A 499,803-nucleotide genomic window follows, 5' to 3' on the forward strand; every position below is an offset into this window, starting at 1 on the left:
AGGATCCAGTCTATAATTAAGAGTTTAGATTAAATTCACCCTGATTTGAAAGAGAGAAGCTGAGAAAACAGGGATTGTCTGGGACCATAATGGCCTGGTTTTATCCCTTCTTGAAGGGGAGGGAAGAAAAGCTTTAGGAATCCAGCCATTTCTATCACAGAGTTACTCTGATTTTGTTAGAGTCAAACAGAAGCTTTTACTACTCAAGACAGTGTGAATTCTCATAAGTGCTTATTTTTAAAAGGAATGATTCATAGATATTTATTTTTATTTTAAGATGAATTGTTTTCTGGGGGATTTAAATCTTTCTTGACAATGTTTGTAACTTGACATGCCACAAAGCAGGGCTGTCACATAGCAATTGGAAGATAATGGTGAGGAGAAACTGGCTATTCTCGTTGGGCTGTCTGGATGGGAAGGAGCTGCAGACAGTGAACAAACAGAGCCACGTGAAACGCTGCTAGAAGCAACCTCAAGAGGTCACCTCTGTTGCTAGGCAGGATTTGCTAACACAAGCAAGGAGAGGAAAATTAACCTCAGAAAATAATTCCAGCTTTAATAATTCAGGCTGGTACTGACACTTAGGAATGGATTTGATCTTTAGATGCAGATTTTTATAGTAAATGTAACCTTACCCCCCCCTTTTTTTTTTCCCATCCCAGTTCACTTTGACTGGGGAATGATTCTAAGCCCAAGCTCATGATTGATTTTGTCTGAAGCTGACATCTCTCCTGGTGGCCCCCATCATGATCCCACCAGTGGAACTAAACCACCTGGAAAATTTGGGCCAGCAGCCTTGTGTGGACAGCCCTCTTGGGGGGGACAGCACTTTTAAATGAACTGGCAGGAACCATTGGTGGGGAATGACTGCCAGTTTCATCTGAGGGGAGCAATCCCAGCTACAGGCTGTAACTCCTGTTACCTGTTCAGTGGAAAAATCTCCCAGCATTAGCCCTTTTTTCCTCTCAGAGGAGCTAAAAATATGCTCTTTGAAAACAGAGTAATACTGGTTTGAAATGGGAGAGGGAAGAAGCAGAGATATCTGGGACCTATGTGGAGGGCACGCTGACAAATTTCCAAAGTGTTTTCAGGGACAGCAGTTCACAGAGAGTATTGGGTTCTGAAAATCATTGTCATCTGTCCCACAACTAATTATGTGAGTGGATTAGTCACTGCTTTGGCAGGGCTTTTCATTTGATTTCCAAAGAGAGGCTGCAATCTTCAGTCCTATCTCACCTGCTTGTGGCACACTGGCCAAGGAAAGGTCCATGAGGACAACACAGCACTTGTCTGGGCAAGGGAGAGGAAGAATATTGCGTGGCATTTTGGGGGCAAAAGGAGAGCTCTGTTCATGCTAGCCTTGGACTGTTTGATTCAATTTAGTTTTTCTGTTTCGTCTTTTTAAAAATTATTATTGTTATTATTCTGTACAGTGAAAAGCTCCTGGGATCAAGTTAAAAGGTGAAAATATGGACTTTCTTGGAAAAAAGTGCAAAACACTTCCAGCTTTTTGAGTTATAGACTCCTGATATCAAACCAAGGTGGCTTGCTTGGGCTAATGAGGTGCATCCTGCACTGCCAGCTCAACCCTTCCTGCTGCAGAGCAGGAGTGGTGCGGGAAAACAAGGTGCTGCCAGCTTGAGCCAGCTTCAGGGCTGCACCAAGGCCAGCTGAGCTGTCTCACCAGCCAGGCAGCCTGGGCAGTGGGGTTTGGGACCTCCTCAGTCGTGCTGGTGAAAATAATCTCAACTCAAGGCTCACCTTCCCATGAGAAGCTTGAAGCAACAGCAGCAGCAATATCTGAGGGAGAGGGCTTGGGGTCTGGGAGTGTCTGATCATAAAGCCTGGGAAACCCTGAAGAAGACTTGCACTCAGATATCAATGTGGTGGCTCTCCTTCACACTTCCTGCAGATGTTTATCCAAATGCCATCAGTTGCTGTTTGCAAAGGGATTAAAGGGTGCAGGAATCACTGAGGTATGTCTTACCTAGATCTGGATTTAGCCATTTCAAGTGTAATTGCAGTTTCCACCTTAAACTGCGCTTGGTTATGTACTTACTTTTTCATGCTTCCACTTTTCTGAAGATCCTCCAAATGCCATGAAAAACACTGGCACATTTAATCAGGGTTGATTCCCTGAAGAAAGCACTGGGAAACAGCATTTAGAGACAAGAGCTGGGCATGCTGCATTTGCCAACCATATGCTGGGATATTTTCTTTCTTACTGGGCTCCACCAGTAGCTTGTATTTACAGGCATAGAATTGGAAACAACACAGATTGGGAGTAAGCAGCATTCAAAAATCATGTTGAGATTTAGCATCCTTTATTTCAGAGAAGGAAGCACAAGGAGGGAAAAAACAGAAAATGAGGTAAGGGCAGATCACACCAGAGGCTGCTGGGTAAACCACAGTTCTCACTGGCACCTCAGAAGAGAGGGGTTAAAAGGATTTGAAGAAGGGTAATTTGCAGATGTTTATAGAGAAGATGAAATTATGATGGCTGTGAGAAGGAAGTCCCCCATGGAACTGGCTGGTTGACAAATCCCACCATCAAGTGACTTCTGATGAATAATATAGGCCAGGGTTGTGCCAAACTTGCATTGCTTCCACATGCACAGAGGAGAGAAAGAATGGATCAAGCTGCCTTATCCCTTCAGCAGGTCATAGGACTGTTCTGATGAACCTCTCACTGCTCCACACGGGTTCCTCACCCCCTCTGGGCTCATGACACTCGCTCTGTCCCAGCCTGCAGGGCAGCTGTGCTGGGGACAGGGAGGACTACAAACATTGCAGACAAGTACATGTGTAAGTCACTGCAGGGATGAAGCAGCCAGAATAGTGCTTACAGTGAACCAGAAAAGCAGCTGTTTTGAAGGACCCTCCTAATACCTGAGTTCCGTGGTGTAACACAAGTTTTGCAGAAATGTATGGCTCTTAAACCTGTTTTGTTTTTTTTTTTTGAAAGGGAGGCCCATCCACTGGCTCCAAAATGTGCTCCCTGCTTGCCTTGACTGCCTCTCTCTTGCAGCATCTACCAGCTGCAGAAAGACACCTCACCCCTTTCCTCTCCCAAGAACCCACTTCACTTACAAGCTGCTGTGCACTGAGGACTCTCTCTGCATACAGTCCTTTGTCTTACTGACCAACAAGCTCTGCTCCAAAGGCTGGATTCTCTTGGTGAATCTCCATGGGACTGACAGGAGCCAGCACACTGAGGGAAGCCCAAGCTGCTTTGGGTCAATGAGATATTAATTTAGATTCTGCTCTTTAAGATATTTTGCTGCTATAGCTAAGAGTGGTGGGTGTGGCAATATTCCATAGGGTTTCCATGGCTTTGTAGCCAGGAGAGACAAGAGGCTGTAGCAAAAGCGGTTGCTGTGCACATGTGAGGCTGTATTTGTCATTCTAAACCAAGAAGGACATTTTAGCTTGGCTTTCTAAAGAAACAAAGCTTATGCTTTCATGCTGCTTTTCCATCTGTTTCCCCTCTGATTGTTCCTCAGCAAGTTTGGAGCCCATGGGCCAGTGCCAGCCAAACTTGACCATGGAACAGTGTGCACTTCCCTCTGCAGAGGGACAGATGGCTTGGTGCAGGAGAGGGCAGGGATAGCCCCTCTCTTCCATTGGGAAAGACCAGAGCCAACAGGACTGGAGTGCCAGCTTGGCCTGGCAGCCCTTGCTTGGCTCTGGCTCCACCACAGCTTGTGTCCAACCACGCAGGCTGGGTAAGACCCTGGCTACCTCAGCCAGTAACTGTGCCTGGTGGGGAGAGTTTCGTCCCTGACCATTGTGCTAATCAGCTTAACCCTGCAAGATGACATCTGATAAACTTGGGCTCTCTAAGAAAATATCTCATAGTTATTTTTTGTTTGTGTGATTCAAAGTACCCTGATAGGAGATGATCTATTATTAAAATCCTAATTTTCTCAAGAATTTGTATTTTTGACCTGACACTATTTTGAGGAAACCCTTTGGGGGATGTCTTTTTGCAGAGCAATCACAAGTATTACTGTAAACACATGCCCCTATCAGTCCCTCTGTCTGACCTCACACCATCAGATAAGCAGGCTTAGCCTTCACATGTCTGTAGGGATTACTTTATATCTGTCCATGGCAGTGACTGGGATAAAGTGATATTTTCTGCAAATACAGTTTAGCCTTTAGGAAGTCACTGCTTACTCATGTGTTAACCTCAGCTCTGAGCAGGTGACCAAAGGCAGGCAGACTGCAGCTTGCCTGTGCTATAAATAAAGAGGAGCCTGCAGCTACAGCTGCCTGTACTCTGCTGCAGGTAAATATTTGTCCATGGAAGCTCTGGGAGGGTGGCTTGCCTTTAAATGGCTGACCACAAATCCCCACAGGAGACTGCAATAAAAAGGATATGGTGGCATCAGGTGCCACAAGGTACTAAGACTCCTAGGAAAAAAAAATAGTTCAGTTCATTATCTCAGTGACAGGTTGTTGACACAGAAAAGCAGTATTTGATACCAGAGACTGAAGTAATGAAGAGTCAGAAGCCAGCTCAGGAGATCTACCTCTTAGGCTAAGGCAGGAACAAGTACTTCAGGATCATCCTAAGCATATTTTAAATATCTCAAATGGCAAAGATTCTACAGTCTTCCTATCAAATAACATTTGTGATATATTTTCTTTCTAATGGGTATTCCATTCTCATTCTCTGAGCTGCATCCTTCCTAAAGTGTATTCAGCCTCTGACTTCGATTACGACCGTCCAAGTTTTCAGTAACTGTTTTCCTATGTCCCAGTGACTTTCCCGGGTTGTAAATTTGACAGTAACAATAATTTTGAATATCCTACTTTCCCAAAACATTCAGGATGGGGATCACTCCTGATTTCAGCTTTGTAAAAGGCTGATTTCTGACATGCTAATGAAAGCTACAGAGCAGAGAGGCTACAATGCAGGACAGTTTGAGAGAACTGCCCTTCCCAACTCCTTGCAACACCCCCAGAGTTTTGTGCAGCCACAGCAGGTTGACTGATCTACTCTTCATCCCTACATGTCTCTGCTCCTTGTGTTCCTGTGTGTGGTGATGAAAAGCAGTGCAGAGGGTGTGCAGAGCCTCAGCTGGGGTAGAAACATCAGAGCCCATCGAAGAGGCCACTCAGCAGAGCAGTCTGTTGGGGCACATTTGACAGAGAGCGGGGCCACTTGGGTGAGACGCTGCAAAAGCAGAGAGGGAGAGAGCAGAGAAGGGAAAAAGGGGTCACCACACCACCCCAGCACCATCATCATCACCCCCTGCCACTGCTTTGCCAAACTCCTCTGTCAGCAGCACCAACCCCAAATTTATTACCTTTGCCCCTTAAAGGCCTCTTGTGGCCTCTTTTCAGGCAGTTCAAGTGTCTCCATTTGGCAAAGCACAGCACTCTCATTGCTAAGGTGTTTTTCCACACTGCACCACGCAGCAAAGGAGCCCTTCTGTTTGAACACCATGACATCACCTTCAAGGTCATCCTATAAATTCCTTCCTAAAATTGTTTGTCACAAGCTCTGTGGAAAACACAGTGAGAATGAGACTGATGGGATGCATTGAATACACTGCCAAGAACAGACCTCTGCTCTGACTCTTGACTTTGAGCAAGAGAGCTTCTCTGTTGTGTTATATCTCACATTGGGCTGGGTTGCTGGCACATGGGCCACCTTTCTCTTTTATCTTTGCACAGTGGGCACTCCAGTACAAAGATGGAGCCCTGAGCTCAGGCACAGTTAATAAGCAAGTTTGTCACAGCAAAATGGAGAATGAGTATCAGTCGTTCGGTCATGAGTATCGGCCAGAACAGTCTCGAAGCTTGGTTAATACAATTTCAGTATTATTCTTTATGAAACAATCCTGTTTAACCAACATGACCAGACTTTTCCCCTCTCTAATTTTAATGTGGTTTTATAAAATGGATACATTTGGCATGTCATCTGGAAACATTAACCAGGGAGGTTAAGAGGTGAGGCTCTTGGGTTTAAAGTATCCATTTAGTAGATAGATAAATGAGTTGACTAAGTGCTACCCCATTTGTCATAGGGCTATTATACCTGATTTTTTTTTTCTGGGCTAGTTTAAACTGTTGGTTAATGGGGTAGAATTAGATTTTTACAGAACTCTGCGCAGATAATTTTCTTGGAAAACATTTTAAAGAGCCTGCCCAGAATATGAGAGGTGATGTTCCACTGCTGTCTGATGGATTGGTCCTCAAACAGCAGGACTGCAGCTGCAAGTGGTAGCCTGTGGCTCCTCCATTAAAGTTTCTGCACTAGTACAGGAGAGCTGTAATAAAGAGAAATGACATATTAATGTGGAAGTAAGTTCAAAGCCCTCAGATCTGAGCATCACGGGACATTAAGGAAATTTAACATTTGATCTAGAGCAGGGCTGCTTGGCCTGGGGAGCTTCAGGTCCCAAAGTCATCACATCTTAAAATTCTGTGTGCTGACTGTTTAACTTGGGTTTATCTGTCCTCATGAAATTAATCCAAATAAAGAATAATACCAAGGTAACTTCCTTACAACAGGATCCCAGAGCAATGGAGAATAATCTCAAGCAATACTAGATGATGTAAAACCTGGCTGGATGAAACAGTGTCTATTAAATATAACAAAAGTTATCCTACACCAGCTGGGACAGAAGTAGGGGCAGATTTTCTCCTATATTTTCCATTAATATTTTCCTCTGCAAAGCTCCCTGCATTTCCCATATTCTGACATCTCAGTCAGTCTGAGGAGGGTACAGAGGGAAAGCTCTGGGACATTCCAGGATTATGAAGTATTTCATCCCCAGGACACCCTTATCTGAAGTTGGTTGAGACAATTCAGACAGAAATAGGTCCCATCCTAACAGAGAGTAAAGGGAACGGGGGATGTTTTCTAGGGGATAATTGACAGGATTCCACAAAATCACCACAAAGGCATTACAGACAAGCTTTTTTATTTTAGCCCTAGCAGTGAGGCTGAAGGATGCATAAAACACAGAAGGGCTCTGCATAAGGTGAGGGGCAATTCCCTATACACTCAGCAGGGCTTATTTGCCCCCACAAGAGATCTAGAAGAGAGTGGTGTTATTCCTTCAGTACATATCTCCTTTGATGCTCTCCATTTTTATCAAGCAACAATGATCTCTTTCCACAGTATATCCTTGACCTTACATATGTTCATTCCCAAGCTCTTGATATCATTCTGTTTTTATCTTTACTCCTCCCTTGTTTTACTTTCCTTAGCAAACAGGGTCTCATGATGTTCCCTGTGGCTGGGAGAGGAACTCCCTCAGCACAACCCCAGATCTCACTTGCTGTTCTCTGTTAAAATCCTACTCAGGAAGCCCAAATGCCTGAACAAAAGCTGGCAGTGTGTAGGTCGATCTGCTGCTCTCATGTACACTTTTAGCCCCCAGCCATGCTGTGCTCAGGTTTTTTCTCTGCCTTGAAAACTGTTTGGGAGCATCTTGTCCATGTTGCTCTGGGTGTATGTCTCAGGCAGCTGAGAGGATTGGATACTCTGATTGGCACCCCTGTGTTTTATGAACAAAATGTTAATATTGTGAATAGTGAGCTGCTTTAGGACCACAGCTTGGCATGTTCAGTCATGCAGAACTGAAAGTGGACTTGCAGTTGAGGTCCAAAATAGCCTGTGAATGCCTCACCAGGGAGGCTGGGATGACAGGCACCCAGCTTCCTAGCAGGTGCTCATTTCTTTCACATGGAGCTGCTGTTGGAGGTCAGGGCCTCTTTATTGGAACATGGTGTGACTGCATCTCTTCTGTTACAGCACAAAGAACAGAGTCATCCCAGTGACACTGAGAATGGGCCTTTCAGTGAGGTGAATAAATAACAAACTCTGTCACTGCAAACCTGTGATGGTGTCAGTACAAATCAGGGGATAACAAGAAAGACATGCTCCCAGCTACCATATCAGATATATTGTCTCTCTCTAGATTTTGTCTCAGAAAGCTTCCACCACTTTTTTGGGGGGTTCTGCAAAATGCAAGTGTTCCGTTTTGGAACGGATGCTCATCAAGTCAATGCTCATCAATTCATGGAAATATTGGCTGAAAGTCCCCTCTGCAGGTCTCCTACTGCAAATGTCTTCCCTAAAATCCAACCTGGCTCTCCCAAACTGCAAACCTTGGTTACCACTGCTCCTGAAAAGTATCTGCTGTTTGTGTCTCTCTGCTGGGTGGTTGTGGGCACCTCCAGCTCACCTCTCCCCAGCCTAAGCAAGCCCAGCTCCCTGCAGCTCTCAGAGGTGGAACATCCTGCAGGCCCTGAACACACCCAGCCCCACTGGGCCCTGCCAGTTTCCCCATATCCCCCTTGAGCTGAGAGGGGAAACCAAGGCTGGGCACAACCAGGTACAGCCTCCCACCACCAAGCAGTCTGCAATAAGTAACTCTCTCAGAGCTGGCTGTCTCCTCCACAGGAACACACACACAGGCTTTCTGAGGGAGGAGGTGCTGTCATGGGTTCAAAGGCACTCAGGGATTCTTTTTACCCAGGAAGTTGTTCAGTTGCTTTTTGTACCTCTGTAAAGGTTTGAATCTAAAATCTCCTCCAGCAAGGAGTTTTACGGATTTCTTGCACAGTGTGAGAAGGACCACTTCCTCCTGCTTGAGAGAGCTTGCTAATTGCTAGTTTCATTTCTTGTTCTCATACAAGAAAGCACAATGAACCATTTATCATCCTCCTGCCCTTCCTAATTTTATAGATTGCTACAGAAGTGATAAAAAAAAGAGGACAAAAAAACATGAGGAAGACAAATGCTATATTCTGCTTTTATCTCCCTTTATTTCCTGAAATATGTGACTCTTCACACTTATTTGAGCATCACCTTTGGAGATTGTCTCCCATTGTTTCCTTCTCCTTTGTCTTTATTGCACTTCATCAATGAACAGCAACTAGGAGTAACTGAGGCCATAAATAAACAACTATTTTCCTGCTCATTTACCTGTGTTGTTCTAGCAATTGCTTAATGGTAAACATGACTTACTGACACAGTTTAGACCACAATGCTAACAAGTTTAATTCCTTGCCTTTGAAGGACAGGCTAATGAAATTTTCCTCTGCATTCCTCCAGGCCATAGAGTCAAGAACAGCCACAGGCAGAGGTGCTCTCAAGACCCCCAGCTGCATTATCATCTGAATTTCATTAGGATTCTGAATAGTGCAGCTGATGAAGTTGACTGGGAAAAAAAGGCAACTTAATCTGTTAAAGAGCTGCAAAAAAGAGCTGTAATTCTTTCTGAAAGATTGTTTTAGCTTCTTGCTCTGCTAATCTGATGCTTGTGTTTATTAGGACAGTCAGTATACATCCTCAAGCAACAATTTTAATGTCTGCTCAACATATGCTATTTACTGGATTTGGGAGTCACTGATCTTGCAGGCAGTTTGACATTCAGCAAAGAACAAGGCCTGAAGGAAGGACACAGCCTGCAGGTTAGGAACAACCAGCTGAACCCTGCAGAAATTAACCCCAGCCTCCAGAAGAGCTTTGCTAGAGCAAGGGGTTCAGGCAGGGGCTGAAGGTGGGGTACACTTCTAAGCTTCTTCTCTGAATCTAACACAGGCAAGAAGCCTCCAAGTCCTCAAAATGTTCTGTTCATTCAAGGCTTGCTGGAAAATAATCTAGCCATCTCCATGGAATGGGAAAACTGATGTGGAGCACAGCTGGTGGTGTCCTGCTAATACCAAAACAAGGGGCTCCCACTCTTCACTGTGTTGACTCAGTTATCCTGAGTCTATCACCAAGGGAGGACAGTGTGTGTCCTGTGAGCGGGAGATGACGATGTAGGAAGAACAAACAGCCTCTGTATGGGAACGGGAGTTATCAGGAGGGCTGACAGTAACCCTTGCCAGGGACTTTCCCCCTGCTTATTAACCATCCAAAGCAAACTGAGCTGCTTGGGCCATGAGGTTAGAGATGGTCTCTGTTTAACACACAGGTGTGCTGACAGGGAGGCAGGCTGCACTGGGGGGTTTTTAAAGCTGCAGAGCCACCCCATATAGAGGAAAGTTCCTAGGGCTGCATGCAGAAGTGGACATGACCCTGCAACAGGGAGACACAGGCAGCAGCCAGAATCCTTGATCTGATGCTTGGATTGACTGAGTGCAAGCTGCTGTTCGGGCGGTGCTTAGCCTACGGTTTAGAAAACGGTTTCTTGTGCAACAAATCGTAATTCCTAAAAGGAGCTGGATCTTGGTTTTTCCTCCCCAATGCCTCGGTGGTGGCTCTTCTCCTAAAATTATTGAATGGCACCACCTTGTGGGTGCGCGGAGGTGCGGAGAGTTTTCCATCTTTATTCCATGAGCAGGGGTGCATCTGAATAGCGAGGCATGCAAAGGGCGATTCATTCTCACGCTGCTTCTCAAAGACCGAGCACTCACCAAGAAGTGCTTTTCTGCTTATTTGCTGCCAGCTGACAGGAACAGATTTTAGTGCTTAGGGGTTGATTTTCAAAGCTTAACTGATTTTGCCTTTGCTAGAGGTTGCATTGGAAAACTGTAAACAGACAAAATAATTGACACTTTCCAATTATAGAGAAAGTGCAGAGGAAAAACACTGAAATACACATTAAAGATCATCTGCCCAGGACACCACTTCTTCCCTTTTTCCAAGGTGTGAAATCTATGTGTCAGCTTGTCCATGCATCACACAACTCCCTAAACTCCTGAAAATAAGGTGTAGTGGGAGAATTTACCATATTGTACTCATGAGTTTGCCTTTAGGGATTACCGTGGCTATGACAGACAGTACATGTCCTCAACTGCAGTTTCTGGGAAGCATCAGACATATGTTTGTGAATAGAACAGCCTGTGTACATCGACTCCAAGACTTCCCAGAAAGCACTGGCTGCATGTTGTGCATTTTATACAGCATTAGGATTCATGTTACCATGGGTGTGCAGGAACCCAGGATGCTAAACAGGAGCTATGGGACAGTGTGGGTGTGCATGTATGGAGTACCAGGTTTTTTGTCAGTCGGACTATCATGTATAAATCCAAGAAGCTCCATGAAATCTACCCAGATAAGATTTTGCAGAGTGAATAGGATGTCCTAAAAAAGCGGATATATTGTAGCTTAAACTACATCAAGAAAATGAAACAGAATCTTAAGCAGAATATAGACAGGGTGAGCAGAACACATTCATACAATTCTATTGTCCATGGGGAGAAACAATAAAAACATAAATAAATACAAATGGTTAAACTGGCAATTAAATTTTTCAAGCTTGCTTCTCAAACTTGGTTTCAATTTTGGAAAGAGCATTTTCCTTTTACAGTGTTGCCTCCCAGCCATGTGCCCACCCAGGTTTTTTCTAGGCAAAGTTAAAAGGGCTGGATGCAAGGCTGTGCCAGAGATGTGCTGAGACACCATGGGCAGAACAACATGGTCAAAGCAATGTGGTCCACAAGTGAGGAGGGTGCCAAGAAAAGGGATGGGGAAAGCTTGCCAGGGGATTAGAGAGATTTCTGAGAGCAGGCATTAGGATAGGAGTGGGAAGGCACCAGGCCAGTCAAAGCAGGGCTCTGCAAGGGGCAGTTTGCTGTGCGTTCCCAATAACCCCATCTGAGGTGTTGCAGGAGCACAGAGTGAATGACAGTGCTGTCCCCAGGGCACCCACAGCCCGACAATAGCCCAGGGTGTGCTGAGGGAGAGCTGAGCTGTGAGAGCAGGTGGGAGATGTGAGAGGCAGCGGTTCCAGCACATCAGCAGCCAGCCCTCTGTGGGTGCTTTTTCCAGCCAGGACAGTGGAGCACAGTTTAAAGCAGGGATCTGGAAGAGGAAAATGAGCCAGGCTTAGAGACAGCCATGGCGATTTCCTCTTCACAGCCCTGAACACAGGAGATTGTGGGAGAAATTTGTGGGAAAATTGTGTGGGAGAAAAGATGAAGATGCTTACTTGGAAATTCAGAAAACTGATGACAGCAGTGACCTCTGGGATAAATCAGAGACTGCTGTCAATATCCAGTTGTTGAAGAGCAATGGTAAGAAGGAAGGGAATTTTCAGGCTGATGAGATCAGCAGTGAGTGTTTGCAAAAGGGATTAAAGGAAGTGAGTGAGCCCCTCTAGTGGGAGAATCCAAGAAAGGCAATCTCAGCCATTAGCTGGCAAAATGATCCTAATGCAGCATCCAGGATGGTCACAAATGTGAATCAAGATTGTCCCAACATTAGCAGTGTGGCATTATTTATATTATGTAATATAATACACTCAAAACTGAAGAAAACGTCCAACAGTTCCTACCCAGCTGATCACAAGAAAAGCTTTTCCTGACTTGATATCTGGTGAAGGAGCCAAGCCTGAGCATGTGAGCAGAACACCCCTATGATGCACACAAATTTTAAATCATGTAGGAATAGTAGCATATTTCAGAGTCTTTTAGCCTGGACTTCAGAAATCTCTGTTCATTCACCAGGTGCTGGGGAAGGTCACAGAGACACTAAAATGCTCAGATTAAATATTGGTCCCACCTCTTGTGTGAATCTGAGGTAGCCAGAAAGACTTGCAGCATGTCAAAAAATATGAAATGGGAAAGGAAAAAGCACTGTCTGCCTCTATTACTGGGGGAAATCACTGACTCTGTGTCCACCTCAGTTTCCATTTTGTAAAGTAGGGTGAAGAGCAGTTCTTCACTCTTACAAAAAGGTACATGCCAAAAATCATGAAGGTTCTGAGATGCCAACATACTCAGGAGAGGGAACCAGCGTAGTGTCTGGGCTTGATGTGTAGTGGCACCAACTTTAGCAGCTTGCAGATTCTGTTTTAGCCCTGAGCTGCCAAACAGGACAGCAGAGGAGCAGGGCTGTGCTGGGAGAGGACAGCTCCAGCTGCAGAGCAGGCTTGCTTGTGACAGCCACCTTCTGCCCCAGGAGCCGTGGATGTCAGGAGGACAATGCCTCTGCCTGATGAAGAGGATGAGGAAGATAATGTCCATTAGACACCTGTGATAGTTTAACACTTGGATTTTATCCTGCAGCAACACATTCAATATTTCCACCAATTTATGTGGTGTTTTAGGGCTGTATTTGACAGGCTTTAATGTAAACATGGTATTGCTGGCACACTGACAGCTTTTTTTTTTGGCATTGCTTTTACAAAGTCTTTACATAGAATGAGTTGATGTGTGACTCATGTAAATTCAGATTTTTTTTTTTACTTTGAGCAGATGTGGCCCCTCAGTGTGAGCCTGAAAACAGTTGGGGTGTTGCTGGGATTTATTTACAAACCTCCAAGCCAGCAGTTTCAAATCTGGGTTAAAGTTAGATGCCTGTTTCCATGACAGATGGTCTCATTTTGAGAAGGAGTGAGTCTTGACAACTGGGGCTGGCTGGGAGAGTGAATTTTTGTTTCATAAAGATGATTCTGTTTTCAGGGTATTTTCAGATCCCAGATCAAGATTTAAATCTCCAAATTCAAATATCGTTTAGGGATGAACAACATTTCATCTTGCCAGCATCAAGGCTCCTGCTGATCCCTGGCTGCTGCCAGTGTTTATCCAGGCTGCTGGAAGAACGAGGAGTCCTGGCTCTGTTGTCACCTGCCTGACAGAGCTGTGGGGTGTCAGGAGTGAAGGCTGCCTGGGAACATTGATCAGGGGGCTGTGCACTTCCCAAGTGCTCTGGTGTTCAGGGAACAAGCCTGAGCCCTGGCTGTCCCTGTGATTTGGCATGGCAGGATTGTGGTAGGGGGTTCCTGGGCTCCACAGCAGCCCTGGAGGTAAAAGGACCAGAGAAGGGTTGTCATAGAAACCCTGATTGTTCTTTAGCCTTGACAGGATCACATCTCATTATAGGTTTTCTGGAGCAACTCAGAGGAGAAGCATTTCCATAAAAATGTTCTAGCCCTTCCACTGAAGGCACCATTTGCATTGAGCAAGCAGTGCCTGCTGCTGCTCCAGCCTTCAGGAGATGAGGGGGGACACAGCCCAGTGCCACCCTCCCCTCCTGAAGCAACAGCTGTGACATGGGGAGGAGCCTCCACTCTTGTCACACAGGGTGCCTGCTGAAGCCTGTGAAATAACACAAGGTGGCTGACATTGGTATTAAGGAGTTCCAGGTTATTTTCCTTGGCCTCCAGCTACTTTTGTGGGGAGGTAGGGAGCTTCACCAGCTCCTTCTGTCAGCTCTGTGCAGGTGTCTTGTGCCCTTATCCCATCTCAAACGGCACAAGATGTTAAATTTCAGGGCAGCAGCCTCCTGTGAATTGTCTGTCATTGTCAACATCACTGCCAGGCAAAGCAAAGGGAGGGCATGTCCCCTACCTGGTGAATTTCACCATATCCTGGTCAGGGAAAGCAGCATCCCTCCAGTCTAACTCCTGCCCCCAGAGCCTGGATTTTTATTCACAGACCACAGCTTGGTGCAGAAAGGCAAAGCCTGAGCACGAGATGAAGAGGGGAGAAACCACACTCAGTGTGCTACACACAAGACAGCTGGGGCATGTGCTGCTGAGCAGGGGGGAGCTGCAGTCCCAGAACATGGATGTAGGCCATGGCCCTCCATCAGCCTGCATTGTGGCACCCAGAGGAATTTTGCTGCCAGTGGTGTAACTCTTCCTCTTCTTCAAATTATCTCATATATCATTGAGAAGAAGCCCAGACTGACTTTTTTTGTTTGATTTCAGTACCTTGCAGTTGACATCTTGAAGGAGTGTTTGCAAAGCCAGTCTGACATGTGTCATACAGAAAGCTGCCTGTAAACATGAGTTTGTGCAGACTCCGTGTTATGGAGGGAAAGAGCTTCTACTTCTTAAGTTTTCACCTAAAGAAAACAAAACCAATAAAACAAAACCAAAACCACGCAAAAGAAAACCAGCATTCCCTCTAAATGTCAATGATTTGGAAGTTCAGCTGATTTCTTTCTGCCTTTCACTTTTGGTTACTTTGCAGTGAAAGTTCTTTCTTCATCAACAATTATAAACTTTATCGAAAGGGGACAGTTTTGCTTGTGATGGGCAGAAGACTCTTTTTAAACAAAATATAGGAGTCATTGACTTAAATCCTGCATTATGCCAAGGCAGTCCAATATCCTTTGGTGCATTCCTGATGAATATTTCATTCTCTTTAATTAGTCACAAATAGAATTTGTTTTTCTGTACTGAATCAACCAAGTATATGAGCCAGAGGCTTCATGCAGCAAAAGGGTGACTTTGTGAAGATCTTTAAATTTCTTGTTCAATTCAGTGGCTGTTGGCTGGGATGGCATTAAGGGCTGTTAGGCACTAGCAGCTGTTTCAGGGTTTCTGGTATTGATAATATTTGTGTGGTCACATAGCTCAGAGGTGTCTAAATCTAAAAGTGCTCAAAGCATTTGTGAGGTACCAAAATGCTCCTCTGTTAAGCAGCCTTAGTGAATTTCCTGCTTTCATTTTGCAATGCATCTGCTCTTGAGTGAATTCTCAGGGACTGACTTCAAATACACATAAAACCATGAATATGGAGGAAAATAGAGACCAGCTGCAGGTTAGCAAGGATCTGAACTCATTATATGTGATAGTAGAAGCAATTTGTCACTGTCTGAGTCATCACAAGTGCTCTGTTCAGGGAATCCACTCTTCCAATACAATTATTTGAACAAAGCATTAGAGATAATAAAGTCCAGAGGAAACTTACTTGGACAAATAGAATTTTCAGGTAGTTCTGAAAAGCTTATTGTTGATCAGACTGTGCACTTCTCCAAGATTAAAAATCCTTTTCAGATAAAACCACTGGAAAGTGTGGAGAACAGTGGTGAGGGGTTATCTTCGGCTGTGGATAAAGTATTTTATCTGTGAGACAATAAAATGCAGGGCATAGGAACTGGCACTCTTGATGACTGAATTAACTTTGAAATCTGTCTCAGTCTCTGAGACCTCAGGTGGCACTGAAAAGACTTTCCTGACAAATAATTTTGTAATTACACTGGGGCTGAAGATTGTTTTCAGTGACCTCCAGCAGTTAATTATGGGCTCATAAATTGCAGATTATGGGGTTTTACAGACCTGCACAGCTTGGATTTTTCTTTTATAGTGGATTCAATAAAAATAATTTTGAAAAATATGTTCATGCCTTTTTGGACCATGAGTTTTGTCGACAGATACAATGAAACTGATACATCCTGCAGAGCAGCTCAGTCTCCTGGCACTGACATTTCCCCCACAAAAATACCCAGAAGTTAACTTTCTGAGCAGCTCTTGTTTGCAATAGCAATACAGCACAAAAGCAACCATAAAGGTTCAGACAAATTTGTCAGCATTTTGTTAGGAGTGGCACAGCTCTAGTTTTTTATTTATTTGCTCCTCTACATGGCGGTAGGACCTTGGATTTGCAGTTTTGGTGTAGTGACAGCTCCTGCATATGTAGAGAAAACAGACCTTAATTTACAGAAAAAATAAAAACTTACTTTGGAGACTGCCAGGCATTTAACCTCGCTGATATCACATAGCACTGAATTCCTCAGGTTAATTATGGCTGCTGTAAAAAAGTATTGCCTTTTGTCAGTATTGGAAACTAAATGTATTCATGCCTTCCTGAATGCTTTCTCAGCAGTTGACAGCCTTGACATTTACATAGGGGTGTGGTGAAACAGGGCACCGACACCCCTAATCATCACGAGGAAGGAAAGCATCCAATGATATAAAACTCTTTCACAGTCTCTGCCTTTCCCTGGAAAAACAGCATCTGGCTCAATGTAGGCACAGACTGTCTGCAAGAGCTTTTTTTGTTCTTTAAACAGAACTCAGCTGACAGGTTACTTTCTGGAAGAGGCATGGTAATCTGTCTATTTATGTACTGCCTTTGAGAGATGTAGCCTCAAATTAGAATAGGAATTGGGAACTGAAACAAAAGGGTTTACAGAAATGGGAGACACTGGGATTCTTGGCGTGTAGGCTCTGTGCAATCAGGTCTCAAAAGCATTAAAAAAAATAGAATAATAAGAGCTTTGTTGTTTTTATAGCTAATATAGCTGATTTTTATGGCTGATTAAATTGAGCTGACATCTCATCCTCCAGACATGAGCATACTGCTTGATCTAACCCACATTTGAAGATGTGTATGATGTTCAATGAGAGCTGGAAACATCATTATCCTTCCTTTGGAGTTAGCCCAGTGTTTACTGAGTGCCTGCCTTTGGAAATGGGCAGTCCCTCCCTGGGAGCTGACAGAGGAAAAACATTTGATTTGTGGTGGTCAGGATTCTGCCCTGAGCAGCCTGCAGCACTTGTCAGTCTTCAGGCTCTGGCAATCCCACTGGCTCTCACATGAGTTTTCCTGGAAATGGAGAGCTCAATAAGACAAACTGTTTATTTGGGCACTGGATCTCATATCCACGTTCAGAACACAGGATGACACTGGTTGTACCTCATTGCTCTGTGTTTTCTCCAGTGTTCTGATGGACTTCACTCCTCAATTCTGCCACCTCCTCTGGGTCCTGCTCCTGACCCATCTCCTGGCCCAGCTCACTTTTTTTCCTAAGCCCAGTCCAGCCTGAGACCTCAGCACCCATCCCTCTTGCTTGTTCGGACCCCAAACTGAGGGGTTGCTGAGGCTTAGGAGGAAGCTGGCTTTTGGAAACACTCAGTATCCCCACATCCCTCATCTGAAGGTAAGGGAGGTACCTCAGAGTCAGGGGCCACAGCTCCTATTGTGCCTCAGGTCTCTACCACTCAGGTCTCATAGTGACAACCAGAGAGCTGTGGCATGCCTTTGCAGCTGGCCAGTGCTGTGCAGGGACACACACTGGGGTTATGTGTGCCCAGAGAGATGAGAGTGGCTCCAGAAAAAAACAATCAGCTCTCACCTGGGGTAGAGATAGGCACCTGCCAGGTGTTCTATAAATTAAGCTGTCTCTATGAATTATCCTGTGACACTGGAGACACAGAAGATTCTGCTTGAAGATCCATCTTCACCCTGCTTTCACAGCTGTGGAGATGCTCTCACATTTGCAGCAGGCTCTGCTTTGCCATAAGCAGGGCAGCTCATTGTCTGGCATTGCTGTCACCACACTCCTGCTGCCCTGACTGCTCTCGGTGACCAACACACTGCTGTCATGCTGCTTCTAAAAGCTTTGCTCCCTGTCAACACCCAGACATGCTGGATCCTATATCAAGGGCTCTGTCTATACCCTGAGTTTAAAAGTGGACAAAGGAAGAGGAGGAGGCACACTCAGATCTGTGCAGGTTGCTTGGGGCTTGCTGCCACAGAGCTCCAGAATAACTGCACTTGGGAAGTGAGGCTCTGGGGGGAACTGGGACACAACAGGACAGCCCTTCACAGGTGGGATAAACAAGAACCTGCAGGAAAACACTGTATGGCTTCCCCAACGTTTGTAACTGCTCCAGGTCTTGGTACAATGTCCAGCTGAGCATCTGGGTGTAGCAGTGTAAGCGGGACACGTGTGGATTATAGCAGTGGTCAAGCAGCAGCATGGACTTCACCTGAAAATTCTCCATTTGTCTCCGGATAAGTCCCTCTTAAATATATATATATATATATATATATATATATATATATATATAAATAACACATGTATTGTGTGTGTATATATATATATATATATATAACATATATTTCATATACACACACACACACACACACACATATATATATATACCTGAAATATTGCACATGTCTGTTGCATGCATCTTTACTTCCAAAGTCCTGCAGGTAAATAACCATTTGGTGTTTGATTTGTTCTGCATGCAGCACATCAGCTGGTCCCATTACAAGTAATTCAAAGGCTTTCCAGAGTGGTAAATCTCTGCTTATTTTCATTTCCTGCCTCTAGCAATGTAGTAAAAAATTGTTTCATTTGCTGTTTGAAAACTGCAAGCAGAAGTGAAATATTCATAAATCCAGGACAGGTCAGAGTGTAGATTTTTCCACTGTCCCAAAGCCTAGTTTAGTCAGCTGGATGAATTGGAGCTGGTAAGTGTGTAGCAGGGCATAAAAGAAACCCTTCATGCTCTGTAAAAGCAGCCTTGAGGTGCAGCAGGGCTCTGCACAAGGGCACTAATTTGTCACACAGAGTGTCCCCAAGCTGCACTGCACAGCCCAGGCTGGACGTGGAAAGCAGGACACAGCAAGCATTTCCTAGAGCCTCACTGTGGCTGAGGGGTTATCATCCATCCCCAGCAGATAAGTTTTTCTTTCCCAAGGAAAGGAAAAAGGCCAGCAGACGCAACTCTGAAAAACAGTGTGCCTCTGAAGAAGGACATCCTCTTGCTTTGTGCTTAGGCGTCTGATATCTGGCAATTGATTTGCTTCTTTGTATATCCTGGCTGGATCATCCAGTGGCCTCCTGTACAGAGGGCACAGAAAAACTGAAATCAGTTTTGCCTGGAAACAGATGCCAATTAAGATCACTGGAGAAGGGCAGAAAGAGAACAAGAAACATCTCACTGGAGTTGTTGACACAGGTAGGATGCTGGAGATGGCCCCAATCTCTCCAAAAGTCTTTTGTTCTTCTGTTTCCCAAGCAGCTTCTTCCTTGAAGTTTTTCCTCTGTGTGTGCATGCAAAAACATGGTGGAGAGACCTGAGCTGAGCTCACATGGATCACTGAAACTTGTGGCAAGGCTGCTCTTCCCCTAATGGAGAGAAATGCCTTGCTCCCATCAGGCAGTGAAATGACAAATGTGAAAGCCTCACTTCCAGCTTAGTCTCAGTGACCAAAAGCTGCTGTTGGCTTTTTCTTTTTCCAGAAGGTCTCTTCACTCCCCACAGTTCTTCTCATTGTTCCCTGCAACTTTGTACAGAGGGCAGTTGGAAGAAAGAAGAGGGAAAGGTTGCTAGGCCCACTCCCAGCATGCAGTACACAAAGCCTTTCTGCTTTGGCTTAATCCAGAAACAGGAGCCAGTGGAACCCTCTGTCCCTGCCGCACAGTTTGGCCATTGCTGGCACCAGGCTGCAGGCTCTAGACTGAGTTTCCGAAGGCTCAGGACCAAGGCCTGACAAGCTTGCTTTGCCTGGACTCGTGCAGAGAGCCTGCTGCTTTGTTTGAGTTCGGTTTAGCTGTAGGAACGCTTTCCTCCTTCTAGCCAGGTCTCTGCAGCTGATGGGGTTTACTTTCACCAGCACTGCATGGTAGAGCCATAGTTTTACACCAGCTCTGCTGCGCACTAAGAGGTGTTCACAGCTCCAATTTCACACGCTGGAGCTGACAGAGGTCATCGTGGGCTTGGTGTGACAGCAGAGGTGCTGCAAGGTGGAAGCACAGGGTGCACTGAGGGGAGCTGCAGGCCCAATGGGATGGGAAGAGATGGGGCACAGGTGGGAAGACTGGAGCACTCACAGCTACATACCACTCACCTGAGGACAGCTAGAGAAATGCAGATACACAGCTGGATGAGAATGGTTTCAGGGGTAGAAAAGAGGACAAATAAATAATATCTTGCATGTAGAGAATCAGTATCTATTGTGAATGTGGATGTGAAATGGAGTTGCAATCCAATGAAATAAAAAACAGGTGTAAAAGTATGTAACAAATCATAAAACTGACCCCCAGGAGAAACTGGAGTGAGGAAGAAGAAATCATCACCATCAACCTCACATTCCTCCCACAGAACAGCTCCAGATGCTGATGATTTCCTATACCACCATCAGAATGAAACCAGCAATGTTAGGATTTAGATGAGCATAGACAGAGGGAACATAAACATCAGCAATAGGGATAGAAGATAAGAAGTGTGCAAAAGGCTTCAAATTATTTTTAATTACTATTATTGCTATTGATTTTTTTTTTCAGATAGGAGTATTATTTATTTTTCTGTAATAATTTGACCTAAAGTAATAATGATTTTTTATTAGCATGCTAAGATTTCAGTTCTACTGACATTCAGTTCTTATCTTTATATATAAGGTAGGTTTCCCTTTTGACCAGAAACAATATTTTGAACATACGCTATAAGAAGATTTCTGAATAGCTCAGAAACATTCTGTATTTCCCACAGGTTCAAAATCACCAAATACTTTATAAGCTGAAATCATCATCAAAGGTGAAAAATGCGTCTGCCCAGGAGAGATATAAGAAGCTTCTCAGCCTCAGATGGAAAGGTAAATAGTGTTTTGGGTAAAATCAACTTTTTAGTTTTTCCCTTCAAACATGTCCCTTCTGTCCCGGATGTTCTCTCTGTGAGTCAAAACTGATTCTATTCCTCTTCTAGACTGCACTTTGTCAAAGAGGAAAGCCTCAACAAACACCTTATGAATTAAGAACCATTATTTTTAGCCACAGATCAAAATTCAAAGAAATAAATAGAAACCTCCAAACTCCTAGTCTCTTTCTAGTTCCTCAGTGAAGCTTTCCATATCAATGTCTCCCATTTCTAATGGTTCTATGATGTTTTACAGATGTGTTATGCTTACAATAAAATCCAGTAGCAATGCATTGCCATCAAAAAGGTGCCCTTAGCACCAGCTTTTCTAAACTCCGGGAGAAAAAAAATAAGAAGAGGCCAAGGCCAAGGCCAAGAGCCACCAGAGCAGCCAGGCCTGTGCCATTTGGAGCCATAAAGAAGTGAGCAAACCACCTGAGGGACTCCTAGTTTTGGGCTGGGCTACCTAGGCAGAATTGCAGTGTAACCTGTAATTACAAGGTACAGTGTAATTAGAGATGTTTTCACATCCTGGACATCTTGGAGCTGGGGTGTGGAGGTGATTGGCCAGAAGCCTCATGGCCATTCCTGATTCTGGGGTTTTGGCTTCCCTCTTCATTGGAGATACTAGCAGAACATTGTTCTCTTGACTTCTGTATGTTTCTGCACCAAGTCAACTCACAGGACTACCTAAAATTAATCTCTATGACTAAAAGCATCTTCCAGATGCTTCTTGAGCTCTGACAGGCTGGGTGCTATGAGCACTTCCCAGGGGAGCTTTATCTTAACATCTGCAGCAGGTGAGGGTTGTTTAATGGCTATAAAACTTTGGAAGATGTGCAAGATCTAGACCCAGTTTTGTGAGTGGCTTTGGTTTTCTCTTTGGATGACTCCAAACAACATTTGGAGATCTGATACTTGAATTCTCTCTAGTTTGAATATACTTACTGTATGTTTTTCTTCTTGTGAAATGAAAATAAGGATTTCCTGATATGCTGTATTTTCCCTTAAAGGGAAATCCTGTTTTCCTACCAAAATGGTGAGACACCATTTTATTGCAATCTGCTGATTTATAGGATGTGTGGAAACCCTCCTTCCTTAAACAGAGCTTGCCATAAAGGACTCTCAGTTAATTTCTTTTCTGTGAATTTAATTTTGGCCAGGTCCTTCTGCCTCATCCAATAGGACCTTCCCCCTTAAACCTGTAGGCCTTGGTCCCCTGTGTTTTACCAGGGTGTTGCACAAGTCTGATTGCCTAATCCCACTTCCCCCCATTGCTGCTGGCTCTGACACGAGTCCCAAAGCAGGACATTTGAGAAATGCTTTGATCAAAGCTCCCCACCCGCCCGTGGGGTTTGGCCATTACCCTTTTGTTTATGCCCTTGCTGTGCAGCAGGGGCACTCCAGGTATTTCCCTGCTAAACAAAGGGAGGCGTTTAAACCCAGCAATCTGCTTTATGGCTCTGGGCACCGCTACTGCACACACCGTTTGACTCTTTTCTCTGCAGAGATTAATGCTGGCATCTTAAACGTTGCTAATGCCTTACAGACAATCCATTAACATCAGCCTCTCCTAAGTGGCCAGCCATACCATTATTTATAAAATAGGGATCCTTTCCCAGTGCTAGCACTACCAATCCCTTGATTTCCCGAGCATGGAATTATGCCTGTTATCAGCTGTGGAGTATTTTACACTGCTACATATTTTTTACTATGGAATGAGCTGTGTGTGTGTGAGTGACATGAAAAACCCCCATAAAATTGCAGAATATTGCTATTCCACTTGCTGCAGTGTATGAGCTGATCTGGTTAGACACAAAATGCAGACAGAAATCCGCCTCACCTCTCAAGCTAATTTTAGTCTCTCCCTCTGTTCTCCGTGGCTGTGTGTATAAAATCACTGGCAGTCTGACAGCGTTTCAGTAACCTGTGCCACGCGCAGAGCGGGATGTACTCACCAGCCATCTGCTTGCATGGCACGGGTTAACTGAGCCTGTGGGATTGTGCTTACCTAAACAAAACCACTGCAGTGAGGGGAAAAACAATGAATGGGTGGAGATGATCAGCCCATGCATTCCAGCTAGTGCAGTCCAGGCAGCAATGACAGCCTGAAGGTTGCAGCAGCGTCGGGATCAGCATTCCAAGTGCACCAATCTTACAGTCTGGAGTGATTTTACGTGGAGCTGTTCTTTATTTGCTGAGCCATGGCCAGTAACCAGGCCAGCCTGCAGGATGATCAGAGCAGGCACTGCAAGTTCTTATCCTACATGTTCTACCAGGCTGTGAGAGATCACAAGCCTGTGTGGATGCTGGAAGACATGAGAACTATGGAGTATTTTTACTGGGAGGAAAATGCCAGCCTACGAACCTACTCACCTTCAGAAGCCCTTCTCTATGCAGTGGTGCATAATCACCTGCCTTATGCTCAGTATCTGCTGTCTCATTTTCCAGAGGAGGCTCTCAAGGTGCCTGGGGAACACTTCTGCTATTGCCCATCCTCTGCTCCTCACCTGGCCATGGCGGTCACATATGACAGGAGAGATATCTTGGGACTGATCATCAAAATTGCACACAAGCTCCCCAGCTTGAACTCCTATATCAATAGGGCTGGCTGCTTTCATCTGGAAGATGGGAAAACACCCCTGCACCTTGCCTGCGAGCTGCTGAGGTCAGAGACGGTCCTCATCCTCCTCGGGAACGGAGCCTCTCCCAGGATAGTGGACAGTAAAGGGCTGACCCCGCTGGACGTCATCCTGGAGCAGATGTGGGACTCCAAAGTCAATGTCGCATCAAAGAAGCTCTGCCTCGACTACCTCTTGCTCTTCATGCCCAACCCACAGTTTAAGATGCGGAAAGTTCTGCAGGAGCATCCAGACCACTGGACAGCTTTGCTGGGAGAAGATAAATTCAACAGCCTGGTGGGGAACACACCTGCTTCTTTATATCTGCAAGCTATGCAAACTATTCTCCAGACTCTTCCCCCTTCCCACTTCCCTAAAAGCATCCAGGAACTACCTATACCTCAGGCACTAAAGCCCTTACCATCCTATGGCAAAAAGCTACCAGCAAAAAATGTGGTAAATGTTTTTCCTTGACTTTATTCAATGGGTCTTGGATTTTCCAAGACAACTTAGAGGAGCTGGTTATCCACCCTCTGCATTTTAGTGTGATTTTATTACTTAACCTATTAGGCTATGCTGGAAAATCCAATATTTTGTGACAAGATTTTAAATGTCTTTTCTAATTGATTGCAGGCACGGCACTTTTAAAGGCAAAAGCTTTCCTTGTTTTCTGTTTTATTGTGCATGTGAAGGGTTAACTGTAGTTGAGACTGTGTTATGTTTGGTTTCTTAGTTGTCAGCTGGTATCAGTGTATCTGAATTCCCAATATGATAACTGTATCATGTGTAATGCACCTGGGTTAAAAGGAACTATGTACCCAGTGGGATTTTTAAATGGTGTCACTGCCGGAGCTGGGAGAAATACCATCCCCTTCCAACGGGGTTCAAACATCAAGCTTCCATTCTAACAAGGCTCAAGCATCAGTAGTAATAACCACAAAGTGCATGGCTGATGCTGCAGGGATGCAGAGGCAGTTCCTGCAGGATAACTGATCCTATCGAGTTACTTTACAGCAGGTCATGGTGTGGAGGGCATGAGTTCAGAGAGGGGCAGTGTGTGTATATTCCTGGGGGATGGGAGATAAAGATCCACAGAATAGCTAATGGAAAGCATCCAGTCTCACCTGGGAGCAAGGGGGTTAAAGGCAATCCCAGCCCTGATTCCTCTACAGACTTGTGCAATGGGGAAGGAACCATTTTCCCCACTGTCCAGTAAATAAATGGCAATTGGAGCAGGGACATTGGGAGCCCTGTCTTTTATATGTGACATTATTTCTCCTTGGCTTGTGTTTTGGAACATATCTCTGCAGGAGATGTGGCTGGCTAACTTGATTTCCCTGTGGGTCTCAGAGCCCCAGGCAGTTGTTACTTGTCCTAAACTGGACTATGATGTTCTGCTGTTTAAAGTTGTTACTTGCTGTCAATTAGAGTGTTTTTGCCACCCAGGTCCAGACAGAAATCCTTATCTTGGAAGTTACAAAATGTTCCCACTAACTGGGCACTGCAGGCAGGGTGAGTTTGCAGAAAGTGAGGCTAGGTCTGGGCAGCTTTCTGGGTAGCTGTGAATCACACTGCCCTCTCTGCTCAAGGCACTGGTCCTGCTCTCCTGGCTGTTCTCAGCGTCAACAGAGCAGTGGCAGAATCCCAGCTCCCTTTGGGTGACATCCCTTATTTTGGACACCAGCGTTCCCCACTCCTTGTAAGCGCAGAACCCTCTGTTCTGCTGAAGGAGCACAACTCACTTCCCCCACCTGCACTGGGCAGCAGTGGAGAACTCACTCTCCTCTCCAGCTGGAATTGGGGCCCAAGGCTGTGGGGCACAAACCACTTTCTACAGGCAGTAGCTAAGAAAGATGTCCAGTCAAATCTCAATTGCTTTGTGCAAAAATGGCTCATGTCTCCTCTGGCTAATTCCCTGCCTGTGCCAAGGAGGCCGTGCTGGACCTGCTTCCGTCTTCCTGTCAGCACAGGGAGCACTTCCATTTAGTTTCCCTCTGCATGGGCTACCTCCTGTGTGCCAGGACACTGGCAATGCCAGCCGTGGCCAAGTGGAGATTTACTGTGAGGCTGCAGAACATGCTGTTCACAGCCACCTGGACCATCCTTTCTGAGACACTGGGATGCTCCTCCCAGCCATCTCTTCCTGCATGCCGTGGGAGGATCTCAGTTCCGGTGCCACCTGTGCTAGGCCAGGTGAATGAGCAGCCTTGCTTGTGAGGGGAGGAAATGTTAGCTCAGCCCTAAAAGTGGCAAGCAGGCCATGAAGGAGTTAACCCTTCTCCTGAAATCCCACATCTCTGGTGCTGCAGTATCCTTCCACTCCTGCCCCTGGGGACTTAAATGTCCTTCTCCATCTGTGTCTATTTCTCCTTGTTCGATGGGGAAGGCTGCAAATGGGGAAATGCAGGGTCAGCGTTGGGTGAGGGTTTTGGGGGAAGCCTGCGCTCCACAGCTTGTGCTGCAGACAGAGGCTGTCACAGCTTGGGAAGCAAAGCAGAGCCCAAGGCAGATTTGCATTATAAGCAGTGGCTCAGCTGCTTCTGCCAAGCCCTCAGGCTCCCCAGCACTGGCACATACTTCCCAAAAAACCCGGAGCTGGAGGCAGAGGAACAGAGCAGGCTCTCGGTGCCCGTGGCTGCCCGGAATGACTGTGCAGAGCACGGCCCCTGTGGCACCCCGGGAGTCCCGAGGAGCAGGACTGGGTTTGTCCCAGCAGCACTGCGGTGTCTCATCCGGATGTCGGTGGGTGAGAGGCGGAGGAGGCTGGGGAAGGATATTATTAGAATAGTAATTAGGTCCTGGAAGCAGAGATCCCGGGAAAGGAGGAAATGGAAATCATCCAGCGCTATTGCACTGGCTCGAAACCATGTGAGTTTCAGTGCTGTGAAGAGTTTCAGAAAAGACAGGAGGGAGGGGAGGGCTGTTCATCTTACAAATCCAAGGAGGAAGGTAGGGACTGTTGGCATTAATGCCAGCAGGAGGCCACGCCCAGAGAGCCAGAGCAGCCCACTGAGAGCGAGTGTGAAATGGTGCAGGGGTCTCCTGTTGGCTGCAATAGTTGTGGATCAAGGCAGAGGCCAGGAATCAGGCGCTTTATGGGTGGGTTTGTAGCAGACAACAGGATGCCTGTGTGCATGCATTTGTCCATGTGGGAGGCTCCCTCAATCCACCTGCCAAGAGAGGATAGAAGATGAATTGTCTTGAATAGTTTCTGGGACATTCCTGAGACTGGTGCCCTAGCCTGGAAGAAAGCTGCTGGTCCATTGTTGTCCAACACGGCCAAAAATTCTGGGGTGTCCAGCCCAGAGTGTAACAGACAAGTATCCACACAGGAAAGATCACTCCACAGCCCTCTCATTTCTCCTTTTCTTGACCATTTTAGCAAGAGATCGAGTGCCAGCTGGCCCTCAATCACATGGGTCCTCCCATGTGCAGTCCGAGTGGGACAAAGTTTAGGTTCATTAGCACTGTGGTGACAACTCTTTCCATTGCCTGTAGCAATATGACAGCAGGATGGGCATTCCTGCTGGAATAGGGGAATCTTCTCCCTAGACCCTGTTTGCTTATATTGTGGTGATCTGCCTGTTAGTTTGAGATCCCATTCATCTTCTTTGTCAATACAGTGACATTACATCAGATATGGCCAAATCTACCTCAGCCCCATCTGTGTTGGCTTTTTCTCTCCATTCTTTCCAAGTCAGGTCATTAGCAAAAGTAAACTCAAAAATATTTTGCAATATTTTCCCGCAACCTGGCCATCTTGAAAAATCCCTATGCTTGCATGGCAAATATGTTGCTGGCTTTGTTAATCAAAAACTGTGCTGGGTGCTGTGTGGTGATGTTTACATTCTGCATATCTGCATACTGAGTAAGTGTCGCTCAGATCTGTATTTCTGAACTTGGGAAAAAGAATAAACACAAGAGAGAAACAGGGAAAGGGTAAAGTCTTTTCTGATCTTTGGATTTAGGTTGGTTCTGCAGGTTACATCTCTTTAATTTCAATTTTGAGGAGTAGTATTGTAAGGATCTGAATTGCCTGTATGTGTGAGCCTTTGGTTTTGGTCAGAAGCATTTCAGTGAGCGCAGTGGGGTGGAGTGAGTGAGTGAGTGAGTGAGTGAGTGAGTGAGTGAGTGAGTGAGTGAGTGAAAATGTACAGGGGTGTGTGTGTGCAGCTGTGGGAGTGCCTGCCCTCTTGTCACACGTGTGAATGTGTCTGCCCTCCTGTCACACGTGTCTGCCTGCCCTCCTGTCGCACATGTGTGAGTGTGTGCCTGCCCTCTCCTGGCAAATCCGTGACCGACTGGCAGCTCCCGCGCACTGCACTCCCCGGACCAGCAGCGAGCGATGCCCTTCAGAAGCAGCCTTTTCACGCTGCCTTTTCACGCTGTCAGGGTGTGCCCCAGGCCCCTGCTGCTGACAGGTAAGGACGTTTCTTCTCTTGGAAAGAGGCAGCAGTTTTGCTCTTGAAATGGGTGTTTTATCCCCGAACACCAAGCACAAGGGCTTCTGCTTGCTGCTACTGCAATCATCCAGTAAAGGGTTTGTGATGCTGGTCACACTTTATTCTAGAACACTTTTTTTTTATTTTAAATAAAATGCCTTAAACACACATCTTTGTCTTTCTTTTTTTTCTGGGCTGCCAGTAAAATTCAGCTATGTATGACTTCCTAACCCTATGCTTCTGTCTATTTCTGCAGCATCATTAGCAGGAAGGACAGGCCAGATTCTGACCTCACTTACACGTAACTCCCTACACCTGAAGTAACGCTTTGTAAGTCAGTTCCATCACTACAGATGTTTGTTGGTCTAAAGGAAAAGAAACTGTTCGTGTATTTATGTTCTTCAAGGCTCCATAACTCTGACTTTAGCATATAAATAAATGTGACACTTAATCCCTGAAAACATTTTTTACATTTTTTGTACTCGGAATGTATATAGATATATATTTTCCATTTCTAAAATCAATGACATTTCCCTGTTCCCAGTTCCCTTGGCATTTCTGGAATCAGCATGGCAGTGACAGATGCTGTTGGTCACTTATTAAGACTGAATGTTGCCATTCTCAAGTACAAATGAATGTTCATTGTATGATACAACTTTCTTATAAAGCCATACTTTTGTAATTTTGGTTTCTCTTTTTTAGGGGGGGAAAATCTTCCCCATTATTGTGTTTGCACATTACTCGCTGCATGATTAAAGATAAAACAATTGTAACATGCTGGAATAAATTATATATACATAGCCTGATATAATTAGATACACTAGCTGTGAAAATAATTTAATCTTGATTGTGTTAATATAATAAACTTGAAATATAAAATTGATGTGTCTTTTATTAGCCAACTGGTCAAAACCACCCACGAGTATCTGTTGCTTTTGCTTTGGCTTATCTTATTGTTTGATTATTTCATTCTGACTGCTGAGCCATTGTCTCAAAAAATGTGTCCTGAGGAAAATAATATTTCCCTTCACAGGCTTATAGTAGCTGACTCTGCTGTCAGAGGATGACCTCAAGTGATGGGGTGAACTCACACTTCACAGATCTGCTGAAAGGTGGTGATAAATCAGAAGTTGGGACTCAACAGAGGTTGAATGGTAATTGGTTTTGGGATTTTCATTATTTACGTTTGAGTTCAGCTTATGCAGCTGTTTCCCATGAACATAAGAGTGCTGGTAGCCTGCTTTCCTTCTCTGGTTTATGCGCCATCAACCAGCTCCTTTCCTTCCTCAGGTTCTTCTGTGTACAGGAAGATGCCGTGGCAAGGCTTCCAGCACCAACCTCTCCTTTAGGCTCAGCTGAAGGTCTCCAGGCAGATAAGCACCTCTCACCCTCTGTGCTCTCCATGAGGTAATAAGGATCCACCAGATTCTGTGCCAAAACCTGAACCATCCAGATCATCCTCTGCTCTGATAAAAACAGCTACTGAAAGTGTTTCAGGTGATGGATAGCTGGTTTGGATGATGAGGATGGTGATGATAATCATGGAGTGTAGACTCCAGTGCCAACTGTACCCACAGATCTCCTCAAGGCACATTAGTACATGCAAGCCATAACCGAGGGATGACTCCTTTGAGCCCATGCTTGCATAGTATATTATTGGTTTCATGGAAGAATGAAGAGAAGGAAGTTTCACTGATCTCATTTAAAGAAGATCAAGACTATGTCCTTGCCTTCATAGCAGGAGATTTATCCCTAACTACTTCATCCAAGAATGTGGTCCCCAAAGATGTAGTTTTCTGGTTTATGTGCTTCCATGTTTCCTGTGCTTGAGAAGGGGAATCTGATTTAGTTTCTCTTGGGCCCTGGCAGCTCTGCTGGGGCTGACCATCAGGGAGCTCCAGGCTGACACATCCCTCAGAGGCAGTCCCAAGTAGGTATTGGTTTTTTACAACTGTAGCTAGTTGGAGCCCACACACCAGCAGGCAGCAAGACAGGGATTTAAATAGAGAAATTGAAAGGGTATATTCCCTTGCGTGGGAGGAAGCACTGTCACAAGCAGATGATGCACTGAGCGAAATCCTGCCCACGCCTCAGTTACTTGGGTGCACCTCCCCGAGTGAGTCACCCCAAAAGCAGCTGACAGGTTTGGCATGTCCCACACTGTCCCGTGTCTCCCTGGCCAGCACAGCAGCAATGCCTTGGGGGAGCGTGCTCTGCCTTCTGCTGCACCACCACTCTCAGCTGGTGACATGGATGGCCACCAGGCTCCAGATCCCGAGATGCCTGCCTTTGTCTCCAGCCCTTTGGGAGCTGCTCTGAAGCCAAGAAGCCAGATTTCTCCAGGGGTGACTCCTAAGCAGTGCTTGGTCTGGAAAATCAGTCATAATTTCTTTTTCTAGTAAAATGTGTGTGCGTTTTGCTATGGATTTGCTGTGTGAAGGAGAAGTTTATTGCTGGTGGGAAGGCTTTTGGCGAATTTCATGAGTTCGCAGAGATAAGAGAGCTGTGCTCTGTACACCAGCCCTGCCCACCCACGCAGATCCCCGAGGAGAGCAGTGAGGAGGAGGAATGATTATCACAGAGCTGTCAGACTCATGCAAGAAAACCTGGGAGGAAGAAAGGGAAGAAGAGGGTTGGGAAAGGCTGTATGGCAAGATGCCTTGTGGGAAGCAGATCCCACAGCTGAACAGAAATAGGGAAAATAGTATGGAGAATCCCAAACTACAAGCTATGAGAAAAACAGAAACCACCCCCTCCAACCTTCTCATAGAGCTTGGCTTCAGGGTTACAGAGAATATCAGGATGATAAAGAAGAGGCTGACAAGCATTAGAAAAGGAAATAATCATTAGAGCTGACTGGGAATTGATGTTTCTATTCCACCAAAACCAACAATATTGCAAAATACACTTCTGTTCTAATTCAAAATGAAAATTAAAAGTATCAAAACCAATTTTACAAGGAAGAAAACTGATTCAGATCTATCAAGATATTTCTTAAAGAATAAATTTTGATAATGTAATACCTGGCTTTTTATTTTTAACAGTGTTAAAGCACTAAAAAATAATCAAAATATTATAAAAATACCCCACTTCTTTTGATAGCTGAAAGTCTTTGTTCAGATTTTCATGTACCAGAATTTTTGCCAAAATAGGAACATAAGGCTCACAGTGCTGGGTTGTTCCCAGCATCATGCCATATCTCCAGCACTGGCAATGGGAGAAGTCAGGTAAACAGAGCACCTTTGCCTGGCTACTTTTAGCAATACACTCCCTACTTAATTCCCTCAGTTCCCACAGCTGTTGGATTGGGGATATTGGAGGCTATACCCTTGCCTAGTCTTTCAGAGTATTCATCTTTTGACCTAGTGTCCCAAATTTGTCTAGATCTTTTCCAAGCCTGTTGATACAGTCACATCTGTGACTTCCTACGGCAGCAGTTTACATTTATCTGCACCCAAGCTCACCTGCCACCTCTTTTTCCTACTCAGTTTAGTATGTGCATAGTTTACTACTTCAGGTGCCTCTGTGTGGTGTTTGGATACCTGGAAAACCCCAGCAGCACTGTGAACACAGAACTATCACTGCTCACTCCTTTCTCCAGCCACAGGTTATAAACTAAACAAAACTGGTTCCCACACCAATCTCCAGGACAGCCCACTGCTGACTCTTCCTCACCCTTTGCCATTCTGTAACCAGCTTTCACTGCATGCAATAACTCCTGTGATCCCACGACAGTGTCATTTTTAAAATAATCTTCGGTGTGGAACTTTGCCCACAGGTTTTTGTGAACCCAAGTACCTTATGTTCACCAGACATCTCCTTTATCCTCTGTCCTTTTGAGTGAGGTAAGTAATTTACAAACAATTCAATTTTTATGAAGGTAATCTTTGCAGTAAAATCTGTTCTGATAGGAGATGGCAGAATTAAAAACCTTCGTCCATTAGAAGGACCAGAAGATTTTTATGGACTGTGCAAAGTCTGCTTACAGAAGTACAGCCCATGGTATGGTTCTTGGAACTGTCCTGTGCAGGACCAGGAGCTGGACTCAATGATTCTTGTGGGTCCCTTCCAACTCAGAATATTCTTTAGTTCAGTGATTCTGTAAAACATTTTGCCTGGAGATTGCAGGGGAATTCCAGATGGTATTTCTTTAAAAGCATCTTATAATTTTGAGGCTTTGACTGAAGCTGAAAATGAGCAATTATAGGACAAAAATCTCTGTTCTTCTGCCTGGAAGGTGTTAGGGAGTGACACTGTAAGCAGATTCTTCTTCTGAGTTTACAGATCTTAGTGAGATACTATTTTCAGCTGTGATGCATATATTTGCAGACACTAAACTTCTCACCAATAGAGGTGATTGCTTGATCAAAAGAGGGTTTTTTTAATGGGACTCCTCCCGTGGGTAGAGCTGAGCTTCACTGATAGCTACAGGCTTTGCCTTACTTCTCTACCAGCCTGCAGAGCCCAGCATGGTGACAGACAGAGATAAAATTACATTCCATGTATAATTTGGGATTTCATGAAAGGAAGTCAAAATGATAGGAAGAAAGAGCTCTGCCTAAATTAGATTTCTGCTTAGAGGTGTATTCCCTAAACCCTCAGAACACACATGCTTGCTTAGGCTCACTGAGATCTGGTGAGCTTCAGGGAAGTGTAAGGTATGGCAAGTAACCCAAATTCGGGATCAGGGAGGCTGAGAGTAGCTTTCCCACAAAATTACCCAGCCTTTCTTTTGCAGAATTAACAGATTCTAGCAGCAGATTGGTGTTTTGTGTTCTCTGGAAAACATGAACCAGGTTTTAAAATGTCTCAGTTCTGCCCTGACACACATCATCCCCTCAAGTAAAAATCATCACTAAAATGACAAAGTCCAAACCTAGACCTGTCCATGCCATTTCTTATTCCCCTTTTGCAGATATTTAGAGCTGGGGAGCCCCCTCCATCATGGCCCAGGCCTTTGCCCCCACTGCCTTGGAGGGGATGAACACACAAATTTCAAGCTGTAAAATGACTGCACAGGATACACAGCATACAGCATGAATGCACATGCAAGCACCATAGCTGATATGAAAGAAGTGGCCCTTCACAAGCCTTGCTTATTTTTAGAGTGAAAAGCCCCTGCCTCAGGCAGGCAGGAGTCCAAGACTAACATCCCAGTTCCTTACTGGTGCCAGCCTGACAGGTTTTACTGAGCTGCCTGCTAGTGCAACTCCTCCTCTAAGATTCAGGCAGCCAACTCTTTGCCTTTAGGATCAGGTCAGACTTTAAATAGGCAACTTCAGCTTTACCTTTTAGCAGCTACAGCTTTTACTAGATGTGGACCTTTATACCATCCTCAATCAAATCTAGAAACTGTTCGACCTGGCAGTGCTGCTAATGAATATGCTCTCACGAGCTGAAAGGAAGAGAAAAAAAAAAAGGAATGTCTTTTAAAATTAAAGCCCTGTGTTTAAATTTTACATTTCAAATGTATGAAGTGGTTTTTCCTTCTTTTATTCCTGCAGTGTTGCCTGAAAAGCCAGTTTTGCTCAGCTACTGTCAGCTTCACTGCATGGCTCCCTGTGTTTTCACAGTCAGTCCTCAAATCGCCACAATTTTGAAGTAGGTCCATCTTCCAAAGGGACACTTTTTCTTCCTCCTCTCCTCAGCATCAGTAGCACATGAGCGCTGTGGGGCTTTTGAACTAAAATAACACCGTTTATTAGAGTAGAAAATAGAGATGCTAACTCATAAAATAAGGAAACGGCTGGGCAGGGCCAGATAGGAATAAAAATGAGTTATCAGCAGCCTTCCCTACTCCTAAGAGTGCCCTGGCTTGTTGGCTGCCTGAGCTGTGGAGAAGTAAAACCATCTCCTTACACCTGTGCAGGCGCTACCGGTGATCATTTCCACACATCCCCCTTGTCTTGCTTTGGGTTTGTTTTATTATTTTTTGACGACTTTTCTTACTTTCCACCACGGCAGCTCCTGGAGCGCGGGCACCGGCCGGGCCTGGGCCGCCGCGCCGCCATCGGCCGCCAGGTGGCACCACCTCCCTTCGGCTGCCTCCGTGAGGGATCCCCGAAACCCTGAGGGACCCCCGGGCCATGAGGGACCCCCGAGGTCCTGAGGGATCCCCGGGCCATGAGGGACCCCCGAAACCATGAGGGATCCCCGAGCCGTAAGGGACCCCCGGGTCGTGAGGGACCCCGAGACCTTGGGGGACCCCCGAGGCCCTGAGGGACACCCAGGTCCTGAGGGACCCCTGAAGCCCTGAGGGACCCTCAGACCGTGAGGGACTCCCGGACCCTGAAGGACCCGAGGGCCGTGAGGGTGCTGCAAAACGTGGAATATGCAAAATTTTCCTTGAGAAAGGACGTTCTTTGGTGTTTGATCTATTCTTCGGTGTTTGATCTTTGTATGCTTTTCAGCGTAATCAGCAGGAAAGGAGATTTTAGAGAGAGCAGCTAACGAGCAATCCCTGAGTGATGTCCAGGTGTTAGAAAGATAAATTACTTGTTGGTGGAGTTGCCTTGTTAAAGTTTAGGGCTCAAGGTGATCTATCACTTCGGGGGAGGTTAACAAAGCCTGGGGAGAAGGATGTGCAGCTGATAGTGGACACAAAGAATGCAGAATTTATGGGCCACAAGGACATTTGACAGGACCCCAAAGATAAGGAAGAAACTAATAAAGACAGCTCAGCAACTGTGCTGAACCAGCTCCAATTGGGTAAAATGTAATTCTGGCAGGGGGAGGTGGTGACCACCAACTCATGGACCCAAGAAACTCACACAAAAGAGGGGAAAGACTGAGTATGGGACTAATTAGCAGGAGAAGAAAGAGAGTCATTAATAAGCAAGACAGAATACTAATTAACAGGAGAACTATGTAACTTGTAGCCAGTGAACACAAATTCCTTTGTTTGCTAAAATGTATAAATTGCAATAGGCTTTGATAGTTGGTGTGCTTGATTTGTGGAATACCACTGAGCATCCAGACAACTCTGAGATAATCAATGTTTCTCTCAAGTGTGTAATTATAGGCTTGTTGCCCACAAATCCCATTTTTGTGGATGACAAGGTGACTTCAGGGCTGTGAGAAGACCCTGCCACTGTGAGGGGACCCCAGGATTGTGAGGTGACCCCAGTGCTGTTGGCTGCCCCTTGCCTGTGCCTGTCTGGTGATCCTACAGCACATCTTTTGGATGCAGTGTCCAAACCAAACCCAAATGTGCAAACCCAGCTGCAGGAAGGCAGTTCAGGTGCCTGTCAGCCACCAAAGAAAGGTTTTTCAGCAGAAAGGTTTTTCTGGTTTATTCAGCAATGGAAAGGCCTCATGTTTCATGGAAGTTGACCCTGGAGCTGGGCTCTAGACAAAGAGCTACAAACAGAGACACAATTTTTCACACAGGGCATATGGGTTACTGGGCAGAGATGAGATGAGATGAGATGAGCAGGGAGACATTTTTCATCCTCTCTGCTGCCTCCAAGGGAAAGGAGAAGCTGTGGTGCCTTAGTTGGCCGTGGGAGGCTGAGAGGCTCCATATCTGTGTTTAGCAAAGTACCTGAAATCCAGGGATGTGATGCAGCCCTGTTGGATCACTGCTCCTGCACAGCAAAGCTCATTAGAGGAGTCATGGTGGTGGAGCTGTGAGAGCCACCATTTCTCACTTTCCCAGAAGAAAAGTGGCTGGGGCAGGAAGCACATCCACTGCAGCCCAGCAAGGAGCCTGCTTGTACACTGGGCATCTCCTGCAGAAAGCAAAGAATTGATGAGGGGCTTGATACCTATCAGGAAACAAGGAAAGGTACTGCCAAAGATGTCTGTTTCTGGCACGTCTATATAACATCAAATACCTAGACAATGGTAGATGGCCCAATAGCCTGAAGTCTCAGCTAAAATAAAATCCAGTTTGTATTTTTGGAGCTATCCTTCTCTGATCTGGGGGTCTGTTCCTTTTTTTTTTGTCACTCCTCTCTGCTTCAAGGCTAATCAGCAGAGCTTGCAAACCAATAACAAATTGGTTAAAAATCATCTTTATATGCAAAGCCTAAAATAAAACATCTGTACATATCCCAGAAGCCTTCACAACCTCCTGTTTTATTAGTATCTCTAAAATAACTTTTCTTTCCTGACTCTAATTCCAGCTAGAAGCACTCTGCTAATCCTCACAGGACTGTTATGTGTATTTCCAATTAAGCAATTTATAAGCACTGGCTGTGAGGAGCTTTTTTGTTCTTAAGGAAATTATTTCTTCATTAAGAGTAAAACAAGGCTTTTTTTATCCCTGCTTAATATGAAAGCCCTTGTGTCCCCTTCACATATGTTTTAAGTACTGAACTCTGTAGAAGGAGATTAATCATTTTGTACCCCAGTAAGCAGGGAAGACACAGCAGCTGGGTCAGTCACTCAGGGAATAGGCTCCTCAGTGTTTGTTTTCAGAGAGAAGTAAAAGTCAGACAGACAGACACTTGCTTTCAAGCTCCTTGCCTTTGCCAGAGGCAACCCACACAATCATGAGCCCTTCTGGAGTCTGAGTCATGAAGAGCTGCAGCAGATAAAATGAAGACAGTCAAGAGGAAAAAAAAAAATCCCATTCATGCCCAGCTAATGAGTAGAGGTTCCAAATTTCCTCTTGTTTTGCAGGCTGTGTACCTTAATTAGATGAATCACAGAACACTGAGGGTGGAAAACACAGGCCAGACAGCTCATAAGAGTCCACTTCATTCTTTCACACTGGCAGCATTATCTACCTCCACAGCAGGGAAGAAGGTCCCTCCATTTTCCTGGACTGTCATGAGGCATGGGCAAGCATGGAAAATGTAGAGCAGAAAGGATGGATGATTGAATTTAGCTTCTATAGTAGCACAAGCATCCTATGCCTATTTTTGTCCCCAGGCCCAGCCATTTACACTTTCTATAAAGTCACTCATGAGCCCATGTTCTGGTCAAGGGCAGCCCCGTGACCAAACAACATGAATTGTAACATCAGGGACCTTCAAAGGGAGGGCACACTTGCTAATATCAGGAATGAACTTACCAGAAAGCTTCTGATGTGGTCACAGAAGACATTTTGAGCCTTGAGTGTTCCTGGAACACTGGAAGGAAATCCCACATTAAGTGTTGTAAGTAAACTGCATTGCCTTCATTTTCCTCTAAGCCCAATTAGAAGGAGATAGCCTAATAATGGGATGGCTCCTGAATGTTTAAGTCTAATATCTTGTATCTGTTTACAGTAACAAATGTACAGAAATAAAGGAACTGACAACAAATGGAATTACTACATTAGTAAAGAGCTAATCTATAGAAATAGGTTAGAGATCAAGATGCTGCAGCATGTAAGCCTGTGCCAGTGCTTGACTTGCACAGGGTCACTGGGAAATATCTCATGTATTCCAGCAGCACCAGCAGCCCCATGTATTTTTCCCAGGAATGGGTGCATAAAATGGCTGATGAATGAAGCTACAAGTGGTGAATTCAACTGCACAGTTCAATGTAGACATTGTATCATTCAGTGAAGAAATTATGAGTTTAGAATGATCTTAAAACCTTGAGGTTTGCTTCTCCATCTCTGCATTTCATGCCATGCTCAGTAATACCATTTATTATCTCCCTTTGTGTTATGGAATGGATTTTATTTAGCAGCACAAGGAGGAAATGCCTGGATACATTTCCCTCAGCAAGCCAAATGGCACTGAGGTGCAGAGAGTGACATCACAAAGCCAGCATAACCATAACAATGGTTATGCTGGCTTTGTGATGTCACTCTCTGTCTTAAAGGGAAATAGATTTTGAAGAGGGATTTGAAAAAAGATGGGGTAATGTGTAACACTGTGCATTGACTTCTGGGACAGAGACAGCTCTACTGGCACATGGAGAATCATTGATCTGCCAGGTCAAAAAAAAGCCACTTGTGTCATGGCAGCATGAGAGAAAGAAAGAGGACAGAGTGACAAACAAGTTGTGCTTGGTGGGTCAGAATCAGCATTGCTGTCAGAATGGAGCGAGGAACGGTAAAAGAAATACCAGAAACAGACAAGCAGGTGGAGAAAGGCACTGCAGGAACCAGAAATGTGCAGAAAATAATGCTGTAGGGGGAATTGGAGCATGAGGAGGGAAAAATAAGTATTAACGATACCATCATTATTCAGGGCATGAGGTCAGTCTGGAAGTTGTGTTTGGGTTGGCTGCAATCTCAGGGAGGCCAGAAGCAGAGGGGATAACATCCAGCAGAAGATAAAGTGGTCAAGGGCATGATCTGTCCTGGGTCTTAGAAACACCACAGCAGGGAAATAATTTGTGTTTAGATATAGCCTAATGTACAAAAAAGTACTGTGAGCAATCAGAGCTGTCTGGCTACTTCACCTAAAGGAAAAGGGATATGGCAGCATCTCAGTTATAAAAGCTGAGAGAACAAGAGGAGGCAGTCAAAGAGAAAGATCAGGATTTAATTTGCTCAGTGTTCAGTCACCAAGAGACATGGGGGTGGCAATATTGCCAAAGCAAAACTGAGTTGAGGAAAATAGATTAGAAGCAGTGAGTCAGATGTGTGAGCTCATGGTGGCACAGCTGATATTTGAAATTGCAGGAAGAGTGAGGATCATAGGAACCTTCACTGGGACTTTTCTTCCTGGATTTTACAGTTCAGAACCCATCAAAACACACTCAGTTGAACAACTCTTAGTCACTATAAACCTGCAAGAGCACATCAGAGAAGGGAAAGGGAGAGGAACAGGCAGATATGGAGCAGCAGGAATATTCCTTGGATAGAGTTAGGAATTTTAGAGAAAATGACTCTCAAATGTAGATCCTCACTGACGACCTCAGCCCCCAGGGGAATCTTTTGTGAGTAAAGGTTTAGGACTTGTCCGTCAGCTGCTGTGAAATCTCCTCTGTGGCCATTCCAGGCAGCACCAACCAGATGATCCATAACAACCCATGGACCATGGTGCCACGACTCATATTTCTGTCTATGACTGCACACAGTGAAATAATTTAGTTTAACCAGCTTATCTTTGTTTGCTTTCCACCAATACCACTGTAATTTCTTTTGGTATCCAAATGCATTTTCCTCCCCTTTGCGAAAAGAGAACCACTTTGCAACAGCTCCTTGATTTTTACATACCTGCCTTAGTGACTGTGATAGCAACATGCTCCTGTATTGCTCTAGAAAGTAGCTTTACATGCACTGTTTCATCTACTCCTTAATTCTTCCACTGGGGCACTAAATCTGGACTAAGCTGAAATACTAGGACAATAATTCTTAATCCACTGTGGAACATTAACTGAGTGTTAAGACAGCGATTTGCTGTATATTATGAACGTGTCTCCATTTCGTTTCCTCTCTGGAGATGCTGATTCACTGATGGAGTGATGTTCTTCCAGGCAAGAAAAGATTAAGTAGAGACAACAGACTCAGAAGTAATAAATAAGGCTGTAGAACAAAACTGCCTAATATTATATTATTTTAGAAGCCATATATAATCATGCCATCAGAGATGTGCTGTGATGCACACACACGAGGGAGCAGAGTTAAGGTGGTTCCTCTCATCTTATACCGTGCTAGTTCAGGAGGTTGCAGAGTTTACAACTGTATATTTTATGCTGCATCAATCCAGCCCTGGGAAGGAGATTTGCATTTATTTAGCCACAATGACATCCTCTTGGTTCCCATCACAGTCAAAGTGTTCTTCAAAGGAATGTGAGCACTATTTCCCCTGGTTCCCACATGTGAACCCAAGGTACTGGAGAAACAGCAGGTCCTTTAGTCCCTGAGATCAATTGCATGTGCAGTTCTAAGGAACCAAGTTTCCTGCTCCTTGCTACATGTGCATGTGCTCCCACTGCCCCTTACTCGTGCCCTGCTGCAGGGAGGCTGCATGCTGAAATTCTGGAGACAAGTTTGGATAGTGCCTCTCTAGTACACACAGAGCACAGGCTGGGATCACAGGCAGCCTGCCAGAATTGTCACATCAACCCGTCTGAGGGGACCATCTTCAAAACCACACAGCAGCAATTGATCCAAGACAAGGTCGTTGCTCTTTTGTTTCTGTGATTCTTCTGTCCAGAAGGCACCTGGGCTGATGTTGCTGCCCTGGCTGCTCTTCATACTGCTGCTGGGAGCAAACCAGGCTACAGTTTTTCAAGCTTGGGACAGCACATAGGGAATATTGGGTGTGGGCAGAAAGAGAGGGTTCACTGGACTCCGGTCCTGGGAGGCTTTTTTGGCAATGGCCAAATGGCAGACATTTCAGCAGCCTGTTGAGCACAATAACCTACTCCAATTGCAAAGGTAAATTTTAATTGTAACTGTAAAGATAAATTGTAAATTCTCCTCTTAGTGGATCAAGGTGCAGAAGAGAACCTGAGGTTGCTTGTTCATTACAAGAAGCCACATTGCTATAGGAATTAAAAACACAGAATGCTTCTTTTTGAGCAAACAAATCACAGGATGCTGGTCAGTCGCTACTTGCAGGTCTTTACTGGGAATCCATTTCACTTAATCCAGACTTGCTGATGATATCTGAAGAGAGAGCTTGATCATTATTCCTAAACAAAATCAGGTATGCAGCATGCCCTGTTTGCTTTTGATGGTGTGTTGTGTAGCTGTGAGAGTTCAAACCTCCGGACACTCTGGAACTGACCCTGCTCTCTCCTGTAGGTAAGGGTGTTCTCCCAGGCCTGGAGCTTGTGCCTGTACTGCCCAGCTCTTTTTCTGCTATAGGAAGGGATGGGTGCCTGTACTGGTGGTTACAGTGCTCTGTTAGCTCTCTCTTCATGCTCTAGGGAGCTTCAGTGTTTCACAGCAGAGTCAGAGATTACATTCTTAGCACATTCCTTTCATTTCTTTCCCCTGGCATAGCAATTACTATTCTACACAGTGCTGCTCCATGTGGTTCTTCACAATTTATTTTTAAGGTTTCTCCAAAAACTTGCCTAGTAAGAGTTTTTGCATAATTGCTCCTCAAGATTTGCATTTCAAAATTTCAACACAGTATTAGCTCATGGAGCTGGCTGCAGGGTTATGTTACTTCCCACTAGGTTCATCCACACAGCTCTCGATTGAATGATCTAAACACAGGAATATGCATTGCTTTTTGCCTCTGTTCTCAGAACAGCATTGTTCTTTCCTGGCCACTTCATTCTCTTTAACTATTCCCAATGAAATTGCTTCTGCAATCGGCCTTAAAATTTCCTGACGGAAGGGGGCTGCAGTAACTGCCAGAAGAATCTTTTGGTGTATTTTTGCCAGCTTGTCAGATTCTCAAGTCTTGCAGCCTTGAGTTAGGCCTGGCTGATTTATGGCCGATGGCATCAGAGAGGTCCTCTTTTTCCTTCCTTGTTAATCATATGTCCTGAATTATCATCAGTGATGGATTTATGTTCCTCCTTACCGGTTTACAGAGTTTCAGCACCAGTTATATCACTGGATTCAAAGGGAATGATGACAGACTGAACTGTATTTGCTTCCCAAAATCTAGCTTTAAAGTTTCCTCCTGGACTGGAATTCACTGATTTTAATTCATTTCTGGATGGAACTGATATAAGTAATTTTTTCACTACTCTCCTCAGAGAAATTATTCTCTACCCATTTGTAATTGTTCCTCAATATTCTGTCTTCACTTTGCTCTGAGTCATTTTAAAATTTTCCCATTTCTAACTGGTGCTCTCCTTGTGATGCTTGGACTCTTGCACACAATTTAAAAATATCTTCTGTCATTTTTACCTTTGCAGTTGTTACTATGCCATGCTAGTTCTTTTTGATCTTTTCTTACTTGCTCCAAAAGTTCTTTTACTTTTTTTTTTTAGTCTAGCATAAAATGTTCTTCAAGTTCAAGCTTGTGATCGTATCTGCTCCTATCTGCCAGCATCCATAACCTCTTCCTTAGAAACAGTTCTTAGCACTTTGCCAAGATGTCATGATAAGAATGAAATGGGGGTAAGTGCAGTTTCTAACAACATTCATTGACTCCTCCAAGTAATGATCCTTGGCTTCCTCTCTGACAAAATGGCTTGATATGGTGTCTTTTTGATCTTCAGATATGGGCATAAAAATTACCATCCTCCCTATTTTTTGATGTAATTTTAAATGCTATTGTTCCCAACAGGAAGTTTGATGGCTTGGCTTGATGAGTTTAACAAGCTGAGCTCCACTGGCCTATTTCTTTGATGATAAATGGAAGTAAGTGGGGAATAAGCTACAGGTGCACTGTCTCCTTGGGTGATCACAGTCATTCTTTGTGGTTATGAACCTGTTTGAACCTCTCTCTGCTTGTAAACAAGCTGGGGAGGTAGTAAACAAACTGCTAGGAAGCAAGTTAGTAAACACCTGGTAAACTCCTGGTAAGACACAGCTAAACTCATGCAGCCTCCAAAACAAGATATCTGCATCCAAACTGCCTACTGGGAATAATCTGCAGCCTTTGTCAGCCCCCAAACCATGCACAGGAAGAACATCTGACAGCCAGAACCAGAGCTGTGCTGGCAGCTTCACAGCACAGAGAATCCCTGTTCCAAATCTGTGTCCAGGCCTAGGCTTTGTATCCTTTGGGTAAGGTGTATATTGTGCTTTGTTCCTTAAGTTTTCTCCAGTGTGACTCTTGGAGTCAAGAAAGAGTTTCAAGATGTCTCTCCCAAGCTCCCTGCTCTGGGAATGATGGTAAGGGGTGTTTCCATTACTGCCATGAGATGTGCTTGGGCTTTTTGGGACTGTGATAGAAGGCTGACATGACAGTGGTATCTAAAATGTTTTATAACACTGTTTTTCTAGGCACCCTTTTCTGCAGCTCATGTCAGTCATACTTTGTAAAATTTTATCTGAAGTTCTTCAATCACACATAAAAATTAGAGTATGGCAATTATGTTGGCCTGGTTAAAAAACCTTACAATACTGTGGTTTGGAAGGCTTACTTTTTCCAGTCTTCATAGAAAAGGCATTTTTGGTATCAAGTAAGCCCCTTTCACTGTCTCCAGAAAATCATATCTTGGCCGAATCATAAACTCTGACTAATTTTAATTTGAGCACCCTCAGTAGAAGCCTTGTTTTCTTGGCAGCTGAATTCCTGTCTGTGACATCTGCAGTGAGCACCCTCCAGCTTCTCCCTGCCAGCTCATCTGCCTCTGTGCAGCTCCAAGCTGAAACCTGGGGCTGGCACCTTCTCTGCTGGAGCATGGAGCACTACAGGTGTGGAGTGGGGAGTAGGGCCAGCAGGAGCAAAAGTTGGACACTTGGACTTAATATTATAGGGAGGAAGGAGAGTAAGCGGAGAGAAAGCAGAACCAGCATCCCTACAGCTTTTTATGTCTATTCTTTCTCATCCAACACTGAAACAATCCAAGGTTTTCTTGAACCTCCATGTTTATTTGTTGGCAAGTAACTGTGTTATCTGGTGGTGAAGGATGTACCCTTCATCCCTCAAATTTGTTGACTGAGTTTTTACCTCATGCAACTGATCCCCATGGATGATAACAGACATCTCCTGCTACCAATTACTTATTAGCACATGAGGGAGAGATCTGTACTTCAGACCTAATAGGTTTCAGTTCCATTTGGAGGTCACTAGGGTTTCATATAATATCATTTCATTTCGATTAACATGGGAAGTGACTTGGTAATTCCAGTAAATGACTAGGTACTTAAAGTAAACCTGTCTGGAAATACAAATTTCTGTCCAGCTGGACATTTTCACAATTGACATTTTACTTGAGAAAAAAACAGAAAAAAAGTTACTGCATTTTTGTGGTAAAACATTAAAACATATGCCCTTCTAATTTTTCTCTGTGAGTTATTGCCTCAAAGGGTTAACATGAAGGAAATAGGGTGATCAAAGATTTTATGGTAGGATGACTTTGATATTGTAGATGGTATAAGGCAGGACTTAATCCAAAATTAACATGCTGTATGGGTTAATTAAAGAAAACAAATGTGAGAAAGCTTGTTCTACTCTTGAACAGCTCATTTAGCTTGTCTTTAATGCAAATTGTCAATGAGGTTCCTGTCATGAAAATAAATCTCATTAAAAATACATCACTTGTTCACACGCATATAAACCAAGGAAAGAGTGTTCTCCTACCAGATGAAATTGATGTTACTCAGCTGCAGAGTGAAGGTGATGTGGGTTTTAAAATGCAGACACTCTTGTTTTTGTCTGGGTTGATGTTTTCTGAAAGATCTTTCTATTTCCCTCAGTGGGCTATCAGAGTCCTTAATGAACATGGAATGAAGAGCAAGAAGAGCTTGAAGCCCTCATTCTCTCTTTACTAGTAGACTCACATTGCCAAAGGTTACATGTCCTTAGGCTACAAATTCCTTGAGATTTTCTATAACTTTCCATTGAATAGAAGTTCAGATAAAATGAAACTGTGAAAGCAAATACTATTTGAAACTGTATAAAAATATAAAAATTTATATTGGGCTTATAAATCATGACATCATATTATTATTATTCTCTTGGAGCAGTTTATGGAGCAGTAAAGCTAGAATTCTGTACAGAGATGAAAGTCAATATCTATCTCCATCCCTGCACCAACATTAGTACGAAATATTACCAGACATTGCAAGCTAGAAAAGAAATAAGAAGAATATTAACTAGAGCCTTTTTTCCATATTATAGTCCCATATTAAAAACCAAGCAAGTATGTAGTCCTTCTTTGTATACTTACAGAACTTCCTCTCTACAGAGCAATAAAGAGGCAGAGATTCCTGAATGTCTGGTTGGATGAGGCCTGAAAATTGCAACATCAGGGGTGCTTTGAGAGGCAGTGATCTTTCCCCCACTGTAAGGTGAGAAACTCTACAGCAACACATTTGTATGGGAAGCAGGCATAAAAAGAATTCTAATGTTTTCATTGTGTATTAAAATATATGTGTGAAGGTCACAGCAAAGCTTTTGTTTCATATTTATGGTCCCGAAGGCTTTATCCATTCATTCTGCATATGCTTTCCAGGCTGAGGTCACAGCTTGGTCACCTCAGCGAACCTCAGGTCGGGCTCCTGACCAGAGAGTAAGATACAAAGCAGGCTGTTTAGCACATTAAATTCTGTTCGGTGTCTGGTACGGCCAGGAGGTGGCAGGGCAAGTCTGATTTACCACGGCTGAGTGGCAGACTCGGTATTTTCCAATCTTGACGCTGTGGAAACATGGTGAGTTCCTGCAGTTCTCCCATTTGCACCGTTTAGTGGCAACTGCCTGCACACCACTCACAGCATTTGCAAGGCTATAAAGAGGCTTCCAGCAAGCTTGCAGAGCTCTCTAGGAAATGATGGCTGGTATTGTTTTTTCTTTCTCTTTTTAAATTATAATTTTGCACTGCTGACTCAATTCTGCTGCTCACTGGCAGTTTGGCCAACACATCCTTTCAGAGGCAAGAATGAGTCTTCCTTGTGTGCACATCCTTGTGAGCAAATGACACTGATCCTGCCACAACAGCACAGAGTGACAAAAGAGCATCATTCAAGCAAGGGCTAGACAAGTAATGACACAGAAATATATCATGCATAATTCTGCATAACTGTTAATTCAGCTGCCTCTCCTTTCTCTTCTTGTTACTCCTTCACACGCTGAGTGATCTGTGTGATAAGCAGAGAGAAAGAATTTGAGACGGCAGAGCAGATGAACAGGAGAAAAAGCAAAAAGCGAATGACAAACTGGTCAATATCAGCTGGGGCAGTCAGCTCTGGGTTGGGTCAGCAGATGATGGGGATTACTGAGGGAAAAACAAAAACCAGATATTGCACCAAAGTGCTGACAATAATTTGGTAATCTAGACTGTATCTGATTGTAAATTACTCTGTTAAAAAAGCAATAGGCTTCAGCAAAACCTGTCCCTTTTATAAGAGCTACTGGTGCTGGTTAGTAACAACCCCCCAAAGTTTATTAACAGAAAGCAAACCCAAAATTTCCATTTGTTAGGTTTAGTGGACTGCAGAAGCCCCAGGATAAATATTGGTGTCTTCATAAAAGAATGCATTTACAGTCTTCTGCCTCTTGTGCAGATTTTTTGTATGTCTGTTTCCCTGGGGCAGCTGTGAGAGGAGAGATAGAAGGAAGGGCAAGAAGAGAAGGTAGTAATAATTTTCTAAGGTTTGATCACCTTTGAGAAAACACTGGACGAGTTTTGGTCTTGCTGTTTTAAGGGACTCAAAAGCCTGATGGGTGGCAATGGAGATAGAGAGAAGCAGCTCCTTCAGTTAGGACTGCAAGAGAAATTGATGATGCAGAGGTTTTTGTGCACAGGGTTGGATACAAAGTCAAGAGAACCACGCATGAGAGAAACCGGCAGTGAACAGAGGTGAACAGAGGATTCTTTGCACTGAAATTACTGGAGTTATTATGCTCTAAATTCCGCATTTATTGTCTGCTGGCTTCAAAGCAGCAATGTACGATAGAATCTGACCCTAAATGGATGTAGTTGTCAGAATCAACAATAGGAAGCGCAGATAGAAAGAGATTTGATATCTTCTCTACAATCCTGCCTCTGGTAATAGTTACTGCTAGAACTCAGAGCTCCTTCAGAGGAGGGAGGGAAACCATATTTCTTCCAATACTTCTCCTAACAGCTCTGTTGTTTTTTAAAGTCTAAGAAAGGACTAACTATATAGCTGGGAAGAAATCACACAAAAACCTCCAGCACTGCTATTCTCCAGGGGTTTTTCCCAACCTTCTAAGTGTTTTAGCCAAGTACAGATAAGATCTATGCCCTCAACACTAATCAGACTGTGCCCCCAGACAGACAGACAGAACTGGACAGAGCTCCTTAGATAAGAGAAAAGGTCACCTACCATGGCCTATATGGCCCCTGACTACTCTGCTAATACCAGATGCAGAGATGGCATCTGGAAAACCAACTTATGGCCACAGGCTACTGAAATTAGAGCAATTAGCACAAGCAGACAGACAGAATGTGGAGATCCTTGTAACTTCCAATTTCTCCTCGCCAGGCTGGAGTTGAACAGGCATCTACTACTGAAAAGCTAAATATCCTGTGGTTCCTTCTCTGAGTTTTGTAAACAGCTCTGTGCATGTTACTGCAAGTCCTTTCACATCAGCCCTGGGGCTGTGGCTGCCATGCATTGCTTTAAGCCTCCAGGTCCAAATTTCACATCTAAAACAATGATGTTTGGATCAGAAATGCTGTTTTGATCCTCCTCTTTTTTTAGTAGCCCCAGCCTTGAGGATGATGGCTTAGAATAGCTGAAATATTTAAAAACTCCACCAAGCACTGTGCTGACAAAACAGAGATTTGTATGTGCTCTGTACTTCTGGCTAATCTCAGCCCAGAGTTCAGAGGCTGAATGAATCTCCTTTTCTCTCATCATTCAGTGTATTAACTCGAGGTCATGCTCCATTGACACTTGCAAACAGCACCCGCCTCTGTCAGTCACAGCCACACTCAGAAGGAGTCTGAAAGGAATTAACTCTGTCTAATAAACATCCCTGACTTGCACACAGATCCTCAGGACGGGAGCGATAGGAGACTGGGACTGATGGCAAACTCTTGGAGGAGGGAGTAGGGCTTGGCCTACAGAAATGGAAATGCTTCCATTTGCAATGGTATCACAAATGCATAATGTCACAGATATTTCACTTATGGCTTGTTTTCAGACATCTACAAAATCCAGTAGTCATGGCAAAGCCAGCTGCCTTTGTTGTCTGTGGTTACAGTTTAAAAGACACCAAATGACACTTTGCAGCCCTGTGATCCAAAGCACAGTGCCCTGAATCACTTCAGGAGAAAGAAGCGGTGACAGGATTTAGTTCAAAGCTGTAAGAAAATGGAGAGAGCAGCCCAATAACACCAGCAGTTAAAGAACTTTATTTCTTAAAGGAAAATTAATTCAGCAGCAATAAATAAAGGTGCTGCTCACAAGAAAAGCCCCATATTGCCAATGTGCAACATCGTATAAATGTGAGGTTAGGAGATGAGAGAACATCTGTGCAACTGTTATCTAAGGGCAGATCAATTCTTCTTTCCTCTTTTTTTTTTTTTCCATTTCATTTCAGAAGCTTCAGGAAACTTCTTCCTCTGGTGCCAAACTAACTATTTCCCATTTCATTCCAGAAGCTTCAGGAAACTTCTTCCTCTGGTGCCAAACTAACTATTTTGGGAGTGGGAGCAATCATTTATATTCTCATCCCAGAATCACCAGGTACTTTACTGAAAGTTTGATAAGGCCTTACTGTGTATGTGTTGTAGGAAAAAAAATTGTATTTTATGCTCCAACAAGAAACTGAGGCTGTGGGAAGAGCTACTGAAGATCCCCAAAGGCAATAGTCCAACCTAGGATAGGAACTCAGTACCTTTTGTACTCTTCTCCCTAAATAATGCTTTCTCACTGATGAGAAAATCTATCCAGGGCAAAAAGGTTAGGAGCATTCCATCCCAAAGAAGAATACTTGGATGCTTGGTTTGTTTTGCCTCCCTTTATGGCCAGAATATGTTTACTAGGATGGTTGGAAGGAAGTGACCAACTCTTCTGTCTTATTAATGTTATTTATTTGTCGATAAGACTATCAAGAACTGTCTTAGAAAAATATTAGAGCTGAGTCATATACCAATAAAAACAGACAAATTCACTCTGGCAGCTGCAATAGTGAATTTAGCTTACTTTTGCTGTGCCTTAGCAGTGTGGCATATGGTTCTATGGTGATTTCATTTCATTTCAGACTTTCTTTTTGACAAAAGATGAAGTCTAATAATATCTCAAATGGAGTTACAGGAAGAGCAAAGGCAACTCTTTTTATTATAAACAAGGAACTCTGTGCATCTTCCTGCCAAATGTAAAGGCACCTATGACTCTTGCTAGAGAAGTGAACAGTTGTTCTAAATGTCTAAATTTGATCTGTGCAAAGACCTCTGCATCTCTAATGTGCACAGGCAAGCAAGCAGTGGTTGAAGCAGAGGTTGTGCGTAGATCTCCTTCTGACACTGTTTTGATCAAAAGCTCACAGTGTGAAAAACATTGCTGCTGCTTCAATTCTCCTATTTATCAGCAAGATACAGCCTATGATTGATAACTATGAGATTCCAAAGTGAAAAGTGACATTTTTAGCAGGTGATAGGATATTTGCTGACTCAAATCACGACTTAAAAGATTATCTTTTGCTTTTGACAAAATATGCCAATTTTTGAGGCCTCAGACAGCAAAAAGAATGGTGATTTTCAGCAGCCAGAATGCAAACTATTAAATGGCACAGTATTCCTATGGATCCTGAAAATGGAGATGTTGATTGTTTCAGTAAGAGCACAATACTGACTCCCAGACTATGATTAAGTTGCTATTGCTCAGCTGGGGTGTTGTTCACTGTAATCTGTGTCTTGCTCATGCTGACTCACATCTCCTGCATTCTCAGCAGGGATTTGTGTTTGTTACCATTCTGGCCTCCAAGGTACTGAGCCTCCTGTATCTTGATGAGTGTGGGAGGCCTGGGATCAAACATCAGGGAGCAGGGGCAGTCACTGATAGAGTTTCCTGATGTGAAGATGTCAGACAATGCCCAGGTGTTGGGATCCATGGATTTTTCCTCCTGTGGTGAGGGCAATGGGAGGAAGCCAGAATGTGAATCAGAAAGATACAACATTGTACTTAGAAAAGGATGGCCTTTTCAGTTAGTTTTGTTGTTTTATTTAACTGCTCTGCATCCTATATTATATAATCACAGCAAACCAACCAGGCCTTGACCAACATGGATGTCAGAAATTGAACACCTGTGGAAGTGACATAAGCAGGTTTTAACAAGACAGTGTGGTGGGTCACTCCACAACCTCCATGGGCAGCATTTCCAATGCTTAATCTCCCTTTCAGTTAGAAGAATTCTTCTTGATATCCAAAGGGAACCTCTCCTGGTGCAACCTGAGGCCATTTCCACTGGTTCCCTGGGAGAAGAGACTGACACCCACCTGCCTACAGCCTCCTTTCAGGTGGTTGTAGGGAATGATAAGGTCACCCCTGAGTCTCCTTTCTTCCAGGCCAAACACCCCCAGTTCCCTTGGCTGCTGATCAATAGACTTGTGCTCCAGACTCTTCACCAGCTCCACTTCCCCTTCTCTGGAGTCTCTCCAGAATCCAAATGTCTTTCCCATAGTGAGGGGCCCAGAACTCAACACAGGATTTGAGGTGTGGCCTCACCAGTGCCAAGAGGGACAATCCCTGCCCTGGTCCTGCTGGCCACATTCCTGCTGATCCAGGCCAGGATGCCACAGGCCTTCTTGGCCACCTGGGCAGACCTGGCTCATGTTCAGTGCTGTCAACCAGCACCCCCAGATCCTTTTCTGCTGGGCAGTTTTCAGCCACTCTGCCCCCAGCCTGTCATGCTGAATGGGGTTGTTGTGACTGAAATACTGAAGTATGACAAGTGGAGCCAGATAAAGAGATATCAGTTTGCAGGAGGTGAAAGAAAAAAATGTGACAGCAGAGCACAGAGGATTAAACAAGTCATTAAGAGTATGTAAAAGTGACATGCATGGGATGATGGGTTTTTCTACCACTCTGCATGCCTCTTACTGCAACTGAACAACCCTGGCCCCGATTTAAAAAATTTCATAGGATGTGTAAAATTCTAATCCTGAGTCCTCTGGCCTCATTATTGTGTCTGTTGTAAGGGCCCCATCTGCACCTCATCAAAGTCCTCATAAATTTCTGGATAGGTTTGGGATAGATGACTAGATTATTGCTCTAATTTATCCACGTATACTATCAGTAGTTACCTACTTGTTCTTTTAATTAGGCTAAAATTTGCCAAAGCATATGAAAAATTGCTTATCCCACTGAAAACAACTGAGAGCTCACAGCCCATTCTTCAACTTTTGCATAAATATTTTTATTGTATATTTTTATGTTCTGCATTAAAAGTGTGTCACTGGGGACATGTGCTGGTTGTGAATGCCGTACTTCCCACCAGCACCTGCTTCTTGAGCAGGCTAAATGTGGAAACATATTGTAATAGCTGAGCTGTGCAGACAGTTTAGTCTCTGCTCTGCAGCAGCATGGGTAAAGCAGGAAAATTTGTATCTGTCTGAGTTGACCCAGAGGGAAATCTGACCAAGAGGCTTTAGCTTTGAACTGAATTCAGTTGTGTGTTGCAGGGAGACCTCGTTTGTTTTAGCTTCTGAAAAGTAAGCGTGACTGAATTTAGCCTTGAAAGATCCCACTGGGATGAAAAATAAAAGGATTTATATTGGAAAATGTCAGAATCAAAACTAGCAATTTCCTCCTCACTCTTTTCTTTTTTTCCCCTTTTTGCCAGCCATAAATGATTGTCCCAAATGCATTCAGACTTCCCTGATGGCCTGGGTTATGCCATGACATTGCATTCTTCTGTAAATCAGCTCCTCATCCCAGGTTTGTGGCTTGCCTATTGTGGATGGCTCTAGAGCAGTGCAGCATGGGCTGGAGGGAGAGGAGTGGTCCAGCAGCACTGTCTCTGCCTATGTGACACTGTGACACTGAGGGCAAAGGAAAAAAGTCAAACCCTGGTAGAGGGAGGATAAAACTGCTTAGAAACCCTCAGCTATGGGCTATCTTTTTGACCTTCTGGTCCAGCAAGCAGGCTTGTCTAATTAATTAGGAAAAAATAGGTGAATTCATTTGACTTAAATTCTTGGATGCTGAAATTGTCCTAAACTTCCAAATGTTTGTGCAACAGCTCTCCTTCTGCACATGATATACAAAGAAATGCCATATTCTCCCAATTCCAAAATCCTTGCAGAGTTCCAGTTGTGTTTCTCCTGACTGAGCCCACATTGTCAGCACGCTTAGGTTTTTCTGCCATTAATCATTTCAAGCCTAGCAAAAAGGCACTGCACATTTGAAATGCATCTCTCTGAAAGCTGCCTCAGCCAGAGGCTGAGTGTGTTTGCCAGTTGGTCGAAGATCCACCGAGGCAGCCATTGATCGAGCCAGCATCTCCTCTCCTCTCATCAGGATACTCTCAGTGAAGAAACTTTTCAGAGAGGGACAAGGTTTAAATAAGCCTTGCTATAAGTAGTGCGAAAGAAGGCTAAATTCCCTTTCTTTTCATCACACACTTATTTATTCCATCACTTTACTTTGGATTTTATTGAGGTTATCATATCAAATACAGGAATAACCTAGAATATGCTGGAAGGAAGCAGTTCCACTGGAAACAAGTTGGTTTCCATCTGGGATCTTTCAGAAATTATCTGTTTTCCCCACTTCTTTTGAACTGGCTGATTAAACACACTGATCCCTCATGCCACAGATTTTTTTAGACTTATCCATCTTAGAAGGATTTTTTTTGTAAACAAAGCTAAAGCAAGATTTCTGTGGATTGGAGGAGGTCCCATTTGCAAAGTCAAATTAGTGAAGAATGTAGGAGCAATATTAAATGCTTTTATGCAAAAATAATACCTGGTGGTTATTCCAGTGAACTACAGCTATTAGAATTGATATTGGAATCACTGTGCAGACTGATGCCTCTGCACTGAGACCATCTCCACTAAGATAGTATGGGATAACCTCACACTGTTCCTTTTGTCCAGTTCCCATCTCTTCTCACAGCAAAATTCCTCCTTGAAGGGAGAAAGTTCATTCTTAGTGGTCTGTGGAGTGAGAGCAAATTTTACCTGTGATATTCTGGACAAACAATACCTTGAATGGATTGAAAACCACCACTTCACATATTGCTCAATTTATCACAGCTCTAAGACTATAACAAAGACATTAGATCATGACCCATGTAGCTCTATGTTCATTACCCACATAGCTATGGGCCAGATTCTTTCATCTGCCAGATCTGGCATCTTTCATTGTCAGATTGTTCTTTTGTTGGGAGGGAGGCCAGAATTGCTTTAGTTCTGATGTTGTATGTTCACAGAAAAATGAACATACAACATCAGAACTAAAGAACTAAACTGAATTTAACAAAAAAAAAAAAAAAAGAATAGGAAAACAGCGTAGGTATTTTGATGGCTGCATCACACTCTCAAACAGTAACAGATATCACAAAACTACAGCATACCAGGACAGACATTCTTATCAAAAGCAAAATTGACCAATTAAGCCACCAAGAACATTTTTTTGAAAGCCCTCAGACCAAGCAAAACTGCCCATCTGAGCTCAGTATTTGTGACAGCCCCGCTGTGACATGTGGGTGTGGCTTTGGCAATAACCTCCAGAAAAAGACACAATGCTTGGGCACTTCAGAGAGCAGCACCATACAGAGGGCACCGTGGCAGAACAGAAACATTTGGGAAATGCTCCCATCACTACCCATGGTTTCGTGTCTCTGCAGAACCCTTCTGTTGTACGTGAGCTGAAATCATACTTCAAACATACATCAGCACCTTTCCATTCATTAAGGTACTTAGGTAGGGGTAGGATCTGCACTTGAGCCTACCTTGAGGGTGTAATTGTGTGTTGCTAATGTAATGGCTGGAGCTGGTGATCCAAACGGCAGCATATGAAAGGTCAATGTGCAGAATGCAAGGTTGTGCAGAGCAATTGGAGGAAGAATGGAGTCTGATTTAACAGAGGAAGAAGGAAGAGGGAGGGCAAGGACAGTGAATGAGAGAGTGATAGGATGACTTCTAAAAATGGGCCCTGCAGAGGTGAAAACAAAAGCATTAACTCCATCAGTTATATTCAATGAATGTCTTGAAAGGAAAGATTATAGATAACGGAAGAAAGACACAAACCCCAGGAACAGAGCTGGCCATTTAAATGATGTGCATGCAGATTTCAGAGGAACTGTTTCCACATATATAATCATCATCATCATCATTGTATACATTATGTGTATGTCCTCATGGATGCTCTTAAAACATCACAGGCAATGATATGCCTTAAAAGGCAAGTCACAGTATAATATTCTGATCTTATATACCCTAGTGAATGTCCAAAAGTGGTTTCTACCAAGAGTCTGCATGGCACAAATGAAAGCAAGACTTAATTCCTACACTTGTGTCATGTTTGCCACCGTACTTTGCATTTTCTTATGTGCCATCTGACAAATCCATGTGAATCTCAATTCTCCTGACAATCAGAAAATGTCAGAACCCAGTGCAGCATTACTACAGGGATTTATTTCTTTCCCACATAATAAAAATAGTATCATAACTTATACAAACAAACAAATCAGGCTAATCACATGGGCCCATGAGAAACTAATGAGATTCAACAAGTCCAAGTGCAAGATGCTGTACCTTAGGTTGGGGGCAATCCCAGACATGAAGACAGACAGGGAGAACAACTCTTTGAGAGCAGCCTGCAGAGAAGGACTTGGGGGCTCTTGTAGATGAAAAGCTGGACATGAGTCAGCAGTGTGTACTCCCAGTCCAGAAAGCCAAACTCATCCTGGAATGGGATTCTGCTCATGTGACCCCACTGGGAGTGCTGCATCAGGACCTGGGGTCCTCAACACAAGATGTGAACCTGCAGGGATGGTCCAGAGGAGGACCAGGAAGACGGCTGGAAGGCTGGATCACTTCTTCTATGAGGACAGGCTGAGACAGTTGTCATTATTCAGTCTGTAAAAATAGGCTCCAGGGAAGCCTCACTGTGGCCTTCCCCTGCTTAAAGGGGGCTTATAAAAAGTGAGTGAGAAACTTTTTATATGGGCAGATACTGACAGGACATGGGGGAACTAAAAGAGTTTTAAACTAAAAGAGGAGAGACTTAGATTAGATGTTAGGAAGAAATTGTTTACTGTGAGCATGGTGAGATACTGGTTCAGGTTTCTAGAGAAACTGTGGATGCCCCATCCCTAGAAATGTTCAAGACCAGGTTGTAATGGGGATTTTAGCAACCTGATCTAGTGGTTGGCATCCCTGCTTATTCAAGGGAAGTTGAAAATGGGTGATCTTTAAGGTCTCTTTCAACCCAGGCCATTCTATGACTCTATAATTAATTTTCTAGTGATCACTTTTGTGCTTCTATCACTGGTTTGAGGTGCTGTCATTCACTTTAATGTAAAATGGCTTGGACATGCTTATAAGGTTTATTTCAGTTTCTGATTAAATATTTCAGTTGGCACATAGCTCTTATCCCCATAGTATTTGGAAGAGTACATCACTTGTTTAGGGCCAACTCCAGTGGAATTAAGAATTTAAATCTCATTAAAATTATGCAACCAAAAACCCAAAAAAGGATAATTTATTTTCTTTGTTGGTTGTTCCCTTGCTTTTCTGCAGATGTAAAAACTCACATTTGGAAAAGAAAAACACTATCCAACAGCTGTTACAATATACAGTCACAAGTCCATGTGTTGTGCTCTCCAAATTGACTCGAGTTCTGTATCCTTGCAATGAGACAAAGGAATGCCATAGGTCCATACAGTGATAATATCACAACCAAGGAATAGGCAAGAAAAAGAGAAATACAACTTTGACACTCTCTCCTTGTGAATGACACTCCTAATCATGTAAATTTCCAGTTACAAAGGGCCTGAAAACAATGTTTATGTCAGATGAAGATCTGGTTGGTGTATTACTAGGCATTTCACTGTTGCCAGACCCTGCCATGGCCTCAGAAGGGCTGGCAGGAGGTGTTTTCATGGACATGGAGTTTTCTGAAGTACTCTGAGTTTCCTCGGGTCACAGTTTTAAATGCTGCTGCATAAGCCTGTATCTCAGGAGGGAGGCAATTCACAGCAATTATATGGAAATCAAGGTAGACAAGTCAAGCTAAATTCTTGGCATGCCTTGATCAAATGGAAGTAGTTCTCAGAAAGCTCTGTTCCCTTCACAGTTCCATTGTTGTGGTTTCCAGTTAGGGAATTTGATCTTGGAAGAGACTGTTACTACAGTGATTTCTGAGGAGCGTTCCAGGAAATATGGGCTGCGGATGTGTTCAGAGGGATCACAGGCCACCTTGGGGGTCCATCACCTGGGAGGGTGAATCAGTCTGTCCTCTCACAGCCAGAGACCTGATGCTCATGACAGCCTATTCATTGTATTTTCTTCATGTGCCTCATCTGATGGTCAGCCTTACCGAAGTCTCTGTTCCAAACACTCAGTCGGAGCACACAGCTGTCAGTCCTATTACAAAGTTACCTTTTTACGTGTAAGAACAATTTCTGACCAAAAATGTGTGTGGCTTGGATCCATTAAGAGCTCCAGTTAACCCTCCTCACCTTTAAATATCTGACAGGTGAAGTAGGCAGAGCAGAGTGCTCAACTGGGGCCTCATTTTCCAGGGGGATGTTTCTTGCATGCATCAAGATTGTTTTTAAGGATCAGAGAAAGCATGAAAAGTATTTTTCAAAGCAAACAAATGAGACAAATTCTGAGTAGTCTCTTTATCCTTTATCTGGAAGCCACTTCTTCTAGGGGAATCTCATCCAAAAGAGAGTAATCATAGCTGTGACACTGAGAGCAAAACAACAAGCAATTTCCTGTACTTTTGTCTTTTTCATTTTCCACAAGTGCAAATAGCTTCAATTGCTTCCTCAAAGTTTGATGAGTTCCACAGTGGGGCCAGTGATTAACTGCAATGGAAATTTTTACTTTGCCCCTTGAACTTCTGCTTTTTTGGTAACCACTGAGCCATTCCACAGCAGCACTGTGGAATGGCTCAGTCCTAACTAATCACCTGGATGGAAACACAAGGGGAAAGAAAGAGGTGGTGGCAGGAACAGCCCAGCCAAAACACTGCAGATGAAAGACTTCCCATGTGGCCCTCGAGTGTCATGCATTGGGAACTATTTGAGTCATGCTCGGAACACCAGAGCATGAGTAAGAAAGCTCAGCCCCCTCTGAAGCTTGGTTTTATTGATGGGCTGACATAAGTTCCTGTTGCCAGCCAAGCTCCCCTGAGCTGAGTCTCTGTGACTTCCTCTACACTGGTCCTCTCTGCCAAAATAGGTATTCTCACCCACCTACAGCCAGAGCCACAGTGACTCAACAGACCAAGGAAAGGGGCATGCAGGATTTCTGCCTCACCTTCTCATACAGCATTGCCATAATATGGAAATAAAGACTGACTTCAGGAGCAGTGGAGGAAGAGGAAAGGAAGGTTTTATGTGTGTTGGCCGTAGTTCTCATGCTGAACTCATACTGCTGGTTGAGAGCCTTTATCTGAGGTGCTGACTGATAAACTGGTCCAGGTAACTTGAGAATGACCATGATATAAAATACTTTTAGAAGGTTTGCAAAGGAGGTGGATTCCTGATGAAATACATGGGATATTGGGCAGTGGGTGCCCTGCCACTCATAGCACGTTGCAGGTTGGCTGGAGGGAGGAGGCAGACACTGGCCCAAGGTGTGGCTTTCCTCTTAAGCCCTGGGTGCTGCTCCTCTGCACCAGGTGGATCTCCCATTCAGATGAAAAGCACCCAGTCCACTCTATGTATGGAAACCACATCTTCTAGGCATGCTGGCAGAAGCAACCCTTGGCTCATTTGCTAATGTTCCTGTAAAGAAGGTGACTGTTTTTCATCAGTTACCATTTATTCAGTCAGTGTAGAAGGAAGACCACCTATCTAGTCCATAGTGATTTACACTGCTCTACATGACATCTTTGTCAACAAACTCCACTGGGAAAGAATAGCAAATGGAGCATGTTCAGGCAGTAGTTTGGGATAAGAGTGAGAAAGGACTGCAGGATTCACGAACCAAAGAGAGGGCAGTGTTTCCTGAATAGTTAATTCCCTTGGCTTTATTTGCTGAGAGCAAATGTAAAGTGAGGGAAAGGTGATGAAGCCAAATAGACAGGGGTCTACTGAGTGCCAGGGGATGGCAACAGGTGCTGCAGGCACTCTTCCAGCTTGCTTGACAGCTCTGGGGCCTTAACAAGGGGACCCTGGAGTAAAAACAGCATTGTTACAGACCATGAAAACTTATCCATCCATACCACCAGCATATGGGAATTCTCTCCTCCTTGATCTAGAGGTGAATTCTTTCTTAACAGCTCACGTAGCCACTGACCTTTTTGCTAGTATTGTTGGGAGCAGTTGCTTGACTGGATGCTAGGCTTGTGAGGCAGGAGTCTGGGCAAGGCTCTCTTTGCCACTCTGTCCCCTTTGACAACCCCCTAAGTTAAAAAGTTTCTCTAAATGGGAAACTGAGGAGTAGACAATGACATTGCTACCTCTAAACCTCCCCATCGCAATCCCTTCTGTATGGGTTTACTGAAGAGTGAGGAAAATGCAGATGCACTGGTGATTTTCTTTGACCTAATGACCTTCTAGGAACTGCTGCAAGCCTTCAGGCTTCTCTGAACTATTTAGAATATGAGGACAATAGAAAAATGGTAAAAGATGTCACCCACAGCTCTCCCTCTGTGATGCTTTCATTGCTTCCATGCAAACCTGTATGCCAAGACCTGGGCTAGAACTTCACACAGAACACACTGTAGAGGTGCATCAGTACATGATGCAGATTTCTTCAAAAGATATTTTATTGCACCACTATCAGTTGCCTGGTACAGTAAGAAAATTAGGTGAATATTCACCTGCCCTGGAACATTGCTTATTTAAATGCAGTTTCAACTGAATAGAAAGTTCTTCACTTCTTGGCCAAATTATTCTGCAGAGTCACTTGCTCTGCAGCTGCTGCATCCTCCTGCTCCTACATGGCAGCATTTCAGCAGTATTTGGAAGGGAAGCATCTGCCTGTCACAGCACTACACCGAGCTTTGGGATTCTCCCAAGTGGCACTCATTATAGCCGTGTACGGGGATATTATTAGCGTATTTTCATCCAGCAGCAGTCAATGTCAGACTGCTTCACGATGAGTTCAACAGGCATCAGCACTGCAAAAAAACACCAGACAAATGTCTTTTTACTTGACCTCTTTAATGCAGTCATAGATCATCTGTGTGTTTAACATCTCTCAAAACCTCGATGCGTGTGTGCTTACAAAACAGATATCTTTTCACTCCTTATTTTCCTCCTTCAAGTGCCATGAGAAATTATTTAAGGAAGTTTTAATGAAATGCATCTGTCACTTATGAAGATAAATAGCCATAGTATGGCTTTCCATTACTGGAAATGGCAGAATTAAATTAGAAAATTACAATCCTCAGCATCTTCCCTGACTTGTTTCTGCATAATGTGTTAGAAAATATGCCCACATAGGCAGAATGCTGCAATTCCAATGGAGCGTGTCATAAAACAAGACCCCTTTTTATGGTTGTTTTGTTAGTTTGCATTGAGGAATTTTCTCCCATGGATGAATTTTTGTCCTGATTCTGGGCAAGGAAGCCAAATTAGTAAAGAGAACCTAACTAGACTGGCAAATAGATAAAAGTTTCCCTCTCTTCCAAAACCTAAGTTCTGGAATGGTTCTATATTTGCTCCCAAGCCAAATGGGAAGACCAGAGTAGAGCATATTATCCAGACTGCATAATTCCTCATTTCCCATTTAAAAGGCATCTCCATTACATGGAATAAAATTACTGTAACCATTAAAATCCTTGGGGCAACACTTTGGACAGTAGGAATAAATATTGTACTCTGAGTCTTCATAGATAAAAATATGGCTATTAAAGGAGACATTTAAATGGACAGTGGGATGGTCTGTCTCTTACAATGGCATGACCCCCTCTTAGACCCTCGTTAGCAAGTTGGTCTTTTTGTCCTCAGAAGAAGGTTGTTGGTAATTGGTTTTGTCTTTTTAAGTGAAGAGTTAGACTCCTTAGAGTTTAACCCAGTTAGAGTGAGCCAGAATGTGATTTGTAGCTTTTAGCCCTGCCAGTCCTGGATGCAAAAAGTAGTAATTGAAATAAGCTCATAATATGACATCTCTCCTCTTTTTCACCTGTGCTTCCAACTGGTAATGAAGGATGCTTGTAGAATACTGGTGTCCCTCAGCCCTCACACCCTCTTCACACCAGCTCCTGTTTCCCTGCTCCATTGACCTCTGACTCACCCAGCACCCTTCCACTCATCCTCCTGGTGTTTCTCTCTTTCTGTTTTTAGGGCATGTGAATTTTGCATTTTTTGTGGCACCGGAGATGGCTTCAGCAGAGGCAGGAGTAATTTATCCATGCCTACTACCCAAACTCAAATTTCTTTCTAGCTACATCCCTAATGAGCCCTCTTCCCTAAGTTCCTGAATAAATACTGTAGCTGCTGTGTTTTTATTCCAAGCTGGTCACCAATGCTGCAGTGCCCTCACCAGCTGGCGTGGGGCTGTTCCGCTGCCATTCCTGCTGAGCCCAGCGCTGCCTGTGCATGGCAGGAGCGTTCAGCCAGGAATCCTGCAGACATGAGGCAGCACTGCCCTGCACCAGGTCTTGGGGGTAGCCAAATGCAGATGAAAAGGTGTGAGCAGAGAATGTGAGAGCAGGGAACGTCCTTGTAACTAATGCATTGCATCATTTCAAACCATGTCATATATCACAGAATGGTTTGGCTGAGCAGGTTAAAAAGGGAGAGAAGGAATTTCCCTATCCTACACTAAAAATTAGGCTTATTTATTTCCAAATGAAATTATTGTAAATTTTGCTGTTCCTGGCTATTTCAACCTGCTAAATACCTGAAACATTGCAAAGATTCCTGGGAGGAAAAGCAGTGTGTTTGTGTGTGTGTGTGTGTGTGTGTGTGTGCATTAACTGAAAGTCTCAATATATTGAATGCATTTTGGGCAATCCCAGGGCTCTCTGAGAGCAGGAGGGAAGCAGATAAAACATAAGGGGCACGAAGATGGGCTTGTTGTGAGATGAGAGCTTTTAAAGCCCCAGCTGCTTTCCTTTCAGCCTCATCTTAATTGAACTGCTCAGATAATAGTAAACCTGCAAGAAATAAATGCTGGTTATCCCTGCTTTAACCTTCAGTAATCCTGCAGGAGTGTGGATAGGGAGGCACAACACTTTGCTGTCTCCTCGACTATGTAAAGGAAGAAATATTCAGATTTGAATATCCAGATGAAGATGAACAGCATAATTGACAAGTATGAACAGCACCAAGGTCACAGAGAAACAGCATAAGCAGTGGTCAGTGCAGCAAGTGTCTGTTCTTAAGCAGGGATCACTATTTGGTTCTTGCAAATGGGAACACACCCCTGTAATACTCCCAGTAGTGGAATTTTGTTAGAGCATTTACATCCTAATGTTACCATGTCTTGGTGGCTTATCCTAGGAAGCTTTGAAATCTGATCACCTCTAAGTTACTTGACACTGCTCTGCATGTTATTAATAATCCCACACTGACCAAACACTTATAAAAATTCAGCCTTATTATTTAGCTCTTTGACTTCCTCTCTAGCATATTCTACAGATTCACTGCATCCAGTGCAGAGAAGCCTTTTTGTTTTTTTTCCCCCATATGTAATGCCATTTAGTTTCATTAAGTTTTGCTTTTCTCTGCTTCTTCATGCTATCTGACCAGAGCTGGGATGAGCAACTTCTCCTCTATGCCTTCTGTCATCTGGAACAGGCTTGTCAATATTTTTCTGCTTTGGTGGCTTTCCATCTCATTCCAAGTCTCAGCTGAAAACTCCTCCCTTCTCCCTTACTTCTATCTTCATGCTCTTATTTTTCTCAGAAGCTCCATTAGTGCTTCCTGTGAAGTGGTTGAGAGATGGACTTTGCATGATGGACAGAATTCAAGGACTTATTCCTTTAACCTTTACTTGCTAAGATACGTGCCTGTAGTGGAGACAGTGAGGTTAGAAAAATCTTTAGGATAAGGGCTATCTGCAGACCAAGTGGACTTTCTCCCTGGATACACAGAGGAAAGAGTAAAGATTTTATTTAGAGCATTCCCACTTATAAATGCTAACATCAACTCCAACTCCCAAGGGCTTCATGGCCTACAGGGATACTGCTACAGGGCATGGGCTACAGGGATTCTGCACTAGAGTATGCTGCCCCAGCATGGACCTGGGAGCCAGCTGGCCCTGTGTAATTAGCAGCTCAGGAAGATAAATGAGCAGTGATGAGCTGTAGGAGGCCACAGACAGGTGGTGGGATGGAAGTGGTCTTTCCTGTCAGATCCTGACACAGGCCAGGTTAGATAGAAGTAGAGGCTGGCAGTAGTGTCCAGAATGGGCTGAAAGGCTATGAGTTTTTCAGAGGGAGAGGCAGGACTGAGTTCTGTCTAGGCTGATTTTAAAACTCTTGCAAGAAGCTTCAGCATTATGGTATTGGGTTGGAAAATGAGGCTGGCAGCCTTACAAAAATGCTAGCAAGTAAGGAAAGGAAAATGCTATGGAAAACTGACCCTAAAGTGAGGATGTGGGATTCCTTTGCACTTCATATTTCATAGGTGATCTTGGAGGGGAAGTGCCTGGTTGACTAGTGATGATGCAGATGGTTACTGCCTTGACAAAATGCTGATTCTTTCCACGTCTCACCATGCTGAAAACCTTCAGGATTTTGGTTCAGGTTTGGGTGGAAGGAAGAGGAAACAGCAGCACACAATGTGACATGTTGCTCTTTGGCCATAAGGCAAAGAGGATAAAATGAATGCTGGACAAGAGGCCTTGCAGCAACAGCAACATCACTTTATCACCCTTTGTGTTTCAAAGTGTCAAGACTCACAGGAGGACCTGTATCCCAATTACTGAGCCTGAGCACTCTGAAATGACTGCTTGGTCTTACTCCACCAGCCCTTGCCTGACACAGAACACTTTTCATGCCCTATCAGGAGTCTTAGACTGTCATCAAAGTTTTTCAACTGCAGCCATCATCTAGGATAAGCAGAAAGAAATAGATTGACTTTGTCAATAATATTCTGCATATAATACTATTCAGGATATATTAGATTAAATTTTCAGGTGGTCTTCGGTGGTGCACAGCTCCTGAATAAAAACTGAGAAAACTACCCATTGACATTAGATCAGTAGAAATTTGGGCATGTGGACAATTATATCATCAAAGCCACCTAGAAGCTTTTAATACTTTGAAGAATATGTGTGCATCTACCTTTGCTTCCTCCTGATACTTCAGGGCAATGAAGGAAAAAAGCTCATGTCATGGTTTAACCTCAGCACGCAGCTGAGCACCACACAGCTGCTCATTCACTCCACCTGCCCCTGTGGGAAAAAAATACATAAACCTTGTGAGTTAGGAGCAGTTTAATAATTGAAACAAACCCACCCATAATAATAAAACATAATAAAAACCATAATAATAACAAATAGTGATAATAATTATAATATTACCACCAACAATAACAATAACAACAACAATAATAATAATGGAAAGGAAAAGCAGAGAGAGATAAAACTCAGGAGAAACAAGTGATGCCCAACACCATTGCTCACCACCCCCTGACCAATGCCCAGCTCATCCCCTGGCAGCAATTGGTCCCTCCTGGCCAATTTCCACCAGTTTATACACTGAGCATGACATTCAGTGCTATGGAATATCCCTGTGGCCAGTTTTTGTCAGCTGTCCTGGCTGTTCTCCCTTCCAGCTTCTTGTTCTCCTCACTGGCACAGCACGGGAAAGTGTAAACTCCTTGATTTTTAGAGTTAGCCTTCCTAGCAACAACTAAAACATCAGCGTGTTATCAACATTATCCTCATCCTAAATCCAAAACAGCACTCATAAGCTACGAAGCAGAAAATTAACTCTATCCCAGCCAAAATCTGTACAGCCTTAGAATCAAAATTATGTATGAAGTGGAAAAAATTCTTTCTGTCCTGGCAGGTAATCAGTAGAAGCTCCAGAGCATGGAATAAATTTTATGTAAACATATAATGTAGCAGCACCTTTTTTTTTTCAAACCCACTTGGTGTTTCAAGGACTCATATCACAAGTTTAAATTGAAGTTTCTTCCCATCACTGCTCTATTTGAAAGGCTATTCCAGGATGTCATTCTTCTGATGGTTGGAAACCTTCCTCAATTTCCATTCTAAATTTATTCATGACCAATTTATATCCATTTGATCTTCTTCCAACATTATTCTTTAGGTTAAATAATCCTCCTCTCTCCCCAATATTTACTCCTTGATACATCTATACAGAGTCATTTTCTCCCATCTCCAGTCTTGTTTCACTAGGCCAAACAAGCCAAGTTATTTTTTTCTCTTTTTTGTTAAATAGATCTTCTGTTGCTGAGGAAGGAACTTTTTCTCTTCACCCCTGCTACCTTCAGTTTCTGTGCTTGGAACTGAGCTGGCAGGAGCTGTGGTATGAGAAACGAGGCCTTACCTATGCTGTGGGTGGTGTTTCCCTGTGTCCACCAACAAAGCCTGGCCTGATGCACCTGAGATTCACACTGGCTTTACACCACCACTGTGCCTCCCTGTCATGGGGCGCTGGGATAAAAACAGCTTTTCAACACTGGCAACATATTATTGCTGTGCAATTTGCTTGGATGTCAAAGGATATATGTATTAGGAAGATGAAAGTTGCACTTTCTTCCATGGCAAATGTGTTCTTTTATGCAGAACTGTTCCCAACAGAAACATTCTAAGGAAAATTCTTAGAGTGGAAATTTCCATTCTCCCTTCACATGAATACAACGTGCTCTTAAATTGGAAGCCTAACTCCTAGGAGGACCCAGTAAGCAAACTCAAAGAGACAAGGCTATTTTGGACCTTGCTTTGCAGAAATGTGGGATTTTCTGACTTGTTTCATTTTAATTAAAGTAACTTTAGAGAAAGATGAAAAACAAAGACTTGTAAGTCTGAAGTGAATGGAAATAAAACAGTCTCAGAAGCCCCAATCTCCAAGGGCCTTGTCTCAGATTCAGGAGGCAGCTGAGCTTGCTCTGCACCTGTCTGGATTAGAGCCTGAGAAAATCAAGTGCAGAATGCAACAGAAGCTTAAATTGCTTTAAAACAAGCAAATATGTCAGCAAAGTATGTGATGATTTGCTGGGGATAGTAAGAGAAATAATTGTGTAGGGAAGCAGGTTTCCTTCTGTTGCTTTTGTTGTTTGGGGTTTTTTTATTGTTTCTTATTGTTAATATTATAAAGCAAACAGGAAGGAATGCACTGAAATAGTGCAATTCAACATGTGATTAAAATAGAGTTATTTCTTGTTTCAACTGGATTTTCTTGTTTTCTCACTTGGATGCCTACCCAAGCATTCAGAAGAGTTTGGCTGAATACTGAATGTGGTTAAGAAATGTCCAAGAAGTTCCCAGCACTTCTAATAAACTGTGTGAGTATTCTGCATGGCCAGAATTTGCACTGACCTGTGAAAATAAACTTTTTCACACTGGTTGTACTTGAGTTTGATGCATAGATGACATAGGATTGGACCTCTTCTTCATGCTAAATGTTTGGAAAAGAGGGAACAGATCTCATTCTTCAAGAGGCTGGAGAGCAGCTGCCAGTTCAGGGTTGGACACTTTTCTGTTTGAATTTTTCACTTCTTGAAAAATGCAGATTTAGATCAGTCAAAATCTAATTATGAACCGATGTTAATAAGTGATTTGTTAGCAACAGATATTTCTGACTGAAGGTTAAAGTTATTTGGTTGCTGTTTCCCCAAAGAGAATGTTTCACTAAAATATTTACACTTATGTTTTGAAATAGAAGGACAAAGAAAACCAACCTAAAAACAACATGACATTTTGTTTGGCTGAAATGATTGATGAGAGGAAATGGAAGAAGGGAATAAGGGAGTATTTCATACTGGAAAACTGTTCTTTGTTTACCTGTTTGTTTCAGGTCTGAATAAATCAAACCACTTCTTGACGTTTTGGTTTGGCCACTGCTCTTTTTCCTCAGGGCTGTCAGTCTCAGAAGACCTGCAGAACAATCTCCTGGGATCACACTTCCCTGTGCCCTAAACTGTTATCTGAGGGCTTCTGGGGAAGCCACAACTTTCTTTTTAATTGACCTGGACACATTTTTCTGACATCAGTTTTTTCACCCTTTGCATCCAGCTAAGCCTTTCACATCTTTGTAAAGTATGATACAAATCAGTACTTGCAACAGTATGCCAGGTGTACAACAGTGATCTCAGCTCATTTTCAAGGCAGATAATTAAGATTCAGTAAGAATAAATGACCGACCCATTGTTACTTTAACAATTAATTTGTGGAGTGCAAATGATTAATTGGAAGCTCTTGCCTTCCTTTCACCTGGCCAGAATGATTCTATCATAATGTAGGGAATAGGCCACAAACAAACCTCTCCATCAGAAATCTGTAATCTTTTGTTGATGGCTTGCTTGGCAGCCTCTGTGGATACTCTGGGATGTCTTCCAAGCAGGGCCCAAAGAAATTAATTGTATCCTAACCCATTTTGAAATATAGGTCAGCCTTTCATGGCTTTGCTAAAGCAAAGGCAACCTTAATCATCTAAGACAGTAAAACCTGGAAAATGTGGAGGTTTTCAGGCTCTCCCATTGAGGATATTCCAGGACAAAATAACATTCTGACTGCCCTGAAGATAGCCTTACTGTAAGAAAGGGAAAGGCAAAGGCAAAGGGAAAGGGAAAGGGAAAGGGAAAGGGAAAGGGAAAGGGAAAGATGGGATGTCCTAAAGCCAGAAACTTCTTTTGATAGTTTCTCCTACTCTTTCAGTTTCTTTCTTCCTAGCCACCTTTCAATTCCCAGAACATGAAGCCAGTTCTTAAAAACTGGCTTCAGTTTTTAATACTGAAGCAGAAATGTTTAGTGACTCAATCAGAGAAGAAGCAACACGGAGTTCAGAAAGTTTAGACTTGCTTTCCAACACTGGAATCACCAAATAGCTCCCCTCTGGAGTGATTAAGTCATCAGACGGGATGATGAAGCAGACTCCTGTGGGAGGCTGATGACGTGGTTCTGATGAAATTTGCTCCTCAGCCCCTTGTAGATTATTGATCCTTCTGGCCCCGGCATGCTGCCCGAGCTCTGTAGGGGAGGCAAAACCATCCTTTTGGGGCACAATATTCCCCTGCTAAATTCTTGCAGAGCTGGTTGGCCTCAGCACAGAGACACTGTCTATCAGTGCCTCTCCCACTTAGGCCAGTCACATGTATGAGCATGAATGTTTGTTTGCTTGGCTTATTTGCAGAGCATTTTGCAGTGAATTTGCTTCTTAGAACACATTCTTCGTCCTATCAGGGAAACAACTAGTTAATTTTTAACCTTTCCTCACTGAGATTTAGAAAATCTCCTTGTGCAAATTTGCAGTAACCAGTGTCAGAAAAGACGATGATCAGCACTTATTTCCTGGATGACTACAGAAATATCAAGACAAACTGCACTTATTTAAGGTTACATTTCTCAATGCTCTCAGGCTTTCCTGCTGTCTTAACATCAGCAGCCATTTAACCACTCTCTAAGCTTCCAGCATTTTTCCTAACTTGGTGTAAGCAAATATTGATTGTGACTAAGATAGTAACTGAGTTCATTCATGATAATAGATGGTCCATTGGCTGCACCCATTAAAGATCCTTTAAAAGCAAGAAAGAACTTTAATTGCCTGGAGAGACATGGGATGATATTGCAGCAGATTGAAACCTATTAATAACAGTAAATTCAAGGTTTACCCTAGCTTGTTTATGCTTGTTAGTATTAAAGCTTCCCATGGAATAGAAAGATGACTAAAAGGGTCATTTCAGACAGAATACCAGCCTGATTATGCAGCTTTTATAAAACACCCTCTTTAATCACTAAGAATATCATCATACAAAGCTGCAGTACTTTCTTGAAAAGACTCAGTTCTCTATTAAATGGGCTTTTTCTGCATTACCTGAAAGATCTGTAAATTTGGCATTTGTTTTATGCTCTATCATTTTGTTTGCCATAGGACCAGAGGGCATCACTGAATTTGTAGGAATTACTGCAGAGGAAGGATGCACAATTTTCCAATTTCTAGCATCTGTGTCTGTTTGAAAACCAGAAACAATTACAAATATGTCTGCATGTCTCAATGAAGGATTCTAGAGGCTTTTGTAAGCCAAGACCTTCAAGATATTAACAAAAATGCTGTTTCAAGCAAATACTAGTGCCTTGCAGATGTATCTCAGGACCTCTCAAACTTCAGCAAACCTCAGTTCATGTGGTACACAGGCAATGAGCTTCATTTTTGTAGACACTCAAGCAGAAGAAACTTTATCCAAGAAGAAAGGATTAGTAATCTAAGCATGAGGGCAGGATTCCTTTATTATATATTATTCTAGAACCACGTGGTCTTCCTTCTCTTCTCAGAATCACCAGTGCTTCAAGCACGAGAGCTGCTGAACTTCCTCAGCTTTGTCCTGGAGATCTGTGGCCCTGCTAGCACAGCCCCTCCTGTACATACGTCAAAGCACCTGTGAAACAATGCCAAATTACCATGGTGGGGTTTCACAGCCATGCTGCACCAAGAGAAACAGTGAAACACATCTCTGGCTTCTTCAACCTATTATCCCCCTGGGAGATAATATATCTCTAATTTATCTGAAACCAACTGCTTCATTAAAATTGGCAGGCAAGTGAAGAGGACTCCTGAGGACAGTTTCCATTACACTCTGCAATATACAGTACTTTGATTTTTTCCTGAATTTACAATGAAATTAAATACTATATTTACTATGAGGTCATTCCATAATTTTGGAGGTTTTTAATAAAAAACCCTCCTGTGTTTGGCAGGATGGCTAAAGCTGACATCAGCAACATCTGGGAGTGCAAAGTAGCACCTCACAGATGCTGAGCAACAATCTCACTGAAGCTAATGGCAAAGACATTTGTTCATTGCATACAAAAATTAGGCCCCCGGCCAACATTTTCCCATTTGAAGTTAGGCACTGCAGTCACTACTGAGTACCACAAACATGTTCCAAATGTGCCTGCAACAGCATTACATTTTTCAGAAATGAAAGAAAATCTTCTGCAGTTAAGTATTACTGCCCTTTTTATACAACCTAAAAAGTTTAGAACAAAGGCAAATGGAAATTTGACAGATCTGTCACACAGAAAGCCAATATCACTACTTGTTCTTCAAGAATTCTTTACACTACCATGCCTTGCCCCTTGCCAATGGCTGAGGGACACCCTACAGTCACCCCCTCTTGGGCAGTCACTGAGTTTTGGGGAAGGAGTACATTTGAAAATTAATGAGGGAAAGCAACTCCTAAGTGCAGTGGGTTCATCTTCTTTTTTTAAGCACTTTGCTGATTCTGCTGTCAGCCCTAAATGCCACCTTATCAGCAGACTGAGAAGTCCACTCCCTAAAGTTTCTGGCATATGCAGTTACTGTTCATTATTTCTCTCACAATGCTCGACTCAGCATTAAATTAGCCTCACAGACAGAAGGTAAATAACTGTGAGTGTTTTTTGCTTTGAAATGGGAAAAATCATGCTTCTGTGATAACACAACAAACATCAAACAAAATGGTCAGCTGTATACACCAGCTGAATTTAAGGTCACTTCTCAGAAAAGGTCTTTTTCACTCAATTTGCAATAAGTTAAGATGTGACCTGTGCTCCTAACATAATAATCCAAAGACCTCCAGTGAACTTATTCCATTTCCAGAGAATGAGATACAGGAGCCCTACTGCCTATAAGGAATTCAAAAATTGTTTCAAACCCCAGTGAGGTGTCTAGAAAGCAGAAAGCCTTTATTCACAGCAATTTTAGGGTGAGCCTGTCTGTGTGCTAAGAAGATGGTCTGGCTGCTGCTCTGAAACAGCAAAAGCACGAATACCTGGGACTTATGTGAAGTGCATTCCAATATAGTGAGGGCACAGAGTGGGCTGTTCACAGTCCCAGACAGGTGGCTCAAAGTCAGTAGAAGCCTTGAAAGCCACAAAGCATAATGACCTGCACAAAATGCGGGAGAATTTCAGGCATATGAAATCTGGACAGGAAAGAGGAAGGCAGCACGTCCTTCTTGAGAGGGGGACTAGCTAAGGGAGAAGGGATATAGCTACACAAGTTTAGTTTCTGTGTTTCAGAAGAAAAGCCATGACCTCAAGGGAACTCCTGAGCATATCAAACACCTGAGAACCTAGGAGAGCAGTAAGGGAAGGGAGACAGAGAAATGTGCACAGTATTTTATCATTTCCTTGCTCTGAAAGTAAAAGGAGATAGTGCTTCTAAATCTTTCCATAAGCATGTCTGTATGTTTTAGCCATGTGTTCAACTAAAATCTTAAAGAAATGTATTATAAATCCAGAGCACCTACAGGGAAAATCCCCTAAGCAATAAAGTGATTTAGCACCAGATCTGATAACTCACAGAAGCTGAGCTACAGGTTGCTCTTCCTCTGCAGTGTCCAGAGACAGAGATCCTGTGTCCAAAACTTCATTGGTTCTGCAGGCTGTTCAGAGAAATGTCTGGGAGAAGGCAAGACCCAGCTGGGAGCTGCTGTATGAGTACGTGGGCATCAGGAGCTCCTGGCAGTGGAAAAGCAAAGCCCCACCAAGAGGTTTCCAGCAAGGCTCTGTTTCCATAAACTGCAGTTTGTGTCAGTCAGTACAGGACCAGGCTCCACACTGGGACATTACATGATGCTGGAACATTTTCCATTTCACAGTATAGCTCTTTTGAATTAAGGTGATCAGCTGAGTCCTCTTGGAGGAACTCCTTCCCAGATACAGAATTCCACTGCAAGGTCCTTGGGTATCTGTGAAACAGGAATGTTTTAGCAAGCTTGACTGCTTATAAAATTTCAACCATCACTTCAAATGCCATAAAATTGGCCTTTTCCCTCGTGTGAGCACAATTCGCTTGAGGGCACTGAAGCAAGGCAAGATTGTATTTGTGCCTGTGCATTGTTCATTCAGGTGATCGGGGGAAAAAAAGTCACACTCTGTTGGTTATGTGTTGGATCCTACAAGGTATGAAAATCACAACATATTCTTCACAAATGTGTGTTGCTTCAGCATGCTCTGTTCTTACACATGAACTTTATCAGCTCTCTTGTGCACACCAGTATCCAAAGTCTTGCAAACTGGTGCAGATTTAGAAGTAGATCTACATTTATGCAAGCAGAATTACAGGACAGGTAATGCTCTCAAATGTCCCCATGCTGTTCTATATAGTGCCAAATATAAGATGGAATCAGATATATATCTAGATAAATATCTAGATATATATATATTAATGAGAACAGCATTTCCCCCATTTTAAACACAGTAATTAATCTTACTTCATTTCTGTCCCCAAACCTGCTTTATAGGATGAGGTTTCCCATTTTATAACCTGACACTCAGTGTTGATTTGTTTGTTTTTCTTAATGGGCAAAACAGTTGTACTGATGCACCCCGGTGCTGGGTGATATTAACAATCAGTGGTTCATGGCTGACACTTGAAAGCAGGAGCTTTAAGTGATGGATTAAACTTGTCATTCAGAAGCTCCATTCTGCTTTTATCTGTGGCATGCTCTGTCCTTGATAAAGATTCTCACCAAATAAGAAAAAATGCTCAGGGTGCTCAATAACAAAAGAGGAAAGATGAATCTGGATGAAAGTGAGAAAATATTTCATACAAGTGGTGACTCATCTATTTTTATTTCCCATGCATAATTCCAGGGATCCGTAGATAGCTGTGGCTAGGGAATAACCTATGAAAGAGAAGCAGCTTGGCTGGAATTGAGAACCAAATTTGCAATCAGGCACTTAATTAGAACACAAACACTGTCAAATAGTAACATTATCACCTATAATTGGTCCAACAGAAAGAAACACTAATTGTGACATTAGAGGATAGAATGCTTTCAGGCAGGATCTCTGTTAAAATGCAAACACTAATTGACATGATGAGGAAGACAAAAATCCAAGGTAATAAAAGAGGCTATTATGCTTTATCTTGGCAAATGGAAGGCTACTTTAGAAACACTCAATAGCTAAAGAAAGGGCAGGTGGCTTAAGCAAAGCAGTAAATGAAATAATGAGCATTGTTGATTCACTGCCTTTGTCTCAGGGAGCCAGAGTGATTACAAAGTGATGAGCAAGAGCCACAATCTACTTTCTGCCTCATTAGTGTAAATCCAAAGTAGCTTCATTGAAGTCAGTACAGTGGATATTTACAGGCTTTCAGCTCTGGCCCCTCAGTTACAAGCTCTGGACTGTGAGCAGCAAGGCAGTGAATAAGGAATTCAGCCCATGCCCTTCATGGATTGGATGCTGATTGATCAGCCTAACCCTAGCAAGGGAAGATCAAAGCACAGGCTGGGCTGGCAACTGGGTCCTGGTGGCCCAAGGTGTGTGTCAGGCAGCTCACCTCAGCAGGCTTGAGAAGCAGGACTGCACTACATGGAGGGACTGAGGCAGCTTCTCCTTGAAGTTTGTTCTCTTCCTACACAGTCCCAAACAAAATGTGCATCACCAGCCCCATTGTCAGCACCCTCTCTATTCTTCAATCTAAGCTGATGCGTCCAGACACCAAAAATTGTATCTAGAAATAGCCCCCATCCTCAGCTCTCTCTTTGAAATAATTGCGTACAGACACTTTGTCTTGAGGCCTTGCCACTGCACCTTGGGTCTAACATCCCACACAACGCACAGATAACTGATGACTTATAGTGGGAATTCAGTGGAAGAGGGAAAACATAAATGCCATGTCCCTCTGCACACCACCAGGAGTGCTAATACTCAGTAGTCACTATTTCTTTCCAAAATCTAGCTGGAAAACATTGCTCCTACACATGATCTCCTTGTAGATAGCTTGGCTTTGTTCCTCAACAGTGTTTTTCTCCTTTTGCTTTCGTGGCACTCTAATATGTCTGTCCAAATCAAGATCTCCACTCTTGGCTGTGGTGAAGCATTCCCAAAGTAGTGTTGCCTAAGGAGCTGCCTGTTTATATTCTCAGCTAAGTACAAGCAGAAGTGCTAGAGCAAAGCAATTTCTGATGCCTCTCAGCCTATTACAAACCCATCTTTCACACACAGCACTCCATTTCCAAGAGTCTTCTGACTGATTTTGAGGCTGCATGGTATTGCTCAGGTCTATTACCCCAGTAATATTTCCTAGGAAGTTCTGGCAAAGGTTTGCTAGAATGTGGATATGTGAAATTTACTGGATCTTTCCCAACATCTAAACAGTAGAAATTAGATCCCAAACAGGTAATACATTTTTCCCGGCACGGATATCTTAATGCTTGAGGTTTGTGAGTCTTTTATCAGCAGAATGTGCTGCCATGGGTGTCACACCCTCACCTCTCACACCTCACTGTGCTTCCACAGAAGTCCCCTGTTTGACTTGTTCTCTTTCACTTTTTTGCTGATGCTGAAATCAGACCTACCAATGTGACTTCTCCCCTCTACAGTAAAGGTTAGCACTGTATTTAATCCCTCCCCCCATCCTTTGAGATTACCTTGGTTTTCCTCCACTTTTCAAAATTAATTGCCAGCGACAGAGTCAATTCATTAGCTAAATTAAAAACCTGGGAAGCATATTGTCCAGATCTGCTGATCCCAACCTATCACAGAGTTGAACAAAGTATTTCCTTACCTGGCCTTCATTAGCAGCTGTATTGGCCAAGCTTCTATTCCCTTCCAATTGTCCGTACCACTCTCCCTGTTAAAGACCAATTAAAAAAAGGAGATGAAAAAGCAGGCCAGCAACTCAACCACTGGAGATCCCTCATTGATTTCTTGGCCTCTCTTCATGCATTAATGGGTCCATTTTCACATTTTCACTTTTTCTCTTTCAAAGTATTAACAGCTGTTCCTGTGCCATTAAAAGACTATTAATAAAGACACCTCTTCATTTCAGTTTTCAGCTCTAACTTTTTTGTGGTTTGTGGGAATGAAACAAAGCAGTACAGTGGGAAAAGCACACATCTACATGCTTTGATGCACTACCTAATTTCCTTGGGAGAGGTAAATAACAGTCTGTTAGCTGCCACTTGTCTCAGAACCCTATTTATTTTATTTTTGCTCATCAAGCATGCAGATTTATTTCATTTAGTGCCATTTGTGCCTTAGGCATTCAAGGCTGCATCACCATCCAAATGCAGGCAAAGATCACCTTCCCAGCTGTCCTGTCTCCAGGCACCTCAGGGCATTTTCCATATTGTCCCCAGGGAACATTCCCTCTACAGGTGGCAGAGCCCCTTGGGTCTGTACAGCGCCTGCACCGGTGCCACTGACCAAAAGCAAATTCCCAGGGGCTGAAGTCAGGCACATCACAACACCTTCTCCTGATCAACAGCTTTTTGGGGGGCAAATATAGCAGAGAAGGAAGAGCCTTAAATATTAGAGAGGCTGATTCCACTCCAGGCAATATCACCCAGAAATATGAAAGGGGAGCCTGGAAGAAGGTTGCGGTGTGCCACCATACATTTTTTTATTTAATTCTCAGAAAAGATCAGAGAGCAAAGGCTCCACTCAGGCCAGCCTGACTTATCACTGGGGCCAGCTTTAACTTCCTAGTTAAGATAGAGGTCAATGAGGTGCCTAAATTCCAAAATAAAGAGTAAATTTGAGGAGACATGGTCTATCTCAGCAAGATGGTGAGCATAAAGGAATCAATTAAATTGTTCTGCAACATTATCTGTAACAAATTATTCTGTACATTAGTTGAAAATCTGAACTGTGCCCAGGGTCTACCCAGTTACACTCAATAGGAGACTTACTAATCACTGAAATGAGCCTAAGCATTAGACTCAAATTGATTGAATCCCAGAGGAAAATACTGAGAACTGAAACCTGTAGAAGTCCCACAGCAGCAGATGCATTTGATGGAAATCTGATTGATCTGTGCAAGCAGGAAAAAAGCCCATAAGAAACTGATCGTTGAGATTTTTAGAACATTTCCTGTGGCCAGCATACAATAATCTGCAATAACAGACATTTTCAGTAGCGCATGAAACTGTGGCAGAGTAGGAGAGTCCAAAAGAACAGGGTGAAGAGGGCAGATTTGAGAATGTAGCTCCCAGTCCAGGGACGTTATGCACGTTTGTGCATGTTTATAAAGCTATCCACTAGAGCAGAAGAGGAGGTGGAATGAAAAGACAGGAGCACAGGATTAATTCAGTCCACTTAGCATTTATTTTGAGTAAGTAATCTGAGCTCAAAGGAATAGAAGCATACAGATCGATTTGAAATCCTTCTGCACTGGATTCTGTGTTACAGCACTTAGGCATTTCAGTTTGTTTCCAATTGGAGACTAGTGAAGCACCAAGCATAATATGACATTGTGACTGTTGTGGCAGGAAAGCTGTGACTAAAAGAGAGGGTCCTGGGGAGGTGGGGCAGTGCTGAGCTGAGCCATCTTCCTGCTCTGCCTGGAGACTTGTGCTCAGCTCTCACCCTGGACTCACTCCCTGGAATGGTGATTCCAAGGGCTGCCGGTGCATGTGTGAACAAAAGGGTGAGAAAAATCTGGTTTGGATAAGAGGGTAACTATGCACTAGCTTAACTATGAAAGGAAGTGGGTCAGAGCCCCTCACTCTCTTTTTTCCCCTCTCTTTCACTCTCACTGTTTGCCCCAGCTCTGGACCATCTGCATGAACTGATGATATTCTCTGTTCTCTCTTCTCTACCTTTATTTCTCCTCTCCCTGGCTTTGCTTGGGCAAAGAACAGCCCATTTTCTATTCCATACTCCATACTGTTTGTTGTGGGAGTGGGGAGCTTGTGGAAGTGTTTTGTGACTTGTGAGCCAGCACCTTTGAGAAGTTTCTTTTGAGGACTTGAAAGTTTATGGTAGTGTACAGTAAAAAATTAAAAGCTTCTTAGACACAACAAGCGGAAGCCTATTGTACAAATTTAAGGGCTCTTTAGTCAACACCTTTTGAGTCTCAGTAGTGAGCTGGCTGCTGGAGTTGAATGAACTACAAGAGTTCCCTGACCCATGGCCTGGTGGCTTTGTTCAGCCTGGTGAGAATTTATAACAAACATCATGGCTCTCCCTGCATCATCTTCTTTAATTAAACAACAAGAACACCAAAACAAACAAACAAACAAACAAGAAAAAAACTTGTTATACATCTGGTTCCCTGTGCTGTGGGAAGTTCTGCTCCCTCTCAAACCCTCCCTGGTGCATCTTTTTCAGGAGAATCCCTCTTTTTCTATGAGAACAGTTTTAAAGAGAAATGGATGCACATGGCCAGTCTATGTGGCACATGGGCACAGTTGCTGAAAGCTTTCCATGTCCTGGGTCAGTGATTTCCCTGACCAGCTCCTGGGGCCTCGTGCACTGAGGCTCCTGACAGCTGTGTTTCATGGAGGTAATTCAGGTTCAATCCTGTGTGCCCTGAGCCCCTGCAGGCCCAGCAGCACAGTCAGTCATGGTGGGCTGGTCTGAGCAGCCCTGGGCTGGGGGCAAATGCTGCGTTGCTGCTCTTTTCTCCATTCAAGGGCCTGGTCAGGAACACCAGCTGTTTTCCCTGGACATGACCATGGTGGCTTGTCTTGATTTGGAAAGACAGGAGTCTGCTAAGAAAAGCAGGAGCCTCCCCTGAAATGGAGAATGTAAACCCTCCCCACCCGTCCAAATTGCGATAAATTTTAAATTCAGAGGGCTCTCAGGCAAAAAATGTGGGAGCAGGAAATAACAGTTCTTTAACAGGGAAGATAAATAAAAGGATAAAATATACAATGCAGTACACTAGAACAACACTGACAGAGTCAGAACCCACCCTGACACCCTGTGGGTCAGGGTGTTGGTGGCAGTCCAATTGGAAATGTGGCTGCAGTCCCTCAAGAGTGTCAGGTGTGGCTCTGTTGGAGCAGGGATCCTGTAGAGAAGGATCTTCCTCTGAAGATCCAGTGGAAGAAGAGGCAGCTGCTGTCCCTCTGGGGAATCCAGTGGAGAAGCTGTGCTGGTGTTTCAGAACCTCCAGATTATATCTGGGTAGCAATGCTTGGCTCCTCCCTCTGGGTGGAGAATTTCCCAATGGGATGCTGTAGCTCTTATCAGTCATGCAGTGACATTCAACAGCCTCTTATCAGCAGATGTCCCCTCCGGAGGGAGGAGTGATTATGGTCACTCAGAGAGAGAGCTAAGGCCAACTGCCCACTTGACCAAAGACAACTGCCATACAGATGGTAATAGAAAACATCTTGCCTTGCAATCTGGAACATGGCTGAAGACAGATTCTCCTTGGTGCACACCAGCCAAGCTGTGGGAATGTCTCTGGCAGGCCTGTTGTGCCAGCTTTCAATCCCCAAGATGTTGGAATTAAGGCAGATTCAAGAGAAATAACAGCTTTCAATTTTGAGTGACTGCTTTAGTTGCAGATTCTGGGCAATGCCATGCCTAAAGGAGAAGTGATAGTTAAAAACCTGCAGGAACTCAGAGACCTTTGCAGAAGTCTCCTTTGGCTCTTTTACACTCCAGCTGTTACTGCACTGATGTGGCAGTAAAGCAACCACTCAACTTCAGCTCACTGGCAAATACGAAGGATGGAGGAAGATAAATGTCCTGCTTTGAAATAAATCCCTTTCTGGACTACTGCAGCCACCAGTGGATGAGCTGTCCTGGGCAGTTTGTTCTGGGTGAGCCTGCTCAAGGAGGGGAGTTGGACCAGAGAACCTCCACAGATCCCAAAAGCCCATCAGGGACATCGCTGTGCTGAGCAATGTGACAGAACAGGCAGGGAGCTGGCAGCTGGAGCTGTGGCTTTGGCTTGTGAAAGCTTATGTGTCATTGGGACAGCCTGTCCCAGCCTTGCCCTGCCCTCCTCCAAGCCCTGAGCAGCTCTGGAGGCTCTCTGTTCCCCCAGAACTGCATCCAGTGACTACCACACAGCAGGAGTCTTTGCTTGTCCAGGTGATGTCCTCCCTTGGGGTCACTGCATGGTGACACTCACAGGACAAGTGAGTGGCTGAGCACAACCTTGCCCTTCCTTCCAAAACTCACCTGGGGAGCAGCAAAGTTGTCCTCCTTTGCCAGACAGGGCCACTGGAAGCTCTTGCTTGGCATCAGCCTGCAAGAACCAGGCTCTGCTCACAGAGCAGCCCCACAACAGAGGGGGCACTGGGGAGCTGCCACCCAGCCCAGCAGCCTGAGCATGGCAGAGCAAGGACCCTCTGCCCTCCTGGGCTCTCTGCTCTGCACAACAGCATTTCCTCCAGTGCCACTGGCAAGGACATGCTGGTGTTCCTGGTGGCTCTCCAATCCCTCTGCTTGCCAAAAGGCACCACAGACCCTTCATCCCTCCCACACCTGTTCACTCCACTAGCAACACAGCCCGGGCACCCCAGCCCAGCCACAGGGCAGCCATCCTCACCTCTGCCAGCCTCTCCAGACTCCTGGCACTATGTATCCCCCACTGGGTAAAGGACAAGGAGTGGAAGAGGGGAGCAGTGATGCCTCTGCTGCTCAGCTGGGAGACAGAGCTCAGGGACACAGCCCAGAGCAGAGACACTGCATGGCAGCAGCTCACCTCCTTCTCCAGGGGTTAGACACTTAGCAGTCACTTGGGCTCCCTTTGTCCTGTGCAGTGGGAAGGGATGGGGAGAGAGCTGGATGAGCCCTCAGCTGCCCATCCTCTCCTCTTAGACAGCTGTGCTCAACACCACCCCCAAACACAGGGGCACCTCTGCCAGCTGGGGAGCTGTGCTCTCCTCTCTGGCTGCTCCTGGAGCATTTCCCAGCTTAGCCCTCTAACGCTCCCACCCACAGCTCCTTCAGGGAGATGCAGAGAGGAGAACCAGTGCCAGGCCCTGCTGCTGCCCCAGCCCAAGGGCAGATGAGCCTGCACAGCCCTGTCCTGTGGGAAAGGACACAGGGGCAGCACAAAGGCCAATGGTGGGGCAGGACAGAGGTGCTGCCTGAGTCATGGCTCCCTCTGAGCTGCCAGGGCAGAAGAGCAGCTTTACCCTTCCCAGCTGGGGACCAAAAGGTGACCAGGGGATGTAGGACACAGAAATGTCCCCATCAACTAACTCCCTGCCAGGGGAGGCAGAGATCATTCCCAGAGTGAGGTGTGCATGGCTGGGAACCTCTCCTGCCCTACCATGGGGTGCAGCAACACAACTAACCCAGAAGGGGCACTGCAGGAGCTGGTAGACCGGATGAGAATGATGGAGATCCCATCCTCATCACTGCCTTCCTCCTGCTCCTCCTCTTCCTCTTCTTCCTCTGCCACTGCCTCCTTCCTGCTGCTCAGCACTCACAGCTGGCCCAGGGCCAAGCAGAGCTGTGGGTGAAGGGAGGAGAGGCAGGCAGGGAGCTGCAGGTGGCACAGCCCTGGTGTCAGTGTTGGGATGGACACAGGTGCATCCAGCATGAAGCTGCTGGGACTTATGCCAGGGAATCTCTGCCCTGTCCCAGAGCCAGGGATGGCACCCTATGGGTGGGTCATGATGAGACTGAGACCCAGGGTTATTAAAACTGAAAAGTAAGGGATTAGGCTTCACATGTTGAGCAAGTTGATCTAGAGGGCTCTGAAATAAGAAGAGCTGGGGTAAAGCAAAATTCTGTCCAAAGCATTTGCAGCCAGAGAAATGCCAGCTTCTTGGATGACCTTTGAATCAGCTCACCTGTATGAGTCTAAACACAGCACAGAAGTGGCTTTTTTTTGGTATAAACTCTTATTATTTAACTAATCCTTCAGCAATTGCCCTGAAGTTCCTTCCTCAAGGCTTCTGTAGAGAAAAGATCATGGTTCCCTTTTCTAGCATTGCGCCTGCAATTACACTCTGTGGCATTACAATTATGGAGGCATTACACTGTGGTTCTGCTCCACAATATCTGTATATTAACATTAATTTGATATAAGCGCAAGAATAACTGCACGACAGAATAATTGCACTCTAATGATTATATAGTTAAAGTACCTGGATTATAAAAATATACATGCATTAAGTATCAAACTAAAGAGATAATAATAAGTCATTAATTCATATAGGCAACTTCCAGAAATATGAATGAGTTATGATTAGCTATCCTAAGGCACAGCACTAATGTAATTACAGTAATTAAATTGTATTTATGAAGGGTAAAAAAGGGGAAATTGTTGCATGAACCTTTCTTAAGGCTGTTGTTTTCATGCAGAAATGGAAGAATTTTGATCCGTTTTTTAGAATGACTTATACTCTATTTTTCCCTCCCTACTTCTCGCTTCTCATCTTTTTTTTTTTTTTTCCTTTCTCTACAGGGGAAAGACATACAGGGTTGCTTTATGGACGTCAGCTTTTAAGGACGTAAGGAAGGTAGCCAGGAAGGGAAGACAGGAAAGGAAGAGAGGAAAAGGAAGGATGGGGAGGACAGAGGAAAGGAAAGGGAGAGAAGGAAAGGGAAGGGAAGGAAAGGAAAGCAAGGAAGAAAAGCGGACAGGTATGTCCATCATTGCCTGCACAGAGAGAAGAGGCAGGGAACGGGACCCCAGAGCCCTCCGCAACACGGGGGTGGCAGCCGGGCTCGGCGCCCGGTGCCCGCCTCCAGCCCCTCCGGGCCATGTGGAGGTGCGGCTCCAGCCGTGCTCTTGCCGGGCCCCTCTGCGGGCAGCAATGGGCCGCTGCCCTGCCCGCCCCCGCTCCCGGTGCTGCCGCGCGTGTCCCGGCCCGGTCCCGTGGGTCGCACACCCAGCCCCGCTCTCGCGCCCGCCGGGCCATTTTTTTCCTCAATGAACGCTCCGCCCGCCCCGCCCCCGTACATTTGCATAATGAGGGCTACCGGGGACGCCATTGGCTGCTGGGGGGCGCGCTCGGCCGTGACGTCAGCGCCGGCTGGGTAATGCCTGCGTTGTGGCGGGTAGTTGGAGCCGGCAAAGCCCGCGCAGCGCCGGCCCCGGGCGGAGCGGCCGCCGGCGGTCCGAGCTCCGTGCGCAGAGCACCGCGCTCCCCGGCACCGCTCCGCGGCACCGCTCCGCGGGCACGGGACGGGGCGCTGCCGGCCTCCCGCGGGTCATGGCTGGGGACAGGCTGCCCGCCCGCCTCCTGGCCGCCGCCTGCCTCGCCTTGAGCTTGGCCCCGGGGGCGGCGGGACCGCGGGACACCCCTGGCCTCTCGCGGCTGCAGAGGAGGAGCCTGGCGATGGACTTCGTGGTGCCCTCGCTGTTTCGCACCTACGTGCGGGAGCTGGTGCTGGGGCCGCCGGGGCGCGCCGCGGCGCGGTGCCGCCTGCGCCTGGACTGCGCGCCCCTGCTCCGCGCCGCCCGCGGGGCGCTGCCGCGGGCCGAGCCGCCCGCCGCCCCCGCCGGGCCCTCCGCGGCCGGGCGGCGGCTGCGGCGCGCCAAGCAGCTGGTGCTGGAGGTGGGCGAGGGCACCGTGCGGGACGGCTGCGCCGGGGAGCCGCCGCCGGGCTCCGGCGGGGCGCACCTGGAGTTCAACCTCACCGAGCTCTTCGCCTGGTGGCTCCGCGCCGGCGACGGGCGGCTGCGGGTGCGGCTGATGCCCGAGCGCCGCGGCGCCCTCCCGGGCAGCGAGCGAGGGCTCTCGGCGGCCATCCGCGCCTCCCGCCCCCGCCTCCTCTTCCACGTCTCCGCGGCAGGTGAGCCGTGCGTTGCATGCCGCGCACCGCGCCGGGCAGCGCCCGCCGAGCCCCGGCCGTGCCGGGCGCCCTCCCCGCGGCCAGAGCCCCGCGCCGTCCCGGGCACCGACAGCCCCGCCGGTGCGGGAAGCGATGCTGCTCCCCCGAGCAGTCGCGCCTTGTCCCTAAGGGCTGCGCTTTACCGGTGCGAAATGTATCGAAGCGCTTCGGTGGGGCCAGGAGGACTGAAAGTGATGAGGGATTTTTGCGAAACGCCAAGAGTTCCTATGTGCTAGAAAGCCGCAAGGAAGACCTAGAAGGTTAAAGTGTCATTAGTCGAAGGACAGCGAGATCAGGTTCTTTGAAACTTAAAAAATATCATCCTAAAAAGGGATGTTTCCTCAAAGTGCTGCGAGGGTTTTCAAGGTTATGTGCCAGCAGACCAGGGAACAGCACAAACATCTCCAAAGCTGGGTCTGGCTCCCGATTTTGTGCATTAATGCTACTATCTCTATTACTGGATATTGATATTAATATTATTACTCTTCTTTAAACATTAAATATAAGGGCTGATTGACATTTCAAAACCCCGAAGGATCCTTAGTGAACTGAATTTTATCAGCTACAGTACATGAAGTTGTACATCTCAGAAGGCTCATGCAGCACTGGTACTTGTGTGAAGAGAGAACCTGGCTTAGAATTTTGGTTCTGGTGGGTGGTGATTGGCAGCCATGGTTTGGGGCAGCTCCTTTATCTCAAATCAGGACTGTGTTATGGGCCAGTGATCAAGAGAAATTTCCATTCTGTGTGTGCATTGTACGTTTAACAGAAGCTGTGATTCAGCCTTTTCTACTAGAAGAATGTAATACCTAGAGGACTGCAGGTCCAAATAATTTGTCACAGTGAGTTAAGTCAGGTACCTTTTAGGAAGCTTTGTGGAAGTCAATGGTGTGTCCCTGAGTAGCCACCTACTTAATGGACCACAGAATACACTTCAATAAATTCACAAGAGGAGGGAGAAGTCACTGCTGGGCTTTGAATACAAAGTTGGAGCAAATGATTTTTGATGCTCATCTGAAAAGATGGGATAGCCATCTGAAGAACTACAAATGGAACCCATCTCCTTCCTTGCTGCCTGAAATGAAAACCAAAGCTGACTGTCAGGGTAGGCTGTGTGTGAGTAAGTCCTGCAGCTGTGGCTAAAGTCGGGTACCCAGGTTAGCTCTTCCCGTGTTGGATCTGGCAGGGATAGCACAGAGGTGCTGTCCGCCACAAGGTGGCTAGGTGAGGCCAACACCCTCCCCCTCCTTGCTACATTGCCTTAAAGAAAGAATAATTAAAAATTAAAGACACTAAACCCTCCTGTCTCCTTTTCTTTCTGTTTGGGGAATTTGTTGTGGTTAGCACTTGTTTCGATTTACAGATCTCCTCGGGCAGTGAAGCCTTAGTTGCAAATGCCATTTTTACTCAGGTACTTGCAGCAATGATGGAGCTCGAGGACATGCATTTGTCTTCTTAGGGGATGAAGGTGTGTTTTTAACCTGAGGGAAGGGCATACATAAGAACTAGCAGGTTCTCTGATGTGAATACAATGCAGGTGGAGCTTTAACCAAAGCTATTACAACTCACAGGCTTTATTTTGTCTGTTGTCTCACTGTTGAGGAGAAATGCATGTTTCTCCAGATCAGTAGGAAGGTATGCCCCTGTAAAATCATGTTGGAGAGAAAGCTCTGCTGTTCTTACTGCAACACAGTCATGCAAAGTCAGTCACAGAGGCGGCAGGAAAAGGAGGAGAAGAGGGAAGGAATATGGACCTCTTTTACCTCTGTCAAAGTGCTAACTTCTCCTTGCAGCTGTTCATAATCCTCTGTAAAAATCCTGGTCTCTTTCTGAATTGCACCTCTGCTTTTTCAGCAGTGACTCCTCAGCACAGTTACACTGTTTATGGCTTTGCCCTTCTTTTGTAACGTGGGTTTGTTTAACAACATCAGGAAATGCATTCCTCCTGCTTTGCTGCCTGTGTGAACACCATGTGTCACTGCCAGCCTTCAGTCGGTGCTGTGCAGCCCTGCCGACAGCAGGATGTGCTGACACAGTGATAACAGCACACACAGCCTCCTCCAGCCTGCCAGATTCCAGCAGTTATTGACACCATTGCAGCTAATGTGCACAGGGCTTAGCTAAAGCCCTTCCTAAGGCTACTGAGTCTTTCCTTCGTTGCTTAAGCTAATTGGAAATGGATTTCAAACAACACAATCCTCCCAACAACAATGGAAAACTGCTTCACTTATGTTGGCATACTGGGCTTTTGTTTTTCCTCTTGTCTGTTAGAGATGTACAGGGTTGCAGTACTTCCCAGAAAAATGTATAATTACCTTGCTAAATTATTTTCACCACGTTATCCTCCATGTGAGTGGAGTATGAATTATATTTTAGGGTGAGAAAAAATGGCAAAGGGATGAAGTCCCATTGACCTTAGAGGTGACAACAGAGTCCTGTAAATAATGCTTTATTCTCTTTAACTTATACTTGCATTTGCTGGCTCAAAGAAAAATTTAACTGGAGTGAATCCTTTCGTTTTTTAAGAGCATGCCTGTACAAAGCATAAAGCATTTTGTCTCAGTCTGTTACTGAACAATTAGTAAAGGATGTACTTATGGGCAGCTGTTGTTCAACAGACAAGCCATGAATTTGAATTTCTACAGGGCTCTCCTGCAAATATTCTTGATGCCAGATTTCTCTCACACTCTTCCTTGTGGGAACAGAGCATCCTGCAAGACACTTCCTTTCAGAGAAACTGCATGGAACTTTCATTCAGTTGGAATAGGACCAAACCTCAGCCCATCTACCATTTCTCTGTCAGCTTGGCCTTTTGAAATTTGGATTCAAGAAAGTTTTTCTCTCTTGGAAATGCTTTCAGACTTAGTATTACCTTCTTAGCCTTCTCCCAGTGCTTCTCTGGGATAAAAAAAAAAATCCAAATTATTTGAATCTTTTCTGTGTGAAAGACACACAACAAGAAATGCATAGGAAGGGAGAAGGAAGCTTGGACAGGAGTTCAGTGCTGCAGATCCTCCTGGAGGTCCGGATCTCTCAACTACCAGGTTGCTGTTGACTTTCCTCTCATTGTCTGTGGTTTTGGCTAGAAACTCTGCTGTGGCTCCAAGGAAACCTTTCCCAAAAGAATCTAATGAAAACATTGCCATGGGGAACTGAACAGCCAGTGTGAACATTGCTGTCAGGAGATCTTCAGGCTGGCTGTAGTTCTGGTCTTACAGGATTTGCTGTATAATATTGATGGGTGGGTCTCTGTAGCAGTGTTCTCTGGACAGGTTATTGAGCTTTCTTGGGGGAAATAATCCAAGAGCCCTTCCACTCTAAGCCTGCACTGGTATTTGTATTTTTTTCATGTTAACCTCACAGGTAACCAGTTCTCTCACTATAGGGCACCTGAGCCACAAATGTTGCTAAATAGATTTCTTGTGAGTTTACCCAGGAAATTTAATAAGCTGAAATGGCCATAAAATAACTTCCCATGAAAATTAATTGCTACTTACATATGCAGAGGTGGGAAGCGTATGTTAAGAAGGGGCATACAGGGTTGAAAATGAGTCATTCTTCCCTCTAAAGGTCAATGTACTTTCATTCATGAAATAGATTTAACATTCCAATTATATTTTTTAAATAGCAATGCATAACTTTTCATCCTCTGGCTAGGCGAAATATTACTCCTGCACTGTGGCCTTCATCTAAAATTTTATTAACTTGCCACATGTATTCTCCCTGAAACTGTCTGCATTCACTACATACCAATGCTATTATAATGCTGAGGCAATTAGGCTTTACATCTTTAGGGGGCTGCTACTATACACCTGAACTCATTTGCAGGAGGAACCCTTTGCCTGAAGGTTAGAAAGAACTTCAGACTAGATAAAAATATGGTTTTGAAACTGGACATGTTGTAAATGAAAATCAGAGCTCCAAGCTGAGATCTGACTGTGCTGAAGTCTACAGAATTATTTCTGTGTATTTTAGAGATACCAGCATTTTATCAAGGTCTCTTAGCTATATTTTTCGTTATATTTTGGTTTTGTTTTGCTGCCTTCAAAGGATACCATTTGGAGTTGTGTCATACTGAGCAGAAAACTGGTAAAAGATATTGGTCACTTTGCAGTTGCTCTCTGGTTTTCTCTCACCCTCAGCCACGTGTCACACCTGAGATCTGATCTTGCTCTTCTGATAAAGCAGTGGCAGAACTTGCTGGTAAGACTGAGGCACTGCCATCAGGCTTCTGAAGGGTTTCTGCTGTAGTGCAAGTGGCTTTGCTCCTTGCTGGGGTTTTGTGCTTTGCCTTGTCTATCCAGCCAGCTTTGCCAGTCCAAAGCTTGAAGACAGCATGAGTTGCACTTGAGTTTACTCTGGACATGAGCTAGTGCAAATCAAGGCTTTCCTCTTCTACCCTTGGGTTGTCAGTGGTACCAGTGGGTTGCCTGTGGATTACCAGTTGCTAAATCAGTGAATTGTGTGTGCTTAGAAGCATCTTTCTCAGACTTTCCTGCCCTATTAGATGTGAAACACTTCCCTCTAGACCTCCAGTCATTGGTGCTCTCCAGAAATGTGGATATAGTCAGTTCACTATAGTGAACTCTTCTTGAACTGGAAATGCTTCTTGAAGAGGAAACTGTCTAGTGATGGGGTTTGCCTGGCTTTGTGGGCAGTATGATCCTTGATCCTACTGCTGTCCTGCTTGTTCCTGTCCAAGACACGTTCCTACTCCATCAGCACTGAGAAAACTCATGGCTTATGAGTCTTTAGAGTCATGATGCCTTGTCCATGTTGACCACAAAAATTTGGCTTGCAAAGCCATGAGGCCTTCACAGTAAAGCCACTGGGATTTACAAATTTGTTGCTGATTATTTGACTGATAATATTATAAATTATGCTCAGTCTTTGAGTGATTTATGGAAAGTGTGATGTGATCACATGGTTTTGTTTTCCCAGAGTTTTGTGGTGTTGCTGATCCTTATCGGGAGCCAGGATTATGCACAATGTGTTTATGATTTCTAGATCTGTTTTCTGCAAATTTTGTTTACTTTTAGGCTTATTGTTCTTATGAATGTTCTTATTCATAAGCATGTTCAGTAAAATAGCCATAAACAAACACCAAAAGGGGCACAAGTAACAATTTATTATGTTTGAATGAACATTTATGGCACATTGAAAAAATATGTTTTCTCTAAACTTGCTGTGCTTTTATTTTCACACCCTTAAAAACAGGGAATAAATATCTACAGTAAAGAAGAGCACAGGGAAACTTAAGTGCTTTATTATACAAAAGCAGAGGCATTCTTCAAAATCAAAGGCAGTTTTGCAGTGTCTGAGTGAATTGGATCCTGAAGTAATCTGGTCATTTGGTTCACTGCACATCTCACCCAAACATTACATGATAGGAAATAAAATGTGTGTTTCTGGCAATGTTTGTGAATTAGCCAAAAGAAGTAGAAGAGTTGAAGGGAGACTGGAAGGATTTAGCACTTACAAAGTTCCAAGTGAATCTTGTGTTAATAAAGAAGATCCCACCTTTTGGATACATCAGTGCTAACTCCATTGGAGTGGTGATGTTTTGAGAACCCAAGTTGCTTCCCAAACAGCAGCAAATTCCACACTGTGCCTGGACATTCCTGTCTAATTCTCACACCAAAGCATCTTCTTGGGCTACTCAGAACTAGAGTACTGAGACTAGGAGATATGTGGTTTTGGCACAAGTGATTTTCCTAATAGCAAACACCAGTTCAGGTTGCTTGCTTTCCACATCTCTTTATCCACTGAGCAACAGCCTCTATTTCCTGGGAAGCCACTTCTGAACTCAACATGGTTGCTGAGACTGCAGTGCTGGGCTGAGAAAGGTCCTTTATGAAATGTGCCACATTTGTCTTGCTTCTTTAATTCAGAAAGATTTGGTTGAGAAAAATGTCATGGAAGCATAAATGCAGATTTGATAAGTCTGACCTTTCTTTTCTTGCGAACAATAAATGTCAGAAAGCTTAAAATGACAAGTTGGAATGGTCGGAGGTTATTTATGTGTTTAAATATTTAGGCAAGAAACACATTTTGAGACTAAAGTCTAATTTACATGAGTATTTTGATTTATGACTGAGATGGCCAAGTATCTTCATGGTTGTCACTACCCTGCTTAGAATGGCTACTCAGAAATTCCCTGTGGCAGCATTGGTAGCACTAAGGTATCCCTACTTGCAGAAGCTGTGAACTCTGTCAGCTGTAGTGAAGGAGAATCACCTTCCCTCGTTAGTCAAGCAGGATCTGTGAAGTGGCTGAATGTTCTAAGTGTACCCAGTAGGCAAAGCTGGCGGCTGGCTTCAAACTGACTTCAGACAGCAAGAACTGAGTTGCAGTTTGACTTCCAACTTAATTACTGTGCAGTACACAGCTCTGCCATTGACATCTTGTGTGAGATGAAACACTTCCCTTTGTGGTGGTCACTTCCTTTGCAAAGCAAGGGTAGTTTTGACTGCTTTTGAACTCTGTTGGTAGATGGTGCCTTTTTTTTTTTTTGTGGATTAATAATGCTTTTACTTTCTAAGAACCTGAATAAAGGCAGTAAGGTGCAGTCTGAACTCTCAGCTTTTTAAGGGAAAAGCTAAAAGAGCCAGTGTACCATATTGATTTGTTCCCATCTCTGCACTGCTAATAGTCAAAGGACTGCTATTTCTTTCATTTCAGTGATAGCAAACTTAGAGTTTTGGTTGATGCTACAAGGAAATCAGTTTCTCTTTTATTTTGAAAAAAGTTGAGCCCTAACTTTGACTGTTAAAAACACCACCTGTCTTGAAGCCAAATAGTCAAATTTAGATTTGAAATTTGAATACTTTGTGAGTCTTTGACCAAGATTATTTGTACCTCACCATAAGTGAGAATGGGATGGGCTGTGGTCAGCTACTCGTGTGCTTTTGGCAGCTGCAGCTGGGCACCATCTCCATTTGCAGTGAGGAGCTGCAGGTATTGGCTGCTGCTGGATAATGGGGACTGCTGAGCAAACCAAGCACTGTTTGTCCTGGCTGGGAAGGGAGAATGTTGTGGATCCATTGAGAGAGAGAAGGTTTATATTTTATGGTTTCTTATTTAAGATATCAGACATTTGCACAGAATGGGGCATTTTAGATAGTTTAAAACTTTAGTGGTTACCTGATTCTTCCTGGATTACAGATGGCAAAGTGGAGATAGTAGGCTGAAGCCTTTCAACTAGATGGTTCTAGAAATATGGGGCATCCCCTTTGCAACTTATCACCTTTTCCACTCTTCAGCTCAGTTTGCAAATCTCAAGATTTTCCAGTGCTATTCCAATGTTTACAGCAAGGCAGAAGAACTACCTTTCCTGCTGAAAACAAGGGTGTATGCTGAATCTAATTTTGGACTGGGATTTCCCTGCAGTAATGTACTGTGAAGACAGAAGTGGAGGTTCTTTCTGCAAGCTTCTCTCCATTCCTTGCTGACAACAACTCTTGTTGGTCTCATGTCTTACAAAACCTTGTGATGAAAGAAAACCTTGACTTTATCCTCAAGTTACAAGTTGGCAAAGGGAGAGAAGGCTTTAAAGTGAAGAGCAGAGAACATATGGGTGGTGAGTGCAGGGGGAAAAAGCAGGATCCTGCTGTGTGAGAGTGGGGGTACATAGGGAGATGTCCAGGTGTGGATTCTTGTGCTATATATTTCTTGATTCTGTTAGGAAGAGAAAATACTGGTCTCAGTAGACATGCTGGAAATGGTGATTTTCATATGTCATACTCCTAAGAATTTCATGTTATTGAAGTTTTCTTTCCAACTCAGTTTTGAAAGCTGGTGTGGCTCTTTGGAACGTGGTTGCCATAAGGGCTTGTGACATGCAGCTGAATATCTGTGACTTTGCTTACTAGAAATCTGTGGTGATGGTTGAGAGCTCTGCAAGTTGCAGCAGACCTCTAATTGCAGCTTGTACATTGGCATTCTCCTGCTGTTTCTGCTGGCCCATTGAATAACAAGTTATCTCGGATGCATCAGAGTGTCTGGGCTTTTTATAGCCTCCTTCGTGCTGGATTCTCAAACCACTTTAAGCCTTATCACCCTAGTGACAATGCTAAGCATTATTATATCTATTTTACAGAGAGATCATAGAAGCCAGGGATGGAAAAAGCATTATTTGATTATGTTAGACTGCAAGTGCTGAATAGAATTTTCTCATATAGAATATACTATACAAGGAAGTCTCTCTCTCTTTGCTTCAGCCAAAAGGCCAAGAAAGAACAAGAAATTGGAGTTGAGAGGCTCTCTAGCTTGCTGGAAATACTGCAGCAGTTATTGGCAAAACTATCTGAGTCTCCTCTGCTCCACAGCGTTTGTGACACTCCTCTTTAAATAAATCTGGTTTTGTCACATTCTGCACCTTTTGCAATACTGTTTTCTTCTTAGTTTTGGGATCATCTGTGATCTGCTGAGCTTCTCCCTATCTTCAGACATCACCCTGTGGCCTTACCCTTTGTAGGGCAGTGTATGTCAGCCTTATAGACCATGATGCAATGGTTATTTCCAAGGGCTGTTTCATTATTGATGCTAATTAAACTTGAAACTAATGAGAAAGGATTACTTTTCAGGGCTGGAGAGGAGGCCAGAATAGTTATTATAGGTTAATTATTCTTCTAAAATACTCATTTTAAGTAACAATTCATTTTGTCAACTTTTTTCTTACATTGTACAAGAGCCTTGTTTGAAGAGGTTTCAAAATATAATTGCTGCACTGACCTCATCTAGCTCTCAATCAGTAATCTCCTTCCATCAGCAAAAGGTTAATAAAATCTTTAAGGAAAGGAATTTTGTTCCTTATCTATGTGTAGACGATTTAGAATAGGTCTCCCTGCAAGTATTTCCTATTACCCTTCTGCATGATTTCTCTGGCATACTTTTCGATGTGAAAAGTGTTGCATTCCATAAAGCTTCCAAATTTAATAGTTGCTTTGCAAAGCAGGTGCATTACAGAGGCAGGGAGTGAATCTACCTGGGGCTGGCTGAGAATTGGCACATAAGACAGAGCACACTTCTTTGTTCTCAAAGATCTACAGCTTGTGGTGAACCTTTAAAAATCTGTCCTCACTTTGCAGGAGACTGGGGTGTCCATAACATGGTTAGTATTTGCTAAGTAACCAAGAGAGGAGATGAGACTTGTTTTACATGGGAGCCAAAGTCTCTTTCTGGGAAGCACTGTGGCTTTTGAAGGGGAGGACACAAGCTATTCCACTTTGCTTCTTCTCAGCTGTTATATTGAACTTTTCTTCTTCCTGGTTCTTTATGGAGATGAGGGGTGGCTTCAAATTGTTACAATATTGTGCTACAAAAAGGGTAAGGGAGAGCTGCATTAGTGATATTGTGAATGCTGAAAGCAGAATAAAAGCATAGAATTATGTAAGTTGGAAAAGACCTTTAAGATCACCAAGTCCAACTGTTAACCCAGGACTGCCAAGTCCACTACAACACCAGGTCCCTAAGTGTCACATCTACACATTTTTTTAACACTTTCAAGGAGATGATTCCATCATTCCCTGGGCAGCCAGTTCTAATGCTTGATAATCCTATCACTGAAAAAAGTTTTCCTAATATCCTAAAACTCCCCTGGCACAACTTAAGGCCATTTCCTCTTGATCTGTCTGTCGTTACCTTGGAAAAGACACTGACCCTTTCCTGGCTACACCCTCCTTTAAGGTGCTTGTAGAGAGTGATAAGGTCACCCCTGAGCTTCCTGTTCTCCAAACTGAGTCCCCCAGCTCCCTCAGCTGCTCCTAATCAGCCTTGTGCTCCAGACCCTTGTTCAGCTCTGTTGTCCTCCTCTGGAGCCTGTCCAGCACCTCCGTGTGTTTCCCATAGTGAGGGCCCCAGAACTGGACACAGCACTGGAGGTGGGGCCTCACCAGTGCCAAGTGCAGGGGGACAATCCCTGCCCTGGTCCTGCTGGCCACACTCTTGCTGATACAGGCCAGGATGCCACAGGCCTTCTTGGCCACCTGTGGAACAGGTCCTTTTCCTCTGGACAGCTTTCCACCTGCACTTCTGTAATGCAGAACTGCAGGGGGTTGTTGTGACCCAAGAGTTGTGACCTGGCACTTCACCTTGCTGACCCTCCTACAGCTGGTCTGGGCCCATCAGTCAAGACTATCCAGATCCTCTAGTTCTGTGGACAGGAAGGAAAGCAATCTTTATTAACTGTAAATATTAGGGCAGCTTACGTGAGCCATTGACTATGGCCTGATGCTTTCTGTCAGGGCACCTGCTTTGCATCTTGTATTAATGTGAGGGCTCTGAAGGAAGCACCCGTGGATGAAGGCTGTGCTGCGAGCAGCAAGGCCCCAAATGGAATGTGGGATGCTGTGGATTTATGAAAGCCCTTACCTACCTGCTGCACATTTCAATCTGTCTTAAAAGAGCAGCATTCACTAGGCCTGAGTTCAAGAAAAGAGTTACACCCTCCATCTGAGTGCTGGTATCAAGTTCAAAGATAAAACACCCTCTGAGTAATCACTCTTGCCACTGGGCTCTGCTTAGGCCAGCTCATAGGATTTGGGATAATATTTGAAGTGCTGAGTCCCTTTCGCGATTAAGGTTTTAAATCACACAAAAATTGATCAAAAGCTCAGTGTTTCCTTCTTTCCCTTTCCAGCCTACTGTCCTTTATCTCTTGAAACAAAGCAGCATTAACTTTTAAGATCTGATTCAATAACATTTTATGGATAATAATTATGACTGATATTAAGCCTTCAGCAACCAGTCTGTACAGAGACTTAATGTATTGAGGTTTATTACCACTGTAACCTATCTTTTTACATTGGCTGTAAAGCAGGATCAACTATACTGATAAGAGGAAAGAGAAGCATCAATGAACTGTTTGCCTTCGCTTCTCTGCAGGGTGTTCGTATTGTTGCCACTTAATATTGCTGGCACGGTGGGAGTTTGCTGGTGAGGAGTTTTTGTTTACAGAGTCTGTTTGCGCAGTTGCAGAATGAATGAACGAGTGAGTGCGTGAATGAGCTGCAGCAATCCTGTGCTGGGGAAAGGAATCTATTGCTGGATAAACCCTGGAGACCAATTGATCATACTCTCCCTTTCAATAATGAGTGTGAGAATGCAAAATTTTTGGACACGAGCTCAACAGCTTTCTCTAAGGCTTATCCCAATAATGGAAGCCCTTAAATATAGAAAAATATAGAAAACCTCTTTAGACACCCATATTAGTGATTTTTTCCCCAAAAGTTTCCCAGTTTCCTTGATCTCATCAGGATATAGTTGTATGTACACATCATAACAATGAATGGAGATAGTGTCTAAACCAAACTGAGTCTAAACTGAGACCAGGCTGAGCTAAACCCCCTGGTTTCTGGGTCTTTAAATGCTGTGCACAGTGGTCTGAATATGAATTACAATATGAGGAAGGAAATTCACCTTAGTTTCCATACTGGGTCTTCAAGGAAAGTTCCTCTGTTGTATTGACACTGAAAAAGTCACCTGAAGGAGCCAGGACTGGGTCCTTGCTCAGCTGAACTTTGTGATGTTCATGCATCATTAACTGTAGCTATATTATGTAGTTGCCTTTTTTGCCTTGCTCCTCGACATAACTTTCTGTATAAGGAAATCTACCTCTCCGGTAAGTTCAAATAAGATGCTGTCTGGTTATGTCCTTTTTGTCTTTTTGATGGGAAAGCAGAAGGGAATTCTAAAGTGCTCTGGGAGCTACATGGAGGCCTTGCTTTGACATCTCTAAATATGTGAGTAATGGGGTGCTTAGAACTGATTTTACGTGTGATGGATGCTCAACAATAAGGAATCACAAATTGTGAGCAGCAGAGCTTGGAAAGGAGAGCTGCTCAACAAGATTAATGGGAAGGGAGACCTTTAGTGTAATGAAAGACAGTTCCAGCTTGAAAACAGGCAATGCCACATTAGGTGGAATCTTGAGGATTTGGACAGTCAGGTTCCCTCTGTGCCTTTGTAGAGCCCCTTCCTAGGCAGGGAACACCAAAGAGGTGCAAGAAGAGTGCACTGTAAGTTCCCACTTCACCTGCAAGTGAGTACACTGGGGCACCCAGGGAGCAGATTGTCCAAGGGATGTCTGTCAAGTGGGGGATAGGGCTGTTGAAGGAAAACTAGGAATTTTTTTGTTCTAAGAAGTGCAAGAAAAGAAAAGCAGGTGAGACTGCAGTAAAATGTAGCTGGGTCTGAGCACTGCAGGGTTTATTTTACAACCATTTTCCTGTGGAGAAATGACCTTAGACAAATCACACAAGTGAAACGTAATGGGAAAAAACTCCAACTTGTATCTGCTTTCAATTAGATAGTAATTATCTTATTATTAGAAGAAAGATCAAGTTTAAAAGAAAACAAATATCTGTACTTAAATAATTAAAAAAACCCAACAGGTGAAAGTGTAGCTCATCCATCCCTTCCATTCTAAGTAGAAAATTGCTATTAACTCTGAATATCATGACTAAAGAACTATGAACAGGGAGCAGAATTAGCAAAATGTTAGTGGAGCTGGCTGCAGGATCATTGTTATGACTGCAACTGTTTGTCTCTGACAAGGATAATAGTGTATGGAAATGAAGCCAGCAAACATGTAAAATACATCTAAATATAGAGGACAAACAGCAAATAATAACTGGACCAGTAATCAGATGCCGAGGCCTTATCTGTTAGTACAGTGGCTTGAAAGATGGCAGTGCTGGTAGATAAACATTAGGAGGACTATGAAGCTGAGGATAAATAGAGCAATATCCTCTAAACAGTAAAGAGCTGAAGCATAAGACCCTGGAAAGACATTCAGGACTTATTGCTTGAGAAGGATCCCTAAAGCTGTCAAGCAGATGTGCAGCTGGTAAGTAGATGACTTGCTGGGACGTTGACTGAAATGGTAGAAGGAATAAATCAGAGGGGATTGCATTAGTGTAACTGAAGGCAGTACATTACTTTGCTTTGAAGTATAGTGTCCTGTGGAGAAAGCAATGACTGTCATCCCATAAGAGTGATCAAACTGAGGGGAGACATGTCCCAGATTTAGGCTGCAGCATAGTCAGGGGTTTCTCTTCTGAGCACTCATAATTTTCAGGTTTTCTTGAAGGCTTTGGGCTAGAGTTTGATGGGAGGGGCTGATCCTAAGCCTGCTGAAGCCAATGACATCTCCCCATTGTACAACTGCTCCCCTCTCCTGCTCTCAGGCACAGACAGACTGGGCAAGAACCACCTTTTCTGCTCTTTGCTATTGGGCCAGCTGCTGTGAGTGCACAGGGAGACAGCACACCTCATGTTCTGTGCCAGAAGATAAAAAACAGAACTTAACTTTCAACCTGGCATTTTTGTCAGCACTTAGTCTAGGTGGAAATGCAAAAGAAGGCCTTGGTGCTATGTTTAGTGGTTGGAACAGCACTGTCCATCTGTCTTTACACAGGTCAAATGAACATGGGAGATATTAAGAATTCTTGTTCTTGAGCTCTTATGGTTTTGTGGAAGAGGCTTTTCGGCACAACCACTGCACTGCAGCATGTGTGTTAGCCATTAAACTCAAACTTCCTGCTGTAGCCCACTCTTAGACATTCGCCATCAAATATCTGGGTTTTGAGCTGAATTAAAACAGGGAAGCATCAACCCAGTAAGAGGAATGATGGCATGACAGCATCCTAGAGTGAGCAAAGGGGAAAACAGCTGTCCAGAGTTCAGTGACAGGAGGAAGGTGCTTGTCAGGCTTACCAGAATATGCCTAAAGAAATGATAGTCATCTCTTAAAATGTTTACATCCACTGTTCATTAAGCATTGCATCCTTGAAGACCCAGTTTCAAGTTCTTTACCTTTATTAAAATGCAATTATGTTTGATTTATGCCAAGGTACTGTACAGAACAAACAGATCAGGCACATCTTCAAACTGAGAGTGAGCACCTTTTTACCTTTTTCACACTGCCTATGCTACTGTGGTCATGCCTTCAAGGTAAGGCACTTTTGAATAGTATCCTAGACTTGAAATTGTAAAGGTTAACAAATTTGCCCTTTCTGCCTCATGAAAAGTTCTGAGTATATGATCCTAAAATTATTTCAAATACACTTTTGTCACTTAAAAGTTTGAAAATAAGTTATTTTTTTAAAATAGAGATTGGGAAGGGGGAAATGACTCAATACCCTTTCTGAAAAGAAAAAGACAACTAAATTGAGATGTCCACGCTGAAAGGAGAATGTGATTTTTACTTCAGACGGGATGGAAAATGTCGTGTTTCTACTTCTAAAATCCTTTCCAATAATCAAACCCATCTGCAAAGATAAAGAGCTGAAGTATGATGTTGTCTCTTAACATGTCTTTTATCATCATGCTCATCTCTTTCTCCAGAAGTACTTGAGGATGGTAGAATGGAGTTCAGATTAAAATGCTCAAGGGAATGAAAAATAATGGGAAGGTCAGACTTGTATTAAAGATTGTATTGAAATCACATCAGCAGAATTACCAGAAGGAAGAACAGACAAAGTACCTAAATGAAAACTCTTATCAAACTAGTTTACAACTAACATGGAAGTGTCCTTAATCTCCTGTGTTAGTTCAAGCTAGAATAATTCAGAACTTTACTTTTCTAGTCTCTAAACTGATCCATAGATTGTTTTTGTGCAGTAATATTCTGGGACACATCTGTTTTATTCATAATTCTGGTTTCATGGCAAGACTTCTTTCTTATGGGCGCACTGTGAACCATCTTAGTATAAACTTGGATTCTCTCTCAGGGTTGCCAGAAGAAGATGAGTTTTATGTGGCAATTTTTGAGCTGCTCCATGCACGTCTCTAGCCTAGCAGTGAAAGTCTGACTTTCAGGGTGGCTTTGAGAATGTGGTACTGTCTAAAGCCTTATCACTGACCTCCCAGCCCTGGTCGCTGCTTTTCTAAAGCCTCTCTCCAGAGCCTCATGGGCACTTCCATTATCCAGAAATGATCATAGCATCTCTTGAGAACAGAGTCCTGCAAGCTCTGGAAGCAGTTCTGTTTCCTCTGGGTAAAACACAGGTATCTCTTGCCTCTCTGTAGCTTCTATTGTTGGTACACATTGCTGGGGTCACATACAGAGGGTTTTAGGTGTTCCTTTCAGTTCCACACCCAAGGACAGGGAAGGTTCTTGACTTCTGGAGCTGCAGTTCCATGAAGGCTCTGTTTTGCAATTCACCTTTTGTAAAATTCAGGTAAAAGCCTCCTGAATCAGAACCAAAGCTGGAGCAGGTATAGCAAAGAGGTGAGTTCAGCTCTAACAACCTGCATCTCAGATACCTTGGATATAAAGACCAGATAAGCTTTATTTTCCAGGAAAATTCATTTGTTTTTACCATAGGCTTCTCTGTTAAGGCCTTTTTTTCTTTCCTATCTCATCAAGCTAGGTTCTGTGTTATGATTCTGTACTACAGCAAACAGGAATCCTTTCCCAAAACAGCCTCTTCCTCCAAACTGAGGCTGATTACAGTGGAAGTTGTGCCTTGCTGTGACTGACAGCCTCATGACTTGATCATACACAGATCTGCCTTGATGTGACTTCCTCTGCAGGTACCTTCCCAAGCTCTTTTTTTTTTTTTTTTTTATATTGCATTCTGAACAAGTAGCTCTTCTCATAAAGGCACTTCATAAAAGCAATGTGTGCAGCTCCTCTGAGTAGCACTAAATCTGTGACAAACCTAAGGGAGGTTCCACAGAAAGGTGATAAAATACTGACTTGTCAACTATTTTGCTGGCTAAATGGGAAATGTGGCTGGCAGCTTTACCCTTTAAAGTGGAGAGAGATAAGGGCAGTTTCACTGTTTCACAGTCAGCCACAATCATCCATAAAATGAAGAGTTACTTTGTTTTTTTAACTGATGTCTCAGTAGTGAAGGACTCCATTTTTCACTAGTATTGATGCTATTCATCCTATGCTATTCAACAATTGAAGATATTCACTAATGAATTAAACAAATAAGATTTCACCTGTTAACCATCTTCCTTGAAATACAGTTTTTAAAAGTGTTTACATTTGGAGCTGCTGAGGTCAATACAAGTAGGACTGACACCTAAGAAAATGACAAATTGCTAGAGTTGAGAGATGTGGAAAGTGAAGTTTGTGGCAGTTCCATGGTCCTTCATGATTCTCTTTTTTCAATAAAATAATGGCATTGATGAAGCTTGTGATGTTGCTGAAGGAAAAAGGGAATAGAAGTGAATTTGGCTTTCTCCCCGAGGCCTTGTGCTGAATGGGTTGTGCTGTAATCTGAGTCACTGGCAACCATCTCTGACACTGCAGGGAAGATGAGGGATTCTGACCTCCTCTTCTTTGATGTTGGAACACTTTGTGGAGTTCGCTTTGTTCTTTTCTTCTCCCTTTTGGTGTCTGATGTGATTTACTTGTTAGTGCTGATGAATGCGTGCTGCTACCCCAGTGAAACCCAGCAGTGAGTCACAGCCTGGTGCCTGCCAGGTCACTGCTTGGCCATGGGGGACAAAGGGTGGCAGTGACCCCCCACCCCAGGGCACTGCAGCCCTCATGCCCCAGTCCAAACTCTGTTTCTGGAATAAAGTGTCAGCTGAGCAGGGCCTGGACATCATGGCTTTCCTCCTGACCTGAAAGAGGTGAAATGCAAATATCTGTACTGCAAATATCAAACTGTACTGGCAGTTTGACTAGGAGCTGCAGAGAAGATTCTTGGCACACCAAAAACTTAAAAAGAGTTTTGTCTTTGCAATTCCTAAACAGGTTCAGAACTCCCCTCTACCCTCAACAATTCTGAGATTCTGTGACTGTGGACATCATCAAATAGAATTTGGCTGGCCTTTTCCAGGGCAGCTTGAGCTGTGCTCAAGGGTGTTACCCTGTGGTACATGTTTTTAGCTGTATTATTCTCTCTCTTTGGGAATGCCAGCAAACTGAGTATATTTGCTGGGAATACTGGGCTCAGATTTATGGCACTCTGCATACGTGATTGCTCACCACACACATCAGCAGAGTAAAGCAGTGCCTCTCATTAGGGAGCTGACAGATTTTTGACAAGATTGCCAAATCCCAAGTCATGCATGAGTTCCCTAACTGCTTTTGGGCACGGCCTGGGTGTCTGCTTGTTACACAGGACGAGTGTTTGGCTCACTCAGCAGACAGCAGGTCATCCCATTGACACCTGCCTGCTCTGGTAACAGATCAGTGAACCCACTGCTGTCTAATGTTTCTATGATAATGCAACACAGTTGAGAATTGATTTATAAAATGCAGGTCGCTCTGTAGATGCAGCAGTCAGTGAGGGAGCACAAGGTGACAATGAAACAATTCAGATTAGCAAGTGAGGGCATTGCAGCTGCTTGTGCTCTAATTGCATCTCTCCAGATGTTCCTGTGATGTGCAGGAGATGCCAAACAGTCTCTAGGCATAACCATATTTCATTGTTCAGCTTTCCAAACACTCTTCTGTGGTCTGTAGAGAAGAGAGAATTTAAGGACCCAAGCCTTTTCATCTTCTGTGCTGTCAAATAAACTCTGTCATCTGAAGTAATATTTCCCAGGCATATTTTTTTCCATAGATTTCTTTTCACATTAAGATCAGCAAAAGGTCTTTCTGGGAAGCCTGATTAAAAATGCAGTTCCTCCCAGGAAAGAAAAGAAAATAACATTTTCAGCATCAAAAGAGATCACAAAATCATCATGAAAAATTTGAATTAATTTTGAAGATTATATGTTGCAGGAAAGTAGGTAAAAGTGACCTCAGGGCTTTCTGCTGTTTGTAAAATAGTTTGTGGGTTTTTTGAATAGACATCTGCTAAGAATAGAGGTGACAAAGACTCTCAGAGACAAGAAATGTCCTGCTTGGATTACCTTTGAGAAATTGAGGGAGCTAGCTAATTTCTTTGCAAAATTTACTCTTGTCTGTATACTAAAAATAAACCAGCAAACAAAAATATGTTATAAATACGTTTCCAGTTCAGAACAAGAAAGATGGAGAGGAACTATTTACTAGACCATATACAAGACAAGGAAGGATAACTTCAAGCTGAAAAAGGGGAAGTTTAGGTTAGATATTAGGAAGAAATGGTGAGGCACTGGCACAGGTTACCCAGAGAAGCTGTGGGTGCCCCATCCCTGGAAGTGTTCAAGGCCAGGTTGGATGAAGCTCTGAGCAACCTGGGATAGTGAAATACATTCCCACCCATAACAGTGAGGTTGGAACTAGATGATCCTCCAAGCAAACCATTCTATTATTTTCTGATCTTTAGAGAAAAATTAATCTAGTAAGATGTATATCATTGTGTGTGGGGAGAGAGAATGTAAGAAAATAAAGATAGTGCAGAAGGTAATCTCACCCCTGAGGAGTTGCAGCTGCACTAATCACCAGAGATTAGGAACAGGCCTGCCCTTAACAGGCCACAGCTGTGTCCAATAATGATGAGTGCTATTGAAGGGTGGGTTAGCTGGGTGAGGAGGGTGATGGAGTTTGTTGGCTGTGCGGTAAGGAAGAAGGAGTGCTGTGAGGAGGTGCCCATGAGAAATCACCAAAAAGGTATGGAACTTTGCAATATGATGACAACAACTGTGTTTTGATAGCTCAAATTCTTTGTAGCACTGTCACATTGAATGCTGCTCCAGCTTGTGTAACCTCCATCTGTAACCAACCCCTCTCACGTTTCCTCCTCAAAGATCCTTTCAGATACACATACATTTTGCAGGAATAGAATATGTGTATTATTATTAGCAAGAAATAATGGTGCTTCCCTGAGGTCCATGCTTTATCAGTAACTTTTATAAGGTGTGTTTTGCATCCTGAGATGTATCTGCATTCCAGCATTGCATACCTGGAAGGCAACAGTGGCTGTCTTTCCAGTGTCTTTAATCAATCATTTAAGATGAGTTGTGTGAAATCCAACTGACCCTTCTATAATAACTAGGGGAAAATAGCTTTGAATTGTCATTTTGATAAATTTTGGAGTATTGGCAGTGTTCTGGGCTATGGAGCGAGGCATGCAAGCCTTTCATCTGTCAGTGTCATTATGAAATATCTTAAAAGAACAGGAGGAATAGCGACTCGATAAATCTTATCTCCATGAAAGAGTGGATTTTGCGTGGTTTCATAATCTACTAAACTCTAATAGCCTATATCTTTTGCTTCAGAAATAGCTGTTAGAGCAAGATGTTTGATGAGTCTGTGTACTGGTTTCCTGCAACCCCTTAGATTTGTTTACGTCAATGAATGACTTTCAGTGGTGAATACCATAGGAATTATTTGCTTATGTGGTGCCTGCATGATTTTAACTATTTTTTGTGTGATAAAACCAAATATTTTGCTCTTCCCCATGTTTTTCTGTAGGGTAGAATACTAAAGGCGGGTGGAACACATTTCACAGCAGCATGGCAAAAAAATTTTCAAAACTAGGTGAAATCACTTTTGTTACATGTGGTACCAAATAAAATGCTGGTTTTAGTATCCTGTGTAATGTCTACTACATGGCTGGGGCCTATACTGATAACTGAGTGCAGTCTGAAGATCTACTGTGTTTTATTGCATTGTCTTGACTATGGGCCAGTTTTAGTAGAAATTAGAATTTGAGTTCGTAGCTTTGCACACACCATAGTTTAAATGCAAATAACAATGGTATTTGAAAGTAAAATAAGCTTCCATGATAAAAAGGGACAAAACTTGTGTTGCCATTTCTTTTTTGAGAAGGCAGAAGAGGAGAAAAGGTAGCAGTCCTGCCTTGCTGTTAGGAAGCATCAGACTTAGGTCATGCAAGGTCATCTCCCAAATACAGGATATTTCTGGCAAAATAGCATAGGCAGTGCTGCAAATGCTGAAACCTCCAAGTCCATACATAAAATTCCATGTGAAAAGACCCTGATTTCTGGGTAAATGGCTTATAGGGTTTCCCATAAAGGAACAGACCATTATTGAATTATTCTAGGCATACCTAACTCTTCTAGACTGTTAAGCATTTTCCACAGTTTCATTTTGAGTAATTGTGGCCGCTCTTCATACTGTGGCCAGGAGAGCAGTGTTTCCATGAGATATTTTGTCCCAAAGAAGCTGCAGGTGGTGGGCAAGACTTAGTGAATAATGCAAATATCCATGTAAAGACACTGGGAACATATGTGGTAGCACAGGGGTGACTTGGCGAGCTGCCAGGTGGGAATGAGAGTGTCTGAGATTTTGTTTCTTTCCTGTTTGGTGGAGATGATAGAGCAGCTCTATTAGAATAGATTTACCATACTTATATTTTATGGTTGCAGTATGCCCTTGTACTCTGGTTGGCAGAGTTTTCTAGGTGGTGTCTTGTGTTTGAGGAATGATCCTGATTTTCCTGAGCATCTCCACGGATGCAAAACAGGATTATTATTTTCTACCAATGATAAGGTTCCCCCACGCTCTCAAAGGCTGGATAAACATAACATTTCCTCGATATGTGTCTGGACAAAGCATTAGTACAAAATTTAGAATCTTTGCCAGGAAGTGAGAAAATAAAGTGCAGCAGTGTCATTTGAGAGGAAATTCAAGCTGAGTTTTTGTATATAATTACTTAATTTAATTAATATAAACACAACTGTTATTTTTTTCACTAATTCAGCCTGCCAGCTTACATTTGTGTGGCTCAAAAATTCTCAAAAAATGACACAGAAAAATGACACAGCTCAGTTTGCTGGTGAATGAGAAGTTCATAGAGTGGCTTGGTAGAAAAGAGCAAATGGACCTGGTGTTTTGAGCACAGTGCACAGAAAGTCTCAACATGGGAGAAAGATGGGGAGGCAGCAGCCGTGTCCTGACAGCGCTGATGAATGGCAGGTGGCCACGAGCCCGACTGCTTCTCTTTGGCTGCTGCTGCTGATTTCCAGGCAGGTGGGTGAGAATGTTAAAGGCCTGACACATAGAGTGACAGATACCCTCGGCGTGCACAGCGCACTGGCATGGCTTAAAATAGAGCCAGCTGCATGCATAATTAAGGAGGAATAATTGCAATGCACTTATGTAAATTATCTTGCGGTTCATCTCCCCCACCCTTGCACTCTGCTCGGTGTTTCCATCAGGAAGGTCCCACAGTCAAAGAGTCACCTAATTGGTGCAAAACACTAAAATATTATATTTGGGGGGAAAAAAAATTAGTTGTTTTCTATAAGAGAATTAGAATAACATTGTATGAACAAAGTATGTGGCTCCGAAGTATGTAAGAATTGATGCTGGTAATCCGGCAGCTTGTTCTACAAACAAAAATTAATTTTAGAAACCTGCATGTGAATTTAGTAGCTCTGTCATTCTTGCTGTCTTGTAACTCAGATAAATATCTTATATTTCCTGCTAGCTGAAATTCTGCCTACATAAGCTTTTCCATTCAGCCTGTTAGAATCATTCTGGCAATATATGACTGTGAATTTAACCTCGTTTTTGTTTGTACTAATTATAAGTTATATTGTATTTTTACTTTCTTTGGGAGAAACACAAAAACTCTATTCCATATGTAATGGTTTTATATATCTCCCAGATGACTGTTCTGGATGCATCTGGAGCATTGTTTTCAATAAAATATTCTTTCACTCCCCTTTGCTCATATTCCCCTTTCTTTCTAAATTGAATAAAACTCTGCATATAGTTCTAACAAATTACTGTATTTCCAGATCACTGGTGACTGCGTGCATCAGATTCAAAAACAGTAGTCCAGAAAGCAGGGGATATATTTCATTGCTTGGGAAGTTTGTAAAATGCTCATATTGGCCATTCAGTTTTCTTAGTACATGATTGATCACATAGCACAGAAGATAACTTTCAAAAGCTCCGATGCACTCGAAGTTCCTCAGTCCTGGACTCGATTTGCAGAGCTGTAACACGAGTGGTGGTATGGCCAGCTCCTGTGTCTGAGACCTCATTCTTGCTTTTATAGGACTATTTTTAGGAGCAGCAAGGAATTGAGTCACCCTTAGCTCACAGTCACTGATCTGTGCTGAGACTGCTCTGGAGAGTGCAAACCATGGTGGGATGGTCTTGGGGGAACAATTGCCTGTTATACTTCTCACTCAACCTGTGTTAAATACTGAGTACTTCACTTGGCCACTATCAGTATTTGATTGCTTGTAATTATACTGGATCTAGTATGGATTTAAGCTTGTACTGTGCATGTTTATTCCTGAATTTATTTATGCTTCTGGAACACAAGAAGTTTGCAGCAAAAAAGAAGCACAGTGACTGCAGCACCTCCCTGCAGAAATTCATCTGCTTTCCCCTAGAATGTAAAAAGCAGGAGGTCAAGAAACAGAGAAGGCAGCAAAGCAGAAAAACTAGCATAAAGCAGGAGATGCACATCTGCTCATTCATTCTGGGCTACATTCTATAATCAAAGCCCTGGAAAAAGTAAAACATCAAGTAGTATATGAAGCATGACCATTGATTTCTATTTCATAGTCTTTACCTTTTTCGCACTTAGGGACAGCTGAATTCAAAATATTTATGGCTGGCTGTACAGCAAATGCTGGAATAAGCCTTTCCCTGCTCCTTTTGTGTTGCAGTGTCCTAACACGCGCAGCCTGTGAAACTTCAGAATATATTTGAAAAAGGCATAAGATGTGATGCAATCATGTGAAACTCTGAGGTGGGAAGAGTTCCTCTCATGCAGCAATCACCAGTAAATCAATTCAGTGGTTCATTGACCTCACTTTAAAGTTGATTATCTCCCCTCAGAGCTGGTGATGGTGACGCAACTGTTTTTGAATAGGGGGTCCAAGGGAAGGCAGACATTTTCCCTTGAAAGCTTGCAATATGTTGAAATAATTGAGGCTCTCTAAGTGCCCAAGCCATATTCAGATGGTGCATATGCAGTAGTAAGTCCTAAATTAATATCAGTTATGGAACTGCTGATACCACGTTTTAGTACATGGGATAGCGTAAAACATATCACGTACCAGAAGGCATGGTGTAAAAGCTACTGAAAGGATTAATTTAGATGCAGTGTTTTGAAGAGGCATCTTGCAGCACTCTAATATTGGAGCCCAGATCACAGTGCCTGCAGAACATGTTGCCCAAAACTTTCCATTTTTAATATCCTTTGATGGCTTATAATTCTCAGCCTTTAAAGCATAAGAAAAGAGATTTCTGCATGCTGATCATCTGCCAAAAACTCTTTTCAAGTAGTGCTTCAGCTAGGACATCTTATCCTCTCTCACCACCCCCCTCCCCCCCACCAAAAAAAAGGCATATTAAGGTAATTTATTATGGGAAAGCTTAAATTCTAAGAAATAGATAATGAAGTCCCTGTGCTCTCTTTGAGTTGGGAAAGATGGAGCTACTGTTGCAATAGAAGGACTGCTGGGCAATGTCAGCAATAGCAAAATCTCACTACCTGCAAGATATAAATGAAACACTAGGAACAATTTTGACACCTTTAGCCTTCCAAAAGGTTTGCAGCAATTTTAAAACAATGTATTGATTAAAAGGAATTGCTTGTTCAACAATAAGTACAATCTGAAAAACTCATAAACTATATGCCAAATTTCCCCATCACACATCAAGTGTTAGATCTTCAAAAGTAGTTGATCTGTTTTTATTTTAGGAAAATATAATTGAGATGGAGCCAATTAATTTGACAGCATCAATTTAATCAATCCCTAATATTTGCTTTGTTTTGTGTGTGTATTTTAAATGAATTAAGTGAAAGTGCAAAAAACCATCTCTTTTAAGAACATCTGCAAATAATGAGATTAAAATCAATCCAAGTCTGGTTTAGAAAAAGTAGCTGGGCTTCCATCTGATAGTTCTCTGAGAATTGCAGCTTTGAACTGCAGTGACATAACCAGTTTCCTCAGAAGTGATTTTTATGTGTTTGCCCACATGCCAGGGTGAGCTGCATGTAACTCTTACACAAAGTGCTGCTTTTCCCTTCCATTTTGGTTGAGTTAGGTCTGACACTGCATTTGCCACGAGACTATGGACAGCTTCTGTTGAGTCCAAGCAGAGATCTGAAGGTCTCTTCAGCCATGGGCGTAGCTTCTTTTTATTTCACATAACACTAATCCCTTTGGAAAAGTCAAAGCTTCATGAATTGCTTATCAGGAGCTTTTAGTTTGCTGTTCTTAGTTTACCATTTGAAGTCTGATTTATGCTGTAATCTCCATTTTGTATAGATAATCTATTAAACAGCCCTAATAACTGGAACATCTGAAAGTTTCTGTCCTCACAGTCCTATTGCCTGTTCATGTACTGAATTTGTCTTTAAGAAAATTGGAGCCCTAAGCTAGATACTAGTAAATTAACCCAGTTTCTAATCTTCCTACATGGTTTTAAATAATATATTAGTCCAGAAATTATTTGGGCATAAGTATTAGGCATTAATGTATAAATTCAGTGTATAATTCATTAATCAGATGAATAATTTCCAAAGTATCAACAGAAGTAAAGAAATTCTTAAGGGATGTGTATTTATATGCATATGGACATCATAATGTATAAAATTATCATCCTTAATATCCTATTGTGGCTTGTGCTTGATACAAATACTGCATAGAATGCGACCAAACATTTGCCTCTGCTCTCTGTTGGCTTTATTTTTTTTAATTGAAGCACATACACAAGGCCTAAAATAGGTTGAAGCTCTAGAGGTTGGAATTAACAGCCATTTAAGATAAACTTTTACAGATCTTCTTGAAGTCAAGGCTAAGTCTGCCTCCCAATAGGAGACTCTTCCTTTTGGGTGTCCTTGTTTTAGTTTGTTTGTTTATTTAGCCCAGCTTGCATAACTATGGCCATGTTTTGGGTTGTTTTTTTTTTTCTGAACTCTCTGAAATGTTGTTTATTTATGAACAAGGGATACATCTTTCTCATTTGATATGTATTTGGACATCCTGATAGTTCAGTGACATTCCGCATGACGGCGAATGTTTCTGCGTAATTTATTTTTCTCCTTCTTTGGTGAAATAGCTTTTGTCAAATACCACCTCTACCCCTGGAAAAAGATAAACAAATGTAGCCCCTGGAATGGGTACACTGACTTCTTCATTACTCAAACAGCTTCTGAATGAGGCCCCTCATTTTACATGGGGAAGAGACTTAATCATACTGGTAGGTAGTTGCATTCTTTAATTGTCTATTGAGGTCTTCTTGATCTTGTGACAATTTGGTGATCAATTTTGAAGGTCAGGCCAAGGAGAAAAAATCTGATCAGGTCTAATGAAATTTTCTGAAAGAAAGGCCTGTGAGTCTGCAACTGCCCTGTGGTATCCTTGTAAGTAAGCCATTAAAAGGCTTCAAAAATGGTAGTTTTTTTGAAGTGTTGTGAGATATTTTTCAAGGTAAACAGAATTATGGAATAATTTGACTCTGTGCAGTATAGATATGTATGGCTAGCCAGAAGATGGCTGAGAAAATTCTCCTAGATGAAGGGAAAGTCCATGGAGATATCTAAGTAACATTTCAACATGAAGGAAAAAAAATCCCCTAAATAGTTGAAATGAAAACTGGATTCTCCCACTCTGGTACTCAGATATATGATATATGCTCTATACAGATCATATATCCTTCTTTCTGCTTGCACAGCTACACTGTGATCCCAGCCTCAGCTGGGATTAAGGAGACATGAAGAATTTGGTTCAGTATGACTTATTACAAAAATGAAAAATGAAGTTGTGTCAACAAAAGACATCAGGACAGGGCCCAGGCTCTCTGTGCATGCAAAGATAACCCGCATATGCAGGTGCTTGAGTGTGTGCTCATGTGTGAGTTTTTCAGTTCTGCTTTCTGCAAGATCCTCCCACAGGCATTATTTCCTCCCCATTGTGCTGGTTGCAGAGAGGGGAGGAGTTCAGCACTGTGTGGGTGTGACCAGGTTGTTATTCTGGTCATCATTGCTGGCTACATGGTTTCAGCAGGGAAAGAAAGGTAGGGCTCCCTTTTGGAATTTGGCCATATTGCCTCTGTTCCCATATCCCGCTGCATGCGGGCATGGTGTCTGTATCATCTTGGTCTGAGAAAACCCCATGGATGTGTCCTGCAGGAAACATTCACCACCTTTTGTTCCCAGTGGTGAATACCTTTTTGTGGTAAAACACCTTCTCTTTTATTGTATACTTCTGCTATTAATATCTCTCTTGTGCACATCTTATTCCATTGCTCCGGGTTTTTAATAAACCGTTAGCTCAACCCATAATCTTCCTTTTAGTCCCTTCCTTAGCAGACAGGGAGGAGGAAAGGGAGTGGCTTATTTGGAGTTTAATTTGAAACTGGTGTGAAAGCCAGCACACCAGTCTACTATTTTGGGAAGCTTAGCTGTCATGTGAGGAACTTAGGCATTTTTCTCAAAAGATAAGTTTCCTTTCATTTGCATATGATTAAAAATTTAGATTAGGACCTCACCAGAAAAAGGGGTGTACTGAAATTCTGTTAGATATTGAGGGTGAGTTAAACAAGTAATTTTCTTAAATGCTTCTACAATTTTACGTTAAAAGCTACTTCTGAAAAGCAGTACATAAAACCAAAATTTGAGAAAGGTGGGAAAGAGGTCCTTTTTCATGCCCAGAAGATTTTGGTGGAAGCAAATTACTAGGGCTAATAAAAACCACACATGGAAAGAATTAAAAGTCAGATCTGTGTCTCAAAAATATGCCAGACAATAAACTGCATAGAAATTTTCATCAATCAAATTTGAGTTCAAACACATTTGCTGTTTTCAGTTGAACTAATGGAGGCCATGGATAGCAAACAGGATTTTAATATGTCATAATCTGGCATCTCAGTGATATTATACATTTCAAATAGCAGTGAGATCTTGGTCTTCACCCTCCTTTCCATTCTGGGCATGAAATAGTGTTCTGACTGGTGCTTGGCTTAAATACATCCAATTGGTACCCCTGGAGAATAGTATGGGCTTGCAGAAAATAACCTTAAATGGACTCTTCTAGTCTGAAGTACTTAGCATCAACAGATGTTATAAAATTTCACTAGAAGTGGCCTAGAATGGGGATGGAACCTGTCATTTTTCTCATTTCAGATTGTATAAAATATGGCTGAAATCCAGCTCTGCCCAGGTTGAATTGATTAATTTTCCTTCTGAGATTTGAATACTTCTTGGACTTTTTAATTTGTTCGTGTCCTATGATTGGTCACTTTTGAGCCAGTCTGGAATTAGCAGAGTTAAAGTACTGCAAGAAAAAGCTACTGCTTTATTTCAAGGATCTCAAAATACTTGAAAAATTAATTAATTCTCATTACAGTTCTATTAAGTAGGTGGATTATATAAATGTGTAGACTATGGCTAGGTGACTTACCTCAGATTACTTAGTGTGGCTTTGTGAAGATGACTTTCCTGTAGCTGCTCTTAATTGCACCACCACATTGTCATCTGTTCTCAGGGGTTCTGCCAGAATTTGGTGGGTGAGGTGGGGTGATGAAATTCAGTGAGGTTCTACTGCACCCTCTGCTGAGAGGTGACTGTGGGGAAATCTGGATGAAAGTCTCTTGGAGCTGCCTGAACTGCCTAGTCCACTGCAGTTCTGAAATAGTGTTTTGATTATTTAGCAAAAATTCAAATGGCACAGAACACCTTGGATGTTAAGAAGGAAATGTTAATGAAATTAGAATGAGTACATTTGCAACTGGTTTTCTTTATTTTCTTTTCTTCTTTTTTCATGGAATAGGGATTAAATCTTGTTATCTCTTCGGCAAAATGTTTTTTCTCTGTTCATGCACTCTTGTCTTGTCTGATTCTGAAATGCACTAACTAATTGCTTGCATCTCTTACGCTGATTCTCCTGAAAGTTCAAGGATGTTGTGCTTGGATGTCTGCTAATTAATTAAAGGTTATGAGTTGGCTCTTAATCAAGGATTTGTTCAGAGATTCTGAGACCTAGTAAGTGTATAATGTTCCTGGTTGAAATGGGCAGGTAATGAGACTATTAGCACATTAAAATGGATCTCCATGATTGGATCTCTGTTATCCAATGGGTGGATTCTAGAAGAAATGTGTGCAAAACTGCTGACCAGTGTGTAAAGCAAAGCTTTGCCACGTGGCCCTGTGGCACCTGGATCCTGTTCTGCTTTTTGTGAGTGTTCACACAAACTGCTTGGCTTTGGGAGACTGCTGAGGGTAACAAGAAACAGCAACTTTTAGTCCTGTGACAGATCACAGCTTGGACTCACCTACATGAAATAATTTGGACATAAGACATGTATTTATTTTCCTCATCTGTATATTCCCCTCTCCCACTCCCATCCTTCCTTTAGGGAGTTTAAATAACAGCATGGCTGAATTTCTGTTCCCTCAGTTACAGCTGTTTTTTAATAAAATAAAAGCAATTATTTCAGTTATTGTTTTTTGCTGTCTCCTCTGAGGACTGTATTTTTCTAGTAGTATAATACTTTTCCCCCCCCTTTCTTTCATCTGATTTTCTTTCTGGCATAGGAAATGAATGGCTAGAAATTTGCAAAGGAGCACAGAGGGAACATGAGGGGGTAAATTTTCCCCTCTTCTCTCCCATGGGCTGCCCCTCACCTTGAACATAAGGTTTTCTTCTTCTCTGTCTCATGATTCCCCTGATGTCTCATTTGACAGTTCAATTGTTCAGTCTGAAGTCTGAGTAGTTGGAATCCAGCTCAGAAGATTTTCTCTTTATGTGTCTGTTTTTGTCTAGGTACAGATTATTAATGGGCTCTTCTCAGTTATACACACTAGTATGTAAATTATTTAAATTTAAAATACAATAGAGGAGGCATCTAATATTATCTTTAAGCAGAAGTTCAGCCCTGAGGATTGCTATCACTCAACCAGCCCCATTTTCTGCTGACCAGAAATGCCCAGCAGGTACAGGTTCAGAACATTTAACACAGGTTAGTACATTAATGTGGCAGATTTCCTCCAAGGAATTAAACCAAGACCAGGCTAGAGATCTGTTTCCATAGGGTTGTATTTGTCATCCAAAGGAAATCCAGGTTTGAGGAACTCTCCAGCGTACTGAAAGTCTTTATAGGAGTGAAGTGAGCATTTGTTTATACAGGTATCAGACAGCTACACAGATTTATTTGGCAATTAGGTATTAATCAGTCATGATCACTGCTTTCATCCCTACTTTGTTATTCCTCAGAAAGGTAAAGTACTTGTTCTTTCCCCCCTTGAGGAATACAAAAAATGTTAGACCAACCTTTAAAATTGCTTGGTCAGTGGTTCTCAATATCTCATATTTCGTCAACTGCTGAGACTCTATAAATTAGTATATTAAGACATGCTTTTGATTAGATAGATACATACATCTCATTGTAATTCAGATCCTACTTTCTAGGATCTGAATGTGCTGTAGTACCTTCTCTTCATGTGTGCCCAAAGAGAATCAAGGTTCCCTGTATTTAAGCTATGAAATCCTATGTGTCAACCAATTACGCATCTAAATACATGGCTAAACCATAGTACAGTCTCTCTAAAGCTAAAACAGATCTCAACTTTGAACTGTAGCTGTCTTTGTTTCATCACATAGAGAAACAGCTTAATCATGATATAACTGCCTTTATTTCATAAGAAAGCATTGCACTCTTGAAAATTTGCATAGATGGTATGCAAAAAATAAAAAAAAACAAAAGAATCTTACAGTGTCAAATCATAAATACAATTTATGTGAATACTGGATCTTCCCCACTCACTTTTGTGATCCATACAGCTAAAACCTGTTGCAGCACCAGCGTTCCTGAGCAAAGCTGGACCATCACCATGTCAGTGCTGGAGATGGTGCCTTGGGATGAGGTCTGCAAATTGTCAGGCACTGGTGCTGCTGTTGCCTTTTGAGTCCTAAAATCAAGAGCAAAACAAGGTTAGATGATAAATTGTGGTTACCACTTAATGAAGGGTCCTGTGTGTGCACAACATGCTGAAACACATATCCAAGATGCTCACATGATATAGGACAAATTCAGTTTTTTAGGTTTGGCAAATGAGCATAATTGACAGGAATCCCCAATTAGAAACACAGGTAAGAAACCCTCTTGGTTCAACCCCTTCTGAAGCCCCCTCCTTGCTAATTGGGAAATTAGCAATTACATGGGAAAGTCTCTTGGGAAGGTGTCTTGTCCTTAATTCCCATAAGCAGCAAGATAAGAACAGGCCTTCAGGAATTTGTTTGTCTTAACAGGAAAAGTTCTGAAGTTAGGCAACTCTATAACTATATAATAACAGTCTACAGAGCTATGAATATATAGATATTCATACAGAGCTATGAATATATATTCTATGAAGCTATATATAAGATCAAAAATCATTTTGGCATCACTGCCAGTGAGGCTGCCTGCACTACCTGGCCCTGCTCTGGCCCACGGATGGGTGTTGAAGTAACTGCTCTGTTGGCTTCTGGCTGATGGGTGTCACCCATACATAAATATTCTGCAACTTCACACAGAAGAGAATATCAGCCCTTTATAATTACAGCTGCACTTTTGCCAACTCCTGCAATTTTACAGAGAGCCTTACAGTATTTGCTATCTGTTCTTGAAAAAATAGTAAACCAAAATCACAGAACAACCCTCCACTTTTGGAATCAACGAGTGGAATCAATACTCTGGTTTAAAATCACAAGCTTTCAAAAACATGTGAACTTGAATGCTTGCCTGTTAATATTTGGAGACCCCTGTGGGGTTGGCATCAGCTCAGCTGCACTGTCCATGGTGCTTCTCAGCCAGGGATGTCACCAACATGTGAGTTTGCCTGATCCAGAGGGTTCAGTGCACTGCAGGGGCAGGGCTGCAGCAATGAGAACCAGATTGACTTCCTTCAGCTGTGGTGCCTGTGAGCTCCTGGAGCAGCATGTGCAGTTTGGAGTCACACCTGGTTTAGCCAGGTCTTTTAATAGAATTTTGATTTATAGTTTTATGTGAGGCAGTGGAAAATGTTCCTAACTCTTCCTACCTTTTTTTTTTTTTTTCTCCCAGCCTTCCCCTTCTAGTAAAAGGAGAGGGAAAAATTAAGGGGAAGAGTTGGCCCCTACCTAAAAAATTTTCTTAAGCATTCAAAGAAGTGAACAGCATTTTGAAGAGGAGAATTAAGCTGCATACACACGTGTATATTGTGGTCCCATGGTGCCTGAAAATGTGGCTGTAAATCCTCTGTAAATTCCTAATATGCCATTAACAGGTTTCAGCATCTGCAATGAGCTGCCTATAGTTTTATCTTGCAGTTGCTCTATTTTTGTGTCAGTTGTGCTAGCAGCTTAGATCTCAGCTAATGTACCATTGACAAATGGCCCCCTTTGAAAGGAGGCTGTATATATTATATAAATTCATTTACATTGTATATATTCATTTGGAAATGAAACGCACAAGAGAAAAATCAGTGCTTTTCAAATCAAACATGACAAATTCACCAGTGGAAGATATTTGATTTTCTAGCATTTAAAAAGCAGACAAGATATTTACCATTCTGATGTATTTTGTTTTAAATGTAAAAAGACTAAAATAGAGCTGAATTTGTTTGATTGAGAAAACTGTTCTTGTGGGCTTTCTTCTTTTTCATTCTCTCTGATTTTCAAGATGAGTTTGAATTTGCAAGGCTGTATTTTGAACACCTTGATTGAAATGCTGCGACTTTGTTGTTCCTTCGACCGTTCTAATGAGACAGGAAGGAAGAAAGGAAGTACCTGAATGGGCAAATGCCTTCCACCTAGAAACATAAACTCTCATACGTTATTATTCATTTATGCTAATACAATTTAGAATTTTCTGGGCTTGGTTCCACAAAGGTTCCCTGGCACCTACATTCCATATAAATCCTGCTGACACAATTCTTTTGAAGGCTGAGAACCCCAAAACTGCCCTCTGGTAGACTGGGGACCATTTGTGCAGCACTGCCACATCCTCTCAAGCCATTTGAGGCACCTCCAGGTGAGATGCTCGCAGAGGTCCCAGCCACTGGGGCAGTTCACACATGTGAGCTGTGGTCACAGCACTTCACAGGGGCTGGGAGGGGGTCACCATACCAGCTCCTGTTAAAAACACCTCCTAGTGCCCTGTGCATTGATTGGGAGTTTTTTCTGCTAGTGTTATAATTGTTTGGGTGTAAACTGATTAAATAAATAGTCTTAATTCTATTCTTGAATGTTTTGCCTGAGGACCATACAAGGTCCCAGCTCCACTCTTGTTCAGCATTGGCTAAAGAGAGCTGTTCATTCATCCTTGCCCTGGAGAAGTCACTGTCAAAGGACACCTCACTGTTCTTGGTTGCACATCTGCAGAATAATTTCTTTGATGAAGAAAAAAATCTATTTTTCCTTGGAACTACTTACACATTCTGGATATATTAACTTACTAGTTGTAGTAGTAAAAATGTACCAGGAGTTAGGTTTATTAAAATGGCCAGAGGCTTTCTTTGTGTATTTAAACAACTGGTTAGAGAAAACACCCAGGGTATAGGAATTTAGGGGTTAATTCTTTCTCTGCCTAAAGGAGCTTGGACATGCAACTCCCTCATCACAGAAGGGAACTAAGCCATCAAGCAGTGCTGCATTCAGTGGGGGAGGCAGGGCTGTCTGCATGTCTGCCAGATGCTGGTCCAGTCTGTGCAGAGGTCTTGGATATTGGTTTCAGCAAGGGCTGGCACTCCAGTGCCAGGTGAGATCTATCTCCAGGAGGTCGCTGCTTCTTCTTCTCTCCACTGGACAAGCCACAGACCTCCAGACCTTTTGTACAAAAAGAGACAACTCCAGCAGGAGGAACACAAGGCAGTCCCCCTGATAAGTCCTTGCAATTCCTTGGTTATAGGACACTTTTCTAGGAAGCAGGTCTCAGATAAGCTGTAGTCTTGGACCAGATCAAGGGATATCAGATGCAAAAACACTGTACCCCCTTTCCCACAGGGACTTCCCCTCCCTGCCATACACATGCTCTCCTAGTGCTGCAGCAGAACTAAGAATTCAATTCCTCACATAACATTAATTTGAAGAGAGAAGAGATGAGCAAGTTAGGGCAGGGAAAAGCAGGGAAAAAAATGAGAAAACAGCAAATCTTTTTGGAGAGAGCAGTTCAGTGGTTTTTGTTGTGGGTTTAGAGCAAGCAGATGAGGTGGTAATAGAAGAGTGTATTTAGACTGGGTTTTAACTGTCTGTGATATTAAATGAGCCAATACTCTGCCTAGAAACAAGGAGGAAACACTGCTAGATATTTATAGGTGTTAGTTTTCTGTGGCTCTTTTGTTACACTGAATGAATGCTACATAGAATCTTGTCAAGCCTTTCATTTTCTCCCCTTTTGTGAAACCTAGTGCCTTCAAACTCTTTCAGAAAAGAATCACTTTTGAGAATATCTGAAAGTAAACAAGTTAAAAAGGATCCTGGCTGGTTGATACGTGGAATTCATCACTGGATCAAACAACCAAAGCATGTTGGGCTGGGTATTGTTGGGAAGTGTCTGACTGAGTGAAAATGAGAAACTGGAGGTAGTGCTTAGCTGTGCAGTGGGGAAACCTCAGGTTGTTCTTGAGGTTATGGGCTGGCTCAGAGCAGGCAGCACAGGACTGGGTACAAGGCTGCTCCGATGGCTCTGGTGCTCTTCAGAAAGCATGTTTGAATGTGTTATTTGTAACAGGAATATCAGTTAGGGGGTTTGCAAACACATGCTTTCCACACTGTTAGTGAAGGATGCAAACCCTGCTGTTCTAAATAATAAGACCTTTTTAAGGTAATTTAAAAAATGGTATAAAAAAAGGAAGCAATTGAAGTCTCCTTGTGATTATCTCTGAAGGTGGTAGCAGGGGATTAAATAATCTTTCTGGTGCCTTGTTAAAGTGCCATTTTGAGAATTGCTGTTCAGCCCAGGGGCTCCTGCAGGGCCTTTGCTGGTGCATACACAGCTCACCATGCTCATCAGGGGCTCCCAGTCAAGCATGACAGCAGCTGTGTGAGGGATGGTCAAACAAAGGGCAGATCATGAATTTTTCAGCTTGGCTTTATCTGAGTTCTAAATCTTTAACAAACAGCACATAGTAAGATGTTTAACTTTACAGTTAATGAGGAAACATCATAAAAAGAGCTGATGGAAATGAAGGTAAAGGATTTCTAGGTTATCATCCAGACTGGTATCAGGATCCAGCTTCACCATGTAGATGAAGCATGCTGCTCAGTGGTATCAGTGGTGAGCAGATGGGGTCATGCAATCCCTTGTGCATGTAACCCAAACCTATGAATAAGCTTGACTTTTTTGATTCAGAACTGTAGCTAACTGTGAGAGCCAGATGTGAGCTGGGAACCAAGGCTTGAGCTTTGCACACAGTGTAAATGGAGCATTCCTGTAATGGAGAGGACCAGAAAAGTGATGTGATGATGAAAACTGCATGGGATGAAGGTGTGCTGCTTCCATCTGAATTGTGATTCGAGGCTCCAAGGGGGAATGTCAGGAGTACAGACATTGGCATGAAACCTCCAGAGGGTACAAGAGCTCTGCTTATCCCGTGTTCTCTTTTTCAGCCCTCTGTGAGTCTGAAACAGTCCCATTCCAGCTGTGCATCCCTGCAAACTGGTCCTCAACATTGGCATCTCTTCACACAAAGCAGGACCCTTTCCTGCCTTTTTCCTCTTAGTTTTTATTTCCCTTTTTTACTCTGCCCATGACAGTTTGCCATGAAGCAATTCATGCTGCTAAGCCAAGGTACAATGGAGATCTTCCCCACATCCTCTAAAGCTTGCTGCTTACAGCACTTACATCTCATTAAGCAGCAAGTGGTTCTCTAAATTGCCAGGTAGATCAAAGTGTCATGCTTTTTTAAGGTATCTTAATCCTTATTTCGTGATACACAACTTGACTGCTTTACTTGTAGAAACTAAATTATTTTGAAGAGGCATTTTTTTGAAATAACAGCATGGTCTTTAGCTTATTGATGCATCTGAGCCCACAGAGAAGTTCCAAAACACATGTCAATAGAGGAAGTGGTGGAATGCAAATGGTGCTAATTGAGGTAAAAATTACAGTTCTGGTTAATCATAATGTGGCTCAGAGATCATTGTTTGATTGGAGTAGGGTTTTCTTCTGAGATGTGGAACCTATTTTTTCTTGTTCTCTGCACACTCAGAACTTGTTGTTGCTGCTTAAAGCACAGAGAGGGGTTGCATAAACATTTTAATATTGCATGAGGCTTCTGTAGGCTTGAATGATCTTATGAATGCTAAAACCATGACATACAAGCACAAATGAAAGCGAGCAGCAAAGATTGTGTAGTCTTATCATCCGGATGAACTGATAGATAAGGCAACGCATTTTGGTGTCTTGTCATGTTTTGCTTTCCCTCCTGGGGTAATTCAGCCACAAGCCTTAAAAATACTCTGCCTCTCATTATTCTTATTTTCAGCATTCCCTTAATATTTAAATTCACCTTGCAGAATATCAGTTACACAGCTGCATACTGTGACTCTAAAAAAAAGAATCATGTATGAACAGGGTTTTTCATTTGGATAAATGTCATTGCACTTTCTGATCTTATTAATTGCACAAGTAATGCTGGAGATTTCTTCAGTTGTTCTTGCTGATACAAGTTGTATGGTTGAAGTAAAATAGCTGAATATCTGAGTAATACTAATTCAGAAAGGAGATAAAAACTTTGAATGGTAACCAGCCATGGGAGAATCCACAAAGTAGTTGGTGACTTGCTCATTTGCAGCCTTGTAACAGCATCCTCCATGTAGCAGCTGTACCACAAATCTGACACTGAGGCAGAGGTTTGATGGTGGAGCTCTCTAACATTCATTGGTTTTGTGGAATAAGTGATCGTCTCTGCTAGTTTCCAAAAATAGATGGCACCAGCCATTTGGTTTATACCAAATCAGACCAGGAACCTGTGAGTCTGACAATGATCATAACTTAATTTTTTTAAAATGTATTTAAAAAGTAAGTAAGAACAGAGCTATTTAAAGTGGTACATTCCTTGGTATTATTGTGCCCAAATATCCAGCAATTTGTAGCACAGGAACTTATTGAGGTAGAAGTGTTACCAGCACCATCTTCTTGAATAGCTTTTAATGGACTTTTCTTCTAAGTGTTTTTTTTTTTTTTTCTTATTTCTTTTGGGACTTTTCTTTGTACTTCCATAGAATTTTTGGACCGGAGTGTTACTATTTAACAACTGCATCATTTGAGAAAGAATTGTGGTTTAAAAGTTTTTGGATAATATTACTATATACTTCTAGGTTTTGACTTACAAAAAATAATTATCACATATTCTCTGCAAGTCATAATTTCATATTCCCTTATTATTAACCACTTCAGTTGTTTCTTTTCCAGGATAATTAATTCTAGCCTGTTGAAGTTCTCCAGGTATGCCATTTGGCTGAGTATTTTCCTTGGCTATTGTTGTCTGAAACTTTCCTAGTTTCACTGGAACAGGCTCCCCAGGGCAGTGGTCACAGCTCCAAGCCTGCTTTAGTTCCAGAAGCATTTGGGCAACACTCTCAGGTACATGGTGTGACTCGTGGGGTGTTGTGTGCAGGGACAGGAATTGGACTCAATGGTCCTTGTGGGTCCTTTCCAACTCAGCACATTCTGTGATTCTAGTTCTTTTGTGTCCGTGTTGAGAACGAGGGGAAGAGGAAGAGGGGAGAATGGCACCAGAGTTGTAAAATCATGACATTTCCTGCATTTTCACAAAAAATTTTTGAAGTTGCCTTTTTGACTTCTGTTGGGTGCTGAGATGGTATTTTCAGGGAACTTTGAACAAGAAGTTAAAAAACTTTCTTTAGAGAAGCTGGCTAATTTAATCATTGTGGAATAAATACATTAGGGCTGTTGATCACAGTCTAATTAAATTTTTCAGGGAGGAGTACTAATTCTTAAGCTGTCCTACTCAGCCTAATAAAACCTAGTGTTCAATGTTCTTTGTTGAAGAGGTTAATGGATACCTTCTGCTTCATCTCAATATTTCTCCTCATTCCTCAGCCTGTGTTTCATTGCAGCTGTGAGGGAATACAAGTAGGGACTGTATGGCTGAGATCTTGTTTATTTCCTGCAATGATAACTGCGTGAGCAAGCAGGAGTTGGTTGTGGGAGGATGGAAGGTACTGAAGAGAAATATGGATAATTAGGGTAGTTTAGTGTGCTTCAATTATCTCAAAGATCTGCCTTTTTCACCTTGCTTTTCTCAGAAATGAAGTGGGCCTCAGGTAGATCCTTCTGTTATCTGGCAATTATCAAGGAAATGTTCAAAACGAAGGCCAGTTTCTGTCACTCTGAGTTATTAATATCATAACATCTGGGCACTTCACAATCTTTTCAGGTACTTACCTTTGCAGTAACCACGTGGAACTAATGGTATTCCCATCTTCAGAACCTTAAATAAAGATTAGAAGACTCCAACCTGTACCACGTGGTGTCTGGATTCACAGAGTCCAGGGGCACATGAGATCCCTAACAAGTCTTATGGCAGAGAACTGAATCTTGGTCCACAAGGATAATATGGCATTTTCCCTTTTCTCAACAAACAGCACACACTTTCTCTGGCCAGTTTTTAAACTGGAGCACAAGCCCCATGTTTTTCTGGCACTCCAGGGCTGCTGCTTTCTACAGAGCTGTGCACCAGCTTTGGGCTTCTGGTGCCAGCAGGGACAGTGGCAGTGCTGCCATCTCCCTCTGTGATCTGTCCTTGTGCCATCCTGTCCATTGAGCTGTGGCCCAGGTAGACACAAGTATTGTTTCCTTCCTCTGCTTGGTATTTTCTAATACATACCCTGAATCTGCCTCTTTGCAGCAACTTGTCCAGGACACCTCCTTCCTTCACTGAGGGCCTGAACAGATCCTGAGAGGCAACAGTTTTCCAGTTTTCAGCTGCTGCTGTGACCCTCAGTGCAGGCAAGCCTGACCCTTACAGCAGCACTAGCACTCAGTTTCTGGTTTGCAGATCCCTCACCAAGGAACTACTGAGCTGCTAAGAGTCAGGGGCCCTCTGGCTGTGCAGACAATGTTCTGTAGCCTTTGCTTGCTGGGACATTCATCTCTGTGCCATCTTAGAGTAGTTTCTCCCAATTTATGCTGGGCTAAGGACCCAATAATTGACCATTGATGCTTTATGACCTTTTCAATACAGGCTGTGCTGGGTTTGGCTGGGCTAAAGTTAATTTTCTTCACAGTGGCTGGTATTGGGCTGTGTTTTGGATTTGTGCTGAACACAGTGATGGTGATAGAGATGTTTTTGTTATTGCTGAGCAAGGCTTACACAGCTCCAAGGCCTTTTCTCCTGTTTGTAGTGTCACACTGGTGAGGAGAGAGGAGTTCACAGCAGGGAGACATCTGGCACAGGTGACCCCAACTGACCACAGGGATATTCCAGCCATATGGAACATGTCAGTATATAAAGCTGGGAGAACAAGGAAGGGGAGGACCTTTTGAGTGATGGCATTTGTCTTTCCAAATCACCATTCCATGTGAAGGGGCCCTGCCTTCCTGGAGATGGCTGAACACCTGCCTGCCCAGGGGAAGCAGTGAGCTAATCCTTTGTTTTGCTTCACCTGTGTGTGTGGCTTTTTCTTTCTGTTTTGAGCTGTCTTTATCTCAACAATGAGTCTTCCAGCTTTTACCATTCCAACTCTCTCTGCAATTCTGCTGGTGAGGGAGTGAGTGAGCAGCTGTGTGGGGCTTGGCTGCTGGCTGGGGTTAAGTCACAACACATCCCCAGGGATAACCTTGTGTAATACTGACATTAACATGTTTGACTGCGTTTTCCCCAGCTTTTCCTTCTTCTCTTTTACAACCTGGCAGAAAACTCAAAATACACTGCCACCTAGTGTAGAGGGATACAGTATGGGTAAATGAAGGTGGTATAGAATGTAATCTTATCCCCCAAAGAGTTGCAGCTGAAGCAATTACTAAAGATTAGGAGCAGGCCTGATGTTAACAGGCCACACCTGTAACCAATAAGAACAGTGTTATAAAAGAGTGGATTGGTGGAAGCTGGAGTTACTTGGCTACGGCAAGAACAAGGAAGAGTCAGTGCTAGAGGAGCTGCCTACAAGAAACATCAAGGAAGTATGAAAATCTAGCAATATGGAACCCTTGCAATGTAATGACAGAACTCTTGCACTATAATGACAACAACCTATTTCACAATGGACAGGAATGGCAGCATTTGAATTCTGCTGTCTTCCTTTTGCTTGGTTTGCTATTTGGTGGCTTGTGTGTGCTGTTCTGTGCAGGCCCAAGTACATTTACAGCAATACTAGATGCATTGTAAAAGATGAAAATGAGGAAAATATGTGCAATGTCTGTTACAGAGTTCAGTAGTTTTCAGGTGTGTGCTAAATACATGGTGTTCTCTGGGAGATGTAGGCAACAGAAGCCTCTCAGAAGAAGAACCTTGCATCAATTACTCTGGATGCTATTGATCTTTGTGTGAATTGAAGGGTTTCAGAACCTTCCAAGAACAGATTGGAAATTATAGGATTACAATTAACTGTTTCAGTGGCCAAAGGGAGCATTGCTAACACAGGACTCTAACCATCCTCTTGTCCTTCATGACAAAGAAGAGATGCTTTGTAAAAAGACAAGGGAGGATGTCCATTCTGCAGTTTTATGACAAAACTAAAGTAGGAGGAATGGTATATACTGGGTCATCGTGTTTGCTCCCCCACTGCTTCAGATGTAAGGAGTTAAGATTTAAAAAACACTTTTTAAAAAGTAGCCAAGATTCCCTTCCTGCTCCCAATGACTACTGCAAAAACATTACTGTTGGACCTTGTTTCTCTGCTGCTCAGAAGTTTTGGTTTTGTTTCCAGGTGTACTTTTTGATCATCAATTTGTATTTGTTTGCTCATGTGCCAATAACACTGCTTGGCTTTAATGACTGTTTTTCCCTGCTATTTATCTCCAGACATATTAAAGAGAGCACTCCTCTACCTTTTCACCCTGAATTTCTATTTTATATTTGATCCTCTTTCATTTTTCTGTCCACACAAATAGCCATGCATGTGATCCAAGCCCAACTCATCCTGCTGGAATGCACTAGGTCAGACCTGTACTCAGACTGACAGCTCAGATGTGTCTTATGTTTCATTTTGGCTGATCATTATTGGCTGGTCATTACTGTCAGTCACTACATGTCTGTTAATACAGGCACTCTCTCCATAGTCTGGTACATCTATCCAGGTATCCAGTTTTTCATTTGAGGCTCTATGTTCCTCCTCCTCTTCCCAGAAGGGTGAGCTGCTGTCATTGTGAATAACACACAAATAGTCCCTTTCTGTGTGCAGGTAGCTTCCCCAACACTGCTCACAGCTCTCTGATAAAAGGTGGTTTCAGTGTGGTCTGGAAAGCAGCTACAGAATTTGTGCCCAGCAATATTTGCAGGAATGGTCTGAGGACCTTTTGTGTTGTGTTCCTCTTTCAGGGCAGCTGGTTTTCATTGCTTTGCTTTTAGCTACTCCCTTGTTTTTCTCTCAGCTTCCTCACGGACCTTCAGCTTTTCCAGTCTCGTAGATTCCCTCCATGGTGCTGCCTCAAATGTTTTGGCTGTGCAAGGGGAATAAAATGCGCTGCTCTTGTTTAGAAAAGCAGTTACCTTAGCAAATACCTGTGTAGGATCCACCAGCTTTTGCTAAACCCTTTCAGCCCTTTCTCTCTTCCTCCCCTCTATCCCCATCCAAAATGTTTTACACTTCAGAACATGTTCAGCCTTGAATTCTGGCAGGGTAAGGTAATTCTAACAGGTCTGTATGTCTGGATCACCCAACTCTACTAAATATAGGTGCTAAATCTCTGGTCATATGGTTCCATCACTGACTTAATGGATTTATTTTAAAAAATCTTTGCTCCTGACATGCAGTTACTTGTGCCTTGTGGCAAAAACAGGCCACGAAAAGGCTTTAATGAATATAGAGTGGACTCTGAGTAGAGAGATTGCTGGACAGAAACAAAATTCTGTGTTTTGTTTCAGTTCAAGACTGAAACAACTTCTGTAGTATCTAATGACATCATTTAGAGGTATCAGGAAATAGTTTTCTGGTTTTCACATGAAATCTCATCAAAAAAAAGCAATTTACTTTCATTAGGAAAATAGTACTGAAAAATTTCGCTCAGTTCAAACCTTTTTATTTTTCAGAAGAAAAACAATACTTTCATTATTCTAACCAGAAACTTGCAATAAACGAAGGTGTAGGCTTAGAGAGGGATGATGGAAAGACTCAGGAAGGAATGGTGGAAAGACAGGACCACAAGTCTACACCTTGGTGCTTCTGATTTTCATTTTAAAAGCTTTGTGGCTTTTCTTTGTTTGTTCTGCCTAATTCATGAAGCAGGCAATAGCACGAATCTTGAGTCTTGGGGAAAGCTAAATTATACTGAAGAAACAAAGCAAATTAGGAGAGAAAAATGTCATTCAAGATGATCCCAAATGGCATGAGGGCTATGCACTCTGTCACAAAATCTGCACTTTGCAGGCTGATAGACATGGACCAGTTTGGCTAAGCCCTCTGCCTGTAACCTGGGACGGCTGGTAAAAGCCACTTTTTTAACTAAAGTGATTTGAAATGCTTTAATGAAAAGTAATCAGTATTAAAAATACTTATGACTTCATTTCAAGTTTGGTGACTGTTCTCACTTTATGGATTATGTATTTCCTGTGCCTGGCTCTTGAATGTGCAGTGGGAAGTGCAGGAAGTTTCATGAGCTCAGGGATGGGAAGGGCAGGAATGTATTCCTGGCTGTTTCTGGGCTGTTTTCTTGTTGTGGCCTTCATCCTGCAGCACTGGCTCTGCACTTCTGCATCTGACATGCTGTGGTGCCTTCAAATCCTGGCCGTGGAAGCTCTCTTGGACCTCAGAAGATGTGTAAAAATATGGCTTTCAGCACAGCATCCACATGCTGCACATGAATGGAATGTTTTGCATTCCATCTATTGCTGCTGGCCGTAAATTTGAAGAGGTTTCACTCTCTAAGAAGAAAATATTTTCTTTCTTTCTGGAAGGTGTGAGGGAAATTCAGTGTTTGGGCCACCAGCAAATTCTCACATTCTGAGGTTGGCAGTGTCAGAAACTATTTTGGCTGTTTCCCTAGGGACTGTGCTCCTGTTAGCAGCTGTTCAGCTCTCTCAGCACACCAGCTCTGTTGCAAGTGGATGGAAGACAGAGAGAATAAGGGGACAAGTAGCTGATCATTTCAGTGACTCCTGGTTGAAGAGCATTTACATTTGAAATAGCATGAATGTTTAGGCAATATTCCCTTATTAATGTCCAGCTCTTCATGGGTATAATTTCTGTCTCTAAAGGCAAAGCATAGTTCTTCTGCTCTTGCTTTCCAAATTCTCCTTGGAGGCATTTTGTGTGTTGAGCAGATGAAGGGCAGCTACTAACATATAATTTGCTTTCATGAGGAGTACATGGATTGCTAGGGCAATAAGATAAGAAATGTCTCAGACAAGACCAAGATGGTATTTTTATTCACATGCACACTTACCTAAATACCGGGGCAGCTGGGCACATCAGAGTCTTGTTTCTTTAAGACATCACCAGGGAGCTATCTTCTGAATGATGACATTTATATATTTTAATATAATTTGTTGTGGTCAGAGAAATGTCCAATACAGTAATTTGCTACTCTATATCAGTTCTCAGCGAGTGACTAATCCATCAAATTTGTTCAGCACTACAAGTCAGAACACGATTTTTTTTCTAGCTGCCGATGTGGCTAGCTCATGCAGCTTTTAGAAAAATCAAGTTGTGGGTTTTTCCATCCTATATATCATCATCTCTGTCCACAGTAAAGAATTTAGAATCAGGGCTTGACTGACTGGCTATTTTTCTCAGAGTTGCATGAGGCAAAGCAGTGTACAGCTTACTCATCCAAACCTATTCAGAGTTTGAAGGTACCCTGGGATACAAATTTACTGAGCAGATAAGAAAACTTGGAAGGGAAAAATGGGGCAGATAAGGACGACTGCAAAATCCCATGGATCTTTTCAGAATTGGTTTGAGAGTTTTTGGTGTTTTGCTTTGTTGTCTTTTTCTGGCATTGGTGCAGTGTATTTTTGACGAGCCTCAGCAGTTTTAGAAAAGCATTCAGAAGTTTTTGATGCTCATCTGAACCAATTCCATCTAATCAGAACAAGAGCTGAATGTTACTATTCTCAGGAAGCAATTGTATTCACAGAATTTCATCTTTTCTGATGTCCTCAATTTGTCCTCTGACAGAAGCAACTTTTATTAATCTGTCCTTTCACTGTTATTGATTGGCCGCTTATTATGCCAATGCATCCAGCTTATGTTTGCACATAAGCTGTGCAGTGAATCCAGTTGACAGCCATAATTTGAAACTCTCGTAGATTGAACGAAAGCAACTGTCATATCCTTGTCACTTGCCATATTCCATCTTCCAGAGGTGATGGGACAGACTTGTGGTTTCAGATGGTAGAGTTCTTTGAGTTGTCTCAGTGCTCCTCTCACCTTACTGCTTTGGGAAGTCCCGTGTTAGTACCTTGTACCTTGCCCTTCAGGTGGGCTTTGCAGCATGTGGAGGGTGGTTGGGTACTGAGAGCTGCTTTGAAGTCAGCACAGTTTGTGTGTGCCTGGGCCTCTAGCTGTTGTGGTACCTGCAGATTCCACACACTGTGACTGGGAGTTCACTAATGAATGCTGAAGTGATGAAATATTTACCCAGAGCTCATTAAGGATGATTGTTAATGTCAGTCTGGGCTAAAATTGCCAAAGAAGTTGGCTTCTTCCTTTCTACTTGAAGCTGAGCCAGGTGTAAGAGCAGCTCTCACTGTGTTCCATGTCTACAGTGTGTAAATGGCAAAAGGCAACACACAACCAGACCTTCCTTCAGCTCACTGTTTTTATTTTGGATCAGCAGCATGATGAAACATGGAAATCAAAGGCACTTTGCTCTGAGTAGGCACTGCAGGTGGTCTTTCCTGCAGGTCATCTTTTCCTTTGTGAGAAATGGGATTGTTTGCTCTCAGCACATCAGAAGAGTGACTGCTAAACTAACACCCACAGCAGCAGTCCCTCAAATCACCAGGCTTTAAGTAAATGCACTGCAAACTTATTGTCTGTTTGCACCATGTAACGTGCCTTATCCAAAGTCACTGAGAACACAGCCCTGCTGTGTAAGTAGTGCTGCAGTTTTCCCTGCACATTGCATTTCACTGATCTTTGTCATAGCTCCTTCCCCCATTGCTAAGCTGCTGGCCAGCTCTGCCATTTCTCAGGTTGGTTGCAATTGGTTTGCTTTTCTCTGCAAGACTTGCCACCAGTGCTGGAGGTGCCTGCTGGTCTCTCCAAGAGCTCATTTATCCCCATTTCCCTCATGTGGAGGAGTAGGGAGGGCAATGCCAGGCACTTGTTCACAGATGCTGTGCAGAAGTTGTCATCTGGAGGTGGTTGCATTGGACCTGCTTACCAGGAAGCTCTGTCTGTCCTGTGAGGAGCTCTCTGAGGAGTTCTTCACCCCAGGAAGATAGCACAAGCTATTGAGTGCTGCTGCTGCTGCTGACATAAGATTGGAAAGAGCCCAGGACTTGCCCATGGGTTAGCGAGGGGAAAACAGCAGTTTATCCAAGAATCAAACAGATGTAGAATTGAAATTGATGAAGTGTCGAGACTGGGGAATGTGGTGATACCATCTCTCCAAGCACAGTTTTGTTAGGATGAAAATCACAATTTACGTGGCTTGAGCAAGTGGGTCTGCAGTTTTCAAAAAACTACTTTTATTCTTTCAGAATGAACATTTTCCCCTCTGGTTGTATATTCATTTCGCTGCCTCGGTGTAAAGGCAAATCTGTTTGATTTCACAGTGGAATTATCATTTTCTTGTTGATCTCTAGTTTCCTGAGTACCTCATCATAATATCAAATCCAACTTTGTCTCTGAGTGGTTCCATAACATTTCCATATAAGTAATTCCTTAGCCATTCTGAGGTGGGCTGGCAGAGGGACACAGTGGTATGCAGATGATACAAGCTCTTAATAGCTGGGACAAGGTAAAGGAACAGCTCATACCCCGGTGCGTTGGTTGTTTTTGGCTGACAGAGGTTTTCTTCTTGGGGAGTTTGTGCTTATGAGGTTGTTTTCTGAGAGGTTACCTGCAGGGCCTGATGGCAGCTCTTGCAAGGCTGATAAATTAATGCTTTGCACACCATTCTCAGAGCAGCTACTTGCAAAGTAAAGCTCTCATCAACATGGGACAATTGGCTATGCTGTATGGCTTTGTTGAGGAAGAAAATAAAGCTTGCAATATATTGTCTCCTCTAAGCTCAGGGCTAAGTATCTATGTTTCTGTGGACCTGCTTTATCAATGGGGCTGGTCCTGCAAGGAAGTGCTAAATAAGTCCTGAAGTTGAGTGATTAATGCCACTCTGGAGACTGCAGCTGAGGGGAGGCAGGACGCTTCTCTTGGTGAAATCCTGAGGTGAGGCATGAGCTCTGGAACACAAACACAGGGAGATTGCTTGGGCCAAACCTTCTTCATTCTCATTTTAGTTGGTTTTTGTTTGCTTGTTTTTTCCTAATGAAATCAAATTTTGGGAAAGCTGAAGAGAGGACAGTATGGAGGAAAGAAGGTGTGAGAGGAGGTTAGAGTTGTTATATGGAGCAGATCTGGAAAATATGGAAAGCCATGATACTGCATCATATTTGGGCATTTCTAGGATGTGACAATGGTTGTAAATAGCCTTGCTGTGGCATCATCTGTTGGCTTTTATTATTGTTCTTTGCTGATGACATTCCTGTTAGTCCTTGAAACATGCTGGGCATTTCTCCATTTCCTCTTGGTTAGCTCCCCAACATGCTTTGTCTAAACCCTGGCATTACAGCCAGAGCCAGGAGATACGCAGTTACTATTCTGCTTGAAAATACATTTTGAATAATGCTGCATATATTTTACAAATTTTATATCCATTCTGTAATATTCTAACTGCCTCCTTCACTGATATACAGCCTCTAGATTTGGTCCTACAGTAATGGGAAAAAATACTATATTGCACCCTGGCTCTTCTGTCCTCATTCTCCAGTTCTCTCCTTCCTTGAAATATGATCTATTTTGTTCTTTCTATTTCTGTTCCAAACATACGTTAATACATCCAGATCCCCATATGCACTTTCTATTACTGCTTAGTACTTGATTCAGGGTTATTTGACTTTACTGAGGCAAGCTGGCTAGCTTAGCCCTCCTTGTGTCCTCCATCATTCCTCCTCTTTCACCCCATCCCCGTCTCTCCTTCTCCCTCTCCCTCCCTCCTTTTCTCACAGAATATTCTGAGTTGGAAGGGACCCACAAGGATCATTGAGTCCAGTTTTTAAGTAAATGGATCATATTTTCACCTTCTATTCATAATAGAATCACAGAATCATAAAATGGTCTGCATTGCAATGGACCTTAAAGATCATCTCATCCCAAACCCCCACAACAGGCAGGGACACCTTTCTCTAGACCAGGTTGCTCAGGGTCCCAATCCATTCATCTGCCTATTTACTTCATTTGCATGGAATTCTCTCAAGATAAAAATAATATATTTATGAGAAAAACCTTCTTTCATTCTCACTAGAATGACATTGCCAAATATCAGCTGTACAAGTGTTTTGAAAATCTAGTTTCTGGTTATTTAGAGGAGAAAAATGGATGTCTTTAAACACTGTACTATGTAAGTATAATTACTTTTAACCATCTATTTTGTGTATTATTTCTTCATTTATTTTCCCAGTGAAGTAAGACAAGTGAGTTTTGCTTTTTTTTCCTGTTAGTCCTGGTTTGCATGCTGGTATCTTGGTTAGATGCTGAGTTTACAAAAACTGCAGAGAATATTTGATTGCTTTGTTCCTTTTCATTGAAAGGAATGAAAGATAAAATGCTAAGAAAGTGAAATTTCAATATCTTTTCTTCTGTGTGGCTCCTCATCTGTCACTGGAAAAGAAGGAATTTTTTTGACAAATATATGATTTCTTATGTTTCTATTTCAAAGCAAGATTTGGAAGTATCAGTGCTAGAAAGCATTTTTGGAGAGAAAGATCTGTATCACTTCTCCACACTGAGGATAGGAATGGATAGGACATTTCCCACACTTTTCTGTTAGTTTTTTATTTTTAATTTCTTAGAAAGTGGGATGTAACAAAGACAGCATCCAGTCCCTTTGCCTGGTAAGAAACAAAGGCTGGTCTTAGCATGATGCTGATCATCAGCCAGGAATTCAGCTGTGCCTGGAGGTTGGCCTTGGAGAGGGATCAACTCAACAGGAAATAGCTTTTTCTTTTTAAATTTTTTTCTTTTTTTTTTTTGGTCTGTATCACTGCCCTTGGAGATGATACTCTTCAAAAACTGGTACTGTAAGCCCTGACTTTTGTGTAGATGTCAGTGGGCACTTCCCCAAACAGCTCCTTTAAATCAGTGGGCATTTTGTCCCACCAGCATTGTTTCTAACCAGCCAGAAAATCAGCAGGGAGGGGCTGAGATTTGGTTCTCCTGTGAAATCTCAGCTTGCATCTCCCGTATCTTTTTCCCAGAAAGTCACTCCTGCCCCCCTTCACTCTGGAATTCTTCCCCTCAGTGTGGCTGCAAAGCCTGCAGGCATCTCTTGTAGGGGATCTGGGTGCCTGCACCAGACATCTTGCACCAGAAAAATTCTTCCTGCCTGCAAGAGGTCTTTGAAAAGCTTTTAAAAAGCAATATCAATTTCCTTCAAAAAGGCTGACCTGTCCCATTTGTGATGTGCTTTCACTTGCATGTAACTTGCTGAAGCAATAATCAGCTTCTTTAAAATTCTGCTCTCTGCTCACTTCTAAACCACTTGAATATTTTACTCCATCCAGGATTCAAGTAGCTTGCTCCTGTGCCTGCCTTCATTTTTTAAAAAGAAGTTTTCATGAACAATGAACTCATTGAAGCAAAGAGAATTATTTGGCCAAAACCTCCATCTTTCTATGCACTGACAATATTACAGATTATCTGCTGAGCTATCTGACTATAATTCAGAGAAATGCATGACTTCTCTGGCATTATAGCTGCATTTGTGTGGGTAAGCCAATTCTGCTTCCCTGCATTTTACAGCTCTTGCTGCTCTCCTAGTGTTGACCAACATTTTGTGCTGCTAAACAGTGCTTTGGTTCTCTCATTGGGTGTATTTGATGGCCTCACTGTCTTAAATAGTGACTGGAACAAAAATTGCAACTTTCTGGTTTAGAGCTTCTGGAAGAACCCATTTTTTTCCCACTTGTGAACATCTCTGACCTGCAGTTCCAGGTAAGTGGAGAATAGCAGCCCATTCTGGTGACTTGTTCTCCAAGAGATTTTCTTTAATAGCCAGCCTGAGATGGCCAAGCTATCATGCTTTCAAGGATGTCATTCCATTAATTCTAAGGAGAAAGGGTTACTCTGACAAGGGCTTTCCATTTAGTCTCTTGTCTGCTTCTGCTCTGAGCTTTCTTATCAGTTGGACCTTGGGTTTTCCTTCCATGTGCAATGGTGACAATGTCTTGCTGCTTATCTCATGTTGAGATTTAGTAATTCAGGGTGATGTAGGAGTTAGGTAGGAAAATGGAGAGGATTTATGCAGGAGAAAAGCCTTGCCTTGCTATTTCTTGCAAGTTCCCTTCAATTCCAGAGGTTTATATTTCTAGGGAGATCGCTCTTGCTTTTTTAATCTGAGTTAGAAATTAAGATGTAATTTGTCAAACCCATCAAGAGCCTAATGCCAATGAAACATCATATTTATTAATGGCATGCAGTGGGCCTGATTCTATGTGCAGTGTGCACCTGCACAGCAGAGTGCACACCTAAACATGGCACAAGAGTGATTTTAACTTTGAGAACCATCTCATGCAACTGCTCTCTGGCTCTGATCAGCAGATGGAGATGCTTGAAAAGGTTGTAAGCAGTGTTGTGGGTTATATGCCTCCAAATCCAACTGGCTCATCTTGGAAACATTTTATTAGTGTTCAGATTCTGCCTTGCCTTTCAATCTGATCCAACTGCAATGCCTGGTGGATCATCCAGGCTGTGGTCCAAGATCCTGGCTTTATTTTCAATTTGGTAGCAGCACAGTAAGTTCCTCCAAGTAACTGCATAGGATGGATGACAAGAAAGCAATTCCAAAATGCTGAATAAATATGAATGGCAGAATCCAGAAGAGGAAAGTGCATACAGGGAGATTGAGGAAGATGGATGGCTCACACTTTGAGTGGCTGCTCTGGCAGGGTTCCACCACAGCTCAGTCATGCATTCAGTCATCACCACTGCTCTTAGTTGCCTGTGTGTGGCTGCTACTCTACAGGTACCAGACACAGCCTTCCTGAATTGTCCAGGACAGTGATTCCAGTAAAACATAACCCAATTGAGTATCTCCACAGGCCTGAATACACCTACCAGGTATCCTTTCATAAAAGGAGTCAAGTCTCCAGAATCTCAGCCAAAATCACTGTCTGTTCCTTCTTTAACACTAGAATTATTTCCCTACACTACATTGTAATATTCCTGTTAACAATAGATGGTCTTTCTTCTTGGTACATCCTGACTACACAGTAGAAAAACTGAACATGGCTCAAGAGGCTGAAAATAAAGATCTATTACATGATCTTTAGTGTTGTGTCAATGCACAAACAAAGTATATGTCCCAATCCTTCATTCTTATGGCAAAGAAAGGTTTATTTTATATTTAAAATGAAAATGGCATTGTATTAAAATGTTATTTTGTTGACAGCCATTGTAAAACCCAGGGCTTGCAAAGAGGAGACAAAACAAATTCATCCTTATTATAATTGCAAGGCTCTGATCTTGTTTGCTTAGATGCTATGGTGATAGACTCAAAATTGGCTCTTGGTAAATACAACGTACTTTTTGCATAATATTGGTTAAGCTGTTCCAGGAATTTTTCACCTCCGGGTGAAATTGCCTGCTAAAGCAATGTTGAAATTGGCCTTGGTTTTGTGGAAGCTTTGCCTGATGATTTTGTAATAGATCATGGTAAATTTGTTTCATGGTCCTATTAAGAAAGAACTGAGGAAACTGAACATTCATCATTATAAAAATTGCTGTTTGACTGAAATTCTTTCACAAGTGCAAATCTGCCTTGTTAATCTTCTGTTTCCTTCACCCTCATTGGTACCATTCCTCAAATTTTATGCTGAGTGCAGATACACAATTTAGCAAGTGTAGAAAACAAAAGCCCTGAAGCAATCAGTTGTCACTAAAAAGCCCCTTCTGATCTCCTGACAACCCTGCCAGGCATGAAGGCTTTGCTCTGTGGCAAAGACTGTTTGATTTTCACCATGCCCACTCACTCCTGCCTTTGTCCTTCTGGCTCTCGCCATAGCTGTATCAGCACACTTGAGGGACTTTACTTGGAAGACCAAATGAGCAGGGCTTAAAAAAAACAGTCAATTGCTGCAGGAGCGTGTGTGCTCTGCTTCATTTTGATTGAAGAGAACAGCTGCTTAGCCAAAAAATGTGTTTTCAACTACTGAAGTTGTTGAAAGGGAGGAGGAGGGATGTTGGTAAACAGTTTAATAAAATGAAAAATGAAAAATGGTGGCCCATTGCATCTTGGTGTTGAGATTCACAAGATGTAGAAACCAGGGAGCTTTTCTTCTCCCTGGTATCAGCAGAGATATTCATCTTGTAGACCTATGTTCTGATCTCTGCTTGATTTGGGACACTTTTGTCAGTGTCACACTCTTTCTGCCAGACTGCCAGGCATATTTCAGCACTCCCTCCCTTCCTCAATAGCAGCTGAATTTTTCACAAAATAATTGTGTATTGATTGAGATGGAGAGCAAATATAAAGCTGCCCCAGTGGCTGGGCTGTGGCAATCCCTGGGCATTCCCATTTTTGAGCTGGGCAGACTGAAGGTCACAGTCCCTCTTCACATCATGTCTGAGAGCCCTCACCAGCAGCCTATGAATTATACCCTTACCAGGCACTTTTTCTCATGGTACACCCATTATCTGACCCTAAACAGATATTTGTTTTCCCTTTGCCCACCTATCTTTGATCATTTTCTTTTCTGTGCCAAACTGTGAAAATACAGATTGAATAGACACAAATGACATTGCACTTGGCTCAGTGTCTTAGTCATAGATTCTATAATGTCACAAAATTACTGCATTGATCCAGCACAGCTCAAGACATGTTTGGGGTATTTTGTTATAACCAATGATATGTATTACGAAGCACTACATAATATTGGCCATATTAAGTAACTTTAGCACTTTGAGGTAAAAAGATACTGCACAAAGGGAATGTTATTACACAGGATATTCCAGAAACTTCTAGCTACCTAACCTTGCATCGGAGATCTGGAGAAATTGTAAAATAGTTGCAAATTTTGCAAATGAGACAAAGAGCAAGATAAGGTGAACAGCAAGCTTAGTGCTCCTATGCATGAAGTAGATTCAAGCAGTAGCAAGGTGAGCTCTTTTAAGCAACGTGCATTGAAGCACTGCCAGGTGTAAATTCTGCTAAACAAACAGGGCTGTATGTCATTATCTCATGTGGGATGAGGATGTAGCATTTTGCAAAGCCATGGCATTGAAAAGGAAATTTCACCTCTGGGATCCTATCCTTTAGAGCATTTCAGCTTTTTTTTTATTGGTGGGTGCTCAGCACAGCTAAGCCCCAGAGCATTTGTAAAGAGCTCAGTGTGAATTGAGTCATCTGACTTTTCAGCCCTTGACTTTGAGCTCTGTGTTTGACTTTTACTCCAGAGAGGTTGCTGTGATGAGCCAAATGCAAGCAGGGCATATTGCTGACACTGCTCCTGCGAGCAGTAGGAGTTGAGCAAAACATAACGTGCATATTTACTTTGCTCATTTAACATGCAACAAATAATTTAAATAAATTAAAATGCTAACGCCTTGGTGGGAAATCAATGAATCACTTAACAACAATAGATTCTCCTGTACCTTTTGTGTCTGCAGTAATGCTGCATTAAATCAAATTACTTTCATTATGATGGATGTGAACTGAACTCATTTAGCAACAGGACAACCAGCACTTTCTTACTATTAGAATCTCCATGTTTCCATCAGAGACCTTGGTTGAGGAAAACATGACAGTTCAAGCTAGGTATGAGTTTCTGTACGTCAAGCTCCTGCAGAAATGCCATTTACAAGGAGAGCTGAGGTTGAATGTGTGCCCAGCGTGCAGTGGATTACACAAACCCAATAAAATGAATTGCTGAAATCCCACACAAATTCTCCCTTCCTAAGTATTTTTGCCATGTGGAAAAAATGCATGGATGATTTTTGGCTTGGTCCTGTCATCTCTCTGTCATCTCCCTGTCCTTATCACAAAATCAATTATTCAATAATCACAATATTAGCAACTTCAGAATAAAAAACTTTGGACAGCTGATTTTACTTGCAAATTTGTCCTTTTCAGAGAAAAATTAAATTGAGATAAAAGAGATAACCAGCAATATTTAATTCCTGTTTTAAGACTCTGGGTCAGCCCTAAGGGATTGATACCCACCTAAAGAAATCAATGTCCCCCCAACTTTTTTTGTTTACAATAATCTTGAACAAAATTCCTAGGAAACTCCCTGATCATAAAAGACAGTTCAGCTTAGCTACAAGTCTCCCAGCCCACCTGCTTTTTCTGTTACAAAGATTATTTGTCATCATACATTTCATTAAGAGTGATTGTTGTTTCTAGTGTACCATGTGCTATTAGCATGAGGCACAGTGTTTATTCAAGAGGCTTGAATCAGGGACAGCAGGACTGATGAACCAGACCTTTCCAATAGCTCCAGAAACCATTCTTGCATGGAGGAGTAGCAGCTTCTTCAAGTTCCTCTGACCAGCTTCTAGAGATGTATAATAATATGCCCTGGGTTCTATATTCTGGGTTGATTTTTAGGACATATCCATGTGGATGTGTTTAGATGTTGTTGTGGTTCAGGAGTGGTACTCCCTAGTTTAGTGCTCCCCAATTTAGGCTCTCCAAACCACACTGCTGGTTACCTGCTCCCCCTTCCCCTCTCCCTGCCTGGCTGTGCTGAGCTGGAGAGGAGAGCTGAAGGCACAAAAGGCAAAGACCACGGGCTGAGGTAACAACAATTTACTGGAAACAGCAAAGAGATAAGAAAACAAACAGTAACAGCAACAATATTAATAACAAAAGTGTACAAAAGAGGGAGTGATTCACATGCAGAAATGCTCACCAGGAGCTGGACCTGAGCACAGCCACACCACTCTGACCGGTCTCCAAGGTGTCACCCACTGCTCCCTCTGGCTCAGGACCAGCACCACTCTTACTCAACCAGAAGGAACTCCTTTTCCCTGGAAGAAAGTCCCTTTCCCCACCCCTGGCAACGAGGTGAGGTGGTACAGAATAAGTTCCATGCCCTAGCCATGCCTCCTCTGACTACTGCAAAAAATTAACCTTATCCTGGAACCAGGACCGACATCCTGGAATTAACTCTGCCTCTACTTGGCATCAACTTATTGCAGCACTGTGAGAAATCTGATGTATGCCATTGGCAAGGCATGCTCAGGAAGAGTAGACTATTACCTACTGTACTGCTGGGTAAGATGTGCACAGTAAATCTGGAGTGGCTATTGCATTGTAAATCCACATGCTAGTTTATCCTCCCATGCTACATCTGTCAAGTCAGACCCTTAAATTTATTAAATGAATTCTGGGCAAGAGCTGCTGTAGTATGTATAAGGACATTTGACTGTGTTAAAAAGTCCTACATGAAATTCAGAGCGCAGTACCTAACCTAAATTTACATGAGTGAGGCTTGGATGTAACTTTTTATTTGCATCTGAGTCCTCATAGAGAGGTGAACTTCTGCTGTGAGATAGGCTGATATTTACTGAACTCTCTTTTCACTTGTCTCTGTCACATTGCAAGCCATTTAAAAGACATCCTTTTTGCATTTCTGAGCACAGGAGCAAGGGCTGCAGCTTCATGCATTATTGAAAAGTGTGGCCTCGGCTCGTACAATATAGCAGGGTTCCAAATGATCTCCAGACTCAAGCTTTTTATATACACACAGATGGGTCAAAAATGAGGTTCCAGAGAGGTGTAAGAGTGAAAGGACTGAAAGCAAATGCAGAACATAAATAAAAAGTTTGCCTTATGTAAAAAGGAGCAAATTTTTACTGGGGAGGCAGCAGATGAAAATACCAGCATTAGGCTTCAGAAGTTCAAGTGACCTCTAAATCCATTTTTGTGATAATCTCAGCTGGCCAGGCACTCTCCTTCTATCTCTCTCTCTCGCTTTCTCAACTTCTTCTCTGGAAGCTCTTTTGCTCTGTGTATAACTATTGAATACTCTTTGAAGCAGAACCTCAGTAACCCATTTCCTGGTTGAATGCTCTCACCTGAAGGTCATATTTAGTCATCCATTCCCTTCACCTGGCCTTTACTATAATGCAGAAAAGCCTGAAAAGTTATTTAATAGCTGATGGAAATGCTTTAGAGTGAGAGAATTGAAGCGCTTGGCCCATACAGGAAAAGATCAAGGTGTCACTTTGGGAGACTTTATGTCCTGTTTTTCTCCTTCTGGCACCAGTTATGGATGTTAATCCAGCAAAGCGAGGTAGGAAAAGGACTTTTGTGTGCAAAGTGACAAATCCCAACATGAAACACAGATTTCTGTCAAGGGGAAGTGGTAATGAAGTGTTGAAACAAAGTTAAACATCAAAGTGTAAAATGTTAAAAGTGTAACATCAAATCCTTCCCCTTCAGGTCACAACTGGATGCCTCCTCTTGAAGTTCTGTTTTAAACAGAAGAGATGGGGCTTAAAAAAGGGACAGTAGAGTGAAATGTAGGGGCCAGTACTATGGAAAAGCTCAAATTAGATCTAAAGCTGTGTCACTGAATTCATAATGTAGTTTGCTTCCAGATGTTATTTCATGTCAGACAAGTGTGTGCATTTGAGATTTTGGAATTCTTCTGTTTTCTTGAGCAAGAAAGTGTTTTCAAAAATTTATTTTTACTTTTCCCATTAAGAACAAACAAACATAACAAGAAACCCAGAACTAACTCTGGTCTACCTCAGCAGCTTGACCAAGTTCTTTCCCTCTCCAAGGTTTTCCAAATGTGGGTTCCTCATGATCTTGCCCTTTCTTGTGCATCAACTTCAGCACTGATACAACCACACACTGTGCTGTTGACTCATTTGTCGGCATTTAATGTTCCCTGGCTTTGTGGTGACACAAGGGTCACTGAAAATTCTATTCACAACTCTGTCTCTTTGTCTTTCTATGTGTTTTTGCTAATTGGGCCTGGAAAAATGCCATCTACAGGCATGCTGCTGTATACCTATAAAATATTCATACTAGGATTGGCAAGTCAGTGTAGCTGGGACCTAAGTTAAGCCAGTAATGCCCTTTTAAGGTTCTGGTAAATATACCAGGAGCTTTTGTTATCTGCTTTGTTTTTTACAAGTGTTAGGTCTACACTCATATGAGATGGGTAAGCCAGACTTTTTGTTTAAGATGTGCTAAATTATATCCATAAATCTTGTATTGTTGGCTGTTTAAATTATTATGAGCCAAGGTCCCTGGCACTAGAGGCTACACACTACAATGAAACGTGTTTATATTTTCTGTGTTTATGAACCTAAATTATGACAGGGTACTTTTTTTCTCTTCTGTCTCATGCTTTTTCTCCTCAGAGCACTCCACTGTGGATATTCACAGATGGACTAATAACAATCGCAATGGCTGCCTATTTGTCACCCTGTCATAGGTTGCCAGAGATTCTTTATTTGTGCTATTAGAAAAACACAAATAAAAACCACCTTTTAGTTGTCTGATGGTCCTCCTTGAAGGCCTATTTAGTTTCCAGAGAGGCACTGAAAAATCAAGTTTTTAATACTTATAAAGAATAACGAATGAGAAAGAAACTTCTTTCCTGCTTTTTTGTAACTTGAACCAGGTCTGTGTTCTGCCACACATAGAATTTAAGCAGAGTGTTTCCTTCCTTTATCCAAGGGTAGGATACAAGGGAGGTTCAGATCAGAGCTGAGCAATGAAGAATAAGTGACACATTGTGCTCACCAGTTTGACAATAGCTTTATCTGCATCACCTGTGTGTTACAGGATCTTCTCTTTTTGAGCTTTTCCAGACCAAAAGTTTTTCCTACTTTTGTCAACCAGATGGCTTTGCCTTTTTTTCTCGCACATTTCTAGCAATTCATCTCCCACTTTTGCCACTGAAACAATGACTTTCAGGTCCTAAAATAGAAACTAATTCCTAGTGGAAGGGAACACATATCCAGCCATTGCAAGACAAGGTGTAATGTTTCATATGAAATCACAGGTAAAACACGGGTATGAAGCCCCAGGCAATTCTCCCAATCAGGATTTGCTTGGCACCTGGTGCTTCACATCCTACTTTCCTCAAGAACCTTCCATGAGGCTTTTACAGGTTAGAAGTCATGAAAACCTTGCTGTCATACCCCTGGTGCTGATACATGTAGGGGCACACTCATACCTGTATGCTGGGCCTGGCTCTTTGCTTGCCAATTGTCTTCAAAATACCCGTGCAGCAGGATCCAGTCCTTTCCCTGCCAGCACACAGCTCCAGTGTGCTATCAACTGCCTTGTTCAGAGCACAAATAAAGTTTTTGGGGCAAGGAATATATTTATCTTTGTTTTCAGACCACACATAGAAAAATGGGCTGATCTTGGCAGGAGGTGATAGGTCAGGTCATGACAGAAACAGGGAATGCTTTTAGTGGCAGTCAATGTAATTCTCCTCCCTGTGGCTGGATTTTACAGAAAGCTTCAAAGTTTTTGCACAGCTCCATCTTCTAGGATCCTAATAAATCATGCACGCTTGCTGGAGCTGGCTATCTGATACTCTCCCTTACAAAATTACTTCCTCTGGGAACTTTTAGTAATGGAAGACGTGGCCAAGATGAAGTGGGAGCTTGCTAATTGGTAGTGATAGTCTACTGAAGCCTTAAGTACAGTAATCTTACTTTATACTATTTTTCTCAGATCTCGTTTTTATCTAAACCTGCTGCTGTGTCTCCAGCTGGAAAGCAGACTTTGTCTCAAAGAAGATGCCCTTCTCCCACATCCTACAATTGATCATTCATTATAATAAATATGTGCAGCTCACTTTCAGAGTTCTGTCCCTGTTACAGTCCACATTCATGCTAATGCGGCCATTTTGCTTAGGGTTTGCTGTGTGCAAGGGATAAAAGACATTAATGTTTCCCTGGAGTACCTAATGGGCTCTTTCATAATTTGCATGTTCCCCTGTTGGCAGTGGCTGACTTGTGGTCCAGGATGGGCACTTCTTCAGCTTTGCAAGAGGCATAATATTATTTTGCTAAATATAATGGCACTGAGGGGACTGAGCTTCTTGGAGCTGAGATTCCACAGAATTATAAAATCTAATCAGCAGTTAGAGATGTCAATCCTGACATGTAAAAAAGGTGCAAAAGGCAGGTTAGCACCCTCAATCTTGCACATGAAAGAGCAAGCAGGTAAATGTGGAGCACAGTCCTATGGACTCAATCCTAAGCTGCCTCACACTGCTGAACCAACCCAGCTAATGAGCAGCTGTCCCAGCCCAGCCGAGTGCTGCCCCCAGACCAGTGACGCCCAGGAGGCCTCAACTTTTACTGAAATGCTTCAGACCTTTATGCAGATCAGACAGACCTGAAAAATGAAGTGGCCAGTCCTTTGAGGATGGTTTCTTTTATAGACATTAGTCATAGTTGTTCTGTAGCACGTAGTAAGTTCAGTAATTGTAGACAAACAGCTACAATTGTTTGTGTTTTGTGGTGGTTGTCCTTGGTATATATTTACTTTTGACCTTCAGGATAATCTTAAGCATGTTTTAAATGTCAGAAGAAGAGGTACCATGAAACATCAGGGCAGTTCATCTAGAGCTTAACTCTTTTATTAATTTCAAATGCTTTCATACTACCATAATAACCTTTTATTCACTCCATCTTACTTTTCTGTTTATCAGAAATCACCTTTGCTTAGCAATGATTATTTTTATAGGCTTGAAATTTCAGGTCTTGGCATCATTTGTGAGCTGTCCTGTGTGGGCACAGCACTGAGTGTGTGTGCACATGTGAGCTGCTCTAGCTCAGGAGCACCCTCATATGGGAATAACTCAAAGTCAGTTGTGTAGTGAAGGTTGCAGCAGTTGCTGCTGGCTCATACAGGGCTTCTTGTAAGGCTTCTCTAAACCTCAGTGGGGCTAAGGAATTGCTGAGGAATTATGAATTGCAATGCAGGATTTACCACCCAGTGTAATGTGCTTTCCTGCATCTTGGCCTGCTGTTCTTCTTCATCTTCCTTCCCCATGCTTTCTTGTCTGTCTTTTCAATCAGTCTGGGTTTTTATTCTTCCTTGCTGCTCTCCAGTTCCCAAGATGCTGTCTGTATTTTCCTGCACAAGATGCCTGGACAAAGGCTACACTGGGGTTTATATTTCTAGGGAGACTAGTTTGTGAAAGCCTGTGCTGTAAAGATGCATAGTCTCTACGGAAGCAGTGTGTGTGCCAGGGATAGGAGTAGTTTCTCTTGGGTGAGCAGTACTGGATGCAGCTGAATTTTATTTTGTTAGCAGTGAACAAGTATTTCTGCTTGACATTGTATAATCTGTGATATTAGAAATAATTCCACCTTCAAGTCTTAAGTTCAGAGGTTGAATTGCAGAAGAATTTTTTTGTTTGCAGAAAAGAAGCGCCTCACTGTTCTAGATTTAATGGTAAATAACTTTATAAACTTTGAATTGGCACTGGGCAAAGATGATGTATTAAAGTCATCACAGTGTGGTGATTGTAAATGACCAGGGCAGCAAACAGTGGCAGGATCTCAGGCACCAAAAATATTCCAGTATCCATAATATTCATCCAGCCATGTGCATGTCTCCCCTGGGGAAAGGGGTGATGCTGTCCTGAGGGCTCTCCTTGGCTTGCCCAGGCAGAGTGATGGAGGAGAGCCCATGGGCTAATTGGGGAATGTGGGACCCAGAGTGGTGTGTGGGAAGGACAGAGAGATTGTGCTTTGGAAGGCAGAGAGAGGGAAGGGGAGTATCAAACCTGTTGCAAGCTCCTACCAGCAGCAGGACCAAGGGTCCCAGGGGGATCAGACTGACTGGAAGGAAGAGTAAGAGACAGAGAGGAAGAGGATTGCATCTTCCTGCAGCACACCCAAACCCACGTCCTACAGAATAAATAGGGTGCTGACATTTGGTGGAGGCACAGTCCAGTACCAGTCTGATGGTTTCACCAAACTATGGATGATGTTGTGTTCAACCCACTACTTTTCATCATGGCTCACACTGTGTATTCACAGATATTCACTAGGGGAGCAGCTTCTTGATGCATCATCGCTTTTTAGGGATGCTTCAGTGGGGCTGAGACAGAATTCCTTGACTTATTCTACAGCAGTGTGTTTATGTCATAAGTAGGGAAGAAATGCCTGTGAGACACTATTATACTCACCTTCCAGGTGATGGATTGGTTATTCCAGCCACAAGGCCCATTGAAGGGAGATCAGAAGATAATTGACTGTCAAGCTTTTGAGCAATGTTAAAGTCAATGGCTGCAGAGGTCAGTTTATTTGCACAATGGACCCGTTTACAAAGGGTTACTGGATGCTAATAATAATTTTTGTTTTAATGGAAGTTCTAATCATTGTCAAGGGAGAATTAATTTTTAAATGTTAAACTTGAATATCATCTAGAAGTCGGAAGGCTCTCGGTCTAAGAACCAATTTTTTTCTATTGCAATGAATCTGAAAGATTTGAAAAAAATATTATATGAAAAATGCCAAAAGTCAATGCTTTGATTGCATGGTAAAAAGAATTGATTTTTACCTACAGTCAGTCAGCTGAATTGTGAGGGTGTGCATATTACACACACACACACATATATATATATATGTATACATGTATTTTTTTCAAATTTCTCAAGGTTTGAGCAAATAATTTGTTGGCAATACATGGAAACATGACTGAGGGAAGTAGCATGACTGGGTTAATAGTGGGGAAAAAAAGTCTTAATTGTTATTAAGAAGAAATGAAATTCAACTGCTCAAATTCCTGAGGCTTCTGCTCAGGACACTACTGGTCAAGCTGTAGAATAGACTGAAACAACTGTACGCAGAATAAAAACTTAATTATTTATTTTCTCCCCCCTGCAGGACTCACTGTATCTTTTAAAAAAAATTATATATATAATTCCTCAAGTTATTTTTTGGCCACTTCATGTATGTGTAATTAACAGGAAAGCTGTAAGTCCACCAACAAGCTAAGTGCTGTCTACTGCATATATAAGATGCTCATACTGGCTTTCTGTTTTCAAATCATGCTTAGTGCTTAGCATCAATAAGTTTTCTGGTAAAAATCATCAAGATTTCAAGGTTGATCCATTTATTATGTTTACAGAAAGTATTCTTTCTACCACTCAAAGTCACTAGAAAAATATCAGAGTCCTGCTTCCAGTAAAATGTTGGAAAGCACTAATTTTGACATGCATGCTTGATGAGCCTCCCTACTTCTCTGGCTAGTGGGAGTCTTTGGAAGCAGAGGAAACCTCTTGAACACACACACAGAAATCAGTGTTCATATTTAGTTTCTCTTTATTTTTGTGTGTATAGAATCACACAGTGAAGCAGCACTGATGGGAGCTCCCATGTGTCTCAGCCTGCCCATTCTGCAAGAACTCTTTCTTCTTTGTCTGTTATTAATACATTTTTGTTATTAATACGTTTTGTTGAGGGCTCAGTTGACCAAACGTGGTTTTCAGGGAGAGCTGCCACCAGGACACCCCTTGGCTGCACACCAGCTCAATTCTAAGGATGCCAGTTCCTTCTTGTGACTGTGCCAATAGCTTTGAGTCTTCAGGGGCACTGGGGAGCATTGAGCCTGCATGCCACTGTACCTGCTGCAGCCAAAACTGCATCTGTACAAGGAAGAGAGATGCTCAAGAAACCTGAGGAAAATTGCAGGTTTATTAGGAAGAAAACAAATCAGGTCTTGTTCCTTTGGTGGACAGAGTTGAGAGAGCTTTGAACAGAGCTTTGAACAGCTTACAGAGGAGTGGGACTGTGTCTGGTGGTAGGAAGTGCAAGGTTCCTTCAAGTAGGTCTCCATGACATTTTGCAGGCACAGGAGAGGGATGTTCTTAACCTGCTCAGCCTCTGTGTCAGCTCTTTCCTGTCTGATGTGGGGCATGCAAGGCAGGGTGGGCTTGCAGAGCAAGTTCACATCTCCTGCAGAACACCAGAAAACCAGATACTTGAATGGATCTTGTCATTTTAAGAGATATGAAAACCTCCCAGCTTTCTAGCCCTCTTCCACCATCTAAGTGGTTTAAAGAAGTGGTAAAACACATGAAAATCCCTTTTTTCTAATTAATCACTACACTTGGAAACTAGAAGATTGAATTAGTTCCCTAATATCCCCAAGCAAAGGCAACAATCCATAAACCTTTGATTTTTATGTAAGTCTTCATTCTTTTCCTATTCAACACTTCAGCTGGAGCATTCTGACCTACATACTTCAGTTTTATTGCTTTTCTTTCTTTATGATATTTGTTCAAGCTAAAACAACTTTGGGAAGGCAAACAGTACCTCCATATAACAGGTTTTTTTCTGGCTCTCATGTGCTAACATGCCCCTGAATGTTTGTGCTGCATTGTCCTTAAAGGAAATCTTTACTACTCAGCTTCCAGTGCAAACAAGTGAGATCCTAAGAAACCTGGAGTTTTCAGAAGAGCTTAGCTGCATAAATGTAATTACAAGACTGGAGAAAATGTTCAAATGCTACCCCTATGCCATATTTGTGTGAGGAATCCCATATAGCTGCTTCTGGGAATCTGGTGCTGGCTGTGATCCCTTTCTGTGTGAGTGCCACCCGAATAATAGCAATGAAAAGGGGAATGTGCCCAGTGGGTGTAAAGCATATGAGGACTAAATCCATGTTAGTCACATGCTGAAACAAAAACACTGTACTGTGCCCTGCTTCAAGGGAATCTTTGTGGGATGTACACAGCCAACTCTGTTGGGATTCCCCTGAAAATCCACACCTCAACTGGAAAAAGCACGGCTTCCATATGAATCCAGGTCTATGCAAGATTCCTGGTAATCAGGAGTCCAAGTTTTCACATGCAGTGAGAGGTGGTCAAGGAAAGGGGGAGGAGAAACACCAAGAATAGGCTGTAAATCAAATAATACTGTGAGTTTGGTTAAAGCAGTAGCAGCATGTTGCTAAGTGTTGCTGCATCTGCTCCAGTTCATCCATCCCTACTTAACAGCCTTTTGGCTTTTGTCTGTTAAGACACTTATAAAAATATCACTTATCTGATGATAGTAAATATCTGATATTTATATCAGATATTTATATCTGAATACTCTGTATGTTCAGATATTTTTAAATGCTTTGCTATATTCTCGTTTCTAAATTAAGACATTATGGGCATATGCATATCAAGTAGTGCAAGAAAAAAGTAGGTTTTAGGATGTCCTCTTTAGCTTTCACAAGCTTAACTGATGACACAAAATACCAAAAGAGAAAAAATGTTTAGATGGTTACGTGATAACCAGGCCTAGAGAAGGCCACCACAGGCAGAAACAGAAGAGAAAGACAGAATTTGGGACACAAGCACAGGAGTCTTGTTCCCAAGTCCTTAATCAAGTTTGTTTAGGCAAAGATGAGTTCACCCTGCCTAAGTTGGAAGATACAGCAAGATTCTATCACATTTGTTGTATTTGGGGTTGGATTGTTTTTTTATTGCCTTTTAAAAAATCAGGTTGTTAACTGTTGCTTTACTGTGTCTCAGTTTGGTGAACTATTTTCCACACCCTTAGGAGCAGTGGATGTCTTGTATACAGGGGTGAGCAAGACTGCAGCAGTGGCTCCTTACTTGCAGGCAGTAAAACATTATGATGCTCATTGGCAGCACAAATACACAAGCCTGTTCCTCACATTGCCCAGCACTAATGCATTTATATGGCTACAAATTCCATTACTTTGTGCAACTGGAAGGACAGAGGACTTTGCCAGATAGGGAGAAATCCCAGAGCACTCTTATTAAGAACCTGATGTCAGTCCAGAAAGGGATGGTATATCTTGTTTTAAACATTCAACAAAGTAAAGCTGAAAAAGAATCAAACTCAAGATGGTTTAAGTTCTGCTTCTGGGCATAGGCAGACTGGCACAGAAAGGTAGAGGAGTAATTGTCTGCTAAGCAGACCTCATCTCTGGAACAGGCACAGCTTCTTCAAAAAATAATGATACGAAGCTCAGACTATTCTTCTTCTACTCACTGAAGAATGAGAAGTCTTATATACTGCAGGAGCTTGTTCTAAAGGTAGTTTCATTGAAGATAAGCTTTCAAAATATTCCTATAAATTTTTTTAAGACAGTCAAGTGGAGCCTGAAATTTTTCTACAGTAGCATTAGTTTTAAAATATCACTAAAATCAGAGGGCATAGATCTGCCAGTCTCAGAGTGTTCTGATGGCAGAGACTTAGCTGTGTTCAGTGTTTAGAGGAAAGGCTTTCCTAGAAGCCTTCTGCTCCAGAGGCTGACCCAATCCTGGCTGCGACCAAGGGTGACTCCTGTGGATGTGATGGAAGCAGCTCTTTCAGCTACCTGCAAGATCTCAGGTAGGGTAATACTGAGTCTAAAGGCAGCTGGATCTGAGCAGAATCAGACAGCAACAGAGAGTCAGGAGGGCTGGAGCAGAGCTAAGGAGCTCTGGAAAGGCAATTTTAGGGATCTTTGTGCAGACAGTTTGCTGTAAGCAAAAGCTGGTGGCCCTCAACATGATGGCAAGGGTGCAACTCTCACTGTGGCAGCTAAAGGCTTGAGTTTCTCAGCCTGCCTTTTTCCTAGCTCTGCTGGGCACAAGCAGGGCCAGCAGAAAATGCAGGCAGGTGTAGGGCTTTGCAATTCCTCCAAATGACTCATGAGCCAGAGATGGTGTAGCGTGGAGGGAAAGGAGAAAGAGGGAAGCAAGTTAAAAGGGTAGCTTAGAATTGAGAGGGAGTAGTGTAACCAAAAATAGAAGTCTTCTACTATTTTTCCTGTTTCTCAACCAGAACACAGTCCCAACCCAGCAGAGCCAAAGCTGTCAAAGCCCCTCTGAGAATGCTTCTGAGTACCCACTGCATCACTAGGTGACACCCAGGGACACTTTGGCACCTCTGCCTTGCTGCAGATGACATGGAGTCACGTTTGAAAAATCCCTTCTTTGTGAGTGAAAATAAAGACTGGGAGAGGGGTTTAATTTGTGTCTTTATTTTCCTGGTTGGTAAAGAGAAGCCTTGAAAGAGACTCGAGAGTGAAGCAGAATAATCAAGCAACTCATTGATCTAAAGTTAATCTGCTGCAACTGCCTCAGCAAATGCTAAAAATGGCCTTCTTTGCTCCTTTCTATAGCTGAGGAAACAGCTTCTGCCAATATCCCTCTAACACCAGCAGCCCTTGGCGCTTTTGTCAAACACGCTCTGTGTTTGAACAAATCAAATGAAACTCATTTGTTGTTATTGTTTAAGATTAAGCTGTACTTATGGAATTACCGCAGCATTATTAGGCCAGTTTCCTAGAACACAAAGAGAATTAAAAACAAAAATTAAAAGAAGAGGAAATTCTGTTTATTTTTTGTTTTAGAACTCAGTACTGAGCTTTGAGTTTCTGCTGTTCTCAGTAGTGAATTATTCAGCATTACTTTCTTCAAAGAAGCACCAAGAAGTTGCCTTTGAAACATTATAGTTGTTATACAAAGGTACTAGGTACTACACAAAGCATTCAGAATGTTTCCAAAATGCTTAGAAGGTGAGTTTATGGTGAAAAATAAGAGCAAATAATGCCTTTTAGCTCTGGGCTCTGATACGAAATCTGTACAAGCATGAGCAGGTCACTTAAATGGACCATCTACTGCTCCATCTGCAAAATGAAGCTATTGAGTGCATCAGACTACCCAGGGAAGCCAGAAAATATATCTGTAGGCAAAATGTTTGGTGCTGACCTGCTGGGATTTATGCAAGCTGAATTTTCTTTCGTGCTTTCACTGATGGAAAGTATTTCTGCCAGGCCATCAGAAGCCATAATTTTCTTAAATGTAAACTCATCAGTCCTCTAAGAGATCTTGAAAATGTGCTGTGGCTCACAACTGGTGTTTTCACATAGAATCTTAGAGCAATTCAGGTTGGATGGGAACGTGAAAGGTCTCTAGTCCAGTTCCTGCTTAAAGCAGGGCCAGCAGTGAATTTCGACAGTGCTGCTACCCAGCCTGTATTGCTCTAGTGTGGGGCTTCTCATTTGTCCCAGCCGAATAGCACAAAATTCCCACTGGAATTCCAAAATTCCCATTTCCCTGGCCTGGCCCTGTCCCTCTGGATGGCAGCTGCACCCCTCAATTCACTGTCATCCACATTCTTGATCTTAAAACAAACCTTATTTAAAATCAAAAAGTAAATCTAAGCGTCAAGGATCTTCCATTCATTTTTCCATGTAATGGAAGTAGTTCCATTTAATTAATTCCACTAATTTTGGTGAATTTAACAAGACTTCAGATATGTTTTGCAAGGAGAGTTTTCCTTGTTTAAGGAAATTGACTGGCCTGCAAACATCTCCTGTCTTTGTGTTCAGCAGCAAGTAAACTTCTTTGGTTCAATTAGATCATGTATTCCTGGAGTTCAAAACTGTCTTCAAATACAAACAGAAAAGTAGAAAAATAGCACATTTCTCCCTACCCACTGCAATTTCAGTTTGAAGTTAAGTTCCAAAGAATATTTGTAAAAAAAATGAGACGAGTCTGGAAAAATCAATACATTGACAGAGGAAACTTTGTTTCTCTGCCTCTGCCAGAGGATGCTATTAGGTTGTATCCCACTTGGGTTTAGGGTTTTTGCTAGTTCTGTATTGCCTGGAGCTTAGCCACGAGTAAGATACTGGTAGAGGTAATTCTTTAACCACACAGAGGATTTTCTTGTATTTCTTCAGTAAAGGATATCCCTGATGCTTACCCAGTGCAGGGGAGCTTTACCTATTAGCACAATCTTCAGCTTTTGTGCCCACAATAGATTGTGGATTGTGCTGACTTTTGCTTCCACTTCCAGCCAACCATGCAGGCAGGTGCTGTAGGGTATTTAGCTCTTACTGCAGGACTGGAGCATGCTAAAGTTGTGAATGCCAAAGCATCCTGATGAACTCCCCAAATGAATGTAATTCACTACCAACCTTAAAATGCTATTCTACTCCAGAGAATGACTACTCAAAAAAGATCCTAATTTAATCAATAGAGTAACTCCCCGTGTACAATCAGACACATATAAAATCTGTTAGTGACAACATGATGGCTTTTATTGCTTTTTACTTCTATTAGCATTGCAGAACCTATTTCTGCTTTGAGCAAGCTGGAATCTCCCCTCTCCTGTGTTATATCCCTTGGAAATAATAACAGCACAGAGGCTCTCAGCACCTGAGTGCTGTCAACAATGGTGCTGTTAACCCAGCTCCTGGTGAATCACCTACCCTGAAAACACTGGGACTGCACCAGTGTCACTGAGACCATTATTTTAGTTTACAGAGGGGTTGCATGGACAGAATGTCTCAATTCTGACCCCAGGATGTCTTTGAGGGTTAGGAAATGACTGTATTTTTCATTGTCCATCTGAGTACTGTTCCTGCATTAATATAAATCTCCATTACAATATTTTTACACAGTTGACTCCTGTGAGATAGGATTATATTAAAAGCTGGGGGGGGGGGGGTCTCATTCAATTTAGGTAAGGAAGCAATCATTTGAATACTGACCTCCAACTGCAAAACTAGGTAGAAAAAAAAGGAGAACCTGCATGCCTGCAGCATTCTGATCTGTTTCTGTGGCTGGTAAGAATACAGCTTGAGTCTGTATTACTGGAAAAATAACATTGCCTAGAAAAGAGGGAAAAAAAAGAAAAAAAAAGCCACATTATCTTAACAAGTTATGAAAAAATTCTGAGCAATCTCACCTCTTTCATCCCATATCAGTTCTGATTGTGCTATGTCAAGTTTTCAAAAAAACCCCAAACTTAAAAGTAGCAGTTTGAATTTTGATTACAGCACTGTGATTGACCTGTCAGTGGTAATAGGTCTGCCATAAATCCTTTCCAGACTCCCCCAGGATTGGCATCATACACTGCAGTTACTGAATTTCAGGTGATGCAGATGCCTCCCAGCCAGGATTCCAGGCTGGATTTTGACACTGCACACCAAAACATCCAGGAGAGTTTGAGTTAGATTCACTTTTAGTGGATGCAGTGTAGGAAGCTTCCAGCTCTGGCTGGTAATGATGGAAATGCAGGTTGGGTGCTGCTGTAGACACAGAGGCCAGTGCCCTGAGAAAGCAGGACAGGCTGCATTTCAGGACAGGAAACAGAGAGGAAGGAGGGAAAGCGCTTGATGTTCCCACATGCAGCCCAGGATGTGATGGTCAGAAAGCAGAAGAACTAGCAGCCGATTAAATCCTAGAGCCACGAAAGTGAATTTGCAGCTCAGGCAGTCTGTACAAGGAGATAATGATGCTAATTCCTGTGAGTAGTGAGCTGGATTCTGATCAACCCTGTGTAAGCAGGTGTTCTCCAGAGATAGTGAGGAGCAAAAAACAGTGTAATTACTATTTTTAGCAATGCAATAAGGACAGACTGGACAAGTTAGCACTATATCCCTGATAAATATTAGATTGTGGGTTCTCAGGGAGCACAAACATCTGAGATGGTGTCTACTAATAGAAAACTCTGCAGGAGCTGAACAAAGGCAGGTTTCATCCACAGAAGAACAGACTCAGCTCCTCACTGTGAGAAGCAGGCTGATTCTACACCCTGCCATCTGTTCAGTGGCCTTCAGGTGCTCCAGAGCAATACTTGCCCTGGTGAGAGGCTCCTGGCTGTAAAGCACCAGGGAATATCTCCCCTCAGATCCAGTGCTACCTCTGGAACTCACTCCCAGAGCCAAGAAAGCAGATCCCTCTCAATGGCACAAGAAATCCCATGCCTCCTCAGCTCAGTCAGGAGCAGGGATATAGAAACAAAAATAAAAGAATAAAGGAGGGTAGAGAGCCCATTCCTCCTTCTTTCCTCAAGTAGAGGAGGGGAGGGGAAGAAGTAAGGCAAAACTGACAAATTTCCAAAGACTGCTTCTAGCCACCCAGTAGATTGGCTGTAGGACATCAGTGAGCAGGAAGACACAAAGGCTTAGGGACACCTCAGGGGTGACAGATATGCACTGAGGAGAACCTGGATGAGGAGCCTCAGTATGAAAATATGTGGGGCAAGTGTCCTCAAGACAACAAGACCCTGAGCTCCAGCTGTATTAGAGTTGTGGCCAGGCAGTGAAGTTAGTGAGCTGCTGGTAAAATTCCCCTTACCATGCTCTGTTCTTTTGTGTCTTTTGGTCACCTCTGTATAATTCAGAAGCTGTTAAGAATTATTCATATCCCCACTCTGCACATTGTAATGCATCTGGAGGATGGTGATGCCTTTCTCTATTACCTTTTTGTCTTCACAGACTTAAGACACCCTGCCAAAATAGGGTCTTTCCTAAGATCAGGTTAACATGGGAGAAAAGCATGCTCCCTGGTTTTATTTTGCCTGGATTTCTTTCAGTAAATGGGAAAGAAAGAAGGCTGCTTATCTTCACAAAGTACTTCTTTGCTTAGAGAGAAATAAATACAGCTTTGTGACTCTAACACATCATCTGAGTGGGCTGAGCCTGAGGTGCCTTTTGCCATGTGCAGGGCAGTCTCTGTTCCTGCCTAGAGCCCACACAGTCACCTCCACAGCTCACAGATTGGTGGGGAGAGGAGGCTCTCAGACAGTGTTGTGGCACACAGCAAATCCTTTAAGGCAGGATAACTCTCTACAACAAAATTTAATAACAAGTTACTTAGTACAAGTGTTTTATTCCTCATGTAATTTTATAGTTTCCCAGAATGTCACAAGCTGCAGTCCTGGCTAATGCATAGTCAGTTCAAGAGCAAGCTCTGGAGGGCTGCCTGCTAAGGTGATACTGGCTCCTGTTTATTTCTACTGGCTAAGCTGTATGACAAGAAACTTTATAATACCCCAAATCCTCACCTGGTGGTTTCTTACTGCCATTGACAGAGGGATGTTAGGCAGGCCTTGGAAGAAGTTTGGAAAACTGTTTCAAAAGACATCTAATTTGAAACCAGCAATTATGAAAGAGTGAATGTTCTTACCTCCCTGATGGGATTCAAACTTGCAGAGAGGCTCTGCAGCTCCACAGTGCCAGTTCAGCTGAATGCCCCAGTGATGGATCAGCTGCTTGCACTGCAAGACAGCCAAAGGTGGGACTGTGACTGCAGGAGTGGGCAGAAAGGCTGGTGGTTTTTTGCAAAGGAAAGGAGAATTTGTGTTTTCCATCCTGAAATTCTTGACAGTGTTATTAGAGCAGGGGATGGATATAAGTAGCAGTGCATCATTCTGGTGGGGATTCAGCCTGTTGTTGTAATTCCCTACAGTGTGCAGTGCTGCCACTGATATGCAGCTCCCTCTCTGTCAATAAAAATAAATATCCACCTGAAATTTGTTGCCAATAGAGATTTTTTAAGATTTGAATTTCTTACGGGTTTGCCATAGCTGTGCTCTTCTGTTTTGCTCTTAACTAAATTTTCTAAAAGACCTCGTTGACTCTCCATGAGTGTTTTTCTGAGTGGGTTTTCCAGTTTAAGGTCCCTATCAGGGGACTCTCAGAGAGATGCTCTGGCAATGGAATAGCAAACTCTTATCATGTGAGATGCATAAGAATTAGAATTGCTTAAGTTGTTTTCTAATGGCAGATTTTCCATCAAGAAATATAATTTTGAAAACTAGACTTCCTATGGGAATATGTCAATTTACACAAAATGCCAAGGTCTTTTTCAGTCTGAGAGAAAATCAAAATGAAGTATTTTGGCCTTACTATGATGAAACAGTGCTATAATTTACTTCATTTGCAACTATACTATGGTATATTTTACTGTAAAATTGACATGGAAACACTTTAATTTTAATTCCTTTACACAGAAGCATTTGCTCCCCAGCTGTTTTCCTACATAAGATTTTATTTCGAGGAAATTTCAGCTTTATTCTTGTTCATTCCAACACATGGATTGGAAACAAAAAGAAATCATGGAGTTCCCTGCAAAGCAGAAATTTGTAATGTTGTTCAGATCCAGCACCTATTGTGTACCACAGGCATTTGAAAGACCAACTGGTGCATGACTGGAGTACCACACAAAGCAAACAAACAGAAAACCCCAAGGGCTGAAATCTGTTCCCAGTAAATATTTGAGTAATTTGAAAGTATTCATCAACTGCATTTTGCCCAGGAACTATTTGCAAACAGCCAACAAGTGCCAGATTTCACAAGCAAACTGTTCAGTGTAGAGAGTTTGCCTCTTCACTGTGACAGAGATGTGAGTTACTAAGAAGCCAATTGTGCTTCTTACACAAGATTTTAACCATAGCCATAGTAAAAGCTGTGTGTGTGAGGAGCAGGACAGTAGAGTTTGAGGGAAATTATATTTTGAAAACCTTGCTTAAATATTTTGTCATAAAAATATTTACTGTCTTTTATTCAAAGATTTCCAAACTCAGTGAGCATCATTACTTCATTTTAGTAGCAGAATAAAAAGACAAAAGGAGAAACTATAAAATTTATCTTAGATCCCATTGTAGATAAGATGAGGTGGGAATGAAATTAGCTCTTGAGATCCAGTTCCCAAAATAGTATATATGAGATGATAAATTGGCCTTTATTTGCAATGGGTGTTAGTGTGGTGTTCATCACTGCATAACTCAAATAAATTCAGCTGGGCAGTTCCCATAGCAGATGTACAAGAGAGGATATACTCTTTCTTTCCTAGATGGGGAAAATGAGGCATAGATTACAAATTGTTTTGCAGCCTTTGGGGCTGGCAGTGGAAAAGTGGCGGGAGGCTCACAGTGCTGCCTCAGCCTTTTCAGGCCTCCTCTCTCCTCATTTGTCTCTCTTATCATCATCTCTAAATTCACCTTTAGAGCAACTGCCAAAACTACTTTGATTTCAAGACGTGCAAGCAGATAAAACATTCCATGCTCAGAGGCTAAAAAAAATGCCAAAACCCAACAAACCCCATCAGGGAAGCAGCTCATGAGGGCAGCTGGTGATGATTCCTCCTTGATTATTGCTTAAGGACCATTATTTGCAAGCGCCTCATCCCAAGAGATTTTTTTGGGAAAAGTCATGGGAGGAAGTGTTCCTGAAGAGGTGTCATCTGTCATGACAAGTTGCCTGTTCTGATGACCCTGGTGCTGAGATCACATTATGATGACTGATGAGGCCGTCTGTAGCAGTTAACTCAGCCATTTGTAATCATTTCTCTTACAGGCCTTTTGGTAATCACTTTGGGAAATTCTTATTTGAACAGCGCAGGTTCTGGGGGGAAGAAGAGCAAAGCTATTTCTCCTGTTGCAGGGAAGGATTTAGACAGACATAAACTTGGGGAGAAATGAAAAAGAAAAAAGCCACATAAAGTATCTGCCTGTCCTTCTAGATATTTCTGCACAGCTATTTTGTTTTATTTTTGTGTAGCTCACAGCCCCATCCACACACAAGCTCTGTTGCAAATGCTCAGAATTCCCCTTTCACAAGGCAGGGTGATGTTGTTTGACACAGACAGGGCTGGACCGCCAGAAGTGGGGACTTCTGGGAAGAAGGAAACAGTAAAAATTGTTTTGTTTCCTAAACTCTGCTACTGCTTTGCAGTGTGAATTTGAGCAGATCATTTAATCCAATGGTTTCTTAGTATCCTTACACATAAGAGGAAGGTAATTTATATATCAATTTTTTTTTCTGTGTAGTTCATGTCTTCTAATTTTTTTACAGTTCTTTATGGGCCAGCTTTTACATCACTCACCTCTCCTTAGGGAATGCTGAGGGTCACTTAACTGTTAGGGTCTTTGGAAAGCAGCTACACAGAACAAAATTGTGCCAAGGAACTCAAAACATCCTACAGAACTCAGGGGATCTTCAGAGATACTGCTTCTTATTTTAATTCAGCACCTGAAAAACAGAATGACAGGCAATTTCCCTTTTACAATCTTTACTCATAGTCAATTTAGAGATGTCTGTGTGAGTGAAGACAGGAGTTTCTGATGCCTCACTCAGATGCTTTATGGCCTTCATTTTGGCAGCACTTACAGAACTTCCTTGAGCGGTACTTTCACATCTAAATACCCCACAGTTGTAGTCAGAGATGCTGTCCTTTACCTTAAGCAAAATTAAATGCTGAAGTGAAAATAGACAATATAAGCACATTGGCATCCTTCCCAGTAAAGGGAATATGAACTAGTTTTTATTGTTCCTGCCAAGACAGCTGTGTTTTAGATTGAAATAGTCATCACACCCTTTTTCTATTTCTAGAAATAATGCAGCTTGCCTACCAATAACAAATGTCTTGTATTTTCTCTGGTACCAAAACACCCTGCACTTTTGTTGCAGCTCTGCAACATTATAGCTTAACAGAAGTGCCTAATGCAGCAAATAAACGGGTTTGGCCATGAAAATGGCAGGAAATTCTTAACTGCCACTTCTTCAAGTTTGTGTCTGTTGTACACATGTAGGGCTTCCTCTGATTCCTCTAAGCGTTTATGTTTTGATATGGTAGGTAAAATTTAAAATGTTCTGCTCTTAAAATGCCATCTTTGGATTCAAAGATTTCAGATGGGATTTCAGATATTCATGGATTCAAAGATTTCAGAATTATTCCATGGATAAAAAGTGGACAAGGCCTCTGCAGCTGTAGTGACCTTTCCACAGGTGTTCCCTCTGTCTTCATGATACAGCTGAGGCAATGTGTCTGTGGGAAACATCCCTTCATGATTTCTGCCTCTATTGTCCAGGAAATCTCCTGGTTTTTACTGAAGTTGCTGTATTTTGTTTGTTTTGTTTGTGGCCTATTTTAAATGTGAAGGGGTGGGAATATCTGATTAAAAAAAAAAAAAAAAGCCCCTGGATTTGTATTTCTAGATGAAGAGCCATTTATTGAGCCTTTTGCCAACATTAACTTGCACATGTACTTGTGCAGTAAGCATAGAATTCCCCTCCTTTCACAGAGGCAATAACAGTAATAATGATAATAACAAGGAAAAATAAGGCTGACTTATGCCACTGCTGCTGCTTTCTTCCAAATAACCAGTATTTACTGGTTGCCATTTCCTCCTGGCATTATTGAATGGTTCCAGGCAGCAAAGCACAGGCAAGCTTGCACCTAAGGTGGGTTTATGCCAGAGACTGTTCTGGGCATACTCCCACACTCTTTGAGGAAGATGGATTGTGCACACCTTCAAAATGTTTTTTTTTTTTTTTGCCTTTTTTTTTTCCCCACAAAGAAAGAGATTTGTGTAGCAGTATTATGGGCTACAGGGAAGGAGGATCCCCAGGCAAATCCAGACAAATCAGGTGGACCAAAGCAAAGACACTTCCCAAATTAGCTCAGGCTGAACTTGGACCTTTAAACTGCAGTGAATAAAAGTTAGGTTTTCCCTTGATATGTAATAGGTGTGTGAAAGTGAACTGTGTTTCCTCTGTCCCTGCTATCCAAGCTCAGTGCTGCAGTGCAGTAAAAGAGAGGGTTGTAAATGCTCAGGTCATGTGTGACTGAGGATGGCTTTGACAGAGAGTGGAGGCATTTAGATGCTGTCTATGAAAGGAAAAATAAATGTTCCCTAAACTTCATTACGAGTGTCTCCAGAGCCAGAGGTACTGACATGGCATGAAAGTGTGGGAGGAGAAGTGAATTACTGCCTTTTTCATCCTGGTCAAAGAAGTCTTTACAAGGTGATGCAGGCTGCCTGCTCTGAGGGTGAAAGCCTTCCTGCAGACCAAAGATTCAGATCTTTCAAAACCTTCAAATTCTCGTTTCTCCAGCATTTAAATGTTTGAGGAATTTTGGCATGTGTTTTGTCCACTGACAAGAAGCACAGAGCTGAAAATAAGTCAGCACTGAATGCCACACCTTAAAGCATGAGACACAGATTTAAAATGCAGATGTCGAGAAAAAAGATGAGCTTGTATTAAAATTTGCAGGGGGTGTGGGCCACTGAATACCTAAATATCTGCTGTTGTATTAAAGTGATAACTGTTCAGTGGTGTGAGGTTTTTGTGTATTCTGATTTAGAATGCAATCAATGCAGCACAAAATATAATAAAGAGTAGGGGGTTGTTTCTGGGTTTGTTTCTTTCTACTTCTTTAACCCCACTATTTAAAATTATATAGGAAGTATGCTGATCTGATGAGACTCCATCTGGGTGTCTGTGTAGCTGTGCAGAAACCCAAGGTGAAGGCACTAAATGGTTTGAAGTCAGTGTGTGTAATGAATTATTAAACCACTGTCAAAACAACAATTTCTTTAGCTTGAAAGTCTGGCCACTGTGGTTGTAGAGGTTATGTTATCTGGGTACAGAGCAGGGGAAAGCACAGAGTGCAGAGGGGTAAGACAAGACATGCAGAGAGATGAACATTGGCAGTATGTGGGATCAGGACCCCAGGTGTGGAAGATGAGAACCATCCTGGTATAGCAGATGTACCAGCACAGGGATCATTTTGGTATGGTCTGGGGGGTGTGTGTATAAATATATAAATACATATATAAATATAGAAATATATAAAATACTCATACTGATATTATAATACTCAAAAATCCTTTGGATGAAGAACACCTAAAGGAGGGGGCCAGAGCAGCAGGCTCCCAATAACCAGGAATGGAGGAACTCTCCGATATTGACACACATACCAGACATTAATTCTGTCTCTCAGTTGTTTCTTTGGAAGTTTTTCTAAGCTACAGCACACAAATACCCCAGATGACAGTGGAAGGGTCGCTTTATTTCCACATGTACAGAAAAAGTTCAGATATCTGCAACCTGAAGTACTTTAGTGTGGCTGAGTAGAAAGGTAACCAATTCTGCAGATTTTTATCTGGCATTTTTTCTACTGTTTGCAGTGTCTGGAGGACTGTCTGTGCTGCAGGAAACAGCTAAACATGATTCCTTTTGGTTTTCACTGCATATCTGGTCAGCAATTCAGATGCATTTGTTATGAGCTCAAAGACAAGGCAAGTATTGCCCTGTGTTGAAACACCACAGCCCTACAAAATCACAACCCCAGCACTCCTTTTCCAGCTGTGGCCCTGAAATGCCTAAAAGCTGATACAAAGAGCAAGCATCCAAAATTCAGAAGATGTGTTTGCCCATGGAGCTTTGCTGCTGCAGGGCTTTCCCCCCCGGTTTAGCTCAGCTGCAGAGTAGGCAAGCCAGAGCAGCACATCCCTGACACAGCCCTGCCCGCAGCCTCAGCTTTTGAGGCTCTGAACCAGGGTTAAGAGCAGCTCAATTACTGACACTCAGTCCTTTGTTTTCTCTGGGCTGCCCACAAAGGTGCTTAATTGTGCTGTAAAAGATTATTACAGCAAAACTCAGCCTGCAGTTGGATTTTTTAAAGGTTTCTTGTGTGCACACAGATGAGTAACAAGTTAAGCCATGGCTAGCCTGGTCTGTAATTGAGGCCCTGAGCTTTTTATCAGTGAATCATGGCTGTTTTGTGGGGTCTTACTGGGCAGGTCTTTGGCAGCTGCAGAGCACCTGAGATGCAGTAGTATGCTCTAGATGGCAGTACATTTTTAAACTGTATTCGTTATTATAAGCTTGGCCATCTTAATTGGTTTATTTTAATGCTCTGTGTATGGAAAATGGGGATTATTTCTTCTGTAATGAGCAGCAGGACATTATACCTAGTTAATATTTCCCTATTGCAATGTCTTGATCAAATTGCAGTTTGGGTGTTTTGTGTCCCTCCAGATCCAAGGGTTCCACTGATCAGGCCACATCTCCCAGACTTAGCACATTCTCTCCTTGCATCAATAAATGTTTATGGGTCATGTTTGGCAGAGGAACTGCCTTGTCAGTAGAAAAAGAATGGAGCTGTGAAGTGTCTACTTGCTGATTAATCAGTCATGATGCATTTGGGTTTTTTCAATAAAAAGTTAATATTCCAGTTGAAAAGGAGATGGGAAAAGTACATGGCTAACATAAAGGGTTTAAAAGAAAATTTTAAAATTTTAAGAGTTTAAAAACTTTTTTTTCAATAAGAAGTTAATATTCCAGTTGAAAAGGAGATAGGAAAAGCACATGGCTAACACAAAGGGTTTAAAAGAAAATAGAAAATTTTAAATTTTAATTTGGGTTTTTTCAATAAAAAGTTAATATTGCAGTTGAAAAGGAGATGGGAAAAAGTACATGGCCAACATAAAGGGTTTAAAAGAAAATTTTAAATTTTCATTTGGGTTTTTTCAGTAAAAAGTTAATATTCCAGTTGAAAAGGACATGGGAAAAAGTACATGGCTAACATAAAGGGTTTAAAAGAAAATTTTGAAATTTTAAGAATTTTTAAATTTTTTTTGCAATAAAAAGTTAATATTCCAGTTGAAAAGGAGATGGGGAAAAGTTCATGGCTAATATAAAGGGTTTAAAAGAAAATTTTAAATTTTAAATTTTAAATTTTAAATTGGGTTTTTTCAATGAAATTTAATATTCCAGTTGAAAAGGAGAGGGGAAAAAGTACATGGCCCACATAAAGGGTTTAAAAGAAAATTTAAAATGAGGCTTACAAAAGAAAAAAAAAAAAGTCAGGGTCAGAAGGATAACGCAGTGGTTGAGTTAATACAGTGCTGTTAGAGACAGGTGCTTTATGTACAGGAAGTGTGTGCTATTCCCAAATTTACTCATCACGCACCTGCCAGTCAGCATTGTTGATCACTCCTGTGCCTCATGCAGGCTGAATTCACCATCCACATGTCTGCTGCATCCCACTAAATGCAAATTCCCTCTCTGTAGCCATCCAGCACAGTTTTTGTGACACACACGCTGTAGTTTATTTGCACTCATCAGGCTTTGGGTATGACATAAAATCATTGTAACATAATGCATTATTAAATATATTTTCCAGCGGAAAAAGATAAACTTGACAGACTGTCAGTGAACATTTTCATACTGTAGAAAAGGTTAGTGAGAAAAACCCTGGAGTACATCCACCTATTAATGTAAAAAAAGCTCAGCAACTACTCAGAGCAAGAAACTGCATGCAAAGAGCTTGCCCTCTGCCTTGCTCTCCATCAGGACCATAAACAGAATTTGAATGTTAATGCTAAATTTCATTTAGACAATGATTTATATGGGCATGATTGAGTGTATGGATTATTCACAAAGCATTTACTTGGGCTGTTTGTTGGGTTTGGTGTTGCTTGGTTACCTCAATATAATGTGATTTTGTTCTTTCATGGGGGACTGAGTATGTTTGTAGATGGGAAGAGGGGAAAAATTAAAGCCTCCAAGTGGTGTGAGTACTGTTAGTGTGATTGTGAATTTGAGAGGGAATTCCCAAGAGATCTTTTCTAGTCAGGGATGGAAGGATACCCTCCAAAAAAATAAAAAAAATAAACCAAGAACTTCTGTGGAGCTAGGAGCTCAGCAATCCTTTATCAAGGCCTCTGGAATTTACATTTCCAGCTGAGCTGAGGAAGCCCAAACATCCTGCTGGTCACAGCCAGCCCAGTCTTACTGAAGGCAGGGTCCTGAGAGCTCTTTTGCGAGATCAAGGTGCTTGGCCTCAGGATCCTGCTGAGTTGGATCTGCCTCTTCCCTAGGATGCCTTTGGCCTGCCTCTGGCTCACAGGAGAAGCCTGCAGAGGTTTCCTTACCTGGGGCAGTCAGTTCTCTGCAAGAATTTTTGTTTTAATCAAATGAAGTTGCCTTGGTTCTGAGTAGTTTAGCCCTTCTTTTTGTTAATAGTGGAAAGATAACTGCATATTGTCCCTTCTGTGGAAAATTGCTACCTTTTACTTAGAACTGGAATAACCTTTTCTGAAATGTCAGGCTTTCCCAGAGACTGGAAAACCCAGATTTTAATGTCGTAATATCCTTTCTGTGGAAAATCGCTACCTTTTTCTTAGAACTGGAATAACCTTTTCTGAAATGTCAGGCTTTCCCAGAGACTGGAAAGTCCAGATCATAATGGTGACTGTTTCTAAACACATCATTGTAATAATTACTAGGAACTACTCTATTGATGGCTGTTATAAATTAGAGCCAAAAATTCTAATAATGTTGATTTTTGATTTCCACACAAACAAACACGAGGTATTTTGAGATATTTTTTTAGATGTAGATGTAGCTGGAAGTGCATGTTGATCTCAGATATTATATTACACATCTGTTGCAACTCTGAAATCTAGAGGACAGGTACATGCTGGTCTGTCACCTCAGATTTACCACTGAGAAACTGCAAACAATACAGCTCAGCACAGTGAGAGAGCTGAGTAATCAAGCAATATCCAAAGGGAGAAATAAGCAATATTTGGTTATGTGGCAGAGCATTTTTTGGTTAAAGAAAACTTAGGTATTTTGGTAAAAATTCATTTACATTTCTGCTCTACATGAACCATTAGAAAATTACATATGTTAATTACTGGGGATATTCCTTCTTCCAGAGAAGACAAAAAAGGGAGGAAATCCTGTTTGTTTAAAAATTACTCATGTGGGAAGCTTTTCTTGTTGTTCCATTTCCACGTGAACCCCAAGGGTTGCTCTATTAAATGGATATTTTTCATTAAATAACACATAAATATTTTATTTAATTAATTTGTAGCCTTAAGGCTTGACTTCAGCACACATAAACCATTTTCTATTTTTTTTTTCCCGAAACTCCTGGTGAGCTGACTGCATTTTACATCCCCTAAGGAGATACCTTTGCACAAGTTTAAAAAACAGAAATGTCAAATGTTCTCTGCAGGTGCATGTTTCTTGCTGTGATGGAGTACCTAGGGCCAGGATTTGGTCCTGGTATGTCTTCAGGCAGGAATATAAAAGAAACCTCTCTTGTACCTCAGCATACATCTGGCTACTAAAAATGGAGTTGTCAGCTTCCAGTTGCCAATCCATTAATTTTTTTTTAAAGGTTAGGGTTACTTTTGACAAGTGACAGAGTACCCTGATACAAACAACTGGAATTGGAGGTTAGCATATCTAAAAACAAGGAGATACATTTTCTTAGTGACTTTTGGCTTAAACGGAATTATTTTGGAGAGGAAAAAAACCCCTTTATTTTGTTAAAGGGCTAGACTGTGGTCTATGTTTGCCTTGCCCTTGCTGAACAAAAAGCATTTATTTAGCTGAAATGGTCTCCCATTATTATCTTTCTCGATGTAAAATGCCCTGAAGGTGGAAGAGGAAAGGTCTCTCCTTTTCTCAGCTAAAGCTGATGCTTAAATCAAATCATTCCTCACTGTGAAGAGTGGCCTCTTGGCTATACAAAAACCTTTTACCCAGCATCTTTCGTGCAAGATAACTTAATTGGGAAAGATTCATAACTTCTGATACAATCTTCTTGTCTTCAAGTTCAGACCAATAGCCCAAACAAATCATTTGAGATGAAGTTCCAAAATTAACCCCAAAGAATATGGGATAAAATAAGTTCTAAGGTTAAAATGAATTGGACTGAATCCATTCCATTCCTTAAAAATAGAGGAAAAGCTTTTAATTTTTTTGCATTATCTCTTATTGACCTCTTGCTGCTGAGGGAAGGTTCAGGTGCCTGGACTGCCTTGTCTTCTCTACTCAGGTGTTCAATCTTATTTTTTATCTCAATTCACTGCATTTATTGGTTCCAGTGGGAACATTTCCCCTTAGCAGAGGCTGAAGGTAGGCAGGAATTCTGTAGAATGCAACGGGGAGAGGCATTTTTTGGAAAGTGAGAAGTGCCAGGGAATTTGGAGCACTGCAGCTGATTGCTGTGGTGCTGATCCTGTGGCAGTGATTCCCAGGTAAGGCTGGTCAGGGAAGGTGAGGAGATTTAATTTTAAATTCTGTAACTGAAGCATTAGGGAGAGAAATGCACCTCGGTGACTTTCTCTCAGATTATTTTGCCGTGGGAGCAGAGGTGGGAAGCAGGTCCGTTTTGTAAGGTTTTTGTGACGTTTTCAAAGGATTGCAGCACAAGTTCTTGGCTCTCTGCTAGCACTAAATGAGTGACATCTGCAGGCATTTGGGTCTGTTTGGGGTAAAGGAGCCCCACAGATCTCTGATCTGGGATCAGGATATTAAATTATTCCCTCTTTTGGAGAGGCACTGGGTACAGGTGTTATATAATGGGGATATTGATATTGGTCAGACATCTCACACGAGGCAAAACACACACGGCTTTGAAAACCAGCTTACTTCAGGAGCTCATTTTTTATTAATACTCTTCTTTTCTTTATTATTTTATAGTAGCATCAAAGTGAAGCACATTTGTAGGGGAAAAAAATCTGCTTTTAGCAGCTATTTTAACTGTTGTAATAAAACCTGACATTATTTTCCACAACCAGCTTTATCAGGGGCTACTGGAAGACTTGTCTTGATGTTAGGGAGGAAAAGCCAATATAAAGATTATTCCATGGTTCCCTATCTCTTCATCAATGACAGCTGCAGGCAGGACACCAGGTTTGCTGCCTCCCTTCACAAATCTCTGGCCTGAAATTCTGTGTATCCACATTCTAGACAACAATAGGGGGTGTTTAGTTATGGCACTTTAACTTAGCATAGAGGCCAGCTTTAATTGAGCCATTAGGGATATTCTTTTATTGCCACTCAAGAATATCTTACAATACAGTGTGTGTGAAGTTCATTTTTATCTTGAAGATTGTTGCTCTAAGCAAGGACTGAGAGTTACAGCTCTTACATAAAAGTGGTTATTTTTCTCTTGGTTGTGCTATAGTTACTCAGTTACAAGAGTGTGCTAAAAATGAGATTGCACTGACAACAAGATAGGGCACAACTGACACCTGGTATTTAAGCTTCTGATAAGTCCCTCTGAAATTTTCCAGTTTTTCTTTGGTGGAAGTGGGAAGTAAAATTTTTTACAAAATCAAAGCAGTGTTTTCCACAAGACTTCAGCCATTTACTTTGTCTACTATTGTTCTTTTAAATATGCCCTTCTTTATGGCTTGTGTAGAGAAATCAGAAATCCAGAGGTTTGGGGTTTTTTTCCATCAAGCAAATCTCACAAGTTTTTCCTGCCTGTATTTCTACACATTTAAATCCTACCTTTCTTCTGAGGATCTCAAAAATAAGACCAAGATCCTGATACCTTCAGAAAACCCAACTTAAACATTCACTGGGAAAATTTGTACTTTCGAAGAATTCCACTTTGCTCATTGATCTTGTGTGTTATTCCAGACACTGTTTCTCTTTACACCTCTAATGTTATCGTGGCCTTGCAGAGTTAGTGCAGGTTTGTGCAGAACTTGCCTGTAGTATTTGGATCACAAAAAGAATCTTCGAGATGCATTGGGTTGTTGAACACAAGTTGGGTACATGTTTGCCTGTTCCATGTACAAAATCTCCTTGTGCTAGCAGAACTTAAAAAAACCTCCCAAATTAGGGGACAGAAAGGTCAAAGAGAACTTAGAATCTGTGTGAGATGACACTTGACAAATTTTCTAGATGATTTTGCACTGTAAAGCAACAGCTGTCCTGTGTCCCTCTGCATGCATGTATCAGGACGAAGAACCAACCAAGAAGAAGCTGAAAATTGGTGCTTGTTGCATATGGTCAATAAAGCTGCTTAAGTGCTTTGCACTTGATGTGTGGCATGCAAACAGCTACATCATACCTAATGGGCTTTTCTTTCTTGGCTTCCTTTTTTTAATGAAAGGTCCAGGCCCTTTGGATCACACAGCAAGGAGCCCTTCTCTTCCTCCTGGCTACTCTGCTTGGAACCTGACTTGGGTCATGAGAGATACATCCCCTTTCTTCTCCCACAGAGGACGCCACAGTGAGTAGCATGAATATGTTATCCTCAAGAGCCTGCAACTCCCTGCCTAAGGTTTTGGTGTAAATACTGGAGTAAAGCAACACATGTCAAATGTTTCATGATAAAATATCCATACTGGCAGCATCTGAGGGCACTAGTAATCCTCAGTGCCTGTTACCAGCTCCCCCAACCTGCCCAAGGGCCCAGGAGTCCCATTTCAGCCCAGCCCAGCCTGAGGTCATTGCCATCTCTGTGGAGGTGCCTGGGCTGCCCCAGCCTGCTCTGCTCCCTCAAAAACAAGGGCCCAGACTGTAACAGTTGAGTGGGATGTTGAAATTCACCAATATTACAAATAGAGCTGCGGTGTACTGAATTTTTTGCTTCTCATCTCCTTTTCTAACACCCATCCCTTCCAAAATCTGAGAATGTGTTTTCATCTGTTCTCAGGTGTGACCTATCCATGGCCATCCCACTGTGAAGTACGATGGCCATGGTTAGGACTGGACTGCACAAGGCAATATCTAACGTGCAATCCAGAAAGTGACTGCAGTAGAATATATCTACTATATATCTACTACCAGTCTCTATGTAGGGAGATAAGGTGCTGAGAGGCTAATAAGATTTACTCACCCCAAGCCTGTAATTATCTGCTTGAGGGAAAAGTTTGACCTACCTATATGAAGGAGCCCCATATTTCTTCAAATTTATGTTGCAGCCTTTTATGTGTGCAATATATATTCTTTCCACTGGCATACAATATCTGCTCCTAGCTGTTGTATCTGCTTGAGTGATGAGGACACACCAATTTAATTTTGGAAGCAACAGTAGTACAATCTTTTTTTCCCTTACTTGGTTTTTGCAGAAGTTGCAAGAATGATTTTTAATTTATCCTTTATTACTTCTTCCTAAACTCTTTCAGTTTCTCAGTAATACTATTCTAAGGGAAGGCTTTGTTCTTAAAAGCTAAGAGCACTGATTCCATCTGACAGTATCACATGGAGATAAATGTACTGCATCTCAGCAGAAATGATTTATGATGATTTTAGCTGATTGCACATGACCAAATCCTACCATATTCCAACCATCTGTTTCGCAAGGAAAGGCTGGAATTTGATGAGGTGTTACACAAAACACAGTGTTCACTCAGGACAACTATAAACTGTTTTCTCCCTCAGCAGGTGTAATTTAGGACATGCACCTTGAAATTTCTGGAGAATCTTGAAGAGAGGCAGAAATAATTTGCTTTTTCTAGATTTGCAATTTAACATTTACAAAAATTTAAATTAAAGGGCACTAGCCTTTAATTTAATTGAATTAAATTTCATTAAAGCACAGTAGCCCTGGAAGGCACACATTTCAGGCTGGAACACCCCATAGCATCACTGTGCAGACACTTGAGATGTGCAGCCCCCAGAGGACTGATGTGTGTATGTGCAGCACAGCCCATAGTCATAGCCCAAGGCTAAGAGGACAGTTCTTAAAGCTTCTATTTCTCTGCATACCTTCAGCTTATAGCCACTGACATGTTAATTAGTAAACTTCCTATTACAGTGACTTGATGAGGGTTCCTCAGGGTGAGAGAGATGGACGAGAATCTTGGTTCATGATCAGAAGGCTGGATTTATTGATATATGATATATAATACATTATGACTATAGAGAGAGAAGTTGCAGAAGCTGCTCAGCTAAGAATAGCATAGGAAAGAATGAACAACAAAGTTCTGTGTCCAGGGAATCTGTCCCTGAACTGCTCCTGTGATTGGCCTTTAATGGTACACATGGAAGATGAGCCAATCACAGGTGCACCTGCTACATTTCACAGCAGCCGATAACAATTGTTTACATTCTTCTTCTGGGGCCCCAGCTTCCCAGAAGGGACAAATCCTAAAAGAAAGGATTTTATGAAAAAATGTCTGTGGCAACTTCCCAGGGAGCTGATTTCTGTTCAGAGCTGCTCTGTCCATGACAGGGTGGACAGCTCCTTTCCGTGGCTGATTACTGGCCCTGGGTCTGTATGGCTCTCTGAAGGTCATGCAGGGACTCAGCAGAGTGAGGAAGGAGACAAAGTTAGACCATCCAAGCTCTAGGTGAGTAACTCTTGTCCCAGGACTCAGCCTTCTGATTAGTGGTTAATCCAAAACCACACAATAAATCATAAGCAGAAATAAAACCCAGCAGCCTTTTACTACTAGAGTGATTTCTTCTTCTGTCAGTTTTCCTCACTGTTCCTAGCATGACTGATTATGGAGTGATCAATAACTTCTATCAAAACTTTGTTTGCCTAATCATCTGATGGGACCCATCTAATTACCTGGTGACATTGCTGGAGTGGGGCAATATTAGTTGTCTTAATTACACTTTCTCTGTGTTCTGCCGTTGGAGAAATCTCTGGTTAAAAGAGTGAGCAAATTGATACATGGTGTCCTTCTTCCTCTGCCAAACTAAGTTCTCTTCTCTTATGCTCAGAATTAAATATTCTGACAGATTCTCTCTGGTAGTTCTGGCAGGAGCAGTGCCTGATGAGATCTTTGAAACCACAGGCAGCAATCCCAAAAGACAATCACTGGCACAAGGAGATACTGGAGTGATGCATTCACAAGACTTTTTTGCTGTTTAGTCTAGAGATTTTTTTACATTTGCTTCAATCCAAGCATTGATTAATCACCAGTCATCTCAGAGATGCAAAATCCACCTGCCTTTCAGAAAATCACATGTGAAGTCCAAATTATCTGGGAATTCAACCTGTGAGGCAGGAAGAGACTTTAAATCTCCAATTTTTTTAGATCTTTTTGTTCTCATGAGGTACCCTCTGACTGTTTCCTGTGGCTAGAACAAATTTTAATGCATTTGGCATATGTGGACTTATGGTAGCGTATTAATCTCCCATTTGCAGATCTGATGGATCTCTGTCCTGAGGCTTACATGATTAACTGCACCCAGGCACATATTTCATTTCTTGTCCTGGCTGGTTGAATGTTAATTTTCTCTTCTGTACAGGTATTCTATAAGAAATCAATTGTCCACTACATAAAATCTTATAAGGTTGTGCAATAGGGGTTCCAGATGACAGCTGCCCCTCTGGACCTCCATGCAGTTAACACATCCCTCTCTGCCCCATCCTCTCCATGTCCCTGTGCCAGCCAACGATCCTGCACATGGAGCATGATCCTGGCAGGGTGTGGTGGCAGCTGTGGAATGGGCTATTGATTGGAGCAAAAATCAAATGCAATTCAACCCTTTGAAAGAAGAACGTGTTTCATGTGAATAACAGGCTTAAGGTTGCCATGCTGGACTGCTGGAGTTGGCTTTTTCTTTTTAACTGTTCTTATATTACTGTGTTGGCTTTGTGTCTCTTTGCCACATTGTCCAATAGCAGCTGAACTCCTTGGCTGCCCTGCACCAGCACTGGGCAAAGTACTGAAGTACCTCTCTCAAGTTATATAGTTTACAGATTTTTTCTTTTTTTTTTCCCTCTAAAGCTTAGGAAATAGTGGTGTTAGGTTGGCAAAGTCAACTGGGACTTAAACTCAGGATGAGAGCAAATTTGGCTGCCTAGTCACTATTGGGCTTAAAAACATCTAGAAAAGGTGAGTTCAGCAGAGGAGGAACACACACCTACAAGAATACATAATTATTCACAGCTTTGATTTAATAGGTACTAAAAGCCTAATCCACAGGATGGCCTCTATTAACAACTTATTAATAATTTCACTCAGCTCTATGTCTTCAGAAAACTAATTTGACAGGGTTGTTGGGGTTTTTTTAACACTTTCTAATGGAATGTCTTCTCTGATGTGTTCCTAATTTCCTGAATTTGGTTTGCTGGCTAAAAAAAAAAAATTAAAAAATGCATTGGTCTAATTCTACTGTGGGATAATTTGGGGTCATTCTTGCTACATATTTGATGCTCAGTGGCATGGCAGTTGCTCAGCAAGGTGTCAGAGAATTAATTTTTTTCCCTGGTAGGTCATAAGCACCATTTCATTCATGTCATTGGGTACCAGATAGACATTGCTTCTACAAAATTCAGTGAGTCTGAACATGGAAAAGGGAAGATGGAGAAAAAGAGGGCACCAGCCAGATGAATTCATGTTGCAGTTAGCATTCCATGAGTACTTCTTTCATAATTCTACAACAAATCAGGCTACTACTGACATCTTCAGAATGATAAAGCTGTTGTGATTCTTGGCTCAGTGTGGCATAGTGAGATGTATGGGTACAAACTGATTGTTAGAGCAAGATCCTGCTCAGGGGTGAGATTAAGTCAGGAGGGGAGCAAGGAGAATGCTGCTTCATCCCAGAGGAAAACTGAATCAATGCTTTCTTAGTAAAGATACTGGGGAAGTGATGTATCATCTCAATCCAAACACATCCTTTTTGCAATCTTACAAGTATTCTAATGCAGTTTGGAAATAGCATTATGAATGGAATAGGGCAAAGCTTCAATTAATAGCAGTTACTCACACCACATTAACAGAATTGCTCCATATAAAATAGCAGATGCTGTGACCCTGTATACATTTGCAGGAATTCTTGTTTAACAATTAGATGGTATTTTGGCTATGTGCAATGGTGCAGAAATCCAAAAGGAGGAAAGTCAGGAAGCACAGCATCTGCCTAGCTAAATTGACGGTTGTGTTAAGCAAGAAGGAAGAGAAAATCTTTTTAGGGAGAAATTTTAACTTTCTTTTCCTTATATCATCTTTTGTCTGCAGATAATATGTCTATGACAGCTCAGTATTTTTCAATAATAAAATAAGTAAGATAACATTATGACAACAGTAAGACAACAAATGTCTTTTCTCCCCATCTCTCAAGTATTCATTTTCTCTAGAGATCTTTTGAAATTCATGCAAGAGGTTCCTTGTATGAATTGACAAAATATGACAGTTCATCCAACTACTGTTTTGTGCCAACTGGAGCATATTTTCTAACAACTGCTGTTAGTCAGTACTTCTTTTTTTTTTTTTTTTGGCCAGAACTGGCGTTAGAAATGCACTTTCATGTATTGTTTTTTTGCTACATGCATGGGAGACTTGGTGGACAAATATTTCTTGTGTGGAGAATGAGCTCTGACACTTCTTGGAGCAGGAGGAATGAAAACAAGAGCTGTTGATAGTTGTTCTCCCAACACCCCTTCCTCACACCTCTCTCTGTAGCTGTCTTGAAAGACTGTGCTTATAATTGATTGATGAAGGAGTCCTGGCCCTTTCTTTGTAGTTTGATTTTCACTGAACAAAGCAGCTGTCAGAGATTTTGGTGATTCAGTCCCTGGTGCACACTGAGGGGCTGGGTGGAAATAAAGTAGATGCTGTCATTTTTACGATTCTCTTAACAAATAAATGAATAGCTGCATTATTGCTGTTTTCTCTAAGCAGTGGCCCATCCATCGTGGCTCACTCCCCAGAGGATTCATTTAAATGCATCTGGCATGAGGAGAGCTCTGGGCTCCACAGGGAGGCAGGCAGCTTGCTCTGTGCTGGGCATCCATGCCCAAGCACCCTTCCCAGGATGTTGCTGGGATATTCCCCGAGGTATTTGCTCCTCTAAAACTTTTTCTTCAGAATGCAATATATAGCTCCTCTATATATTTGCTCCTCTAAAACTTCTTTTTCAGAATGCAATCTAAGCTTAAAGCCCCTTCCAAAGGAAACCTGAGTGGTTTTCCTTCAAGGCGGGCATCGAAGCAACGAGCAGTGCTGGCGCTACCAGCCTTGACCCTGCCCGATAACCTCCACTGCTGGGTGCTGGGGAGATCCTAATAATTTATATTGGCCCCACTGAACTCCTCCTTGCAGGCAGCAAGCTCTGAGGAGCCCTTGAAGCCCTGTGAGGGCACAGCAGCAGCCCTGTCAGTAATGTCAAGGTCAGGGCATTGTGCTCAGAGACCTGCTGGTGCGGAGCAAGGACGCAGAGAGCGATAAGCTAACTTGTGCTAAGCAGCTTGAAATTAAAAGGAGGTCCCTGGTGGGCACAGGCCGTGTCTCAGGGCAGGGAGAGGAGCTGGCATGGTGCCCAGCTGATCTCACTGCTGCACTGGCAGGTGGCTGAGCTTCATCAGAAGGTATGGACCCCAAAGCTGTGCTGAATGTGGGGCTCCTTGTGCGCCTCCCCAGCTCCCTTGTCAGGCCATGGTGCTGCTCTCACGTTTGTCAGCTCCTGGAGCAGCAGCCCAAGGAGCAGGCAGTGATTGTTGGCACAGGCATTGTCTAAGCAAGACCCAGCGTGCCTGGCAGGCCACATGTGACATAATCATCCCTTAAAATGTGCAGTTTGCCCTTTCTCAGGGCTAGACAATGGAAGGAAATAGGTGAATTTGTCTCTTCAGACTTGCTTGCTCAGCAGGAACAAGGCAGTTAAGCCCCGCAATTGTTTTTGCTCTTGAATTTGTGTGACTGCCAACACCTTTTCCCTTTTCCTTTGGGCTTTTCTGCTGTGCCCTTTCCATCCTGTGGTAGATTCCCTTGTTTTAAATTGCTGCTGTGCCTCCAGGTGCAAAGCTAAAATACAGCACCAGGAGTTCATTTGCAAGAAGTTCCATCTCTTCTTTGTACCAGCAAGAAATTCTCACTTCCAGGGTTCTGGCCTGTATTTGGGTCCTCCTGGATGTTCATCAGGCAGGTGAGCTGACAGCCAGAGAGCACAGTGTCTCCTATTTATGTTCTATTTTCAGGGAGAAATACTTATCACTGCAGGCTTCTTTGTGGCACCCCACATGTGCACCCTGGTTTGGTGAATAGAAATTCAGAAAGGCCTGATGAGGCAATTGAAACCCTTAGATTGAATGCCCTGTGCCCTTTTGTACTCAGAGGGAATGGGAAGGCTTTAGGAACTGGCTCTGTCACTAGGATTAATAACTGGAAAATCAATTTGTCATTTCCCTGTCATAAATTAAAAGCTTATAAGCCTTATAACATGAGTAAAATAGAGGTTAGTGGGTATTGATGAAGGTCTCAAAGCTCACTCAGCAGAGCAGATCTCTACTACACAATTTAAATTATGTCTCCTCCACAAGGAATATCTGTCAATATTTGTATTGAAAAAAGACATCCTGTGCAAGAATATTTTATCTGTTTCTACACTGCTGCTGTGATTGTTGCTGCTGAAGGAATTCTTGAGGGAGATTGTGGTCCTGACTTGATCGGTGTGAGTGACCTTTACATTGTGCATTTGGCTGTAGATGAAGTAGAAATTAGTCATGTGCAGGTTGATGAGGTGACAGTGAGGATGTCCCTCTCCAGGTTGGTCCTGCTGAGAACAGAAAACCTCTCCCTGCTCCCTCGGCTGTGGTAGAGTGGTGAGAAAGCAACCACACCCTTTGGAAATTGTTCCTAGCTGAGAGTAACTGAGGAGTGATTTGTAACAGTCAGCAGACCAGGAGGGAAAAGGAGCTTTAAAGCCAGATACCTGTAGAGCTAGGAAGGAGCAGTCTAAGAGGAAACTACCTGCTGGTAAGATTTTTATGTTTGAAAGGAAATGTGGTTTAGCCCAAATAAACCTAATCTTTTGATGGGCAGCTGAAGAAAAGATAATCAGAGTAGTTTCTTAACAAGAACAGGGTTTTTTAAATCTATCTCTTAACATTAGGTTGTTTTGTTCTAAATAAGGTAGGTTTCTGTGGTGTGTGGTTACACGAATGATCCAAGATGGCCCAGAAGTGAATGATCCATAATCGGACCTGCTGCAATGTAAAAGAATACTTCCCACTGATTTCTGTGCTTTGGTGTATTACTTACAGTACTATTTTAAGGCATTTGTTTATTAGAGAACTCTAATCAGTTTAATTGAAACAGATGTGGTTGCCAGATATTTTAGTTATCTGTGCACAAATTATTATTGTTAGGTATGTTGATAAAAAATAAATAAATTGAGATGCTCACAAGACTCTAACATAATCAGACATACACAGATTCCAGTGTCTTTTTAATTGAATAGTAGCTTAATTGGCTTTTCAGTCTGTGGTTAATATTCTGTATCTTTTTGCATACCAAAAGCTGAACTGATTTATATCTACAGCCTTTCTTAAACAGGTTTTTATCTTATTTTGATTATAAGCATCACTTTTGTTTCTTCTTTAAAGGCATGATGATGATGAAATAGACTTCTAATAAATTATCTGTTCTGCCTCTCTCATGCCCAGCAGTTGCAGATAAAAGAGACTGTTGGACAAAGAGTTGTTTGTTCTGTTTTGGGTTTTTTTAATTCATTATTGAAGAAGAGACTTTGCTATTTTTTTCTATATGGATCTTAAACTTCTGTAGAGCATTTATGATCTGTAGTGCCAATATAGCTCTGACATAAATGCCTGCACTTGGTTTAAATCTCTGTGACATCTCTTTTAGAAAATCAGAAGTCACAAAACATCCCCCCACTTTAGTGACTAGGCACAGTATTCAAGTCCAAAAGTTCTGTACATAGACAATTAATATTGATAGTGGATTTAAAAAAATAACCACTGGAGGTTGTGTTAATTTTAATTCCCTTTCCTGCAGTGTTTAGTTTTTCAGTTAAAAAAAAAAAAGGCAGAATGGCCTTCATCCAGCTTCCAAAGGCACATGGCTACTACTGCTTTCTGTGCTTAACTGGGCAAGGAAACAATAAACTTGGTGTAGCCTTTAAATGTTAAGACAAAAGTGAAAAAGGAAAGAGAAGCACTATTTTTTTATGCAGAGATGTAAAAAATGGCAGGTGATTTGTGGCAGCAATTCAAGCATTATGCAGGTTTTGTATTTGTAAGTGTGGCTTATGTGATCTTGTAATAGCTAACACACCAAGACCAGCTTCTCAGTGAAAAAAATTGTATAATTCTTTTTTTATGAGGTATATTACATTGTCAGTAGTGAAGGACATTGTGGAAGAAGGAAGGCCTGAGGGTAGGAAGTTAATGTTAGCCTTGGAAGACTGGATGCTGTTTGCATAGATTTTTCTGTGTTGCATCAGATAGCATTTCTTTGTCATCATTTCTTTGTACTGAATAGGATAATAGCCCTGAAATTTGTATCTGATACAGGACTATTTTAAATAGGAGCTTGTAAAAAGTACTGATGTTCTGATGATGTGAGGGGATTATTGAATCATGTAAAAATTGCAAGTGTATTTCCACTGAATCACAGACACTGTGGGATGTGTGAGCCAGTCTCTCTCTTTTCCAAGGAACAGCCTGCAGTGAAGGACATTCAGTGTGACCACAGCAGGCATGTCAGACCATGCCCACTCTCTGCAGGCCTTTCATTGCAAGGGAGGGAAATTGCACTGCCGCTTGCCTTTTCTTCCTTTGCTTTCCCTGCTCCAGGCAGAGGCTTTGGCTGTCTGCAGGGGTCACAGCACTGGTTGTGAGCAGGGCCTGGTATTTAATCACTTACCCCAATTAAGTTGTGCTAGTTGTAGGTCAGAGGCCTGCTGTGTTAAGGGCTCCACAACTGATTGATAGCTCTCTTTGGAGATGGGAATTCTGCAAAGGGAGAGCAAAGTGGGGAGCAGAGCTGGCCATTGAGTGCTCGTGGCACCACAATCAGACAGCCAGGGGGACTGCAGAGGAGAATGAGAGCGCCTTTGGGTATCCGTGAAAGGCCCCTCTGCTTGGGTCAGGAGGGTTAGGGAGCACAAAGGCCTCTGTTCCCAGCAGCTGGGCACAGAGGAGGGGAAGCCAGCAGCAACTGCTGGAAAGCTGCACAAAATATGAGAAAATATAATCGGGAAGAGAAGTGCACAAAGAATGAAATAGTTGATTTGAAATGATTGGTTTTGCCATGCGTGGTCCTTGGCCTGGGCTTTCCCATTTGTCATTCAGTGAGTTCCATCAAAAAAATCCTTGTGTGAGCTGTGTTTCTCCCCTCCATATTTTTTTGACAGTGCCTTAAAGCACACACTGCTCAAGGTGTTCTCAGTGAGTACTAAAGATAATATATGTTCTGTAAACTGTAGTTCAGTGTTTGAGTGCTCTTTTGTCCATCTGGGATTAGGTGCAAAGTTTACCAGACTCCTGACACTTCAGTTAAAAGTATTTGGTTTAGTTTTTGCTTTTTTGGGTTTATTTTTGGTTTTTTGGTGTTTTTGTTTTGTTTTGTTCTTTATTTATTTTTTTTTTTTTTAAGACCATGTCAGGAGCTAGAAATACATGGTCTTAGGTTTGGATATGATATTGCAGTAGTAAACTGCATGAATATATCCACAGTTCCCCTCTGCCTAAATTGAAGTGTGCTTCATGTATAATGAAATTTATATTGAAAATTTAGGGGCCTGAAGAGAGTAGGGGCCCTTGCATTTGGATTTAAGGAAATTAGTGTAATCCTTGTTACTGCTGCTTGTGCTGTAAATTGACTCCTTATGTTATATGGTTTCCCTGGTGTTGTGAAGTATTTAAAATGCTGAGTGAATGATAAAGCACTTGGTTAAGAAAATCAAATATAAACTGGAAAAAAGACTCTGTTCCTTCCATCTTGCTGTTAAAAAGGGAAATTAGCTGGGAAAAGTATAGCAGGAGGGCAACAGTATTAACCTTCAGATTAGAAAATATTTTATCACCAGGAGAATAGGCTGAACTACATAAATCTGTGCCCACAAGAAGAAATTAGATGTTTAGCAGAGAATGTAATTGAAGTTTTAAAAAAATCAGTTAATTTCACTAATGTTGGTTCAGATTATTTGTTTCACCTGCATTGTATGGCAAGACAGAAAGACAGTGCAGAATACTCCAAAGAGCAGCTGAATTTTTTTCTTGGCTTTTTCAAATGGACTTTAGCCTCTTCAGAAGCACTGAGTTAGTTCTAAAACCATTTCTTTTTCTTACTGAGTACTGTGTTGAGTGCTGACTGTGGTGATAAAAGCAAATGTATACTGGGCATTCCAGAAAATTTAATGATCTTGGCAATTCAAAGTAAAATCCTTGCAGGTTGTCACTGCATGTTGTGTTAAGCAGCTTGAACTATGGTGGGATGGTAAACTGGACACTGAGAAGTGAATCATAGTTGTACCAGCAAGGTAATGGGTTTCTCTAGAGAAACATCTCAAAAAGAGGAATCTCTGTTGGAGGCGATTGCTGGCTGTGCTGCCTCGAGGCTGAAGTTCTGTGACGGCAGTCAGGTTTTTGCTGCTTCTGTTGTCTCAGGAAAGAGTTTCAAACCCTGGGGGTCAGGATGTCACCTCCTGGGGTACAGTCCCCATGGCTTCCAGCACATTCCAAATGCCCAGGACAGATGGCTCTCTTTGTAGAGACCTGTGCTCACTGACGTGAAACATGGGTGCAAATCATGAGGAATCTTTGCAATCTAATGGTCCTGGTTGGATTTGAAGCAGCATCCCAGAAGAGATTGGCTTTCTGTCCCATTTCATCCATTGACTAAGCTATTTTCCTTTCAATCCAGATGATGTCTTTCTCTGCTTTAGCCTGAGCTGCCCTCTGACCTGTCCTGAAGGGGAATTACTGGCTCTTGGGCATTCCATTTGATTTGCTGCTGCCTCCATAATGAACTTCCCTGTGCACCCCATTTCAGGCCCATTTTTGCCTGTTTACAGAATTCCCTATTTCTTTTTACCTCATTATGGAAAAAAAAATCAAGCCCTAACTTACTAAGGTACAAAATGAATGTGCATGCACATGTGTGTATAGCTACCTTCGAGCACAGAAGACACCACATTTAATTAACCTGATATGTTTTGTGTCCATTTTGTTTTTCCAGTATTTGACTGCAACTTTGAATCTCCTTGTGAGCTGGAGTATTCCTTTACCTCAAAAGATCAGGAAACCCCCAACAATGCCTGGGTCAGACTGAATGCAGAGGACATCTTGCAGCTAAACCTCCCAGATGGGCCAGACACAGATCACTCTGAGAGCACCCCCAAAGGTAAGATGAATAGAGCTGTGCAATGCCATCAGTAGTGGTTAGTTTTAAAATAAAAGCAGCCTTGCTTCCATCCCATAAAATAACCATAACAGAAAACCCCAAAATGCTGCCCAAACAAACATGTTCCCCTGAAGTGCTAAAGACAGCTCTAATCCCTTTGCCTCAACAGACAGTGAGTGAAAATAAAGTGACAAACAAAAGGGGGTTGTTGTGTACAGGAGAGATCTGTTTTCACCTAAAAGCAAGCTTAATCATGTATCTCAGAAGAAAAGTATTAAATACAGCCTTGTGTAAAATCTGAATTGGGCTGGCCCATGCTGTGGCTGATATTTGGATGAAAACTGTGCTATGGTGCCCATGTTTAAGGTCATTCAGTGTTTGGAAGAGTCTGGCCTTATCTTTGCTCTAGGTCCTGTTTACCACTTGTGTGTTTGCAGACCATTTTAGGCAATATCCTTCCATCCAGGGCTTAGGTTCTCTGTTTGGTAAGAAAACAAAGATGGGCTTTGTCCTTCGTATAACAAAAAAGATCCTGTCTTTGAAGAGAGCTAAGAGGTCTCAAAAGATGGGAGTGCAACAGATTTCTTTTTTCCCTTGGAAAAACTGTGGGTTGTTGGAATTACTTTTCCTTCATATGATCATATCTGTGAACAGCAGCATAATTCATTAAGATTTCCAGTTCTGGAAAGATTTTTAGATATATTTGTGCTCTTCTAATCCTGGGAAAGTAGAAAAATTCTTAACATCCTTTCAGCTATTAGTGACACCTGCGTGGAACTTCTCTCTGGAGGGTGGTGTTGATGAGAATGGATCTACAAAATGAATATGGGGGAGTTAGAGCTACAAACTTTATCCAGGAGAACAAAGAGGTGTCAGGAATGACGACAAAAATTTCAAGGGATATGACACAGTTTCCATAGTAGGAAAAAATAAACAGACCAAGATTCTCAATTCAATCTCTGATGGCAGGGGTTAGAGGTCTTCAAAAAGTAGATTGAAGAACATTGGAAAGCAGCTGTGAAGTTGGTGGGCTCTGGGTTTAGAACAAGCAAGCTGAGACATTTTTCATGTAGTACCTGAATAAACGACACTAATAAAATTGTGGGGCCAGAAGTGTGTAAGTTTAAAGAAAGATCAGATGAATTCTTGCAGAATACATTCATCACTGGATGTTTAATTCAGTAGTCTGTTTAGAGTCAAGAAGTCTTACACAAAAGGCTGCAAGTGAAAGAATCTTTTCTTAGGAGCCAGCACTGGAGACAGAATTTGACTTTGCAGAGCTGCAGTCTGGCTGCTCCTGACTGTTCTTGTGCTCAGGCAAATATTGAGGAAACTTTCTGTGCTGCTTTCATTCATATTCTATTTTCTCATCCATATCAATAGTATAGTACTTCTCCCCAGATAGCCATTATAAATTAACTTTTAAGGCCCATTGATTCATCAGCAGACCAAGTCATTTTGGTGTGATCTGTGTCGTGTGTAAAGCAGATGGACCACATTTGTGCTGCATGCAAATATCTTCTAATTTCCGCATCAATAAACATCCACCCGCAGACTGAATTGCTTCCTACAAAGGTACAGCTCAGGGAAAGTTTGAGGTAAATCAGAATTTCTGTTTTGTTCTTCTTTTTCTTAAATTCTAGTGCAAGCTGGCTGCCTCTGAAATTTATGAGTTAAAACCTTGTTTTGAATTGAGAAGAACAGGCGTCATTTTCCTGGAGTGGGGGCAAAACCCACAAGGAAGTAAATGTATTGTTCCAGGTAAAGAGCCTGGCCAGGACCCCATGGTGCTGTGCTGTCAATGTTATGATGCTTTTGGATCCTTTCCAGTAGTTATACCTTTGTTTAACTCAGTTTTATATCTATCAAAGCAGAAGAAAGAGAGACTCTTGGCTAGCCCTGCAGCCCAAGGTGGTATTGGTTGATGATTGCCAATTTTCTATTGTGTTAAAATTCTATTTCTAACCCTAATGGTTGGAGGTTCTCACCTGCAATATAGGCAATTTAGGGTGAAACGTGTGTTCTGCTGTTTTCTTCTATTCTGAGGGGCAGGTAACCAGTGTCAAATTGATTGAGTGGATTTAGATTTGTGGAGCATGAGTGTAGATTATTTTGTGTGGTTTGTTTGCTTGTGTGTGTGTGGGCTTGTTTTTTAAAATTACCAGGCATGTTGGACATAGTAGTAATTTTTTTTTTTCCAGTGGAGCTGTAGGTCTGCAACTCATCGATGACAGTAACTCTTGCATGTATAAAGACTCATTTGAAAATCAACACTTGGAGCTAGCATCTCTCTATTTTAAATCACTTTAATTACAGCTGTTTGGCACAGATAGTTGTGTGGTCTGTTTCAATCTGAAATAATTAAGCACAGTAGTTCCAACCCCCACTGTTTCCTGCAAATTGTACTTGCAATTATCTCAATCTCATTTCATCTCCTTTGCAGACAGTAATGCACAGAGATAAACAGATAGCTTAACTAGATTTTGGGATGGTTTAGCTCATCCTTGTCACTTGGTTATCAAGTCATGGCAAGACATTGATAGAGACAAATGCCTCTGGTATGATTCATTAGGCTTCACATGAGTTTCTGTAAAACGTTCAGTAGAAAATAATTGGTAGATTTCCCAGAGAGACACATTGGAAGAATTTCTGTGTTTTTGCTCCTGTCCCAGCAGCATGATACATTTCAGTGTCAGGAAATCAGAAGAAGCCAGCATGGATTAAACCTCCTAGAGGAAGAGCTAACTCCTGGTGTCTCAGCATCTGGCTGCAGTCACAGCTGAGCAATCCACTCACTTGGCATGTTCAGCAGTGGTGTCACACAAATCATTGATCTTCTGGATAGTAATAGATGGTGAGGTGGCAGAGTTTGATATTAAATTATTCAGGGTAAAAGATTGAAGGTCTGGTTTGCAAGGAATTGAAAAGGGATGCTTAACCAGCTAATAGTGGCAGGTGAAATTTAGTGCAGGTTGTTTGAATTGAGGTGGTGGGAGACACAATCAGAGCTTGGCATATATGCAGACAGATTCTGAGCTGGTCACTGTCATTTAAACTGATTTAAGTGTAAGAATAGAGCTGTGAAAGCATCACCTCAGTAGCAGTCACAAAATAAATAGGATTTGGGGGCTCAGTGGGAAGGGAGTGGAAAATAGGAACAGTATGCTATGCTGTAAATGTGTGGAGGAGTTGTATTTGGAGCTCAGTCTTCTGTTCTAGACTCTGTGCATCAAAAATATTTTAGTACAGTTGGGGAAGTTTTTAAAGAATAGAAACAAATACGATAAAGTATGTAATGGTTTTCTTCTAGGAACACTTAAATTGACTAGGGCTGCCCTGCCTTCATAAAGCATCTAAAGGAATACATGCAGGGTTGTGTAGAAATCAGAAATTTATAAAATATGTATAAAGGTTTATAAACTCCCAAGGAAAAGCACTGAAAGGATGAGTACAAAAGGAATATTTGATATTTCTTCTTATACAATATCGAACAGCATCAAGCAAAATTATTAGATGTCAGGCAAAACAAAAGGAGATCCCTCAGTATTTAACAAACGGTGAAACGGTGGAACATTCTTCCCAGGGTATTCTTTTTGCTGGAACCTTCTGCGGCTGTGCAAATTGACAGGATATGTGCAGGGAAGAGAAATAGAGAAATAGTTACAGCTACTAAATTCTCTATAGAACCTTTTCTGGCCCTGAAAGTCCTCATGTGAGCAGTCCCTGAAGTCCAGAGTGGTGAGGGACAACTGTTTGCTCTCCCTGTTCGTACATTCTTTTTCATTTTCTATTTCCAGCTGTCTGTTCTCAGAGCCAAATGTTGAAAGTCGATGGCTCCTTGGTCTGATAGGGTTGGTGTGGTGGTGTGTTCCTGGCTCACCTCCCAGCCCAGGCTTAGGTTCCCTTTGAAAAAAGATAGACCTGCATTAACAGTTTTAGATCAATTTAGAGTGTCAGAGAAAAGTTGCTATTTAAACGTTTGCTATTATTTGCTCTTCTGTTCAAGCCTTGGGAATGCCATCAGGCCGTGCAAAAATATTGAGTATTTGGTAGGAATAACTGCTGGACTGTTTGCCTATAGAAATGTAGGTTAGGGAGGCTATCAAGGTTTTGATTTTTAAAATTTGTGCTAAAATGCTTCTCTCTCCTCTGTTCCCCCCCCATCTTATAAGTGGACCAGTGAGTGAGAGAGTCACTGGTGTATCTGCCAGCTAGGTCCCTGAAGATCTACTGGAGTTATGTAACTTTCTGCAGGGTCAGAGATGTAAGGTTAAAGTTCCACTGATGTGCTAAAGGCTGACAGGAAAACCTCCTCTGTTGGGGTCTGAATGGGGCCTGTACAAGCTGCAATGAGTAGGCAATCCATTGTGGGTTACAAGACTTCTTTTAATTCATGAATAAGCAAAAAGACTCTATAAAAAATTCAGGCATTCTGCATGACTGACTGCATTTATTTATTTTGACAAGTGTGATTAATTTTTAATTATTCATGACCCTTCATAATATATTATACCAGCAAATGCACTGCAGTCAATCGTAATGAAACATGAGGAGCTGGAGATCTTGCAACTGTGGCATTATTTCCTAGGGAGGCAGGTGAGACAGCCCAGTCTGTGGCTAGAAGGAAGGAGTTTGTAGACCGAGGAAATTGCACTTTCAGCTGTGTGGATGTGTGTTTTTGTCATGCTCAAGAGTCATTTGCCTCTCTGATAAATCTGAAATGGGTCAAACCAGCCATAAGTTCTGTGCCTCTCAACTCTTGAGTTTTCTGTGCTGTGGGGGCCTCTAGGACACAGCACTGAGTTTGGCATCCATCAGGGATGGTTTAAGAGCCATCAGCCAGTGGGATTCTTCAGGATTCACCTCTCCTGTTTCCTTATTGCAGTGCTGTATTTTCCTTCCTCCAGGGAAGCCCTGGCTCAGCTTCCTGCAGTGCTGTGTAGCCCAGGGACTTTGGCAGGCAGCAATTGTGGCCCCTGATCTGAGACCACACTTGGGGCTTCTTTATGAGTCAAATCCTACAAGGAGGAGAGAGAACCTCTCCTACAAAGTTAATCCTCTGTGTTTAAGGAGGCAGGACTAGTAGCACTGGACCCAAAACAGCTGCATGCAAACTGAGTCCGGGTCTGATCAAATTTCAGAGTGATCTGTTTCTGACCAAAAATGCAGTTTTAAATGGGAAGGATTAGAGGCTTGACTGCTCCTGACTATGGTTATGCAAGCAAGTTGCCTGTTCCTCTTTTAAATCTTGTGATTCTAGATCAAGTAAGTGAATTTCTGCTTCTGTGATTTGAGGATTTCAGGACCAGGAAAATATGCGGCTGCCTGATAAAAATTTCAGATGAAGAGATAAGTTGTGGAAATACAACCACCATTCCAAGTAAAAATCAAAAAAGTAATAAGCCTCCCTGTGCAAATGTGAATTCTGGTTGAGACAACTTCTTAATGGAAGATGTAGATTAAACTTTCATGAAGGATGGCAGGGGAAGTGGGAGATGAATGAGGACAGTGCCCTAACCAGCCACTGATTAGTTGAAAAGCTCTTATGTAAGTTCTAAAACAAGAAGTATCTGCATATTGTGTTAATGTGGTTTTAATTTTTATAATTATTACTAAAGAAATGGAGCAAGGCTAAGGCACTGAGCATATTAGCAAATGGGTGATAATGAACTGCAGGATTATAAAATGGCTGTTGACTTTGATTTATGATTCCTCAGACTAAGAAGAATGAGGCAGATAATAAAAGATAATAAATAATACTTTGTTTCAGATTATCACTTTATTAACAAAACAGAAGGGTATAAATCAGTGTGGGCTTGCAAGAAATAAGTAGAGTATAAGTTATTTTTCATGTAAAACTCAAAAAAAAGGTACTTGTATCACTTAAAATTCCACAAAAAAGAAAAAGGAGGGGGGTGTTTGGAAATTCTCTTGGAAGAAGATAGCTATTTGCCAGGGGAAAGAGTAAAGAGTAAGGAGGGTAGCTGGGCTCACACTAGACAGAGAAAAGTTTTCCCTTTACATTAATTCTTATACTGGTTTGAGGATATGCCTTGATCTCATAGAATTGATCCAGCTTATGTGTCTTTTGAACAAGATATCAGAGATATTTCTTATTTAGTAAATCATTACATGGAGTTTGAGATCTTGACACCTTAGGCCTGGAAAAAGAAACAACAAACCAAGAACTGTTTTCTCAGGAGAATTTCTATTTGGAGGAAAAATGGTTTTGAACCTGTCACAAATTTTGACAAAAAAAGATCTGCAGACCGGAATGTTTATTGAATCTTTCTCTCTAATGCTGGAGAAGAATTTGGATCATCCTGGTTCAGTCCAGATGGCTGAATAGTCCTTAAATTGATATGGTATGATGCCACCCTAGTTTTATTATTTATATGCCTTCAGGTAAACTGCAGGTATCCCATGAAGATTTGTGAACTTCTGTACTTTCATTTAGTTCAAGTGGGATTCAGTTTCCTATTAGTTATTTTCTTCTTTAAGATTTAGTCAGTGTCTCAGTGGAAATAATTGTTGTGTGTGAGTTGAAGAATGAGCTACATACCACAAGTGAAACAGTAGAAGAATTAAGTGAGGTTTGGAAGTAACACAGGCTGAAAATTATTCATCAATCTTAGTGCAAATGAGAGATTTATGGATTTGTAGGGATGGCTATCAAGTTATTTGTATACAAACAGGAGGTTTAGAATTAAAAATATTATTTACAGCAAATAGTTCTGACTGTTCTAGATGAGATTTAGATTTTGAGACTCAATTTGGCAACATAAATGTATCGAGTGTTACAACACATACCCGTAGGAATTTATGCAACATTAAGACACTAAATGCAAACCAAACTTGCTTCCAGAGTCCACTGGGCTGTGGAGGAGTTAAAACACAGCCTTTTTATAAGGATCAGATTCCAGCTCATGCTCTGTCAGTACAAAAAATGGACCAGGTGTTCCTTCCATTTTGCAGCCTGCTCTTCTCAATAGGACTACACTTGTGCTTTGTTATTGCAAAATTATTTCCCTTTAATGAGCCTGCTCTAAAGAGGCAAATGATTGTCTCACTGTAGGACAGTGTGTTTATTTTTAGAGTAGGTATGTATTTATACAGACTGTGGAGAGGCACGTGGGTTTGTTGATTTTAGAAATCTTGTTTGTTAATTCCTTAATTCAGTCAAGGTTTGCATGCAACATCCAGCAGTCTCTTCCCCAAGCTGAAGAAGAAAAATTAATTTCAGTGTACATCAGATGTTAGTGTGCTCTAATGGCTTGCTGCATACCTGTGACTAATGTACTCCAACAAGTTTATCCAGAAAAGGCAGAGACAATGAAGAATAAATGGCTTGTAAAATGGTCTCTTTCTCACTCCTAATGACACTTTCTCCTTGGCAAGACCAGAGGCATATTAAAAGGACAGCTGGAGGGAAGTGTGTCTGCTCTTGGCTGTGTTTGACCTTTTTATGGGAAAGAATTCCAGATTACCACATGAATGTGATTGTTTTCCCTCTGTAGTGTAGGGACAAAGTCCATTATCATGAAGTGCTTGTGTATGTCCATGCATATGTTGTGTTCAGAGGGTTTTTTTTTTTTTAAACTGAACTTTTAAGCATGGAAAACTCACATTTGCACAAAAAAATTTCTTCACTGGATTAGTAAGTTATTTGGTAATTTTCATTTCTTTCTAGCCTATCTGCTTCCATTTTGGGTGTTTATTTTTTACCATGCCAATGACAGCTCACACGTATGGCTCTGTACACAAAAATACAGTGTATGGTAAAGAAGTATCAGCAAGACCCTGTGAGCCTGGCAGCCCCTTGGCTGCATTTTGATTATCCTTACCAAGCATGGTCTAGCTACATCCATTGCCAAATATTGCAATAAGCTGTGCTTTTCCAGCACCCCACCTAGGAGGCTCTGAGAATGCTCTACTAAATAAGGCACTTTGTATGGTTTTGAGGAGTTGGGAGAAGGCTTTCTCCTTGTTGTCAGAGAGAAACTAAAGCCCAGTGTGGTGAGCTGTGTTCCCTGCTGTGCCAAACTTGTGTCCCTTGCACCTTAGCCACCACTAACAATTGCTGGGGCCTGTTGGTCCCCAGGGTTTCCTTCGTGAAGTTGGCTTGCTCCACTGGTAATGAGCAGATGTTTATCATGTGGGATTTTCTACACAACTGTTCTGTGAGAGTCTGTTAAAAACATAATCAGATTGACAAGAACTGAGGCATTTTTGCTGTTATTCTTCTCCTCAATGATGGTCTGTTGTATTACAGTACTTATCTTACACATCTCTGCTTGGGTGAATACATTAAAAAAGAGTCACAGAATTTTAGAAGCTAAGAGGTTTTACTGCTGTGACTCTTGCCAAGAACAAAGTCCAGCTAATTAATCAGAGATAAGAAATTGTTAATTTAGAATGGTGGTAGAGAAAATGTGATTCAGTCAGGATCTTTGTGTGGATGAAGCTAAACCCAAGTAGAGTTTAATCATTTTGGTAAATGTGGGTAAAGAGAGAATTGATTTTTTTAAAAAATATTTCTCTCCTTGGTTTTCTTATTAATTTCAAGTTGTTTAGATGTAGTTCTGTAAAGGATGTGTTGATACCAATGCTTTTGTAATATCTCATTTTTCTCACAATTACATGTACCAGTTCAGAGGTGTTGCAAGAAATATTCCCCTAGGTGTGCTTTCAGAGGTTAAATCTTACAGAAATTGTTAATACTAAAGCTCACTGAAGTAGGTTTTTTTTGCCTTTACCTTGAAGGGGGTGGGGTCTCTGAGCTTAGTTGTTTTCTCATGTAGTAGCTTAATATGATCAGCATCCTTATTTTATTCCACTCAAAACAACCAAAGAAGGTTGCAGAGTTAAAGCCAAGATACTGAATGAGAACTCTGTTTTCTGTCTTTAAAAAATAAATTTCATAATACCATGCAATGCCTGTTTTGGCAGCCCCAAGCAACTTGCCTAGATTCTAATGAATAATCATCCTTTCAATGATGAGCTAGAAGCTATCCCTGAAGTTTCATCTGTTTTCTTTGCTTGCTTGTTTTGAGAGCACAGTGATTAAACAGATGGTAAAATGCATGAAGATGGGAACAGCCATAGTGGGAGAGCAGAGAGGGAAGAGAGCTGATGGCTGGACTTGCCCAATTGTTCTCCCATCTTCAGACAGGCTGAGAGCTGAGGGGGGCAATAGAACGTGGCCCTCCATGTTATGTTGTAACTCTGCTGGGGAACACACCACAATACCTCTTTGTTGATTTGGGACCTCCAGTCCTAGACCCTGTTCCTGTGTTGAGCAGCACTTCCTTTCTGTGCAATAAATTAAATTTTGTGTGCCACTCATGGTAAGGAAATTGCTTTCTCTTAAGTCCCTGTGAGTCCCTTTAGTCTCAACAGCTCAGGCTTTCTCATCTATCAAATGCAAGCAATTTGGAAATGCTTGGCCTTCATCTTTCACCTTCCCCAAGTAAACAGGAATTTATAAAAGTTAAATAGGAGTCGCTGTCTTTTGTTAAAATGAAAATAGTGTGTTTTTAAAAAATCATTTTTAATTCACATTAATGGCTCCTATCAGTTGTTAAGTCAAATGAAAGCCAGCCTTGTTAGCTGAATGCTTCAGTGTCATAACAGAGATGAGAGAAGCAAGGACCACTTACTTCTAAATGGCATTTCCTTAAGAATTTAAGAAATTTAATAGTGGGCTTTTAGCCATTGTTCTGCATTTTTTTCTTTTTTCCATTCTATGCCTGTGAGCAGACCTAACCACTCTTCTGGGAGAGGCTGTCTTTCTAAATTATCTCATGTAAACACGAGTAAAAAAGGTGATGAGTAGATTTCTCCACATTTGCAAAGATGTTCAAACAGCCGAAGCAGCAGATTTGTTACTTACCACTGCCTGTGCTAAAAGGATAAACCTGATGAAGGACTGAGCTACAATAACTCACCTTGTGTGCTGCTTTTTGTGGAGGACATGCTGCTGCTTTCCTTTGCTTCCAGTGGGGCAGTGGAAAGGTCAGGCACTGAAGGGAAGCATTTTGCTGTGTACAACAGATAGGCATCTCTGGCAGTAATTTAGAACACTTAAACAGCATAATAAAGGTTAGATCGCAGCTCCTCTTCACCTGTCGCAGTAGGTTTGTTTATCAGAGAAGAGCCCAAGCTGCAGAGCTCCAGTATTGATTTTGAGCAGAAGGTTCAAGGATGTTCTGTTTTCAAGGTGTTTAATCAGAGCATGGAAGAAACAAAACGCCCATGTTAAAACAACATTAGGATGCAGGTTTAATTCCACTCTCTGTGTTTTTCCTGAAGGTGTGAAAGTATTTGAGGAGGAGACAGAGGTTGTTTTGTATTTAACTGCTCTAAAACATTACAGCTTTTCAGACTACCAGGTATTGATAGGGCAGGCTCTGCCTGTCTGCCTGAGTTCACCCTGCATGTCAACAAGGCCACTCCATTCGAGGTGAAAGTTTGCTGTGACACACAGCTTGGAATTTTACAAATGGAACTTCCTCAGATTGGAGGAAAAGAAAAGATTGTTCTGGTGGCCTCAGTGCCCTGTTGCACAGTAGGGAAAGCTGTTTTAATTTTGTAGTCATTGGTTTAGTTATCCAGCTGTCTAAGGGCAATGTATTCAGTATTACCATGTTATTAGAAAATCAAGATTTCTGAGGAACTAATAGCTTGGATAGTTAATTTTTGTTTTATCATTAATGAAGGGTAAAAAGCAAGAATATGAGACGGTATTACAACAAGTTGCATAACTTAATTCAGAAATTAACTCCCAAAGTAATGACCTTGCTAATGACTAACCAGACAAAGAGGTATCTGTTAAGCAAGCATAGGTTCTAAAATCAGCCTCTTAGTAAAGATGCCAGGCCACTTGGGATTGGTGGCAACAGCTGAGTGAACAGCAACAATTAATGTTTTTAACAGCAAGTTTTTTTAAGGACATTTATTTAAGTATGACTACCAGTACTGCATCTGTAGCTGACTGTTTTCTCCATCAATGGAGAAAGGTGAATAAGGTGTAGAGAGAGTTTTTATCTTTGAAGGATTTGATCACCTAATTAGAGAACAGAAAATCTGGATCCCAGTTACACTGAAAAAAAATCCAGTGGTAATTGTAATGGCTTTGAAGCAAGGGATGATTAAAATGCACTCCAGGCATTCTCAGGGCTGGTGCTTGGCTTACTGCAGGCAGTTCTCTCTGTGGTCGCCTTGCAGAACAGGTGGCTAATGGCAGGTGTTTGCTGTCCAAGAAGTGATTTTTGTTAAATGCCAGGCTGAACTGAATATGGAAACTTCTGGAGTATTTGGTGAGCTTGGATTCAGCAGTATTATTCCCAATTGCCCTAAAATTTAAAAATACTCAAGAACTAGAAGTTAAAATGCTGACTGTTTAGAAACTGAGCACTGGCTTCCATTAACACAAGACCTCCTGTTCTGTTGTGCAGTGGGCTTTTGCCATGACTGAGGGGAGTTTCACTGCAGGTGAAGCGCTGGGAATCAGTGTTCAGGTTTTCCTTGCAGTGAGCTAATACGCTTCCAATAATAGTGGTATTGTGCATTTGCTGATGTGCTTGGGTGAATGTTTGTGTAATAGATGAGTGCTTCCATTTCCTTCCACTGATTTACAGGGGAAGGTGTTTGTCTGGACAGGTAAGGGCAGCTGTAAGAAAATGCTGGAGCAGGGTCAGTGCTCGAGTGATTGTTGAGCTGCACTGTCATTACAGAGTGAGTGACAAAGTGTAATTGAAATAACAGAGCTCCAACCAGCTGAGGGATCTCACATGGGTGTAAAGCACTGCTTGCTTTGGGAGAACTGTTTTGCATGGAGGAGTTGGGCTGGGATGTCCCTGAGTTAACAGACACGAATTGGCTGTATGGAAAAGAGGCACATTGGACACAATTTGCCTTTAACCACTCTCTACTATGTTTGGATTTATTTTTTTTTTAATCTGAATGAAATTATACATTTCAGAGAGCTTTGTGGGTGGGCAGGTGAAATGTACTTCATTACAGCAACAAATTGGTTGTCCTGTACCTCAGTCAATGTTATATCCATTAACTCTTCCAGAGGGTGGGGCACCAAAACTGACCCTGAGTGCAAAGTTGGTAATGGGCAATGCATCAGGAATGACCTAAACTTCCAAAAATCCACAGATTTGTTGGTTACTTGATTGGTTACTTGGTACATTACTTTTACCAGCAAGCTAAACTTTTTAAAAATGAAACTGAGTTACTGAACAATTCCTTGTTGTTAAAACTGTTAGTAATACAAACTGCAGAAACTTGAGTGAACTGCAGATTAACCTCTTTCAATCCCAAATGTAATCAAAGCTCCTTGTTTATTTGTGTGTGGGTTGTATTTTGCTGGGGGATATTTTTTGCTGATTTTTCCTAAGAACTGTTTTCTAAAAGGCACCTTCCTGCTCTGTTGCTCTCCTCTGATTGTTACCAGGTATTGTCCCAAGAAAGTATCATTGGGATTGCTGGATTAAAGGGTACAGACTTGAGGACGTGGCATTTTGCTAACCCACATTTTTAATGCGTCTGTTTGTGAAATTGCTGAGGATGCTCCCAGTTTCTTTTCGTTGGGCTAAAACCTGGAATGCTTTTAAAGCCTGACACTGCCACAAGGTGATACAAATGTGCATTGTGTCGCTGGAAGCCTTGCTGCATAGCAGCAGCTGTTTTAGGTTGTTTTTTTTTTTATTTTCTGCTGGTTTTTGCTTGAAAAAAGAACATGCAAAGAACTTCTCTATTTATTATGATTGCCCAAATACTTACAGAATTTGCTGAAAATCTTGGTTAGATTGAAATGCTAGGCTTGTCTCTGCAGGATTGGTTCTGTGTGGCCCCACACAAGGCTGTTTATTCTTCTTTTCAAGACAAGATAAAACCATTAGAATTTCTCTTTTGCACTACCTTTGGTCTACAAAGTACTAGCACTGAGAAAAGAAGATAATTTATCACCTTTTCCATATTACCAGATGTCTCTTTAATTGATGGGAATCTTTTTACAATCACTTTAAAGAAAACGAATTGCTTTTGAGGAATTTTTCCGTCAATTGACAGCAACTTAATGAGGGGTTGTGACTTAGTAATAAATTTTAATTATTGTGTAGTTAATACTGCTAAAAATAACAACTTTAGCTTTGATACTGGATGATTGATTTTTGAAGCAACTTGTAAATAATTGATCTCTTGTTCCTTAATGGTTTTTCTGTTGAAGCTTTTAAAAGTAAAAATGAAAGAAAAAAATTCAGGCAAACATTTCAGTAGATAAAGAAGAGACACTGTAGTGTCACAGTAACCACTGGTACCATAACTGGAGTTTTACACACTGAGAGCTGTGTGTTTTAATGGCTAAACCATGAAACAGAAAATTAGTATTTCCAAGTGTTTTTCCCATTCAATCACTGACTCTGTAGGAATGTGATCACACAGAGCAGCCATTTGGTCTTTCAGTTTGCCAACTTTAAAATAGTGAGCACACCCTGTCACCTTGTGTTGTAATGCTAATTAGCATCAGTTCTGGTAAAATTAGTCTATGAAAGATGGTAAAACCCTGAGTCATCCTGTTACTTTCAGAATACATGCTCAGTTTAGAGATGACATGATGGCTGTTGCTCTCCACCGGTAGCTGTCAGTTCTTTTGGGTATTCCATGCTGTCAGTACTAGAGGGTCTGTGACTAGACCTTATGGCAGCCTTCTCCTCTGTTACTACTGAGTTTTAATATTTGAAGGGAAGGAGCGCCATCCTTCATTTCCAGCAGCTGTCAGCCTTGTGGCATCAGAGGTTTAAATGACCTGTTGGAACAAGGCTGTTTGCATGCAAGTATTTTAAATGAGGTGAGGCACACCAGCCTGTTTGGGTCCTTGCTTAGAGCAGGACCATGCTGTGCATGTTTGCAAAGCACTCAGAGTTCCTTCAGAGGGAAGGTGCTGTCAGCGAATGCTGCTGTTCTGTTACTGTGGGCCATTGGCAGTAATGGGACAGCGAAAATGGATTATCATTAATGTCAGCAAATACAGTTTTAATCATGTTAAAACCATATCTTTGTGAAACTAAATGAGATTTCTCATAACACAGCTACTTATTTGTATTCCCCATGCACTGCACAGACTACCTCACTATTCTTAAAGCAACTACCAATCACCACGAGGAGTCAAGCAGACGCTGCATTCTCCATAATTACAAGCAATTTTCCAATTGAATTATCCCATGATTTAATTCCTTACCTTGCATCTGGAGAGCATCAGCAATGTGCAGCTGTTTTGGCTTTGAGAATTAATTGTTGCTAAATGCATTAAGAGTGGTCTTGCTGCAATGATTTCAGAAAAGAGTTAATCCTACCTCATTTCTGGATTAAACTTCTATTTCTTATTTCCCATTCTTTTGACTCGAGATTATGATACAGGCCATGGGTTTAGTAGCATTTGCCCTGGCTAGTTGGGATCTTAATTTAAAATAAATACGTTTAGTCACTGAATTGAAATCATATTACAATGAGACACAAAGTTTAATAGAACATGCCAGAGTCAGTAAAGACTGGAGGGCTGAGGATTAATGATAAATTATGTTAGTTTATCCAGCTGGTATGACTTCTTAGCTATAGCAAAAAAAAAGGAGCTGGTAACTTTGTAAAGTACAAAATACCCAGTGAAATAGGTATAACTTTTCACATCACAGAGGTTTTTAGGTAGGCCAAATCTAGGAAGAGTGTATTAGTCATTTGTCTTTGAGGGAAGAATGGACAGGTATTTAGACTGGGAGTAACATGTGGTTTATTTCTGAAAGTAGAAAAAGATTTGGAAGAAATACTGAGTTTTGTGAGGTTGAGATTATCATCAGGGATATCCAGAGTCTATTAGATTACAGTAAGAATGGGATTTTTTCAATCTGGTGTCTCTCTTTTTCATTAAGTACAAACACTGTAGCTAAAGGTTTTAGGAATTTTAAAATACAGAGGTGTATTTTCATAACTCTTGTAAGTTAATGAGAACATTCTTGAGCAGCAGTTAGTTAAATAATGATACAAAGATGCATTTACTGCTGAGTTTCCTTGACTGCAGCAAAGTGTGTTGTGCTGAAGGAAATCTAGAAAGAAATGGAGAGTGCAGGATTCTATCTTTTGTGCCTTGCAATAGAAGAAGGAGGTGCTAAGCCCCCTGCTATAAGCACTGTGCTTTTCAAACACCGTACAATGATAAGAACAAGTAGGTTCTGATTATATCTGAATAATATAGACATTATTGAGTTTGCCTAATGATTGTCTGGCTCATGATTACTCCTTCCAAGGAGAATCATATTGTGCGAGTTTAACATAAGCAGGGCACTAAGGCATCAAGCAATTGAATTAGCTGCTTCTTGCAAAACTTTCCTTTGTTCTCACTCAGAAAGCAGCTTTCTGGAAGCGCTTGTCTGCTAAAGAATTTCACACTGTTATTTTTATTCCTTTAAGAAAGGATTAATTTAGGAACATGGATAAGTAGCAAATGCCCTGAATTAGCTTCCTGCTCTTAAAAACCAAGCAATTTTTATCAGTTCTATTCTATGGCTGGAGATGTCTTATCTTGTTTGGATACAAACCAATTGTGGTTGCATTTGGAAAGCCTGTGTGGGCAGCTGTGGATTTCTCACAAGCTGAAGGGAGAAACTCCTGAAGGAGGAGCAGTGAGAAAGGCATAGGATTGTTGGAGCAACCAATAGAAGAATTTATGAGTCATTGCCTCTAGACAGTGGAGGAAACACAGAAGCAGTGGAATAAATGTGACCGCATGGGTTTGAAAGGCATTGCTAATATAATAGTGGAATAAAGTAAGGAAGAATGTGATGCCTTTAGGACTGGAATCCTGGAGGCAATATTTCTGCAGCAGAAAAGGAAAAATCTTGTATGCGGAGCAGAGTAAGAATTTGTGTTCCAAACAGGCATTATTGGCTGTGAGTGAAAGGTGTAAGAGAGAGCTGTGAGTGTCTGTTAATTGCCACAGCAGTCAGCTATGAGGCTGGTGAAGATTTTTCTATAAGAAGAATATTCTATTGCCATTGCATAAAATAGTAACAGAGTCTAATGCAGTCTAGTCTGTCTTGCTCTGTTTGAGAAAAAGCAAATGTAAAAGGGGAGTAGGTGTTGAAAAGAGCTCCTAGATTGGGTCTTGCCACAGCAGAAATGAGATTACAAGATAGCTCTTTTTAGTCTACTGACATGAGAAGCAGATGCTGATGTTTATAAACGTATTTGAAGAAAGAAAGGCAAGTGTTGGAAGTCTAGCTGAAGGAGAAGGAAGTGCTGACCAAGGAACACGTGAACAAATAAATACAGGCCACAAATGCTTTTAGCATGGAAATAAGACCAAGATAATGAAATATCAGAGCTGTGAATTAGCCTTCCAGTGAATGGGGCTGGTAATCTAGGTAGTTTTGAAGTAGCATTTTGCATTGTCCATTAACAAGATGGACAGGAAGAAGTGGTGTTATTGTCATGTGTACCCCTTGCTGCAATGTACCAACAGTGGTAACTTCTGAATTATCCATAACACAGGTATAGGGGCAGGCTGATGGTGCACCCATCCATTTATAGCGTGATGTGTTGAAAATCTCTGTAGCTCAGACCGTACAGATCCTGTACTGAGTTCCCAGCCAGCAACAGCAGCCACACCAGAGAGCTGGGGAGTGCTGCTGTTTCCTACCAGTACATGGGCTCTGACTCCCCATTGTTGACTGGATGCTGGGTTTCCTCTGCCTTTCAAAAGTCCTGGGTTTACAGTTTTATTTTCAAGTAGTTTTGGATGTCCTGATATAGAGTGTCTTTGCAGAATTTCTTTTTACACCTCAGGATGAAAGGCCTTCCCACCCCCATAGGACAGCAGGGGCTCAGTGAACCCCCTGTGCTGTTTGCTGTGCTCTGCTGTGAAGGAGGAAAAGCTGGCACTTGACAGCTGCCTTGGTTCCCCCAAGCCCTCCGCCAGTCAGGCCCTGCGTGCTGCACCGTTTACGTTTGGTAACTGAGCAATTAAGGATTTTGTATTCTAATTACCTGGCCAATTATGTGCAGTGCAAAATTCCCTGCTAGTACTGCTGTGATAGCCTGAACTGCAGACAGTCTTGTGATTAAACTGTCCCTCGATGATGAAGTCGATAATTAACAAGAAGGCGTTTTGCTGAGTAGTGAACAAAGTCAAAGAAAGAACAGAATCGAGTTTTCAATGCTTTAATATGGTTTTAATGGTGCTCTTCTCAGGGACAAGAACTTCTCTGACCTCCCCTGAAATTAGAAATGCATACCCATGTGCAGGAATGTAGACCTGATTTCTTTACAAAGAGCATAATATTGATGATCAGAGGGCTGGAGGACCTACCTTGTGAGTGAGGACTGAAGGAGTTGGGTCTTTTCTCCCAGGAGAGGAGAATGTTCAGGGGAAACCTCACTGCAGTATTCCAGTACTCACAGGCCAGCTACCAAGAGAACACACTCCCTTCACAAAGAGCCACAAAAAAAGGGCAACAGAAAAAAGTTGTACTGGGAGAAGTTTGATAAAGATGAGAGCAAAATGATTTTTCTATCATAGGCTGGAAGAACTTCCTCACCTCGGGGTGTTTTCAAGGTGGGACTGGACAGGGGATTCGATAATCTCCTCTAGGCTCCTATTTCCATAAAAGCTTGGACCAGATGATCTTCTGAGGTCTCTCCCACTCTGGGCTGTTCTAGGATTTGAATTTTAACTGGGTAGAGAACCTTAACAACTTTTTTTTTCTGTGACACTTTCATCACAGTAAAAACATGTGCAGTCCATGCCAGCTCTAATGGTGCTAGTAACTGAATGTCCCACAGTAATTAGACATTTACTCCTCACAGTGTTAAGTGATGTATGAACATGCAGTAAACAGGACAGAAAGCCACACAGCTCATCAATGTCAGCCTGGCATGAGCTACAAGACAGGCAGACAGAAAAAAATATTACATGTTATAGTATTTTACTTGAGCTGTTTTTTCCCTGAATGTCTGCTTGAGCAGAAAATCATCCAAATTCTCTTTGGGATGTATTAGCTTTTATTGAGGGCTATCCACTTTAAAAATTTAATCCCTGTGAAGATGTCAGCTGAGAAAAATTGAAATACTCTAGCAAATGTGTTTTTCTCCCTTAAAAAATTCAAAATGTTGACAGAAGTAATTATCCTGAGTGAGCAAATCTTACAATTACAAGTTATCCTTAACATTGTGGACATAATTTAATTATGGTAACTGATTTATATGAAATAAGTCTGATTTTTTGAAAATTCTGTTTAAAAGTTGTATCAAGGCAACTGGAAAATGTAAATGGGCTTATATAAATTTCCTTTGGTCTGATAAAATTAATTTTTTACATGGAATAAGATATTTTCCTTAGAAAAGGAACTTCTGAAAATGACTTTTTGAAGACAAGAACAAGTAAAATCAAGGGCTCTGCTCCTGCTAATATAGTTCATATACCCAGCAATCATCATTTGGTAAATTGCTGCCTGAAAATGGGTTGACTAACATAGGAACCTGGCACCACAGACCTCATGCAATTACTCCATTATACTTTCTATGTCATAGAGATTTTCAGCTGACTCAAATATGAGTCATTTTGTTTCATTGTTGGGGTTTTTTTTTTGTTTTGTCTTGTTTTTTGGGTTTTTTTTTAATTTTGTGCTTAGATTCCTAAAGAGCTCCCCTTGGTTAAACATGGTACCATCTTCTGTAAAAGAGGATTGTGCCTTCCTCTGGTGTGTTTTGAGCAATACTCGTCCTTAGAGCAAGTAGTTTGTGAGTTCTTGTGTGCAAAAGCTTCTACTTCACTGGTTTTAATGGTGTAAAACACACAGAAATTTGCATGTGATCTCTCTAAGGCAAGTCTCACTGTGTCATTCATCAGCTTAATGAGATTAATGGAAATAGCAAAGCTAAAGAGAACTGCATCTGTTACAGCCCATATACTGGCAAGCTCAACTTCGCTTTAACCACAAGAAAACAGCAGTAACTTCCTTCAACCTCTTTGGTGTTTGTTCATGCCAACCAGCCACATTGTGTGTGACATCAACACTGAGCTGGATTTCCAGAAAGGAATCCTTATCATACACTTTGCACTGTCAAACCTGGCTGCAAGTCCTGAAATGTGATAACGTGGTCCTATTCAATTTAATATTCCTTTCCTGTGTTTAACTTGGGATAAGAACATGCAAATGTGAAATGTATTAGCTCTATTTGATAGGAATTCATGCTTTTCTCTAGGAGTGTATGAAAATTTGGGGATCACCACTTCTGAAGTCCTAGAAAATTTCTCTCATCTTACAGAATTTCATCAAAGCATGGAAAAATCTTAACTTGATTTTATGTTTTGGTGTTGTAAAAATATATTTAGGTATTGGATAGAGAAGCTTTATAAAGTTACTTACCTGCCCCTGTAAATTGTTAGGAATCAAACCAGAATTCCCTACAGCTGCTAATTTTTAAGGCATTGTAGTTAATTATGACCTCCAGTGAACTAACCCTTGGGGAGGGCCTGATTTGGGAATGACAATGATAACATTACTAATTTTGTTTGAGACTGAAGGTGAGAGCTCCCATGCCATGAAAGCAGAATTTCAGCATGTCTGAGATGTTTTTGCAGATGCTGGTACTGTATCATACCCTTTGAGGAACTGGTGCAAGGAGTACTCTAATGTGTAGGTATGGAATAAGCACCTAAACCAACTTCCAGCCTTATCCATGTTTGATCTCTACAAAAAGATGGACTTTCCCTTTTTTAATTTTCTTGTTTTAATGCCAGCTTTAATTGCCTTCAATACTTTATTGCAATGAGTACCAGAGACTAAGAGTGTGTTCTGTTAAAGGTTTTCCTTTTATCGATTTTCAAACTGACACATTTAAATGGCTACACTTCACTTCATCCTAGTGTTAGTACTGATCAATTTAGCGTACAGAAAATTATCTTCTTGGTTTACAAACAAACAAAAAGGAATACTGGATTTATTGAATCAGTTTTTCAGAAGTTTTCAGAGTCTGGCTCTCCTTTATCTCCATGGGGTTGAGATACCTGGGTACTGTTATGAACTTAACAGCCTGTAAAAAATATGTCTATAGCAGATGAGTGCTATTTCTTTATAGGTTTTCTTTAAACCTTGCCAGACTATACTTAGAATGTTTGATACAAATGGGACTTTTTAATCTGCACAAGTAATTTCACTGATTTAGTGTTCTTCTTCCATAGTTAGCAAAGTGATTTGTCCTTCCCTTTTGAATGAGACATAGCAAATCTCCTAAAAATTGTTATCATAATAATTTAATGTGCATGAATGTACTTGAGATCTGTGTTTCTTGAGAAGCTTTTTATTGAAGCAGTGTGGCTTAATTGACTTCTTGGGTAAAACACCCTATTGCTCTTGAATCATCTGTATTCACCAGCTTTCAAAGAATGCAGATAAAGACCATGAATTAGTTTTTATCAACAATGTGAGTTCAGCAGGTCACACTGATCATGCAGCTGGTGTATCATTTCATGTTTGCTTGTATGTTTCTGACTGCTGCACAAAACTTGTTTTTAAGTGGGAAAGATCAGAGACAAGTGTAAGGAGTTTTCAAGTTACAAAACTGCCTTGGGGAGCTGAGCTCTTATAAAGTTAAACAAGTGTCTTCCCATTATCCTGAAGGAAATGCACTTGGAAGGCACTGATGAGAGGGGAGGGACAAGGAACTGTATGGCAAGGCTGCTGCCTCATAGCTCTAGACTCCCACTGGGGCAGTAATTCTGGCTTCACAACTCAAGGGTTCCTCCATGGCTTTACAAAATGGGGAGATGGCAGGAGGAATGGCTAGATAAGTAATTATTTTGTTCTGATTATCTTATTTTCATCCTAGTGATTGAAAGGAGATGCAAAAATTCTGAGGGATGGTTCTAAAGCAGAAACCTGTAGCTCTGGTGGCATCAAGGTGAAACCAACTCCTGTGCCCAGTGCTTGGGTGTATTCTTTTCAGAATGTCAGGAGTCACAAAACTTGGCATTCAGTTGCTATAATTTTATCTGGTGGTTAGGAGTAGACTCATTACACTGGGACCACAGAGAGGAATGAATCAACAATGAGCCTTGTAAGAGACAAGTAACTAAGTTGCTGGGGAAACTGGGAATTGTTCCTAGTAATCTTGTTTACTAGTAAATGCTGTAGCCTGTAAAAGCAGAAGCGTTTCCCTCTGCCAATACAAATTCATTAGTTTGCAATTTACAGTCTAAGTTGATACAAAGCCAAATTCTGCAAGAGCAAAGTTTTATCTGCAAGGAGGCTGTGCTGTTGGTATAGTAGTCAATTGACTGGAAAATGCATTCTCGCTTTCCTTGAAATTTAGTTTAAAAACATAAATGCATGTGGATTTGTCTAAATAATAAGTTTAATAAATGATAAAAACCAGAGAGGGTGGCAACAGATTTCATCACTCTAATGTGTATTTCTGTAGAGCTGCTCAAGGAAAGGGGGAGGCCTGGAGAGCCAGAGGAGGAGGATGGTTGGAATCCCAACCTGTGGATTGTTGTATCTGCTGCCAGAGCACAGAGCAGCATTGTCAGGGGGCTGAGCAGCTGTGGAGACAGGGAGATCTATTGCAGGGGACATGGCCTTTAGCATAAGAGCTGGGGATCTGCAAAGGTCAGGGCAGTGAAAATGGAAAATGGGGCAAGCCCTCTCCCTTCAGTGGCATAAAATGAGGGGAGTGACTGCAAATGGACTCTTACCTCAACTCTTTCCTGGGAACCTTTGCTGGTGTGCTTTAGGATATACACAAAGATGCTCAAGTTTAGGCATACAACCTTGAGCTATTGTCTTTTTGTACTTAAAATGTCTTAGAAAGTATGTTGTTTTTTTTCAGTAAAACAGTATGCCAGGCCTTGGATTTAGGTGAAGAAGCCCAGAGAGCCTTAGATTCTAAAATCTGAAGTAAAAAATGGCTGGGTTTGAAGCATTGTCCCTTCAGGAAATCAATATAAAAAACAATTGGTATGAATGTATGAAAGGACTTAGGGTCTATACTTAGAACAGAAACTGTTCTGCTTGTAACTATTCTTACCTTTCACGTCCTTAGTTATCTCCTAAAAAACCCACCATGTAACTTCTGTGCATGACGTATAAACTTAAATCTACAGCAAGAGAAGGTTTCCAAATTATTTTATATGAAATCAATATAAAATGGCAGAAACTCAAATTCTTTGTTGAAGAGTCAAGAGAAGCTGTCAGTCACATTGATTTATTTTTGATGGAGGTGAAACTTGTTTAAGCAGTGAAATCTACATCATGCAGACCAAATTGTTGGGGGTTTCTTTGCTTGTTTAATTCCACAAATCATTCCTATATTTTCCTTGCAGAAATATCACTTAGGGTTTCACAGAAAACCCTTTTTCTCACCATGGGGTTTCATAGAAGTCACTGGCAGAAATGCCATTGATGGCGCCTTTCACAGGGCTTAGTCTTTCTTCACTAAAGAGATGTGTGTGGTTAAACTATCCCAAAAGCAGGGGGTTGAAAAAATAATTTCTCCCCTTATTTTTTTGACTGGGAATCTCATCCCAGTAGAGAGGCCTTCTCAGTGAAACATTTAAGCATGGGAAGCATCCTGGTTTCCAAAGATTGCATGTTTCAGTTGGCCTGAAAAGTTTCATTGGAGGATCAGTCCTACTTTGGACTATCATGGGCACTTCCAAGCAGTCTGCTGCTCAGTCTCTGCAACTAGTTCTCTTTTCTCTCTCAATATTGTTCCTTTTTTATGTTTATAATGGCAATTACCTCTTCTTGAGTAGAGCTGCATTTGCAAGTGAATAAAAATTTACAATAGTCTCCGATAGTTTAGATAACTGGATAGTTTCTGGGAGAAATGACATTAAAATACTTTGAAAATGTACCCTTTTTCAAAAGTGAAGTGGCCTTTTCTTAAAGGATTCTGTGTGCTTTACTGAGGTAGTGCTATTAATAGGAATTATTAGACATGTTTTTATTAATAATTCAGAAGGATACAATCCCACTTCTATTTGTAGTCCTGCCCAGCAAATCACAGTGTCACATTTGGAACTCTATATTTCAGCTCACTGTCCTCAAAGTAAGAATGCATGTGCTGGCATGGTAGGGATATTACACGACTAAACTTGGAAAAACACAAAAAATCTTTTCTTCAGCTTTGCTTTAAGAAGCACAGAGCTCATGCAATATTAAATTTTTGGAGGGAAATAATTGTATTTTCTCCTTAATTTTCTCCATATTTTCTAAGAGATTGTTTTTAGTCTGGAAGCAGCACACTGCTCTGACTTGCATTCTTATAAATCTGGGCAGTATTGCTTCAGAGTGTTCTTTCCCCAGAAGTGGGGGTTCTGTGGCAAGCTGTTGCCAGCCAGCACCCAGCCAGGTTTCACAGGGTTGCTGGGACTGCACAGAGTTTTAAATAAAACTGAGCTGTGAGACTTCTCTGCCATATGTGCCGCTGCAGATGTGATCATGTAAAGAAATCAAACCAATGATGTGCTTTAAAATCTTTTGGGATGATTGTTAGGGTTTTCTTTATGAGGAGGACATCTTCAAAGTTCCTTTTAGAAGTGAGTGCTGTTTGTTGGTTTTCTTTAGTGGTGGTGGGTGTGTTGCTTTGTTGTTTTTGTTTTAGTTTTATTTCCTTTCCCACAACACAGGTTTAAAAATCACTTGTCTTTGTAGTATCCCAGTCCCTCCTCCTTAGGCTGGGAGGGCCGTAAAGCCTGAGAGTTGAAGCAGGAGCCTTACTCTTTGCTGGAGGAGCACTTGCAGAATGTTCAAACCAGCCTCCAGAGACATCACATTTTCAAGCAGTTATTTTAAGCTTAGGAAAAGCTTTTGAGTGACATGATTGTCTTGACATTTGATTTAATGCATGTGGTTCTTAACAATGTTGCAAGTAGTTAAAGATGGTGGATAGGATAAAACTAAATTACCCCCATCATGTGGAGCAGCAGCAGGGCAGCACTTCCCTGCTAAGGTGGCTTCCCTGCCCTTTCCTTGTGTGGGGTGGTAGGCTGTGAAGACTCTTCTTGGAGTCATGTTTGGTCATCTGTGGAAAACAAATTAGTTAATTGATTTGGAGGCCAAAGGAGACCTTTTTCATCATCTGACCTAGTAGTGGGTAGAAATTGATCTAGTAATCTTTGTATGGATTCTGGTAAGTTATTATAATTACACCTTGATGAGAGATGGCTACCATTTGCTTTGCTTGCTGTGTTGAGTGGCAGTGTGTTAGGTGCACTAAAATTTGTCAAAGTTTCTCATGTTTCAATTTTTTGAAGAGAGAGGATGAAAAAAATCAAGTTTCTGATAAAGGCAGTAGATTGCAGTTGTAATTTAGGTGAGAATCTCAAGAATATCAAATATAGGAAAAGAATTTTGAGGGTAGAAGGGTCACATTCAGTTTATCCTTTATACAGTAGTTATCCTGAAAATTAATTAATTATTTGGCTGAAAATATGTGTTATTTACCTTATGAAAAAACTGCTCTAAAAGATGCTCAGGTCAAGACTCTCTATAAAATGGTTGTAGTCAAACTTCTTCCAGACTCTGCTTCCTTTCACAGCCTGACCCAAAGCCATGCTACTGGTACTGAGAGCTGTAGCCAGGTACCAGCTCCCTGAAATTTCTATCTGTGCTACAAGTCCAGCTCAGTTGTGAAGACAGAGCAGCACAGGCTGAGCCTCCCACCACAGCTGGTAGCAATGCCTGACTGCAGTCCCAAGTTCAGCTGACCAGCTGATGTTATGACTGAAACTTTTCTGTGTCACTGCCAAAACAAATGTCTTCATACAGCCCCTATTGCCATGATTTTCTTCCTGCATGTCATTTGAGACTGTGCTTTGTCTTGGTATCAGTTGCTCGTATTATCCTTTATATTTATCAATTATTTCACCTTTTATTTATGGTTACCTTACCTTTATGACAGTTGAAGTCTTTGTTGCCTATTGTTCTCTTCTCAGTGTATTTTATATAGCAAGGCTCACTCTCCTCTCTCTTGTGAAAATATTTCCTTAGTACCCAGCTCCTCTCTATCATGTTGTAAAACGCATTTCTCAGCTCTGAAGCCATTTAACTTGTCCCATGTTGATTCTCTGGTGTTCAGAATGTCAGGATCACCTCTTTAATCCTTTAAAAACACTGGTTTAATGCTGAGTTTCTCTTTGAAATTCTCTGTTATTCTAAGAGTTATTAAACATAAAATCTCTAATATTTTAGATAACTCCTTTAGCCATGTCTTTCAGAATATGCCAGTGTTACCCCAGAGTAGGTCAATTGTGTTCAAAAGAACTCAAAAGGGATAGAAAAGGCAAGTGTTCAGTGAACAATGATTTGCTCAAAGCTGTGCAAAATCACAAGTGTGATCTGAATGTACAAATACAATATCTATAAATAATAAGCAGTCCCTGGTGAAATGTTGAAACAGTTGCAAACAATTAGCAAGCACTTTTTTTTGTACCCCTTATACCTGTTTTAAAAACCCCTCTGATTGCAGCTGCTGCAGTTGCCTCCTGAGCCAGCACTGAATAGGTTTCCATATGTTTCCAGCGGCCAGGAATCCTAAGGATGGGGTGTGTCTGGACAGGGATTTTGGCACACCATCATCCGAGTCAGTCAGCTGAACTCTGCCTTGGCAAGAGGCTTCCATTTCCAAAGCAGCCAGGACTCTGATCAAGCAGCTCAGCTGCAGCCAGGTGAAATGTGATCTGGGCCTCTGGCTGCTGTTGTGAACCAGAAGTAGCTCAGCTGCTCATTTGAGTTGAATTTATTTTAATAATGTATTGTGCTTTTAAAATGCATGACTGCAGTGGGTCAGTCTGAGCAGGAAAGGTATTTCTTCAGTGCTCAGCAGAACCTTAGGTGCTCTCACACTGGAGTGTGTCTTCTGATGGCAGAAACTCAGTTTTAAGTGACTGCAGCATACTTGGATAGCCATCAAGTGAGTCTGCTCCTTAATTTCAGTTTGAGGGCACTAATGATTTATGTGCTATTTTAGAGTAAACGGTGAGTGTAGAGTCTGGTTGGCCTGTTGGGTTTTTTAAACATATTGTGACTGTTTGTATGAGGTTCATGTATTCCCCTAAAAATAAATTACATTCCTTTATGCATCATTGAAGTCTAAGAGCAGAATTTTAATATTTTTGGTTATTTTATAATATTTCTGGCTTTAAGAAAACATCTGCTTCATAAAATATTGGTGTTAAATTCTTGTAGTACTTTCTAGGGGTTTCACACACTGTACTTTAAAGGCATGTTGCTAAGCCAACAGATGTTCTTGTATTAATTAACATACAGGTCTTCCTTAGTTTCCTCCCTTCTTACTTTATTCTGCTTCTTCCAGATCCATGGTGAAGGGTAGGATACTTCACTATATCATCTGATGGAGTGAAATAAATGCTTTCTGCAAGCTTTCAGCATTTTAATTAAATATGCAGATAGATGAAGAGCAGTATAGATTACATTTTTTTATTAAAAACATGGATAAGGTACAACGTTAATCAGTGAAAAAGATCTTGCCCTTGCTTTTCTTAATGGATTCTATTAGTCATTAGATCATTAAACGAGTTCAAAGCACTCCCTCTTCGTCTCATACTGTCACTTTGCTAATACCACCCTCTTATGAGTCACCTTCCCTTTTAGGCTGTAATAAATTTTACCTCTCCTCCTCTCTTCTTTGCTTCCCAGCACCCACTTATTTGATTTGTTGTGTAACTTTCAAGGAAAGGCCATGTTACCTGGCTGAGGAGATTGAGAAAGATGCAACTGCAGTGAAACAGTGAGGCAGTGAATTAGCTCTGCAGGTTCATATTCTGCCTTGATTTATATTCTTTCAAATGCTTTTGAAGCACAAACCATGTGCTGATCTCTGGAAATGAGCACTTCATCTCCTCCCTCCCCTCCCCCCAAGGCTGACATTAGCTACTTAACACAAATTCTGATTTATGCTGTGGGCCAAGGCTTCTTTTTGATGCCTCCATCACTTCCAAGTGGGGAGCTTGAAACAAAACAAAATGCTTAGAGAAGTGCTCTTTGCCCCCCTGCAGCCCAGGTGTGTTGGGAGCAGCAGGGTGGCAGGAGCAGCTCTCTGTCCTGACAGCAATCAGCAGCACCAGCGAGACATGGGGTCGATCATGGCTGTGGGACCTTTTCAGCCTCTGTTCAAATCCAGCCAGCCACCAGGGGCTGGAAGTCATTGCTGTCTGCAGGGTGCTTGATGGTCAGTGGGAAAAGTGTTGGAGAGCTCTGTTTTTTCCATCAAAGTGCTGTCCACAGGAGCTGGCACTAATTGGCCACCCCTGTTGGTGGTTTCAGCAGCGAAACCAAAGATTCTGAGCTGCCCTGTCAGTCAGTCCTTAGGGCAGATTCACATTGTGGTAGCGAGGTAATGTGCTGGGACACATTCTAAAATTTTCACCTATATACTTGTTCTAAGAAGATCACTGATTTTTCATACTTTGACCTGGGAAATTGGCTGTGAATTCTGCATTTATTCCAATCTCTTCACAAAAAATATAGGACAACAGTTTCCAAGAACTTTGTCTTTTCCTTTGATGCAAGAGAAAAATGCGCTGATCCCCCCCACCCACCCTGCTACCATGTCCAAAGAACTGTGAGAGCAACAAAAACTTAAAGCTCACAGGTGACTCATGGGACCAAATCCACAGCAGATCATGGAGAGCTTTGTAGGAGAGAATCTTGTTAAGGAGGATTTTTAGGGAAAGTCTGTTTTGCAGGATTAGGTCAGTGTTTTGCACCCTGATTCTGGTAAAGAAAAGGTCTTCAGTAATAAGATGGCCATGATTTAATGAGAAGTGTCTTACCTGAAGAATGAAAAATTGAATGTTTCTACAAACACTAACTTAAGCATGTTGTTTGCTTGTCTAAACAGTTCTATTTGAAATAGCTTATTTGTATTATGGCTTAATTGTCTCCTTCTGTTTGTCTGTTCTTAGGAGTGAGCTGCATCTTTTATATTTCCTTGGGTAGCAAAGGAGCGCTGCATTCAGTCAGTCCTAGGAAGGAGTGTTATCTCTGAAGAGTTAATGCTCATCCAGTCCAAGGGTGTGTTTGCATTTCAGTGCAAACATAAAAGTTCAAACAGGGAATTAAGAATGACTTCTCTAAAACACGTACTTCCTAAAGAGTGATCTGTATTGCACACAACGAGCACTTCAAATAATTTCCAGGGGGAAAAAGGTGTTTGTAGAACTTTCCATCTGTTTGCAGATTATTCATGACTAAATTAATAGAATATTCCTACATTATTCAGTTATGGCAATGTGCACCTTAGAAATGCCTTGATAAGGTGTGCTTCAAAGACCATCTGTATTTGAAATTGAACAGAACAAGACTTGCCTGATCTGGTGGTACATCAGAGTGATATTTCATGATTCATATTATTTGTAGTATAGTGGTTTCCGGGATCTGCATTTCTGGTAAAGGTAAGGTCATTTACAAAAACACTTCTATTGTAGAAGATAAAATGAAAAAGGTTATCTCAAAGTTTCCTGAAGCTAATGAGAAGACTGCAAACCCCAGATGCTGAAATGGAAAATTTCAGTGCTCTTTGGATGAGGCCAAGTATTTATTTATTTTTATTACAGGATTGCATTTATTTATCAGGAAATACTTCTGATTGCCTTTCATTGCTTTCTTGTCTTGCAAAGTTTTTTATAGAAAGCTTAGTTCTGATTTTTAGAAGTGAAATGTGGGGGCAAAAAGAAAAGTTTCTCCAAAGACCACAAAGTGCTGGATGCAGAGACCTGAACTGTATGGTAGCTGTACTTCCTCAAAGGCTGTGTTTGCTGCTAAGTCCCCTGTGCTGGGAGCCAGATCTTGTTTGAGTTATGGCCTTGGCTTCTACACACTTTATTATGCATTTATTAGGTTTGTAGCTTGGTCCCAGAGATAAATTCAGGCAGTTGTCTGATATTTCATGATGTTTTCCCTTTTTTTCCCCCCTTCAGTTTTCCTCATTACAAGCAATGTAACATGCAGCTGTGATAAATTTAATCTGATGACAATGTGTATGTCTAGTATCTGATTCATCTTTGATTTCATGGCTGAATCCCAAAGAAGGGAGAGAGAGAGGGTGGAAATTGGGGGATCATGGTGGCAAGCAGGATTTAGATGCTGGTAGAGATGATGAGTATCAGCGAGGCTTGCTCAAGCAGAGAAGTAGCTAAGGAGAAACCAATGTGTACAGGTGGAAAAATACTAAAACTGGAGATAAGAAAAATGCAAATTAAATATCAGTGGTTTAAGAATGAGTGTGTAAAGCCATCAAGAAAGCTGCTGGGTGCTTTCTTGAGAGAGTGATACATACAGGAACTGACATTGATTGCTGGAATCCACCCATCCAGTTCCATCAGCAAAGTTCATTCAGTCATCCCCTTTACCTCTCCTAGACCACTTCACAGAATACAAATACCTTTGCTGCTGCCACTGCTGAATGCTAAATAAATAAGTTAATCCCCTAATAAAATTTAGACATGAAATAAATAGGTCAATCCATTTATTCCCTAACTAGGGTTCAGAAGGATAATGAGGTTTGGCTGGAGGCAGCACAGTGTCCTGGAAGCATATTGCTGTTTAGCCTGCTAATGATGGTGGTATGCTTAATCCTGATTCATTTTAAGGCATTCTTTTGTTTAGGCTTTAAAAAATACACAGAAAGACAATATTTTGAGAAACAAGCCCACCAACAAACAAAACTTTAGCGTGTCATGCTTCCACTTAGAATAAGTGTAAATGTTTGTGGTTTTGGTCACGTCTTGTTCTTTAGGTCTTGCATCCTCTCATGGCTGCTTTACCACCTTTGTAATTCAGCTGTACAAAGTCCTCAGAGAGATTCCACGTTCATGTCTGTGTGCCAGACACTTCCATGTCTGTTCAGCCTCTCCATTGATTTTGTAGGTGGTCACATTTCTGAAGAACATCTCTGAGCAGTCACAGTGGTGCTTTCTGAACAATCAGTGCCCTGACTTTGGTTTCATTTCCTCCTTTCTCCCCAGAGCAAAGTGTGCCAGTCTGTGAGGCAGTTTGAGGTGTTTGCCATAAGGAGGACTTGACTCAATGAGGTGCAAGGATATTCCCCCTTTCTGAGGATTTGTAATCTAACTTTTATGAGAGTGCAAAAAAGTCTTGTTTCTTTTGCCTAAGCAGCAGACGTGTTCTGCTAAAAGGCACTTGTGGATATCAGCTGAGACCTTGAAGCAGGGCTGTGTTCCTCTCTCTTTAGATGTGACTTGGTTGGAAAAGAGCTGCTTCATTTGTTACCCTATGTCATAGGGTTACCTGATACCTAAAAGCTTACTGGCCTTTTCTTAAAATGTGCTGCCTTTCTGGACAAGTAAATTAAATCCCTGTGTGGCATTTGATTATGTGGGAATTAATCTGTTATGAATCATATTTTGAGGCTCAGATGAAAAGTGCTACAGAAATGCAAAATATTTATTGTGTCTTTTATGAACAATTTTCTTGTCATGTATGCATATTCACTGCAAATTCATATTGGCATTTACTATCCAAAAATGCTCTGCATTTTTTGCTGTTATTGTTGTAGGATTGATTTCAGTACAGTCTAGTTTTTGAAAGGCTTTCTTTTTTTGAACTGAAATATGCAAATCATAGCAGTAACAGAATCTTCAACTTCTTTTCCCTTTAATTAAATTTAGCAATTACAGTGCCATGGCACCTATGTGAACCACCATATGTTATTCATCTTTCTTATTGTTCTCAATTAGGGTGTTGTCTGGTGTGGGGGTTTTTGTCTGCTTCTTCTGCAGTGATTAATATAATAGAGTTATAATCTCACTTATAATCAAACTTTCAAGAAAGGTTATTGGATTTGAGGTGACTTGTATGCAAGCAATTTCCCAACAGCCAAACTGAATGCTTGCAATTTATGGGTTGTCAAACCTTTATCATTTCATGGCCAGATTATTACTACATCTAATAGACAGGTTTCTGGGTTGTTGGGTTTTGTTTTTTTGGTTTTCTTTCCATTTTAGGGGCAGTATCTGTGCTTCATTAACTACAGTGTAATTTCATAGGAGGCCGTATTTTTCAGATACTTTGTAATTGTCTTGTTATCGAGGCAGCACAAAGCAGTCCCTGTCACCATGAGTGTTCCATGCATGGTGAGAGGTAAGCAGAGCTGACTGGAAAATACTATTTGCTTTCATGAAAAAACACAGATTTCTTCTTTCAAACTATACATCCTCTTATGTTTTAGGAAGATTAAAAAAAATAAAATACATATAGAAAAGCTACCTTTGCAAGGAACAGGAGAAGCACTCAGAACCAGCACACACATTCTCTATGTGGTATTTTCTTTTCCTCTCCTTGCAGTAGGTGCCATGTGCATACAAGGAGTGATGTAGTCGCTAGGCTTGGTACTTTGTGAATGCTAAAAGAGGGAGAGAGAAAGTGTGGAATAGTTCCTTTACTTATAGAAGATAACGATTGATTTTATTCATGACTGAAGTAGGTAATTTTCTAGCCATAGGAGAATAAATGTTGCGCTAGAAGTGTCTTTGTTTTCTCACTATATAAAGGTTTTAGTTTCAACCTGACCATCATACTAAGGAACTATGACAGACATTAGAGCATTTTCCCCAAAAAATGACAGTTCTCTTATAATTGAGGTAGTCCTAAGTCTCAGCTGATATGCTGAGTGCTAAGGCAGGACAGATCTTTCTAATCTATCTGAAATAGAAACTGCAGAATTGAAGGAAGTGTCAGCACCCATGAGAGGGTACATCATTGACAAAATGGAAAAGCAGATATGATTTGATTTTTTTTAAGCAGCTAGCTAGGGAGGAAGGATACTACATTAAAAGTATCTGAATTACAAAGGCCAACATTAACCAGCTCTGAAGGTTTTAGGGTGATCTTCATGAAATAAATGGCAGCTGCAACTCTGTTTCTGTCTGGGTGAGTATCCACGTACCAGAAAGCATCTGTCATAAATTTATAGCCCTGCTGGAAGTCTAGAGGCCAAGGAACAAATTGCCACTATTATTTCTATGAAGCCAAGATTATTCTGTATGCTGTAGTGTAGGTGATGCTAGCTTTACCCAGTACTTAACCCTCCTAGAAAATATGAAATATTTTGGTTCTTTTGAGTGTTGTTATATTTCAAAATGGTTTATGTTCCAATTGTTTATGAACCATGATCCTTGATCAGCCTTCATCTTTCCCACACAAGGTGTTAAAATCTTCAAATAGCAGGCTGTTTTCAAACCTTTGAACACACTTTAATATTTCAAGCAATAGCATCAAGTTGTGTTTTCTGTATGTTGCTCTCTTTTCAAGGATTGCAGACTGAAGTGTATAGGACCATGGAGGTTGTTTTTTATGGCTTTATATATCACTTCTCACCACACTATTTGGTGTGGTTTGGGTCTTGCACACTTCATTTACTACAAAGTAGATGCTTTTACCTTAATACAAAGTGATATCTGATTTCCATCTAGCTGTACCAGGTTAGTATTTCCTCAAAAGAGCATTTTATTGGCTTTGTGGGCTGTGCAGTGATATAAAATGGTTACCAAGCTCTAGTTGTCTGCCATTTCCAAATGAAGACAATCTTCCATTTAGAAACATTCTGCAATTTGTATTTGAAACCTTCAAAAGTGGTAGAGCTTGTACAGCATTTTAAAGGAGAAAAGCACATTATTCATGATGAGGCTCTGGGAGACATTACAGTGGCCTCCCAGCTCTTAAAGGGGGCCTACAAAACAGATGGAGAAAGACTTTTTCAGGTAGGGTAGTGATAGGATGAGTGGTAATGGTTTTAAATTGACAGAGAGCAGATGGAGATTATTTAGTAGGAAGAAATTGTTCCCTGTGAGGGCAGTGAGGCAGGGGCACAGGTTGCCCAGAGAAGCTGTGAGTGCTCTGTTCCTGGAAGTGTTCAAGTCCAGGTTGATTGGGATTTTGAGCACCCTGGTCTAGTGGAAGATGTCTCTGCCCATGGCAGGTGGATTGGACCTGGATGATCTTGAAGGTCCCTTCCAACCCAAACCACTCTGTGATTCTGTTAACTTGTTTCAGGGTCACCCTTAAATCAATGTGGATTTTCATTAGTTTCTTTGCAAAATCAGTCAAATTTGCTATGTGATTTTTTTCAAATAATGCATCTCACACTCACTAGACAAGCAGTAATGAAAACTTGATTTACCATTCAAACTTGACATCAGCAGCCATCCTTGGAGTATCCACTGCATGTGAAAGCCTTTGTCTTAGAAACAGTGCTGGAAAGGGATGCCAGGTGAGGCATCTGCACAAAGAGCTGGTAGGATTAGTAGGTCTTATTTAAACTTCCTAAGTGTGACATCCAGTCAGTATGCTTGTACTGACTTCAGTTCTACTTTCTATGCAAATTGAAAAATGGTGTGAAAACTCACTGACATGTTTGTAAATGTTTGGGTTGGAAGGGCCCAGTGTATAAAGAAAGCATAGCAAGAGATGATCACTGTAAGTCAGCCCTGTCATTTTTGGCTTTCATATCAGAGTGTTTAGTTCCTGGCAGAGGTTTGAACATCAAGTATCTCAAATCACAAAGGTTTAAAGATTCCACATCTCCTTTGTTTATGCTGGTATGCTGAATTATAGCTTTGGAGAGAGGATGCTGGTTTCACACACCTCAACCGCTTCCTTCTTGTCTCCATCTCCGTCTGTTCAGAGTTCCAAATCACTTAATTTTCTTACAAGAATGCCAGAAGTTGAAAGTGACTGCTGTATCTTTCTTCCCAATGCGAGAGTCGTGTTGGTAGGTGTATGATTACATTTAATAGGAAAAATGGGATTCCTCTGAACAGTAAAATTCAGTAGTTAAGTGCTGAAGGCTGCCACAAGAACACAGTTTTTTTCTGTTTCAGCAGTTCTGTTTGCACCCTTTTGCACATTTTTCTTAAAGGAAAAAACCTGTCAACCATATCTAGAACAAGGGCTACAGCCATATTGAGACTTGACTAAATTAAATACCCTGAATAGCTCATCTTCAAAGATGGAAATGGTTTGAAAGCTTTCTCAGCCTACAAGTGTCTGCCACGTTCCCTTCAGGAGCAGTTCCATGTTTGTAATGAACTGAAAAGACAGGTTGTTTTCCCTTTTTTTTTCGCAAAAAACCCAACAAAAACAACTAGTTTAATAGAAAAGCCATTAAAACCTTTCCAGTTGGGATGAAAAATGCTGCCTGCAGGAGCTGTGAGAGTGCATGCTGTCAGATATGACATACATGCACAAACACCTGTGGGCTTATTAGAGCCTCCATAGTGATGTGCTGTCAGCAGTGTATTTCTGCTGCATATGACCTTGCAATATTTCTTTTTATCTAAAAGGCAAAGAGGGAGGGAGCATTATTCAGTGAAGCTTGGCTATCTCCTGTAACCTTTATGGAGTCTCTGCGAACCACTTCATAACAGTCTATAGCACATTCACTCTGTGTAGGACTTGGGTTATTGAAAAGCCATAGCAGTAAATCCTGTGTGGCTGGATGTCATTGGAAATAGGAGAATTCTCTGCTCTTCACTGTTGTGTTACAGCTCACATGTCTGCTGCCTCCACTGGCTTATTCCTAGGGGAGTTTATTTTCCACCCTTCAAAAAAGGCTGCCAGGCTGATTTAAGGCCACAAGTGATGCTTTCACAAAAACATGGGTCTGTTGAACCTTGGATCATTTGACAGGTGGTCATAAGGTTTTGTTTGAAGTCAAAGAAAGCTGAATCTTGTCTGGTTTTTAAATAACATCCCTTGCCACAAGATTTGGCAGCCTTGTGCTAATGCCTCCAATTAGGAAAGGAAGGCAGCACAATCATGAAAGGAAAAGTGACCTTCAGGTGAAATGCAAAATGGAGGCAAATTGTGTGAATGATGTAAAAGTATAAAAAATAACAGGTAAGATCTCTCCTCTCTTATTACTATGGTGTTTTGCAGTATTGGCTTTTAAAAAGATTTTTAAAAGCAGCCTTATTAAAACTGAGGCCTAAGCATCTTTCCTTGCTGTCCTGTAGACATTGTGAATTTAAGGACAACAAGGGTGGTTTCCCAGAAGTACCTTAAATTCACTCTGCTTACTTTTGAGTTCTATCTGTACCATGTTGCACAGAATACTGCCCCAGTTACCATAATGCATCACTTGTGAAATGAAGTGTTTCCACTTGTTTTCCACTAGCAGGAAAATCTTCTGTCACCAGGGTGGGAAGTGGGGGGTGAGGATAGTTGTGTTAAGGCAAGCTGTCCTCACTCATATGCCAGGGCTCCTGAATCACTTCTATGCCTCCTGCACTTGCCATCCAGCAGTAACATTCCTTGGGGCTTTGTTCCACAGGGATAAGCAATTTGGGCTTAGTGCAGATAGAATGAGGCAGCACTGAGGTCAAAATCCATGCTGTGTCTGCAGGTCTGCAATGCAGGAACCACAAAAGTTTCGTTTACACCAGCTTACCACTGAGATGGCTCACTGTGGTACTGATAATGGTAATGGCTTTGTGGTGGGGACTCACTGAAACCATCAGCTGCAATTTCTCTGTTGGGCAGAGCCAGCTTCTAAACTCTTGAGACTGTCATTCTGGGCTGTGTAAAATTCATGTTATGAGCCACAATCCATTTCCAATTCACCCTGCCATCCATTCCTTGTTCTGTTATCTCCAGACTAAAACTAGAGCAGAGAAATAGTCTTTTAATAAGACAGTAATTCTTACATTCTGTAGCTAGCAAAAACCAAATAAAATAGGATTTCTCATTTATGCTATATCTTATGGAAGTGAAAAGAGCATAGAATAATTGTAACGAAGATAAATACACAAGTCATAACCTTTCTAGCATAACTATGCCTGTTTCTAGAAAATTAGAATGTCAATGAGCTAAAGGTAATTTGTTCAGGATGCCAGCTGAATGATAAGTCTGACTAGTTGATTTTTTTTCTCATTAGATAGTTTCAGTAAGGCTGAAAAGTGAATGTAGTTGGTTGCAAGAGCTTTGTATATCTTTGCAGATACACCTTGACCTACCTTTCCCCTGACAATCTATATGGCAGTTTGTTTTTTGGGGTAGAAATGCTTAGTTAGTTCTGTGGTGACATTTCAGAGACATTTAAGTATTCTTTCTGGAAGAAGAAAAGTCATGTATCATGGTTATGTAAAGTCATGTATCATGTATCAAAAGTGATGCATCATGGTTTAGTTAAATTTCCATGTACCGTTCCTCCATTATAGTTAGGCTTTGTGCTGTCAAAATTTGTTTTTTAAGATAAACATTTCTCTCTTGAGACAAAGGATTGATTTGTAAGTTATGCTGAAGGTAGGATTGCAACATGTGAGATGATTGGCATGCCCTGTTCAGTGGACAGATCCCCTGTGGCCATGCTTTTTGTTTTTAGAGCAAAAGAGCTATACAGTCTTTCATCCATAATGTGCATCGAGAGCTTGAACTTCTACAATTTGTACTCATGTGAAACCAACATTGAAGCCCCATGGGTATTTGCTTGCATGAAGAGTGGAGACTTTTCCCAGCACTTTCACTGCTGGAAAAAGTAGTGTCCTTATTATTTCAGTCAGTTCACAGTATTCAGAGCCCAAAAGTGTGATAGGCAGTTTGCAGAACAAGTAAGGAAAAAATGGCTCTTCCTCAGCAGAAATGTAGTTTTCAAGTGAATCGCAGTGCAATCACAATAAGAAAAGCCAACTGAGGAGACAAGGAACAGAAATTATGGTTTGTCATTGTAGCAAGAACATTTTGAGCTACTTGTGCTTCAGTGGTCACTGTTGACATGACTGAAGCTCCTCTTTGTTTCTATGTGTGCTGCTGTCACTGTCTGTCTCTTTGTAGCTGCCAGCTGTCCTTTCCCTCATTCTCCTGGACTCTGGTGCAGTGACTTTCTGAGGAACTCTCTGTAAAGAGCTCTGGCCTTCAATGAGTCTCCTAGGCCCTGTGGGGGAATGAAGTGTTTCAAATAATCCATTAGTCTTCCTTGGTGCATGTTAAAGCAATTTTATTGACAGATCATACTGGGAACGTGAATTTCAGTGAATTTCTTTGCCTTTACAGACCTCAGCATGTAACAGCATGGGTTCAAGGAAAGGGCAGCATGGATTGGGAGAGTCAGAACTGGGGCTGGTAGTGCTCAGTATTCTCAGCCATGACCTAGAAAATGAGACACTGGTCAAATTTGTAGGCGATCCTCCACTGAAAGGAGAGGGGATTCTGCTGATGCAGTGAATGGCATAACTTTGCTCCAGAGGGGCCTTGGTAAATTTGAAGAATGGCTTAACAGGAGCCTTGTGGAGCCATCAGAAGTAATAAGCTCTGCTTTTGCCCCATGATTTGCTGGTGGAGTATGCCATTCCCCAGGCTGGGAAGTGGTGGCCTTTGAGTAATCCTGCTGAAGAAGACCTGCATGTTGTGGAGGACCCAACCCATAACAAGTAGGGTAGGCAGCCATCCAAAATAAGATAGGAGGGAGACATCCAGGTGGGAAAAGTTGCTTAGTCTGGACTGGTCAGTGGTGGTGAGGCCACACCTGGATTGCTGTGTCTGCCTTGGCTCCCCTTCCCAGCTCAAGGAGGATGTGGGGAAACTGGCAGGGCCCAGTGGGGCTGGGTGTGTTCAGGGCCTGCAGGATGTTCCCCCTCAGGGAGCTGGGCTGGCTTAGGCTGGGGAGAGGTGAGCTGGAGATGGCCACAACCACCCAGCAGAGAGACACAGAGAAGGTAAAGCCAAATATTTCTCCACCGTAGCAGAGGATACAATAGGTGGTGGCAGCAGCTTCCCATTTGGGAGGTCCAGGTTGGATTTCACAGATTCACCAGGAGCAGGGTGCAGTGCTGGAGCGGGTTGCCCAGAGAGGCTGGCAAATCTCCATGCCTGGAGGCTTTTGAGAGTTGGCTGAGTGAAGTTGTAACTGCCCTCCCCTTGTGTTGGTGATGGTTCTGCTCAGGGAAGGACATTGCATGGAGACCTATGGAAGGACCTTCCAGTTCCTCTGGTTTGGTGATCCCATTTTAAAACAGTGACAGCAGTGGATAGGCTGTTTGCTTCTTTGTGCTGGAAGGACTTGGAGAGGCCAGAACCGAGAGCAGACAGCTGGAGTCCAGTCTACTGAGATCTCATCCCACCAGGACGTGTGGCCTTCATCTGAACCCCACTCCCTCTTTCACCTGTCTCTGGAATAGAAGGGAGTATCTGTTTTATTTCACAGGAAAGGCAGATTAGGTAGAGTTTTTAATTAAAGACTTAACAGCAAGAAGCAGATGAAACTAGCTCTTTCAAATAAATGTTGCCATCATAAATAAGATTGTTGGCAATTGAGCAGTTTAGACTACTAATTCTGTGTGATGCCTGATTTTTACCACATTATGAGGCAAGCCCCTCACTTTCATATTGTATTTTCCAATTTGGAAAAGGGATCTTTAGCATCCTGAGGTTTAATAAATTAATTTTTCTGCAATGTTTTGAATTTCTAAAATGGTATCTAAGTGTGAAGTTTAACTGTGTTATTGGAGAATGCATAAATTATTGAAGGTCCAGGGAACAGAAACTGTGTAAGAAACAGAAACTGTGTAATCTTCTGTCATTGATTGCCTCAGCATTTTTCAGCATGTCTGTCAACATTCAGAGAAATTCTAACTCAGTATCAGACCTAGGGGAAAGGTCATTGTCCCCTCACTTGTGTGCTCATTGACAACAGGTATATGAGTGAAGCTTGCTTTTTTTCTTACATGTGAATGTCAGGTGGGGCTTTTGAGTAAGCAGAAGGAAAACCAGCAGCCAGGATAGCTTTCACAGTAGAGCAGAGGGTCCTTAAAAGGTTTCTGCCATCTGCATTTCTTTCCATCCTCTAACTGCTGTGCCAAGGCACTTTCCTCCCTTTTCATCCTTTCAGTGATGACTTAGGAAAGCACAGAAAGTATGAGGAACCTCTAGGGCTAAAAGATGAGTGAAGAGGAGTCTGCCAAACAAAACTGGCATGTAGAATGATACCTGAGTTACTGACAGGTAACTCAGGTGTGGACTAGAGATGGAGGAAGGATAGCTGAACCTGAGGAGGGATTTGGTGACAGATGCTTTATGCTATGAGGCATTTAACAAGCTCTGGATAGGATCATCACATTTCCCACTACCTACAGTGACAGCTGGCCAGCTAATAGACTGCTGGCACTGTGTGCATGGATGTACATGCGTGTATATGGAGAAGATGATGACAACAACAAATTGAAATGTACGGGACATTAAAATGCATCATCTTGTCATGATTTATCTTATTTATGTTATCTGTGAACCAATGTCATAGTTCTCCAATGGTCTGAGTTATGACTCTTGTGCACATAAAGCTGACATAATGGCAGCTTCTGTGTGATGAGTTTAATCCTGACAGAGAATGCAGAAGGAGGAGGGCTAGACCACAGAGATTTAATTAGGTGCGTTCTCTTGTGGCTTTCTAGTTCTTCATAGGACTAACCTGCAGTACTAACCATTTATTTAACGTGGTCTCTGACATCACTGAACTGCAATTCTGTTCCAGGCACATTTCTATTCAGGTACTTGTGCGTCACAGTATTGCTGAACTTAATTTTTGAGCTTCCAGCTTCCTGAGTGTAATCGAATAAGCACACTCGAGGGCAAAACAGCAACTAGAGGCACAGCACTAGGCTTCCTTTCACACCCTTCCCTTAACTACTGCACACACTGAGCTCCTGAACAGGCATTCTGCCTCTCTGTTTTTACTGACAGGACCAGCTTCCTCTCAGCTTTCCCTTTAGGTCTGTCTTGCTCACGATGACAGAAAATTCTCCCATCCTCTCATCTCAGAACAGGCGTCTCAAAGGCAGTTTGCTGTTCGCCTCTGTCAGCAGCAAAAGAGAAGATGCATGTTGGCTAATCAGCTGTGCAAGGCAGAATTATTTAAAGACTCTTCTGTCATTCTCAAGCAAAGATTTTAATTTCAGCATTGAATTTTAAGTTTTTAATTAACTAACTACTTTTTTTCAGTTCAGTGCTTTTTAGCTGGGAGCAAACGTTGCTGAGTCATTTAGGAATTGGGCTGTAACAGCATCTGGCTCTAGCTCTTGTTACAGAAGGCAATACCTGGAGCTTTTAATTGTTTTCTTCTTCCATCTGACTTTGCTTTTGAAAAACTGGAACTAAACTGCTTTGTGAGAAAAACATCTTTTATTGTTGTCTGTCTAAAGAGTACTGTGATGAGCTCCAGTTTTTCCACATGACTATGCTAGGGATTATTGGAGTTTAAATTGATAAATAATAATAAATCTTTAGGAGGTATTCATTTGGATTGCAGCTCACGTGCTGCACCTGAGCATAGGGAAGTGACAGGGGAAATCTGTGAAAGAATTGTGTGAAGGTCACTGCTGAGAGACTCCTCCCTCTGTGTGTATGGCTTCAAGGTTGCCTCCAAGAGAATAGTTAAAATAATAAAGAAAATTTCTGGGACTGGAGTGTGAGAAAATGAAGGACTCCTGTCTTTCCTAGCTTCAAGTCACATTCCTGTAACACCGCTGCAGTTCCCAAGGGTGGCAGTGAACACTAGTTGTTTGAGGGACAAGATTATCTATGAGTGAAGCCATTGAATTTAGAAGAAATCATATGGGGCAAATCAAATTTGCTTGATGCCTTAGTAACAGGACAAAATTTTACTTTATTTTCTTTGATGGATTATTGGCCTTCCCCTTTATACTTAGGAAATGAGAAATACTTGAAATAGAAGATAATTTGAAAGAGTTTTGACTTCCAGATCTCAGTTCTGATACCAATCTTGGCTGCATGCTGTTTGCAGTTCTTTAATGTCTGCCCTAACTTGTCCATTTGTAAAATGTATGACATGCCCACCAGAGTTAGTATGAATTCATTAGGGCTTCTGAATTGCTCTTGCATCATCCAGAGAAACGTGCTCACACTCCTGCTCAGTATTAGAAGTGAAATCCTTGTTCTATTTCAGCTAATGGCAGAACTCTGATCGACTCCCAGAGAGGTAAGATATCATCCAATTACCATAATTAGATGGTTAAGAATTGTTCAGCTCCAAATTTTGTAATAATTCAAAGGTTGTTACCTCCATGAATTTTAAGTCCAAGGCAAGTATAGCAGGTTGCAAATCTTCTGATGCTTATGCAGTCACATTGCACTCAGCACTGGAGACCATTCACATTCCTCACATTCAGCACATTTTGGAGCCTTGATGAGGCAATTAGAAAATCTGTGTATATAAGCCCAGAAAAAAGTATAACAGAATATTTTCTTTAATGTTGTCACTCAGGTAGTGCCCAGTTCTTTCATGGCTTTTGCCAACTATTGAGCTCCTGCTACGAGAGTTTTGCTTGAATAGTTAATTTGAAAGTCAAGTGTGAAATGAAGAATGCAAAGACCAGCTCTGCGGGATGTTTTGTGATACTAGTGGAAATGTTCTCTCCAGTCAGCATCTCTAAAGACTATAAAACTTGATTTAAATAATTTTTTTCTACTGTACAGTCCCCAACAGACGTTGACTGTTAATAGTTTTTACAGCTCTAATTTAATCTGGTAGGGTATTGAACTTGTACGTGAAAGGTAATAAAATCCTTTTAGTAGGAAGATGGAGTTTATGTTCAGAATAACAATCTATCAGTTTTGCAAAGACTGTTAAATTGCTGCTTTATAAGTGTGATCAGATTAAGGCAGCCTAGCTGTATTTTGAGTCTTGCTTTTCACAGAATCACAGAATTGTGAGGGTTGGAAGGGATCTCAGGAAGTCCTCCATTCCAACCCCCTGCCAGGGCAGGGTCACCTGGAGCAGGTGGCACAGGACGTGTCCAGGTGGGCTCTGGATGTCTGCAGGGAGGGAGACTGCACAGCCCCCTGGACAGCTGTGCCAGGGCTCTGCCACCCCCCGTGTAAAGAAATTCCTCCCCATGCTGAGGTGGAACTTCTTGTGTTTCAGTTTGCAGACACTGCTCCTCATCCTCTGGGCACCACTGAACAGAGCCTGGCACCCTCCCCTTGGCACCCTGAGATATTTACATGCATTGATGAGATCTCCTCTCAGTATGCTCTTCTCCACACTGAACAGGCCCAGATCCTGCAGTCTCTACTCACAAGAGAGAAAAATCCCTCACCATCTTTGTGGCCTCTCTTGACCCTCTCCAGCAGCTCTGTGTCTGTCTTGTACCAAGGAGCCCAGAACTGGACACAGAACTGCTGGTGTGGCCTCACTAGGGCCAAGCAGAGGGGCAGGATCAGCTCCATTGCCCTGCTGGCCACACTTCCCAATGTATTCCAGGATCCCATGGTCCCTTCTGGCTGCAAGGACACACTGCTGGCTCACAGTCAACTTGTCACCCACTGAGGCTTCCTGGTCCTTCACAGAGCTGCTCTTCATTAGGTCAGCCCCATCACATGCTGGAAATCCTAGACTTCAGCTGCAAGCTGAGGAATTGCCTCAATGTATTTGTCCCAGAAGAGCTGTTTGCTGTTTTCTGAGGTGAAAACTTTGCTGAGGACCCCTGTTTCCCAATGTGACTTCTCAGGCTGCTCCCTTTTTGGACTCCACACGTTTTTCCTGGGCTGCTGGCTCAGAAAGTTCCAAGGATGCAATGGAGTTGCACTGACCTCGATGAGCATCATGAGGTTGTTGAGCAGAAGAGCCTGACCTGGCTCTGTCCCTGCTTTTCCCCCAGGACTGACCAGGAAGGATTTAGGATATGAGCAGTTAGCAGGGTGCATTCAGAGCTTTTGAGTAGCTGCCAGATGACCAGCTTTTCAAGGGGCTTGCAATAGGATTCCAAGTTTACCTTCAGGAATGACATTACCAGAGGAATGGCTCTGTTTTGAGAGCATCTCAAGGTTGCTTCAGCATTCCCTGGCTTGAGTTTCAAGTGGTTTGTGCATTCACATCAGATAAGGATGTTGGGCCAGAGATTGTGGGAGTGGGCTTTGTTGCTGATATGGGTTTAAGTAGTAGGCTTACCAGTTTGTATTTCTCCATTTGAGAACTTTTTTTGGACAGGTGCTTTGTTCATAGTGTGCCTGCATAGTACTTTAACATCAATTTTCTTGTTTATAAATAATCTGTTACCTCATTAGTCCTGAACAGCAGAACTTGAGGCTGTCTTCATCACCTCAAAAACATCTTGCTACTAAGCTGATAAACCATCCTTCCCCTTGTGTGACATGAATGTTAAAATGTTGTAAACAAGTTTCCAAGGGATCAACAGCGATTTTTCATGCAGGATATATTAATTTGTCTTGTAATATTCCTTTTATGTCAACTGCAATAATCTACTGTGCTTAAAGCATAAATATCTTTTCATGTGTGTTTGTCTGAAGTGACAGCAAGTTGCCAGAGATGTTATCAGACACAACATATGAGGATGAGTAACACCACTGCCTTATGACTGCAGCTATTTAAAATAGGCAGAGAAAAATTATCATTAGAAGCTGAATATTATTGGTAGGTTTGTCACACAGTATGTGAGTGTTTAGAGGGAATATGAAAAATAAAGTATTTCCATTTAGACCAGCACTTTCTGGAACACCACAGAGCAGTATCAGCTAGTAGTTTTTCTGTCATATAACACAAACATATTGAGGGCAAAATACTGACTGCTGTTCCCTCTGCAAACCTTGGCTTCTGTGTGATGATGATGATGAATGTGCTCAGGACCCCAGAAGTGCTAAGTGCCTGGGTGTGTGGGTGTATGTCTAGTTACAATTTCATTATTTTAACTGCGTTCTCTTCAAGATCAGCATCACATTGTGCAGCTAGGGTCCAATTTAAAACCTGTAGCAAAAGAGTCCTGCAGTGACTCATTGGTGAAGATCTTTGTGATAAATAACAGACCCTCCAGAGTCCTGAGCAGCAGAATGTCACACTGGCAGCCTGAACCATGATGGCACCTTTCATCTCAGCTTATGTCCCCTGGTATCTAAGTAGCAGCAGAAGTTTGGTGGAAGCTGCAGTGCTTTTTCTATTCTATTCACCCAGGGGGATCCCAAGAGCCTTATTAGAGCTGCAAGCCAATAGGAGAAAATAATGGCAAGGAAATTCTAGCTGGAACCTTAGAGTCATACAGCCTACAGAATGATCTCAGAGCATGCCACATGGATTCCCACTGTGGGGAAATACAGGTGAACAGGCAGCTTCTGGTTTTGCTGAGAAGGTCTCTTGCTGTGAAATAGAATGTTCTTGTGTCCCTTGGCAGGGATGTGGAATCGATCTCCAGGTGATCCCTTAACTCCAAGGAGCAGTCTCTAGGCTGATCCTGGAAATGGTGGTCATGTTGATCCCAGGAAACTGTGTCAGGCAGTGCCTGAGAGATTGTGCTTTTGAGGGAAGGGAGAAGCATAGGGATTTCTGTTCAAAATCTATCATTTCTTACATCAGATTCATTAATTATTCCTTTGTGGGTGCTATGGCTTAATCCCAGAATCTTCAAATTCTGCTGTATAAGAAAATGTCTGTGGTATTAAACTAAGTACCTCCATTTCAACTTGGGAAACTGTTCCCATAACACCAGAGCTAAGTGATGCTCTGATAGTTCCTTGCTTGGCACTTACAAACGAAAAGAGCAGTAAGAGCAGAAGGAGAACGCTGCTGCAGACAAGGAAGTCACCCATGAGATAGCTGAGCTTTCAAAAGCAAGAACAAAGTTGTGTTTATTCCCTCCTCTTTTAAAATAAAACAAACATGTATGTATTATAAAAAATGCAATCCCTTTTAGCTCTAGTATTTTCCCAGGTAGGTGATCTCCCCAAAAGGATGCACTGGGAGGACATTTCTGACCAGACTCTGTTGGTGGTGAGGCCAGCACAGTGTAATCCATTGTGGAGCTGTGCCTCCTGCAATGATTTCTGCAATGATTGCCACTTCACAGCGGCTGGTTCATGCTGGGAACAGCATCCTGGCAGAGTGTGCTGGGGCAACCCCACCATGGCAAAACTGTGCTCCTTTGAGCAATATACACCAGTAGGTACAACTGGCCATGTGATGAGTAATAAGCTGCAACTGCACAGCGTGAGCCCTGCAGACAGAGAGTAGGACTAAAGAAGTCAGAACAAAGGGGATTTGTGACTCACAAATTTGCTGTAGCAGCCACCCTGGCCTACTGCTGGACTTCATTGATGATGCAAACCTGACCTCAAGTCAGGGCATAAGAGGAACTATCCTTGGCAGCTCCCTTGATTTAGAGCTACTGCAAGAAAAGAGGGAATAAGAGCTGCCTTTGTTTGTTATTTTTAAAATCTGACTCCCTGTTGCAAGGCAGTAAGATGTGCAAATGGCTCTTGCACCTGGCAAGTTACCATCAGCAATTATTACAACACTTAGTGTCTTTCTGCCACCAGCAGAAATCTCTCCGCTCCCTTTCATGTCAGAGATTTCATTGTTCTTATGGGGATGGTAAAATTAAAGCCACAAGATTTACTGCTCTAATTCTCTTTTGTTTGCAACAAAAGGCAGAGACAGGGAAGGATGACACATGTATCTGGATTTTGTGTCATTGGGCTTTTTTCTCTTTTACTGACCAACAAAAATGACTGGCAAAAACTTTGGTTAAATTCATCAAACAATTCCATTAATAACTGTATTAAAGTCTATTATTTAGACATAGGAATCTTGTTATTAAGGAAAAAAAGCTGTGACTGCATTTCACTCTCCTCTGTTTCAAAATCTTGACATATGAGCAGGCTGTACTTTATGTATTTCTTAATGTTTCTTTCAGTACAGATGTTTTCTAGTTTTAGGTGTCATTAATGTGGTGTAAATGTCAAAAACACTGTTTTTGACGAATATATCAAAAATGCTGTGTATGATAAATGTATGTATGTGAGGGAAACAGTGTTTGATAGGAATCCAGTTTTCATTTGTAGCCCTTCCGCTATTGCCCTTTGTGTGACCTGAGATGATTTGCCAAATCAGACTTTTTCAGAGGGGACATGAGTGAAAACCAGTGCAGTTCCTATGTTCTAAACCAGCACCTGACTGTGAGCTGTTAAAGTCTGCGCTCTTGATTCTCAGTTCAGTGAGAGAATTGAGGACAATAAAGTAAGGACAATTCACCAGATGCCTCATGGAAGGAGAACTCTGCTGCAGGAGCTCAGAGTGGCTACTTTGCACCTCCTGCTCCAGAGCTTACCCACTGAGGTGAAAAGGAGAAGGATCCATTTGTAGCTCCTCAACAGTATTCCTCAGACAGCCTGGACATCACATGAGCCATGCTCAGTGATGTGGGAGATCATTTGTCTGAAGATGCAACCTTGGCATTTTCAAACACAAGCTTCTGCTCTGGCTGAAATTCATGCACATTTGAAAATAAGCTTCAATTACAGCCCTGTTGAGCCTTAATTTCTCTCTCAATGAAATTACTCTTCATCAGACCTGCATGTTTTCAGTATTAACAGACAGGCTGCATTAATGGATGCTCCAGGTAATGAAGACAATGAGATTTCATTTCCTGACCAGTCTTGCTAGAATTTGTGGAATATCATGATTTTCTTGCTCTGAGGGTTGGTCCCTTTCATTTGCCAGCTACAGGCCCCAGTGTGCTTGTTCTGTGGACAAATTGATAAATTAGTCAGCTGCCAAAAGGGAGTCATTTGACTCACCTGAAATGAGCAGCAATGGGATGAAAATACATTACCTCTGTCCCACTGGATAAGCCTCAGATTGTATTGAAATAGAATTAGGCCGAGGGAGTCAATGTAGTGGATAATAATGAAATGTTTAATGTGGATTAGCTGCATATAAAATTAATACATTAGAATGAATTGCTGAAGACATGAAACTGTGTCAGACCTTTATCCTGTCTCTAATATTAGACTTAAAACTGCTGCAGTCTTCTGTTTATAGAAGAGCAAAAGAAAAGCTATTGAATTTGTGTTCCTTATTTGGGTGAAAGAACTAGATACAGTATAAAGTGTTAAAAATAAATATGTATATACCAGAGCTGTCAAATCAGGATCCAGCAGAACCAATGCTAATATACTTGGGTCTGAACCAGATCTGAGAGGTTAAAGACAAGAATCTAAAGCTAAAACTCCTTAATCACCCGTGTGGGCTTTTGTCTTCTGGGAGTTAAATCTAAATATAATTTTTACTTTGGACCGTTCAGAGGTGACTTGAAGTGTTGTTTTAATCATAATAGGTTTAATAGAAAATGGGCAAGCTTTCCAAACTAGTTGGCAAATGAGGTATGGAAGGGCTGCAGAATGAGCTGAGATGTAAAGCTTGAAATGATTAATCTGTAATCTAGGAGGCCTTGAGGTTTTTCTAATTGTCAAAGCTTTTTTGTTGCATCCTCTGTTCCAGGTTCTTTTCTGTTTCTCAACACATCAGAGAGGCCGAGCCCCACCATCCTGAGCCCTTGGCTGAGGAGCAACAGTGATCAATGTGTGGTTCAAGTGGCTGTGTACAAGTTTTACCAGCAGAGTGGAGAATATATTGCTCGTGTCCATGCCATTGATGAGAGCAGCAGCGAAATCCTGTCAGAGGAGAGTCGAGACAAACATGGGTGAGTCTCATCCCCTCGTTTCACTCACAGCTTGAATTGAGAAAAATCACTCGACTGTGTAGCCATAGAGCCACAAAATGCATGCTGCACATCTGAGGGGAGCAGGACATGACACTGAGGAGGTGCTTGTCTTGCATGGGTCTAAAATATCATGGAGGGTGGAGGTTGTGCTTATTTTATCATACAAAACATTAGCAAATTCCCAGGTAATTGAGTTTCTAAGTCAACACCATATTTATTCTCAGTGCTGCAGGTACAGGTAGAGTGTGGGTACTCATCCTCAGGTTGAAGATTTTCTGCTTAATTCTCTGTGTGATTGCTTTTTACTACTTCTTAACCCATGTATACTATTGGGCTTAGAATATCTACTGAGTCTTTGCAGTTTCATGTGCCTGCATACATTTTTAGTTTTGTCTTCACTGCTGATTTTTTTTGCCCATAAAGCTGTTCAGAACTACTGGCAGGGGAGGAAAGCTTTTGATCTTTCAAGGGTGCAACTGTTTGAAATGTTTTATCCTCTTTGTGCAATTAATCTTGATGATGTTTTAATTTGTCAGACTTCCTGTGTATTCTTTTAAATTTTTGTTAGCAGCAAAACAGCAGGAGATGAACACAGTAAATATTTCAAGATGCCGTAGGAGTAGAGTAACTCAGAATTTAATTTGGATATATGTGAGGCTAATGTTCTACCTGCTCTATATACTGACTATTTAAAATTTTTATTTCTTACCTTTGTTGGGAAATGTGTTAAGAAGCATAATTTTTACCAAACATCTCAAATGTTCTTTGTTTTGATGTGATAGATTAGAGAGTTCCTAATAGCAAATCCTGCTGGCTTGTCCTCGTAACAAGATGTGATTATCTGATTACTGTCTACAGCAAATTCTGTATCTTCCAGTAGCAAAAGGAGAATGTGCAATAAAAAGCCTTGCAGGAGATAACCTAACTCATAGAAACAGTTTGCATAGTTGTAATTCTCATATAACACATGGCCTATAAAAGTGAGGAGGAGAGCTTGTGTGTGGATCTAGATCATACTTAGTTCCAGCAACATCATCCAAATTGTAAATTGCTGTTGATGTCTGGGGAGAGGTAATTAGAGGAGCCACAGCAGCTGTCTTCTTCCTTAGCTCTTTGCAAATGCTGTGTTCTGTGTCACAGCTAATAAACACGCTTTGTGCAAAGTGCCTCCTGCGTTGGCACTGCCTCTGCTCCTTGGCACTCCCAGGGAATGTCGCTGTGTGTGGAATGCTCAGCATGGAGGAGCTGCGCCTCAGATCTGTGGGTGGGCACAGCTCCCTGGGAGCCCAGGCAAGTGCCAAATGTAAGGAGCCTTGGAGGGAAGGGAGAGATTGCTTTAAGTACAGTAACAAATTCCTGCCTTTGCCATCTGCTGGGGATAACAGGGATGACTCAGCTGTGTGCTGCAGATGGAGATCGTCACCGCAGTAAAGAGCGTTTGTGCTTTTGCAGAAGGTGGCTTTGGTTATAGCTTGGCTGTCCCATATGCTTGCCAGAAGTGCAGCTTGCTCCCCAACAGCAGCTCTGTGGGGTGTGGATGGCTAAGGATGTGCCTGTGGCTTTCATGGGTTTGTGTGTCTGACTCCTTGGTACTCCACATGCTGGAAAACTTCACTTGGAGCCACCAGCTGGTTCATTTTCCCCTCCTCCTTTGGTCCTGTCCCTTCACTGCAAGAGGCAGTAACTCCTCTCTCAGCTCAGCAGTGCAGAAAAACTCTGCTACTGTGCCCACATAAATGTCACATGGGGATGGTTAAATAGCTTCTCACAGCCACAGATGAGAAGGTAGCAATTTGTCACCATTTGCCCTGAATCTTCATTCCATAATTTCAGTGCCCCTCCTTTGTTTGGAGGGATAATATTAGCTATTCCAGCTCTGATAACAAAACATGTAAATCTCACTTTTTAAAGCACCTTTTTTCCTTTAAATACGAATCCAGTATAGCTGTTTGAAAGTCAAGAATAATTCAATGGTGTTCTTAAATGAACTAGCAATCCTACAGTGGAAAACTGTTCTGTTCAATATTTTATTTTGTCTTGGAAATTGCAAACAATTGTGTTCTTTTATAATGAGTTCTTTGACCATGCTATAACCAAATAATTTCTAAAATTTTATAAGGATTTTAGCTCTAGGCACAAAGTAATTGAATTCTCCAATGATGAGTCTGTGCTAGAAATAAAAATACTTTAAAGTTTCACAGCTGACACTTCTTTGATTCTATGTGCTTTATATATTGCTTTGCAAACCAGAGGTGTAAAGTGTGTGACTTTGTATGTGCAGTAGTGAGTCCATGCATTGCTTGAGATCAAGCTCATAGCAGGAAGAACGTGTTTTATTGAAAAAAAATGCATATGAAGGGTGATATAGCAATAAGTTAATTCCAGGGTGGATTTTCGCAGATCTTGAACTATGCACAGCACTAATATCTTCTTTCATTTTTTCCCTCTTTTTAAATTGTATAACCCAAATTACATCTATTAAGATCTTACAAGGTCTTCACAGTTCACCTACATTTATAAGGAAAAAAAAAGCAGATGCTGTCAGGTATTACTATTTCATTCAGGGTGAAACCAAGCAAGCCAAGGTTTTGGGTGACAGCACTTGAGGCTGATTTTAAGTAGAACATATGTAAAGCCATGAAATTGTATTAGGTAAAGACACCATGGCCCTCAAATATTTATTTGTTACCAGAGCTCACCCATGTTGTCTTTGTGTGTAAATTACTGGGTGTGATTATGCATAAAGACTCAAAGCAGAACTATGGATGTTCTGTTTGTTTCTCTGGTCTCATTTTTTAGAAAAGAAAACAGCCTGTGGACTAGAGTTGTATGAGTTCCATAATGAGCCAGAGGAGTTGCAGAAATGGTTGTTGGGAAGACACCTGTTTGTTTTATTTTCCTAGCTGACATATTTCCCTGCAGCTGATGTATTGCAGGGAGGAAGAAAGGTGGCTAAGCTAAGATGCATGACACTGCAGTAGGGTGAGGATGCAGTAGGGTGATGGGGCAATGGAACACACACCAGGAGCAGAATGGCAGAAGTGATGGCTGGGAATGGTTTCTGAGGGATGAGCACCAGAGGCTGGCAAAGGGATACTTGTTTTGTGGTACACAGAAATTCTGCCAAATACAGCCATAACTTTGTTATATAATATATACAAGAAAGCTTCCTACTCAGAAGGTAACTATGTCCTTGCTTATCAGTTCAGCAGAATTATATACTTGTTAAAATTATAATTCATTTTAAAGAGCAGTAAAGTTTTACTCCAGTTTAACCAGTGAGTTTTGGAGTACCTTTGGTTAGACCTTCCTAACGCCTAAACAATCAGTAGGACTTCTCTATGGGGAACAATACATCACTGTGTTCTACCAGAGTTAGTTTTGTTGCATGGCAGGGTTTCCAGCTGCTCTGAGTCTGTGGATGTTTTTGATGTGGTTAGTCTCTTCTGACATCTCTTGCAGTGCTGTTGGGTTTTACAAGCACCCGCAGATGATACAGGGAGAGAAGCAGTGCACTGCTATTGATCTTTTGTAATGGCAAAACAGTTGTTATAATTCCTGCCATGTAGCACAGCACTCTCTGATTTATCTCAAATGACGCCTGATGTGGCCACTATCTTTTGCTGTTTTTCTGTTTCCATGGTGCTGTATACAATCCTCTGTTGCTATTTAATGGGGTTCCCATTTTCTATTTCTGTAGGTGAGGAGACATCAGGTATGTTTATGCTGCATGTTGGTAATTTAGCAAAGCAGAATTGCTGCCACAGTTTGAATGTTGTCTTCTGGGTACTTGTCAGACTGTCACTGTGGTCACTGATTTAATTTCACCTTTCATCTTTTTTTTCCCATGTGTTACATTTATAATTATAAAGCAAGTAAGATCTTAAGTGTGCTTAGTAGAGTGGCGAGAACACAAAGGAAATCAAGGAAATCTTGTCAGCAAGGTTAGAGTTTGTAATAAAGGATTGATTTTAATTTCTTTTGATCTGTGTATTTTGGAGAAATTAGAATTGGGCAAGGAAAAAATTATCATGGTTCATTTTAATTATCATTATTACTTTACACCTCTCCTTGCACTATTAATGGTGAGCTGCAGTATTATATACTATATATCAAACCAAACTTTTTATAAGAACATAGCAAATGACACCTAATTTCAATGTGGTCTTTTATTGTCAACCTCCCTCATCACCAAGCTTGAGATTGATCTGAAGACTTTGTGTAAATATGTGAAGCTGAAGGTGTTTCTGAAATAAAACATGAAATGTGAACATGCATGCATGAGAAAGGAAGTCATAAAACACTAATACTTCACACAGCCAGCACTTCAGTAGGTGTATGAATACTGGTGCACAGAGCACTTCCAACAGAGAAAGTTCACCTGGTTCTGAAGGCTGCTGCAAATCATTATAGGCTATTCCCTTTCTGGCATCTACAACTTCACTTAAGATGGATTGCATTGATAGATGTCAAGGAAAATATATGAAGGAATCAGTAGCATCTGTCACATTTGACCTTGGGGCTTGAAATCTGAAGGTTATTTCTTGTACTAGTCTTGTTCCTTTTCTTTCTTTCTTATCAGTAGCTTCAGTAGCCTGTCTCAGAGACCAGGGACTTAATGGAAGGATTTTCTTGTTTGTTTGTTTTATATTCTTTTTGCGATGATGGGGGATGTTTGTTTGGTTTTCTTCCCCTTCTTGAAAAACTTCAGTAAATTCAAGCCTTTGTTTTTGCAAATGCCTGGGCTAAGACATAAAAAGAATGAAGACCAACGTCTTAGTGTGTATTTGGGGCATTTAAACTTATTTTTAAGCATCAAAATATGTCTCAAAATTTACAGGATATTTTTAGTCTGGGAGAATTCTAAATCTGGAGTTTAAGTGATTCCGTTCAAACTACACATTTGAGAAATTCAGGTAATCCAGGAAAATAATTTGGATTTATGGATTCGTTAGAAACTAAGCTCTCTCACCCTGATGGCCAGTCACCACTAATCCTTAATTTTAGAGAAATGACTTGAATTGTCCTAGACAGAAAATTAGCATTTAAACTTTTTCTGTGCTATTACCCACTAGCCAACTTTTAGTCCCTTTCAGTCTGTGAAATTAAGTGCAAAGGAAAGGAAAAAAGGGGAAAGAAGAGTAAAGACAAAGTTGGTGTTAATTTTCCCCCTTCCCTTTTCAAAGGATACTGTACTCAATACCTAGGAAGAATCAGTTTGATATCTTTGATATCACCTGTTGGTGACCTTCAACCCTGGGAGCTACTTCTGTGCAAGAAACCTCAGAGTCTGGCACATCTGACTGTAGAAACAATGTCAAACTGACCACACTAAGAGCGTTCAGCCATCGTTTGTTTGCCTGGTTTGGCTATTTGTTCTTTGAAACCAAAGATTCCTTAATATAAATAATTTCTTACAGAACTAAAACAATTTCTTCTGAACACACTGAGCAACCTAATCCAACTTTTATGCTGTCTAAAGCCTGGGCACAAAGATTTGTCATCTTAAACTTTTGTACCTTATATCCTTCAGAGTTATTTTCAGGTTCCTCTTCTCTGGCTGTTATGCTATTCTCACTTTCCAAAATATGGGTTGGCTTTTTCCCCCCCATTCTCTCATTCTTGTTTCCTTGTTTTATAGATCTTGGGTTTTCTTCTCTACACAAAGGCTTCTGCTTCAATTTTTTTAACTCATCCTAAACTAATCTTCACAACCTCATGTTGATGTTAGTCCATGCTGCACTTGCTATCAGTTAGGACATGTCAGGATGAATTGAATTTTGATAAAACCTAAACAAGCAAACCACCTGCCACACACCATCCAGCCTCCTTCTTCCCAAGCCTGCACCAACACTTCAGTTTGACATCTTTTTCTTTGTTTAGGTGTCCTTTCTGCCATATGAAAGTGCAATAGTCTTTTTAGGATCCTTTGCTGTGTCCAAGTATCTTGGCCCATAGCAAAATGCTTCTGACATTTGTTTCCAGACACTGAGCAATTAATATTGCCAGCCTTGTTTTAGTTATTTTTCCACTCCCCTCCAGCTAAGCTCTGTATCATTCTGCTCTTGGCCAAGTTTTATAACAAACCTGTGATATAATTGCTTTCTGTATCTCCTACTTACTTTTGACCTTAAAATCCATCTGAGTTGTGTGCACCCTCCTCTGCTGCTGTCCCATTTTGGAGCATGGCTTTGTCATTGTGTGCAATTTCCTTGGGGCTTTCCCTGCTAATGCTTCAGAATCTCCTTCTTATCCCAGGCAAATCTACCCTGCTGTAGGAAATACTGTAGAAGATTTACAAGGTAATATTCCTGCTTTCAATTTCAGACAGAAATTAACTAGGTGCTGATAACTTTGCAAGACTTTAAAATGGTGTCCTTGACCCATCCACCTGCTAAAAGCATTCCTGTAATGGGAGTGCAGTTGATTCTGCATCCCAAGTCAGGTTCTTGGCCATCCCCCTGAAATTCTCAGTGGTGTTCAATGACTTGCAGAACAGAATTCAAGTTTTGTGGGGTAGCTTTGCACCCTCATTTTAAAGAGCACTGTCTGTATTGCTGCTCACCAAAAGTGTTGCCTATAATTCTCAAGTGCTGGTAAATTGTGTGTTTTCCACACAAGAAAAAAGAGAGAGCTCTGATAAACTTGACCTCTAACTTACAATTTGCTTCTGCATATTAAAAAAATCAAAGGCTTATTCAACAGGAATTAAGAAGCTAATTCTCAATTCCCACATGGGAAATTGAATGAAGGCTTAGTAATTATTTAGATTCTGATGTGTGCTGCAGTGTCAGAGGCAGCAGCTTGAAATTCTTTTTGGTGGTTGAGGAAAGCAATGCATGACTTTCCACAGGGATACAGTGAGGACTGAGCTGTATGACACCAATGTGGAGCACTTCACAGAGCTTTTAATTTAAAAGTCATGTACCATATTTGTTAAATAGTATTGCTCCTGCCAGAAGGCACTCTTCTGTCAAATAGCTACCTTTGTTATGTTTTGAATTTTGCTGCTTTCTATAGCACACATCTAGTAGACTAGAAATTATATTCCTTTAATAAAATATTTTTCCAGAGCTCTTTTTTGTATTAGCAGGGCAAACCATTTCTGTCAGCAGCCACTCTAGCAAAAACATGGGGTTTGGGGTTTACACCAAAGGCACAGGTTTCAGGCAGGCTGGTCAGATCTATTTTAAACAGTGCTTCAATCAGGTTATTTCTTCACTTGTGCTCTTTTGTAGAAGGCTTTCCCTGCACTGTGCTGATTGTTCTTCAGTGTAGGGAAGCCATGAACCTTCTTGGCTTGCTCAGTAGCATTTTGTATCTTGTCCAGAGAAATGAACATTCCTCCGCACCACGTTTGGAAGTGCTGGACTTTTCCTTTTTTCTTTTTTTTAAATTTTTTCCTCAAAGGGTTGTGTTCATGTGTTTTGCTTTATAGACTTTGAGTTCTCTGAATCATCAAGAACAGTTGTCAGCTTTTTATAAACATCAGTCCATAACCTTGTGGTATTTGTTGTGTCTTAGATCAGGCTGACTAGATATGGTTTTCTGTTGGGAATAGCAGCCATGAAGTTTGTGTGCTGAATGTAATTGGAGCTTTTCCTGATCATCCCTGGCTTGGTGTGCCATTTGTGCTGATGGATTGAGGACACAAAGATGTGTAATAAAGTTCCTTTGGACAAGGCAAAGATATTCCAAGCCAGGACTGAACCTGCAGCATGTCTGTCTTTCTTGGTGAACTTCACATGAGTATAAGATTGCAGAAGATTGGCACAAGTCTAAATTTTTCACAAGGCAATGAAGTTTTTATGACTCTGCTTTATCTAGCAAGGAATACAAGCAGTAGAATAAATGAGACAAAGTCAACAGCCTCTCGTATTCACATCAGTGACCAGTTATTATGATGCTTTTATAATAGAACAAAATGACACTAAGGGGGAGATTTTTATCAAAATATTTGCATTGAAATACTTTTTAATAAGGAACCAAATAATCTGATTTTCTTCAGCAGAAGAAAATTCCAAAGCTTAGAAGTTTTCCTGTGCAGTATGCTTGCTCAGAGATGTTAAGATAATTTTAGTGAGATAATTGTTGTCGGTACATTAAGTGCAGTGGACGACCTGATTATTTTTAGGATGTTAAACATCCTAAGAATGCCCAGCTATCTTTACTGCCATACCAGAAAATTAAGCCATGAGAGGATCTGTCTGGATATTGTCTTGGTTTAAATGTGTTCTCAAATCTAGCAACTGGGGGTTTTTTTGCATCTCTGCCCCTCTCTTCTCTAAATGCCTGTCTTTCAGGAGGCTGTGGCTTGGGAAGCATGGGCTAGTGTTTTTGACACCTCAGATCCATATCAAAACCATGATGATTGCAATTTGTTATTATTTCATGCCAGATGAGCTGTTGAGAGGCCCATTTCTTAAAGGCCTCTAGATTACATCTGACACAAGTTGATTTCCCTTTTTTACAAAGTCTCTTGTCTGGGAACTTGGGCTCCTTTCATTCCTTCAGGCAATTTCTCCAGTTAAAAGCTGGGACATGTATGTGGTCTCTTTGAAAGGGCATTGACTGCTCTTAGTTTCTGTTTTAGATGGAGCATTTTGATTGCTGGTATCAAGGCAGTTACAGCTGTCAGTAAAACAGCTGCTCTCAGGCAATGAGAGATGCCATCAATGTTTATCAACATCAGGCCACTAACAATATAATAGTTTTTTCAAGAAAATCTTGCTTTCTTTTTACTTATTGCCTTCTACAACTATTCTAGTACAAAAGGGAAAAAATATCCTATAGAATTTTACTGACCTCTTTCCTTAATAATTCAAAAATTGAGAGATTGGTGTGGTATTAGCTGATAGAATTTCTGCCTTCCCATCAGCTCTTTTATCTGTACTTGATATTCCCAGGCATCTCTTCTCCCCTCTTCACTCCATGTCAACCCTTTTCCCTTCTAGTTTTGTATTCCAGGCTCTTCTTCTAAACAGGTTTCCAAACCCTCAATAGGTCTCATTTTCTCTCTCATTTCATCTTCACTCCTGTCCTACTTGTCTTTGGCCTGGATATATTTCTTCATCCCAAATTCTAGGTCCAAAAGCTGGGGGGATTATCATGATTTAACTGTGAAGAAAATTAACTCTATCCCAGCCCAGGGAGGCACTGAGCAGCTGATTTTGTGTGCCCAGCTCTTGTACTGCCTGCTGCAGCCCAGACTGTGCACTGAACACTTTCCCTCGTGCAATTCAGCTGCTGCTTCTGTAGGAAAATCTCTGCCAAGAGGGCACAAACATCAGCTTCTTAGAGCTTGCAAACTGGCCTCAGTGAGGTGAATTTTCACAGCAACAGCCATGTAAACAAAGCAAGTGATTCTATAGCTCTCCAGAAATTCTTTCATCAAGTGGTCTGAAGGACTCTTAATAACACTAAGACCTGAAGGAGGTGGCACTGCACAGATGGACACAGTCAAGCATTAAGGTGTTCTAGAAGATCATTAGTGAGCTTGGTATTCAATAGATGTGTGAATGAGTGGCACTGCATTGATGGTATTTTTTACTAGAAGAGGGCAGGTTTTGATGGAGAGGGATAATGTTGATGTCTGAGTTTTCAGAGTCAAAGGAATTGATTCCTGTGGAGATTTTAATGTGTATCTTCTCTGCTCATTTGAGTGGCCCAACACTGTTTGCAGAATGGTCTTTAACACACTGAATTTCAGCATAAGCACAAAATCTAACCTTTCCATTAGTTGCAATGCAGAAACATTTGTGGGGCAAAATTAAGAGGAAGAAATAATTGTTCATAGCCTAGGACTATTCTAGCTCTGCATCTGTCCCTGAGTCCTCATCATGAGCAGCACTTGGCAGATACATTTCTACCCTCCGTGGGGTTGTACTCTTTCCATCTTCTCTTCCCTGTGCTCCTCTCAGCTCTCCTCAGTGCCTCAATACTCCCAATTCCTGAGATATGGATGCCTGATTTGTGTCTGTCTAACTAAATTGGGAACATTTTTTCCACAAATTAATCAGTACCCCATCCCAATTTTGTGTGCCTTTGATGCCTGGTTTTAATTGCCTGAAAGTAGAAAGCTTCAATGAGCAGAAAAATTAAAATTGCAAAATCCTGATGGCTTTTTGTAGTTGAGTTATTTGCCTCCAACACCAACCTGAAGAGTATGTTTTTTGCTTGGCTTTTTCCTTTTTTTTTTTTTCCTTAAGTGAGTGAATGTCTTATTAGCTTTTCATTTCTGACAGAGCCTCAGGCTTAACTGCAATGGATAGACAACATTTTAGCTCCAGAACATGAAACAAGTTCTTCTCTCCTAGATTCTCAAAGAGATCTTGCCAAGACAGTGAAACCAACTCTCCCCTTCTTTTGAAGCAGGGTTTGACTTAGGAACAAAAACTGCTCTTTCTAAAGATTGAAACCCCTAATATGCAGTAGAGTTTGAGGGATTTCATGAAGGGAATAAATGTGGGAATGAAGGACATTGTGTCCAGCTGAAAAACCAGAAATAATTTAGAACAATTGCATGATCTTTTATTCAGAAAATGTGTCTTCCATGAAATCAGGACTTTTCCCATGAAAAAACTTGTTGTTTTTCCCATGTTGGTTTCTTGGACTGACCCCAAATGCCTTCTTAGCTCTCTGTTCAGGATTACAGTGGCTGTCATTTTGCTGCCTGAGTTCACACACAGCGAAGTTTGTCCTTTTTCACAGGGATTGTTCTTTATTCCTGTGAGACAGCACGTCTTCTCCAGCCGCCCTGTGGCATGTCATGAAAGTGACATGACTTGCAGAGCATCATCAGAATGCTGCTGGGAAAACTCTTTCCATGAGGAATCATAGCACTGGAGTGTCTCTCTGTCAGTGCTGCACAGCAGCATGGCTACATGAGAGAGTGCAGTTGAATGATGAATCTACTCAGACAATATTGTAGGTCATGTATGTAAAGCAAAGTAAAGCATGCTGATAAATTAATATCTTTATTTTTGTGTACTTTAAAGATGACAAAAGTATGCTCCTACTTTAAAAATTGTTTGGTCTTATAGAACTTAATGAAGTATAATAGCAGAGCCAAAGGGTCCCATGTTTTCTCAGACTGAAGAGTAAAGTTACTTTGTGAAGAAAAATCCCCCTGGTGTAGAACAAGTTAATTAGTTATTGAGTGGAAAACAAGCTGTCTGTCACATTGCAAAATTTCAAATCTGAAATTTGTTGCCTTTTATCCACTTGGGTTTTTTTCCTAGAGCTGATATAACTGTTTCTCGCAGTATTGACTTTTTCTTAATCACTTCTTCTTGTAGTCTTCTGTAATAATTTACGCCATGATCATGCTCAGCTATTATCTGCTGGCTGATAATAGAGTTTGTTTTACAAACAGCATTCATTGTAATGTAACTGTTCAGTACTGGCACAGCAAGCCATGGTAATAAATTCTGCAGGTTACTGTCATCCTTTGCTTAGCTTTTCCTCAGTTATCCATCAGAAAGTATTTTATTTTCTGTTCCTTGCCTGTGACAGCCCTAATGAGAGTTGTTTGGGTTAGTGAGTTTTTTCAGAATTTTGGTGTAAAACTGATTTTGATGCCTTTTACCTCTGAAACGTGTTTTAAATATTCTATTGGAAAGTTTAGGATGTTCCTGAGGGGCAAAGACATAGCCTATATTGTCTGTCTTTATACAGTTACCATTTTTGACCATAATAGTCATTTAGAGTTGAAGATCCACAGGATGCCTTTGGAAGGAAGAAAAGTTGGCAGTGATACCAAAGGTTTGAATCGTCCTGTTGATTTGAAAGTATTGAGTTCCTGAAAATGAGAGCCATAAAATCCCACAAAAAACTCTGTTCACAGCTCATGTGGCCCAGAAGCCTCTTAATCTTGTTTCTGGGCCACTCTCAGTTCTTACTGAGCTCTGTCTGATGTTTACTCTTTTCTGAATATCCCTGGGTTTCTTCCTCCTTGTCTCTCCCTCATATCTGCATTATACCATATACAGGAACTATCCTTTTTTCTCCCACTCCCTAAAAAATTACATTTTTCTCTCTCTTTTTTCTTGACATTTTGAAGAAAAAAGGGATTTTTGGTTTCTGCACTGGCATTGCTTATGTAGTTTGTGTGTGTGTGAGAGCTTTTGTGTTGAGTGTGACACACTATATTCTTAATACTTCATCCTGGAATGACTGCTGAAGGGTGGCTTTGTGGATCCTCATTCCCTCTTGGAAAAGCCTTCATTGTTATGCCAGTCTCATCCATCTTTTAGGGAATGCAGGTATAAAATTATTTGATGCATAAGCTCAATATGTTTTCTACCACAGGAGAAGGAAGGGAGGGGAGTGTTCCTCCAGCTCATTAATCAGAATGAGAATGAGAAATTGTAACAACTTCACAGTCATTTACTATTTGCTCTAAAGTAAATCTGTCTAAATATTAGTGCACTGGTGGTAGTAAAAAAACCCAAAAAACAAAGGCGGGGGGGTGGGCAGGAAAAGAACCTTGTCATTAGCTTGTCACATGCTGTACATGGTAGACCAAAGATATATGTACTGTGGCATCTCTGTAATGAAAACTTGAGCAATAAAAATAGTTTCTGCCATGTTCTGGAACAAGGAACTCCCTGAGGAAACACATTAACAGTATTTCACATTACAAATTATTATTGCATATTCAGCTATTGTTTCAAATGAGAATTGTGTGTATTACAGGGCGAGGGAAGGAAGACAAAGTTAGTGTTTCTTCTGTAAGCAGAATTAAGATTTTGTGCTTCTGGCTGTGTCAGTTCTGGCCTATAAGTTTAAGTTAATACTTCAACAGAATAATGAGTTTCTTGTACATAGGATGCTTGATGGACTTACACATGTAGTTCAGGATATACTGGTAGAGCTAAATATGTGAATCTCTTCACTTTCACTGCGCTTAGACAGAAGAAGTACTGTGGTGTGAAAATGAGACTTTTTGGATGTGTCTTGTAAGGAGTCATCTCCTATGCTGAATGTAAAGACATCATGTTACAGAGGTTGAATGTTACCAAATACAGTATGTTGTGCAAATAGTGTGTTTTCTGCCATGCCTAAAATTCTTGAATTAATTAAATGCTTTGTTTCGTGCACTCCCCTCTCTGCACTCAGGACAGTGTGTGTTTGGAAAGCTAATCATCTTCATTACCTGCTTACTTTCTAATTAATTGTATGACCTTGCACAGGAGGTGACCGTTGTCCTCACAATCATTTGGAAGAAATTTTAAAACCTCACTGAGGGTTTCTATATTAACATGTCGCCAGCAGAAAGATAGTTGTTAGCATGCTGATTTTTCTTCTCCTCCAGCCTCCTTTCTAGAGGAAGAATGTTCCTTCTTCTTCTACCTTTATGGTGCCAGGAAACAGCCTCCAGCCCTTTTCTCTGAGTTGTGTGTTGTTGGCTCTGACTGCCTGGTTCAGCTTCCATTTTCTGATTTGTGAATGATGGGATTGATACATACTAGCACTTTGAAACTTAACTCCAAGTGGGTGTAAAAGTGAGATTGAGGAAAAATTAGTTTTATTGGTATGTTGGTTTCTGGGTGGAAAGTGTTAGAGACAACAGTGGCTCCAGACATAGTTCTTTGTTTGCCCTATTAAGCATCAGAAAACTGAATCTAGGGGGAGCTGGGTCCTGTTTCCAATTTCTGCATTAGCTTATGTAAAAGCCAGGAGAAAGAAGTGGTGTTTTATTTTGTGGTCCTTCAGTTTGCTGTGAAGCTGGCCTGAGATTAAATGGGGTGAAGAGAGCACCTGTGCCCTTTGACCAATCACTCCCAACTTAGAGAGGAGAGCCAGGCTGGCGTTAGCAGAAACCAAGAGAAGCAAACCAAAATGTGCAGAAAACATTGATTTCATTCTGCTGTTATAATTGCTGCTTTCTGGAGACACAGCAGTGTCTTAGCCTGCTCACCTTTGCTATGGGATGCTGGATGTGGCTGCCTTGGAGAGGGCCCCAAAGGAGCAATGCATAAAGCTTACATTTTTAATCTCATGTACTGCTCATATTTGTGTCACAATGATGCTGCATCTAGACAGTAGGATGTCTAATCCATATCAGCAATGCATTTATATTTACATTAAACTCGTGCTAAACAGTATCATTAACATCTTAGTGATATTATAGCATAGCCTTGTATGTTTTCAAAATGCTTCTTGTTGAAAGAAATTTGTGAAGCACTTTATAGCTAGCCAGAAATGGTTCTAACAAACCAGTGAAAGGCTTTCTAATTAAATGAAAGTAGTTAATTTTCCTTTTTCTTCCACTGAGATTGCAATCCACAGTGGCACCCACAGATATCCTGCCTCTGTACTCAAAATGACAGTGAGCTGCTTTCCTCTTTACAAGCAGAGGATCTGAGCCACTCCCTTCACTTGCAGTCCCACATGCTGTCAGGATACCAGCCTGGAAAGTTCTGGAGGTGAGAGTGAGGCCCTACTGCAGAATGAGTAACTGAAGTGTTGATTTGCCATGAAGTTGCCCATCTGAGGCAGGTGAATCTTGCAGCTCAGGTGTGGATGAGGGCATCTTAATTAATACTGCAGTGAAGACATATAATGAAAAAACTGTGTAATTTTGAAGAGGAAACATGACTGGCCAATATATAATTTGCAGTATGTTACACAGTGCTTATCAGTGTCCAGCTGACTAGAAATAAAGCAGCTTGACTGAGAAGACAGTATAAAAGGTTTTTTGTATTTTCTCCTTTATTTTCTTCTCTATTTCTAGTGTTCACAAGTTATGTTTTTCCTGTGGTGTTCATAATTCCTGAGAAACAAGAGAGATGAAAGTGGGCTTGTTAGGAATACTGTGTTCTATCTTAATATTTCTCTTCCATGATTTGTCGTAGTAAATGTGTCTATAATGATATTTGCAGGAAACACACATGGAGCAGGTACAGTCTGAATCAAACCAAACTGACTTTAAATGATCAAATGCCTGCAGAAAACATCCTTGTTGCTTTCTTACTTAAATGAAAACCTGTCAGGTATGGGTGCCATGATGCTGCATTCAGCCATGTGTGTAAAACAGAGAACCGGCAACTGGAAGAGAGTCATCAGGTGGGCACAGCAGCAATTGAGTGAAGCATGAGGGTCTTAATGTTTAGACAAATGGGTGTCTTATGGTGTGTGTCTTCAACAAAGTGACATCAAGATTTTTCAGAGCCCATTTCCAGCCCTCTTGATCAGGAATATTTCCACAGAGTTTACCAGTCTTTCAGTCACATCCTAAATCAGCTGCCAGGAGCACAGCCGTGTTTTGGATATGATTTGTGTTTCTAATATGCTTTGAAATATTTCAAATCAGTGGCTGCATCTATGGAGTATTTTTTATACATTTCTGTTTTAATATATGCAATGTGTTGCAGGTAAGTTTGGTGAAAGAAATATGTGGAAGCATCCCAGCAAGTAAATGTCATTCCCCACCCCATTTTTAAAATTAAAAAATAGGGAAATTGTGCCCAGATCTCCCTCACAATTTTTATCCTCTGATTGAAATTTCAGAAAGTAAATTTCAACACATCAGTTTCAAGCAGCAACAGTCAGACAAGTAAATTGTGGCTATAAATGTTGATTTTAAGTACTCTGAATGCTGACTGCTGTCAGACTTTATCTTGGATGTTGGGGTAGAGAGTGTGAGCAGTTCCCTAAGGCAGAAAAACAAACTGCTAGAGGAACAAAGAAGTTATGCTAATAATACATTACATGGTTCAGCCATATATAATTTAATGCTTTGCCCTTCAGCAACACCTTTCAAGTAAAAAATCTGCTAGACTTTATCAAATAATAAGTTTTTTTATTACATCCTTTCTGTTGTCCCACAGATAGCAGATTGGAAGAAATGTTGAGAGACTCATCACAGCTCTGTATTCAGAGCCCTGCAGTCTTGTGTCACAATTCTGTGTGGTGGTGTTAGAATTCTTATTTTTTGAGCCTGTGTCCTGCTGAATGCTTGCTCTGAGCCTTGAGGAATTTTTGTCATCACACTGGTTATACTGATCCCCTTTTTTTTTTTTTTTGCTGGCTTTTTTTGTTGTTGTTGTTCTCTGTAAGCACTGTTTCTCTATTGCATAATTGGGTTGTAATTGGGATCCCATCCCTCAGCTGTCCAAGTGCTAAAAGCAAAATTTAAGCTGGGGATTTTCATGGCTTTAGCCTGATAAAAGAGAGTAATAGATGGAATCAATTCAGTTTTCAGGTTAGACTGTGACCCAGAGCAGGTAAGATAACTTAAAATGCCTCCCAGAGTTCACTGGATATAGTAACAGACACATTTGTCTGTGTGAAATGAAACCTGCTCTGAATTGTGCATGTTGGACAAAGCTTGACATTTGGAGAGATTCTAAAATTTTCAATTCCTGCAGAGGGAGTGTAGTTCTCTATACCACCACTGAGGCTGGAGGTGTTTCCTGTCTTCCTACAGGCTAGAAGACACACCTGTGACAGCTTCATATTGAATTGCTATGATCATTTATCTCTCTTGCTGCAGTGAGTGTTATCCTGTCAGCCAGCCATCAGTGGTGGTGGTAGTGGTGGGCTCTTGCCAAGCCTAGCACTAGTTGCCAGCACCAGCCAGTATGTAAACCTGGACAGAATACTTTCCTGTTAGTTGGAAAGGTTCCCTTGACCTGCTGGGTGGAAGGTGCCTGGCCTTGCACTGTTCATTAGCTTTGCTTATCAGAAGAAGGTGATTGTCAGATATTGATACCTGACAGTTTTACAGCATAGGGAGGGTTAGGTCAGACTGGAGGCTACTGCCCAGCCCTGTGTTCCTGTTGTTCTGTTTTGTGCTCTTTCTCTTATCACAGGGAGTCTTTGTTTTTTCCATCTCAGAACAAATTTAATTAGTATCTAAGTTTAGGAGCTCAATTCCAAACATTCTGAGAATAAAGCTTCCTGCTATAAAGATTCTAAGATTAACCCAAATCTCTACTTATTATTACAGTTATCAGCATTAATCTCTTTCAGAAATTGTTAATATAAGTGTGAGATCAAACGTGGTTTCCTTGAGTAGGACAAGTGTCAGGAAAGCCCTGTTCTGGAAAGATAAGCAGTACCAGTGATGCAGAGGCACAGTTGTAAAGAATGAAATTTTGGATTCTGCTGAGCTCTCTTTTTATTCTTTAGCTCTTCACACACTATTATCCACTATCTAGTTCAGTGTGATACTTCAGCATAAGTTGAATCCTCACAGCACAGAGTGCTGGTGTTGAAAACTTTCATGTCCTTAAGTTACATACAGCTTCTTCAGATCTCAAGTAGTCTTTGAAAATTCATTCATTCCTTACTCCTGACTGAATCAGTGGAGATATGTTCATTTGAAATTTGCTGAATTAGGTATCCTTCCTTTTCACCGTTTGCTTTGTTGTTTCTCTGGTACAGTTTATAGATCTCCCCCATGGTGTTCCATCAGAAATGCACAAGCAGCCTGCAGGGCATTCAGCCTTCAGCATCACACTCTGCAGGCTGCTGACACCTTGTGATGGATCCACAGGTGGGTGGGGGATTGTGTTCATGTCTAATATGGTTTGCCCTGTTTTCCATGTGGGCTTGGAGAGGTGGCCAAACCTGATAGCTGACCCAAATGTAAAAGCTTTGGCTTTGAGAACCATAAGAGAGCACAGGTTAGATCAGACCTTTCTTGGGCTAATATTCAGTTTCCAGGAATGGAATAGGCTTTTTAAAAGACTTTATGTTGATGCTGAATTATCTGCTTTTCTTCATCTTAGATTTTATCCTTTTTTTTCTTAATCTGATATTTTCTGTAGCTACTGTAGGCTTTGAAAGAATAGGTTAATAAAAGAACATGTTAGGAGGATTTTTGTTGTTAGTTCTTTTTTCTTTTAGCTTGAATAGTTTTATGTTGAAAGAATGCCAACACCTTTCCGAGGGCTGGGTGTGTGTGTTTCCTTGTCAGGCCCCTCTCTTCTGTCCTGCAGAACAGCCTGGAATATATCCTGCTGCACATGGTGCACCCACAGCTTAGACCACTCTTTATGAGTCCCCCCATTGTTCTTTCTGGGTCCCTGCTGGTGTTTCTCCCTTGTAGTGATGTTTGGGGTGGGGTGAGTATTGATTCCTCTTTCTGGGGAGGCAGAATTATCAGATGAAACAGAAATTCCACCATGAAATGAAAACTTGTTTGAAATAGAAGTATAACTAAGGTTGGTATAATTATATCCTAATTTTTTCCATTACAATTTCATTTTCAGATGGAAATACCTTTATTCAGAAATTGTCAAAGAATCATAGAACCATAGGACAGTTTGCATTGGAAGGGACCTCGTAGACCATCTAGTTCTAACCCCACTGCCATGAGCAGGGACACCTCCCACTATCCCAGGTTGCCCAGAGCCCCATCCAGCCTGGCCTTGAGCACTTCCAGGGATGGGGCAGCCACCACTCCTCTGGGCAACCTGTGCCAGTGTCACACCACCTTTACAGTAAAGAATTTCTTCCTAATATCTAATCTAAATCTTCCCTCTGTCAGTCTAAAGCCGCTCTCCTAGTCCTATCACTCCATACCTTTGTAAATTTTCTTGTAGTCCCCTCCAGGTACTGGAAGGTGCTGTTAAGCTCTCCCCATAGCCTTCTCCTCCACGCTGAGCACTCCCAATTCTCTCTGCCTATCCTCACAGGAGAGGTGCTCCAGCCTTTTGGTCATCTTAGTGACCTCCTCTGGACTCATGTCAACAGGCCCATGTCCTTCTCATGTTGGGTGCAGCACTCCAGGTGGGGTCTCACAAGGACAGAGTAGAGGGGCAGGGTCCCATCCCTTGCCCAGCTGGCCACGCTGCTTTTGGTGCAGGCCAGGATACAGGTGGATTGCCAAGGTTTGCTTACGAGATTCCCAATAGTGTCTTGTTCGCAAATCATTCTTAATAATTTTAACATTAGTTGCTCTTACAAAGATCTGATCCTTTTCTGACCAGGTAGTTGGAATGCCGTGTGTTACAGCTGACAACTTGTTCATTAGCATTCCTTGCTTTGCAGCTTGTATTGCTTGGAAGTATGAATAATCACCATTACTGTGGAAGAATGCTTTGACAACTATTTGTGACAACTATTATAGCTGTGTGCTGATTTTATGAGGAGTGAGTAAGTGTCTGCAAGTGAGTTAACAGCTTAATCTGCTCCCTTTCTCCCAACATGACTCACTAGAGCATTTCTGTATGCACTGCTGCCACCTCTCTCCCCAGTTGCTGCTTGATTGACAATAATCTGATCTCTCCATACGTGTTACCCTCTCTGTGCCACACAACTTTTGTCACAGTGCTGATGCCACTGGCTTTCAGATCCTCATGTGAGCTTCCCCTGCAAGAGGATGTGACTCATAGGCTCCTCCTGAGATCCATTTAACACACCGAATTAAATCCAAGTAGCTCTTGCTGCTTGTTAGCATGTTCTGACTGACTGACTGGGACCTTACTCCTTAGTCTTGAGATTGTTTGTAATATTAGATGTGTACATGCTATTTCACAGATTTATGTCACTCTAGGGTCCCAATTGCTTTTTATTTTGGGGTGGTTTCTGCTGACTGTGTCTCCATGAAGAGCTACAGAATACGTGGTCGCACTTTACAGCGTGTCCTTAGTGTGCAAACATTTCTCCACTTGCTTTCTGAGCAATTCCTCTTTTTGTTATAATATATTGTGCTCTCCACTATGCATGCAAACAATGAACTCCAGTGTCATTATCTAAGCAGCAAAGAAAACAAAGGGCTGTGTCCAACTCAGCTGTTGAGCTACTGGATGATCCTAAGCAAGGCTTTGTCTTGATTTCCTTAGCCTGGAGATCCATCAGGGCATTGTTAAAGAGGATTTGGGTGTTGAACCAAAATATAAACATTTGGCTGCTCTGTCTTTTGGAAATGATCCAGTGCTCACATGTGGTTTTGAAATAAGGCCTTAGTCAGGACTTTCTTTGTTTCACAAAAATAATTTTCTTCTTGTGCTTCAAGCCATGTCTTTGTATCTGCTAAGTCTGCCTGAGTTTTTTGTTAGCCAGCTAGCAATGCCACAGGAGATTTTCACAACACTTCCAAGGCTCCAACCTCACTATCCATTGCCTGTTCCAAGGATTTAAGTTCCTCACAAAGATCCCCCACGTTATATCCTAAACTTGTGTCAGTTCTTACCTTCAGCTCAAATTATGAAACCCAAAATAGTGGGCATTTCTGAAAACACTGACCTAAGTAATTCTTGCTAAATCTTATCAAAGCCCAGCTGAGATGAATGAGTAGCAAACATCAAAGCTAACAAGGAGGTACTCCACTAGTACAAGGAAATTCAGCAGTAATGGTTGTCCATTTTGAATAGGAAAAGCCAAAAGTAAAGGATATTCTTTTTGATTTGAGTCTTCATGAGCAAAGCCTGATCTGAGATCTGTTTGCATGTTCTTATAGCTGAGGAAGAAGTGCAGCCAACAGCAGAGCAGCAACAAGTCAGGGACTCTTTCCAGAGGTAAATGTGATCAAATCCATGTGCTGGATGGGCCCAAGGGGCCTGAAAAAATAATCTCATGTGTTTGTGGGATTGGTATACCATGTTTGTAACAAAACATGGGGACTGGGAAGGAGGCTGGCAAATTTCTGGTGACTAAAAATAGTAAGTATTGTATCAGTTTTTTGGAAAGGCAAGAAAATGGGGTCCTTTGGATCTCATCAATTCCATTCCCGTCCCTGGAAAGGACTTGGTACACATCAGCTTAGAGTCAGTTGGACCAAATTACTTCCAACCAACATTTTTATAATTGTATTTTCTGAAAATGTAACCCTGATCTGATTTTCATCTCTTCATTTCAGGTAAAGTTCTCTTTCTTAGCCCCAGTTGTGTTCTACTAAATGTTGTGTACCTCTGATGGGCCTCAGATTGATGTTTTTCACAATCAGAATGCCTGTGAACTTTCAGAAAAATTAAGATCAGGTCTGAAGCTACACATTGCAGCTTAGGCAGCTTGCATTTGGTCATTATCCTTAGCAAATCAATATTCAAAAGTGAATTTTTCCTTTTCTATGAGATCTTTGAATGTGGGTTCATGTAATACCTGGGAAGAGCAGATATCCAGAGAATTTCACATCTTGCGGAGGTCAGGAAAGACTGATCTCTTTTCAGTCATGCTGCAACAATTATTTACTGTATTTAAGCATTGCTGTTTTCTCTGCATTTCCCAAGTATTGTGCAGTGGCTGTGTGATAGAGCTGGGGGGATGAGTATTCTGGCACACCTAACCCTCAGGTGATATGCAAGTAGAAAAACACATACTGGGCTTCCAGAGCACAGTGCAAGCTTATGCAGGCTTATTTATTACTGTTTTAGGTATAAAAATATTGAGTTTAATTTTCCAATTACACGGTACAATTCTATCTTGTTAAAATATTTCAAAATAGACTTAGGCATGAGTAGCTCTGAAATGAGGAGAGACTTCTCAGTTTAATGGGAAGGACATTTTTATTGCTGTTTGTATGCTTTGATTAAATAGAAGATGCAGAAATTTAGGTCTGATTATATTTTCAGGATAACATAATTAACAATAATATGCTCTTTTCCTTATCCTCTGAATGCATTTGAGGGATGGTATTTGTGAAATGTCAGCGTTCTCGAGGAAATGAGGACAGTGTAAAATCATGCCCAAAAGTAAACATCGCATTCCAGTTTGCATTGACTACTGCCCCAGTGCTCTGTGCTGCACTTGCTGAGCCTCCCCTGTCTCCTGCACACATCTTTTACTGTCCTGTGGAACATCAGGGCACACAGCAAGGTCTGGGCTCCTGCCAGCAATGTCAGAGTGACCCAACCCCAGACAAATCAACCTGCATGAGAAATGAAAGCAATTAGAACTGCAAGGTAGAAATTAGCTGGAAAAGTTGGTGCCAATGCTGAATTTCATTCTTACACTTCCTACTCCTCCTGTGTCCTTCCGAGTGCCTTCCTGGTGTGTAGGAGAGATGGGGGTTGGATGATCGGGATGGACGGAGACGAGAGATCTCTGAAGTCGGGTCTTAGAACTTGAGGTTTATTGCAAAGGTGTGAGTGCAGGGTGCCAGCCACAGCTCAGAGCAGGCCTAAAAGAGGGAGAGATTTAAAGAGAGAGAAGGCAAGAGCATGGTCAAGGGGATGAGAGCGAGCGAGGTTCCCATTACAATACAATAAATCTTCTGTGTTGAATATTTTAATTCTCCCTAACCAATCTAGTACAAGATACAAATCCTATAGCATTTACATATTGCCTGCAACAATCAGTACGTTACCATACTGTGTTACATTTTAAACCCTAAAAACTACTCTTTGGACCCCTTCTTCCAAGCTAGTAGGGTCTGCTCTGACCCTTGGACCTGTCTGCAAGCAGAGGGTATTGTTTCATCAAAAGGGGATTATCTTCAGTCTGGCCATACTATTGTTTTCTAGTTGTTCAGTAACTAAGGCTTGGTATCTCAAAGCTTGCTTTCATTTCAATCTTGCTTATAGTTTCTGTATTCTCAAAGTCTTTTGCCAGGCCATCATATTTATAAGGCTTTCCTGTTCCATCTTCCCCAGCATGGTGCTGTGCATCAGTGCTGACCTCTGTGTGTTCAGAGCAGACAGACAGACGGTCTGGGTCTGCCATGGCCATGCCAGGGCTGCCACCGCTCTGGGGGTGGATGCCGTGTGTGGCACAGCACCAGTCTCCCTAGGACACCCACCTGGATGGGACAGGACTCTGCACAAGGAGGGCTGGTGGCACCAAGGAGGAGCTTGCACAGGATGTGGCTGTGGCCCAGAGCAGATGGAGCCATGCGTCCTGTGACAAGCCACCTCTGAATTGTTGGGGTGCTTGTTCTCTGAGAGCACAGCTGGGACAGGACTCTCATGGGAATTACTGAACTGGGTTTGTGCCGTGTCTTGACTGAGAATTTCCCAGAACATCCAATTTCAGAAACAAACCTGCTGCAGGAGAGAAAAGATAGTTTCTCTCCTTTCTGTGCAACTTCAGTCAGAGAGTGGCTTTATTTTTTGAAAATAAAAACCCCCAGGAAAACAAACCAAAAATGCCAGAAGCTCTGTGCTCTTATTGATCAGCTTCAGTGTGATACCAGCGCTGCTGGCTCTGTATTTATGTTCCCTCCTACCCCATATATTGCGATTCTATCAACAAGGGTGATCTGTGAGGATGGAGACTGGGAGAAAATACCCACAGGGTCAGCATGCCATTGTGAAGGAGAAGGAATCATGGTGTTTTATCAAATCCTCAACAGCTTGATCTGCTGGGGATAAATGTTTTTCCCTTACTGCTCTTTGGAATCCTGGTGTTCTTCATCCAGTATGATCCCATGGTGTGCAATGGAATTGAGATTCATATGGTGTGGATTGCCAGCACAAGAGCACCTTTGAGGAGAATTGCCTGAACAACTTGCCATCTGAAGGGAGATGTTTACAGGATAAATGCTTTCTCCAGCCTCAATTACCTTCAAAAGTAAGTCAAAGGTTGCCATGTGGAATATACCAAACTCTGCTGGGAAAATGCCAGAATATCTGTGATCTCCTTGTCCCCACAGGCAGGACTGGCAGCACAAGCCGTGACTTGGGGAGGACCTGCCTTGATTTAGTCGTGCTTTTTCCTAAACAGCCTTGGGAAATGCTTTAGCTACAGGTGCTCTAGGGCTGTAAATCAGTGCCCTTTGCACTGACTTCTGCTGCAAACATCCTCTTAGGAGTGGTGGCAGAGTTTTGTTTTTCTATCTCGTGTCATTACAGAAGTGATCGGATTTGGGACATTAAACGAAAGCAAAGTGAATTCTCACAATGGCTTTTTAAGAAGTATATTATCTTTCACATGCTTCACTAGCACATTTCGATTTGCAGCTCTGCAATAAGGATGGGCAGGAGTTACCCCATCTGTAACTAATGCCTTCTTGTGTTGGAGGTTAACAATCAGATTGCCTTAAAATATCTGTTATTTTATAATTGTTAATGGGAGAGTAAGGCTCTTATTTGGGTCCTTGTGTATGATTATCCGCTCAAATTCTTTATTTTGTGTACCTAGTACCCTTAAGTAGACCATGAGCTTTATAAAGCATACCTTTTGAATAAAATTTTATTTTTATTAGTCATATTTCCAGCTGTTCATATTCATAAATCATACATCTGACTTTAAATGAATACTACTGGCAAGTGCTGTTAATTTACCTCAAGCTTTTGAAGCCTTACCTCACATTTTAAAATATTTTTTCCCCAAAGCTATGATGATCAGAAACTTTTAAAGGTAACTAGTTATTTGACATTGAGAAAGACATCAAATACAGGAAGACTTGTAATGAATTCATGGTGAACACTTTGGAGATGTAGATGACTACACACCTATTACATCCACTTTTCTAAATTATTAGTAAGTAGCTGTGTACAGAAAGTGTCACTCAGTAGTTGCTCATTTTCACATTGAAGCATCTGTCTTGCTCACGGCCCAGGGGGTGCATTTTGGGTGCAAATGAGCCTGGCTGAAATGGATCATGGGATCAAGCAAGAGAAACCATCTGTACTTAGTGCCCACTCTGGAAAGCCAAGCACATTAAACGACCAGCAAAGCAGTGTTTGTTCCCCTCACTGCTGGGCTGGCTGTTCCTCTTGGAGTGCTCCACACACCGTGGTGGTCACACATCCCCTGTGCCACCTGTCACTGCCACAGCCCAGCCCTTCATCCCTGCTGCTGCTGCTGACACGTGGCCACATCTGCCAAGACCTGACGTGACGTTTTAACAGTGTGCTTCATTTCTGTGCTGGTGCAGGTGGCACATAAACCTGGTGAAAGTGGTGATCCTTCTCCATCTCCATCCCAGAAGTCTGGGGTAAGGGGGAGGAGGAGTAGTGTCTTAATACAGTTCTTAATACAGTGCTGCTTCTTGAAGGTGCTGTGGCAATACAAATACTACTAATTCAAATATTCCAGTCATAGGCTGAGGTTTACAGCTGCTTTGTGGGCTGTGTAAGGACTTAGGAATTCAAGGAAAACTTGCATTTTGTTTTCCAGCTATCTGTCCATTCACATGGTTCAAAGTTCAAGGAAATGTTGAAAAGCAATTAGCCTTTCAATGAGATACGCCTTTTTTGATGCTCTAGGGTTTTTTTGTTTGGTTGGGATTTTTAATAAAGGTATGAAAAATGTATTTATTCTTTGCTCAAGTCTGAGCTAAACTTGTTTTCTATTAACAGCAGAGGAAAGTGAAGTTAGGCTTATTCTCTTATTCTATGCACTTTGCAGCACTTACAGTGTCTATAGTTTCTAACTGTACAGTGTTTTACACTTTCTATATTTAATTTTAACTTCAAAAATAACATCTAATTCTCAAAAGAAAGAAAGTTATGTGTAAATACCTGCAATCAAGGAGACATGGTGCTAAATGTGATACATGAAATGCATCATTCTGATATAAAAGTATTCTTTGCTTAGTGGCTTTAATATGGTATTAGGTTACAGTGTCAGCAAAAGCTTTGCTTTTTCATTTAGTGCAGCATCTCCTGTCTCACAATGCAGCCTGGTTCAGGCTGTAATGCCTGAGCAAGCTATCTAAAAATCTGCTGACTCTGGTTATAAACACAAATGGAGTGTGATTTTAAAACTAACAGGAAGTGTTGGGCTTTCCATGACTCCCAATATCCATGAAATGCTAAGTTTGTGTCTAGGTACCACAACAGGATAAGGCTGAGAACCATCTTAGCCACCTTTTGGAGACACCAGAAACCAAGGCACGAAAAGCAGAGGCAATTTCCTAAGCCTCTACACACCAGAATGACAACACCAGATCTGACTGTATTTTTTTTTTAAGCTGGTTTTCCTTTCATAAGTCTCTGCTTATCTTTACCTATGTTTTTTACTTAGTTATCTCTTCAATAGCAATTTTTTCTTCTTCAGAAATTGCTGGAGGTAGCAATCAGGTTTCAAAATCTTGGATCCAACCACTTGAACACATCAGTTTCAGGGTATTGAATGGCTCTGAATTCTCCTTTAATGGGTCAAATCTGCACGATCAATGTGAACATCTTGCATTCTTTGATTGTGTTTTAATTTGCATTCTGATCAGATAGTTGGCCATTTGAATCCATCTACAGTTGGAGCTGATTTGAAAGAAACATCAAGTACACATGTCCAATTAAACTGAAGTTACCGTGCAGCATATAAATTACATTCTAGCATTCTTTTTAGCCTTCCTAAAATTCACTGGCTGTATTTAATTCAGAGGAGCTATCTTTGTGATTTAGCAATGTACAACAGTAGGGCAAAGGAGGAATGAGCACAGCTCTCTGGGGTGCTTGGCTTTGGTGTTCTCAAAATGGGTCTCAACATATTTAAGCTCAGCTTAGCAGTGGAATGGCACCATGTAATTTCTCTGTTCTTCTTTCCTGCTGTCAGCCTGGGGCTGCCTCCCTGGGCTCTGATGGACAGGCCTGTCCTTACCTGCACTACATTCTGCTGCCTTTATAGGGAATATTTTGTATACATCTCAGGACATAAAGCCAAGTCCTGGTACCTAATTTAAAATGTAATTTCAACAGCTCCTTTGCACTGCTTGCTCATGGTCAGGAGCCCCAAGTGGCTTCTCTGATAAGCATTCCAAAAATAGGCTTTTATGCTGTTTTTTAATAGATGTTTTCTGTAAGAAGAGGATGGAGGGAGGTGATGTGAATGGAGCCATGTTAATGTGACCAGAACTTGGAGGGGAGGGCTGTGAACTGCTTTGGTCTGTGCTCACCTGTGAGGGTGAGGGAGGAAGCTGATTCCACCACACTTTCATATTCTTTTTTTTTTTGTATGCATAACCCAGATGTCTTTACCTTCCTGTTTTGTTTAATATATCCCATTAATAATGTGGAAATATACAGTCTTTTAAAAGATCCATCTGATCCAAATTGTTGGGTTTCATAGTCATGATAGAGTTTCACACGGTCACCTGCTGAGGGGGAGCTTAATCAGAACAAAAAGCTAATTTTTTTCCTCCTGTCCTGTTGCTAGTGTGTCCCTGGCACACAGTGACTGAGTATTTAGTGTGTTACAAAATCCTCTAAAACACGAGGATTAGAGGGCTTGCTCTAAAGAGAAGTCTAAGTAGAAACTACTCCCCAGTCTGTAAGTGAGAAGTTCTGGCTCCCGTGGCCTGATTCATTGTAATGTTTATAAATAGTGCCTTAAGCAAAGTAAAAAATAGAAATTTTAGCCACCCTAACATTTTTCACCAGCATGTTTAAGACAACAAACTGGGGCTAAGAAATATGTAAAATGCTTTCTAATTAAAGCAGCTCAATATACTAAAGCTTCCTGATGCCGTAACTTTAAGGTACAATATGCATTTAATTATCCCCAAGGCAAAAATTACTTTCAGAGTGGTGTAGTTCTCCCCAAACACAAAATAATATGGTTTACTGAACTGGACCAGGTTTTAGCAGGGCCTGCAACAGCAGTGATTTTTTTGTGACTCCTTGGAGATTACAGAGTAAACATTTTTAAATCTCATTTATAGGAAATGCTTTATTATGGTTTTGGTCAAGCCTAATTTATTGTTAACTGGATTATAAGTGATGTAAACTGAGGGTTGTTCCTGCTGGGTATTACATACCCTCTGCTTCCAGTAAGGTTGACCAAAATTCAGCATTGTCATTTCACTAGCTTGTGCAGATGCATAATATTCTTACAAAAATAATACTTATCTAGCTCTCTCACAAATCAAATATTTTATCCCAACCTAGCCCACCTCTTGTTTGTTGGACTTTTTTTTTTTTGCCTTGAATTAGAACTAAACAAGGTGTGGAACATGTAAAACTGTCTAACAGCAGTCACTGTTTGGTTTGCTGTTACAACTGCCCTTTAAAAGTCAATTGAATTTTTTTCTTCATCAACATTTAGTAATCAAACATCTTGAGTTTTTTCAGGAGAAGGGTCTGAGTTTCTTCATAAACCTCAGAGCAAACTTTAGCCTTATTTTTTAATTTAACTGATGAAATCCAGGCACAATTATTTCAAATTCAGTTTGTACTGTTGAAACATATCTTTTTAAGACAAGTAATCTGAATCTGGTTAAAATTTGGACTCCTGCTGTATATTTCTGGGCTTTGTCCTTGAGTAAAGTGCCAAACAAAGCCATATTGACTGAAGACATGCAGAGCCTAGAGCAAAGACCTTGATTTAAAATATCTTACTGCTGCCCTAAAATGACCAATAGATTCATGAGGGACATCAAAATGTTCTGTGTGCTGTATTTCTTATTTACTCTTTGCAATTTAATTAAGGAAGGGGAAAGAAGCACGGGGAGAGATTTTTAAAGATGTGGCTCCCCCGAGCTTTGGGAAGTGGGGATGTGCAGCGGCTGCTGCTGTCACTGTCAGATGGAAGTGTTGGAATCCTGTCTGTTCAGGGGTCCTCTATGCCCCTGACCCCTGCTGGGTTTGGATTTGTTCTTGCCAGCTGATCATGAAAGATGATCAGTAACTTACAGTTACTTCTACTAGGGCAATGTCCATGTCTGGTAATGTACCTGGTGGTACATTAATTATAACTGTGACCTAGCATGGCTGAAGGAGGCCAGACAGCATTGGGTCAGGTGTAAGAACTTGAATGCAAACTCAAATTTTGCAGAAATTCAGGGTTTGTAGCTGCAGAAAGTAAAGGTTTACTTTGGTGTTTCTGTGACCAGAAATTGAGGAACTCTGAGCTAGGATTTGGAAGAGTTTCTAGAGAAACTTCCATCTCCATCTTACAAGCAGAAATACTTGTTCACATTTACACAATTCTCAGAAGTCTTTGCTTTAAACCTTGAAGCTGTGATGTATTTGAAGCTACCAGTGTTATGGGAAATGTTGTGGAGATCAAGCCAAACTGTAGCAAGTTCTGAGCTGTGTGAATTGTTGTATCAAAGTAACTTTTTCACACTGCTGTGTAGTTTGACCATGAGTTCCTCTCTGACCATCCTTTGGAAATGATCAATAAGGAACAGGTTACACTGTGTAGTGGTAGTTTCTGTTCTGTCTTGACTTAATTCTGAAAGTTTGTATAGCTATTTGGACACTACTACCTGTTGTTTAAAAGGAAAAATAGTAGGAATTGAGGTTAATCAAGCTATTTCTTACTTCTCTCTTCATTTGCACCAGCTATCATTTTCTTACTTTTCCACGTCAGTAGAATTAGCTTAGTTGAAGGAATTAGGGGTTCACTTGTGATGCTTTGGAATAGGGCTAGCAGAAATTCTTGTAAATAAGAGTTTCTTTCTTCAGGATTTGTCACTTGAATTCATATCAGATGCTCAAATAAACAACCTCTTGAGGTCCCACCTGAGAGCTTGGTCACCCCTCCATTTCTTCACTCTTGCTAATAGAGAAGATGCTCAGGAGTTAAAACTTTGATGCTTGAATTCTAAGCAGCTACAGCATGTAAAAATCTTTTTTTCCCTGGCAGGAGGAAAGGAAAACAGCAACAAAACCCACTTGTGCTTATCCTGGCATAAAATAGATTATAAAATCCTGATACTAAACTGATGATTATTTCCAAATCTGTAGAACAGCTTAGTAAAGTACTTGCTCTTGTTTATGTTCATATTATAAATTTGAAAAAGATTAATTTTCCAACTCACTGTCTCTTAAATCAACTAATCATCAACTATGGAAAATTGTGCAGAGCTCTTTGACTGTGCTACTGATGTTGGTTTTATATTTTGCGTGGAAAGTTCATCACCTTTTCTCTTGCATCAGAAAGAACCCCTGTGCACACAAATACATACAAGCAAAAGGAAGAAGTGATTGTGATTTTTTTTTTGTTTCCCTGAAATGTTCAGAATTACGTGCAGTGTCAGTATATCAAGGGAGAAAAAAAGATATGACATCTTTGATTCCCAAATATTCTGGGTACAAATATACAAATAATGTATATAATTAACTAAAGTCTCCCTGGATTTGCATTGATGAACCCAAGCTCTGCATATCTCAGATTAATTCTCTTGGTTTATGTAGTGGTTATTAGAACCTCAAGGCAGTTGGTGATGTTGCTGGTTTAATGAAAATGGGTAAATGGTAACCTTGAGAATGCAACAAAAGAACAGGTCTGACAAAAAGCACATCTCCAGTTTCTCATTTCATTTATGCAGTGACATTTAATTTGAAGAGTGTCTTATGCATTTCATTCTCTATCTATACCAGGTATTTACCCCTCTTTGAATTTGTATCTCAACTGCAGATATATCTCAAGGTCTCACTTTTGTGTGCTCCTTAGCCTGTTATGCAGGCATGCAAAAGCACCTGGTATGCCAGTTTAGGGCTCTTGGTGCCAGCGGGCCTCTATGGAGAGGTCCATGTGATGCCTCAGGTTTTAGCTTTTATACTTTTCAGATTCTGTGCTGCTTTAGTCTGTGGGTCTGAGCTTCATATTAAGGCCTGGTAAGCTCTCTTCACAGAGCAGGTAGACCAAACAGCTCCTTCTCTAGCTAGGGACCAAGGACAGCCAATCCAGATCTCAGTGGATTGACTGTCCTTGGTCAGCCAATCAAACAATGGTGGAATAAAGAGAGAAAAAGGAGGATGGAACTTCAGGGGCTAAAGCTATAATTGGATTAACTCCAAAATGCTAATGGACCAGAACTTATAAAAGTGTGAGACCCTGTGACCAGTCAGCCATTTTGTGACTGTTTTGGGTTCACCTGGGCTGTAGCCCTGGCTGGGCTCTTGTGCTGCCCATTGTACCTATTGAGACCTTCTAATAAATCCCTACTTTATTCTTTAATCCCATCTAGTCTCTCTTCTGGGTAAGCCTTCACAAGACATCACACAAGCATGTCGTTGCATCTGATGCTCTCCTGAACTGAGGGCATTCTGTAGCCAGATGCCCAACCTTTGGACCAAGTGCCATCTCTTCAAGCTTCTCAATCCTCAGCCTGCCAGTGAAGGTTTGGTCACTTGTGGCTCAACCATTCCTAAAGAAAGCAATAGGGACTACCCAATGCACACAGAAATAGCCCATGAGCAGGGTTTGTGGATGTGCCCAGCCTTTCAGAAGCTGAGCAGGGCTTTGCCAGGGTGGAAACAAGACTGTGAACCTGATGGAGCTCAGTCCAACACTGGGAGTCAGTGCATGGCTCATCTCTGTGTGCCCTGACCACTGCAGCAGCATTTCCCAAGCTGTCAGTGATGGAAATGAGGGCAGAGCTGTCACTGCTTTGTCCTGGAGCAGTTCAGGGCCCTCCCTGTGTGACACTGGCCTGCCTTTGTGAGCTGGGCCGCGGTTAAGCTGTGTCCTACTGGCGGGTCACTTCTGTTTTGCAGGAGACAGACTTTGGCTCCCAAGATCTGAAGGCAACCTCTGCCTCATACTGCTAAGCACCTGAATGATCAGAAGAACATAAAATCCTCTTAAACTTTGTCTGCTGAAAGGAAGGGATTGCTGTGGAGATTTCATCTTAGTGCACTGTTTCCAGAGGAAGGCACAAACACATTCTGGAGCTAAAAGTTGTAGTTTTTATTAGAGCTGCTCAGAAAATTTGATACTCTGTGGTTTTCTTAAATACTGAATTTTGACAGAAAAATAAAAAAGTTTGTAGAAGCTTTCAAAAAACCTGGACACCATTTTTTGGCTATGTGTAGTTTGTGTTTAGACTAATACAGTGCATCTCTACAAATTTGGTACCTCTTTGTAGCCCAAGGGATTTAGAGGCATTTAAGGAGAAAATTTTGAAAAGATACACAGCAGAAAGGAGTGCATTTAAAACCTTGTTTGAGCATAAGTAGGTAAGTATGAGGTATGGCTGTATGAAAAAATAATTAACCTGTGTATTTTCTGTGTGTGCTTGGCCTGAGAAAACTGCTTACTATGGATAAAACTAAGACTGGAGGAGAATCTATCCCCAAAATTCCAAAAATCCAAAAGAAATTTAGGAGATTGTTGGGAAGTAGTATCTATACTTATAGTTATTTTATTAATAGAATCTGGTGAATACAGGCATTGCAGAAATGCCTTGCCTTATCTAGTGCCTTTGTCATTCCAGAGTGTTTCATTTTACTGTGGGTTTTGTTGTTGTGGTTGTTGGGGGTTTTATGTGTTTTCTTTGGGGTTTTTTTTTTTTTGTTTTGTGTCAGGGAGAAAGGGAATTTCTTCTTCAGAACAGATTCTGCTGGAATCTAAATTTTCCACCTGAATGCTAATGTTCATAGGAAAGACTCTTGCTTAAACAGCAAGAACAGCATTTCTTGAAAATAAATTATTTCAGATTAAGATCTTGGCTGGCTGTATTGTAGAGTTCATTTGAGCAGCACTTCAGCAGACAGGACTTCAGGAAGCATCAGGGACACCTCTTATACCTCTATCATTTTCCTTTTATTTTTTTAATTGATTGAGATCACATCTCTGAACTGTCCCAATTTTGGCATTGTAACTCATGGTTTGATTTAATGAAAATGATTACTTACCTTTTCTTTCACATGCAATTGACTGCTGGTATGGTGAGTAGTTAATTCTTTGTCCTTATGAAAAAATGCACTGGCCTGATTGTGATCATTCTGCTTTAAACCTAAGTGTGAAAGTCATTAAATATCATGAAAGGGAGGAAAGTCATTAAATATCGTGAAAGAGAATACATTCAGTACTACATGAAATTTTTCTCTGAGGTAATTCCTGATTTTCCTAAATCTGTTTGAAGGAGTTTCTGTTTATGTGATAAATGCTACAACATCTGCATAGGCAAAGCACCCAACTGAACTACTTGGCATAAAACAGGTTTTGTTTCTAAGATCTTTTCTTAGCTTTCTTAAATTTGTGAAAGGAAGTCTCTTTTTAAATGACAGGAGAATAAATCATGTTCATGATTTTTTATTCTGTTTCCATAGTGGGATTTTTCAGTTTGGGGGTGCTGTATTTTTAAGTAAAGCTGTTCTGTCATTGCTCTGTATGTTGTTAAACAGCTCTAAACCCAGACTGAAATCGTTATGGTTGTTGGCCTTTTTGTAATGTTAGCATGATTAAAAGCAGAATCTGTCATGTTTAATGCATGGTAAAGCCAAACTGAAGCCTTTATTCAATGTTCAAGATTTCAATAATAGAAGCAGAATATATGTTTAGAGTTTAGATTAGATTAAATCTCTCCCTATATATTTAGGACTGCAAAACTGAGTCATTTTGGAGGTGTCTGTAATTTTTCTCAAGTTTTAAATTCTGTGCTGTGACTATCACTTTTACACTTCCAAAGCAGGATTTTCCAGCATTTTGGCACTAAAATCCCAAACTCTTGTTTATCTAAGAGCTGCTGAGGAAATTTGCACATCCTTTTTACCACAGGTCCCTCCATGCTGATCCTATATTACTATGAGCGTATTTGTACTGTTGGAAGTTCTGCCTTCTCTAAATTCCTTCATCTAGAGTTTTTCTAGACAAACAAAGAAATGCAGAGTTTTAAAAAGTTTTTAATAGATCAGCATTACAAATCCTGCCTTGGTTTTCAGATAGTTCTGACCACCCAAATGCTGATGTAAATCTTATCCTATGGCCCGTATGTCCTGATCCTTTCAGAACTCTTGAACAACTCTCAGCACCTTCCCAGAATTCTGGTGCTCTGAGCAGGATCAAATGACTTCTATCAGCAGGAACAGGCTGGTATCAGAGACAGTGGAGTCCCCCAGTATATATAACTGGGAATGAATTTGTTTGTGTGTGCAAAGAGGAATTGATGAAGGTGTCATCTGTGGCAGAGGACAGATTACTCTGACATATAAATATAGCCATCCCCTATTCCATATTCCTTGTGCTCTACTTCTTTTTGCCTTAACTTTTGTTATCAGTTGGTAATGTTTGCTTCATTGGCAACTTCATGACAATGCCAAAGAATCCAAGGGTGTTAAAGTAGGACACTCCACACAGGAGAATCCAGCAATTTAGATTTTGCTAACACGTTCAAGGAGAAGGTCAAGTGGTGGTATAAATTGCACTGGTTTTGACAGCCTCTAGGGTTTCTTTGTGTTTAGATAAGCTCTGGAATTTCCCTGTGCTGCCCATGGAAACTATTCTTTCCTGGTGCTCAAGTCTGTCATGCAAAAGGAGTTAATGATATCCTAAGAGAGAGACTGATCCATACCTTCTCTAAGCCCATGTTTCCCAGACAACATGGTGCTGTAATCAAAGCAGCTGAAACATTTCACTTCTGTTTAGGCTGGATGCAGAATCATTTTCTCAGGAGTTGAAAAGTTCAGAAGGAGACTGAATAAGATCATTTTCCCTCTATACTTTACAAAATCCTACAAAGTAGGCTAGACCTCCTTGCTCTCACATCATTACGTGTAGAGAAATGTTAGGGGCTTTCATTGCAGACTTGCTCAAGGCACATTGTGTGAACTCCAGAGGAACATATGCTTGAAATTGTCCAGCACAATTTTCAGAAGAGAATGGCAAGAACAGCAAGAAAGTAATACAAACTTGAGCAAATGCTGAAATAATGAGTGTTGCTCTGTGTTGTAAAAGCTCAGAAGGAGATTGAAATCATCACTCTCTGCTTCACAGCCTTAATCATTTCACCTGCATCTCCACAGTGATCTGTGGAGCTTGAGGAAAGGGCACGAGCAGAGAATGAATAACTTTGACAAAATATATGGTCTGTACCCTTGGGCTGGTCCTCTTCAGAGCCACAGAACTTGAGCTGGATGTGAGCATTGGGTATCATCTCTGAAGCACGCAAATTTGGAGATGATACTGGGACAAGTGGTGTGAAGAGAATCCAAAGCTCTCCTCAGAGCTGCTCTTCCTTCCCAGGGCTCCCTTGTGCTTGCCTACAGCTCATGTTGCTGCTGGAATCTCCCTTCTAATGATTAGTTTGGCATCACGCTTTCTGTCACTGCCATGTTGACAACAACCCCCTCCTGGTCTCTTGGGGCTTCTCTGCCTTCATTGCTTCACCTCAGCAGCACCCAGGGATCATGGAAGGTATAGAACTACCTCAGCATTTCAAAGGTGATGAGTGCAGAAAATGTGTTGGCTGTATTCGCTATTTTAAAGGGGAATTTTGTTTTCCCACCCTTCCCTCCTGACACTTTATAAAGGAAGATATAGGATTGTATTCCTCATAGAACCAATTTTTCCTTTATTTTTTGGTCTGGAGGAGTTTTCTTATCATAGTTCCCACAGCTGCAGCTTCTTCAGCCTCCAGATGAATAGCAAGACCATTTTTGCTAAGTGATTCTTTTCTAAACCTTGTTTCTCAGGAATTGAAAACAAGTGTTGTGTCATGCTGACTTAACGTTCCCTCAGGGCTGCTTGTACAGAAAGGTTCTGGCTTTTGTGGAGTGATAACCTACCATCTAATGAGTCTTCCAGCACAAGGAGAGGCCTGATCTTCTTGTAATGAAAGACAGGCATGAGAGAAGAAAGAGACAAAACAAAATCCTTGAATGAAAATCTTAATTTTCTCTCTTTCTCACCAGGAGAGGAGTCAGTGACCAAATTTTTGCTTTTGACCTTTCGGCTGTTAAACAAAGAGCATGACAAAGGGCAGAGTCATAATTATATTTTATAAAAAGTTACAAAGTTGGAAGACAATTTTATTGCCTGATTGTACCAAAGTGTTATCCACTTCTCTTCGTCATCACACCATGAGCACTGGGGAAAAAGAGCAGGAAAACACTGAAGAAGAGAGGGACAGAAATATAGAAAAAACCAACTGCTTCTGGCAACCAGCAGCATTTTTATGTGTTACAGTCTGAGAGGTTTGATGGGAGAAGACTCAGTTTGTATTTTAGAGCTCTCATAGCCAATACTGCGTGTCTCAGAACCAGCTCTGAGTAACCAATACTGAATGCTGGCTGGGCCAGGGATTGGGGAATTCCAGTGAGTTTCCCAATCAGCAGGGTCTGTCTCACCCTCTTGCTTGCTTTGTCCTTGCACATATTTTATGTTATATAGAAGCATCTACCACAGACAAGTGCATTTTGGAGTGACATCATGCTGTTGTTGAGGTGAGATTTTGATTTTTCCTTCTAAGCAGAAAATAGGGGTTCTCAACTCAAGTGCACATGTATTTAGCCAGACTGCTCTTGGCATTCACCAGCAGAGTTTTGCAGAGTTTCGGGGAAAATAAATTTTTGAAATATCCTTACTACCAGCACCTTTGAGATCTCAAGCAGCCTTGGTGTAGTTGTACACAGTAGACTCATTTTGACCAAAAATTAGCTTAATTTCATGTCTGTGTTGAAAGGGATATGGACAAAACAGTTTCCAACTTCCCTCTCCTCAGTAAGAGCGCTGATTCATGTTCACAGTCACTCAAAAAGCAGAATGCTGAATTACAGCTATCTGTAATTATTGTTTTTATTTCTAGTTCTTCCTAACACTCAGCTATTACATCCACAAACAGTAAGTAGAAATGCATCTTTCACATGATTAAAGATTTACTTAGAAACTAAGATCTTCTCTTCTAAGGTAACCTCCCTTAGGTATTTAATTTGTACAGCATATTTCTCCAGCCTTCTTAGAACATAAAATACCAATTGAGCATTTGGCTTTATGGCTGCTGGCAGAATTGGGAAAAGAAGGTAAACATTCAGTCCCATCCTCTTGCTCCAAAAATCTAAAAATCCAGTAACAACCACTTTTCTTTTACTGTGTTATGTTCTTGCTGTACTGGGAGAGATCTTGCCCTTAAAACCACATCTTCTACATTGAATTTTTCAGTACTTTCCTTTTCCTATTTCATGATGTAGCTGAAGGTAACAATACGTTTTTACTAGAGTGAAAACTATTTCCCTTGAAGGAAAGATTATTTTCAAGAATTCTTCAACATATGCTGTTTATTCTGAGGGAAGAAAAGATGCAAAAATTTCATGAAGTAATCAAAACTTGAAAAGAGCAGGGAGGCATTGCCTGATCAATGACTTCGAGGGCTGTGTTTGCTAGAACATTCACTCTCTAACTGAGTTTGACACTGAAAGTGTCACATTTCTGGTTTTAGCTCACTGCCCTGAGGTTTTAAGCAAGATGTGTTACAGGAAGACATGTTCTAATGCTTTGTAAAGTGACAAAATTTGCTTTCATTCTGTCAAATTACAGTACTGTGAGCATTCATTAACTAACAGTTGTGGTATTGGGGTGGATCCATGTGCATCAGACAACAGGATTATGCCAGGATTATTAGAGGTCATACCCTCTGCTGAAACTTTGTATGACTCCCAGAGCTGTGATTTGCACCATGAAACACCAATTAGTGCCAGAGAGATTGGTAATCAGTGCTGATTAACAGCAGAAGGCTTTTTGAACACAGAACTGTATGGGGGAGAAACATGCCCAGCAGGTGCCCTCTCTGGTATTTAATTATGAGGGAACCTGATGGAGAAAGATGTTTACAGGACTTGCTCTGGATTGCCTGCAAGGGCTTTCTCACAGAAAAGGTTTGAAAGAAAGCACACAGTGGTGTCAGGCACAGGTTGGGACAGCAGCTCAATTAGAGCTAATTAATGTCCTGTGAGCACTTTGCTGTTTCAGCCATGTTGTGTAACATCATGTGTGGTGCTTCAGTGCACAAGAGCTTTTTGCTGTCAGCTGGAGAAGTCTGATCCTTAAGTGTCTTAAAGAGATTCAGAATGCTGCTATTGGAAGTTGTAGTTTGCAAATGATCTTTGGGGGATTTATGTGTCAAGGCTACGACCAATGGTGATTTTTTTGGTGTGTGGGTGGATGCTTAAGTACCATATAAAGATATGAGGTACTGCAGCTAATGGGTTGACTTGGCTGATCATGAGTGTTTTGGTGAAATTCAGGGTCAGCTGCTGTGCTGTCACCAGAAGTTAGGTTACAGTAAGCAGAAGTTAAGTAGAAAATTGAAATAATGTATTCTTTGTGTGAAGAAAGCTGAAATATTTTGAACACTTGGTCATTTGCTGGAAATTACTTTTGATCAGAGTCTCTTCAGTTTATTTTAAAATGAGTTGGTGAACTTGTGTAACTCTTAATGGACCCAGGTGGAATGTTATTCTGACTGTAGTCAAGAGGATCTGACTGCAGTGAAGCAGGTGTGGGTTCATCCCTGATTTTGCCTGGAGCGGAGTTCAATCACTTCTCAGTGTCTGCTTTTGAGAAGCCTGTGTTTGGTGCCCAGATCTCAGCAAAATCTCCCTCACACCTGACTACCTGGTGCTTTTGTTTGCAGTGCTGGTGGATAGGCCAAGGAATTGAGAGATGCTGGACAGCAGCCTTGCCTTCTCCTTCTTAATAAAAAGTTGCTGTAAAGGTCTCGTGGGTAGGTCAGGCTGATGGGCAGTGAGCAATCACCTGCACCTCTGCCTCTGGCCCACAATTGCTCTGAAGATAACAGAGCATGTCAATCCAACAGAGCAAAGGTAAAGGTGACCATGATGGGCTGAGAATATATTGTATCAGAGCTTACACATACAGCTTTCTCAAACTTTGCCAATTATTTTCTTCTTAAAAAACAAAACAAAACAAACAAACAAACAAACCCCCTAAAAAAACCCAAACTTAAAAAACCCACAAAATCTAAAATAAAATCAAACAAAAAACCCCACCAACCTAGGGAAATAGGAGCATCAGTTTGGATAGGTTTTCAAATTGGAACAGACTGGTTGATGAAAATGTGAGAAGTAGCACTGCCAGTACCTGCTTTCTGACAGTAATGTATTGTGAGAGAATGGAGGTCTGCAGCCTTTCCACAGCTCCTCCAAACAGTTCAAGCCCTTTGGGGCAGGTGTATCCCTACAGTGTCTCTGCCAAGGCTTCCACACTCTGACTTGTTTAGAGCATTGAGGTATTACCATGCTCATAATAGAAATTAATTCTTTTCACCCTCTTTTTCTGTCTCCTCATTTTGAAGATCATTTAAGATGTCTTCTGATGTAGCTGTGAAGTCACAACAAGTTTGCTTGTTACAGGTATTGGACTGCAGACAATGCACTCTCTTAATCTTCAAAATTATGTTTGTGATAAATACAAATTAAATATTTTTCAATATTTTCTTCTGTCACTTTTTGCAATCTTGAAGAGTTTAAACAATTTAACATTTCCTTCTTTCACTGAGTGAGTCACCCAGAAGGATAGGAGACATACATTTAGTCTTGAATGACTGAAATATTTGTGTGTGTGTATATGCAGTGGTCTCAAGACTTGCACATTTTAAGTACAGTGAGTACAGTCTTGGCAAGTTAGCAAATGATACTGAGGCTTTCCACATTAGTTTTTTGTTAAAAGAGGAGTTGGTGATCTGAAGCCTAAATTTATGCTCAGAAAATTGCTTTTTATCCTACAGAGTGGGTTCTTGAGCAGAGGCAGGCTCAAACAATATGTTGAAAATTATCTTTTCACAGAACTTTGATCAAAGTCCTTGCCTCAGGAAGCAGTTTGTTTTCCCTTGAGAAGTGATGCTGGAAAAATCAAAGAGAGCAAAGTCTGCTTGCTTGCTGGCCAAAATTCATCTATGAATAAATTGCATCACAAAGCTACCAGCAACATAACATTTCCAAAGACCATACCATGGTGTTGCTGTAAGAAAAGTGATTCATTAAACTCAGTGTTGGATGGGAACTCTTGCCATAACAATATTACTAGAAACTATTCTTGTTCATAATGCAATAGAGTATTCTCATCTAATGATATTTCTGATTTAGTGGAATCCAGATATAAACTAGTTTTTGCCAGTTTCGTGGTTTGCCTGTTAGGAAGCTTTTTTTCTGGGAAATTATTTTGAAGCTTTTTGTAGGAACATACCTATATTAGTCATCTATTGTTTCCAGTACCAAAAAAAAAATTAATTTCTAAGTCTCATTTGACTCCTAAAGGATCCAAAGGAACTCTTTAAATAATGTTAAATATCCACTGATGTATAATTTTACTTATTTTAATTTTGCTTGTTTCTTCCAGAGCTGAGATTCAAAGCTTCTCTTTTGTGCCTTAATATAAATTTTTGGAACCCAGGAATCCTCATTTGTCAGGAGTCTCTGAATAACTGTTTGTGACATGCAATTTTGCTTTTCTTTTAAATTTTCCCTCTCACTGAATATACCTGCTTCTCATTCTCTTATATGCAGTGACAGAGTTCTAAATAGAGAAGTTCTGGTGAAAAAGTATTCTGTTTACAACATCTTTTTTTGGTGTCTCAATATTATTTTCATGCGTTTTCACGTGCTTTGGAAGATAAGAATTCCTTCTTCCATCCAGACTCTGTCTTTAAAGAGACATCTGTGCTGCCAGAAGAGTTTCAGCTCAACTTTCCTATGTCACCTCCTGAAAAGAAGAATGCAGCTGAGGCTTTTAATGTGATTGAGTGAAAGATGGAATTCTTTTGGTAATGGTGAATTCATCTCTAATTTCACACCAGACTGTGAGGTTGAGTAATACACTAGGAATCCTCTCCCTAGTAATTGGTCAGTGGAATCCCCAGTGGGGATGGGCTTGTTAAAGGAAAACTTTTCAAATGTGTGTTAAGTTTTGCTGCTGGCAGTTTTTGCTGAGTGTTTCAAGTTGTGGTGTCTAGCACAGGCTGGACACAGCTGCTGTACAATGTCAGCTTGTGCACTCTTCTTTAGCAGCCTTGGCTGAAAGAACATCTCAAAGTGCTGCTCAGGCCACCTGTTGCTTTCATGGATTATTCCCACACCTCTGGGGAATATAAATGATTCAGCTCCAGACCTCTGTTCCATGAAAGTGAGGAGAGATGAAGAAAATGCGCATAGGAAAAACAACTTAAGAGAAAACCATGTCATGGCACTCAAAGGCCAAGAAGAAAATGTCTTTGCATGAGAACTAAGGGTAGGTAAATGTATTCAGATGAAAAAGAATAATTTAGATAGGAATCTGAACCTCCATGGAAAGGCTGTACAAATACTTGCTGAGTTTCTCATTACCCCACTCACAGTGGATGTTGGTGCAATAGAGCATAGCTGGTGGCAACTGTAGATCTGGTCAGGAGAAGAGTCCTGCCCATTTGCATTACTCCTCAGGCATGATTCCAAAGGCTGCAGACATTTAGCATCCTTCTGGTATTTTTTTTAGCTGGTTTAAATGCATTAAGTGGAACTAGCCTCTTTGGAGACTAAGCACCCCATTTATTCATGGATGTGTTCCTGCAATGTCTTCCTGCCACAATGTTTAAACCACAAACTATAGGAAGAATTTTTGTAGCAAGAAAAGGATTTAGACTTCACACTCTGCACAGCAGAATGGTCAAGATAGCCTCACCCTGAAATGGGGAAAGAATAGCTAAAGGGTGAAAATATGAATCATCAGCTTTTTGACTTCAGCAGACATGAAAATGTGAATAGAGCACCCTTGCCTATTGCAATTAGGTCTGTGTCTGTCTCGTGTTCCTGCCCCTAGAGGTTTTCCTTTTCTCTGCCTCAGCTGAATTTTTCTCACTCCAGCTACATACTCCTGGCCCCTACATACCTTTATGTTGACACCTTGGATTCATTGCTGATGCATAATCCTCAAATTGACATAACGTTTTTCTTTAGGATAAGTTTAGAGATGAGTCAGTATTGAACTCCAACATTTTTTTTTTAGTTATTTGCATAAAAATAGAGGGGTTTTTATTTATTTAGCCAATGTTTTTCAGTAGAATTTGGCGATGCTACTGAAGCAGTAGTCCAACACTGAATTTCAGTTTGTCCTCAGAGGTGATAACCTCTGAGATATCAGGGATGGTAATCTAGAGACTTGACAGTTTCAGAGGGAAAAAAAAGAAAAGGAAGAAAGAAAAAGAAGGGGGGAGATAAGGCTTTGACCCTGCTGAACTCTTTGAACCTAAAAGGCTGTTTGCTTCTAATATCTTTTGATCACCATCAGCTTTTGCCAGAGTAACACACATGACTTGAAGTTAGGAACATAAGACTGGGAAAAATCAGTAAGATTGTAAGAGCTGGGGCATTAGTCTTTGCCTTTCTGCTCTCTCTGCTGTAATGGAATTTTTTTTTCTCTCTGCAAATGTACTGAAGTTCACTAGTCTCACCCATTTGTACAGAGATTGCTTATTTCAGGGGGCTGAGTTCTGTCTTTAATCTGCTGTCTTCACCTTGTCCCCATTCTTCCTTCTTTTCCATTCTCATGAGTCCTCATCTTCATCTCCTCATTTCCCACTAAATTACGTTGAAAGTCACTATTAAAACTCTTTTTAGTATTTTTTTTCCTCAGGCATTTTTAGATAGGTTTTGTGATTCACACCTTTAAGTTTCAGTTATATGTTCTTTCTGATATTGCCAGATATTTCTGTGGGGTTTGTAAGTACACAATTATTCAAAAAGATTATACTGAGAAAAGAACAAGACCTGAAGTCTCCTCTGGACTGTAATTTGTGCAGCTCAGTTTACCACCCTAGAAAAATCACTCCATTTTTTTATCCAGTGGCTTTCTTCCTGAAGCATTTCACAGATTGCATGGTGTCCTTTAGAGAATTTCGAATAGCACAGAGTGTTTCTTTGCTTTTGGCTCATGGCTGTACCCTGATATCCCAAGGGCTAAAGGAAAAGGAAAACAAAAGAAAGCTGAGGCAGGAGTGTACTTAGTGAAAGAGTCAATCCATGCTGGCATTTAAGTATTTAAATACAGTGCTTTGTTTGCTTTGCACTAGGCTGCTGTTGTGGACAGTTGAGCCGGAGGGTTCTAAGAGCGCCTGTTTGCCCATCTCATGTAAACCACAAACTACAACTATAGTGAGAATGTGGTGTCACATCCTGGCTGCCTCTGGGCCATTGTGCCAGCTGGCCAAGGGAGGGGATTCTCCTGCTCTGCCCTGCTCTGATGTGGCCTCACCTTGAGGCCTGTGAGCAGTTTTGGGCACCACAATATAAGAAAGACATTGGACTATTACAGTGTCCAGAGGATGGCCACAAAGATGAAGGACCTTGAGGGGAAGCTGTGTGAGGCCCCTTGGTCTGTTCAGCCTGGAGGAGGCTGAGGGGAGACCTCATTGCAGTTCCAGCTCCCTGTGAGGGGAAGAGGAGCAGCAGACATGGATCTCTTCTTCGTGGGGAGCAGTGACAGGACCCGAGGGAATGGCTTGGATTTGTGTCAGGAGAGATTTACATTGGATATCAGGAAAAAGCTTTTCACCCAGAGGGTGCTTGGGCCCTGCAACAGGCTCCCCAGGGCAGTGCTCACAGCACCAAGCCTGGCAGAGTTGAAGAAGCATTTGGACAACAATCTCAGGCACACGCTGTGACCCTTGGGTTGTTCTGTGCAAGGCCAGGAGCTGGACTGGATGGTCCTGATGGGTCCATTCCAGCTCAGCTGATTCTGTGTCAGACACAGCTAATCCTGTGGCATATATTTTTGCTGACTTTCTCTTATCCACATTCTCTCTGTACTCTGCCTCATTCCTTGCTTGGTAGGGCTGTTCTTTTCCATCTCCCCCTCTATCCTTTTTCCTGGCTCCTGCTCTTTGACTCACTTGCCAAGAGATGAGTTTTCTAGCCTGCATATGAACTGCCCATGTTCTCTAGTGCCCTGTTTACAGAGACATGTATACATGTCAGAGTTTTGAGTGTTGCCCTTTGCTGGCACAAAGTAACGAGAGGAAATAACCTTTTCTCCTTTCTTCCTTCCTGTTCTGTTTATTGTGATCAGAGAGAGAAAAAAAAAAAAAAAGCCAACAAAGATAAACGAAGTACAGAGCAGGATGTCTAATAGGGTCTGAAGGGCTTCCCTCCAGGGAGAAACTGCTTGAGACTTACTAACTTTTGCACATTTTACAGGAAAATGGTTGTTTCACTCTGAAATCTGAAATTGGTTTCAGAGGGGAAAAAGGTCTGAAACATTTGACAGAGGCTTCATTAATAGTTCTTGATGTTCTTCTAGTTCTTTGCATTTTCACGCCCTCCATCATCAGGAACAAAGCAAATGTTACTTCAATAAGCTGATAATAATATGCATTTTCTTATTCACATATCCTGGTTCACAGCACATTAAGTTCATTCAAGTGAAGCTCTGGTCTATAGCTGAAAAGGAAAAATTGAAGATGTGGCCACTATTGACCCTCCAGCAGCATTGATCCAGGAGCACCAGTAATTCAGCATGCTTTGTTAAAGAAATCAATAGTGAAGACAAAGATCTTTAGCCAGTGGAACATCTTCTACCTGTGCAGGATCACAGAACCACTGAGGTTGAAGGGTACCTCTGGAAATCATTTAGTCCAGCCCCTTTGCTCAAGGCAGAGCCAAACCAGGGTATTAGTACATAATGATAAGAGCCCTCTCCAGGCTAAACAATCCCAGATGTCCCATCCTTGCTCCAGTCCATGGTGGTCGTTACCTGTGCTATCCATCTAACAGCCACTTACCAAAGCATCTGGAAATATTCCTCCTCTAGGGTTGAGAATCTCTCTTCTGCAGGCACCATCCATGTCTGAGTTACCTGAAGTGGGATGTTTATGGAAAGGGAGTTCAGGGCTTGTGGCAGAAGGGAACCTTGCCCCATCCATCCATCCTGGAAAGTGTTCCTGCTCTCAGCAGGTTGCCACATTCACTGCTTTGACCTCAGGCTGCAGTTTCTGGGAGCCTTTAGCAGAGTTTTGTGGTGTACTCCTGTGTGTTGCATCTTTGCTTCACCCCTCTCATAATAAGTGAACTTCTTGAAGCTTTATGTAGTGGTGTATTGAGGATTTCAGGATGTCTTTCCCTGGCATTTTGTAATCAAGCTCAGGAGATTACCTTGTGCAATAGTAACACGGGCAGGTCTTGTTCCAGGAGCAGCTGCAGTTGCTATATTTTACTTTTTTATTTTATTTTGTATGGTTATTTTTTATTGTTATTTTATATGGTTTTATATGGTTTCTTTTATTTTATATGGTTTATTTTATATGGTTCCGTTATTTTTACATATAGTATGCTCATATGAATCAATATGGTCAGAGGAATAAGCCTGATTTTTTTTTTTTTTGTTTAGTCAGAGCTGTTTAGTAAAATTGAATTCACTTTGTTTGTCCACTCAGTGGTGTGTGGTTGAACAGAAATTCCCCAGGGAAGAATCTCTGTGTGCTTTTGAGCCAATTCCATTATTTTGTATATAATCATTGCTGTCTGAGAGATAGACACTAGATGTCTAACTAAAAAAAGTTGTAAGGCAAGATATTGAATTTACGCTGTTTGCATAAGCAGGCAGGAAATATAAAATATAGATTCACCATTTCTTTTATTGCAGTGGGGTGATGATTTACATGGGGCATTACCTGCTTGGAAATGAATGTTTTGCAGTCTCTAAGGGCCTCAGGATATTGAAAGTAGAAGGGGAAGGGAGATGCCCAAATTTTTTAATTTTAAAATTTTTTAATTCCCCCTCCCCAACCCTGCCATGTAGTAGAAACTGCAAAACATATAAACAGCAGGATGGGATTGTTGGAGTTTCTTGTACTTGGCATGCTCTGAAAGGGGTTTGTTCACATTTGCAAACCAAAACCAAAAATCTGGAAGGCTGAAACAGAAAATGACCAACTGCAACCAAAGCATTTGCTGCCTGTTTGTTCTGAATGTGCAATTGGCCTTGGTCTTTTAATTATAATCCGTGGAGATGGCTCTGTTCCCTACCCACCCTCAGGCTTCCAGGAGCACTGAGTGCTTAGGGCTTGGGTTGCTAATGCTATAATTGAAACAGCTGCTCTGCTTTCTAAGTACTTTATTCATTCACCTTCTAAAATGCTGATGGATCTGTGGCATGTTCTGGGCCTTTTCTGTAGATATGAATCTCAAACACAGCCACTTGCTAGATAGAACTACTGGAGAGCATTTGCCACAGCTTTTAGTGTGCTGTCCCATTTGCCACAGCTTTTAGTATGCTGTCTCAGTTTTCAAAGAGGGAAGAAAATGGGAGAAGGTGACAAAAAGGCTGCTCTGAGGCCACAGTGGTCTTTGGACTGAATTCACTTCACCTACAAGACCAGATGTCCTTATTCTGCATTATTCTCAATGACTTAAACTGACAGTGAATGTAAAATATTACTGGGCCAAAAGGTCATTATTTTTACATTCTGCACTGATTTTTATATTAGCACACACAGAGAAATGCCTCTTGGAATTGTGCTGTAAATGAGCAGAGCATGGGAGGGCCTGGCACTAATTCACCCCAGGCCAGGGGTTGCTGTACAGCCCTCCCTTTCTCTCCTGCCTTGGGACAGCAGTGACCAGGCTAAGCTGCTGCTGAAAAGCAACTTAGTCCTTGATAAAGTTTGAAAACTTCATGCAGCCCATAGACGCTGAAGTGTACCCATGGTCTTTCTCTGTACACCTTCCTTTGCCCACTGTTTTTCTCCTTGCATTCGGCTCAATTCCAAATTGCTGTCTAGAAAAGGAGAGTTTAGTCATCATGTCAGATGAATTCAACTTAATTAGTGGAAAGGCATCCCAGTGTGGGCTAATGGCAAAGCTGGTGTGAGGCTGACAGTGGCTGACATGGATATTTTCAGCAGGGCTGTGGCAGAAATGGAGCTATAGATTAAAACACAAGCACTTGACTGGTCTGATGGAGCTGTAGCATAATTTCATCTTCTTTCAGCCCACTGCTCAGCACATCCCATGGGCTGAGGCAACTAGGACCTCCTTGTGACCGGAGTTCAGTATGTCCTGAGGCAATTTCCCTGAGCAAAAAGGGTGCAGGAGCATTTGGATTTGAACTCTTTAATTCCCCAGGAGCTGATTCACCCAAGAACAAGCTGAAACTGCATAAAGTCATTGAGCTAAGCAGAGGTAGGGACTGCTGTGGTTCATGGCTTGTTTTTTATTGAACAGCATCGATTGTTCTTGGCAGATATGGAGCCAGAGAGCTTTGTGGCTATGCCTGTTAGGGAAAATTAGAGGTCATTGTGGGACTTTGAGAGTCAATAAAAGTAAATTTTGATGAAAAAGGCAAAACTCTACTTTGAAGTAGGCAACCTATGTAGAAAAGCAGAAGGGGAGGGAAAGAAAGAGTGGAAATTTTACTGTATTTCATATCAGCCTACAGAACTTGGATTATGGTTCTGCTCAGGAGAGGAAGAACAGCAAGGAAATAATTCTAGAAAAGAGTACATTAAAAAATCCTCTTGATGTGGCATGAAACAGATAATTAATGTTAAGAAATGCAGTTTTGGTGTTGCTTCCTAGTTTTTCCTACATATAGGTGATCTGACAATATGTACAGTTGGGCGAGGATGTTTTGCATTCCTGCAGCCTTATTTTCTGAAGTGCTCAAAGGTTGTTGCAGGTTCATATAGAAAAACTCATCCTTGTTCAGAGTATAATCGATATGTTATATTGCAAACAGGGTTTAAGTCACAGGGTAGGAATAGTGCCTGAATTTGTTTGGCCTTTTTCACTGAGCTAAGTATTAACTTCATCAAGCCTCACAATACCCTCAGGTACCAAGTATACCTTTTTATACTGATGTTCATAGAAATGTCACAATGTTTCTGAAGTCATATTGAAATATCATGGCAAGGACCTTTTTCCTCATTTTTGCCCTGTGAGGCAATTGTGGAATGGTTTTTTTCCAGCCTTTGTCCAATACAAGTAAGCATGTAAGTGAGACTCGTTCTTTGAGGCTAAGCTCATATTTCTGTGCTCCTGAGCTTTCCAGGATGCTGCAGTGCATGGTCTTCTTCCGAGAAGGGTGTCTAAAGGCAAGGGCTATCTCAGAAAATATTATTGAATTGCAATTACTGATGTTGTTAGAGAAAAGGACTACTTGCATTTGAAAAACAACTTAATGTAATACTAAGATGAACTAAGATGAGCAGCTTTGTCAGGACTGCTGTTTTGGGAATGCATGAAAAGGCCTAGGTATTTTCTTTATCAGTAAATACTAATGACAGTCATCATGTTTTCGTGTGCTTTTAGAATCAAAAACACCTTCAATTTCATTGGCAGTATTAACCCAAGGAAATGAGCTTTTTGGTTTAGGAACCTTTTTATTTGATTGCGAGGAGCCAGTATATTATGCTGGAACATCTTGTGGAGTCTGTTTTCTATGCATGTTTCTTGTCAAGACTTTTCTATTTATGCTCTAAGGAAGTGTGTGTGCCAAATGTTGAGACTAACAGGCAAATGTATTCTGAGCTAAATAAAACAACTCCATGCTCCAGGTTCTGGGAAGCTGAGAAACCAGACAGTGTCTTAAACTCATACCTGCAGGCAGTGACAGATGCAATTGGCTACTCCTGACTTCCCTTCTGGATGTTCAGTGTGGTTTGCTCTGATTCTCTTTCAGAAATACCCAGTACTAAATTCAGGAGATTTAGATCAGTGGGACAGAAACAGTCTCAACATGTGTGGAAAAACTAGACTTGACTTTTGGTAGCATTTTTGAACCTACCCAGCAGATGTTACTGGTGTATGTGTTGCAGATGTGGTAAGAGGGGCAGATGTTGTTGTCAGCACTGGACATTGCTGTGGCTGCTGCCGTGTTGAAAGCAGCAGCAAACCTCACTTTGGTGGCATTTCTGTCTCTTTAAAGTTGACATTTCAGTTGTTAAGTGGTATGATCTGTCTGACTTCTGAAGTGTCATTTGCTCTGAAGAGCAGACACTGGCCTCCACATTCCTTCTCTTTGAGGACACTGACAAAGTGACTGTTTTAGTCACTCTCTCTTTTTATTTTGAATTCCTTCTCCATTTGAAATTGAGTCATACAATTTAAAGGCCCCTTCCCCAACAGGGTAACTCTTGCAATACCTGCTGCATAAGCAGTAATGGATAAAAACTTTCTGCATTCCAAGCCTCATATTTCCCATCCTTCCTAATGAATAATTTCTTTCAAATTACTGTCTTTGAAGGAAGTAAATTAAATTGGAAAAGAAAGTTTTTCATCAAGAAATGCATCTTTTATTTTCACACCTGCAATTTTCTTTCCTATTACCCCTCACATTGCTTGTGCATAGATATCCTCTGTATTGTACAGCAATATGGGAAGAATTTCACCTCTCTTTGCTCTGCACCATGTTTTATTCTTATTTACTTATCTGTTTTGCATCTCATATGGCACATGCTCTGCCCAGTGCAATTATATGCTACCTCTGTGCTGCAGGCAAAGACTGGAAACAGCTGAAGTTATGGGAAAGGTGGTATTTGCTGAGGATAATCTGCCAGCCTTTTTTGTTTCTGGGAATCTCTAATACCCAGTCAGGCTAATTTTTTTCTTTCTAACCAGACAGCTTTTTATGGGATTTGACCTGATGAAATGGGTTTTAGGAGCCTCTAGGAGGACTGTCTTGTAGTGGGCAGGAATGCCTGGAGTAGATGTTCTGTAAATCCTTCTGAGCCTGATGATTCAAACAGTTCTTCATCTAGTCTTTAATCTTGCTTTAGCTGTATTGATATCTGATTTTCAAGTTTAGGTTATTACAGCTGCTAGGTAATTGCAACATATTTGTAAAGGATAGACAGCAAGCACAGCTGTTCTCTTCAGTGAAATCTTCTTTCTCACTCGCTCTTTGAACCTAACTTTGAACCTCAAATTTTTCATGGCTTTATTTCCACCAGATAGGCAGTGAGTGGATAAAATATTCCTGTTCCCTTTACCTGTGCCATGAAAAGCCATTGCTGAGTGTGGAGGCAAAAATCCTGCTTTAATTGGTCTCCCAGACACAGCTGTTGAGAACTAAATAATTTCAGAGTATTTTGCCACTACTCTTTCTTTTTAAAAGACAGTCTGTCTTTCTGAAGCCTTGACTGTATTTGGCTGTAATTAGGATTAGATTATTTTACTTCCAATATTTAAATAAAAAATGAGAACTACTCTTTGGGACACCTAAGCAGCCTTGTACATTGTGTTGAAAGGATGGAGTTTCCTTCTGATCCTCAAAGACAATTAAGTTACTCCCTGAAGCATGAAATTTAATTACCCTCATCAGAAGCATCACAATGTAGTGGATTAGGACATAGGAATAAGAATGAGAAACTTTTATCTCTGATCCTAGTTCTATCTAACTCCTGACTAAATGAATCACATAACCTTGCTGTGCCTCCTTTTCACCCACCTGAAAAATGAGGTGTTTGATTTCTTTGCTGAAGTGCTGTGAGGTCTGTATAACCACCTAAAGATATTGTGGTTTGTATGAATGCCCAGTGTTCCTGGGATTGCCCGGGCTTACATGTCGGCAACAATAACTGCAACTTGGTTTCATACAGTGAAATTTCATTTTTTGGCAGTGTTAGCTTTGTTAAAGAAAGTATAATCATATGATATACAAACAGGGAGAGGGCTACAAGAGGAGGTCACGCTAAAGAGCTGTTGTGCACCAGAAAGGTCTGCTGAGCTGTTCTTTTCACATCAGTTTTGGGGCTACATCTTGGATGTGATAGCTAATTTTAGCATCCCAGGAGTGCCTCCAACTATGTACTGCTTAAGAGGCACGAGGAAAGTTCCATTGTGTGTGGTTTAACTGGGGAATGTAAAGGAAAGTTCAGGGCCAGATGAACGCATTCCTCTGAGCAAGCTGTTGAGCTCTACTGTACTTGCAATTGCAGAAGGCTCTTGCTGGAGTGATTAGCCATGTCATGTCCATGGGGAGCTCCCACAAAAAACATCAGAACTGTTTATTGGATGTGATGAAGTAGCTAATTAAAATAATTGGTTCTGTCATTTAAAAAACCAACAATGCTTTGTCATGTCTCATCCACTCTTGTCCTATAGAGTTTTTATTTGATGAGTTTCTTAGCATGTCTAGAGCACTAAGTTTACATTTTGGAATGGTCAGTAACAAAAATTGTCCTGTAAAAACCTGGTTTACTCATTCCACAGACTTTTTGAAAAGATTAACTGAAATAACAATAACACTGCCATTTATTTAGTGGGTTACCTTCCACCGGAAAATTGATTACTCTCTTGGAAAGAGGTATGCCCTCCACCACACAGCATAAATTCAAAGTCTGACTTTGAATCCCTCTGCAGTTCCTCTGCTCTTTGTTCCAGGGCTGAGTCAGTATTAAATCCCATTGAAAGTTTTTCATTTGTAATCACAAAAATAAGATTTAATTGTGAGTGTGCAGTTCTTCAGTCAGCTACCTTTTCAGTTCTTCACAGTGCTGAAGGACAAGTCTTCACATTTTCAGAGGAGGGAATGTCTTCAAACAAGTTAGGAAGTCAAAATCTTTGTATGAGTGAGTTTTCTAGCTGACATTCAAAAAGGCAGTTAAAAATAATGTTTTAACTCTGTGGAAGTTAACAAGGACAGGTATTTTTTCTGTAGGTTTTATCTTCTGCCATTTGAATAGTTTTTCCCACGAAGAGTGTTTTCCCGTGTGTTGTGTTTGTGTAACATGCTCTCTGCACAGGAGAAGGGTCCACTACCAAAGAAACTGTAGTGGCTTAACTGCAAACTTCCATTGTTGGCCAGGAATAAGTAGAACATTAAAAAATATCCTTCATAGTCAACTTGTGTTTCACTGAAGCCTAAAGCAGTTTCTTCCATATTGCAATATCTTCCCAGCTGTACAATTCCCAGTGGAGCAGCTGTACAAAGGAGCCCAGCACTGCAATTCTAGAGAGAGGGTAGATTTAACCTCCTTTCCAGCACTCATGAGGGGGTATAATTGCATTTTGGAGTCAAAATCCTGTTGGACTCCTGTTGCAGGCAAGGTAATTACTCAATGCCTGGCTTATTGGTCAAACCAAGCACAGTTACAGCACATTTTCTTGGGGGGAGGTGGCAGTGGTTTTAGTTTCATCTTAAAAGCACTGAAAGAATAACAGGAAAGAAAATCATTGCAATTTTTTTAATTTTGTCTTTTTAATGGCAAAACTTTTGTGAAAGCATCTTCTAAAGGCATTTTGAGGAAAGGGTGGGAAAGCTTTCTTGAGCCAATCACAGGGATGTTAAAGGTCTGATCCAATGACACTAATAAAGGTCTCAGCTGTATTTAACCTACCAGTCACAGTTTTGTCTTGCTTATGCAAAAGGCCAAAGAAAAGGGTAGAAAGACAGTCGGCATTAAATCAATAGAGGAAAAGGGATACTATTTTTCTTTCCCTTAAAAAGTAAAGTTTTCCCATTTTTCTTGCTCTAATAAAGTAAAATTATCAATGAGCAGAGGAATTAACATTGCAAATTTTGTGTTGCACATTAAGAATTTCCTCCTTTAATGTTAAATAATCGCTTGCATTACTGTATAGTATTTTTATTCATTTCCATTTTCCAAGACTATATTATCAAGCTTTAAATTCTGGACCTGATGTCATTTAAGCAATTTTAGGGTCAGTATACTGAAATTACTCTAAAGTTGATAATTAAAAATAATTGCAAGGCAATGTATTATATTGTTTGAATTAATGAAAAAAAGAGTTTACCCAGACTCCTGTAGATGATTTTATTTCTAATCCTGTCTCTATAAATTTTATTTGCATCCTCTTGAAAACATTTTTTCATTTTCTGTTGACTGGAGCCTGAAAAGGTCTTATCTGCTTCTTTGTTTCTGCAGTGCCCATTAATTGTTGAAGCAAAGTCTGAAGCAGTATGGAGGCAAGATTAAAACATATTATAAACTTCTGCATAATTATGCAGGGGCATGCAGGATGAAAAAGTTATGTTCTTTCCCCTATTTATCCATTAAAGAGAAAAAATTCTCATTTGGATTCCTAGTGCTAATTTTAATTCCACCCTTAACAAGGTTTTGTTCTCAAAACTCAGTTTCTAATATTTTCACTGCTGCAGGCAGATTTTGATGTGAAATACTCTGACACAGCTGCTATTATTTATATTTAATTTTTTAATTCCCAAAAGTTTGCAGAACCTTTTACCAAAGAGAGAAAATCTAAGCCCTTGCCAAGATACATTGCATTTTTCTTGCAGCCACACCATGATGAGTGCTGGTGGCAGCAGGAGTATTTTACATGAGCACCTCAACCTGAAGAAATAAAATCACACTGTCACTCAATTTAGCTATGAGGAGTCTGTTAAATTCCACAATTTTTAATCTGGGAAAGTGGAGGTGAGAGCAGAATACAGCTTGAATTAACAGAACAGTTGTCTCAAGGAGAGGAGATAGTTGGAAGTTCTTGTGTTCCCTCAACCTGCCATTAATTGTTGCTGGGAGCACATGAGCTGATTCATGACCCTTGGAGGGCCCATGCAGCTCTTTATTCCCCACAACACAGTCCAGTCAGCCCTGATTTACTGTGATTTAAGCTTTGGTTCTTTGGGGCTTCTTGCTGATAATTTCCATAGTTTTGTTGTAAGTTGAAGCCTTGCTTTCAAATTTTCTGTGGAAGTGAGAAAGTGGTGGGTCTGTCAAAGCTAGGACAGTATTCTGGGTGAAACTTAACTTCTGCTGTTGGGCCAGTGCAAGCTGGCCCCTGAAGACATAGGTGGTGGCACAGGTGGCAGCACAGGTGTCAGGCTGGCTGACAGCACAGAAATTAATTCTACCTTCCAGAAGTAGCTGAAAGTCTGGGGAATGATCACAAAGATGATTGCTGTACATGGGAGTAAACTGGAGTCCCAAAGCTTGCTGCAATCAAGCATTTTGAAACCCCTCTTTAACAGGATGAAAGAGTATGTGAGTGTTAATTGGATTCAAAATCATTTAGCCATGAAGGGAGACAAATGCAGGATTGCAAGTATACTTGAGAGTTCTAGCACTTCTTTTTTTTTTAATGCACTGCCTCTAAGAGATCATCCTGACTTGAACTTGCAATTAATCAGTGCTGGCATTACCCAGAGGAGCATGCAAAATGGCATCCAAAGCATTAGTGTATCGATTAGAATTAATCAGGAGAATGTTCCTTCTGAAGCTACATGTTGCATGAACAACCAGAGTGTCTTAGCTACCTCTCAAGTTTCCATGACAACTGGATTGTGGCTTCTGAAACCTAGAGCCTGGCCAACTGAGTCATGGATGGGGGGCTGAAGAAAAGTTAGGCTACAGAAAAGTACTTTGGCTTGTTTGGGATCTAGCACCTCACCCCTGCAGATCTGAGAGAGACCAAAAGTTGTGTCCAGCACACCTTCACATTAAGGACTGAGTATGAAGAAGCCATTTGAAAATGCAGCCCTTGCTGTCCTGTGTAAACCTGGGCTCAGGTTCTGTCAGCAGTGTTTTCTGTTATGGAGAAAAGCCTTCTGAGAGAAACCCCAGGTGTTGCCCAGGCTTTCTTTAAGCAACTAATTCTTTCTACGCAACACCCTCATCCAGGTCTGAACTTTTCTAAAGTCTGAAAATATTTGTATCTACGATTTTGGGTTACTCTGTCACTGAAGAGCACAGTGTTATTAGTTTCTGTCTAAACTGATGTATACTGCAGATTCTAGATATCTGAGACCATTTCTTTCTTAATGCAGCTTCAGTGAAAGACCTGATGGATCTGACTTGTAACAAGACATTGAGCAGTGCCTAAGCAATGCAACATAGTGTGTTGCTTTGCAGTATAAAAGTTTAAATTAAAATGTTAAACTGCAGAATTTTTTACTGCTTGAGGCAGTATCCAGAGAGATCATCATGGTTATTATGGCCACTGTTGTGGTAGAAATAGGCCATGATGTTGAAGGCTGTGTGATGATAGCTCTGGGTACAATAAGTGATGCCTTTTTCCTTAGAGTTGCCAGCTTAGTGGGCTGATTGATCACTCTGTAGAGTGCTTGGAGGTCATGCAGAGGATAACAGGACTAATCTGTTACCTGCTGTTGTTTGCTTTTGGGTCCTGTGTTTCACAAATGCAGAATGGTTGGAAGGAACCCCTGAGATTGAGTAGTCCATCTTCCCTTCTTGATGCAGGATGAGCTAAAGCACATTACTCAGAACTATATCCACTCCCACTTTAAATATCTAGAAATAGAGACTCCATAAGATTTCTGGGCAACTTGTTCCAGTGTTCCAGTGTTCAGTCACCCTTAAAGCAAATAAGCTTTCTCTTGTGTTTTAATGGAGTTTCTGGTCTTTCAGTCCAAGAAAAGTGCCTTGTGCTTGCCTGTTGTTCTTTCATTGGATACCCTTGTCCAAATCTGTCTCCTTCTCATTCACCCATAATGGATCAACACTGATGAGGTACTTCCCTGAGCCTCCTTTTCTCCAGGCTAAGCAATCCCAGCCTCCTCTTGTATGTTAGATGCTCCAGTACCTAAATCATCCCTGTGGCTGTTTGCTGGACTCACTTCTGTACCTTGCGTCTGTCTTGTGCTGGAAAGGGCTGCCCTGGACCTGGTCCTCCAGAAGTGTCTCTCCAGAGCTGGGTAGTGAGGAAGAATCACTCCTTTGATCTGTGTTTCCCAGTACAGCCTGGGAAACTCTTGGCCTTTCTTGTCACTGGCGGCACGTTTCTAGCTTAGGCCCAGCATTTTGTATACCAGGACCCACAGGTTGTCCTCTGCAAAGCCACTTGCTGGCCTGTGCTGGTGCCTGAGGTTGTTCCTCTGCAGAAGCAGTGCCTTACATTTCTCTTTCTTGAACTTCATGAGATTCCTGTTGACCCAAATTTCCAACCTCTCCCAGTGGCAGCCCAACGGTCCTGTGCATCAGTTGCATCTCCCAGTCTTTCTGGAAGCTTGTTGACAGTGCAGCCTGTCCCGTGACCCAGGCCATCAGTGAAGACAGAAAACACTGTAAAACCAGAGGTGTACCCCCAGTGACTGGCTTCCAGCTTCACTTGGCACATTGGTGATAACCCTCTAAGCCAGTCCACCTCACTGCCCACTCACAGTCTGAGCTTCCATCAGTCAGTGGTGATGGGATGGGAGACAGTACTGGAAACTTATCAAAGTCAAGATAAGCAACATCCACTGCCCTCCTCCTCGAGCAAGAAGGTGCTATCACCTTCTTGTGCTATTTTTGTGCTATCATCTCAGCACAGAAACCTGTCAGGCTGGTGAAGTATGACTCCAGTTCCTTACATGATGTTTCCTTACATGAGGTTCCTTACATGATGTTTCCCCATCTATCCCAAAAGACAACTGAAGTAGCTTTCTGTTACCTTGCTGAAATGCTTTCTAAAATTAGATTCATAACATGTAGACAACTGATAGAAATTTAATAAAGCTATGCTGATTAACATCTAATATGTATTGGTTATGCTGAAGTAGATCTTGCTGATGGTGCTGCCAGGCAGCCTATATATAGTACAGGATGTGCAAATGAGTGTGGGTCTGTGTCATACAATGTGTTATACACAAGGTCTGGAGATCAGAGTCCCAGATCTGCCACAGGATGATGGCAGAACTGATTCCTATCTGAATTTGCCCACAGGTGCCTCTGCTGACCCTGGAGCTATTTTTAGTATCCCTGATAAATCCACCAGTTAATGTCATCTTTGTCTCCAAAATAAGAGGCTGATACTTGGTATTTCTTTTCACATGAATCCCTGAATCTCAAGCACCCTATTGTAGGCATTTGTACCACAAAGTATGAATATATTTTGTAATGAATCTGGGCTTGAGTGAGTCTGCCTTTTCTAGTCTTGTGTCACGGTGATATAAAACACCTGCTTGGCAACAGCTCTGGGAGTTAATAAAGTTTCTGTGGTAAACTATGAGAGGCCTGAGAATCTCAAACTAAAGTTATTGCACCAGTAACTCAAAAAAGCAATTCCTAAAACTCCTGGCACATTTATCCAGAGGGTTAGCAGTAGCACAGAAATGGAAATCATTGTTGAGAGCCACTGCGTACTTGGAATTAAAATCCATCAGTCTTCTGAAGCTGAGGAAAACAATTTTCATGACATACAGATGCTTTTGTATTTCATAATCAAATTTAATCTAGGGTTAGTTTTGGCTCTATTTGTAGGGAAATTTGTATCCTCTAATCCTTATAATATACCTAAGTTGAGATGACATCAGAAGAAATAACTCACACAAAAGCTAGGCATTTAAAATACTCTCAGTGTTTTATTCTATTTAATTTCAGCAAAAGCAGATTTATCTCTGGGGGGAGTGGGACAGAAAAAGAGTGAGGACGCCAACATGCAAGTGGGAGCCTAGAGCAGAGAAGGTGGAAGATGAGATGAGAAAATGAAAATGAAAATAACTGTAAACGAAAAATGAAATTTAGCAGTCTATTTTCACTCTTCTTAATGGAAAAAGAGGGAGGAGGACGCCTAGTAAATCATTAAAAAGCTGTGTTTGCTTTTCTGAGTTGCAGGGTCCTTCTGCAACCCTTGCTTAGGACTTTCCATTAGGTCCTTCACAGACCTGTCAGGAGCTTCCTTGCCTGCTGGGAATTTTGTTGAATTCAGTGGAGCATAATGACACCACCGTGTCCCTGAGGAGACAAACAACGTGTCTGCCTCTGGAACCAAAAAGAGTCTCTTAGCTTGTGTCACAGTGTAGGGTCTGCAATTTAGGATTGACCCAGGCTCACAGCAGGCACAAATGGTGGTCAGTTGGTGCGAATGTCATATGCACATGTTGTTATATTTCCTTTCAGAAGGGTTTCTTAACTTCATAACATCCAAATTTTGGCATGCTTCTGGAGAAGGAGATTCCTGTAATGGATGATAACTATGATAGATGAACTGGGATTCCTGTAATGGATGAAAACAGATAAACTGTGTAGCTTCTTGTGCTCAGATCTGTTGCAGATGGTTCCCTTCCCTCCCCCCCAAAAAAAGTTTGTTTTCCCCAGCTCATGGACAAACATAAACACATATACAGGGAGGCAGTGGAGGTACTTGACAATGAAATCTTTTTGTAAGAGCAATAAAAAATGTGGGGTTTTGTAAAACGGCAATGAAAAATTTCTGACAACTAGAAATAATTACAGTCTTCCCCCAAAATGCTTAATACTGGTGTTTGAAAACAACTTAATGAAGCAGAATACGTTTTTGGTCTCATCTTTCAAAAGTTGCAGCTGGAGCTGCATTTCCTAATAGGTTTTGTTAGGCCCTGTTGGTTTGTTAGGCTCCAGCTGACCACTTACAGGATGCTACAAAGGGACTTTTCCCTTGATGCTGAATTCTTCCTGTAACAGAAGAGAAATGTGAAAAAATTGCATTAGTAGTGGCTGAGTGACTTTACAGAATCTCTTGTCTCTGGTCATGTTTGTGGTTAGTGAGCAGGCCCTGATAACCTGGAGTGAAACAGTGGATGGGATCCATATCACTGCTGAGGTAACGGTGCCTCTTGGGAAGCAGCCCTTGACAAATAGTGTCAAGTGGTTTTATTGGCAGCCTGTGCCCCAGGATGAAAAGGGAGACGGGCCAGACCATGTTATTGTACAAGTATTTAATTCCTTAATTTTTTCCTTGCAGAATTCAAGAACATTGGCAAAAAGACAGATGCTTGTATTTTTACTGTCTACCTTTAGACACATCTTGTGGGATACAGAATTGGAATCAGGGGTCTAGGAATAGTTCTTGTGTTCTCAGGCTGGAAGTTCTTTCAGGTAAAGCAGCAGACCCAGCTGATCAGAGGGGAGGAGGTAGACAGCCAGGCACTGATGTCTTCCAGCATCTCAGGGAATAAATTAAACTCATACAGGCTTTGTGTTCTCATTTACTCTTGGCAACAAGCAGACTAAGTTGTAGCACTCTTGGAGTGTGGATGTTAATCTCCAGGGCGGCTAATTCACTTCCTTGATTTACTTGCTGGGAATTTTTGTCATTTGGGAGGGAGGTAAGCAGGAAAAGAGGGACAGGAAGTGGAGGAGGAGAAATGGAATATTTTAGATGTGGTGCCTCGTGCACAGGTAGATGTTCCGGCCAACTGCTTTAGAAGCAAAACGTGTTACCTCAACCAGTGATGCAGTGCTGGGAATTAGAGCTATTGCACAGCCCTGGAGACTGCCTTATTTCCTGAGTGACTAAGAGAGTTTTTGGTGAGGCTCAGGAATGATATTTAAAGAGGATGTGCACGTGTGCTACAGATTTCACAGCTTGCTTTGCACAGAGAGTTAAGCTTCCTTTAAACAGCAGGCAGAGATCTGAGGGCACAGAATTGTGACAGAAGAGAGCAATAAGCTTCTGTTTAGTTGGGTTTCCACATCTTAGGGTGGAAATCTTGGTGCTTAGAATCCTGCTTTTGCAAAATCCATGGGAGGGAAAGGCCCTGAGCATGGGGCACTGTGAGGGAAGTGAAGACTGGAGTAGGAGGCACAGTGTGACCAGCCATAAGTGGAGCTGCTCCTTCGGGGGATTTGGCATTTGTAAAGCAGTAGCCTTTCTCACAGCTCTTCTCCTGTGTTCTTTCCTCTTGCTCTATGATGAGACCAGATGGGTGTTGCTTCAGAGGAGAGTTGGACACCTGGAGAAACCATTTCGGATCTCACTGGAATATGTTCCTAACGGGAACAAGAGCGTGGCAGCCGTCGATTCCTTCGCCATGAAGAACTGCAGTTCAGGTAACAGAGCATTTTATTGTTTCTAGCTCATAGTGCTTTGATGCCTTTGTGGAGAGAAGCACGACTTCTGACTGCTGCAGATGCCACAGAAGGAAAGGTTCTTGTCAAATGAATAATTTAAATTTAAAAAAAATAAAATAAGGTCCCTCTCAGGGAAGGATCTTTTCGAATGTTGCCTTAAAACTTTCCTTCAAGAAGTTAAAAACAAGTTTGTTGTTTTGGTTTGCTCTGCCTTTTTTTTTTTTTTTCATTTGGGAAGAATAGCTATGAAAATTTAATTTGGAGAGAAAAGAAGCAGTATTCATCCTGGCTTGCCAGATGCATATCCTGACAACTTCACTTTTCTGCAGCAGAAAATAGAGCAGATGAGGGGTTCCTTGACAGACACCTTGCAAGCCATCTTTTTTTTATGTTCATGGTTACAAATTTCGGGGTTGTTTTTTAAACAACTGTGGAAAACTTGATTCTAATAAAGTATGCCTTTCTTTGGCAATGTTCCAAAGCAGTTATTGCTGAGCAGCCCCTAATAGCTTCATGTAATGTGTGGAATTTTAATAATGGGCAACCTAAATGGGGGTTACTTTTTTAAATACAAGCTATGTAATCAATCCAAGTATGTAAATTCAGTGCTCTGTGCCAGAAGCAGCTGCATATTAGTTCTACCAGTTTTATGGACTCTGTGAATCATTCTGAAATCTTTAGGTGGCGTGTCAGTGAAGAATATTACTACTTATAGCTCTTAACACATTACTTTTTGTCCATTTTATTTATTTGGAGTAGTGCTGAGTTGAGCTGCATGTCCTTCTTTTCAGCCTCTCTAGGACAGGGAAATGTGCTGCAGAACATACATTATTTTGGTCATTTACCTTGCTCTCCACAAAGGCCAGTTGTATTAAAGGATTTATTGCTCTGTTTGTACATAAAGGTGCTCTCTGAGCTCCAACAAGGAGCAGCCTGACATTGTGCTGGAAGAAAGGCGTGTTCAGACAGAAGGTGCCTGTTCTGCTGCTGGTGTAAGGACACAAGTCATCCACAGTGCTGTGGGAATTCAGTGCAACAGACTGGGCACAGGAACTCCTCTTTTGGGGGCACTCAGGGGTGAGCCCAAGGTGCTGGGCTGGGAGTTCTGACCGACAGCAAGCACTGCTGTGCAATGATGGATGTCAAGGGCTGAGGCCATTTAGACACACTCTGAACAAAAGAAGGAACAAATCTCCCATTTTGCCTGCAGATTTGTAGCAAACAGCTACTCCTCTGCCCTGCTTATAGGACACAGTGTAAGAACAATGCCACCAGAGAACAAAACCACTTGTTGTTTTCAGTTGGTTTAGGCCACTAAGCCTTTTGTGTACAGCTGAAGATGTGGCAGTGTACTTTTACAAGGAAAGAGGTGGTGATGAGCAGCTGAGGGTGACACCTTAAGCTTGGACAAAATAGGGAAAGCAATAAGAAAAGATTAATCTAAATCTAATTTTTCTGCAGCTGTTAGAAGCCTTTGGGCAGCTTAGCTACTTGGATACCTTAATGCTGCTGAAGCACATAAAACATGGGTGAATTTGAGAAAGAAATATCTAAGAAATAGAAACATGCCTTCAGCCTGATTTTTCTAAGCCCTTTGAAGACCATAAACACAATTTCAAAATAAATTAAGGAGTACATACAATCTTAGTAAGTTAGGGTACCATTTCCACAGGCGCAGATACAGAAAGAATTACAGAATATGCTGAGTTGGAAGGGGCCCATGAGGATCATTGAGTCCAAATCCCAGCCCTGCACAGAGCACCCCAAGAGTCACCCATGTGCCTGAGAGCAATCTCCAAACCCTTCTGGAGTCTGCCAGGCTTGGTGCTGAGAGCACTGCCCTGGAGAGCCTGTTCCAGTGCCCAAGCACCCTCGGGGTGAAAAACAACAAGGGCTTGAAGATTGTTGAATTTTGAGGTTGGAATTTGCTTTTGCATGTTGGTGATTCCATTTTTTTTTAGTTCCTTAATTAATCCTTAATTTTCCTATGCAAAATCTTAGGAAAGATTTTGCATAGGAAAAAAATATTTCATCTGAACTGAAAAATACCTATTTATATGGGATTGAATGGGAAATTAAAAACTCAGGGAGATTCCGATGCTGATAAAATTCTGAATTTTTAAAAAAAAATTTAAAAATTCTAGTTAATTGTCACTTGCATATCTTCACATTTCTCAATTCCCATAAAATAGAAGGAAAGTTCTTACAGTCTTTTCTCAACCTTAGGATTCAAGTCTGATCAGAGAGCCCCTACAGTCAATACAAAGACTGCTTGTACTTCTGTAGGTTTTGTCTCAGGACAGCTAACCGGTAGCATTGCCTGGACTGCTACAACCAATTGACTTTCAATTACTGACTCAAATGTGAAGCAAATTGTGTTTGTCAGTGTGTAAAACCTAAGCTATTGATTGCCTAATTCTCTTTCGTACAACTTACTATTTAAATAAGTGCAGTAGCCAAAGCAAAAAAAATACAAATTGCAGAGAAGTAATATATTAATTTAATAACATCAGTTAAGAAATTTGTTACTTATACAAGTAAAGTAATTGGTACAGTGGCATTTTATAGTGGATGGTAATTTCTAGTAATAAAAATAGAGTTCATTTCCTAAGTAATGTATTGACTTATTTATGATATTTAATGGGTTTCTCACTGATTTTTTATTGAAGTTGTAAATTAATTAATTTGCTAACTTATTTCCAAAAGTCTTAATTAAAGTACTTATTAGTAGGCACAATTAAATGACAAGACATTGTTTTACTTAGCAATGTTCGATTTACCAATTCTAAGTAAATTTTTACCTAAGGGGTGTGGAGACCAAATGCTTCTGAAATGTCTTAAAGCTTTAATGATGCTCCAGGGCTGTTAAAAGCAGTTATTTCAGACACTCAGCCTGTCCAAGAGGAAGCACTTAGCTTTCAAGTTTTCAAGCTCAGTAAGCAACATAAAAACCATTTATTTTGGAGAGGGGAGAGACCGTGTGCTGTTGATTAAGTTAATGCTTCTGTCCACTCAGCAATTGCCTTTTTTCAGTAGATACTGAAAGTACACGGAAACACACATTACCTTTGGAGCTGGTAGGCAGTTAGTTCTGTAATGATCTTATGGCTGCAATATGTATGCAAATTTCTGAAAGTTGGAGTTAAGGTTGTACTAAAGGCAAAATCCGTGATCAAAAGCACAGGACCTCACCGGAAAGGAAAAATTTTGAAGATCAGGAGGAGATTTTACTGAAAGAAGAGAGAGCAAAGGAAGAGTGAAAATACAGACTTACAACACGTCTGAGGAAATATGATCAACCGCCAGATGGAATTTTTCATGATACCACTTGATAAATATTCTAGCAACAGATTTATGAATCAGCTGCAGGAGATCAATAAGGGCTCTCTCCAGACAGGATTGCTTATGCATCTGAATCATTACTAAAATGATGTTTCTGTGCATTCGGACAAAACCCAGATATGTATCATTTCAGTTTTCCCACATGCTCTCTTTTTGCAGTTTGTCTTATAAATTAATTCGATGACAGGATGTTGTGGTTAACTGAACTTAATGAAATACCAGTGAGCCCCTTTTCAAAACAAGTTCTTGAGGCTTCCTATTGGAAAATTGGCGAGAAAAGTTAACCTCTTCCCAACAGAAAACTGAGATTATATCAATGTATGAGAGAGAATCACAGAACAGGCCAGATTGGAAGGAACCTCAAAAGAGAATCTGGCACAACTTTTTGTGTGAAAGGGAGTCTGTGGGAGATTATCTAGAACCCTGACCCAGCTGCATCTTGAAAGCTCCAGTGATGAGGCCTCGCCCACATCCCTGGGGAGTTGCTCCAGCAACTGCATCTTCTCACTATAAAAATAATTAAACATACATTTCAAATTGAAGCCCCACATGACATACAGCTCCTTTAGATGTTAATAATTAATTGGAAAAAAAAAACCTGTATAACATTTAAGTAATTTTCATTTGGGTAGAATTGGAAGATATTTACAGACGTTTTCTTAAACCACTAGATAAACTGTGGCAATATTTTATGTTTCATTATTTGCTTGGTTCTATTTATGGGATGGAGGAGTGAAGGTATGAACCTTTAGTAGAATCAATCATGTCATCCTATAAGGTCTGGAGATCTACCTCATTCCAGAAATACAGAGGAACAGGTGAGCAGAACAATGAGCAGTCAGTATTTTGTCATTGTTATAAAACTGAAAAATAAATGTGATTCAAAAAGAAAAGTAGTCATAATTTCAGAAGTAGCGGTCTCTATCTGAGGTTTAGGATTAACATTTACCATAATATTACTTGGCCTGTCCAGGTAATTTTTGTGTAAAAGAAGCTGGATCATATCCTTTGGCATTAATGCCATGATTAAGAAACCTTACAGAGCCAGAGAAGAGGTCCAGAAACCAGCAGCATTATTCAGTATGTTGGCATTATGTTTCTTCATTTAAAAAAAATTAAATTAGGCAGGCTGGCTGCGTTTTCCAACAAGTGGCCTATGCTATTTATGCAGTTCAACTGGTCTGGTTTTCCTGTGGGTCTAATTTCACTAAGTAGGCATTTGGAAAAGCCTTACTATTTTAAGAATATTTGCTTCCAAATGCTTTGGCGACCACCTTCTTTCCCCATTCACCTCTGCTCCCTCATCAGCTATGACTGATTATTCTGATTTCAGCTTGTGTGCCAAAAACTATCTCTAACCTGCTTGTCTTTTAATCCTGTAGGGATCTTGTGTCAGAGAAAATACTGCTTTGCACATGAGGGTGGTGGCTGAAGTGAAGTTAAATAATTTTAAAGTCATTCTAAAGTGAAAGTTATTTCACTTGTGGTTTGTGCCAATTTAAGTAAAATAAATTTAATGAACTTGTTATGGGGCTTATCTTTGTTTTCACTTTCATCTTTTTAAAATTAAGTTATTGTAATGCTAGGAATAAAAAAAAATTAAGCAAATTTAGTTTTAACATTTCTTCCAGAAGAGGCACAGTAACTCAATTACTGGTAGAGTAGCTTCTTGCAGTAATGAATTAGTGATTATGCATTTCTGTTACTGGCTGTGAACACCTACTTCTTGCAGAGCCAGATTTAGACAGTGGTGGTTATGTTGAATAATTTAATCTATTTAGAACCTTCATGTGCTCATCAAAGGAGCAGCAGGGGGAAAGGAAACCTGAATATATCAAGAATTTGGGTTTCATAGGTCTGCCATGCCAGTTTGGTGATAAATGGGACAAAGTGTCCTATTGCTTTGTTTAGTAATTTACTGGCCATATATTTGGAGTTTTAAGATATGGAGGAGGGAGTTATAAAGAAATGTTTTATAATGCACTTAAAACTCATCTTTAAAATAGATGTTTTCATGCAGAAGGTGGAAAGGCTTGAACCTGCCACAGCAGCTCCAAACAGGTGTGCCTTACCAGAGTGAGCAGGTTTATCCTCTCTAGCTCAGAAAAGGTTAGATGGCTTGGGTTAAGAAACAGAACTGAGAGATCTCAGCCTTTAATATCCAAAGCCTTAATGGTCTGAAGAGAAGGACCTGTTCATAAGAAGTACTAGGAACTGCTCAAGAGACATTGCAAATGTTGGCACTTGTGGGTCTTAAGTACTTTTTAACACCTTGAAGAATTGGCCAATACATTATCTTTTTAATGCTGTATATGATTTTTATCCTGACCTTCTCCTTTAATTAAGGCTTATTTCAACAGGGGAGCCATTGATTCAGTGAAAGAAAATGAACTCTGTAATCTGCTTTCCCCAAATTGAACTTATTTTTATTACTATTAATTGCTGCCACTTACTTCTTGTGATGTTTTAACTGCTTGGATTTATTAAAACAATCATAGGATTTGCTATTATCACTTGAGAAATGGGAAGGACAATGATGATTTACGGATGACCCAATGATTTTAAGCTGGTATTACTCCAGATTCAAAGATTTATGCAAACTGACTCCACTGTGTAAGTAGATGAGAGTCTCACTCTCCCTTTTTCTCTCCCTAATAAACACCAAAAGACTGCTAGCCTGTAACAGAGGACGTGGAGATCCCTGATTTTTCAAAAGAGGGATAGTTTTCGTCTGAGTTCTGCTTTATATCCATGAAGTTCCCTGTTAGCTGTAGGACGGTTTTGTTGGTTCAAATAGGACTGGTGTTTGGAGTTGTTAAGACCTGATTGTGCAACTTGACCCATGTTTGTTTGTGGAGAGTTGCAGTGGTCTTTGTGAAGAACGGAGAGACAGTGGGGAAGCTTAGAAAGCCAAAGCAGAAGAGGGAGATGATCGAGCAGAAAGGAAATGAGTCAGACTGAGTCAGCAAAAGAAGAGAAACATAGAATCCCAGAATGGTTTGGGTTGAAAGGCACCTTAAAGATCATCTAATTCCAACCCCCTTGCCATGGAGAGGGACACTTCCCACTAGGCCAGGTTGCTCAGAGCCCCATCCAGCCTGGCCTTGAACACTTCCATGGATGGAGCATCCACAGCTCCTCTGGGCAACCTGTGCCAGTGCCTCACCACAGTGAAGAATTTCTTCCTAATATCGGATCTGAACATCATCTCTCTCAGTTTGAAGCCATTCCCTCTTGTCCTGTCAGTACATACTCCTGAGAAAAGTTTCTGTCCACCTTTCTTGCAGGATCCCTGCAGAAAGAGGGAGAGATGGTGACAATTTGCTAACGCTGAAAACAAATGACAGGATATCAGGCAGGAATAATTGGTCTGGATGGTGGAAATGATTAAAAAGTTTGACCAGTTAGAAAGTGATTGGAAGAAACATTTACAATCCAATTAATTAACTAGGGCAATCAAGCTTAATCAGATAGTCACTCAATCAACCAGACTGAACTAAGTGGATAATCTGTTCAACCGGCAAAGAAACCAAGTGAGGAAAATGCACTGAATTGTCAAAATTTAGTGAAATGCACAAGAATTAATCCATTAACATTTAAAATTATCAAAAGCAAAAATTAATATGTAGGATGCTCAGATGGAAACTAGTCCCTTTTGGTGGCACATCTCACCAGAGCCTCAGAGGCATTAATGAGCAAAATAGGTTTTGGAAGATGAAGAACAAGAATGAAAATAATGTGGCACAGTAAGGTAAGATGATATTCTGTGTTTGCTTGAAAATGAAATAATGCTAACAGCAAGAATCTTGGTTTTTTTAAAGCCTGCTTGTGTCGCACATACAAATGGTGGGTACTAAGGTGGTCACCACTTCTCTGTAGTAGTGCAGTACATACAAGATTGAAAAAAAGGTGTAATTCTTCCTTTTTCTTGACAGGGTAGAGTCATTAAGGTTTTGGCTCAGGGCACTTCTGTACCTCAGGGCTTATCCTCTGAGAAGTTCAAGTCCATCTTGGTTTCTGTGTCTGAGAGGTCTCACTGTAAATCTGCCCCAGTCGTGCTATAAGACCCTGTCCAGCTCTTTTTGTCCTAAGCCTTCCTCTTCCTGGCTCAGGAGCCCTGCTGCCTTTGTCCTGCTGTTCTGTTTCTGCCAGGTCTACTGCAGTCAGCTTTCTGAGCAAACCAATTACTAAATCAACCCACAGACTTTTTGACAATCCTGCACAGTATCCAGCATGGGAGAGATGTGGCACCTTGGTGCCAACACTGAGGGATACAGTGAGATTCTCCAATAGAGCAGCTGAAACCAAAAAGCCTCAACTTTGCAATTCCAAATCAAATTCATGGCCCATAAATAGAAATGACAGCTGAATAAAACTACTGCACTGGGGTTTTGTCCCCTGAAAAGTTTAAGAATCTTTAAAGGGAAGCTAAGCTTTCTCAAAAGCCGTGAATGCCCTTTTAACAAATGAAAGTCCTTTATGCTGTATTTGGAAATTCACAACCAGTGGCTGCCCATCAGAGTCTCAGGCAGTATCATTAAGCCTGTATGTTGCAATTCTTTTACTCTGAAGTTGCAAAAAACGTGGGGAGAGAGAGCAATGTTTAAAAGCTGCCAGGTGACTTTGGAGCACAAATTAATGGGAACCACACTCCTTAGTCCCCTCGGAGTTCTCAAAAATGCCATCATTACTGCCTGGCACTGAGACATGCCTTCCATCATGAGGATGAGAAGGGAGGCAGCTTTACCAAGTGCCTCCATAAATGAGGTGTACAGGGCTTTTATGAATTGAGCCTTTGAAAGCCCTGCTAGCAAGGCTTATTGATCCAGAAGTCACACATGGATGGCAAGATCTTAAATTGCAGTCAGTTTTTATTACATGAAAGAAATTTTAAGAACATACCTTTTCCCCTCCCTCCCTTTTTAAAATTACTGCCTGCTGAAGTTTTCTATAACTGGGAGGTTGCAAGCAATTAAATGAGTCAGCTGGATCCTGGGTCCAATTCCAAAAGTGTAATGTTCATGGAACATGATTGATGGAGTATCAGTGAATTTGTAAGCATAGGCAGAGGTTTGGATATGTTTTTTCAGATCTACAAGGAAATATAAATATAAATTAGTCAACTCTGTAAGAAACATTTATCATGTTCCAAAAATATCAGTGGTTGGTCTTTCATTTGATGTGAATACAGATGAACAGTGCAGCTCTTTGGATACCTAAAAACTTTGAGAGTTGAAAAGCAATCCATCTGGTTCTGTGAGATGATGGGTAGTGCCATACTGGGATCCAAGCTATTTTGGTGGAATTGGGTGCACTATAATCGAAAGTAAATGATCTCTTGGAAACTACAGAATATTCCTTGCACTTAAGCCCAAATGATGGACTGGATTTTTAAAACATCATTTAGAGCTGTGATCAACAACTACATAAATCCAGTGTTAAGTTATGCAGTACAAAAACAAAACAAAACAAAAAAAAAAAAGAAAATTATGAAATTTCAAAATTTCTGTAATATGATCAGTGCTGCTATTGATTTCTAAAAAGACACAAAGACACTGTTGTCTCTTTAAGCACCTCATGGAATAACAGTGCATGTAGACATGTTCATGAATATCAATTAATGAAGCCATAACAAAAAGAAAGCAGTTGCTGTAAGACCAGAAACATTAAGTGCAAAGTTTTGGCAACAGTGTTAACTCAGCCCTCCTGTGTACTCTTGTTGTACACATCAGTAACAAAACAGTAGCAAAATGACTCACCTGTCTGCAAAAATTGCCAAGTGGCTTAGACAGCCAAGAAAAGGAAGTATTTCTTCCATGGGAGCTATTTCCCAAAGCAAAGGAAGTGAGTAACTGTGCAGTTACTTGTGAGGAGTTTCTGCCAGTGAAATTACTAAAGCACTTTGCGCGTCATCCCAATAATTGTTGGAGCCTCAACTGTTTGCATCAGCTTGGAGATCTGCCCCCACATATTTATCAAATATTATATTTATATATTTGTCCTTTTGAAAAAGGAGGAGCCTAACAAGAGGTTTGATAGAAACATTGCTGATTTGGACTTCAGTTACTTCATCATTGCTCATCTCTTCACAGCCAAGAGAAGAGTCAGGTTTAAGTTACAGCTGTTCTTTCACTGCACATAGAGGAGGCTGAAGCTGCCACAGGATTTGTAATTATACATCTTGCTGTGCTGTTATATAATTTTTTTTTAATTAACAACTGGTTAAGACAACTGAGAAATGGAAATAACCTTTTCTGTTCTATGTTGGAAAAGTTCAGTTCCAAGGGATGTTGTGCACTGCTCATGTTTGCACAGAGTTCTTTGCCATGGTCTTCCATGTTTATGGTGCTTATCTTCTCTTTTCTTCTAGCTTCATCTTTGGAGCACCTCTGGCTTTCTCTGTTCCCAGGTGAAATCAGGCAATTCCTCTCATTTGGACAAGCCTACTTCTGCTCTTTCCCTTTAGTCATAAAACATTCTTGCCTGTCTAATCTAATCACAAAACCTTTAGGGCAATTTTTATTCCATTATAAGTTTATATTGTAGTAAGTAGTCTTCATCTTAATTGTTGATTTGTAGAATGTGGACTAATTTGTGGCTTCATGCAGCTCCTTCAAATTATAATAAATGTGCTTCTTCTTGCTGGTTCTGTTCCTAGCAGTACCAGGCAGCAGCAGTAATGCATTACAGTTGTCTTTCTCAGAACAATTCTCCCTAGTTCGTATGACTTTTTTTGATTTTCAAGTAAACGGTGGGTTTCTTTCCTGGACAATTAAGCTAATTGCTTAAATGAAGCTAAAGTGTCATGACGAGGCAGATCCCACCAAATGTTAATCAGTCATGCAAAATAACTCTTCCTACAGTGCAAGCCCACCATGATACTGGTCTATAAACACTGCAGAGAAGTTTATTACGATTTCCATTTATTCATCTTGCTATACCATCTCAAAACAGTAGTCTCAGATGTCATGAATAAAGTTTCTTTTCCAGTTTACAGAGTCAAGCAATGGACTTGTCCCTTTCTCCCTATTTCTTTATCTTAATAGCATATAGATGACCTTTCTTTTAGCACCTCAACATTCTGCTGATGCTGCTTGCTTTTTTCAGTGTTTGAACAAAGGCCAGAAAATATTTTCAGTAGATAGAAGAAAAAAAAAAATTTCCCCTAAACTCAACTTGCAAAGCTAATTCAGTTTGCAGTTCTCAGTCTAGACCTCAACTGAACAGTCAGGGAATAAAATCTGTATAATAAACCAGTCATCTAATTCACAATATCACAAGATTCAATCTCCCTAGGCAAGATTTAGTTCAGACATTCAGGTGCTTTGTTGTATGAAGTTAGACAAGATGGTATTCATCTTTTGTGACTTTAGCTATCTGAAAGTTAGGCATCATGTCAGAGCTGGTCTCTAGGGTCCCTCTGTAGTCAACGGAGAGAAAAAGAGGCACTTCAGAGGGCAATTCATTCCACCTTTAACATCATCGCATCATCAGAGTGTCAGAAAGGGGACAATGCTTTGCTTGAAGAATTGCTGTCTGGGATTTCTAACAGCACTATCCTTTTAAAGCCAGTGGGTGCTTTAATACCTGTAATCTAGAAGGTCTGCCCACCAATTTCTCACTTGTGAATGAATAGGGTCAGGCAAGGAATCTTTAACAAACAGATTCTCTATTGAACATTCTCAAGACTCACTGGTTACCACGCCAGATCAATCATTTTAAAGTAATTATTTTGCTGGAGTTTATTCAGAGTCTGTTAGAATAAACCCTGAAAGAAATTAAATGACTGTTGAGTGCAAGATTAATGTTGCTATCCAGGCATACTTTACAAAACCAGCATTGCCAAAACGGGCTTCCTTCATGCAGCTTTTACTGGGTGCTTCCAGTCAGACCGAGAAGCTTCTCTGCACTGGGAAACCTGTGTGAATTCAGCTCCATGCTTTTCAGCCTCTCTAGATATTTTATTAATGGGTCTACAAAAGAAGGCATATTTCTAAAAAAACCACAAACAGTTCTTTCTTTCACATTCAGGGAGGAACATTCAGATACAGAAGTGGTTTGTGAAGAGTGAAGTGGGTGTTGGGAGCAGCAGAGCTACAACCCAGACCCTTCTAATGGAGTCCTGTAGATCATATTTGAGACCCCAGATCAGGCTTTTTGCAAAATCTACTTAAATTGAGTTGCAATTGGAGATTGGATCCCATGCTGCTTCCCAAAGAGTGGTAATAGAAGATCCACATTAATTTTTCACTTACTTCCTTACCAGGAGGTGCAATTCCTTCTATTGCATTATCTTGTTTATTTTTATTACCCTTGTGAATGACTCTGTCACTTCTGTTTAAGCAGAAGCAGTAACTCAATCCCTTAATACAGCCTTAAACAACATTGCTTCTAAATGAGGTTAAGATCTATATTATATGCAGCATTTGTCTTGAACGTTAATTCAGCCTGCTTCTGAAAGGATATCTTGTTACATTCAGGAGTAAGTAATTTCAGATCCAGTTCCTGGTGATCATTGAGTTCTAGACTAAATTTCAACTGACAGGAATTCTTAGGCATGATGCGCCGTTAAGATGCATGTCGGGGAATTTCTGTTCCATTATATTAATGTAATCAATGTTTCTTCTTTACCAGAAAAATTTAAATTCTCTTCAGTTTTTTACTGAAGAGAAAATTGTACCAGGTGTGATGTTCTTTGGGGCTTTTTGTTTCATGACCATTCTGTTTTAATACTATTTTAAAAAAATAGCTTTAATAATTTCCTGTACATAACCCAATCTTTTTATTTCCATCTTTGATTTAAAGAGAGGTCCCTCTTGTGCAGTTCTAAATTGAGAGACAATTTCCTCAGACTTTGAGCATACTTGCAGTTTCTTTTTTCCCATTCCCCTTGGTTTAGAAGCAGACTTGATCTGAATATTTCACATAAAGACCAAGCTGTGTTTGAGTTTTCCCAAAGCTGCAAAGGTAAAGGGAGTTAGCAGCCCGATGTTCCACACTATGCCCTCTGAAAAAAGGAAAGAGAAGGGAAATACTCCCTCTTGCACAGAGTGCTTTGCACGGGCTAGTAAGAACATTATCATGTATCAGAATTATCTCTCATATTAAAATGATGGTTTTTAAAAGGGACTAGAGAACAGCCTTTCAGCAGGTCACATGAGTCTGGGAGATGCTTCAACACAGACCAGAGAGCAGCTGTCACTTGGAAATGAGAGAGGGTCACAAAAAATCCTTGGGTAGGTAAGAATTGCTGTACTGGTGTCACCTGTCTGACTTTGCCTGAAATAAATTAGGGAGTAGTTGCACATGCTGCCTGATCAGCGGATCAGGAGGGAAAGCAGTGGTGAACAGATGGAGGCAATAACCTCTCCTGCCAATGCAGCTGGGGAAGGATGCCTACCTGCAAACCAGAGGGACTCACCTGTTCCACAGCTACAAATAACTCCAGCATCTCACCACAGTCTGCTTTAACTCATTAGTGCTGACAGCTGTGAGCTGAAGTGGTGTTGCTAAGGCTGGAGCCTTGCACTGCCAGGAACTTTGGATGCTCTCACCTTGTGAATTTGTGACAATGCAGCTGAAAGTACTTGGGGGTCTGTTGACTCACAGTGAGCAACACCCAGAGAAAAGCACAAGAGACAGACTCTGCCTTGTTTGCAGTGTTTGGGCCAAATACTCACATCTTCTGGGGCAATTCTTGCTGCAATTTCTTCAAGAAGGAGCTCTGTATTTTACCAAGTCTGTAAGACTCAGAGATGGGTGTTTCATCAAAGTATCATTTTTGAGAAATACATTGTGTTTGTAAAGCAGCATCTCTCTACCTTCAAGTGTGTGCATCCACTTAAAAGATATTTGGGTCCAGACTTGGTGCTGTTAGGTTTATTTTGCTGTTTTCCACCACAATGAAAAGCAATTTCCACTTGGATTTTGGAAATCTGAGCAGTATCAAGTAACTTTGATCAGAAATTGGAAGTGTCTTTTCATCATCTCATCCTAAAACTGTAACAGATATTCAGTGCTTCATCTACAGAAAATTTAATAACTTAGCCAACATCAAAAATTGACACCAAATATGCATTGCTGAGTGAAAGTAGTGATTTATAACATTGCATGAGAGATGTTAGTATCTAATTTACTGCATTAATCAGTGAATGCCAGATCAGTTTGCAGATTGCATGTAGATCAGTTTAATCTGTCATCTTAATTGTCAGTGAATTTTTTAATGTTGAGTTTACTTTAACTGTTTTTCACGCTGTTCCTCACTGAGATGGAAATAGCAGTGTAATAACTCTCCAGTGCCCACGTGAGAATATTCAGGCCTCTTGGCTGGTTTTGTGGTGCTTTCCACATCCGAGTTTCCCTCAGCCAAACCTGAGTTTTGCTGACATTTCCATGGCTTGATGTGTGCCAAATGGAGAGAGCATTGTCAGCCCCAATATGGTAAAAAGTTGTGTCTTTGGTGCTCTGAGTGAGGAGATTTCAGGGGGCAGGACAGAGCTGAAGTGACCCAGGGCTCTCTCAGACATGCTGCACTGGCATGTGGCAGTGGCTCCAGTGATTCTGTCACCCTGTGCTCGTGACCAGCATTTGGTGACACACTCGGCGTCACCTTCCACTTGAGAACTTCCATGGTCTTACATGGGGTGAGCAGCATGCTTATATATACATATACAATTTTTATAATAAATATATTCTATAATATATATATAACTTTATTTTATATCTATATTATGATTTTCTAATATATATTCTATTATTTTCATTATATTTGTCTATTCTTGTTAAAAAAGCAACCTGGAGGGACAAAGCTATTCCAAGTGAAAACTTAGTATGTGTCTCGGCAAAGCAAAACCAAAAAAAAATTAATGGAAGAAAACAAGTTTTCACACCTTCTCCCTGGATTCAAGGAGGTTTTTTTATTGGAAAATATGTTAAAAGGCATAAAGAAAGCATGAAATATATGAACTGAAAAAAATTTTGAACAATAGCAAGTCTCCTGAAGCTAACCAGTGTTTTATTTCAGGTCAAATATAATCTTTTGAAGTACTGCTGAGCAAACATTTTCCTCTACAGGAGACGTTTTCATTTTAGATAGCTCTTAAAAATGAGATTTTTTTTTTCTGTGAAAAAAATTTGCTATTCTAAAAAGTAGCAAGGCCATATATTCCCCTCAAAATGGTTTTTTAGGGGTTTTTTTCTGTCGCAGCAAAAACAGACTTATCCAAGATCTTTGTCAAGCAAAGAGGCTCATCCAAGGTCACAACAGAAGGGCCATTTTGGAAATCCTGACCATCAGATTCCTGACTGGACAGGCAGCATTTCTGGAGGTCATTTGCTAGCAGTGCAAGGCCCCTGCACACACAGAGGGAGTCTGGTTTTGAGGACCCCAAGAAAGGATTCTGGACTGCTGTGTTGGAGCTGTTTTGTGCTCAGTTTTTGATTATTTAATTCTTTCTTCATTTCACTGAGTACTGGGGAAAGGATACCAGGCTTTTTATTTCCAAGAATACCCAGAATGACCGATAACTTGGATTTGGCACCCTGTCTTTGCCATGTCTCAGTTCCCTGAGCTGCCCTCCTGCTCTGCTTGAACAGAGAGTGTGGCTGCTGCTGCTGTGAGCCCAGAGACCTCTGAGCTTTCTGACCCTGTCACCACCCATGGGACCTTGGACCATTGATTTTATCCACATTAGATGCTAGGGCAAGGCACTTTCATCATCTTTGTGATACCTCATTGACAGACTGTTTAAAATTATATTGCTCACTAAAAAGCAGCAGTAATGACCTGTGGGATGGGAAGGAAGGGCATGGTCCAAGTGGAGCTGAGAGCCTTTGCTGTAAGTGCAGCTGCACAAGAGTCCTGCTGCTGTCTCTCAAGAGATCCTGGAAAAGGAGGCAAGGCATTTTTCCTGGGGGAAGGAGGGGGCAGTCCATTTTGTTGCTGGTATTTCAGTAAATTTTCTGTATGAAGATTCCCTGTGTCCTACGGGTTGCCTTCCTGGCTCTGAGATACTGCAGTGCTGTAAGCCAGTGACATTCTTTATGGTGGTGAACTGCATCCACATCCCATTAAGTTAAAGCCCTGGGAGAGCTGGAAGTCAGGTATTTTAACTATTCTCTTTGTGAAAAATATATAGTGGACATATAAAACCTTTGCACCCAGTATAACTTTACTATAGCACCATGGGCAGCTTAAGGTGAATGGAAGTGCAAACACAGTGACCGCTGGGGCAGAGTAGGAAACAGGAGGAGTGTCTGTCCCCTAAGATGGCTGCCCCTGTCCAGACAGCCCCTGCCAGAGGGAATTCCCAATGAAATGTGTACAAAAATTTCTGTCAATGATTCCTTGGGCTTTTAAATTGATACTTCAAGATCAAATGTAGACACATGCAAAGTAGCTTTGAGGTCTCCCCTAGTCTATTTGATGGCCAAAAGAAAGTTTGGTGGTTCTTTTTCGATTATTTAGTGCATTTGTGCACTTTGTACTGTCAAATGAGTCCTGTCCAATACAGCTTGTTTACTGTAACCCTCTCCTAAACTGGTGGTGTTTTTTACCAATACCTTCTTTGAAAAAGCACCATGATCCTGCAGGTGTTTGGTGGAGTGTACACATAATTTCATTGCTTCTTGTAGCTGGTAAATTGTTTATATTTCTCTTTTTTTAAATCCTGGTACACCTAATTATTTTTTGATTGCCAGTCATTTGGAATTCTGTGCATGTGTGGCTGGGTATTTGAGGGTACTCTACTACCCCTGCCTGCAACAAGACCAGAATAACCCCATTTACTTTGCTGTGGGGCTACCATTTCATATTCTCTTTTTGTAATTTGTTTTTTCACCAGAATGTTTGTTTGCTAGGACTTGATGAAGAGCTGTGTTTCTTCCTGATTCTTTATTTTGTATAATGAATTGTTGAACAGTTGTAAAGGATTTGCCTGCCAGGAAGAGATACATTTGCATTTTATAAATAGATTTATCTAAAGTCAACAAGGTGTTATGGTTTGCTGAAACCTACCCAACTGGGAGGAGCATTTTACATAATAACAGCAGTAGCAAGTTTGTGAAAATTTAATACTACTGCTGACAGTAATTAAGTGATTAATTAATGGCCAACTGAATAAGTGAGCAAAATGGGGGCAAAATTGTTGGAAAAATCTTGAAGGTGAGCTTGCACTAAACAGAAAGTTTATTGACAAAGAGGATATAAAGGGATATTTTGGGTAGACATACACTTTATGGTAGCAAATTTAAAGATGAGAGCTGCTAAGAAAATGACTGCTCGAAGTAATTGTATGAAATCTCCTGAGAGTTGATTGCACAATTTATTCATTGAAGGGCAAAGGTTTTAGAGAAAACCTAGAGTCAGAGAGGGAGGGAGAAGTCATGATCTGTCTCCTTGATCTGTCTTTACTCATAGCAACAGTTTGTTAAAATTCCTATCACTGCATTTAAAATGAGTTCAAGAGCCATTTTAATATTATGTAACTATTCCATTTTTAGTTTAACTACTCTACTCCTGCTGGCAGCCCACAGGCACCTCAACCTCGGGGCATGGTTATTCTCTGTACTGATACTGGTCAACTCTTGCAATCCTCTCTGCATCTCCTTATACTTTTGGAAAGTGATCTCATGTGGAAAGCATTAATCAAAGAGTCTGTCAGCATGCCACAAAAGAGTAAAGAGTCTGCCTAAAACCAGGGTGGTAATGTTGGAATTGTAGCGTTACCATTTTTTCTATTTTTCCCTGATATCTTCAGTATGTACCTTCGCTTACACAGAGCTACTCACTTTGTTATTCACTGACATCTCTTTTTTTCAGTAATTGTTCCCAATTTTCCTAAGTTTCATGCACATTCAAAGATGAATAGAGGTCCTCAGGCAGAGATGTGGACTCTAGGCAGGAGTCTTCAGGCTTTTTTTGATGTTGTGGGCCACTGACCTTCAGCAGCTTTGCTCCTGGGATAATGCCATTGAAGCGTAGCAGGGCCTTGGAGCACAGCCTGGGACACAGGCACACAGGCCTGTGCTGGCCCTCTGTCCCTCTGGACTGGCTTCAGAGCACGGAGATGTTGGCAGTTGTTGGTGCATCCAGCTGGAAGAGTCACCCCTGACTCACTGCGCCCATGATTTCTGGTGCTCAGCCATGTGTGGAGATGGGGGGACACCAAGAATTTCCTTCTCCCTCCCCAGAACTAAAAGCTGGGAGCATCCATGCCCGTGGAGTTCCTCCCTGTGGTGAACCTGTTGTGTGCAGCCACTGCTCTCCCTCACAGCAAGAGTTCAGGTGCAATTTCATTTTGCCCATTCTTTGTGGGTTTGAGGTATTGTTGCTCACTTTTCAAACAGAGTGGAAATCAGCTGCTTGATGACAACTTGTTGCTTTCCCACAACTGCAGAAGTTGGCACAGTGGAAAGGTGCACAGCAGGAAACTTGCTTCTCCAAGCAAGCTTCTGCTTCTACCTGGAGCAACAATTGCTCTTCCACTGTGGGGCCACTGCTTTGCACAGTGGGGGATTGGCTGTGGTGTGGGGATGAGTCCCTGCCCTCTGCTGAGGGACCCCATGTGCACGCTCAGGGCTGTGCTGATTTGTGATATTCCACCTGCCACCCCCAGCAACCCATCTGTACTAAGGCCAAAAACCTTAATGCTGCTGACAGCTAAAGCAGAGAGACCACTTAAAACACTTACAGAAAGAGAACTGCATTTTAGGAATGAAAAATCTTATTCCTATCTAAAATGCTGTTTGAATACAGTTAAGCTTCATATCTTTATTTGTGTTTGTCATGACATATGAATATACCTCTCTTGTTAACTGGATTGGCAATGCTAAAGGAGAGCTTGCTGAGATTCTACAATTGCATGATTAAGGAAGAGGTTATATCTTACCTGTGTGGAATCAGCTCTTGATGAACAATGAAAATATTCTTCAGTCTCTTCTTTTTACTTGAATCTGGACATCTTGTCCAGCTGGTACAGGAAGCAGCAGGAGTCAGAGAGATTGTGTGGTTTGGGCAATTTACAGGCTCATTTAGGTGATTGAAATTGGTTGACAAGTACCTCAGTTTGATCATCTTTAAAATGTTATTGATGTTCGAGGTCTTCTTGCTGGGCTGCTTTTAAGAACCAAGAATTGAAAAAAATCTGCTGTGTATAGTGTCAGTGTTGGTTGTGCTTGGAACTGCAGAACTGGAAGAGGCAAAGATAACACTTACTTTAATAATTCAAAATGGATTTGAACTAAGCCTCCTAAGAAGCAAAAGGTGGAAAATTACATGTATTTCCTATCTAATCAGCTCTTACAGTTTCCCCAAAAAGCACACATGAGGTTTGGAAGGACAATTTTCATGTCTTTTCTCCAGCAGCCTTGTTTTATTTCACATTCAGTTCCATGTTTGATGCTGAGGTAGGACCTGTGCTAAATCTGCTCCTGTTGTCTGTAAATAAGCTTAGAGATCTTTACCACCTCATGGTTTTGTCAGCATTCATCTTTCAGTGAGCCAGCAATCAGTCTGCTGGTGTTTCCCATGGAAAAGATTGTTCCCTGGTAAGAGCTGTTCTCTAAGCCTATTCAGGCCCAGAAAATTCTGATGGGAATAGCAGAGGCTAATAATAGATATTACACCTTTTTATTTTCCCTCTACAAAGTATGAATTTTGAAAAATCCCCAAGAGATCACAGAAAAGGGGGTTTTGGTTTTGTTTTTGAGGGGATTTTTTGGTTTTTTTTTCTTTTAACCAGCTGCTTACTGTTACAAATATATGGTATTCACTTGTTTTATGAGAAACATGAAACCTAGGGGAGAAGGTTTTCTGTTGGTGTTTTTTAATCTCACAAAAATGCAGCAGTACCTAGAAAGATGGAATTGTATCTGAGAGAAAAGATAAACAGCAAATACAGTCTAAACTGAAACAAGGGCAAGGAAAAGCAACCAAAAGAAATGAGATATGGGATTTTAATAAAATTACTCTATCCCACTGGATTATTCTAAATCAGAATGTTCATATTTATGGATGAAAGCTTCAAAGATCTACTGTGTTTGATGAAATTTAAAAAGGTCCAATGACTGTGTATGCACAGTATTTCATACAATATGTATTCTCTGTCTCTTTTGGCCCTTTTCAATTCAGTAGATGCCACAGAATATGTAGGTATCACTGTAGGATGGAAATCACACTTTCATTATAAAGTTCAGTGCTGCTGTTTACTTGTTTACTATTAATTTTTGGATGTGCAGTTGGAGCTGCTTATTGACTGGTAACAAAACACCAGAAAAATATGTATGTTACCAGAGCCCTAGCAAAAAAAGCCAAAAGAAGCAGCTATATTTTGTGCAGGATTTAGTTCTAGGGGAAAACATTATCATGTAATTTACTGCACTTAACAATTTTGGTGAAGACCCTCAGCCAACTTTCCTAATTGAAAATTGAGAGAGTGTGAAATCCATCCAACTTTCTCTTTCCACATTCTTATTTCATTATAGTTTTTAAAGGAAGCTATTTTTCTCTGTAAATGCAGGGAATATGCATCACACCAACACTATTGTTGGAAAGTCATTCAGTCGAAAGGTAGGAAAAGGAACTCGACCTGGTCAAAAACATTTCTGAGAGAACACATAAGGCCTGGATAGTCTGAAGGCTGCACAGCTCTGGAGAGAGTTCTTGCTGCTGAAAATGTGGCAGTGAGCAAGTGCCAGCTCCTCAGGTGTGCTGAGAGCTCTCTTCTGTGTAAGCAATCCTGCTGGCATTAGGCAATGCTGAAGGAGCAGATGTTTGAAATTTGTGTACTAAACACAGCATCCCTACTTTGAGGCAGCAGAGAGAGAAAGCACATTAAAACTGAGCTGGATGAATTATTGGCATGAGCGTGTTCCAAACCAGTAAGTTCCCTCTTGAGTTTCCTGTCCAGCATTTTATTTTTGTCTTAATTCAAGTGTTTTCAAATTTCTGGGGTTTATGACAGCATTACTCATGCGTTGAAACCCCTAAAGTCAGTTTTCTAACCTAGAATTGATTTGAATTTTTTGCTCTGTGAGAACTTTGGGTATTTTTATTTTCTGGTTAGATACATTTTGAAATGTTGACAATGTCTTTGAGACAAAAATTCTGTCTCTACGTTTTCTCTTCTTGTAGTAGCTCACTGTGGGAATGCTGCACCCTTAGTCTGCAGGGCAGGGGGTGCTCTCTCAATGGGAATTTATTTCCTGCCCTCTGTCCTGCCTTCATCAAAGGTGTGTTCATTTTATACTGTAAATTATTCAAACTGCACTGTGAAGACAGAGTAAATAATTTCCTTACGGGTTTTTTTATGCCTGTTATCATAGCATCTCAGTTCCTTACAAACGTTAATGAAATGAACATCACAGAGCTCTTGTGAGGAGTTTATTCCCATTTATGTTTAGGAAGTGAAGCAAGAAGATTAAAGGCAGTTTATGTAACTGGAAAAATGGGAGAGCTTTCAGGCATTTACAAACACTGGCTGTTTTTTCTGCCTGTAGCAGGCAGTCTAATAAAAAAGAGAATATTTCCTCCTACAAGTGCATCCTTAGGCAATGATAGTAACAGTAACAATGTTGTTGCAAATATTAAAGACAGGAATTATGAAGTATTGACCAACTTTGACTTCCTGGTGTGAGAAACATGTAATCCAGTCTTTTTTCCAAAGCATTTTTGAGGACAATGTGTTTTCCAAGTATGTCTCTCACTGGTCTCATTTGCAGCTGCAGCTACTCGGGTTCCTTGCTGATCTGGATACAAGTGTCCTGGGGTGGGCGGCTGGAAAATGAGAGCAGTGTAGCTTGCTGTGAAAGTTGTGATTTATGTGATCTGCCCTGTATCATGTGGAGTTCAATGGCCGTTTGCCAAGGATGGCTTCGGTCCCCTCAGACATGAACTTATCTTTCACTTCTCTCACTTTCTTTCCTCCTTTATTTCATAGCTCCCAACTTCTCTAATGGTGAAAGCATGGGCATTAGTAACTTGTATCAATAGCAAATTTACCTTGTCCTGGAATATGGCTATCCTCAGCACAAAGGGAGCCAGCAGCCTTTGAATGTCTGTGCTGCTGGAGGACAGGAGATAAAAGAGTGAGGAAATATGTAGCCATCAGAAATGGCAAGTCATGGAAAAATCAATAATCTGAAACCCCCCCCAAATTCTCACTATCCTTTTATAGCTAGACAGCAGCTCTTCTGTTTTCATACAACTTTCAATATGCCAAGTAATGTTTTTGTAAATATCTGAGTCAAAGCTTTGAACTCAAGCCAAAGGAGGGGCAGGAGAAATTGAGAAGTTAATGACAAATACTTGTAACAGACACACATCATCAACAAGGTTGTACAATCCCAGATTTTTAATGACATTTAGCGGAGGCACCAAGCTTCAGCACTAGCCCATTGGAAAACATTTTTTAAGAGATGTAATCAAATAGTAGGAAACTTTCTGTTTTGAGAGGTAAACACATAGGGTTAGATAAACATGGGTAGGTATTTTTTGCTACATGTATGCAATTAAAAATGGAAATTTTTCACATTGTGGGCATATAGGGTCTTGCCTTGAGAACCTCTGAAATAAACTCAATTCTGTACAATGAGGCTCCTCAAGGATAGCCCAGAGAGAAGCTGCTTGCTGGTAAAATGTGGCAAGGCTGTACATTTATCCCAGGTCTTTGGAATTTTTGCAGAGTACAAATGAGACAATTTTTAAACCACAACCAAGTATTGTCGTATTAAGCTCTTCTGTTTTAGTGTGTCCTCAGCAGGAGTGCTTCACCTGACTGTGTTTGTCCCAAAAGCTTTTGGTAGGATTAAAAATTATGGTCTAAGAAGTTGAATGTAGCATGTGAAGGTATAATTATGTTCAGCTTCATTAAACCCTGCATGATAATTAGGAGCATAGCCAGTTTGTCAGATAAGAGATATTTTTGTGGATGCCTGCAAGAATTTCTTCTCCATCCCACCTGGGCAGGTGTGGTGGCAGGAAGACAAAGTTTCCCCTTTTGCAATGATCAAATACCTCACTCTTTCTGGCCAGATTCCTCAGAGACAGACTCACCAGAGCTGGCCAGCACACTGTGATTCCTCCGCTGGTCAAGGGACAGGGAAGGAGAGAAGAGGAAACCCAAGTCAGAGAAAATCTGTTGAGAATTGAAATATGTCCCCCTGGGTCTCACAGTGCGAGCAGAGAGTTGCTGGTCCTGCATAAGCAAAGCCACATGATTTTCCTCTTTCCATCCTGATAGCGGAAATGGAAAGCAAGTCCAAAAGCCTGGGCAGGAAAGATCCCAGGCTGTCATTTGTCTCCAGGCTCTGGTACTGGATTTGAACACTGCCAGGGCTGGACTGTGTTGAGAAGCAGGACCTGTGAGGTACAAAGTCAGCTCTTGTTCCCCAAGGAGTTGTTTCTACTTTTCTACTTTCAATTTAGAGCCTGAAATGCCATTTATTTAATGCTGCTGTTTAAATAATGATTTATAAGCCTCCAAGCCAGCCGTGGTACAGCTTAATTACTGCTGTAATTTATGGATGCCACTGGCTACATAAACACTGCTGTAAATATAAAGGATGTCTCCCACAAATTTTACTCTGATACTTATTTGATACCATTCATTTTCCTTTCCCAACACGTCTTCTGTGTGTGAGTTGAGGCCACTTCAACAATCCAGGTCATTCTGGTTCACTTTGCCAGGAGTAATTGGGTCTGGGAACTGAAAAGATCAAACGTCTGTTTTTCTTGCAAAGTATTTTAATTAAAATTTGAGTTTCCTTGAGCTTGGATGCAAACATCTGCATTAAGTGGCCCATTAAAAGGATTATTTGTATTTGGGCTTTTTTTGGTTATCTATTTGTTTTACTAGTTAATCATCTCCTTTCTCCAATTCATTTTGCCTTTGTGCTCACAGTAAGCAAGCAAACAAGATGGGAATAAATCATGCACTGTAACAGAGCCCAGCCATTCCCCGGGCTGCAGCTTTGCTATTTGTGTTCTCTAACCTATACAAGGAGCACGTATATATTGGTCTAATGCAAATCTGAGCTAATTCAAGCCCTGTCTCCAAAGAGATGAATGAGCATGTAAATCTGCTGCTTTGTTTTGGAGGAATAGCTCCTGGAATTGCCTGATTCCCAGTTGCAACTGACATATTTCAAATACTACAGTCAGTTGGCTTAGGGAGATTTGTGCCCCTGGGCTGCAACAAAAAACACCTGGGAAGACAAGTAGGTTCTCTTGAATGCCTTGGTTCCATTATAATTAGTGTTAATGCAGTTGTGTGCTTGGAAAAGTGAGTGCCTTTAAAAAGTTATAATTAATTGAGTAAACAGAACAAGCCCATTGCCTACAATTACCACTCCTCTGAATCTCTGTGTATCTCTGCAGCTGCTGAAGTAAAACACGGACATTGCTGAAAAGATTGCAGATAAACTGAGTGGGACATGAAAGCTGGTACTAAACATGGGCTTCAAAACCATCTGTGGGCTAATTCAGAGAGACAAGAGCACTTCTGAATTTCAGTAGAACTTAAGGATCTTTTTAAGAGTGTCATGATGTTGCTGACTCATGGAAGTGCTCTCCTAACTTTTCTTTGGGTGGTACTTCCAACAACTGAGTGTTATTCAGGCTCACTGCATGCCCCTAGGAGAAGGGATCACCTCCTGAGTTACCAGGGTCCCTTCTCACAGCTTTGTAGTGCCCACTTGCACATTTCCTGAGCCCCACAGGTCTGGCTTGTGGCACATGAAGAGCTTTGCACTCACATAGGGAAGGCTCTCAGCAGTAACTCTGAGTGTGCATTTTTTTGTAGGAAGTTCAGCAAAGCCAAGGAAGATGCCATCTCACGGCCTTAAACCCTCACCAAGGAGCCCACAGATATTGTCAGCAGCCAGCTCCACATTACTTGGGCTATATTTCCTGCAAAGCTTCTCCTCTGTAGTCATGCCTTGACCCAGACTGGAATACAAGGGCATTGTACAGCCTGTATGTGGCAAGCCAGAATTGCTCTAAGGAAGGGAAAAAAATCGACCTGACAATAGCACAGAGTACCCTTTTTTGAGGATCTATCGTCCTTTATTAATAAAGTTTGGCATGTATTCCCCCCACTCCTGAATGATTTGCACCATAAAATAAGCTGGAAGAGATATAGTGGTTGTTTTCCTACATGGTTCATTAATTTTTAGTTTTGGCAGGCAATATAAATAAAAATATCAAGTGCACATCTAATTGAATCGCCAGTGATTTCCAACTCCCTGTAGTACCAGAGAACCAGAGTACATGATGTAGCTGCACTGTTGAGTGAGCATGGATGAGTTGGGCAAACAATGGCTCACTCTGCCCAGAGGCTTTGGTTTAATCTGGAGCATTTATCCATTTAATATGAGACAGGGCAGTTATTGCTGCAGTGGGGAATTCACAGATCTCTTTGTTCTGTCAGGCTTGTCTTCCAGCAGTGACTGGAAATGTGTCTTGGCACATTCAGGAAGGTGTCAGTGAACTGCACCCACACTCAGATTTTTGTGGAAGGAACTCTGGCATTTCTCAAGCTTAGACTCCTCCAAACACACTGACTTCAAGATGTAACTGAATTAATTCCTGCCTCCTTCATGTGTCTGATCTAGAGCATGGACCTCTTTAAAAAAAAAAGATTATAAAAAGAGCTTTGTCCCAAGTATCATCTCAAAGGACTTGGGATGAGAGAGTTCCTACAGTAAGGAAAATTATACCTGTCAGGCTACTTGATATCTGACTTCTCAGCTGTCAGGGGAATCAAGTGCCTCCAGAAAAGGATGGTTCTTAAAGAAAATTGCTTGGGATCATTTCTGAGTGGATGATATTGACCTCTAATTGTAATGTTTGATGACCTCATTTCATGAGAGCTGTCTCCTTTGCACACTGCTGGATGTCTTTTGCTGCTTAGCACAGGTAAAATGAGCTCGTGACTTCTGTCTCTTGGTGGATATAGGCTGCTGTGGGCTCAAGGGAGTGCAGGAGCAGGAGTAGGCATAGAAGAGAAAGAAAAGTACAAGTAGAGGATGAACTGTTTTCTCTCCTGCAGGGAATACGACAACACAATACACCCGAAGTAAAGGTAATGCATGTTGCCAAAAGAGCATGATGAAAGTTTGTGCTCTTTCTAAATCCTGTAGCCATGTTTACTCCTGAGCTAGACAAAGAGGATATCAGCTTTCAGGACTGTCAGTGCAGCAGTAAATTCACACACAATTAAAAACCTATCATGTGTATTGTGTTGTTCTTGATAAGTAACAGAGCAGGACGCAGGATTTAAGTCCTCCAGAGGTCAAAGCTGCCTTCCACATTATAGCACTAGAAAGGCCTGAGGAACTGAAATTCTCTATTTCATGGACTATTAGACATTTGACAAGATTAAATAGGTCAAAAAAATTAGCAAGTAAGTATTGAATTGAGAAGATTTTACAAGGTGTTTATCCCTTCAGTGTTATGGTACGACCTGCTGGTTGAAAGGAAGGCAATTTGGTTATCTGAAGTGGTTTTTGTTGTTTTTTTTTCTTTTTCTCTAGGATCTGCCTCTCTCTCAAAAATGGCTCTGGAGGGTTCCTTCAGCTGCTGGAATGGAACAGTGATCAGGCTGGGGCAGGCGTGTGACTTCATCCAGGACTGTGCTGAGGGAGAAGATGAGGGAGATATGTGCAGTGAGTAAATCCTAACCCCCAGGTTGCACCATCCTTTTCCAGAAGCATTGATTGGTTTGAACTTTAATTTCTGAGACTTCAGTACCAACAGACTCATTTGGTGCTGTCAAAAGACCTGTATCCCCCATAGCAGATGCCTTTTCCTGGATGTCTGCCTGGAGTGCACCATTTGATATTTCTGGGCTCACCTGCATCTCTTGTGCAGCAGCTTCTTAACATGCTCTTGGTGCTTCATCCCTCCCAGTGTCCTGATCAAAAATGCAAAGGAAGCATAGCCTGAATAGCTAGATGCCTCCCAGAATTACGAAATGTGTAGTTGGTTAGAGCCTTTAATCAAAATGTAGTGCAGCATGTGGCAGAGGGGGAGAGGAAGGAGAAAACTTCTAAGATGAAAAATGAGTAGAGCCAGTAGCTTGTCTTTGACCAACTCCTGTGTCTTTGTAATTCCTCTGGTTTTCTACCCTCTCTTCCAGAGTCAATAGTCCAATAACACAGCAGAAGATAGATAGCAGCCTGGGTTTTCTAAGAACTTGCTGTGCCTGAGTATTTTCAAAAATGTGCTGTGAGATACTTTAGGACCTTCCTTTGACCATCTTGAAGGTGCCTTATCACTTTTTCCATACCTCTGTAGATTCTACCTCCAGCATCCTCCCATCTGCCAGCCTGCAAATAGGAGTGGTGGGTTGTCAGCTGTATGGTTGTCTACAGGGCAAATATATCAAGAAAAATAAATATTGAGAGTTTATTGTTCAAAGTCTATATGCCACAGCTGTTCTAGCCTGTGGGCTGTTGCAATAGAACTGTGTTGATTTGCTATGTAAAAAACATGTTTGCTGTTTCTAGCAAGAGCTTAATATGAGTGATATACAACTTTTAGCAGATTTCACTTCTGCTAATAAAGAAATAAAGTTACAGACTATTGGTGTGAAGAACATTGGTTTGACCTGCGATCATCTAGGAAACTAGTTAAAAGCTTGAAATTACAAGCTTCTCCATCATTTTAGATATTGTTACAATTTGAAATTATATTCTTTAATGACCCACTCAGTGGACATTAAATTCACAGGAACAGTGTCAGCACTGTGGACTTGCAGTTTCTTAGAACCAATAATGCTTCATATTAGTAATATTGAAACCTTATTTCCATCTAAGACATTTCAAATAGAACTCTAAAACCCCATAATGGCATTTCTGTTGTGTTCTGCTCTATAATTTGAAAAAGGTCGAATGCATTTTCATTCCATTGGAAGGAGAGAAACATTATTTACCCTCAGCTGTATTCTCAGACACAATTTGGTGCCCATGTGCCGTAAATGGCTCTGCCTTGTGGGAGTGATCCCAGGGGGAAGAGCAGAGGTCACAAGGAGGAATTGTACTGATCATGGATGTAAACTAAATACCACATGGGATGGGGCAGGCCTGGAGGAACATGCTGGCCTGTTATTTTCACACCTTGGGTGTACTTGTGGTGGGTCTGCTGTTCATATTCACATATCCCCTTGCTGCCCCCCTTTACCCATGGTGAGCCCAAGCAGCCAATGCCTCTCTGGCATAGCTGTCACAGGTCTTGGTTTGGTTGTCTTTTCTCCCTCCATTCATCTGTAGCAGTTTCCACAAGGCAACGTGGCACTTGCAGCTGTGCTGGCAAAGGAATGTACTGAGAGTGTCTGTGAGAAAATGTAAAAAGCAGGAAATATTTAGCCAGCTGTTTAGCAGAGCATCACTCCCAGCTTGAGGAGACCACATGGCTTGCATTCATCCATAGGTACTGGAAATGAGAGTTCTTACTTCCAGCCAAAAGGTCCAGAAAGCACTGTCTTCCACTCAAGGAACAAAAAAGCATGGCTTGCCTGAGCTGGAGCCCAGGATATGCCTGCTTATCCACCTTCAAGCCTGCTCAGTTCTATGGCTGATCCTTCTGCTTTTGCTTCTTTACAGTGCTGAATATTGTTGGCATAAGATTTCTTACACAAAACAGAGAAGTGATCTAATGTTTGAGGTGTCAGATATATCCAAGTGGCAGCCTAACACAAAACATATGTCATCTTTCAGCATTTTAGTTGTCATTTTATTCCTGAGCAACACGGATATTTTCATCAGCTTTTTGCAAGTGTGGTAAAAAGCGATTCAGATTTATCAAGCAGAGAAAAGGGTTTCCCAAATGGTTCTGCTTAGACAAAAGAGCTGTCAGAAAAATATGAGCTATGCTCAAAACTGAGGCGAGATGTTTTAAAAATGCCATTATCAAAGGCTTCTATCTTTGAGCTTCAAGGAGGTGTTGGGGTTTTTTTTGCCTTTCACATGCTTTCAGCTTTACAGGTTTTACAATAAAACTGATTGGTTTTATTATTATTTTAATTTTTTTTTACTAATGATTTGAATTTTGTTCCTGTTTGAGCTGAAAAAGATCTCTGTACAGCCTGCTGTTTGCTAACATCTCTTTACTTATTAATGGCCAGTGAAACGTCATGGTGCTTGTTCTGCTTTGCAGCCAATTAGTCTGTGTAGAAATTGTAAAAGCAGAGAGGGATGACCCCTAGAGAAAAGCATGTTTGAGTCAGAATCAGATATCCTTCCAGGAGTAAGAGACAGCTTCAAAGAGGCAGATGAGGGACAAGGGGCTGAGCTGCACGTGTGTGTTGGCTCAGGATCAGACACACAGATCCACCAGCCTGATGGAAGGGCCGTGCTAGAAGTCACTTTGCAGAGCATACACTGCAGACACATTAATACTCCAGATAGCACTGGTGGTGTGTCTCTGCTGGGAAATTCCTGCCTTTCCAGATGCAAAAACTACACATGGCAGCCACTATGGCAGGCTTTGACTCAAGGTTTCTGCTGAATTCATAAATTGAAAGATAGATTCCTCTATAAAAGTACTTTATTTAATGGTGTAGTAGCTGGAGCTGGGTGCCTCTGAAGAGCAACCTTGAACAAGTCCCTGGTTGATTATACTCAAACAATCTGAATTTCCCAGCTTTCATGTGACTTTTTGGACCAGTTGTCCCCCATATTTGAGGCTCTCGGAGCTCTTCCCATTCATTATCGTGTCCCTTGCTTGCCTCCAGGTAGGATGTTTCTTATTTCCAAGGCTGCAGCTTCTGTTAATGAAGTCCTTATCTTCTGTCCTGAACCAGCTCTAGGGTTTTCTCATATTTGACTGAGTGGAAAGTTCAGCATATCTGGTGAAAGTTCACAGCTTGTGCCTCAAGCTTCAGCAAATTTATCTGTTAATGCCAAGCAACAAACTCTATATAAGTAGTTTACCAAATCACTCAACATAGGGATAGACCTTTCTGCAGTAAGCCCCAACAAATTTTCTCTTATTGTAGTAATCACATGTAATATGCATAGTGTGGTACAAGACAGACACAAAACCTCAAATTATTTACTAACATAGTAGTAAATGGGGCTCTGTTTTACAGAAAGGGTGAATTTGTTTTAGCAGTTTTGTACTTCTCTTTTTAATTAACAGTGTCTGGGATTTTGGTTAATCTTTCACTGCAGGGCAGCAAGTCAGAGCAAAAGTTAAAACTTTACTGAAAAGGTATGCATGTTATTCTGACTAGTCCAAAACTATTTTACTTTCTGTGACAAATTCAGAAAAAAAGATTCATCCTTCGAAAATATTGGCTAATCAGTCCAAGCATGTTAGGCAAGTAATGGATATATTCTAAAAATGGTAGCATTTTAAATAATGGAGGTGCCAGTAGTATATTTACTTATAGACACTCAGAACTTCAAGATACAATTAACCCAGGACTGGTTCTTCTGTGAATTTGAACCCATATTTTCTATTTCCATAAAGAGTTTCCAAACTTGTGGTCTGGAGTTCTGGTCTAGTTCAGAAGAAAATGATTACCCAAGTCCCTCCTGAGGTTGCACTTCCACATTTTATGAATTTTAGCTGGAACAGGAAATTATGTCCTCTTTATCTTTCAAATAAATCTCACAATCACTTGGTTATAGGGTAATTTTCACTCTGCTTCATTGAATATTTAAGGATGTGAAACACCTTAGCAGGTGAGATAAGGAGGACAAGTGTCTGGTTCCTCAGGCAGTGGTGGGAGGACTGCATGCACACATCAGTCAAAAGGCCAGATGGCAGCTAGAACAGGAACCTTTAAAGTTTGATTTTTCTGTTAATGTGGATGAGTGACCAAAAAAAGCATTGATAATCAATTTTAAAGTGGCCAGTTTGCTTTCCAGGCAAAAATGTGTGAAGAAATCGTGGGATTCATTTTTATCCAGATACAGCCCAGCAGAGTCTTCCTGCAAGCAAAATTATGAAGTAGCAGCCTGTTGCCAGGCCATGCTATGCTCTTAGGGTTCCTGTCTTGCATGCACTAATCCTTCTGCTTTTTCTTTATCAAAAGCTGTACTTATAGAAATGAATTCTAACCTCTGGCAGTTTTGAGCTCAGCAAAGCCATCTGCCATTGAAGGATAACTCTGCTGACTGTTGAAAACTATTTTCTCTTTTTATGCTTCATTTCTGGTAAAATTTGGCTGGCCAACTTTGCTGGCATAGAAGAATCATTGAAACAAAGTCATGTTTAAGATTCATGTGATTCTTTAAATCGAGTAGCTGATCTGTTTGGCTTCTGAGATTTCCTCCTAAACTTAGTGAAGGTCCATACATATAGAGTAGTCTTTAATGCTTTTGCTCTTTATAATACCAGTTTGGAATTTCACCCAGAAACTTAAACTGTAGTATCTGGTTGATTTACTTTAGTTTTGAAGAAATAGATGATTCTATCTGCTTCATAAATTGTATCAGTTACTAATTCTCTAGCTATTAATGGACAAAAAAATCTGGTTAAAGCAAAAGAACTTATTTAGATGTTTCTTGAAAGGTATTTAATTCTGAAGGCTTAAAAATACTTGTTTAAGAACAAGTTTAGCATTCAACAGCTTTTCCCTGCTTGCCCACCCACATAAAAGGAGAGACTCTTGCATTCTCAGAGTGCTTCAGTTTCACTGGACTGCTCTGTTTTCCATCTCATACCCACAAGTTGTATCTTAATCTTAATAAGGGCTAAATTTCTGAGGTTTCTGTCACTGGTATTAATGTCCAAAATGGCAGGTTTCAGTAGAAGTAATCCCTGCCCCTAATTTCCATGATTTTCCAATAAGGTCAGAGCAGCTTCCCCTCATCAGTGCAGTGTCTGTGCTAATGTGAGTTTCAGTGACAAACACATGAAATGGAGAAATACAGGTTGGAGAGAAGTGGTACCCAGAGGTCCCTGTGGAGCACCAACACATGGAATCACAGGTGCTGTGCATATTCAAGGTAAGAAAGAGCAGCAAAGAAAATGCATCCAGGGCATGAGACATCTGAAAACTCATAAAACATTAATTTGGGAAAAGGCAATGAAATATTCTGTGAAAGTAATAGCTTTTTATTTATGCCCTTACTTGTTCATCGACAGTGAGCTTTTCCTGGCCTTCAGGCAGGGATTGCTACTTAGATGACTCCTCCTGCTGCTCTGACTTGTTTACATCATGCTAGATAGCAAATGGCCATGACATGAATTCAGTTGGACACCGAGCCAAGCTGTTTCTGTGGGAATTCAGGGCACATTATAATTTGTCATTTTCTCTGTATCCCAGCCTCAGGCTGCGCAATGAAATATAATCAAGTTCTGCAGAGGGGTGAAATACAGGGAAGTAACTATCTGCTTAACAACTTCACATTTAAAGACTAGGCTGAATGAATTTAGAGATTTTTGAAAGGAAAAACTTGAAAAAGCACTAACTTTGGTACAGGTTTTGATTTTTTTCATAACAGGTTTAGATGCTTGGCCAAAATACCACTAAAATGTGGTTCTTGCTTCAATGTCAGGTTCCAAGTCTAAAACTAGCCCTACTAAAAAGCTACAGATAGAGGATTTGTTTCACTTTCCTCTGACAAGTGAGTTGTGATTCAGGGTCCCAGAAAATCAAATGTTTGTGGTCTAGGTGCTGCAGTTATGGTGTTCCACAGTTGTTTTTTCTGGGTACACCAAGGAACACCTGCATATGCCAATGACACTCAATTGCCTTTTGAGGTGTGTGAGTCAAAGCTGGGGCCCTGTGAGCAGGTATTTTATTGATCTGAAATCTCAGGGGATACTTAAACATTTTGAATAATCTGGGGCTTGAATACTGGTGCTTCATTGTCTGACAGCCTCTCTATAGATATATAATTTCAGAGGGAAAATAAATTAATAATCACAACAAATTATATGTTCGAGACCATCTTCTTCTCATAGAGGAGCTAATGAAATTGCTGGTATCACTTGACCAGAAGATTCTCTTGCTTTAGAAGGTTGTGGTCTATCCTGCTGCTTGCTAGTGAAGAAATTTTAATTCTGATTTTATCAAGCAGCTAAAAGTAAAAAAAAAAAAATTCCTGGATGTGTGTTTGCACATGAAATTTCATTTTTATCTTTCAATTTTTAACAGATTTCATTCTCCATTTGAGAATGTACCATTCTCCTTTCTTGGAGCAAAAGGAGCAATACTTTGCACCCTCATAAGCAGAACTTGCAGTTGAAGGTAGAGAAGTGAAAGGAAGGCATGAGATTACCTTCTGCTTTGAATGGGACTACTATTGCTTTAAAACTGACAAATTTCAAGGCAAAAAGCTAATGGAGCTCTATTGTTTGGAGCTGGAAACTAAAATCCTAAGCTAGTGACAGAATGAGCAGGCTTCAAAGCCTGGAATTATGGATTAAAATAAACTATCCTCTTTCATCTCGTGGAAGAGACTCACAGGTAAAAAAATCAAGGCACAAAAGGATCCAGTGCTTTACCTGAGGCCACATCAGTGCTCACAGAGAGAAGAGATCATGTTGCTGAGCTGGGCTGAGTGGAAACCTGAACTGTAAGGGAGGGAATCTTGTAGGGAATTTATCCCCCTCCAAGATTTCCCCCTGTGGGGCTGCAGAAGCGGTGCTTAGGAAAGTCATCTCCAAGATGTGACCTGGAGTGAGCTGATAGCTGCAGAGCTGAGAGCCCAGGAGCCCCCATGGTGTGTAGTGAGATGTGTCCTCTCTCTGGGGTTTGTCAAGGTGTGTGGGGGTCACTTAGCCACACTCTGGGGGTCGTTGCCCGCTGCTCCTCCCTCTCCATGGTCAGGCACATGCACGATTCCACGCGAAAGGAACGAGGAGCCGGGAGTGCCCTGGGCAAAGCAGGTTGGGGCGGTCACTGCAGCTCCTGTGTGAGCCCAGGAGCCTCTTCCTCAGCTCATTGTCTTCTTCTGTCTGTGTGCCTTTCCCTCCTGCAGGAAAGCTTCCCCCTGGCTTTTACTGCTCGTTCGAAGAAGGGGATTGTGGCTGGACACCAGGCCCCTCTGCATCTCGCCCTTCTCCATGGCGGATCGGAAGCCCGGAGCAGAAGCGTTTCCCTTCCATAGAAGGTGTGTGAGAGAAAACAGTGAGTGTAGAGCACAAACAGCAGAGAGCAGAAATGGTACACACATGGTGAGGAGGGGGAATGAAACACGAGGCAAGTTTTCCTGCGTACTTACATATTCAGCTTCCAGTGAAGCAGATCCCAACTTTCCACTCTCAAATGCCATCTTTCCACTCTGAGTGCTTTGAGTAAAAGAGCATCCTGCTCCCTTTTTGTCTTGAGGGTACAAAGTGGTACCTCAGTCTCCACCACTGACACCAGATACAGATCTTGACCCCTTCTAAAAAACTTCATACCAAATGTTCATCTGCCTGACCCTCTACCATACTGGTCTGTTTTTTTCTTTCTGATTTTTCTTATTTATTTTCTCTATTTTTCTGTACTGCTGGTTTTTTCCCCTGCTACATTCTAATTTTTCTTGTCTTTGCTTCATGATCCCTTGAGTTGCACTTTTATGTACAATAACTATGTACTTGGTTCTCCTACCTAAATGCCAGTATCTAATCCTTCTCATACAAACAGCTGAAGGCTTAGGCTTCTGAGAGAAAACCCAATATTGCCCTTGTTCTTCTTGTTTACAGAAATTATTCATGCAGCAAAGAGCTATAGCTGTATTTTTATTTGGTTTTGGTCAAGATAAATTCTTGTCTTCCAAGTTACTTTCTGTTCATAAAAGATACACTTTATTATTTGCCTTGCAAGGAGAATGAATTTGAAGACATGGAGCAACAGAAGGTAGCAGTGGGGGGAAGGTGAGCAGGCTCATTGTTTGTTAGGTAAGTGAAGCTGCATCACTAAGAAATGGTAAAAGCCTTCTGTTCCCTGGAATTCCACCATGGCAGGAGGCAGCTAACATAGGCTTGGGGCAGGTTTCACAAATCCTGAAACCCAAAGGTGAGTGCTGCAGTTTGACCTTCTCCCTTCTCTTTCATCCAGGTCGTGCACTCCTCCTTAACGCCAGCAAGGCACCAGCAGTAGCAAAGACTGTCATGACCAGCACAGCATTTCCAGCTCCCTTGAGGAACTCCCCCTGTGAGGCAAGTCATAATGTTTTCTTTTCTTGTGCAATTTACAGAGCTTTTTGTGTAAATTTCTTTTTGTTTGACTCGGGTTTTCAAATATAGGTACTAGGTCAGTAGCAAGGCAAGCACGATCTTTAATTTTATTTTCTATAAAATATACTTATTTATGCCCACTGTGCAGGGGAAAGATATGGTTATCTGCTTGAATGCCACAAAATGTGCTTTGAAAAACCTGTCATATCCTGTCCTCATTGCATCACATGATGTATTACAATCTTCATAATTAGGTGTGTGTGCTGTAAGAGTAGGGCAGCCAGTGTTATATAAACACAGAGAGGAAGAATCTTACTGCATGAACAAGCATTATATTTGCAACATCCAAGACAGAATAGGCTTCAGGACTGCCCCTGAGCCATTCAGAAAAGGCAGTACATGTTTTCTCTGGCACAGCTGGGATTTGGGCTGGCAGCTCTTCATGCTGCTGCACTTCAAACCCACCAGTGCTCATGTAGGCCTCGTTCATGGGAGTGCTGAAGTTAGCAGCAGCAGAGGGAAATTCATCCAGAATGGAGCCAGGTTCACATTCAAGCAGAAAAGACTATTGACAGTCACAAGATATAAGCTTAAGGAGGTACATCAAGGCTTGCTGACAACCTTGTTCATGCTTGTCATTTCTGAGTTAGGTGTATTTAACCCTCAAAGTGCAGGTTCAGAAAGATGACCTGTCTGCATCTTCTTATTCTGTAGCTTCACAGATTGTAGAATCACTGATAAGATTTATTTCTAACTTATGGCTTTGAACCATGCCTAGTGTGTTAAACCATTTGACATCTTCACAGTCACTCAGCAATCTCCCATAAGCTTCTGGATCCTGGAGCAGAGGGATTTAGGAAAACTGATACTAATGAAGTGCAGCTGTTTGTTGGTTGAGTACTGAACAGACAAAAAAACTCTGTTCCAGTGGTCTTAAAATGCAGAAAGGACAAGAGGGGATGTGTTAGAAAGTTCTCTGGAATGAAACTACACAGAAAAAGGTGTTTCTTTGCCTTAAAGTTTGTTTTGGTTCACTTCTGTTGGATATCTCAGTTCATCCAGCAAAGTGCCTCTGGTTTTCCTCTCGTGATATATTCATGTTCTCTGTCTTTGAAATATATTCTACCTTGTTTTTCCTCCCATCTGTGACAAAGGCATAAGCAGGTTCTGAATATTTTAAGACCTTGTTCTGCCATGGACCAGCAAGAGCAAGTGTTTTTCATAATCCACCCGACACAGGAATCACAGTGAATGATTTCCCAATATCTGTGTATTTTTTTTTCCTTGTGTATACAACACTGCAAATAATTAAACTTGCCATGGGGGAGAAGCTGCCATGTATTTCATCTGCTCACATGCCATCCCACCTTCGTCACTCCCCTTGGCACTCCAGAGGCATCCGGACGCATCCAGCGTTGCAGCTGTCGCTAATAAAGAGTGAAGGAGTTTTGGCAAGGGTTTTGTCTCCTGCCTTTTCATATAGTGTAAAAGCTTCCCTTCTCAGTGGATCCCTGGTGGCTTCAAATTCTATTTTACTGGAACAATCTGTCTGTGCAGAGAATAATTTAATTCCACTTCTCAACACAACAGAAGAGGAGAAAGGAGATATGCTTCCCTATGCACTTATTCCTCCAAATAGGTGCCAACAAACTTCCTAATAGTGAAATTATAGTCAGAAAAGAGGTTGTGAAAATACTGTAATGCTGTCCTGTATTTAGTCACCCTCAACCACTTTGGGATTGAACTGGCTCAAGTTCAGGCACTAAAAGATGAGTTTTCTTTTACCTGTCACTGCTGACTACTTTACCTGGCATGTCACAGCTGGGACAGATTCTCTGGCAGCTGAAATCCCACAGAAAATACTCAAAATTCATGTTGTAAAAGGATCTCAGCAAGGGTTTGTGTGAATTAGACCCATTTATTCTTCCACAATCAGATCCAGCCATAAATCTGCCCTTCCTCTTGTATTTGATCCAGCTCTCATGATCCTTTAGATATTTGGTCACTCTCCTGAGAGCAACAAGGAGGCCAGCAAACATCCCCAGTTTGATTATTTTGACTCCCCTCTCTTCTCCCCTGCTACATGGAAGCTCTGGGACACCTGCTGTTCAATGAAGTTATTATTTCTTCCCCTTACCACCTAATTTTCTTTTATCCAGTCATGTTAGACCAATCACACCCGCCACAGCAGAAGCTGACACCCTGCTTTTTGGCCTGAGGTGTTCATAGGAATTAATTACTTCAGCCTCTCCATGAGGAACATTACCTGCCACAGTGCTGTTTGCCAGGCTGGAGGAGTCTGGGGTTTGGCCATGAAACCAGGGTGAAACCAGGACTCAAAGCTGAGAAGGAAACAGCCAAGCAGTCCACAGTGGGAACCAGCCACTGAAGAGTTTCTAATGCTCCAAGCTTGTTTTTCCTCCCTGAGCCTGGCTGTGTAATCTTACACTGTGGCAGACTGGAAAAGGAGGTGAGGGAGCAGCCTGGTGCCAAGACCTTCCCTGCAGAGGTTCTGGGCAGCTGTATGCAGGGTGTTGGTGTTAGCTCTTGGAGACACCACAGCCTGGATGAGCTGTCCCTGAGGGCAGGGCTGGTGTGGCACTCCATCTCTGTGCTCCCTGCAGCCTGAGCTCAGTGCCCAGGAGCAGCCAGGGCTGCCAGCCCTGTCCATGCCCTGCAGGAGGCTCCTTGTCACCTCAGGAAGGGAAACGTCAGCCTCACCCACTCTGCACTGCCCCACAGGCACCAAAAAAATGGGAAAGGGACAAAAATGTACACAGGAGATACTGTGACAAACACAGCCTGTACTTTCCCACACTTTTGGGATTGGCCCTAATGTGCCTTGCACTTTGTGTATAGCTTTGTATTGCACTTCATTCCTGTTTGTTTTGAGCAGCCTCATATTTTCATTTTCTATGTTCTTCAGTGCTTTTGGCAGGTCAGAGCAGTCAGTTTGTGATGCTGCCCTTTATTCTTGGTTGAGTTAGTTCTTCTCTTTCCTTTTGTTGTTTTATTAAATCTTGGCTGGAGTATCCTGGCTTCAAAGAATCTCTCCTGCTTGCAGTCCAGACAGCCTTTGTTATCTTTTTCATGTTGCACTTTCAGTAGAGCCCTTTGCTTGTTGACCCCTTTAAGTCTGTGTTTAAAACCCACTCTGTATGGAAGAGGGAGACTGTGGCACTTCTACTAAATCTTGGGTGAATGCAGGAAGTGGTTCACATAGTCCATGAAGTGATGCTCTATTACCCTGAAGTAGCCAGAGAGGGGAGATGCAACAAAAAGCTCAGGAAATGCTTCTGGAACTAAACAGTCACAGTAATCAAGAGTGAAAACCTTTTAACCCACATGTAAAAGTTCACTGGAAGCAAAGCACGTGTAATTGAGCATAGGGATGCATGTGAAGTGCAAGCAATTAAGCCAAACAATGGCCTGATTGAAAGGCAGTGTTTTTAGAGCTCAAGCAGTAAAGCACAGCATTATTTGCCCCTTCTGTCCACTGAGATTCCCTTCCTCTGAGTGGGAATTAACTAGCATGTACAAGGCTGACAGAGGAGCCTGGGATGGATAGGCATTTCCTCATTTTGAAGAAGAAATCCATATGCATGTCATTAGAAGCTGTACTGGTGTTTGGGAACCTAGGAAACCACATTGCAATTAAATCCAAGAGAAGTGCTGTCATCTCAGACACCACCCATGGCAAAACTAATTGCTTTGCCACAGCTGATAGCTCCTAGGTGTGCACAGTTTCCAAACTGTCATGGCCACCCACTCCTCAGTACTTCACAAAGAAGTCAGAGAGCTGGCAGAAGTGTTGCAGGTGCCCAGGGATTACTCACCTTTGTGTGGAAGCTGGAGACTCAGCTCTGACCCCCATGTCCAAGACAAGAAGGCAATCCCATCTCCCTCAGCCCAGCATTATTGCTGTGCAGGTGCAGTCACATGTGCTGATTTGCTTTTCCTTCCATTTTTTAGAGATGTCCCCTGATGTCTGCATCCTCAGGCCTTGAAGGATGTTGTGGTACCTGTAGATCACAAGAAACATGCCTGTTTCTTCCCAAAGTGTGTGGCTCTCTCTCATAAAGACATGCAAGAGGCTGGTACAGTTGTACCTGCCTGGGCTGTAGTCTTGCATCTCTCCTGCAAGATTTCATTTTGTGGTGGGTTGTTACTGCTGCTTCTGCTTGGAAGTCACTCCAGAAACATGAGCAGATTTTGAGAAAGGCTGTGCTCTGCTCAGCTCGAGGCAATCTGTGACACAATCTCACTGCCATGCCTGATAAGTACAAGCCATGCTGCAGCTTTGGTGTGGGCTGGCAGAGGGAAGGGAGGAACAGCAGAGCTGCTGTTCCTGCATGGGGGTGGATTTGAAATTAGCCTGAAATGTTATTGCATGCACCTCCATGGAGTGAGGGGACTCTGCAAGAGGGACTGCTTTGTGATTAGGAACCAGATTGTTTCATTTTCCTGGTAGGCCCTGGGTCAGACATTTTAAAGGGTATAGTTGTGCTGGAAAACAATACAGATTCCTATGGAAGTAAATGTGCTTTGTGCTTTTGGCTGTGTTTAAAATAATGAAAATATTTTTGTGGTGCTATTTTGACATTTCAACTAGCTGTTTCTTGAAAGCTACCATTATATCATGTAAGTTAGTACTAAACTGGCCCAGATTTCTTTAACATCTGAAATTATTTTTGTATGTAAATGTACTCACTCTCAAAAATAAATATAACATGTTGATGTAGAGCAATATAGCTGAAGTTTGCCTTCTCAGCCAGGTTTACAGACATAAAGATGTTTTCATCCTCTCTGTTTATTAATTCAGTTCTCTTTTCTATGCAGAAGTGTTGCAATTTTTTCAAGGCATGTAAGTCAATAATATAAATCATTCCTTGAGTGCATTCTGAGCCCCATGCTTACACCTGCAGAGTGTGTCTCTTTTTCTCCTCTGCTCCTTGAGCTTTAAATAACTTAGAAGCGTACATGGTAATAACATTGACACTGAAAATTTACGAGCATGAAAAATGCAACATAGATATGCCTCTAGCTCAACCTTTCATCTGCTTTATTTGACAGAATATTCTTAGCATACTTTCTTGTTTTAAAATGTTGTTTTTAAAATCTGTACAGCTTATTTACTGTTATCTGTCTTCTCTTGCTCTCTTTCCCACGTGGCTTTTGTCATTGGATCAGAGGGTCTATAGCATCTGAAATCTCTTGAGTGCTAGTCATTCCACAGTTCTCTGACAGCAAAATTCTGAACAGTTTCTCTTTTTTTGTTGCTTTTATTGTTCTCTTGGTCTGTTTTCTGAAATGAAGTAAGAAATAATGTGAGAATAAATAGTTGGAGAATCTGTTCATATAAAACATGAGCTTCTCTTGCCTGCCTAGGTATTTTAAAGATACATAATCAGATCAGATAATTAAAATTCTATCATTTACAAAAGGTTTTTGCTTTCACACCTGAGTCTTCATCTAAAGCAGAAGTGTCTGCAGACTACAAGAGAGTCTTATCATGCATTGTTGTAGATCTGGCCAAAAACCAGGAACAAGACCTTTTGATCCTCTTTATTATTCATAAGAGTCCAAGCCTGAATTGCTGAACAGTGGTAATAGATGTCTTTGCTTGTACTGTTGTATGCAACCATTTCTCATTTCTAGTAAGAAAATAATTATTGTCAGTATGATAAACTTCACATGTCAAAGGTAGCTCATATGCATGTACAAAGCTCACTGAGGCTTGGCAAAGGGGTCTGCAGCTATTGCCTAATTCTGTACAAATGATATCCCAACTTGCAGCTTCAGTTTCTGCTCTACAGTGAGATGTTTTCCAAGCTCCTTTAGTACCTGAGCTACATTTACTGGGTCACTGCATTCACAGCTGAAAACAATTTCTTCTGTTTCCCTTCCAGTGAAGAAGACCCGACGGAATGTTTTTTAGGAGAATAAATGTCTACATTTCAGGAATCCACTGTTCCTTGTCAGGCAAATTTTGAGCAATTCCTTTGAGCAAGCACAATGGAGCGGGGGGGAGCAAGGACTTTGGGGCATCAGAATTTAGTAATGTGCTGTCTCACAAGATGAAAACCTGTGGTCTAGAGCTGAGATGTTGCTGAGCAGAGAGCCACCAGTGACATCCAACTACTGCACTTCCTTGGGAGGAAAATGCCTGTAGACTCTTCTCTGTCTTCTTAAAAATACTTTACTCCAAGCCCTGTTTGAAGTATGTTTTTCTTTTCCAGTTCCTTTTTTCACTTGTGTTAAAGATGGCCAAGTATCAATTCCTGCCAGGTAGGACCATAATGCTAATAGTCAGCATCACTGCTATGCAGAAAGGGAGGAAAAAGAAACAGCAGCTCTCCAGAGTGTCACTGCAGAATGTTTTATTTATGCTGCTGCAAGTGTGTCATTGGTCCTCGGTCAGGCATCTCAGATGTAGTTTATGCTGGAATGTTTCTAGCCATTAAAGTAGATTCACAGGTGTCAGCAAGTTCAAACTTCAACCAGAAGGTTCTTGGTATTTTATTTTTCTTTTTTTGCATAAAGAAGTAAAATGGAAGGCTCAATTCTCAGGTGGTCTTGAAATTACGCAGCTTGTGCTGGAAAATCTACCTTGCTTGTTTTTCTTCACCTGCCAAGCCCTGTTGATATTGATAAGGATTAGTTTTTTGGGTTTTTTTCTCTCTGGGATGAATTGAGTCCCCTGTTTGTCAGTTCAGAAACTCCACCAACTCAGAGGCTAAGGGGATTCTCAGAAGGCATCTTTCCAGATGGTGTTTGCAGTATAGTACATGTAGCCATCTGACCTGAGTTTTGCCTCAATATGCTGTGTATTTACCATGGGCTCTCCCTCCCTGATTTTCCCCAGATCAGTTTAGATCATTTCATTTACTGAGTCAGTGGGTTTGCATATGAACAGCTGATCAGCAACTCTGCTGGGCTCTAAAGCCAGAAAGCAAGGTGCCATTGAGCCACTGCCTACCTTCTATGCTTAATTAATTTCTCAGTGGTGTTTCTAGCATCTGAATATTTTGCTGCTAGTTTAACACAGAGGGAGATGTTTGATGCATAATGTTGGGGTATTCCACCAGCAGCCCAGATTTAGATTTTTCCAAATGTGCCACTGCTCTGCTTGCAGGGCGCGCTGTGTATGTAGTGCCATCTGCCATCATTGATGCTGTATTCTACAGAATGAATGCCAGCCCCATTCAGAAGTCTTTACTATGGTATCCAGCTCATCATCTGCTCTGGTTCACTTCAGCAGGTGTGAAAAGACCTGGACTGCCCTGCTGTGAAGCTTAGAAACCATGGAAATCACAGCCAAAAATGCCCATTTGGACACAGTGCCAGTCGATTCACTCAGAGCCAGTTCATTAGAGTTTGCATATTGCACTTTGCCAATGAGCTGATCTCCCACATCTATTGCCAGCTACTTCTTTCCTTCAAACAGCTGACATGTGTGCAAAGGCATTCATTCCAATTCATCAATAGCCTCAGCTTTTGCTCTAGTGTTACGTTAACAGCTATCAAAGGCTCGCTCTTCCCTCACTCCTGGCCATGTAGATGCTGCCTCTTACCTTCTGGCAGGTGTCCAGAAGAGACAGAGGTCTGAAAGCTTCTGCCCTTCTGCTTTACCTCTCAAATTTTAAACTACCAAAATGGCACAGTGAAGTTGCTCCAACTCACCTGTATTAAAAATGCCACGTAGTGTGTTGCACAGGGAGTTGGCACTTGGGCCCTAAAAGGGGACATGTGGACTCTCAGTAAGAGGTCTTGCTTTTTCTGGTATAAGTGGAGGGTTTTAAATATCCACTGGCATTCCAAACTTATTGAAACAAATAGTTAAGTCCTAATCAGTTTCCTCAAAGAAAATTTACTTTACTAGGTCTGAAAGGTAAAAATTTTCACTTTAAATTTACATTAAAAAATGCCTCAGTTTGTAGGCAATTGAAAATATGGAATACCCAACAATTTCTTGCATCTTGGTTGTCATCTGTTAGGAGTAGCCACATAGACACCGAGTTGGAAGGCATCAGCCTCCTATACCATGAGCAGCCTCTCTCACCAGTGTTGCTCCTGGTTGCTGGGTATGAGCTCAGCCCTCCTCAGCTGCCTCCATGGCCAATGTGTTGTGAATCTGAAATAGTTCCTGGCCATCCTGCTTGACTCTGCTTTTTCTCTCTGGTGTCTGGGAGGTGAAAATCCTCACACTTGATGCTGTGGTTTCCACTGTGGAAATAGCCATGGGATTCCATGAATCCTTTCCCAGAACTGTGGTGGGAGTGAGCTGGAAGTCAGGCTTGACCAGCTTGTCCCTAGAAGTGCTGTGGGCACCTGTGATGCTTTGCTGGACCGCTCAAAATCTTACACATCAGTTTGAGATGTGTGGCCAGAATAATGTGACAAAATGCTTTCATGGACACAAGCTGGCATATCTGTTTGTACATTTATCAATCCTTGGGTCATACAGTACAGTGGATTCCAGGCAACTCCGGTGATTTTTGGACTGGAGAGAGAGAAGAGCCCCATGTAGATTATTCAGTCTCTGTCACAGTTTTGCAGTATAACGTCACTTCTTTCTCTGTAGCTTTGGAGACAGGCAGATGAACTGTAGTGTTTACCCACATTCAGAACTGATAATTAATGCAATGGATATCCAGAATTTTGTTCCACCCACTCCAAAATTGTGATCATAAACTAGGGATAATAGCAACACTTCTGTCACTTTGATGCCTACATCTGATTTGGCTGCCAGAACAAACTTACACCATGACATAGGAACAGCAAGCAAAATTTAGCAGTTTTGTTTTATGCTGAGAAATGGATATGGATGTTTTGTGCTATCAGAGTAAGGGAGTGGTGTTATCAGGTGTTCCTTTGTAAAATACAAACTGAATTCTGAGCCTCCTGACTTTGGTGGTGTCTTTGAAGTGCTGAAAAATAGAGTGCTTTATTTAATATGTATGGACACAAGATACTGTGCTGAACACTTTCTTGTATCCAAAACATCCATCGTTAATGTAGCTTTAATAAACTCATTCCTTCAGCATTCTCACTTCTGCTGGTTATTGAGATGAAACCCAGCTCTTGAATAGAATATATATGGGTGTTTTACTTGTGCTCTTGATCAACAAAGGGCTAGCTCCTTTTCTTTTCACAAGAAAATAAGAAGACTATGTCCATATACTCTGGATTGTGAAGCTAGCCTGATGTGAAAGGAATTGTTTTTCTTTTCATACAATGAGTGAGAAAGTCATAAAATGAGAAAACTACATGAAATAATTTTACATTCAGGGATAAATGCATAGAAATTGATTAAATTACATTATCATAACAAAAATGTTAGAAAAATGGTTCCCTTAAGTATTTTAATTAATAAAAAACCCACCAAATTATTACTGAACTTTAATTGAAAAATCTGTATAAACTTGGAGGGAAAATAAAAACTGATTTTTGAAAAGAGTATCTGGGGGATGAGGATGTGATTACTAGTGATGTCTGCTTATTGCAGTCTTCTGCCTGTGTTTTTTGCTGCTGGAATATAAAAATTTATTACTGAATAAGTTGTTAGTCTTAACTTGAATCTCTTAGGTGGCATCTTACTGGAGTGTAGTCTTTGTACTGCTCAAAAGAGAAGTATAATCTTATCCCTGTAAAATTAGCCACATTTGTGAAAGCTAAAACAGACTGTCTAGAATCAGCTTTACAAAGAGAAAGCAAAAAAGCGCAGTAGTTTCAATGTTTAATAGCATATACTGATTATTACAGGCTTCCATATATGTGGAGTTTCCTAAAGGGATTGATTATATAAGGATGGGAGAATCAACTTTTAGGTGATAGGAAAGCCAGGAAAGAGGAACCCATAACTTTGTTAACTTTTGAATAATGTTTGTGATGTTTAATCTCACATGTTCTATTTCTTCCAGCTACGAATGTCATGGCTCATCCAGGGTGTCCTGCTGGGAAATGTCTCCCTGGTGCTGGTGGAGAACAAGACAGGAAAGGAGCAGAGCTGGACGTTCTGGCATTCCGAGAACAGCGAGGGTTTGGGAATGTGGCAGTGGATGATCTTACCTCTCCCAGAGATACCGGACAGGTATGAGTCTTCTCCTCATTCTACATGATCAGCCCTGGCAGCATGAGCTACCTGGCATGAAAATGGCCATCACTGCTCCTGGAAGCTGTTCCCTCAGGCAGAAGTGGTTTGTCCTCTGTGAGGTATCTTCTTTTGGAAGCAGACAATAACTGAGTATTTTGGGCAAAGCACACAATTTTACAACTCCAAAGTCAAAGGTTTTGTTCAAAAACTGATTCCATGGCTAGTCTACAGCAAGGTGCTTAGACTTCTGTGTCTCCATTTCATTGACTGGGACCCACTCTCTGCACACTGTTCTATGTTACACGTTTGGTGCTCCCTCGTGGTTTGCTAGAGTTGGATGTGATCTCCATAGCTGACATTTTTTCTGGGTACCAAAGCCCCTGGTGTTCAATGTGTCTAGATCTGAGGATGAAGAGGTGGGAAAAGAGCCTGCTGCAAAATCAGACAAGAATCCATCTGATGGATCAGCCTTTGTGTTAGCTGTAGCAGAAGCTCACCTTGAATAAAGGGCTGTGCCAGTCGTGGCTTTATTCTGGCTTTAAGCACAGAAGGTTTATCTGGTAGCATATGTTTATTTAGAGTGTTGCTTTAGCTGTTTCTTGCCAGTTATCTTTAAGGGAACACTCTCTTTCCTTGTTTGCTTTTAATGTGTGATGTTTCTAGAGAAGGCACAGACATACTTCACCTCCTGCTGCCCTGGCCCTTAGGCTGCAAGATGCATCTACCATCTCTGTCATGAGCACTGGTGCCTCTTGTCTTTTTTGGAAACCTGTGCCCTAGAAATAATGGATTTCATTTAGGGGTAGTTTGCCTCCTCAGAACTTTGAACAAACATTATATGAATATGTCTTTTTATCTCCCTGGCACTTGGAGATGCACATAGGCTGCAAATACAACAAGGACACTGCCAGTGCTTTGGTCCTGAATGTATAATTAATATGTGTGCGTCAAAGATTTAAAAAATGCCAGCATTAAGCTTATTGTGCAGTCACTGGTAAAGCACCATTTGTAAAAATACCTGGTTGCTTCGTTCCCTTCAGCTGTGTTTCCTTTGAAGAATGGTTTATTTTGCCATTATTATTTATGTGATTTATTTCCTAGTGTTGCCAGAGGAATGTTTTGTACCTGAATTATTCTGTACCCTTGTACTATTGCTTTCCTTTAAATTCTCTCTGCTTGCACAGTCAGGCAGAGAACACTTTGATCTTAGGAGCCAGGCTAGCAGTGCTTCATGAGAAATCATGGATTCAGCTGATAACACAGTGCTGACTGTTATGTATAAGGTGCTGACACGCTTACTTCCCCATTGCTTACAGAGAAAGACAGATGGGTTCCCTGAAGGAAGGGAGTTTGTTGGAGGTAAAGACATAAGCAAGGAAAACTTTGAAGTTTTGGTGTCTCTTGAAAAGTTTTTGGCCTTATTTATTCACAGAAACTGCACTATGTCAATGAATTTTTCTTCTAAGATTGATTTAATTGAAACCAGTCCTCCCTGGGAAGAAAGAAGCCTCCCTTGAGATTTGGAAATACTGCAAGCATCTTTCTTACCATCTCAAAACCTGTTTCTTAGGAAATCTGGACTGCTGTACAGATTAGGAATTAATTCTGTGGAAGTATACACCAAACTTGTACTGGTGAGACTCCAGTATATAAATGGAGATAAATGACAGTTTCATTGAACTGTAAGAAGCAGTTAATTGAACACACTGCTGGTGCTGCTGAAAGCTTGCTGTGTCTGTCTTTTTCTAAGTGGTTCCTGTGTCAGAAGCTGTGAGGGTCTGTGTTAGAGCCATGATGTTGCAGATTTTCCTACAGGAGGAGCTGAAAGTTTAAATTACCTCAAAGTAAAGCTCTCAAGTAAAGCACACCAGGGTACCAGTTTCACACAAATTTAAAGCACATTCCATTGTGCCTGGGAAGCTGAATGGAAAGTGTTATTAATAACAAGATAATATGCTCTAAAACTGCTCAAAAGCATGCTTGTTTAAAAGCTGCTTAGCCATAATTTCCATGTTTGGCTTACAGCACTTCAAAGAATCATTAGGAAGACTTCCAAGAAATTAGATCAGCTCTATCTTTAGAAACAGACATTTTTTAAATGTTTGATATCCCTCAGGCTGTTGAGAGAAATTATACTTTGGCAGAAAATCACAGCTAGAACATTTCAGGTGAATTGGCAATAACAGAAAAGAGGGAGGAGTAAGACAAAGAAGTAAAATTGTGTCTGAGGGATGGTGGATTTCTGGCTCTGTGTTAGCCTGGGCAACCTTGGACACATGCAATCACAATTTCACCCTATGTGAGGTCTTACCTCTTCTGCATGGACTTGAAAGAAGCTGAAGTGCTGGCACTTTACATCTTCCTGAAGTTATCTACCTGCTTTTGTTCTGGCAGACATTAGCAGAACAATCCTCAGAGCTCGTGTGTTGTGTTGACCAACAGAACAATCCTCAGAGCTCATGTGTTGTGTTGACCAGCTGAGCTGATGAACAGAGCTGTAACCCAATTCCAAATGCTCAGTATCCTCTGGGCATGGGGGAGGAAGGGCCAAGGGCCTGGTTGAGAATGTGCCATCAAAGCAGCTACAATTAAAGAAGCCAGTTGTGGGCAAAAGCTCCTTAAATTGTTAGATGAACAGGTTGTGCCCATCAGAGGCAAAAGGCAGCACTTCCAGAGGTGCTGTATTTTAAGTTGCCAATGGGATATACTCAACATGAATGAACAGTCCTGGCTGTGATTTGTTATCCCCTGTAGAGCCATTTACCTCTCTCTAAAGGATGCATTATCTGCAAATCAAATAATCTGCACAGATTAGTGAAAGCTAGAGAAATGGTTATTTGTACTTACTGGAATTTATATATTAGTGCAATACTACAACATTTGGATTGAGAGTAGAGTAGAGAACCACCTTATTGTAAGATTGTTTGACTTGATGGAAAATTACTATCTGTTGGAAAATTACTATTTGTTTTCCAATGAAAAATGATGAGCCTGTCAAGGATTGCTCTTTTTTAATTCACAGAAATGCAGATAGGAAACAGTCTTAAAAGCAATGTTGTAGCTGGTAGTTTGGGCTTGCTTATTTTATATATTTGCTTTTAGTTAGTACATGTGCATTTAATTTTTAGTAATGATAATGTTGTGGGAATGTGACAGCAAGAGCAAACAGAAGCCTGATGTAATTGAAGATGAGTGATTTGTGTAGCTAATAATTAGACATTCTGTTAGCTAAACAGTGTGGTCAAGGTACAGCACATAGATAAAATACAATCACATGTAACTAAGTGATTCTCTGGAGCTTGCTCTAGGCTGGTGCTCATTATCACCAACACTTAGCAACTGTTTGCTACAGAGTGTGAGAGGTGGAAAAGGATTAACTCTAACAGGCTGAAGCCTCACTGGAAAATTAATGCTTTAAGAAACAAATTCTAAATATCTTGATTTTTGCTCCCTTGATGAAGCTGAGACCAGCCATGTGGAGCAGCATGTAGACTAAAAGTTCTCTGGGTTCCTCTACAACCTGGCTGAAGTTGCCTGGAAGTGGATTCCAACAATTTCAGCAACTGAGCCAGCCTAGTCCAGCTCTGGACTTTTAAGGCCTCTATTCTCTACTAAACCTGTCATTTTCTTTTAAAAGATTTCACTGTAAACTCTGTTAGGGGAATCTGGTAAAAATAGCTAATATTAATAGTAACCTGTCCCACCTCAGGGCAGTCTCATGACAGAAGAAGACTGTGTGGTAATATAAAAAGAACTAAAATGTGTTTACTGGTTAGAAAGGTTTCTTTGGTTTCCTTTCTTCTTAAGTTCAATTTTTTGGCATTACAATATCTAAATTTTTAGCCAGTCTCTATGAGTAGTGTCCAGATGGAGGAAGGAATAAGAAGAGTTTACTTGAGGTCCCTAGAAATTAAATTTTCAGTCAAGAATAGCAGCACCATTTGCCCTGTCACTGATGGCAAGGCCAGGTCATGTCCTTCTAGCAGGGAAGCATGTTCAGAAAGTGAAAAACCAATTTTCTGTCGGTCCCATAGTGCTTGGAGAGCTTCAAAATTATTTTCTTGCTGATGACCTTCTCCTGAACACAAACTGAGAATTTTATTATATTGGAAGGGACAGTAAGGTGACTTACCTGGAAGGCTGGGTAAGGATGAGAGCTTCCTGAAGAAGAAAGCAGAAATCCTACAGACAGCAGTTACCTCAGAGGGTAATATTCTGTTTCAACAAGTAAGAATTCACATCCCAACAACTGCACTTGCTATTTTGTTTTAACTGGCCTCATTACCTATTCCAATTTTGCTGACTTGCTGGGTTTTTACAAACGACACTGGCTCTCGTTAGGTTTTGGTTTCCATATCCATTGGGATTCCCTTTCAGTCTGTGGGAGTGAGATTGTCTGTTCTGTCTGGCTCCTTCGGCAGCTCTGGTGTCAATGGCAGCCACAGCACCTGGGGAGCCTCTCACTCATTGCAGCAGTAAAAATAAATGGTCTCATCTCACACCCTTGTATCTCCACCAGCTGTGGCTAAGCACTCTTCTTGTAATTTTTCTTGCATTGCTCTGTCTTTCCCTCTCACTCCTTTCAGAATTTATTTATAAGTTTCTGAGTGTCAGGTTTCCCATTTGGAAAGAAAAGGAAAAGAAAAGGTTCTTGGCAATATTTTTGACCCAGGGGCTTGTTTATCTCATGTTATTCCTAAATTTTCTTCCCAATCTCTAAGAAACGGGGACCCTCCACCCAAGCTAGTCATGTGTCTGCCCACACATTACCACATATATATTAATTCACAGAATATTCTGTGAATATATATTAATTGGTCACATCTGCACCCAGATTTCTTCAATCTATCTCATATCCACCCAACAAGCCCAGGCTATGTTGCCCTGAGGTGGCCACAAATTATTTTGTTAAAAGCAGTGAGATCTTAACAACCAGATCACTGCTCTTCTGCTCTCTAGCATTAATTATGTCAGTCTGACTGTCCTCCTTCTGAAAGAGTTATTCTGAAAATGTTGTTCTGTGCATCTGAAAAGGGGGTTTTGGTGACAGTGTGTGCAGAGTACCTGTGACAGATTTTGTATACACATGGTTGTCTTTAATAACACCTTTGAATCTCAATCTTTATTACTAGCTATTAAGTAACATCCTGCATGGCAATTCTGTCACTATAACTGAGTTTGGTTAACATGCTTATATTTCTCCAAATAATCTTATTTCCTCTAAATGTGTCTTTTATCGCAAATAGTGAGTATTCCTTTGTGAAGTGAGCTAACAATGCATCATTTGTAACAGAGAAGTTAATGGGAACCCGAATGAAATAAGGGTTAGTGACCTGAAATTTCTCCATTCTGTGAATACCTCGGTCTCAAGCAGGTTCAGCTGTAATTATTTTAGCTAGGTAGGGAGAGAAATCATCTCCATCAGAGGCAAAACATTACCAGTTATGAAATGAGATTTGTACGTACAGACACGCTGTGTTCGTGTCACTGCATGGAGGATTGGGTACGGAGGAGATTAATGTTCAATCTTGGTTAATAATCCCTGTCTTTTATGATCAAAAGAAAAAAAATAATGATTATGAGGCTTTCTAAAATAATAGCATGAAGGCAGCTGCCTGAGTCTGAGTAATGAAAACCTGAACTGTCTGTATGAGCCTGGGACAATATTTAGGTGAAATTCAGAGTAGTTACTGAAGGGAGGGAGCTGTATAATTTGCACAAAATCAGCTTGTAGAGGTCTTCAGTGGCTTTTTTATTTCCCTTTCATCAGAAGAAGATAGAATACATGCAAAACCTAACATTTCTGTGCAATGAAGATATAGGGATAGATGATGTGTGCAAAAGAGTTTGTCCTCATGGAGGCTTATGCCAACATAGCTATAAATACATCTTCACACTTTTAGCTCTGCATTTCCCTTTCTAATAAGCCCCAAATATTTTGGGGAGAACTGGTCTTCTGTTAGAATCATGAAAAAAAAAAAAAAGTAATCAAAAACAATGAGCTGAACAGAAAACACAGGGTGATGTGACAAAGCTCAAATACTGACCACACTGAAATAAAACCCAAGATTCCAAAAACCTGAGAAGTGGGAAAGGTTACCGACCAGAAGCTTTGATGTTGTCCTGTTTTGGTCAGATTTAACTGAGTTAAATTACACTTTCAAAGAACTGTTCATCTGGATTGATATTTCACAGATGGGACCAAAGATACAAACCAAAAACAAAATCTCATTTTGTGTCATTTCTTATCTGTGACTGAAATATTTGAGCAGTGGTCACCCTTGAGTGGTTTTTGAATGTATGTAAAATTTGAATACTTCAAACAGAGGAGCTGATGTTCCCCAGAGAGGAGAATGAAAGGAGGAGGGGAAGGTGTCCCCCTGGTACAGCATTTCCTATTTGCTTCAAACAGAATTTCTTTTAAAAAGGCCTTTGTATGTTTTTGCTTTCACGGCTCAGCTGACACTCAGCCCTACAGGGTGGAACTTGTACTGCCCAGTTGTCACACATCTAAGGAATCCTCTTTCTAGCTGTGCTCCAGGTTGAGTAGGGCAAAAGGAGACAGTTAAGTCATTTCTACCAGTCCTCAAGTCATAATTTTTCTAATATTCAAGTCATTGAAGTGTTTCATTGCTGCCATGCTTTCATTCCTGTGAAGAAATCTAGCTTACAAACACAGACTTATCTGATGAGGATCTGGCTTCCACGTGAAGAAGTTGCAGGGATTTATTAAACCACAAAGTCATGACAAACTTGCCAGCAGTAATTTGGCTGCTCCTGTATAACTGGCTTCAGGAATATTCTTTCCTGGCCATTCACTGCAGCATCTGTGTTTACAGGGGCTGTGTCTGTGCAGTGCTGGGGCCAGTGGAGATGCAGGGTGTGCAGTCAGCATTGCCCCTCTTTGATCTGTGCACAAACCCCAGTTTTGGGAGATTGTCATCTCCTGTGCTGTTCTGAGTCACTGCAGTAACATCTCCTGCTGCTGCTGCTGCTTCAGTGTCAGCTCCCACCAAAGTCACAGGGAGTTATTTCACTGATTTCAGGGATCAAACGGAGAGGGGAAAAAATAAAGAGAGGGAGCAAGGGAATGAGATTGTCTGTGGGGTTTTTTCCATCTCACTGATGTGTGACATTTCCATCTTGAGTTTTGATTAAATTTCCCTTAATTAGCCCATTTAGCTAAAGCCACCAAAGCTAATGATTGAAATGTTGGTTAACTGATGATCTTTTTTCAATGGAATTTGAAAGACATCGTATTTCTAAATTAATAGTGGCATTAAACAAGGGAAGATAAAATGATGAACTATTTGTTGCGGAAATGCTGGTCTCAAGAGAAGGTTTGTACTGAAATTGCTTTCGTGTTAGCAAAAAATAAGATTAATAGGCAACCCAAGCAGCACTGATGGTCCTAATAGTGTTTAGCATTCACAGAATTTTTGTATTTTGGAGGCAGTTCTGCCTTTTTTTTTTCATCCCTGATGAACTTGTGGAAATTTCTCAAGAGTTCTGGTCCTGGTGTTCCTGCAGGTGAAATCAGCAAGGCTGATTCTTAACTTGAATGAACTGTAAATAAAAGTAAAAAGCAACCTATTGCATTCTGACATGGGCATGTGACATGGCACTCCCTTCAACAACAGAAATACTGGTTTGTGTCATGCCTTCAAGGTCTGAGAAACTGAACATTTGATAATCCTCAAAAGAACAACCCTTTATTGACTGAAGAGGCACGACATGAAAAGTGCATCAGTGCCTAACACCTTGGGGCATGAACCTTAGGAAATTGCCTAGAGATATTTTTAGAAGTGCTCCATGGCCTGGAGGCAGAAAGAAGGTGCACTGTAGTCTTTGCAGAGGTATCTGTCTCTTATGCTCCCTGAGCTAAAGTCTGCAGTACTGGAGGGAAAAGCTGACAGAGAGCTATTGCTTGTTTGTCTTTGTAATTTTAATTTTACAGTCTCAGTTTAACACCTTACAATCATAAATTCACATCAGTGTCCATGTCTGCAAGTGACATTTACTGTGCACCCTGAGGAAATTGGCTGAGGCTCAAATGCACCAGACTTGGTCTCCTCAATGGTCACTGTGTGCAGGGCACTGATTTTTTACTCAGAGCTGTCTGAAAGATGTGCAGCTGAGCCAGGTTCCACCCTTCCTCTTCCTGGGCATTTCAGCAGCACTCAACAAGGAAGGAGAAGCTTCTGCTGTATTTTACAGCCTGAGGTAGGGGCTGATTCTCCATAGCACACCAGAATGTGACCTGTGGTGCTTTAGGACCTGTTTCACAAACACTTCAATCATCTCTGCTGCTGGCACTGTGAGTTGCAGGAAAAAGGAGATTCAGAGCCTGCTGTGTGTGTCCAATAGCTTTTGTTTAAGTCTTGTATGGCATGTCTCAAAGTGAACAGCTTATGTTTATGCTAGAGCCTGTAATTTCATTTGAAGTGTTGTGGGATATCAGCTGTAAAGCAAATGAGGGAGGGAGGCAGGGAGAGGGCAGCCAATTCCATCAGAAGCCAATTTAATATCCAAGGATTTTATGTTCCCTTCTGTTCTCCTCCTAGACATACCCACAAGGGGTTTCAGGTATCCCAGCTAAGAACTGTGAGACTGCTGGCAGCATCAGACTGCAGTTGCACTTTTTATGGATTTTGGAAGGCTAAAAATATGCTTTTGTGATATTCAGACTTGTATGGATGGAGCTGCCACCTTTTGAGCTAAAAAAGATGGATCATTTAGCAAGGAAAAGTGTGTCTTGCAATTTGGAGTTGCCTTTGATGCTAGGGATACTCTTCCTTCACCATATCCACTACTATTTGTGTCAGACACCTGCTCTTTCATGGCAGCTGCTCATGTCTTTAGAACACAAAAAGTCAGTTTTAGTGAAGTCTCTCCATATGTGCAATGCATGTCTCCAAGGAGTGAGAAATTTCAGTGTTGGAACATAGTTGCTTTTCTTTACCAGAAATAAAGAAGGAGGAACACCATAACTATAGAAATATTTTCTGTGGTCTGTTCTAAACCCTTTGCACCTTTTGGAGGCAGACAGGAGTTTTTTCTGGTTTGAGTTTTTTGCTTTGGTTTTGTCAGCTTTTCTGACTCTGTGCCCAGCTGTAGCTTAACAAGAGCACCAGTTGCAGAAGAGAATGACATTCCAATCCACATATCCTCAAAATATCCTCACAAATATCCCTGGGGTCTGGTTTAGCTTTTGCCAAACCTCACTGTCCCCTCTGCTCTGGAAAGCTGCCCTGTGTTGGAGAAAAATGTGGAAGTTGGTTACATTTGCTGACAGGAGTCTCAGTCAAAATCCACATTCAAAACACAGGAATATGCTGTCCCATAGTAAATATGCAGGACAGCTTCACTGGAATTTGCTTTTGAGGTTGGCTTGCTGGTAAAGGAGAGGTATATTTTAAAACAGTAGGAATCACCAAGACTAATGTAGAAATGCTAATAACATTGACAAAGCTGAGAGAAAATATTTTAGACCCAGTGAGATGCAGAAACGACTAGAGTCTGTGAGAAAAAAAAAAATGTGCCAGTGTTTAGATCCTTGCTGCAAGGAAGCGACAGGATTTCTAAAGCCTTTTGAAATAAATAGGGGTGCTCCTCAAAAATACCTTGTTCTGTCATCATTTTCTTGTCTGAACTGAAACACCTGCAAGAATTCACATTCTGACTGAACATTTATCTCTAAAATATAGAGCAGGAAGCAGCAGCAATAGATCTACATTAAAGAGACCCACGAATGGTTTAACTTCTGCTGGTGTAAAACATCAAGATACAACAGAGAATGAGGTTTAAATAATATTTCATATTCACTTGCAGCTTGTTCTGCATCATGTGATCATTTCATGTTTTTATAGTCTTGATGCAACCTCTGAGCATTGTATCTGACTGCTCAGCTATGGTTGGCTGCTTTCAGAAATTTTTCTCTTTCCTAAGCAAAGTATTATGATTTTATGTGGCAGATATGCATGGAGAGAACATGAACTTGCTAAGCTAAGAGAAAACCTAAATCCATGAGTACACACAATTAATGTGTGGTCAGTGTACTGTCAGATTTGAAGTATTTGGTTGTGGGTAATTTTTGCTTTTCCTGTTGACTTGTAATATCACTGAGGGAATCTACAGTGATTTTTCTTCTGGTAATGTAAGAGTGACACAACTTCCCAGCAGAAGCCAGCTTTCCTTAAATCAGGGATTTAAGGCAAACCTCCTCAGCTTCTCTAAGGAGATAATGAGTTCTGCTCTTCCTGTGGACTACCCAGTGTCAGTTCCTCTCTTTTGTGACTGCCAGGGCTGTTAGACACCCTTTGCTTCCTACAGAGCACATCAACACCAAATACTTTCTAAAATTGGTCCAGCCTTTGATTGCCAGTTCCTTTTAGGAACTCCAAATTACTTCAGGAGCCCTGCCTACTTATTTTTCTCAGCACTTTAGGGTGTAAATCACTTGTGAGATTAAAACCTCTCAGGGGTCTGGTTAGTTGGTTGAGCTTTTGTTTGTACCAGAATCCAGGGGACTTTGTTTTCTGACAACATGCATACACACTTCTGCTTCTTCAGGCTGTTTGTCTGGAGGGAAGAGGGGCAATATTTTCTTATTCTCTCCACCTATATTACTGAATAGCTCCCCTCCTCAGATCATCTTTCCTTGCTAGGAGTGAGGATACTTTCTCTATCAATTTAATATTTTTATACATGAAAAGTTTTTCTCCACCATTCAAAAGCTGCTTTAATTGTGAAGAGCTCTGAATTTCCTGTTCTTTAGCAGAGTTTAATCCCATTTTTTCCAATTTGTGCAGGTTTTGGTTTCAGATCACCGCTTCATGGGAAGAAGGCTCTGATGCCATTATTGCTTTTGACAATGTCTCCCTTAGTCTGGACTGTTATTTAACAAGTAAGTTTTCCTTTTATCTGCAAGCGACTTGTCTTTTATTTGCCATGTAATTGAAATTTGGGAACTGTGGGGAACGGGCTGGGTGTCATTATCTTCAAAAGACTCTTGAAAGGCAAAGGCCTGTGTCAGAAATCACTGTGCTTAGGCAGAGGGCCCTGCTCAGGTGCAACCTTACTGGTGGAACAGGGCAGGGAGAGAGTTCCCAGTTTGGCATGAGGGGGCAGTGAGACACAGGGTGAGGGAGATCAGCTTCCAGCTGAGGCAGAACCATCACCTGTCCAGCCAGGCTGAGGCAGAAGGCAGTGTGTGATTATAGATTTCCACATGACCTGGTTTGCTGTGTGACAGTTATCAAAATGAGTGACAGCTGGACACTGGCTGGGAAAAGACAGGCATCCTGTGATTGACACTAACTTTGCAATAACACTGGGCACAATACTCCAGTTAAATTAGAACAAGGTTATTTTATTTAGACTGACATGCATTTAAGTCTGAATCAGGAACTGGGATCTTCACACTCTACTGCTCTGGGGAAAAATTTGGATTCTGATCTTGGCTTTGTGATTGACTGGCCTCTAGAATATGCCCAGTCTGTACCTCTGATGGCACATGTAGATTTTTATTAAACATTTGTGTCTGACTCATCTTTCATAATCTCATGCATAGTGAATTGCTTAATTTGTAAATGTGTTCAATGATCTGTCACTCTGTACCTCAGACCAGCAGCTTACATGAGGGCTGGAGAATTGCTGCTCTGAACAAATTAAACTTCTGCCTTGGGCTGAGCAACAGAACTTGAGCACATCCTTTCTTCTCCTACGCTTGGAGCTGCAACCTCTGTAGCCCTGTTTGGACTGAAAACCTCTAAACCACTTCTGTAGTCAGAACGTTTCATCTGCTTTGTGTTATGTTAATTTGCATTGCCTGGGGCATGAGTCTCTCCATTTATGCTGTAATACCTCTTGGGTTCTGTGCACAAGTGCAATACACCTCAAGTTACATTATTCAAAGAGATCTTAAAATTAGGATAGAACTAAAGAAAATTCCTCCTGCTTTTACTGGCTAAAAAAATTTTATAACAGTTGCTTAAGATTGTATTCTGTATTTCTGCTTTGTGTCTTCTTTCACTTAATGTTTTGCCTACCACTCATTCCTGTTTATTTTCTTTTTGTCTCAGTTCCGTAACAACAGTGAAAAGTAAATGTGCCCATTTCTTTTAATAATGTTAAATCCTGTGACTGCAGGCTCTTATTCTCAGCACAGAAGTCTGCAGCCCTTATTTTAGCTTCAATTTTGGGTAACATAGTGACTCAGTCCCCCTCAGCCATAAACCAATCTGTGATTTCTTGTTTTCTAGTCAGTGGAGAGAAGACACCTCGAGGTACCACTCCAGACTCAAACAATTTGCTCACCAGTAGAGGTGGCCAGAAGAAGTTTGGATGGGAACAAAAGCTCCTGGGAAATCTCCAGCTCAGCAGTGCCCCCTTTTCTGATCCAGCAGGTAATTGTCTGAGAAGCATCATCAGACAGAACAGATTTCCAACTAGCACAGATTCCGTTTAGATGTGGCTAAATGCAATTTTTTTTCCCCCAAAGCCTTTGATCAGAGCTTTTCCCAAGTCCCTTACAAATAAAACAAACATGCTCTAGAAAGAGATTACCTTTAGCTGCTAACTGTAATTTGGTTTTACCTGTAACAGGCTGCCAGCTGGTCAAAGGACCAAATGGGGGCCCTTGAAGTAAAACATGGGTTTAAACTGTAAGATAGGTGTGTTTGGTGTCATGGTCATCTAAAAACGGGCAGAATCAAAGTGAAGTGTCCAAATTGACTGAGTTGAGCATTTATTAACCTGAACACCCAACTCTGGTTGATACAAACTTGGTTTGAACTAACAAAGCCTCACTCTTTCAGTAAATACTCACTGTCCATTTGAAACAGTACAGTACTGGACTTAGTTGGAAATGTCAGTCTTGTGTGTTCATGTTACTTAATTCTCCCTTACCCTTCAGCTCCTCTTTCCAACCTAACTGTAATTAGCCCTTCCCACCTAATCAGCCTTTCCAACCTAACTGTGCTTCACCCTCCCATCGCTGTCTCCCAGATGTTTCCCTCTCTCCTCTCCCAGGCTTTCCCACACAGTCACAATATCAGTTTTGGGCCTCAAAGGTGCATTTCCATTTGAATTGGCTTCCTTCCCTCCTCCTGGCTAGCCTCTCTTCCTAACTGGTTCAAGCAGCCACAGCCTCCAGCCTGCCTGGGGCAGCAGGGCTGGCCATGGAAGTGAGGGGTGGCTGCAGGAGAGACAAGAAAGAGCTTGTAACAACTGCAACCCCAGCACTGTGTGCAGCTGCTTCTCCTCACTTAGGGCAGCTGCTTACCTGCCAATTTGAAATACCTCCCCTCTTAGGTGAGAGAGCAGGGTTGATAAATGCCTCCTTTGCCCTGTCATTAGGCCTAAGGATTCGTTCTGCTGCCTCCTTCTCTCCCACTCTTCTGTCTAAGAAGAGTTCTTTGCATCTGTTCTTTTCTAGGCTGTATTTCACTTTGCTCCCTGCAGTGTCCTGTTGAGGTGTGTGGACTAATGGTGTTAGCTCTGATGCTGACAGCAGTCTGGTCAGTGTGGCCAAAACCCACAGAGCCCTGAGAGCCTCCCTGAAAAGCTGCATCCATGAGCCCACCCCGTGCTGCCTGAGCTCTCTTGTGAAGCCAGCCCTGGCAGCAGAGGCTGAGGGACAGCCTGCAGGGTCTGCTGAGTTCCCATCACATGGAGTTTACTGATGTTTTATGTGCTGAGCATCACACAGCAAGGAAAGTGCAGAAGCACTGCCAGGAGCCCTGAGGGAGTGAGACAGAGGCAGTGAGCCCCCACAGGAGAGGGTGCTGGGCTGGGTGAAGCTGCACCTCAGCCATAAAGTTGTGTTTAGCTCTCTTACAGAGGCTGTGTGTGAGCCTGGGCTGTCACAAAGGTATAATTTACAAAAGTATCTTTATATGTTCTCTTTGAAGATCCTTTGAAGTTCTCCCTTCAATATCTGTATCTCTGTTTCCTGCCTGTAAGTGGAGTTGTCTTTTAAGTGCTCTCAGTGTTGCCCTTGGGTCAGTGATCTCATGGTAGCATCTGTAGGCAGGGGTAGATTACGGATTTCTGGCTGACTTTCTGTGGGTGGTGATGTAGTTTCCTAAGGCAAGTATACATTTCCTTCCAGGGTACCTACTGTTTTAGCAACAGAAAAAAACATTAGATTTTAGATGCAAAGTTAATGTAAAGTGTGCGTGGGCTAGAAATCCTGTGGCTGTAAATTTTTGTGAGAATTTTGTTATTTTCTACTTGTCACTAGACTCTGACATCATTTAGCTCTTCTGCTCCCTGTCCTATCTGAGGAATTCAATTTAAAGAAAGGCTTGGATGGTAGAAATAAAGGGAATCAGATTGCATGAGGGTAGAAGAGAAGGTCACTGAGGTTCTTTGAGCAATTAAAATAATTTGTGATGACCTTGGGGTGAAAATTCAAGGCAATTCCAATCTAAAACAGCTTGCCTATTTTCTGGGCTTTATCCTTGGTCTTGTTCATATTCTGTCTAAAATTGTCTCTAGCCCTTGGGGTTTGAAATTACTCCTACAGCAATTTTCTCCCCTTGTGCCCTCAGAGTAGACAGGGCAGGAACAGAGGAGCTGAGTGGCAGCTTCTTGCAGTGAAAGTCATTGCATTTCTGAGGGTCTCTGCAGCACAAAATTCCCTTTTCCCTTTGTGTTGCTGAGCCCCTGCTTGCTGTCAGGAAACACTGCAGATGCTTGTTTGGTCCCTGGGCTATGTATTTTACCCAGCTTTAATCTTGTTTCTTTCTGCATCCCGTAATGCATTTAAGAAACCTCAGGCTGATTCTGAGAGGGCCTTTCCTTTGATGGGCACATATTTACTGTTGTGTGAGTGAACCAACAGCATCAGCACCCCCCTGAAGTCCCAAAGACTGCACTGACCACTGTGAGCTCAGCTAAAAGTAATTACAGTTAATAGGATCTTTGACTTGTGTGATGGATCACATACTATAATATTGCCTTCTTAAGAAATCTTACTAAAACAAAGAACTGTGCTCCTAAAGCTGATGAGACAACAGGATAATAAAATGCCCTCCCTAAGTCCCCAGGCCAGCTCAGCCTTTGCAGCAGGAGCTACAGCCTGAAAGACAGGTAGCACTTTTTTTACACAACATTAAATCCAAACAAGCTCGCTTGTTTTCCTTGCTCCTTTGTATCTGAGCACAGCCTCTTACATACACACCTGCTGCTTTCGCCTGTGCTTTTTTTTTCCAGCAGAATTGATGGCTGGCACCACCAGCTCGCCCCTGTCCTCTCTGTTCTCAGGCCCTGCACCCTCAGAATTGCTTCTTCGGCCTTGCCACTGTTGGCCATGGCTCACAGGGCCTCCAGGTCCTGCACACTGGAGACTCAAAACACACCATATAGCCACACTGTCAAACACCCTAAAGCCTCCAGAAATGTGTTACCTTCTGCAGTGTGTCACAGCTGGGATCATGAACACACCAGGTAGAATAAGACCTGAAACCTCTACAGCTAATGTGGTGTTGTTGCTCTCTCATGTTCCTTGATGACCAGGACCAGCACAGAAAAATTCCTGTGGTTTTCAAATCACACAGCTACTCACAGTGCAAGGTCGCCATTAGATAGATGTTCACAGGGCAGTGTAAATGCTTTCCTTTTCTGTTAACTAATGATGTGTTATTTGCTGGAATACCAGTTTCTTGCTGAAGCAGCCTGAAGAACAGTTGTAACAAGGTCTGCATATGCCAGAAGACTGAATCAGCTTTAATGGAACCAGGATTTTTCATTGAGATGGTTAAATCTGTACAAAAGGCTGAGTGTTGTTTATTCTGCTGTAAACACAGGCTTACTTTGGCTTTGGTTTTAAATTGGTTAGGTATTAGTTTAAGTAAAACTGAAAGCTTCTCAAACCATACTATCATTCAACTACCAATTAAAAAGTCAATTTATATCAAACCAATGCAATTTCCTTTTATACACAAGGTTAGAATATGGGAAATTCGGGCACATAAAGATACAGTGAGCAATAATGAGGAACTCGAGGTAAACAAATTACTATCACAGAAGCTGAAGGAGACAAAATAGGATTCTCAGTAGGCAAAAAGAGATAACAAGACACAGAGCAATCAAGCTTTAATTAAAGATTTCTGGTGCTTCTAAATGGGCTTTAAATACCATGAGGATAGCCTCTCTTTTGATGTTTCAGCTTCTCTTCTGTCCCACTGACAACTTATTTGTGTCAGGGCACACAGTACAAAAATGGCATGTTGTGAAATGTGCAAAATATTAACCTGTGCTCCCCTCAAATCTTGCATTGTTTTGTCCCTGCTGCTCTGCACATCCACCAGCCATTGTGCAGCCCTGATTTCATGCATGGAAACTGCCATCAAATAATTTTCTTGCCCAAACTTGGGATACTGTTTTCCTCCAGTCTCTTCCCCACAGCATTTAGTGGTTGCACAGATTTTGTGTTTTCCATCAGGGAGAGTCCTGTTTTGAGCACTTCCATGGCTGTTTCTCGGAAGAACTCTCAGTCACATTACTTAATCAGATGAAGGAGCTGAAAGGGACAGCGGAGCAAGTATTAAGTAAAAGAAAATTACATTTGGTTGCTCTTTGTATGCAATTATACTAACTGAACTGTTGGTATAATGCAATAAAGGTATCTGCAGAATTGTATTTTTGTATTATGCATCAATTAACACAGTAAATAACAGCCCAGTGCTCTCCCTCCAACAAAAGTAGCATTCTGAACAGTGGTGGAAATGTTCAGACACAACAGTGGGATCTCACAATTTGTAGGTATGAATTTCTTTATTGCAGTGTTTACACTTGCTTTCTCTGTAGGATTGAAAATAGCAACGGTGCAATACTGAAAATCAGCATGCAACCAGATACAACCTAGCAAAGTTGAATTGGCATAATTGCTCTCCAGAGTTAATCATGCACTTGAAATAAACAGGGCAATTCACAGGTTTCAGACCTACACTTCAAAGCTGCTCACTCTTAAGAATGGCAGTTTAAATTGTACAGAAACTGCTGTAAATCTCAGAAAATGCTTTAAATAATTTTTCCACCTCCACCCAACTTGGTCTTTGTTATCTAACGTGCATTTCTACCATCCTTTGTAATTATGAGCAAAATGAAATTCCAAAAAGGTTGGTAGCATGTATCTTTAACACCCTTTATGGAAGACTCTTTGTGAATCATAAAAGGGAAAAGAAATTTGTTTTCTTCATGCTGCTTTGTTAGTGCCTGATTTCAGAAGGTGGCAAAAAAACAAGGTATTCCCATTGCTGTCCAAAGCCAGTCTTGCTCTTACCCTCTTACACTGACCACAATTTCCTACAAGAATGCCCCTGAGAGTGTTCCTTATTTATAAACACTTAAGAAAAATCTGAAGCATGAATCAAGCTTTTGAGTATTTCTTTGAAATGATACTCAGGATCAATCAGGCATGTTTGCCATCACTGCAGATGCTCTTTCTGAACTGAAAGACCTATCCAATTCTTCCACTGCTGCCCTCATTCAGAAAATAAAGATAGAAATAGTAACTCCAGAAAGGATGGAAAAGCCGACCTCTCTTAGTCTAGCCATACCTCAGTAACTGGTTCTTGTATTGCTGGCAAGACTCACTAATTTCTGTGATCATTTTATAGCCCCTTAATAGCATTTTGTAGACACACTTAACAGGTATGGGACTGTGATTGCGAGCACAACCTAGTTCTGCCATTTACCATCATCTTTCAACTCCTGCCCCATTAATCTCTGGCAAATTCAATCCTGGGAAAGGTAATAATCTCCAATTACTGCTCACAGAACACTGTTAAATGGCAGAACCCAAAGCAAAATTGAAATCCTTACCTCACTGAGCATGTTTCTTATGTATGCTTGTAGTGTATTTTTCCCTACAGATTTCCAGCATGGACCACTGGAATTATTGGTAATGCATAACTGAGATTGCTCATGCACTGAGTAAAATCTAAAGCTCTCCACACAACCCATGGGGCCAGTGGCAGCCAAATGTTAGTGAAGATTATGGTGGGCAGTTTCCTGTAAGCCTCTGATTTCCCATATTGGCCAATTATTGCCAGGCAAAGGAAGCTTGTGGAAGTTTTTACAAATAGATGAAGCAAACATTCCATTTGGTCGTGGCATCAGGCTTGATGGCATCTGCCTGAGACAAAGAGGTAAAATGGACTCTTTGAGGAAGGATTAATAGCATCCAAAAGTTCAGCCACTGGGGTTCTTATGCCTCTGAAACATGAGAATTTACAGCCCTTATTAATGTGGATTTTTACTCTGTTGGAAGTAGGAATAGCCTTTTGGTCTGAATAGAGGTTGTCACCTTAAGTACCACAAACTGTCTGCACATTGTTTTAAAGCACTGATGCATTTCACTAGCATGTTACTCTAGGTTCCAAAATAAGCCAAGTACCATGGTGCTTGGTTGGCAATTTGCTGAAATCACTAAAGTTTTGGTTGGCTGTGGGTTTAAACTAGGTTCAAACCAGCTTGATTTGACAAATGCCAGTTAATACATTTAGATCCTTGAGGTATAGCCAGAATGCCTCTGTCTGTTTTGGGGCATGGAGTTTGTGAGCTGTACACGTGCCAATGAAATTGCTTTCTATGTTAGAAGTACAAATGTGCCTCAGGCTTTGCTCCATGGTTTTCTCTTCAGTGTTGCTGGTTGTTATTTGCAGCAGTGCCTGCAGCAGCATTGCCTAGGGCTGCAAGTAGTATCAGAGCTTCTAACAAATCAGTCATTTTAAGTCTTATGGGGTTTTGTTCATTTTGTTTTCCAAGAGCAGGACATTACTCCCCTCTTGCTGTGGCTGAAATCCAGCACCTTGATTGCTGTGCATTTCATATATCTAGACAAACTGTGTGAAACTAGAATTTCTGCTGTGCAAAAGGATGAGCAACTGTGTGTGTAAATATATCAGTCAGTGAATTCATTACGGAAAGAAAAGTTATGAAGGAAGAAATTTTTTTCAATTGTTTTAATAGAGCTAAAAAATACATTTTTTTGTAAAATGTTGCTTATTGGACCTTGCCAATTGTTGGGGGGCTTGCCAGGGAGCAGGAGGGCAGGTGAGTGGGTGAACATCCAGAAACTTAATCTTTCCTCTGCCATGTTTCTTTTAAAGGGGAGGATTCTATCAAATTGAACTGATGTATAAATTATTCACTGAAATGTAGTACTCCAATCTGAATCTCCAGGTTCTCCCCCCCCGCCTTAAACAGGTATTTCCATTTTTTAAACCTGGGTAGCATCTTGCAACTACCAAATGCAGAATATACAGGGACCCTACATTAAACTACCTGTTGTTTCTTGCCATAGGAATTCTGAGCTGTTTCTGAACACTGGGTATGTGCAACTTGTGTGAAGTTGGGGCAGAATTACACAATCTGCTGGTTTTTGAGAGAGGTTTAGCCTGGAAAGTCCTGCTGTTCTTCCCCCAGTGCTGGCAGTGTTATCCTGCCACACACTGCAGAAGGAAGGAGGGATGTGTTGTGCACTATGAAACAGACCACAGCTAGTCACAGATGGAAAAAATCTATGCTCCTCACCAAGCTACTTAAGGATTTTCGATTCACTGCTGCTGCTTTAGTCTTTGGAGATCAAAATAATGCTTCAAACTGAATTACTGTAAACTGCTGTGGCATGCAGCAACCTGTAGAAATGCTCTCTCCAAGCTCATAAGACATGCTGCAGTCATTTCTAGAATCAAGAGAAAATCAATACTTTGCATGGAGTGAAATCTTACTTTTAAAAAAGCAGTGGTGGGTTATTAAGGCAGGCAGTGCTCTGTTTTGCTGCTGGCTTAGAGGTTTCAGTTCTTGGGCTGTTGTATCTGCACACTGAGAGTTGGCTTTGTGAAATGGTGACGAGGGGGGAAGTGTGGGGGTTTTAGTGTGTATCCAGAATTGTAACTAATCTGTCCTAATTATCTTGAAATGAGGGGCAACTTCTTCCTGTGTCATATTATGTCCCACTGGATTCAGTGACAAAGCTGTTCCATGTTGGACTGGCTTCCAGTATTTATAAACAGGAGTTGGGCTGTTTGCACATCAGTGCAGCAATGGCAAATGAGGAGATCATGCAACACCTGGCTGTAGGTTTTACTAAAATCCCTGCTGGTTTAAATCAGGGGCAGTCTCTCCATTGACTTCACTTGGGCCAGACTCCCTGCTGCAATGTTTTGGGCAAAAATCACTTCCCAGCTCTGCTAGTTCTGAAACACATCTTTTCCTGCTCTTGTCTACCTGAATAAAGCAAATAAATAATCTTGCTAGCACTGGCTGCAGCACCTGCAGAACCCTAGGAGGCTTTACAGACAATCTTGTATGCACTGCTTGTATGCACTGCTTTATCCATTACAACAGGGCCACTTCAGAAATCCAAGATACCACCTCCTGTGCTCAGTCATCTCCAGGTTCCATTGTACTCCCTGGCATAACAAAACTGTGGTTTTTCATTCCCCATCCTCTCAAGCTCTGAAAAACCAGATTCTAAAGTCTTAGTGTAGATTGACTCCTCTCAAATTGCCAGCAATGTTTGCCTTTACTCTGATACTGCCTCTGCACTGGAAGTGAGCCCCCTCTAGTCTGCCCTAAAGGCAGAAAATGCAAAAGCTGTTCTAGTTGCTTCAGTTCAGAGTCTGAAGGTGTAAGGTCCATAGCAGAAGGACATTCTCCTTCTGTTCAACAAGGGTGTTTAAGGAACCAGAGGGCCATTTCAAAGCATTTTGGAATAAGATGTAGTTCATTGATCCCCAGTCCCTGGAACCCAGTGGGAGCCAAGAGCAGCCAGTTTCAGGTCCAGCTGTGATGTGTATTACATGGGGAATCATCTAGAGATAAGTTTGCCAAGGTCAGATAGGCAGATGCCTAAGGAACATGTATTATTTCAAGGGACTAAATCAGAAATGTAAAGCCTAACCATAGCAGCAGTCTGCACATGCTGTGGTCTGTCCTAGGTTTTATCACTTCCAGTTTTCCATTTTGATTCTCTCATGTTTTGAGCTTATTGTCTCCTTGAAGGTTACCCACATCTACCTTTGGGAACATGTTTGATATTTCACTGGAGACATCCAAGTGGCTTCTTATTGTTCCACTTACCTGCCTGCTTTACTAAACATATGTTTCAGTGCAGGTGGCTCAGCCCGCTGGGGTATTGCAATGTTAAATCACTGTGATAGCTGACAGAATGAGTCTCTCATCTTCCAGCTACTGTGAGATTTTCCTTTGGGTTTGGGGTGGGTTTTGCAAGGATAAACACAAGTAACTTCTAGTGCCAAACTGTTCAGAGCTACTGAAGCATTTTGCTTTAGTAACTTCTAGACCTTTCTTCCTTCGGCGCCTTTACCCTCTTACCTGTTGTTTTGTGGGGTACATCAGAAGCACAGGAAAAGAGGGAAATTCTTCCATTTGCTGTCTAATAATTTTAAGATTTCATACTGCCACCCACTGCAGAAGGATTGGAGAACTAAGTAAAATTAATATGTAAATAAAACAAGTAACAGTGACAAAATCTGTAGAGGACCCTTGGAGGGGAGTTTTGAGAAAGTGTGGTGTAGATTTTTCAGAAAGATGGGATTATTCTCTCAGCAGTACTTAGATTGGGACATTTTTTTACAGAGTGGTAATTTTGCACGACACTGTATTACCAACATTTTTCAGAAATACCAGTCACTGTATTTCTTAAAGTTCTGTCAAATTCCTTGACCCATTTCATTCACTGAACTTTTTTTTTTTGTAAGAAGGAATTTAGCTAATCTTCAGGATTCGTTTGTGAAAAGGTAATTCAGGCCTTTTTTCTGGCTAAGCCAATATGTTTTCTTGTATTTCTGGAGGGTAAACCTCTCCAGTAACAGCAGTGGTAGAACCTTTGGCCTTGCCCATCCAGACACGTGCAGACCATCATTTCTAAACCACAGCAGCTTAGACAATAGCTCTGAATTCCAAGAAGCAGGTCAAGCTAATCAGAGAACATCCAAAGTTGGAAGGGATCTGCAAGGATCATTGAGTCCAACTCCTGGTCACTGAGTCCAATTAATGCCCTGTCTGAACTATTTAGTGTCACCACTGAAGGAATCTGCGTGTGTGGCATTGCCTTTGTGGAAGCTGGTGGAGAAATGGTGCCCTTTGAGAAGGCCTTGGAAGGCTGACTGGACCAACATCATTTATAGAAAAACCTTCAAATTCCAAATCGTTTCTATTTAATGGCAGTAGAACTACCTAATGGAGTTTATTAGATTGTGTATATTAGATAATTAATAAGTATGTTAGATAAATCATGTCATGTTCACAAAAAATGCTTTGTCTGCTTATTTACCATCTAGATCTTATTTTTGATTATATATTATGTATTTCTATATACTGGAAAATAGGACAAGGTGGGGTATTACAAAAGCATTGTGGTCTTGAGACTGCAATGCTTCTAAAATGAATCTTAAAGGAAAAGGACATAATTGCCACCGTCATGTATTCAAATTTTAAAATTTAGATTTTTTTGAAACACAAATTAACAAAGTCTAGTTCTAGAAATCTATTTGTACAGGATCAGTACTTCCAATTGATGAAAATGGCTGTAATAGGGAGGCATTGATTTACGCCCACAGATCTGGCCTAGAAAATGCAGAGCAAGATGCTTGTTTTACAGGCCCCAGTCAGGTGTTTTGCTTTCTGAAGCTTAATTTGAGTGTCCTGTGAGCAAACAATTATTCAGAATTCAATTAATCTATTATTATGTTTTAATCACTGTGATGGTGTTGTGTTTACAGGTTTTTATCTAATTAACGGTTACTTTCCCATTTAAAATAAATTTAATAACCATATGTCTCTAGAAACTGAAAGGGCTGGAATGCACCAGCCTTGAGATTATGAATGAACACTTAACAGCCCAGACAGCAGAGCCTGAAACTGGGAGGACTCTTGGATTTTTCTCTGCTCTGTGCTCTTTGCCTTTTTGAGCCTTAGGGAAAATAAAACTATGTTTATTGTTGTGATAGATTTCTAGAGATTTCAGTGAAAAGCTGTCAAATACTGAGGCACACAGAACTATGAGACTTCTAAAATAATTCTGGGGATATTAGTTTGGGTTAAAACCTCAGGGCCGGGTTCTGCTCCTGGTCCAAGAAGCAGAGCAGCTCCTTGGTGCTTGGGAGTGGGGTCATGCTGTGCTCGTGTCCTCCTTTCAGATCAGTGGCTGTTCACAACCTGCGGGGCCAGCGGACCCTACGGCCCCACCCAGAGCCAGTGCAACGATGCCTACAGGAACTCCAAGCTCAGAGTGGTGGTGGGAGCTGAAGGCATCCTCCAAGGCATTCAGATCTGGAGAGTACCAGCTACCAACACGTACAGGTAAGGGAACTCTCTGATTATCACGCTGTATCTGTGTTCAGAACCATCCAAGCTGCTGATGCACGCCAGGCATTTTTGAAATATTACATTCAGAAGTTTGGCCACATCTACTGGGGTTTTACTTATCACTGAGCCTGTGGTTTCCAGTCTCCCCCATCTCAGATTTGCTCCCTGGAAGATGCGACTATTTTGGTGAAAGAGAAGAAACTTTCTGAGGCAAGCAAATCTTTAGCCTGAATGGTCACAGGTTGGGAGAGCTCTATCAGGAGCTGAAAATGAAGCATTTTCACCTCCCCAGACCCAAGAGGAATGCATTTCCCATTTGGCATTCATGGAGCCCTGGGTTCAGAATGAGTTTTTCCCACCCTTCACTTGGTGTGGAAGGCACAATCATATGTCAGCATTTCTTATGGGCCAGCTTGCATCAACCTCTGCTCAGCATTTTCACTTTTTTGAATCTAGAGACAGTAAGTTGAGCTTGTAAGCCTGGCTTACCACAGTGGAATTGATTTTGGAAGGCAGCCACCTAAATGGTAGGCTCTGAGATACTGAGGGTTCTAACACTTAAATCCCCCTGTGGAGTTGTTTTCAAAGAGAGGTGATCAGATACGGTTCAATGCTACTTTATCAGATTTTTACCAATCATTTTTTCCTTTTGCTCTTGCTGGGGAAAGAAGTTCAATCAAAGTGTAGTTCAGTGTATCTGAATGGTAACATGAAACCATTACATGCATCATTTTGTAAGCAGAACTGTCAGTTTGAACCAGTGACTGTCTAGAGGTGGTTTTCAGGCAGCATTCCATATTGAAACCAATGATGGTGCCTTGGATTTCAAAGCAAAACATTCCATTGAAGGCTTTGAACAAATTTCAGTTACAATTTTTTTTATCTCATCTCTTTTTTTTTTTTCTTTTATATTGAAAAAAGAATGCTAATGTTGAGGCCAGGTGTCAGTCTCTAATAGAGGTCTAGGGCAAAGCAGTTTTGAGAAACTGGCTGGGCTAGGCACAAGTTCTGCCTGAGTGCCTATTGCTACAAGGATTGATGGTAATGCAAAAAGCATTAATGATACTTTACCCAGCTATCAACAAGGAGCTGCCTGAGGTGAATAGAATTTTTCAGAACCAGCATCCAGTAAATATGGTTATAAAGTACAGCCCAAAAATGAAGAGGCAAAACAGCCCAAAATCTTACAGCACTGTCATTTCTTTAATATAAGAGTCCAAGAAGAGCCAGAATTCCTGTGCAACTGTAGGCTGATTTTTTGCTGCACAATACAACCCCTGGGCCCTGCAGACATGACTTGTCTATTTAAGTCCTATAAAAGACCTATCAGACTTTTAAGTTCTGTATAGATAATAGATGTATAATGTCGTGCATAACATATATATATAAAGGGATGACATTCTCTTCTGCACTTCTTAAGGCTAAAGTAGAAAATTCACAGCCTGGGGAAAGCAGGAGGCAATTGTGGGCTTAAATTAACTTGACATCTTCCTGATTCTGGTCTGCTGAAGGGGCAGCAGAGTCTGCCAGCATAGCATAGCCCTAGGAAAATGTCAAGTTGCAATATCAATTCCAGGGCTTCCCAGAGCCTGGACTTACTGCCTGTGTTTAGCTCTGCCCTGCAGTGCTGCTGCAGTGTGGGTGCTGTAAGTTTTCCTGATAGGCACTGCTGAAACACCTGACACAGGGAGAGAACCCTCCTGTGGCTGCTGGGCTCTGGAGCAAGCTGGTGTTCTGCCACCTCAGTGTGTTTTACACAGTGTAATGTACACTCCTGGTAATTGCTCAGGAAGGATATTGATTTTGTGAACATGAGGCAGAATATGCATTATTAAAATACAGGCAGCTCAATTTTGCACAAAACTCTGCAAGCACAAACCAAGCACACCCAGAAAACCCCATCTGTGAAGGTCTGGGTAGGCTGCCACACACTGTAGTGCCCACGTTTGAAAACTGGAGCTTTTATATGCTCTGGTTCACTCTCATGGGACTTCATATTGTGTAACAATGAAGCTAAACATTATAAAAGAGTATTTTTTGTTTCAGATCTCCTTCTAAACGTTCAGAAGGTCTGGTCATCTTGGTCTCATGACCAAGTATTAGAGAATGGACTGTAACAAATTACACATTACCATCCTTTAACCTACTTCTTTCCATTTTTAAAGGAAGAGGTTTAGGTCCATTTTGCTGAGTGCCCCATTTCTGATCACTTCCACTGTCTTCTCTTCTCTGTGGTTCCTTTTGTAAGGTGGCACAAGAACACAGCCCAGTGTGAGCAAAAAGGTGTTATTCTGAGTCAGCCAGGCTAGGCACAGCATTTTCTCATACTGTCAAGACTAGCTCCAGCGTTTCCCATAACCTGGATGTGTTTTTCTCCAGCCCTGGTTTGCACTCTGCACATCCTGACCCTTCCTGAAGGTGTGGGCTTCTTTTTCAGATCCCACAAGTGTCATAGTAAAAGAAAAGAAGGAAGACAGTGGGAGGTACTCTGTGTTCTTGCTCTGAATGGGCTGAACCTTTCTTCAGGGCCAGTGTGGTTAAATGGCTTCCTTCCTCCTGTAAAAGAAAGGTGTTGCTAATGAAAGGGATCCTCCAAAGGTTTGAAGTCAAGATAATTGTTTAATTAGTGACACCTGTTTTGAATAGGGAATGACTTCCACCTGAACATACTGGGTTTTATTTGTCTTCAGCCTTTGGGTGAGGCCAGACTGGGTTTCCTGAGCTTTCTGATATCACTGCTTGTATGCAAAATCTGTTCTTACATGGACAAGTATGGCCCCTACTGGCAGCCAATTAGCCCTGCCAGCTTGCTGTGCCTGGTAGTGCACCTCATTAGCCATTGCAAAATCCTGCAGTAAATCAACTCAGCTTTCAGACTCATGCAGCATCTGTTCAGGGTGGCCCAGTGCTGTGTCCATCACTTTTTCTGCTGGCTCTGGTACAGCCTGACTGAGGACTGATTGCTTTGGTTATCAGCAGTGGCGTGAACATAATCATGTCACATTGCCAGGGTCTAATATGCTTTATGAGACACTGCCTGTTTGCAGGCAGGACTGTGCTGGGCAGAGAGCAGCCAGGTGCTGGAGGAAAGGAGGTGTTGAAGCAGAGCACCTATGCTGTGCCTGGTAGGAAGCTGAGAGCCACTTTTGAGTCCTGCAGTCTCTGGTTATGTGCTCCAGGTGGAATTTTGCTCTCACAGAAGCACATGGCATGCTACTAATGTCAGTGGCGAATTGCCTGCTTATTTCAGATGTAAATTGGGTTGCTGTACCATTATTCACCTGCTCAGAAAGTTGAGTAACTCTGTGTTTTGTTTCAGAAATGTGTGTTTTACCATGATTTTTTAAAAGTGCTTTAAAATCCTTTGCTAAAAGTTGTTTTAAGTATGTCCACTGTTAGAAAGGGAGAGGGAGGAGATGAGAAATACCGTGTTCCAGCCACATCTTTGGGTACAGCAGCAACAGAAAGCACCTGTGAATCTTGACTGTTTGAAATAAAAATCCCAGAGCCTTAACTGAGGCTGCAGCAGCCTGTGTGTAACCTGCCCACTCCTGGCTGGAGACAGGGAGATGTTCCTGATCACCATGAGCTTGGCCAGGGGGCTTTTGCCTTCCTTGTTTACTGCAGGTAGTGTCATCTCCATCTACTTTTCTTTCTGTATTCCTCTGGTCCTGGGAATAGGAGAGCTGTTTTCCATCTGGTCCATACTACCAGGACCAGTTATGCTGTCTGCTTTCTCAAATCTCCCTCTGTCAATCTCATGCTTAATGTTCTCTTTAGCCATATGTCCTGGTTTCACCAGCTCTCCTGCTTCTGTTCTTTCTCTTCCTTGCTGCAAACTTCTCAAGGATGTGCCTTCTGGGAAACAACATGTGTTTCATATATTAAAGCTGGAAACTATATGGGCTTGCTCGTTCTGTTTTCAGCTGTGTTTGCCCAATAATCAATGTGAAAGAATCTGTTTTGTAACTACCCAAGCTCACAGATTCAAACAGAGCAGAAAATCAGTCTTCAGGCTTTGGGTTTGGGTTTATTTAGAATGTCAGGTCTTCAGAGCACAGCTTTGTGACACCATGCAAAATGCTCAGGTGTGCAAAATGCTCAGTGCACAAAGGGGTTTATGCCTCCTTCCACCTGCCTGGGACAGCTCAGGTGGCAGCCTCTTGTTTTCTTTTTCCTGCAGCATCTCAGGCTATGGAGCTGCAGGTGGGAAAGGAGGGAAGAACACCATGGTGCGGTCCCACGGAGTGTCTGTGCTGGGAATTTTTGACCTCCAGAAGGATGATACGCTCTATATCTTGGTGGGACAGCAAGGAGAAGATGCTTGTCCTAGTGTAAGTGATTGCCTTTCTGTTTTGCCTTCATCCCTTCTACCAATCCATGGAGTTTTGTCTTTTTACACAGAAAAACACTGTCCTCAAGGGGTTTGGGCCTATAGGAGTCAAGAAATAGGTACAGATTTACTGGGAGAGCATGAGAACATGAAGCACCATGTCCCTGTGCTTGCTTCTTTTCAGCATTTGGGCCCCATTGATAATACACAACAGGTTCCTGACTGGTCTGAGTATCTCAGAGCACCTGTGTAGGGGCTTGGAGACAAAAGACAACCCTGCCTTCCATTCCTCTGGAGATCAGTCTTCAAGGCTGATTTTGCAGGGTTTTGCCCTTGTTCCACTATTGAGCCCAGCCCTGCCATTTTCATATGCTCTGCACCTCTGGAGATACCCATGTCACAGGGCCTACTTGGTTATCCTCCATAGGGGAATAGGAAAGACAAATCAGTCATGGTTGGGTCAGTCCTGATTTTCATGTTACTAACTAACCCTTGCTGCAAATGTCTTGATAGAAAGATGGGCACTATTTGCATGCACAGAAGTTTATTAATTGTTAAGTATTCTTTGGAGGAGGATGTGGGAATAGGACATTCTCATGGAGCGAACTGTGCATTTTCTGATGAAATTTCACCTGCAGGTTTGAACTGGACATTTAAATGATGTGCATTTCTCAGCTGATAATGGCTGGCATCCAAGAGATGAAAGCTTAGCAGTTTGTTAGAGCAGAGAAAGGTTGAAGGATATAGACAAGTAAAAGGGGTTCTCAAGGCTGGCTGCTGAAGTAAATAATGTTCAAACTAGAATTACACATTTCTACAAACAAACCATTAATATAAAGCCTTTTTGAAATGAGAAATGGCCTAACTCAAACGTCCATCCAGCCTCTTTAACTAGGAAATTCCAGCTGAGGGTAATATATGGACTCATTAAATTGCAGGCCACTGTAATCTTAGTGAGAATTTATTGAGTGCTAATGTAATTCTTTCATTGAGGCAAAGAGATTGCATTGACTTGTAGAGGGGACTTTTACTAGATTGGATTGTAATCAGTTATGTCTTTGCCATGAAGGATTATTTTTTTTGTAATCTAGTGGTTCCTTTGGGTCATTGACTTTGTCATTTTATTAATCATTCCCACCCAACTCCAAATCAATTAAGGAGTGGGAAAAAACAAGGAAAGGAGGACTCTTAGTTCTTTAGGCAAGTCTGCACACAAAAGCAATGCCACTCATTCTCTAGCACAGCTTAGAATATATGGTGTGGTCAGCAGAATAATTTGTGATTTGAGTATGCTTTTATCAGGTTCTTCTTCCAAAAGAAAACACACACATGAAAGTAGAAGGAAGCAGAAGGTCAATCCTACTATAACAAATGTTTGTGCATTTTCCCCTAAAAGTGTTGTTGGTTTAGTAAGTTAATTGTGCATTATATGTGCAATATAACATATAAGATAGTGTTACTGAGACAAAACCTGTAAAGTAAAATAGGCTAGAAGCAAAGTTTGAAACTTGAAAATGCTCACAGCAGGGTCCTGCTAGTCATGTCCTTTAGTGCTCCAATTTTAAACCAAAACAGTAGTTAGGTTATAGTCCTGAAGTAGGTATAAATGGTGGTTTAATATTGTGATTGAAATCAGTTAGTGAATTTGGGGATTTGCCTAATACAGAAAGTTCACTGCGTTCAATGAAAATTGATGGAAGGGAAAAATGCTAAGTAGAAAATGTGGAGGTTTTTTAGTGAGGTATTTTCATTAACATCAGGGGAACATTGCAGTAAAAGGTGGGGTTGCTGCTCTTTTGGTAGGCATTGGTAGTTGCAGTAAAATTGCTGCTAAGATCATCAGAGATGCACAGGGGCTGCTTGGCCCAACCAACTGGAAATGAGGTAAACAAACTTGGGTTCTCTGTCATTTGGCTGTTGTGTGACACAGGACAAACACATCCTTGCCAAGTTACTCCTGTCCTCCTCTTGTGAAATACAGACGGTTAGTGCTGGGAAATATTTGCAGCAAATTCTGCTACATTTTGTATGTTAAAAGTTTATGGAGTTGTGTTACGTGATAATAGGTATCAGCACTGAGCTTGCTTCAAAACAATTCCATTTAAATGGCAACAAATTCTTCTGGTGAAGGTTGAGGGGAAAAGCCAGATTCTTCTAGAGGAGCATTCATTTGGTTCTGGTCATGTGGTTTCACTGGAGGACAGTTTCTTGCTGTGGGATGATGAAGAGTTCATGAGGCCTTTGGGGCCTCAAAGGGTTCATGAATCCTTTGAAAGTGTTCATGAGGCCTCTGTGTGTACAAGGGAGTGGAGGTTTCTTACCTGAATTCAGACTTGGTCTTCTGTTTGCAGACAAATGATGTTATCCAGAAGGTCTGCATTGGAGAGAACAACGTGATTGAAGAAGAGATTCGTGTGAACAGAAGTGTCAATGAATGGGCAGGAGGAGGTGGTGGTGGGGGCGGTGCCACTTACATATTTAAGGTATGGAAACACAGTCCCCAGGCACCTTCAGCATCCATACATCCTGCCTCTGAAAAATGCCTTATGCACCTCAGGGAGATGGTCTAGAGAGTGACCTCTGGGTATCCTTAATTTCCACTTGAGACATGCAGGGATGTGGGTTGGCCCTTCACAGTTCTTTGAACTGCTGTTCAATATGGCCACACTTGTTTCAGTGGTTTGAAGTATCCTTTGCAAACATAATGGGTTCAGCTGGGTTGATTTGGGTTTTTTTCAATAAAAACTAAGATGCTGAGGCAGAGTTCTACAGCAAAGGGCAAATTCTGCAGGACTTCATTCACCTCTGTCCTTGTAGAATGTGAGACATCAGCTATACATTTAGCCTGACAAGGAAAGCTGAGGATAGCCTGTATGTTTTCTGCTGGCAGTCCTGTAGCTGTGGACATCTGATGGTTCCTGTCCTGTGCTAGCTGAGACAATATTCTTAGTCTCAGTGTGCAGAGCAGTGCTCCTTAGCTGTTTCATTTGATAAGAGTCATGACATGGGGCATTACAGGCTTTCTAAGAGCCATCACCATGGTAGATATAATTCATAGAGCTACTGACACTGCTGTTTCCTGTAGCAGAACTTGGTAGGACTATTCTTTAATTTTCTATTCATTAATTTTCTGGGTGTGGGTCTATAAATAATGCAATGACAGTGTGCAGTGCTGAGCAGCCCTAGATGCCTGCTTGGTGCAGCATGCAGTAATTATGATGTGGCTGAACTTCCATTTCCATGTCTGGCTCAGTTTGAACATTGCCTTTATTTCTGAATTTGTTAAGATGGAGAACGGAGAGCCAGTCCCCTTGATAATTGCAGCAGGGGGTGGTGGCAGGGCCTACAGGGCCAAAACGGACACATTTCATCCAGAAAGACTGGAGAATGATTCCTCTATTCCAGGGTTGAATGGAAATTCAGGAGCTGCAGGTAAGGAGAGTTTATTCTTTTTAAGAAAACCTTTGTGAATATGTGGTACTCCCAGATTTCTCCTCCTCACAAGAAGGTGAGGCAAAACTCATGAAAATACAGTTCAGGGGGAAGAGAGGGTTATAACACATGCAAATAGAAGGTACCCACAGTGCTGGATACTTGGGATAAATAAGGGTTTCAGAGATGGTATAGCCATAACAATGGCTAGATTCTCCCAAAATAATGCAGTACCTCTCATAAACAAAGTTGCTTGGTTTTTGATGTGGGAGTTTGCAGTGCCAGTGTGACTGTTCTGGTCTCTGCACTGTTTTGTGCTGTGTGGACATACTCAGAGTTTCTCTGGCTTATGCAGAAAGAGAATAATTGCACCATGTCTAGAAGTCTCTGTGCAGAGACCTTGGACTGAGCAAGCAGCAGAGCTGAAAGTGAATCACTGGTATGTGGTGTGGAGAGTAGGAGTGGGAAATGTTTTCACACCCCTTACAATAAAATCAGTTTTTTCTACTTTAGAATTGGCATTAGTTTATTTCAAGAGAGTTTTATCAAAGAGAAGGGGAAGGCTCTGAAAACCAGAAATAAGTGATTGGAGAGTAGGTAGGAATATCTTTTTACCTTTTCTATAGAAAATACTTGTCCTTGCATGTATGGTAGGTGAAAAGAGGTGCAGATGATGACTTTCAGCTGAGGGGTTCTGAATGGAAGCTTGTCCTGCAGATCCCTCCAGTGTTTTTTACACAAAAAGTAACCCCTGGCTGTGCCTTTTCTATTCTGTCACCTGCAGGTGGTGGAGGTGGCTGGAATGATAACACTTCCTTCCTGTGGTCAGGAAAATCCCTGCTGGAAGGTGCTACTGGAGGAAGATCCTGCCCCCAGGCCATGAAGAAGTGGGGGTGGGAGACAAGAGGGGGTTTCGGAGGGGGTGGAGGGGGGTGCTCCTCAGGTGGAGGAGGCGGAGGATATATAGGTAAAGTGGCTTCGTGTTCAAGGTGTCCCTTCCCCTCCTTTAGTGCTAATGCTCAGCAAAATGCTGATGATAACTCTCCTGTAGCTAGCATATTTGACTGTTATGTACTAGTATGTCTGTGTGTTGCCTTTTTAGCACTAGATGTACTCATTGAGGCTTTGAGCAAAGAGCCAGAGGCCAGTCCTTCAGCTGCAGCCCTGGCTTTGCGCTCTGCAAAATGTGACATTAAGATCCTGCTGTGATTCCTGAGCTTCTCACGTTGGGGTGACAGTGCTGGAGCAGGAGGAGCCACAGCAATGTGCTCCCGTTGCCAGCACCTGTGTTGGGAGGACTTTGGTCCTGGGGACTGGCAGCCAGGCTTTATGCCAAGGAATGGAGGCAGCTTCTGCCCTGCCTTGGTCCTGCACAGGTGGTCTCTGGGAGCAGAGGCTCAGGCTGCCAGCCAGCACCCCTCTTAATATGACTTCAGTCAACAAGGAGCTCATTTCATGTGCCTCTGTGTCTCAGGGCAGCTGTCAGATGGCATTATGTTGATTACAACTGGTGTGGGCCAGATTCAAGATCTCTACTAACCCATAGTCGCCTGGGCCACATAGTTTCTGCAGCCATCTGCACTGTGGTGGACTCTTTAACACCTGGTTCTCCACAGCTTAAATTAAGTATAAGGTAGACTAGAAATCTTGAGAGGAATAATGAGTTTAAATGATTAAGTGCATGTTTTGTACCAATGTTCCTGTGTAATGCTTCTTTTTTCCAACAGAATGACTCACATGATTTTTTTTTTTTATTTCACTGAAGACAATTAAAGGGAAAAAGCTATTTTTGGGTGGGGTGGGGGAATTGTTGCATGCTTGAAGTACAAAATATATGTATTTCTTATATTTGTTATCTATTGCCCATACTTTACTTCTGGTATGTTCCATGTGCTCAAGCAGAAATGAGCAACTCATAAATTCCTTCAGTCCCTACTCCTGGTGGACCACCCTGCTTTCAGGGGGCAAAGGAGAGGAAGGATACCAGGTTATCCATTCCCTCTGCTGATACAGTCCATGCCTTGATCAGCAAGGGTACTAACTGAGCCCTAGAGTACTGGTGCTTTCCAGTCTCTTGGCCACATAAATTTTAACAGGGGCTTGTGTGTTTCACAGCATCCAAATGGTTAAAGATGAAGTTTGTGCCTTAGTTTGGAACAGTCTACCTAAACAGAGCTAATTGACTGATAATAATTGTCACAAGCTTCATTATAAATTGAAGTTCTAAAGTCCAGAAGTTCACACCACAACTTGCTAAATATTCCCTATATATTAAAGGCTTTAATTTTTCTGTTTTTTCATTTGGATGCCTCCCTAAATATGCTGAATTCATGCATGTTGCCATGTTTATCTGTGTGTTATTGTTTTATGAGCCTCAGTCTGTTAAGGTAACCTCTGGTTTGACGTAGGTGGCAATGCTGCAGTGGACAATGACCCAGAGATGGATGGGGAGGATGGTGTGTCCTTTATTAATCCAATTGGTACTTTATACACTCCAGCACTTAAAGGTATTCATACTGGTCAGAGGTCTTCTCGTGGGCTTACTTAAGTTTAAAAATTGTAGTACCCCTTACAACCTTTTGGGGTACAGCTCAGTGGCATGAACATGAGGAGGCAGAAAGTGCATAAAATACAGCAGAGAATAGACAGAAGTAGCAGGAAAAAAACAGGGAGAGGAAGCATCAAGCCTATTAGGAAACACTCCCAGCAGTACAGACTACCAGGCTACAGAACAATTTTGGACAAGGAAAGTGATAACAGAACCTCATAGCTCAGATACTTTAGGAAAGAAACAGACAAAACATCTGATTATTCACCAGCAAACAAATTGCTTAGAGCATCCCTTCGTAAAATATCTAGGTGCTGCCCAGTAGTGCATGGGAGTGATAAATACTGCAACTCCAACCTGTGTTTTCCCAGAAGTAAGTGTCTTTAATGTGTTTGCAATGTGTTCAAAAAAACAACCAAAAAAAACCTACTTGTTTTTTAAAAAAACAGAAGTTTCCTTTAGAACAGTCAGAAGTATTTTCAAAGGCAGATGCACTCTGGCCTGGTGGATTCAGCCAGAAAGTTTTGAAGATATTGCAGTGATTGATCTTGGAGGGACTAAAGTCCAGGAAAGAAAAGGGTGAACCCAAGGAAATTATGAGAATGGTCTTTACAGTAATTAACTGAGCTTCTTCATCCACTCCTTAGTGACAGAGGGGCACGGAGAGGTGGAAATTAGGCTGCACCTTAACTGCAGTCACTGTGAGATGGACGAGTGCCATGTTGATCTTGAGACTCAAAAAGTCATTTGCTTTTGTGAGCCAGGCACAGAGTTGGCAGAGGATGGTGTGTCTTGCACAGGTAAGTAGGTGTGTGGGGTACTGCTAACATGTGGGACAGAAAATGTGTGGCCAAAGGCTCTGGTTTGGACTGTAAGACATCCTGAAAGTGCTGTCTAATCTTTCTTAAACCTGGCTGCAGTTGAATGTTACTTTCTTTCCTGCTGGTGTATGCTGCAGAGCTGTTTTGCCAGGATGTGGCCTCATCAATGGTGAGGAGTGAGGCATTGAGCAGCAGTGCTGCTTTGCTCTGCAGTATGTGTTTGGCATCCTGGGCAGATCTGAGCAGAATCAAATTTTGTGTCTGCTTGTGCTGGTGTTCAGAGTCTGCTCTGAAATCCTAAAAGTTTGCTTGCTGAAAGAATTTTCCAGCTGAACTTAAATTTCAGACCAGTTCTTTAAAGAACCAAAAAAAAAAAAAAAAGCAAGGTGAAGGAAAATATGATTCCTGAGGAATTGGACATTGAAAGTAAAAGTTCAGAAGCTGTGAGAAATTCTGTGCAAGATTTCTCTGAGAAAAAATAAATACAGTAAATAAAACAAGATACTTGCCTTTCTTTCAATACCAGGTGCTCAGAGCTCCATTACTGAGTTTGCTTCCTATTCTTGTGCAGCATTTAGAGCAGGTGACCCCAGGGGTTTGGGATCCTGCTTTCAGCTTGTCACTGGCATGGGAAAATTGTTGTGTTTTTACCATTCCTGCCTGTAAGATGGGTAAAAAGTATGGTCATTTTGTCAAGGTGAAGTAAACCTTAATAGCATGATCCCACATGAGGATGCAGCTTCACCACACTGTTATCAGGTTTTTCTGCTTGGATTACATGCATTTAGGAAATGAAATATTGCAGTCCTCCTCCTGCTTTTGCTGTGATTTGGCATTGATAGCAGCACTTTAACCCAAACAATGTAATGTTCTTTTCACCCCCACAACCTCCTGCCCCTGTTTTTTATGGTCTTGTTTTCCCACCCAGGGAGTTCACATGTTAATTCATTGATAGTGAACCATCTGTTTTAATGACTTGATATTAACTGAGGAAAGTGAAACAATGAGGTATGAGAAGTCATAGATCCTGAGAACTGGTCATGCCAGAGGTTGCTCCTACACTATTGGAGCAGCAGATGAGTAAATGGAAAGAAGAGCAGAAAAAAAATCTGGCAGCAAAAAAGTGGCTCCTGGAAGATAATTTCAAATGTGTAATTCCTTCTTTCTATTTCAGCTGAGCCAGTGGTTCGTCTCCCTTTCTCCTTGGTCTTGTCTGTAGTGACTTCAGCATTGGTGGCTGCTTTAATTTTGGCTTTTTCAGGAATCATGATAGGTGAGTGTTTCTCTGCAAAAGATATTTCCGCATGAGGGCTGGATCTGAGCTAGGGATAATTGGGCCCTGAGAGGCAAAAGGATTCGGGTTTTGAGCTACTGCTGTATTTAATGACACCTTCCCACACACATCTTCAGATTTCTGTAGTTGTTTCTAACCACAATGACCAAGTTGAGGAGGCTTCAGTTACTGACTGCATCTCAAAAGAGATGGTGGTTTTTGTGTTGTACTGTGCAACTGCCAGAACACAGCCGCTTGTGGTTTTGTGAGATCTGGTGCTGTTTAATGCCTAAAATCTTCTTTATTTGTGTGCCTATGTACAGATTTCACCTCCTAATATATGACATTTAAGATTCAACTCTCACATAGGTTCCCCTTTCACAAACTGCTCCTTAGTAGGATGTGGGTATTCTTGGCATTTTTGCTTGAAATTCTAAAAGGTATTTTCCACTTTTTCATGTTCTTATTTTAAACACTCACTCGCCTGCATTTGGTGCAAGCAGAATAGATCTGAATCAATGAAAAGGAGTCAGGGATTCAAACCACAGCTTTGCCACTTTTCTTTGTCCACACTGTGTGTGGTCTGGGGAAGGAGAGGGATGAACCAAGAGCAGGAAATTAGATCTGCACAGCTGTTCCGGTTTTAAGAATTTCAGGAGTTATCAGTTGCATGCACATGGTCCTACGTCTGTGATTTCTGTCCTGACAGTGCCTTTTTACAATGACTAAATACTCCTCAGGAGTGGAAGAGTAATCCTCTTTCCATCCAACGAGCCTATCATTTCCATCTCAGGAAAGGGCAACGATTTAAAAAATCAAAGCAAAGGCAATGAGGAGGAAAATGGAGGACAGGCAGGGTTTGTGGATAGGTCATTACATCCATCTGCCTTTGCAAGTGCGTGTTTACCCCTTCAATTTTTCCCCTGAGCAACATCTGCTGGAGAATATGCAGTAACTATTGCCGTCACAGTCTTTGGGCTCAACCCAGCTCCCACAGAAATCAATAGTGATTTAACCTGCTCCTGATTGTCATCTTCTTTTGGAAAAAATCCTGCAATATCAGTTACTATTTCAGGGAATATCCTCAGGATGTCTTCTTTCAAGATGTGGTTTTTAATGTTGTTGCAGAAGCATCAGTGAAGTGATGCAAGGAATACAACATATCATAAAGTGACTTCAAATGGGCTCCTACTCTCTTGTTTAGAAACAGAGGAAGTTTTGGAAAATTGGCTATTTTTTATGTACAATGTGTTATTCTGGGGAAACAGCTTAGGCTATCCATTTTGAACAATATGATGCAATAATTAATTTCAGACTTTAGTCACTTCTGTGTGATTTAGGAAAGTCAGTTATACCCCACCTCCCACAAGTTTCAAACTGAACTTGTATTTGGAAGGTCTGGTTAAACTAAATAGAGCATTAAAACAACATCAGAACTCTGAGATCTCTCCAAGTGAAATTCATTTTACTCTTTCCTGACAGTCCACAAGCAAGCCTGTTTCTTTGTAAGATCTGTAAATCAAAGGTTCCTGGATATCTTCAGATCCCATTTTCTATCTGTAATTATTTGATGTACAGAAACATGCCAGTGTCACTGGCTGGTTTGATTCCCTGAAGTCTGGCCACAGCAGAATGGAATCCCAGTGAGAAGGGCTGTCCCAACTCCAGTCTCTGGTTGTGGTTAACTGTGTTCTCCTGTTTAGTGTATCGCCGCAAGCACCAGGAGCTGCAAGCCATGCAGATGGAGCTGCAGAGCCCAGAGTACAAACTGAGCAAGCTGCGTACCTCCACCATCATGACAGACTACAACCCCAACTACTGCTTTGCAGGAAAAACCACGTCCATTAGTGACCTTAAAGAGGTGCCTCGAAAAAACATCTCCCTGATCCGGTAAATCCATCTATGCCTTCCCCACCCTTCATGTTGTACACCCACACGTCCCTGCTCTCCTAGAGAGGTGTGAACACACAGCTCTGTGCAAATTCTTGTGCACTTTTAGGTCCAGACCCCTTTCCATAAAATGTAAAGCTGCAGTAGTTAGGCTCGTGTGGAGGGGACTAGATTTTGGCATTCACCTTGACCTTCTGCAAGTGTAGTGTTCATCTCCTGGGATTGTGAGGAGAACTGAACAGTCATCACCAGTAATTCAGTTACATCTTTTACAGGCTATGCAGTGAATGGCCCATTGCCATGAGCTGATGAAATTCTGGGATGGCTGAAGCTTGTAGAAGGCTTTTTAAAATCTTTGATGGGGTCTTTGGTAAAGACAATGACATCCTTAAGTGCAATAGCAAGGAAAGGAATGGATTTAAAAATGCCAGACAGTATTAAAAAGACAGGGATATAAAGCCAGCAAGATAATCATGTCTGGATGTGAACTTCTGAAAAGCTTTAAAGTGTCTCCTAAGAAAAGCTTGAAAATTCAGAGTTCTTGCACACTTTGCTCTACTGCAGGATACCTGTGAATGTGACAGTACCCTGGTACCATGCAATGTTACACAAAAAAATAAAAAGTGGAAGCAGGAGTCCTTGGGAAATTGAGAAGCTTAAGGTGCTGAAAACAAATTATGCTCAGAGCAGTCTATGCAGTCTGCAATGTTTTGCTGTCTCTTATCTCATTCCCCCTTACCTGCACATCTTGCTGGACTGCACCTGGAGATTTCCAGTGTACCCTGTGCTGCTGCTCCCTTTGTCACTTGGACTTTGAAAGGATTTTTGAAGTGTGGCAAACAGACAGCAGAGGATACAGCTGGGAATTGACAAGGGAAGGAAAAGTGGACTTTTTGGAAGGAGGGTGAGTTATGAGCTGTAAAGATCTGGCTTATCCCCTCAGTTTGTAATAGGTTGGTCAGGCAGAGCCAAGAATGGTGTCTCAAGCTGATACCTACAAAATGTTATTACACAAAGTGGTTGAGTCACAGGCAACACGAGTCCTCGGTGTGGTTTCACTGCCCAGACTGGTTCTATCCTGGCAAAACTACAGACAGAGCTTATGAACAACGCAGCTGGCTGTTCCTCCTTGTTCAGGAGGGCAGCAGCCCATGCAAAAGCAGTCCACTGATGCAGCAGAGAACAGAATCAATGCAGCCCTCAGCCCAGACCTGGCTCTAACAGGAGAGTGCATGCAGCCTTTTACCCAACTGAGATGCAGGAATGCCTCTTAGAGGCTGGAAATGCTACTGCCCAAAGTGCAGCCCATGCAGGGTTAAGAGGGACTCAGGATTTGGGGTGCAGCCTCATCCCCTGCTATATTTCACCATGTCATTGTGACTGGCCACTGATGTGAAATAGCTGTTGTTGTACCAGTTGACTTAAGGTTAAGAGAGTGAGGACTGAATAGACAGGTATGCAAAATCTGTATCACAAGGGCATTGAACAGGATCTATTGTACGATTACCCTTATTCCTTTCTTTTTTTCTTGTAATCTTATTCAAAATAAAACTGTACATTTCATAACATGATCACTGCCAGAAACGATTCTCAGCACAAATTCTTAGAGCTGAGTGCTTTACAAAGCACTGTCATCACCATTTACTGGCTAAGGTACTTGCCCAGAATCACACAATAAGTCAGGAAAAGTTATTTGCTGTAGAATTCAGGTCTTTTGAGAATCATTGTGCCTCCTAGTTTCTTGCTCAATGTTTTGTTTAATGGTGATGCAGAAATATCAGGGGAACTGTTAATGTGTTTAGGGTGTGTAAACATCAAGACTCAAGTCCTGTCTTTATTGATCTGTTTTGGAGCACCCACCACTGAGCACTGATGCCATAGCCATAGATGAGTGTTCTCTGTTACGTGCTGCAATGCCAGCAGCTCGATTTCAGCGGGGAATGTTCACTTCCATGGACTGCTTTCCCTTCCAGTTGAATAAAATGTAGGTTCATGGACGACCTCACCAAGGTCTGGTGAGATCATACTGTCAATATCCACTTCTCCCTGTTACACTGCCATGAAAATTGTGAGCCTGTGAGCTGTGTCCACAGTGTTATAATGTGTGTTCTCTGTAGTAAAACCTTCTTGTCTTCTCTGGTCTGTCCAGGGGTTTGGGCCACGGAGCCTTTGGTGAGGTATATGAAGGTCAGGTGACAGGGATCCCCAGCGACCCCACTCCCTTGCAGGTGGCTGTGAAAGTAAGTGACAGTGAATGAGTTATCATGATGGTTTCATGCACCTTTCACCCAAGAGTCCCAATGCATTGTAACAATGAAGATGAGTGAAGCATTGCTATAAGTCCTGAAGGACGTGGCTAGAAATATTGCTGCTCTGTTGCAACACTTTAATGGTACAGCTTGTAGGATACGGGTATGTGAGACTACTAAAAGAGGACTGTGAATAGTAAATAGGCAAAGATTTCCCACAGAGCCACAGTAGGCTGCAGGAATGAGAGCTAAATCCATCCTCTGTCCATCCTCCCCATGCTACACCTGGTTGGTAATCTGTCCAAAAGTCTTCACAGGGCCAAAAGCTGCTGGCACATGCATCAAAGACCCTGCAAGTAGGAGCTGGCTGGTTTTCCAGGCATCTCACCACTCCCTTACAGGATGGATATGCATTGGATGTGAAGCTAATTCCTGAGAGATCCTGGTAGAGTTCTCCAGGCCTTCAGCAGTCTAGCTAGCTTGTTTCCTCTTAGAGATTACATAGCAGCACAGTTCTGCTTCCGATTACAGATCCCAGTCTTGCAGGAAGGGAGGATCACTGAACTGCAGAGAACTCAGGAGCTGTGACCTCACTCCTCATCCTCTGTACAGCAGAGTCCCATATGTTGAACACTTCTCTGTGCATTCTGGGCTATTTCCTTTGCTGGGAGGAGGAGGACAATGGCCTTGATGGGCCAAGAGTTATGATATTTACCTTTCAACCGGCTTCACAGTCTAGTTTAGCAATACTCTAGTGGTTGTCTTAGGGTGAGGTTTCTTTTGAGAAAGGAGGATTGCTGCAGACAGTGTTAGTGCCAAGGTGTTCTAATCTCTAAGTTGAAGTATCTTCTCCTTGTCAACCTGTTCTTTCTTTTCCAGACATTGCCAGAAGTGTGTTCAGAGCAAGATGAGCTCGACTTCCTCATGGAAGCTCTCATTATTAGGTGTGTATGAATCACATCAACACCGCTTGTGTAGGCTTGCAAAGCCCAACAAAATAAAGAAAAAAGTGTTCTTCATAGGTGGTGTCCTCTCAGCACATCTATACAGTAGTTTTAGCACAAATAGAACAGGCATTGCCATCCTTTTCTATTCTTCTTACAAATGGAAAGGCACCAAATGATTAAAGGCTTTATTTTCAAAAGGATCCACATTGGTTTTCATTACCCAAAGTGAAAAATTTAAAGCCAAGATTTTAAAATTGATAATAAGATCTTTTTGATTTCTCTTAGAGAGGAGAACATACCTTAGGAATTTGGGTTTGGCTAGTCAAAACTAACAGATGGCCTTGACTTTATGGGGCTGTCATGTCATATGTCAGTGTCTGAATCACAGAATACATGGAACTACTTTCCCATCACATTTGACAGGTGGGGAGATAAGGAAGTATTAAAGACTTGACCTGAAGAAACATCCCCCACAAGCAGATCCCCATGTCAGTGTGTTACTTAGAACAACATTACCCTAGCCCAGCTTCTGCCTCTTGGATGGGGAAATTAAGAGCAGAATTTTCTCTGTGATCAGACATTGTCTGCTTCCTATGCCCCACAAGTCTTGCTGTAGCTCAAAAAGAATGCAGAAAACAGGGAGAGGAAAAGCAGCCAAAAGCCACTGCTTCCCCACGTCTGTCTGTCCCAACATGGTTGGGACAGACACAGAATGCAGGCGTAGTGCTTTAGCTTTATCCAGCTGCCCTACCTTTGAGATTGTTTTTTTGGGGGGGGAAAAAAAACCCCAAAAACATTCCCTGCAGCAAAAGGGTTTCAATGTTTTCTGTGCTTTTTGGGTCGAAGTTGCTCCCCAACTGTGTGTCCCTGTCTCCACAGCAAGTTCAACCACCAGAACATCGTGCGCTGCATCGGGGTGAGCCTGCAGGCCCTGCCCCGCTTCATCCTGCTGGAGCTCATGGCTGGGGGAGACCTCAAATCCTTCCTGAGGGAGACACGGCCCAGACCGGTGAGGAAAGACTAAATTGTGGTTTATTTAGGGGGCTGCTGCCACAAGGCAAACACTTAGCTAGAAAACTCATCTATGCAGATACTATTTCCCAGCATTTTAGATGGTCACAAAATTCCTGTTGTTGTGAGACCACTGTGGAGGCAGAAGCCAGCAGGATAGGGAACAGATGCTGCTGGGGCTATGCAGAGGTGCCTCATCTCTGGACTTTGCTAGATAACATTGCAGATACTACCTAAAAAAAGAACAAAGGCAAAGTCTAAAAAAAAAAGTTAAACTCAACTCTTACCTTCTCTTCACCAGCTGGGGGCAGGCTGTGGGGAAATATTGAGCTAGTAATATTAAAAATATAAACTTGTTATTTAAACTGCTGATCAGATACATTTCTGTGGATATCTGTCAGTTCAAATTTGGCACAGGCAAGGAGACAATCCAGCCTGGAGCTGTCAACTTAATAGAAAATATCTTTAGTCCAGAGTTTTAAAGATTTTCCCCACTGAAATCAGCATCAATAGGAAGAGACAGTTAGCTACAAATGTGGAAGAAATAAATTATGACTTCTAGAGAGAATTCAGTAGTTTAGAAGAATAAAGCTTTCTCTCAGTCCCTGGGTCAGAAAGTCACACAGATACTGCTGAAGTTTAAGGCTCGGCCCAGCTTCATATTTTGTCTCTAAGTTTGACAGAGGACAAAATGCTGCATTTTATTAGTACAAGAGAGACACAAATTTGCTCTAACAGGTATCAATAAGATTCTTCCTTGAGGCGTCTGGACACAGATCAACTTTTTTATTTTTTCCATGCAGTGTGGTTTTCAGACATATAAAATGGTCTGTGAGACTCAGAAGCACTGCAGTCTTGAATAGGTTGCAATAAAGTGGCTCCTTCCTGGATAAGGAGGCTAAACACCCAGAAAGAAAAGTGTGAAATCTGAGCAAGCAGACTTTATAAATAGAAGTTGTTTTTCTGAAGCACCTAGAGATGCTCCTGCAAATGGGCTGAACTTGATGGTAGGTGAATGGGGAAATTCATGTTCTGCAATGTGGTCCCCACTCTCACCCAGTGCAGTGTAAAATGGCACAGACAGGATATGCTGCAGGTAAATGCTTTGTTCAAAACTGCCAGGCTGTGCAAGGGCTGGGAATGGGCAGGTGAAACACGATGGGGTTTGGCTGCTTAAATTAGAGAGGCCAGCTCAGTGATGGTACAGATCTTGTGAGGAAGAACACTAGTCCAGCACAGCAGGAATTTTTACCCACTTGCAGTAAAATGAGCCAGCTCCTTTTGTAGATGAAACAGCCCTTAATCTTGACAGGATGAAGTCATGGGAGCCTTCTGATCTGAGGAGTTTTTTCTGTTTGGCCCTACCTCAGTCATGAGTTCTTCCTTACCACAACTTCTGCTTTTGTCAGCAATAGCTCTGTGCAACCCCTGTGATAGTCCATGGCAGAAGAGGCTGATGGTTCCCTCCATTGCTTCTTTAGTATTTCTCTTTCTGCCTTCACAGTTGTTCCTTCCATTCATCTTCTTTCCTTGTTGTCTTGGCTTGACAAGACAGGTGCCTGCTAAGGAAGGCAGGAGCCTCCCCTGAAATGGAAAATATAAACCCCCTCCCTCTGAATTATTCTAATTTTGAAATTAAAATTTCAAGCAAAGATATGGGAATAGGAATAACAGTTCTTTACTAGGACAACTAAAAATAAAAATGCAGTAGTACAAAAAAAAAAACACAAAAAAAAAAACACTGACAGAGTCAGAATACAACCTGACACCATATGGGTCAGGGTGTTGGTAGCAGTAAATTGAAATGGTGGCTGCAGCCCTCCTGCAGTGCCAGCTGTGGTTCTGTTGGAGCAGGAATCCTGTAGAAGGGTGGAGTTTTCCTCTGAAGGTCCGGAGGTGATGTAGATGGGCCTGGTCTTCATCTGGGAATCCAGTGGAGAAGAAAGTTGCTCCTCTGGGAATCCAGTGGGAAAAGGTGGCCTGTGGTGCTCCAAATCTCAGATTATATCCAGGTAGGAATGCTTGGCTCCTCCCCCTGGGCGGAGCATATCCCAGTGGGATGATGGAATTTTATCAATCATGCAGTGACACTCATTGGCCCATTAACAGAAGGTATGTCCTGGAGGGGGGATTGGTTGTGGAAGAGATAAAGAAAACTGCCCAATTAACAGAAGATAACAGGAATAGAATACTCATCCCCATTTCCAACCTAAGACACTTGTTTTTCCTAACCTGTTTGAGGTTACCTGAGACTGACCATAGCACAAGGCCTTTTCCCATCAGCTTGAAGATTCTCCCTGGTTTCTGTATTTAACTTGCTCCCAGGAGTGAAGCAGACCTTGGATTGATGCCTCTGTTTCCTGCTTCGTCCCATGTCTCCCACACTTTGGAAGAGCTGAGCTTCAAATGCAGATGGGTACTTGCAAGCTGGAACTGATCCAGAAAAGCAGTCTCCATTCCTTCTTTAACAGCTGGGTGAACGTGGGCAGCCTGTCTCTGTGCAGACACAGATCCACACTGTTTTGCTCCATTCTAATACCTTTTTTCCCCTTGCCTTGCCCTGCTTCTGCAAGCGTCCCATGTGGTGTCTGCCTGGCAAGGATGACAGGCTAATTCATTATCTGGCTGCTGGGGCAGCTCCTGAGGGGCCAGTGGCACCTGTGAGTGCTGAGAAATCAGCCTCTGGTGCGTTTTTGACTGCTGGCTCACAAACTGCGAGGCAAGGAGACTATGACTGATGAGAGCTGAGATGTGTGCAGGGCACTGTGCTCTGTGAAGTATGGGATCCAGCCCTGGAAGTGGATTTACCCTCTGCATACACTCGAGGTGTGACAGTCTCTGTACACAGGGCCTTGTGGCTCAGTGCTGGTGGATGTATCTTTGCACTGCTCTTAATGAACCCTGAGCTGCTTTGTTCCTCCTGTTGCTTATTCAGGGAAGACAGGCAGAAGGCAGGCATAGCAGGCTGGATGTCTAGCTTTTCAGGGCCATGAAAGGAAAGGAAAGAGAAGGGACAGTGCAGAGTAAAGAGGCTTTGATGAGCTTTGCTTCCACAAAGAATTAATTGAACATGAGCCCTATCTGACTGGGTGGGTGGCAGAGATGCACTTCTTACTCTGTAGAAAGCACCATATGAATTACAGCCTTTCTCCTTATTCACTTTCCACTTTTGTATTTTCCAGCTAATTTCTTTTACCTTGTCTTTCCCACCTACTTTTGCTTTCAGCCTAATTACAAAAAAAGAAATTTACATGTTCAGTCTCTACCTTCAGCCCCCAGTTGCTCTTTGCACTTCCTTGCCAGTAACACCAAATTTACTTGCTAGTTTTGGATAGATGTAATAGAGGTGTTAAAGACATTAACTTGGCACTAATTCCAAGGCTAATGGAAAAAGAAAGCACCTTGCTGGAGAGACCTCCAGTTGCCACTGGCCAGCTACAACCTGTGTGGCTTGGAACAAGACACATGCAGCATGCTGCTGTGCACTTGCACACTGAAAGAGAGGAGGAAAGGGAGCAGAGGGAATGGTGAAGATGAATGAAGGGAAGGGGTGACTGAAGGCATTGCAGGGACATGAAATGGAAAGCTAAAGCACCTGCAGGAGGTATCAGAACACAGGATCCAACTTCATGAGAGATGGAGATGCTGCCAGCACTGTTGCGTGTTCATCTGTGTTCTTCATGTAAAAAATGAAGTTTCAGCTCAGCCAATATGTAATGATTTTTCTGGACTCTACGAATGATCATCACTGGTACAAGACCAGTGATTCTTGTGGAATGTGTCCATTTATGCCAGCTGGGTCCTCTCCATAAGGTTCAGATTCATAATTCCCCATGAGTCCCTGGCTGACAGCCCTGAAGGCTTTCTCTGTTCCATTTCTAACAGAGTTTCACATCTATTACAGGATTACCTCTTCCCCCTCATCTGCAGAGAGGCAGGCTGGGAGATCCAGAGGCTCCTGGAATTGGAGCCTTAGCTCAGTGTGAGCATTGCAGAATTGTCCATTCTGGGAGTTTCAGTGCTGATCTTTCTCACACACAGCACAGCAATCAAAGCCCAACTCTGGGAGAGATATCATATATGGATAAATGATTCCCCTCTTTTGTGCTGTGCAGCCAGTTGCACAGAGCAGTGATTACACTGAACAATACACACAATTTCATTCACCTTTGGCAAGATTCAGCCTCACCTGGGACATGTCACAGCACTGGTTCCAGCATGCCCACTGCCCCGAGCAGTGGAGCCCTGCAGCTGGCACCATCCATTCATCTGGGGAGCAAAGGCTGTAAAGCAAATCCTTTGGTTTGTCTCAAGGCTGCCCCCTTGCAAAATGAATCCCAAACCTCCATTTTTCAAACAAATTACATGGCTAAATTGTCCTTGGCTGGGCAGTCACATCTGTTTTAGGATTGTATTTAGCCAAATAAAAGGTGGAAGGAATTTATCCAAGGAAGGAAAGGAAAGCAAAAAGAAAAAAAAGGGAAAAAGAGAAAAAAGCTATACAGATCAAATCAGCTTGTGGCTTCAGCCTACAGACTGCTTTGCAGTATATCCAGAGTCTGAAATGGATTGTAGAGTAAAGAATTGGGCTTTTTACTCAGTTTTTCAGTTTTCACTTCAGGTTTCTGACCCTTGCTCGAAAGAGCAGGGAATGGGTAGATTGAGATATTAATTTCCCCTTGGTTATGCCCTGCAAGGGAAAAAGATGTGCATTCTTTCTTATTGTAGCCATCTTGTGTAGCTGGTGAGTCACTTTAACTCACAGAGGTAAAAGAGATTATTCCCCCTACCCAACAAAATGGCAGGGAAAGAGCTGCTTTATGTTTGCAGAAAACAGTTACTCTGTAAAGAGAAAAGTTTAAGGGGAGATGCAGTCCAGTGTTTTAAAAAATCAGTGAAGTATATATATGCAATGAACTATGCTGTGTAAATAATAAAATATAGGCAGGTGGAACAAGATTACATTTTGGTTTATGGGCCTGCATTGAACAAAACAGGCTTTGTTCACACAGAGTCAAATAATTATTTGAGACAAGTATTGAGGCCAGGTTTTTTTTTTTTCCTAATATCTTCAGAGGACAATAAGTTGGTGGTTTTGGTTTGTTTTTTTGGGTCTTTTTTGTGGTTTTTTTGTTTGTTTGTTTGTTTTGGTTTTTTGGGGGGGTTTCTTCTTGTTGTTTGGTGAGGTGTTTGGGTGGGGGGTTTTTTTTGTTGGTTTTTGGGGTTTTTTGGGGTTATTTTGGTTTTTGTGGTTTTGTTTGTCTGTTTATTTGTTTTGGTGTTGTTGTTGTCTGGTTTTGCTTGTGGTTTTTTGTTTGGTTGATTTTTTGTCTTTTAGTTTTACCAGCCAATGACCACTGCTTAACTAGAGGCTGCTGCAGAGCCTGGACTTATTTCCAGTCCCAGTTTGCAGTGGTTTAGCTCAGGTGGGGTGGCCAGCACAGCATGGCATGCACCTGGAGATGGGCTGGAGAGCCAGCAGCCCCTGTCACTGGGGAAGCTGTGCTGATTTCTGCACTGGTGTGAGAACCCCAGGGGCAGGTGTGCCTTTTGGGGACTAGGCTGACTGGTTGGTGTCCTAAGAGAGAGCCAAGGAGTATGATAAGCTTGTTTGGTGCAATAACTAAGGCTGATAAACACTTAGCCATGAAATGGTTGTTGTACCGTGAGCAGTCACTGCCACCCGGTTGTTTCTCATCACTCAGCCGGCAGCAGCACTTTCCCCTCTCCCACAGGACTGGCCACAGGGATCACTGAATCTCACCACAGGAATCACTGATTCCCACCTCAGGCATCACTGAATCTCACCACAGGGCAGCAGCTGTGGTTTGGCTGCAGGGGCTGAGTGTGAATCCTGCCCTTTCCACCGGAGCATCTGGCTCCTCCTGGCAAGGGCTGAGGGCTTCATCACAGGGGCAGGAACAAGGAGTTGGCAGCCTCAGTCTTCCATAGCCATTGGCTACACAAAACTGTGCCAGTGCTCTGAGGGGCAAGATAAAACCTACACAGATGTGGAGGAGGGAAAGAGCAAATGTGACTCATGCCGTTATACAAAATGTCATTCCCGTGGTTCAAGGTGACTTTAGAGAGGAGCTGGCAGTAATACAGAGAAACTCAGTGAAGAACAGTTCAGGCTCCAGATCTCAAAAATCGTGCTGAAAATTCAGATGTGCCCTGAGAACTGGGGGAAATTCTTACAGGGGCATCCCAATGGAGCTGGAAAGTCAGAGCCAGCTGATTCTGTCTGTTCTGATTCTGTCTCTGGGATCTGTGTAACGTTGTGTCTGCACATCCTTTCATAGTTCATGGCTATGAACTCTCTCCTGTGCATTTTCCTAATCCCTTTGTCACTTGCTGGAGAGCTCCCAGCACTGCAGCAGTGACATACCACACCATATTTCTGCTTTTAACCCATATGTGTCCCTTGTCTTTTGGCAGAATCAGCCCTCCTCCCTCTCCATGCTGGATTTGCTGCACGTGGCCCGTGACATTGCCTGTGGGTGTCAGTACCTGGAGGAGAACCACTTCATTCACAGGTGGGTGAGCCCAGCCTGGGCAGGACTTGCACAAAGGCCAGCTGGGGCTCACAATGCCCTGCTCCATCTGTTTGTGTCCTGCTGCACTCTAGTGGCTGGATACCTTTAAACAGGGAGACAAAATCAGAATTGTAGAAACAATGAAGAAAGGAGCTGCTATAAATCAGGCTGGCAAAGGTCTGTAGTTTTGCCAAAGATTCTGAGCCCTGTCTCAGGACCTGCACTTGTGCAGCCTATTTGCCTGCTCTGCAAATGGACACAGTGTGACAAAAGTCTTTAAGTCTCTCCCTGTCATGAGTTTTATTTAGTGCCTGTCTGCTCGTTTTGGAAGCTTTTTCTCCCCTTCTCAAACACCTGCACAAGCACAGCCAGAAGGGCAACATCAGGTGACCATTGCTCCTGCAAAACAGGGTGCTTGGCAAGCACATAGAATCTGCCTGTAGAGTAGAGATGAGAAAGGTGGCAGTTTGCAGCTCTGAGAGTCACCACAAGGTGTGCCATTGTGTTATCCAGACCTCACCACAAGGTGTGCCATTGTGTTATCCAGACGTCACCAAAAGTTGTGCCATTGTGTTATCCAGACCTCAAGGTTTACTCCAGCCCAGCAGAGGTGGAGCTTGGAGCTTTACCTGCATACACAGATTCAGGCCCACAGCTTCAGTATTCAGAGCAACACCTGCACACTGTTCTGGCAGTGTTCTGACACCTGTCTCTGGCAGTACAACAGCCTTTTGACAACACTTGAACAAGCACAGTAGGGACAGATCAGAGGATCATTGCCCAGACAGCTGGATGTTGGGACTTGTACATTCTGAAATAAGCTCCTCTTCCTGCACTCCTTAGAGACATAAAAATAACTCCTGGGGTGAAGGGAGGCTCACAGGAGGCTCACCCTTTCAACTGGAAGATTTTATGTGAAGTTTAAAGAGAAAATGTTAAAGAACAAAACTATTTCTGCTGTGGGGATAGATTGGAACTGGGGACATTGCAGTTATCCATAAACACTGACTTTTCTGGCTGTTTAGGTTCTCTGCAGCTCAAGAAAGTAGGTACTATATTTTGTTTACTTTTTGACTTGAAAAACTTTCAAATTATTAAGTGGTTCTTCTCTTTCTGTTTCTTTTCTCCCCTTTCCTTTTAGGGACATTGCTGCCAGGAACTGCCTCCTTACCTGTCGGGGGCCTGGGAGAGTGGCTAAGATTGGAGACTTTGGGATGGCCCGGGACATTTACAGGTAACAGAGCCAAGCCCAGGGTACCTGCAAGTGGGAGGTCACTGAAATGGGGGAGGAGCAGTTTTGTGCAGCCTCTTGTGCTGCTCTGCGTAACCTGGTGAGGTGAGAGTGGAGAGATGCCAGCCTGGTGAATCCCAGCTGATGCCCTCCTGGTCTTTGCCTTAAACTGTCCTGGACAGTTTTCTGGGCAGTGAAGTCTAATGGTCATGGAAGGTTTTCCCTCCCTCTTAGATTCTGTCCTCAGTTTCCTTTTTTTACATTCTCCACGCTGAATGGCATTGATGTGCCCCTTTGTTTTGTGATCCCAAATCATTCTGAGTTTAATCTCTCTCCTTGATGCTACCCCTGCACCTTTGGTTTGGTGTCATCAGTAAATTTCCTCAATTTACTGCAGCTAAAGGAGGAAGGTGCAGAAGGTCAGGAAAATGTAATCACCCAAACTGGAATTCAGCCAGGACACAGGGTTAACTACCTCTGCTCTTGCAAGAAGTGCCAGAAAATCTTTAATGACCATGAGCAGTCAGGGCTGCAGTTTGATGTTTCATCTTCCTCAGAGCACCTCTAGAAGTGCAGCTCCATACCCTGCTGTGCTGAGGAATTGATTTGCCCTGACTCAGAAGAAGGAATGCCTCATGCTCAGTCACCTGCACAGTTCATTCCAGTGCCTTGCCTTCTTTTCTTCCCTCCTTGGGGATTCTCCTGTGCAATTACTAAGCCAGGTTTGGCTGTGCTCAGCTTGAGCTCTGACAGTATCACAGCCTGAGGTGCTGCAAACAGAGTGCTGCCTTCAGAAACCTAAGTGTATCAGAGCTTCTTGGGTTTTTCCCTCCACAAAGAGCCCCCATGCAGCCCCACTGTCAGATGGGGCTCTGCTGGGACAAAGCAGCATCTGTCACCCTCACACAATCAGCAGAACTGACTGCCAAGATGAACACTTTGGTGCTGAGCTTTCAAAGGTGCCTTTGAAGCCTGCATGTGTTTCTTTGTCCAGGAGCACCCTTTGGAGCACCCAGGCTGTGCTCTTGTGATCAGTGATAGCAGCTTGCATGAGCAGCTCCTGCAACTGCCAGCATGGCATTTGGGGCTTGCAGGTTTTATTTTAAATGACAGCCACTCCAAAGGACTGCTGTGACTTCTGTCTCAGGAACATTTTTGTGTCACTGTCCCAGCTCCTTGTTCCTATTGAGGGGTTTGGATTTTACTCCCAGGGCTTTAGACTGGGTATATATGGGATAGGTTTGGTTTATTCTTGCTGGATATGCCCAGGATGACCATGTGTGAGATGAGGTGAGGAGATCTTGCTGTGGTTGAAAGGGGCAGGAGGAATTTCTGCCAGCAGCAGTTACTGTGTTAGTAATTCCCTAGGAGCATGAGGATAACTGGTTCACCAGATCAGGCCTGAAGTGATGTAGATTAAACATCACTTCCATGGTTTGCTCTTTTCCACTACTTCTATGAGAAGAAACAGGTCATTCCAGCACTTAGATTGTTCCACCTAAATTAGTCTCTCCTCAGGCTCATCATTTGAATATTTGTAATTACAAAAATCCCATATTGATGTCATTTTCTGAATCCTTGGCTGACTCTTTTGTTCTGTTTGTTCTTTGCAGAGCCAGCTACTATCGTAAGGGTGGGTGTGCAATGTTGCCTGTCAAATGGATGCCCCCTGAGGCTTTCATGGAAGGGATCTTCACATCAAAAACAGACACATGGTGCGCTTCCTTTCCTCTGCTGGCCGTGTTGGAACCCCTTTTGTGAACCGTGAATATTTTGTAAAAAACACATGTTCTTGTTCATTTTTCACATACTAAAAAGGCAAGCTGGGTCTTTCAGAGGCAGCAGTGTTTGAGGAGACAAGGAAGCAGAAAGATCAGGCCTGTGCAGAGGTGGGGACTGCAGGGCAGGGAGAGCAGAGCAGATGCAGGTGCTGCTCCAGCAGGAAAGCATCAGTCCCACACTGAGGAAAGCAGCAGGGGAGGCTGCAGGCACGATCCATCCTGCCAGTCAGGGAGAATGGTATCCTGCATTGTGGGTTTTGCCTTTCTCCTGGCCTACAGCAGCACTCAGAGCTCCTCAGTGGCCAGAGGTGGGGAGGAAAATTGGCAGAGCAGGAGGAAAGAGCTCAGGGTGTGTGGAGGGGGACGGGGCTGGTGGCCAGGACACAGCTCCTGAGCAGGCCCCAGCAGAGGGTGAGGTCCACACTCATTGTACAGCTGAGCTCTGCCTGTCTCAGCACCAGGCAGAGGAGTTCCCCATTGCTGCACATCTCTCTACAGCTTTAATGTGAATTAAATCAGGTGAATGCTTTGGAGGGGCACTGGCCCAGCCACTGTCCCCAGGGCTTTGCAGGCCACAGCGCCCAGGCCAGGGCTGTGTGTGCTGGGGAGGGTTTTCATTGTTCTCTGAGTGACAGGTGGGGCCTGTGGGCCTCAGAGCACCAGTGGGGGTTCACTAGCAGGATATTTCATGCAGGGTGGCTATTCCAGAGGAAATTTTGCCAAAAGTTCTCTCTCCAGCAGTGGTCAGTGTCTCAGAAAAGGATAACCTGACTTGTACTTTTGTTACCTCCAATTGAGCAGTGCTGAGTACAAGGGCAAAGCAAACATGTTTACCTACCTACATCATAGGTTTCACTCACCTAGCAGTCAACTACTGATATTTGTTAAAAGTTTTAAAGTTACAGCTGTGCAGCTTATTTATGTCTGGATCCTACAGCAGGATTTCCACCAACTGCCTGATCAAGGGTTGCAAAGAGCAATGCTGATGGCATTGAATGACTACTGGTGATGGTCATTCCAGTATCCCTCACTTTATTTTCCTTTGTTTCTGTGCTCAGGTCCTTTGGCGTGTTGCTGTGGGAGATATTCTCTTTGGGATACATGCCCTACCCCAGCAAAAGCAACCAGGAGGTTCTGGAGTTTGTCACCAATGGAGGAAGGATGGATCCACCTAAAAACTGCCCTGGCCCTGTGTATGAGACTATAACTTTGATATATTCATGCAACTAAGTTTCTGTTTCAGATGCTTTTTCTGTACTCAAAAGTTAATGACCTTTAAGATTGACCTAATCATGGCTAATCTGCCTTATTAATCTTTAGTGCCAGTGATTTCTCTAATATTTAATTTTTCTTTTGTTTTGGAGAATAAATCAGGGCCCATTGGAGAAGTCCTGCCCACTGCTTGTTTGGTCAGAGATGACACAATATTTCTCTGTCTTAGGTTAGCTGTGAAACTTCAGTGCATCCAACTGTTCACAGACAGGGAAAACTGGGCTCCTTTATCTGTAGCCCTGCCTACCTTTAGTGTGTTGTGCAAGGGATTTCAGGTGGATGAGTAATTCTTTGAAAGATTGTGCATTTCACCCCACTGATGGTCACACTCCAGTGGTCACCAGTGCATCAGTTGTCCCACTCCAGGGTGTCACAGACATCTTGTCATGAAAATCCTTTCCTTAGGATTTTTTCCTTCTGAGAAGCTGAGACGCCTCAGGAACAAAAAGTAAACATTGATTATCTGCTGCTGTGGAATGCAACAGGTGGATCTGTGATTGGCCCATGTTGGATGTTTGTAATTAATGGCCAATCACAGCCCCAGCTGGCTTGGACAGAGGCCAAGACAGCTGCCTTTGTTATGATCCTTTGGCATTCTATTCTTAGCTTAGCTAGCCTTCTAAGATGAAACTTTTTCTTCTATTCTTTTAGTATAGTTTTAATGTAATATATATCATAAAATAATAAATCAAGCCTTCTGAAATATAGAGTCAGATCTCCATCTCTTCCCTCAACATAAGACCCCTGTGAACACTGTGACACCAGGGAAGGCAGAGAACTCTAATTTATTAGAAGCAAGAATGGTGCTGAATGTCTGTAATTCTGTCTGTGATTCCCAAGCTGCCATGAGCAGTTGGCACATCCCACGGGATCTGCCATTCACAACCATCTCCTGTTCTGCCCTTCCAGCTACCGCATCATGACCCAGTGTTGGCAGCACCAGCCTGAGGACCGGCCAAACTTTGCCATAATCTTGGAGAGGATTGAGTACTGCACTCAGGTATCCGTGTTCATTCACCTCAGATGGCAGGGGTGGAGAGGGTTCCTCTTGAGGAGCTCTCTAGACAAGCCAGGACTCGAGATGAGGAGGCAGCACTGCACTATGCAGTCAGCAGTCCAAGGAGACTGATGTCAGGCTGGGATATTCACCTCACCAGGTGCTTGATCTTCTTGTCTCTTGCTGCTGAAAGGCACAGGCTGACAGAGCTTTACAAAGAGCACACCTGTAGCCCTGCTTCTGCTTATAGAGGCACAGATTCCAACAAGCAAAAGAGCAGAGACAGGGCAGCACCTGCGCTGCTTTCACATGTCTCATCCCAGCCACTCCATCCCAGTGTTTACCCTTAAGGCACAGTCAGCACTGAACAGCAATGGTCCCAGCTCAGAGCATCCTTTGCAGATGGTTTCAGCAGCTGTTGGCAATTTTTTTTAATCTGACAGGGCTGGAGTAGGCAGGTGGAGAGATGGCCAGGCTAAAGGAGTGGGGATTCTTAGGCTAGGCAATGGGGAAAATCAGTAAATCTGATTTACTTATTTTTTACCACCAGTTTAGCTTCTGAGGAATAGAGCAGTTTGGAAAATGTTCTCCTGCCTGCATCAGCACAGGCTCCTTGTATGATCTCACTGTTTTTCACTTCAGTCAGTCTGCTTTCCCTTGCTATTTGGGAAGATGGATCTGTCTTTTATGTGTGTTTGGATCCTGGGATTGGGAGGCATATTTTTCTGCTATCTGTAGCTTGCCCTGGCATGTAGCAATAAGTAAAGATTGCCAACATCACTGCATTTTCTCTCACTTTAATTTTCAAAACTGCTTAAATAGCTCAGAACCACAGCCCCTGTGGATTCAGGCTTCAAGGGGTCTGCTAGTATTGTCTTCACTCTGCATTCCCATTCCTCCCTTCTCATGTGGAGGCAATACTTACATGGTTCCAACTTTCTCAATATTATCTGAGAGTGTTATGAACTCTGAGATGATAGAGATTCCAAAAAGCATTCCCACAGGAAATTTTGCTGGACATAAAAAATGCTTTTCATTGGTTTTGTGCCTCTACTGTTCTGTGGTGAGTTTAAGGGTTACTTTCTTTTAAAGAGTTGGATTTTAAGGATATCTTGTTGCATCTCACACCTAACTGCATTTTGTCTATCCCCTCCTGATGGAATGTGGGCTCTGGGTGGTGGGATGTGTTGAGATCATAGCATGACAGCTGCTAGATGTGTGATGGCTGCAGGCTTTGAGGAATTCCCGTTGTTCCCTTGGGCAGGATCCCGATGTCATCAACACCGCCCTGCCGGTGGAATACGGTCCATCGGCTGAGGAGGAGGAGAAGGTGGCGATGCACCCCGACGATCCAGAGGGAATTCCTCCTCTCTTGGTCCCAACACACCAAGACAGAAAGGATGACAAACAAACCCTGCCATCTCCACCACCCCTGGCATCAGCCGTCACTGCTGGAAAATCTCTAGGGAAAATGGGAGCCTTGGAACAGCCAGGGCCGGGGAAGGTGCAGTCAGCCACAGGGGGAGGACACATCAACATGGCCTATGCCCAGTCCAACCCCCCTTCCGAGCTTCACAAAAGCCGGGGCTCCAGAAACAAGCCCACCAACCTCTGGAATCCAACCTACGGCTCCTGGTTTGCGGAGAAGCAGGCCAGCAAAAACAGTTCTCTGCTGGAGAAGGAGAGGCCCGAGAGGGAGAATTTGGGACAGGAAGGAAACTGTACTGTGGGGCCCAACATTGTGACTGGCAGGCTGCCAGGCTCCTCCCTGCTCTTAGAGCCATCTTCCCTAACCGCAAGCGTTAAAGAAGTGCCTCTCTTTAGGCTCCGCCACTTCCCCTGTGGGAACGTCAACTACGGATACCAGCAGCAGGGCTTGCCCTTGGAAAGCTCCACAGCACCTTGTGCTAGCAGTTACGAGGACCCTGTCCTCAGAAACAAGAGCCACATAACCCAGCAGGGGCCCTGAGTGCCCTCGACCCTCTCTTGACTTTTCCCCCCCGTGGCCCCTGAGCCTTGCAGAGATGTCCCGTTACCCAACACACCGCGAGCAAGGCATGGGACAGCGTCACCTCCTGTTTTGTGCAAACTTGCTCCAAAAGTGCCACCCTTGAGGCTGTAATTTCTACTAACCCGAGAGGCTTCAAACCACCGGGGCCCCAGCAGAGTCAAAGGAACGAGGGGGAGGGAGGATGCAGGGAACTGTTTGTTGTTAACTGCAAGGCCCAGCTGCTGTTGCATCAACTCATCCGCATGGTTGTCGTCATGCCCTTCCTGTGAGCTTTTCCCAGTTGTGCGTCCTCCGCTTCCGTGTCAAGCCGCGGCTCACTGCCATGAGTGTTTCATGTCTGGGCTTTCCCATGCCAAACTTGTCGTTGCTGTGGAAGACCTGGAGGTCTCCTGCTGCTGGCAGGGCTTGTAGTGGGTTTGGGAAGAGCGTCGTCTATCCAAACCAAAATAAAGAAATACAACGGCGCTGAATGGTGACACGATGGCACATTCTCCAGTCTTGGTCCAGCTGCAATCCAGTCTTCGAAAGTCCTTGAATGCACAGTGTTGTGGGGGTGCTGGCAGGGCAGTGGAAAAACCGTGGTCACACTGCATCACTTGAAGGGAGGGGAGAGGAAGCAGAGGATGGGTGTAGATGCTACGAGGCATTCAGGGGGCAGGCATTGTTTGGCTGGGGTTTTCTTTGGTTTGTTTTTGTTCACCTGTGCTTAACCACCAGAACCAAGTAAAGCCCTTTAAAATTCCTTCTGTCCTACAAAAGTAGGGATGCCCTTCATCAGGAACGTGGGAGTGTCAAGTGGAACGAAGGTGAAGCTCTAAAGGACCATGGTCATGAGAGAGACTTTCACTTGCCCTGAAAAGGGACAGCCACCTGCATACCTCGAAGGTTTGAAGTAGCCTTTGACATACACTGTATGAACAACACCATGAAGGCGGAAGACTACATTGTGCCACTGTCTGGAAGCCAGATACTGTCTGTACTGAAGGGTTTAGAGCCCTTTTTCCTTTGGCAAAAATACATGTATGATAGTGGTTTAAGGACAAACACTCCATTGACTCACTTTGTACACCCCGTGCATGAAAAATACTCCCGTTAAGTGTATTGTCAAAACATAGATGTAGGAAATAATTCATGTGTAAAGATGTGCATTAGTAACTTCAGCTTAGGATTGGGAGGAGCTGTTTTAGCATGATTGCTATCCAAAAAAGGGGTGCTTATTTCCATAGAGATGGGAGTCCTGGAGCATCAGCAAAGGAGTGGGAAGATGTTCTTCAGTCTGAGACTCTTGATTTCAGTGAAGTGGCCCTGAGTCTGGCCCTGGATCCAAACATTCAGGTAAGCTTCCTGTCTTCATCAGGAAACAAACCAGAATCTCCATACCTCCTAAACTTTGGGATGGGCAGATTGAAATTGGAGGATTTGGCTTGGGCCACCCCCTTGAACAAAACACACTGCAGGGGGAGGAGTAGCGTGCTCTCCTAATCTGCCTTTCTGATGCCTCTGACGCCCAGAATTAAATCCTCTTCTTAGACGAAAGCCAAAAGCAGATGTGGTGACTGGTTAACAGGCTGTGCTCCTGTTGGGAAGCTTGGGTCAGGGGCTGCTCTGAATTTCATGTTCATCTGCTAGAGATCCATCCCACAGCTGCTGCATGGGTTAGGGGGGATAACAAGGGTCACACTTACACACTTCTTCAGGCTGAGCTAAGAGGGTATTTGTCATCTCCCAGGTTATTAGGCTCACAGCTCTTGCTGTGAAATAGCCACTGGGGAGGGATTCTGTCTAGCTCAGGATTGCGTTAGTGTCACACCAGTCTCTCTCTCTCTAGCTCAGTAAACTCAGTGGGGCAGTTTCTCAAGTCTCAGGAAAGCTGATTAATTCAGCAGGCAAGCACCATCTGAACAATTTATTACACTAGGACATTATTCACATATAATAGCAATTTTCATTTAAGTATTCCAGCTTTCTCATTTTCAGAAGAGCTGAACTCCTCATTGTTTTCTTTAGCCTTTCTTTGGAAAGGAGCACACTCTGGGTTTTTGCCGCCTTACAAAGTTACTGAGGGCAGAAGCTGACCTGTTTACTGATGAGTGTTTTCAAAAGAATGCACAAGAACAAAAAGTTGCTAAGTTAATGATCTTTGACTAGCTGAAATTATTAATTCTTGGGTCTGAGGCAGCAGCTTCCATGCTGCACAAATGCAGATAAGCTGCCAGGTTATGATGTAAAAGCTGGAATTTCTAAAGAAACTTAAAAAGCACAAGCAGTAAGAAATTATTTTAAGCCTGTAGGTGTGAAAGGCAGGCTCTCCCAGCCATGGTGAGAGTGTGATTACTGCTTTGAGCTTGTGCTGTGCAGTTATTTTATCATAGAATTTCTTACAGAATGGGAGTTGTAAAAAAATGAAGGTGCTAAACACAATCCTGCTTCTTACCTATGGAATATGTCAAGAGATAATTCTGATCAGGGGAAATGGTGAATTGCTACTGAAATTCTCCAGTCTGCTGAATACAGTGCATTGAGACAAATACTGTTCAGCCCTGGCAGCTGCTTTTAAGTGAGCTTCCCTCTAGTGTCTCCAGTGCAAAATGCTTTGTTGTGGGCTCTTTAATGGTTTGAGTTTTTCTTGGTTTTTTGAGGCTGGAGTTTTGGGGTTTGTTTGTATTACTGTTGTTTGTTTGTTTGATTTATTTTTAATCCCTCTCTCTTAACTCTTGGAATTCAGAAATACAGTTTGGGCTCATTTTTAATGTTAAAACCATACAATTTCTGAGTTCTTCCACAGCAAGCATTTAGTTTGGTGTCTCTGTGTGCTGTCCAAGCACAGTACCCCAGATTGCAAAAACTGTTCTATAAATATTGGTGGTAATCAAATCTCCTCACTTAGGAACAGGACCTGGAGCATTTGCCTGTCCTTTTTCTTAGAAAATAAATACTACCATTAATTGCTTGGACCAAAGGATGCTCTGTTGATTGTGTTCAGGCTGCAGTTGCCATGAGCATGAACCAGAAATTTTAATTTCTGTGTCTAGGATGATTCACCTGTTCAGTACTCAGAGCTGCAGGGAGCAGAAGGGATTTAAGTCACCATGGGCTCACCAGACCAAAGCACTCTGTAAATCCCAAATTCCACTATCAAACCCCTCCATGCTAGGAGAAAAACAAATTCAAGTTATTTTAACCCTCTTACCCCTTTTTGTCCATAACTTATTTTTCAAATTATAGTCTATTGACACACTGTATATTTTTAAGGAACTTGTTTTAAGACCGTTAATCTTTTGTGTTGGTAGTAATGATGTTCTGATTTATGTCTTCCTCATTCTGCAGTGGAAAAGCGGGAAGCAGTATGATCTACAGGATGTAAAGCACAACTGGGGAACAACCCTGTGCTTGGGGAAAAACCCTGAAAATGGCTTATTTCCATGTGGATGTTACCTGGTTTCCTAGAGAAGATAAGTAGGTGGTTCCATGAGCTGGTGGAGGTAAACTGGGTTCGGCTGCCTGTCTCTCTGCCTTTCCAGCTGCCCCATCACCTTCCCTTTGTGCCGCTGAACTTGGTTTGCCCACCACGTGCCTGGGAGTGAAGCCAGGCAGGAGCGAGGGTGGTTCTGCTCCCCGAGGTGCAGAGAGGGAGTGGGGTGGGAGGGGGGATGGCCACAGCCAGAGGAGGTGCAGGGACCACGGTGGGAAGCCCCAGGGCTGCGTTAATGTGGCTCAGTGGGTCTCGGACAGCAATGTCAGACCAGGGCTGCTCCTGCTGCCCTGCACAGGGAGCAGCCACAGCACACCAGGGCTGGAACAGGGAATGGCAGTGCCACTCTGCATGTCTGCTCCTGGTAATCCTCGCTGCTGGGGGATAAGAACCTGGAGGTGGGAATAGCATAGAACAGCCTTCCACAGCAGCAAAGACATCGCTGTTCGTCTGTCCCAGAGTTAAACCCATCCCAGGGAAACGCCCCAGGTGTCCCCTCCTGGCTTCTTTCAGTACCAAGCTTCATTTTAGGAGTGTCTGTCTCATGTACAGCCGTTTATGCAACATTGTTTATAAAGGAAGGGCCTGTGCACTTCAGGGATACTATGAAGAAAATACTAATATATGGTCATTGAGTATTTTGTATTGAATAGTGTATTTGTATTGTAAACAAGTGTAGTGAACCACAAGGCATGAAGACAAATAAAGTGACAGTAGCTGGATTTCTCCGTGTTGGGCTGTGCAATGATTGGGTCAATGTTCAGATGTCTCTGGACATCCAGTTTTACTTGGCAAAGTTGCAGAACTATTAAGGTGATGAACACTCTAAGGAGTAGGTTTGGTGGTACCCCGAACCACATTTTGGGCTTGCAGCAGCTGTTTCAGACCTCTTTGCATTGCAGAATGTGTCTTGGTTTGGAAAGGCAGGTGCCTGATAAGGAAGGCAGGAGCCTCCCCTGAAATGAAAAATATAAACCCCCTCTCTCCGAATTCCTATAAAATTTAAGTTAGGGGTTCTCAGGCAACAAATATGGGAGCAGGAATAACAGTTCTTTATTAGGGAAGAAAATAAAAGGATAAAATAAACAATGCAGTAAACTAAAACAGAGTCAGAACCCACCCTGACACCCTGTGGATCAGGGTGTGGGTAGCAGTCCTATTGGAAATGTGGCTGCAGTACTCATGGAGTGTCAGGTGTGGTTGGAGCAGGGATCCTGTAGAAAGGGTGTATTCTTCCTCTGAAGATCCAGTGGAAGAAGAGGCAGCTGCTGTTCCTCTGGGGAATCCAGTGGAGATGCTGTGTGCTATTTCCAGAATCTCCGGATTATATCTGGGTGGCAATGCTTGGCTCCTCCCTCTGGGTGCAGCATCTCCCAATGGGATGCTGTATTTCTTACCTGCCATGCAGTGACATTCAATAGCTGTTATCAGCTGATGTCTCCCTCCCAAGGGAGGAGAGATTGTGGAAGAAATAAGGAAAACAGCCCACTTGACAAAAGACACCTCCTATACAGCCAGCAAATAGAATACATCTTGCCTTGCGATCTGGAACAAGATGCTGCACACCAAGTTTCTTACAGGGGAAGGTGCCCTTCTCTCTGTCACAAGCAAGGCTGGCTTTTACCCACAGCAAACTGGACAGTACAAAAACAGAACAAAGGATATGGCTGAAGACAGCATTTGGGTGTTTTCCTAAAGGTCTGTATCTAAGGCGGCCTTTGAGTCTGGGCTGAGGGTAGGTCTACCTGGAAGATGTATTTAAATTCATATTCAGTGTTGAAAATGACACTATGGAATCTTGTGACAATTTTAGGAAGAGATAGTTTCTGCCCTGAAACACTCACTTTTATCCCATTCCATATCACTCCTATGGCCCAGACAGCTGCATTTTCATGAAATGCTCCTTGAAATTAGGACTGACTTACTATAAATCAACTTTCTCCTTCATGTGCTCATTCTACAGGATATTGCTTTGGTTTGCTTAACAAGACTTCTCCAGTAGGCACCTCTCCCCTCCCTCCTTTTCTTCCCTGTCTTAACTCAAAAGGGAGCTCTCCTGTGCTCTTCCAGGAACAGGGCTGGTCAGCAGCCAGCCACCACAGCCTGGTTTGGATCTGGCACTGGCTGGAAATCTCTGCTGTAATTCCCTTTTTTCCCAGAGTTGTCAGTCTGCAGCCAGGCAGGCAAAAGGATGCAGGTGGGTGCTCTGCTATGTGGCTTTCATGGACAGTTTCAGTTTCCCCCTGGTCCTTGACAAGGCTTCTGCAAACTCTGGAACAGCCATGACAGAAAGGCTGGATTTGCCACCTCCCACAGGTGACAGAGTTAATTTGTTAGAGGAACAGTGCTGTGTCCTGCAGCTCTGCAGAGCCAGCCCTGGATCCATGTGCAGCACTCTGAAGGCACAGGCTCCCTGCCCAGAAAACCATTGCTGTCACCATCTGCAGAGCAGTCACTGAGTCCAGCTCAGCTGAGCTCCTTAGAAATTAATTCTCCATCCTCAGACACCTCAAGAAAATTCTCATCCCCCTGTCACGTGTACCTGTGGTCTCTCCTTTCCAGCCAATGTTCAAGAAAACTTGAAAGATTTAATTGCTAAGAGAATTGAAGGACATTTTCTTCACATGCTGTGGGACAAGGACTGGCCTCAGAGTCTGCACAGAGAGCACCGAATTGCTGGGGACCATCTGCTTATTTATTTATAAACTACACATAATGTTTTATTTATGTAGTTTCCCAGGGCTTTGAGAATCATTTGGCTTTTTTTCTAACCAGTCAGGGGTTGTGACAGTACAGTCCTCTGCACAGCACCTAATTTCAAACTTCACTGCCACTTATTTTCAGAATTTTCTTTATGACACAGTGTCTTCCTGTAAGAGTTGGAGTAAAGGATTATGGCAACTTACCTTGGATTTAGGGAAGCACAAATCCCTTCCCCTCATCACCTTGAAGGGAGCCATCAGTAATCCTTTCTGGAATGGACTGATTTATTTCTGTTTCAGACAGCATAATTTTACAGTGCTTCTTGCTTCCTGGCAGAAGATTCTGAGAGCTTCCAAAACAGTTCCATGCTGATAACAGTGAGACTGCTCCTCTGAGCTACAGTGCTGGAGCCACTTACAGCCAGGGCTTCCAGCAGAGATGTGCTGCTGGCTGGGGCTGGAACGGAAGGCAGAGCACAGCACACCAGTGCCAGATGGTGTCTGTGCCCTCTCCTGCACCCATCAGGCAGCTTCAGTGAGGCCCAGGCCCTGCTTCCAGGTAACTGTGGAGCTGCAGAGCTGTGCAAGGTGCACCCTGGCACCCCTGCAGGAAAAACAAGCTCCCACTGAATCATCTGTGCAAGACAGAACACACAGAAATGCTGTGACTCCAACACAGCGCCCCAGCTCCCTGCCTCACCCACACACTTCTTCCCACACCTACCTCCTGGAGAACTCCAGCTACCCTTCAGATAAAGCCCTTCCACCCATTCCAGCTGGTCAGGCAGGGAAAAGAGCATTCCTGGTGATGAGTGTCTCCCCACAGAAACTCCGCTGCTCTCCCAGGAGCACCAGGCAGTGACAGAAAGTGCTGGGCAAAGGCCTTGCTTGGAGTGGGCAGTTCTGTGCTGAACAGCCAGGAGAGAGAAAACCTTCTGGATCACAGCTCACTGAGCTCCCTGCACTTCATTTGTACAGGAGAACAGAAGAAAGAAATGTACATTCTGTAAAGACACCAATGAAAATTCTTTTTGCTCTTCTATTTAACAGGGTTTTATTTTATTAATATCAGCAGGAAACAGATATTAGACAAAGTTCAGTACGTCACTGAATATCTGCATCTCTAAATATAAAGCATTACTTTTTTTTTTTACATTCAAAATTTACAGCTTCTATATTCAATTAAAATTCCCATGAGTTAGAATACAATATGCATTATTTTAAATACAGATCAGGAAAAAATAACTACAGCAACATTTAAAAGAAGGTTACAGCAGCAGGATTCTGTCTAAAAATAGGATATTATGATTTAAAGTATCACTTCTTCAAGTAGGCAAGAGCAAGCAAATAATTTAAGAGTAAAATGACTGTTCTGGAACACAAACCCATCTAGTTCAGATAATGTTTACATATGCTGAGCAATTAAAATACATTCTATGTTTAAAATATGGACAAAAAAATTAGCTGTTCTAAAAGGCTGATACATAAATGATGTCACATAAAGGCCCATTACAGTGCTGTACCTAAAATTATCCTTAAGTCATCATAAGATCTCACAAAAAATTTATACTGGAAACTGTTCCAAAGCAAACAAAAAGAATCAGTGTCACAAACTAATCAAACAATGGCAACAGCTTGCTTGAAAACTCTGTATCTGTTCCATACCATTGGCAGGAATTACCTTGCTGTATTTATACAGACTTGATATTTATGATAAGAGAATTATGTATTCCACTCTGGGTTTATTTGCATTTTACAACTGTGATACTCATTGCCTGCAGCACCCCAAACAAAAAAATAATCTCTAAAAATGAGGGTAAGCTCTCCAGGAGAGTGCAAAGTGCATTATTTTAAAGAGTGCATCTTGTAAGTAGCTCGTTCTACAAATGCAGAACAAAAAGTGCTTGTTACTGTACAGACTGACATGCAGCATATTTGTGCTTTTTAAAGGCTTCTTATTAATTGCTGCTCTTCACTAGGAGAGGGGCAAATCCTTATATTTATCAGCCCTTTTGTATTATGGAGAGGAGGACAGGGGGAAAGAGGAAGGGAGATCTGAACAGTAAAATGCAAAAATACTCCACAACTGTTTGGAAAAGGGTGGGGAGGGTGGGGGGTTTGGCTTTTACTTTTCCTCCTTTCTTATTGCTAGCAGCTGGTATTGGAATTGACAAAGCGCCCAGGAATCAGGCTAATGTCACCCATCAACCACCTCCACTGTCAAAAGCAGGCAATGCACAAACATTTCCAGTTCATTACTACATGGAGAAAAACCCTCTGAATACTGCATGAACCACACAGGAGCTTTAGAGAACGCTGCAGTCACTCTGTTCTCCAACTGGAATGGTTTTCAAATGATGCAGCATCTTAAACCCAACATGCTTTAATAACCTTCCAGGCAAGGGTCATTAAAGTAAGAGAAACTCAACAGTGGTTCTACTTCTTAACATGACTGAACACTTTTTTATCTCTCTGTTTTATATATATATATATTTATATAAAATAGATATATTATATACACACACATACATATACACTTCTATATGTAAAACGCAAAATGCAGATTTAAAGATCCCAAAACAAGTTTGCATTCTAGGCAGGGGGGTTCCTCTGTGCTTTGCAACCCTCGTTCCCCAGGGCGTGGGGCTCAGCAGATGTCATCCACGAGCCTGGCGCCGTTGATGCCACGGTAGGTGACCCTGCTGGGCCGCACCAGCACGCCGTGGTTCAGCCTGCAGCTGAAGTAGCGCCTCTGCCCCACCGAGCCGTCGTTCTTGCCCTTGGCGCTGCGCAGCTCCAGCCCCAGCCACACCCCCGGGGCAAAGTCCGTGGGGCCGATGTACCTGATGGTGCCCATCTCGTTGGAGCTGCTCAGCAGCACCTGCGAGCCCTCGTGCAGCTTCACGGGCCCCTCGCAGGCAGCGGCGCCGCTGCTGCTGCTGCTCCAGCTGCGCCGCAGCACCGAGCTCTTGGACCTGGCCAGAAGGGAAGGGAACAAACAAGTCCTTTTTTTGTTATAAAACATCCAAGGGGACTCTAATTCAAAAAACACATCCTCAAATCCCTTTCTAGAAAAACTGGGTTGGATCTCACGTAACTAACAAACCATGAAATAACAGTAACAGGCTACTGCACTCGTATTGGAAAAGCAATTTCCTTCACCCAGTGCTAGGATCTACAGTATTTACAGCAGGTGATAGTATTGGTAAATTAAGCCATACAAAACATTTTATTTGGGGCTTAAAACAGTTTAACTGAAACAACTTTTAACATACAACTGTCAGTCAGGATCACCAGAACAAAGTGAAGTCCTTTACCAAGAGCCTCTGAAGTTCACCCAGCTGTGTGAAAATACAAGAATTTGGAGAATATGACTGGAAAACAACTTTAATGCCAACCTGAATTCTAGGACTGTACTCCTGGATGCCCATGGAAAAACAGTGTACTACTAGTTCATTTTGAAAGAAAAAAAGAACATGTAAAGGTCTAGATATCCTATATGCATGAAGGGGTTTTTCTGAGCAAAGCTAACAGCCACTTGAAACTCTTAACACTCACCTAACAAAGGCATTTCTTCTGTTTATCTCCTTTTGTGAAGAGGCAGAAGTGCTGCTTAGACTGCGTCTAAAACCTGAGTGGAAAGATTAATAAGCTGTGTAGGACTTCTTAAGGGAAAAAAAAAAAACACCTTTATGAACACAGATTCTTTGTGGGGTTTTTTATACTGCTTCCACTACATTTGTACTGCTTCCACTGCACATTCTCCCCTCTAATTTGGAAATTAAATGATGAAATTTCTCACAAACATATATGCCTGTAATATGTTTGACTTTTCAGAAGGAACAGAAATTAAATTAAACAAACCAAACAAGGGCCATTTGAAGGTCTTTTCACAAGACGCTAAGAAGGAAAAGAAAACCAACTACTTCAAGTACCTCACACAAGTTTTAGTAATTTCATAGGCACATCCCCCCCACTGATCCCTTCATCAATCTCAATTTGTGTTGAGGAACAGGTTCCATTTCCCTTTCCCTCTGATTAGAATGCAATATTAGCAGTAAGGGAAGACTGCCAGCCAGCAATCGTAACTGACAATTCTTTCTGCCAGTGGAGTGTTAAGATCAATACAGTACTGCACAGTTCCTTCTGCAGGCCAGATTTTTGGGAAGGGAGCAGCCAGACTATTGGCTGGCATTTGGGGTCCCTGAAAATCTCTTGTGCTTTTGGGGAAGTTGGCTTTGTGCAGATGGTTCAGGCTGCAGAGCAGGGCCTGCCTCACCCAAATGTCTCCCACTCCTACCTGGAAAAGTGTGAGTTGCTTTACTCCATGAAGTCTCTGTGAGAGAATCCAGAGAACCAGTCAGTCTGAAAAGCAATAACACAATAAAGAGGTCATTTCAACTCAACTCTGAACAAACCCACTGGCTTCTTGTCAAATATTGATGAGGTTTTCAATCTTTCCTTCTCTATCTGCCCCCAAGAGACAGCAGCATTCCTGCTGCACTCAGGCTGCTGTGCATGAAGTGCCTGGAGAAAGTCAGAGTATTTGAGTTACTTGCCCTCACTCACTGAGACAGCAGGCATGATTCTGAGGCAAGTTCCTAAGAGTTTGCCTGAGCAGGCTTATTCAGAGAAATAAAAGCAAGAACATGTCTGGCAGAGTAACTACATACAAATACAGGAGGAGAAAGTTCAGAACTCCTTGGATGCTCTTCCTGGATCCTAAGGAAGACACTACCAGCAAGTGGTGCAGGCTTTGGATCCTCTGTGCAGTTAGCTGGGATAAAAAGAGCCTTTTTTAGTCATGGCCAAGGGCCGCTTCCTTTTATAATTGAATTTACCAGCACACATCAGGATTGGGTCATGAAACTAAGGTTTAATTCATGAAACTAAGGTTTAATGAACAGAGAGTATCAGAGGCCCTGGAATAAAAATACTTCTGGTAGTTGCAAGAGAAACAGGAGAGATGTGTCTCTAGTTTTACACTCTGCTTTCAAAAAGCTGATCTAAAACCACCAGATTTTTAATGGAGGTTATAAACTTACATTTGCAGAAGAAAACATTTGTATCTTCTGTACGTGTTCAAAAATTTGTTCCAGGTTGGAAAATGCATTAAGAAATCATTTGGCAGTCCTGACATGACAAGAGCTGCAGTGCTCACCTCTGTACACGAGATGGGGGTGCAAAAATGCCATATCTGGGGAGGCAGCTGAAGTACTGCACTCCTCCCACGGAGCCATCGTTCTTCCCATGGGGCTTGTCCAGTTCAATCCCACACCAGAACCCTACATTGCAGAACAGTAAAATCAGGGCATTTGGAACAAAACACGACAGGCTTTGCTTCATCTAGACCACTGCCACAGTTGGCATTCACACACATCAAGGATAACAGTTTCTAGTCAGAAAATATCAAGATGCTAATAGTAAATAGGAATATTAAAAAATAGCTATCTATGCAATTATGCAAAAATTGTAACCTAACAGATCTAATTTTCTCAGCATTTTTATACGCTTTCAATAAAATTATTGACATTTTAATTAATACAAAAAAGTTAAAACATTTGAGGAATATGTATATATATACTTATACATACTAAAGTAAAATAGAATGTTACTGGCCATAACTGGCTACTGGACAACAAGGAGACATCAAAGAGCAGCACTGCTGTTTCACATTTCCTTCCTCATTCCTCTGACCACATGGTTTATGCCTCATCTGAGATCATCAACAGTAAAATCAAAGTTTTTATATTAATTCATTCTTTCCCTCTTTCTGGCAAGTTATAATTAATACAAATTGCAAGGCTGGTTGTGTGATATCAAGAGAAGGGTGCAAAAATTGGAACTGGCCATCAATTAATCCCATACAGAACACTGAATAGGCAGCAAGATGTTAATGAGCTTGATCATTCATAACCTGTGATAAATGTGAGCTAATTACACAAAGGTGCTAAATTTCATACTCCATTAGTAGTCCTTATGCTATCCATCCCCAGAAGATTCAGAATTTAATTCAAGTCACTTGGTGCTAAGGCACTGGATAAAACCGTAATTCTAATTATCAGCTCAAGAAACTCAAGAATGACAGCTTATGAATTAGAAGGGCTCAGTATATCAGAAGTTCTCCCCTTCCCACTTTTAGAATTAAATAAAGATCTGCATTGCACCAGGAGGAACACACCTTGGATAAGTTCCAGAGCTTTGATACACATTAGAACTGAAATACTTAAACATGCATCTGCTACATTTTCTATAAATTACTGGGTTAGCAAATGGTGATGATTTGTCATCTTTCCATCCTCACTTCTTACAATAGCGTGTTTTCCTCCAAAAAATTATGTTCCTGATTTAAAGCAGAGAGGGAGGAGACTTCACACTGTCAAACAGCTTTCAGATTTCAGAGCTGTCAGTATATGTGGGAAACAGCCCTTTTCTCCCTGATCACTTCCTCAGCAGCAACACAAAGAGCGGTGACATTGAAGTGTCCCTCAGGGCACTGCAGTACCTGAGCAAGGCTGCCCACAGTGAAACTGGAACGGGGCAGGGATGAAACAACACCGAGCCTGTACACGGCCTTGCATCCTGACGGGGTTTTTTAAATGCTGTGCCACCCAGTGTCACCACAGAGCATTGCCAGTCAGCCACCAATGACACAGCCCTCAGTCAGAGCAGGTGCTCACACCAACACTGACCAGTGCTTCTGCATTACTCTTGCAGAAAGATTATAGATAGGGCCATAGAGAAGAAAAATTTGGTTACAAAATTAGATTCAAAATTAATTTCCACAATGCAGAACAACTGGCTGCCTTTGACAGCACTTAGCTTCGCTGCAAAGTGTTTTTTAGCAAGGGAAAGGGAGAAGCTGAAAGGGAGAAGAATGAGAGAATGGTGGTAGGGGTTGAGGCTTCTTGAGGTATTTGCAGTTTTATTAATCTTGTGACCTTGTTTGTTAGTTAAAATTTTAATGTTCACAATTACCCTCTTAAAGATGCCAATAAGTTAAGAAATGAGACTGGTACATGGCAAAGAGTGCCACTACTGCAAGAGTCAAGCTGTGTCAAAAAGCCTTAATACAAAAACTAAGGAGTAAATGAATGTGAGCTCAATAAACTATATACCCCTTTGGAGACTAAACTGAGGATTTTCAGAAAGCTTTCTTAAGAAACTGGACTCTGTAGTCCTTGTGGGTCCCTTCTAACCCAGAATATTCTGTGATTCTGTAATATCTACAACTTCAACATCAAAGTAGCTCTCCTAGGAAAAGTGGACAAATAAAAGTCACATTTTAAACCATTATTTTTTCCTGAAAGTTGCATTAAAGTAAAAAACATATTCAGTGAAACATAAGAGGGAGAGGGGAAGAGAGAGACAGAGAAAGAGCAAACTTGGAAACAAATCAATTTAAATTTAGAATTCTTTTGGAAAGAGTGAGGGAAAAGATGAGGGTTTCCATTCAGTGCTCACATGTAAGCTATTCCATGCTGATTTGGCAACATACACAGAGCACTGCACATACCTGGTGCAAATTTTGTTGTCCCACAAAATCTAACAGTGCCTGTTCTCTGTCCCACCACCAGTACTCTGTCTCCAACCTGGATTTCTCCATCAAGAGCATTTTTCCTCGTGGTTGGGGAACTATACAGCCCTGGACAAGAGAAGAACAAGATCTGAAATCAGTGAGATAAAATCTTTGAGAAAGTTTTCAATAGCAAGCCAACTGATTAGTGAACAGAGTATTTAACACAGTGCACTTTCCACACATGGCAACACAAATTTTGCTTAGACAAAAACTTGCTTTGTGCAGCACAAAAACTGAACTACAGCCTTTTCTCTGCTCTGAAAAGGGACATTGGCCAACTGTAAAAACACTTTGCATCTTGAAGACATTACAAAAATCTTTCTAAAAGTTGCCAAACTTAGGTTTATGGTTAAACTACTTCACAAGTGTCTTTCTCAAACCATCTAGATTCTGAAACAACAAGAGCAGTTCTACGTAACAGAGCAGTGAACTCCCCCTGTGAAAATACACCTCAGTGCAACAGACCATACCAGCACTAGTCTTAGACGAGGCAGAAGACACTCTGGTCAGGGCCTTTTTACTGCTGCTCGTTGAGTTCCTCTTCTTGGAGTAATTCCTTTTGCCTTCCAAGGAGGCAGTAGAAGAGGAAGAGCTGCTGTACCCAGGAAAACCTAAAGACATCAATTAAAGTTGTCCTTCAGGGATTATAATTTGGAAAAGGACAGATTAAGCAGAAGGGAGAGCTTTTGTAACATGGAAGTTATCTGCTCTCCATGGACCACAGAATACAAAGTGAAGAGCCAAAGTCAGAACTTGTTATGCAGTGTTGGCACAAACAAGTGTCAGGAATGACATGGGTGCACATGACCTTGCCTTGGGAATGTGGTGATAGCTGATGCTAGAAGAGGTCTCCAAAAGCCCATCTTTATTATTCTATGAAAGTTCATCTAAACAGTCCCAAGCATATTTATTAAAATATATGAGCTTTAGTAATAAGAGATCATACCACCAGCCTTTCAGCATCCAGCCTACTAAAGATTTGATGAGAAGTGGAAGGAAGGTGATATTATGTGAGTGAATTATTGCCTGGATTAAAGCCTACTATATTCCATTACATACTGTATTAATATTAAAATCTGTACTATAAAACAAGAATGGGAAATAAATCACTTTTATTTCCATTTGCAAATCCTAAAGTCTAAACTGTCCAATAAGACTTATGTTCATCTTTCCTGCTTCCTTTTCAAGATTCTTCCTCTTATTCCCTTTCTTAACCCCTTCTGCCCAAAATGAGGCAGGGGGTACAGCAAGACACATCTATGGCTCAGCTTATCAATGTGAAAAATTAAGATAATATTGCTTATCAAAATTTCCAGACTTTTGAGAAGCTTCAACCATTAGTTTTGGCAAACAGCTTGATATCAACACAGGGTTCATTTGTTCAATGCAATTTAATTCTCCAATTTTGCAAAACAGTGAGGAAGAACCGAGGAAAGGCAAAGGCAGTGGGTCCAAACAAAAGCTGAGGACAGAAATCTGAAGACTCTGAGATACTCACTGCAGTTGGGCTACAATAAAGAAAATGCAAATTACTGACTAAATAGTGACTGAACAGGCAAACTTCAGCTCCATGTCCAATATACATGCACATTTGCAGACACACACTACATGTACTTATTTAAAAGGATTCACTGGAGGTCAGACCACCATTTTTACAGGGATGCAACAAGAACTGCTCCAACTAAACTTGTCATCAAGATATTTCATTCTGTGGGAAATCACAGCGTGGGAGAAGGAAGAGCAGAAAGGATCTCAGCAGACCATATAACTGATTCCTTTTCCTTCAGGTGAAACAATTATTTGTTACAACACTCCTGACAGGTGAGTATTTGGCCGGTTCTTAAAAACTTTCCATCAGGGAAATCTCAAGACTTCCTCAGGAGTGTATCTCACCACATAATTATCCCTAGTGTTACAGGGTTTTGCGCCCCAAATACAAAACCTCAATCACCAGCAGTTTAAATCAATTTTTTTTTACTCCCTATGCAGAGTGGGTTATACCAACCCTTGCATTCCAAAGCTTCCAGTTTTATTTCCAGCCTCTCATCTTCTGGCTTTTTAATCACACAATCACAAATTTCAAGTCTTTACTCCTAACTCATGTTTTATAAATCCAGTTGTTCTTTTCTGAATTCACAACTGTTCACTCACAGGAGCTATAAAAAGATGCTTCCTTCACAGACCTGCTGGAGCAAGTCCAAAGGAGGACATGAAGATGTTTGGAGGGATGGAGCACCTCTTCTGTGTGGAAAGGCTGAGAGAGCTGGGGTTGGCAGCCCCAGAGAAATCTCACTGTGGCTTTTCAGTGCCTGAGGGGGCCTCCAAGACAGATGGACAGACTGTTCATGGATGGAAGCAGTGACAGGACAAGGGGTAGAGGCTTCAGACTGACAGAAACGAGGCTTAGATCAGATATTAGGAAGAAATTCTTTCCTGTGAGGGTGGGAGACACTGGAACAGGCTATCCAGACAAGCTGGGTGATGATATTTAATGACCCTTGATGATCTTTAAGGTCCCTTCCAAGTCAAACTATTCTGTGATTCTGTGCCTTAAAGGAGGAATATTCAAATTCACACTTCAAATTATTCCAAAGAAACACTGCTTTTACCAACACTTACAGTATGATTTTATAGAAAAAACCTTGAAGGGTTTTGTTTGCTCAAGACAGCTGAAAATGAGGTCCCTTTTTGTTTCAAGTTCAGCAAAGTACTGCTGTGGTAGAAGTTATCCAATTATGAAACTAGACAATTGCAGAGAATGATTCACATGCAAAAGGCACTCTTTAAAAGCTAGTTTCACTTTTCACATTTGAAGCCTGTTCTTGTGAGTCTGCCATGACACAACACCAAGGCTGTTAAGCACTGTCAGATGGTAACACTTTATTACAGAAGCATGAACAGACAGATAGAGAGAGGCAAAAAAGACAACAGAATATTAAAATCTAGGCAGCAAAAATACAGGGTAAAGGTCTCCCTCAAAAACCTCAGCTAGTAATTCTGCAGATCCTGTGCAAGATCATTTACTAAGAGTCAGCTTTAAGGACTCTTCTATGTTCCTGCCCAAGTGTTCAGACAGAGCTGGTTACCAAACCAACACAGAACACCAGCCAAGCATCCACACAAATTACTTTGCTCCTAGAAAACCAAATACCTACAGCCTGCTTGAGACTTGAATTAAACAAGAATGGCAGCTTTTTTCTACAGTGAAGATACAGGGCTTTTACAGAGGTAGGGCAGCAATAATACTGCTTCTACCACACAAAGAATTTTTCTTAATATGTTAAAAAAAAATTTAAATTATTTCATTACCATCTTTTGCAGGTACAGTTTTTCCCCTGTTAGCAGTCAGAAAGTTGTTTTCAGAAGCACTGTCTCTTTTTGTAGTATTTAAGCCTATGAAAAGAATACATACAATTAAATATACACATCCTAACAAGTAACAATAATTTTACAGAAAGTCACATAAAAACAATTTTTGCAGATTATGCAGATTTGAAGATTACTGGATGCATGAAAAAATTGATAAAACTGTACAATTCCTTAGACACCGGATAAATGGGTAAAATGAGGAGTGCAGAATTGTTCTGATGGATAAGCACAGATATAAAATCCCTTAACGTATTAAACCAGTCCAAACTATCTTGCCAAACAATAAACAAATGGTTTATAAAATACTGATTTTATATTGAAGGAATTTTATTTAAATCTTTCAAACATTCATATCTATAACATTCACTTTAATAGACTTAAGGTCTACTATTCACCAGCAATAATTTCATAATTTCTGTTTTAAAGATTACACATCAAGGTTTTGAGTGAGATTTGAGATCCAATCTTCATTCAGACTACAAATAATGATGTAAGCATGCCAGTATGATTTTGAAGAGCCTAACTCTCAGAGCAGCAATGTTGTGATATGTGTAGAAACTCATACTCTCACCTAAGTTATAATTTGCAAACAGTTATTTTACATTTCTGACAGTTTCCAACCCTAATTCAATGAAGAACAAGCTTATCTATGATTTATCCCCTCCCTGTCATGAAAGAAAAATCACATCTGTTTTATTTATCTACATCTCTCAGCTTAATTCAGCCACAGGGACTGAACTAGTTTGCGAATATATAGTATTTCCCAAATTTTTATGACCATTAAGGCATCAGATCAAAAAACTAATTGTTTGTGACTGATAACACATTTCTTAACTTTATCTCTGTAATCCTTTTCCTACAAACTTGAAAAAGATCTTTTCTCATCAATCTGATGGATTATTCAAACCCAGTAGAACCAAATAAAATTTCAAAACCCCTATACAGTATTATAAGTATATTTTACTTTGCAGCATATAACCTTACCTACAAAAACCATAATTATTTTTGTTGAATCATTATAAACCAATGTATTCCAGGGAGGAAGTTTAAAGGAAAGAAATGTGACCTGGTGATGCACATGAACACTGCAAACCCAAGTTCTGCCTCTGCAGCTCTGTCCTTGTCCCAGTGCTGCCAGCCACTCAGCCAGGCATGTTAATTGCCATGGAATTCTGTGCTGTGTTCCCTGCACACAGCAGCTTCCAGACACTCACAGCCAATGGATGTAAGCTCTCCTGGGCAGATGATGCTTAACTCACTCTGATTTCTACCCTAAAGCAAGGTATCAAATGTTTAAATTTTACAAAGACACAACTGCACCTCTGGGACAGAAAAGGTGGGTTATGACTGAACTAGGTCAGTGACAAAGGAAAAGTCCCTCCCATTTTAGTTTAATGGGTTACAAACAGTTCACAGCAAAGTGAATCAAACACTGGAAAATATTTAACAGAAGAAGGCAGCTTGGATCTGCTCCTGAACAATACTCCTAACAAACTGCTTATGCCAAGAAGCCTTTTATGCAAGATGCCCATTTATAAATAGCTTGTATCTTGTGCTAATTGTAAATACAGACACGTACTCCCCCCTCAATCTATGCAGAGAAAAGTTACATAAGTCATCCAAAAAGCTGTCAAAATGCATCTTTTCCTGGCACCAGCCTGCTGCTTGCTTCTATACCCTGCATATTTCAAGTGAAGTGTGCAGTGTTTTAGGGTGCTTGGGTAAATTCAATGGGAATGTGTGTTATCTTCCATCCCTTAAGCTGTGCTGCCTTAGTGTGAGTCACCTGAACAGGGCTCAAAGGCAGAAGAAATGCCAATGAAATATTTACTGACATGATTACATAGGCAGCCAAACACGGGGGGCCAGATTATGCATGGCCAGCACTGCACACAGCAGGGAAGAGCCTGTTCTCCAAACAACTTGGAACCTGAACAGTCAGAAAACATGGATCACTCACTCCACAGGGAGGGAACTTACACAGAAGGATTAAGTAATTTGAGCAAATTACTAAGAAAGTAAACCAGAGCCAGAGACTGAGCCCATAACTCCAATCAGCAGACTGAGGCCTTATTACACGGACAACCTCTCTCTTCTAATTTGGCTCTGGTTTTACTCAGATAATTTAATAAGCAGATAAAACACAATGAGTTAAATAGTTTCTTTATAGAAAGAAAATAAATCTCTTCAATTTCTAGGCATAAAGGTGTATAGATTACTTACTAGATTTTCATTCCTTGCAAATTCTCCAGGAATATCTTAGTGAATAGAGCCTCATTAGGTTGAGACACTTAACTGTTATCTCAGCCAATTAGAAATTACTTTAATGGCTCAAGAATGAATGTTGTGGTGAGAGGTTCTCTATAGAGAGCATGTAAAGAGTAGAAACTGCCACAGTACATCAGACACTGTAATCACAGCTCCACACAACGTCCTTCCAGCATCACTCCACAGGCCAGTGAACTTCCAACCAGGACAACATGGAGTTAATGAATACCTTATCACCTCATCCCAGGCTATGAACTAACTCCAAACAAAAATTTTAATACCAAGATTTACTAATTCTTGAAGATTAGCATTTCTCCATCCCATGTCAACATGCAAGAAAATACTCACCAGAATTTACTTTGGAAGTTATATGTGTCACATCTACTTTCTTGGATTTGACCAAAGGTGAAGAGCGTGTGGAAGAGCTTCGTACGGAGCTTTTCTTGTGATCAGAAGCCTTGCTAATTTTGGAAAGGGGTGCAAAGATACCTGGAGAGAAAATTGTATGTGCCAACAAAGAACCATAGATAATGGTAAAGTAATGAAAATTTGCAGCTAGTCTCTCTCACATCAATTAATTCAGTGTTTTTTATAGCCACCATCATAACTTGCTGTGCTGACAAAGCACTTGCAGGGTAGGAAGGACAAGCTCAAGAGAACAGTGAAATCAAAATCCTTATCAAGCAACTTGAACAGAGTAGTTGGAAACACTCAGACTATCAATTAGAATCTCCTTTTTATCCTAACAGTAACATTCAGTCTCCACTGCTACAAAACACAACACCTTTGTATGCCCTGTGTGACCACAGCATCTCACTAAAAATACCTCAAGCTCAAAGTTAGAAAACAACTACAAGCAGGAATGTCTGACGAAGGAAGACAAAGCAGGTAAAGAAAAATGGCTATTATTGTTACAGTACAAACAAGCCCTTTCAACAATATCAATGAAAAACCAGGAAATCTCACAGTTTCAAGGAAAGAATCAGAAATTTTGACTGGTTGGTTGTTTCAGTCATTTTGCAAATAGCTGCAGCCAAAACTTCAGGACCAGCTAAAGAACCAATAAATCAAACAAAGCACTACAAAGAAAAGCAACAGAATCTGCTACTGGGTTTTATCCTCCCAAACAGCTCAAACCTTCCAGTACTCTTTAAATTTGGAGGTTTAAAAATTGAAGAAAAAAAATAAAATAAAGGCTATACCGCGTTTTGGTGCACACTTGAAGTACTGGACTTTTCCAACACTTCCATTGTTCTTCCCTTCGGGTTCATCCAGCTCTACACCAGCCCACTGGCCACTGGCAAATTCTGTTGTGCCACAAAATCTTAAGGTACCAACCTAAGAGAGAAAGCATCAACACAGAATGGGTTTGTTAGACAAGTATTGTTCATGAGAAAATACTATTGGTTATGAAAGAGACAGCAAGTCATCTCCAAAACACAAGACAAGTCTCCACAAAAATGCAAACATCATTTCCCTCACTTATTCACATTCCTACCTTTCAACACCATTTTATATCAATATAATATAATTATAATTATATTTATAAATATTATTATATATATAAAATTATTATATATATAATATATATAAATATAATAACATTAATCAATATAATCAAATACATTTTCCAAAAGGTCTTATTCCTTCTGTGTGCATTTTGCATTAAACATTATGGACAGATGCCACAACAGACAAGAATTAGACAGTAAGAACCACTGTAAACACAGCTCTAGGTTAGCAAGCCCATGCCCAGTAAGAGGTTTCACTTGCACTGTTTATCCAAAAATAATTCCAGAATCAGGGCTAGGTATCTTCCTGAACTGAAAGTTCCATAGAAATATTAGACAAATCCGTGTATGCATAAATACACACAAGCATATATATTTTTAGATATATATATATATAGCAAAGGTTCAAGGGTAAACTTCAGAGCATAATTTTTTCTTTGGAGAAGATTCATAAAGATTCCCTCCTTATGATTAAACAAAATTTTAAAAGCCAGCAAATGTTTTAAACATTTAAAATGTTTTAAACATTTGCTGTTGCTTCAATAAATACTATAAACTCTGAACAGATAAGCATATGAAGAATATCAAGACAGACCAGTCCTGCTGGTAAACCTCATTCTCCATAAATATACATTATAAGTTCACACACTTCAACCAAACAGGGAAGGAATAACTACAAGAGTTGCATTTAACATTGATTTAAATTAATTTTTATATTTGATTTTTAAATTAGTTTTAGTAATAAAAAACTTTGATCTTTCAGTTGCTCTGTTTTCCTCATCTCATGTGACTTTAATGTTAGTTCATTTTACACTATGACTCCACTGTTTAATCCAAGCCTCAGAGAGTAAACAGATAGAAACAATTTTTTTTTTCACAACAAAACCTTCGAGGTACTCTTTCCTAATGTCTGTAAAGAAATAAACACAACCCAGAGCCTCTTATGCTGAAGATCTCTTGAAACTTGACTGTTATAGGCAGGTATGTCACACTAATCTAGACTGAGACCTTTTAGCGACTGACACAGGGATCAAATTCGTCCAGGGGAAGTTCAGCCAAGCAGCCCCACAGATTCCTACAACTCCTCCACTTGCTTTCCAGGCACAAAGAGCCAAAGGGCATTTACTGAGCAGAGAGGAGAACAGCCAGCATCTTAAACCGGAGGTGGGAGATGCAAAACTGCAGCTCCAATTCTGCCCAAGGACCTGTGCAAGCAAGGAGCAGGGGATCTCTCTTGCATGAGACACAGCAGGGGCAGTTTTCTCCCAGCTGCTGATCTCCCATTTCACCAGATGTGATCCAAATGGACCCTCAGCCTGGCAGAGCAGGAGCTGGTGGAGCTGTGGGGCCCCCAATCACGTACACATGTACACCTGCTTACACAGACTCCGACCCTGCAGGACAACCACACCGACAGGCACAGCAGGAGTCAGGAGAGGAATCCATTCTCCCTCTGGCATCTACTGTGCTTGGCTTTCAAGCTTCATTAAAGCTGACATGTTAGGAGGCTGCAGAAGCAGCAAAGACAACAGGAACCTGTAAATATAGCTCCAAAAATGCTGCTGTTCCAAGTGCCCTCGTGCCAGCCTCCATATTCCAGAATGAGACCTGATCCAGGAGAAGGTTAAAAACAGGGCACCATTTTACTCATCCTGTTTTCACTTTTGCTCCACCCTGCAGGAATTTAGGAGTATCGAGGGGGAGGGGAAGGCAGGGCTGAGAACAACTTCTCCATTGAGGCAAAGGGAGAAAAGGGGTGGGAAGCAACGTGGGAGTACTGCACAACAGCTCCTTGCACACAAAGGAAGGAAGGGAGGAAAGCTGCTGTAGAAATGGAAGTTCAAAAAGCACAATCACATTCCTTCTTCCCACCTGTTCTAGAACAGATTTGGCTCCCTTGAAGAAAAACAACCTAGCTGTAAAGCCCTGTTGGCTTTTGGCAGCACAAAACCAGCTTCTAACAACTCCTTAAAAAACACTGCAACAGCATAATCAATTAGAAGAATAAAAGCAACCAAACCCAGGCAGCTCTGTCCGTGCACAGTGAGCACATTACAGCACAAACTGTTCTGTGGGCCTTACACAAGAGCACCAATTTCATCACTTTCTTGCTCTAAAGCCTCCATTAACTTGCACTTACATTATCTCCTCTTGCTGCCACTGTGATTTCTGATAAAAAAAACTTCTGTCTTTAAAGAATAAGTGGCTTTCTGTACATACTTCAGTTAAAATGCCTTCTGCATAGCTAGTGATTCCTTTGCTTTCCCTGACCCAATTTCAAGACTACAGTAAATTAAAATACACAATGGGAGCTGCTTCACACTCTTGCTGGAGATCACTTTAGAATCTTTTGGTTGTGACAGCTACAAATCTGAAGTTATATTAGGAAAGCTATTAATGTGAAAGCTATTCAAATATAAAATTTTGCTCAAAAATGCTTTCAGCATTTACCAGGAAAAAAGTACTTCTCTGAAAGAGTTCTAGCACTTAGATCCCTTGCTATCACAGCAAATAAAAAGTCTGAATACTGAATGCAATATTAATGCTACAGTTTTAAAATGTTTTAGAAAGGTGGCTATCGTGGTACCTTCTAAAGAGCTATTCACATTTGAGCTGGACCTCTATTAGCTACACCCTTATACTTCCAGAGAACCATGTAACAACCCTGTTGGCACAGCACTGCTTCAAAGATTTTAGCTGCATTGCACCAGTGAAATTGGGTTACTATGGGCTAAGCAGAACTGAAGGGTTTTTTCCCTGCCTTCTGGAAACTATCAGGAGTACTTCACAAATGCCCACTCCTAACAAAGCTGGGCAACTCACAAAGTAATTTGCCAACTCTACCATCCCTTTGATGTGACACCAAAAAAGTTAATAAAAGCTGAGCCATGCTGATGTGCTATAGGACACTGTTAAAAATCATTTAAAGACACAATATGCAGCCTATGCCTGTCAAAACTGCTTTTCATAATAATGGCTTTATCACACAACTCCTCAGCTTTTTACTTTCCCTAACCAGTTCCTTGCTGCCATCCAGAGATCACAGCTAGCTTCCAGAAAGCATTTCAGACCCTCAAACTGAGGTATGTCTCCAAAGTGGTAAGAAATGGACTCCCCAGGAATTATGAGAGCAGTGCCAGGCTGGTGGCCATACCTTCTGTCCTGCAATAACAACACGATCTCCCAGCTTCAGGCCAAGTGACAAAAGCATGGCCCTGCCTGTGACATGGTCATAGGTTGGAATCATGGCTTTGGAGATGTCACACGAGAGAGGCACTGCATCCAGCAGGATCTGCTTGATCTCCTTTGCACTGGCTGCTGCATCTGCCATTTCCAGTGGCATATCCACTGGATCAGGAACCACATCTGCTGGAATCTGCCCTTTGTCATTCTGTAGAAACATAACACGGCACAGGATTTAATGTTGTTACAAGATAAATCTGACCAGGTGAAACCACAGTGTTTCACAAACTGTTTAATCCTCTTTATTAGATCTTTTTCCTAGAATATAAGCAACTATGAAAAAATCCACATTTTCAAATAAGGATACCAAAACATCCTAGCATATACAGCATCTCATTTTTGAAACTGACAAGTAACCAACATTTTCAAATTTAACAACATTATTAGGACTCAGAACACCTCAAACAAGACACTTGTATCTATCTGTGTACCTGAACACAGAGTTAGGAAAGCAAAGCAGACTTCCGGTCTGTAATGCCAACACCAAAATGCCAACTCCTCCCAAAGAATCCATCTTCACCCAGCATATAGCTTCCTCCCTGGGGAGGCTTATTTCAAATGTAGGAGGGAATTTGATTAATGTATGTTGCATGTATAGAATATGCAAATGTGATGGCTCACACAAGCACCTGAATAAATCTGTGCAGGTTTATCTAGGCACAGACTATCCTATGAGAGATGGATTAAGGACACAGTCCTTTCCAAACACATCCTGGTCCCAGAGAGCTGTGACTGTGACTCCCTGCATGTCCTGTGTGACAGGACAAGTTGCTGTAGCACCAGCTCCCCTGGAGTTAACCTCACCTCCAGGCAGCTGCCCAGAGAGCAGGTACTGTCAGGCTGCTCCAGGGACAGTCCTACCTACACTCTTTAGCAAAGCCATGGGTCTGGAGCTGTGGCTGTCTGCCCATTTTCACAATGTTTGCAGCAAAATAATTATCTCAGTCTTCCAAATTTGTCTCAACTGAGCCCCTGGACTCAGACATTACCAGCAGGAATGATACACACTAAGATTGTACTTGTTTTGGTCCCTTCAAAACAAGACTAGAAGTTCAATGTTTCCTGAGCCCCCTCTCAATCCATCTCAAAGCTAGAAAAGTATAATCCTTACTCAGAATTTACACTGCTGTTCCCAAATAATCCAACTCTACCCACTGTCTCTAGTCAAAACTTTATTGCAGGTTTGAGCAATTCAACACCCACCATTCCTTAAAAATTCCCAATCACTCTGTAACTAAAAATCACACTACCTTAAAAACAGGAAATAGCTGGGTTAAAGTTGGGGGGGGAGTTTGAGTTTGTAGTCATGGCATTAGAGATTATTTTGGTCACATTAGCCCTACAGTTTAGCCCACCAGGTGCCCTGCAAACACAAAACAGGGGCAGAGTAATGGAAGGAAAGCAAGGTGGAAGCTCAGGGGAAGCTCAGGATTTCCCTTCTCAAGGACACAGCCACCCCTGGCAGCTCAGAAAGCTTGTGCAACTACAAAGCAGCACTGCCTGTGACAACAGACTCCCAAACACAACAGCTGACAGAGAACTTGAGACACACTCAGGCACACTGAATAGAGAGACAAAATGAAACCCACCATTTTCCAAGAGATCTAGATTGAATATCATGAAGAACTGTATGGACAATAATGTTCCAGAAGATTTCACAGCAATAGTGCCACATGAAATAATGACTTTTGAGTACCCTTAAAACAATTATGATTTCTCATTTAAAATAACCCCCTGCATTTGAAAATGGAGAACTGAGATACTGGTTTTGTTAAAACAAGAAAACCTTCCAAGCCCTCCCCCCAAAAACACAAACAACAAAAAAACCCCAAACACCCAAATCAAACACAAAACTCAATCAAAACGCAAGACTGTGGCAGTAACCCAATATTAGACACATATTAGCAACACTCTGCACTCTAACCTATGCCTACTATTAGGTTACTAAGGAGAGCAGGTGATGTTTATGCATTCTCAGTTACTCATGCTAACACCAGGCTCACTGCTAAGCTCAGCACTGCATTTCTGGAGGGCAAGGATTGCACTCCTCCATTTCTGAAAAGATCCCCCACTGCCATGGGGACTCAGCTGAAGCAAGACACCCATGAGTATTAATAAATGAAAGCTCAAACAACAAACAGAAAAACCTCTTGAAAGTTATTTGAACTAATGAACCAGACCATGACACAAAAATGCAAACTTCAACACACAAGTAGGACAAAGCATACAAAATCAACCACTATGAGTTGCAAATATCTTTTTCTGAGGCACTCTCATTCCATGTAGCACACTTTTAGCTAGTCAGAATCCTGGACAGACTGTTCAGTATTTCCAGGTACCTTTTTCACCTTCTGGTAAATCTACAACCTAACTCCTTACCCTAAAGGCAGGATTTGCTCCGTGTTCCAGTAAACACTTGACAGCTCCTGTGCATAGGTTAAATGCAGCAATATGCAAAGCTGTTCCAAAATCAAAATCACTACAGGTGGCATCCACATCTGCAATTAAACATCACATGTGAGGTATGCAAGTCTGTTACATGAACATTTCCCCCTACAGATTCCTTGAGAGGACATTCATTTTTACAGTTTATGCTAGCATTTACACAGACACACCATTATTTATGTACCAAATGCATATAAGAAGTAATTCTACATGGATATCAACCTTATTTGCATCTGTTTATGCACACCACGAACCAACCTGGAAGATGAGCATGTACTTTCCCTCATTTTTTAATACTGATGGTTTAACTGCAAAATTGCTGCTACTCAGGGTGCCCAATCTACTGTGCCAAGATTAACAAGTGACTAACTTCAGGTTTGCAAGTAAATTAATTTTTTAATGTTTCAGACACATTTATATTTTATTGCTTCTGTGTGTCAAACATGAAAATGAGATGCATCTTCAACCAGTTGTTTTCCTTTGTGAGCAGGCAGTAGGGCAAGGGAAAACTGATTATACATATGCTTTACACTGATTTAATTACTAATGGCCAAGAATGAAGTAAGAGCTGGTGATTGTTATAATTTCTTTGTTTTCAAAGAATTGCACTCTGAAGGGTCTCACACTGATAGTCTGGAAAATGGAGAACTGCATCTGACTGGAAGTGATTTAGCACAATATGTATTTCCATCAGTTGCTCCCAATATATCTTTCAATCTGCTATGAAGTTATTACTGTTCTAGAAGATTGGAGTTTAAATGTCTGTTTAATCTGAGGCTCCTCTCTTAAATTACACATTAGAGATGTCATTTTGAGTCAGTTAGGTATAGCACTGTTAATTAAAAATGCCAGTTGATTTAATATACAAGCACAACACCACAAGTATTAGCAATCATGTTCCAATTTGAAATACCAGTGAGGAACATAAAACTTTCCACCTCAGGGCTGAAGAGTCTTCTCATATTTTCCAGTATCAGTCTCCATCCCAAAAAACAAACACTAGCCCTTCTCACAATGCTATAAACAAAGTATATCCCAACTGCATCAACATCCTTATATAGTTACACTAAATAAAAATAAAACATCAACAATATAGAAAATATGCAGTTATATATGTCTGTATAGACATGTTAAGTTCATACATACTAATAAAACTGACTCAATTTTATAAAAATCCAAGGTAACAAATTTGCAATCAGAATTTAACAGTTTTGCAATTGCTGTGATTGAACACAAACATGAAAAAAGGCTGCATTCACATGCCTCAATCCTAATGAGAGCTACTCATGCAGATGTACCAAAGGTCAGAAGACATCACCAGTTTAAAACCAGCTAGAAGCTGAGGAGCTGCATACAGCCATTGAAACTTCCATGGGATATAGCCAAACATTTCTGCATACACAGGAACCAATTTGCAGAAATAGTGGTCAGTAGCATCAGTTACTGAGCCAGCAACAGCTGCATGTATTCCTATTTTGAAAAACAACTGATGTATGGTTTGGTTTTTTGAGTTAGACTCTGTGACTTCCTCAGACTTGGAAGCTTCATGCTCAGATTTTCTGAACAGTTCTCTTACAGCTTCAACCTAAGTGGGCATAGTAGAGGTGACAGAAAGACAAATATCAAATGTTACCTGGTAACTACCCCCAAACTGTCTAGAGGAAAATAATATACTATTTTTGTATTTAAAAGCTCTAAAAACCCAAGACCAAACTAGCTCTCTCCTGTAGCAACTGAGGAGTCAATCTGTACGAAGACTTTAACTACAGAGTCATAAAGAAAGCAGTTGAGCAGTGAATCAAAAGGAAACACCTGTGCTTCACAATGGGTGTCTCAGAGTCAGCACACCACTGTCTTGAAAAGTTATTTTTGTATTAACAACCATTTTTTCTCCAGTTTAGTATGGATCCATCCAAACCATGTTCACCTGCTACGTATGTTCTTCCTTCTCTGCAAACTGGCTGATGAAGTATGGAACTAAAATTGTTCTATTAATTCAGACTATCCCTTGTTTCCATGTCACAGGGCAAACAATTTTACATATTTCCTGAGATTAAAAATATCAGCTGCTCATCCAAGAATTGCCAACTGCCCAGTAACCAGAATGGTTTCCTTGGAAATCTGAGCAAAGTTCCACCCCTTCTGTGGGAACTGCACAGGAGGAGAACACCAAATGCCAACAAGGTCTGAAAGGAGTCTGCTGATGCAAATTATGGAAGCCAGGCTATTGAAATGTGATGTGGACTTAACTACTGTGCAGTCTGATTTTGTCTTTTGTTATCCACCCACACGTGTCACCTCCTAAGCAAGTGACACCAGCAACAGCACTGCTTAGCAATTACCTCCACGGAGATTCAAGATGTGGTAAGCAAGCCCTGGGTACTCCAAAAGCCTACCAGCTTTTCAAACTGCTAAGACAGAGACCCTAGATAAAAAAATCCTTTTGCAAACTAGCACAATCAGAAGGATATTTAGTAGAACAAATTCACATTTGTACAATTTTAGTGATAAATTCACATTTGTACAATTTTAGCGATAAAGTTGCTTACTGGTTTTGCTGTCCTGACCAAATTAGAAACAAACAGTTCTGATCAGAACCATTTCTGTATTTCCATGTGCAGTAGTAGAAACAGGTCTCCAACTACCAATCCTTCACAGTATCATTCCAAAAGGTGTCATCTATTTATGCCAAACACTAAAGTCAAATTGCTCCTTAAACAGGATGATCTACATAGCTGAGAAATGGGAAAACGAGCACATCAAAATTGCCTCAGTCACAGGTTTGCCACATGATATTGCCAAATCCCCACTACTCCTTTAACCTTCTCCCCAAATTTCAATGTTTTCAATGTTTCATACTTCTCAATGTTTAAGCAACTTAAAAACCACAAGATTTTACTAGAATAGTTGTATGTTTGGTTTTCTGCAAACATTCCCTTAGTTCTCAATAATTTAAGATTAACCTGTTTGCTTTCCAATCTATTTGAAATTTCTATTGTCTTGTACAAAGCTCAGGTTTAAAAACCAGCAATGGAAACAGTACAGTTAAGCACTAAAAAATAACTTTAGAGAAAAATGAACCAATGAGGCTGAATAAAAGATTAAGAAATTATTTATGTATAATGGATAAATAAACACCAGACTTAACAGACCACAATATATCAGCTCAGGATCTACAAAATATGGCCAACTACATGAAACAAAGGTCACAATGCCTACCTTTTGGCTTTGCATTTTTCAAAATAACACTGATGAGTTCTGGAACATCAAAGTAGGCAGCATAGTGCAAGGCATTCATGTTTGTCCAGCGGCTGCGCAAGCTGCTGTCAGCACCCAAATCAATCAGCTGGGTTGCAAATTTTACAGCAGTTTCAACATCACCTGCAGGGTCATTTTTGTAAAGAATGCATTAGTGATTTATTTATTTGACCTCAAAAAACACATACATGGTTATGTGTAAAACAAAACATACATTAAGCCCTTCAAGCTCACAGCAGAACTATTACTATGCCTTTTTTTTTAGGATTAGGATACAGAAATCTTTGCCCTTTATGATAAAGGGCAGAAATCTCTAGTGTATAATAACACTATCTGTTTTTCTCTAATGTAAGTAGTGTGTCACCCAGCAAACCCAGGAGTTTTAGGATCTGGTAGGAGAAAAAGAATTGCACATCACAATTTGATGTTGAAGTTTATGTTAAAAAACGTGCCAACACCAGGGAAGATGACCTATACCAGACTTCTCAAACTCAGAAGAAAAGTGGGCTCAGGTCAACAAAAAAGTAACAAAACATAGAAAAGTTAATAAGAGTGTTCTAACAGAGTTAAATGTGCTCTCATTTCCAGTATTTATGACCATAATCATGCAAACAATAAACTTTGATCTCTTCTGACATGAACAGGGTGAAAGAAACAAAACAAAAAGAACAGCCAGTCACCTAAATGTTCTGCTGTAAAAAAACTGCAGTAAAAACCATAGCAAACTTGCAGCTTGACCCTCAGTCTGAAACTGCCTTTGCCACATGAAGTATCTGTTTAAGCTGCTACTACTCTGTGTAATACCCATACCACTAAATCAGCTTGCTCCCCATGGCTACAGCTGCAGTTCTGCACCTTCCTTGCTCATGGCCTCCAGAACAGAGAAAACCAAGCAAAAGGAAAAAAAAATATCTGCTGCAAGGAAAAATCCTGTAAGTGTCAGTGGGATAAGCTTATGTGAGTCAATTAGTTTTTTACATCTATAATGACTTTTTTTTTTACTCACCAATGCCATGAGCCCCTGATTTGCAAGTGTAATGCAGGAGAGTCATATCAGTCAGTCCATCTCTGTCATTCACATTGCAACCCCTTTTAATGATCTGACAGGCAAGCAGAAAACAAGCACATTTTAGCTCTGGCATATCTCTGACATCACTACTATTTCCTAAGTTATTGCAGATATACTGACTCCTGGATTCATTGCAATGGCTAGGAACAAAGAAGCCTGCCAGAAAAGCCTCTAAACTGCAGAACTGAGCAACATATATAAATGCAATAAATAGCATTATAATTAACCTTCATTATTTACAGATTAAAAAATCTTTATATTGCTCCTTCTAACATATACTTCACATGCTAAGAAGTTAAGCAATTAACTGCATGAGAAAATTATTTATGAACCTCTCCCCTTGTTCTTTGATCTCTCAACAATTACCCAGCCCACTCCCACACAACCCCAACAAAAAGAAGCCCACAGTTATAATATGGTAGGATTTATTGTTGCTGCACTTCCACAGAAAAACCTGTAATCCAGAAGAAAAATAAGAAAGTGGGATAGAAATACTAGAAACACATTTTGTGCCTAGGAAATATTGCCTTTAAGGTCAGGCTTTAACAGTAACTTCATATATTTTTGGGGTTTGAGTTTGGTATTACTGCTAAGTAGGAAACTGAAACACCAAGGTGAAGGGTCTCAACACAATTGCCTTGAGAGAAACATTGTTTATACCATCCATGCAAATGTACTACATTTTATCCATCATCTCTCTTTTTCCAAATAAAACCTGACAACTTGTGGAATACAAGGCATGATCAGTCACTACTTGTTAAAAGGCAGAAACTGCATTTATGATTAATTCTGCTTCTGAGTAACTGGTTTTATTCACTGTCAACACAGTATTTAACATTGAGAGCACTCAAGGATCTTCATTTGCATCTCACCTCATTCCCAATGATATCAATATTCTGCTGGACCTGTGGAACCCACTGCCTTAAGATGGCAAACAATTCAGAAACTGATGTTTTGGGGTCGAAGAGTATTTCTTGGCATGCTGCATCATTGGGATCGAAGAAGGAAAACTCTGTTAAAAAACAAAAGTCTTTATATAAGATCTTGATATTTAACATGCATCTAGTTTTTCAATCTCAGAGGCAAAGAACAGCAGAGAGAAAACATCTTCCTTCTTCTTCTTCCATCACAATTTCCATGGAACATACCAAAATATAAACACAGTCTAATCACGAAGGCACTCTGTGACCTCTGCTATTTTCAGTATGCATCAATCCCAGCTGGTGGCAGCTGCAGGAGACAAACACCTTCAAAAATTAAGATACCAAACCAAAACCAGGCTAAAAAAAAAAAGCCAACACTACTTTTAAAGATTTTAAGCCTCATGTTCTTTCAGGCAATCCAAACTGTAAGTGCATCAAACACCTTGTCACATTATTCATAGGGGTGTGTGTGTGCTGCTATATACACATCCTCTATTTTTCATCTGTGGAATTTCTTCCAGCTCTGGAAAATCCTGTGAAAGAATCTAGATAGCAATGGCTATGAGGAGAGGGACTGAAAGCAGAGTCTTCTACCATCAGCAAATGAACCACGGCAAGCACTGAACTTTTACCCCCCTTGCAGCCATCAGGGAGCTGCCTTTTAAACAGGTTTTGGATAAATGTACAATCAGTTCTCATCCATCAGAGATTCATGGCTCTCAGACAGGACAGACAGGTTAAGCAACACACATCATCACCCATCTGGGAGGGTGACATGGCATGAACCACTCCTGGGTGAATCATCCCAACCTTTCCCCAAAAACAGCATACCTGACTTCTAGATTGGATTAACAGATAACAGCACATACTGAGTTCTCTTCCTGGCTATTTAGAGTTCCTCAAACTCCATCACCTTAACTCAACAAGAATGGAAAAGGAGGGCAACTTTCACTGATATTTACCATTAATTTTTATTTGCACCTAGCATATAAAATAAAAACCAAACCATTTTTCTCCCAGCACTACACAAAGTGTGCTCCTTCCCTACATCCAATACATCAACACACATCTACTGATTTATCCACTAATACTTACCTTCCACATAAACCACAGCTGATCTACAGCTGAAACTATGAAGTAAACAGACAACTAGGCAACAAGATTAATGATCCTGCACAACATTCACAGTTCTTACTCTACCAGGAAGACTTCTAGCCACAAACCTAATCCAAATTATCTACCAGAAATCAATCTTACAATCAGCGTGGTAGGGTGAAAATCTGAGACTGTATCAAGGACTAATAACAACCACCCTAAGAGCTTAACAGCGATCAGCTGTAGCCTTTGCAAGCAAAGCAATGCTACAGAGAATCTGTTAAAGCAATGAATCCCATGAAAGGATGCCAATGGCATCTAGATACCTCAAAATATTACTTTCTCACCCTCTATCTTTCCCAAGTATTGATCACACTGCCCAGCTGCAATAATGAAAATAAATGCACTGAATGTAAAGACTGAGACTCTCTCTCTGCTGTGGTTTAACGTCCTTTAACCACATTCAGCAATGTTACTGTTACACAGTGACAGCAATCTCCTATAAAAGGTTTTTTTTATTTAATGAGTAGGCAGAAACCAGGTAGAACACACAGCAGTGAAATCATAGGGTTATTAGAAGATACCACAACAAAACAATGCTTAAAGAAGGCAAATGGAAACTTTATCTAAGGGATAAGAAAGTAGGATGGGATAAATCATGGCAGTACTTAAAGCAGACAAGACAAGTGATGAGAACAGGGCTAAACCACGTAAAGATACATTCATGTACTGAAACATTTCCTATGGAACACTTACATTCCCAACCTGAGCTAACTTTTAAATCAGGTCTTGAGAATGCTGAGCCTGTCAAAGACAGAACATTACAGGTATTTATTCTTCCTGAACACAGCTGATTGCTCCAATCAATGCATGGGAAACACAGAGGTGCAAGGAGTGATTTTTGAAGTATGCAGATGCTATTAATATCTTCTGCAACATTCAAGGGCATTATGATTGCAGCTATCAGTGAAGCTCCTTACCTACAGTGACATTTTAACACCTTATATACTGTCAGAAATTTTATTATAATTTATACATGTGAAGACAGTTACTGAAGACAAATATTATTCTGACAGCTGACCACTGCTATAATTTTCTGATATAATATAATCACTGGTATAATTTTCTACCACTCACTTTACAGTCCTTACCACCACAAAAACACACACTTCCAACAGAAATATCCTCTTCCAGTACATCATTTACATACTAAAGCACAAGAAAAAGTGTAACTCTAGAGGTTTTAAATGTGGTGTAGATTAACTTCCCTTACTTACTCCAAAGTTACATCTTAACACAATATCCAGTTCTACACTGAGATGTGAAAGAAGTACAAATCTGATCACACTTGCACAGAACTGTACAAAGGAAAATAAGTAATTTCTAGTATATGCAATAAGAAAAATGGAAAAAGCATGGGTCTTCATCTTTCATTTCATTTAACAGATAATCCATTTAATAGAAGAAAACTTTTTCTGGACAGAAATAATTAAGGGTTCACACCTTTTCTTAAAATTTATTATTCAAATTTATTCTCTGCTGATCACAAATGCATTTTCTGTTTAAAGTACATACCACAGTCTGAAGGCATTGGTGCTGCAGCAACAGAAAAGGTAACAGATGTTTCAGAGTTTGGGAATAAGAATCGTTCTCTTTCAATGAGGGAATCTCCTTCAAAGGAAGGTTCTGGGAGATCCTCTATGGTCATCTTCTAGAAAGCCACTTCAGGAGGAAAAATAAAAATCAATAAATAACTTCACTGGAAATACTTTAGATTGGCTCTATCATAGTAAGATGTAATGTGCAATGAGACTAAAATCTTAAATTTGCAAACTATTACTGCCATGACATTCTTACAAACTGATACTTGAACAAGGCTCACAGAGTATGGTGTACAGGTTAGCCAACTTCTAGTTTTGACTTCCACCACTAAACTTGCACTTATGTAATGGAAAACATCATGTTTATTCCCAGTTTCCCACTTGAGCAGCAAAGAAAATATTAATGCTCTATTAGCCAACACACACAGAGGATAAATGGATTAGTGTGTTTCACAGCTTTATGAAAACCTGAAGCATCAAGTACCTGCCCTCACACTGTGCATGCACATTCCCTCTCTTCACCATGAGTAAGAACAAGCTGCCAGCTACTGCTGCCTCCTCTTTTTAAATTCTCAGCTCTTTCATCTTCCCACACACAGCTGCAGACAATTCATCACCGAGTGATTCACTCCTGGACTCACGGTTCCATATCAGCTCCTTCCCAGCTCTGCTCCTGCCTGGTTTAAAATAGCACACTTACCACAGCCCTGGAACCTTCCCCCTCTGCTGCTGCTTCCAGTCACCTTCCCAGGCCTTCCAGCAATCTAGGAGAGAGAAATGGGACTAAAACATTGTAGTGATAGAGTGACAAAATCTAACAACCAGCCCAAGTTATATCCTAGTTGTGGTTCCCAGGCTGAGATCAGAGGAAAGCTGGCTACCACATTAACAAATAACAAAAATATCATTATTCTTAATAGAAACAGACATGATTGCATCATCAGAGGCTGCATCTCACAGCTGAAGAATTTAAATTCTGCATCTTAAATGATCATTATTAAACACTTGGGGTAAAAGCAACATTTCTACTAAACAACCTACATTTTCATTGTGGAGATTGCTATACAGTGCTCTTTTCTCAGGAATTTGTTCAGCCAGCCTGCTTGACAGAAAGAAGCTGTGCAGCTTGAAGAAATACTTGTTTTTATTACATTTCATTTATACCCAAAATATGAAAATTTTGTAAATATGAAAAACTAAACTATTTATTTTGGTATTTGTATGTAACACACAACAAGCTATATGAGCAGATTCAGTCTGGTATTTCCCTAAATAAATGGGTCACACTGCTTGGGACCTCACAATCTATATGCTTATATAAAAAGCATTTTAGCATTAGTAGATGCTAATCTTTAAGTAAATAAATTAAAGCCTCGTCTTCTTGCCCATCACACACTGTTCACCTTGTGCTCAAGTTGGAAATAAAGGTGCACATGAAAAATGCTCATTTTCCTCCCAACTAGTTTATTTCCTTAGTCTTATACAGCTGCACAAATTCATGTTCTGGCATGAAGATCAAGGAGGAGGCGACTGGAAGGACAGGACTATTTTTTCCCACAGCATTATCAAATTGCACTGGCTTACGTGTTCTTTTATTCAACAAGGCCAAAAATATCTCTAATTATTTCAATTGGTATTTTCTTACAGTCAGGAAAAGTTAAGAGTTTACATTTCAATGGCTTAATAGCCATCATAAAGATGACAGCTTTCTTGTGTGAAGGTCTATAAAGTCCTTTAAGCTGCAAATATCTAATTAAATTGCTTTTGAAGGGCAGCAGTGAAATAAATCTGCTACAATCTGATATTTCTTCAGAGGCTGTGGCAAAACAAAACAAAGCTTTGTAAGACACATGAATCCCCAAGTTTCTCACAGGCAGCACCCCAGAGCTCTCACAAAATGCACAAAGGAACAAGCAATATGCATGAGTATAAAAGACATATTAGTTGAGCCTCTTAAGCTGGAAAAAGACACAAAAGAAATTAAAAGCTTTTTGCACAGCCCTACAACTGAGGGAACAAAAGGAGCACAGTGAAAAGTAGCCAGACCTGACTGAGCAGATGGTAACAGGAAAAGGTGAGATTTTGTGAAGTAGGGCAACACAAGTTGTTGGAACTTGAAACCAACACAGACATTTTAAAATGAACATAAGAAAGAGTGTTTATGGCACAGGAAAGCAGATCAAACAGAACACAACCCGTGCAAGCAGCCAGGGCATGTTTTATTCTGCAGGGCCAGGGACAAGTACACCCTCTGTGTGCTGCCAAAGCAAAGCAGGCAGGGAAACAACCCATGCTGCCAGGGAGGAGCACCAATCCCAAGGGCTACAGTGCAGATGCTGACCCAACTCCATAAGGAATGAATTTACATGCCAGCATCTCCAGTGGAGGCGTGCACACCCTCATGGAAGTGTGCACACCCTCACACTCCAGGGTTTCATCTGGCTCTGGAACAGGGCATTGTCACCACCCAGCACTGACACACGATGTCAAGGTGACACCTTGTGCACCCACAGCCACCTCCAGGGGCTGCCAGCTCAGCTGTGAGAGCTTCCCAGCCAGCTGACACCACACACAGCTGCAAAGGCAAAGGAAAAGGCTGAAAGCTATTTCAAAGGCACTGAAAAGGCATCCCCACGCCATCCTCACAATGAGCTCTGCTGTGAGCAAAACCAAAACAATACCCAAAACATACTTCCCACCAAGATTCAGCTGGAAAGTCCTGGTGCAGTGGAATGGGAGGCCTTCCAAAAGAGCAGTGACTTTCCTGTATTAGTAAAAGAGTTTAGAGCAGAAACTATTAGAGAAATCACATAAAAGAGAGAATTTTTCTATTCACAGCACTGCCAGACTACCACTGAGCACAGCTTAGCACAGAACAGAGTACCATACTTACTATTTGCCAGCCATATGCTCTTCCTACTGAATTATACCTGAAACTGAAAAAACAGAAATATCAGGGGAAAATCTTCAGAGTGATCAGGTGCACACACCCTTTTGCTGGCAAAACTGAACAGCAACAAGGTTTCTTGATATCCTCACATTACACAGGAATGCATGGTAGCTCTGTGGATACATATAAAAAAGTTCCACAGTAGAGGATCCAACTTTTTCACGTACTCTAGTTTGTAATTCGTGTTAAGGCCCAAAGCCTTCCTGCAAGTGCTGTAAGAACATGCAAATGCTAAAGCACTTCAAGCTATAACATACAGCTGTTCTGGGCTTTGATAGCTGAACCTGTCACAAATGTGATGCTATTTTTGACAACAAGCATGTAAAATGGACTCCTTATCATGTACTTAGATGTGCTCAAGAAAAATTAAGTTCAGAGAACAAGTTTCTTGCACATACAGCAGCTGCACACTTCAGAACATTTACAGCACAGGTGGCAGACATGCTATATACCTGGGGGTAAACCCAAGGTCTGGGTGGTGTGCAGGGCCCAACATGGCAGTGTTTTCACAGATTCACTGAACTGTCAGGGTTGGAAGGGATCTCAGGAAATCCTCCATTCCAACCCCTCTGCCAGGGCAGGGTCACCTGGAGCAGGTGGCACAGGACGTGTCCAGGTGGGCTCTGAATGTCTGCAGGGAGGGAGACTGCACAGCCCCCTGGGCAGCTGTGCCAGGGCTCTGCCACCCTCAGTGTAAATAAATTCCTCCCCATGCTGAGGTGGAACTTCTTGTGTTTCAGTTTGCAGACACTGCTCCTCATCCTCTGGGCACCACTGAACAGAGCCTGGCACCATCCCTTTGGCACTGCCTTCGGGATATTTATATGCACTAACGAGATCCCGTCTGTTCCCTGTCCGCACGCACGGGCCCAGCTCCCGCAGTGTCTCCTCACAGGAGAGATGCTCCGCACCCCGTGAGCTCCCCCGGACCGGCGCTTTGTGAGGCCGGGAGCCCAGGGAGCTCAGCTCCCGCACCCTCCAGGCCGGCTCTGCCCGCCCACAGCCCCCAGCCACCTCCCCAGCACTCCCCGCTCTCCCACAGCGCATCCCCTGAGCCGGGGGTCTCCGCAGGGACAGGCAGTGACACCGCCCGGGCCGCGCCCGCCCCCGGCCCCTGCGCCGCAGCCCAACGGGGGGAGCCAGGCCGGCCGCGGCCCGCCCGCTGCGGCGGTCCCTGCGCCGCCACCCCGCCCCCGCGACGCGCTGAGCGAGGATGGGAAGCGCCGGGAGGGCGTTAGGGAAGCACCGGGAAATCACCGGGAAAGCACCGGGGAAGCGCCAGCCCCGCCCCAGCCCTACCTGCTCCCGGCCGAGCGCACCGCGCCGCCCGGGCCCGCCCGCAGCCCAGGGAGCCCAGCGAGGCACCGGCCCCGCCCACCGCGGGGCCAACCACGCCCCTTCCTACCCCTCTGGCCAATGGGAGGCCAGAGAGCCCCACCCGTCCCCGCAGACCACGCCCCCGCGCGCGGCGGCCGGGCGGGCGCGGGAACGCTCGGCGGGAGCGATGCGGGGATGGATGCGGGGATGGGGCCGCCCGCAGGAACCGGGCTGGCACCCACGCGGCACCACTGGCACGTTTCAGCACTCGGCTCAGACGTCGAGACTCCCCGGCTGTCTCAGTAGTGGAGGATCCCCCAAAGAGGATTTTCAAAGGGTGCTCGTCCCGTGGTGTAAAATCTAATGAGGAGCTAAATGCAAAAATTGGCACTCTCCGGGAAACTCCTACGGTGGTAAAACCAGCATCGTACTTGAGCCCAGGCTGCATGAAGGGAATTCGAAGTGGATAAAACCTCAGCCAAGTCCTGCTATGTTTACAATCAGGTCATTGGTGTTGTTTTTCCAGTGATGATATTAAAAGGAGTGGGGGCAGGACAAATAGTAGGAGTGATAAGGGAAATTCCACAAGTGGAAGGCTGGAAAGGTGAAGAGTTGCAAATTCTCTCAGTTCCCAGAGACTCCAAAACAGAAAGAAGGAGTGCATTGAATTGCAGTTGTGAGAGTAAACATGATAGCAGATGGCTACGAAAAATCTAGGAAATTCTTCCACTTCTAGAACATTACATACCTTGGAAAAGGCAGAGAAACCATGTTCAGGAAAGTGCAGGGCTGCTACTTTCACCTCAAGGCTTCTGAGGTTCCAACTCTGTATAAAGACAAGCACGTAAGCAAGATCAGATGTGAGCGTTGAACTGGCAGTCGATGTTTGCCCTTTTTGAGATGCTTGGTGCCCTGGGCAAAGGAAATGTTTTATTGCTGATACTGAATAACAGACTTCAGTGAAGAGCCTGGAATGGAAATTATTAGTCCTGGAGAAGACTAATTTCTGGAGAATTCTCTTGGACTTTAGGAGAACTTCAATGAAGCACAAGCACAGGGGGAAACAGTGTGAAGTAGTGTTGAATGCAAAGTGCTGAGCTGAGGAAGGCTACTGATGACATCCTGGGATATTATCCTTGGAACTAATCTGTGTTTCATGTTTTCCTTTAAAGTCTTTTGGAGAAAAAAAAAAAAAACAGCAAACTGATGAGATTAAAAAAAAAAAGCAAAAAGGGAAGAATTGCTGTTAGAAAGGAACGAACTGATACAAGATTGGGATATGGGATCATTGTATGGAAGTAACTGAGGAACCAAACAATGCCAGGCAGCTACACAAGGGGCACCATTACCAATATGAAGCAATGGCGCAAAAATCAAACACTCATCTTGGGATGTGCAACTGCAGAGTTGTGGCAGGGCAGTGAAACATCCGTGATGTGATGTCCAGCAGGTCTGGCCATCTCCTTGAGCAGTCCCATATTGCTGTGAGCACCCTTCTTCAGCGAGCAGCAGCTAATCCAGCCCGCCCAGAGAGGTCTGTGAGCACAGCCAAGGAAAAGAAAAGTCTGTGTGAGGAGTCTGTTACCAGAGCACAGCTTGTTTGATGAAAGCTGAGACACAGGATGCAGTTGCCATCTGCCATAAACCACGGAAAATGGGGTGTGAATTCAAAGGTGGTGTTGAATATGAGGACAAAACTGTGTGTGATGATTTTTCACACTAGAAAATGAAAGCAAGTGTGAAAAACGCCAATCGCTTGGTTTTGAAATTTTAAAAGTTTAGTTGTAATAAAATGCTTATAAAAATAGCAATATAATTAAGAGTAATAAATATTTGAACAATTGAGATTAGGACAATATGAGACAATAGAAACAAAGAGTTACACACAGTCCGGGTTCCTCTTTCTGGGCAAAATAAGCCTGAAAAAGGACACACAGTTAACAGAGGATTAACCCTTAAAAGCAATAACCTGTTGCATATTCATATACCTCATACATGATGCATAAATTCCATTCAATCACAGGATTCTGTCTGGTCAGTGTCAGCTTCTTGCTCTGAATCCTAATGGCATCTTCATATATGAGTGAGGCAGGAAGAAGTTCGTTTCTTCTGATAATGGAGCAATAAATTCTCTGAAAGATTTAGGTGTCCTGTGGCTGCTATCTGGTGCAAGTACCTCGTTCCTTTATTAAAAAATATCTCACATATATAGTTTCTATTTGAACATCATGATATAACCTAAAACTATATTTAACACACTACTTAAAAAAACTAATACAGCATAACTTTCTAACATGACACATATAATATTCATTTTACTATTTGTGAAAAGCTAATCATATAATACACATTTTTCACAGCAAGGACCTGACAAAGTGTTGCAGGTTCTAGAGGATCCTTCTGATCAGGCCAGCAATGGCAGAACCCCAAACATCTCAGCTCAAAGTGAGTCCTGAGTGCTGCAGCTGCAGAGGAGGCTGGATGGCATTGCCTGAAAACACCCTGCCTGTCTGCACTTCCACGTCTGGGCCCTGCAATGAGAATTTTAAAAGAATATATATTTAAACCACTTTCTATACCTTAGCGCATTGTCTTTTTCAGCCACTCCTACAAGCCAGGATGTGAATGCAAATAAAAAGCCTGTTCAGCCTATCCTGTCTGACTCATTTGGTGCCGCCATGGGCAGCAAGGCTGCTGAACACCTGGGCAGCTCAAAACAATGGGCTGCACCAGCTCTGACCACCTTGGGGGGAAGACAGGGAAGGAAACAATGCTTGTGAGCAACATTTTATACATTATTTCATTTCCTTGGGCAGAAATAGAGCATTGCTAAGCAGTTTGTGGTATTTTCAGGGTCCCCCATCATTGGGAGGAAATGATGAATCTGACTCCATGTTCTTAGAAGAGTAATTTGTTATTTTATTATATGATATATTATATGCTATGATATTATGTTATATGCTATGATATTAATGATATGATATGATATGATATGATATGATATGATATGATATGATATGATATGATATGATGCTATACTAAAGAACAGAGACAGGATACAGACAGAAGGGTAAAAGATAATAATGAAAAACTCGTGACTCTCTCCTCAGAGTCCAACAGAGCTTGGCCATCATTGGCCAATAAGTAAACAATCTCCAACGACATTCTAAAGCAGCAAAACACAGGAGAAGCAAATGAGATAATATTGTTTCCCTTTTTCTCTGAGGCTTCTGAGCTTCCCAGGAGAAGAATCCTGGGCAAAGGGTTTTTTCAGAAAGCGTGACAGTGACACCAGTTCATCTGCACAGATTGATGTATCAGAGGGAAGCAATCATTAGAATGGCTTAGGAAGGCATGGCAGCCTCAGTAGAGCCACTCTGGAGCAAGGCTTAGGGCAGCAGGGATGCTCTGACAGTGAGTGTGCACACACACTGTGCTTAGAGACACCCTCTGAGAGAAAGCCAGGGGGAATCCTGTGCCTGCCTCAGTTTTCAGGGAAAACCTGAGATGCTCTAGGCAAGGAAATCTACTGGGAGCTGGATGAGGCTGAATAGCTGCACTCTTTTCTGTAGCATCTTGGGATATTTTTCAGGAACTCAAATTCCTGGACCTCACTTCTGATCCAAAATCAATACTACCAGCTTCCATTAGGAAGTGCTGCAGCCTTGCCAGCAGTGAAATTGCCAGTCCCTCACCTGAAAGGAACTCGCTCTGAAATTGCTCCACAACCACAAACCTGCTTTCACTCATGAGAACTAATGTAAAAGCTGCCAAGGCCAGTAGATCCCTCTCCTTTTAATTTTCTAGATTTGCATAACTCTGGGAATTTATGCTTAAAGCCTTATGCTGTTTCACAGAGTTCTTTGTCCTAACTCTCATCTTTTGGCTGTCACTGTCGTACCCACTGAAACCAGCAGTGAATGCATTGGCTGGGGCAGACAGAAAGCACCTAAAATTTGATGGAATGCCTAGCAAAGAGAAACTCTGAATAACTCACAACACTTTCCAAAAATAACAGACTAATGTAAATATATCTCACAAAACTACTGCTGACCCGAATCATACAATTCTTCTCAACCCTTTTGGGTCACCTGTGATTTACCTCACACATCACTGTAGTGGGCAAGAACTTCTACATCCTCTAATAAGAAGCTACTCTAAGTTTTGTGACAAACTTCACAAGAAAATTTCATAAACTTACTTATTTTTCATTCTTTCCGTGTTCTGTAGCATGCTTAACCAAGTCATAGTTGTGGCTACATCCAAAGAAAGGTATTTCTTCTCCTTGATTTTAAACTCTGGTTTAAATGTGGTTTTAGAAGCTTAGGCATCTGTCTAAATTGATTGTAAATAAATTGTTGCCCCCCAGTGTAGCAACAGCCCTGTGCAGGCAAACCCCCCCAAAATTACTCTCTTCAATTTTCTACTTACATTTCTTCCTTCATTAATTCCTTTATGAAGTATTTTTGCTGGAGAGGGAAGCTGGTTTCCTAGCTGTTTTCAAGATTTTTTTTTATTGTTCTTCTGCTGTTTAAAAAATCCAGATGTCTTTGCAACACAGGTTTTTGAAAGCATTGGGGTCACATTTATAGCCTCATGCAATCAGAGTGCACCACTTTACTCAGAAGCTGGAATTAAAAAAAAAAAAAAAAAAAAAAAAAACACCAAACAAACAAACAAAAAAAAACCAATTCTGAGAAGTTTATCACTGGCCCAGAATCAAGATGAATTTTGTCTTTCACTTGCATCATCACCATTAGTAAAAGCTCTGTATAGCCTCACTGGTTCCTTTCAATTATTTGCAACTACATTTCCTTCAAACTATGGCGTTCCCATTCTTTACCACTGTCAACAGGTTTCCACAGGGGAAACAAAAGGAAGCTTCCTATGTGTCTCTAAAAGCAGAGGAAGGAGAGAACCTGCTCTGTATCCCAAACTAGTGTCAGCTCTGCAGGAGAGGCTGAAATAAAAAGAGACTATTTCTTATTTACTTAGTGCTATCTAGGCCAACAATATGAACAGCTCCCTGGTTATATTCAATTTGCTCACAAAAGAAGAAAAAGGGCATTTCTTTGAGAGCAAAATAGCTCTTTAAAATTGTTGTTATCACTCAAGTTCTCCATAATTCCTCAGTGAGCTCTTTTCCACAAATACAAACCTTGGATTTCTAAGACTTGGCATAATCATTTATGTGCATTACCTATTTTAGCCTCTTTTTTGTTGTTTGATGATGAGATAAAGTATTTTGCTTATAAATTTTTGGGAGGTAAAGCATTGGGATTTTTCTGAAGTGCCTCAGATGTATAAAGAAATATCTACCTACTTGGTAATAAGAGTATTGATAAGAAAAATGCAGCTACATGAGTATTTGGAAACAGGCACATCAAAGATCTCACAGAAGCTAATAAATCTGGTGCAACATTAAATAGTAATATTGCATATACATGCAGATAGCAATGAAAGCCAGGATAAAACAGATTTCTTGTTAAACTACATTTTCTATGAGCTTGGATCTTGATTTAGTAATAAATAAATAATAAAATGTGTATTGGTTTACTACTATTTTACTATTTTTTTACTACTATTTACTATTTTAAATATAATAAATTACTGCATAATTCATAACCATAAGCCAGGATTTTGCTGTTTTTAACCATACATTTATTTCCTGTGAAGTGTTAATGCGTGGTTTGAAAATAAGTAGAACAAAAATTCAAACAAAAGTAACATGACTGATCAAAGGCAAAGGGAAGGAGAAGAACTTCCTGAATACTGCCACCAACTCACAAAGAGTTAATTGTCAAAATTCCGAGTGTGAGCAATGGAGCTGCTTTGGGGAAAACAGACACCAGAGATTTCACAGCACAAATATTAAGCAGTTACACAGAGATGCCTCTCGAGTCACACTGGAAGCAGCAGAGGGGCTAAAAGTCTGTTTGCCTGTTCTCCTGAGCTTTGCCTGTTCTCCTGAGCTTTGCCTGCTCTCCTGAGCTTTCCTGACTGACTCTGGAGGGCTGCAGCATCCTGACCATCAGCATCACCAGGATGAAGCAGCTGCCTGAATCTGCTCCACTTCCCCACTTTGAACACATCAGATACATGCCCAGAAGGGAATACAGAAAGTGTTGGGAGGGTTCTGCACGTTGTGCTGAGACACAGAAGCAGCCAGAGCCTGAGTGAATGACTGGCCAGAAGCTGAGTCAGGAGCTTATTTATTACCTGATGCTCCCCAGAAAAGCCTTGTGGGAAATGACCATGTCATCATGTACATTCAGTGCAATGTGTGTGTTAGTGAAAAATTCCTTTGGAGAAAGCACATAGTGTTTTAAAAATCTTCCTGAGAATCCCCATAGTGCCTTCTTCCCTGTAAAGCAAGGTAATTTTGCTGCCTTTGCTGAAAAGATAAAAAGATTTGAACAGTAGGGCAACAGAGATTGCTGATCTTCCGCTCACAGATTGCAGCCCAGTCCTGAGGAATCAATCCTGTAAGCAGCTACTTACAGTCTGATAATGTTTCATAGGCTGGGCAGCACGTAAAGATTTTTGGGAATTGGGCAAGATACGCATGATCATGCAGGTGAAAATTTCTAAAAAGAAGCTGTAGACTTCTAATCAGCATTTGAGTTGGCCACTGTTGTCTGTAACCCCTGCAACACTGAGAAGAGCCACCTACAGGGAAAAGCTGTGTCTGGAAATTAAAAACATAAATCCATTTCGGCCAGTCTGAGTAGTTTGTTTCCCCTGTGGAAGAGGAAGAGGAAGGTTGAGGGTTGCTGCTTCCACATGCCACCTTTCACAAATAAATACTTGGAAAAGATAAGTAACTTCTGCCTCATCCAATTCCTACTTTGGCTTCCCTAGTTTCTCTTTCAGAGTAGCATTATACCATCCTGACCCTTGAAGTGATTCAAACAACAGCTTTTTATTTCCCTTCCCTTCCCTTCCCTTCCCTTCCCTTCCCTTCCCTTCCCTTCCCTTCCCTTCCCTTCCCTTCCCTTCCCTTCCCTTCCCTTCCCTTCCCTTCCCTTCCCTTCCCTTCCCTTCCCTTCCTTTTTCAGATATAGGTTTATATTTTTTAAATTTCTTAGTTTTTCTTTTTAGAGTCCTACCCCATAAAGCCTTGCATTTAAGAGAACTAAGCCCTGGCAAATGAAAAAGAAATAAAGGTAAGCAAGTCACTTTTGGGAGTTCAAATTTAATCCCAGGACATTCAGACAAAGGAAAAAAATAATTTTCATTCAATTTTTAATTTTAATTTGAAAATAAACAGTTTGGATCCACCAGATTCAGATGCTGTCTTAACAAGATATGCAAAACTTATTTTACTGAATTACTTAATTCAAATACCCTTGTTGTGCAGTTAGGATTTTCAGGTTGAGAAACTATCTAGAAAGGAAAAAAAAAATCAAGAATGATCATCTGAGAGGGAGGAAAAAAATTGCAAAATCTTGTTTGGAAGTTTTAGAAGGAAAAAATTAACAGCTTGGTCACTTGCAAGTAGGGGGGACATTTTGAAGACTCTCAATGCAAAAGTCTTAACAGGCATTTCTGACCCATTTGATTTCCTGTCTTTACTCTCCAGTGGGTACATCCGTGGTCAAGGTCACCCTTCTCTTAGTTAAGGAGCATCTCATGATGCTTACATGCCACGTTCAGATAGTTTGCCTTCAAAAAGGCTTCAAAATACAGCCTCTTCCTTTGGATCTCTGCATTCAATTCTATGTTATGTCTTTGCAACAAGGGAAAAAAGCAGGGACAGGAACCAAGTCCCTCTGTCCCCCAGAATACAGAAAAAAAAATCTGCCTTTATAAATACAACACTGATGCTGACTGGCTAGAGCCTGCTTACCCTAATGAGCTTAAAATCTTATTTGCAGGGAACATCTGTCAGGGCAGAAGTGAGGTACGCAAGCGCTCTTAATCCATTAGCTCTAAATCCAGCCGAGCTCTCACACTCCTTTTTTTGAATCAAAGAAGAAAACCCAAGTGGGAACATAGGATGGAACTGGGAACAACTTCCAGAGCAGATCCTATGCAATAAGCACATGGGATTTTAATGTGAGCAGCAAAGGAAACTGAGAACAAAACTGGGACCACGATGGAAAACTCCTGAGGCACAGGCCGGTCTGCAGCTCAGGATGACACAGTGAGTTTGATTTTTTTTTGTGTTCTGGATTTTTGATCAAAACTAAAGACGAATAAAAGATGGGCTGCACACCTTCTCGCAGTGAGACTGATAGCACTGCTGCAAGAATTGGTCTTAAGGCTTTGAATAAACCCAAAAGTGTTCTGCCGATTGATTCGAGAGATAAAGGAATCCCTCTGCTGGTTAAAGGTTCATCTTGCTACACTATTGATGAGTATGGGTTTCAGAGGAAGGACTACCTGGAAGAAGAGGAGGAGGATAGACTGTCAGAGCTGGACAAAAATGATAATGTGCACTTATCTTCCAAGGCTCATTCAGATTCCCAGATTTCCAGGGAAGACAAGAAAATCGAGAGGACAGCCACAGATGCTGAAGTCATTATGTCTGAGCTGATTGAGTCTCAAAAGCACATCACTGAGTCCATAGAGATCAGAAAGCAAACCTCCTGCGAATCAGAAGCATCGGCTTTCGTCTGGGATGACAGGAATGAAAGCAACGCAAAGCAAATCCCAAAGAAAGGAAAGAAGAAGAAAACTCATAAGCTGGCAAAGCAAGGTCAACCCAACAAAAGTAAAGAAAAGTCCATTGTGGCCCCGTGTGAGACAGAGAAGAAGGTGGACTTCCCAGAGCTGCTCGTCAAGGCTCACCAGAGTGCGTACGCCTACCTACACCCCAACCTGTCCAAGTATGAAACTATCCTGCACATGGCCAACCAGGCCACCCAGACTCAGCTCTTCCTGCAGCAGATGATCAGCTTCCTCGTGCTTCGCTTCGATGAAATCAACCAGCTCTTGGAAGAAATTGCCAACGATGGGGAAAATCTTCTCAAGGACGTAGGTGGGAATCTGGCATGGCCGGCGGAAAAGGACGATTTGAAGGAGCACCCTGATCTCCTGCAACAGCTACTGCAGTACACGGTGAACAAAATGCAGCTGGTGAGTGGGATGCTGGCCTCCCTCACGTCCAACGCCCTGCAGGAGACGTGCAGCTACCTGCAGTCTGCTGCAAGCAACCTGGAAGGCAAACTGAAGGCAAAGCAGAGCTTTGATGAGCACCTGCTACGGACGGTAAAGCTGCTCGAAGCCTCAACTGTGGGGTCCTCTCAGTCCCACGGTGATGACAGAACTCTCTGTTCTGAGGACAGTGGCATTGGTGTGGACAGTGAATCCCTCAAAGAGTTCAGTGCTCTCAGCCAGCATGGAGCACAGCCAGGTGAGTCCTGTGCACATGGACATCCATCCCGAAAGCACGCCGGGACCGTGAAGCGTGTGAGCATGGGCACCGCTGCTCCCCATGGCTGTGCTCCTGCAAGGCATTCTAAGGATGTGTTTCATCCATCTGTGCAAAGCAGGGAAACGACTTCTTGTCAGGGTGGAGTAGCAGAAGGCACGTCTACCACGTCCCAGTATGCAAGCTTGAGCAAAAGCCGTTCCCACAGCTCCTTGCAGTCTGATTCTACTCAGGAAGGTGAACATTTCAAAACCTGTGAATCAACAGATTTTCCTTCAGATGAGGATGAGGATGATGACGATGATGATGAAGAAGAGAGCACACTGGGGGAGGATGATGACAGCACAAGTTTATCAGAAATGGGGAAGGATGGTCTGCCGAGGTCCCTGTCTTCACCTGCGCTCACTGATAGCATTCAGAGGCAGTCCATCAAAAGGACAGAGAATGCAGATACAGAAGAAATCATTTTGAAGATGAAAGATGCCATCAGTGAAAAAATCAAGTTCGTCCCAGCTAAATCCAGGCGTAAGGAGTGGATAGAGGATGAGAGTGGAAGAGCCGTTCTAGCAAAGAGGCCCAGCACAGCAACAGGCAGACAGAGAAGGTTTGGGAAGCAGCGACGCTCCAGGTCAGAGGAGTCCCTCAGAAGCCAGGCAGAGGACCCAACTCTCCTAGAGCTTCAGAGGACTCAAAAAGAGCTCAGCAAAAGGCTGGAAATGTTGTACAGAAAGGATAGAGCTAACAACCTGGAGTCGTGGAAATCAAGAGCAGCACATTATCTGCAGGATGATCAAGTTACGTCTAGGCCCTCCCGCAAGCTGAAGGCAGGCCTCTCAAAAAATTTCAGCATCCTGCCCAACCAGGATAAAGTCCCTTTGTTCACATCTGATGAAAATCCTGTCCTGCTGAATGAAAAGAGAGTCAAGAAGCCTGTAATAGCTACTGTGCCTACCCAGGAGACATCAGGAGGCAAAGAAAATGAGCCTCCTGGAGCACAAACGTTGAGTGCCAGCAGCTGTACCCCTCGGCAGTCTGTCAAAAAGCTGATTGAAACCTTCAGTCCTACTGATGATCTTGCAAAAGCCAAACCTCTAAGATCCTTAGGACCAATAAAGTGCATCAGAAAATTTGGACTTCCAGTCATCCCACCCACCGCTCCCTTTCAGAGAGGCCTGGCACCTTTAAATCTTAAGCATCGCATTTCGCCAGTAGAAGACACAAACACCAATGATGTTTCTTCTAGCTTTCCAAATGCCTTCCTTCCTGCACCACCTGCAGAATTAAGCAAGAAGGACACAAAGGAAGAGACTGATGAAGACACTGAGAACCTGCCACCACCACCACCTGAAATGTTAATGGACACTTCTTCTGAAAATTTATCCGAGCCTGAAGAAACTGCAAGAACAGAAGGAAGCTCTTCGGAAGATGCCAAAAAGACCACCAAACCAGAACTGCATGCTGCTAAGAGATCACAAGTTTCCCCAAAAATGAAAGCTTCCCTTCAGTCCATCGACTTGCTGCCAAGCAAAAATATCAGTGGCCCCAGTGGGGTGACTAATAAAGGTCTAAGGAGCACCAGGCCAGGGGAAGAGAAACCACACCGGTACTCCCTGGAGCTGAACCCAACCAACGTGCGCATCCCCAGCCAGGAGGAGATTTTGGAAACCCAGAGGAAAGAGGCTGCGGATTTATACAAGCAAACCCATAAAATCATTCCTCTTCAGAACCCCAGTGGGGCTTCAACCCCACTCAGCAGCAGCTCAGAGAGCAAGGGGCCCGACCCACCTGCTCCATCATTGCCGCGCCAGAAGCACGGCTCTCCGGACCCGCTCCGGAGCGGCGACAAGGGCTCGCTGTTCACCAGGAGGGTCTCCCCAGCGAGAACTGCTCCCTCTTCCCCAACTGAGAAACGGCTCTTCAGCCCCCCAGCACACCACAGACATTCTCTGCACGCTTTCAGCAGCACCCAGCCAAGCTCACCCAGCGTGCAGAAGAAACCCAGTCCCCCATCCAGCCCCAGGGTGCCCAGCCCGCCTCTGCAGAAGAAGCTGCCCTCTCCACCAGCACAGCGAAAACCAGTCAGCCCTCCTGTGGGGCACAGGCAGGGCTCACCCACAGCACAGCGGCTGGCAGGCTCCCCTGCTCCATTCCCCAGCACCCCCTCCCCACCAGCCTCCCCATCTCGCTCCTACAGGGTGCCCAGGGCTGGGCTGGATGCTGGGGACGAGCACCAGCTCTCCTCCTCCAAGAGGGGCAGCAATGTCCGTTCCATATTTTGCCCGGCCACCTCTTCCTTATTCGAAGCCAGAGCTCCAGTGGCCCCCAGCAAGGGCCCTGCTGAGGTGGGCAGCCAGCCTGAGGCTGCAGCACAGCCCCAGAGGAGCAGCCTGATGCTCCAGCAGCCCGGGGACCGCAGCAGGAGGCTGTCCCTGAGCACCAGCCACCCACAGCCCTTCGTCAGGAGAAGCTTCTCTGATCGCCGCCCAGGGGCCCAGCCTCACCTCCCAGCTCCCCTGACAGCTGGCAGTGAGCCTGCACTTCACCAGGCAAGGTAAGGAACTTGGTGCCACAAGAGCAGACCTATAGCACAAGGTTGGCTTTCTAAACTTACAGTGGGAATTTAAAGCTGTTAAGAGGTTTCCTGGAAAGGTGTCCTGTCCATGTGCAGAAAAGATGGCTGGGCAAAGATAGCACTGTATGATCATTGTCAGTCCCCTCCAACTGAAAGAATCTGTTCTATTTTCTTACCTCAAATTTCACTAGACAACCGGCCTGAATGAAGGGAAGAGTTAACTTTCCATGGCTTGCTCAAGCCTTACCCTTACACATAAGCTGTGACAGGCATAGGGAAAATTCAGTGTTGGTTTCATGGCACAGAACTCCTCTTATTTGTGTGGGGGCTAAAGGCATCCACATTCAATTCCTAAAAAGCTCTGAAGTAGCCCTCAGATTATAAACATAAACATTTATGAGAAGATAGGCGTGTGCCAAGAGGAGGGGTGTTGTTCTATCATCACCCTCTAATCCAGTATAAACTGTTCATCTGAAAACTGTGGGAGAATGTTTCAATTCAGCTGGCAAGAATGAGAGACAGATAATATATAGGCAAGGATCTGTGTGGACAAAATTATTAGGCTGGAATTTTGAACTTCTTGTGCACACTTTTAGACCTAGGTGCTGATGTCAAGTCAGCTTGCAACAACCCAAGCCCAGTTTTCAGAAGCCTCCCGTGGCTACTGCAGATTCATTGCTCTGAAAAAAAAATCTAAACACCAACACATGCCAGTTCCATGTTTGCAAAAAGTGGTGGCCTCTTATTAAAAAAAATGGGCTTAGCTTTAAATTTTGCCTATCACGTAAGGAAAAAAAAAATCACTAAACCAAAATAGAAGTGGGTATTTGGGAATACTCCAAGATGTGTAACAGCCTGGAAGTACAGTGTTGTTATTCTAGTTTCTTAACATCTTAGGATGTGTAAGTCCATTAAGCTTTAAGCTTCTCTGGTAACCTTTCCACACATGAGCAGTATTTTTGCTCTTGTCCCAGAAGAGCTGCAGTCCCATGACTCATTCCCTTGAGGAGGGAGGGGGATTGCAAGATCAACCCCAAGAGGATGAAATTGCATTTATGGTTGCACAGGCACTCAGGGCACTGTGAGCACAGCGACAGTCACAGCACTGAGGACAGATTTCCAGGCATTCCCACCCCAAAGGCAGAATTAGGACTGAGTATCCCCTGCTGCAGTAGAGAAATGTGCTGAACAAAACATGTCAAAAACACTGGGAAATGCAAACTTTTGCATTCCCAGTTCTAATATTGCATTATAGTCTGACATTTTAATATTTTCTAAAATTCCTGTGCAGTGCTGCTGGGTTTTCTGTTATTTCTATATACTGTGTGAAGTCAGCTTTGTCTACTCCGGTGCCTGCCAGCAGAAATAAATGTTGTCAAAAGAGTTTTTATGCAAAACCTTGCAAGACAAAAGCTGGGGCAGTTTTATGGATGCATTTTATTTCTTTATTATAAATTGCTAGCTAATTTATACCTCAGTGGGTTGTATTATATTTCTATCATAGTCTGTCAGAGTATAGTGAGTAAAACAAAACAATTCACTGTAAATAAAATCATCCCTTTCATGAAAAAAGTCATATATCCTAGTGTTATGATCTACAAGTATTTTGGAATCATCCCAATGAACACCAACAGTAGTACCAGTCAGTTATCCTAAATTTACATCAACATAAGCAAAAGGGAAATTTAGACCATTAATTACCTCACACACTGATTTAAGATGCAATACACCACTGTGTGTTTTCTTACACCCAAAATAAGCTGCCTGGAGTAAATTTTATGGACCTTGCATTGAATGGCCTAAAATGAACATCACAGCCAATGGGCTGATGGGCAGAGAAGGACCATTTTGGGAGTGAACACAGGGAAAAAGCTCTGAGAGCTCTTCATATCACTCAGGTCCTCTCCCCCTGCTCAGCACTGGGGTGGTTGCCACAGCTGTGAGCCCCACATCACCCTGTGCAGATGCTGAGCCCTGCTCTTTAGCAGGTGCCTTAATAGACAAAGCACCACACTCTGATCCATCTTTCTCCTCCAAGTCCATTAAACAGCCAGGACTTTCCTTGCTTTGTAACTGACAGAGGAAAATCTCAAAACGTCTAAACCTAAAAGCAATGTTTGCATCTGGTCTCAAATTCACATCACCACACCATCACCACACAGCTGTCAGCGTCCTTTCCTTCATTCCTCCCCTGGCTTTACCTCTTCTTTCCAAATGTAACAATGCCTTTTTTTGGTCTGTGTGGTGTTTTCCTGTGTTATGTTTCTGTGTTATTAGCAGCTTCATTATCAGAAGGGTGAGAACACAGAGTCAAACCTGAGATACTATCAATCCTTCATAGGAAAAACATTCTGAAGACCACTGAGTTATCCAGTGTCTCCCATGCTTACAAATTCAGGGATATAAGAGGTTTATCCCCCGACTTTTCCCACACTAATTAATCACTTTATTATGCTATATTATTCTGTATTATATTACATTATGTTGCATTACATCTGAACTGAATCTGCCAAGCACTCAACTCTGCACACAACTGCACAGAATGTTGTGACTGTCACCCAACAGTCCCAACACACACACGCAAGGAAACAAAACACCATCACTTTGGGTAAACAGTGTCTATATTGCATTGTACTTTGGCACAAACACAGGCACAGCAAATGGTAAGAATTGTTTTCCTTTCTCTGAGGTCCAGAGAATGTGAAACCCAGAAATATTCTTGGGAAGAATTGTGCCTTGCTTTTCTCTGTGAAGAGAAATGTGGCTCAGAAATCGCTGTAACCAGGCTAGGCAGATGCACATCAGAGGCAAGAACTTTCCTTCCCTTCAGCAGCCTGAAACAAGACTTTTCACTCAAATCTGCCCTTATCTGCAGGGAAACCCAGCCTCACACCGATCCCCTATTAAACATACAAAATGTTTTCTTCTCAGGAGAGGTCTGGGAGGGGAGAGTACTTGGCAAGTACTTGGCAAGTGCACTTGGCAGGACAAGAGTAAAATCTGGATGGTGCACACAAAGAGTGTGTTCAGGAGGAGAGGGGGAATGGCAGGGTGGGGGAATGACAGGGTGTGGGCAATGACAGGGTGTTGTGCAGCCTTTGTGCTTCGTGGGTTAACATGCTTTATCTAATCAGTGCTGTTTTAAAAAGTCACGATTCATTAACCTCTTAAGCATCTTTCCTCCTGCAGCTCGGAGAAGAGCCCTAGGAAAGCAGGTGACTCGTGGAACAGCTCTGGGGCTCCTGAGAGCAGAGATTCCAGCAGATCCGCTTCCCACCCCGAGCTCTTCGTCGTGGGCCAGGGGCTGCAGAGGGACTGAGAGCAGGAGCGCCCCAAGGGCAGAGGCACAAGCAAGAACAGAGACCCCAGAGGGAGCAAACAGCCTTAGCCCAGCCTCCAGAGCACATCCTCATCTTCTCTTGCAAGGAAACTGTAGGATGGCATTGCACCAAAAACCCCAGACTGGGCTCAACAATCTAATGGAACTCCAGCCAGCTGCTCCTCCTGTCATGCCACGGCTTTGCTCAGAGATCCACATGGAGCAAAAGAAACTCTTTGTGGCTGGGTGAGTCTGAGGCAAATTTGGTTGATGAAGACAGGACCTATAGCCAAGTCCTTTTTTCCATGGTTTAGACAATAGATTTTTAAAAGCTAGCACAAATTAATCATTATTCAACACGTTATTCATTCAGTAGGTATCACATCTGTGTAAAATGTGACTTTTCCAGCAGGGAGGTAAAACCCTGAGCCAACTGAGTGTTACTGCAATTAAACATCCATCCCTTCAGCAAAGCCACATTTTTACCCTAGGAGTTTATCAACATGCAGGGAGAGAATAATGTCATATATAAGTTAAAACAAAGCAACCCATTTTGAAGGGAAAAAATTAGGGATCTTACTTCCCAAAAAAAGCCTTTGATCTTCTAAATCACCTTTGATTACCAGATAATCTTATCACCTCTAGTTTCCAGGGTACAAGGCTTAATCCTGATTAGAGTAGTTTTGCAATCGCCTGATCAAACAACATTATAAATCACAAAGCATCTAAGGACACATTTATCTAAGGATGCATTTGGAGGTTTTGTTTGGGTTTATTTTTCTTTTTTTTTCTTTTTCTTTTTTTTTTTTTTTTTTGTAAAAGAAAAAACATGCCATCATGGAGAATGCTGTTCTCCCTGAAAAACTTTTATATTTTTTATTCTGATTTATGCAGTTTGAGGGTATTTGTTGTAATTTCACTGGATAGTCTAGGCAGATTCTTGTTAATAAAAACACAAATTATTTAGTCAATTAATCCTAAGATTTTACAGCATTCACTACAGTCTCAAAAATTACTGGATCTTCCTCACCTAACTGATATGTCATCATGGTTAAGATGCAGATTTTAATTAATGTAGTTTCGGTTACATTTGACATTTCATCTACAACTTTAGGATCTATTTAAAAAATTAATAAGAATCATTAGATCAGAATAAGAGCCATTAAAAAAAAAAAAAAAGCCATTTGTATCATACTTTGTTAGGAATACTTTAAATTTTTTTGCTACAGCTTTCATCAAGGTGGTGTCTGGGAACTTCACCTTCACACTGCATTTTTACCCTTCCTGCCCACCTTCCTGATGGGGGAATGGAGCTTCACCTCCTCCAGGACAAGGGTTGTTCTCTGGATACTGAACTCCTGATTTTAGTCCCGTGCCTTAACCACAAGCATCTCCCACCAAGTGCACTGCCATTTTGCACCACGGACACAAGGAAACCTTAATTATTATGTTTAAAGTGGGGGGGTTTGGATATAGACAAGCAGTGAATAGATGCTTTGGGTGGTCAGGGGTTTGTGAGCTTAAAGAGGCCAAGCCACACAGATCCAATCCACTGTGTAATCAATCACACAGGCAGAGGCACCACCCCTGCCAAGCTGGAAAATCACCAGGCAGATACTGCAAAGCTCACCAGCAGGGTAAGCTCTTCAGGTTAGCCCTCCCCTCATCAGAAATGCAGTTGTCTCCCTCCTGGGTAAGAATACAAATGCATTTTTGCATGCATTTTGGGTTGGTTTGTTCTGCTGGCAGTGAGCCCCCAGAAGAGAAGCAAACCAGGAACGTGACAGCAGGAAAGTGGCACTTGGCATGCCTGAATGCAGCTCTGCAGAGGAAAACAGAGCAGAGCTTCTCCTCAGCTACTGCAATCAGTTCATCTCTTTATGGCTTCATGCTGGAACTCCCCAGCACCCCTGATGGGGAATAAGAGAAAATATAAGAGAAAATATTTACATCCCTCAAGCAAGAAATTCTGCTGCGGCAGCACAAGGGACAGCACTTCAGCAGTCAAGCTGCAAACCTCCTCCCACCACATGTGCTCTCTGCAGTCAGCCAAAGCATCTTTGCCCAAAACCAGGCTCCCTTCGAGGGGTGTGCATGGGCTGCCATCCTGGACTTCATCCCTCCCTGCTCTGACCGGGGCTGTGGTCATCAGGAGGCTCCTTGCAAACACAGGATTCTGATGCTGCCCAAAGGATGCTGCAGCAAACTAGTCATTGTATGCAGGACACAGCTTCTGGGGGAGTCATCTGCAAGTTTGTAATGTGAACTCATGGTTACATGTAGTTAAGAGGTTGTCTTTAGCCCAGTAATGTACAGGACTCTTGTAAAAAATGTGTTTACCTTTGATTTGCATTGCAAGCATGAAATTGAGAGTAACTCTAGTATGTAGGAAATTATAGTTTGCCCATCTACTTTTTTTAAAAAATCAATTTTTTAACATTTTTTTTGATCAACAGTTAAATTTTTTCACAAATGCAACATTTCTGGGATACAGTTGTTTTATAAGACCAGGCTCAATGTAAACATTTATTTTTTACTGATGTAAATAAAACAGATGTTTTATATACAAGGTATGCGTTGGATCTCCCATATTCTGTATGCAACCAGTGTCAATCTTAGCCCAGTGTTACACTACTGGTGCATTCCTTAGTGCCCTGAAGTATAAAATGTCCATTTGCTTCCTCTTCCCCCATCCCAGCACAAGTTTGTCTTGTTTTGTGTTTTGCTGGTACATCAGTTAACTTTAACAGATAGCATTTCCATTCAACAAATATGTCTTGTTTTATGCTACAAGACCCAGGCTGGGCACTGACAGAGCAGAGCACAGGTCAGCTGTGCTTCCACCCCTGCCCTGCCCTGATTTAAGCCTGAGCTACCCGGCAGCCTTCCACTCAGCTCAGTGGAGCCGCTGTGTGAAACCACACAGTGCCTTGCTCCTAAGGGTTAAAATCAGAGTGCTCTCCCTGCAGTGGGGTCAGATTGCAGAGGGATTGAGCATCGAGTGGAGCAGGATCAGGTTTCCAGCCAGGGCTTCTTCACAGCTGCGAAAAGAGCAGCCAGCAGCTCTGTGCTGCACTTTATGTGCAGACCTTTAAAAAGTTGGCAGCTGCCCCTGTTTCCAGTGACACTGCTCAAATCTCAGACCTTTAATGGGGCTGTCATTTCATCCCCCTGGCATCTGGAGATGACTAGAACACTAAGGCACCACACACACACTCCAGTTTCTTTTTTCTGACTTCAAGAACTACCTCAGACAGCCTGGAGAAGAGGGGGGACCTCAGTGCAGTTACAGCTTCCTTGTCAGGGCAAGCAGAGGGGCAGGCACTGATCTCTTCTGTGTGACTGGCCCTGAGGAAATGGCCTGAAATTGTGTCAGGGGAGGTTTGTGTTGGATATTAGGAAAGGTTTTTCACCCGGAGGGTGGCTGGGCACTGCAGCAGGCTCCCCAGGGCAGTGCTCACAGCCCCAGCCTGACAGAGCTCAAGAAGTGTTTTGAGAACCCTCTCAGGCACATGGAGTGACTCTTGGGGTGTTCTGTGCAGGGCCAGGAGCTGGGCTGGATGGTCCTTGTGAGTCCCTGTCAATTCAGAATATTCTGTGATTCTGTGATTAGCAACATGGCTGAGAATGCTGTGCAGGTTATCAATAAATTCAGCATATTGCAGTGCTAGGACCTCTTAGCATTCAAGGCATGTCATAACCATTTATGAAGTTCTACCATTAAGAGAAACATTCTGAGAAGATATCACCTTTGCTATAGGAAGGAAAGAAACCATAACACAGAGATAAAGTAACTCTTCCTACTGTCAGGTCTCATCAGTAAAGAACTGCCAGTATCTCCTGAACACAAAACCTGCTAGATCAGCAAATCATTAATTCTTCCACATCAAATGTACCCAGTGCCACCATGACTACAGCATGGTGGAGATGCATTTTGCAGGTGTGGACTTCAAACTGTGATTTTGATTTTCTTGGGAAAGATCCTATGGGCAAGATCCATAGCACCTGCAGTATGGATTAAACTTCCACATTGTCCTCAGGTAAAGGCGAAGGTTCATACAAACTCACAATTGTATACTGGATCATCTGAAACCTGAGGGCAAAGATCCTGAGTTTGCGTTTCTTGCCCACAGTCCTTTTTGGATGAATAATGAAAATGCTCATGTCAAAAGAAAACGTGTATAGATAGAGACAGTAGATACTCAGCAGGACAAGGTGATCAAGGCCCAGGACCACATTTTCCCTCTGATCCCATTTCCATTCATCTCACATATACCTGCCTGTTGTATTTTCTGGGACCCCCAACAAGGGAAGGAATGATGCATCTGACTCCATGTTCTTAGAAGGCTAATTTATTATTTATCTATATTATATTAAATAATACTAAACTAAACTATATTAAAGAATAGAGAAAGGATACAGGCAGAAGACTAAAAGATACTAATGAAATCTCGTGACTCTCTCTTCAGAGTCTGGCACAGCTTGGTCCCAACTGGCCATTGAGTCAAAACAATTCACAGCAGAAACCAGTGAAACAACCACCTGTTGGTAAACAATGTCCAAACACATTCCAAAGCAGCAAAACACAGGAAAAGCAATCAAATAAATATTGTTTTCATTTTTCTCTGAGGCTTCTCAGCTTCCCAAGAGAAGAATCCTGGGCAAAGAGATTTTTCAGAAAATACGACAGTGACACCTGCCCTGCACCTATCCTGTTCCACCACTTCTAGAACAAAATTACCTACAGCCCTCACAACTCATCATTGTTCTCCTCTCAGTGACATCCTGATTTTCAAAATCTGACCTCTTAGGTCTCTTCCTTTATTCTTTTATCTTTCTTTACTAACATACAACTCTGTAATTGCATGACAAAGCGTGAGAATTTCTGAAGTTGGACTGTATAGTACACAACCTTTATCAAAGGAAAAGGGGATGATAAGCCTATTTTACTCCATACCTATCCCTCCTGCTTTAGTAAAATTTTCCTCAGGGCACAGATTAATTGATTGCACAGCAATTAAGGAGAAACTGAAAGCTTTCAATGCAACAGGCTGCCCTTCATTTATTAATACTACCTAACCATTGGCTCCTTGGGATATGAGTGAACCCAAGTCCAAGCCTGGGGATGCTAACAAAGACCATCCTTGCCCAGAGCAGTAGCCACAAAGCTGTGAACAAAACTTTCCAGGCACTCCAGCAGACACACAGACACATGGCAAGGCAGAGATGACTCTGCAGAGAAAATCTAAATCAACAAATTTACCAGCTGCTTTGGCTTTTAAGTGGGACACTGTCAATCCTATGGGGCCATTTAATTGCAGCCTTACCCCCTCTTAAAATCAGTAGAAGTTTAGTATCTCTCACATCCAAACTGAAAATTCAGCCTGCCAGTACAACACAATGGCCTCACTTTTGGAGTGTTTTACTCCTCCTAGAAGCTTTGTGTCTCTTTGCTAGTAAATATAGTTAATGTGGACAGCCAAGGCAGGAGGCAATGCATCTTTTGGGTCTTTCTGAATAGTGAAGGTTTCATCAATAACCAGATACCCATGCAGATCCTTTCACCTTTATATTTCAGGGAAAAGACATGCATGTACCTGCACCTCTTAACTGTTGTAAGGGACCTGGATTGCAAGTAGGTTCTCATAGCACAGTTTCTCATGTGGAAAAGTCAGGAAACAGGGAGCACCAGGGACACCCTGCTACCACAGTGCTCTGCAGGTGAGCATCTAGTTAGAAAGGACTCCAGGTAAGTAATTACCTAATTATGAGTCAGACAAATTTCATATTAGTCCAAACAGCATATCAACAACAGCTTAAAAGAGGGTGCAAAAAAATTACAAAACTAAAACCCTCTAAGGTGCAAAACAAAGAAAGAACATAAAATACACCATGGACTATTTTTAAAAACCCACAGGAAATGCTATGCTCTTCCTGTTGAAAAACACAGTACTTCAGAACTATTTATCCTACCAAGAGCCAAGAGAAGAAGAAAGCATGCAGTGCACCTCTGAGCTTTGCTAGCCTAGGCAAGTTTATGATGTCCCATTTTCAGCCCCACAGAGCTCCCCTGACAGCCAAATAATTGCATTAGGCTTTTCCACAGAAGAAAAGCCACTGCAAACACCTCAGCAAAGGGCTGCAGCAGGCATTTAGATGCCAAGTGTATTCCCAGTTTCCCTGGACTGATGAGTGGCTCTGCAACCTGTCTTCTCCCAACACACAATGAAGATTGTTGTGACCTTTTCAGAGGCTATTTACAAACCAGTAAAAATAGTCTTAAATAACCTTAATAACTCTTAAAGCCTCTTAAATAAATTCTTAGCAATTTTGAGAGTCCTGTGATAGGTTTAACTTAGAGTCCTTGCAGCAAAAAGGAGACTAGGACTTGTGTGAGTTTCTCAACTCTTTGGATGATAATTCCCAGGAGGCTGATATGCTCCAGAAGTACAAAGCAACAGCTCTGGGGGTGACTATTTCCCAGTCATTCATTTGGGGATGAGAAGTCAATCCTGCAAAAAAGTAGGTGGAAAGCAAGCACATGGGCCCATGGATCCAATTATCCTAAGCTTCTTATCTCAGATTTTCTTTTCCTTCTAAACTTCCACAAAACTGAGCCAAGACTCAAGCAATACCTAACTCCAGTTTTGCAAACCAAGCACTTTCCACAGCTCTGAAGCAGCAGCAGGAGGACCATGCATCATTGCTGTTTGTGGATGTTCATGTTTCTGGTGGGCAAGAGCAATGTCTTTGAGGAGGGACAAGAATTCTCCTCTTCCAACAGTGGCTGAGAAAGGAGATGTGAAGTTTCATTGCCTTTTCTAGAATATTTTTGAACGATATAAGAGAATAGTGTGACATGGAGCAGGTCCCTAATTGTGTCTCCAGAGAAATCCCCAAAAGAGACATTCAATCTCCTGCTGATGGCAGCCCCATAAGCTCATGGATCAGTTTTCCCTGAAACATGCCACCCTGTCTGGGCTTTACTAGGCCAGGACAAAACCCATAGCTAAGCAAACACATGTGGCCACATGACACAGAGTTTTTCCATCAGAAAACCTAATTAACACATTCACATGCAGTTTATTCTGTAACATCAGAAGCTGGCAGCCATGAGGATTTTGCTGGCAAAAGGTTGCAGTATGCACTGGGACCAGAAGTGGTTTTCCTTAAGGCAAAGCAAATTGAATGTGAAGGTTAAAAGCTTCAAATGACTATAAAAGGAAACTGCAAAATAATTTCTGGACAGGGAGCATTGTCAATGATCATGCAGCCCACCAAGAGCTGGAGCTGAATCCAGAATTGCTTGTTCCAGCTATGCAGGAATTCATTACCCTGGCAAGCACAGCTCCATGGGAACAAATGATCTCTCAGCACTGGGCTGATGGCACCCAGACTGCGGTTTAGATTTGAAGAACCCTTGTGTCCTGGGTTGACTATATGATGCTTTAAAATATCCCCCATTGTCTCGTTCTGTTTAGGCTGAATAATGAGTTTTCCACCTTTAAGACGTGTTCCAGAAAGTGAAGGGGGGGAGAGTAGAAGCGCACAGTTTTGTTTTCAGACACTGCCCTCCTGCTACACATTCCTGCTCCGGACTGTGTTGTCTGCGGATGGACAGACGGCGGGACAGAGCTCTCTTTTGCTTTTAGTTAGTTTAGCTAGCGTAAGCAAAAAAGTTCCCTGGACTGCAGGTTTGGTTTTTTTCCCTTTTCTTTAAACCTCTTGAAACCTGCTCTAGACTAAACACCCAAAAAAGCACCAGCAGTTAACACCTGTAGCCCACCAAGCCAAGCCTAGCCTGCAACATTTCCAGCACCAGACAGAGTAATCAGAGACTGCATAAGCTCAGCTACAACCTGGAGATGGGGTTTTCTCAGCTTGTCATCTCTTTTAGAACAGCAAAGAGTTTTATTGTTTAATATTGTTTAAGTTTTATTGTTAATTAAACAGGTGTATTCCACTTTTCTCAAAAACACTAGTTTCTCCCAAACCACTTAGAAAGAAAAGCTAATTTAATCTGCTTTCCTACCAAAGCCCCTTTAAGATTCTCTCCCAAATTTGCTCTAAACCAAAACAAATACACCTTGTCACTTGTTATTGGCCTCACAGTCCACTCATCCTTCTGCAAACAACTTGCAAACAACACAGCTGGACTGCTATCCTGGGTACATATACATACAGATGTCTTTTCCAAAGCAGTGCACCATTTCCTAGTGAAATACACAACCTCTTCTTGCCTATGAAATTGTGACTGAAGACACCCGAGAGCCAGCTCTGTGTGAGATTGCAAAGGAGCAAAGCTTTGCCATTTGGGCACACTCCTCTTTGTTTCTTTGCTCAGGCCTTTGGTGAGCACAGGAGCACAGGACACATCCAGGTAGAAAACTTTTGACTAGACAGTGAAGCGGTCCAGCTGGAGAAGGAGTGTCCTTTTCGGACGTCCCGGCTAGCTATCCAGCACTGCTAGCAGTAGGGGAGCACTATTCCAATCTCCGTAGTTTGGGACAGCCCCTAAGGCAAATGCCTTGTGCTTTGACAGCAGCGCTACTTTGTGGTAGAACATAGATTGGCTTATGGCTACAGTCAGGAGAAAAAGGGAGCGCTCTCCAGCTGTGGTGAATGCAGGTTTGCTGGGTCCCAGGGGAACCGACAACAGAAGAGAGACAGGGGGAGAGACTGCAACAGCTTATAAGGAGGGAGGGAAACAGGGGAGGAGTCAGTGCTTGCATGAAAAGAGTTTCAGAGGGGAGTGGGATACAAAAGATTGACTTAGGGATAACACCAACGTGCGTACCTCGAGGGTGGGGCCGCAGCCCCTGAGCCAATCACAAGACGCTCTAGCTGGAAGGTTCTAGAGAGTTCTAGCGAGAAGAGTGGGAGTGTCGAGTGACGGACAGGGCAACGGGGAGGGATTTGAGAAAGGATACCTTAGTCTCCAAGGCAACTGGGGAGGAGTTGGGATAACTGGCAGCGCCAGGGAGGAAGGGGAGAACCAAGGCAGAACCATTACATGATAGGCGGGAACAGAACAACTTATACGGACACAACACAACAAGACGGGATCCTTTGAATCCATTGTCCCCCAAACATGTGAACAGGTGGCCCTGTTGTAATGCAAGTAAAAAAGAACAGCACAAATGACACAAGGAAAACGTGGCAAAAGAGGAAGAGGAGAGGCCCAGTGAGGAAAGGACTCGGGTGAGCTACACTCCCATAAACTCTAGGCTAGCAGGCCCTGGTCTCACAATCTCCTTCAGTTTATTTATTTTATTTTTTTAGGTTTTTTAAATCATCACAATAAAATATATACAATTAAATGATGTCATCAAAATTTAAAGATGCAATTAAAAAAATTTATTCAAAACTACATCTAAATAACATATGTACATAAATAAATATTTATAATTGTACATAAGTAAATAACTGCATCTAAATAACATATGTACACTTGTAACTATGAAGCCTAAAATATAAATCCTATTCTTCAAACACTCTTCAGTCAGTTGGCAGCTTCTTCCTGATCTTCGAGGAAAGACAGATCTTCTGGACTGCAGACAATGGCTTTGTGGGTAAGAGAAAATCAGAACCGACGAGGGAAAACTTCTTGGCAAGACTGTAGCCAGTCAGATCTGCAAAGGGGACACAAAACCTTAAAACAGAGACGGCAAAGCAAACCTAAAGCAACTGAAGCTCCATATTTCAGGGGACACATTTCCTGTAAACTTCTAAGCAGCTGCACAGGGAAACATGCTCCTGCTGGCACAGACTTGAGGCAGGCCAGGGGAAAACCCTGAGCCACTTCCCCAGAGCTGCCACAGGCACAGCCTGGCCTCTGGGCTGCCCTGGGACAGCAGGGAGCCCAGAGCCCTGTGCTCTCCAGCAATGGCTCAGCTGCACATGCACCCTGCTGCTCCTCTCCCTGCCCCACAGCTCAGCAGCCCTACAGCTCCAGGGGCACTGGCAGCAGCACAGCTCCTTGCAGGTGGCACATGCAGGGCACAGCTGTTCCCTGCCAATGGGCACAGCCTCTCTGCGCTGCCACAAGAGCCTTCCACCCACCAGAGAGCAGCCCAGCTCCCACCTTACCTTTTTCTGAGGCTGAGCCGTGCTCCTGGGGCTCCTGGGGCCCTTACACTGAGAGCTCTCTTCCTCCTTTCTCTGGGTTTTTGCTGTAGGTTCAGAAGAAGCTGTCAACCAGGTACAAGAGAAGAAGTGAGTTAATTGAACTCATGCCTTTATAATCAGCCCTTCTAATGAGCAACAAATTCAAAGTGTATTTTCATTACTGAAAAGATTGCTTGGTGTTTTATTTTTCATGAAACTAGCATCACTTTAATTTCTCTGAACAATATGGAGCTGCTAAACCAAAAGAGAAGGGTTCTACTACTTCAAGTGCTGCCCGTTGCCTCCCCACTACTACACGATCCCTTTCCTTCCAAACACAAAAATCATGTGGCAGCCAAGCACTATGAGAGCAAAACCTGTCTCAAAACCAGATTCTTTCATGCTGCAGAATGCTTGGGTCAGTAACAAAAGTAAGACACGAAATGATAAATGACATAAGTCATTTCTAATCCAGAATTCATGCAGAAAAAATGTCACCTTACTTACTGAGCAATACAATTCCCAAGCAGCATTAAGCATTGCTGCTGCAGATTAGCAATGAAGGAGTCATTCCAAGGGGCTCTACCTAGGAATTTGCAGAACTAACGCTAAGCCAAGGAACCAGAGAATCTCATCCATTTCTCTGCATCAGCAGAATTATTTCTCCAAGTCTCATCTCTCCTATCATTACACGCCCAGAGATGCCAAAGGAACAACAACAGTGTCAATGAGGCTTTCAACTTGGAAGCATTGCCTGACCCAGATGCACCAGAAACTGCATTTTGTCTGGCACAATTCCACTTGTCAGGGATGAGGCAAGGCAGGGACAGGCACAAGGCACAAGGCATCTCCTGCCCCAGCCTCAGCCTGCAACACTGACACAGGCACAGACAGCCAGGGAAGAGATTTGTCACTGTGAACCTGCCAGAGGCGGCTTTGGGCCTGTGCTGTCAGAGGATGACAAACTCACACCCTGCCTATGCGGCATCCATTTGGAAGTCTCCTTCTCCTTCACTGGAAAAGTCAAAATTACTTTCTAACATAGGAAGTTTCCCTATTCCTCCCAGTGCAAAACCAGGCAATGTCCATGTATCTCCTTCACGTCTCATAGGGTTCAGATCAGAAGCTACTCCAAGGAAAGGTTTTCTCCTTCAGAAGCAGGAGGAAGGAGTGGGAACATTTCTCATTTCTTCCAAAATACCTTCCTTTTCTAGTCTAATTTTGACACTAGAAAAGCTACAGGTAGATAAAAGTCATGTGCAGGATGGAGAGGAATGTTTTCTTTTCAGCGCTGCATTTCCAGGACCCCAAGGTACCACTCCAGCTCCTGCCAGTCGACACTTCACACTGAAGGAATTTTCACTGCTCCACATAAGAACACTACCAGTGACTGTGCCCGGGGAGAGTCCAATGTGCCCAAAAAGAAATTGAAATTAATTTAAAGAAATTTTTTAAACAATGGGTTTTAACCGCGCTTTCCAAATGATACCTTATAGTCAAGACTAGAAAGGTAATTTTAGGACAGACATACCCTGTACCTACCTTCATGTTCCAAGGACTTCTCTTGCCTTCTGCTGCTGGATCCTGGACTGGAGAAAATGGAGGATAAAAGAACATATGAGGAGGTAGAAAAAGAAGGGAGGGAATGGGTGTACCATGAAAGGAAGCAAACCTTCTTAGCATGGTCACTTCTGTGAAGGAGGGAATGCAACAAATAAACACAAGAGGACCCAAAGATGATTAACTGTCCTTAAGCATTCCATTCCTGGAGTTGCTCAGAGCTGAACAAGCTCAGGCTGTAATAATAGCCACGTCCAGCAGAGGACCCAGCCTGAGGTGCTTTCAAGCCCTTCCTCCTCTTCCCCACCACCACCTCTGCTCTTGGGCCATTGCTGTTGAGTTTGACAGGGTGCTGGATCATCATAGATGGGCAAAATGGTGAATACACCCAGGTTTGCCAAAACATATGGGAGACTGTGGAAAATCACCACAGGAGAAGGGATGAGTGAGGTGAACGGCACACTGGAGCAGCAGACACCTTGGCTTACCTCATCTCCCAGGACTCCTGCAAATCCAACTGGGGAGAGCTTGGCAGAGACCCCACAGCATTGTCAACAGGGAGACTGCCTGCCTTGCGAATTGGGGGGATCAACGGCAGTCCAAATGATGCCTTCTTCATTTCCCCACCACTGGGATATGGCAAGGAGGTCTGGAAAGAGTAGAACACAGTGCACAGATCAAGCAACCAGCCTTTCCCCCAATCCTGTCTCAATTTTATTAAGATGTACCCTCAACTGGGGCTGGCAGGAATAAACAAGTCAAAGTGATGGAGCAGATTGGCACAGGATGGGGAATGCAAAGAGAACTGGAGAGGGAGAGACCAGAATGTATCAGAGCCCACATTTGACACCTTTCCCCTCATGGTCTCTCCTCTGCAAGTGTGCCTACATTCCCAGCTGCCAGCCACATGTTTACATCAAGATGTTCTGGGGCACCACTGCCTCCACTGCCCTTTTGGATGGCATGGCAGTGGCTTTAGATCCCTGTTCTCTCCCTGCCCCTAAGGTGGCTCACAGCCAGTGCTGATCTCCAGCCATGGCCCCACAAAGCCATTCTGCAGGATGCCAAAGCCTGCTTTTCTCAAGGCCCTCATTTCTTCTGCTGCTGCCCTTCCCTCCTACAGTTCCCCAGCAGCCTCTGAGCCCAGATGCTGCTGAGCTCTCGGCATGCTCCCTGCTCTCCAGCTCCCACACATCCATCAGCTCAGGCTCACTGGCATTTAGCAAGTTCAGCAGAGCTCCCTGCCCTGCTGCTCTCTGCAAGCTCTCTGCCTGCCCAAGCTGCTCCAGGGCCCCCATGCCATGGCCAGGAATGGGGCTGGAGGCACTGGGGCAGATGCACACCCATCCTAGGTATCCCATCATTTCTGGCCCAGTTCAAGACCCAAATCAGGACCTGTTCAAAGTTCACTGAAAGGGTCAGTTCCTGTCAGGGATACACTGGGCCCTTTCTCTGCAAGGCTGAAATCAAGTACCCAAGCCTTGGATTGCACATTCTCTCTACCAAAGCTGTTGTTCATCTGCCTCCTCCTGCACCCCACGGCAAACCCAAAACAACTGCAGCTCCTGGCCCTGCTGCAAAGGCCATCATGTGCCTGGGCTCTGGGCTGCTCTTCCCATGGCCACCTCCCATTCCTTCCCTCTGCACAAAGCCATGCCAGAGCACACAGCTGCCCAGGAGCTGATGGAGTCTGGAAACAGCAACAGAGACAACTGTGCAGAGGGCATGGCTGTACAACTCACAAGCTGAGACAATCTCACTTAGATACCCATAGGTTACTACATGGGGAAGGATTGCTTTTCGAGATTGCAAAACTTGGGCTGCTCTGACTGCTTGTTGGTGTTTTCTCAGCCATAAGACAGACAAGGAACCACAACACAGCCCAGAAATCATTCAAAGACCTCTCCTGTTATTATACATGCTAAGGACATGGAGTCTGCTCCTCATACCCATTGCAAAGACAGCCTGAAGCACAGTGTCCAGCTGAGCTCTTCCTTGGCTCAGCTGCTTCCCTGGGCTCACAGCACAGGAAAAGGTCTCCAAGCTCTGCCTACAGCACATAAACTGAAAATCTACCACACAGGACTTAGTCCTTGGTCTCCTTACCTTATGTCCTTTTCCCTCTGAACTCTGCTCCCGGTTCCTTCCTCTGATATCTTTGTAGCCAGTGCTACTTTACCCTTTCTCTTCCTCTCTATCATACATCTTTCTTGGCTTGATGGAAGAAGAGCTGTCTCGGATGGGAGGCAAGGGCTTGGAGGGAAGGAGAGAAGAGGGACGTGTCTGTGGAAGACTCTTGGAAATACTGGAGTCAGTCAGATCTGCAAAGGGAAGACAAAGAATGTATCAGAGCCCACTAAGTAAATCTAAAGCATATGAAGGTCTGTATTTCATGGGAAGACTTCCTGGAAGCTTAGAAACACCTACACAGGCAAACATGCTCCTGCTGGCAGAGACTTTAGGTAGGCTGGGGGAAAACTCTGACCCATTCCCCAGAGGAATTCCACAGCCTGGCCTCTGGGCTGCCCTGGGACAGCAGGGAGCCCAGAGCCCTGTGCTCTCCAGCAATGGCTCAGCTGCACATGCACCCTGCTGCTCCTCTCCCTGCCCCACAGCTCAGCAGCCCTACAGCTCCAGGGGCACTGGCAGCAGCACAGCTCCTTGCAGGGGCACATGCAGGGCACAGCTGTTCCCTGCCAATGGGCACAGCCTCTCTGCGCTGCCACAGGACCCTCCCACCATACAGTGGCCCAGCTCCCTGCTTACCTTTTTCTGAGGCTGATCCATGCTTGGTCTTCACCTTGCCCTCAGTCTGGAGCTCCTTCAGGCCCCCCATGCCATGACTAGGAAGGGCGGTGGAGAGAGTGGGGGCAGATGCACACCCTTCCTTAGCATTTTGTCATTTTCAGCACAGCTGAAAAGTCCCATCCGGAGGTGTCCAACTCTGCACTTGGTCAGCTTTCTGGAGAACATGAAACCTTCACCAGCCCAAAAGGCTGGAGAGGTTTTCCTGCACGTGTGGAGGCTTGCTCTCAGCACACGTAATCAGCTGGGTGCCCATCACCTCGCAGAGGGCACAGGCCAGCTTGGTGACCACAGCGCAGACGTTGGCGCTTCGCACCGGCAGCGCCTTGTTCTCCAGGCAGGACCAGAGCACGGGCAGGGCGTAGCGCTGCACCACTTCAGGGCTCTTGGCATGAACCCATTCCACAAGCACTGCCGGGACAGACACACAGCTCCTTACCCACCAGCCTCAATGCAAACAAGGATCTACCTCTGCTTTACTTCTTGGGAGCCTCTCTGGCCAAGATCAGTGAAATAGCGCACAGAGCCCCATGACCCAGAAACGGGCAATGCAGCTGATCATCCTTGAAACAGAACCCCCAGCCCCTCAGGACTAATTTCTCCAACCAGAGCCTTGTAGCTGTGGCAGAGACTTTGTACTGTTACTAAATTATTTCACAATTTATGTCTGCATGAACAATGAATGAAACATCAAATTGCCTTCTATTTCCACAAACAAGTTGTCTAACACACACGGAAGTTTTGGAAATGCACCCTAGAGAGGCAATTGAGAGATTTCTAATAAAAGGGATGATTCCTTTTTGTAACTTTGATGTCAAGGGCCAAAAGTCTCATCTGGCTCTTCCCTTTGCTCCGTAGCACACAGCAAAGGGCAGTATTAGAACACACTTCGAAACTCCAGCCCACCAGAGATGGTTGCTGCTTGACAGCTGGATGAGAAACATCAGTGCCTAGCTGGTGTCTTTGGCAGAATGCTTTTGTGCCTTCCAACCAAGAGCCCTTTCAGTCCTCAGGGTGTCTTAGAGAATTACCCAGACCCCATTGCCCTGGCATTTGGGCACCTCCAGACTTTAATGCCATTTCCCCTCTCAATGCTAATGGCATTTTTTCTTACAATGTGCACTGAAATAGGGGCATAGAGAGAGAAAAATGCTACACAGGGGACTGAAATTTAGCCAGAACACAAGTGTTGTCTCATTGTTTCTGGAATCTGCTCTCTGCTTATTTTCTGAACTGAATTATATCAAACACAGACCAAAATTTACTACCAATAGGCTCCTTGCATGGCAGATTTAGCTGAGAGATCAAAACCTGAAATGCTCAGGAGACCAGTCTTATTTTCTGATCAGGCAAAATGTTATGTAGTAGCTATTTATTATTCTGTGGTGGAAGAGGCTTCATGTTCTCTATGCTGTTAATCCACCAGCAGTCATCAACATTGAAAGAGCTCCTGAAAGTACCCCAAACCAATTCTGCTAAGCAGGAAAAGGGTTATGGTACCCATTTAAAAATAAGACTTCATTTGAGTTTAAATACAATTAAAGACATTGGTCACTGTGGAAGTTGAGAAGAGCCCCAGTGAGAGCTGAGCCCCGAGGCCGAGCGCTGCCCCCATCTCAGATGTTGCACAGCTCTGCAGCAGCCAGGGAAAGCCTGCCAAATCCACCTGCCTGGGCCATTGGGCAGGAGGGACAAGCTCAGCACCTCCTGATGTGGAGGAGCTACTCTGCTCTCTGCTCACAGGCATTGCCTGTCAATACTCCCTCAGAGACCTCTTGGCTTACAAAGGGAGGCCATACCTGTGATGCACTCTGTGACTTCCAGCAGAGCTTCACCACTCAGTTTGCTCCATTGGTGGCTGAGCTCTTTCATCAGTGACACTTCATCTACAAGTGAAACACATTTCTGCTCACTCTTCTGAGGGCACAGGAGAAAGGACAGTGGGGAAGGAAAGGGCAGGGGCAACCCCATTTTATACAATAAAGTCAATTTCTGCTGATTTTTGAATCCTTTTCTTCTTTCCTTCCAGCCTACTTGGCAGGGTTTAAAATTCCAAAAGAAAAGCTCTCCTTTCACATGTGTAAATCCAAAGTTGTCTGCTGGACCAGGAGCTATGCTAAAACATTTCACACCAGGGACCTCAAGAGTTCAGTCACATGGAAGCAGTGGAAAGGTTTTGCATCCCAGAGCAAAAAGGAAGAAGCCCATACTTGGGACACAGAAAGGCACTGAGTCAGGCAGTTTGTGACTTCACAGAGCAGCTGAGGTGGAGAAAGTGGAAACTGCTCCTCAAGACCTGACTCTTCAACACTCCATTTTTCAGGCGTATTCCCCCAGTGCGGCATTTTCAGAGCTGACATAAATCTGTGTGGCAGAGGAATTTACAGCAGCCCTTGCCCAGGCAGGTATTTGCTATTGCCATCTTGCCCCATGCAAAACGACATGTGGAATGAGGCATTATTGACAGCTGGACTTAGACCCGTTTGTTCTAAAGAAATGAACTTGGTGAATCATCAGTTCCCCCTTGGAAAAAGAAGACAAAGAAGAAAGGTGGGAAATAGGAAGCTAATGCCTCTAATGCAGAGCCTTCCAGGTGGCTGATCTGCAGAAACTCTGATGGGCCAGTGTGCCTTCATGCCAACAGCAAAGCTGTTCACTTGGAAAGTCAAACGGGGCCCAAGCAAACTCCAAACCCCCCTTGGCTCTGAATTGTAGCAAAGCTGGAGTCCAGGACTTGCTCTTCAGAGCAGCGGCACAGAGCCAAGGCAGCCTGGGACTGTTGGGAAATGGTGCTGCACATTCCAGCCTGTTGGGGATGGTGCATAAGGACTGCACCTGCATAGCTTCTGGTGGGTGTCAGCTGGAGCCTTCCACAGACAACAACAGCTCCCAAGGCACTCAGCGCTCTCTTGTGTGGGACAGACAGGGACACAGGTGAGGAGAGTCCATGCCAGGGCTCAGCCTTACCTAAATGAACAACAGATTGGTCCAGTGCGGTCACAGCTGCGGCATGAACCCCGGGATCCTTTGAGTTCAGGTTCTTTGTTATTCCCTCCACCAAACGGACCATCACCGGGTTCAGGGCATCTTCCAGGACTCCAGTCATTTCTGCCAGCACCTCCAGCGCCTGCTGCTTCACCTTCTTATGGGTGTCATTGATTCTCAGAACAAAATGATCAAAAATCTGTGAAGAGAACAAACAACATGAAAGCTGGATTAAAATAACCTTGTCTGAAGAGGGGATGTAGAAATGAGCACTCGGCAATATAAAAGATGAAAGTGATCCCTTCTGTCAGGTCAGCCCTTGCTTGCACAATTTCACTGTTTTCCTGTGGGCCACTCACTGGAATGGTTGTGCAACCTGATGCTGCTTGAAAGATTTTCATCTGTTTTTAAGAGTTTTGGCTCAGGACAGAAAAGTTCCTATGGTGTTTCTCTCCACATATAAATCATTAAATCAATTTCATTTATTAATTCAAAAGACTTCCTTTGCTTTTAAAGTATGGAAGCAAATATTTACCATGCCCATTTTTCTATACAGTTGCCTCAAGTACTGAGGGCAGTTATGTTTTTGCCAAAACTGTAGTGGGAGGAGATCTAAGTTTTATTTTGTCTGTCTCAGAACCTGCTTCTGGAGAAGGACAGGGCTCTGGTCAACTCTTCCAGGATCCAGACCCATTCTTTAACTAAGAGGTAGATTTCTGAAATGTAAAGTGCTCTACAGCTCTCATTAGAGCAGGTTCAGTCCCTCGACAGGCACAGTATCAGGCACCATTTTCTGGAAAAAGGGAAAAAGCAGCTACTGGGAGAAGAAAGGATGGATCGGTCCTTAGCTGTTTTCCTCTTTTTCCAAAGAGAAAAAAAAGCCCCCCAAAAAGAAGGGTGAGCACCATCTTTACCAAGAGGAATAGGGATGAGGATGGAAATGAGAGCCAGAGTTGTGCCTGTGCAAGACAAAATGGAGTTTACAGAAGTGTCCTTTTAAAAACAATTTGTTTAAACCAGCCCAGCCTGATACTTCTCTTCCCCGTGAAAACCTATTTTTTGTCTAGAGAATAATTGCCATGCTTTCAATGGCTGGATTCCCTTCACTTAACCCAACTGGGAGTAGGAGACAGCAACAATTACACCAGCAGAAAATCTCTGCCATCATCTGATGAACATCAGCAATAGGCACCTGTCAGACAAATACAGCTGGACTGAAAGAACTTGTCCTGAAGCCCAGACTTCAATTGCATTTGTCTGGGTAAGAGGGACCAGCCTGTCCCAAACAGCCCGGATGCAGTAGTGCCAAGACACACTGAATTAACTTTACTTCCCCAGGCTTGGGAAAGGAGCTAAAGGAAAGGAACCATGAAGATACCCTACATACTTGGACAATGTTACTGGAGATCAGCTGGGGGCTGGTTTTGCACAGATCTAGGAGGAGTGCCACTCCTTCCATCCGTGTCTGAAACCCCTTGGCTTCCAGGAGATGGTAAAGCTTCTGCAGTGACTCCCTTCCTTCCACACTTGCAGGTAACGTGACCTGGGCTTTTGGACGGTGGAGGAGGCGTCCACCAGGGGCAGACTTCACCCTGGAAAACAAAACCAAATTAGGACCTGTTGCTGGTAATACCTTCAGTTAATTGTGAGCAAAACATCCTGAGGAGCTTTCCTAATGATGTGATTTCAAGCTAGAAAATCATGAAGCTCTGAGGAGCAACATGGACCTTGTGACAATCATCATGGCAGACAATCTGCAAGTGAAATTCTCACCACTGCTCACTCAGGAAGACCAAGGATGAGATGCATCTGATCTATCTTCAAATGCCTTCCAAGGCACACATTGCTTTGTGGGGAAAGGGAGACACTACTTCCAAGTTTAAATGCCTCCTCATGTGGCACATGTGTGTTTTATAATAAGGAAAGTCATCACTCTGAAGAAGTGTCTCTACACCTGGCAGGACAATCTGGAAAAGTAGCTCAGATGCATCTGAACAGACAAACAGGGGCATATCTGAAGGATTTAGAAAATATTGAATAGAGATAAGAACAGAAGCCAGACATGCCAGAACTACACTCACATTTCATTTGCTTCCCTAGAGACTAGATGCACAGCTTAAAAAACCCCCTTGGAATAATCCTCTGGAATCAACCTGTCTCTTCCATGAGCATGGGAAGATGCTAGCCATGCTACTGAGGCATGTGGTCACCTTCCTGCCACCACTGAGCATGACAGAGCTAAATAAATCCCCTCTGGTAAAAGAGGAGAACAGGTACAAGTAGCTCTGCCACTGGCATGAAGAGACAGCAAGGACCAAATTCCTGTCTTACATGCTGATTGCAGCACAGGGGGAAATAAACCAAACACGCTCTCCATCAAGCAAACCATATGAAGGACAGGAATACCAAGACAAAAAGTCCACACTGAGACACCTGTTGACCAAAATGGCTCAGGAATTGCCTTGCTCCTTACTACTCAAACTTGGTACTGTTTGAGGGTAAGAAAACCAGGAATGGATGGGAAAACCACATGGATGGGAACTGCTTGTTTGGGGAATGGCATCCTGCTTCTAAACTGAGACTTCTCATTAAAACACCCATCTACAAAGGACTCCACTTGGATGAAAAAAAAAAACCCTGGTTGAATTTACTTGTCTCAAGTCAGGCAGCAGAGACTTGGCCCTCTCCTATCCTCTGCAATACTGCCCTTGCCACTGCACTGGATCATCAAGAAGTAGAATGCAGAAGTAAACATTTTTTACCCTAGAGCATTTGTAGGGAAAGGAAACAATCTCTGGCACTGGTCATCTCCAGCAGAAAGATTTGTGCCTGAGGAAGAGGCATGTAGAGCTTGTCATGTGCTTTGTCACATCTGACAAAAGTGCTCAGTACCGTTTGCTAGAGGGCAATGGGGACTGGGGCTCCTTTGAGCCATCATTCCTCTTCTTCACGGGCTCCTTGACAGAGGGGCGTTCACCCTGCTGGTTTTCCATCTCCTACAAAGACATAAAGAAACCCCATGAATCTTTAGAATATAAAATAGGAAATGCCCTCTTTAAAACACGAGTTAGAACCAGGATCACTGCTACCAAGGCTTAGAGAAACATTTCCTAACTTACAGAAATAAACAGACCAGAGGTTCAGTGATGCCAACTCTTTGATTTCAATAGCCCAAGGCAGGTTATGGGTGCTACCACACTGAGCAGCAGTCTAAAGTCCCAAATTCATTAGTCTTGAGCATAAATGGGAATAATGCAAACTGACAGGCAGTGAGTGGTCTTAGAGGAAAAAGTTGGACTCTTTGGAGGTTGGTTCAATGTGTTGGAAGTTGATTTGGTTCAACACTTACTCTCCCTGCTCCTGCACCAAGGCACACTCCCTTGTGTAATGTTGATAAAAAGAATAAAATCCCCCCCAAACAAACACATGATTTTCCACTGGATGCTGCTGAATTCACCAAGCTTCTTCCAGCTCCACAGGGCTTGGCAGCAGGGCAGTATTCCCAAAAGACAGACAGCAACTGTAGTAACTAGGATTGACTTGGACATCTTTGGTATATTTGGAAATTTTCTTGGCGCTACTACTTCCAGTCTCTTTTGCAAAGACTCTGTTATGTGCAGAAGCACTATTCTCACTTAACTGCTTTACTGGGGGCAGAGTAGGGAGAGTGTAGTGGGGGCGTACACGTGAGTGTAAACCCATTTTCCCTTCTTTCCATTTGCTCTTTGTGACCAATATTCAAAGTATTCAAAACCCCACTTTTCCCCTAATAATAGCAGTTCCTCTGTGGTCTGCAGATGAACAGGCTGAGAATTAACAGCTCATTCCCAGGAGCAAAATGATTCAGCAGAAGTGGAATAGGATAAAGACACATTGGGTATGTTTGGTCTCATATTAGCAGTGGCAATACTTGCACAAAGGAGATATTTCTCCTGTCAAGCACTTACCTTCTTCTTAATTCTGGTCAGAATATCTTCCAGGTCATGCGGGGAAAGGGATTGCTCCAAAAGCTTTTTAAATTTTTGATTATTCAGCAACATCTTCACCATCTCCTGTCCATAATGCCTAAGGAAGGAAGGAAGGAAACAACAGAAAATGAAGAAAGGAAGAGTGTTAACAGAAGAGGCTGATGCCTTAAACTCATCAGGTGCAATGCTTGCATGAGAAGGCACTACCTACTCAGCAAAGAGGGAGATTTACCTCATTTGACACTGCACAGTGCTGTAGCTGAACACAAGGGGCAGGAGGAGAATGTGGGGCAAGACAAAAATACCATTTCTCTCTGAAACTGCAGGTGTGCTTCTGTGGGATCAAAGGATCCCAGGCAACAAGCAAAACACATCTGCTTTGTTGTCAGAGCCTGTTAGCAGTGTCCTGCTGCCATTGCACAGGAATTTACCTTTCTCACCTCATGACTGCTTTTGATTATTCTCTACTATATGTATGCACAGGGTCAGCTAGGTGCACTGGTGTTGTTGGCAGCCATTAATGGGAATTTAATCCTCCAAGTAAGGGGATTTTGGTGGTTTGGGGTGATTTTGCTGCTTGGAAACTACGGTTTTCTTCAAGAAGAAATTTGGAGACCACTGAGCCACAGATAACAGCATTCTAGAAATCTGCAGAAGAGGTTTAGAAAGACTGAATACATTGGATAAAGATCCCTGGAATATTTCTAGGGAAGTCTTAAGTTAATGAGAAATAGATGTTTGGGATCTTCCAGTGATGAACATTAGCCAACACTTTGGCTTTCCTTGTGCACCTAAGGCCAGTCAAAACTGTTGGACTGGCTAATCTGAGCTCTTTTGAGCTCAGTGAAGACTCCTTCAAGTCACAGGAAGTTGGCAATGCTCCTTCTTGCTGGCCAGCCTCAGGTTACCCGGTACAGTCATTTCCCCAGGCAGCAGTCACAGCACCAAGCCTGACAGAGCTCAAGAAGCGTTTGGACAATGCTCTCAGGCACATGGAGTGACTCTTGGGCTGTCCTGCACATGGCCAGGAGCTGGACTGGATGACCTGCATGGGTCCCTTCAAACTCAGCATATTCCATGATTCTATGCCCCTTAGCCACACAGTGACGTCACTCATTATTTCCTTGAGTTTCCACTCTTTCATGGTTTTACCTTTAAAGCCAAACACAAAACGGTTTTCCAGGTTTTGGAGGTGAGATGAAGATCATTACCTTGTGTCCTTGTGACGGTCCTGAGCCAGTCTCCCTGCCACGTGTGGGAGCCTCTCAGCCCTGGGGGTGCCTGCGAGCTTGGTGACTCCCATTTTCTCCATCAAGGACAGGAGGAGTTGGGCCGCGCACTTCCTCACCTGGACGTAGCGGCTCCTGGGAAGGAGAGAGCAAACCCTGGGCCACAGGGACAAGGAGCAGCAGCAGCAGCACAGGCCTTGGCCAGAGTATGCTCCCTGTCCTTGCTGGGGGAAGGAGCCTGGGCTCTCCCTGCACCTTCCAACACCTGCAGAAGGTTCTGTCCTCAGAGAAACACTAAGTTAGCATTGTACAGAAGGACTGCCTGCACAGAAGAGGGAAGAATTCAGTCTCCCTGCACTAGCTGATACTCCATTTCTTTCCCAAAATTTACTCAGAGAAAGATTAAAGTAGTAGATCACATATGAATTATTTAGAAATTAAGGATAATTCATGCTGACCCCTCAGAGGGCACCCACTACACAGAGCTGCAGCAGGATGAGGCTCTTTCCACCCATTCATCCCCAAATCTGCAGACCTCTGGAAAAAGACAAATGCAGGGCAAACACGCTGTGGGGAGTGAAGTTGTGGATTATCCAGCAATGCAGCCTGTTTCTTTTGTAAAGCTTGACAAGGGATACATCTGAGTGTTTTACCCTGTTCCAAAGCTGAGGAAAAGGTGGCAGGCATTTGAGCCAGGCTGTCCTGATCTAGAGACTGTCTCTTGGGAGCTATCAGGCCCAGCACCAACACTTAGGGCAGCATTTGCTTCAGCTGTCCCATGGCCCTCGGCCTGTGAAGGTGCCTGGGAAGTGAATCATCATCTCAAGGCTAACATGAAACATCATTTTGAATAGGAAGCAGAGCTCTAAGGCCAGGACACTCACACAAGACTCCTTTTGGCAGCAGCTGCACCTGCTGGGCAGGCTGTGCCACACCCAGCACATTCTCCCCCATGTGCTCCACACCCCTGCAAGGACCCTCCTTATTTCTCAGGTTAATGACATCATGAGGATACGTGGTTTTCCCCAGGGACTCTGTGGTTAGAGCTGTGAAATCTCCAACAGTGCTCACAGCTGCAATTGCAATTGTCCCTCTTCCCACAAAAGCACATAGCTGTATCCTGAGCCTTTGCAGGCACTTTCACTTCCCCACTGTTCCCCACATCTAGGAAACTCTGACAGACTGGGAGAACTCCAGGAAGCAGCAGCAAGCTGAGTCAGAGGAGCTTTAGTTTGGATATCAGGAAAAAGCTTTTCACCCACAGGGTGCTTGGGCCCTGCAACAGGCTCCCCAGGGCAGTGCTCACAGCACCAAGCCTGGCAGAGTTGAAGAAGCATTTGGACAACAATCTCAGGCACACGCTGTGACCCTTGGGTTGTTCTGTGCAAGGCCAGGAGCTGGACTGGATGGTCCTGATGGGACCCATCCAACTCCCCATATTCTACAGTGACTCTGTGGCCTAATGGGCTGCAGGAGGGCAGAAATAGGTGACAAGAGGAAAGAAATGAGATTGATGGGAAAATCAAGCCACTGAGTCCACAGAAGATGCAGGATACAGAACCCTTCCCTCCCACCATTCTCATTCTCTCTCACGGATCCCTTCCCCTACCCACACACTGGAAGGTGAAGAACATCACTAAAAGAAGAAGAACCTACTTGACCCCCCTGTCCATGAGAACAGTCATTGCTCGGGCAGGAGTCACGTTCTCTACCATCATCCCCAGGCTCTTACAGGCTGCCTTCTGAATAAACTCTGGGGAGTTCCACACCATGGGGAGAAGGACCGCAGCAACCTCATCTGCCTCCGAGTCCATGTCCTTCTTCAAGATGGCAAAGAGCTCTCCCAGAGTGACGATTGCTGAGCAGGACACCTTGGACCGGAGGTTGGTCACCTGGGGAAGTCATGAGGGGAAACGTAAGAACCACCTTGAAAAGAAAACCAGTTTCCTTAGACAAAACTCCCAGGAAATGACAGCATGTCCCACTGTCTATAGAGGAATATGAAAGCACAGGAAGAGCAGAAGAGCCCAAACACAGAAAGACACTTCTTGTGGCACAAACTTCTGGCCTCACTCCTGCTTACTGCAGGCATAAAAAAATATCTTTCACTAAAGTCTTCTACTTAACGCTTCTACAATGTCAACTGCTTTGATTTTAGGCCCTTTGTTTTGAAAAACAAAGAAGCAAAATAAAGTAAGGGATGCTTTCAAACCATAAAGGCACAAGTCTTAAAGATAAACCAGGCACGTGCTGCTCTTCAAAAAAGCAACACCTGTAGCTGAAGCTCTCAGACAGGAAACAGAAAACACAGGCTCAGAGCTACAGACTCATTTGCAGGGTTCAGTTACAGCTTGGGCAGACACTGGGACTCTGGCATAGACTGTCATTAGGGTCTCCATTTCTGCCTTGCATTATAATGGCACCACACTCAAAGACAAGTGCCAGCTACCCAACCTGCCAGTAAATACAGCTGCACGTACACACAGATCCTACAGATAGCTGACAGACATTACAAGTAGAAGGTCTAAAACCAGAAATGAAGGCAGTCTCTGAGCACACATGGAGATGAACAAGCACATATCTACTCTACCAGCCGTGCATGAAGTATGGGGGACAATTCAGAACAATGTTCTCACCTCGCTGGTAGCTGCCAAGCAAATCTCACGAAGTCGGCAGAGCAGGACTTCTGGATGGGACTCAGCCAGGCGTGGGATGTTGAAGAGTCCCTTCTTCTTCAGTTCCCTGAAAGACAAGTACCAAAAAGATTGATTTTTCTCTCTACCCAAGAACTAGGCAGCACCCTCTGAAATGACCAGGCTGGCAGCTCAGTCAAACCATGGGAGGTGCTTTTCAAGGAGCACTTAATGAAATCATGGAATCCATTGCCACAGGATGCTGTGGCTGTCAAAAGCATACACAAATGCAAGAGGCGAAGAGAGGGCTTTCAGAGTGTTCATGTGTGGCCTTTCTGAAAATCTCTGCTATTATGTCCCTCTGCCACTGCTTTCTAGAAGCTGTGAGGCTGGGCCATGCTGCTGTTTCTTGTCACCTCCCAGTACCTGTCCCATTGGGCTGTTCCTGGGACAGTATTTTCCTTCTTTGTCAGCCCCAGCAGGCAGTTCAGCCCTGAGAGTCTGCACTGCCACTCTGGAGCTGAGTTCCCACTCTACAATCTAGGCCTGTGTGTCACCCACTCCACTCCACCTCACACATTCCCCAAAAAAGCAGCAGGATATCGTCCCAGAAGATTAAGATTCCATCCCTGGGCAAGAACTGTTGAAACTCTGGCTTTTCCCACAACACTCCTACCTAAAACAAGCCCCACAACAGCAACATGTTATTTAAAAGGTGCAAACACCTCCATCTCTCAGCACTTGCTTTGTGCAGGCCCTCAGGCTCAGGAAGGTATGTGAGGCATCAGGGCTGGTGACTGATCCCACGGGCACCCCTGAGTGTCATCAGGACCCCCCACACCTGCAGAAGCTCTCTGCACCTCACAGGGCACCAAAGAGAAATGGGGAAGAGAAAGCACAAGAGAAAGGGCAAAGCAAAGGAGATGTATCGTGGCCAATTTTTCATGTTTATTCCTGTGAGAATGGAGCATCCACTAGTGAGTGGATGCTAACCCAGATATCAAAAGGAAACCCAATATCACTTCACATTTGTAGGATTATCACCTCTGGGCCATCTTCTGTCTGTGTAGAATTTTGGGACACATTGTGAGTGTTGACAAAACATCTCAGGCCCATATGAAGCAGTGAGAAGGAAAAGTTGAATTCCAAAAGTGCAAGATTCCTAGAGGATTTTATTTCTTTTTCCTTCTCTTCTGCCATGAGCCCTTCAGGAGTAATGGCAGGCCGAGGGACTTGAAAGCACAACTCAGTCCATTTCTCAAAAAGAGGAGCTCCCTGGAGCTGCTTCTGGGACTCACATGCACGAGTCCCTGCCATTGCTGTCAGCAGTGGGAGCAGAGAGGAATCTTACTCAGTCCCACTGGGCCAGGGGCCCAAGGCACCCAAATCTCTACACTCAAAACTGCTGTCATCCTGCTTCTGCCTTCAGCCAGCAAATCATCTCGTACCACAGCTTTCTCTCTTCCCTCAACATTTCCTTTGCAGCTCCAAGGAGCAGCAGCCACAGCCAGGAAACAGCACGGACCTGCTGCAGAGCAAGGCCAAGAAAAGGCTGCTCTCCAATCTTTATGCTCTCCCTGCTCTGCAGGCCTTTCAACCAGTGCCCTTTGGCCCTCTGGGCTCTCGCGGCTCCGAGGCACGAGCAAGACACAAAAGCTTCTGACCGACCTTAACGCTCAGAGGGACACAGAGGGAACGGGGCCTTTCTTACCAGTCATCGCTGTCCAGCATGGAGAGCGCCTCCTGCAAGGACTGCTGTGGGTCTGAAAATGCTCCGTCCTTCTGCCCACGCCCACGGAGCGGCTCCTCTCGGCGCTTGGCACCAGTGGCCATCTGCGGGGTCACTGTAAGGAGAGGGTCGGCCATGGGCGCTGCAGCCCTGGGCACGGCACCCGCCATGGCGCGGCCTGCAGCCCCATCTCCCAGCCAGGGCTCCGTGTGGCACACGCTGCCACTGCCTCAGAGATTCCCTGCTGCCTGCATCCTGGGGCTCCTTGCTTGCTCCCAGCCTCCCCCAGCTGGGCACAGCTCCAGGCTGAAGCTGACAATCGCCCCCACAGTGCCAGCTCCCAAGTGCCACAGGTGACACAGCCAGCGGCAGCTTCCTGAGGCCGCAGAGTTCCCACTCCCTGCCAGACAGTGCCCACAGGAGGGAACCCCTCAGGGGCCTCTCTTGTCTCAGCACCCTGATTTCCCCCAGCCCTGAGGACAGGGGCACTCTGCAGCTCCCTGAGGAAAGACCTGCAGCTGCCTTGTTATCACAAGGCCTGGCACCAAGCCAGGCCTGAACAGCCTGAACAGCCCAGCCCTACTGGGCCGGACTCAATCCCCACGGGGCAACAACCAGGGAACAGCCATACGTGACCCTTCACACCTCACAGCACCTCTGTTTCCATTGACTTCAAATATTCTAGACTATCAACTTTGGGAGTAACTCAAAAGTAGATTTGCTGTTCATTCTCAGGACAGACTATGGACCCAAGATCCCAGCTGTCCTGGCTGAGGCAGGAGGAAGCTTGTGCTCCTTGTACAAGAAAAAAACCTCTGCAGGAAAAAGCTGCCATGGAGCCGGCTTACCTGAGGAGCTGCATGGGAAGCTGCCATCTCCATGGAGGGTGGGTGTACTGGGCAGTAAGGGCACGTTGTCCTGCTTCCTCACGACCCTTTTCTTCATGGCACCACCAGGGTGTTTCCTCTCCACACCAGGAGCTGTGCCATCGATAGGTGGCAGTCTAAATCCTGCAGGGACCAGAGAGGAGCTTGTAAGTGGAGGGTGCTGGACTGGGTGACAATGGAAAAGGCCAGAAAACTTGCTGGAGCTGGATAACATCTCTTTGTTATCCCAAAGAACTTCAAGTATGACAATGGCACACCAACATGTGACAGGGATCACAGAATCACAGAATCCTAGAGAGTTTGGGTTGGAAGGCACCTCTAACCACCATCTAGTCCAACCCCTGTGAGCAGGGACATCTGCATCTAGATCAGGTTCCTTAGAGTTCCATGTAAACTTGAACACCTTCAAGGACAGACCAACAACAGCTTCTCTGGGCAAATCCTGCCAGCTTTTCATCCCCTTCATTTATAAAAAAATTCTCCGTAATATCTAACCTAAATCTACCCTCTTCTAGCTTAAAAGCAAACTGCAGTGATGCGTCCCCTAAGAAACAAGAAAAAGCCAGTATTGCTATGCTGCTGTTCTGTTCCAGAGGCGGGCAGGGGCAGTTCCCACAGAAAGTGCAGAGAGCCCTGTGTGATGCCCTCGGGCTGAGTGCTGCCTCCTGTGGGCCCTGCTGCCGCCCTCGGGCCCTGCTGCCGCCCTCGGGCAGCGCTCACAACCCTGCAGGCAGAGCCCCTCCGCCGGGATTCCCTCGGGAACACTGCTGGCTCCTGGGGCTACAACAGAAGCCCTGCCTGGGGCTCCAGCACAGCTCCACAGCGCCAGCTCCTCAGAGGGCAGTGGCAGGAGAAGGATCTCTGGAGGTGAATTTTGTTTCTTCCAGGTTGCAGCCTGGTTGAAAAGCATTCTTTTGGCCTCACCTTCACTGGAGACTGCTCTCCAGGAGACAGTCTGAAGCCCCAGTGTAGTTTGCAAGATAGAATTTTCTACTCTGAAAGAATTTAGAGGTGAAGGTGGGAAGCTGATATTCTCTTACTGACTCAGTGAGGCCATGGGCAAGGCACTTCATGCCTCTGTATTTTTCTTTGGGAAACAGAATTAAATCCTATGCAAGCTTCCACTCACATGCAAGCAGAACAGCCCCCCAGTCTGATTGCGACATTGTGCAAAGGACAAGCAAGTGGTCAAAAAGGACCACCACAAGTGTAGCCGCCACTTACTTGCTTCAGCTGCATGCCTGGGCTCAACTGCCTTAGAAAGAAGCTGCAAGGATGTTTCCTTTTGTCTCCTCTTCATCTCCTTTTCGAAAAGCTCCATTTTCTTCCTCTGAATGTTCTTTTCAGCCAACTTGCCCAATGCGTCACAGACCTAGGTGCAACGGAAATACATCACAGACTGTATGCAGAGACACACAAACCAGACACAACATCTCATCAGGAGCACAGAGTCCACAGAGTGCCATAGGCTTCAATGCAGCTCCATACACATTCCAATAGTTTCAGAGGAATGTCTCCAGTCCTCACCTTGGCAATTACACACAGTGAGGTGGAACACTGTAGTGCCACAACCTTCCACTGCTGCAACTGCAACCTATGCCAGGAAGCCCTGCTTGAAGCATGAAACTCATAGGAGTGCTCCAAGACAGATGAAGAGCTCACATGGCCAGTGAGCAGGCAGTTCAGTTCCTACAGGCCATGGCAGGAGAATAAAACCCATGTGCAATACCCAGCAAGGAGGCCTAATGAGCTGTTGCTTAACACCCATGGCCAGCAATTGCAGCTGTTTCTCACTTCCAAGCTTCTGAAGGATTCAGCTCTCAAGGACTTAGTCTCTGAGACCAGCAGACCAAAAGGAGGAGTCTTGCAAAAACAAGTTGCAGAAGCATTGATGCTCATGAGCAGAAAACTTGAGAATGACAGGGCTGTGAGATACAGCCACAAAGGTAACCAGGAAAAATCAAACTCTCCCCTTTGATTTTGCAGCCTTGCTTACACTCAACATCAGAATCTTTGCTTCTCTGCTTCCAAGGATGCACTTTGCCCACATTCACTGATATGTAGCTTGCTCTGCCATTCAGAACCTCTCTAAAAAAGTCTTTGCACATAAAGAATGCTGCTGGCATGACCTTAGCACCATCTCCACACGAGTGACTGTGGCACCACTGGAAATGGCCAAGCAATTGCCCTGGAATTCTCAAACATATTCCCAAGAGAATCCCCTTCTCCCAAGGAGTGGAAGATTATGATTTTCAGTGACATTTAGGGCCTAAACAGCCACTGGACAGGAAGTCTGCTCATCCCTGTTCTTATCCCTTACCTTTCCAGAGCTGTCCCTCAGCTCTTTGTCCCTCGTAACACCACAACTGCTGGGATGATCCATCTCCTTGGCCTGGCTCAGTGGGAGACCTGGGAATGGAAGCAAAGGTTCCTGTAAATCTCTGGCAGATTTCAAGCCCCCAAAAATGCCATGCTTGCCAACAGGCAAGACAGGTTCCAGATTGCAGAGCTCTCCTAAATTACAGAGATTGGGATTGAGAGCAGCAAGGCACAATGCCTAGAGCCTCTCCCAAGGGATGGGCTACTGGCAGCAGACATGACATTGCTCTGTTGGCCAGCAGACTGAAACCTGCTGCATGACAAAGGCCTCAGCCCCTGCATGCTGGACGGCCTCTGTGTCTGAGAGACAAGGGCAGAGATGGACATTGCTCTTGACAGACATTCTTATCTGCCCTTATCATGCTGATTTCAGTAAACATCTTCTTTCTGGTTCCTAAAAGAACTCCCAGGTTCTAATACCTGGATGCATTTAGACCAACATTTTCTTCTCTTTGCTGGAATATTTCAGGGGACATTCAAAGACAAGCCTAGGGTTGCAGGAGTGATACCCAGACGTAAATTGTGTTCTTGACACTGGATAATTCATTTTCCCCAAGGATTTTCCTCCCCAGCTGTATGAGATTGGGCCACTTTGGGGCCAGCCCAACTAGAGGTTGATTTTCTTAATGCAAGTAGAACAATGGAGCTCATTCTGGAATACTCTCCAATAGAGCTGCTAAAATTCTGAGAACAAATCATTCTATACAACAACTTCACAGAGGATAAAATCAGGCAGGAAAGTAGAAAAATAACAAAGCTGTAAATCCAGATTTTTTTTTTCCACTGCAGAATGGCCAGCTTAATAATAAAGGAGAGTAAGATCTGGGTTTTGAGGAAGGAGGATAATTCTGGATGGAAGGCAAGGTCTTGGAAGATAAGAGCATCTGGGAAGGTGGCAGGGAAACTACAGATCCCAGGGTAACCTCCTTAGGACCATGGCAGTGAGTCAGGCCTGAAAAATGTAACAGAGGCTGCAATGCAAACCTAAAGCATCTGAAGCTCCATATTTCAGGGGACAGACTTCGTGGAAACTTCTAAACAACTGCACAGGGAAGTACACACGCTCCTGCTGGCAGACACTTGAGGCAGGCCAGGGGAAAACCCTGAGCCACTTCCCCAGAGCTGCCACAGGCACAGCCTGGCCTCTGGGCTGCCCTGGGACAGCAGGGAGCCCAGAGCCCTGTGCTCTCCAGCAATGGCTCAGCTGCACATGCACCCTGCTGCTCCTCTCCCTGCCCCACAGCTCAGCAGCCCTACAGCTCCAGGGGCACTGGCAGCAGCACAGCTCCTTGCAGGGGGCACATGCAGGGCACAGCTGTTCCCTGCCAATGGGCACAGCCTCTCTGCGCTGCCACAAGAGCCTTCCTCCCAACAGACAGTGGCCCAGCTCCCACCTTACCTTTTTCTGAGGCTGAGCCATGCTCCTGGGGCTCCTGGGGCTCCTGGGCCAAGGCCCCCTGAGGCAGCCAGGAGCCCAGACCTCCATTCCCAAGGCCGGGTTCTGGCACAGGAATATCCAAACCAAAGAGGTCCATGAGTTCCCTTGGGAACAGAGGCATCCCAGGTACTATCTTACACTGAGAGCTCTCTTCCTCCTTTCTCTGGGTTTTTGTTGTGGATTCAGAAGAAGCTGTCAACCAGGTACAAGAGAAGAAATGAGTTAATTGAACTCACGCCTTTATAATCAGCCCTTCTAATGGGTGAGGAATCCAGGTGTATTTTCATTACTGAAAAGATTGCTTGGTTTTTTATTTTTTATGAAACTAGCATCACTTTAATTTCTCTGAACAATATGGAGCTGCTAAACCAACAGAGAAGGGTTCTGCTACTTCAAGTGCTGCCCGTTGCCTCCCCATTACTACAGGATCCCTTTCCTTCCAAACACTTGGGAATTCACAGTGCTCTCTAGAATCTGACACTGGCAAGGAAGTCATTGTTTTTGAAAGGAGTTTTCAAAGCCTTTGTTTCTGTATTTCCCACTCAGTTGTAGGTCAGGTTCTGCAGTTTTGGGGATTTTTTATATTACTCTTTACAACAAAGGAAGGTCTGGGACACAAACAATGGCACCACGTGTTAAATGCAAAAGCAGCTTTGCTTTCTCCATTAGCTGTGCCCAGTATTTTGTGAGCCTGTATTTGTAGGGAACAAAGTGCTCATCCCAAAGTTCCACTTGTGCTCTACTTAGTTGCCCCATGGAGTTTATTCTCTGCTTTCTTTTCAGCAGAGACACCCAAACCCAGATAAATACAACCTATCTCAAAACAATTCTCATCTTGGTTAATACTGAATTCAAAATGTCCTTAATGGAAATAGCTGAGGGCCAGTCATTCTGAAATACTTCCCAAATGAGCTGTTAGAACTAGGAGAACTAATTCTTTACATGGCTTCACAGAGGATAAAATCATGTGGCAGCCAAGCACTATGAGAGGAAAACCTCTCTCAAAAATGGATTCTTTCATGCTGCAGAATGCTTGGGTCAGTAAGAAAAGTAAGACACGAAATGATAAATGACATAAGTAATTTCTAATCCAGAATTCATGCAGAAAAAAATGTCACCTTACTTACTGAGCAATACAATTCCCAAGCAGCATTAGGCATTGCTACTGCAGATTAGCAATGAAGGAGTCATTCCAAGGGGCTCTACCCAGGAATTTGCAGAACTAACCCTAAGCCAAGGAACCAGAGAATCTCATCCATTTCTCTGCATCAGCAGAATTATTTCTCCAAGTCTCATCTCTCCTATCATTACACGCCCAGAGATGCCAAAGGAACAACAACAGTGTCAATGAGGCTTTCAACTTGGAAGCATTGCCTGACCCAGATGCACCAGAAACTGCATTTTGTCTGGCACAATTCCACTTGTCAGGGATGAGGCAAGGCAGGGACAGGCACAAGGCACAAGGCATCTCCTGCCCCAGCCTCAGCCTGCAACACTGACACAGGCAGACACAGCCAGGGAAGAGATTTGTCACTGTGAACCTGCCAGAGGTGGCTTTGGGCCTGTGCTGTCAGAGGATGACAAACTCACACCCCACCTTGGCTGCATCCATTTGGAAGTCTCCTTCTCCTTCATTGGAAATGTCAAAAGGACTTTCTATCATAGGAGGTTTCCCTAGTCCTCCCAGTGCAAAACCAGGCCATGTCCATGAATCTCCTTCACATCTCATAGGGTTCAGATCAGAAACAGCCTCAAGGAAAGCTTTTCCCTTCAGAAGCAGGAGGAAGGAGTGGGAACATTTCTCATTTCCTGATAAATGCCTTCCATTTCTCCACTAATTCTGACATTATAAAAGCTACAGGGAGATAAAAGGCATGTGCAGGATGGAGAGGAATGTTTTTCTTTTCCTGCACAGCATTTCCAGGACCCCAAGGTACCACTCCAGCTCCTGCCACTCAATACTTCACACTGGAGAAATTTTCACTGCTCCACATAAGAACACTCCCAGGGTCTGGAATCTGGGAGAGTCCACTGAGCTAGTCAAGGAATTGAAATTAATTCAAAGAAATTTTTCAAAGAATGAGTTTCAACCGAGATTTCCTAATGATACCTTATAGTCAAGACTAGAAGATTTTAGGGCTGACATGCCCTGCACCTACCTGCATGTTCCAAGGACTTCTCTTGCCTTCTGCTGCTGGATCCTGAACTGGAGAAAATGGAGGATAAAAGAACATATGAGGAGGTAGAAAGAGAAGGGAGGGAATGGATGTACCGTGAAAGGAGACAAACTTTCTTAGCATGGTCACTTCTGTGAAGGAGGGAATGCAACAAATAAACAGAAGAGGACCCAAAGATGATTAATTGACCTTAAGCATTCAGTTCCTGGAGTTGCTTAGAGCTGGACAAGCTCAGGCTGAAATAATAGCCACGTCCAGCAGAAGGACCCATCCTGAGGTTCTTTGAAGCCCTGCCTCCTCTTCCCCAACACCACCTCTGCTCTTGGGGCATTGCTGTTGGGTTTGACATTGTGCTGGATCATCATAACTGGGCAAAATGCTGAATACATAGAGGTTTGCCTAAATATATGGGAGATTGTGCAAAATCACCACAGGAGATGGGTAGTGTGAGGTGAACAGCACACTGGAGCAGCGGACACCTTGGCTTACCTCATCTCCCAGGACTCCTGCAAATCCACCTTTGAGAGAGAGCTTTGGACACATCCCGCAGCATTGCCAACATTGAGACTTCCTGCCTTGCCAATTGGGGGGATCAAAGGCAGTCCAAATGATGCCTTCTTCATTTCCCCCCCACAGGAATATGGCAAGGAAGCCTGGAAAGAGTAGAACACAGTGCACAGATCAAGCATCCAACCTTGCCCCCATTCATGACTCAAGACATTTTCATATGCCCTCAGCTGGGGCCTGGCAGGAATAAACAAATCAAACTGATGGGGCTGATTGGCACAGGATGGGGAATGGAAAGGGAACTGGAGAGGGAGAGACCATATCCCACATTTGACACCTTTCCCCTCATGGTCTCTCCTCTGCAAGTGTACCTGCATTCCCAGCTGCCAGCCACATCTTTGACATGAAGATGTTCTGGGGCACCACTGCCTCCACTGCCCTTTTGGATGGCATGGCAGTGGCTTTAGATCCCTGTTCTCTCCCTGCCCCTAAGGTGACTCACAGCCAGTGCTGATCTCCAGACATGGCCCCACAAAGCCATTCTGCAGGATGCCAAAGCCTGCTTTTCTCAAGGCCCTCATTTCTTCTGCTGCTGCCCTTCCCTCCTACAGTTCCCCAGCAGCCTCTGAGCCCAGATGCTGCTGAGCTCTCGGCATGCTCCCTGCTCTCCAGCTCCCACACATCCATCAGCTCAGGCTCACTGGCATTTAGCAAGTTGAGCAGAGCTCCCTGCCCTGCTGCTCTCTGCAAGCTCTCTGCCTGCCCAAGCTGCTCCAGGGCCCCCATGCCATGGCCAGGAATGGGGCTGGAGGCACTGGGGTAGATGCACACCCATCCTAGGTATCCCATCATTTCTGGGATATCCCAGCTAAAGAGCCAAATCAGGACCTGTTCAAAGTTCACTGAAAGGGTCAGTTCCTGTCAGGGATACACTGGGCCCTTTCTCTGCAAGGCTGAAATCAAGTACCCAAGCCTTGGATTGCACATTCTCTCTACCAAAGCTGTTGTTCATCTGCCTCCTCCTGCACCCCACGGCAAACCCAAAACAACTGCAGCTCCTGGCCCTGCTGCAAAGGCCATCGTGTGCCTGGGCTCTGGGCTGCTCTTCCCATGGCCACCTCCCATTCCTTCCCTCTGCACAAAGCCATGCCAGAGCACACAGCTGCCCAGGAGCTGATGGAGTCTGGAAACAGCAACAGAGACAACTGTGCAGAGGGCATGGCTGTACAACTCACAAGCTGAGACAACCTGACTTGGCAGGTTCCAGCAAACACCTTCTTCCGTCCAAAGCAGACACAACTGACAGAAAACACCACCAAAACATAGAGGTGCTTCATAGATACCCATAGTCACTACATGGAGGATGCTTGCTTTTCCTTTTAAAGATTGCACAACTTGAGGTGCTCTGACTGCTTGTTGGTGTTTTCTCAGCCATAAGATGGAGGAGGAACCACAACACAGCCCAAAAACCATTCAAAGACCTCTCCTGTTATTGATACATGCTGAGGGCATGAAGTCTGCTCTTCACACCCATTGCGAAGACAGCCTGAAGCACAGTGTCCAGCTGAGCTCGTCCTTGGCTCAGCTGCTTCCCTGGGCTCACAGCACAGGAAAAGGTCTCCAAGCTCTGCCTACAGCACATAAACTGAAAATTTACCACACAGGATTTAGCTTGGTTTCCTTACCTCATGTCCTTTTCTCTCTGAAGTCTGTCCCTGGCTGCTTCCTCTGATATCTTTGTAGCCAGTGCTAGTTTTCCCTTTCTCTTCCTCTTCATCAAACATCTTTCTTGGCTTGATGGGAGAAGAGATCTCTCGAATGGGAGGCAAGGGCTTGGAGGGAAGGAGTGAAGAGGGACATGTCTGTGGAAGACTCTTGGAAATACTGTAGTCTGTCAGATCTGCAAAGTGGAGACAAAGAATGTAACAGAGCACACTAAGTAAATCTAAAGCATCTGAAGGTCCATATTTCATGGGGAAGACTTCCTGGAAGCTTAAAAACACCTACACAGGGAAACATGCTCCTGCTGGCAGAGACTTGAGGCAGGCTGGGGGAAAACACAGAGCTGCCACAGGCACAGCCTGGCCTCTGGGCTGCCCTGGGACAGCAGGGAGCCCAGAGCCCTGTGCTCTCCAGCAAGGGCTCAGCTGCACAGGCACCCTGCTGCTCCTCTCCCTGCCCCACAGCTCAGCAGCCCTACAGCTCCAGGGGCACTGGCAGCAGCACAGCTCCTTGCGGGGGGCACATGCAGGGCACAGCTGTTCCCTGCCAATGTGCACAGCCTCTCTGCGCTGCCACAAGACCCTTCTACCCACCAGAGAGCAGCTCAGATCCAACCTCATCTCTGTGTGAGGCTGAGCCAGGCTCACAAGGCAAGGTGTGAATTCAGTGAACTCTCACCAATACAATCAATCCATCTCATGGATAAGGCATCCAAGGGGTCTTTTACTATTCAGAAGATCACTCTCTTTTTATTTTTCATGAAACCAGCCTCACTACAATTCCTCTGAACAGCATGGGGCTGGCAATGCAGGACAGAAAGCTTCTACAGCTTTGCTTATGTGTTGCTCCTTGCTCATCTACTACTTTGAAATTCCTTTCCATGTAAACTGTTGGCAACCCCCAGTGGTCTCCAGAATTTGACAGTTACACCTAGGAAGTAATTGCTTTCCCAAGCTACTGTTCATGGCCTTTGTTTCTCTAACTCCCACTCAGTTCTGGGTTGGGTTTGGTTGGTTGCTTTTATTTCTCTTCACAACAGAGGAAGTGCTGGCACATAAGCAATGGCACCTCATGTTGGAAAAAGCTTTGCAATCCATATTACATATCCCCCAATATTCAAGGAGTCTTCAGGGAAAAAAAAACCTGGCTATCCAATTGCAAATTGCCACTTTTGCTCTGCTTCACTGTTCCATGGGGTTTTTTTGTCTGCTTTTTTCCCGCAGACACAACCAAAACCAACATAAAACATGACCTGCCTCAAAACATTTCTGATCTTGCCTAATACTGACAATGCTAAATTTTCTTAATGGAAATAGCAGAGGGCAGGTCATTTGATATAATCTCTAACTGAGCTGTTATCACTCAGAGAATTAATTCTTTACGTGGTTTCACAAAGGATAAAATCATGTGGCATTCAAGCGGTTACAGAGGAACACCTGTATTAAAACTGGATTTCTTTCCCTCTGTAAAATGTCCCAATCAGAAATAAAAGACAGACAGGAAAGCATTCATGAGATAGGTCATTCCTGCTCCAGAATTAAACCACCAAAAATTAGCAACTACTTTGATGAGGAATAATACTCTCTAGCTGCATTAACCATTCCAGTTGCATATCAGAAGTGAAGGAGTCATTCCAAAGGCGACATTACCAGGATTTGGCAGAACCAAGCCTAACTAATCTAAGCCAAGGAACCAGGGAGTCTCATCCCTTTCTCTGCATCAGCAGAATTATTTCTCCAAGTCTCATCTCTCCTATCATTACACGCCCAGAGATGCCAAAGGAACAACAACAGTGTCAATGAGGCTTTCAACAGCATTGCCTGACCCAGATGCACCAGAAACTGCATTTTGTCTGGCACAATTCCACTTGTCAGGGATCAGGCAAGGCAGGGACAGGCACAAGGCACAAGGCATCTCCTGCCCCAGCCTCAGCCTGCAACACTGACACAGGCACAGACAGCCAGGGAAGAGATTTGTCACTGTGAACCTGCCAGAGGTGGCTTTGGGCCTGTGCTGTCAGAGGATGACAAACTCACACCCCGCCTTGGCTGCATCCATTTGGAAGTCTCCTTCTCCTTCATTGGAAATGTCAAAAGGACTTTCTATCATAGGAGGTTTCCCTAGTCCTCCCAGTGCAAAACCAGGCAATGTCCATGAATCTCCTTCAAATCTCAAAGGGTTCAGATCAGAAACTACCCCAAGGAAAGCTTTTCTCCTTCAAGGGTAGGAGGAAGAAGTGGGAACATTTCTCATTTCCTGATAAATGCCTTCCTTTTCCAGTCTCATTTTGACACTGGAAAGGCTACAGGTAGATAAAAGGCATGTGCAGGATGGAGAGGAATGTTTTCTTTTCAGCGCTGCATTTCCAGGACCCCAAGGTACCACTCCAGCTCCTGCCACTCAACACTTCACACTGGAGAAATTTTCAATGCTCCATCAGAGAACACTCCCAGTGACTGGGCTCTGGGAGAGTCCACTGAGCTAGTCAAGGAATTGAAATTAATTCAAAGAAATTTTTAAAAGAATGTATTTCAACCAAGTTTTCCAAATGTCACCTTAGAGTCAAAATTCCAATGGTCATTTTAGGACAGACATGCCCTGTACCTACCTGCATGTTCCAAGGTCTTCTCTTGTTTCCTGCTGCTGGATCTTGGCCTGGAGAAAATGGAGGCAAAAAGAACGTATGAGGAGGTAGAAATAGAAGGGAGAGAATGAACGTACCATGAAAGGAGGCAAACCTTCTTAGCATGGTCACTTCTGTGAAGGAGGGAATGCAACACATAAATCCAAAAGGACACAAAGATGATTGATTGACCTTAATCTTTCATTTCCTGCAGTCACAGAGAGCTGGCCAAGCTCAGGCTGTAATAAAAGCCAAGTCCAGCAGAGGACCCATCCTGAGATGCTTTCAAGCCCTTCCTTCTCTTCCCCACCACCCCCTCTGCTCTTGGGCGATTGCTGTTGGGTTTGACATTGAGCTGGATAATCATAGATGGGCAAAATGGTGAATACACCCAGGTTTGCCAAATTACAGGGAACAGTTGACAGTGCAAAATCAGCACAGGAGATGGGAGGAGTGAGGTGAGCAGCACACTGGAGCAGCAGACACCTTGGCTTACCTCATCTCCTGGGACTCCTGGAAATCCACCTGGAGAGATCTGCCATGAGACCCCGCAGCAGTGCCAGTACGGAGACTGCCTGCCTTGCGCATCACGGGAATTAAAGATTTTCCCAATGATCCCTTCTTCATTTCCCTAGTGTGTGGCAAGGAGGTCTGGAAGGAATAAAACACAGTGCTCAGATCAAGCATCCAGCCTTGCCCACATTTACGTCTCAAGACATTTTGATATGCCCTCAACTGGGACCTGGCAGGAATAAACAAGTGAGACTGATGGAGGAGATTCAGAAAGGATAGGGAATGGAAAGGGAACTGGAGAGGGAGAGACCATGTCCCACATTTCTGAGCTCTCCCTGCTTTCTCACTTCCCCGGAAATTTGGCTACATTGCCAGCTTGCATCCACAGGTTTGACATAAAGATATTTTGGAGTACCACTGCCTCCCCTGGCCTTTGGGATGGCATGGCAGCGGTTTTAGATCACTGTTCTCTCCCTGTCCCTAAGGTGGCTCACAGCCAGTGCTGATCTCCAGACATGGCCCCACAAAGCCATTCTGCAGGATGCCAAAGCCTGCTTTTCTCAAGGCCCTCATTTCTTCTGCTGCTGCCCTTCCCTCCTACAGTTCCCCAGCAGCCTCTGAGCCCAGATGCTGCTGAGCTCTCGGCATGCTCCCTGCTCTCCAGCTCCCACACATCCATCAGCTCAGGTTCACTGGCATTTAGCAAGTTCAGCAGAGCTCCCTGCCCTGCTGCTCTCTGCAAGCTCTCTGCCTGCCCAAGCTGCTCCCATGCCATGGCCAGGAATGGGGCTGGAGGCACTGGGGCAGATGCACGCCCATCCTAGGTATCCCATCATTTCTGGCCCAGCTAAAGAGCCAGATCAGAACCTCTTCAAACTTCAGTGAAGTTTTCCCTGTCAGGGAAAGGTCTCAGAGTCCTGCTGACAGCACATAAACTGAAAATTTCCCACAATGGACTTAGCTTGGTCTTCTTACCTTACTTCCTTTTCCTTCTGAACTCGGCTCCTGTATCTTTCTCATCTCCTCCTCACAGCCACTGCCAGGTTTCCCACTCTCCTGCTCTCCGTGGCACATCTTGCTTGCCTTGGTAGCAGGAAAGCTCTTCTGGATGGGAGGCAATGGCTTGGAGGGAAGGAGCATGGAGGGACTTGCCGGAGAAAACCTCTTGGCAAGAGGATAGCCAGTCAGGGCTGCAAAGTGGAGACACACAATGTATCAGAGCCTGCAATGCAAACCTAAAGCATCGTAAGGTCCATATTTCAGGGGACACATTCCTTGAAAACTTCTAAACAGCTGCACAGGGAAACATGCTCCTGCTGGCAGAGACTTGAGGCAGGCCAGGGGAAAACCCTGAGCCACTTCCCCAGAGCTGCCACAGGCACAGCCTGGCCTCTGGGCTGCCCTGGGACAGCAGGGAGCCCAGAGCCCTGTGCTCTCCAGCAATGGCTCAGCTGCACAGGCACCCTGCTGCTCCTCTCCCTGCCCCACAGCTCAGCAGCCCTACAGCTCCAGGGGCACTGGCAGCAGCACAGCTCCTTGCAGGGGGCACATGCAGGGCACAGCTGTTCCCTGCCAATGGGCACAGCTTCTCTGGGCTGCCAGCCTTCCACCCACCAGAGAGCAGCTCAGATCCAACCTCACCTCTGTGTGAGGCTGAGCCAGGCTCACAAGGCAAGACGTGAGTTCAATGAACTCCCACCTTTACAATCAATCCGTCCAATGGATAAGGCATCCAAGAAGTTTTTTACTATCCAGAAGATTTCTCTGTTTTTATTTTTCATTTAACTAGCCTCACTACAATTCCTCTAAACTGTATGGAGCTGGCAATGCAGGACAGAAAGCTTCTACAGCTTTGCTTATGTGTTGCTTCTTACTCATCTACTACTTTGTAATCCCTTTCCTTCTAAACTGTTGACAATCCACAGTGGTGTCTGGAATTTGACAATTACACCTAGGAAATAATTGCTTTCTCAAGCTACTCTTCATGGCCTTTGTTTCTCTAACTCCCACTCAGTTATGGGTTGGGTTTGGTTGATTCCAAACTCATTCCATTTCTCTTCACAACAAAGGAAGTGCTGGCACGTCAACAATTACAGCCCATGTTACGAGTCAAACAAAGTTTGCACTCCCCTTACATATCTCCAGCGTTCAAGCACCCAAATCTGTAGGCAACACAATGGCTTTCAAACATTCTGCTTTTGCTCAGCTTCACTGCCCCATGAGGTTTTTTCCCTGCTACCTTTCCTGAAGGGTCCCAAACCCAACAAAGAGATGACTTGCCTCAAAACATTTCTGATTATGGTACTACATAACAACTCAATTTTTTTTTTTTATTGAAGGGACATAGGTAAGATCATAAAAAGAAGACTGTTTGTAAATCTGTATTTTTTTGTCCCCGTAGGATAGCCACATCATATTTTACACCACACGAGTCAAACTTTATTGAGATAAGTCAATTCTAATCCAAAATTAATGCAGAAAAAATATCATTTACTTACTGAGCAATTCTACTCCCAAGCAGCATTAACCATTCCAGTTGCATATGAGCAATGAAGGAGTCATTCCAAGGGGCCATACCCAGGATTTTGCAGAACTAACCCTAAGCCAAGGAACCAGGGAATCTCATCCCTTTCTCTGCATCAGCAGAATTATTTCTCCAAGTCTCATCTCTCCTATCATTACACGCCCAGAGATGCCAAAGGAACAACAACAGTGTCAATGAGGCTTTCAACTTGGAAGCATTGCCTGACCCAGATGCACCAGAAACTGCATTTTGTCTGGCACAATTCCACTTGTCAGGGATGAGGCAAGGCAGGGACAGGCACAAGGCACAAGGCATCTCCTGCCCCAGCCTCAGCCTGCAACACTGACACAGGCAGAGACAGCCAGGGAAGAGATTTGTCACTGTGAACCTGCCAGAGGTGGCTTTGGGCCTGTGCTGTCAGAGGATGACAAACTCACACCCCGCCTTGGCTGCATCCATTTGGAAGTCTCCTTCTCCTTCATTGGAAATGTCAAAAGGACTTTCTATCATAGGAGGTTTCCCTAGTCCTCCCAGTGCAAAACCAGGCCATGTCCATGAATCTCCTTCACATCTCATAGGGTTCAGATCAGAAACAGCCTCAAGGAAAGCTTTTCCCTTCAGAAGCAGGAGGAAGGAGTGGGAACATTTCTCATTTCCTGATAAATGCCTTCCATTTCTCCACTAATTCTGACATTATAAAAGCTACAGGGAGATAAAAGGCATGTGCAGGATGGAGAGGAATGTTTTTCTTTTCCTGCACAGCATTTCCAGGACCCCAAGGTACCACTCCAGCTCCTGCCACTCAATACTTCACACTGGAGAAATTTTCACTGCTCCACATAAGAACACTCCCAGGGTCTGGAATCTGGGAGAGTCCACTGAGCTAGTCAAGGAATTGAAACGAATTCAAAGAAATTTTCAAAAGATTGGGTTTCAATCAAGCCTTAAAAATGTCACCTCAGAGTCAAGACTAGAAAGGTCATTTTAGGGCTGACATGCCCTGCACCTACCTGCATGTTCTGACATCTTTTCTTGCCTTCTGCTGCTGGAGCTTGGCCTGGAGAAAATGGAGGACAAAAGAACATATGAGGAGGTAGAAAGAGAAGGGAGGGAATGGGTGTATCATCAAAGGAGACAAACCTCCTCAGCATGGTCACTTCTGTGAAGGAGGAAATGCAACACATAAACCCAAAAGGATGCAAAGCTGATTAATTGTCCTTAAGCTTTCAGTTGCTGCAGTCACACAGAGCTGGTCAAGCTCTGGTTGAAACACATCAGTCATTCTTCAACTTGCACCAGAACTCCCCAATTCTGCTGCCTCTCCTTTTGGAACCAAGTGGCTCCTGCAGCCTCTCAGAAGTGGCAAGAGCTGCTGGGCTCAGATACCAGTTTGGATGGAGGGCTACTTTTGTACTTCTCACAAAGTTAGACTTGGCCTGCTCGTGCCTCACCCTGGTTACAGCCTTGTGCTACACGTGGGCAGAGCACTGCTGTCTCCTGAGAATGATTTTACACCTCCTGGCTCTTTCCAGAACACAATGGCTTTTTCCAACTCAGCTGCTAGGGAGGAATATTCACGTTGCACTTTCAAAGCCCTGCCAAAGATTTTCAATTGGAATGATACTTCTGTGGCTCCCTCTTTATGGTTATCCCTCAGAAAAAAAGTCACAGCTTCATTTTATCACACATATCCAAGCCAATATCTTTCCATCAGGTACAGTCCTAGAACTCTTCTCTAGCACCGTGCCATCTTTGATCTTAAGCCCAGATCTCAACATTAAACATCAATCAGATTATACATCTGCATCCCAAAACTTATCAGGGATCTCATTTCACAGCGGAGGCCAAGGCACAGAGAAATTACATCTGATGATTACAGAAGCCGCACCTGAATTTGCAGACACCTCTCCAGGAGCCAACATTTGCCCATGCATATTCTCCTGGCTGAAGATTTTAACAGTCAAGGATCTCAGCATCCAAAGTTCTGCAGGATCCAGGCCCATGCAAAACAGTTCCCAAATGACCCCACAACAATTACAGGGGGAATCAAGAGCCAAATCCAGCAGAGGACCCTTCTGGAGGTGCTTTAAAGCCCTGCCTTCTCTTCCCCAACACCACCTCTGCTCTTGGGATATTGCTATTGAGTTTGACATTGGATGGGCAAAATGCTGAATACATAGAGGTTTTCCTAAATATATGGAAGATTGTGCAAAATCACCACAGGAGATGGGTAGTGTGAGGTGAACAGCACACTGGAGCAGCGGACACCTTGGCTTACCTCATCTCCCAGGACTCCTGCAAATCCACCTTTGAGAGAGAGCTTTGGACAGATCCCGCAGCACTGCCAACATTGAGACTTCCTGCCTTGCCAATTGGGGGGATCAAAGGCAGTCCAAATGATGCCTTCTTCATTTCCCCCCCACAGGAATATGGCAAGGAAGCCTGGAAAGAGTAGAACACAGTGCACAGATCAAGCATCCAACCTTGCCCCCATTCATGACTCAAGACATTTTCATATGCCCTCAGCTGGGGCCTGGCAGGAATAAACAAATCAAACTGATGGGGCTGATTGGCCCAGCAGAGGAATGGAAAGGGAACTGGAGAGGAAGAGACCATATCCCACATTTGACACCTTTCCCCTCATGGTCTCTCCTCTGCAAGTGTACCTGCATTCCCAGCTGCCAGCCACATCTTTGACATGAAGATGTTCTGGGGCACCACTGCCTCCACTGCCCTTTTGGATGGCATGGCAGTGGCTTTAGATCCCTGTTCTCTCCCTGCCCCTAAGGTGACTCACAGCCAGTGCTGATCTCCAGACATGGCCCCACAAAGCCATTCTGCAGGATGCCAAAGCCTGCTTTTCTCAAGGCCCTCATTTCTTCTGCTGCTGCCCTTCCCTCCTACAGTTCCCCAGCAGCCTCTGAGCCCAGATGCTGCTGAGCTCTCGGCATGCTCCCTGCTCTCCAGCTCCCACACATCCATCAGCTCAGGCTCACTGGCATTTAGCAAGTTCAGCAGAGCTCCCTGCCCTGCTGCTCTCTGCAAGCTCTCTGCCTGCCCAAGCTGCTCCAGGGCCCCCATGCCATGGCCAGGAATGGGGCTGGAGGCACTGGGGCAGATGCACACCCATCCTAGGTATCCCATCATTTCTGGCCCAGCTAAAGAGCCAGATCAGAACCTCTTCAAACTTCAGTGAAGTTTTCCCTGTCAGAGAAAGGTCTCAGAGTCCTGCTGACAGCACATAAACTGGAAAGTTATCACACTGTACTTAGCTTGGTCTCCTTACCTTACTTCCTTTTCCCTCTGAAGTGAGCTCCTCTTTCTTTCTCATCTCCTCCTCACAGCCACTGCCAGGTTTCCCACTCTCCTGCTCTCCGTGGCACATCTTGCTTGCCTTGGTAGCAGGAAAGCTCTTCTGGATGGGAGGCAACGGCTTGGAGGGAAGGAGCATGGAGGGACTTGCCAGAGAAAACCTCTTGGCAAGAGGATAGCCAGTCAGGGCTGCAAAGGGGAGACACAAAATGTATCAATGCAAGCCTAAAGCATCTGAAGCTCCATATTTCATGGGACACATTCCTTGAAAACTTCTAAACAGCTGCACAGGGAAACATGCTCCTGCTGGCAGAGACTTGAGGCAGGCCAGGGGAAAACCCTGAGCCACTTCCCCAGAGCTGCCACAGGCACAGCCTGGCCTCTGGGCTGCCCTGGGACAGCAGGGAGCCCAGAGCCCTGTGCTCTCCAGCAATGGCTCAGCTGCACAGGCACCCTGCTGCTCCTCTCCCTGCCCCACAGCTCAGCAGCCCTACAGCTCCAGGGGCACTGGCAGCAGCACAGCTCCTTGCAGGGGCACATGCAGGGCACAGCTGTTCCCTGCCAATGTGCACAGCCTCTCTGCGCTGCCACAAGAGCCTTCCACCCACCAGAGAGCAGCTCAGATCCAACCTCACCTCTGTGTGAGGCTGAGCCATGCTCACAAGGCAAGACGTGAGTTCAGTGAACTCCCAGCTTTTCATCAACACATCTAATGAGAGTGGCACTCAAGGGTTTTTTGAATTTTCGAGTCAATTTCTTTGGTTTTAGTTTTCCTAGAACTAGCCTGTGCTTAATTCCTCTGAGCAGTATTGAGTTACGAAATGTGAATGGAAAGATGGAAGGCTCCAATGGTTAGAGGGGACAAAAGATTCCTTCTTGAGGCTGGCCTTGTCTGAATCCACAGAAAAAACCCACACAGCTGTGACTGCTAGCTCTGAAAACCACAAAGACCTCTCTGCAAGCAGGCAGCCTTATTGATGTTTCGTAGCACCTTAATACCATCCTCAATGTTGGACCCAATTAGCAAGCAGAGGAAGAACAGGAAATTTATCTACAGTGAGACCAGACATTGATGGCAGAGAAAGCAACAGGATTTGCATCTCATGACCATTTCCAGTTTGGGGTCAGCTGTGGCCACAGACCCTGTCCTCGGAGACAGAAGGAGTCATTTGGCCGCTGTCAAAAAGGAGAAAACAGTATAAACTAATGAGACGATGTTGTGATGCCATGGGTGTCCTTGCAGGATCATCTGTAGCTGTCAGGCACCTACTCTGACACAGAGCCACCACTGATCACCATGGACAACTTTTCCCTGAAATTGGGGGAATTTTTTCCATTTGACTCTAGCCTTTTACGCTCCCTTCTATCCTCACCTTTTCCTTCAGTTGTCTTTCCTTTTCTAGTAAATCCATCTTCAAACCCGTGCTTCTGCCAGGCAGAAGTGTCAGGGTTTGAATCTGGAATGGCTCTTGGAGTTGGGAGCGAGGGAGCTCGGTACCCAGCCTCAGAACAAGGCCGGGTGACTCCAATCGCCAGCGCTCGGCACACAGAGGCAGAGCCAGACGCGTCTGCTGCCGCTGGGGCCGTGTCCAGCACAACCTGCACCAGCCCAGCCTGGGGCTGCCCCTTTGTGACACGCTGCCCATGCTTCTCTCGTTTCCATGGCTGCAAAACCCCACCCCAACTCCATCCCCTTCCATTCCCTTCCCTAAGGCAGCCAGCCTAAGCCCAGCCTGGCCAGGCCTGAGGCTTTCACACTGTCTAGGATGTAGACCCTCTCCAAAGCTACTTTGCAAGGCCTTTCATTCTGTACTTCCCACTCAGTTCTGGGTTGCAGCTTGTTGGTGTGGGATTTTGTTTAATTCTCTTCACATCATACAAAGTGGTGAGACACAAACAATGGCACTGGGTGGTGGAAGGAAAAGAAACTTTGCACTCCCCAGTAGATGATCCCTGAATTCAGTTGGCCGAGAGCTGTAGGGGAGAAATTGACCATCCAAATGTTCTTCTTTTACTCTTTTTCCTTGTTCCAGGAATTTATTTCCTGCTTTCTTTTTTGCAGAGACACCCAGACCAAACATAATCATGATCTGACTCAAAATATTTCTGATCTTGGCTAACTCTCTCAATTCAAATTTTTCTTAATGGAAAGAGTGGAGTGCATGTCATTCTGAAATACTCTCCAACTGAACAGTTCGAAACAAGAGAACTAATTCTTTACATGGTTTCACAGAGAGTTAGACCATGTGGCTTCCAAGCACTATGAAACAAATACAGCTCTTAATACTGGATTTCTTTCCCTCTATAAAATTTCTGACCACTAATAAAAGAGACACAAGTATGGATTAATAAGCAAAGTCATTCCTAGTCCAGAATTAATCCAGATGATATTTCACATCCTTCCATGACCAATACTTCTCCCTAGCAGCACTAAGCATTGCAGCTGCAGATTAGCAATGAAGGAGTCATTCCAAGGGGCTCTACCAAGGACTTTGCAGAACTAACCCTAAGCCAAGGAACCAGGGAGTCTCACCCTTTCTCTGCATCAGCAGAATTATTTCTCCAAGTCCCATCTCTCCTATCATTACACACCCAGAGATGCCAAAGGAACAACAACAGTGTCAATGAGGCTTTCAACTTGGAAGCATTGCCTGACCCAGATGCACCAGAAACTGCATTTTGTCTGGCACAATTCCACTTGTCAGGGATGAGGCAAGGCAGGGACAGGCACAAGGCACAAGGCATCTCCTGCCCCAGCCTCAGCCTGCAACACTGACACAGGCAGAGACAGCCAGGGAAGAGATTTGTCACTGTGAACCTGCCAGAGGTGGCTTTGGGCCTGTGCTGTCAGAGGATGACAAACTCACACCCCGCCTTGGCTGCATCCATTTGGAAGTCTCCTTCTCCTTCATTGGAAATGTCAAAAGGACTTTATGTCATAGAAAGTTCCCCTATTTCTGACAGTGTCTAACCAGGCAATGTCCATGAATCTCCTTCAAATCTCATAGGGTTCAGATCAGAAACTACCCCAAGGAAAGCTTTTCTCCTTCAAGGGTAGGAGAAAGAAGTGGGAACATTTCTCATTTCCTGATAAATGCCTTCCTTTTCTAGTCTCATTTTGACACTGGAAAGGCTACAGGTAGATAAAAGTCATGTGCAGGATGGAGAGGAATGTTTTCTTTTCAGCACTGCATTTCCAGGACCCCAAGGTACCACTCCAGCTCCTGCCACTCAACACTTCACACTGGAGGAATTCCCACTGCACCATCAGAGAACTCTCCCAAAGGACTGGGCTCTGGGAGAGTCCACTGAGCCCATCAAGGAATTGAAATGAATCCATAGAAATTTTTAAAAGAATGAGGTTCAACCAAGTTTTCCAAATGTCACCTCAGAGTCAAGACTACAAATGTCATTTTAGGACAGACGTGCCCTGCAGTTACCTTCATGTTCCAAGGACTTTTCTTGGTTCCTGCTGCGGGATCTTGGCCTGGAGAAAATGGAGGACAAAAGAACATATGAGGAGGTAGAAAGAGAAGGGAGGGAATGGGTGTACCATGAAAGGAGACAAATCCACTTAGCATGGTCACTTCTGTGAAGGAGGGAATGCAACACATAAATCCAAAAGGACACAAAGATGATTAATTGACCTTAAGCATTCAGTTGCTGGAGTTGCTTAGAGCTGGCCAAGCACAGGCTGAAATAAAAGCCAAGTCCAGCAGAGGACCCATCCTGAGATGCTTTCAAGCCCTTCCTTCTCTTCCCCACCACCCCCTCTGCTCTTGGGCCATTGCTGTTGGGTTTGACATTGAGCTGGATCATCATAGATGGGCAAAATACTGAATACACCCAGGTTTGCCAAATTACAGGGAACAGTTGACAGTGCAAAATCAGCACAGGAGATGGGAGGAGTGAGGTGAGCAGCACACTGGAGCAGCAGGACTTACCTCATCTCCTGGGACTCCTGGAAATCCACCTGGAGAGATCTGCCATGAGACCCCGCAGCAGTGCCAGTACGGAGACTGCCTGCCTTGCGCATCACAGGGATCAAGGATTTTCCCAATGATCCCTTCTTCATTTCTCCATCACTGGTGTATGGCAAGGAGGTCTGGAAGGAATAAAACACAGTGCTCAGATCAAGCATCCAGCCTTGCCCACATTTACGTCTCAAGACATTTTGATATGCCCTCAACTGGGACCTGGCAGGAATAAACAAGTGAGACTGATGGAGCAGATTGGCACAGGATGGAGAATGGAATGGGAGTTGGTGACGGAGAGACCGTGTCGCACATTTCTGAGCACTCCCTGCATTCTCAGTTCCCTGGAAATTTGGCTACATTTCCAGCTGCCATCCACATGTTTACATCAAGATGTTCTGGGGAGCCACTGCCTCCCCTGGCTTTTGGGATGGCATGGCAGTGGGTTTAGATCCCTGTTCTCTCCCTGCCCCTAAGGTGACTCACAGCCAGTGCTGATCTCCAGACATGGCCCCACAAAGCCATTCTGCAGGATGCCAAAACCTGCTTTTCTCAAGGCCCTCATTTCTTCTGCTGCTGCCCTTCCCTCCTACAGTTCCCCAGCAGCCTCTGAGCCCAGATGCTGCTGAGCTCTCGGCATGCTCCCTGCTCTCCAGCTCCCACACATCCATCAGCTCAGGCTCACTGGCATTTACCAAGTTCAGCAGAGCTCCCTGCCATGCTGCTCTCTGCAAGCTCTCTGCCTGCCCAAGCTGCTCCAGGGTCTCTATGCCATGGCCAGGAATGGGGCTGGAGGCACTGGGTTAGATGAACACCCATTCTAGGTATCCCATCATTTCTGGCCCAGTTCAAGACCCAAATCAGGACCTGTTCAAAGTTCACTGAAAGGGTCAGTTCCTGTCAGGGAAAAGGACTCAGAGCTCTGCCAACAACACATAAACTGAAAATTTACCACAATGGACTTAGCTTGGTCTTCTTACCTTACTTCCTTTTCCCTCTAAAGTGAGCTCCTCTTTCTTTCTCATCTCCTCCATACAGCCGCTGCCAGGTTTCCCACTCTCCTGCTCTCCGTAGCACATCTTGCTTGCCTTGGTAGCAGGAAAGCTCTTCTGGATGGGAGGCAACGGCTTGGAGGGAAGGAGCATGGAGGGACTTGCCAGAGAAAACCTCTTGGCAAGAGGATAGCCAGTCAGGGCTGCAAAGGGGAGACACAAAATGTATCAATGCAAGCCTAAAGCATCTGAAGCTCCATATTTCATGGGACACATTCCTTGAAAACTTCTAAACAGCTGCACAGGTAAACATGCTCCTGCTGGAGAACTTGAGGCAGGCCAGGGGCCAAACCCTGAGCCACTTCCCCAGAGCTGCCACAGGCACAGCCTGGCCTCTGGGCTGCCCTGGGACAGCAGGGAGCCCAGAGCCCTGTGCTCTCCAGCAATGGCTCAGCTGCACAGGCACCCTGCTGCTCCTCTCCCTGCCCCACAGCTCAGCAGCCCTACAGCTCCAGGGGCACTGGCAGCAGCACAGCTCCTTGCAGGGGGCACATGCAGGGCACAGCTGCTCCCTGCCAATGTGCACAGCCTCTCTGCGCTGCCACAAGAGCCTTCCACCCACCAGAGAGCAGCTCAGATCCAACCTCACCTCTGTGTGAGGCTGAGCCATGCTCACAAGGCAAGACGTGAGTTCAGTGAACTCCCAGCTTTTCATCAACACATCTAATGAGAGTGGCACTCAAGGGTTTTTTGAATTTTCGAGTCAATTTCTTTGGTTTTAGTTTTCCTAGAACTAGCCTGTGCTTAATTCCTCTGAGCAGTATTGAGTTACGAAATGTGAATGGAAAGATGGAAGGCTCCAATGGTTAGAGGGGACAAAAGATTCCTTCTTGAGGCTGGCCTTGTCTGAATCCACAGAAAAAACCCACACAGCTGTGACTGCTAGCTCTGAAAACCACAAAGACCTCTCTTCAAGCAGGCAGGCCTTATTGATGTTTCCATAGCACCTTAATACCATCCTCAATGTTGGACCCAATTAGCAAGCAGAGGAAGAACACAACATTTATCTACAGTGAGACCAGACATTGATGGCAGAGAAAGCAACAGGATTTGCATCTCATGACCATTTCCAGTTTGGGGTCAGCTGTGGCCACAGACCCTGTCCTGGCAGACAGAAGGAGTCATTTGGCCGCTGTCAAAAAGGAGAAAACAGTATAAACTAATGAGACGATGTTGTGATGCCATGGGTGTCCTTGCAGGATCATCTGTAGCTGTCAGGCACCTACTCTGACACAGAGCCACCACTGATCACCATGGACAACTTTTCCCTGAAATGTGCGGGGAATTTTTCCATTTGGCTCTAGCCTTTTAGTTCCCTTCTATCCTCACCTTTTCCTTCAGTTGTTTTTCCTTTTCTGATGAAATCCATCTTCAAACCCGTGCTTCTGCCAGGCAGAAGTGTCAGGGTTTGAATCTGGGATGGCTCTCGGAGTTGGCAGCGATGGGAGCTCGGTACCCAGCCTCAGAACAAGGCCGGGTGACTCCAATCGCCAGCGCTCGGCACACAGAGGCAGAGCCAGACGCGTCTGCTGCCGCTGGGGCCGTGTCCAGCACAACCTGCACCAGCCCAGCCTGGGGCTGCCCCTTTGTGACACGCTGCCCATGCTTCTCTCGTTTCCATGGCTGCAAAACCCCACCCCAACTCCATCCCCTTCCATTCCCTTCCCTAGGGCAGCCAGCCCTAAGCCCAACCTGGCCAGGCCTGAGGCTTTCACACTGTCTAGGATGTAGACCCTCTCCAAAGCTACTTTGCAAGGCCTTTCATTCTGTACTTCCCACTCAGTTCTGGGTTGCAGCTTGTTGGTGTGGGATTTTGTTTAATTCTCTTCACATCATACAAAGTGGTGAGACACAAAAAATGGCACTGGGCAGTGGAAGTAGAAGCAGCTTTGCACTCCCCGGTGGATGGCCCCAAAACTCAGTTGGCCAAGAGCTGTGTGTTCCTTTTTGCTCCACTTCATTGTTCCAGGGCTTTATCCTCTTCTTTCTTTATTGCAGAGACACCCATAAACATGATCTGACTCAAAACATTTCTGATCCTGGCAGTTCTTGACAATTCCAAATTTTCTTAATGGAAATAGCATGGGGCAGGTCATTCTAAATCGTTCCTCAACAGAGCAGATCAAACTAACCATCCTTGATTTGGATGAACTAAGCCTGAGCCATGGGACCTGTGGGTCTGATCTCTTTTTCTGCGTCTGCAAAATTATTTCTTCAAGTCTCTTGTCTCCTATCTATTCAAAGAACCTTTGCACTCTGCATCAGATGCCCCCAGTGTTCAGTGGGCAGATTTAATCAGCTTTTGTACACATTCTGCCCCCTGAGCCCAGCAGCATTGCTGGGACCCTGCAGCACCCCTGCAGGCCAACGTGCTCCAGGCACAGCTGCAGGAGGGAGATTGCAACAAGTCCTGGCTGAAGGAGTCTCCAGGCTGCTGCAGCCCTTCCCCTGCGGCGGAATCATCCCTCCCTGCCATAGGGGGAGCCATGGGGCTGACAGGCTCTGTGCAGATGAGCGTCTCCTCCATGTGCTGCTGCTGCTGCTGCTGATCCAGCTGCTGCTGCCTTCCCCCACAGCTGGATCAGGAGCCTGCCTGGGAAAATAACACTGCCAGTGCCTGTGCCAGCCACCGATCCCTGCCAGGACCCTTGCACACTGGGCATCCTGCCCACCAAACTGCTCCACTCAGGTGATGTTAGAACACCTCAAAATACATTCAAATTATGTGTTTTGCACATTCTGGCAAATTCATGGCCTTACAGTCCAAATGATGGAGGCAGACTGCTGTTGGCAGAATGGGGGAAGCACCAGCAGCTGCTCTCCCCATGACTGGATGGCCACAGCAGCAGAGCAAGTCTCCCTCCGTGCCCACTGCTGTGGGACCCAGTGCTTTGGGCTTGTTCCCACTGAACTCAGGCAGCTGCTACAGCAGCAGCATCACTTCACACATTTGATAACAAAGAGTTGGAATGGCACACAGGACTTGCCCCAAGAGCTACAAAATATTTTTTAAAAGAGCAGGGGACGGGGGAGTTGGAATACTCAGTTCCTTTTTAATACAAGCATACCTGGATTTAAGCAGGGACACTGGGCTAATCATACTGGGGACTGCCTTGTAAGCCTTGTCTCTAGCAATTCCCACCATTCTGCAAGCAATTTTCACTACAAAGGGGTAGATAAGATTTTACAACACCTCCATGAGCAAGTCTGAGACAGAAGTCAAAGCACAAGAAAATACTCCCAAATCTGCCCCCACTGGGGAAAAGAAGCAGAAAAGCAGGTGAAACAAGTGCCTTTACAGCTGAAGTGCCTGCATTTATCCCATGGTCCAACAAAAGCACCTCAATTCAAACCCACAGCTTAAGATGAAGGAGTAACAGTGTGTTGAGAGCATTTAAAGCCTGATTCCTGTTACTTTCAAGGAGAGGTCAATGCTAAATCCCTTTAAAACACAAATGCAGGTCTATTTGGGTTTGCATCCTTCAAAAGCACAAATGGAGGTTTAGAATAGCAGGACTATTTCCATTGTAAAAGACCTTTAAGGTCATGGAGTCCTTCCAATAACCTAAGACCCCTGACACTGCCAAGGCCACCACTGAAGCATCACCCAGGACAGGATTGGCCTTCTTGGCCACCTGGGCACACCTGGCTCACGTTCAGCCACTGCCAACCAGCACCCCCAGGTCCTCCTCTGCTGGGCGCCTTTCCAGCCACTCTGCCCCCAGCCCGTGACCTTCCATGGGGCTGCTGTGGCCCAAGGGCAGGACGGGGCACTGCACCTTGTTGATCCTCATGCAAGTGGCCTCAGCCCATGATCCAGCCTGTCCTGATCTCTCTGCAGAGACTTCCTGCCCTCCAGCAGATCAACACTCCCATCCAGCTTGGCATTGTCTGTAAGCTGCCTGAGGTGCCCTTGATTATCCCCTCCACATCATTGACAAAGATGTGAATCACACCTGGCCCCTGTGCTGAGCCCTGAGGAGCACTCCTTGTGACCTGGTGCCAGCTGGATTTAATTCCACTGAATTCCACCACTCCCTGGGCCCAGCCATCCTGACAGTTTCTTTCCCAGGGAAGAGTTCATTCAGTTCTTCAGTCTTTTCCTCAACCTTTGTTCCATGTTTCCCCCCATGGCCAGGAGAAGACAGAGCTTCTCCTTAGACCTCCATTCGTTGCTGATGTATTTACAGAAACATTTTTATCCTCTTTGAATCTTCTAGGAAGAAATTCTCAACAGTGAGGCAGGTGAGGCACTGGGAACAAGTTGCCCAGAGGAGCTGTGGATGCCTAAGGAAGGGTGTTAGGTGAACATGGCTCAGCCTCACACAGAGGTGAGGTTGGATCTGAGCTGCTCTCTGGTGGGTGGAAGGCTCTTGTGGCAGCGCAGAGAGGCTGTGCCCATTGGCAGGGAAAAGCTGTGCCCTGCATGTGCCCCTGCAAGGAGCTGTGCTGCTGCCAGTGCCCCTGGAGCTGTAGGGCTGCTGAGCTGTGGGGCAGGGAGAGGAGCAGCAGGGTGCATGTGCAGCTGAGCCATTGCTGGAGAGCACAGGGCTCTGGGCTCCCTGCTGTCCCAGGGCAGCCCAGAGGCCAGGCTGTGGAATTCCTCTGGGGAATGGGTCAGAGTTTTCTCCTGGCCTGATTCAAGAGTCTGTCAGCAGGAGCATGTTTCCCTGTGCAGCTGTTTAGAAGTTTCCAAGGAATCTGTTCCATGAAATATGGAGCTTCAGATGCTTTAGGTTTGCTTTGCATCCTCTGTCACATTTTGTGTCTCCCCTTTGCAGATCTGACTGGCTACAGCCTTATCAAGAAGTTTTCTCTGGACCCTTCCAATGTTCTCCTTGCCTCCCATCCAGAATAAATCTTTTGATTGTATCTTCAAATTTTGATGACAGTTTTTCAATTGTATATATTTTATTGTGATGATTTTAAAGATATTAAAAAATTAAATTTAAATAAACCAAAAGGAGAATGTGAGACCCAGACCTGCTAGCCTGGAGTTTCCTCACTGCACATCTCCTCTTCCTCTTTTGCCATGTTTTCTTTGGGTCATTTGTGCTGCTCTTTTTTACTTGGCATTACAACAGGGCCACACATTGACATGATTGGGGCACAATGGATCCAAAAGATCCTGTCTAGTCAAAAGTTTTTTACCTAGATGTGTTCTGTGCTCACCAAAGGCCTGAGCAAAGAAACAAAGAGAAGTGTGCCCAAATGGCAAAGCTTTTCTCCTTTGCAATCTCACACAGATCTGGCTCTCAGGTGTCTTCAGACACAATTTCATAGGTAAGAAGATGTGCATTTCACTGGGAAATGATGCACTGCTTTGGAAAAGCCATCTGTATGTACATTTACCCAAGACAGCAGTCCAGCTGTGTTGTTTGCAACTTGTTTGCAGAAGGATGAGTGGACTGTGAGGCCAATAACAGTGACAAGGGTTCTTCAAATCTATTTGCACTCCAGCCTGGGTGCCATTCAGCCCAGAGCTATGGGACAATGATGTAGTGCATCCCACACACGTTCTGCCTCCAAGAAAATCTTGGCTTGGCTTATTAGAGTGAAAGAAATAGAAGAGTAATAGAATGGACAGTCAAACTCATCCCTTTGGAATGACTCTCCTGCTTTCCACTGTCAATCCTGCACCTCGTGCTCCCAAGGCTTGCTACAAACAAGTATCTGAGATTGCTTAAAAATTCCCAGGCAAGATTCAGTAAAAAACAGAATATTAAGCAACAGCTCAAGAAAATTCATTGGCAACATTCACACTATTACTTACTAGTCAGTTAAGGAACAAGAAGGAAAAAAAAAGCAACAAACAAAATTCAGTCAATCAAACGAGAAACATTTTGAGAAGAGTGTGTGTGTGTGTGTGTGTGTCAGTGTGTGTGTGTGTGTGTCTTTAGGTGCTTTTGAGAAAGGGACAGCAAGGACAAGACAAAAAAGGAATATGGCCTAAAATCTTAACAGCACTCCAGCTTAACAGTGGTTAAACTGGAGCCTCCAGGAGTGGGGCTGTTGGCCCAGGATCCATTGCTGATCAGTGATCCTGCCAGTGCAGCAAACTTGAGAGCTCGCTGCCCCTGAGAGGCCCCACTCAGAGGGAGGTTGCTGCTGGCAGCCACTGTGCTCCAGGAGAGCTCCAAGGGCCTCCATTGGAGCGCTCTTTATGGGCCACAAGAGAGTAGGCCTCAGCCATAAAATGCTTCCTCATGGCTGCATTGCAGGTCAGCAGCCTGTCTTGGAAAGTGGGAGAAGAAGGATGCCATGCCATTCAGGCAAGAAAAGTGGTTTCCAAGGCTGTTCCCAGACACCCCAGGAGCTTGTTAGGCAGCACAGGTTCCTGGGAGCGCTCTGTGTCCCTGATAAGCTCAGCAGGAGCTGAGCCCAGGGGCTGTTCAGCAAGGCCCAGGCCTGACAAGCGTTTCCCAGATCACCCTGGGGCCGCACGAGGCCGGGCCCATTCACCACCACAATCTGAAGCACCAAGTTTTGATGGAGGGTAAAAAGCCAAGGCCCAGTGGAAGTGGGCCCTGTCCTCAGGCCTGTGGGAGAATCACAGTTCAGATCTTTGTGCTGCTTATTCCATCTCTCCCCTCTTTACTAAGTTCTTGGTGGCAAGGTCACTTAGGTTAGACACACAGCTCACAAGCAGTGCTCCTGCAGCTTTCTGCTCAATGAATCAAAGTGAGATTACACATCCCAGATCATGTTCTGTTATGGTTTAACTGACTGATTTGAGTAATTTCTGGAGCAGCAAACTTGCTTCCTCAAATGTTTACTGTGTGTGACATGGAGCACAGAAGAAAGATTTAATGTCAAAGCCATCACCCAGGCAGTGCTCTTTTGACAAGTTCTGCCCTGAGCTTTCCTTAGGAAGATGTGAAAGCTTCAATGTCACCAGCACAAGCTCCTGCAATGGCGGCTGGCCATCAGAGCAGGGCTCTCAGCTGTGAAACAAGTGTTGCCACAAGCAGCAGCTCCCCCAGGGCAGAAAATCAAGAGCTGGGAAGGAGCTGATCTAAAGGCCAAAGTTCCTTAGCTCCTTCCAAGAGGGCTGGAACACTTCCTCATTCCAATGAGTTGCAGTTCTGGACACCACAGCTCTGTGTGAGCACTGGACACAAATTCCTCCCACTGAGTGCTGGGATGGTTCCTGCAGGAGCTCTGGGCTCCTGCGTGTGCCAGACACAATGAGGAGAGAAGGAGCCCAGGGCACTGACACACCTTTGCCTTGGGCATGGCCCGGCCTGGACCAAACACCCTGAAAGGTTTCCTCTTTGGCCCATGTCTCGAAAGGTCAGGTCAGCTGTTTGATGACTCAGGTTGGTTTGTTGTCAAGGAATTTCCCTCAGAAATACTGGGTTTGTCTCCCTCTGTGCCTTCCCCTCAGCAGCTTTGGGGATGCTCCTGTGTGAAGCCATCTGTCTCACACAGTTGGAGACAACCTAAAACAAGACACTCTGCTATAAATCATCTCCTCTAAAGTGTTCCAACAGTCCACTTCCAGCAATAGGAAATTAATACTAATAGATGAAAGTGGAAAGAAACCAACATTATTATTATTATTAACAAACACAATGCCTACAAAACAAGAACAAAGGCCTGTAACTTCTATATGTCAATCTGTCAGACCTCACTGTGCCCTCACTGGAACAAAGACCCAAAATGCCAGAGGAAAATCCCCTCAGGACTTGAGTTCCAAGATGGCGCTGGGTTCTCCCTCAGGAAGAACAGGAGCTATCACGGAATAGTTCCAGCAGCAATGAAAGTTCAGGGGCTTGTCCAGCATCGACTTTCTCCCAGTGGCAGAGCTCCGGGGAGCAGCCACGGCAGGTGAAGCAGCTGGACTGGAGCCCCTCGGTTCTTTTCTCCCCGCTGTGGCTCAGCTCACACACTCTTGGACTAGGAGCGGGGTCGCTCTGCTTCTGCCGGCACCGTGTCCCTGGGCTTGGACAAACAGATTTCTGCCAGGAGAGCCCTGCACACTGTTCCACATATCTCTCATAAAGGCCTCAAACAACTACAAACACTCTGCCTACAGCAGCTTTCACAAAGGGCTGCAGAAATGCAGGATAGCCTAAAGTGAGAGGCAGAAGGCTTTTGTCTTGTTCCTGCCACCAGAATTCTTGACGATCTGATGCAATTTGATTCAGATCTAACATGGTATATGAGTTTTTCCACTGAAATATTTCATGATGAGTAACAAGCCTTGGGAGCAAGAGGTACAGGACTGACATGTGAAACCATGAGCATATCCTCCAAAGTGACCAGTTTAATTGTCCATTTTATTACTCTTGTATTTATTGCACAACTAATCAGCAAAACCAAGCTTTGCTTGGAGGCAAAACAGGCATGGGATAAACTACAGTCCCTCACAGGGTCACCAGGGCTGGCAATGACAAAGCAGGCAGTCTGCTTCATTGTGAACCACTACAGAGCTAGATCTCAAAGTGGTTTTAAGTAGTATGGTATTATTAATCCCCCTTTTTCCGCATGAGATACAAAAAGAAGGTCTGTCGTGGTTTGAGAGGAAGTAAGTTTTCTGAGATGCTGTGGTCAAACCAATGGGTGTTCAGATTTGAATATTGGCACCTGGTGTGGCCACTGAGGATATGGATACGCCTCTGAGAACACAGGGGTTAAAAGCAGAGCACTCCCGGGGGAAGCTCTCTTGGGTTCTGGTGGGGAAAGAGTTCGGACCTTCCCCCGGCCCAGCTGCTGCTGCTGGGCGCAGGAGGGGAAGCCATGCGGCCGGGTGAGGTAGGCCAGGCCTTGGACAGAGATGAGAGATGAAGAGGCCCTTGAGGATGGAAGGGTGGAGAAGCGCCAAGAGGCATCGGGCAGCCACCCCCCCCACCCCTCCAGGGGAGAGAGAGAGAGAGAACACCAGCCTGTGCGGGTGCCACCTTGAAATTTGATAGCGTGGCCGGGAGAAGGAGAACGGGGATGCAGCGAGAAGGTGCCGGCAGGGCAGTGGGAGCCCTGAGCAGGCAGAGCCTGAGATTTTAACCCCTTTCTCAAATAATGGAAACCTTACAAACACTGATCCTCCCGGATCTGAATGAGAAGAGGGATAGAGGTGAAATGGAGGAGGAAATGGGCAAGTGTGATGAAAGTTCATGCAAGTGAAAGATGTCGGAAGAGTGGAGAAGAATCTTAGGTGGGAAGAGACGATGGAGTGGCCTTAGCTGGACTTTTCTTGTATAGCCATGGACAGAACCATGTTTCCAGTGACACAGAAATTGCATCCAGGGGGACACAATGGCTCAGAGCCAAGAGAGTTCAGTGTTGAGACCCCTCGGCCCGAGGGGGTGAAATTTGGGGGGGACAGGTATCCCAAAGGTGAGAGACTGTGCTCTTTTTGCAATGGGACAAAGCATCCTTAAAAGGAAAACTCTAGAAGTAGCTCTGGTCCATGTGCAGTGGTGAGAGCACTGGGCATGGAAGGAAGAGGTCACGATGGCAGATGTTCTCTGGGCAGTGCCAGCAGTGACATGGAAACACACGAGGTTTCAACTGTGTTTCCTGGGGAAGCCTATGGTACAAGAGGGACTCCTCTCCTCTTGATGAACTGAGAATTGATTACCTAAAGGGTGGTGATGGACTGAGAGTTGGTGATCTTAGGGATGGATGTAGTGGAAATTTGGTGGGCGAGGAGGAAATGTTTTTGGAAGGTTTTCATTTTTCCTGTGTGTTTCTTTTTATATATAGTTGTAAATAGTTAATAAATTTTTCTTTAATTCTAAGTGGGGGTCTGGTTTGCTTATTCCTGATGACATCTCACAGCAGACACCAGGGCGAGTGTATTTTCATGGGGGCACAGGCATTGCGCCAGCGTCAAACCATGACAATGTCCCAAATTATTTTCATGCAAGCATGCAGTAAAGAACTAATCCTGCTCTCCTAAGGAAGCTTTGGCTTTGGAATTACACTCTTCCCATTCATCTTTTGACACAGACACTCCAGATTTGCCCCCACATCCCTGCAAGGCTGGCAGTCACTGTTTCCCATTTACTGTTCTTCCCTAGAGGCAGTACAGGGGCTGCTTTGAAACTAAAAGCCCTGAGATGTGGATATTTTGAAGGAGCATGAAATGCTATTCAAGTGTTCCCATTGGTAATATCCAGGTCTGCACTCCCCAGAGCTCTGAAGCAGCAGCAGGAGGACCATGCATCATTGCTGTTTGTGGATGTTCATGTTTCTGGTGGGCAAGAGCAATGGCTTTGAGGAGGGACAAGAATTCCCCTCTTCCAACAGTGGCTGAGAAAGGAGATGTGAAGTTTCACTGCCTTTTCTAGGATATTTTTGAAAGATCTAAGAGAATATTGTGACATGGAGCAGGTCCCTAATTTTGTCTCCAGAGAGATCCCCAAAGGACACATTCAATCTCCTGCTGATGGCAGCCCCATAAGCTCATGGACCAGTTTTCCCTGAAACATGCCACCCTGCCTGGGCTTTACTAGGCCAGGACTAGACGCATAGCTAAGCCAACACACGCAGCCACGTGACATAGAGTTTTTCCATCAGAAAACCTAATTAACACATTCACATGCAGTTTATTCTGTAACATCAGAAGCTGGCAACCATGAGGACTTTGCTGGCAAAAGGTTACCGTATGCACTGGGACCAGAAGTGGTTCTCCTTAAGGCAAAGCAAATTGAAATGTGAAGGTTAAAAGCTTCAAATGACTATGAAAGAAAACTGCAAAATAATTTATGGATAGGTGTTCTGATTTAAAAGCAAAACCAGCGAGAGACTCCAAGTCAGAAATACAATTTATTAGGAAAAGGGAAAAAAAACCCACAAAAACCAAACCAAAAAAAAAAAAAAAAAAAACCCACCCAAATACATGCAATAATACAAAAGAAAAACCACTGACAGAGCAGAATACAAAGTCTGGGTGTTGGTAGCAGTCCAGTTGGATTGGTGGATGCACTCCTGGAGTGGCACATGTGATCCTGTAGAAGGGTATAGTCTTCCTCTGAAGTTCCAGTGGAAAAGGTGGCCATTCCTCTGGGAATCCAGTAGAAAGGCTGCTTGTTCTGTCCCCAACTCCAGATTATATCCAGGTGGGGATGCTTAGTTCCTCCCCTCTGGGCACAGCATCTCACAATGGGCTCTTATCATTCCATGAGTCATGGGGTGGGTCCATGAGACAGAAAGGGCTCCCAGAGGGAATTATCTCTGAGTCATGGGGAAAGGCATTGGTGGGCCCATTAACAGGAGATAAGGAAAAGAACAATGCCCCTCCTGGTTTCAACAGCTCTTGAAGATGGAAATAGAATACATCTTTATATTGTAACCAAGGACAATAGGGAGCATTGTCAATGATCATGCAGCTAACCAAGAGCTGGAGCTGAATCCAGAATTGCTTGCTCCAGCTATGCAGGAATTCATTACACTGGCAAGCACTGGCCAAGGGAACAAATGATCTCTCATCTCTGGGCTGAATGGCATCCAGACTGCAGTTTAGATTTGAAGAACCCTTGTCACTTGTTATTGGCCTCACAGTCCACTCATCCTTCTGCAAACAACTTGCAAACAACACAGCTGGACTGCTGTCTTGGGTAAATGTACATACAGATGGCTTTTCCAAAGCAGTGCACCATTTCCTAGTGAAATACACAACCTCTTCTTACCCATGAAATTGTGACTGAAGACACCTGTGAGCCAGATCTGTGTGAGATTGGAAAGGAGCAAAGCTTTGCCATTTGGGCACACTTCTCCTTGTTTCTTTGCTCAGGCCTTTGGTGAGCATAGAACACATCCAGCTAGAAAACTTTTGACTAGACAGGATCCTTTGGATCCATTGTCCCCCAAACATGTGAACAGGTGGCCCTGTTGTAATGCCAAGTAAAAAAGAGCAGCACAAATGACCCAAAGAAAACATGGCAAAAGAGGAAGAGGAGATGCGCAGTGAGGAAAGGACGTGGTGAGACACTGGCACATTTAGTGAGCTGCATTCCCAGGATCTCTAGGCTAGCAGGTCCGGGTCTCAAATTGTCTGCTTGATTTATTTAAATTTATTTTATTAATTTTTTTAATCAAGATAAAATTGAAAATATATCATCAAAATTTAAAAGATACAATCAAAACACATTTATTCAAAACTACATCTAAATATCAGAACATATGTGCATCTGCAACTTTAAAGCCTAACACATAAATTCTCTTCTTCAAACACTCTTCAGGCAGGTGGCAGATTCTTCCTAAACTTGGAGGAAAGAGAGCTCTTCTGGATGGGATCAAGGACTTTTGTGGGTCAGAAGTGTCCAGAGAAAACTTCTTGGTAAGAGTGTAGCCACTCAGATCTGCAGAATGGAGACACAAAGATTAACAGAGGCCAAGATGCAAACCTAAAGCATCTTGAGTGTGATAAATATGTTACAGTGTTGGCTTTCATTATAGTAGGAGTCCTAGTAAAATATCTGTATTCTATATTCAATATCTGTATATGGGCTTTGCCCTGATAAGCCCTGGTTGTTTTCGATGGGCTGCAGGTATAGCTAGTGAAGATAACTGGGATAAAAGAGGCTGGGCGTGGCCAGTCAGGGAGAGCCTGGAAGGAGCCCTGAGTAAGAAGCAGCAACAAGCAGAAGAAGTCTGTGCTGTGAAGAACTGCCCCCAAGAAATATCGCTGAGAAGGTACAAGACTTTAGAAATATGATTGTGACAGTATGGGACTTTAGAAATATGAAATATAACAGCAAGATAACAACATTTCACAAACTTGGAGTGAACACTATGTGTTTTATAACATTGACTTTTGTCAGCGTTAAAGCTTTGAGTTCTTTTAATATGAATGTTGTGCTGTGATGATAACATTTAACCAATGAAAGAATCGAGGCCCACTGATTGTATCAAAAAGCACCAGATACCACAATGAGGATGACCACACGTACTCTGAAGGGGAGGGATGGAGGAGGAACCATGTTAAAGTATTTGAATATGAATTACCATTTATGAATATGTATTTGTCTGTTGCAATACCCAGGGTATATTAGGAGTGTTGCTGTGTTGATTGGTGCATTTGTGACTGCAGATAAGCATCCAGCACAGTTCCTTTTGCTTTACTGACATTGTCCCCTATTGTCTCCTATTAGATTCCCTTCAAATTTTAACTGAGGTGTGGGCTTCATTTATCACATGAAGGCCCATATTTCATGGGACAGACTTCCTGGAAACTTCTAAACAGCTGCACAGGGAAGTACACACGCTCCTGCTGGCAGACACTTGAGGCAGGCCAGGGCAAAACCCTGAGCCACTTCCCCAGAGCTGCCACAGGCACAGCCTGGCCTCTGGGCTGCCCTGGGACAGCAGGGAGCCCAGAGCCCTGTGCTCTCCAGCAATGGCTCAGCTGCACATGCACCCTGCTGCTCCTCTCCCTGCCCCACAGCTCAGCAGCCCTACAGCTCCAGGGGCACTGGCAGCAGCACAGCTCCTTGCAGGTGGCACATGCAGGGCACAGCTGTTCCCTGCCAATGTGCACAGCCTCTCTGCGCTGCCACAAGAGCCTTCCACCCACCAGAGAGCAGCTCAGATCCAACCTCACCTCTGTGTGAGGCTGAGCCATGCTCAGTCTGAAAAATGTGTGGCATTTTTCACACTCAGCCTTCACCTTATCCTCCCTGGCAGTGACCCTGGGGCCAGCACTGCTCTGCAGCCTCTACCAGGGCCCCCTGAGCCGGTCGGGAGCCCAGACTTCCATGGTTCCACACACCATCCTTGCAGT

The 499,803-nt window shown here is 42.6% G+C and overlaps 5 protein-coding genes and 1 long non-coding RNA gene across 9 annotated transcripts; 3 read left to right on the plus strand and 3 right to left on the minus strand.

Moving 5' to 3' along the window:
* The first annotated feature begins 22,998 nt into the window (after window positions 1-22,998).
* LOC135446001 (ankyrin repeat domain-containing protein 9-like) lies at window positions 22,999-29,009 on the plus strand. Its single transcript, XM_064709332.1, has 2 exons — window positions 22,999-24,154; window positions 28,397-29,009. Exons 1-2 carry the CDS (start codon window positions 23,282-23,284, stop codon window positions 28,403-28,405), a joined length of 882 nt encoding a protein of 293 aa, XP_064565402.1. The 5' UTR covers window positions 22,999-23,281; the 3' UTR covers window positions 28,406-29,009.
* A 51,982-nt stretch (window positions 29,010-80,991) lies between these two features.
* Window positions 80,992-386,075, plus strand: ALK (ALK receptor tyrosine kinase). 3 transcript variants are annotated; one of them, XM_064709335.1, is made up of 30 exons: window positions 80,992-81,279; window positions 162,912-163,031; window positions 174,688-174,852; window positions 222,190-222,391; window positions 281,500-281,627; window positions 307,521-307,652; window positions 314,925-315,056; window positions 315,989-316,089; window positions 326,031-326,200; window positions 337,015-337,109; window positions 338,467-338,610; window positions 349,381-349,543; window positions 353,733-353,883; window positions 356,234-356,365; window positions 357,170-357,314; window positions 358,099-358,281; window positions 359,723-359,821; window positions 360,510-360,662; window positions 361,858-361,956; window positions 363,660-363,846; window positions 365,996-366,086; window positions 366,975-367,039; window positions 367,922-368,051; window positions 374,492-374,589; window positions 375,731-375,823; window positions 377,434-377,535; window positions 378,660-378,794; window positions 379,783-379,873; window positions 381,135-383,216; window positions 385,209-386,075. In XM_064709335.1, the coding sequence occupies exons 1-29, from the start codon at window positions 81,180-81,182 to the stop codon at window positions 381,837-381,839; spliced, it is 4,311 nt and encodes a 1,436-aa protein (XP_064565405.1). In that variant the 5' UTR covers window positions 80,992-81,179; the 3' UTR covers window positions 381,840-383,216; window positions 385,209-386,075. The 3 variants fall into 3 exon arrangements, with proteins under 3 accessions (XP_064565405.1, XP_064565404.1, XP_064565403.1); XM_064709334.1 differs by lacking the exons at window positions 80,992-81,279; window positions 162,912-163,031; window positions 174,688-174,852; ... (10 more) ...; window positions 356,234-356,365; window positions 357,170-357,314 and having other exon boundaries at window positions 358,169-358,207; XM_064709333.1 differs by lacking the exons at window positions 80,992-81,279; window positions 162,912-163,031; window positions 174,688-174,852; ... (10 more) ...; window positions 356,234-356,365; window positions 357,170-357,314 and having other exon boundaries at window positions 358,216-358,947.
* On the minus strand, window positions 192,057-192,568 carry LOC135445610 (uncharacterized). Its single transcript, XR_010439561.1, has 3 exons — window positions 192,450-192,568; window positions 192,221-192,317; window positions 192,057-192,126 (listed from the first exon to the last, which is right to left on the minus strand). It is a non-coding gene; the product is annotated as an uncharacterized LOC135445610 (long non-coding RNA).
* A 3,005-nt stretch (window positions 386,076-389,080) lies between the features above and the next one.
* On the minus strand, window positions 389,081-420,740 carry CLIP4 (CAP-Gly domain containing linker protein family member 4). Of its 2 annotated transcripts, XM_064709336.1 has the most exons (19): window positions 420,666-420,740; window positions 419,310-419,352; window positions 419,109-419,180; window positions 417,117-417,180; window positions 416,391-416,537; window positions 413,670-413,809; window positions 412,735-412,828; window positions 411,690-411,851; window positions 408,405-408,523; window positions 405,937-406,173; window positions 402,474-402,609; window positions 401,620-401,760; window positions 398,944-399,027; window positions 396,105-396,245; window positions 395,572-395,700; window positions 393,217-393,340; window positions 392,356-392,420; window positions 391,614-391,686; window positions 389,081-391,030 (listed from the first exon to the last, which is right to left on the minus strand). In XM_064709336.1, the coding sequence occupies exons 5-19, from the start codon at window positions 416,521-416,523 to the stop codon at window positions 390,703-390,705; spliced, it is 2,106 nt and encodes a 701-aa protein (XP_064565406.1). In that variant the 5' UTR covers window positions 416,524-416,537; window positions 417,117-417,180; window positions 419,109-419,180; window positions 419,310-419,352; window positions 420,666-420,740; the 3' UTR covers window positions 389,081-390,702. The 2 variants fall into 2 exon arrangements, with proteins under 2 accessions (XP_064565406.1, XP_064565408.1); XM_064709338.1 differs by lacking the exon at window positions 419,109-419,180.
* Window positions 420,741-428,888: 8,148 nt separating this feature from the next.
* On the plus strand, window positions 428,889-435,950 carry PCARE (photoreceptor cilium actin regulator). Its single transcript, XM_064707055.1, has 2 exons — window positions 428,889-432,610; window positions 435,821-435,950. The coding sequence occupies exons 1-2, from the start codon at window positions 428,889-428,891 to the stop codon at window positions 435,948-435,950; spliced, it is 3,852 nt and encodes a 1,283-aa protein (XP_064563125.1).
* A 13,842-nt stretch (window positions 435,951-449,792) lies between these two features.
* On the minus strand, window positions 449,793-463,136 carry TOGARAM2 (TOG array regulator of axonemal microtubules 2). Its single transcript, XM_064707196.1, has 12 exons — window positions 462,949-463,136; window positions 461,241-461,346; window positions 460,261-460,496; window positions 458,587-458,739; window positions 457,355-457,472; window positions 456,300-456,403; window positions 454,795-454,999; window positions 453,390-453,606; window positions 452,222-452,308; window positions 450,602-450,833; window positions 450,384-450,460; window positions 449,793-449,938 (listed from the first exon to the last, which is right to left on the minus strand). Exons 1-12 carry the CDS (start codon window positions 463,134-463,136, stop codon window positions 449,793-449,795), a joined length of 1,869 nt encoding a protein of 622 aa, XP_064563266.1.
* Between the last annotated feature and the right edge of the window lie 36,667 nt (window positions 463,137-499,803).

The sequence above is a fragment of the Zonotrichia leucophrys genome, chromosome 3 (genome assembly GCF_028769735.1).
Source record: "Zonotrichia leucophrys gambelii isolate GWCS_2022_RI chromosome 3, RI_Zleu_2.0, whole genome shotgun sequence".
In the NCBI taxonomy this organism is placed as follows: domain Eukaryota; kingdom Metazoa; phylum Chordata; class Aves; order Passeriformes; family Passerellidae; genus Zonotrichia; species Zonotrichia leucophrys.

What these genes read in the sequence shown, in the direction of transcription:
- CLIP4 (XM_064709338.1), bottom strand. Translation starts at nt 416,523, where the DNA reads ATGACCATAGAGGATCTCCCAGAACCTTCCTTTGAAGGAGATTCCCTC. An exon ending in TTGATATCATTGGGAATGAG is followed by an intron (nt 412,829 to 413,669) that starts GTGAGATGCAAA and finishes CTTGCCTGTCAG; the next exon opens with ATCATTAAAAGGGGTTGCAA. An exon ending in AACTTCCAAAGTAAATTCTG is followed by an intron (nt 399,028 to 401,619) that starts GTGAGTATTTTC and finishes TTCTTTTCATAG; the next exon opens with GCTTAAATACTACAAAAAGA.
- PCARE (XM_064707055.1), top strand. Translation starts at nt 428,889, where the DNA reads ATGGGCTGCACACCTTCTCGCAGTGAGACTGATAGCACTGCTGCAAGA. An exon ending in CCTGCACTTCACCAGGCAAG is followed by an intron (nt 432,611 to 435,820) that starts GTAAGGAACTTG and finishes TTCCTCCTGCAG; the next exon opens with CTCGGAGAAGAGCCCTAGGA.
- TOGARAM2 (XM_064707196.1), bottom strand. Translation starts at nt 463,136, where the DNA reads ATGGCGGGTGCCGTGCCCAGGGCTGCAGCGCCCATGGCCGACCCTCTC. An exon ending in TGACCAGAATTAAGAAGAAG is followed by an intron (nt 456,404 to 457,354) that starts GTAAGTGCTTGA and finishes ATGTCTTTGTAG; the next exon opens with GAGATGGAAAACCAGCAGGG. An exon ending in TCTCCAGTAACATTGTCCAA is followed by an intron (nt 453,607 to 454,794) that starts GTATGTAGGGTA and finishes TTCTCTTCACAG; the next exon opens with ATTTTTGATCATTTTGTTCT.
- ALK (XM_064709335.1), top strand. Translation starts at nt 81,180, where the DNA reads ATGCCCGAGCGCCGCGGCGCCCTCCCGGGCAGCGAGCGAGGGCTCTCG. An exon ending in AGGAGGCGGAGGATATATAG is followed by an intron (nt 358,282 to 359,722) that starts GTAAAGTGGCTT and finishes GGTTTGACGTAG; the next exon opens with GTGGCAATGCTGCAGTGGAC. An exon ending in AAAAACTGCCCTGGCCCTGT is followed by an intron (nt 378,795 to 379,782) that starts GTATGAGACTAT and finishes CTGCCCTTCCAG; the next exon opens with CTACCGCATCATGACCCAGT.
- LOC135446001 (XM_064709332.1), top strand. Translation starts at nt 23,282, where the DNA reads ATGGCCAGTAACCAGGCCAGCCTGCAGGATGATCAGAGCAGGCACTGC.